Genomic DNA, 487,587 nt, shown 5'->3' with positions numbered 1-487,587 from the left:
TTGCTTTTTTACGTATGACTGCACTTCATTCGATATATATATATATATATATATATATATATATAATATGTCATTATGACATATGTTATATATGTCAATGACATTATATATATAATGAGCGCGAAGAAAGCGTGTACTTGCTAATTTAAATAAAGAAACGATAAATTAATGGCAATGAAAGTGGATGAAAAAGCAACTTGCCACAGGTGGTGAACGATCCCACGTCTTCGCATTACGCGGCCGATGCTCTAAACAATTGAGGTAACGCGGTGCCGTTCCACATCCACTTTCTTGGGCATTTGTTTTACTACTAAAACTAACTTTGGGAGTGCTAGCCAGCGCCACCATTCATGAACCTTGGCCGCGGATGTGGAGCATCGCGTGCGTAATGCGAAGACGTGGGATCGTTCCCCACCTGCGGTAAGTTGTCTTTTCATTCACTTTCATTGCCATTATTTTATCGTTTCTTTATTTAAATTAGTAAGTACAAGTGATTTCCCCTATGTTGTCCTTGGTGTCTGTTTGTTGGCTTCTGACGATTCATAAAAATCGGGCCGATCAATTAATTTCCTCTCTTCTCATTCATTACGTAACGAGTGTCTCGAATCCGGCGCCTTCAGGTAGCATGTGTGGGTTTATTGACCAGTTGCATTCACCCAAAAAAAAGATCATGTACACGTGACGCCTGCGGCATAAAGGATGTTCCGCAACTAGGGGTCGTGAGTGGTGGCGCTGGCTAACACTCCCAAGGTTTGTTCTAGTAGTAAAACATGAGGGTGCGCGCGCGTGTGTGCGTGCGTGCGTGGGCGTGTGTGTGTGTGTGTGTGTGTGTGTGTGTGTGTGTGTTACACAGGCCTGGATCAGGCCCTCGCTCAAGTGCCTATCACTGGTCCGCAAACAGTTCAGCAGTGAACTGCCGCATTGACTCAATGGCTCTGGCACTCTATAGCTGAGCACGTCATGGCTTTGATATTCAGCCCAAATAACTATGTACTTGGAATAGCTGTGTGGTAAAGAAATTCCAGCCGGTTTTACATAATGCAGAGTTCACCGCTATGCTGTCACTCATAGCCCACTGTGCAGTTATGGGATGCAATACCTGCAAAACAACATAAATTGCCTGTCCAGCAAGAACTCGGCCACTGTCACTTGTGACATGCGAGAGCGAAATACATTAGTGCACTTGCGAGCATTCCAAAACTAGAAATGAAAGTCTAGCCATGCCAAGCAGAGCCACTGAATACAGTAAGTCAAACGAGTTCATAACTGCTGGTTACATTTTGCATCACATGGCCCTCACAAGATCTCCATAAATGCTTGCTTGAAAAAAAGCACTACAGTGAATGCAGTGGTATGTTGAAGCTAGCCGTTCATGTCAAGAAGCTTTTATTCCTTTTAGCCACAGCACCGGGATGACATTACTGACGAAGTGGGAGGTAACTGTGTTTAAGCCACCTTACGTTGGCAAGAGAGGAACTGCGAGGCAATGCAGGCCACAGTTCATGAGTGAAAGTGGCAGAAATGTGAAAAGCATGACAAAGCAACAATAGTGACCTGTGCATCGAGTTCAACACTGCTCTAAGTCGCTGCTGCACTTGTGAAAGCGGGTAAATGCAGCTTCAGAGTTGTATTTGGTGAGGGTGTGACGGCTCTAAGTGTATTGAAGTCCCAGCTAATCACTTCATACAAAACCAAAGTGGGTGAGAAAGAGAATTACATATGGTCAGTGAAGTTGAATATCACAATGGAGTTTCAGCAGTACCAGCTGACAGTATACCTCTCCCACATTATAGTGCCATGAATTCTTAAGCGGTAAAAAGCAACCATCACATTGCATTCATTTTAAAATAGTAGCAGGATGCTAAATCTACCAACTACAATGCTCAACATCCTTCTTCACAATGACGTCCTCAGTGCAGCATTGGCTGAAAGATTCCATTTGCTCAGCCAGCTCTTTCTGCCATACTGTGGCCTTTCAAGCATCATGAAACAATATCACCAAGGCAAGCATGTGGGCGAATAATGTCAGACCAAGTCAGAAGCATTGCAGTGCGGACAGATGTCACGAGACTCATGTTATATAAACATTTTATTGTATAAATATGGATATCTACACTAGAAATATGACAAACAGAAGAACATGAAATGGTATGGACAAGAACTCTATCAATGAACGCTGCTGCTGTCACCCTAAGGTCACTCGAGCAAATGGAAAGAGAACAAAAAATGAGAAGACAAGAGGCCATCCCGTTGCACATGAGACCGAATGATTCGCCAAACAAGATGAGGAGCATGAAAATAGGAAAGGGGAAAAAAAAACGACACCATGTGTGGAAAGAGAACAACTCCCTGTTGTGTTTCCCATCTCTGTGCTGGTATGAAACAATAAGAAAAGGAGGATGTTTCGTTGCAATGTTCCCCACCATCACCAGATTCAAAAGCTGTGCTTTATGCATATAGGAACTGTTTGATATGACGTACATTGCGCAACTCTGCCTTCATGAAACTCCTGCATTTTTTTCAACCCTTCTAGGAAACAGTAGAAACCTCTAGCTCCCCAGACAAATGAAGAGGAGAACCAGCACGTCATTCTGTTCACACTTTCTCAAAGTGAAACAAGGAAAAAATGCAAGGGAAAACACTGCATAACAATTGCAAAGCAACACGAGTCAATTGCAAAACTAAGCTATTTGATCACCTAGCAGCTGATGTGGGCATAAATGCCAAAATGTGCCACACCACATGGTCTGCGGCCAAACTCGGCGACCACTTGTTGACGTCAAAACCACACAATGGCTGAATGCAACGGCACATCTGCAATTATTATCCACTTTTGATGGTAATAGAGCTGTCAGCCTCAAGTGTCCACTAAGACACGTAAACAAAGCAGAGTAAAAAAAAACAATCATGCAGCTTTTTTTAAGAAGCTTACTTTCATAAGGCTTTCCAGGTGGCAAAGAGGAGCACGTAGAACTGCTTAAACATGCTCTCTTAAGCACTTGTATGACTCAAGTGCTCACGTGTTCGTGGTGCTGCCAAGATTGGCACAAGCTATCATTGGAGTACTTTTATTGCAGTTTCGAGTGCTCCTATTGGCCCATCAGAAAGCATAATAAGAGGGCAGAAATTTTAGCTAACACTGAAACAGCCTGCCAAACAACAGGCTTAGACAGGACATCTAACACCTCAGCTTGCGACACACATTTATTGTGTGCCATCACTCCCCACTTTCAATGCACACTGCGCCACCTAGCCCGCCATTTGAATATCCTTGTGCTCAGCATGTCAACACCATAGCTTTTGCGTTTTCACTATGTTCACATACTAAGCAACATTGCTGGTGAAAACAGCTGTCCATACAAAGAAAATAAGCAGTGAAGCTGAAAATGAGATTTTTTTGTTTATATTATCCATGAAATGAGACCTGTACAAGAGACATGAAGCAGACGACAAGTAAGCAAGCATCTAAGGATGTAACAGGGGCATGTTTAAATACAGGTTATTTTCACAGTGCAAGGAGGCGATAGGGCTGATAGGAGCACTTTAGCACGTGAATGTCTAGCAGTGTTGCTGACGTGGACTTCAAGCTGGATTTTGCATTGCAAGCACTTTACAATATGTACAAGTTGCAAAAACAAATATGTGAAGAAAGTGTCTGTATGCACATGTGCTTTGTGAGGGAAGACAAAAAGAATGCTGTGAAAGCCGGCTGCCATGTTGCAAAGTCATGCTAGTCTCCACACGGCATGCTACGATTAATTCCAGGTATGTACAAGCTCAGACTGCTTGTATAAGCTATTCAACAGACAAGTACCATCTTTTTGATGCTTCCATAACAGCAAGATGCTGTGTGTGCTCATGTTGTTTGCAATATTACACCCATCAGCCAAGTCCACTGTTTTGTTTTGCTGTCTTGTTTGCTTCTTTGACTGAAAACAGAAGTTCATCTTTTTTTTAAAATTTAGATAGCATGGAGAAAGTGAAGAATGAAAGACAAAAGCATGAGCACCACGTTTTGTTGTCCTTGTTTTCAAGACAGAACAATATGTTTCGCTTGTGCCAACCGACCACCTTCCTTTGCCATCTCGTATCTACTACCTTGCTTCTCTCATTCAAGTCTCAAAGTACATCTTCAAAAAGCACTTTCAATCAAGTTTCATTTTTCAAACATTAAAAGGACTTTGATATTCAAGCATAAAACTTGATAGTAAATTTTCTTTGTTGTGGTCTATCAATAAGCTAGGCATGAATAGCTAGCTCTATTACAACAGCCTATGTCATTGCAACAGTGGCAGCCATCACATGCGCATGGCAATTTTTACAGCGCACATTTTCTATGACACATCTATTCGTTTCTCTCTAGGCTACAGAAAAGAGAATTGCATCACTGCAACCTACACTGCTTTGGAGCACAACACAGGACGCTGCACCCTCCAGGCTGAAATACAAGAGTTTTCTGCCCTGTGCTGGACATTATATACATGGACAGCACAACTACTGTGAGACAAGAGAGGAACACTTCGTGTGCTTTGCATGCTGTGCACGTTCTGAGGTATAACGGGTCTGGGGAGGTCTTCCCCTGGCAGCAATGAGAAAGACAAGTTCAACAAGAAGATGCTATGTCTAGGTGGAAGTTACAAATCCTTTCAGATCTCTATTATTAAATTGCAAAGCATGACACTCATATTGACTGACAGTCATAACTCAAGCATGTCCATGACTTAATGGCAGACGCATTTTTATCGGCTTAAAACATTACAGTAAGTGATTGTCAGTACTGCATGGCAGCAAGACATGGGTAACTGAAAGAAATGGGCTTCGCATGTGCTATTTTGCTGGCCTAATAGAAAGCGGCTGCAAGTGGATACTGTTTGCAAGAAGAGCAGCCATCTCATGCCCCCACAATAAACAGATACAATTTGATATGCACAAGAGCCTGCATCTCTTTCTAAGCTGTACATATCTTTCTAATGTGCAAGTTGCAGAAGAATGAAGCTTATAAGATGGCAGACATTTAATTTTGCAGGCAGCCTTTCCCACACTGTTGTTGCCATTTTATTGAAAAAAGAATGACAGCTTGTGGACGTTTTCTAAGACTGCCCTTAAAGAAACCCAAAAACCATAATTCCTTCCCCGTGAGTATGGGTGTCATGCTTAACAACTAATGAGAATAACTATTCAAATTTATTAGCTCCTAAATGTGCCTGTATTTTGAGCGCAAGTGCAGTTAGCGCCTTATGTTCCCACTATTCGAAATGGAAATCAAAAAAAAGTTTTATTGTCTCAATATCGCACTGCTCCCTGCTAAACACAATAATTCTGCAATTCGCAGTATGTGCCTTTCCAGATAGAATAGCCATTACTCATGCTACCCACTTGCACAAAAAGGCAACAATGAGCATCAAAGGCATTTAGTTGCAGTCACAACTGGCTAATGGTGCTTATCTTGTGTCTGCATAATTTCCTATGTCATAAGAAGAAAATAAGGACAACATTTTGCCTTAGAAGAATCAGGTACTTGGACAAATTAAGTACTCAAGAACAAGATTAAAACCTAAAGTTTCAAATATCACAAATTCATGCTTACAGATTAACAAATGATCAAGGAAGCATCCAGCATTTACAAAGTGATGTGTGGCAGCCATGGTGAAAAAAAAGATACAAGTGGATTGTTTTCCAAAGCAATCACTGGCTTGTGTGCACAGGACATGCAATGTGTATGGTAACTACCTTTAGGGCAACTGGCAGGAAAGGATTGATACAAGATTGGAATTGCAACAAACACCAGTCCAGCAACTGGACAGCAGTCAGCTCTTCAAGCAATACTAGCAACCTAGTGCAGATTACTGAAGAAATCTACAAACAGCTGGTAGCCTCACAACCTCTCAGATTCCTGTTATACCTTTCACGTATAAATTTTTGCACACGAGACTGCAAAATAAGAAAAAAGAAGCCCTATACCACATCAGAAATGCTGTGTCAGCACCAAAATTCGATTTCATGCAACTCAATGAACATTTGGACTGTAATAAACAAGACAATGAAATATCCACAACAGCTGAAGAACGAAAAACTTTCTGCACCAGTCTTTAATGCTGCCAGATGCCTAACCCGGGAGACTGCAAGCGAGAGCCTACATGAAGTGCGCATGTGTCAGGGCTGTGAAAACACTGACATGTTAAGATGTGCTGGCGGTAACACGGAGTGGCGACTATGCCCCCACACAAACAAGGAGGCTGCAGGTCACACAAGCTCACACTTAAAATAAATACAAGTATATATATATATATATATATATATATATATATATATATATATATATATATATATATATATATATATATATATATATATATATATATATAATTATTTATAATATATATATATATATATATATATATATATATATAATATGTATATGTATACATATTCAAGGGCTCAAGAAAACATGAAACAGCTAGCAAAGGACACACAAAGAAAAAAAAACCACAGGCTGTACAACATTCAGGGACGCAACTCTCACATGCATACACAACATACCAGGATTTTTCGAGGAATTTCAAGTATGAGACACAAAGAATGTGCCATTAAAATCCTATGTACACAAGGTCACAGCAATGTTTTGACCATTCCTTTTGCCGCCAGATGGAGCACAAGTGAGGAGCTGTGTGTTGCTTTCTTCCCACAGTGGGTTGCATACTGGGCATTGAGATTACAGCTGCGCCTCCAGTTCCTGCACGCCCTTCTCCGGTTAATGCCACCAGTCAAGACGGGCTTCTGTACAAAATGAGGTAATTGGTGGCAAAGGATCGATGTCCTGGCTGTGCTAGAGCACTTCAAAAGCTGAGATTTCTAGCTAGCATCGTGGCATGCACGACGCTTTGCTTGAGATGGCTGGCCTGTTCATTCAGCACCGTGGACAACAGGACGCAAGCGTCCAGACACAGTGGTGCCAGTGTCCCCATTCAGGGCACCCGACCATATCAACAGCATGAGACCACAGGATGATGGCCACTAAGTGTCAACCGCTATCTCTCAAGGTAGCCGTGAGAGTGCAAGAAAATTCAGTGCTCACAAATAATCTCTGTATGTAGTCACTTCTTGCATTGGACAAACCACTTCCTGCCTCGCACATCACCTGCTAAAATCTTATAAGAAAATAAAGCTGCATTGTTAATGTGTAGATACACATAGCAAGACTCCAAAATGACAAATTCTGAGATGTTCCAAGCAAATTTTTGATGATTTTGTTATTGTCGAACAACCAGCCATACACTCACGCAATCACAAGTGCTTCAAAGTTCAGCTTCCCTCCCTGCGAAGCATCCCTATCTTTGGTGTTCTGATGCGCATGCACAGTCTTCAAAAGTGCTTGCTTGTATGACGGTCAGTAGAATCACACAGTGAATGTCACAGCTGCATCAGTCTCAAACTGCATCACAATATGCTGCAAACCACGGAGCCAAACGCCTGCCACTGGGTGCTGCTTCTGTCGTGTCGGCTCTGTTCGGATGCACAAAGTAGTTCTCATCACACGAGTCAAGGCTCAAACAGAGCAAGGAGATCGTCATTGGCTGGTGTGCTCCCACCTGCAGCTGAACTTGAAGTTTGGCCAGTATGGCTACTGCCTGTGCTACCAGCACCACCACCTAGGTCCGGCGGGTCAAGGTATGACAGAAGCTCCATGGCATCAACGCAGCTCTCAGGAAGCAGCTGCACAAATAACACACTTAATTAAGCAATGCTCTCCATGAAACCGAAATCCCAATTTTAACTAGCAGCAGACACTGATAAGCTGAAGAAGAGCAGGTGGTTGTACTGGTTTTGTCATACCAAAGAAGTGTCACACTTATTGTCACTCATTCAGTGACCTCCAAGGCATAGGAAGAGCAGCAGCACAACACCTTCCTGGGAATTTAGTGAAATTGTGCAGGCCACATTTGCCTCCATTTGAAGACACATAAGTTCAGTTGCATATTGTGTTGTATAGTGAACATAATGGCAAGATGGGTAATGACTAATGAATGCAGTCAGTGTGTTTAATGTTCTTTGTTACAAAGCAATAGGCACAGCCAATTACTACTTCAGCCGGCCATGTGCTCTAGCGTAAATCCTTGCCGAAATTGCAGCTACATTTGTCAATACTGAGTGACTCAGTTACCCCAATAACAAAATTCTGAGCAACGTTGTTGCCAAGATAGTATTTCATAAGTGGAGGGTATGTGCTGTGTTCAGAAGCTATTTAGTAATTATGATATGCAACTTTATTTTCTCCAAAGCAACATTTGTAGCTTCTTTTTAGGAAACATGATCAGCAGCAATATTAGTGCTTTTGCTGACCACAAGAGGCCTATATACATGAAACGTAGACAATTTTAAGGTAAATTGTCCGGTGCCGGTATGCAGCAAACACAATACAGAGGAAGTCCTGTTGCCAAATTGAGGTGGAAAGAGCGCATGCATCAGCAGACAGTCAGCTTTGTGGCACCAAGTCATACGAAAGTGCAAGGATACCTCAGCTATTTTGCTTTTATATAATGTAAGCCGTCTAGTTAAGCCTAGCAGGAAAATAAACCTAAGCCGGACAATGTAACAATCTTTTTCTTTGATTATATTCTTTCCTTACCTGTTACAATAATGGTGGCATGCTGATGTGCTAACCAAAGAATGGAATTGGAATCCAATCATTATGTCACACCTTGGTCCTCGGTTTTCATGCACAGCTAATTGATTTTGTGTATTCCCAAACTCCTTTACAAGGCTGTACAGCCACAAACGTGCAGTGATAGACCAATAGAACTGCTACACATGGAGCTAGGTAGCTTCCATGAACATCACCCCTCATCAAACAACCTCTCTTGACAGACCACTATCTGGAGACCTTTTTCGGCTCAAAACTGTATTGTGAAAGCAGCACGAGTTCAGCAATACTGGCAACAGTACAGCAAGAATGAGATGCCTCCTACTCACATTGAGACCCTCCTGGCCTTGGCCCTCCCCATCAATCACGGCTGCAGGGTCAAAGCTCAGCTCGCTGAGGTCAGGAGCTAGGCTGTCTGGCCCTCCACTGCTTTCCAAGCCCTGTGGAGGCACACTGGGTGGCCCTCCTGGCGTGTGAGGAGTGTGCGGGGTATGAGGTGTCTGAGGCCCATTGCTCCCTACTGACAGCGGCCCCAGCTGTTGTTGCTGCTGCTGCTGCTGTTGCGGAGGAGCCTGTGGCTGGCTGGATGCTGGGGTGCTAGCCACACCGGATGTGCTCGGTGTCCCTGGGGCATTGCTCACAGAGTTCTGAGATCCTGGCCCACCACCACCTGGGTGGCGGCCCGAGGAACTGCTTTGCGGTGCTGGAGGATCTTGGTGGTGGTTGGCCATTGGCATCATTTGCTGCAAAAAAGCATTGTGCTGCTATAGCAGAAACAGCCTCTTTCTCATTGCTAAACATGATGTGCACACCTAGCTGCTGAAACTGGAAAAGGTGAAATAAACAATGAAGCCTCCTTGACTATACTTCCTTTGACATAAAATCAAGACAGGTTTGCTGTCAACTTAAAGGGCAACTCTGGCAGTTTTTTTAAGTCTACACATATGTCAGAGAAACTTTTACTGCAGGCTGATCGCTGGTCCTGATCACTTATTCAAAATTATACAGCTACATGGCATTTTGCTTCTACATAAATTTTAATGTCGCACATTGGGCCTGCACCAGATATCCTTCCAAAGCGTTCCAAACGAAACTACAGTTCTCACCCATTTCAGATAATACAATAGGACCTCATTGATATGATGCCATTAAGCACCATTTCCTTGAGTCAACGTTCATTATCCACAACAAGAAGTCACCCAATATAGTTCTGCTTCTCTTTTACCAGTTGATACAATCCTGGAAAACGATCTTTCATTACCAGCATTCAGTATGCTGTTATACTATAATCATATAATACGTTTCATGGCCACTAGATCTTATGCAAACACGAAAAGGCACGAGGCATGCGTGGTTCAGAACAGTAGCTGCCCGTCGCAGCAGCTTTCCTGCAGCACTTGCCTACCCTTGTCACATGAAAAGGCAGGCACGCATTAAGCTTCCTATTCCAGTACCAACAAAACTCCTCGCTGGTCATCGCCCTCCTCATTCACAGCTATTGCCGCCAACCCTATCGCGATAAACATCTGCATTTAACTGTTTGACAGTGCATGTGGAGTAGTGCTGTTGGAAACATGCCTCATGCATTTAATGGGTGATAACCCAAACGCAGTGCTGTTCTCTGCCACCTTTTTCAATGCAACATACATTGCTTGCAGAAATGAAAGCAGCCCAGTGACAGCAAATTGGCTGAACAAGCTAAGTGCTGCCCCTGTGCACCGTTTGCACAGCGAGGAATGCCGTAGGCAAGAAGACAGCTTACTCATGCAACATGTACGCTGGTCTGTTCGACAGTGGCGACAATGGCATTGAGGGAGCATGTCTTTGTCCCTCAAGGAAAAAAAAAGGAAAAGCTGAACATACTCGCAGTCGTCATCCACAACACGAAGAGAAGGTGCACAGACATCTCCAGTAAACTTGGACTACTGTCAATGTGTGTGGCCTGCTCATCCAACAATCTTGGCTTGGCCCACATGACGTGTTGATGGCCATGTAATCTTCTGTGAAGCCAACAGCCAGCCTATGTGCCTTGATGTGCACTGTCTTTCCGCATGGCAAATGTTGGAGATGACATGAACGAGCGCACACGGCCAAGTGCATACACGGCCAAGTGCCATGTATTGGCGATTATGTACGGGTGGGGCATGCCGAGAAAGCTGCCGACATCAATGCATGCCCAACGTTGGATTTCACACGATCTGCTGAGTTTTCTTGAAGATGTGGCCAGAGAGCACCTATAACATGCCGCATAGCTGAAATGCTGAAGTGAGGGACAGTACGGAATGTTTGCTTTAGGGCAAGCACACGTACTACCAGCTAGCTCCCGGTGCTCATCCCATCAGCGTAGCTACAGCCAATGCTCGCGGTCATCAAGTGAACTCTGTTCATGTGTCTGTAGGCATGTTACACCATGCTTTAGTTAGTAAGAGAATGTTTACTGCAATCTACACAGCCCATAAAACGATGAGCATTACTTCATTTAATGGCCGAATACTTTGCTATCTCTATCAATGCAATACCTTTTGGGTGAAACTGTGACATTTGAGTGAATTCGGCTTGTATGTTTTCCCCGGATAGTATGTTCTTTTTTTTCCAAAATGTATGAACGAGGTTCTGCCGTATAAAAAAACTCCATGATATAGCAAACGCCATACATGTGCATAACACTTCAGCCTATAACATTTGCAACGCCCCAACTACATCACCTAGAATAGCCCCACTTATCAGTTTCAATATCAGTATATGTTTATTTTTTTGTTGCCATTTTAAGCATTTTACAAGGTAATCTTAAAAAAACAATTCAGCATACTGAAGAGAAGGAAGTTATGCAAGAAATACAGTACACCTTTTACCTAAAGATGTTCAAAATGTCCTTAGAATTGCCCTTATTAAAACAATAACCATGACATCCCCAACACTTTCACAGCAAAGGCCACTAACAATATAGAATATGTTCAGCCTCATGTTGTTCATCAAGGATCGGCACAGGTGGTCACTGCAAAAATGTGTAAATGATGGCCATGAAATATGTTGAACCTTGCTCTCCATCAAAAATTTTTTTTACAAATGACACAAGTGCAGTAGACATACTGGTGCTATACATTTTGCTATAGATACTCCCACTTCAATTTTTGTTCAATGGCTGACAAAAAATAGAACAACTTACGATATACCGTATTTACTCGAATCTAATGCGCACCTTGTTTCCGATAAAGCGGCTCCAAAAATTCCATGCACGTTAGAATCGAGTACGACCCTAAATCCGCGTTACCATATCGCCATCGGCATTCGAAAAATGGCCGCCTAGTATGCGCTTCTAGCCTAGCTGCCGTAGCTTCCTCCATGTGCATACCTCCATGTTGTACGTATAACCAGGCGCTGGTGTAACCTAGTCTACCACCTGTCTTCCCGTTTTCTGCATTTATTCAATCACCATGGAAGCACCAACTGCGAAGACACGCCGAGTCCACCAGGACAGTTATCATGTGCGTGGAGACGGACGAAAATCGGGCCGCACCACGGGCGTTCGGAGTTCCCGAAACCTGCGTGCCGGACTGGTGCAAAGAGAAGTAGAATATTTTCACCAGCAAAGCAACAAGGAAGGGTTTCAGTGGACCGAAGGAGGGCCGTTTTGCCGAAATAGAAGAGATGCTTACGGAATACATGCAAGAGCTGCGAGCGGCACATCGGCCTGTGACGACCGATCTGCTCAAAGTACAGGCGATGCAGTAAGCCCTACAAAACAGGGCTAAGGCAGAGTGACTTCAAAGCGAGAAGGTGCTGGCTATCAAATTTTATGAAAAGGCTTTTCTCTTTGAAGGCAGACAGAGATATGACAAAAATTGCTCGAAGAATATGAAGAGAAATTGCACAGTTTTCAGCAGTACGTGTTGAAGTTGCGCCATAGAAATGGCTACCATTTTGAACAGATTGGAAATGCCGATCAGACGCCGCTCTACTTTAACATGCCTGCCACCACAACTGTTGAAATGAAGCAGGCGAAGCAAGTGCACATTTTGTCTTCCGGCCATGAAAAAAAGAGTTTTAGTTTAGGGGACGCAAGCGGCTTGCATACGCAAGAACTAGGGGCGACGGTACTGCACATGCGCAGACCGCTACGTCTACTTGCGTCCTTGGGTTGTTTGGCCGGCCGAAAACATCGCTGCCCCTAAGTGGTCACGTTACCCACATGACTCTCGCGGTGTAGGAGAACTTACGAGTAGCTAGCAGGTAGATAATCTAACAAATCTTTCGCCAAGTGTTGACAGACGTCGTTTTTATATATATTATAGAGGTTTAGCGTGTCCGGTATTCGGATAAACGCAGTTGGGGTGTTGGGGCGGAGCCACAAACGGGAGCTGCCTGCATGGTGCAGCTCGAACGGACAAAAGCAGCTAATATTGCTGTAACCAAGTCTGTTCTACTTCGCTGCTGGTGTAAATTTTCGGCACTGGCGTAATTGTGTTGCTGCCAAAAATTTATACCCACAGCAAAGTAATACGCTTGGTTACTGCAATATTAGCTGTTTTTGTCTGTTTGAGCTTTGCGCCACCAGGTGGCTGCACCATGCAGGCCGCACTCGCTCATGGCTCCGCCCCAACACCCCAGCCAGCATTTACCCGTATACCGGACACTCTAAACCTCTCTATTAACTGCTTTTAATAAGAATAGTTTTATGGGCTTTACTTCATATGCTTGATTTCGTGTTTTAAAAAATGATAACGCAGCAAAGATTAGACATTGGTGGCGCTGCGAGCGCATGCGACCTCACTGTGGCTTGCGTTTGGGGCCGCTAACCTATAACGTGTTTCTGCTTGCGTGCAAACGCAAACGCACCCAAGCGCTAGGGGCCCCAACGTCTTGCGTCCCCTATACTAAAACTCTCTAATTAGTTATCACAATGCTTTGTTACACTGCGGATGGGCACAAGCTGCCTCCGTATCTTATCTTCAGATGGAAGACGCTCCTGAAAGGAATTGTGTTTCCGAGTGGCGTGATTGTGCGTGCAAATGAAAAAGGTTGGATAATAATAGACTTGGTCACTGACTGGATTGATAACGTTTGGTGGAAGAGACCCGGCGGCAGTTTGGGTCTGCGTGGGATGCTTGTGCTCGATGCAATCAGGTACCACCTTGACCAGCGCATCAAGGACAAGCTGGCTGCATGCAACACCGACCTTGTCCTGAGACCTGGCGGTATGACATCGCAGCTCCAGCCGCTCGATGTTTGTTTGAACAAGCCAGTGAAAGATAGAATTCGGGCACCCTACACCGAATAGCTTGTCAGCGGCTGCCACGAATTCACGCCTGCCAATAAAATGAAGCGTGCCTCGCTGCAGGACTTTGCTGGATGGGTGAAAGATGCATGATGCACAGTCCTGTCTGCCATGGTCAACAAGGCCTTTAAAAAGTGAAGGATTTTTAATGCCATGGACGGCACCAAGGATCAAACGAGCCCCATGTGACCCGTACAGGAACAGTGAAAATCTTGGCAGAAAGATAAGCCACTTCCATTTGTTTTTATTGATCGCAACTTAAGTGTATTAGGAATAAATCTGTTTTTTTTCCAAATTTGAGAAAGTAGTATTTCCATATGAAAGCATGAGGTGCATGAGGTACTGTACTCTTTTTTTGTAAGGGGGGGGGGGGGGGGTCATGGAAAACAGGTGCGTGTTACAATTGAGGTTTTCATTTTTTTTTAATTTTTTGGCCCCGGTAAACGGGTGCGGGTTACAATCAAGGGCGAGTTAGAAACGAGTAAATACGGTAAGCGCATTACAGCCCACTCCCTTAAAGACAAACCCTGTTAACCTGTTTCGTGCCATCGACGAGCCGAGTTCTTTAATGCGTTTCTTGTAAAAACAGCCAAGGATGACCTCAGGGTACTTCTCATTTTCTTGCAATTATTTTCTCACCAATGATACTTTTCACTTTCAGCTATAGTGATGTTAACCTTCACTTTTGCAATGAATTGTTCAGATTCTGTATAAGTGAACAATTAAAATACTGTCAACATTGCTTTTCGTAAAGAGCTCCTATGTAATTAATTTTGCCTTTTTTGGTCTGGATACAGGATAACAGCACAAAATGTTAAGGGGTTGAGACAAGTCTCAGATAAGCTGAACAGTTTGGGGAGCTTCAGAGGTACCGTATCCTTCTGCTAAGTGCAACTTCTGATATGACCGATTTGCAAGGTTTCTTCAGGTTAGTCTTAAAGTGAGTCAGTGTGTTTTGACTTGGCTTTTTCAAAAACTCACTGGTGGATAAGTTGTTCATGTCCGACTGTAGGCTGCCCACATAAGTCATGGAAACAGTAGGTTAAAGAGCAATCATAGCACCTGCTGCAGAGCCCAAGCAAGAGGCTTAACTGCACAGCTCAACTGGTTTCCAGCTGATTGTTCACCAACGCTGATGATGTTACAAAGAGTGATTACCTCAAAGGTTAGATTTAGCACCCAGGTGTAGCAATGATTAACAGATACACACGCTGTTGTTAGAATCAGTAGGAAAAGTGAGAACGTCTATATTTGTGTGGCATTTATTGTGTAATGCTTGCCAGGAAAGCTTCCTGGCACTGCAAGTTAGTGACAGAACAAATCCTGTGTTAAAATGCAAGAAATGTGTCCAGTCTCACCTGTTCATGATGATTCAATGACTTCTCCATGGCAGCCAGGTGGTCCAGAGAGGCCACACTATCATTCAAATGAGAGAGAGGGCTGCCAAAGTCGGACGCCTGAGACTGGAAGTCAAAGCCGCCATTGCGGCTGCCATAGCCCATTCCATTAGGCATGCCAGAGCCATTGCCCATGACAGGTCCATTGGGCATGCTTGGGCCACTAGCCATGACTGGACCATTAGGCATGCCAGCGCCAGTGGGCATCACAGGGCCACCAGGCATGACTGGCCCATTGGCCATACTGGGTCCATTCACGATGGCTGTGTAGAGGAAAGACAAGGATGCTAAAGGTCACTTTGTGCATAGATTAAATGTGGGTGCAAATAGCAAAAGCACGCCAAGAAACAATCATGCAGGTGCTTTAGCAGTACTCTAACCTACCACAAGCATGTGTGCTCACACACATACAATGCTGAATTCGAATGACAGATTCAGAGCATTTTCAGAACAAATTTTTCTGTTCATTTTTGGAGCCAGTCTTTTCCAATGGCAGACCTACAGCAGACTTCCAGCCATGCCAGCTCCACTACACCACCAAAATCTGTGTTTCCAAACAAAAGTTAGTGTTAAATTTTACGTGCCAAAACGACAATATGATTATGAGGCACGTCGTAGTGGGGGACTCTGGATAAATTTAGACCACCTGGGGTTCTTCAATGTGAACCCAGTGCATGGTACAAAGGCATTCTTGCATTTCGCCCAAATCAAAATGCGGCAGCTGCAGCCGGGGTTCTATCCCAAGCCTTCAGGCTTAGTAGCGCAATGTCATAGCCACTACAGTCGCCGACCGTTTATTCGGACCTCACGGGGACTGCGGATATGTCCGAATAAACAGGTGTCCGAAAAAGCAGATAATGAAAAAAAAAATGAAATCCTTTATTTCCACACACTTATTCGGGCTCGGCAGTAGGCTTGAAGAAGTCGTGAGTGGGCCGTTGCACGCTGTTCCGTTTACGTGCAATCAGATAAGCCTGAATCTCGGAGAGGGTCGTACGGTCACTATAGGCGGCTGAAAGCACAGTCACTGCTTGTACACGCTCCGCGTGCAATGGCAGCGTAGCACATAATGCGTCAACTTCCGACTCGGTAATCGTCCGGCGGTGCAGCAGAAACCTGACGAATGATCTCGCCGTCGTCGAGTTCTGCGCATGTCAGTACAGCAGTGTCAGCACCTGTGAAACTTTCAATGAGACGGTGTCCGGAATCGCAATGCAACCACTGCGCAAGTCTCGGCAGAACATTTTCCGCGTCGGTAGGGAGCACATCGGAAGGCGACAAATCTTAGGCCTCCCGGCACCCGCTTGCCGGCATTCCGCAGCGCAGTCTGCGCGGGCACTGTCGGCGCCATTAGACACTTGACGAGATGTTTCCGTATGCCGCGTTGGATCACCGAAACCTCGACACAGCACACAAAGCAAACACCGCCGTGCCGACACCAGTCACACAAACGAAAAAACGCGGCATGCTCGCAGCGTCGTGCGCGAAGAAACAAATCAGCTGCTGGATTGTCTTGACATGGCTTACTAAGCTGAAACCGGAACTGCTGCAGAGCCACTCTATCGAACATCGAACCAGGCAGAAACGATGATGATGAGCGGGGATTTCTAGTAGCGCCACTTCGTGGGGCAGCAAGGAAGCTCCGTTCAAAACAAAAATGGCGTTCAGCAAGTCGAACCATGCACCGGTCAGAGTCGGTGCATGGCGCTCTCGACCGAGTTGGCTCAAGGAGTGTCCGAAAAATCAGACGAGAGGTTGCAAGGTGTCCGAACTTTCGGCAGTTGTTATACATTATGGTCTATGGGGAGAATGGCGGTGCCGCGAAGCTGACCGAATAATCGGGCATGCCCGAATTTTCGGAGTCCGGAAAATCGGTCGGCGACTGTATACCACCAAGGCAGGTACAGAAGTTAGTGCGCCATACTTTCTTCAGCAGCTTTTCACAGAGGTAGTCTGCACAGCAGACAGCACCAGTCAGCAGAGAGCCTTTTTGTTAGTATTTAGCCGCAGTGATGGATAATGAGTTGTGTCACACTGTTGTGCTGCCCTTCTTTGGGTTAAAAGTACAAACTCGAAGTGCGACAATTCAAGTTCAAGAAATCAGAAATCTGGCTTGAACAATGACAGAGAAATTAACTTGAGTAGATGCACCTGACAAACAGTCTCATTCACCAACAAAGACCAAAATTGCGTGCTTACCCAGAAGAACTGTTCACTAGCACTCAAATAAAGAGGTAAGGTAGAAGTTGCTTGTTGATCAGGTTGCCTATTCCTAACTATCTGCATAAGCATAAAAGTTTTTATTCACTGAAATAACGGAAGCTGCGCACGCAATTCAGCATGTCGTGACAATCTGGCCAGGCACTTTTTGTGGCAGGCCAGTTGATGATGGTCAGGTTTGCCACACGTTCAGAATCATAGTTGCTCAAAACAGCACACAAGTGCAGCTAAGACACAAAGAACACTGGTCATTTTCGTACCCAGTTAGGCAAGAATGGCCTTACTTGCTCTGGCTGGAGCACAAAGTGTTACAAATGCTGATTTTGAAATAATGCTTTCCACAGAAGGATTGCACACTAAGGCAGAGTTTGCACATCAATCTGGATCTGCTATTGAAATTCAGCATAAGATCTGTAGTTATTAAGATACCACACATGAATGTTTCTCACTAGCAAAATGCATGCAGAAATATAATATTTTGAAGTCCTGTAGGAATAAAGCCACAAAAATGTTTTTCACATGTTTGTCACACCTAAATATCCAAACTAAGTGATCCATTCACACAGCTGCAAATCACACACTAAAACATATAAGCAAATTCGTGTATGAATTACAAACATCGACACAGTAATTATGCAACCACTGTAGTTTTGTCACTATGCGATATTGTTTTCATTGCACAATATGATATAGCAAGTGAACACCAAAGTTGCAAGACCAGATTTGTGGTTTTTAATCTCTTATTACTAATTTATTTCCTTCAAATGCCGCTGATTAAGGGGCAACCGTATGTACCATTTAGAGAAAACAATATCTCCTGCACTGAACAGGACCAGACAAAGCAAACAGACTGTACACAGTTAGATTTGCAGGTTTTCAGAAGCTTTAGAGTATTAAGCTTTTCATTTTGCTCTAGCTTGCAGTAAATAAATAGCACGCACAAAGATAATATTCCAGTACAATCTGTAACCTTTAACAAGAACACATCATTCCTGACAACCGAAAAATTTCCACTACCTACTACACTTTTCTTTTCCCGTCTTCTCAAAGGTCACATACATTATATTTAGATGTAAGATGCATTTAACTCAACCTGCAGCCTTAGCAAAATAAACCTACAGTTGTAAGATGGCCAAAGCAAGAAAATTATTTACAGTTTTCCCAATAATTGCAACAGGAAATGTTGCAATTATCTGGACAAGGAAAGCAATAGCTAAGCAGTAATGCCTATACGAATGTACTCACACTGCATGTCAGGTGGGGGCAGGGCTGGGTAAGGTGAGAGACCCTGTCCCATTTCCCAGCTACTTGTCGTTGGCATTGTCATGCTGCTTGGGGACATGGCCTTCAGTCGCTTGCCACCACTGCATGACTCTGAAGCAAACAAAAAAATAACCATACAAGACTCGCTAAATACAAGGGGCACTGGTTCTACGTGGGTCAACTGGCTGAATACATAAATGGCCACACACCTGTCCCATCATGTTCGTCCTTGATTGATTTGAGAGTGACAGGCTTCCAGCTAGCTGTCGCATCGATGGTAACTTCCTCCACATCAGAGTTGCTCAGGTTGGTCAAAATACCCCACATGTATTGGTCCACTTCCAGACCCTCAAGGATGGCAGTTTTGCTGCAGAAAAATGCCCCACAGAACAGCGTTCAACTGTGGGAAATTCTAAAAAGTCAATGAATGCTCAGCAATTTGTACAAGCAATAGAACTTAAATTAATTCTCATTAACTCAGTGAGTTGAATAAGCCAAACTGACTGTCTAATCCTCTCAAACATGTGTATTATTGTACGGCCACATGTTGATTAATTAAACTCAGCCCTACACTATGCTACTGTGAAAATGTAAAAACGACGATGATAGTGGTGATGAAAAAGAAAAGCAAAAGTCGCAAATTACAGATGCCACAGAAATTGATCCCAAAGAGAATAATAAACACTTTGAAGTGGGTCCATCCAATGGATAATTAATTGCCCATCTGACTTATAATAGAAAATTGTTATTTCTGCAAGCCTGCTCAATGCTGGTGTAATAACCAGGAGGCTTGCTCAGTTATAAAGGTGCATTTTAAATGACGCAAGTGATAACCCACTACCATGTCACAATACCCATCGGTTAGGGCTGGGAGGTCTTCGCTGCTTGCTCTTGACAAGCTGCACACAGTAGAACCCCGCTGTTATGTTCCTCATTCAGATGTTTTCCCGGGTATAACGTCAGTGAAGCATGGACCCAGCAAAAAACTCATAGACACGTATGTATTAGAGCAGCCTTTGATCCGTCATCCGTTCTTGTATGATAGGTTGCAACTTTGGCTAAATATTACAAGAAAAATAATAAGTGTACAGTCAATACTAGCATAAAAAAAATCTTTAAAAAAACAAACAGGCTAAACAACCTCTAGCTGCACACTTCTAACCACCATAAATGCGAGCTTTTGACATACCACGGTGTTAGCAGGTGCAGTCGTGGGTAAAATTCCCAAAATTTCGGACACCTTACAATGTGTTGTTTGATATTCAGATGCCGCCTACATGACCGTGTGCCAATTCGGCCACAGAGTAGAGCAGAAATAATATTTTGGTTTCGATACATTGCCGGCATGGTCACTGGCCATGTCACTGGTGCCTCCTTGAAACCAGACCTAGCAAAGCCTAGGCAACCCAGTAGTAACCAACCACACCCCAGTCACAGGACAAGCCAAGCCACTAAGTTGCAAAGGCTGAATCAACTGCATTTGCTATTTGTTGTGAGAGTTCTGCATGTCCAGTGTTTGTTCATGTAAAATTGTGACACAGTCTCATGCAACTTCTTCACAGGCAGCTTCGAGTGGCGCCAACTCCACCCTCGACGTCTGCACTGACAAGGAAGGTGATTAAGAGGCGCAACCGCTGAACAATGACTGCTACAAAGAAACCCACGATCATTCTGTTATCGCAGCTTGGTCAACTTTTATGTCGCCCGAGGATGAAGTTTAGAGGCATGCATTGACTGTGCTTTCACCTATCTGTAGTGACAGTATGACAATGATCGAAATATGGACCGACCAGGTCGCACAAAAGCGTATATGCGTACATGTATATACAGTCCGTATAAGCGTATATGGCCCATATACTTGGGCCATATCCTCGATCGAACACTTTCAAGCTGCTTTCATTTTTTTAGCACCACGCAGGTTAAAAGGCGATAGCGATCCTTGGCACTGTGCCAAGAATGCCATCGCTCGTTGACGCTACTGCTTCTGGCACTCGTCATACGTCGCGAAAGTGAAGTTATCCTCGAAACTAGTAACCCAAGAAAATGATGCACCTTTTTCCGCCACTTGTGGAATTAGTCGCCCATTTTCTGCTGAATCGAATATTTCTGACCTACAGGCAGTCCCCGTTGTGTCCAAATTAAAGGCTGGGTACTGTAACTCCTTTAGAGGCTAAACCTTGTATGGTATATTTTATTATATAACAGCATATGCGCATGATTTTAACGTAATGCTTGCAGTCCCATTGAAAACATATTAGAGAGGTTCTACTGTACGGACTCTTATGAGTGTTTCCACATGTAGTATCAACTGGATGAGCTGAGGGGAACTGTTGCTTCCAGTCACATTTTATTTTTTAAAAAAGAAAATTAAAAAAAAAAGAAAACAAGGATCTAACAGAACGTTCACAAAGTAAAGCTGTAGTGAAAGCCTGTCATTTCTATCATTCAAATATTCTCTCTGCTCTCAAGAGACGTGAGCTGATGTTCTCTTGTATTACAAAAGACACATGCTACACTCACGAATTCAAAGTAAGGAAATTATGTAAAATGTAACATGCCCCTAACTCCCAGTTACAAAAATGAAGCGTGGAGAATTTACCTTCCCACAACAGAGATTCAGTCACACCTAATTTCTATTGTCATTACTGTAAGACAGCTCTTTGCAGTGGATAGCACTGAGGACCATAACAACATTTTTTCTTGAATGACTTTGCAACCATCATGAATATCATGGGATTTAGATGCAGGCGTTGGCCAACACTTGATTCATCATTCGCCGGTTGATGAACTGGCAGTCTCCGAAACACCAAAAACGCATGATGTGGCTCTGATACAACTAGATTTTCTTTTGAATAAGCTTTATGATGAAAATGGCATGTCACTGCTCCCAAACTACCGTATTTACTCGAAAATAGGTCAACCCCTATATGTTGTGCTCTCCAAGTAATAAAAAAAAATTATTTGTACATAGGTTGACCCATTATAATTAGCACGTTAGAATGGAGTACGACCCTAAACCTGCCTTACCATATCGCCAACGGCACTTCAAAATGGCCACCTCGTATGCATTTCAAACCTAACTGCCGTAGCAGCCTCCATGTGCTGTAGTACGAGTGCTTAGGTATTAGACCAACATCTGCCTTCCTTTTTTCTGTGTTTGCTCTATCAGCATGAAGTGCAGAGTTCATCGTGATGCCGCATTTAAAAGGAAAGTGATCATGTTTGCGGAGACAACAGAAATCGGGCCTCATCGCAGGCGTTCGGAGTACCCGAAACTTGCATGCGGGACTGGTGCAAACAGAAGCAGGTGGTTTTTACCAGCAAAGTAACACAGTGGACCAAAGCAGGACGCATTTTTGACGATCCACTTCGGCAATACGATTGCCTTGGCCCTATCTTGAAAGCGATCTGCGACGGGGACAGAGTCTGCCGCATGCTGTGTTTTCGCCACTTATAGCCCGCACTGAAGCGAAAGGCAGCTGCTGCTGTGCGCTTCCTCACTCCAGCATTTTGACAGCGAGTTTCTTCAGTCACTGAGTGAGGTATGTTCATGTTTGCTCATGTGAGTGTGACACTATGCTTGTTAATTTAGTTAGTACTGTACTGTATGGGTGCACAGTAGTGTACGGGTGCGCATTACAATCGGTGCACGTTAGAATAGAGTAAATAAGGTGACTAGTGATTTGTGTGACTGTGGCTTCATATAGTATCGACATGCATGGCAGGGCGTTTTGGTTTGCGGCCTTGGCCCTTGCGGCTCCAGCGGCGGCTCTGTTGCATATTGGAACTCCATTAACTCATTACTTTGGCTAGCTTTGATCACGAATATAGACATGCCAGGTAGGAAGGCGAGGCAGAAACACACCATCTCTTCTTTCGCGTGCGAGCCACAGAGGTGGGAAGCAGAGAGGGGCGAGAGAGAGAGAGGGGGGGTTCTACTCCGATGGTTGCTGCTTACGGCACGGGTGCCGTATCTTGAAAGCTCAGCAATGTGAACAAAGTGCGTGCCCGCACGGGCCTCATCTTCAAAACGATCTGCGATGCGGACAAAGTGCGCCCAGTGCCGGCAGCTTTGTATGCGCTGTGTTTACAACATTTAGTTCACGCTGAAGCGAGAGACAGCACGAAGGTCAATTCGCTCGCTGCTGCTGCGCTTATCTTGCTTAATTTGCTGTTGCAATCGATGCTTCGATCTTTGGGCAAAACTGCTACTTTTCTTGTTCGTTTTTTACTTTGGATGTTTGTCTCTCACTCTTTGCGATAAAGTTGTTAGACATCACGACGAAAGTTTCGGAAGCGAGGCATTTCAGATAATACGGACATCGGATGAAACAGACATTTTCTGTTGAATTATCAGGGTCCGTTGCAACGAGAGTCGACTGTAATTTCTTTTTTCCCCATTCCCTCTAGTCGTGTTTAAGCATGGAGAAAGTAGTTACCTGGCAACACTGATGCACCAAGCAATGGCACAGTAAAGAACCTTTAAGCTTGTGCTGATTAGGAAAAACCTTGTCTAACGGTACTGCAGCCAGAGGGACGTGTTACTGTGACTGCGGGCGGGTTGCAGTGGTGCCTGTGCAACAACCCTTCGGAAAAGTACAATCTTTCTTATTTTTTTAAATGCTGCAATGTTCTTGAAAACTGAAATTGCAATCAGCAGGAAATATTGGTAAACCTTACCTGCACACTGGGCACCGCCATGACCCTCGTTCACAGTTCAGTTGCAGGTAAGATTCCAGGTCAAAGCACTGCAGTGCATAATAAGCAAAATTTTAAACACCATTTCAAAACGAAAAAGCAAATATGATGCCAAAATGCTCTACATGTGCATGCCTAACCAAATATTTCATTGGTTACACATGCTGGCATAACAAGTACCAAACATGCTAGGCTATATCAAGAATTTGATCAAGTAAAAATAATACTAAAATGAGCCATTTTTTTCTATAGAGGCTACTGCCACCCCCAAAAAAACATGCACACACACACACATTATGCAAGCACTCGAAGAAATGTAACGAGAGGCTGATCACAAGTTGAAGTCATTTAATTATTTCCACCACATTACTGAAATGTATGTCATGATGTAGTGACAAGGACACTAAAGAAATACCCATGCAGTATTCAACCTTTTACTTATCCTCTGCTCAACTTTGTTGAACATTTACACAATCATGTTTGTGCACTAACTACTTATTAAAAACAACAAGACACCGCCCCCCTTTCTTTCTTTTTTGTTTTCCATTCCCCCCCCCCTTTTTTCTTGTCTTTTCCAGACGGCGTGTCAGACGCCCTTGACACGCCGGCTAACACGCGTGTGTTGACAGACCGGGGTTGGGGGGACCTTGTACACAGGGTTCCTTTACTCTCGATTGGACACGCTAACACATTTTCCCTCGTTTCCGCGTCCTCCCGCCTCACACCCTCTCCCCTTTAGAAGAACCCCACCTATATATACTGTGGGGAGGAAAGCATATGTCGCCTTGAAGAAGGCAAGTCCACTTGTCGAAACGTTGGCTCCTGCATTCACCTTGTTCACGTTTTGCTCATCGTCCAGACACTTCCAGGTCACTTAAGGGGGGACATGGTGATTAAAAGTTATCATTATTTATTTATAACCCAAACTTGATAAAAATTGGCGTGCTTATTTAGTTTCTTCTCCTGATTCTAAAAATGCAATTATTTTTTCTGTAGGTTCATTATTTCATTACTTAATTAAGAAAACAATGGATTTTACGGTGTCTTTTTTCTTACTAGAATAGACAAATAACCGCTGCACAAAAATAGACAAATGACATATGGTCCAATAGAAGAAAGCACAAGCTTCACAACATAGGAAGAACTTTTATGGTTGGATCAATATTTCCTACTTTATAGTGCACTGAACTCCATTGTTCTGAATATGGCCATGCATTAGTCAGACAAAAGACAAATTTTAAAAACTTTAAACAAAGAAAATTGAAAAACTGTTTCCTATGTTTGGTGCTCCAAACATCTAGCTTCATGCTACAAAAAAAATTAGTACTATATCTATGATAGCTACTGATATATCACAGTAAATGTCTTGCTGGGTGGGTAAAATTAGCATTTCGAGAAAATCAAGAAAACAAATAAATGTCACATTTAATTGTGAAGATTCACAAATGTGTGCACATACACATTCCCAAAACATTAGTAGGCTCCTGGGGCATAGTCAGTTTGGGCATTTGTGCCTCTGTGGCGCTTTTTGAACAAGCACTGCACATTTTCTGCCGATGCACGCTTGTGTTCAGATGCGGCTGATCGGCGCCGGTCTTTTTCCTCCATGCGCTGCATACACTTTTCACCAGCGCCGACACCGATGTGCGAACTGTGCCCGCGAGTCATCCAAGACCCGTCGTACGATACAGCGACGTTGCCCGGGTTGCCGAAGTTTAATTGGCTGTAAAGCTGCCGGACCGACTTCGCGCATTCTGTTGTAAGCGTCTCAGCTGCGCGGGTCGCGGCGGGCGTCAACTTCGTTTTGACGTACCCCTGGCACGTTTTCGTATGGAGCCCGCGGTGCGATATATTCATTGTTGCGAAAATATCATTGAACGCAGTTTGCCGATTGCCGTTGCTTTGCCTTGCGCGCGCAGCCAGAATATTGACGGTAACGGATTCACTTTCTGAGTCCCATTCACACGCGGCGAGCTCCACGCTGACGCTTTGTCGCCGCATTTCGAGCATATGAGCACCAGACTTACTGCAAGGCCATATTCGCGCTCCTTCCGGCTGATTTTCGCGCTACCGCCGCATGTATTACAATTCATATGCTCCAGCAGTGCGTTCACCGATTCCAGGCACACCACGGTGAAAACTGTGTCGTCAAGCGGGCCGGCCGCGACATCGCCAGCGGACAAGATCTCCGACTTACGGCTCACTGCTGCGGTTGATGCGAGCTCTTGTAGTTTCTCGTCGGATCTCATGTCGATTACCTCCAAATCTGAAGGCGTCAGCATAACGGTGTCACGACGGACGCGGCTGGCGTTTTCGTCGCACCTACTCGTTGTCGCACCACCTAGGCCTAGCACTCGGTCGGCTCCATCAGTTCCGTCGCTTGACGCCGTTGGTGGCTCGTCCTCAACCACTTGCGACGCGGTGGGGCGTTTTTTGAAGTTGTTGAGCATGGACTTCTTCCTTTTCTTTCCATACTTGTGCTTAGAGTCAAACTTTCGGAGCGGAGGAGGCATCGTCGCGCGTACTCACACAACGATTGCATCGAACATGGCGTCTCGCGTGCGCCTCTGCTGCGGCTAGCAGACAGCTCGGGAGTGCGCCCAGCCAATCACGTGGCGTTATCTCGTCACGTGCATGCGACAGCGAATGAGAACGCGCGTTTCATCTATTTTTGCCGCCGGTTTTTGTATTGAACCAGCAAGCCTAACGAAGCGGCAGCGCGCGATATTTGAAGCTGAAACCGCGTTCTTTCAAACGAGACCAAGATGGCCGCCCTCAAGGCACTAGTACGCGAGCGCGGCGTCATTGCATGTGTGTCGTTTTCGCGTCGACACACGCGAAAAATCAGGTGCCCCATCTGTTTTTAAATTGTTCGTACGGCTGAAATATGACCTTACGAGATTTGAAACTTGGCAGATAGGGAGAATAGTAGATGTAGATTAGAGAAATGCTATTTTCCAAAATTCGTTTTTTTACGATATTTTGGGTCTAAAGACCCGTGTCCCCCCTTAAAGGTAATGCTTTTTTTTTTGCTTATACAAATGACCGACACAGCTTTCTGTCAACAAACCTAATGAGAAAGTTTTAGCCTCCTATCTAAATACACAGAATGGTTTGTCAGTGGCTGCCACGAATCCATGCCCACCAATAAAATGAAGCGTGCCTCGCTGCAGGACTTTGCTGGATGGGTGAAAGATGCATGGTGCACGATCCTGTCTGCCATGGTCAACAAGGCCTTTAAAAAGTGCGGGGTTTTGAATGCCATGGACGGCACCGAGGATGAAATGCTTTGGTCTGTTGATAGCAATAAGGAGCTGTCTGATAGCGACGACAAGTGATATCTATTGCCCCACGCGACTCGTACCAGCACAGTGAAAATCCTGGCGGCAGGGTGCGCCGCCTCCATTTGTGTTTTTGTATTCATCGCAACTTTAGTGTATTGGGAATAAATCAGTTTTTTCCAAGTGGGAGAAAGTAGTATTTTTATATGAAAGCACGAGGTGCACGGTATTGTACTTTCTTTTTTTTTTTGGTCATGGAAAACAGGTGCGCATTACAATCGAGGTTTTCATTTTTTTTACTTTTTGGTCACGGAAAACGGGTGCATGTTACAATCGAGGGCGCGTTAGAATTGTGTAAATAAAGTATATATATTGTGTGTGTGTGTGAAAAACATTGAGACTGGTAACCACAGTCTTATGATGCACTCCCCATGAACTGTCATTACCGGCATAAGCTGTGCATGACAATGTGCATGACACATTTTCTCATGCAAGATAGGCTCTTTGTAGTCCAGTATTACTATGGCTTGCTTTACCTAAAGTGACAGCCTTGGCAATACAAGATATCATCCCACAACTAAACATAAAAGGTATCACACTAGCAAGGCAACAGCTGTTCTTTTAGTTATTTTAATTATGCCCATCTAGTTTCGGAAGCTACATGGATTGAGCCTGAGCTCAATCTATGTAGCCTCAGGAACAAGACGGGCATAACCATGTAATTTATGGCCAAATTTTTTAAAAGTCTTAGATACATGTAAAATTAGTTGTGCTGGAGGTGAAAGCTTTCATTTAAAATTTTTTGATATCGAAGTTTTTGTTTCTTTTATTTTCATTAAACCTAGGTTCAATTGTATGTCGAGTATATCAAGCTTAATGTAGCTTGTAAACAACACAGTCACCACCCCTCTGCTCACTGCCGATAGAAGTAAAGCATCGGCCACCAACCTGAATGTGCTTGCATTCCTGGCCTCGTGCAGGTAATGTGATGCGCTTGAATGTGATGGGACACTTCAGCTGCACCTTAATGGCAGTCTGCTCAACACCATCCTCAGCAGGTCCTGCACCTCCAGACGGGTTTTGACCGGGGCCGGTGTTTGGCCCCTGAGGGGATGGGCCCACTGAGAAGTTGCGCTTGATCTTGCCGATGCTGTGTTCAGCTGGTAGAAGCCTCTTGCGCAGCAAACCCTGCAGCACTGAACGCACTGTTGGCCGGTGCACCAGTTGCAGCAGGAATAGGTGAGACTGCAAGAGCACCACCATAAGGAGACGTTGGGCTGCCGATCACCCAAAACATTTCAAGCCAAGAAACACGAAAGCACTATGCTCCATTAGAAAGTTGTTGCATTGCTAACACGCTTACCAAAAGATAAAAAATTCTAGGACGGTGACTGCTGCATAGAAGACTGCACACAAATCATGTAAAGCTACTGATTACTTCTAGAGTTCACAGTTACAGTGACAAAATATGCACGATTAAGTGGCCGCATACAAAAGCATCACAAGAAAAACCAATTCATTTTTCAGTTTTTGAGGTGGAAGTAAAAAGAACATTCTTTTTAACCTTACATAGCCACATCAGCTGATACATCTGGATTGCTCCTCCAGCTACAGTTTTCTGGCCAAGGGTTTCCTAGAAACAGCTTTTGTTTTGTATTTCAAGGCCAGCTGTGCCTTAGCCAGCATGTCATCACTGATTTTACAATTCATCATGAAGCCCGATCCAAGGTAGTAATGGCATAGATACAGTAAAACCTCATTCATGCGTTTCCGACAAAAAAAAAATGCAAGAAAACATGTACTAACCGGGAAGACATACGATCCAAAGTCACTCAAAAATGTGACAGGCTCAAGTGTAGTTGACATCTAGAAAATGCTGCACATATTGGTGCAGCAGAAGACTGCCCACATGCGTTGAGCTGGTGGGGTGTGAGCGGCCCGAGAGCTGCGTTGTCATTTTTGTGGCGTGGGCAAACTTTTTTACACTACTCAAATTTGGCTTTTGTCAGGAGCTTTTTTGAGTGGGGAAGTTTTGACGTGGCCACTTGGCAAGAGACACAGACTCACAACTCACGTCCGGCTGGTGGAACCCAAGTAACCCAGCCCGAGACACATGTTGTCTTTTTCTCATTGAGCAGAGTTTTAAGACGCCAGCAGCAAACCGAAGCGAAATCGAGATCGTTGGCAACACTGGAATACTATGCCTACAATGCCGCCAGAGCGAAACATGAAGCTCACTTGGCGCTGCAACAGGCAGGGAATGGCGGTGCGTTTGGGTTGTCACTTATTAAATTCATGTAGTACGCTTCTGGTCGGCGAAATTCTGCCTCTGGTTGGTGATAAGATGATGATTAGCGGAAGTTTGTCACAAGTTTTGCTTTTTTGACGGGCACACAACTGCACAGTTTTCTTGAGTGCGCTCACCTATGCGGTTCGATTATGCTATGGACATAAATATTAGTGTAAGAGCAGGAACATTTGAGACTTGCAAAATATTCTCGTGTGCGCATTTTCTAAGCCTTGAACTATGCGTATAACAATGCATCAAATTTTTTAAATTCTTATTCCTGCGCCAACCGATTCCAACTAGCGCCCGGGAATTTCCTAATTTCATCGCCCCACCTAGACTTCTGCAGAAGTTTATTTCCTTTTCTTTTATTGTTGTTATTCATGAATAAACAGTACATATATACCAATGCCAAATATTTTTTCTCACTTTACGGTCACCCCAGGAAGATTACGATAATTCTTTTTTTCGAAATAGGTCCCTTTGAAGAATTTAAACCTGCAATAAACAATGTCGACCCTGGGCGGTCACGTATGGCGAAAAAAATCAACCCTGAAAGGGTTAATGGCAGAAGGTTCATACTGATCTAAGTTAACGCACACACACATTGTACGGTAGTGCCCATTTCATATGAAAGAAATACTGAATACTACATTTCATACATGTAATACTAAATGTCATTACATGTCATATGAAAGATATACTGAATACTACATGAGGTACAATGCACCAGCACTATATTACGACTATGAATGCATTGGCTCCTCAAAGTTAATCAGAGCTGTGTGTAGCAAGGCTGGCCATCAAACTGCAGTGGATGGCTTTGGTATACCACTAGGAAACAGAACGTATAGAGTGGCTAGAACACCTCATTCCAGCTACCGAGTGGCACAAAAAGGCTTAACAGCAACAACAACAGGATGACATAGAGCAACAATATGGCCACCATAAATCAAGTTTGAACAGTCAAGAAACAGGTGCTACAGCTTAAAAACTGTTGCTGCTGTCCTCCAAGTTGCTTGGCGACGAATAATGGTTCCTTGAAAACATTACAACAATCAAGCATGTAAAAGCATTTGCAGTCTGCAAAATCAGTCAGTGTGTCACACTATGGCCCAAATGGCAATGGCATTCAAAAACCTCATGAGGGCCAGCAATATCAGAAATGGAAAATTTTAGTAATTACACAAGGAAAACAGAAGATAAGCTTCAGTTTCATAGTGTAAATGGACTAGTAGCATAACAACAACATGCATCCTAAAGCAATGTAATGGCATTGAACTGCTGCACTCCTTGCACAGACCAGTGAGGTCAGCCGATATGTACAAGGAAGTACAAAAACCAAGTATTGGAGTGCTTGGATGAAATGAGACTCACACAACAGCAGGCTGTAACAGTGATCTGCACAGTGTTGCGGCCTGCTTGACAGACTTCTTTGAGATACAATGGCCGATGTGAAGTCTTGCTCTCGCCCCGGTCAATGCTCAATGGAGTGGCATTGACAGACACCTGCATTAGATAAGTCATTATTAAACATGAAATACAAGAAATTCAGAAAGATTCAAACCCCGTCTCGACTATTAATGTGAGTGCTCAGCCCACCAAGAAAAAAATGTACTAAAGCATGCTCGCAAAAAAGTCAATGTTGTGCAACAGTTTCATATACGTGGCTCCTCCGCACTGTTGTACTAGCACTGACAAGAGCAAATCAATTTGTTTCACTGGCAGGGGGAACTACCTAGAGATACAGTAAAGTATGAGGTGCATCTTTCGGCAGCATGAATAGGAGCTGAAATTACCGTCATCCATGCAAGCTGAAAGACCACAAGAGACACTCTCTTATCGACAAGTTTTGCACCACTCGACTGAACAAACCCATTGCTTTCCTCCCTTATTCTATGCACCACTAAATGCAAAGCCTTAATTAAAATTTTTTTTCTGATCCCTGCCTCATCTCACTTGTTCAGTCTGTTAAAAACTGCACGCAGCTCACTGAGCTCCATTCTTACTAAAGATGTTTTGATATTTGCACCCTGTTGCTTATTTTAATGCACATTTAGAGCCCAAATAATGGGGTTTTACTTGCCAAAACCACAATCTGATTATAGGTTCTTTAATGTGCACCTAAATCTAGTACACAGGTGTTTTCGCATTTCGCCCCCATCAAAATGTGGCCGCCGTGGCTGGGATTTGATCCTGTGACCTCGTGCTCAGCAGCCCAACACCATGGCCACTAAGCAACCGGCGGGTCGTTCAAAGCCCAGTTTATAGCAATATAATTATTCAAATTACGATGTGCACCTATACCCAGCAAAAGTTAACTAAAAGGAAATTTTCAACTAGACACTTGTACTGCAGGAACAAAAAGCAGTTGATTGGTCTATTCTGAGTCAAGGAGGAGGAATAAACTTTATTTGTGGACAGCAGAATTAAGACTAGGCCTCTCTACCTAGATGATGGCCTTGAGCCCTTGAGCCCTGGCGGCATATTCGGCCTGCTGGATTGCCTTGAGTTGGTCTTCCGGCGCGCAGCTGAGCAACGTGGTCTCCCACTGCTCTCTGGTATTGTTTATTTTATTCTGTGTGGGTGTCCGAGGACAAGCCCAAACCATGTGTTGTAGGTCCACCCTTTCTTGACAGAATCTACATATATCCATGTAAAGGTCCAGGTAGTAACGGTGGTAGGCCAACGGGTTCGTATATGTATCTGTTTGTAAGAGGCGGCGTGTGGACACTTGCCTTTTACTCAGCGAGGAGTGTGCCGGGGGGAAATGGGCCCTTCCCAATTTGTAGTGTTTGGTGATCTCATTAAAGCTAGTCCTCCGGTCTCTCTCCGTTCCCAGTATTTGTTGCATGTCGCCTGCTCGGCCTGTCAGTTCTCGAACCAGGTGATGCGCTATTTCCGAGTCAATGTGGCATTTTTTAACTAGACCTACCTAGCAAATGTTTGACTAGACTCTCATACTACAGCAATAAAAAGCAGTTGGTTGGGTTTATGCTGAGTCACCATGGCATTTTAACAGTACAAAATCTTATAAATGTATTTTTTATCAAATTAAACATGATACTGCACACCACAGGCGTATCATGAAATCTAAAAGTTAGTAACTGTTTAGTTTTACACCCCAAACCTACACCTCAACTACAAGAGGTGCCATATTCACATGAAGGGCACCAGACTAATATTGGCCAAATATTTTCAATAAAGTTTCAGTAAAGAACAGTATAATTTGAACTTTTTCATACCAGTCCCTCTGGTATGTAGCCATAATAGCCAGCCAGAACAATAGTCAATCAGCCACCATAACAGGTACACGTTCCCATGGGCTTTTCCAGTGGGTGAACAGGTGTGCCCAGAAATGCTCTGAATGTGCTCGAGTGACGGCTTTTGTCGGCTTCAGCAAAGCCGTTGTGACCTGCTCATTGGGCTCATGAATGCTCACGAGCATTTCTAGAGCAGTTCTCCCACAGGAAAGCATCACAAATGAAGCTCTAGAAGTCTACACAACCATTTATAAAACTGAGCACAGACAGGGCACAAAAACACATTAAATATTCAGACAACAAAGATGTCTTTTCTGATCACCAATTACACAAACACTATGGCTTAAATTAAAGCTATAGGCACATGACATTTCCTATCACATTTTGTTAGACTAAGTAAGTCTTAATACTCCTTGCTTAACATAACAAGACTTTCAATGTGTTTGGTTTTTTGCAAATATCAAGCCCAATGAATGTGACACCAATTATACACTGAAGACTGGCTACATAGATTATCATGCACTCAAAAAGTGGTGCTGACAAGCTTAGTAGAATAAAAATGTATATACATCTTGGGGACAAAAGACATTGCAATTAATATCATAAGTTGCCAGCCTGCCACTACCTCTAAGTTTAAGTATTCTTTGTTCAACAAACTGTGAAACAGAATGCCTGGCTTTGAAAACTGAAACCATTCAATTTAGCCTTCATTCAAAAGCCTGTAAAGTTTGGTGCATGTCAAGAATTCTATGCTGTGGCGTTATAATAGTCCATCCTCCATTACTACAAATCGGGGCGTATCACGGGCGTTCGGAGTTCCCGAAAGTTGCGTGCAGGACTGGCGCAAACAGGAGAGGCGTTCTACGCCAGCGGCTGCTAGAGTTGCTGTATATGGCTCCGGCAGGGAGCCATATCCCTGCGGGAGGCATATACAGCGACTCTAGTGGCTGCTACGTAGCACGCAGCTGCACGGCTTCAATCTTGAAAGCGATCTGCGATTGGAGACAGAGTCTGCGCACTGCGCTGCGTTCTCGCCGCTTAGTTCACGTTGAAGCAATAGGTCGCACAAATGTCAATCCGCTCGCTCCTGCTGCTGCATTTCCTCACTCCAGAGTTTTGATAGAGTTTCCACAGTCATTGAGTGAGCCATTCCATGATTGCTTGTGCGTGTGACACCATGCTTGTTAACTTAGTTAGTAAGCGAATGTTTAAAAGTTTATACGGCCAATAAAACTACTATCCTTGCTTTTCGTATGGCTGTCTACTAATTTGCTATCGTAATCGATGCTTCGCCTTTCGGGTGAAGCTGCAACTTTTTTTATTTATCGCAACTTTAGTGCATTGGGAGTAAATCTTTGTTTTCACCAAATGAGAGAAAGTTGTATTCCTGTATGAAAGAATGAGGTGTGAAGTACTGTAAAGGACTTTTCTGTTTTTTAGGTCACAGCAAATGGGTGCACGTTACAATCGAGGGCATGTTAGAATTGAGTAAATACAGTATTTTATTTATGCAATGAAGTTCACTTTTAACGGACCACAGTAGAACGGACTATGGGCAACAGCGGGCCAAATTAGCGGCAATTCCACCTTCTTTTGCGCTCGAGGCACGAGGAGGAGGCTAGAGAGAGAGGGGTGCTACTCCGCCGGCTGCTGCTTGCGGCACAACCGCCGTATCTTTAAAGTGATCTGCGATGTGGACAAAGTGCGCCCAGTGCCAGTAGCTTCGTATACATTGTGCTTTCGACATTTAGTTTGCGCTGAAGAGAGAGACAGCACAAAGGTCAATTCGCTCGCTGCTGTTGCTGCTACGTTTATCTTGCTTAATTTGCTATCGCAATTGATGGTTCACTTTTCAAGCGAAACTGCGACCCTTTTTGTTCCTTTCCTTCGGACGTTCGTCACTCACTTTTTGCCATAAAGTTGTTGGACATAATGACAAAAATTTCAGAAGTGAGGCATTTTTAATATTACGGACTTCAGGTAAAATGGATGTTTTTTGTCGGATTATCAGGGTCCGTTGTAACGAGAGTCGAGTGTAGCAGAACCACAAAATAAATAGAAATGCCGCAGGACACCAACCTGTACTGAAGCAGGCCAATTGGTGTGCATCTGGCGATCCTCATGGTGGAAGCACTTGAGCTGCAGCTCCAAGTCAGAGCGCCAGACGAGTGTCTCGTGCACCGAGGGCTTCAGGTGGAACACGTGGTTACTGACTGCAAGGTTATGCTCCAGCCGGAAGGGCGCCAGGATGATGCCATCTTTCACAGGGAATGTGAGGCGCAACTCGTCATCCTCTGCAGGCAAGAAAGGAGTAACGCATTCAACTGACTTTGATCTAGTCACAGCAAGAGCAGGCATCAGCTGCAAAATATGCATGCAGGGTGCAGTGCACTAGACAGATCAAGCAACATGATGGCAAACGAGACAAAAAAATTCACAGGACAGAGCGGAGCCTACAAGTACAGCATGCATGTGTTTTGACACATTCGGCAATTGATGCCCTTTATCAATCAGCAACCAGGTACCATTTTTTAGCTTAGGTCCTCTAATCACAGCACAAAGAAGGCTGCACCACAGCAACGGCAAAGTTCAACAGCAGGACAAATGCTGGCTGGTATACTACCAGGTGAGGGGGGGGGGAGAGAGAAATGTGAAATTTGGTGTTTTTATATTTATGCATTGAATCCAGACCACATCTGTTAATTCAAACCTTAATGGACATGCAAAACTAGTTTGAATTACGTGGCATTTGAATCAAATAGAATGTTTAATATGCATTTGTGACCTCAGGGCTTTTGAGCATGGTCTAATAAATGGTAGGTTCAAATAACTGATGTAAAATTTATGAGACAGACCACATTTATTCATTTCAACAGGTGTTCCATCAATGCAGAATGTTCACTGAACACCTATTGTTCACGTCTGTTAATTTTCTGGTGTTCATATTTTGGGAACTTTATAAGCTTAAACATGACAGCATGAAAAACTTTATATCATACTCAAACACAACTCACTCTGAATGGGCAGAGGAGGCTTGATATCAGGGAACACAGGCTTTGTGTCCTGGCTTGGAGACAGGTATGGGGGCATGCCCGATGCTGGGGTCAGTGGTGGAGTGGGGTTGCCAGGAATGGGCGAGTGCTGGTAGTTCATGCTCCGCTGCTGTCAGTAAAACATAAAGAAAGCATGTCAGGGTGTCATACTTACGTACTAGTGCAAATTATGCATTATTTCATTATATCAAGCTATGCATAACAGAGAGCCACTGTAGTTTTGAGCTGAGTGACTAGCAAGTTGATTAAGCACATGTCTCCTATTACATCTGCATGTAAATTTCAGGGCCCCTAAACAATCTTCTGAATTTTTTTTATACATTTCAAACAAACGTACTTATCGTATAGGGAATGCCGTGACCATTATATGATCTCTTGCGAATGCAGCAGTGCTATGTGTTCAGCAGGAATGCCCAAAAATTCAAAAAATAATCCTATGCTCCTCTCCTGGCCTTTACGGTGCGCCTCCTTCGCACATCATAATGTGAACAGGGTGCTGCAGCTGATGTCACCAGGGGAAAAAGCTGTCAATTGGTCAGTCATTGAGGAATGACAGTGCCAACATGAACGAGCCAACTGTGCCTCAATAATGTCAGGGGTCTTGCCCATTTGTGAGCCACTGAACCTTTTATGAAGCTTCCACTGAAGTCAGCTTCACGTAGAGGGCAATTAGGGGTGGACAAGGGAGCCGCCTTTCCTATGGTGTGCCAACGCAACCCATAGCTCTCACTGTACTACGCAGAGTTAGCTAAGTAAGGAGCAAGGGGGAGAGGGCACTAGGGGGAAGGGTAGCAAGAAATGGCAACAGCCACGTACTCATTCAATCAACACTATTACTGCCCCATTTCAAAAAATTCTTGCAGCTAGATCTTCAAAGTATACTAGTACACATCAGGCACTATGTGGCTAAATTTCAAGCTCAGGGTGGTTCAGGGGCCCCTTAGGGCAAAACTCTAACTGCTGAAACAGAACTTGTGTCTGTGCCCATGGCACTAGTTACATGAGCGGCAATAAAAATGAAGATCCACCTTTCCATAAGCGTTACTGCAGAAGCCATTGATGCAAACAAAATATTGAGGTCAAACATATTAGCAAAGAAGTTCTGTTATGAAGATCACTTTCTAATATGCTGGCACCACTCTACCAGTCGGAAAGAGATGAAATGGAAGGAAGGTCGCACCTGGAAGCCATGCGGTGCATACTGGCCACCCTGCATAAACTGCTGCTCATACTGCGCCTGCGGACCCATGGGCTGCTGGTAGTACTGGCCTCCCTGTGCAGTGCTTGGGTAGGCAGCTGGAGTGGGCATGCCTTGGCCAGGGGGTCGACCTCGCAGGGGAGACCCCTGGTGGTAGGCTGCCAGGGCTCCTTGAGAGGCAGGGGCGCCTCCCCCGTAGCCAGCTCCCTGCTGCTTTGGAAATGGCCCACCGGCTGCCCCTGGGTACTGGGGCCCATACTGCTGCTGTGGAGCGCCCATGTAACCCCCCTGCATGGGACCTGCTGGGTACTGCTGCTGCTGTTGTTGCTGCTGCTGCTGTTGCTGCTGCTGGTGTCGCTTATGTGCCAGGTACTGCTGGGGGCTTGGGTAGGGTCTGCCGCGGGGTGGTGGCTGCTGTTGCTGGTTGTAAAGAGGCCCACCCGCCCCACCAAGTTTGGAGGCTGCCCCCAGGGGCCCCATAGTTGGTCCCATCAGACCTCCCATCTGACCAGCGGCTGCAGCACCATGCGGAGGACCCCGCTGAGGAGGCACCCCATAGCCTGCGCCCGGAAACTGCTGGTGGCCCCCCATCTAGAGGAAAAAGGAGCAATGCATAATTCACACTGTGAGGAGGAAGCATTGGCAATTCTAGACAGTGAAAGCAAAATAGGTTTAGTTATTTAAGACATAAGCAGGACTCGTCTCCTTCTCTTGAGTTCTATATTAGAACAACATCAAGAAGTAAGATCAATAAGTGTTCTGCATACACAGTCCCTAAAGATATTACAGGTTTGACAGTTGGGCACTGTCTCTGTTGCACGTGCATCTTTTTATTTGTGCTTTGGAGACAAGTTACCACAAAGTATAGCTTTTATTTCTATAGCTAAACATCATAGCACTGCAAATATCAATGAGTGTGTACCTGTCCATACTGTCCGCCCATGACTTCCTGCTGCCGCTGCTCCTGGAGAGCAACCACACTTGCTGTAGCTGTAGCTGTAGCAGTGGCCGCAGCCACCAGGGCTGCTGTGCTGAGGGCTGACGGACCTGTCTGGAATTCACCTGCTGTGCCATGTCCAGCAGCTCCCATGGCACCAGGCATGCCACCAGCCATGCCTGCAGGATTCTGGCCATACCTAAGCAAACAAAACATAGCAGGCAATAAGCAACCAAGATGTCCTAAGAGCATCAATCATCATGGAATTCCCTGATGATTGGTGCCCAGATGGCATACTTCACACATTAATCAGCGTCGCTTACAAGACTGCGACTGTGCCTACCATGCACTTCCTAATACCTGCTTGTTGGTTAGAACATTATGCATACATTATGTACTGTTTTTAAAACACCCTTGCACTGAAACAGATCGCATGCCGCTTGCAAGGTGTATACATCCTGTATTCTTGTATATAGTTAAGCCTTTCATTTCTGTTTTTGAGCTCTAGTACCTGAACACCACCAAAGCACACTGTTAACATTATCTCAGAAGATGACAAAACAAGCTACTGGCTAGAGTAACAAGGCATAGATGAAATGATCAGGCACCTTGCTTAGCCTGGAATGTCCTAGCATCTCACTGTAACTTGCCAAGCTAGAATTTCAGATCACGGAAGAGCAACAAGCAATAACTGCAATTCCCTTTACCAATATGGCTTGTGCGTGCACAAAAAGAAGAAAAACAATTCAGGAGTGCACAACCAACCTGCAAATAATGAGACCTTATATGAAGATAATATGCAACCAAAGCTATTGTGTATGGCCACAAACCTACTGGCAGTGATAAACAGTAAGGGCGAAAATAAGCTAACAAAACACCTATCCTGCAAGAAACAACAGTAAACTGAAACAAGATTGTACATATCAAAAGAATGACTAAAGGCAAACCACCTGTATTAAAGAAAAATACTATGGCGCCTGAATTATATAGGTGGAATGCATTTCAATAAACCACATGGCCACAAAATGTGGCAGTGACCTTAAAGTAGTACAAAGCCACTTTCAGGTGGGTGTCATTTTTCTCTTTTGAGAATCTTCATCTCCCAATATCTGCACAACTCAGTTAGTTAACATATAAGTCCTTAACGTTTCTAATGTAACAGGGCTAGTATAACTTAAGGATTCATTTCGCTCGACATTATTCCTTTCTTATCATTAATCACTCAAGATAAGCCGATCCTGGTGATAATGTAACAGCTCAGATGAGTGACTACAGGTGAAAAGCAATAGAACTGGAATAAAATTGTTACAGCAGCCACGTACAATTAAGTGACAGAGAGCATCACCGTAATGCACACAAAACTTGGTGATGGCTAAAGCTTAGCCTTGTTGACAGCCTTGAAAGTTTTAGAGCCTCCTAGCATAAAAAGTGCATGACAAGAGAATCTCACCCAGCATATGCATTGGGAGGCTGTCGGGAAGGTGGCACGGGTGAGTAACCCTTGTTGGGGCCTAGAGGTGATCCTGATGGGTAGCCAGAAGGGGCATACGGGCCCCCCTTAGCCTGGGGGGGCCCAGGCGCGTAGGGCGCTGCGCTCTGCGTGGTGGATGTCACTCCCCACACCGTGGTCACTACTGACAGCTGCTGCTGCTGGCTCACGGGGCCACCCCCGCTTTGCCAGCCCAGGCCCGACATGCCTCCGGCATCACTGCACGAAGCACATACACAGAATGGTCACAAACACAAATCTAGAGTCTAAGTTATGTCTGAAAGTTGCACAACCATAAGAGGGATGCCCCAGTAAAGAGCTCCAGATTGTTTTTGGCCAAGTGATGCTTTTTCAATGCGCACCAAAACCTTCAAACACAAGCATTTTTGCACTTCAGCTCTTTGAGAATGAAGAATTACAAAAAAAAACAACCTGTGCCATCATTCTCAGCATCAAGAGGCCACAGTCACTGTGCCATCACAGTGAATCATCAGCTCGTAGTAATACCACAACAGAAATGATAGTCACTCACAGCTGCACATATTTTTTCCTCCTCTCATGTTTTATGGCCACTCATTGCCACTCACACTGGTCTAGCATTACACGGTCACATAAAAGTCTGTTCTGCTGAATACGTGTGCAGAATACATTTGCGAGAGCTTTATTAAAATACCAATTTTTCTTAAAAGCTCACTATAGTAAATATAAAGTATTTAATGAAATAGCTATACAGAAGCAACTGAAGTGAGTTTTTTACAGATTTCTACCCAGGAGCCTCCATAAAAGAAATGGTAATAAAAGGTGATTTAATTTTATTAAGTAAAATTCCTACAATGTTTTATATGAATCAATGCACCTGCCATGGTTGCTTAGTGGCTATGGTGTTGAGCTGCTAAGCACATGGTCCCAGGATCGAATCCGGACCACTGCAGCTGCATTTCGATGGGAGCGAAATCCAAGACCCCATCAAAATGCGAGAATACCTGTGTGCTTAGACTTAGGCCCACGTCAAAAAACCCCAGGTGGTCCACATTTCAGGAGCCCCCTACTACAGCATGCCTCATAATCAGATCGTGGTTTTACAATGTAAAACCCCATAATTTCAAATCAATCAATGTGAACATAGGAACCTCTAGCACAGCAGCATCCAGCTTTCAAGGATGAAGGAATCATGGCAAAGTGTCATCAGCAGGACAGCATGATTTACAGGATTGAAAGATCATTTTTCTGGGCAGTCATAACAGTTCCCTCAAGGTTACCGACATTGGAATGGGCACAAAAACATCACCAAGCAGCAGCATGGACAATTAACCTGCAGCTTTTGCCTTATGGGCTCCTAGACTAGGCTCAAATTTCCCATTGACATTTACCTACTACTAATTTGACATGGTTATTGCATCACTTCCTGCTGTCATTTCACTGTATAATAATACTAAGCTTTAAAAGAATGGTGACAACCAGATGCAAAATCATTGAAGGACATCTTTTAAGTTCATCAAATGCAGCAGGTGCCTATGCAATCACATTGTAAGAATACATTGGCATTAAACATCCCATGCTCAAGTGATGTTGCTATAGCTTCTAACCTTAAATTTGTGCCTGCTACTTAGCCAATGAAATTCCACAAAACATGTGCAGACATTATAAAGTCACAGGTCGAATTCTGAACCTTTAAAACCTACATCACTGTTTGTGGGTTCAGCTTGGAGCATACGTGAAACAAATTACCATCCTTTTTTTCGGGCAAGAGAATATCTGGGTTTAATGCATGCAATAAAATATACTATTTGGGTACTGACAGACATCTGCACTGCTATCACAAAAATTATGCACTTGGCATGAATTCAGAGAAAAAAACATCTCCCAACAAAAACTTTAAGCTAAGCTTCAGATAGCCCAATTCTGCATAATGAAGGGCTGCTACCATGGCTAATTCAATAGTTAAAAGGTTATGAAAAACAAAAGGATTGCTCTTTTAGCAGTTCCAAAGGCATAACGAAATGACAAAGACAACATGGCAGATCTTCATAGCATATCAGAACAATATTCTAAAAAATTTAGGCTAGTCCAGCATTTAAAGTGGTCATAAATCTCGCAATATATATGCACTATTCGTCACGCATGGAAAGCCATACACATTGGACAGGAAATCTCAAATTTGAGATGTGAACAACTTGTGGGAAAGTAAACATGGTCTATCCCCCACGCTATTGTGCCCTTATATCTCGAGAGATAGTAGCCATATTAAAGAAAAAAGACAATTTAAGCAGAATAATAATCCGTGAGAGTGCAAGGCCTGTCTTCTCCCTTTCACCTAGCCTTCTCCAGCATGTGATGTCAGTACCAATAGAAATGAATAACCGAAACTTCAGAAAACATTCAGTTGGGCAGTGGCTGCGTCCCAAGTAACTAGTGTAATGAAATGTGCAGGTTAATGTTATGCAATGCAAAAAAAAAAAAGATTTTATGTGGCTGCCATTGGCTGTTTACAGCTGAGAAGGTATCCAGATTCCATTTCAAGACCTTTAGGTGTAATCTATACTATACCTTATACTTGCGGAAAACTTACAGATCGCTTACTCATGCACTAATGCTTGCCACTGGAAAACAAATGTGAAGTACAGAAGCGTGCACTAAAGCCTGGCAGGCTGCAAAAAGTGAAGAGTGCACTGAACTGAAATGACACGCCTGGCCAGAAGCACGTGAAGCCAGACTGCGCTTCTACATTAACCGCTCGTGGGTGCTTGCAACACCGCAACGCAGTGCTGTGTGCCAGCACGCTTGCAGCTGTACACTTTACTCACCGTCCTAGTAATGGCTGGGTAACTAACTACCCGTACATAGTCTGTTGCTACGCTAATTCCCGCATTACTCCAGTATGAGCCAAGTTCACATCCTCCGACAACCCCGAGACGTATTGTAGTCATCAAAGCATGCCCTCTTGACTGAACACAGGCAGGAGGCCCCAAAAAGGCAAAAAAATATTCCAGCGCCTGCGGTGGGTGATGGATGAGCTATAAATAGTACATGTTAAGAATTCTTACAAATGAAAAACAAAAAGACTGCAATTTGTACTGCAGCCTTCGACGTACGCTCTACACTCTTCGTCTCCTCCATAGATGTAGCATCGAACGACCTCACTGGAACAAGCGTTACCCCGTTAACGCCGCTAATATGCAGCCGTGTTACTGGCGCATGAAGTGGCAGTCACGAAATATCGTGACTGATAACAACATTGTTAAACATTTAATGCCAGGTGCGATACTGGAACTCTGCGCATGGAGTCACGAGAGCGCTTTCGACAGCAATCTAAAGTGCCCGTGTGACGGCGGTACCTCGTCATTGAAGTCGTGTAATAAGTTTGAACCGTAGAGCTTCGTACTAGCAGTAAACTTTACAGTAAACTATGGTTTGAACGGTGCAGAAAAACCGAGACGTGTAATGTCCCTCACCAGACCGGAGCAACTCCATGAGAGAGCTAGCACAGCTGCTGAACTCACTTTTCAAATGTTTCCCCAAGAAATCAACACGACGCGTCTGGCACGCAGCATCTGCACGCAAGCGTCAAGCCGTTGAAAGCGGCTCTCACCTTGCGAAACGCGCCGCGCGCGAGAGTTATGACGTGACAGAGCGTGTAGTGAGGAATCAAAGGCTCACAACATCAAAATGCATGAAAGAGAGAGAGAGAAAAGAAAGGACTTCACCGCTTCAAATAAAATTTTGTTTCCATCAAGTCAGGAAGATAGAACTACACAGCATGCCACAAGTCGCTTCTATGCACATCAAAAGTACTGCATATCCCCTACAGTCCACATTTACTGGCTGCGAGTTACAGAACACAGCCGGCACAATTACGGTTAGAGGGACACAAAATTTTCATCGCTTGGGCACGCAAGTATTATTGATGTACTACCGCTCCTACACAAAACTGACAGTACCACCGGAACAAGCATATCTGCACTGAAAAAGCAACAATCGCGCACATAGCATCGCTGAGCAACTCCGTGTGAAAACAAGTTCGATCAGCAGCGAACTTCAAAACGTCGCGGGTCGGCGCACACGCCCGGCCGAGCAGCGCAGCTCTAAAACAACGTACAGGAAAGTTTTACCAATCCACCAAAGGACGTACACACGCACTAAAGGAGATAAATAAAAAAAACCACAGTGATGTAAGAATGAGTTGAGAGCGGTAAAAAGAAAGGATATTACGTTTTTGCAAGTTATGTTAATGCAATGACAAATTTACGGCGTCCGCAGGTACTCCGGTGTTGACCGAAACGGTGCCGCGGCAACTGTTGCAGTACGCGACAATAGAAACAAAGACAGGCCGATCGTGCACAACAGTTACAGGATTGGCTTGTCTTCTGCTCTGTGCTAACTGCGCTAAACAGGACAACAGAACCGCATCTGAAAACCGCGGCGCCGATCGCGTTTTGTTCCATATGATCGGCGAGGACCTCATTCGCGGTAACATTGTCGGCTTGCTACACGCTATCGGCACGTTTTACTCTGCAAAAAAGGGAAGCTTACCTTCCGGAAAGCGTTTGTCCATCGCAGTAAACATCAGCCACAATTTCTAGTTGGGTCATGGGCGTGATAGAACACATGATTTCGCGTGGAAACCCATATAAAACGCAATCACACACGCACGCACACACCACACATTCACGCCATTGTTAGAGGATGGCTGCCACTCGCTCGGACGAGCGCGAGTGCGCATGCCCGGAAGCGCCGTGACGTCACGCGCGGAGCAGTCCATGCCAACCGAGCAGCTGGCGGTCGCTCGCGGTGGTTGGCAAAGCCGCTGGGACTGCTAGCGCGACTGCGCTCGAGCGTCGAGGACGACCTTACACGCGCGCAGCGCGCAAAAGGCGGAAAATCAATATCTGCTGCACACATACACGGAAGTCCTTGAAAATCCCTTTGTCTCTGCTGCAGTCGCCGCAGAGTATGCTGGCCGCGAAGTGAAATCGACCACTAGGATGGCCGACGTTACGAGGTCGCCATCTGAACCCACGCGCGGCCGAAATACCAGCCGGCTGTGTTCTTGTGAATTGTGTATTATAATGAATAATAACGCTAACACAACAAGCGTGGGAAGTGCGCCTGCACCGATCAAGCACAGTGCGACATGCCTCCCACCCTCCGCCCCAAATCTCGCAAATACCGCCGGCGGTGACAACGTACTCCTCCGCTGAACGTGAAAATAGGCACGTCCACCGCTGTTTATATTCCCTCATAGATGGCGCTGGCACCGTTGCGCTCGTACGTCGCTCTGCTCACCCCGGAGCACCGTGCCCCGGGGGTCGTCGTCTGCTCTTCACAAGCGTTTTTGTTTTCTACAGTTTGAGTTGCAACTTTCGCACTTTGGATGCTGACTGTTCGGCAGTTATAACTAGCACAAATCTTCTGAAACGTGTGCACAATAACTGAAATGTGTAGTGCAATAGTGGCGCGTGACGAGCCGTAGCGGCGGCGATGAAATAGTAACTTTTGCAAGCAGGAGATAAGCATGATGGGAAAAGTTGCAGATAAAGGAAATTACGCAATTTCCCGAAATGGATGGTAAAAACCTAGAAGCATTGTATGCAGACAAGCTAAGTGCTAGAGTTATCAAACATCATAAAAAGTTATTTACAGGCGTTTGTCGTCGATGAGACGAGTACATTTACTTCACTTGGCAAGACTTGTTTGCGTTTGCAAAGAAACCTTCGTGCGATGCCCAAGGAGCTGTGCGTACCACCATGCTTTCGCTGGCGAGTGGGTGAATGACGAAAGGTGTGAAAAACGAAGGAGTAACAAACAAGCGGCGTCTGCACAAAGTTTGGGACATCATACACAAGGTCAGAAGAAAAGAGGAGAGGGGCAGCGTGAGGAAGAAGCAGCATACGATAGTGCGCGAGCGGCTTCTTATGCGCTCCTTCTCGCACATATATCGCTCAAAACCTTCCAAAACCGCGCTGCCAGAAGTAACGTAAAAATGAAGAGCCATGCCACGAAAGAGGACAGCGCGGCATCGCATGAGAAGGTGGAAAGACTGCGTGAGAGAGAGAGGCGCATGCGCACCCGCAAACGCTGTCGCGTCGTCTGCTACACGAGTGGGACTACTTGTTTACCGCGGACTCATGCTGATGCACTCCGCCCGAGCTCGTCTGCTTCGCAGTTCTTCGCTCCCCTCCGGTCACTCCGCTCCTCTCTCAATTCGCTGGTTCAATGCCGCTCTCACCCACGCGTCGCTCGCCTGTGCAGAGGAGGTCTTTTGTCAGGAAAGAAAGAGCAAAACGGTTAGCATCGCCCCGCAAGCCCTTGCTCCGCGGTTTACTTAGCGGGATCGCGCACTACTGGCGGTCGTACAGCGAGGCAGCGGCTAGCCTTGGCACCGTCGCTGCAACAGCCGGCGTAGCGAAGTTAAACTTGATGGGAGAAGGCCAAGTCGTCGTCGTTGTCGTATCCCCCACCCCCACCTTCCGGGAATGCAAGGGAAGCAACGACGAACAGACATCGGCTTTAGCCACTTGAGACACTCGGACTGTCCGATAATGCTTTGAAACACCCGCCACGCCGATTTTGACTGCCGAGGATATTGGGGGGAAATGCGCGCATGCTTCGATTATGGCCAGTTTTTCTTTCCCTCTTTTTTTCTTTTTTTTTCCTTACAATTTTCTGTCTCTTCTACCAGAGGAAAGGATCATCTATGAGCTGACAGTTCTTGTTGAATGCTGCAAAGCAAATGCAGCATGGTACAAGCAAATGCTTGACATTGACACAAAAATATGCGGAGAAATGGAATCGCAGATAGAAATAATCGCAGAAAGATCATGTGGGTAAATGTTGTTGATGCCGGGCGCACGGCGGAGCGCATATTAACTACCAGAACACAGCCTCCAGGATCACATCTCCGCCTCACGGCTGCCGAATCCCCAACGTTACCATATGCAGTGGCTTTTCTAACAGGCCGTGTCCCATATGCGGGGCTGGTTTTCTTGATGAGCTCGTCTCCCTATTTCCCGTAGTCACTCCTTACTAAGATTTCTGACTTTGAGATCCCCACATCGGCGGTGCCTTTCCAACTTTCAACCTTGTTTCATTGCGTTAGCTATATTATATGGATACTTCAAGCGAATTTTTGCCGCCGTCGCCGTGAGGTTCCGTATATATTTATGTATATGTATGCTATATGCCACGCCATGCTATATTACATGCGGTATATGCTGGTTATATTGCCACACCATTCTGTCACTAAAGTTGCTCATACTAGGTCTTACATTCTTGGCAAAATTATTCCGCAGGATTTTGAGAACGGCAGCCCACGATCAAATGTCATAAAAGAAAGCACCGACAGCGCATACCTTTTCATCTTCTCAGACTTGTGCATTAAAAGTGCGAAAGAATAACACAATTCAAACCTGAATATGGTGTAATATTTTAGGGCGCAGTTATTAGGCGCTTTGTGGTGTCTTTACTCTGTCAGTCCCTGGCGATTAATTGTGCGCTGTGATCAAATAAATTAGGCGCCCATTCCTGCGTTTCGCATCGGCGTCGTCCCTCGGCTTCACCGAGCGAACGCGGAGCGCAGGGAGGGATGAAAGCGACAGCGAAGAGAGCGTAAGGAGGAAAGCGAAGGAAGAGGGTGCAGCGGAACCATGAGGCAGAAAGCGGAGGACAAGGGTATGACGAAAGCGTGGTAAGAAAAGCGTAGTACCACTAGACGGGCTCTGTGGCGACGACCGCTAGTTAGTGGCGCGCCGTCGTCTTTTCACCGATGGCGTGCGGCAACCGCGTCGACCGATACCATAAATGGGAACAAAGCGCTGCATGAGCGGAGGTCTGTATGCGGTGTCTGCTGTGAATCGCGCCCACGCGGTCCCTCTCGCGATCTCCCGATTAGCGGAGCAGTCACGCCACACCTCGTTCCGTTTGCAATGTGCCGCGCGAGACAGATTGTCCGCGCCAGCCCATATATCGCGAAATGAAAACACGTAATGGCTGCGCTCAAATTTCGCCTTAGAGAGCATCGTAATAGTCGATGAATGTTTTTTTTGGTTTGTTTTGTTTATTGGCGCGGATCTGTGCTACCTCCGGAGTGAGCCCAGGATAGAGGGTTCAAACATACCCGATACTGAAAATTTGTGGTAAAATCACTAAGAAAGACGTTGGCTTTAATTAATAAAAATAAGCGAAATTGCTCAGGACGAAATGGTGGGCTAGTTGGTTATACATATACTTGAACACAGCGCACAATAAATGTACATGTCGCTGGTACGCTGGGCGTACTCTATAGGATCAATTTTTCGCGCAGGAAGAATAATTTGTGTAGCGAAATTACACGCTAACAAAGAAGATTTCGTATTCGCGTCGGGTGCGTACTCGCAAAGCTTTCGTGTGAGACATCTGACGCTTCCAGCCATCAGCACTGCTCTTATTTTAAAAATGTTTCTGCTTTTTTATTTATTACTATTAAGAATATTATTATTACTATTATTAATATAATCAATTGCAGGACCTCGAATGTTCAGTGGCCGGGCTATGGCCTGATATCAGCGACACACACACACACCCAAATAATAATAAGAGTAATACTGCAGATGCTAGACGACAACCTGCATATAGTTCGACCACACTTTTTACGTCTGTATTATTTATTCATACGACAGCGCAACATTGTTCGTTTGAACTGCGGAGCTACATGCAGCTGTTACGTTTGACGAGTGACATGCCACCTCGAAATAGCTGGGCATATTCGCTCAGTGTACGCACTCATTTCTTAGGCGTGAGCGCCGACGAGCAGTGACGTAACCAGGTGATGGCCCACCGGGCACGTGACCCCTCGAAAGTTCTGCGTTAGTATGCAGCCTCCCTCCACGCCCCCGCATCCTCCCCGTCTCCTGTCAAAAGCGCCCCCTCCCCGCCGTAAAAAAATTTCTGGCCACTGCCGACGGGTGCACCTTGATAACGCATGGCTGGCAATAATGCCACAAGAAACACCTCCGTGACTATCTTGCTGCTTGCAGATTGGTCGTAACAACATCCGTTAGGCGGTGCAGTGCCGCCAAACGGACGTTGTTACAACTTTATGCGTCAACGACTCAGGACCGCGCCGCCGAAATGGCACAAGCGAAATCGACTACATACGCCCGCTGTGCCAAGCGCGCGGCGTGTACCTGCGCGCAGCAAACGGATAAGGTGCCGCGCTTCCGCCGCCTCGAACTGGGTCCGGCAGCTTTTGTTGTGTCGTGCCGCGATATGCAGGCCACGAGTTGCACAAGGCTCGTCTTGCGAGGCTCTCGCCGGCCGACGTTGGCCCGGCTGACGGATGCGCCGGACAATCGGCGGCGTTGCGCGATGGGGGCCGCGCGACGCCGGACGAGACGTTGCGAAAGCGACGCCGGCAGTCCTTACAAGCGGCGCTTGCGAAGCAGGCCTATGCGCGCGTCACACGGCCAACCTCAGAAATAAATAACAACAAAGCACCGACAGCGGCGATTCCGAAGCGACGTGCTGTTCCCTCGCGGCTTCGGGGCAAAACGGTAGATTTCTGGCAGTCACGCGCGGCTTCGTATTACTGTCGAGGTTAGAAAGTGATCTGACCGCACCTGTAAAGCGCGTTGCCTCTCGGTAAGCCGAGGACTCCAGAGCCCAGAAGCAGCATTTTGCACTCTCTCGTGCACAGGACAGAGAGGTACGTATTGATTCATTAAGGCCAAGACCGGCTTTCCATGCCCGACAGGTGCATGGAAAGTGCGAGGGTGTTCGCCAAAGGTGAAGTTCGCCATCGTTAACTTGTAGCTGACAAGCGCTAAAATATCGCGTGTGCAACAGCAACAGAGTTCGATTCAGTCGATCGGACCTGTCGAATTTCCGACGTGTCAATTAAGGGGATGACAGGATAAGGCGCCGAGCGATCACAGCCGCCGGGCAAGCTCGTGAAGAAGGGTTAGGCCATTCTCGTGAAAGCATCGCAGTCCACAGGAGACGGCCAGTGCTTTCTTATCCCAGAGCAGGAGAGCTGGCTGTCGCAGCCGGGCTGTGCAAGCGCATCATTCACCGGAGGTCTCTGCCTCCCTGGCGCGGCACGAGCGGCGACAAGGCTGCTTGGCTCTTGGGCCAAGATGGCACTTGGATCGATGTCGAACGCCCTCGAAGGGCTCTCCACAGCCGCGGAAGCACGCCCCGCGAGGAAAACAGGCGGGCTCCAGGAGAGAGCGCGGTGCGTATACTGGCGTGACCTCAAGGCGTGACCACGTAAACCGTAAACAGAAGGGGAGGACGAAGCGGCGTCCTTGGCGCGGCCATGCCAAGGCTCCGCGTCGTCCGGCCTCGCGCTTCCGTGACGCCGACGTGCCAGCAACGTTGGGGAGGACCGGCGAGATTCACGGGCGACAACGGATTCGCCGGAGCGCCCACACTTCGTTCCTACCCAAAGACGCCGGACCCAGGCGCAGCTCGGAATGTGCGCCCTGAGCCATTTCCGACCGCCAATGCAGGTCACGCATATCAAAGACAAAGAAAATAGAGTGTACAAACGGACTTTCCCCTCGCGGCCACATCTGAGAGCTTCGCAATTAGGTAAATCGCGACCCGTTATTATGTTTGTGATCAGCAGGCATAGCAGCCAGTTTTGTCATATGAAGTGGAAATTAAGTTCTGTGAATTTACGTGCCAAAGCGCGATCTGATGATGGGCCACGTCGTATAAGGGGACACCGCAACAATTTTGACCACTTCGGCTTCTTTAACGTGCGCACCTGAACGTAAGTACCACGAGCGTTTTGGCATTTCGCCCCCATCAAAATGCGCCCGGCATCGAACCCGCGATCTCGAGCACAGCAGCGCAACACCGTAGGCACTGGGCTACCGCGGTCAGGTGCGAAGTCAAAAGAAAAGCCAACAAGACAGCGCGTCGCGCCGCCGTGGGCCCTATTTTGTAATGACTTCATTTCACGTTCCATTCTTTTCTTATCACCCAGCGATAACAGCTTACAACGGTGTCCAAGCCAATTGGCGAAGGACAAAGAGAATGGAAAAGAAACCCTCATTTACGAAATATGACCCCTGCGGTTCTTCGCGCGGTCTTCAATCCTTCTCACTCTCTCAACTACATCCTTAGCGCACTATTCGGGCTTATCGTAGACCCATTCTCTCTTGGTTGCGTTTCCAGGTTATCCCGTGATATATATGCTCATATTAACGGAAGCGTTAACCTTACTAAATATCTTTCGTGATCAGTTTGTTTGCTTTCATCACGCGTCGTCCGGCCCCAATGGGATTCCATCATACTCTCGATTCCAGCCTTTTCCCATTGATCTCGAAGCCACGTATGCACTGCAAGTGCTCGTAGCATCAGTTAATTTTGAGAGTCTCGCGCGATTCCTCCGCTAAGAGATTTGCTATCCACACACAAAAAGAGATATACAGCAGCTAGAAATGATACAAATAAAGACAGTTATAATCCTATTTCTGAAATACAAAAGATTTGACTACACTTTATAGCCATGTTTATACCTTACAGAGCTGCGTCGAAAAGGAGCCCGCCTTTACTTTTTGCATGAAGTACATTGAACGGCCAATTGGAGATAACTGTTGCATCATATCTTGCCCCTTCAACAACACGAAGGACTCTGCTCACACAAGAGCGAGCATTGAAGGGACGCTAAAGAGAAACACTAAATCAGTACAGACTGATAAGGTATTCTTTCAAAACACTTTAATCACTATTCTGGCGATAAGATGTTGATTACTAGAAGAGAAACTGAAGGTCGAAGTTCCATTATGTAAAATGTCGCGATTAATACCCCAGCGTCGGTGTATCAGCGTGACGTCACAGATTTCAAAGTATTTTTTCACATTTGGGCCACTATCGCTCGATAAATGTTCTCTAAATTACACTAACTTTCAGTCTTTGGCTCTTTTAGAGCACAAGTCAATCGACTTTCATCTATAACAAATCGACTAGGCCCGGTCAGACGCCGTCAGAATCCATGACGTCACGGCGAGCTGGTGCGCGAATCTCAAGGGGGCGTCGCCACCAGTCGCTCGTTCTTGCCTCCTTTCAGAATTATCAGGCAAGCCTTTCCTCACGAATGTACTGATACATCTCAAATATCTTTTCTATACATAGAAATAGTAGAAATATAGTAGTATAACACTATAGTATATGGTATAGTATAATAGTAGTATAATAGTATAGTATAGTAGAAATATAGTATTAGAAATATAAATAGTCTATACATTTGCCAGGACGAATTCATGTAAGCATTTCTTTCTTTCTGAGGACCATTTCTGGTTGGAATGTGCTTCCAAGATCAGTTTTTGAAGCGCGAAATACCTCCCAAGCACTTGAAGGTATATTTCTTGAGTTAAATTGATCGTGTAGCTTAACGGCGACCATATTTTTTTTTAGTGTCAAGCTGAAATTTCCTAAAACCATACGTCATGTCCATGTGTGTGCACTCATACTTGTATGTACATATATATATATATATATATATATATATATATATATATATATATATATTTGTAAAACATCTTTTCTTTGTACCTGACTAGTGTGATAACGCTTCATCAAGGTCTGTCATTTTTGCTTGTTCGAAATAGCGCTTGTACATCTACTATATGTATACTCATTATTGATGGTACTTCTATTTGTTGTTCTTTTTCATGAATCCACTCCTGCTTGGGTCTGAGTATGGTACACTGAAATACAATAAAAGATAATAATTAAAAAAAAACGTTGGTAGCCGAAAAAGAATCGCTGTTGCTGCAGCTATAGTTGGCATTGGAATGTGTCCGCCGTTGTAACGCCATTCGGGCAGACTGCGGCCGAACAGAGGGGGTTATTACACGCAGTCGCAAGTTTCGACACACCAATAGGGTTCAGCGACAACATCGTATACCGTCGGCGGAGCCGGCCGCGCATCCTGTTCCCTAGGCAGCCGGCGTTCGGCCCGCGGGGTCAGAGCGCGGGCGCGCACCTACCTCCTCCTCGCCGGCTCGCGAGCGTGCCCAGTGCACTGCCCTCGAGCACTGCACACTGCTGGCGGCGGCACAAGGGACAAACAACAAGTACGCAAGAAACATTACCGTTTCTCCGGATGCGCAGGACAGCTGCTTGTTCAGTGCAATGCAGTGAACTCGCGGTATCTATATGCGTACGTACGCACGGCGACAATAAACCGGAGAAAGGAAACGAGCAACGACGAGAGCGAGGCCGCGACGAACTGGGGAACAGCGCAAATAAAAATTGCACATATTGAGGGCCGCGTTTATTTGGATATTTTACGGAATGCTGCCAACGTCTGGTGTGCACGTGATCGCGGGAAGTATTCTATTGGACAGCATGCGTGCATGAGCGATGGCCTTCGCCGACGTGTCATTTCCTGAGCTGAGTAGGCAGGAATAAGCTTTCTTTCTCTTTTTTTTTTCGGAAAAACGCCATCAAACAGTATAGGCGTGCAGGCGGACTACCCGACGCGATATAGCTTAGTGACTGTGGCGTTGCACTAATGTGCTGGAGGTCGCGAGTTCGATCCCGGCCGTGGCGGCCACATTCCGACGGCGACGAAATGCAGAGAACGCTCGTGTACTTAGATTTAGGCGCAGGTTAATAGGCGGTCAAAATTAATCCTGAGTCACTCGCCTTCCTTCGCGACGGCCGCATTTCCATAGGGGCGAAGTGAAAAAAAGAAAGAAAAAAAAACGTCTGTGCCCCGCGCATTGGGGGCACGTTAAAGATCCCCAGGTGATCAAAAATTAATACAGAGTCGCGGCATGCCTCACAATCGAATCGCGGTTTTGGCACGTAAAACCCCAGAATTCTATCGTTCCTACCCCCCTCCCCGCCCCCACCACCACCACCACCATTGGCGTGCGCTTTACAATCGGTCGTGGACTGGAAACAACGGAATTTAATTTTCGCAGGACAGACTGTACGCGATGCAAGCGCGACAGGAAGCAAAGAAACCGCTGCCACCGAGATTCGCGCCGGTATTCGTGACTCGCACGCACGCGCACACGTGGCCCCGAAAGACGCGTGGCCACGCGCGGCTCCACGAGGAAAGCGCTGCCCGGTGCTCTCCCCCACGACTCCGCAGTTGGATCAACGCGGCGCAGCGGCGGCGCTCGCGCCTGTGCAAACAGGTCGGTCGGCCAAGGTCGCCGTTGCCGCGCCGCAGCACAAGGCGCATGTGAGCGTTCGGCGAGGAGCAACAGCTGCAGGCATCGCTCCTGCATGTGTTACTGCAGGCTGAGTTGCCTCCTTATAGGCGGCCTGAACCGCGCGACAAAAGGGCGCGCGTGGACGTCTACGGTGTACGCTCATCTGCCCCGCGTGTGCCTCTCTTCCATCAGGCTACATTACAGACAGATGTGCCAGTGCGTCGACGCTGGTGGTGCGCCGCCGCCACGCCGCTGCACATGCGCAAAACTAAAAGCGTGCGTTCGCGCATCTTTTTCCCTTCACACGAGTACTGCATGCCGCAGATGTACACACTGCTCCTCGAGAGTGAGAAATCCGCCTCGTTCGTTTGAAACGCGCGTGCGCATCGGAAACACGCGCTCTCCCCTCGCTTCCTGTTGTTCGTTCTGGCGCGAGATGATTTCGCACTTTACTCTCCCGGGGGCGGATAGGCCTTTATATGGACCTCAGGAGCAGCGGCGATCCTCACACTGGCGCGACATGAGCCACGCCAAACCGAGGGTCTATGCATCACACGGGACGCCCCCTCTGAGACATCTGACATTCAGTTCAGTCAGTAATCATTCTACGCTCACCCTCCGCGGTTGTTTAGTGGCTATGGTGTTGGGCTGCTAAGCACGAGGTCGCGGGATCGAATCCATGCCACGGCGGCCGCATTTCGATGTGGGCGAAAACGCCCGTGTACTTACATTTAGGCGCACGCTTAAGAACCCCAGGAGGTCCAAATTATTCAGGAGTTTCCCGCAACGGCGTGCCTCATAATCAGATCGTGGTTTTGGCACGTAAACCCCATAATTTAATCATTTTACGGACAATCTGGCGACAACGCAGTCATTCGTGAGGTGCAGCTATCACCACGCATTAATTTCGCGTCCACACACGCGATAGGCGCAGCAAATGCGTGAACAAGAAAAGAAAAAAAAAGCCACTCGAGAAAGAACACAAAGGCACCACTCGCTCCCTTGAACCAAAACCGCTTTGACGAGTGTCAGACGAGAGAAGAGACGCACGGCTGCTTGTGGCTGCCGAAGGTCACGCGCTGTTGTGCGCGCGTCTGCCATAGCTTGCCCGCACCTCCCACCGACCAGTCGCGCTTATTCAGAGCGCTGCCAAAATGGCCCCACCGGGAGAGGGGCCCGCAACCACTCGCCGCACGGGTGGGTGCTTTTCTGATTCACAACTTTATGGCATTGAAACGGCGAACCTGCCACCCTTTCCTTCAGGAGCCCAGTGCGAAGCTAACCGCTGTCGAGCGCATCATCAGCCGAGGCCGGCGTGTCTTGCAGCCACGGTGTAAGAATATACCGTGCTTGAAGCGCACTGTCGTCAAGCGCGTCCGCGTTGCTAATACAGCGACGCTCCCGCAGACTCATATCCGCGTGACTAGGCTGTTTATTAACAATTATACGACCAATCAATTTGAGTCTCTCTTTCTCACATTCTGTTTAAAGAGAGAGCGACGAGTTGCCTTCCAGCCGTACCGATATCTTGTGCAGGACGAACAACGGAATATGGATAAAGGAACACGAATAAAGGAATGTGAATAAACGCATCGTAGTGAAAATGCAGCCTTGCTCCCCGTCACAAGTGCTCGAAATCGACGCAGCGTCTTCCGCTGCTCAATGAATCGTGCTGTTATTGCTCTTTGAATGACTTGTTTCTTTTTTGACGAAGAACACACGAATGAGTTTCCAGCATTTAATTTATCAAATGGACCTCAAAGGAAATTCAATGAAGGAACTGGCTTGTATTGAGGTTGTTTGACCTTAGCACAAGTCACGCTGTTTGATGATATACAAGGTGTTTCAGCGAACCCATTCAAAAATTTTTAAGGGTTGCCTGTGGCAGATAGCACAATTCCAGTTCATGACCTGGCCTACTCGAAGGGTCAGACAATACTTGCGCAAAAAAAAATTGAAATCCATAATCGACTAATTGACAAAAATTCACTAATAACGTTTTTACCTAACTACATTATGGCCCATGTTGCAATTTACAAATTATAGCCGTGGAGTTCGCAAGGCGGATCCAGTTGGAGCAAATTCTCAGGATGACACCAGTTTAGAGATATTAATTCCCGAACTTTGCGGAAAAATGCACTGACGTTCCAGTTAATTTCTCAACAAAATGTCATTTTATACACTGAAACCCAAAAATAAATGGAACGCCAGTGCATTTCTCCGCAAAGTTCGGGAATTATTATCTCTAAACTGGCGTCATCCTGAGAATTCTTTCCAACTGGATGCGCCTTGCGAATTCCACGACTAGAATTTGTAAATTGCAACATGGGCCATAATGCATGTAATTAGGTAAAAACGTTACGAGTGAATTTTTGTTAATTAGTCGATTATGCATTTCCTTTTTTGTGTGTGTGCAAGTATTGTCCGCCCCTTCGAGTAGGCCAGCTTACGAACTGGAATTGTGCTATCTGCCACAGGTAACGTTTAAGAATTTTTGAAAGTGTTCGCTGAAGCACCCGCGGTACAGTACAGCTACGACACGGAAGTGACGTTCACTGTTGATTTATTTATTGATTGATTGATTGAATCGGTTGCGGTGCCTCAGTGGTTATGGCGTTCCGTTGCTGGACACAAATTCGCGGTTTTCATTCGCGGCCGCGGCGGCCGCATTTCGATGGGGCGGAATGTAGAAGCGCCCCGTGTACTGCGGCGTTTCTGTCTCTCTCATAGACCGTGAGTAGCTCGGGGTGAGTGAATGGGTGAGAAGGAATGAACGAGTGACGTCGACGACTAGGTAAGCGACGTAGCCTGTGGTGTTCCGGAAGAGTTCGGGAACCGTTATATCCTTTTCCCAGACAGTACAATGAGCAGTCCGTGTCAAAATGGAGTGAGAAATATCTCGGCGATCGGAGGTGCGAGAAGACGAGGGCCGCGAAGCCTCACCTACGGTCCTCGGGACACCGCGGCCCTCTCTCCCAGCGAGCAGTCTGGAGCAGACCGGCCGCGCGGACGACAACCCGAAGCGGCGCCGAGCAGCAGCAACGACGCGGCGGCTCCGAGCTTGCGCGCGAGACGCGCGCACACACGCAGGGGCGTGCCTCGGAACGGGGTCGGCCGCGTCCTTTGTTCCCCCGGCGGCCTTCCTCCCAGTGCCAAGGAGGACGGCGTGCGTGCGTCGCGCGCTCACGCGCTGCCGCCCGCAGACGGCGCCGCCGTGGTCGAAGCACACCGACATGTCCCCGATTTGCGTCCCCGAACCCTTGCGCAGGCCGGGGCGCCGATCTCCGAACGAAGGAGGCCGCCGGCCTCTTCCTCCTTTTGTCTTCGGCCGCTGTGCTTGTTCCCCGCCGCCACCTCCTCGCTGACCGCGCGCGCCCCGCCGGACACACTTCTTGGCGGCGCGGCCTCCGACGGCGCGATGCATAAGCGACCGCGCACGCGAATTCGTCGGAGCGATCGCGAAACGTCGTCGGTGCATGCTCGCAGAGCCAGTCTCGCCATGGAACTGGGGGAGGAGGTGGGGAACAAATGCGCAGCATCAATTTTGCACAAGATCTTCAGCGATATATCTAGCTCCCGCCCGATCCACGTATTCTGTGCAAATTAGAACGTATCTGGCGGATATGCCCCTCCTCCGATGTAAACACGAACACACTGTGCATATATATAATCGACCCACCTTAATGGAAGGTAATACAGAAAGAAAATGCTACCTATCGAGTTTGCGAAACGACAGTGCAAGAAACAAGAAGTCTAAATAATGTTACCCGATTCTGTGTGAGCTTAAAAGATTATGGGGTTTTACGTGCCAAAACCACTTTCTGATAATGAGGCACGCCGTAGTGGAGGTCTCCGGAAGTTTCGACTACCTGGGGTTCTTTAACGTGCACCTAAATGTAAGTACACGGGTGTTTTCGCACTTCGCCCCCATCGAAATGCGGCCGCTGTGGTCGAGATTCGATCCCACGACCACATGCTCAGCAGCCCAACACCATAGCCACTGAGCAACCACGGCGGGTCTGCGTGAGCTTCCTCGTATGTTTTAATTAGGTGTGAAGTTTAACGGAAGACTTGCGGGAGTTCCGTTTCTCCGAGCCGGCGCTAAGTGAGATCGGAGCCACCCAAACCGAACGTTTGCAAGAGAGGACGTAACGCTACGCGAAGCGTCACCGCACAACCGTTATCGTCATGACGTCAGTCTGGCGTCAGAGAGATCTACTCGTGCGCCGGCTCTACAGCGCGAGCGGCGGCGTTGTTTACCGGATGGTCGGTGTAATACTGCAACGCCCACGCGCGCCGGCGAACAACGGTGCCGAGCGGAGCCGCAAAAGGTCGCTCCTTACGCCAACATCCGGCCATTCGGCACCAACGCTCGGGGGAAAAGCCGCACCGTTTCGACATTTTTGCTCCTCTCAGCCTTATAAGGCGTTCGTCGCAGCCGTCACAAAGCTTCGCAGCGAGATGAATAAAAAATAACGAGAGAAAGTGCCACTTCGATTTTCGTTTATACCAACTCAACCCAGGGGAGTCTCCGGAATATCGCGCTCACACATACTTTCGCGACGGAAGTCAAGTACTTTCTTTCGCGTCTTCGGGGCCAGCGGTGGCTACACGGACAGAGGCAAAAAAAGTAAGTGTGCGCACCAGACAGAAATGATCGGAAATGAACGAGAGAGAAGGGGGGTGGGAGGCACGGTAGGCTTGCATCCCGCCTCTTTCGGTTTCTCCTTCGACGGCGGGGTTTCGGCCAGACTTGCAGCGTTCTTCGCGAGTATGAACTGATTTGCACACCAGGAGCATTCGCAACACAACCTTTGCTGGCGTTTTTTTTCTTCTTTTACTTGGAGGTTGCGCGCGCCCTTTCCGAACGCCGTTCACCGACCGCCGCTGCCCTTTCCAGCTGCAGGAGTTCTGTTGCAGACCTCTGCGCGCAGATCTCCAGCGAAAGGCCTTTCGCAAGAGCTACTTCGCAATCAGCCCCCGCCTTCGCTCCGGCAGGCCGCCAACACCAGCGATTCCCTACTAGGGCTTTATTCCCTGCGCTCTAGCAGCGCCCTCTGCAGTGCTAACGCACGCGCCAGGCGACTGGATCCGTGGCTCGTTTTACGGACCGTCCGTACATAGCGGCTCGGTGGCATCACGGCGGAAATTTTCGAAACAGAGTTGCGCGGCCCACGCACCGAACCGTGCTTCCCTTTCGTGCCCGGTCCAACAATATCGAGTGAGAAGAGGTCGGCACACTCCCCTTTTGCTTCGAGTTTCCTCCTCCTGAGCTGTGGGCGATTACGCGGCAAGTGCAGCGTGGAAGGCGTGTCCAGTTCCCCGGGCCGCAGGGGCGAAATTAAAAGCCCCCGCAGCGGTGATTTATAACGGGGTTGTTTCACCGGCATCTTCTTAATTGTTTCCGTAGCCGGAGCCGATATGGAAAGCCTGCGGTTGCTAGGCGACGCGGGAACCACGTATTCCCTGTCGCCTCACCCTCCTACATGGCTCCTTCCTTCCCGGAGTGGCTCTCGTCAACCCGAAAACTCTGGCTGGCCGTGGGAGCTGCGCGACCACGTGCTCGCGCGCATGCGCCGACAGCCCAGAACGCCAGGCTCTCTTCAAGTCTACAGCAGCGCGGCTAAGCGACCATGGCCGCGTGCTGGCCACATTGTACGGCGCTACAACCGCGAAGGTATATAGTTCGCCCTTTCGAACATTGCAGTGCCATTTTTCGTGTCGGGTGACACGGTTAACCCTCTGTAGAGTACTAAAGAGGGTTAACTTTCACAGCTTTACAGACAAGAAATAACAAATATTGAGAGAAAACATTTAGAATTCCAATCATGATTCCCCGATGCCAAGTGCACAATACTCGAAATAGCCCTCGAACTGGCGTCGCACATGCACTACAGTTGTTATTTATTGCACTCGAAATTTAGCAGTAATCTGAGTTAGTTATGAATATTAACACTCGCACGCAGTCATGGTACATTGAGGTGGAAATAGAAGAAAGCATCCGAGAGAAACGGTAAAAATGTTTTCGCAACGAAGCCTACGGTCAATTCGAAGAAAATTCAGATACTACATACATGCGTGATTTCCAAAGGTGATTGGTTGAACGACGCGGCACACGCCACACCAGCCACTAGTAACTTTTCTTAATAAGAAATGTTGTGCGAGCGCGCGGGGTAGCACTCCACGAAAAACAGGTTTTGTGCAAACCTGGATTCCCTTGGTTTGTCGTCAGCCTGACAGAACCATAACTTAAGAGAAGCACGCAGTTTCGAAAGCCCATCTATAGAAGCGATGCATGAGTGTGATTACAGCTGTGAGAATCGAACTAACGACATTTAATGAACGTTACAGTGCGGTCTGCAGAAACTGAAATCCTGCATTCCAGTCTGGTGACATTTAGCTTTGGGCTCTGCGAGCGTGCAGCGATCCATCTTCAGTCAGAATAAATCAGAAACCCGCCTTGTGTTTCCTCTGTACTGTTCTGCTAGACAGCTGCTGACACGCACACATGCCCGCACCCCAAAGTGATCCATGTTCACTGATTACAAGAATACGACCTCCAGGGGCGTAGCCAGGGGGGGGGGGGGGGCTTATGGGGCTTCAGCCCCCCCCGAAATGTTTTCGTGCTGTCCATGCACCGCAGACCAAAGCAACCCCCGGCGCCGGAAATCACTCCGGATTTTGTCTAGAATGTCTTTTTGACGCTCGAAAAGACATTTAACCGCGAAGATTGCGAACTCGGGCTGGATTTCGTGGCAACGCCCATACACCGGCAGTCATATAACGCCAAGCAGTCCCATCCGAGCACAAAGTTTCAAGGGCGCTTTGATGGTGAGCGGGCTCGCCGCGGCATCTCACTGAGGCCACGGAATCTATGGAGCGCATGGATATCAATTGCGAAACATTATGGGTATAAATCTCATAAGCTCTTGATGTGAAACGTGCATTGACATTTCCAAAGTTGTGCTTTAAATTTTCAATTGCGGAACTTTGTGGGTTTAATGTTGTTATAAACATTTGACGCCAAAGGTCCATTGACTTTTCTAAAGTCTCACATCGGAACATACAACGAGACAAGCCAAATCAACACACTAGCAGACGAGTTGACAAAGCACGCAACGAGGTCCAATGAGACGATGCGTTGGGGTGGTTCATTTGTGCCGTCATGGCACATAAAAGAATATCAACATTTTTTTTAACCTACGCCAGAACATCCACGTCAAGACATTAAAGCCAGGCAAAGTAGCTACGTTCTTATTTATTTTTTCTACTTTGACTTTTATTCGCCGAGGACACATTGAGCCTCTTCAATTTTTTTTTGTTCTCACTACCCTACCCGCGGGCTGCCAGAGCGAGCCAGAGCGCATATGTTTTTCTCGTATGGCCCCGACCACCGCGCGGTACACTTCGGTGGGCGTTCGGTTTGCTCTGGCCGAGTGGATTTTCACCTGACAGAGTTTTGGAAGCTTTCTGGCTAGCAGACGAGAAAAAAAAACAATGGCCGCTCGCCGCCATCACTGTGGGGACTCGAAGGATTGCACCGCGTTCCTTGAGCGGAACCTTTCCGGAAAGTCTTGTTTCGCCGGTGTAGGATACTGAGCAGTATGCGAATGGTTCTCAGTGGGCCAATCGTCTCATGTTTTCTTCGGTATTAATTCCGTAGCCCCATTAGGTCCCCGATGTAGGCATTCGATTCTGGCCAACATACTTTCCTATGCGTTCTTTTTTTCATTTCGGTGCCTCCGCCCCACAGAAAAAAAATACATTGTTGCGGCGCAGCGAATTGTCGCATGGTGAAAGTTCGATTTTGATACTTCTTTTGCGGAAAGTAATGGGCGATGGGACGCTTCAGTTTCCGGATACGTTTATTATAATATTGCGAAAGCAATTATATGGACACTCTAGGCGCATTCCTGCCATCGCCGTCGCCTATAAAGTCCAAGGGTGATAAAATCGTGACCACGCGCTGCATACTGTATGTGCGAGTGAAAGCGTAGGAGGGGAGGTGGAATGGGTGAGCCGACGATGGTGGCTCAGTCTTGTATGCGCAAAGGAGAAAAGCGGGGAGCAAGCGCGCCGCCTTCCATCGCGCGCAATACATCGGGGGGAGTGGATGGAATGGGGGCGGAATCTAGGATTCTGTGAATTTATGATTGTGCAACATGTTTATTTGCCTTGTTTGACGCATTACATACAGTTACTTTTTCTTACATACATAGACTCATTGGAGACTTATACGCATACCTAAATATCTTGTTGCGAGGTTTTGTGTATACATGCAGTGAACTTTGTTTCCAGTGACACTTTTTTGTTATTTATCAAGCCGTATTTTCGCATTTGTATACCCATTGTATTTTTGCATTTCTAATGTACGAGGGCGAGTCAAATGAAAGTGCGCCTACCCTAACCGCGCAATAATGGTTCGGTTCATTATCTGCGAGGCATGCGCGTAGGAGAACGGCATGTCTCATTTACAAAAGTGACACGCAGGTGTGAAGATAACTGTTCTTTAATGCTCTCATACACTGGGTTGAATATGGTTGCGTCGCATGATGGACACTTCAAAAGTTGGACAGCTCGGTGTCGCGAAGTTTTTGACAGCTAAAGGTGTTTCCAAAACAGAAATTAATCGCCGTATGGCTGCCGTTTACGTTGAACAGGGCATTTCACTGACCACTGTGAAGTGTTGGAACAAACGGTTTAAAGGACGTTGTAAAGACATTCCTAGACTGGACCAAAACGATCGTGCAATCACCCCCCACACAATTTCAAAGGTTCACGAGCTGATGGAACAAGAAGGGAGCATAAGCATCGATGAACTGGCAGACCGTCTGAACATCAGTCACGGTTTGGTTCACGCCATCATTCATGAGCTTCTCGGTTATCGGCTCTTTGGTGCGCAATGGATCCCCAATATTTTGATCCATCGCGAGCCTGACGGAGAAGTTTCGCGCTGCCTTGACTCATCTGATCGGGTATCACAATGAGGATGACGACTTCTTGTTTGCATTTGTGATTGGGGACGAACCTTGATGCCACTACTACGAGCCTGAAACACGACGGCAAACTTACAGTGGAAACATTCGAATTTACCACGCCCAAAGAACGCAAAGGCGACCATTTCCACTGGAAAGGTGTTGTTGACTTTTTTTTCGGTCGTCAGGGTCCATTACTGATGGAATTTGCTAAATCTTGAGAGGCTATCAATTGTTTCCGATATTGTGAAACGCAAGAACGGCAGTGTGTCGCAATCAAGAACGAACAACGTGGAAAATTGACGAATGGGGTCATCTTGTTCCACGACAATGCCTGTCCCCACGTCGCTTATGTGGTTAATACAAAGCTGGCAAAATTCAAGTGGGAAACGCTGCAGTCCGCCATACAGCTCAGACCTGTCACCTTGCGACTTCTACATTTTGGGGCAGCCGAAAAAACAGCTCGAGGGAACCAGATACAGACTTTTTGAAGCAGCAACCCAAGGAGTTTTATAAGACGGGAATCACGCGACTCGTTAGTCAATGGGACAAATGTCTAAATTCTCATGAAGACTACTTTTAAATAAAGTACCCCGTTGTTGGCTCACATTCATTTGACTTGCCCTCGTATATCTTGCAGAATTCCTGCTTTTTGTACGTGCCCTCTGTTGCGACTATGATTTCGGTGCAATTACTCACGATACACGACCGGTGGCAGCTGCTCCTGCGTAATACATTAAAACAAATTACAGCGTCATTGAGATTTTTGACTGGTCATTGCATATATACAAGAATGTAAGCACGGTTCTTGAATGACAAAGTTTGTTAACATATTTGTCCTCAACTTGTTCAGTTCATTGCCTTTTAATTTTCCATATCAGTGGCATGCACTGCTTTCCTGGTTTCGAACTGATATAGTTCTAAAGTTCGTGTGATATTTTATTTAATTAGATAGACAAAAATATGGAAGCATTGATACCAGTTATTTTGGGCAAAATTTTTGGCACATACGAGTATATTCTTTTATGAAAAAATACATATTTTATTGTTTTGACTGTGCGTAGCGTTCAAGAATTTGTTTTCAGCATCTTTGGCAATGACAATGCAGTTATTATTCATGGATTTGATCCCTTGACAAATGGTTAAGAGGAATCTTTAGCTCGGGCCCCATCCGACGCGGCCTATTCAAATACTTGTAAAACGCAGAAACGCTTTTCTTAGATAATCCTCCTAATCGCTTTTGTTGAAATTCGTTGCATTTGAGAGAGAAAGGTAAATCCTAGTTCTGTTGGAAACACAACTTCGATTTAGGGCCTGAATTTTGTTTAAAATATTTTGAAAAATTCGAAAGTTTGAAAAAATAGAAGCACGACGTTTACAAACTAATAGCTATGCATGAAGAACAGACATTGTGGTTCTGTAAACGGCATCTATTATAACAGTCAAAGCGGACGAGTTTGCTATGTCAATTTGTATCTTACGTGAATTGGTTACGTTCTGTACAAGGGTTCTGCACAAGCCGTATTTCCACAATACTAAAATATTTTTTAGATTCATGTGTAACATATCCATTTTGTCCGCTGTAGATGTACTATTAGATGCAATTCACAGAATTATGATATCATTTTTCATTGTTGAGACACGGAGTTTTAAACTTGATAGTTTCGTTATCTGAAAATGTTTGATTTGGCCAATTTTGAATAAATAATTGACCACCTAAATGAACAATTCGAAACCAGTAGTCACTAGAATTAAACTTTTTCTTTTAAATGCAACAAACCTCCTCAAATTTGGTGAAGTGGTTGCAGGGAAAAACGAATTCCCCTTCTACATGTATTTAAATAGGAGCACCCGAGCTAAAGCTTCCTCGAACAAAATTTCTGGCTACGCCACTGGCCCCATATATATATATATATATATATATACATGGGGCCAGTGGCGTAGCCCCCCCCGAACAAAATTTCTGGCTACGCCACTGACGACCTCCCGCCGGAGGTTACACGCGCGCAACTGTCACGTAGAAAAATAAAAGAAGGAAGGGGAAGAGGGGGGGGGGGGTACCGAATTTTTGCAGTGCATGTCGACATACCTGGCAAAAAAAAAATAGCCATGAAAGAAAGGAGCTTTGGCTCTCGTCCATCACACATGATACGCGCCGTACTTTCTCGATATGACTGCACACGTTCTCGCAGGATTTTTGCTTGATTACATATATAGTCAACGCCTGAGTGTTCAGGTGGCAACTTCACGATCCCTCCAAACAAGGCTCAGTTTAATTTCGTGGAAACGGCCATCATTCGCTGCTTACAAGCAGCCGTAACGCCTTCGATATGTTTGTTTGTACGATATATTACGCCTTCTGTGCTACACGAAGCGTACAACGCTGGACTACCTAAAAGACCGCTATATTTTGCGAATGATAAGCGCAGCAACTTTAGCATGCTAGAACGGAGCGGAGTAATATCTCATTTCTTCTGTCTGTATCTCTGGAGAAAACAGGGAACAGACGCCGACCAAGGTGAATCTTTTTTTTTTTTCTTGCCCGACGTTTCAGTCCGCACACGAGAGCCTTGTTCATAATGAAGCTTCGTTGTGAACAAGGTTGCCTTGTGGGGGCCAGAATGTCAGGTAAAAAAAAAAAAGAAAATTCCCCTTGGTCCGCGTCTGTTTCCTGTTTTCGCCACGATTCTTCCCGACCAGACGAGCTTTCGACAGACCCGCGACTTCATCTATGTAGTTCTCTGTAATTCCCTTGTCTATCAAGCCATTATGCATTGAGAGTATTTCAAATAAATAAATAAATAAATATTAAATGTTCATTCATTCAATAAAATCTTTTTAGAAGTGTGTGTGTGGGGGGGGGGGGGGGGTCTCCTTACTTTCACAGGAAGGTGAGGTAGCTATAAAAGGTAAATGCAACTGACAAGGCGTCTTTTCACTGTACCATATTACGCAAATGTCAGCTTGAAAACAGCATTGCCTGAAGCCACCATCACGGTACCTCAAGCACAGAAATAATTTGGAATAGTCGGTAAACAATCGGAACCAGTGCCTAGATTTCAGTGAGTTTGTGTTTTCAATTCTTACTGGCACCTACAGGTGGCAAGACGCGCTCAGCTAAGAGGCACCCGTGCGCCAGTTTATAGCAGCGAGGGTCAGCATTCACAAAGTTTCTCGTTAGTGGCAGCTCTTCGTTTTTTTCCTCCGCTAATAATATAATGTATCCTATTGACCGGGCGTCTGTTGTTAAGAACTACTCCAACGTACAAACTGTTTTGTGAGCACGGTCAGGAGTACCCGTAATTCCTGCTCCTGCACATCTTGGAATTCACAAAGCGGTCGGTGCGCAGCAGCCGATCGCAAGAACGGGTGCCGGAAGCCATTATAGCGAACGACGCAATAGCGAGGGTGACAGCGAATGCAGCCGGCAACTTCACAAGGTGAATCCAGCCACTGATTCGCAAGAACGCTCCCCACACGCGAGATCGTCTTTCAATTGGCCACTGCCTTGATCTCGTCATCGCATCGTTGGCTATCGCGAGGGACGTCTGTCACTGTACACTGAGGAATCGGGATGCTATATCAGCATGTAGAACTTATTTGAGCAACCCGCCGCGGTAGCTCGGTGACTGAATGGCGTTGCACTGCATGAGGTCGCGGGCCATCCGGTCGCATTTCGATGGGGGCGAAATGCAAAAAGCTTTCACGTACTTCCATTAAGGTGCACGTTAAGGAACCCCAGGTGGCCAAATGTAACGCAGAGCCCCCCACAACGTCGTGCCTCATAATCATATCGTGGTTTTGGCAAGTAAAACCCCAGAATTTAATCTTAATTCAAAGAAGTTCTTCGAACACGATTTTCTAGGGTCTTATACACACCAAGCAGTCTATTATAGTTAAACCTATATTAGCTAACCCGACCGGCCAATTTCAAGCAGCTCTTACCAACAGAAATATTTCAATTATTCGGCCTCTCGATCTAAGTTGCCGCTGTACTGATGCCTTCCTCTCGACACCGTTAAGGCTAATTTTCTCATCACCCATCGTGACGAGCGGCCGATTCAGGCGATAACGGCGGCGTCCGATTCAACGTCGAAGCGCGAGAACTATAGGAAACGAAATAGACCGTCGCAAGATACGGCCCTTCGTATCGTATATGCACGCGAAAACCCGACAAAGCACGCGGAGTTCCTTTTTTGCCTGTATAATAAAGCACTCGCAGATTTTAGTGCGCGCGCATGCTCGCCCCGTCACGAGCCAATGGACGTGCGCACACTGCAGTAATTTCGTGTCACAATTTAAACGGGGATGTATTCGCTGGCCCGCGTTCTTTCGCCAAGTTCCTCGCGTCCATCTGCATCCCGCTACTTGAATATGTGGGGGTTGTGCAACGCACAACCGAAAATAATTCATAGAACGCATACCACGTGTGCAGGTCCACAGCACGCGCGCAGTTCCGGTACATCGACCTCACACCTTGAAATATCGTTCTCGAGATGTGAATTCCTTTCTCCGAGCCATGTTCTGACGGGCGCTGACTAGCCTACTTCCTCTCTTCTTCCTTCTTCGGGATCCAGAATGTTCGCAGCGCTGTCGCCTGACCACAGACTCCGCCCCAAAGGCGTCCCTCCCGAGAAATCCTCGCAAAAGAACAAAAAATCGACCTTTTTCCACTTACCGGCGCCGTACAGTGACTTTGGCAACCTTCAGAGGCTGTCGGACTTGTATGACCTTCACTTTTTCAGCTTTGGAATCCTCCATGCCTTGGCCGCTGACTCTGTTCAGGAGAGAACAGAACGCTAGCACTCGGTTGCGCCGAGTAAGCGTTCTCGTTTTCCTCCTCTTCCGTCGCCTGGTATCGCTCAAGCCGCTGTTCTTGTGCACGCGCATCCCCCCTTCTTCTTCCTCTTCACAATGAGCTAAAATTATAACGTTTCTTTCTCTTCTTTTTTTCGCTCTTAACTGAACACCTTGGAGGAGGAGAAGGACGAAGTAAACAATTTATTACTCTAGAAAGAGTAATTCAGCGGTAGGGCCGGATGTCTTGATCTTCTGTTGGTTGATGACGATCTCCGACCTGCATGGTTGGCGCCCCTATTCCAGGGCACCACTGAGCGTGGCTAAGTGATACTGCGAAATTTGCCCTGCTGATGTCCACTTTTGCGGCGGTCCCATTTTCCTTCTCGTCTCAGACATCGCGTTGTGGTCACGCGTAAGCTTATTGATACCGCGTCCTTTCCAACCCTTCCATCTTCTTCGTTTTGTTCATTCTTCAGGCCCCCCGGCTGCTCTGGGCCTATTCAGTCAAATGAAAATAACGATGATGATGATCCTCAGCCATAGCCCCAGAATCGGTCGGCAGGAAGAAACGTACGTGACATAAAGAAGTACTTTGCGGGTGGGGGGTGGGGGAGGGGGGGACATGCGAAGTACAGATACCGTACAGTAAGAATGTAAGCAACAGGCGACAAGTGTAACTCGCCGCCCGGATTTTTTTTTCATCGCGCGATAGCTTTAAAGAATATTCTACATTGACAGTAAGTATGAGTAGTGCCCAGTTGCATATTTCTGATTTTGTGTGCTATTTGTATAGTGTGCCGCCCACAATGCGCGTGTACATATGTATTAGGTAGATTACATATAGAAACAAGCTAAATATATACATAAAATATATACATAATATACATAAAATACATAATATATACATAATACATATACGTAAAAAAATACAAATAAACCCAAAGCAGTCATTTTTAGAGCTAAAAGCAGACAAATTCCGGCAAAATATAACATCACTATTTGTTCGAAAATTGAAATTGTTAAATCCATATGAAGGTTCTTGGTGTTTACTTTTCTGAGACAATAATATGGGAAGACCATGTGAATTACATATTGCAAAAGTTAGGCCATATTACAGGCATATTAACCAGAAATCGTTGTCACAATCCGTGAAATTATTAAGGTACAAATCTACTTTCTTTCTTATCTATTTAAATTACAGTAATTTAATATGGGGCACAAACACATAAAGAAATGTTATGAGGCTCACAAACGCTTAAAAAAAGAAAATTCTGCGGGTTATTGCGAACCACGCCTAGTGCGAGCCTACGTCCAACTTGTTCAAGAGATACAAAATGTAACAAGTTTACGATCTACACCGGCATAGGTAGCGCAAGCGTATTCTTTAGGTTTTAAGCAGAGAAATTTCTCGTTTACGGAAATTACGAATTTAGAAAGTACTGCCACCTATGACTCTCGGAGGACCGCACTTCGGAAACTTGCGCGACTTGCCGTTCCACGTATGACTTACAATCACTGAACAATTGTTTGCCGCGCTTATTAAATGAATTTTATATGCTGGGCATATACTTTTCGCTAGTTAAACAATTTGATTTGGCTGCACTATTCATTATGTAAATTACTTACTTCTGTTTATACAAGTTGTTTTTTGAGTGCTTCTTGTCAAGGTACTTCTATGTGACATACTGTATTTTACTGTTATTGCCACTGATTGTTTTTTGTTGGCAAATTCCACAGCATACCTTATAGATTTCACGTATTTGTCAGTGTACACAGGAGGAACAGCGCTGTTTTATGTATGTGCTGACATACTGCACCAAATTTATGCCTTTATTGTCTTTTCCGGTTACTATTAGTTTTCTTCATTGCGTGTTTTGCTGACCTGTCTCGCTGCCATGTGTTGTCAGGGGGTTCAGAGTTTTTCAAGCCGTCTCCTTGCGGCTTTTTTTTCCTCGCCCTCCTCCATTTTTAATGGGAAATAAAACTTCATTCATTTCACTAAGTAAACCCGCAGAATGCACGCCTACTCACAATTTAGAGTGGAGATAGTGTGAACAAATAAATTAATGATAGAAAGTTTAGTAGCCAGACTCACTTGAACTAAATTATGAAATACGTTAGATAGTGAGATATAAGGAGGAACCTTTTTTAAAAAAATAAATTCGGAGCGTGAAGAAATTGAAATTGCCTTACCATGAACCGTGATGAAGAATAAAAGAAAACAGACACGGTAATCGTTTTACAGGGTAAACAAAAACATCCATTTTTTTTCACTCGCACCTCCTCCTTCCTCATCCTCTATATTATTATTATTATTATTATTATTATTATTATTATTATTATTATTATTGTTGTTGTTGTTGTTGTTGTTGTTGTTGTTGTTGTTGTTGTTGTTGTTGTTGTTGTTGTTGTTGTTGCACATTTCGAAACGTGGTGCGTATATACCAGGCGCAACTAATGTGCGGTAAATGCGCAAAAAAAAAAAGACCGCTAGGGTTGGACCACTTTAGCCTAAAATGTGAACGACCGAAGAAGATACGAACATACGTCGCGAAGACTACGCTGAGACAAAAAAAATTTTGAAAAACAGGAAAAAGAAAGAAAGAAAATGAAGAAGTGGCCGACAATGCGAGAGTTCGCTGCCTACGCACTTGCGACGCAGGAAAACGGCGCGACACCATTTTCTTTTTTTTTCTTTTTTTCTTTTTCGGCAGGGTTACGCGCTGCGACCGGCAAACTGCGCAGCCTGACATACGCGTCGAGACGAGACTGACGCACGAACAATCGAGAGAAGGGAACAACAGGTGGCGTCATCGGCGCGGCGCGAGAAAAGCCACACACCCACAACTGTGCGCGGGTCCGTGCGCAAACGCATCCCACGCAGATGTCGCTCAACAGCTCAACGCCGGAGCGAACAGAATGACCGCCCGCTTAGCCCTGTAATTGCCAAACCCGAGCTGACCGTGCCAGTTCACGGTAGGAAACACCCAATCAGTTATTCGAATAAGATATTACTGCTGAAGCATGTGATTTGCGATGTGACATTGCAAACGTATGCTGAGTGGACCTTATACGCGCAAGAAATTGGCTACGAGGTACCTTTTCAATTTCAATGCAAGCACGAGAGTGCTTAACGGTCTCGAATGCAAACCAGTAGGTGCTGCATTTCATATGGGTTCACCGTTGTACTCATCCTAAAAGATTGTACCGATCACCAAAGACGACTCCTACTAGTCCAGGTAGTAGTTCGTTTGCTTCCCATGCTGGAAATTTACGAATCAGACTCGATGACTTATTAGACGTCACGCAATCCGGAGAAAGCTATATAATACGCAGCATAAGTGTATTCACAACGGCAGCTACCGCACCGGATAACAGGACGCGATCCCGCCAAGCTGCAAAAGTGTCGTCGTATTCTCGCGCCGTAAAGTATTCGTCCCCTTTCCAGCTGCAATGTGGAAGGGGAAAAAAAAGAGGCTCAGTCGTCTGCACGGCTCAAACGATGACGCCAGGATGACAAGTGCGAGAACGGGAGAATGGGATGGTCTAAACGCGTACGTATTCTCCTTGCTTCGTGCAGACGGTCCAACCTCAGGCCTATAGAGCGCTGGAGCACTACGCTGCTATAAGGTAAAAAAAGGCAATATCCAAAGCAGATAGTTGCAGGATACCGCATTAAAGACTGACTTTTTGGGGCAGGATGACTACCGTTGTTCCACAAGCATTGTCTTCCGAACCAAACAACAACGCAAAAATATCGCTTTCTTTGTCTCGCAGCGCAACACTCGAGCGCTTTTGGCAGAAGTGTGGACGCCTGCACAATTAACTCCCTCCCAGGTAGTGCGCCAGGCATGCGCTCTTTGAGCCATAGCCAAAGCATCACATGCGCAGGTATACAATCAATACAGTTCAATAACGGACGCGGTCGACCGTTCACTGTGACCTTTTTGTTTCTTTCATTTCATACAGGGAAGCTGTTAAAAGTACCGGAGTCAGTCCTCAGTGAGCAAAGTTTTCACGGACGGACGGACGGACGGACGGACGGACGGACGGACGGACAGACAGACAGACAGACAGACAGACAGACAGACAGACAGACAGACAGACAGACAGACAGACAGACAGACAGACGAAGCGATTGCTGTAAGAGAACTAAAAGTCGGATCGAAATGAAAACTGAAGTGATAGAGTGCGTACTTTGAAGAATGCGTATATACACCAAATGACGTTACAAAAATGAGCGTACATCGTGTAGGCGTTGTGATAGAGTAATAACATCTACATATATTTTTATATTGTTGTTTCTGCTGTGCGAAAAGGAGTATCCGTCACCATTATAGGGTGACTATATCTCTTTCCTTTCAATAATAATAATAATAATAATAATAATATATTATTATCAGTCACCTTCACGGAACCACGCCAAACAGCTCACGCAGATAATAAAACTGCAGCCGTATGAAAACTTACAATTGAATAGGAATGTTACTGCGCAGAAATACAGGGAACAATACAGAGCATTTATGGGGGAAAGCTTATGCAAGTGTGTGGTTGAATTAGGGGAGGCGCAAGAAAAAAAAAATTAACGAAATACTGCGTGACGTACTGTAACTGCCTCAAACAAGGGTGAAATGGTTTTGCAACTATCGCGATAGAGACGGCAATAAATATTTCGAACTAAAATTTTGCTCAGGTATTTAGAAACGTCCCTTCACAAGCCAATGTTGGCATTGAGAATGGCTTTGAAAATCAGAAGTGTTTGATTAAGTGCGCTAATCAGAGCGGAATGCACTCACCGGCGTCGGCAGAGATCACGTGAGCAGCACTTGTCGTGGTAATAAAACAGTGTCCAGAGGGCGCTGGTAATGTGTGACAACTTTGCAGGTCTCTGATTTATGATTCTGCGGAGTCACGTATGCAGGCCTGCTAAAGCGATTTTTCTTTCTTTTTCCTTCTTGAGCGATATATGTGATGTCACAATCAGATTGCGCTGGCCTCCACTCCCGTTATCTTTTTTTGTGTTGTGCAGACGAGCTGCTTGTGCCATTTTGCGGATGTGTGTGTGTATCGCCTGTTTAGGCTAAATGGGGGTGGTGATAGTGCTTCAACAGGCAAGTTTGCCAGGCAGTTAAAGCCGAAATTCAGCCCGACTACAGCGTCTCTTTCAGGAATATGAATCCTGTCACTTCACGCTCGGAAGTGCTCAGTCATAGAGAAATATACGCAGAAGGCGCGAGATCCTACCTCGAAGGAACTGCTGCACACGAACATAGAGCGGAAATCCCTTTCTCCACAGGATACACATAGCAACACATCTCGCTCAGTATAGGACGCCAGCAATACCAAATAAAGTGTTTCGCATCGTTCAACTCGTTGCAGTCTGCGTGGAGTGGGAAAAGAGAACACCCCGTCTTAAAAGAAGAAGCTTGCGTGTACAACGATCCTATGTTTGTCCGTAAAATTAGCGTGGCCTACGGGCGGGTTAGCTTAGAGTGCCTCTCTTGGAAATCTATTCCAAACTTTCTTGAATTTCGCGCCCAAATAGTGCAGATATAAAGGTCACAGATTTCGCGGCATTTTCGTGGTTTTGGACGCTTTTCGCAAAGTTCTGCAGAAATTGCCAGGTTGTCGTCTTTCGTTAGTTTTCTTCTAGTAATTTATGCTGTTTGTTTCTTCTTTTCTTCAATAATCAGCGAATGACTAAAGCATTGGCCAGAGTTGGGAAAAACTTTGGTGATTCAAGCATGCACACACGAGTACGAAGGAAGCAACTGTACTGTAAAGGTTCAAATTTAAAAAAAAAATTATGGGGTTTTACGACCCAAAACCACGATCTGATTATGAGGCACGCCGTAGTGGGGAACTCCGCAAGTTTGGACCACCTGGGGTTCTTTAACATGCACCTAAATCTATGTACATGTGTCTTTTCGCGCTTCGCCCCCATCGAAATGCGGCCGCCATGGCCGGGATTCGATCCTGCGACTTCGTGCTTAGCCACCCAACACCATAGCCATTAAGCAACCACGGCGGGTGTACTGTAAATGTAGGAGTGAAGTAAAAGTAACCTAAAAGAGGAAGTAACACCAATCCGTGACCCCGTAGTCACTGCAGTTGCCACACAGTGTGGAGTCTCAAACGTGCCATTGGGACAAAGGGACGACAACACAGTAGTGCAGACTATCACAAGGGTACTTATTGCGCTTACTATACACCAATCTAGCCAGCCGAATTATTACATATAGAGCATGCCGATGGGCGCGCGCGTAAAACGAGGAAGACCGGCTCACCGCGACCGGATAGCGAGCGAATATGTTCGCTCCCATGCTTGACACCGACGCCTAATCGATCTCGTGTACGGTCACGCGAACGATGGCGCGTTCGAACGATGGTGTTCGTCCATTCCGGTGTCCTGCTCTTAAGCCTTTCCCAAGACGGTCCCGCGAACGGCCGGCGAGCGCCCGAAACGTCCACGCAGCTCGCCCAGCCCAAGTGAAAAAAGGGACAGACGACTCTTTTTTGAACCCGAGTAGCCCCGCCGTTAGGTTGCGTTAGTGGCGCAACACTTGCGCCATCTCTCGTACTCATCTGCAGCCACACTACCCGCCGCCGGCGCTTAGCTACGCGTAGAAGCCACATTACAGGAGACGCTATCACCAGGCGGGGAAAACAGTATCAGGGGACGCGTGAAAGTCGAGCGTCCCTACAACGCAGAGAGAGAGACAGAGGGGGCGAGAGAAACGAAGGAACGGCGCGCCACGAAAGCAGCAGTTTTTCAAAATGTCAAGTGCGGTGACATGCTCGGTACTGCAATATCTTTGCCACGAAAAAAAAAATAATAATGAAACATTGCATTTCGCTTCCTTTATATAATGCTCTCAGCTGACTGCGACGCATGACACCTGCAGCAGCTTTTTCAGACATCTCATGACCATCTGGTGACATTAGGAAATGAAGCTGCAATTTGGCACAGAGGTCGTGTTAGTCGGGCAGGACGCTGAAACGGCGACATTTTTTCAGTTATCCTTGAGCGCCCAAGGAGCCTTGCGTCGCCCATCAGGCGGCGGCGGCTGCTGCGGCTGCTGCTACTGCTTCGACGTTCGTAGTGGCGTCACAGAATGTACTCAAAAGTGCAGAGAGCGGACGTTCGCATTTCGCTTGACCCTGATAGCGCTGCGGTCGTGGCGGGCAAACGAGACGAAGGAAGGTGGCACCGAGGAGCGTGCGCGTCGGCGTAAGTTGCGACTGACCCCTCCACCCAACGAAAAAAAAAAGAAAAGACGAATAAGAATGCAGGCTCGCGATCGAAAAATGCGTTTTCTTTGTGTGTGGCTGCCGCCAGACGCATCCAGGTCACGCGTGTCTCCTCCATTCGCTGACAGCGAGCCTGACAGCCAAATTAGACGCGGTGCTTGATATTGCCGAGACGGATTCGATCTGATATGCCCGTGCAATCCAACCATCCAACTGTTGCAACAGCAGCCCTTCCTCACCGAGCGCACACTGACAGCGCACACCTGCGGCGTCGAAAACCCGCGCCGCAGACGACGTCGCATGCGCGCGAGCTCCGTCATCGCCCACCAGCCGGACGACGACGCGCTCGAGTGGTCACCCGCCGTTGGTTGCTCCCCGCAGGAGCGCGGCGGAAGTCTCCACTCTCGTGGCGCCAACAATTAAAGGGGTGGAATGGGGGGGGGGGGGGCAGCCCGTGCGTGCGTTAAAGGCTGATTGATAGTACGACTGTTGCGTTCATTTCCCCTTCGGCTGTCCACAGGGAAAGGGCTTTCGCAAAGCAGCCAAGGGCTCTCTGTCAACATGCGCAAATAATGCCGCATATGCATCTTCCAAAGCGTGCTAGTGAAAGTGTTTCTGCGCATGATACACCATCAGAAGCGCACGGCAGCGTTTCCAAGCGTCGGCGTCCCTCGTAACCGAGCGAATGAGCACAGCGAAGGGTGAAAGCGCGAACGCCGAGCGCAGCGGGGTATGAAAGACGGCGATAACGAAGAGAGCGCGAGCAGGAAAACGGAAGAGGAGGGTGCAGCGGAACCATGAGGCGGAAAGCGGAGAAGGAAGGTATGGCGAAAGCGTAAGAAAAGCGTAGCGCCGCGCAAGACGGGCTCTGCGGCGAAGACCGCTACGAGATGGTGTCAGATTAGCGCGCGTCGACCGTTCACCGATGACGCCACCGATACCATGTATGGAAATAAAGCGTTGCATGAGCGGAGCTCTGTCTGCAGCGGCGGCTGGGAATCGCGCCAACGAGTCACCCACGCGCTGCCTCTCGAGATATCCCGATTAGTAAGGCATGCCGTGCCACACTTGGCCCCGTTTGCAACGTGCCGCACGAGACAGATTGTCCGCGCCAGCCAATATATCGCGAAATGAAAACATGTATAGAACTGCGCTCAAACTTCGCATTAGGGAGTATCGTAATTATCGGTAAATTTCTTTTTTATGGCGATAGCAATTACAGTCGAGCGTCTCCACAACGAACACCTCTACAACGAAATGACCTGCATAACGAAGTAATTATTTTCCCCCGGTCCTAGTGGAAGCTGTGCAGTGCGCGACCTCTATATACAACGAAATGACATCTTCGACAAATAATTGTGGAGGCACCAAGCACTGCGTTATAAAAGCGTTCCGACGTCCGATATAACGTCCGATAAGGTCCTATCGCGCCACGCGGTGCCGCATGCTCTAGGTGAGAGGGAAAGGGTACGAAAGTGAACCGAGAAGGATGGTGGCTTGATCCCGCGCACGCAAAAGAGCAGCTAGAGCATGGGATAAGGTCCCTAGAATATTTCTAGGGACCATAGTGAGGAGAAATGCGCACCGTCTCCCGTCATGCACAACACGGAGGAGCGGGGACATGCGTACGCGCTAGGAGAGAGGAGGGGGAGGGGACAGGTTGCCGTGATCCTCTTCTACTCCGACCGCGCGCGCCGTATACCTTGGAGGTAATCTGAGGTGGGTGCAAAGATGAGGCGACCCGAGATAGCTGACGGCTTCTTGTGCTCTGTACTCTCGCGCGACTAGTTCGCATTGAAGCGAGAGGCAGCGCGAAGGGCGATTTGGCCGCCGATGTTGCCGCTCTTCATCCCACCAGCGTTCTGGCAGCGACTGCCGGCAGTCATCGAGTGAGATGTACGCATGTTTGCCTGTGCGCGTGACACTATGCTTGTCAATTGAGTTAGTAAGCGAATGTTTATAGTGCCTCGTACAACCAAAAAACTATTAGCCTTACTTCGTATAGCTGTCTAATAATTTGCTATGACAATCAATTACTTGCCTTGCGGACGAAACCCCGGCATTTTTTCTTCCTGTGTGTACGTGAGTGGGCGACTGTCCTTTCTTCGTTCCCCTAAATAAGTTAATCGAGGCACAAAGTATGAAGTCTTGCTTGTTTGTAGTAGCACCATCGCTTCTCTCTTCGGGGCAGAGCTGTTAGGAGTGCAACGCACAGTGGTCAACCTAGTGAGCGCGTACACACCTCATATAATATCTAATGCGAAACATCACAGCAATGTTTTCCTGCTGTTCAGTATTCAAGCCGTGGTTACACCGGGCAGCGTGATCTACTAGTCGCATTCATTCGCGAAGGTGATAATTCGTTCGCACTGTGGCCCACCATGGTTGCTTAGAGGGCATGGTGTTGGACTGCTAAGCACGAGGTCGCGGGATCGAATCCCCGCCACGGCGGCCGCATTTCGATGGGGGCGAAAACATCCGCGTACTTCGAATTCAGGTGTACTTTAATATTTTTGTTCCGCACTGTGGCGCATAAATATACGATCTGTTGAACTAGACAGTATGAAGTATTCTAGGCGCCAGCAGGCGACCCCGTCATCACCCACTGCAGGCAACACAGCCATAACGCCGCAGTTGGCGCTTCTGCGCCCGTAAACTGCAAGCAAAAGCGCAGCGTTAAGCTTTAAAAATGAAAAGAAACTGTAGCCAAGCAGGACTGTTTCGTAAGAAAAAAAAAGTTTGCAGCTCGCATAAACATTTACTACATATATCTTAACGCACTGCACCCGAGGGTGAACATTTCTAAATGCCTCACAGGACATGGTGGAGCACTGGCGTGGCTCATACTCTAGCTAAGGGTTTCAAACGTCAGTGTACACGTTGCGAAGTGAATTCCAGCCTGGCAGCTGCAACGCACGACGCTATTCAAGCAATCTTTTTTTTTTTTTTATGGCGAATTCTTTATCGCTATTTCTCTTGCCTTTTATCGCGCGGCACATGTTACAATAAAGAACCGGGATGCCGTGTGCGCTCCTTCCTTTCTTTTTTCTTTTTGCTTTCTGCTTCTCTTCTCGACTGACTGATCGCACATTGGGCATGCATAAACGGTTACCGCCTGTACAGAGTTGAGTTATAGGCGTTTATAGTATATACCGCGAGTGTACCGATTATGCATCGGTAAAGTGCTCACATCTTTCTCTCTGTTGTCATGGTGCGGCGCGGCCTTCAAGTTATTCACATAAGAGCTGTAGAGCGTTATCGACGTCTCCGCGTATCCACGCATACAGCGCGCTCGTGTCGGTGAGCAGGCCGATAATAACACGAATGCCGCCGAGCACCATCACGCACTTTGCCGTTACCTATATATAATTCGGTATACACGCATAACGGCTGATCGTGCGAAGTGAAACTAAAATGACTACCTGCGACGGGAGCGGCTAAGGATTCCCAGACAACGCTCTCGATTGACAAATGAGAGGTGTGCGATGCCCGCGTTCACTGAAATACCGCTTCCATCTGACGGATTTAGCCCCGCGGCATTTCACAGGACACCCGACGGTGAACCGAATCATTATCTGAAAGCCCACTTAAGCAACATGCCCGCGACTGCGGCCGTTATACAGGGCCTCTTTATAATTATTTATTTATTAGCTGCGCTGCCAGGGAGATGTCATGGCGCCTGCAGTTAACGGCGTGACATGACAAATGCGCACGAAACGCTGCAAACTTATGGAACTGGAAAGATGTGGAAAAATAAATAATTAAGGTGGCATCACTTTTAGAGCCATACTGAACTCGATGAAAGCAGGTCGAGTTGGCTCGTCGAACCGAAATACGTTCGCCGTGCTTACGCAAACGCTACAGTCGCCTGAGCTCAGCAAGCGTCGGGTCGTGTTTGAGGGTAACACAACCCGCTTGTCAATGTGCACCTAAACGCGATCGTATCGCGTCGACGATTCGCAGTCAAAAACGAAGCGCCGGACACTCTGTTCTTAAAGTACGAATTCATTCCGCTCGCGTTCTCGAACATGAACTGTTCGACATAATCGTGCTTAAACCATCTACGACGTCATTTTTTTTTTAAATATTTACCACGACGAGTACAATCGCAACCTAAGCTTCCTGCGCTGCCGGGGTATCGACGGCAGCGAAATTTGTCGGCTTCGCAAGCAAATCAGTGGCGCTACTTGGACCGAGTACGCGCATGCCAAGTGATACTGGTTATATAGGTTTTCAGCGGGTCGCTGGCCCGACCCGAGTGGACGCCGCCGCTGGGCGCACTGCCACGACTCTCGTCTCGTTTGTGGGACGCCACGAATTGACCGCGAGCGGATCGCTGGGGCCGCCGCAACGCCATCGCAGCGTTGCGGTCGCGAAGGCAGCACTGCATCAGCGGCGACGCGAAGCTAGGCGCGCGCTGCTTGGCGGCAGCCGCGCCTCGTGCCGGCTTCCGGTGCTCTCCCCCCCCGCTACGATCGCGAGGGAAGTGGCGAGGGGGGCCCGCCGGCGTCCACCCGATGCATCCTTGGCGGCATCCGCTCCAAGGGTGTCGCGGAGACAGAGCGGAGAGGGGCACCGTCGTCCTGGTACAGTTCGCTCGTTTCGTTCTTCCGCGTGCTGAGTGCCACCGCCCGCGCGAGGCCACTGCGTGGCTTGCGGAGGCGGGAATGAACACCCCCCCCCCGCCCTTTCTGGGCCGTCGACATCGGCAGCGAAGTTTTCGGGCCACACCCCGAACAATTGGCCCATAAGTTTTCGTCCTCTTAGCCCCCCCATATGCCTCATAGAGCTTACTTTCTTCTACTATGGAGTTTGCGCACACCTCAAGACCCACATTTCATCTGAACGTCCGATTCCGCCCACCAACGTCCCATCCCGCGTTGTTGTTTTTTCTTACGGCAACGTGAACGCAACATTCGCCGACGTCGGACAGTTCTGATTCCTCTCTTGCTCGAGACGGTTATCGGGTCCGTATTTTGCCCGATCACCTGAGAGAGAATCGATGCCAGAAAAAAAGCTTTAAAGCGATAAAGTGATACGCGAGCTTGCACAGCACTAGAAAGCGGTACTAGGGGAGTCACGCCCTCCCCACGGTAACGGCCAGCTTTCCATAAGCAGTACCTATTCTTACGCGCAATGCCTGTACTGTTTTGCAAGGAAGCAAAAATGCAGCAAGGTTCACGTGACTTTATATAGGGTGTCCCAGCTAACAGTTAGCCAAGCGGTTGAAATGAAAAACAAAATTTTAAGAACATGGTGCAGGCTTAGTTGTTGGCCTGTGTTGGCCGGTGCATATAAATGTGATTTCCCTCAAAACAAAACTTCAGTTGTGAGTCAGCGCCAGCGTCGTGTTCTTATTTTTCTTCGTCCTCGTCTGTTTTGCGCTGTTAATTTCCGAAACATGGATCCCCACCAACACGCCCAAGTTTCTCCTCTAGTGCAGGATACGACTTTAAATCCTACGGTGTTCGGTCGTCAGACGTCTGACATCTTAACATCGCAAGCCTGATAATTGTATTTTGCGCCGTGAGTTTTTAATATATTTTTTTCTTTAAACAGCTTGGATAATCTTAACTGGTACACACGGGCTAGATATTGACGGTCACGGTAGTGGAAGTTGAGTCTGTGGAGTTCGTGTGACTCTTCTCTTTTGTGCCACATCTCTCTCTCTCTCTCTCTCTCTCTTTATTATATAGCCATTTTATGCAAAACTTTCAAATTTTGAACGTGTATTATTATCTAAAAACATATAAATAAGAACAAGTGCTTATATTAACAGTTTTTTCTATGACCGGATCCCTTCTGTAAGGTCTCTTCGACTACTATGTTGTTGCAACGACATAAATAAATAAATGACGTGAAACGAGTAGGCGGCGCCGCGTAAAAGCGCCAACATCTCCTAAGTATTACGTATTAAAAGAGAAAAAAGAAAAAGCGTCATCACGGAGCAACTGACGAGGCTTCGTCGTCCATAGCGTCGTCCAGGGCAAAACGGCATCGAACGTATATTGTCGAACCTACGCAGACCACTATCGTAAAACCCACGCACCTTGTATAGGACCCTCTCTGTGGAAAACCATGCCCGTCTTGTCCGTGTGGTCGGCTGAGGTGGCCCGTACCATATTCGTACGTGTCAGTACAGGACAACCACGACAAGCGAGACGAAACCGGCTCTTATCGGCGATGCCATGCAGACTGAAAGCAACAAGCAGCGTACTTGTTTTCTTGATTGTTTTTTACCATCGCGGCTCGTTAGAATCTCGGCATTTTCTTTAGTCGCAGCCGTCCGTCCGTCACTGTTAATGCCACCCAAACCCCGAACGTCTGAATATAGAAATGTAAACCCAAACCCTTACAGGCGAGGTAAGGTGACGCCATCTATAAACTCAAATGAGCAACGTTTTATCATCGCCATAGTAATTAATAAAATTTCGCTATAAGCTGATTCGACCTTATACAGGGTTTTTTTTTTCTTTAGCTGCACCAATTTTTTTTAGCATTGCTTATGGCAGATAGCACAATTCTAACCCTTCCTTTAAATTACTCTATGAGGCGGCTATTCTACGAGAAATCAAAATGTTCAACTGAATAATTAACGCAATTGCGCTAATTATTTTTCAATTAATCACTTGACGCCACACATTTCAATCTACGAATTATATAGCCGCTGAGTTCTCACGGCGTATCCACTTGGAGCGAATTCTCTGGGCAGCACCAGTTCCGCGATGTTAATTTTCAAAGTGTCCGACGAAATGCACGGCCGTTCTGGTTACTTTCTTAAGAAACCGCTGTTTTATGCACTGAAGCACAAAAGTAACTGGAACACCAATGCATTTCGACGATCACCTTGAAAATATCGCGGAACTGGTGCTGCCCAGAGAATTCGCTCCAAGTGGATATGCCGTGCGAACTCCGCGGCTAGAATTCGTAGACTGAAATATGTGGCGTAAAGTAATTAATTAAAAAGTTAATTGGCGTAATTACTTCATTCATTCAATTGAACATTTTGATTTCGGCTAGAAAGAATCACCGCTTCATCGTGTAATTTAGATCAAGTGTTATAACTGTGCTATCTGCCGGAGGCAATATTTAAAAAAATATGGCGCATCTAAAAAAAGACCCTGTATATGTAGAACGAACTTGTTACGTTCGTAATACGCAGGTCCGCTTTCAAAGTAAAAGCAAGACGCGCAACGTACTTTGCGGGGATAGTGAAACAACGAAACATGTACTTTGCGGGCTCGAGCAGAGCCCCCAGATTTTGATGATTTGAAAGACAGATAGCGCCAGTGTGCACACAGTTATGAGTTAAGACATAATGTGATAAGCGAAATGATTTGTTTTGCACTTCAATTTTAGTTACTGACAGCGATGGAAAAAGAATAATAGTAAAGCTTAATTGAGCGCACAAGGTTTAGAAATCAACGAAATACTTCGCTAAAGGTTTGCTTTAAAGCATAAATATTTATTCCCCGAAGACAAAGACCAGCTCTCTCCAAGCAAGACACTGCTCATTTGTGCAATCGCGTGAGTTGAACAAGTCGTGGTGTAAACTCACGTATACCACGACTTGCACTTAAAGCCACGCACTTACATGCAAGTCGCGATATACGTAAGTTTGCGCCTACAGCTTAAGAAGTTACACCAGTGTCAACGCTGCTTCTTTAAGAAAAAAAAAAGGAAAAGAGAGGGAGAGTAAAATCGCCGCGAGACTGGCCCGCTCGAGGCACTTTGCGTGTATTCGCGGGCTTCTTTCACGCTCGGACAAAGAGATTAATGTAGCACGTATTGAGCAACAGAAAGCTGTACCGGGGATTTTTCATGTTGCTCTACACTTTTCTCATTGACAATTTTCATCTAATCATAATATTTGAGAATTCGCTTAATTAATTAAGGCTAATTATGTAATTAGGCGGAATGCAAAAAATAATCTGAGTAACTCCAAGCGACAGCAAACAATATTACCTTGGTCTTGTCCAGCTACGTGGCATTCGCATATTTCTAAATCTTGGTGCATGATAGTTGGGACACCTTTCTCGCAAATGCGAAAACCGCACTCACTGCGATCGGTGCATGTGAAACGGATCGCAAATTTCGAATTGACGCTAATAGTCCGCTGTCGAAAAACTCGGTACAGCATTATACAAAACACAAGCGCTCGCCCTGTCTCTTTCTCTCTACGCATTTGTCCACTTTTTTTTTTCTTTTCCCTTTCTTCTGTCCGTTCTATTCCATTGCAGCCACGGGAATAAATGCACGTGAAACCGGCGTAAGACGGCTGTCAAGCAAGATGACGTCATGCGCGTCTCAACGTCAGCGCACACCGGTAGCACTTGGCGGCCGCACAGGGTGCGGGAGGAGCCACCGAGTCAGCCCGACTCGTGTGGGACATCAATTTCCGGAGCTCTGGTCGATCAATTAGCGAGTGCGCGACGGCTCGTTTATTACTGGGCATAAGCTGCGCGACGACGACGACGACGTAATGCGCACTGTGATGAACGCAGTGATGTAATCAGCGAGAGCCTTGAAGTTAACCTTGAACGCGTTACGATACCACTTGGGCGCCCGCAAGAAAAGGATGGCGGCGCCCGGAATGTCGCAACCGTACGGTGCGCGCATAATTTGCGCGCGCGCGTGAGGAACAAAGGCCGCCGTGGGCGCTGCTAATGGGGAAAGCGTAGCGCGCGTGCGCCGGCAGGCTGCGAGTTATACCCACTCGGGCAAGGTGAGGTTACGCGATAACTTGCTTCTCGTTAGCAGAGTCGTCGAGCACCGATGGTATTAGATGTCGGTAATTTCCTTAGGCAATTTCCTTGGTCGTGTGGACAAGCCTAGAGGAGCAGAAGAAAGGAAAGAGAGAGAAAAGAAACGCGAGGACGGCGAGGTGGTCGCGGAGACAGCAAGCCAAGTTATTGGCGCGTATATGTCAAAGGCTAGTGGGCCACTTCTGCGCCCAGCGCGTGCCGGGGGGGGGGGGGGGGGGGAACTCGGGCCGGAAGCACGGCGGTGAAAAGTCGTGCGTTCGAGGAACAGCGGTGCATTCGTGGACTCAAGGTGTCGCGCGTGGCAAACAGGACGCATGTAGCGCACTACTACGCACCCCTAGAAAACGCCAAAGACGACACACACACACACACACACACACACACACACACACACACACACACACACACACACACACACATATATATATATATATATATATATATATATATATATATATATATATATATATATATATATATATATATATATATAGTGTGCATAAAGATCGCTGGCGTCTACACAGCTTTCCTCGGCAGAAATTAGGCGACGCCGCAGTTGCCGTCACTCACGTACCAACGTTGTAGTGAAGTAGAGAAATTCGCTACTCGTGTGGACTCGCACCACGGTGTAATTCTTACACCGTGACTCGCACTCACCGGCACTCGTCCACCGTTGACACTATTCAGCCCGATCGTATTCGCTGGCACTCGCTCGCACATAGGGCTCCGCGATGATGAGTGCGAAGAATGGACTAGTATGAGTGATCGTGCCAGTCTACGCGTATATATATATATATATATATATATGACGTGCGGAACACAGTTCAATTAGGAACACATACATTGTCGGAGTAAAGGTGACTCGGTGATGTACGGAAGTGCTTGAACTCTTCTCTACAGTTTTTCATTCAAATGACCATGGTGCCGAGCTGTCCATTTATACGGCGTGTTTTATTTCACCGTAAACAAAATTTTAAAAGATCACCCGTGACATGCACAAAATTCTACTTCTTGAGATAGATTAATCTCAGAGGGAGATATTAAAAATAAAAGAAAGTGAATATATCACTAATTAACAAAGTACTATTAATTAACTTTTGAGATTCAGTGCACAAAAATGCCGTTTTCGGGAAAAAAAGGAAGTGGAACTAAATTTTATATTTACGGCAAGTTTTACAGCGCTTATCTCTAAACTGGTGTTGCTTTCAAGATCCGTTCCAAGTGGATGTGCCTTGTGAAATCACTGGCTTCAATTCGGGAATTGCTATATATGCGCTAGGGTAATTAGTTGAAAAGTTAATTATGACATTCGTTAATTAGTCAATCATGCGCACCGGTTTCCAGCGTAAGTAATGTATAGCTGTTCGTGCATTCGAGCTCAATAAGTAGATTTCTGTTCTAAATGCCACAGGGTATTTAAACAAAAATATATGTTAACGTTAAAATAAAACACCCGGCATATATCCTACATGTTTCTATGAACGGATGGCTAATAAAGTCTCTGTTCGCGTAGATGCTTCTGAATGAGACGGCCAGTGGCTAAGCGGGCAGCCAGCCGTACATCTCAAGAAGCCCATGCTGCACGATTTCTCCAGAAGTATTCCAAAACAAGTAAGAAAAAATTCACCAATAGAGCTCAGTTTAGGAGGAAGGGCGAAAAAGAAGAAAACATACCATTCAGTAGACAACACGCCTCACATTTCAAGTATGCATGTACATTTTGAAATTTATGTAAATGAGCGAGAGTGAAACGGGCGCTATCTATCATTGATTAGTATGTCAGCTTGCGGTTAGCAATGCTGCCTTTCCGATCTCCACATAAAGGGGCTGCTAGGAGAAGACTATCCGAAAGGCGATAACAAGAAAAACACTTAACGTTTTCAGAAACAGAAAGCTACAAAAAAAATTGTACGCCCTCTGCTTGAAATCTACTTTCCAAACGAAAGAAAGACGCAATAAACAGCTGGACATTCTTCTGTGTAAGCGACTCACGAAAGAAAAAAAAAAAATGTGCGGCCAACTTCAGACCGCTTTACAATCAACGTAACTCGTCACTGCAGCTGAAAACGAGCGATGCGCATTTCTTTCAGAACCACAACCGGTCCTAACGTATACTGCGCTTCCAAACGGAACAAATTGATGCACACTAAGATGAACATTTTCACGTTCTAAACCGAGATGGGTGCGCTGTGATACTCGTAAACAATGGTGTTTTGCACACGTAGCCTATTGAGCGACAAAGCCAGGAGTGAAATTCACGCGCATTCCCGAGCGACGGCGTCGCACGCGCTGACGGGCATGGCCGCCGGCGAGGGTCAGACTAGCGTCGTGCGCGCTGCCTGCGCTCGGGATGTTCACTGCGTTCACTCGCCCGGCCTTGCAAAGCGACAGCGAGACCGATCGACCTCTGTCAAATTTCAAGAGTGGCATCGCTACGGCCGCTGGCGCCATAAACATCAATTCTGGTATAAGCGCGCGTCTCCGGGTCCATGCGTCGTGCGAACAGCACCGCGATAGTGATGCGAAGCTATCGATAGTCCAGGTAATACCGAACTATCGATAGTAACAAAAAAAAAAAAGAGAGAACTATCGATAGTACAATAATTCACGGTCGACAGCGCTAGCGACAACGTACTATGGTGCCACGAGCCTCGCAGACACGGCTATAAGAGAAGGCCTAATAGCCACGGCTCAATTTCTGCTTAGACCCAGGCATATGGGGGGTTCTTCTGCAAGGCTCCACCTAGAGGACATTTTCATTTCGTCTGCTGTTGAAGTGCTGAGTGGCAGGGAGCGTCTGTCGCCCTCTGACGCGTACCCCAGCCCAACTAATCAGAACTTCAGCAGCAGACGAAATGGTGAGTAGACCATAAATATGATGCTTGGCCCAAACAAGGAATAACGGAAGGGAACAAGGGGAGCGACCCTTAGGTGGACATGCCTTAGGTGGAGACATGTCCCCTAGGTGGACACGTTAAGAACACCTCCTCCCCCCCCCCCCCCCAGGTCGCGTACGGTTAAGAGAGATATACCGGGTGTTTCTGCGAAGGCTTCAATCGATTAAAGGTCCCCTGCGGCAGATAGAACAATTCTAATTCTTTAGCTGCATTGCTCGAACAGCCTATCGCTTGCGCGAAGGATCAAAATGCATAATTGACTAATTAAAGAAATCACTAATGAAGCTTTAAAATTATTACCTTACGGCACATATTGCTATTGCAAATTGCAGCCGAGGAGTTCGCAAATATTAATTCCAGAAATTTGCAAAGAAATACATTGTCGGTGCAGTTACTTTTGCGTTTCAGTGTGTAAAACAGCATTTTGTTATTAAGCAAGTGAAACGACAGTGCATTTATACAGGAAGTCTGATGGCGCATATCTCGAGAATGGTGTCATTCACAGGTGTTTTTTTTTTCATGTGGGTATGCCTTGCAATCTCAACGGCTACAATCTGCAAATTGCAATGTGTGCCGTGAGGTAATTAGTTCACTCAATTAGTGTATTTGTTAATTAGTCGATTCCGCATTTCTATTTATCGTGCAAGTAATGTCTGGCTCTTCGAATAGCCTAGCTCGAGGATTAGAAGTGTGCTATCTGCCACGGGCGTTTTTTTATATTGCTTAGTCTTCGCAGAAACACCTAGTACATGTTAACAGCTGAGGCGTGTCTAAGCTGCGACGTCCGCACATTTAAATTGTAAGGAAGTTGCACCTCAAGTGCCATGCCGAAACGAACTTTTGAGAAATGTACTGAGTGCCACGAGATATGTTGGCACTCGCTTCAGTTTCCTCGCATTCCCAGCATTCCCAACAGTCACGCCACAATTGGATTGGAGCCAACTTTACTTATGCCTGCAGTTGGGCGCTCGCGCGCCCCGACGAGGGCCTACGTCATCCTCGAAGTCGCCGTTACTCGGCGCGGGTCTCCGCTCGCCGTTGCCGGCTCGCTGGGTCCGTGCCTTTCGAGCGCCTCGCGGACCTGTTGGACGGCCCAAAGCTGATCGTCTCGGTCGTAGCTCTTCGCGGCTGCCTCGAGCCGCGGTGGGAGCGTTCTTGATTTTGCTTCTTCTGGATATTTGAAGCAGTCCCACAAGATGTGCGTGTAGTCTGCGGTCTCCCTCCGGCAGACTCTGCACATATCTGTCGGATATGTATCGGGGTACATGCGATTCATCAGCCACAAGGTATGACTTTACGTAGTAGTTATGCGGAAACCCGCAAGGTGGAGAGAATTAATTAATAAAGGGAGAATCAGACATCCACCACCTGCGGAAACCCGCAAGGTGGAGAGAAGTAATTAATAAAGGGAAAATCAGACATCCACCCGTGGTGGCTGTCTGATTTTCCCTTTATTAATTACTTCTCTTCACCTTGCGGGTTTCCGCAGAACTACTACGTCAAACCTTGCCTTTGCTTCGTGTGTTGTCGACAAATTTGAATTCGCCATGCCATCTGCTAGCCGCCTGGTTAGCTCAGATGGTAGAACGGCTGCCCCGGAAAGGCGGTGGTCCCGGGTTCGAGACCAGGACGAATTTTTCTTCAACTCTGAGGCTTTTCCTTCGAGGAACCCGTATGGGTTTCCTTTGTAGCAATTGCTGCGAACGGGTGGATGTCTGATTTTCCCTTTATTAAGGTATGGCTTGTAGTTAGACCACGAAAAACAATGGCAAACGGAAGAGTTGAGGGCACACGGACAACATTCAACAGCTTGGTCATTTACGTGAACCTTGCACCATTATAGGGTCACCAGCCCATACTCAGCGCATCCACACACCAGACCCTTAAAATTCCCTTCTTTTTTGTTTCTGATAGCGTGACTGATGGCTCATACACACAAATTTAACGTTTTGTGCACTTATACATTGACGTTGGTTATGTGCATTCCAGAACCGATGAGCTCGTCCTTGCATCTGGGCCCCTTATTCGCCGAAACGCTCTTACGCTAGAATTGTTCGTAACAGCAGATGCCAGCTGATCGTTATGTCGCACATATTAGCGAAGATGGCTGGTCAATGGCAAAGAGAAGTTGCGAACGAAAAGCTTTGCCCAACGCCAATTACCACACTGTTGATGAGCTATACAAGGCTTACTCTTCTCTGACTTACCCTCACGAGAGAGTAATCTGACCTGTGTGACAATAGATGACCACGGATTGCCCCCGGCCACCGCTTTGGTTGCACCAGGCGATGGCAAACGACGGCAAGAGCACGTGGAGAGACCGGCGAACGACAGACAACGAAGAGTAGTTAAGTGGGCAAGACTCAATGTATAGCTATAGGCACATGTGCCTGGATGACATAGCGCGTATACTCACGGTAGTGCATTAAATCATCAACACCACTGTGTCAGCACGCAAGTCATATCACATGAGCCCAGCATGGCTGCAAAGTACGAATACGCGCCAGCCAGTACGGATCAACGATTATCGCTTGGCTACACCAGGCACCGGCGTACAAGCTATACAGTCTTGAGCAGCGGGCCAAAACTACTATTCTGGGTGGTCCCCATTGCTGTACAGGCCTTGTCGTCCTCATTGGGAGGGGAGGCGGCTTTTCGGTCCATCTTGTAAACATACGCGATATTTCTTTTTACTGAGCTGAGTCTAAACTACACTAATCTGTTATTGACCTGCGTTTACACGTGTTATTATTATTTCTTCACCTTAAACAGCGGCTCCTTTGGCTGGATGGGAAATTCAGTGAACTGGGGAGGCTCAAGGACAGCGCATAGTTTTCAGCAGCGTAAGTCACGCTTCATTGCAAATGTCTGCAATGTAGAAGATCCACTATAGCTCCTGTCTGAGCAAGCACGCAAACAGAAATTCACGCAATCTACTGTGCAGAGCAACAACGCACCGAAGTGATTACAAGTGAACGCATCAATTTCAGTTTCTGACAACGCCCTAGAAATTGAACGAAGAACACTGAAAGGTACGAACATTGGAAAAAAAAATAAGGAACACGGGGAGCTGGACTTGTATGGAAAGCCGAAGACCGTCTGACGGGCACCAATGAGTCATCCTGCGTGCGGGCGCGTTCTCCATCCTGACGTTCTCGGTGCTGGGCACTGTGAGGACGTAAAAAGACGTTCACACAGCGGGCAGCGCCCGGTCGCGGTTCCGCTCACTCTCTGGATGAGCGCATCGCCTCTGAAAGGCTGGGTCAGCACCACCTAAAATGGCTAGATTCGCAAAAGGAACAGACACCTTGTCTGCGTTGCGGCGACACTGTTTAGCCGCATTCACGCGAATGCGACAGCAGTGCGCTGTATCATTTTATCAGCGCGTCGCTTTCGTGTAAACGGGCATTAATGGTGCGTTGGGGAAGTGCATCGCGCCAGGCGAGGGCAGACCGGAGCATAGAAAGTCGGCGTTAAGCGAATTTATGCGCATCGTATCAAGGCCTGGAGAGACGGAAAGCGAGGCGCCTCTCGCTTCCTCTCCTCCACTCACAGGCGAGGCGCGTATATACGCTATGCACGCAGGCGCGAGCTTGCTTTGGAAGCCCCGTCGCACAAGACTTCATACGCTGCATGTAAACAGCGGCGCATCGCATTAACGTGATGCGCTGGAAAAATACTGTCACATTCACGTAAACGCGACTATGTTGCAGAACGTCGCCGGGAGAAGGACGGAAACGCCTCAGAACGAAGGGCTCTTGGTTGCCGGACTCTCCCAGGTACCAGGCGGCCCGCAGCCACCCCTGTAAGCATGCAGTACAAACACAGACATACAGAATGCGCGGTGGACTCACTTTTGCCGGTGGTGAAGCGACGTTCCGAGGAGTCCTTGCATTCAGGGTACAGGGAAAAGCACGAGCTCCTCCTCCCCGCCGCCTGCGCCACCAAAGGAGATGCAGAACGTAAGAAATGAGAGCACGTATACCACCAACGTTCTGAACACATCGTAACACATACCGCGAGTGTCGCGTAACTCTGGACAATGGAGAGTTTTAGCTGTGCCTTAATTTGCAAATGGCTAAAAATATCTAAACAGAGCAGAATCATGTCATAAGACCGCCGTTTTACCGTACGGTTGAATCGTGGCATCGCACTCCTAGAGCTCTCTAAACGTAAAAATTCAGGTCATTTTGGTTCAGTTCGCGCGGCTGGCCACACAACGGCGATACACACAACCGCCACTCTTTGAGATTCCTGAAATTCGAAATTCCCACGATGTTGCAAGCAGTGCAGAGAACACTGCGCACGACAAAGCGGTGAACTTATTTACCGACGTCCCGGAAAAAGAACTCGCCCTGTACTAGAATCGAACCAGAGAACTCACGTTCGCGCTGTCGCAAAATTACATCAGCGCGCGCAAAACCACGCGGCCACCGGTCGCGCCGGCACTTCTTGGCGTGAACAGTCTGCACGTCCGCTGGATTTCACGACTGACTTAAAAATTGCGAAAACGGGGGAAAGAATGGGCTCCAATCCACGCTGTGAAGGTGGTTGGCTAGCGAAGCTCTGGTGTCACTCGATCCGATAGACCAATGTGACGTAGCCTTGAACTGGGTGCTGCCAAGCCTGAACACGGCGCCATTGTGCATATTGACGTTGCTGTGCCACTCGCCGCTCGTAGCGTTCACGCTGCTCTTCGGGAGTCCTAACTATGCGTGGCCTTTCCATAGCTCTATTAGAACACAAATGAAATCAGTTACTAGGCGGGTTCTCTTACATACGAAAGTGTAGTTACGTCCCTCCCTGCTTCGTATGCTGCGGTTGCCGCTTCCCGGCTACTGTCGCATGTGCAACCGTCATGTTTACCGGGAAACGCTTGTGGCGACCGCTATTGCGCGAAGGCGAGCTTACTGGTTCTTTTGCTGTTCCCCGCACGGCCGGCGCTGCGGAGGCGAGCGCAACCTGGCGGTGCTGCAAGGTACCCAGCGCGCGCCTCCCGCTGTCAGTGGTTGAGTTTTTGCCCACGGACACAAATGCGTTGGGAGATTGATGCATACAGCTTCACTGTAAAAAGTGCCGCGCACTTTGTAGACGCGTTGTATGAAGCAAATGTCTAGACAAACGTTCCACGCTCACACATCACTGCCTTCGAAAATCGTTCGATTTCTCTGAAAGGTTTAACTGTTTCCAGTGTCTTCCCCACTGTTCAATCTTGGCAAGTGTTTGTGCACCAAAGTTGACCTCGAAGTACCCATGCATGCGTTATCCGTGGCAGGGCGAAAAGTTTCGTCGCCGAAATTGTAGGTCGTTGAATGTGATTACTCATTTGGGTGAACTTCGTTTCGGCGGCTATATCTTGCTTGCGGCCACTGGAGGCACCGATGCTCGCGTCCAGAATTTCCGCCCACGACCAGGGGGTCTCGCAACGGACTCAAATGGCGTAAGCAGGACTCTAACGCTCGGAAAAGGGAGCCGAAGCGCCCCGCATTCGAGCGAGTAGTTCCCGCCTGACAGCGATGACGTATTGCTACACATTCGTGTAGAGGACGACGAGGAAACTGTTGAGAAAATGCCTTCGTCTGAGGAGTGTGACCTGCTCTATAAGTACCTTTCTTGCCTTGGAATGCCCGCAAGAAACAAGCAAAAAAAATGCAGCTTTTTATCCTAAGGCAGCCAGCAAGATATAATGTACTACATTTCAAGCCCCAATCGTCGCTATCCTTGACCGTTCCCGCGCTTGCCGCGCGCGCTCATATCTTCTGTAGGCCGATTTCAAACGATTGAAATTATCTATCCGCTCCCGCTGAGTATACGACACGCCCGCAACCCTCCCAGTAAAAGTTACAGCTGCTATTTTTCATCCACTCGCTCTCATTCTGTCGTCCTCGGCAAGAAGAAGAAATAAAAAAAAAGAAGAAAGGATAAAGAGACGGACAAACAAAGTTGGCCGGACGGAGTAACGCCGTGTATACATTTATGCGGCGAGCAAATGACGTATTCATCAGCAGTCGGCCGCCCGTGTCCGCAGTTGTGCCCGCGTGTTGACAGATTCGGCGAACGACGAAAACAAATTGCAGCGCTCGTGACTAATGAGGAAAGCGGCGCGATAGACGCGGCGCGCGACGCACGAGGTGGAAACAAGAGCGCACAGGATGTGCGTTTGTCCCGCGTATACACACAGACACGCGCTTGCTCCGCCGCTCCCAGCGCATCTCCGTGTATAATAACGCCTTCCTACCAACTGTATATCCATCTTCTCTTTTGGTCTTCTGCACATTCGAGCGGACGCATAAAGTATACGGGTGAGCTCAGCCTTTGCAGCGTAACTATATCATATATCGCGCAACACGCCAAGAAGCAAGCCATGACTTCGCCGGTGCAAACAACCAGAAGCCGCGGCTAAAGCGATCGACGTCGGAGAGAGGGAGCGCGACCGCCCCCCCCCCCCCCCCGCCTTCTCGTGATAGGGCCGTTTGTCCGTAATAAAATTACACGGTGCGCCGAAATTGTCGGGGTGGCGTGGCGCCCGCCCTGGTCGGCAGCATTTGGACAGCCTGTAAACGGCGAGGCCCGGCCGTTCTGTGCACCGGCCCACCGCGGCAAAAGCGATCTGCAGCGGACTCGCGTGTGTATACTATAAGGCGCGCCGCATAAGCTCGCCGTCGATATCAATCGACGCGGCGGTCGTTTCAATTGTAAGCGGTATTTAGATACGTGTGTGCCCAGTTAGGAACATAATCTGCCAGCACTTTTTGAAGGAGCGAGAAACGATATAAAGGCGGCACTTGCAAGGCAGTGATTCGGTTTGTATAGACGAAGCTGCAGACACTGAAGGCTTAAACATATTTGTTTCCGGTGGTGTCTTGTCGCGCAGCTGAGCGCCATTTTTGAGTAAAACTCGGGACCGACGAAATGCGGTCATCGCGAGGCACGTCTCTTTTTTGCACGAGGGCGGAAAGAAGAAACCATTCCGAATATTACTCCTCTGCTAAAAGAACGACCAAAGAACGAGCTCCACGGTAAGACAAACGTGGAACTTCACAGATCGTCAAACTTGCGTCGCCTATGCTTACAGACAGATTAACCTTACAACAACTCTCCTTTATTCTTTACTCGTGCCGTTCGCACGCAGAATGTTGCTCTCATAACTGCATGGTCTTCCAGATTTCCTTTGAAATGTAGAGACAGCACGAAACAACAGCTTCAAGTTGGAGCATCAGAGGCACATAGGAGGAAAGTCAACAGGCTGCAAGAAATAGCTATGGAGCGGGTGTGTAGTTTCATTCCAGTGCAGCTCGTGCATCGAAGCGCACAGTATACAAAGTGCCCCGATGGTAGCAACTGGTTGACATGGAGAAGACTGCATGCGGCCTTGCTTCTATGCTTTTAAAGTTGTGTAAGCTGTCCAACTCGACAGCAATTCTTTATTTCTTTATTTCTTAAATATACATATTTCTTGAATCAAACGCTACTTAAGGTGTTCTAATTTGAGAAGTACTCGACAAAATTATCAGCATTTATAAGTGAGCCCGACTACCATTTCTTCATAAGCGATCTTTTCCTTTTTTTTTTCGTTATCGGTTCGCCGAGTTCAAGCTGTCGCTTTCTCCCCTGCTTCGAATCTCGTATTTCTGACAACGTGGTCATCACGATTCTTCTTTCTAGAGTGATTCGGTTTCACTTCGCCAATGGCTCATGCTGACGTATCGCAATCGTCCTCTGTGATCGCATTATTCGCGGTAGGCAGTGTGCTGAGGAGAGAGACTTAGCAAGCGAGTCCGGCATCCACGAACAAAGCGTCAGCCAATGTAGCACCGATGCTCGAGCATTGTATCGGGGAGCACGTTTGTTTGATTGCTGTGGCCCCCTTTTCTAAGGTGTTTTTTTTTTTTTTTTGTCGGACGTCCGCTGCAGCTGCGACGCCGGTGATTTACCGGCTCACGTGAATCTCTTCCACGCAGCAGGTGCGCGTGCGGTGCAACGCGACCCGAGAAGGTGACATGACAACGAGGACAGTCACATGTGTGCTGCAAGGGCCGACAGCTACACGGCGCAACTCGCGCAAAGGGAGCGCCTGCTCGCCACCTCTACACCCCGCGGCAATGCCCTCCCGCGTCTCAACATGAAGAACGAAGGCATTTGCCTGCAGGGGCATCGCGTTCAAGTCGGGGGAAAACGAGTTGAACGCGTGAAATTGCAAATGCGTATTTTACCTTTATGTTTCGACTGCCAGAGAACGACACAAGCCTTAAAAGCAGGTAGCGAATGGCCAGCTCCAAATTACCGATCGATGTGTTTTCGAGACCTTAAAACTACACAGAGCCCATGATCCTGATCATCATGATCATAAAGATGTGTTCTTGTATCGTTATTGCGTGCTTTTGTATTATAATGGCCTCTGCGGGTGTTCTTTTTTTTTTTTTTCACTGACTGCATTGAACTTGTGTTTCGCTGCGGTAGCTGTGTCCTGCTTTGCGAACTGTTCGCTAGTACACTCGTCCTTCAGAGCTTTTTCGTCGCTACGGCGCTGTTCTCAAGGTCTTTCGCTTCTGCACGTCGGAGCGGAGAAATAGCCAAACAGCCGGCGGCTCTACGAGGCATGAACATCTCCTTTCTCTCTCTCTTTCTCTCTCGCTTACTATCACACACAATATATATATATATCTATATATATATATATATATATATATATATATATATATATATATATATATATATATATATAAAATCGGCGATTTCATTCAGACTCGCAATGGCGGCGACCATTAAGAGAGAGATTAATGTCTGTTACAGATACTTCCAGGGCCGTAAACATTTCTTCAACACGAAGATATACAAAATTAAACATCGAACACACAAATCGCCATTGCATGCGCACTGTAGTACATAAAACGTACAATGTGCTGGAAATGGGAGGAGTAGACATTTTGAAGACCAATGCCATTGGTGGGAATAGCGCCTCTTTTAGGGCAAGGCGTTTATGTTATAGCGTGGGCGGTGGACGCCAGCACGTGAGTGAAAATTACTGACTACTTAAGTAAATCACTAAACTTACTCATTAGCCCTTAAATAATTGCATTATGGTGCATGTTGAAGTTGCGGAATCGAAGGCGGTCTGTGTTCGAGGCATATATGCACTTCTGGCACCAGTTTCGTAATATCCCCTCCCCCCCAAACTTGGCCAGCAATTAACGGGTGGCGCAGTTCATATTCCCCCCACTCCCTCCCAAGAAAAGAATCCCAAACTGCACCATGTGCTCTAAATCAACATTAACAGTGAATTGGCAAGTAATACTTCATAAGTTTACGATTGAGTAAGGCACGTTTTGCTGACGTCCGCCGCCGCTAGTAATGCGTTGCCGGAAAAAAAAACGGGGGGGGGGGGAATAAAGAAAATGGTGCATACACCATGCGCGGTAAGACTTTACTTGAAGATAATTAAAATCATTGCACTGTTCTAGAAAATGAAAAAAAAACATAATGAAACCTAGAAAATTACTATGTTCTTTCCTGCAAAAATAACGGATGAACAATAAGACCGAAAAATTTGTTATCAGTGTCAACTTTCGAAAGAAAAGTTCGTTCTTCCACTACGACTTTCTACGCTTCGAGCTTTCCTTCAATTACTCAATCCCTCTTTCTGTTTACCGAACAACGTCTGAGCTCGGTCTGATAAGGGAATCTACCTGTCTGACTTGATTAACTGTTTTCTCCAGGTGCGATTAGGGTTTGCACCTCTTCATTATACCCTTTTCTTCATTTATGCAGTGAATAAAAACGGGATTATAGTTAAACGGCGCTGGCGAGTTCTAATTTCCTGAAGAAATGTGCAACATTTTAATGTTTCTGACGAAAAAGAAATAAGAAGAAGCTTCGCCGGGAAGGACTAAAACAAGAACTTCGGCTAGGCTCCGCCACCGCGAGCAGCCGATATGAAATGGAAAAAAAAGAAAAGAAAGAAAGAAAGTATTATAGGGTAAACCACTCAGGAGAACAACAACTCCGGAAAACGTGCGTGCTACGGCGACCGAATTAGGTGGAACGGTATGAACAGTGCCGAGATTTACGCCGTCCGACTCGGTCCATGAGCGACTGTACCCCGCGCTGGTGACACGCCCAAGCGCAGTACGAAAAGAGCAGACAGCGTGAACCAGCAGCTCGAGCGGGGGATAGCCTCCCCCTCCTCCCAGAAGAAGCAAAAAGCTAGACAGCAGAGACGCCCAGGGAAGCACGGCGCGACGCGCATCTGCGAATGCGCCGAGACCGACCGAGAAGCGCACGCTCGCCCAGACCGCGGCAGCGCCCTCTCCCAGTCGGCGGGCTATGTTTAACGCCGGCGCGCTAACTTTAGCGTCTTACAACAACGGCTCAAACGCGCGTAGGACAAACAAGAAATCTCCAGAAAGTAAGGATCACGGAGCGCCATCGAGCACAAAGAAACAAGAATGCATGATGGGAAGCACAGAAACAGCAACAGCCCTCTAACCGTGTTCAAATATCGAGCGCACGCTTCGACTCTCGACGTCAGGCAGTTTGCGCTCGGCTCCCTCTGCGCTGCACACGGCGCGCCCGCACGCGAGAGAGGCGAGAAGGGCCAAGCGAGTTTCACCAAGTAACAAGATCAATATAAAAGGAAGCGACAGATGTTGTCCACGCGCCAAACGGATGCCCTGCGCTGTTCGACAGCGGCAGACGATGCGTGACGTCATCGACCATCAGCCACCGCCAACCCCTACTTCACCCACTCACCCCCCCCCCCCGCCCGTCGCGTTGGGACCAAAGAAACGGGACAGAGCACGATTCTCCCTCGTGCCGCCCCACCTAGCGACATCCAAGAACAACAAAAAGAAATCACGACGACACTGCCACCGCTACTGTTGCCAGGCTTGCACTGTTCCTTTCCCGCTCCGATTGTCTTCTCCCCGGTGGGGGAGCAGCGGGACCGTTGTTAGGCCGGCCGTTTATTGAAAAAGCCCGTGCTCAACAGTTGGCGCGGGCTAAGCACCCAATTTGCCGCTTGTCACCGATAGGTGATTATGAGGCGCGCAGCAAAGCACTCGAACGGCTATACCGAACTGGTTAGTGTTAAACTCTGGCACGCGCTAACTGTCAAAGTCATAAACGCGAACTCTAGAGAATAAGTTATTTGTAGTCTTCACGTGTCCAGAAGAAGGATGCGTTGATGATGTTTTAGGCAGTATTACTGGCACGCCAATCTCGCGGATGAGAGCTGCCATTTTCTGCCAACTTTATTTCACTCTACTTTTTCGTTCTGTGTGTCAGGATGCTGAATGAGTGCACGGCAGCGGTGCGTTAAACGGTAAGAAAGCGAAAGGGCGCCGAGCAGCGCAATTTGAGCGCCGTGAGGTCCAGTCAGTCAGTCGTTGAGAAAGCCGTGCTAGTTTGTTGTAACGGTAGGTCGCCGATGCGGTCCCCCGACGCAATGAAGTCGACAGTGTGGGCAGACGAAGTGCTGGTCACGCGGCGGGCAAGGAAAGGCCGCTTGGTCAAACCACGGAGAGCGTGTCCCCGACCCCACCTGCGGCTACGTCGCAACTCGGTCGGGATATGTCGTCTGCTCGCCCGTCTGCTTCTTTATTCATGAAAGCGGTCGGAGACGCGTCCGCGTTGCCCAGCAACCGTGGCTGGGGCCACTAGTGACGCTGCCAATGAAACTCTCTCAGAGCGACAGAGCATCAAAAGTTTGCGCCAGATTCAGTGCACGCGTACAGTTATTACGTGCGTGAGAGGCGTAACGCGAATGAGGACGTGCTCTTTGTTGCTTATTGAATAACTAACAGGGTATCATTTGCACAAGAATGACTACAAAAGAAACTGCTTAATAGAGACAGGACGAGCAACAAAAAAGAGTACTACGGAAAGGCGCGAGGTTACCATCTGTGGTGCGCTTTTTCTTTCTGTAACATAGACAGTAGAGATGTAATACCCCACATGGGGCCCTTAAGGGAATAATAAATGATGATGATGATGATCTCAGGTAACAACGCCACTATATACGCATGGGTATTCACAAGCGTAGGGAAGCCTATACTGTAGATTATAGCTTACTTTGTTGTAGTATAGGATAAAAGGCAGAAATGTTAAAGGATAGAAAAAAAGAAAGGCAGGTGATGCGCACACGAACGCGATGAAGTATGGACCATCGTTGGTAGGTTGACGGTTGTTGGAGTATGGACCAGTTGGTAAGGGGACGGGGTTTCGGCGACCTTGAACAGCGCTTGCTTGGAGCTCGAACCAGGTTGACCATCGGAAAGTGTTACGAAGGGAAAACGAGTAGATGTAAAAACAACAGAAGTTACGGGTGAGCAGTGCGCTCGAAGACAAAAAAAAAAATATACAGAAACGTTCGGCGTGCGTGCTCCTGCACGCAAGGGAAGAGAAGATGTGTTCGTCATGTCTCGCTGGCCTTCTTATACCCTACACTATCCAGGCAACCTCATTCTCTCTTGCTCCCTGGTAGAGGGCCCTGTCAGCACACTGGTCAACCCACACAGAGTAATTCAGAGAGAAACCACTTCCTGGCGTAGAGGTGGTGAACGTTGGACAGAGGAGAGTAGGATTTGCTCAGGTGCATAATCCCGTCGCAAACACCCGACGGACAAGTCTTCTCATGTTGACGAGGCAAGTATTACGTACGTCGTGTCTCAGGCGTTTGGATCCGTTCCAATCATGGCCACACAAAGTGAACCGTAATACCTAGGCAATCCTAAGTAATGGCGCAGCCTGTAATAGTTGGGGTCGGGCATGTAAAAAGAGGTAGCTGGCCCATGAAGTCGTCCGACTCATCCACGCTAAGGACGTTGTTGAAGGGAGGAACATGTTCTCATCGAGAACGAGAAATACTGGGTTTATTTACAATATCTACATGAAGAGCGGAGAATGTTACTTATCATCAGTCTAGCATGACTGACTTGAAGCACACTGAGGAGCCGAAAAAGCCTGCTTAAACCCGCCTCTGTCCTCCCTAGAGGCCAGGGAAATCTGCCGCCCCACCTTCGGCGCATCGGAGCGTCCAAAGTCGTGGAAGGACCCGCGGTGGAGGGCGAGGGTTCACACAATCACTCCCGCACCTTTGTTCACTGAACACACAGAGAGGAGGGGAGCTTCGCAGACAGGGATTGTCAAGCTTGACTCAAGCTGGCGCGTCTTGGTTCCTGGGATGACCCAGCAGTTAGCTGGAGCGTCTGGCAAACGACCGTGGTGGTTACGGGAGCCCGTGAGGAAACACCGTAGGACACTATTTTGAAGGAGTTTCTTGCTCCCATTGGTCCGTGACGGCGACAGTGAACCAGCAAACAACACGCGATCCGCCAAACATGTCTGGCCTTGCTGGCGCCGCAGGTCTGTCGCCGATGAGGACGCATTGTTAGCCTCACAAAGCTATTCGTCGCAGTGGGGCAGGAGAGGCTAGAAGGTCACTACCCCTGCTGGCCGATCGTAACAAGCCCCATTGACTCTACAGAAGTGCTATGAAAACTGAGGCTCCGGAGCGCTACTTAGAGACAAAAGTGACACCATATGCTCTTCAGCGCATCGAGCTAGTTAAAAGCAGAGACTTTTCATGCTTACAGTTTTACTTACAGCAATTATAGCGGCCCTGACGTGTGCTGGACGGACAATTAATCGAACTCGTGATAGACAATTTCTGAGAAACCTTTGATCAAAGACCATTATCATAGCAAATCATTTTGGAATGCTGACCTAACAAGCCCTCGCAACTGAGGACGACGAAGGCACTGCTACAGTTATTACGGACTTGCACAAACGGCTGTAGCCTGAATTGGTGTTCGTAGTGCTGCAAGTGATCCTGTGCTGTGCACGGGATAGTGACCGGCTGTGATCGTGTGTCTGTGCTCTCTCTATCTCTCTGTCCTCCCCCGTTCTACAATGGGGGGTATAGCGAACCGGATATTTCCCCCTTCTGATTAACCTCCCTGCATTTACTGTATCTGTCTCGCTCTCCGAAAAAGACTTACACAATCTGGATCAATGGAAGGACGACGCGTAGGGTATACATGGGATGACTTATGCGGCTTAAGAACGGAAAGTATACGCAAAGATTATGTATGGGTTGGGTAAAACAATGTTGCAATGTCGGCAAAAGGAAACTTAGACTGTTACTATAACTGCAAGCACTGCAACTGACTCCCACCTACAATGTCAATCAGTGATGATACTGTAGCGAAGTGACGTAGCCGTTAGATATCAGACGCATCAGCTCACCAGGGAGACGGAATATGAAGGGGGATGAACTCTGGCAGGGGCAAGTCCAAATCCGCAAGTACGACGACGAGAGTGGCATTTGAACAACTAGGTTTATTCACTTGGTATTTTACCTTAAGTTTACACTGTACAAAAATATCTACAAACAGAACGATGTCATACCCGTCGTCGTCGGCCTGCCTGACCGGCCTGGTCTCCCGTGGTGAAGTTGCGCCGTCTGCTGCTGTCTACTTGCTCACACCAAAACTACCGAAACTATTCCTTAAATAAGTTTCCGCAGCATCCAGGGGACAGGCTTCTCCACCAATGGGTTATTTCGTTACTCCGACCAATCAGGCAGGCCGACATCATCCAACAAGCGTCAGAGTTTAAGGGGCCAAGAAATGGTCGCGTCAACACTCCGCACACAAAAGCACTTTGACCATAACTAATCAGCTTTCGACAGCCCAGCGTGGAAAGAGGACGCGTCATGTGCACGCAGTGACGTCGTCTCAGGTGCAGCGGCGGCGGCCGGGCTGGAGCACATGCCCGCGGCGCCGTCGGTATTATTTCGGCACAAAGGCTTCCCCCGCGTCGAGGAGCCCACAAAATTCCCGGAAAGAAAGCAAAGAGGCCCGCGGTATACTCTTTTCGCGACAATACGCTGGGTTTGCCATAATCACGGAAGCAAACATATGCGCTTGCAACAAGATAAATATATAACAATAACAACAAGAAAAACATATAGAACGGAGGAAGCAGCAAACGTCAAACTTTCGAAACTAACACCTGGTAAATGATGAGCCTTTTGCGTGAACGCTTGCGGAAATCCCCGCGCAGGGACAATGCTGGTGCCATGTGCAGAACGAATTCGGCGGAACGCCGAGCATGCGCTCTGCCTAGTGGAAAGTAAGCACACGTGGCTGAAACCACATGTAATACATTTCCGACGCATTTATGGCGCGGCTTCGTGCCGCGCCAGCACGCTTTTATTGCGTTAGCAATCATATGGACGGTCCAGCTGCATTTTTGCCATCGGCGTCGCCGTGATGTTCCGCATAACGCCCAAGGGCAATAGCAACGTCGCCGCGCGCCGTATGCTGTACGTGCGAGTGAAGGCACGCGAGGGAAGCCGACGATCCCGGCTCAATCTGGCGTGCGCGCGAAGGAGAGGGCGGAGAGCAAATGCGCCGTCTTCCGTCGGGGGAGGGGGAGGGCGTCGAGGGGGGGGGGGCGTCGTGCTCTGGCAGAAGCGAAGAGGCAGCGCGGGAGGAAGCGTGGGAGGGGGGCGGCTTCGGCTCCGCCGACAAGTGCGTACTTAGCACGGCCGCGCGCCGTATCTGGGGTAGCACACTCTCGAGTTCAACAAACGACCACAGAGGGTGAAAAAAACTGACTGCACAGCGCTGCAAATAAAACAAGCATAATATAGCATAATACAGCCATTTAAAGTCTGCCTGCGTGAGCCCAATATCTCGCGCTAGAGGGGCCGTAATAAGCGCATACTTAACCTACATACTTTCTCCCACACGTGTAGATATTTTATTCCATGTCAAAGAGCGCAAAATTATTATTCACAATTATACATCGTAGTCCTTGGCAAAAACTCAGTTGTTTTCTTTTTTCGCCATTATAAAGGCAAAATAATGTTCAGCACCATCGACCTCTGGCCAGAATTTAATATTTTTACCAGTAGGTTGCACGGATTCAGTGGTTCGTAGACTTACGCTGGTTGCTTACTTTGTGCTAAATCCAGTTTACTGTTCTTGGATACCTCGCGTTATATAACTTGGGGTGAAGTGACGTGTTGCGAGCGGATATGCAAGCCCGAAAGCTAGGTTTTGGTCGTGAGCCATGTGGAACAAGTATGCATTGAAACACGAGCCGGATTCTGCTACGACTGACGACGGCAATACCGGTGCGTCGTTTAACATCGCTGCTTGAATTGTTATGTAATATTCGGCTCGTTAACTTACGGGCGAAGACAAGTTAACGACCTAGATACTGCATGACATGTCATATATATATATATACACATATATATATATATATATATATATATATATATATATATATATATATATATATATATATATATATATATATATATATATATATATATTACATATAATTATACGCATGATAATTCACCCATATTTCGTACTTGTAGGTTCCAAACGTTCTTGCTGTTCTGTTCGGTTTACCTCAAGGCATTTATTTTTGCAGTAGTGAAACGGTGCACCACGTTCGTGCAGAAAAAAAAATGCATTAGTTCTAACAGCTTCATGTCTTTCATGGATTTGCTTGCGGAACCAGCAGTGAGATCTGTTACAGTAAATAAATGAGCGTAAGAATTTTGCCATTTGTGATCTTAATAATACTTAAGCTGTTAACACGCATTGTAGTTAGGCAGACATCAATTTTATGGCCAGTAGAAATAATGATCTAATTGACGTGCTGCTGAAACACTCTAGAACAGTGTACACTTGCATGCCTTCTGCAGTCACAAACCATCACAATATATATATATATATATATATATATATATATATATATATATATATATATATATATATATATATATATATATATATATATATATATATATATATATATATATACCGCAGCTTTTTACATTTCACATTGCAAACTTGTACTTTTCCAATTTCTGATGATGCAAAAATTTCTGTTCCAGACATGCATGCAGTAAACAGGGCGGCACCAATGTAAAGCAACACACTCAACACACTCCACGCGCTAAAGACAAGCTACTGCCTGCTACAACAAGGTCATTGTGTGGGCTTTAGCTGCTATTACAAGGTAAACAACACTGGGTTCAGAAATAAATGTGCTTGATATATGCTGTGTTAAATAGCTAGTCTTGCGGTACATGTCATTTGTTTGTAGCAGATGATACGAATGTTTGTTCATATTTAGGGTTCAGCATAACTAGGTTCAAACATAAAAGAAAACACTACATGAGTTTGGCTGATCTGTGCTGTTTTTTATGTGTTACTGTTCTGGCCCAACACAGCATGCACCAAGCACATCTTGGTGCTGATCACAGGAGCCCTCATCTACATCAAATGGAAGTAGCTGGAGCCGAATGAGAAGGCTCTTACACCACGAACAAAGAAGCGGATCCAGAAGTATTTGGATGAGATATCAAGTCTACGGAGGACTGTGTCAAGACTGAAAAGAGTCTATTGACCATCATTCCACCAACACGGATACTGACCGAGTCATCCAGGGGCCGTATTCTGCAACGGTTCGCTTTGGAACTGGTTCGCTCTCACGAACGTCATTAGACGGCGCTTCGTTGTCGTCACCCCTGGTGGGCGTGACTACAAATTTTGTTGTCGTCACACAGGTTGTCAATAATCTGGAAGCGTAACCGTGGTCTGCTAAGAAGGGAATCGCGGAGAAGTGGTTCGCTCGAAGGTCGCCCGCGGTCGCGAGCATGATCTGGAGGGTTGCTAGGGCAACCGCGGCCGTCTGCTACTCTCGCGTTGGCCGGCGCGACGAGAGAGACGCCGATAGCGGATTCTTTGGTTGTGTTGCTGGCGAGCGTTAATCAAAGACAACGACGCGACGAGAGGCAACGGCGCGACGCGTTCGACATGAGCGAAGGAGAGTTCCGAAGGCATTTTAGGCTTTCCAAAAACAGAGCGCGATGGATTTGCGATGAGCTAAAACATCGCGGACCGCAAGATTTCACACGAATGTGACTTCGCTCGCTGCTGCTGCCGCACTTGCTCACACCAGCGTCCAGCGTTTTGAAGAGAGCGTCCGCGCTCATAGAGTGTGATGTGTCCATGTTTGCTTGCGCACTGACACCATGCTTGTTAATGCACTTAGTGAGCGAATGTTTCCTAGTTTATACGGCCGATAACACTACTATCCTTACTTCGTACAGCTGCCTACTAATTTGCTATCGCAATCGATGCTTCGTCTTTCGGGTGAAACTGCGACTTTTTTTGTTGACCGCGATTACAACTCTGCAATTCCGACCAAAATACGTTCCACGTGGTTGCTGATAAAAAGCGCACGCGCCATGCATGGTACGTGCTTTCGCCATGATAATAGTGCAGTTATCGGGTTAGCGTGAAACGGGCGCATCTACAGCGGCCGCGCCACGATACTTCAAAAATGCGTTGATGCATGCGGCTGTCGCCTAATATGGTCCACTATTCATCAACTGAAACCGTTACTTAGTTATTCGTAACTGATTAATAGCAATTAATTACCGTTAATAAATTGCTTGAGCGGACCACATTACTCTGAACGCAGAGAGTCAACGCCTCCTATAGATAAAGCCTGGGCCCGATGAGCCGTCACATTACACGGCAGAAGGCGAGAGCTCATACATTTCAATGGGAGACGTGGAAAACGGTCAAGGTGATCGTCTTTATTTCGAGGAATGGTTTTCAACAGGCCTTCGTGAGTGACATCACGGGTAAAAGCGCGAAAGCATTTTGCCTAAGAGGTGCTGAAGAAGCTATTACAAAACAAAATAAAATAAAAATAAAAACCAGGCGCCTTCACGTGTAGCACTGTTGCGAGCGGATAAGGTGAATGAACCCTAACCCTTCACCTTTCAAGAATTTGAACCAGTTAAAAGTGCTGAACATTTTATTTCCTGCCTACTTTTTCGTACCGTCCAAACATCTGAGCCATCCCCGCGTTAAGCAAAGTGCTTTCAACGATTCGTAACTACAGCGATTCGCTCCATGGAACGACACTTGACGTATTGTGGTCGAGAAAGGAAACACAATGGATGACAATTCAAAGAAACTAAGACATTATAGTTAATTATGTATTTGCCATTTTGCACGAAGAATCCGGTGGCGGTAAATGCAGCGTTGTCAACAAAGCGTTCGATGTGCGTACTATGTTTAAAGGATTGGATGCTGGCGTTTTGCGTGCTAAAACCACGATTCGACTATGAGACACGCCGTAGTGAAGGACTCCGGATTAATTTTGACCACCAGGGGATCTTTAACGTGCCCCCAATGCACGGGCACGGGCGTTTTTACATTGCGGAGGACACCCAGACCTCTACCATAGTCCGTGGGAATGCTCCAAACCACCCGGCCTTCCTACAATATACCCAACGCCTCCCGATCCCAGTGGGAAGCCGCTCTTTCCAGACCAACCTTGGACGACCAGTGATACCTGATTGACCGGGCCAGCCGGATAGCAGCAGCAAATGGGGCTCTGGACTGAGGGCTCCACCATCTGGGACTTCATTACCAAATAACAAATAAAGTTTTCTACTACTACTACATTTCGCCCCCTTCGAAATGCGGCCGCCGCGGCCGGGATTTCATGCCGCGACCTCGTGTTTAGCAGCGGAACACCACAGCCACTAAGCCACCACGGCGGGTTTTGTTTAAAGCCACAGGTGCAAATAAACTCACTTGGGTATCAATACATGTATGAGCATGTTGGCATATTATTGTTAGGCTTTCAGGCCAGTCAACAGCCGCTGTGCAAAATTTACTCGACACTCTCCGCAATACGGTCGTGGTGAGTGCTTTAGAGAAAGAAGTTTTAGTGATAGCCGGAGAGGTTAGTCTATGGTCGTGATGAGCCTATAGATGGTGATGAATGAAAGGAAGGTAATTGGAGATAAACGCAAACGAACGTAGATATACAAGCACACACGCAACGCGCTAGCATACAAGTTATTTACTGTGTCACTAAGGGCTATATCAGGCAGGTATGCTACAAGCGCCTTATGCTAGAAGCATTCGGCAGGAAGCTAAAGAAGCTCAAGACGTTTGTTATATAGCGTGCATAAAACCTCCCTTAAGATAGCTCTAGACGTCGTAAAGCCTCTGCAAATGCGAACTACGGGGTGCCCAGTCCTCACCAATACCTCAAGTGGGACACAAAGGCGTACTGGGACACGCGCTTTGTTCGTCCCATCTTCTCCGACGTTGTTAAAAATGGCGAGCTACAAGACAAAATTGCCACCCAATTACGACACAGGGGCAAGACGCGCATTCCGCACTCCCCGTCGCTACAGCTAGGAGGCGTTCGAAGAAGCGGCCTTTGCGCTGTTAAGAATGGCGAGCTGCAAAACAAGATTGCCACACAGTTACGACAGGGCGACACGACGCGCATCTCTCCCTCACCATCGCTGCAGCTAGGAGGCGTTCGAAGAAGCGGCCTTTGTGCTGAAAACTGCCTCCTTCCTCCAGCCCCATCGACATTGTGACGGAACTAGTTCGGTGTGTGAACAATGATTCCGGAGTTCCCCAACGCGGAGCTGATTTGACACGCATGGACAAGCTGCCGCGGGAACGACGCATTTTGGTGCTTCTCACGCTTCGGCGTGGCGCAAAACAACGAGCGACCCTCGATCGGCACCGATAATTCCCGGAACGGCACCCCTCCAACGCCGTCGTTTGGGCATCGGAATGTGTGTGCCTTTGTGTCTGTAAACTGATCTGCAGAGCAGCGGCGAGTTGGTGATGAGTAAACGAACAGTCGCCGCCTCGTATGGCCGGCGGATCGAGTGTATAAAAACTGTGGTTGTGCGAATGCTGAAGACACTTCTCTTGAGCAGTCATGTTAGACTGAGTCACTTCTCTCATGCAGTCATGTTGGACTGATACTCTTTTTCTCAAGCAGTCATGTTAGACTGAGTTAATTTCTGCAAATAAACCCCTTTTCCTCGTTCTCGATGAGAAATAGTTCTTCACTTCATCAACGATCTCAGTGTAAATAAGTTGGACGACGGCATGGGCCAGCTACCTTCGAATTCATGCCGTACTCCAATCTTGGCAAAGGACCACGGACGATGGGATTGAGCCCCCAATCCTGACAATGTGCAAGCAGCAAAGGTGACCGAGGCTGACGAGTGGTCAAGGGCGCTTGTTTTGGCAAAGTGCTCCGAATGTTTATATGCATGTTCGCGCACTTATGAAAAAACTAGCAGTAGGCAACGTTAGCTCACGGGCCTCCCAGATGTGCTAGGTGAACTAACGTTACGTTCCACGTCCCTCAGTAAAAGAAGAAGAAAAAGCAAGTCATCGCCTGCGTATGTTGTAGAAAATTGGAAGCAGCCGCTAATATATGCCAAGTACTGAGCCACAACAACCCAAGCTTTCTTAACCGCCAGGTCTCCACACTATACGCTTAAGCTTGCATGCATCGGCGGGAACATTTTATACCAAGACATTACAGCACTTTTATTGGCTCCCACTCGGTCTTCCGCACACTCTATCGGATCACAAATGTCGGCACAGGTCTATGCGGCGAAAACTTCCTACGGAGGCCAACGTTTCGACCACGTGTAGAGTGCGAAGTGCACGCAGGCACATACATTCACAAGCGTACCGTATTTTCGCGATTCTAAGCACCCCCCGATTCTAAGCACCCCCCTCTATTTTCGCGAAAAAGTTGGGAAAAAAATTTGCATGCGAATCTAAGCACCCTCGTATTTGTTAGGAAGAACCCGTAGCCAAGGCCGCCAAACGCGCTTGCTCACTCTTGAATTACTGCTCGGCGGACCTGCAGGCACGCGTTCGATGTCTCTGTTGGACGCGTATCGAGCCATCTTACCCCGGAGGTAAAGACAAAGCTTCGGAACGTCAATAGCGACTTGGTTGTGATTCCGGGTGGGATGATGCCAGTGCTGCAGCCCCTCGACGTTTCAGTCAACAAGCCCTTCAAAGCCAATCTCCGACAGGAGTACGAGGAATGGGTGCGAAACCCCTACCGGAAGAAGACGACGAGGGGAAAGCAGCAGAAAGCGTGCCCATAAACCATCGCAAAGTGGATTTCGGATGCGTGGAAGAGAATCCAAGTGGGCGTTGTGGTCAAGTAGTTTAAGAAGTGCTCGATTTCAAACGACTTCGACGCAACGGAAGACGACCTGCTGTGGGATACCGAGAGAAGCGGTTCAAGCGGTGCGACGAACTCGAGTGGCAGTGATAGTAACTGAGCATCCTACACAAACGATGGGTTCACTGTCTGCCCCAATTTTTCTTTCGAATGTTTGCAAAATAAAATGTTATTTCTCGCACCCGTCTCGTCGTGATGTCGCAGCGAAAAGAGGGAGGGGGGGGGACGTTCTAGATTTTTCGAATCTAAGCACCCCCCTCCCTTTGGGCATCGCAATCGTGAAAAAAAGGGGGTGCTTAGAATCGAGTAAATACGGTAATTAATAATACACCAGCCACGCAAACAGACGCGTGGCAAGCAGCAACAGGCCGACGTGTTGAGGCCAGGTGTGCGTGTGTCTGCGGCGTCAATTAAAATGACGAGTACTCGGCGGCCATGCATGTTCGGTTCCCATCAACGCAGACTGCGGCCCGCCGACAGAAACGGGCCCGAGAAGCAGAGGCGACCGAGGAGCAGAGAAAACAACAGATGCGTGCACGCCGACTGGGCGTAACTGTGCGGAACGCAACACGTGCTGTTATCAAGCGCGTCGTCCCGCTCAAGCGGCTGTCCGCTTGGATGTCACGCGGCCAGACGCCGTCGATCGCTCACGCGGCACCTCGGCTCCATGCAGCTACGCGAGATGAAAACGAGGTGTAATGGTACGTCCACACTAGCGACAAAAACGCGCGCGACACAACGCGCGCGGCGAGCGGTGCTGTCGCGCGCGGCAAGATTCACGAAAAGCGGCAGCAACGCGCGGCAAACGCGCGAATGGGTGCGAGACCCATTTTTCGCGGCAGACGCGAAACGTCCACCAATCAGAAGCGAGCCGCTTTACGAGCCGCGCTGTTGTGGCGCCACCTGTCGCATAAGCAAAGAATCATAATCTATGGGCTCTGAGACTGAACAGTGACACGCGCGCCGTAAAATCTCAGAGGCCATTTCCAGTCAAGGGGGCTGTTTTTGTTAAGCCTTACCACACCGCCACTGAGGCGTCGACGAAGAATTCGCCTCGCAATGGAGGCGTTTTTGGAAACCGTTCGCGGATATGCGTACCTCTATGATAAATCGAGCGTCGGACAAGGAGCTGCGCGCCAACCGCTGGCACATTATGGACAGCAGTTTGGCATGACAGGTGAGTAATTGGTGAAGGTGGGGAAGCAGAGTGTGCGCCTGGCCCTCAGTGTCCCTGTACCGCACTCAAAACTTTCTCGTCCGCTGTCTGGCACGTCGGCGTCGCACAAGTAAAGAACAAACAAGTATTATAGTGTTCACAGTCACCAGTAGCTCCTCGTCCTGTCCGACATGCCTGAGCGTGGCCGGCAGTGGCGCAAAAAAACACAGACACTTCCGATGAAAGACGCAATGGGCAGAACGGAGAGCGCGTTGTCGCGAGAAGTATCGAATGGAACGAGACAACGCGGGACTCCACGGGCCGCTGCCGCGTGCCGCAAAACGCGACTGTGGACTTGCCCGCACGCGTCTGCCGCGCGGGCGCTTGCCGCGTGCGGCGTGTCGCGCGCGTTTTTGTCGCTAGTGTGGGCGTACCATAATACAGCGGCCGCCATGATATCTGCCAGTGGGATCGGCCCGTCTTAAGACTTGCACTCTAGCACTCATGATGTGAACCTCGGTCTCTCATCGCCCGTACTTAATCGCACTGCAATTCACAGAAAGATGGGACTTAGTCGTTATCAATGCATGTCACAAACTAAGGGGATAGATGGCCACGAAGTTCGAGACACAGCGTACAAACACCCGAAATGTTCAGCGCCTGCATACAGCGCCGCGCCGCAGCTATAAAAGTAAAATCTCAGACTCGACAGGTGCACTTTTCTCTATAAACCTGCCACTTCTCACTGTCACCGTGCAGTTGTCCGTGTAAACATTCTTACACGATGTGTGTGCCTCAATCCTGTTACGCAAAACAGGTTCCCTCGACAGACCCCTTTCTCTCTTGCTGTCGCCCTCACTACATCCAAGCATCTCCAGGGCCGGGATAACGTACTATATTTTATTTCCAATTCTTGTCCTTCTCGCGCTTCGTCAGCTACCCAACGTACGCTCCCACCTATGCTGTCACCACCACCACAATCAGCAAGTCGTGAGAGGTGTCTGAAAAGTAAAGAATAGAATCGAGCAACACGAATCGTTACGTTGCACCGGCCCTGATTTCACCCGGCTTTATGGTCCCGCACTACCGGTTGTGCGATACCGCTCCTTTCCGAACGGCAACACGGTGGGTTCGCAGATTGTGCTTGCGACATGTATACCGTCTACGCAAAGGGAAACTCAACGAAAACGATTTCTTTGGAACGTCGCAAGGAACTTCGTGTAACTTTTTGTCTGCTGCGGAGGCGGTGATGGGCTCCGTTGCTCTTAGGTGCCATGTAACTGGTAGGACATCAGGGCTCTTGTGGCAACCCGAGCAGATGCAATGAGAGCTTTGCTCTCAGCGCATAATATAGAACATAGTGAACTAGGTAAGCGACTAACGATCTCCAATAGTGTGGCACGATGCCAGCCGCCGAGCGGAGGTGGATATGACAGCTGCTGCCTTCTTGCCGACGGGCAGAAATGTTCAGTTTATGCGCGCAAAAATACCGAGTTACGCCGAAATATAACGCATAGCTAGGTGCCCTGACGTGCATGCGCACACCAGGCTGAATCTTTCTCGCGTTATGATTTTTTTCTCCCTCGCCTTACCACTTGCGTCAAACGTACGCGTTCAGGTTCTTGGCCTTCGCGGCACGCAGGTTAGGATTCTATTTGCAATTTTCGGAGCCTTCGTTGCCGGTGTCGCCAAGAAAAACACTGGTCCGCGATGATGTCACAAGAATAACCTCGCCACGCATGAGGCGCGCGCCGTGTTGTTAGGCGGCGGGCGGGAGAGGCAACAGATTTGCTCGGCAGGCCGAATATTTTGAGCGCTTGCTCAGGAGTGATCGGCCGACGCCGACAGGCAGCGAAAGAGCCGGCGGGCCGGGAGGAAGGCTATTTTAAAACCAGCTACTTCTTGGAGTGTGAAACCCTTGCCTTTTGTTTCCAAGTGGCTCGCAGACCGCATGCACTGGCGGCGCGAAATCGTCTTCGCCGAACGAGATGTATTTTGAGCCAGCCGTGCCCGAGACGATTTTACAAAAAAAGCTGAGGAAGAAGAGGTCAAAGCTTGACCGTCTCAACAGACGACGGACTTCGCGGAACACTGCATAACTCGCGTCGCGGAACGGCCAAGCCACCACTGGTTGTATATACGGCCTCTGCAACATGGCTGCAATCACCAAAGGATAATGACCCCTAAATTGGGAGTGACAGTAAAGCAGCTACGGAGCAACTCGGAGCATAAATGCGAAATTTTGTGGCATATTCGACCAGTCGTTTCGGAGCGATCAGGTAGTCGTGCAAGGAAGGCAGCTTTAAAACTGTATTACGACAACGCGCGCGTAAAACAGCGTTAATCTGAGTTCATTATCGGTCATTGAACCCGCTTATACTCGCACATGACAATGTCCTGGTCAGTAATGATGGAGACGACTTGCGACAAATAGTTCGGGACCTTATCCACAAGTGGGTTTGAAGATTAATATGCAGTTGAATAAGATAATGTTCGATAGCCTGGCAAGAAAACGACTATTCGTGATTCGCAGTCAGCCTCTAGAGTCTGTGCAAGAGTACGTTTTTATAGGCCAATGACACACAAGGGAACCGGATCATGAGAAGGAAATCTACAGAATAATAAAAATGGGTAGGGAGCGCACACTGCAGGCATTACCAAATTATCACCGGCAGCTTACCACTGTCCCTAAAACGAAAAGTACACAGTCGTAGCATTCCACCGGCATTAAAATGTGGGGCACAAACTTGGAGGGTTAACAAAGACGTTTCAGAAGAAGCCGAGGACCACGCGACGAGCGACGGAGCTGGAAATGATAGGCGTAGCGTTAGCAGACAAGACAGCGCTGTGGATTAGAGAGGAAACTAGAGTAGCCGATATTTCCAATGGAGATTAAGAGGAAGAAGTATAGTCGTCCAGGCCATGTAATACATAGGGTCGATGACCGGTGGTCTATTAGAGATACAGAATGGATGCCAAGAGAAGGGAAGCGCAGTGGAGGACAGCATGGGAACTATAGCTGAACATATTTTGCAGGCGGTGAGATTTGGTGAAATGGTGAAATTTGCAGGCATAGGATGGCGTCTGCTGGAGCAAAACAGGAGTAACTGGAAATCGCTGGGAGAGGCATTCGCCCTGCAGTGGACATAAAAATAGGCTAATGATGATGATTATGACCATGATCATGATACTCGCAGTAAACCTTAATTGCCGTCTTACACAACATTTGAAGCGCTGCCGGTGGCGCGCAGAAAAGAGCAGTCGCATATGGTATTAATTTGCTCCAGCATGCACTATTATAGCACCTGCGGCAGCTGCTAAGGGGCATCACAGCGACAAGTGGCACTAAGCTACGACTAGAAGCAGGCGCAAATTGTGTGTCCAGGAAGAGCAGATGGTATATCGGGAGTGAAACTATGCAAAACTTATCTACAATACCCAGCTGGTACATTAGTAGTGGCATAGCCAGGGGTGGCACACCACCCCTGGCTAGAAGAAACAGTCCAACCTAGAGGCAGTAAAGGTAAAAGAAGACGAATTCAGGCGGGCGCTCGCAAACAAATAAGCAGCTTTAGAACATAAAGATGAGTATAACATAGAGATAATGAATGAAACCATAACTTGCCGGACATGTCCCGGGGAAAAACGACCGGAGAAAACGGAATAATAGTCGATTTAATGAAAGATGGAAGAGATATGGTTGAAAAGCTTGCCACCCTTTATGCGCAATGCCTCACGACTTCAAGTGTACCAGAGAGCTGGAAGAGTATCAACATTATACTAATTCATAAGAACGGAGACGTTAAAGAACTGAAAAATTATAGACGCATCGCATTAGCTTGCTTTCAGCAATGCATAAAATATTCACCAAGATAATTTCTAATAGAATCAGGGCAACACACGACTTCAAACAACCAAGAGAACAGGCTAGTTTTAGGAAGGGATACTCTACAATGGAGAGAGAGAGAGAGACAAAAGGGAAGGAAAGACAGGGAGGTTAGCCAGTGTAAATACCGGCTGGCTACCCTGTGCTGGGGAAAGGGATAAAGGGAATAAAAGGAGAAGGAAGAGAGAGAAAAAAAAACAAGAAAAATCCACACAGTAACGCGATGTTTCGGCACTCAAGGCCTTAAGGCCTTTGCTCAAGTTCTTAAGGACATGTGAATTGTGCGACCGCCTCTACAATGGATCACATCCATGTCATCAATCAGGTAATCGAGAAATCTGTAGAGTACAATCAACCTCGCTATATAGCTTTCATAGATAATGAAAAGGCATTTGATTCAGTTGAGATACCAGCACTCATAAAGGTATTGCGTAATGAAGGCGTACAGGAGGCATACGTGAATATCTTGGGAAATATCTGCAAAGGTTCGACAGCTACCTTGGTTCTCCACAAGCAGAAAGTTACCTATCAAGATAGGGGTCAGGCAAAAAGATCTCTCTCCAATCTCTCCAATGTTATTCACTGCATGCCTAGAAGAAGTATTCAAGAGATTAGACTGGGAAGGCTTAGGATTGAGGATCAACGGCGAATATCTCAGCTTCGGTTTGCAAATGACATTGTTCTGTTCAGCAACACTGGGGACGAATTACAACAAGTGATTGAGGACCTTAGCCGAGAAAGTGTAAGAGTGGGGTTGAAGAATAATATGCAGAAGACACAGATAATGTTCAACAACCTGACAAGGGAACAAGAGTTCAGGATCGCCAGTCAGCTTCTAGAGTCTGTACTGGAGTAGGTTTATCTAGGTCAGTTACTCACAGAGGATCTTGATCATGAGATGGAAACTTACTGCACACTAGTTTCAGTCTTACGTCAGCGCGTCTGGTCTAGTTCTCGAAGCTGGATGAAAATAGTGAAGATGTAAAAAAATCATAGCGCTAGAAAGCGAGAACAAAGACAGTGCCCAGGTCAGTGCTTGTTCTGCGCACTCTGTATGCCCTCGTGTTTTTGCGCTATGGTATGCTGTTGTTCTTCGTTATAAACTAACTCGCCCAAGTAAACACTTGGAAAACAATGAGTAACGCACAGAAAAGCCACTGTTCCGAGACGCATAGCAATGAGTGCGCGACGTTGAGTTTAAGTGCTATTCTTTGCCCATGAAGCCTTGTTATTAACGCAAATTCACATGCAGGCACTCTGGATGCATAAATGTCTTGGAGCAGCCGGACCCCTACGGTTATGCGAGGTTTTAAAAAGTTCTTACACATTGCTGAACTGGTGGAGATTCTGTTAATATCCAAGCTATATATACAATCAGCCGGGCAACCCATAAAACGGCGGCCGATGCCACGCTATTCGGGCACCACCCAATGGAACAAAGCCAGTAACAGCCAGCACTTATCGGTGACGGTCCGCGCGCGGCGCAGATAAAACCCGACGCGGGCAATTAGGCGCGTATCGCCATTAGACCGTGAGCTGCTGCTTTCCTGCCTCTGCCCAGCACACGCGTGCGGAGGCGCACGTCCTCCGGCGGGGCAAAGGCCATCATCACCTTCGCCACGTTGTGCAATAGTAAAGCGCGGTAAACCACTGAGTTTCATGCCAACTTTTTTTTAGAGCGCCGTTCCTGAGGGGTGCGTCGGCGTCGGCGTCTTCCCGCGGCGTAACCGAGCGAACGGCGAATGATGAAAGAGTGAACGCGGGGCGTCGCGGGAGATGAAAGACGCTAGGAGGAAAGCGCTAGGAGGAAAGCGGAGAGGAAAGTGCACCGGAACCAGGAGGCGGAAACCGGAGAAGGGTATACATGGCGATAGCGTGAGAAAAAAAGCGTAGTGCGGCGACAATGACCAGAGTAGCGTGAGTCGTCTGGGGAGTCTGTCGGCGGCGACGGCGGCTGCGAATCGCGCCCACGCGTCACCTCTCGCCATCTCCAGATTATCGGGGCAGCCGCGCCGCACTTCGCTCCATTTGCAACGTGCCGCACGAGACAGATTGTCCGCGCCAGCAAACATATCGTGAAATAAAAACACGCATGGAGCTGCGCTCAAATTGCGCATTAGGGAGTGTCGTAATAGTCGGTGATTTTTTGTTTGTTCATATTGAACTATACGCCGTAAATGACGTTGCGGCCAAGTTTGCCATCACGGCAACGCTTTCCTTTTCATATCCCTCACAAGGTGATGTCATGAGGCGCCGCGCCTGCACGGGAAAGCCCATAGAGACGGCAGGCCGAAGAACTCCTTTCAGAGAGCAACATGTCATGCCCACCTGCGGTGTTGAGGAGCATTGAGATCATTCACTACGTCTTCGTGAAGATTCTTTACAACCTCGAGGGATGTTTTGAGGGACGCTCAAACTTGCGACGCGACCCGCGACTTCAGTCGACGGGACGTTCTTGCACCGTAGCACTGTCTCAGATGTTAACTACTTCCCACTAAAGCGCTTATAGTATTCCTGCGGGATACAGGGATAACTTTTGCGTTAGCGCACTTGTGATGGTGTATGTGTTATTGTGTCTTTGCTCTGTTTTTGTTTTTATCTCACTCCATTTATTTAGGCGAAAGCCTTATATGTCTAATCGTTCAGTCGACCTTGAGTCCTTGAGCGAAAACGCGGGGACGACACGAAAGGTGCAAACACTATCATTATCATCAATGGCTCATTCCCCCATAAGCAGTCAAGATGGATGATAATGATGGTTGATAAAGCGAATTAACATGTATGATAAAGTGAATTAAGTGGATAGCTAAGCGAATTAAGAGGATGAGTAAGCGAATTAAGGGGGATGTGTACGTCATGCGTCCGTCTTTAATGCATCAACACTTCGGCTTTCGCCTTCATTTAAAATTAAATTTTGGGGTTTAACGTGCCAAAACCACTTTCTGATTATGAGGCACGCCGTAGTGGAGGACTCCGGAAATTTCGACCACCTGGGGTTCTTTAACGTGCACCTAAGTCTAAGTACACGGGTGTTTTCGCATTTCGCCCCCATCGAAATCCGGCCGCCGTGGCCGGGATACGATCCCGCGACCTCGTGCTCAGCAGCCCAACACCATAGCCACTGAGCAACCACGGCGGGTGCTTTCGCCTTCATGTCTTCTTAGGGATAACATAAAAGACCCTGTGATTTTTTTTTATCCCTCACCATGCATCTCACCTGCAGTAGCAAGCCAGGCGTGCCGCTAGGTTATTACCTTTCCACATATGATTAATCTCTCTCTCTCTCTCCAATGTCCTACGTATCCTCTGCACATCATCCCGAAAAATCACCGGCATGCATCCTTCCAGCAAAGTGATTCTGAAAAAAAATAAATATGCGCACGCTGTGCGTTTCGAGTGATTGCGAGACGGCAGGTAGGTCACTTGTGCGACCGTCCAGAATGATAGTGTCTTCGGCATTTAACCTGAAAGGGAGAGTAATCTGTGGATAGTTTCTTCTTTTTTTCTCCAGTTCCTGTCGTTCATAAGCTTCCGTGGACAGCTTCGACCCCCCCCCCCAATTCACTGTACGCTCTGATAAGGACTCCCCTTCCCCCTTTATCGCTCTACTGGAGGCTACCCTACATACAGGACCATCCCATGCTCTATGTGATACTAATCCTGCCATGTGGGACTCAATGAACAACCGGCCTCAGAAATTCGACACATATATCATCAAAGCCATGACAAGGGACACAACATAATCTTTCAATGGCTTCTATTCAAGGACATTGTAACATCAGCGGGAATGACCACGCCGACGAAGCCGCCCGATCTGCACATGAAAGTGGTCGACGAGCCTTCATTACGCTTTCGCGAACAGACGCTGCGGCTGGGCTGCGTTTGATGTCCCGTGATTGTAGTTTGCCTCTGTGGTACTCGAATGTTTTCACCATGTGTCGTTTGCGTTCGCCGTCTCGGGACATACGGATGCACCTCCCGCCTGGGTTACCACGACGTGAACAGACCATGCTGTACCGTCTGTGGCTAGGCGTTGCCTTTACGAACTCATATGCTTTCCTTATTGGAATGGCCAACAGCGCCACGTGCGATACATGCAACAGCGATGAGACGCTCGCACATATTATCTGTGTCTGTCCGCGATATGATGCCCAGAGACAAGTGATGTGCCCAGTACTGGACCAGTTGGACAATCGTCCACTATCAGAACTCAAAGCTTTAGGCCAGTGCTCCGAAAGAACATCCATGGTGAAGGCATTACTCCCGTTATTAAGGTTCCTGCGGTCTACGGGGCTTCACGATATGCTTTAACAATGCCGCCCCCTACCTCTCTATAGTGTACGCGCTTTGTTCGTGCTCGTCTCTCTTTCTACCTCCCCCTTCCACTCTGCTTCTCTTTTTATCCCCCTTAACCCTTCCCCCCGTGCAGGGTAGCCAACCGGAACTACCTCTGGTTGACCTGCCTGCCTTTCTTTGCATTCTTCTCTCTCTCTCCTGCTATGTGGACACTGTTATGACAGTCAGAGAGTAACAGTCAAAAGCTAATGATGCTAAAATTATTATTTGCTGACGACAGGGCCCAGAAACTATACCCTAGCTCTCTCTCTCACACTCACACACACACACAGAAACACACACACACACACACACACACACACACACACACACACACACACACACACACACACACACTAGAGTGAGAGTGTGTATGTGCGTGTGCCTGCGTGCATGCACGAAAACGAGAAGCTTTCTGTTGCGCAGCAACGGCGGAACAGCCTGGCCATGTGGAGACGTCGCCGACCACCGCCAGAGAAACCGCGACGGAGGCGAGATATCCGATTCCCGGAAAGCTGCGCATTCCGCGCCAGCCTCCGAGCTGCACAGGAGAGCTTCGAAAGGAAGATGTCCAGACCGAAATAATAGACGAGACTGGCGCGTCGATGCCTCGCCGAGAATAAAAGCGCGACAGTGGGTTTCCGTTCACCGCGGTTGTCGGAAACGGCGACAAAAGGGACGCCACACGCGAAAACTGACACGAAGGCGTCGCGGACAACGAGCGAGTGGAAAGAACTGGTCCCAACTAGATCCGCACAGCATGGAACATTGAGCCCGGGTGCAGTCACATGGTAATCCTTTTCATAGACCCCTCACATATAGTATAACCGTATCTGGAAACAGCGGACCAGTACAGGAAAACAGACCCACGTATATATGCACATGTAAGTTCGATCTTCTGTGTAGTTACAGCAGATGTAGTTACGCGAGAGTTCTTTCACTGCGACAGCAGTTAAGAGCTCGAAAATCGGTTTGCTGTGTCCGTCCGCCCTTTCCGTCGCCGTCGTCGTCCCATAGCTCCCGACCCAGTTTGCAACAGAGAGAAACACGTCCCAACTTCGAAAGACACTGAAGAGCAAGGTTTAGTCAGTTTATAGAAGTAAACTGTCCCTTCACAACTCTATTTTCATTCATCTGGCGCGAAAGGGTTGACCACTTTTGGAAAATATGACGGCACGACTTCCCTTTTTTTTTTTTAATTTCGCACCGAGACCTCCTGCGCCGGTACTCTCCTGTGAAATTAAGGATTGCAGAACATCTTCTCGCATTCAGCCTCTTTTGACACAGGATAGGAAGTTCGGCCTTCGTTTAGATTGCGATGTAGTCCTTATTTACATATAAACAATTAAATATATGCTGGCGTAGACGCTGCCAAAGTGCACGCATGACGCCACGGCGAGGTGTTCTACAGAAATTCAGGGCGGCGCAATTGCCACCCGTAGTCTTTCGTTTTTCGTCTGTTATGGATTAGCAAGCCCCCTCTCACGGCAAGAGTTGCCGCTTACCTATTGAATAAGCGTAAGAATTAGGAACACACGCCCACAAAATTATGGGGTTTTGCGTGCCAAAACCACTTTCTGATTATGAGGCACGCCGTAGTGGAGGACTCCGGAAATTTTGACCACCTGGGGTTCTTTAACGTGCACCTAAATCTAAGTACAGGGGTGCTTCCGCGTTTCGCCCCCACTGAAATGCGGCCGCCGTGGCCGGGATTCGATCCCGCGACCACGTGCTCAGCAGCCCAACACCGTAGCCACTGAGCAACCACGGCGGGTAGGAACACAACCTAACACTTAATGCAAAAAAGAAGTGAGGGGTGCAGACAGGACACAAGAGTAGAGAAGTCTTACAAGAGTAGAGAAGTCTCTACTCTTGTGTCCTGTCTGCACGCCTCACTTCTTTTTTGCATAATGAATCCTTACCAACCAGCTCAGCTTTTTGTTGTTCTAAGCTAACACTTAATATTACTATTTAGTGTTACGCACGCTCGTGAATCATAGTAGCGTCGATGTTAAGAAAGGAGTGCTGAGAACTTTTCTTCTCTACATCTTATACTTTTGCCCCCTTTTTTCCTTCCCCAGTGCGGGATAGCCAAACGGGCTCAGCAAAGAATCACCCACCCTCTCCTCTTAATGACTTTTTCTCTCTTTTTTTTTATTGCGTCTTTATTAACGAAATTAAAATGAGGCTAAACCCCACCTGGTTCACACCCTTGTGTGAATTGTTATCGTATCTCCGCACATCCTTTCTTCAAAGCTGCATGTCAACAACCACATCTATAATTAACACCGCTCTGTCGCGGATCCGCTACGGAAGTTCCTTGCAGGTGATGCATGCCGTTGTTGCTACAAGGTGTCGCACTCACAACATGGTATGGCAACTGCGTAATAATAATAATAATAATAATAATAATAATAATAATAATAATAATAATAATAATAATAATAATAATAATAATGCGCAAACAATGAGCGATTTCGTTTGCGGGCATCAGCTGTATATTGAGGTTAAGCCCCTTGCACACACTGGTATCGTCTCGTCTGCGTGATGCTTACTTGAACTTACCCGAGCTCCACGAAGGACGTTGTATAGGGCGCTGGCGACGACAGCGTTTTATCCTAAAAGACCGAACCGCCGCCTGTGCACAGCTTCTCAGCGGGAGCGACAGGCGACCCCTTACGGGAGATATTCCTTGCAATCCTTTACTCGCTACTGGCGCTAATATGCTTTTACAGCGAGCCTACCAATTGACTTCACGAAAATTTTAAGAGACAGAATTGGGATCAACCGCTCTGCGCGCTCGTTCTGTAGCTTGGACAGACAGCTTCCCACTGCAGTTGCCGAGAAGAGCATGGCGTTACGTGCGACGCCTCGGCCAAGTTGGGCTTGCAATCAAAGGCATCCCGTAACGGAACCAGACACGGTGTCGAGTGCAAACCGAGCGTCACGTCCCGCCTTTCTCGTTCCTCGACGCGCTGCCAACGTTTCCGCTTAGCCTCGCAAGCGCTGCGCGCCTCGCGACGAGGCAACGCGACACCGTGCAGCAGGAGTCTTGCGAAACATTCCCCGGAACGTCGCGGCGCAAGCAGCTACACCTGCGCGTAACACTGTACGAAGGCATCAGGTTCGTGTCCAGGGGCCTATACTGCGAAAAAATGATCGCCACCACCGCTTCTCTGTCATCGCTTCGTCCGTCAGTCCGCCAGCGGCGAGCGTGAGAGGCGTACAAACATAGGCCACGAGTACAATTTAACCGTAAGTGAACCTCGTGTCACGGCCGCTTTATCGCGACGCGCAGGTGTGCGTGTGTGCTCTCCTTTTTAATTTTTTACCGAGCGGCCGTGCTTGTGCGAACCACTGTGCGACCCACTCGCGCCGTGGTAGCGTAGCGCAGATGGCGTTGCACTGCTAAGCACGAAGTCGCGGGATCAAATCCCGGCCGCATTTCGATGTGGGCGAACTGCAACAACGCCCATGTCCCGTGCATTGCACGGGCGTACGCTAAACATCCTCGTGTGGTCAAAATTAAATCCGTAGTCCCCCACTACGGCGTGCCTCATAATCGGATCATGGTTTTGGCCCGTGAAACCCCGGAATTGAACTGTGCACTGTCAAGCTGTGCCCATGGACTGTGTACAAAATTCGACGCTGTGCCAGCCGGGCACTGCGGGCAGCTTCCACTTGGCGTATTCAAGGTCGTGTACCTCGTGCCTATTTTAAGTGGCGAAAATCAGGGAAGCACAGCGTACGTTTTGTGGTGGAAGCCATGTTGAACGTGCATTGCAACTGTAGAAGTAAGTCAGAGCCAAGATAAGTTTCCCGCTTTGCATACAAGTAGGAAAAAACGGCGCACAAGCAAATTACAGTCGTATGGAACCATAGAGGCGTTGTGCTGCTCCCCATATTGGTATTGGCGCACTTCTTCCCCCAGTTCTATCGAAGTGTTTGAGAAATGTAGCGGCATAGTGTAAAAAGACCATAAAGCTAGTAAATAGAGTGCGGGGAAGGGGCGAAAATTACGGCGCTTGAACGTGAAGAAAGGGGGTGTTGGATCTTGAGGACAATCCCAATTGCTGTCCCCCAGATATTGGACCTTGCCGTTGGGTGCGGGAGTTGGCCGAGGTTGAGGAGGACTTTGAGATGAAAAACTGGAGGTTTATTTACATTATGTACAGTGAGAGTAGAAAGAAATTAACAGTCATAAAGTCATTACGCGCCGGCAGCAACTCGGACGCTGCAGCCCGTGACGAGAAGCTCGAAAGAGATCAATGAAGGAATGCTCTCTTGCTGCTCCCTGTCTGTGGCTTTTAAGCCCTTCGGTGTCTCGAAGTCACGTCACGTTCGGCCAATCGGCGAGCCCGCTCAGGTGACGCCATTTTTGGCCAATCGGCGAGCCCGCTCAGGTGTCGTCATTTTCGGCCAATGGTAGGCGCCCGTGCGATTGTGTCACACCCGGCGCAGAGGGTCGCTCCTTGGGCTCCAATTGTCCGAGGGCTTACTTCTCTCTGCGGTATTGCCTTGCTGGCTTGCAAGCGCCGTCACAACAGGCGGAAGGGGGCGACGTTTCAGTGCTGCAAAGCAGCTTTCCTCGGGACCTGCGTTACATGGAACCGTGCCAGGCTCCCGCTACACTTTCGGGAAGAGTCAAACAGTGAATAGCTCCACCTGCGGCGCACGAGGTGGGGGACGCCAACTCGTTTGTACGTTCCGCGCCTCGGGAACGGGGTAGATGTGCTTCTGCGCTCCTTAATTAGCTGTGGCGCGATTCGATGTGGCCTGGTGAACTCGAAGGAGGCTCAGGAAAAGGTCCCGTATCTAACAGGGGTTAACCGAGGGGCCCGGTTAACCACATTTCTTCTCGTTCTTACATAAAGACGGTCTCGAATCCGGCAACGCTAATGCCTTCAGGTAGCATGTGCGGGTTTATTGACCAGTTGCCTTGAACTAGAAAGATCACGTACTCATGACGCCTGCGGCAGTAAGGATGTTCCACATCCGCCGCAGAGGTTTGTGAGTGGTGGCACTGGCTAACGCTCCCAAGGTTAGTTCTATTTAGTAACACATAAATACTCAAGAAAGTGAGAAGGTCTCGAATCCGGCAACATTAATGCCTTCATGTAGCATGTGCGGGTTTATTGACCAGTTGCCTTGACCCGGAAAGATCACGTACTCATGACGCCTGCGGCAGTAAGGATGTTCCACATCAGCCGCCAAGGTTTGTGAGTGGTGGCGCTGGCTAACACTCCCAAGGTTAGCTCTATTTAGTAATACATAAATACTCAAGAAAGTAGATGGGGAAACCGCGCCGCGGTAGCTCAATTGGTTGAGCATCGCACGCGTAATGCGAAGACGTGGGATCGTTCCCCAGCTGTGGCAAGTTGTTTTTTCATCCACTTTCATTGCCATTAATGTATAATTTCTTTAATTCAATTAGTAAGTACAAGTAATTTCCGTTATGTTTTCCTTGGTGTTTTTGTTGGCTTCTCATGAGGCGCTTGAACGTGAAACACGAAGGCGAGACTATACGCCAAGCTTAGAACAAGGCCTATACTGTCACGCATGTGGGCTCTGTAAGCAGACATGTACAATCATCCTTGGAATACATACAAACGGAAATATACGACATGATCATTACCACAGACATATGGGTTAGTGCCAGGTTTTCTGCATACTAACCGTCATTGACAGCCTCAAATTGGCCAGCTGGCAAGGAAGCACTTATATTTTAAAATATATTATTATTATTATTATTATTATTATTATTATTATTATTATTATTATTATTATTATTATTATTATTATTAATCCAGATTTGAATTTTTCAGCGATCGCTGTTACGGTGCCTTCCTACTGGTTTTGAACAGCATGTCGGTATCGCTACAAATCTCGCAAAAGAAAATTACAGATAACCAAGAAGCTTATTTCTTAGGGTTCCGTCTGATGTCCGTCGGTGGTCACGTCGAATACGATGCGATAAAAGCTTGAGCTGATTCAGCTCTCGGCTACAGTAGCGACGGCTGCTACGTCCCAAAAATTGCCATAAACACTGGAGTGCAGGAAGCAACAGGCCTTTTACCTCTAAAGACAACACAGAAACGGCGAAAGCGTTGACAATCGTACAGCAATTAGCAAACATGCGCGTAATTTCGGCTAGGGCTGCGACGTCCGACGCATGCAGAGTTCGCGCTGGTATTCATCGACGGGGGGTAGCATTAGCCAATTATTCCTTTTTACAATGTAATATTGTGTGTGTGGGAGACAAAAACTGCACCGTTTGCTTGATCAGTAACTGGTCAGGAATGAAACGCGTTAAATTAGAAGTTGGACAACTACCGTGTTCTGTACGCCCCCACTCCCCTTCTCCAATGTCTCACACTTCCTGGACAAACTTCAAGCCTGGTCAGCGGCGGTGGCCCCAGTGACTAAAGCCGGATCATTCTGGCGACACAATCTGCTCGATACGCGCACATCACTGCCGAGCCCAGGGTGCGGCAGAAGGTCGGGCCGAGCGATCCAATTAGCTGGAGTGTAACGCTGCGCGCGCGGGACCTCCCATGAGCTGCCTGCAAAGTATCTACGCGTGCGGCGAGCGGCGCGCAAAACAAGAAAGGCGAGGCGGGAAGTGAGCGCGAGGGGACACGCGGTGAGGAGGAAAACGCCAATCGTCATAGAGGCAGCGAGACCTGACCGAGGCAGACGAACGGAAACAGAATCGGTAGCAGACGACGGACCTAGCAGAGCACAGCCAGCGGGAAATGGAACAGAAAAATGGCCGCCGGGTTAACGACCCAGGCGGGTTTGAAAAAGTGGCAAAAAGGCATCGCCAGCCACCGAGAAGAGGCGAAGAGAGGCCACTCCTCTCGCCCTCCACGAAGAAGAAAAAAAAAGAAAAGAAAAGAAAGCGCGTGGCCGCTTCCGTTTCCTGCTCTTGCCCAGCCTTCTTTGCTTGTTCGTCTTCCTCGTGGTGAGGGCCATCAAAGCTGCGCCACAACCTCTGCGCCAGTTTAGCATATTTTTGTTGACGCGGCCATGACGCTTTGAGTAAGCGACTCTGCTATACACGCCAGCCACAGCAGCCGCAGCTGCGTTCTTGTCGTCTGCTTCCGCGAATTCGTCTGCTACGAAGAGCTTTTAGGTCGCCCACAGCGGTGGCTTTCGCTCGCCGCTCCCGCGGCGCGGCGCTCCGCTGCTTCCGAAGGAAGCGCACTACATTGTTTAACTTGCATATTTTGGCCTACTTTGAAGCCCAATTCCTCATAAAAGTGGAACGATAAAGCGACAGCAATATGAAGCGAGATCGCAGGCAGGAAGGACAGTGATCGACCTCAATAAGGGCAGCGCGCCACTATCGGACAAGTTTCGAACAATGGCTGAATAGCGTTGAAAATGTCGTGCACAGTTTCATCTGCTCGGTCTGTAAATGTTAAAGCGATGAAGGAGCATGTGTACGTACAACATACGTAAAACATTCGATGCCCATTTGAGAAAAATTTGATCGAAATCACTTGACATAATTAATACAGACGTTGGGTTAGGTGGACCCACGACATGATTAAAAAGAAAATTCCAGCGCTTAGTGGAAAAGAGGAAGGAAGACAAAAGGATAGAAGGCAACAAGACCGATGAAGCACTTCATATAAAACTGGGAATATTAAATTTGTAGGCAAATCGAACAAGATAAAAAAAATGCAACCATTCTTCTTTATACTTTCAGAGATAATAAAGCACGTATGTGTGTGCGTGGGAGGGAGGGAGGGGAGGGTGCGGGATATACGTCTTGATATCTTTCTACTCTACTTTCCAGAGAAAAGCTATACATACACGAACCAATAAAGCGATGTTTCAGGGACAAAAATATATATAGAATATCGTTGATACCGTTGAAGTTTTAGCTCACGTATGATAATAGCTGGCACGGACAACGATAACATAGTAAAAAAAGTTTAGTCTTCAATATACTAACGAAAATACGAGAGGAAATTAGATTATAAAAAAATAACAATTTATATGGCAAGGAGCAGGGTGGGCAGCTTAAAGTAACAATTCAGACTTTTTTGTGCCTTTTATAACACGTCATGTGTTATAAGCTACAGAAAAAAAAAGAAAAAAGAAAAGAAAACAAGAGCAATATTCAAGATATCCATAGCTATAAAAGAAGATATCCGTACGCTTGAACAATTCTTAAGAGCACGCGCATTAGTGCTAGCTATCAGTAGCGAAGGCATTTAAGTCAATGATAGACAGTTCTTACGAACAACAACAACCACAAAAAGGTGTGAATTCGGGCCCACAGCGTCCGGAGGTTTTGTTAGAAAGGATAATCGGAGAGTTACACTAAAAGCGCCAATTGCAACAGCCCTCTGGTAAGATCTACACCGTTTAAGTGTCTTGAGCATAGTAAAGTTTTGGTAATCAGCCTTAAAGAAATATATATATAATTTCCAGGTAGCCACGGTCATCGTACGTTTGTTTCGAGTACACGCTTTCGAGTACACGCGGAGGGTAGAAAACACATCTTTAGTCGACAGTTTTAGCTAACTATACCACAACAGGTGCCGCAGCAGCAGCAGCTTCCCCGCTGTCTATATTGCACGGACGTCCACATGCAGGGGGAATTTTTATCATCTCTTGACCCAACGGGTTCATGCGTTTCCCAGATCAGCGGTGCACATATAGTGCGCAAAAAAAACTCGCTGATACTCTGACTGAAGCGCCACGCGGGTAGTTTAAAAGCCGCTTGCTCGACTAGTGATCACAAAGACCCCAGTTCACATCAAACAAACAAACAAGCAAATAAATAAATGCCCACGAAACAGCGTGTCTATGTATGAACGACCGTGATTCACTGAAACCGAATTCGGGCACTTGCTCGAGCATGTGGTTTCGTTGACGAAGAGGACTGGGACGCAGATTGTTGGACAGAAAGCGCGGTACAGGGGCTGCAGCAGTGCGTCAGTCAGCAGATGGATCGATCTCAACAACAGGAAACGAAGACCGGGCGGACGCCTCGCCCTCTGCCTTATCGCTGGCCACAAGCTCGAAAACAAGCCGGCATGAGTGAATGAACGCGCCAGGCGTGCGTCAACTAGCCGCAAAACAGGCGAGCGCGACCGTGTGAGCGAACCTGCGCGTTGTACCACCGCAGAAAGGGGCACCGCTGGGGCGGAGATATGTCACGCGCGCTCCTCTGCTGGCCCGTATTAGAGACAAGCAACACAAGTCGCACAGCGATTGCCTGTTGGATGAGCATGCTCACAAGGCACAGAGCGCAAACTTCTTACGAACACGGATGGACTTCTCGTCATTACGTGAACTATACATTATCTCGCTATACTACGTCGCGGCCATGACATCCAGTAACAGTTTTCTCTCCTCGAGCGCGACGACGAGCCGGCGCTTGTGCTAAAGGTGGGGGTCTACACCATCGCTCGTGGCACTGCTCCAGACGGCTACGCGTCACCGCCAAACGGCTACGCTCGGATGTCGTCACTCGCGGATGCCAGGACGCAGCTCGGCGCCGCTGCAGGACCCCGGCCGCGTGCATTCGTCGGGCCTCCAGCCGCGCCGGCCTCTCTGGCGTCGCCCGCAGCACAGGGGGCGCCGCGCGGCCACTGCTGACGACGGCGGTTCGGCGGCGGCCTTGCTGGTTTCCGATTGAGGTCGCGCCGGGCGGCTGGGGCGAAGAGAGCGCGCCGCAGACACCTCGCGAGGCACGTGCGCGGGCGCCGCCGGTGCATGCCGTGCAGGGACCTCTGCCGTCCATTACGCACCTGTCGACGACAAGATGCGCACCGGGCAAAAAAGGATCCCCCCCGTCCCCCACCCCCGAAAATGATCTCACGCGCGCCGACTACGCATGGCCGCTCGCGCCCGCCACTGCTATCTCACTTTTACGACGGCCTGAGTGGCGATGTTGCCGCGGACGCGACACCGCGGGCGCGATACGGCACGATTCACCGCCGAGGCACGTCGTCGGCCGAGGAAAGCGAATCGGCGCGACAACGCTTGTCGAACGTATGCAAGACGACGACCGTAGTGCGACGTGCACGCGTAACCTGTGCGTAAACACGTGTTCCGATTCAATCGCGCCTCATCCTTTCGCCAGCGACAAACCGATACCCGCGCGAGGACGCTTTGCAAACAGTATTCCCGCCTGTACATCGAGCACCGCAGTGTTCGAAACGTCTGGCTTTCACCGCGCTTCGGTGCCTGTCAATATGCCCCTTTTTCAGACAGACAAGCATAAATGCTTGTCGATGCTTTATTAATTTTTTTGGACGCTCTACAGACAAGAGTCGGGTGCAAGTACATTCCGTTAACTACGTGACGCAGCTCCCCTCATTTTTCTTTTTGTCAACATTCCTTGGTGTACCAAGTTTTCGCTTATTGCGAGGCCGTTACTCTAATGGCCCCAAGAAACCTGAGCATGCAGGTTCGTCGTTTATTATAGTAAAAAAAAAGACTAGTGATTCCACCCTTTCGCCACAACATACGCATGAAAATGAGGGAAAATAAAATAAACTAACAAGCATTTTGAGCAACAAAGTTTGAATTCTCTATTGCCACGTTGTTATGACGTTTCGCAAAATGTGGTGAAAAGCGAGCACAGAGGTATTAACCATTCAGTGAGCGAAAGAAGATCACAAAATAATAGGTGAACCACAAGAGAGAGGGGGGAGGGGTAATGCAGAAGGTACGCGTGTCCGCAAAGCTTCTCAAAGGTGTCCCCCTGTATTCCTGCCGTGAGAATGTCGCCGAACAACCGTTCGCTTTGTGAACAAAAAGTAGCGATGCAGCCGACACGCCCTTCGTCTTTAGAAGACTTTTCTGCTGACGCTAAGATTAACGTTTCTTTATTTTTTTTTCTAAATGAACAAAAGGTAATTCGCTATTTTTTCTATTTCCAACTTGTGTTATCGAAGTGGCTTTCTTTACACCCAGAGGTGCTCTAAGGTAACTTTCAAAGCCCAAGAACGCGTTCGTCGGGCCCGGACGCGGGCTGTACTTAAAGACTAGCGGCAACAATCAACACCGGCTGTGCAGCTAACCACTTAACACCTTTCTACGCAGCTCACAGTGCCGAGGACATGTGGTCGGCGCTTGCGTTTTACATACATAGCCGACAGAGTGGCGAGCAAGAACCCCTCGGGTGCGTGCATGGTTCGCTGCGGTACATATTTAGAGTGAACGCGACACATGTGATCGACGCTCATCGTCCCGCATTCCTCCTGCCTCCGCTCCAGAAACGTATATATATATATATATATATAGCTGTCGCAACCTGTTCGATATGCACGCGCTCCTGATTACGAATGGCCGGAAGCACATCCCTCCGTCCACTAACTCGGCGACAAAGAAACACACCAAGCCTGCGGAGTAGAACACCGAGCAGGCAAAAGTGGGAGGAGTGGAGGTGTCTGGACGGGGTGGCGCGCAGGAGAGCGAGGGAGAACGCAGCCAATGTGTCGTCGTCCCCACTTCGCAAGTGATGCTATGCCATAACTGGTGGCGCCCAATCGTTCACTCGACGCCACCCGAAAGCCGCGGGGGCTTTCGCGACAGCGAGCGAAAGCCGCTCGTGGCGACACTCACCGGACCCTCGAATAACTTTTGCTCAACTTCGTCGAGCGGCACTCGCGGCGCAGGGCGTCAAAAGATGGGACAAAAGTAAGAGAGACCCGAGACAAAGGAGCGCCATGAATAAGAATATATTAACGAGAGAGAGAGAGAGAGAGAAGACAAAAAAAAAAACCGGGCGCGTCTTGGCTCGCATTCAAGAAGATGCGTCGCCGGTGCCGTAGCACGCCTTGGGATCCGGCGACCGCGCCCAGGAGGTGCCCGTTGCCAGTTGGCCTCGGCTTACCTGCCCGCCACGGCGCGCACACAGCGCGCGAGGCGCGCCGAGAACTCGGCGTCGCCATGTCGTTCACGGCGACTGCACAGCCTCGTCGCCGGAATGCCGGCCTGACGCGACAAGCGCGTGCCAACGCCGTGATGAGGCGCACCGAGACGTCGGACCGGCCGTTTAGCGCTTGCGACAAATGTGACTCACGCCGCGACAGACAGCGTCGCGGGGAACGCTGACGACACCGATTCCTTGTACACACACGCCGGTGCATGCGCGTGCAAGTGCCACTCGGCCAATGGCCCGGATGTAACGAGCCGGTGCGGGTTCGCTTTGGAGCTATAGGAGGGTCTCTATCTCGTGGGATGAGCGCGTGGAACAAAGATACGCAGAGACATCAACATTTCCACCCTTATCGATCAAGTATTGGCAAACGGAGTTTGGCAGTTGCTCCTGCCATAAGTAGTTTTTGATGTCGGAGTCACAAGTGCTGGATAAAGCCACATACGTAGTACCGAGAGATTCGCATCGACCAAAACCTCCCCACTCAAGCAGATCGCGCATATCTAGAAAACTTTAAAAATATAGCGAAGCGTCTGGCCATGTTTTATTATTGCCTAAACATTGCGGGAATCTTCCAAGAGAGAGAGAGAGAGAGAGAGAGAGAGAAGGCAGAGAGGTTAACCAGACGGAAGTATCTGGTTTGCTACCTTGCACGGAACTATATGGAAAACGGGATAGAAAGGCGGAAAAGTTGCCCACCTGCAACGCAAGCGCGCACGAATATCGTCGCGCGATAATGACTATCGCCGGCCTATATTTCACGGAAGTATACAAGGGTGAAGCGCAGCAGCACGTTATTGTAACAATTAAGGCTAACAGTATACAACTACTGCGTAAGCGATGTACCAGAAAATGGAGTGCCTCGAACCCTCCTCTTCTTCCTATAAGTGTTTTCTTACATTCCTACACGTTAGTAATATATATATATATTTCTACACTTATACGGATGATGACATCCTCGCCAAATGGAGGGTGAACATCAAAGACACAGACCGACCCGACCACAACTGCAGCGGACACGAAGATGAGAGGCCTTGACGCCGACACGACCTGCAATACTAGCGTCAGTGAGACGGTTCACCATGTACATATACTATGGGAGTTCATCGGTCTGCATCAACTCTGCGGCCAATTGCTCATGTCCATATCACGCTCGAAATCACAAGCTTCCAGTGTTCCAGGCGGATTAATATAGAACTCAAAGGTGGGCGCGAAAATTCAACCGCCAATGCGTGCGCAGTTAATTGAGATCGTCGTTTAGTTTACTTTCTATCTCTGTTTTTTTTTTTTTCATGGCCGTATCCTCGAAAATAGAACTGCAGCGGAGTAAGCCCAATGTCGCGAATAAATGTCGACAGGTGCACAGCGTACGCGGCAAGCGAAATACAGCCTCCTCCCAGTACTGCGCACGGCAGCCCACGCGTGTACATGCGTCTCGCCATTCTTTGTTTCCCGAGAGAAAACAGAGACAGCAATGAAAAGAAGAGAGACGGGAAAGAAGAACATCGGGCCAGGTAATGAGCGTTTCATACTTTCCGAAGGCAGTCTCCGAAGTAAACAAGCCCTCGACAAGGCCGCGCACACCGCCGCCGACAACGACGGCTCATTCACAGCTGCTATAGACATGGGATAATCGCTCTAGCGGTGAGGGTATACGGCCACCGTGCGAGACCATAGCCGACCCGCGTGATTGATAGCTTCTTACGGCGGTGCCAAACAAACTGTCGTTTAGTCACAAGGCGACCCCGCTCATCGGCGCTTGGGCTCGCAGCGCCGCCGGGACCACGAGAGGCGAGAAGCACGCCTGCGTCGCGTCATCCACGCGCGGCGGGGAGCGTCGTCGCCACGCGCAACAGATGCGGCGGGGGAGAGGGAGCCGCACGCGTGCGTACCTGCCAGCCCCGTGCTTCATTCAACCGAGCGGCCCTACTCGAAAGCGCGTGCACTCTGGGCTGACAGCGAATACTTTGGGATTTTATTGGTACTGGTGCATCGGACTGAAAGTCCTGTCCCTATACTGGGCGCACGCCGCCAGTGCGCGTATACGCGAAACCACACCCGACTTTCCTGCATAGACCCGTGTCCTTTCCACGCGTTCCATACCGGGCTGCCAGTCTTCCGAAACTCTGCAGATACTTCCAAACAGGACAGAGGTTCGCGGAAAGACGGCGACTTGGTGTTATCAGCAGTGGTCGAACAAGGGACATGTGTCAGGCTGGAATTTGAGACATCGCTTGTTCGAACAATGTTCACCTGTCGAAACTTGTACCAGACAGGTAATCTGGTCCCGGTACCGGGAAAGCACGCGCAACTGGCTACCGACCCGTCTACGCTTCAGACGTTGGCACCACGCCCGTTCTGCGAGTCGTATTGAGGCCAGTCTCCAGGCCCGCTACAACTTTCTTAAAATACGTATATGGACGAATCCGGAGGTATTCTGGTTCCCCCAACTAAGTGTGTCGCGAAAAAAAAAAATGAAGCGGGGTACGGGGCTGAACTAGAGTTCTCGTATACAGGAGCTGACCAACTTTCCACCAGCAGGAAACACCAAAGTTCTCTGCAGACTGGCGGAATTCCCATAACAATAACCATAACCAACCAACGTGTGAACGGAACCTTCTTGTTTCCTTTCTTATTGGCGTTTTCTGCTCCTTGATAGTTAGATTTAACAGGAACCATTTATAAAGTTAATCGTAGTGAGTGCATACTGACACCGAAAAGTTTGAAAATAAATTGAATGTACTCTATTTTCGCGGTAACTAAATTCGCGGCAATGCGATTCGGACGCTTTGGAAAGCGCTCTACCACTTTCTAATTGGAATTTTTTGCCTAACTTACTTGCTTCAGAAGTAGGTTAATTAATCTTGATTAATTATTCACTTACGCAGAATACAAAATAAAGTGTGGCTTACTACCTACAATAGTCAGCAACATGCATTTGGCCACGTCGTCTTAGAGTGCATCGGCATATTTTTAAAACTCTCGCTCAAGTTAGCTGGGGCACCCTGTACATCACTTCTATTAAAGAGATCTAACTCGTCTGCACTGTTGTTCAACACATAACGCATAAGGTAATCAACTCTGTTCAGCCATTGAATTGAGCAATGCTCGTATACCATCATGCCGTAACGAAGAACGCCATAGGCTAATGAGTGTGCAAAGGTTTTTTTGAGGAATAACAGCAAAATGTACCTTATCGTTTACCTGACGCACGACATACTGAGCAGTTTTTGGGGTTTTGGTATATGTAAGCAAGAAGGTAATTCAACAAAAGGTTGAAAAATAGGCCAACATATTTCAATGTAGGCGTGCGATTCAGAGGTTCGAATGTAATATGACAAGCAATGACACGTGTGTAGAAATAACTGGATCACTGAATGAGTATTAATGCTCATTAAGCCCAACCCCGTGAGAGTTGAACGACTATTATCTTTGTCTGACTCACACCTTCCTCCATTCATCTTCACGCTACCTCGGGCCAAGCCGCGACGAACCCGTCCCGGCGCGCTCAGTCATCCTTAACTTCCTCAAATCCACTTTCCCACCGAGTACCGGCGCGTGCGGGAAAGCCAGCGCAAGAAACTAATCATAAAGGAAGAATCAAACGCGACTTATATGAATCATTACAATATAAAAATACATATAGGACAGTTTAAATCGTACTTTTTTTTTCGATGAACTGAGCAGTAAGCTAGAAGTTAGTGTGATAGCGTATATGATTAATAATTTATTCGATATTAGATATTCCTATTGCTTACAGAAGTGCAGGCGATACCACAATGAATGCAGACGATCAGCTATAGTACTTGGGTGTGTATTCGGTCCTCAACACTGGATTAAACGCGCGGGCAGTGTAGAAAAAGAAAAGAGAGAGAGAGAGAGAAGAATCTTATTGCAGCCATACGTTTTCCGACTTTTACTGCTGCGTGCACAATCCGATCAACACGAAACGCGACCGAAACGGCGCGAAACCGGCCATTTGCTCACTGTCCTGGGTCAACGTCGGAGCGAACTTGCAGCACCATTCAAGAGCACGTGGCAAGGCCCGTGATCACAGCGGGCGTCGAGTGAGCAGCTGATTTCACGGTCGCATCTCGTCGCGGAATCGCGTATAGATACGGACGCATGAGTTCCAGCTCGCAGTGCTCAGTGATCGCGTTCCGGCAGTGCAAAGTGCAACCGGAAAGGGGGGGACGAGGCGTGTCGGTGCGGGCCGCCGCACGCGACGCGAGCCAATCGGTGCATGAAAGGCCAATTGCGGGACCCTCAACGAGGGGCGCCGATATTGGCGCGCCGGTTTGTTGATCTTGGAGCGCGTCTATGTTTAGCGGGAGACGAGTGGCCGGCGCGCCAGAAGAAAGTGGCCCCCGGGCGTCGCGAGCACACGCGCGCGGCCATCGAGGCCCACGGCCCGGCCACCGGGGCCAGCCAAGGGGTCCTCGGCCTATTTATAACCCCGCGGGTCGCCGCACGCCCTCCTCGCCACGACGCGGCGAGACGCCGCGCCGCGAGTCGGTCCCGCGCCTGGCAGCTATTGCGCTCTGTGCAGAATGTTGCGAAACAATGGCACGTGCTCGGTACATTTGCACTTGGCAAAGTGCAGTGAAAGTTCACTCGAGCGACGGAAACGATTGATTACTGCAACTATATGGTGAGGAGCGTACAGCACTATACTGCTCGCACGGAGAACTGCCGGTGGGCACCGTTCGATGCCTCCTTTGCGCCGGGTATGTTGGGCACGCGGTGTGCCATGTGTGGGCATTGTTATAAGCGTGCGGGATAATTAGACGCGCAGTGTAAAATTACCAATTTTTTTGTTTATTGTGCTTCGGAGCTTACTACAGTGAATCATTTGAGAACTATCGGACAATATCGATATGATAGTTGGTAGTACTGGTGATTAATTTGTGTCTTCGCTAGAACATGCCGGAGAAAATACGTTACCCGTGTTACCCAGAGAAAATACGATGTTACCCGTGCTTTAGCATGCCGAACAATACTATGAAATTTGCGCTAACCACAGAGATTCTTTCCGGTGTCTGCCGAGTCGCTAAAACATTTGTTGTTCGCGAGATAATCGGTGTATCCAGACGAAACATGGGGAAAAGAAAGAGTGCCCTATTAGAAACATGGAAGAAAATTTTCGAGGTTGCATATGCAGTGGCGGCACCGCAGGAAATTTTCAAATCGCCGCGATAGCCTTAAACGCTCCTTCGAGGTATAAATGAAGATTCATAGTTGCTGCTGTAAGCTAATGGAGCCCAACATTTCTCCTTGAAATTTTCCACATGTATAAGGTACACCATCTACGCTTATAACCAACCCTTGAGAGTGCTTTTCTAGTTCACCAGCGTTAATAGCAAGCGCTCGCGCGTTCGACGCCGACGCCGCTGTCGGAACGGCTGTGCCTCGGCACAGAGGCGGCAAGGAGGTTGCAAAAGAGAGCGAGAAGAAACGTGCCTCGAACTCTGCGTATAGCTGGGATCAGGATTCTGACTTACCAAAAAAAAAAGGGGGGGTGGGGGTGGAATGACCTTGTATTTCTTTAAGCTGGCGGTAGCCTGTTATATGGACGTTCGTGCAGATAAGGTCGTTCAGAAACGTCGTACGACCGTTGAAGCATAAGCTCCAGGGTAGAGCTGCCATGCAGCTCATCGGTCATGCAGCTGCATGCATGCTAGCGTTCGGAGTCAAACATTCATCATCTCTTTCTGTCCTATCATTCCATAATCCATCCCCCTTTGATGGCCGCCGTTTAGTTGTCAGCCGCTCGAGCTAGACGGTTGCAGTGCGGCCAACAACAATTTCCTTTTCTTTCCTATTCCTTCCCGCCTATCCCTGTATAAGCAACTACCTATCACTACTGGCGCATTCGACGTAGTCCTGAGCATGGTTGCGAGCCTGCGGCGGCACGGACGATTCACACGCGGTGTGGAAACACCCCCCACTCTGGAATCCACATGCGGTGACATAATAAGTTAATGGTATACGGGTGGTAGTGCAGACGCAGCTGCATGCATATAGGACAGCTGGGAGTGTGCCGATGAGATTAACAAACCGGCTGCTGTTACAAGGAAATTTACTAGACCATCGCGCGTTAGCTGCAGTGCTTGATTAAAACTCATTGGCATCGCTACTATATAACATCTGTTCACTATGTCCTCGCAGGCCTTCAAAAGTGTTCTCAACATTTAAAAATCAGGTGCAGCGCCTCAGATGACTGCGAAAATCCTTTGCAAAAATCAGACCATATGTATGACTCCACGAATGTCTCCAGTAGAATTTGTTCACATACAGTGTAAAGAATCGCGCGGATAATAATAATAATAATAATAATAATAATAATAATAATAATAATAATAATAATAATAATAATAATAATAATAATAATAATAATAATAATAATAATAACAAAATAATAATAATAATAATTTCGTGGCCATTCTAATACTTTTTCCACCGATACTTAAATGCAATGTAAATAGGCGTAACGGGAGCACATGCCAACAAGTCAGCATTTGGGCCGAGTATGCATCTTCAATTAGAACGAGACCGGCAAAGAGACCAGACAGGACGCAGTGTTGACAACTCTCATTTTCCAGGAAATGGATCGGGTTTCAAAGGAGTTTCAATTTCTCTGAATGAGCATGCATGCTGCGTGAATCGCATACCTGTACAGCTTACAAATACAGTAGAATATACGCGCGTGCAAAAAAACATGTCGTGACGTAGTGGCTATAAGCCGGGAGCCCGTCGCGCACAGAGTCGCCACGGAGGCGCGGTCTATAGCCCGCCGAGGTGGACTTTATTTCGCGCCATTTTCTTTCATTTCTCTTTTTTCTCCCCCTCCGAGGCGAGTGCGAAGTCGCAGGCGTCGTTAGCGTGGCGGCCGTGTCACGGCGCAACAGACGAAGCGCGCGTGGCTTGTTGTTTCCGCCGGCAATACCGGCGCGTCCTTCGCTCGTGATTTCGGATTGCACGGTTTGCGCGCTTCGCCAAGGACGTTCACTCGAGCGCGCACCAAGACGGCGGCGCGCAAGCAGCTACCATGTCGTTTCTTCTTCTTCCCCTTTAATTTGCGTGCGTCTTTTGATTGTACAAAAGCCGGAAAGCGCGCGGTGGGGAGAAGGAATCGAGCGGACACCCTTGCCAAAATTTTCTCGCCACTGACGCGCAACCGTCAAAGGCGGCCGGCGCAGCCCTGACCGCGCGGCGAAGGCGCACGGGCGCGGCGCGATATGCTTGGATTCGGTTGCGGGCCGCGAACAGGGGGCTCGCGATTCCGGCCGCGCGGGCGATTTGATTTGCACGCTTGGTCGAGGCCGCGCGCGTGTAATCGTTAGCCGCCTGTGCGGTGCGTCTCCGTCGGCCTTTGTTGCGTGTTTGCCCAAAAACATCGTCCTTTTCTCGATTCCTCCGGGCTGAAACAAAATATACGGGGAAAAAAGAAAGGACGAGAGGGGTAACTAGGGGGAAGGACAAGGACGCAGAGACAGCGCTGGAGCGCCGTACAGAGCGTCATGAGTGAGCGAGTTCACTCATGCGGCAGCGTTAGAAGGTCGTGTTTGCCGCTCAGCTTCCGTACGTTTCACAAGCCTGCCGCTAAACTTTCTTTCGTTCTTTTTTTTTTTTGCGGTATATCTTAACTCTCATTGCCAGCTCTCTCCTTCCCAACTCCGCCAACTCTATATCTCTCGTTTTTTTGTTTTTTTTTATTCCCGTGTTCTTTTTCTCTCTCTCTTTTTGGCAAGATACTATAGAAAAATGCCCTTTCGCGAGAGATGCACCTGCACAAAGGTTTAATAAGAACACCTAGAATCACAGAAACTAACCAGCCCATGGAACTTGCCAGGACTCCCAGTTTTGCATACGTGTTGTCACTCGCGTAACAGAAACACATGCCGTTGCCGTGCCGCAGACCGTCCCGCCAGGCCGCCACCACTTACTGCTCGCGCACCGAGCTAAGGGCGGAGCCGAGCATTCGCAGCCACACTCGAACGTGCGTTACAATTTCCTCTTATTGCGATAGAAATTATATGGACACTCCAGGCACATTTCTGCCGTCGGCGTAGCCGTGAGGTTCCGTATGAGTGAAAGCGTGTGAGGCTGAGCGGGCGAACGCGGTTCAATCTCGCGTGCGCCAGCGAGGAACGCGGCCCGGATTCCTGCCTTCTCATGTGGCGCCTACTACGGATGTCTCCACTCCATACAGAGTGGAGACAACCGCGGCGTCTACTACGGCATTGGCCACGCGAATCGCGGACGCCGTAGTAGACGCCTTTGGTGGACGCCGTAGGGGTGCGTTGCCGGCGCTCGTGTCTTGAAAGCGCTCTGCGTCGTGGCTATAGAGTGCGCTCCCGCGCGGGCCTCATTTTCAAGGCGATCTGCGATGTTTGCAGGGTGCGCGTAGTGCCGGTAGCTTCGTATGCGCTGTGCTTTCGACGTTTCGTACGCGTTGAAGCGACAGATGCACGGAGGTCAATAGGCTCGCTGCTCCCGCGATTCCTAATTCCAGCGGTTTCACAGACAGTTTCCGCTGTCAGCGAGCGAGATGTGTTCATGTTTACCTGTGCGCGCTTGACACAGTGCTGGTTAATTAAATTAAAACACGTTGACGGGCTAGTTGGTTTGAATCCATGACAGTATGTGCAAGGGTGACTCAACGAGGACGTAGAAAGAAGCAGACACACAAAGACAGCGCTGCCTCCGTGTGTCTGTTTCTTTCTACGTCCTCGTTGAGTCACGCTTACATATTCTATCATTGTTAATTTAGTTAGTAAGCGAATGTTTACAAGTTTATGCGGCCCTTAAAGCTACTATCCTTACTTCGCACGGATATGTACTAATTTGCTGTCGCAATCAGTGCTTCGCCTGCACGGCGGAATTGCAATTTTTTTTTATCCCCAACCTTTCGATACGCGCTCGCATTTCCGCTTCATCAAAGCTGAAGGAACAGGCGAGAACGGAAACATTCTTGCCACCGGCGCTGAGTGTCTGCCGCACCTCACAGCCAAGTTGCCCAGGTCGCCTATATACCGACGTGCCAGGGCGCAAGAGGGTTTAAAGATACAGTGCTGCCGACTGCTGTCGGCGTGATACGGTGCCGCCAGCGTCGTCGACGTCCGAAAGCCAACGCGTCGCGCACATATCCTCGCGCCAGGCAAGCACTGACAAACGATGGCACCTGTCCGCGCACCACAGTGCGGTGTGCTTGGTTCGTCGGACGAGAGCTCGTGCGTCGCCCCATGGGGGCAAGAAACACCTCCAAGCGGGACGAGTGCGCTAAAGAGTTGCAAGACACGCACGCCAAAGCTTGAAATAACGAGAAAGCTCCGGTCTTGTGCTTTATTCTTTTACTTGTCGTGATTTTAAAGCGAAGCTTTCTTTGCCTCTCCTCCCGACTTTCCGGGCGCTGCTGCTATAGTGGTATTGCTCGCGCGCGCCGCTGGGTTCCTTGCAGCACCACCAGATGGCGCTCGCCTCCGCGCCATCTGGAAGCTGTGCAGGTTGATATGGGCTGGACGAGTTTTTAAGTGAGGAAAGCTCAGAGTAAAATTGATTACGAAGAACGGCTGAGGAAAATGGAAGAAAGTTAATGGTCTGGGAGAGCGTTCAGATATTTGTACAGGAAAAACATTGATTCACAGTGGAAACAAGAAAGAACCAGGAAGCTTACCAGCAGGTATGCGACCGGTATGGTTAGCAACATGACAACAAAGAACGTCAAGAGGAAGGTCAGAGAGGCTGAGATAATCTCATGTGTGGCGGCAATGGAAAGGAAACCTGCTATGAATAACTACTTAAGAGGAAAAAAAAACGAAATCAGGAAATAAACTATTTATGATAACTCAAAGGGAAGCTCATTACTTTTTGAAGCGAGATCAGGATGCCTTAGAACATGAACTTATATAGGGAGATACAGCAAGGAAGAAGAAGCATGTGCTTGCTGCGGTAAGCTATGTCAACGATGGAACATGTTTTATTAGAATGTGAAGATGTCTGCCCAGCGGTCGATTTAGGCACCTCTGACCTCCTTGAAGCCCTTGGGTTTAGCGAGAGCAGATAGAAAGTAAATATGTCCGCAATAGAAATTAGTAAGAGGCGATTGGAAAGTTGGTGGAAGAACAATAGCGAAACGACAAACAACGGAGGCGTACAAAAACAAAGTGCCCAACAGGGGCTCACAAAGTTTGGTTATGGGAATTCTTCCTGTTTTGTTTTTCCCCTTTTCCTTTTTTCTTTCTTTCTTGGTTTTAGCATAGGTAGAGCACTAGGCAATATAATAACAAGAGCTTCGTGGCGCAACCCACTGCCCCGTTCCAGAGGGGACGCTCATAGTATCCATCCATGCATGCCGGCCGGCCGGCAGGCGCCGCCGCGGCAGCGTTTCACAGTTTGTGCTTATGGCACGTGCTGTGCTTGCTTTCCTATGGGACAAAAACTCGCGTGCTGGGCTGTGCAGGTCGCGTGTTGGGCTGTGATAGTGTAAACATTACAATCGTCCATCGCATGAAGGGAGCGCTTGGAGCTGGCGTCTCTACAGCGTGCTGGCCATGTATGCAGAATGAGCACGTAAACACGTGTCAGGAAAATGGCGCCAAAGCGTGCTCTCAGCGTCGAGGACGCCCAGCCAACGCAGACAAACAGCAGTGGTGCACACGAGGTAACGCTTACATCAACTCACCGCTCTCGTATTGGGCTATAAACGCTCAAGAAATTACACATTCGCCGCCAACATCACCGCTAATTATCGTCAGTCAAAGCAAGCAGCACAGAAAGCTTCGCTTACATGGATTCCCACAGTGCGCGGGGTCCGCATAATTTTTATTATACTATTCTGACTCCCCCTTATGTGTAGAATTATGTCTCCTTATGGAATAATTATTTTAAAAAAAGGAGTCGACCGTACTATGCCGCTAAGATGTTCCCAGAAGAAATGACGCCGCCTTATTTAACGCCGCTGCGAACTCTATTGGGGCAATTAAACAAGAGAAAATAAACTGCAGCGTATACCACGTTCTACATGACGCGGAGCAGTTAAAAAATATAATTCGCGGTCTTTCATCGCGGTACCTCTACATGAGTCCACGTTGTGGCTCCGACATAAGATTACCATCATTCAATCGCACAGGAAATCTTGGACCACACGTCTTGACACCCAGTATCGGGATGATGTATAACATAGAGAACGCATCTCCCAAGTGCGCATTAGAAAATGTTAAAACCGCGATTGTTTGGGCTACACCGATTCACATATCTATAAATCTCGTCCGACGTGGAAGAATAATTAGGAAAAAAAAAAGCAATACAAACGCACGACATGCAGTTCTGGTTTGATTGCCATCCTGAAACAACGCGTACTCTGAGAGCCGAAATGCGCTTTACTCTTTTTCGATACGGATACTTTAACTGCGCACTGTAAAGGTCGGTTCAGTTTAAATTTCAAGACTAACCGGAATGGTAACATGCGGCATCAATTACGAGACAAGAAATCCTGCCATGCGCGAAACCTGAGGTCGCGGGGAGAAAAAAAATCCAAATTCTCCGCCTGACAGCAACGCACCTTGTACACGAAAAATCGCGCATCCGATTTCTGGAGGGCAATTTATACAGTACTAGTCCACGACTGTTTATAGTTGTTGACAAAAATGCCGGGGGAACCGGGATACAGGCGAATACGTAACATTTAGGGGTACCCATCTTCAGGTCTTCAATTTTTTTCGTCGGACGGAGACCAGGGAAAGCGAAAGAGAAAAAGCGCGGAGTCTGCGTTGAATGTGGAGAGGGACACGTAGATGCCCGACGTATAGTACATACGCTGCCCATGTATGTATAAAGCTGCGCATGCATAGACACTGTTTTCGAGGTCCCGTCTCCTTCGCGATGCTCATAACTATGGCTCAAATGTGATCCACGTGGCTGCCGCTGTAAACACCAATCACGCTTCAGTATGGTCCACTGCCACGAGGCCTTATGCATTGTCGATAGCGAACCAGCTCAGAAACGCAAAGGGCCAGTGACAGTGTTACTTGCGCTTGTTCACCATCGATAATGCATGCCCAAATCGCAACCTTGTTAAGCATTATACATTGTATACATTAGATGCGTGTTTGTGAGCTGCCAAAGGCGTGTGCCTTGTGAGAATCTGAAAGTGACTTTTCGTTGAGTGGCGTTTGACGGAGTACAAATGTGCGTTGGGCAGTGCTATCAGGCGATGAAATTTACAACTGAAGAACCAATACACACGTACACACATATATATATATATATATATATATATATATATATATATATATATATATATATATATATATATATATATATATATATATATATATATAGTAAACAATAAGAAAGAGGGCTAACCGAGGGGCCCGATGTCATAATAATCATATGAGAAGCCAACAAAGAAAGACGTTAAGGATAACATAGGGTAAATTACTGGCACTTACTAACTGTATTAAATAAATAATCAATTAATGGCAATGAAAGTGGATGAAAAAAATTGGCTGAAGGCTTAGCTTGGTTAAGCCTAGGAGATTGCGAAAGCAGTACCCTTGGCTGCGCCTTAGTTCGGCTGATGGTGTGGACATGGTTGCCCTTTGTTAAACTTATGGCTATACATCATCCAACATAGCGCAAGGCAGCGCGCCGACCACTGCGAGGAGCCGAGTTGTAGCCCCATTTATCCTCCTAGCGTGACGTCACACTAGCGAGCGCCCTCTCTCGGTAGCGCCGCAGCAGCGGCGCGTAAGGGTTCGCCTCCACCATCGATGCCGCGAGCTGGGGCCCCGTCCCTCGGTCTGGCGTGACGTCACACCAGCGAGCGCCCTCTCTCGGTAGCACCGCAGCAGCGGCGCGCAAGGCTTCGCCTCCACCACCGATGCCGCGAGCTGGGGCCCCGCCTCTCGGTCTGGCGTGACGTCACAGGGTCACGTGACGCGCAACTGTGTAAGGAGGCGCCACGACCACCGATGGGCCGAAAGTGCGAGCAGTATTGCTTTCGCAATAAAAGCAACTTGCTGCAGGTGGGAAACGAGCCCACGTGTTCGCATTACGCGTGCGATGCTCTGGTGGTGGCACTGGCTAACACTCCCAGGGTTAGTTCTAGTAGTAAAACACAAATACCCAAGAAAGTAAATAGGAAAACGGCTACGCGGTAGCTCAATTGGTAGAGCATCGCACGCGTAATGCAAAGACGTGGGATCGTTCCCCACCTGTGGCAAATTGTTTTTTATCCACTTTCACTGCCATTGATTTATGATTTCTTTAATTCAATTAGTACGTGCAAGTAATATCCCCTATGCATGCTGTCCTTGGCGTCTGTTTGTTGGCTTCTTGTGATATATAAAGCAGGCGCGCGTCTACGTTTATCGAAACTTGACCTTCGAAACAGGGAAATGAAGTCCTCGCATTTGAATCAGTGCCGCCGAAAGCATTTTCTTTAACGTTGTGCGGCAATAATTACACGAGCCAACTTCTACGCGTATGTGCATAGAGAGACTTTTCCTTTCACCGCTAATTGTCGCTATATAGCAGAGTTGCGCGATAGAACAGATTGGGATACCGCGAGCAGAAAGTAAGAAACAAAGGCAGAAGGGCAAGAGATCGCCTATTTCCGGGAACAATTTGGACCCGGTTCGCGCAAGAGAACGTCTGCGGAGAACCAGCGGTGCATGTTCTCTCAAATAAAGGACGTCACACACGCTGGCATACAAGGCGACAACACGTGTCAGGCGAGCGTCAACGGTGAAGAAATGCTGTGACGACTTCCTCCTCCACGTGCTAAGCAGGAGGAAAAAGCCGTCGCGATAGCTATAAAGAAGAAGACACGCGACAAACATCCGTGTTGACAGCTCTGACGTTCTCTCCGTATGCGCAGTTAAGGCCGCCTCTTATATTCGTCCCGTCTCCCTTTCTTCGACAAACAAGTGGCGTCAATGTGCGGCGGTAATATCCCTGCCTCCTTACCTGTTCATTCTCTTCGCGTCGTTAAGACCCGGCGCCGAACTTCAGCGGACACACATGCACGCGCGCGCTCCGCCCTTTTAAATTCTGGGCTATGCAAGGGACACTCTTGCTAGAATCATCCTTGTTTGCGCCAAAGGACGAACCTCGGCGGTCGGATGACGCCGGCGACGCGACCTTGAGCCATCTGCAATGGGCACCTAGGACATCACGCTAATAAAGGAGTAACCCTGTCCCGGCCCGGCGGTAATTTCCTGGAGGTTCTCCGTCCTTCTGTTGTGCGGCCGACGCCAGCGATCAGTTGCCATTCAGGAACAAAGAAACAAGTGGCGGGCAGGTTTGCATCGGCAAACGAGCGATCTACAAGCGCATGACGAGCAACCGAAAATGTCGCAAATTAAATTCACAATAAACTTTTTTCAAACCGTTTCACCTATATATGATCGCTTCGCGTCGAGAACAAATGTCGCGCATTTTGGCGTGTGTGTGTGTGTGTGTGTGTGTGTGTGTGTGTGTGTGTGTGTGTGTGTGTGTGTGTGTTACAAAACATGTAAACATGGGACTCACAGCCGGGTGACTTCCATCTTGTTTTCTTACGCATCGCTGAAGAGGCATGCCTTCTGACGAGTTCTGGCAATTAGTGGGCATGTACACGCTTGAGCCAAGCGTGACACATTGTGTGTGAATCTCGACGACGATAAAGACAATTCAGCAGGTATTTGGACACGGGCAGGCTGTACACAATGACTAGGCGAATGGCTGAGGCCCCATGCTTTTTAGAATTGTGTTCGTTGTGAAACGGCAAACCCAACTCCAAAAGACAGAACAAGAAGTGAGAAAGAAAGCCGTAAGGCTGACGCGGCCTTTCTTGCCAGTACTCGTTGCCAAATATAAGTTTCTTGCCATATGGTTCTATAATACCGGGCGTGCTTGGTGTAGAAAGTGCGTTGGGGAAGTGAACAGCTTAATACAGAGGGCCGGCGCAGGTTATCGCCAGCGCGCGATGCATGTAGTAGGCGCTAAGTGAAGGAGGGCGGAGGTGAAGGAGCTCTGGCGGTGTTCCGTCCAGCCCGGCATATCCCTCAGCGGTTTCGAATACGAGGCCAACGCAGCCAAGCGAACGCGGTCAAGCGGGGTCAAGAAGCCCGGGTGAAAAGCGACCATAGGCGGAAGCGCTCCATGGACGCCGCTCCACTTTCCTCCCTCGGAGGATACAGCCTTTCCCGACAAGCAGGCCCAGTGACAGCTCGGAAGAGAGAGAGAGAGAAAATTTTTAAGACACCCACAGAACGCGCTAAGGAGCCACCTTCCACGAAGAGTGGACAAACGAACAAACCTCGAAAACGATTACGTCGTCGAACGAGCACAAGGGACGGAGAGGCTCGCTTCCGTGTCTATCAAATGTGGTGCGCCCCCAGAAGGCGTCGGAGGCATTGTTTCCTCGTCGTCCGGCTGGGCGCTGTTCGCGGTGGAAGCGGCGTTGGGCAGGCGGCGGTCCAGGAAGTCGGCGGAAAGAACAAAACCGACGAACGCCACCGGCCCAGCGAGCACTCGACCGCGCTTGGCCCGCCCCTCACCCTTTCTTCCGGCGCGACTCCCCTCAACGACGCGTTTTTCGCGCAGTCCGGCATCGGATAGTGCCGCCACCCGATCTCTGCGGCCGGCAGCGCCAGTGGCCGACCCCCACGCGGCGGATCCGGCGGCCTCTCCTCCTCGATTACGGCGTCAAACGCCTATTCGGATTCGTGCGAGGCACGCCCACGAACGCGGCAGTGCTTCGCCTTTGGTGATCGTTGTGATATTTCAGCTGCGAAAAGCGTACCGCTGCTGAGCGGTCAGCGCTGGGAACGCGCACCGCAGTTTCCGCTATTCGTCATGACTCGGCAGAAGAACCCAGTACGCCTCCAGAAGCATCAAGGCGGTGCCTACAGGAATCTATTCCTCAAGGTACACAGGTTCAAGTATAAGAAGGCTCCTCCTGGTGTGCCCCTTGTCAGCACCGCTACAAATCAGCATTGTTCACAAGAGCTAGCGCCCTCGTCATAATGTAAAACAATGCCGCATCAATAATTAGGGGTGGTGCTGCGCAAACATTTATTTTGCGCTCACCCAATCCAGTGCGGTGCGATCATATTTGCCATGTTAGATGCAGTAAAGAGTAGTGCGGGCGAATGCCAAAGAAATAAGAGGCAATTCGTCACGCCGATTCAATCACGTGCGTTGTCTCCCACTCGTTCGAGCACATACATCGTCTTTTGCCGGTTTCATCCTCTCCGTGGAGCCACTGGTGCCTCGCTCAAGCACTACTATCCAGGAAAAAGGACGATAATCGCAAGGTTCAGCTAAAAGACGTCAGTATGGGCTAAGCATGAAAGACATGCAGTAACTCCCGCCTGCCGTGAGATGGAGGGTTCCATTCCCAGTCGGGCACTCCGATGAAGCCAGAACGCAAATAAGACAGGCGTAGTGGACTAAATTAATCTGGAGCCGTCCATTCCACGGCATTCATATCGTCGCCCAGCTGAAGGATCTGTATACATTAAACCTCATCGGTCATTACCGTGGTGCGGGAAAGACAGACGAAAGGCCTTAGGGGGAGGGGGGGGGGGCGATGCATTTATATTAGGGGTGTGCGAATATTGAAATTTTCGAATACGAATCGAATACGAATAAGGCGAAAAACTGTCTTCGAATATCGAATCGAATATCGAATATATGTGTAATATTAAAAAATTGCAAAACGAGGTAACAATAGCTTTATTACCCTTTTGAAAATACTATTGCATTTTACGAGGCTGCTTCAGGTTAAAGAGGCACTCATTATAGGTATTGCACTCAGGTAATGTCAGGTAATGCTCTGTCCGGTAAACGCTTGTTACAGATTATCGCGAAGGAAAATTGACTGCTCAACATGTTCAGAAAGTAAGGGCTCTCTATGCACTGTGACAACATTTGTCCAGCTAACATTTTCTAGGTGCATATTTTATTGCGCATACTTACAAAGCCCGAAAGTACATCATATATTGTTATGAAAGACCCCTGGAATAAAGCTTGGATAAAAAATCTCAACTGATCATGTCTCACGGGCCTGATGCAGATAGACTGGAACAGAGCGTACACATTCATAGTAAGGTTCGTTACAGCACTTAAGATCACAGTGCTGTAACGCTGTGTCGTCGTTCTGTACCTTTTATTTGTCCGTGTTTTGTGTTGCGCTGTAACGAACCTTACTATGAATCCCAAAAAACTGGCCCAACTTGCCATTTTGATGCAGAGCATACAGATAATGAGCGGATCATGTGAAGCTCTCAGTTAATAAACATGTTTTTAGGAGAATGTGGAGCAAGCACATAATTCGTTAATTGCTAAATTAGACACAGTCTGTCCGAATATATTCGCCGTTTCGACCATTATTCGGCCGTCCTCGAATATTCGGGAATTTACGAATATGCATTTCTCGAATCGAATACGCTTCGAATAAGGAAAATATTCGATTCGTATTCGAAATTTCGAATATTCGCACACCCCTAATTTATATGCAATGCCCGGTATTCTTCGACGCGGTGCTTAACCAACCAGCTGGACTCAGTCATTCAGGCTGCGCGCGGCAACACTCCTGGCATCGATCCAGCAACACCACGGTCGACGCTCACTGGAACAAGACGTAACCGGCGTATCTGTACGACTGGCTGACGACTTCTTTGCCGGAGGCGCTTGATAGCGTCTCCCTCGGTAACAGTAGCCGGGGAGGATGCAGAAGCGCGCTCATGACTGACAGCGCACAAAAGCGCCACCAGAGCAACGAGGGACGGCGTCGCGTTGCAAGGTGGAGGAAAGCCGCACGCCGAGCCCTGCGGCGGCGGCCACCGATTCTCGAGGAAGAACAAGAGGCCGGTCCTCGTTTTGGCAGCCAAGCGAGAAACGCGTCCACACAGGCGGCCCCGGTCAGGCGGGAAGCGCAAGGTGAACGAACCGCCGGCACACACACACACAGGTTGGCGCTGTTGTTGTATCTGCTCTCCCAGCAGCAGCACAAGACGGCGGCGAGGAGGGGCGGTGAGAAGAGCGCTTCCTCGTGTCCGCAACCCCCGTTTCAGTGGCCGCATTGTGCGCTGCTTTCCGACCTCCCCTCGGCGGCGGGCGCTGAAAGGTCGATCCCTCGGCGGCCGAGCGGCCATTTCTTTGTCGAGATGGACTGTCCTCTTCGGAATGCCGTCTCCTCCTCCCCTCCGGACAAACACGTTTGGCTCCTTGACGGACGTCGTGCCACTACGTCGTCGACTCACCCGGCCGGATGGTTCACCGGGCGCGATTTTGAGAAACGCGCCGAGAACATCCCGGTCGACGCCCATCTGGCCCCGCGCTGAGCGGCCGCGCCGCGATACAGTAGCAAGGAGGTTACAATGACATGGGACGCGCAAATGAAGTATAAAGCCATTCTCTATTCGTCACAAGAAGCGATCGGTTCTTTCTGTCACGCGGAAACCACGCATCCATTTGTTTCTGGACGCAGTCACTCATTAAATATTGCAACGACATTGTGGTATGCAAGTCGCAAAGGATGAACATTCCCACACAAAGGCAGCAATTATAGCAGTTTTATTTTTGCAATTGACTTAAGGTATACTGTTGAGAAAGAAAACCGAAAAATGCGACTTTTTTTGTTGTCGGTGCGAGGTGACTGATGCCTACTTTCACGTGAAGTTCGGGAAGCGCAAGTTTCCAGAAAGGCGCTTAGCCTTCACGCAACGATTTAGTGAAGAGTGGGGCTCTGGATTGACGCGCGGCTTCTTTCCTGCTGAATTCATTATACATCAAGCTGCTTGAATGTTCAGTTACGCGTACGGATTCGAGACGCTCGCTACCACTGCGCCAGTTTCAACATCACCGCAGCACAACTAACCGGGACGCAAACTTTTTTTTCTGTGGTCCTTCATCAAAATAATTATTAAAATTGCAGCTGAATGACATCTTTTTTCGAAACGCAACACACTTAAAGCTAGTTAAGGTTCGTGCACGGAAAGACGCAGTTAGGACTGTTATATAGTTGCGAAAACTGCACAATAATGCAAGTATCAAATTAATAACAACATGGAAAAAAAATCACGAAGGAAAAAAAGAAGGAAGGATAGTCGATCGCGGAAGCGCGGCAGACAATGCGCTCATGCCCGCCCCACCGCGACGACGACAGTGTCCTTGAAATGTGCTGCACGTTCTGAATGGGCTTTCTAGGGGGGTGTTGTCGAGTGCGCGCGGAGGTAGGCTTGCCTGCGCAATCGCCTTCAGCACAACCGCACTGCACAGTGCCTCCACGGCCGTGACTATCGCACGCGAGCATCGATCCGGAGGAAAGGCTGTCCGCATGTATGGCTGCAGATCGCGCAACGATATCGTCACACCGCCGAATCAGTATTGCGCGCGCGGGATTGTTTATGTTATCGCTCGCCACGCCGTCCACCGCCTGGTAAAAGCCGGCGGCAGAGATATGCACAAGACTGAGCGGTGCAGTTTCTTTCCAACGCGGCGCACACTGCGAGCGCATATGCGCATGGCCCGAGGATGCTCAAGACGGAAGGTGTAATGAGCGCGGGCGGTCAGCTGGTGTCTCATGCCGACTTCCCTCGTTGGTGTTAAACGAACCAGTGGAATACGGGGGCGCGCGGTGTGTGTACACTGTGCACCGTGAGAACAGCCAGACGGCACTGTTCGTTTCTTCTTCCCGAACGCTCTTACAACGACCCGGAAGAAGGTCCGCCACAGTAGACCGCATTCCTTTCTGCGTCTGATACCGCTTGCGAAGTCTTGTTTTTCGTTTCAAAAGGCTTCTCATTCGCATTGTACGCGCTACAAGCCTACGTTGCCAGCGAAGCACGTCGCCTCAATGGCTATGCTTGCTTAGTAACTTACAATCCAACTAAACACGGTTATTGCAAAGTTAGGAATCCCTGTGCATCGCGTTGATGTTGCCGCATAATTTGTGTATAATGTGAAGTGTTTGACCTTTTGCAGGAAATACGATTAATGAAATACGAAAAATAAACTAGTATAGTAGCTGAGCCAGCATTGTACGCGTGTAGTGTATATAGTTGAGTCAGCGTTTAACCAACGTATACATGTAACAAGCTGGACAGGTGGGGGAAAGGGAAGTGGAGGGACCATTGCTAATATCTTGCAAAAGCCCCCCACCCCCCACCCCCCTCTCGATATGACAGTGTCACAAAGGCCCCAGCTTTAACAGAAATTGACACGTGCGCTCACAAGCTCAATACGACAATTTTAAGAATATCGCAGCTTAAAAAAAAAAAAAGCGGCGTCAGCTTTGAGCCAGCCCTGCACTACTCGTCGCTATTTTTCTCACGGTATATATTAAAACCATGTTCCAACTAGTGCAACAGCGCTACTACTGCAGAGTTCATTGACATCGATGGCTATACACTGTCGCGACTGAAGATGTTCCTTTATTGGCGCGTTCACCAGCGCGACAGGGGGCACCGCGCTCTGCGCTTTATAGTTTGGTCGATCTTTCGCTAATATCGACGGCTTGAACGGGCCTTCTGTTTTTCGTTACACAAAACGCCAAGTTGCGAGTAAAGTGTTGCGAAAATATTGGCATTACGCGACGCGTTTGTGAGGACTCGTCGGAAACGAATCCTCACAAAGCGCGATTAAAGAAAGAGAGGGCGACAGATACACGAGTTGACAATTTCCGTTCTTCCGCGGCATCTGGAGTCGCACAGGAAACGCGCTTGGGAGCTCTCTCGCTGCAACTTCAGTGCGGCGACGAGCGTGGGGGCCTCCCGAAGGTGACGCGACCGACCGGCGCGATGCCTTGCACCGCCCTCCCGCCGCAGCAGCTCCGTGCGGCATCGCAGTGGCAGCGCGTTCCGCCGCGGCGAGGGAAATCCGCGAGACCTCGAAGGAGGCGAGCCGACACAATGGGCCCGCGGACGGGGCTCTGCAATGAAGAACCGGGCGGCCCGTTCGGATTCAAGGCTCTCACCATCGGAAGGACGGCCACCCACGAAAGACGGTTTCACGTGAGCGCGCAGAAACGTCGCCGACGAACGGACGAGGCGACGGCGGCCGAGACAGAAAAGACGGCGCGCTCAGCCCGCGCCTCCGCTGCCGCGGGCAGGCGAGACGAAGTGGCACGATGAGGTTGAGGGGTAGTACGGGCCACGCTGGAGCGACGGGCGCCAGCACTCCGGCGACCCCTGCACGCTCGCCTAACAAGAGCGGCGGGCCAAACGGTTAAACGCGCCAATATTGATTGATGGGTTTACTTGCTTGGCTGGATTTGTGCACTGCTTCCTTGTAACTGTGTGTAATAAAGGATTGATTGATTGATTGATTGATTGATTGATTGATTGATTGATTGATTGATTGATTGATTGATTGATTGATTGATTGATCGATCGATCGATCGATCTTGTAGTTGCAAGCAACATGCGTCGCTAAAACCTCCACGAGACTAAACGTGCTCTTTCGCGCACGCCAGTGCGACAGCAACATGGTCGAGGTCTGCAAGGCCGTCCAGAGTAATAAAAGGTGCTCCCAGTTTGATTGTGACTAGTGTCAACACGAGCTACTAAATGCTTGAACCATGAGAGGAAGTGGTAAAAGAGAAATAGGAGAAATGAAGTGACTTCGCAATAGTCAAAACAATAGGCTGTCAAAACGATGAGCTTTTACTTGTGTTGTGTATGAACGCGGACATGTTACACCGTTATAGGTACTTCATGCGCCTTGCATTTACTGGGCGCTCAAGCCTTGTGCGCCAGCAACACAAATGCAAAATGCTACATTAGAAAAATATCCCAGCTCAAGTAAATTGAGATAGCTCTCAATTTATTTGCAACCGCTACCGATCACAAAAATGCACACTTTCGTCACCTCCTATACCTGGACCTCACCACAACTTTAAATTTTGTGACTGTCAGGTATTTATCAACTCAAATAAATTGAGAGAGATAAAGAGAGCTCTCAATTTATTTGAGTTGCTTCGCGTTCGCCATTTCCGCACTCAGGTCATGCGCTCAATCAGGCTACGTGGTTTCATACCTGTCAGACCGTGCCTATGGCGCTCTGCTGCTGAGCACGAGGCCGCGGGTTCGAATCCCGGCTGCGGCGGCCACATTTCGATGGAAAAGAAATGCAAGAACGTTCGAGCACTTAGACTGCATTAAAGCTGATTGGAGTGCGATGTAAAATATTAGAAGTCAGAGGTAGCGCAAGAGATTCATTAAGACGTCAGCTAAACGGAACCACGGAGCGTGCCCTCGTGACCACCGCAGTTGGTACGCTGAATCCCATGAGCACACGAAGAAAGTTCGCTCTGTCAAAATTCAGTACACAAGCGCGCGCACCCGCGCGAAGAAGGTCAATTTGTTGGCACAAAGCGCACACACATATATTGTTCAAGATGTCAAAGTGTAATATAATACTCTGGCTTCGCGCTAGAGTATGACTATATACGCACAGCCAAGACAGGCCACCGAACAGTGCTCTCATTCTATTCGAAGCTTGCGTGCTGCCTATGTCCGCAAAGGCTGCGCAGGTGTTTCAGCCGCGCTTCGCGTCCGCACGTGCCTCACTGCACGCGCACCCAACCGGCCCAGCGATTTCCGACTCAGGACTGCCAACCGGTGCGTTCAGCTTTCAAGGCCGTACGTTGCTGTCGACGTCCCGTGAACTTGCATCGCGTAAATCATTCTTCTACTGCCCTGACGTTTAGGACAGCATCAGCTTCAAGCCAAACTATCCCTCTCGGGAAAAATATAGGCAGCGTTGGAGTAGACGGTCTACTTGACGACTATTATTAATAATAATAATAATAATAATAATAATAATAAATCTGCGCGCTAGGATTTTGCTTTCAATTTATTGATGCTGCATCAAAAGAAGAAGGAGGAGGAGAAAGGGGGAGGGAGAGAAAGGCAACGACGAATCCCTACTCCGTCAAAAGCCAACTGTCGGCGGCAGTCCTCGTCGGCTGTCCTTGAAACGACCTTTGTTCTAACGCGTCGACAGAGCACGAGAACGATGAACAAAATAGCAATGTAAAGAACAGAACGGCGCGCGAGCGGAAAGTGAAACTGGGCAAAGTGTCCGTAGCAGCCGTTAGGAGAGGAGGTGGCTCCGCGGTCGCGCTTCAGGGCTGCCGCCACGGCGCTCGTCGGCGCACAATTCTGTTTTAAAGCCCAGACCACAACTACGCTCGCAGACGCGCGCGAGCTCGTGTCCGCACGTCCACGCATGCGCAGACGGTACGACACGGCTCGCCGAAACGCGGCGCGATCTCGGTGAACACCTCCTCTCTGTTATCGCGCGCTTCGGCTGCTCCGCGTAGGGGCGCCTGGCTGCGCTGCTGCGGCGCGCTACATTTAACTCTCAGTGCAGCAGATTTATATCATGCAAGAAAGTGTTTCTTCTTTCCTTTTTCGTGCTGATCTAAAAGCTACAAAAATCTTACAATTACGTTTATAGATATCGAAGCATTTTGAAACACTGTCAATAACAAATTACGAAGTGTAGTCTTCCAAGGCGCCTACGAGTGAGCCCAGTGAACACGTGCTGTCACGCGCATGGAAGTGCGTCCTTGTGGATGCAAACCACCGGGCCTCGCGAGGCGCGGCAGGCGCAATGCGCGTAGACGCGAGCTGGCGCGCGTGCGCAAGCGCACGTGTGGTCTGGCTTTATAAAGGCAAATATTAGGTCTAGCTAAGGTGGTAGATTAGTGCTCGAGAATATTTAAGGCGTCAATATTATCGCGACCAAAGCCTTAATTATAATCAAGAAATTGAGGTAAATGCAGGACATGATTAGGTACTCTCCCGGGACATTCAAGTACTTGCCCGATGACGAAAGCACTCCTCAGTTAAATTCTGTGACTATAGTCGGATACAACTTAAGTCTGCAGTGAAGCCACGCCCACGCCCTCATAACCGCCAGCCACTGTTCCTCAGCGAGGCTGTAAATAGTTCGTACTTCAAACTTTTCCTGTTACCTAAATAAGGCGGTAACCACAAAAATAAAGGTATAGGCGCGTAATTATACACGTTTTCACTCGTCTATTATATTGAAACAGCGAAAGTCTAATTCTTTATTGAACTGAAATAAAACGCTTGCTTCGTTCGCTGCAACTATTTAGTGTCAGGTTTCACTTCAATTGGCAGTGAAGTTTCACGAGTAAAACAGGCTCAGTAATGAAATGAACTATACCGAGGACTTTTGAAGAGTGAAAACTCCATACACTTTGTCCATGTCTGTTGCACACCTCATCGCTTCCGTCGATGAAAAGACTCTTCAAGAATAGCAGACAGTCCGGAGGTATCAAGTACGACGCCATTTTGAAATGATCGCATGACGACGATTTTGTCTGCTTCTGTGATTCGCTGGCGGAGTAACAACCTGGCGCGGTCCGTGTGCCTTGGTTGTCAACTGCTGCTTTTTTTTTTTAAGTTGTATCCTACCATAATACTCAACCACTCGTTGCAAAAGACATGCTTGTGTTGTACTATAAGGCGAAATAAAATGCTACTTGTCCAATATTTACTTCTCAGAAAAAAAAAAACTCATCGAAATTACCCTTGACAACGACGCGGGCGGTCGAGAGGTTTTGTTTTCACTCGACTGGGTGTGTGTGAGTGATTTTAATGGAGAAAGGGGGGTAAGAGAAAAGTACAGCGCGCCGCCCACGCTTTCGCGTTTCAGTGGTTTCGTTACCATGTAGTGCTGCGCTGGTTTTGCTGGGCTCGCGAAACTCGCGCACACTGCAAGTCGCAGACAATTCAACTTCCATGTCATGTCGCGGGATGCCCGAACGGTCTACGCCACTTGACCAAAAAGCAGCTGCAGCGGCGAATCCCCCGCCCTGTCTTGGCTCGGTACCGCCGTCTGTCGGGCGCCGTTTTACTTACCGACGGCAGCAAAGGGTGGAGATGGCGTATGGCGTACGCAACGTCACCGCGCCCTTGGTTGGGTGGCGGGAGATTTGAATTGCGATAAAGGTGTTCGGACCCTTCAGATGCAATTTTCTCGTAAACTAAGTCTTTTCTTGGCACGAAACAAGCGTTGCGAGGTTTCTGGAATGGTATTTAAACAGTCAACGTCAACTTAGCATCAGCCTTGAGTGTCCCTTTAGACGCGCACGCCGTGTTGTGCCATTACCACAAGCCCGGATTCCGAAACTGCAAGATGCAGAATTTATCCTGCGAGCGCCCAAATTCTCCCTTGAAAAGGCAAGATGCTGAGCCGTCAGGCAGCGGTGTCCTGCGGGAGAAGCCTCGGCGAGCAGCGTGTTCGGACGTGTCAGCGTGTGCCAGACAGCCCGGCGCCGCACCTCCCTTTGCCTGGAGGTCACCGCGCGCGCGAACTTTGAACCGGGTGGCCAGCGCGGTCGCTGGTTGGACCCCTCGGACGACCGTCGTGTGCTGACTTTGTATTGGGCCGCTTGAGTGACAATGGTTCCTCGGGGATTATAAAAGACGCGACACGCCGCCTGAAAAACAGGATCCGCCGACCCACCGGGAGAGAGTGTCGCTCCCGACTGGGGTGAGATGTGTCACGCGTTTTCGCCGGACGTCGCCGTGCGAGAACAGTCGCGTTTGTTGTGAGCACTCGGCCCCAGTGCCGACCCGTTCATGTCCTGTATGATAACCTGTATATAATGTATAAAGTCCCTTTTGTTATTCTCATCGACGCCAGGCTCGGAGTCTTCGCTACCAACGCTCTGTCACGAAACGGGTGACGAGCGCTACGGGACCACAAAGCCGTAATCGTGGTGCAGCGGTGCAAAGTCCGTAACAGCCGTCAGCGCTGCACGCGCATTCACGACAACCACCGTCCACCCAACTGGTTAGCCAGCCAGCCGCCGCGTCGTCGGCCGACAGTGACGCTTGTGCAACTCTGAATGCAAAACCAATGCTGGGCGGGTTATGTCGCGTAAATGTGTGTAAGCGTGCGCCGAATAACGATCGAACATCGCATCCGCGCGGTCGATCACACGCGCCGAAAGTTTCGCTCGCGGTCGCAGTGTCTCCTGATGAACAAGAAAGTTTGAATGAAACAACGATTCGCTAGCAAAGTATACGCGTCTAGTCTACAGTTGTCGATACTGCGCAACAATGATACATTGAAGGAAACAAGCAACAGCGCTAATCTCTCGAAGACACCACAGCAAACAAGAAAAACTAGCAAAAATAACGAGAGAAATTAATTTTATAGCAAACTAGTTATACGAGGATTTGACACGGCATCGTCGTAGTGGCGTTTGGTCGGTATCTGTGAGAAACGCGTTTAGCGCAAGCTTTTCTTTCTTGCCATCATGTGTTAATTTTGTTGCTTATTGTGTGAAAGCGCAGTAATGATTTTGTTGGAAATCGCACCGTCTCTTCTTTCCGTCTGCCTGTTCTTGCCACCTGCAAAAGGGCGCGCAGTAACTCCGAGGTATGACGGGGCATCACCATCGTAAGCACCTTTTGAACTGAATCCACCAAAGGGCACTATCATGGCACACTCAAATATTTCTTACCTGAGAAAGCGCCGCCAATCCCTGCAGACCACAGAATCAATGACTGTTCAATTAAAAAATTACACGCAGAATCACCTGTGGAAGTTATCTAAATGATGCGTAAGCATTTGCTACGAATCACCTGCTGTTTCGTCGTCGTACGCTGCTGTGCAGGGTATAATTGCGAGAAACACCGCGAAAGAATCGTGAAACGGAGAAGCGCGGTTGTAACACCAAAATGTTAACCGAGACCAGCATGGGATGACGAAGAGGCGAATAGTAGCAATGTTCACTCACGCTATTTGATGGTGCGTTTGGATGATGCCGCTACTTCATGGGGAAAAAAAAAAGCACTGGTCGATGCGTGCTGCAGCACGTGACGTGATTGAACAGTGTCACGTTTGGTAGACCTTGTACGTAGACGTGGTCGATGACGCTGCCTCCTCTCAATGCGAACCATTATCAACCGTGATCAACCGTACTGCGGCGGCGGCGGCTACGTATGGCGCAGCCGCGCGGGCCCTATCTTGAAAGCGATCTGCGATAGGGACACAGCGCACCGAGTGCTGATAGCTTCGTGTGCGCTGTGTTCTTGTCGCTTAGTAAGCGTTGAAGCAAGAGGCAGCACGAAGGTCAATTCGCTCGCTGCTGCGGGCCCTATATTAAAAGCGATCTCGCCTCACGTGACGGACGGACGGGTTTCCCCATGGGTAGGCATAGATATACTTGCGCATTTAAAAATAAAAATAAAATAACAATAATAATTCGGTTCGAACATCTATAGAAAGAGAAAAATGAGAGAGTTGCAGGAAATTTGGACACTGCAGAGGTCGGCCTGACGTAAGGCGAGAGAAAGACTGTTATGGGGGCTGACGATGAGGCCAATTAAAGGGCGCGAATAAACAGAGTCACTTTACAGACGAGCCTCCGAAAGACAGGGCCCGCGCTGTGCAGGAACGTTAAGTTGCGCGGATGGCTCCGCAACCCAATTTAGAGTCTGGCGTCTCCAGCCGGAGGCCAATTGCCAAGTTTTGATACACAGACTGACAATGTCTAGCCGCTCGCGCGTGTATTGGGAGCAGATACAAAGAATGCGGTGCACTGCTTCGGGTACATCACAACTATCACACTTGGGAGAGTCCGCACAAAGGTGTACATATCGTGTGGTAAAGGCACGCCTCGCTGTAGTCTGTGAACGAGGCATAGCATGGATATCATGCGGCATTCGAAAACACATATAGTGCTAAGCCTGCGACCCGGATACGGTGACTACGCGGTTGTGATAAGCGTTTTCCTGTTTATCGCATTTTGCACATTTGCAGTGACGACACAGTTGGCGTCAGATCTGCAGAACGAGAAGAGAACAGCTAGGTGGTGCCATGATTTTAGTCCTTTCTCGCAGATTCATCTGCAAGGTCGTTTCCATGCACCCCGCAGTGCCCTATAGGCAAGCACTGGTACGGAAATGCAGGGAACTCTTTTACATTCGCAAGACAGTGTAGCTCCCTTCCTCATGCCAATAACCATGTCCATAACTTATTCTTTATCAAGCATTACAATATTTACAAGGATCACTTTAACAAATTGTGGTCCATGCTTGACAGGGGTGTTGAGATATCTACCGACTGGTCTATCGGATCGCGACAAGGAGCACCTGTCGATGTCATTTTGTGACGTAGGCTATAATCTTTGACTGATGCCGACAGTTAGGCCATCGGAGCAGTTGAGATGGACGAAGTTACGGAGCCGTTCGTGCTGACGTGCATACATAGCGTTGCCTTTATCCTCTCGATATGCACCCGAGGTTAAGTGGTTCGAGGCATGCAACTAGGCCCGATCATCCGGAAGCTGCACCCAGCTGTTTATCAACTGCAACAATATGGGAAGTTTGGCTATTAGAAACGCCGCAGAGCGGAGTTAGGGAACGACGGGGACCATCAGGGTTCGCATTATGCCCCCACAAAAACAAACGCCATCCAATAGGCGGGGGACAGGAACAAGGGATAACTCCTGGCAACGTAACTGCCGCGGAGCACTGTGGGCATTTGCTCTGTTTTAGTTTCGGTCGATGAGATCCGCCATTAGTTGTGCGATGCGATAATTTTCTCAGTTTTGTGCGGAACGACGTTACGTTAACGTGGCTGTGAAATTCCCAACGCATCCGTTCAAGAGAGCAAGAGAAAGTAGTGGTGACTAAGCGTGAGACAGGAAGTTCCCCCGCTGCGGACACTGTAGATGTCTCACTCAAGGAGGACTAATGAACGGTCTTGGTGCTTACAGATAAGCAGTAACAAAGTATGCGAGTTAAGGAAGCTACACATTATCCGCGGTAACAGCTCATAATGGATGCGTTACAGAGCTTGCTCGAAATCGTCTATACACTATACTCAATGCTGGAACGCGTTGCAGCTAATTCAATCATCGGCCTTTATAAATTAGAGCAAAAATAAGAAGGGATTCCAGCCTTTATGAATCACTTGTTATACCATGCCACAAGTCGGTCATATCAATCATAGTGTTTTGAATCGTTTCTTTTCACCAATGCATCAGCTCAGTCGCAACGCTTCAACTTTGCTACACAGTTAATACCAGTATTCTCCTTTGTGTATTTATATTTCATCTGTCAATGTCAGAAGTAAGTGACAGCAGCTTTTCAACAACATAACTGACTGCCCTGCCCCCCCCCCCCTCCCCCCCCGAGCCCTGGTCTCATCACGTCACGTACTTTCTTTGCGCAGGAGCGCGATTCTTGTCGTGGTTGAAAATTGTGGTTCGGTTCGCTTTGATCGATGGTCGGAACAAACATCATATTTCGTACTTACGCACGCGTAACATTCGCCGCAAGAATTAAGAAATTGTGCAAGTGCAGTTATATGCGAGAGAGAGAGAGGGTATGACGATATCTCGAGAGCTTAGCCTAGCGTTGCAATGCGCGCTTGTTGGTAAGTCATCTTGGAATAGTAATGTAGCGCATACAGATGAGGACTAAATTACTATTCCAAGTTAGCTATAGCGGCAGGCCTGACATGCTAACTCCAGGTGAGATGGTGAGAGATGAAAAAAGTGAGATAAAAACAAAAACAAAGCACACACACACTAACATTTATATTATATACGCAAATGCACAAACACAAATTCTCGCAGGAATGCTATAAGCGCTTTAATGTGCCGTGATACTAACCGCGGCCGAAGACCATATTTTTCATTGGTGTTACGATATGCTATAAGAGCGCAAATTGCTATTCAGAAGAAGTGGTGCGAATTACTAATACAAGTTTGGCAAAGTTATGAAACGAGCGCTGTCATTTCGGGTGTATAATATGCGTTGGTTATATGCGCGTGAAGATATTCCATACCGCCCTAGGGCGGTATGGAGATATGGAAATGGTAAGAGGGGCTCACCGAACGAAGCATGTTGAGTGGCATCATGCATGAGGCGTATACTGCAGCCGGATTCCTTTCCCGTGCTTCCCTCTGGACACGCTTCATCAATCTAGCGGCAACGCCGCGATGGATAGTCATTGCAATCTCGTTGCAATGGCTAACCACCAAGCGGCCGCACTCGACGCTGGTGGTGCGCTACCGCTTTAATATATTTAAGGCTACATAACACTCGCGTCACCTTGGCACATCCATTATGGGCGGCTGGTCAAGAATGGGGCACATACCAATATCGCATACGTAGTGCCTCAGTTGTCTGTTTGGGCACGTATACCCAGTGGCCCATACCCAGTGGCCCACGTTGTCAGCTTGGCAAGACAGCACCCAGCAGATACCATTGGCCACAAGCTATAGTAGACAACTTGGGTCACTGGTTACGTGAAAGAGATTAGATGCGGGCAAACATGGCGCAAACTAGGCGAAGTCCCCCAAGAATGCTAACCGCATTAATAATAATAATTTTACTCACACATGCGCATAATACAGGATACTGGAAGCCAGCAATAATGCCAGCTTGACTAGCCGCAGGACCCCCTACATTGGGAGCTCGACCCAATATTGGCCAGCAGTCGATTGCTCAAAGCTCAGGTGCAAGGTGCTTGTAGCAGCCTGAACACTTTTTCGCCAGGGCTGAAGAGGCGTTGCAGGATTGCAAAGGTGCGTACTCACAGCGTGGCCCGTGTACCCAACAACAGTGGTGCCTCGATCGTCCTACAGGCTCATCCCGCTCCAGAGTCCTCGGTAGGAGGGCTGCGGCTGCGCAGACAGGATCTGCACATAAAGGAAGCGCGACGCAGCGTTGTTTAAGAAGTGGCCGCCACGCAGGAGGCAAAAAGGCGCACGTTCCTTCCCAACCTTTGTCACTAGGAGAGCAAAGGACACTAAAAGTGTTGTGCCTCTATGTCTCCACAGCTGCATCCTCGCCATTAAGTTTGCGAAAACCATTTGAGAGTTTAACTCGGCATACGCGTGATGTACCATTATTATATTACCAAGTTACCGTGAAGTAGGCGGGAACGACATGGCAGCATGTCGAAATATACTAATCCGCGATGATGGGTATGAAGGCGCCGGTGGCGCCACCTTGTCAAGTTGTGTCCAACCAACATGCATGTGTTAAATGTAACGTTTATTTATGCATTGCCATTGCTGTGCTGAAGGGTTCTTGTCGGTTGGAGAGAAAAAAAAAAGTAGCAGTTTCACCCCAAAGGCGAAACATCGATTACCATAGCAAACTAGTAGATAGCTATAAAAAGTAAGGATAGTAGTTTTATCGTCCGTATAACGTTGCAAACATTCGCTTAAGTGAATTAACACGCGTGGTGTCAGCGTGCACAGGCAAACACGAACACGTCACACTCGACGACCGCGGACACTCGCTGTCAAAACGCTGGCGTTAGGAAGCGCGGCAGCAGCATCGAGCGAAGTGACCTTCTTGCTCTCAATAGCTTCTGCGCAAACTGAGCGGCGAGAACAGAGTGCGCACAAAGGTATGAGCCGTCGGCGCACCTAGACCCTGCCCCACCGCAGATTGCGTTCAGGATTAGGCCCGCGCGACCCCCACGCGTGGCCGCGCTTACCCCGTTGTCAGAGTGCAACGCCGGCCCCTACCTTCCTACCCTTCCCCAGTGCCTCGCGCGCGACGGATGACGCCGCGCTTCCTTCCCACTTCCTTCCGCGCGCGATATTGAGCCGCCGAACGTCGGCTCCCCTTGCACGCTTTCACTTGCACATACAGCATACGGCGCGCGGCGACGGTCTTGTGCACGTTAACGGAACCTCACAGCGACGCCGACGCCTACGGCAAAATGCGCCTGGAGTATCTATGTGATTGCGATCGGAATTTAAAATATACAGGACCAGAGCTTCAGGAAGCTATAGGGTCGTCCCGGAAACATATATCATGTTAGCAAGTAAACCGAATACGTTCGCGCATTGCAATACTTACCAGTTCTGCATATAGCTTGCTTGATAACATTCTTACTAGATGCTCCATAGCACTGTGGTTCTTGGTTAGGTTTAGGCCTCACAGCAATGCAGTAAATCTAATGAGCGCACGTGATCAAGGTTGTGACTTAACACTGGGATGTTATGCAGTAGATCACGGCCGCGAATCGCCCTATGCTACATAGCAACTCAATATAAACGATGGAGCGCGGTCACGTGGACGAATTCCTGCCAGGGACTTGCAGCTGAACTAACAGTGGAGATCGGTTGCTATAACCGACTATACAGAGAAGATGGCCATTGCAGAAAGTGCCCTCACAATGAGAAGACAGTATCAACGAATAAGAACCGGCAAACTAAACGCGGCGTAAAACCTGGACTTCTCTAGTTCGTGGCAAGTAATCAATTATATCATTGTCTACTGCAAACATCTTCGGCCCGCCATGGTTGCTCAGTGGCTAGGGTGTTGGGCTGCTGAGCACGAGGTCGCGGGATCGAATCCCGGCCACGGCAGTCACATTTCGATGTGCGCGAAACACCAAAACACCCGTGTACTTAGATTTAGGTGCACAGTCAAGAACCCCAGGTGGTCCAAATTTACGGAGTTCACCACTACGGCGTGATCATAATCATATCGTGGTTTCGGCACGTAAAACCCCATAATTGATTTATTTAAAACATCTTCGGCTTATCGCCACGAATGCTCAGTCTGTCGTGACAGCAAGGAGTTCGCGGCGACAATGTCAGCATTGTGTGTTATTACAAAGCACAGCCGTGCAAAGGATTCGCATATACTCCACCTAAGCAGCCATAATTGTGACAGCACGGTCTTAGATCATCATCTTGGGGGCTGACTTTATTTCAGGGCGTGGCTCACACCGCGCGCGAAGATGCCTCAGCCTTTGATCAGTCGCTCGTGCGGTCTATTTTATTGCATGAAAACATGGCTCCAAGCTGCGCTCTCTATATATCGATACTTCGCCGAACGTATGCGTATGTATACACGCTACGCCGGCTCTTGGAGTTTAAACTTTGATGCCACTTAATCACTTATGCCAGTGGTGAATCGTTCGCCTCACAGAACTTCGGACGGCGTTCCGACTGCTATGCAAATAAATGTAATCACTGGCTGCCAACTATAAACACATTCACAGTCGTCAACACACTCTTCGGGCACGGACTGGTGCCATTTCGTAGCGGCTTGCAGGAATTAACCAGCACGCGAGTATGCGCGTGACGCTAAGTGAAAATATTTTTCCAAATTTTCGCACTCCAAAGTTGGTGTGCGGGCTTATACAACTAAACACAGTAGTAGTAGTAGTAGTAGTAGTAGTAGTAGTAGTAGTAGTAGTAGTAGTAGTAGTAATCTGACAGTGAGTTTATTGATATGTCATTGACACATCGACTAAAACGAAAACATGATCATTCTTGTCGTACGACATTTCTCGTGAGGAAGCTTTTAGAGTATTATTCTGCCTATCCCGGACACCCCCATAACAAAGCAGGGACTAATGCGCTGCGCCTCGTTGATCACGGACCTTTAATCGCATCGAAGGGTTGACGCTGGGTGTTTAGGTTCCATGCCGGTGAACAGGGAGAAAGACACGGACAAGCAAGAAGACGACACAGAGCTCGCGTGACCTTCTGGACTTTTGAGCCTGGTCGCGGTGTTTTACTCTCATCGTAACAGGACGAGGAGCCAGGCTCCAACCGAGGACACCGAGGTCTGAGCGAGCCCGTTTTTCGGGTGCCGGTGAATGGGCGCCTACCGCAAGGACCGGTCAGTCGCTCTGTTGTCAGCCGCCGACGGCGCGACGGGAGGCACCCGAGTGCGCGCAGCGCAGAGCCACTCCAGGCGCTGAAAGGGGCGCCGAAGAGCAGCCAGCCAGAAAGGAAGGCGCGCGCGGAGAGAGCGCGACGGTCAACGTGGGCCGCTTCGACCGGAACAAATAAATAGGATGGGGCCCGAAAGGCACCCCGCGCCGCCACTACCCGTGAAGCAACAAGGGAGCAGTCCCGGATTCTTTCTTTCCTTCCCCCAGCGAGAGGGAAATGAAATGAAGCAGTGCGATCGGTGGCAAGTAGCGCGCCGCGCGGCCAGCGTCGAGAAGTCGCTCCGTTCTGGCCCCCGGGAAACGGACGGCACAGACGAAGCACGCACGCACGCGCACAAGGCAGGCCACGAGGGGAAGAAGGGAATCGGCACCGTTATAAGAGGGCGAGGAGGTAATGGCAGCCGGCCCCGAGTACAGCGCAAGAGGCGAAAAGGGGGCGAAACCAAGGCGCCAGATCTTCCCGCCGCAAGGGAGCCAGAAACAAACTCACGCACACAACCGTAGTCACCCGTCTCGAGGCAAGCCCAGGATGAAGCCCTAAGACAAAGACAAGCTAAACCGACGCCGACCGAGCCAATCCAGAAAGGTTTCCCTATCCGGGAACAAGAAGAATGAGCTTAGCAGCGCCGAGATGAAAGTAACGCTAAGGGCAAGAGCCGGGAAAGAAATAAGGAAGACCGGGCGTCGGCTCCTTTCCCCAATCGATACGCTGTCTGTGAACATTGCGTTGTTTCTTCGCCGTCGAGCCTTTTTTATGCCCGTGTCGACTACCCACGTTCTCGGCCTCTTGCCCGCCCACTCCTCGACCAGCCTCCTTTCGCTTTTTTTCTCCCTTTCCCTCGTCCTTCCCTTTTTTTTTCTTTCTTTGTCGAAGTGCAGAAGCAGACCAAGTAAGCGCCATCCAGCCACTTCGGTCATGCAATCGAGAGGCGCGGGAGAGCAACCCTGTGGCACGGGGTTGCCAGACCGAGCTCCGTCCTGTTATCGACCAAAGCTGTTTCCAGCCAGGCTGGAAAGCGCGCGAGAAGGCCGCCTTTCTCATCCACCCACCTTTCTTCTTGCTGCGTTTGGGGCCTCGTCTTTCTCGCGATGCCCTTCGCTTTCTCTTTCCTTCTCATTTTTCTTGCCAGCGCTTGGAAATCGGCGGGCAGAGAATTCCGGTGCTTACTTCAGTTACCACACTATTCGCTTTGGGATTTGCGTCCCCTTTCCTCCTCTTTTTGCCCGCCGCACCGCTCTCGCCGGCCTCATCTTTCTGTATCTGCTTGTTTTGCGGCTCTTCGCTTTCCATTCTCCCTGAGCGCGCTTCCTCCACTCCTTCAGTCTTTGCGCGCTGCTCCCCAGTCAAATGGGAAAGCCAAGGTACTTTCTTGAGACTGCAATCTGCAAGCGAATGCAATGGGACTCCCAAGCATTTCTCCCCTTCCACTCATTCCTTTTCCCTCTCTCTCTCACTTATTCACTTCTTATTTTTTGGCTCCGACGCACGAGAACGAAAAACTGCAAGGAGCCTGTTTCTGTTTCGCCCAGTGTAGGAGCGGCAATGCCTGAAGTGAATGCTCTTTTGCGCAAACAGTCTGCGCTCGCTTCTTCACTCGTTTCTTGCAAAAGTCAGACTCGAGAGAGTTGGGTTGTTCTCAGGAAGCGAGACGGCCCGGCCGTCGAGACGCAGCGACACTGCGACGGAGTACGCCTAGGCCGCCGCACCCCACTCGCCTTGCTCACGCTGATTTTTATTTGCCCAAGCACAAGGCTACCGTCGCCACCAACGACAACGCAAAGAGTCACGCAGCGGCATCGACGTGAATTCAATCTCATCTTTTGTTCCTCTCACATGTCACCGTCACTTGACTCGATTGACTAGTGTGGCAACAAAAAAGGGAGCCATAACCACACTGCTTTATCTCGACGAAAAGATAATCGCGCACCATCAACCCTCAGCACCAGCAGTTAGCAGTAGTAGTAGTAGTTAGAAGTAATAATATATGACCAAAAAAAGAAAAAGAAAGAAGGTGTGGCCGAGGCGTATGGCTCGTATCTGCTTCAACTTATGACGGGCAGCTGCAATGACGCGCGACCACGGAGGAGAATGAGTGAGAGGTCAAGTTAGGTTAAATAAAGTGTAGGTTCGGCAGAATAGGCACATTGACAGTGAATGCACAAACAACAACAATAACATAAATACGTAATAGCACAAATGTAACACCACGCGAGGAACCCGGCCCGCTTTCCGTGTATATTGTGGAAATCACCCCTATAGAACTCAATCGATTCCGTCAAGCCGGCGCAACAGTTGACCGGAGACATTTTATACGCAGGTGGTAGAAAACACGACTGTCGTTACGAGGTTAATTTTCCGCCGCGGCCGCCGTCGAGTACGGCGAGGAGGGGTTCGGCTGTTTTGTTCCCTCGCCGAGGCGGATCAAGCCGGAGGGGAAAGGCGCCGTCCGGCGGTTTACCCGGAGAGATCAAAAGCCCCGGCCGCCGGCCGTTTTGGCTATCGCACCCGCTCCCGCATGCAGCGACCCTGTGCCACGCTCTCGAGGATGAGGCACAGCCCGGGCACACACAGCGCGGAGCGATAAAAAACAAAACGGAGAAGAAACCACACAGCCACGAAGCCCCGCGGCAAAAGATAAGAAACGACGTGCAGCCATTTCAGGAACAGAAACAGAGGGGGATTGCAGACGAAAAGGAAGAACAAGAGAGGGACGCCCGGTGTATACTCGCTGCTTTGAAAGCGCTGCTCTCTCGCGCTGTCCGCTTCGCCCGCGCCATTTCGTCGAGAAGAAACGGTAGCCCGCCTCGGCGGGGGCGATGGGATTTCGCGGACGTGCATGCCCGGCGAAACACGCGCGCACATTTATACGTATATACCACGATCCCAATGCGCGAACCGGCCCCGATCACGGACGCCGCATCGCTCGAATCCGACCGCACACGAAAACTCGCGCATGCACCGATCTCCCCCAACCCCTTTCTTCTTTCATTCATTCGCCCCTTTCTTTCTTTCTCGTCGGTTTCTTCTTGCTTTCTTGTTTGACTCAAGCTTCCCCCCTTCCCCCCACCGTTCAAATATTTCTCTCGCGGCGTCGATCATGCGCGGGGCTGGAAAAATGGCGCACGAATGGGTTGCGGTTGCAACCGGAGGTGCATGCCCGGCGCGCCGGCAATATGTCTGAAAGGGAGGAAAACGAATCGGGAAGGAGAAGGCATCGCAAGAAACTAATGAAGAGAAGACGGCTGGAATGGAAAAGAAAAAGGAGAGCAACGGCGAGAGAAGCAACTTCCGATATGTATATACACGGCAAACAGCCACCCTCGCCGCAATATATACGTAGGTACAACGTGCTCGGGAGAGAACGAAAATGTATCGGCAAGACAGCACGCGGCGCAAGCAAGACGCAGCAGCTCAATAGGGAGACAGAGAGAAAGAAAAGAAGAAAGATTGGCTCGGAGTGCGCACCGTCAATACGTACATACACTCGCGACTTCGACAAATATAACACAAAGATATGGGACGAGAAGCGAGCGATAGGGAGAAATGCGGAGAAATATAAAAGCAGGCCAGAACACACAAGGATCGATATCTTCCCGTCTTTCTTACTCATAACATCCCCGGGGCGTTCCATTCCTCACGTGTGGTGTTTCTTTGACTTTGCTGGAAATCTCGAAGCGCTTCTGCGGGGCGGTTAAAAATACACGCAATGATTCCACATTTTGTCCACTCATTTCCCGTAACGAAGCAAGATTCCTTGTTGCAACCTCACTATAGTTCCTGTGCGATCTCTCTTTCTTGTTTTTTTTTTATCTGAGCGGTTTCGGTGAATTCATTTGCTTTTGATATTTCTCCTTCGCTTTTCCACTCACCGCCGGTTTTTATAAGCAGGAGACATAAGAACGGGCCTGCGAGGAGGCGAAGGAATGCCGTGATAGCGACGCAATTAGCGCATAGACGCGGAGAATGCACTCTAATAATACGAATCTGACGGGAAAAGGAAAAGTGTTATTTTTTTGTTGATGGCCAATCTTGACTTGATCGTCTTCCTTTTTCGTACATAAAATTACTCGGAAATATTTTTAGAAGGGGCAGCATTTAAACTATACTGATCAAAAAAGTTATCACTTACGGGGTAATGACTCTAAAAGCAAAGCCGCGAACAGGCGTCGGAAATAGCCAAGTTTACAAGGGCGTTATGATCTTTAATAAGTGCCTCTCATGTCAAAGAGCGCGAGAGAAAGAGTTACTTAGTCATTCGCGCAATATAAAAACAAACGTTATCGCAATAAGTTGCATACTATACACGCTTTGCGAGCGCCAAGATGACGATCGAGGCCGTAACCCCTTGCCTTGTCTTATTTGTTTTTTTCTTCTCTGTTACATTCTTTAGGGGGGCTTCTGCAATGTGTGCTAAAAAAAATAATCTACTTGAAGCATTTTTTAACCCCACAAAACCTCAAAGCATTTAGGTTCCTAACAACACAGGCGCATTGTTGCTCGACTTGTTGCTCGTCAGGTCTAATCGTTTACATACAGGTGTCCCAGCTAACTTTAGCCAGAGTTTAAAAATACGCGAATGCCACGCAGCTGGGTAGAACCAAGGGGATGTGGTTTGCCGTCGCTTGGAGATACTCATACTATATTTTCATTCCACCTAATTAGATAATTAGTCATAATTAATCAACTCAAATGTTATAATTTGATTAACATTGTCAATGAGAAAATTGTAAAGCAACATGAAAAACTCCCCGATACAGCTTTCTGTTGGCCAATACGTGCTACGTAGATGTGTTTTTTCCGAGCGTGAAATAAGCCCGCGAATACACGCAAAGTGCCTCGAGCGGCCAGTCGCACGGCAATTTTGAGTGTATTGGCGGGCTTCTTTCACGCTCGGAAAAACACTTTTATGTCACGAGTATTGCGCAACTGAAAGCTGTATCGTGGAGTTTCTCATGTTGATCTACAATTTTCTCATTGACGCTTTTCACCTAATTAGAATACTTGAGTTGATTAATTAACTAAGATTAATAATCTAATTAGGCGGAATGAAAAAAAGAATAATTTGAGTATCTCCAAGCGACGGCAAACAACATTACCTTGGTTCTATCCAGCTGCGTGGCATTCGCATATTTTTAAACTCTCGCTAAATTTAGGTGGGACATCTTGTATATGTATACTGCTGAATATTTACGATAGAATCAGGCGCCGAACCAGAAAAAAAAAAAACGTTTATCTTCCTTACTCGGCAAAACAGGGGCCATTACAGTGCAGCCATGCCCCAACTTATGAAGATTACGAATTTTGCTTGCCCCAGTACTGCCTAATTTGTCGTCACAATGTACCACACGCACGTGAGACGCTTTATCATGCTCCACTGACTACGGGCTGTACACAATGGATAGGTTGATTTGTTTTAGCCGAACAATCAAGGACGCTCTTTTAAGTGAGGGAGTCTGACGGTGACAAGAACTTAAACCGGCGTGTAAGCCGCAGAAATAAACTCTAATAATGGATTGATTGAAGAGCTAAATCCTGCGACTCGCCTGTGCCTTGCGTATTTATAAGTTCGTGAATGTATAGGACCGTGTACTGTGGATTTATGGCCTTACGACGCAGTTTCTTTTCATTTCCATACTACACATCATTTTTTAAACATATTCGGTTGTTGCTGCTACGCGCAATGGAGTAGCCGTCACCATTACAGAGTGACTACGTCTATTTGCTTGATTTTCATTCCAATAATATATATATATATATATCACCCGCCGTGGTTGCTCAGTGGCTATGGTGTTAGGCTGCTGAGCACGAGGTCGCGGGATCGAATCCCGGCCACGGCGGCCGCATTTCGATGGGGGCGAAATGCGAAAACACCCGTGTACTTAGATTTAGGTGCACGTTAAAGAACCCCAGGTGGTCGAAATTTCCGGAGTCCTCCACTACGGCGTGCCTCGTAATCAGAAAGTGGTTTTGGCACGTAAAACCCCATAATTTAATATATATATATATATATATATATATATATATATATATATATATATATATATATATATATATATATATATATATAGTCTACACACATGGTGATAGCTGTGCTGTTGCTGTCCTGGTAGCGGTCACTGCCAGCAATTTCTCCGTCCTAAGCATTGCTCTCCAGAACACATAAGCGCCCTAGCACTCCTTTATTAGCCTATAGTCGCGTAAAAGAAGGCGAGAATACGCGGCACCTACTTTCACACCATACCTGGGGGCTCTAAAGGTACACTGGTCATTCACATCCAAGTGTTAGCTAATACTCCAGCCATTCGAGTAGCCTCTGCATCTCCGCATTTGAAGCGTCGGAAGGACCACATGTGTGGCGCTCCTCCGCGCCGCCAATGCACTTTAATGCAGTTTTCTGCGGAACGGATAATTAGCGCGCCGCATCATAAAAGCCCACGCTGGAGTGAAAGCTCATGTTGTCCGATATCTATATGCAGTAGTTCAGCTTGGTTGCAGTTGAGACCTTTAATGGCACCTGGTTCGTGTGGCAGAAAAGACACGGAGTGGAGTGGCGGCGAATTCACTCCTTTAGGGCGCTGGCATTTGGGGGCCTTTTACAGTGCTTCGCTCGCGAGAGAAAGACCTTCCATGTGCGAGATGTGCGTGTGTGTGTGTTTCAGTCTAGCATTCGATTTTCTGCGTTCATATAAGCTTTCCGAAGCTCTTGCAAATTCTTAGACAACCCCGCAATCGTGTTACGAGAACAGAGCGAGAAAAAGAAAACGCTGCCCGGCAGTCGGAATTCGTTCGACGAGAGAAAAAAGAAACAGAAAAAGTAAAAGAAAACAGTGCTCAGAAAACAACAACAATGAAAGAAAACAAACGAAGAGCAATGGGCGAGGCGCAAAATCGAAGCGAAAACAGAACTCTATCGATTGCAAAACGCCCTGCAAAGAACGCGGGCATACACCGAAGGCAAAAAAAAAATAATAACAATAATAAAAGCAACTTCCCGGCTCGCCGAGGATCCGTGTACACTTTTGCTGGCATCGCGCGAGCGAGCGCGCATTGCGAAGCTGATGTCGAAAGCAGAGAGTTTCGTCTGCAAACGGTTCCGTCGTCTGCTTTCCCTGAACTGAACCAAAAGATGCAAAACAAGGCGCATGCGCCATGGCATATCTGAGACATCTAGCTTTTAACAAGATATATCCACAGCCCGGGCCTCTTTCTTTTTTTTCTATATGTTCCCTCCCCTCGCTTCTCGTCGGGACTCGAGTCCTAGCTCTCCAGACTTTAATTCCACCGCCGCCGTTTCGCACGCGGCTCCGACTCAAGACGGCTATTTATTCTTCCCCCTTCGCCTTTCAGGCGCGAGAGCAAGGAATGGTGCCAGAATATAACGCGCACACATGTCCAAACACTTTCCGCTCTTCGCAGTACATGTTTTTTACTTCTGCATATTCGTTGCGACTTTCGGCGCTTTCTTATGTTTCCATTTTGCATAAATGCACTCAACTATGCCAAGGTACTGAAGCCTGAATTGTTCATCTGAGACCGCTTACTCGGTAACGATATAACAGCGGAGCAAGTGAGTCACCGCGACAATAATAATAACAATAATAATAATAATAATAATAATAATAATAATAATAATAATAATAATAATAATAATAATAATAATAATAATAATAATCAATATATGTCCACTGCAGTAGGAACACATGCAGCTCCCAGCGATCCCCAGTTAGCCTGTCTTGTGCCAGTTTTGTATCCGTGTTAGGAGGGCGTACGTTGCGCCTAATGAACCCGAGCGCGCGAAATGCTTTGCTAACCACCTCATCAAATGGCGATTCCACGAAATATCCGATGCTAAATTAATTCATAAATATTTTACATTAGGCACCGTTTCGATGAGCATGTTATTTAATGTGCAACGGCACTCGACTGCGGTGTTTGATGTAGTAAATACAATGGCTCTTGTTATCAAAACATTTATTTCCATCTGCCATATTTCCACCATTTATTAAATTTGTTTAGATAATCCTGAAACGTGTCAACATCCGAGGTATTAGTGTGTGGTCTGTATATCGCGCAGTCAACTGCAAACAATCGTACTGTAGAGCATATGTTAGCGTTTAGGTCGTTCACGTACATTAGGAATAAAATCGGTCCAAGTACGGATCGCTGGGGCACACCAGATTTGACTTGGGCTAAGGGAGATAGGTGTTGATTTACAGAAATTGTTTGTGAGCGGCCCGTTATAAAGCTCTCTATCCACTTGAGAAATTTCGTGTTTATGTTCAGGTGTGAAAGTTTCTTTTATAAGCGGATATGTGGAGCCTTATCAAAAGCTTTCTTGAAATCTGTAAACACGGGATGTACTTCCGATAAAGAATGTATGGCGTCATGGAGATCAGTAATTAATTCGAAGAACTGTGTTTCGCAGGAACGTGCTTTTAGAAAGCCACGCATGCTGATTATGGAAGAAAAAATCGCGCTTCGCTGGGTGTTTCATAACTGCTGATGATATGACATGCTCTAGAAGTTTGCAAGCGATGTTAGTTAGCGAAGTAAGTCTGTAATTCGAAGCTATATAAGTGCCCATGTCCCTACATACTTGCGGATGAGGCCGATAAACAATCCCTCCTCGTCGAATGCAGTACGAAGAATCGACTGGACTAAATTTAAGCTACACCAGGAAAATGCATGCAGAGAAGCCTGGAGGAAACCGTCACAGAGACAATGAGAGAAGCTTCATGCCTCCTGAAGTTGACAGCTAACCGTTCCCAATTCAACGTAGAACTGGAGAGGCTAACTGCACTTCGACGACGAGCTGAAAGGAGATACAGGCGCACGAAGGCAGTTTGTGACCTGAGAATGGCACGGAGAACACGCAAGAAAATCCAGCGCTGTTTGGACATATTGCAGGAACAAAGTTGGAAGTTCTTTTGTGAATCGCTGGACCCTCGTAAACCACTTTCGTACATTTGGAGGACTGTTCGTGGCCTGCGCTCGTCTCCGCAACAGCGGCGTCCTTTCATGGCCTTAACCCTACATCACTGCCAGACGCAACTTGAGTTGGCGAATGATTTTTGTGCACGGACTGATGGCATGTGCATCACCCGCAACGCCGAAGACGTGAGTGTCGTGCCTGCGTCTCGTGACCAAGAAATGGAAATTCCATTTACTATGGACGAACTGGACGCCTCTTTGGCTGCTTTTCGACGTTAATTCTTCGCCAAGGTGCGACGGCACCACCTATGCAGCTCTTCCCCATCTTGGACAAGAGGCCAGGCAAAAAATGTTGAATTACTACAACAGCTCATGGCATGACGACATTGTTCCTCAGCCATGGAAGGTTAGTAGGGTCGTACCGCTATTCAAACAAGGAAAGCGGCCTTTCTACCTGACGTCATATCGCCCTATTGCCCTGGCAAGCTGCACAGGGAAAGAAACGGAAAAGATGGTACTTACACGCCCAGCTAAAATCGTATCTTGAACGCCACAATGTGTACCCTGACTCAGTGACAGCCTTTCGGCGAGACAGGTCATCAGTAGGCAATGTTATTGACCTCATAACTTTCATACAACAACAAAAATGCCTCAAGCGCATATCAGTGGCACTGTTTCTTGATGTGAAATGGGATAATGTCCCACATGAAGCGATCTCCGAGTCATTGGAGGCTGTTGGAATCAGTGGCCGAATGTTTCAGTTGCTCTGCGACTTTTTCACTAGAAGACCCTTCTTTGTGCAGACCGAAGATGTTTGACTGCCAACTATTATACATATGGTGGCGTCCCACAGAGCGGGGTATTGAGCCCTATTCTCTTTAACCTAACTGTGGATAGCCTTGCTGAAATATTACCCAAGACAATTCACCTATCAGTGTACGCTGATGACATTTCTCTTTTGTCTTCTCCGGTGACTCCTCTTCAAGTGCGCGCAAGAATTCAGCCGGCAACCACCCTAACTTGTTTGTATCTCCGCAAACAAGGCCTTAGTGTGTCCATCGGAAAATGCACGTTTATCGCGTTTAACGCGCAAACACATGGCACCGTACCCATGTTTCTCTCAATGGACAGGATATCACATACCAAACGTCTCACCGCTTCCTAGGTGCGATTATTGACAGGGACCTTTCATGGAGCCCCCATGCACTGCGCCTACCTGAAGCGGAGACCAATTTCGATTGTACATATAACGATGCTCCTGTGCGGAAAAACCTGGAGCACATCGGTGCGGTCCATGCTACAGTTGTACAGAGCAATGTTTCTGGGCTTTTTGCGATACTGCTTGCCGGTTTTGGCGAACACATGTAAAACAATCATTCGCACCCTGGAAAGTTTGCAAGGCCAGCATCTACGGACATGTCTTGGACTACCACGATGCGCCTCCACTCAAGCAACAATCATGATTGCCAGAGACTACTTGGTTCCAACATATATAACGATTGACAACCTTAGAGCACACATTCGACATCTGTGTCGCGTACCCAATCACTACATTGCTGCTTTGCCAGCGCAATGACCTCAAGCCGCATTTTCCGTGGCGTCTCTACAGCTTCGCCGTAGAGACGCCACGCTTTTATATCGACTTTGGTTGGGCGTCGCCTTTACTCAAGCCTATGCATTCCGCATAGGGATGACCGACAGCCCAACCTGTGACCACTGCGGCCATGAAGAATCAATTGGCCATATTCTGTGTGCCTGCCCGCAGTACAGTACACAGAGGGCATGCCTTCGCCACGAACTTGACAAACTGGACGACCAAGCGCTATCCGAAAACAGAATTCTACAACATCGAAAGGACCTACCGTCACAGAAGAAGGCCGTGCAAGCGCTATTGCGCTTTTTGCGATCTACCGGCCTGAGTGAACGACTTTAACTGGAACGCCTTTTTGTGTGTGTGCCTCCATGTGTGCGTGTTTTTTTTTCCTTTTTTTTAGCGTTTTCCTCTCTGTCATCTTTCTAACCCCTATCCCCCATCCCCAGTGTAGGGTAGCAAACCGGAGACTCATATCTGGTTAACCTCCCTGCCTTTCCTCTTCATTCTCTCTCTCTCTCTCTTCCAAACTTGTTGCGACACATCAAGGCTACCTTCCGTCGGGCCTTACACCAGCAGCAAGAGCACTGTTATCCCTGTGGTGCCTACGACAGCCACAAGTACGCCTCACGATTCCGGGAATTACGAAGAAGGCCCGTCATTCAACAGGTTCTACGTCAGTTGACACCATCATTACTGAACGAGGCTTACGAACAAAGAACGCACATTTACACCGATGGATCTGTCTCAGCCACCAGCTCCATAGACGCTGTTATCACCCCGGCCTTACTAGTCACAATTAAGTACGAAGTGTCCCACATAACGACCTCTACGGCAACAGAACGCGCCGCCCTACGTGCCGCTGTTAATTACATCGCACAAGCAAAACCTCGAAAGTGGATCGTTTTTTGTGACTCCTAAGCAACCCTTCAGAGTATGCAGTCAAGCCTTACGACGCAAGATTACTGAGCAACTGGTGTTTGAGACCAGAGAGGTTTTCCATTAAGTCCTCATAAACGGACATGACATCATCTTCCTATAGCTTCCGGGGCACTGGCGGCATCGTGGGAAATGACCCTGCTGATGATGCCGCCCGGTCAGCCCATAAACAAACCCTGACAGTTCTCATACCCTTATCTAAGACAGACGCTGCGAGGGGTCTTCGTTTACTTGCTCAAAACAAGACTGAAACTTTGTGGAACACCTCGACATTTTTTTTTCCAACTCCGGCCTCCACCGACTGGATCCTATACACTGAAGCTGCAGATTCCATCGAACTTCTCACGCCGTTACGCGTAATTTAATTTGCGCCGCTTCTGGTTAGGCGTGGCTTTTACGAAAGCCTGCTCATTCCTTATTGGAATGTCCGACACAACGATCTGTGACTCGTGCAACTGTGAAGAGACGATCGAGCACGTGTTGTGTTTTTGTAATCTCTGTGACACCGAGCGCGACGTTCTTCGGAGGGTGTTAAACCGTTTAGACAGCAGACTATTTTCAGAGACTAAGATTCTCGGACCATGGTCCCACGCGTCGCAAGTAGGCTGGTCTCAGTGACCGATTGTAGGCGTGAAGTGATAGACAACCGCTCGTCTTCACGCTGAGAGTACCTTCTTCCCTCCCTCTCCTTTCTTTTCATCCCTTTAACTCCTTCCCCCGTGTAGGATAGCAAACCGGTGCACGCCTGGTTGACATCCATACCTTCCCTTCGTTCTTCTCCCCCTCCTCCTCTTAACCTCATAATGTACCAACGCGGTTATCTGCCCTACGCCATTAAATGACCTGCCAAAATCCATTTCTTTTTTGTAATCATAACTACAGAATGTCAGCTCCAGCCGTCTGCTTTCTAATCCACAGTACTGTCTCACGTGTCTGTAAGTGTTACGCGCCTATGTCACCTTCTGTTCCATCGCTCGTTGCGCTGTTCTTAGCTCCTTTTCAAGCTTCTTTGTCAGCCTCCGAGTCTCAGTCCCGTCGCGGGAGATGATCTGAACGAAACGCGGTGCATCGTTGTTCAAGGCCAGCGCAACGCCTCGAACTGTATATATAAGGCGTGCTATTATCGCTAGGTTTTCCCGTTAGGTTTCACACACACACACACACACACACACACACACACACACACACACACACACACACACACACACACACACACACACACACACACACACACACACACACACACACGCACACGCGCACACACACACACACACACACACACACACACAGAGAGAGAGAGAGAGAGAGAGAGAGAGAGAGAGAGAGAGAGAGAGACTCTTTAAAAGCTTAACGCTACCCAGGACAAAGCCACGTTCTGTGTTCCTTTCAGATGTCCACAGTTCCCTGTAACAGTCACGACCAAATAATAATAATAATAATAATAATAATAATAATAAGAAGAAGAAGAAGAAGAAGAAGAAGAAGAAGAAGAAGAAGAAGAAGAAGAAGCCGCACACCAGTGTTCTTTTTTTTCTCTTTAATTCTTTCATATTAATTTTTGCTGACGCATGACACATCCGTAGGGCAGACTTTTCGCGTGTTCCATCCTGCGTGGAAACATTCCCGAGAAGCTGAATTCCCCACTTTTTCGTTCAGTTTACAGACGGCAGCTTGGACTAAGACGGGGCGCGTTAAACGAAACATTGACGCAACAAAGAGAATGCAGAAACCTTATACATACGCAGGCGTCGTTTTCATAGCGCGAGCTAATATGCGTCTATAGCCCACTGTTCCAGCTAGCGGGTCTTTACCGCCTGTAAGAGAGCCGCCAACTTCCATATGCTGCCATATGTATACCATCTACCGCACAGCCACCTTTACATGCCGGCCGACCTTGCGTCTCTGCAGCGCCTGCACTGCAACACTCTACGCATTTTACAGGCAAGTAAGCGCGGGCGTATGTGCACTCACCCGTGCAAAGCATGCAAACTTTATTACAAATTCTCAATTCCGCAACGTCGACATTCGTCAAAGCACGCTGTCATGGTCTTGAGAATTTGCTAGTGGGAAGAAGCTTCTCCCGCATTCGACTATGTACCTCCTCATGCAGCTTGCGCAACAAGCTTAGTTGTGAGTTCACAGTGTGTGCGCGTTTATTTTTCACTTCTCTCCCTATCTCTTTCTTCCTCGAGCCACGTGGATCCACGACGAGAAGCTAGTATGTTTTAATGAAGCGGAGGCCAGTTCCTTCTTAATTCATTACCCTGAAGGTGATTTCGTGCCCCAGAACACGTTGCATTTGTATTTTGCTTTCGGATAATTGCTTTCACATGCTGACGCTACCCCATAAGGAAGCCTGCGAAAGCGACAACGGCCAAAGGGGGTTGAAAAGGTAGCTATTCTGGAGGTTTCTTCATGCAACGGAACCTGATGGAATCCTGACGTCGCGTCTAGTCGAGAGAAAAATTTCGCTCCTGCGAGCTCTTCCTCCAAGTCTCGTACAAACGGTACGAAGAGCTCACCTTCTACTTGCACCCGTTGCTGAAATATGTACCGCTCGCGCACTTCATTCACCTTCACTGGGCAGCACTCATCTAATTTCTTGATTACGGTGGCATAGCCCTCTTTCTGGCCGTCGCCTGCCAAGCTGAGCAGCAGTGCAGTCTTCGTAGCTTTGTCACGGGGCTTGTCTTTTGGTGCGGAGGCGGCCAAGAGGAGCTTCAACTTTTTTTTGAAAAGTTTCCTTTGTTTAGCGACGTCGCCACTCAGACGTGGCGGCACAAATTACACATTGGCTCCTCGGGTTGCGATTCACTGGCGACGAACGGTTGTCGCATCTCACTTCTGACACCATGTTTCGTGTCTTTCATGCAAGCAATGTGACCGAGCCAAGTGTGAGCTGGCCAAATAGTCGCCGCGGTTTATTTGCTGCTGAATTTATTCAGTGTAGGTAGGACATGCTTGATGAGGGTTCCGAAGGCACGTGCAATGAAGCTGCTGTGAGCGGGCATGCGCGCTGACAGCAATCATTTAAACATGTGCACCGGATGCGCTTAGCTTTATCAAGCACGACACAGCGTTTTCTCTTCTCGCATTGCATTTCAACTTGACTGTGTTTACGTTGCCATGTTGGTGCAGTGATTTTATTCACCACGTGCACTTTTGACAATGCGAAACCCTTCTACCACGCAGCAGCAAAACATCACTGTGTTGTGTGTGTTAAAATTTCGAACATATGTCGATATTGTTTTCAAAAATATGTCTGAGTATAAGCGTGCGAGTTTTAGTGGTTGCCCTTGGTGCGGAAAACAAGCAACTATTATTATTATTATTATTATTATTATTATTATTATTATTATTATTATTATTATTATTATTATTATTATTATTATTACATTCATGAAAAGTGGACGAAGTTTACCCGAAACGAACGACACGGGGAGCTGTCATCGGGGCTGGCGCTTCTTGTTGACCTAACTCCCGCGCTTCTTCGCAACTGCGCAGGTTCTTTGAGGTGAAAAAGAAAGAAGAAAAGGAGGCGCCCGAACGAAGAAGCGCCCCCACGATGTGTCGCCGCCGAGGTGTCGACCTCGCGCTCCGACACGCCATCGCCGCGCCATGTGACGGACGGCGGGGGAGGGGGGGGGGGATCGTCCCCGTTCGGGGCGCCGCGTCGATGCCCCCGCGGCGACACGGACAGCCGGGCGTCCGTCCAGCGAAAACGGAGCGAAGCGGCCCGACGAGCAGCCAAGAAGCAGGGCGGAGGCCGCCGAAAATAGCAGCCGCGACAGCAGCCAATGTTGCAAGGCGAGCCAAGTGGTGAGATAGCACCTGCGCCGATGCAGAGCAGCGGGCGTGAAACGCGCGCAAGGTGTCGCCGTTTCACAAGCTGTCAGCCCCGCCGGCGTGCGCGCGTGGCCCCAAGTTGGGAGATGTTTGGGAGCGCGCGCGTCCCATTCAGCGGCCGCTCGTCGGGGCGTGCGGGGCACGAGTGACAGCCACAGAGTGACAGCCGACTGTCAGCGCGAGCACGATCTGTCTGCGAGCGCTCGAGCGCCGCTTTCCTGCGGCGGCGGCGACGGGAAAGCCACTGGCGAGAACTGGCCGTCGCACCTTGTTTCTCGATCAGACACCCCCTCCTCCCTCTTTGGCCGTGCTTCCCTCCGGCGGCGCATTTACAAGCGACTAAAGCGTGTTGCGCCTTCCCTATCTTAATCGCGCGTTCCGACACGTCACGCTCGCGAGGGGTTCGACGCGAGAGGGCGGCGGAGGGGCACGGGGATGCTTCGCCGCATATAGAACGAGGAAGAGGAAATGAAACCTTTTGGCGACGACGCAAGACTCCCCAAATAAGTTATTCGCGCGCCACCAGACTTTGCTTGCCTATATACGCACCATAGCCTCGAACTGCGGTCAGCAGAGTATATAGCTGCCTCTACACACTGTCTACGGCGCTGTCAAGTTAGTCAAGTTGCACGAGCAGTTTGCGCGGTCGTCCAGTGCTGCCGTACACCAGACCTATATCGCGTACTCAATAAATTGTCACACTAATGTAGCTCTCGGCGTCAGAGAGCATTAGAGCTGCAGATGGTGCCCTGTTTGGAACGCCCAGTGCCGCTAAATATTTCGCCATTCGCGAAAAGCGAGCGACAATGCCAACGACCACAGGGAGTACTCCTTACCCATGGCTTCCGAGATTTGCGCGCGCCGGCGGGTCTTTCCCGAGCAAAGCCAGCCAGCGCGCGCACATTTCGGAGGCCATGCATGTGCGACGCCTCTGGCCTCCGCTTTCACTCACAGCGACGAACGAGGACGTCGGTGCGGCGCCGCACATCGGAGGAATGACGGAAACGTGTGGCAGAAGCGCGCGCGGACAACGTATACAGCAAATAAGCTTCAAGGAGCGAAGAATAAAGAAATCGATCGGTGTGCAAGAATTCATCAAAGATAGGATAGGGAGCGGAAGGGCCGCGCGAGAGACGCGGAAGAAGGGAGAGGAACTCAAACAGCACCCTTCTCGTAAGGTATTTGCATGAGCGCTCGCGAGAGGCACCAGCCAGGACTTTCGGATTCTATTTATTTTATTTACCCTCACATTTCACATGAAGTGTGTACACACGGCGAATGCGTGCCAACCCCCCTCACCCACCCAAACTTACCCATTTCCCTGGTTTTCGTTGGACAAAAATAAATAAATAAATAAATAAAACAAACTAAAACAGTCTCTCCGCTGAGTTCCGTTTGAAAAAAATTCAGAGCGGCGTTTCGCGCGCACCCTCGGCGTGCATTCCGGGACACGTCTCCTTTCATCTCGCTCTTTGCGAGCCTTCTGGCGTAAACTTATTGCATTTGGTTCTTCAAATTTTTTTTCGCTCGCCCGTGTGGGGGCGCTCGGTGCGTGGCGGACGGCGGCCCGAGAGGCCCGGATGCGTCGGTGTGCCGGCACCGCGCCGCCGCGGATGGTGGCAACAACCGCTCGCGACTACAAAGACAAAAAGCCTTGCGACACGGCGTGTCGTTTGCGCTGGCGTAAGATGGATGTGCCAACGACAGGATTTCGGCTGCAGTGCCGCGTCGATCGAGTTACGCAAGGCAGCTCGGGTTTGCCTTCATCTCCGAGCCGTCTATCCTAGAGATTCTCGGCGCGCAAGCCAGCACTTGCCCAATGCCACAGCGAATGGAAGCACGCATTAAAAGCGGAAAATAAACGCAAAGCGCGCAGACGATCCCAGTGATGACAGTTTTCTCGGCGCAAAAATAATAATAAAAATAAATAATAGTAATGATAAGTATAAGATAAAAGAAAGAAAAGAAACGTAGGGGGTCGTGTACGGTTAACCTTTCGTCCTCGATTTCGGCTTTCACCGGTGGTATACATAAAGCCCGATGATGATGATGATGATGATGATTTGTGGCTGCCAATTCTGCTTTGCCTAGGATCCGTTTTAGCAGCATTCTTAACCTTCCGTTGCATGCCGCCGCGATTTTCGACCAGCCACTGCAAGCTAAGTAAGCTAAAGCGGACCAATCGCAGACGCCAACACCACCCTCTTCATCCGTTTATCAATTTTCAGTGCACTGGCTGGGCCCCGTCGAATCCCTCTTCACTTGAGCGTGCTCCTCGCCTCTTGTCAGCCAATTAGATAATACAAGCCGCTCAGATAATACAGCCGCAAATTAGACGTCAGGAGATTGTAATAAAATCACATTGGAATAATTTTACGTTATAAGGCCCCAGAATGCTCCCCACACTGCATCTACAAGGTGTCTGAAGAAAGAATAAAAAGTGAGAGAGACAGATAGACAGGCGAATAAAGCGCACAGAGCAAGACGACCAGCCATCGTCTAGTCTGGGAATACCCCCTTCTCCGAGAAGTCCCGCTTATTGCGCCAGGACTGCGCTTTTATCCGTCACTTTCCAATGACGGTATATGGGATTCAGAGGCGGTCGTGTCTTCAAGTTTACGCGGTGATATGCATGAGAAGTTTCTACACCGCACGTGCTACCTCACCGGCCAAACGCACGAATGGACTCTGTCACCATCGGCAAAACAACACACCAAAGGGAGAAGCCAACACACACCGCACCCGAAATCGGGAAACGGTCATGCACCACAATGTTGGTTGGTAAAAGAACATCGACACTGGTGCCGGAGTCACACTGCAGTACGCGTCGGTACGGCGATCGACGGTGGGTTAAAGTGACAGTTAAGCGAAGCAACAATTCAGTTTAGACTGACAGTCTTTGAAAACTTTGTTGTCGTTAATTTTGCGAAGATAGGTAGATTACTGGAAGAGAAAAGAAAGGTAAAAGTTTCATTTTTTCCTTTTTTTTTTGCTACGAAACTCGGACGCTGGCACGTCAGTGTGACATCACGGATACCAAAGTAATTTTTAGCATTTTGACGACGTTGCCTCGGCAAAGATTCCCGAAACTTGCCATATTCAGTCTTGGGCTCCTTCAGAAAACAATGCAGTCGAGCTTTACCGCTAAATAGTTACCTAAGACCTAGCAGATGCCGCCAAATCCATGACGTCACGGCAGGCTGTACGTTACCACCCGTCTTCCATTGTTACCCATTTTTTTGGCCTACCAAGTGTTTTCTTGCTGTAAACGGGGTTTTTAGCATTGTAGAAGGGTTATGTACTAATGCAGAAAAAATTATTTTTCTTTTTAGTGTTCCTTTAAGGAGCACTTTGGTCACTGTTTTCTCCGTGCAACCCTACGTTGGCTAAGCGAAACGAATTGCAAGTCAGATTACTAGTCAGATTAACACCTCTCACGATGGTTGGGGCAATCAATTCCGGTTCGGCTGGGTACCTACGGGACAGTAAATCTTTCACTAATCTTTCGCCCCTTGTCTTAGTAGACGCTAAGACGGAAACAAGTCTGCGACCAGTATTCAGCTTTTTTTTCTTTTTTTTTCTTCTTTTTTTAGCGTTTGAGGTTCGTGCAGGAGACAAGTTTAAGTAATTGAAAAACTATGTCTAGACGCTGCCTTTCTACCACAAGAACCAGGTGAGACATGGCTTTGAGGAGCAGCGTTCCGCGGGTGGCAACTACTACAGCGTATCCTGGCCACCACCAGCGTAAAGTAAACCGGCGGGAAACAAACTGCACAAAGCCAGAGGGCGTATTTTACAGCAGCGCCCCGAACACTGCAATGGAACAAGAAGCGCCTGAAAAAATTGCGGTTCTGCGTAAAAGCCCAGCACCGGAGGTGTATCGTATCAGTTCAACGAGCACAAGCTATCTCGGCACGCTGGAACGACACGTGCCTTTCCTTGCCCTCTATTTCCCCTACCCCCTTTCCCCCGCTGTGGTATAAAATGCCCAGCGCAATAAACATAAGGGTTGACTGTTGTCTTGAAACGCCTGCTGTTGGTTTCTTCGACCGGGACCCGGTCGATACATGGTGTCAGAAGTGGGGTGCTGAAGCCCTGCATGCCCGCAACAGAAGACCAAGGACATGGAGTACGTAAAGCCACCGGAACCTCTGGGCCTGGCGACCAACGGAGGACGGACGTGGAAGCTGTTCAGGCAAAAGTTTGATTTCTTTTTGGCAGCCACGGAATGCTCTGAAAAACTGAGGTCAGAGGCAGCGAAGACAGCACTTTTCTTCAGCGTGGCTGGTGAGGAGGCCCTCGAAGTTTACAATAACTTCACGTTCAGCGAAGGCGAGGACAAGCAAGACTATGCGACTGTCATAGCTAAACTTGAGGAATACTACGTCGAGCAACAAAACACAATTCACGAGCGTTACGTCTTCCGCTCTCGACTCCAGAACGAAGCTGAACCTTTTGAACAGTTCCTTCGCGCGCTGAAGAGACAAGCACAGCTCTGCAACTTCGGAACGATGATGGACGAGATGGTGCGGGACCAAATTGTATTTGGTACTAACTCCCAGAAGCTTCGAGAGAAGATGCTAATGGACAAGTTGCTTACCCTGGATACAGCTGTTGTTCTATGCAAGGCGGCGGAAACGTCAGCACGCGAGAACGCGCTGTGGAAGAAGGCAGACGGGGAACTTCACGTGCTTGCAGCATCGTCGAGCCGAAGCGCTGCGCAAGGACCACGGCAAGTCTTTAAATGTTTCCGCTGCAGTCGAACACATGCAGCACGACGCTGTCCAGCCTACGGCAAAACATGCTACTTGTGCAAGGGGCGTAACCATTTCGCATCATGCTGCGAAACTAGAGACACCGTCCGTGAGGTACAGCACGATTTGAAGACTCTGGACCAAAACGACGATTTCAATGTGCTGGACGTCGCCATCGGTAATATTATCAGTGACCGGGACTGGATCATGACGGCAAATGTTGAAGGCAAGGACATCAACTTCAAGATCGACACAGGGTCTCAAGCAAACCTTATACCACTGTCGCTTTTTCGAAAATTGAAAGCCGGTTCGCTGAAGACAAGTCACGCAGTTCTACGGTCGTATAGTGGCAGCGTCATCAAACAGCTCGGCAAATTTTCGACGCACGTTACCATTGGTGACCGCAAGATATACACTGACTTTTTCGTTGTTAAGAAAGACCACAGCGCCCTCCTTGGTCTAAAAGCCTCAGAGGACTTGGGGCTTATAAAGCGGAATATTGATGCTGTAACAACGAGCAGCAGCTCAGCGGTCGTCGAGGGATTTCCGCAGCTCTTTAAGGGAACAGGCCGTGTACAGCGCGAGTACAGGATCACCCTTCGCGAGGATGCTGTGCCCGTCATCCAGCCAGCCAGACGAGTGCCTTTGGCGCTCCGAGAACCTCTCCGTGCGGAACTACAGCGAATGGAAGCGGAGGGCATCATCGAAAAAGTCAGCAGTCCGACAGATTGGGTAAGCCCACTGGTAATCGTGCTTAAAAAAGACAACAAGTTGCGGGTATGCATGGACCCAAGAAAAATTAATGAATCCCTGAAGAGGGAGCATTATCAGATGCCCCGCCGAGAAGACATAGAAGCGGAGCTTGCAGGCGCAAAGATGTTTTCTCGCCTTGACGCTAACGCTGGGTTTCATCAGATCCCTCTGGATGAGCAGTCTTCCAAAATATGCACGTTTGCAACTCCATTTGGCCGTTACCGGTTTCTCCGACTGCCTTTTGGCATTTCATCGGCAAGCGAAGTATTTCAGAAGGCGCTTAATGAGATATTCGATGGCCTGCCAGGGGTGCGTGTATATGTGGATGATGTGCTCATTTGGGGTGCTACCAGAGAAGAACACGATGACAGGCTGAGAAACGCGTTACGAGCAGCAGCAAAAGCGGGGCTGACATTTAATGCGTCAAAATGCCGGTTCGGTGTTGAGGAAGTCTTATTTCTTGGTGACATTATCAGCAACAGGGGCATACGTCCTGACCCTGCTTTGGTCGAAGCTCTGCTGAAGATGCCGGCACCACAGAACAAGCTAGCGGTACAAAGGCTCTTGGGCGTTGTCAACTACTTTGGCAAATACGTGCCGTCGCTCTCTCAGCGCACTTCCGTTTTGCGTTCGTTGCTAAAAAACGATGTTGTGTTTGAATGGACGCCTAATCACGAGAGCGAGTGGGAGGCTATATGCAAAGAGCTCAGTAAATCGCCACTTCTAGCAATTTTCGAGCCCGGCAGAGAAACAAAGATAACATCAGACGCTTCTCAGTACGGTGTCGGCTCGGCACTCATGCAACGTCACGGAAGTAGCTGGAGGCCTGTGGCTTACGCTTCAAGAGCCCTGAGCGAATCGGAGCAACGCTATTCGCAAATCGAAAAGGAATCTCTGGCGCTGGTTTTCGGATGTGAAAAGTTTTATCACTTTGTATACGGTCAACCGTTCATCCTTGAGAGCGACCATCGCCCATTAATTGACATACAAAAAAAAGCCATTGCTGATATGCCGCCAAGAGTACAACGTTTCTTTCTGCGGTTGTTGAAATATAATTACACCTTATCTTTTGTTCCTGGAAAGCAGATGGTGGTGGCAGACATGCTTTCCCGGGCACCTGCTCCTCAAGATGACACAGCCTCGCCCACAAGTGACGTCGAAGTTCACGGAGTCACCGTAGTATCGGCACTCGTAAGTGAAAGAACAGCTTCAAGGCTTGCAAGTGAGACCGAGCGTGACGTATATCTCAACCAGGTACTACAAAAGCTTGGGCAGGGGTGTGCTGTGGAAGGTCCGCTAAAGCCTGTTGCTTCTGAGCTCTCTGTAGTAAAAGGAATTCTTTTGAAAGGAACGAAGGTGGTAGTGCCAAGTAGCATGCGCTTGGAAATATTAAAACGCATTCATGCAGGGCATCTCGGCATTGGAAAATGCAAAGCCCGAGCAAGACAGTTAGTATACTGGCCAAATCTGAATGCTGACATTGAAATGCTGATCCACAAATGTCCAGTGTGCAAGACTTATGCGTATAAGCAGCACTCAGAACCACTCATCTTGCGCCCAACACCCACACAAGCCTGGTACCGTGTTGGTGTTGATTTGTTTCAGTACGGCGGCCAACATTACCTGTGCGCCTATGACTCAATGTCCAACTTCCCTGACGTGGAACTATTGCCTAATACCACAGCCAGTTCTGTGATACAAAAGTTGGGGGCCATATTTTCTCGTTACGGTATACCGACCGAAGTTTGCACAGATAATGGCCCTCAGTTTGCCAGCCATGAATTTGCGCTATTTGCTCAGCAGTACGATTTCAAACATGTCACATCCAGCCCAGAGTACCCTCAGTCAAACGGTCTTGCCGAGAAAGGTGTACAGATAATAAAGCGCATTCTAAAAAAGACAAAGGATGCGAATGAAAATTTTTGGCTTGGCGTCCTGAATTACAGAGCAAGTCCACTGGAGGATGGCCGCTCACCAGGGGAGCTGCTGCAAGGAAGACGTCTGCGCACACCCATACCGGACTTCGGACCCCTTGCAGCCACGCGAGTCAGAAAGCACAAGCAGGGCAAGCACAACAGGCGCGCACTTCCTGGCCTCAAGAGCAACGACGTCGTTCGCATAAAAGGGACGGCATGGGCACGAAAAGCCAAAGTGCTCGGATCAGTCGGACCACGTTCCTTCGATGTGGAAACGCAGGACCGCAACACCCTACGCCGTAATCGGCAGCACCTCCTGGCAACGAGCGAACCTTTTGAGGACACTACAGACGAAGAGTATTCCCATGAAGGCCAGCTTCCGGCCTCTCTAGAATCTCGCACATCCGACTCAAGTTGCACGCAGCCACCTTCGCAACAAGTTAGTTGCACGCAGCCACCTTCGCAACAAGTTAGTTGCACGCAGCCACCTTCGCAACAAGTTAGTTGCACGCAGCCACCTTCGCAACAAGTTAGTTGCACGCAGCCACCTTCGCAACAAGTTAGTTGCACGCAGCCACCTTCGCAACAAGTTCTGCCACAACGAAGGTCGCTGCGTCACACCCGTCCTCCTGAACGTCTGGGATACGATCAAAACTTCCAGCAGACAAACCAACGGCGTTGAAGGGGAAGATGTATCGTATCAGTTCAACGAGCACAAGCTATCTCGGCACGCTGGAACGACACGTGCCTTTCCTTGCCCTCTATTTCCCCTACCCCCTTTCCCCCGCTGTGGTATAAAATGCCCAGCGCAATAAACATAAGGGTTGACTGTTGTCTTGAAACGCCTGCTGTTGGTTTCTTCGACCGGGACCCGGTCGATACAGGAGGGAGGTTAAAGGCGCGCCGCCAAACGCGGCGAGCAGGTCGGCACGAAAAGAGAGCCGCCCATTGGCCGCACACGGGGCCGCCTCAGCGAAACAGGCCGCCGCGGCGGAGTCGCGTGACGTGACACGGCGTGATCGGACGAGCGAACGCCTCGCGAACCGGCAACGCGATCAGCGGCAGCCAACAGCTCCGCCGCGTCCACGCGCGGGTCCCCCCCGAGCGGCGTGAAAACAAAAGAAAATGCCGCCAAACCAGACGGCCACTCTAAACTGGAATGACGGGTCTCGGCTGTCTCCTCTTCCTCTTTTGTCTCTCGCGCAGCTCAGCTCCCCTCCGCCCCCTTCTCGGTATCCCGCCACTTGGCCAAAGTTGGGCTGCTGGCGCCCTCCGCGGCTTGTGAACCGGAACTCTTGACGAAAATTTATAATCCTCGGGGAGTCGCCTCGTCATCCCACGACTCCGCGTAGCGCACCTCGAGACGGCCGCCGCCGCGGCGCACTGCCACCGCTTGCTCCCCCCCCCCCCCTCCAAATTGGCCGCTGCTGGACTCGTCCGCTGCTGCACCTACGTTTGCGTCACCTCCAACGCACAGTGTGCAGCCTGCTGCGAAGTTGACAAATGCTGGTCCGCACCTGTGAGTCGCGGAATTTGACCCGTTGAATCATGACTCCGACAGGGCACTCGTCTGACTCGGGCTAGTCGCTCGGTTATCGACAACCGTAGTGCCCACGAAAGAACCGAGTCCTCGTTGGCAAGACCATAGTCAAGATGCTCAAAAACCCAGACATCATAATTCGAGCTACCCTTTACTGACAAAAAGAAGAAGCAAGAAAAGAACCAGCTTATTCTCGGCACCAAGAACGCGAGGTCTCTCGCGTGTCTTTCAGCAGACGTGCGTCGCGGCACCGTGTATAGGAGGGTCAGCCAACGTGTAGGTAGTTGCCGCGGCGACCAAAGAATGCCGTGTTGCCGGCGGGAGAGCTGCAGGGGAAAAGAGGAGGGACGACGATCGGTTGCGCGTCGGCATGCGGAGAAAGATGCTTTTCTTTTTGTTGCTCCCCCTATCAGTTGGACTAGGCAGCGCGATTGAATTAACGAGGCGTTCGGGGCGGAGGTTAACCGAAGAGAGCGGGGTAGGGAGTGGGGGAGGGGGTGGACCGAGACGGCGAGAGGGAGAAACGGATCTCTAATAAGAGTTATGGGACGCTAAGCCCGGCTCTGGGCTCGAAGACGGCCGCGGATAGGGAAAAGTATGACGCGAAGCAGCAGCAACAAAGGAGGCCTTCCCAACACGAAAGACAAGCGGGCCGAGTGGTGTCTCCCCGGGAGCGGGCAGTGCGGCCACGGAGAGTCACTGGTGGCGCCCGGGTCAGCACGCACGCTCCAACAGGCGAGCTCCCCTCCACCTCTTTGCAGAAGCCGCGGGCATGGCCGCCGCCGCCTCCGAGCACGCGTCCCCTGTCACGTTGACCGCGCCGCCGGTCGAGCTCCCGAGGAGCCGCGCAGCTTGCCCGTGTATCCGTCTCCGCCGCCAGTCAGGCAGCGACATTCGCGCCTGTGTGTGCGCGTCCTTCCCGCAGACGACCTCTCGTCCTTCTTAGCGGGGCCGCCCATGGAGGCCCATAGACCGCTAAGCGCGGGCCTTGAACCTTGCGTCTCTCTCTCTCTCTACTTTCCCCTTCCCGCCAGTTTTCGCGGAAAGCGCAGGCGAGCGGGCAAGACGGTTCCGCGGCGCAGAACAGTGCGCACCGTGTGCGCCGCGGCTCGACCTCGGAGACACAAACAGAAGACAAGGGTGACGCACGTGGGCGAATCGACCTTCAGACCCGCAGGCCGGCGGTGCCGATGCGGTGTCTATATCGATGCCCGCTATTCCACTCACTCGTGACTAATTTCGTCCAATGTCGAACAACTAACTGTACGTCAGTCGGGAGAGCTTTCTTCCGTGCCACGAATAGCTAAGTTCCTCCGTATTCGAAGACGTTCCGAGTTTTCGTAGTTCCCAAGTTCAACAAGGCTGAAAAAAGAGAAGGTATAAGTGACAAAAATTGGCGAAACTTCGACTTCAATGCGCAGTCTGTATACAGATAGAGCGACCGAAAAAAAAAGTGTCAGGATCCTTTCTTTCTTAGGGGTGACCGCGGTCGAATAATTCAGGAGGGAAAAATGGTATTGAAAAGTTTGTAATAGCTAACGAAACAAACCCCAGTAATCGGGAAGGGTGAACGAAGCCAGGCATGTAAACGTCGAATTAGATTCAAGAGATTGAAACATGTTTTCGACATACGAGATTATTAATCCTGAATCTTACGAAATTTACAAAGAGACGCGCCATGCGGCAGTCACACAAAGCTAAAGCGCCAGCAACGTCTCGGCAGCTATAATTATCACGCACAATTTACTAACGCGACAGCATTAAGGGTCCTGTGTCGCAGAAAATCCGGTGCCGGCGGCATTGTCTTTGAGCGAAAATTACCGTAGATATTTAGCTATGTGTATATGCCACGCTTTGCTATATGGTATGAGGTATATGCGGTATATGCGGTATATGCGGTATATGCGGTGTATATTTCCACACCATTCTATCACTAAAGTTGCCTGTCTTACCTTATCATACCTTGCCTTACATTCTTGACGAAGTTATTCCTCTGAATTTTGAGAATGACAGCCCACAAACAAATGTCAAGAAACAAAAACCGCACATGCCTTTTATGTTAAACATTCTCAAACTTAAATATTAAAAGTGCGAAACAATAACAGAAACCTGAAAATTATGTAATTTTTTTGGCAGGGCGTTTTACTACCTCAGTGATCGGCACGCGAGAGACTGTGTTTCTACCAGAAAGCTCGTCTTCGTGCATAGCGTTCGCCGACAGCGTTTCCCGGTAAACGTTACGGTTACATAAGCTGTAGTTACCGGGAAGCGTGAGAAGCAGCCAGGGATCATTGAATGCAATCGCGTTACACCCTTAAAGGCGAAGCTTAAGCGTCCCTCCAATTCTTAAAAACACAGCATCACCAAAGGCAACGCAATGTGCTGAAAACCTAGCAAGATATTGCTGTTATTGTGTGTGAGGTCCCTTTCCGGCCCTCAGCTTCGCTATACACTCGCTTATACTTTTTAAGCAAAACAAATACTAACGAACCTGCTTTCTCTGAGCCAAAGGCGGCCTCTCGTCGCATGCGACAGCATGATACCGACTTGAAGGACGCTCCGAAAGCAAAATGGAAAGTGATAAAATAAGCCTGCGGAAACAGCCCGCAAGAGAAGGATTAACCACCCATTTGCATCACAAGAGCGCTGAAAAAAGTTCACGGCGGGGATGATGCGATCCCAAGAGATACGGGTCACAATAGCGGCATTAACTTGCATTTTTTTTATTGTATTGTGTAGTACACAGCTCGCGAAAAATTTAAAGAAAGAAAAAAAAAGAAAGAAAGGGGAAGGAGGGGGGGGGGCGTCGGATAAACTGTACAGAACTAAATTGCGAAACGAATCTGGGCCACAAAGCCTGGATGAAAACGTGACTTTTGCTTGGGATTTTTCTGGAGGTGTTCCCGAGCGGAAAGATATAAAGTGAGAAAATAGAGATATGGAAGGTCAAAAGCGCTCATAGAAGTTCGGAGTGATGCATCGCTTCTTACACAAATAATCGGAAGCGAAATAAAAAGAAAACGATAGCGAAGACCAGCCGCAACTGGTCAAAAGAGCATTGACAGCCCACAGAACGCCAGACTCATTCGAGTCTGCGTTTCACCTGACGGACGTCTGTTTCCGAATGCGAACACATTTTTACAATACCTCAATCAAACGCAAGACACAAATGCAGTGTCTTCCATTTGATTGAGGTTTTGTGTAAGAGTATAAGCGCGACATGAACCAGAAGGTAGAGCGCGTAGTACTGGTTTTCACTTTTGGCTGAGCTTTAGCTTAGGCGCTTTTGCTTCAATAAATAAATAAATAAATAAATAAATAAATAAATAAATAAATAAATAAATAAATAAATAAATAAATAAATCAAACTGCGAAAATACAAGTTATAATGCATATACGAGCTGATGTAAGGTTAGCGAACGAGAATATACCTGGTCACCCTTACCCATGGTCGACAGGCCGTATATACGTGACTCGATCATTTAGGACGCAATGCCGTAGGTGTAATTCTTTAGAGCTTCATCGAGTGATCTGACACTCTTGAGAGCACATGGAGACTTGCCCAGAGGAGCAAACGTCCACGACATCACGTCCGCCGAGGACAACTGTCGAAAATGAAACTGCCGCAAATTCCATTGGGTGCGCAGTGTGTGTATAAGTATATAGAACGAAAGAGTGTTGGCTTTGCGCACTTCATATGGGTCTCCGGACGGATTCGTACGTCGGATTCCCACACCAGAATTCGCCGACTTGAGAAATACATGGCATACAGCAGAAAGAGTATATATATACGTGCGTGCATGCGCTGGGACGCTGACGCACACTTTCCAATTCGTCTTTATATATATGCATGCAAGTCGGCAGAGCGGCTTGTTTTGTTCGTCACCTCCACAAGCCCCCCCTTTCTGAGTGCGCGGGCCGCTCCGTGTAACGGCAGAGCGGCTTCCCACACGGGGTTTGGACGAGGGAGGCAGACGCGCGTGCGGTTCGACGCGCACCACCAGTCGATGATCGGCCGGCAGCTGAACGCGACGACGCCCTGACGGTTGCCCGGCTCTTCTTCTTTTATCTTTTGCGCGCCTTCTCTTTGTGGGGTCGCTGCGATGACTCGAGCTTTTAGAAAGTGGCTGTTGCCGGCTGCGGAGGTCCGGTCCAGAACCGCTATGTGGAGACAGGGAACAGCTAGGGAAGAGCGCGCCATCGCTAGTGAACCCGAGGGGAAGAGGGTATACGCGGGGCGGTGCGCGTGCGGGGCTGCGGCGTATACTCGGCCACGGACCGGATTACGGCCCCGGTGAGCGAAAAAGAATATAGAGAAGGATAAACGAGAGAGAACCGGAGGCTAGCAAGCCGCGCAATATTGATTAGGCGTGCGAACGCGCGCATCGATCGTTCATTGGCTCATTTTCTCCTGCCACATCGGTGGCATCGAGAGCGCTATAACACACCAATCGGCTGTGAACGGCGGCGATTTGACCGATAAGGAAGACAAAGGGACACCTGAACCTGACGCGAGCAGATTTGGGGCGACTTTCGAAAAATAATGACACAGCCCCTCAACATTTAATCTTTCAGCGTATTGTGGTGCCTAGCAGATCGCCGAGAGGGGGAAATTTCGACTGTTCGAATATTGCGTAATCTGTAAAAGTGTGCGAATATTCGAAGCTTTCGAATAACGAATGGGATACTTTATAGTTCTGCGGAAACCCGTAAGGTGGGGGGAAGTAATTAATAAACGGAAAAGTAGACATCCACCCAATCGTAGCGATTGCTACAAAGGAAACCCATACCAGTTCCTCAGAAAGAAAACCTTCGCAGTTGAAGAAAAGGACAAATTTTTCTTCAGCTGCGAAGCTTTTCTTTCGAGGAACCCGTATGGGTTTCCTTAGTAGCAAATGCTACGATTGGGTGGATGTCTACTTTTCCCTTTAATAACGAATGGAATAATCCCTATTAGAAAATGAAATATTTTTTTATAGTTTTCGAATACTTCACGCCGTTGACTATGCACGATCAAAGAGGAAATTGAAGCAGGTATGCGATAAATTTAATCTCATCCACAGTGCACATAACGTACTTAGAGCACACTGCGTTGCTCAGCTGTAGCCAGACTTTTCCGGCAAAACCACGATTAATCGTAATAATTTTTTTTAGAGCGCAGCTCTGAGGCACCCGTTCCTGTGGCGAGCGTCGGCGGCGTAACCGAGCGAACGAGCACAGCGAAAGATGAAGGCGAACGCGGAGCGCAGTGTGGGGGGAGGGGTTAAAGACGCGAGGGAGAAAGCGGAGGAGGCTATGGCGAAAGCGCGAGAAGAAAAGCGCAGTGCGGCGACGATGGCTACGAGATGGCGCCAGACTAGCGCGCATCGTCTAGGAGGTCCATCAGCGGCGGCTGCTGAGAATCGCGCCTACGCGTCACCCACGCGCTGCCTCTCGCGATCTCCAAATTAGCGAGCCAGTCGAGCCACACTACGCTCCGTCTGCAATGTGCCACACGAGACAGATTGCCCGCGCCAGCCAATATATCGAGAAATTAAAACGCCTATACAGCTGCCATCAAACTTCGCATTAGGAGGTATCGTAATCGTCGGTGAATTTTTTCTTAGACATGTCATTCGGCAGAGGGTACTGTTTGGCACAACGTATTCCTGTGTCCTCTAGCTTGTGGGGATGCGCGACCCTCGCGCCTCCCCTGATGTTTTTCTCGCATAGCGCGTCTCCTGTAGTGCGGCTTCGCCGCACACGCGGCGGTCGGAATGGTACAGGCGCAGTGCGAGAGATGGCGCGAGCGTCGCGCCGCTGCGCGGTTACTTGGGTTCGGGAAAGACAAGGCGCGCTCTCTTGGGTTCCACACAGCCAGCGGGACGGCCGTGCCGCACGTGCAGCGCGGCTCTTTCCCGGCGGGTCGGCGCACGGCGGGGGACGACTCCCGCGTGCGCGGCGACCCATGCTCCTGCGAGACCGCCTCGCGTGGCCGCCTTCGAACGCGCCACGATTCGCGTGACCATACACGCGAACGACTAGGCGTTGGGATCCAGCATGGGGCGAACATATTCGCTCGCTTCCGGTCGCGGTGAGTCGGACTTCTAGATTTGTCGCGCGCCCATCGGCATGTTTTGTGGATAGCAACTCGGCTAGCAGGCATTGATGTATGAAAGGTGCAATAAATGCCCTTGTGATTGTTTGCACTACTGTGTTGTCGTTCCTTTGTCCCAAGAGTACGGTGTGAGATATCCCACACACCAGACCCCACAAGCTCATCGATCTGAAAGCGTTTTATTGCAATATACTTGACACAATAATCACAGCATCTGCAGCGACCATTCAAATTAAAGAAAAATTGCTGTTTCTTCTTCTTTCTTTTTTTTTTTGCTGTGCCATTGCCGCACATGACACGCACTTCTGGTTTGGTCGCGGAGAGAGAGAGAGAGTGAAAGGCAAAGGAAAGACAGGGAGGTTAACCAGAGATTATCTCCGGTTGGCTACCCTGTTCTGGGGGAAGGGAAAGGGGATGCAATAGGTGAGAAAGAAAGAAGGATAAAAAAAGGAAAAAGAAAAAAAAACCCTAAGTACACACACGCACGTACACATGAACTATTTCTGTGGGCACTGTCACGCAACCCGCAAAGGCATTCCTAGTCTTACGCAGTGTCACCGTACAGTCCTGCGCCACACAGTGTACTGTCACAATTTGTCAGAAAGTCCTGTGTCTTTCAAGTATCGCAGCAGCGCCTTCATAGCGGATCGCGCTGATGTTCGCGTAGGCCAGGTTCCAAGGATCTTGTTTTCTGTCATTGGGCGCTTGTCCAGTTTGTCTAAGGTGGCTGAGAGGACAGTTCTTTGTGGGTTAAAACGAGAGCACTGACAAAGAAGATGCTCGATCGTTTCGTTGCACCCGCAGAAGTCACACAGTGGGCTGTTGGCCATTCCGATAAGGAAAGAGTAGGCATTTGAAAATGCTACTCCAAGCCATAGACGGATAAGAAGGGTGCAGTCACGTCGTGGAAGCTCGGACGGAATATGGAGCTGTAAATTAGGGTCCAGAGTATGGAGGCGTGCACTTGTGAAATTGGTCGCGGAAGTACACACATATGTCAATTGCCTCATCAAATGCATGACCCCGTATGCACCAATGGACCCTGAGTGCTAAAAAACTGTCCAGTTGTTCCTAATGCTCTGTTTGTGCTTTCAGAAAGGCATGCTAACTGTACATCCAGTTTAATCACAGAAGTTTTCTAATAATGTTGTGAATACCAGCATGTGGAAAGTGTTTGATGTTTACCGTGAGAAGGCTGTACATTATTCCCAAACTATGCGAAGAATATTCGTATTCCATTCGATTAGCTTCTGTCACTATTAGATTCCTACACGATTTGGTTCGTACTTGAGATATGTGGACTTACAAAATGGTTTCAAAGTATCGACTGCACCCCATCCGCTGATTAATATATTATATATACGTATATGCGTTGATGAATAGCGTATAGCGCCGTCGAGAGCGCGGTTAGCAAGAGTACGCCGTTAAAATCTCGATTCCAATGAAGCTACGAAATGTAGAAGGCGCAGTGCGGAGTGCATGACTGCCTGTGTTAACTGTTTTCTATTCGCCCAGATACAGCATCAGAAAGTATGCGATGCGACTTCAACTGACAACCGTCAAGACAGCGTTAAGACATATATTAGATAACAAGCACATCGGCCCCGCATGGTTTTCTTTCAATCTGTATATTAAAAGAAATCAATCAAATTAAATATTCTCCCTTACGGGGCTAAATGGTGAGCATTGCACAGATATTGAGGAGAGGAACCACTTGTTCCAAGACGTGCATGGAATGTGAGTTGCCATAAATTGGTAACACTCCTAATGCACAAAAATGTCGGCAGCAGCCAGCCTATATATATGTATATGGAAACCTGCGCTGAAGATGTCGACGCTCATAGTCAAAATAAATGGTGTGGTTTAACGTCACGAAGCGGCCCAGTGGGCTATGGAGACGTGCTGTATGGGAGTGTAGGCTAAGCACGGAGCTAGAATGCAGCGTTTTTCTTAAAGCCCTGGCAGCCTCAGAAGCCGAGCTTTCCCTCCTACTCATATACCGCGCCTCCCACCACATGCGTCGTGCTGCGGTAACCAAGAGCGGTTTCAGCCTTCAAATTTACGCCGGACAAGTGTACACGAGCAGGGCGGGGCTCCTACACCCGCGCTCTCGTCTCTTTGGCTTCACAGCGCAACCTTATACACCTTAATGGGCGACTGAAGAGGGAGTATTCTGTCTCCTAAGCCTTCTCTCCTTGAGAACAAGGCACTCAATGTCGACATAACGGTCGCCTCGCACACACCCGAGAGCAGAGTCAACAAACCGGCAGATGCTATGCCTTCCTCCACGCTGCGCTCGCGCCTCCACCTCCTCTCCCCTTCTTGTTCCTTTATTTCTCTCCTCGCTGGCACAATTCCGGAACGAGACAATGACAAAGCGCGTCCCCATGGCGGCGGTGAAAGCCCCGTGGCTGCAGCTCTCTCCCCGGAGCCGACCGCGCGTGCGCTTCGTCATCGCGCCGGGGCGAGCAGCCAGTCCCGCACTTTTCCCCGCCACTCGCGCCGGGAGCCACGTGTCAAATCAAACATCGCTGTGATAAAGGAGCCGGGCTGCCTCCGGCCCAATCGCCGCCACGCCCGCGCGCTCCCCTCGCGTCTTCCTTTCCCGGTCGGCGAGTCCCCTGCTCCTTGGCCCAGTGTTGACGAAAGCGTCCCCGTGCGCGTTCGAGATGACACTGATAAAGTGGAGCCCGCCGCTACCGCTGCTGTTTGCAATGAAATCTGACGTGCCCGGGCCGATCACGCCGCGGCTCCGCCCGTGCCATGTACTCCCACGAAGGCCGCGCGACTGCGGTCGCGGCTTCGCGGAAGGGGGAGAGGTGGTGCGTATGTGTGCGCCCCGGTGTTCACGCACTCGGCCGACCATTGCGCTGTGGATTAGGCCGAGTGCCCCGGAGTAATGGGCGCACACGCAACGGCCCGAACAGCGCGCTGTAAAAGTGAACCTGCAACACCCGAAGGCGCACCTCGCGATCGGGACGTAGCCATTCGTACCAGCAGCGTAGTATACTACCGCTTCGTTGTTCTTACAGATGTTTGCTTTTCCCGCAACAACTCGGGCGTGGCAGTTCACGCACAAATACAACTTTACTATTTTAACCCCGGGAACACCGTTATAGATCACAAGATAAAGCCAAAATACATTTATACGTAGCGACAAGACCGGACATCTTTTTGTACCGTAGGGATGGGCGCTGATAGCAAACTATCCAGGACAAAGAAATCTTCAAGCCGAATTAAAAAAGAAAAGCAAGACAGAAGTCTGCACGTGCACTTGTCACTGAAATACGTCTGTCGCGACTGTTGCCACACTCCCCTACGCTTTCGTCAGTGGCCTTCGATTTATTTCGCTTCATGTGAACCACCTGTACGTGATCAACGTGGTAGTGGTTCCCACACGAGCGACATATATGCGCGTATCTAAAACAAAATCCATAACGTAGACTGGCATCACTTATCCGAATAGCTAAATCGCATATGCCATCTGAATCATACGATGTCAGGACTGCCACCGCGTGCAGCCATATGTTCTTAAGACGCGGAGAGACTAAAAAATCTTGCGGAGCATTAAGCCAGAGCTTAGTGATATAGTACCATTCAGTCTACAAATATAACATCCGTTCAAAAAGCCACGCCACGCGGGACTTGGCACGCAACAATCCATAATCACCCCATTTGGCCATTCAGTCGGTTTTCGCTGAGCCGTGTTCTTTAACTCCCCACCCTCAAGCGACGCGCTGATAGACGCTCGCCGCTCGTGTCAGCACCGCGCTCGATAAGATCAGGAAAACGCCGCGCCACACACCTAAATACTCGGTCACAAGTGGGCTAGACATACGAGCCTCAATTTACGCCGGGCTTACTTAAGAGAGCGTCGCTCAACGAGGGCTGCGCAACTTAATCTCAAAGTGAAGCGGACCGGGGATGATAGGAGGACACTCGCTGCATGCTATAAAAGCGGCAAGTCAGAGGGTGAGGGGAAAGCCGCGCTCCCGCCGCCATCTGTCCCTCGCTCGGCGGCTGCCCTCGCCTCGCAACGCCCCTCTTAAAAAGCCAGCCCGCTCCTCCTCGCAGCCCGGAATCACCCCGTTCCCTAACCTCTTTGTTTTCCCGGAAGGGGGACGCCCGCCTGCATGACTCAATACGGTTTTCGCAGCGGGCTCCCGACCAGACGGGAGTGCGAGGTGACGTCACTACGGCGTCACGCTTGTTTCCGCTGCAGAGCCCCGGCGAGCCGGCCGCCGCCTCAGCGGCGTGTCCTCTCCGACCACCGCGCACGCCGAACCAACGGCGGCCACTTCATGAAACCGACTCGATCATGGCGCGAGATAAACGGAGAATGACAATCACGACTTCCAGTAAACCACTCCCGAAAAGCTACACAATAAAATGCGCGTACATGAACAGACTCAACGAAAATTGCGCGAATTGGTTTGCGGCCTCACAAATGGGATCTTTTTATGGAGAGCGGCTCTTCAACCTGTTATCACGTCTAGGGCTTCTGTAATTGCCAGCGGCTGCGGTCGGATCGCAGCCAAGTGCAGCCTAGGAGTTATTGACCAAGACAGATGAAGTGGGTGTGACAAAAGGAACGGCATGCTCCCGTCAGCGTTACTTTCACATGGTATGTAAACGCTATAGGATAGCCGTCGCTTGTGTCACGACCGAGATTACGTCACGGAAAAATGAAAGTATCTCGAACAGTGATTGATAGAGAGAGAACATGGCCCCTTACCGCGCATCGAAGTGGCGGGTGGCGAAGTGGTCAGGAGGGCTTAGAGTAGAATCTCAAGCAAAAATTTCAGAGAAACTTGCCATCGTGGCAGAAAGCTGGAAGATACACATTAGCGCACGAAGAAGTAACAGAACTCTTTAGTTTGTGTTCATAACCTGTAAGTATTGCTAAAACAGAACAAATGAGCACAGGGGCACTTCAGCCCCTGAGCTCATTTTCCGGTCCCGTTTCGTCCAACCTAAAGCCCCTCTATACACGTTTCCGCCGACAAGGTTGCGCGTGGATGGGGGGGCTTTAGTCCAACCACAATCAATGATATTCAATATAAAGAGAAAGCAGCAAAAAACGTTAGCTTAAAGATAAAAGTACCTTAAAACAGTTACTCTCCGCTTCGAACGGAGATTAAGAAGACGAATTGGAGTTGGACAATATTTTTAATGCGTAAAACATGTAACCAGCGGTTCATTAGAGGAACAACACGGCGACAACTACAACTGATGAGATTTGGAAATCCGCGGGTTAGAGGCACTTCTGTTCACACAGAACAAGTGCTTAGGTAAGTATCTCTAAGAGAGCCACTTGGCCGGCAGTGGACTTAACTGGGCTAGTGTGGATAACAGTGAGCACCCCACGAACGATCACTGCATAGAATCGTGCCTGCATCTGTTTCCAGCACTCGCAATATCTCTCACTTTCTCTATCTTCAGTTTTTGCCTCAGAAATCCGAGGAATATTCTGCAACAATAGACGTAGGTTGCCGATCATTCTGCGACTAAATGCGGATAGAAAGAAAAGATTTTTCGTAAGGTCGTACTAATAGCAACGATGAATTTTCCGAAGGTAACTGTTATTTAATTGCGCCCACATTAAATACGCGCCCACGCTCCGTCAGCTCACTTTGATATAACGAGACGCACATGCACGACCTTTCCGCGATGCCACAACACGACTTCGGCTCCAGCAACGGCGAAGCCATCCAGGAGCCGTGCTTTGACACAACCTGTGGGCGAGGCTTCGTCCAAGCCAATGAAGAAGGGCAAAATGAATATGAAAGAAAAAAAAAAGAATCCTTACAGAAATACATTCTTAGGTTTTGTTTCATCCCCTCTCAATACTCGTGAATTAAATTATTGCAACATACGCCGACATCCACTTGAAGATATCCCCTCATAGGCTTTCCCATTTCACGTCAAATCCATGCATGTGGGGGCGCCGCCGCAATGCCCACAAGGACACCGGGTGAATAACTGTTGTGCCACACTGTGTACGTACCATCGAGGCGACGCCCCTCTCGCCCACTCCCTCCCTCGTTCTTATGAAGTGGTTGCCCTTGTGAGTGACAACCTTCAAAGTTCTACGAAACTGCCGACCTCTTTCCGTGGGTCGAACTGAGGAGTCCGATGGCGCGCCGCACCAACACTTCTAACCGCGACGAAAGAGGAATGCGACGCGGGTGACGGTGGCACCGGCCCCGCTTCGTCCAACCTAAAGCCCCTCCATACACGTTTCCGCCGACAAGGTTGCGCGTGGATGGAGGGGCTTTAGTCCAACCAACGATGGGTCGCCAAAGAGATTTAAGGCAGAACCGGCCCACATTAAGAGAGAGTCCCCCACCACCAGCCGCCCCGTCGGTCTGGTGCGCTCTGGCCGATACTTGTACGCTATCTTCTGCTATATATGTACATATTGTATAAATGTTTTCGTTTCATCTTCGTCTGCTCCAAGAGTGCGTGTCTGTCGTCCTCCACCCTGAAGTCGCAACAACGACCCACCTTGCCACACAGGAGGTTCAAACTGGGCCTCTGCCGCTCAGAAATGACGGCCGACTACCATTCGAGTAAATACGACGTCTTAATAGGTGCTAGCAAGATTTCAAAGTCCACGTGCAGGCTTTTCGGGCGCTTGTGTCTGTCAACCCTTCGTCCTCACCGCGCTGTGTCACACAATGGAACGAAAACACGCTTGCTCCGGGAAAATCACAGCGTGAGTTCACCTGCGTGCTCTCCAGGAGTAATTACGACCTGAGATATGGTCCCTCAAACTGGGTCTCACAGCTAACCGAGCAGTCAGCCCACGGCTACAGACGCAACATGAGCGCGCCTGGTGCTCTTTCAAGGGTTCAGCGAAAATAAATAATAAGGAACTAACGATCGAATGAAGCTTTGGCGCAGTGGATCGCCAAAACAGGCGCTGCGCTTAAAGCGTGCGCCGAACACCGAGTGCGTTTATTTTTCTTTTTTGTTTCGACAACAAAAACATTTTGAAAATCCCTGTGGCAGATAGCCTAATTCTATAGTCATCGAGCTGCGTTACCCAAAAAGGCGGACATCATTTGGACGAGAAATTAAATTGCATAATCGAATAATTAAAAGAAGTCACCATTTAAGTTTTTCATTAATTACTTTAACGTACATATTGCAATTTAAGAACTGTAGCCGGCGAGTTTGAAAAGCGTATCATTCACTTGGAACGAATTTCCAGGATAACAACAGTTTCAAGACATTCATTCCCAAACTGCGCGACGACACACATGAGCGCTCCAGTTACTTTTGGGCTTCAATGCATAAAACGGCGGTTTGATAAAAAAATAAGTGGAACAAAAGTGCATTTTTACCTCAAGTTTCACGCCGCATATTTCGAAACCCGTGCGATCCTAATAATTCGTTCCAAGTGGATATACTTTGCCAAGTCATTGACCACAATTCGTAAATTGCAATATGTACCGTAAGGTAATTAATTAACTAATTAATTAGTGCGTGTTTGTTATTTAATCTATCATGTATTTCGATTCCTCGTGCGAGTAAAGTTTCCTGCTTCGTGTAATCCATCTAAAGGATCAGAATTACGCTATCTGCTACAGGAGATTTCTCTTTAATTTTATGGTCTTTGAATATTACTATTCCGTATAACGAACAGTCTTGTGCGGCTGCTCTCCAGGTATCCCAGAGGATTCTTAATTTATATATTTGAATTATTTATTTTCAGAGATAACAGTTAGGCGTTCAGCCAGACGTTTTCGCGCCGCAAATCCCTACCGTGGTCCGGATCGCTTGCGACCTCGAAAGAGGGAATTTTTGAACGCGAAAGCACCAGCGCGATCTAGGGCAACCGTTCACTCAATTGTGCACCGCTGTGAATTATACAAATCACGGTGTAATAGAATTGACTGAGCTACAGAAAAAAGAAATTAAGACATGTCAAAAATAAAAAGGAAGAAGCCGCCGCCACATGGCCAATGTTTCACATCTTGTCAAACACGCTACTCCCAGAGTGACATCGTTCTCCGCAGTTATAGAAGCTTCGTTACTAAGCATGTGGCGAAAGCGACCTGGAAAAACACACAAGGAAACACCAAGCAACAGTTAAAGAACACGTATACAGAGGTACAGTAGGCTTGCCTTATCACTGGGCCCAGTGATAAGGCAAGCCTACTGTACACACAAACACACATACACACACACACACACACACACACACACACACACACACACACACACACACACGCACACACACACACACACACACACACACACACACACACACACACACGCGCGCGCGCGCACGCACGCACGCACACACACACACACACAAATATATATACATACAGGGTAATGTCTACCGTCGCTTGGAGATACACAAATTATTTTTTTTTTCATTCCGCCGAATTAGATAGTCTTAATTAGTCAACTTCTCAAATATTATAATCAAATGAAAAGTGACAACGACAAAATTGTAGAGTAAGAAAAAAATAAAAAAACTCCGGCTCAATACGTGCTAGATACAAGTGTTTTTCCGAGCGTGAAAGAAGCCCGCAAATACATGCAAGGTGCCTCGAGCGGCCAGTCGCGCGGCAATTTTGCAATTATGTAATTAGGCGGAATGAAAAAAAGAATAATTTGAGTATCTCCAAGCGACGGCAAACAACATTACCTCGGTTCTGTCCAGCTACGTGGCATTCGCATATTTTTAAACCCTGCCTAAAGTTAGCTGAGACACCATATACATATTTATCGCATGGCGGGGACATGGTTTGATACTGCATGCCGACAAACGCCGCGCAACACCGTGTTCCTCAAGCATCACTCCAAGCGTACGGCCCACGTTCTCCAGTTCTGAGAGTTCGTCTTCACCGCAACACTAGTTCCACGTTGCGCTGACTCTTCCTTGTGCTCAAAACCCTGAATCCATTCACTTCCACCCCCTTTCATTTCCCTATACTACACTTTCCAGAGAAAGAACGTTTCTCTCCTCATGTCGGCTGTATAGACCACGTTCTTTCTCCTTCTCCTGCCCTATTCTAAAAAAAATCTATTCATGTTAAACCCCTAGCTCTTCACCACCTTTGTCTCTAAGCACGACGTAACATGGGTGATAAACGAAGACGCGGCGCATGCAGAAAAGCGTCAGATGAACACAGTGGACGCTGTGCACTTAATTCAACACCAATATAATTAACGCATCCATCACGAGAGACCCACGCGTGCACGCAAGGAGTGAACGAGGACTAAAAGGTGGTGAATAAAGCAAAGATACAAACTTTCTCTCTCACTCACTGAATCAATGAAAAGACAAACAGGGGGGAAGCAACAACGCTCCGAAAAAATGCGGGAGGCGCCAAAAAAAGTCGGCAAGAGCGCATGAAGAAAGAAAGAAAGAAAGAAGGAACGAAAGGTTTGAAGGAAAATAGAAGCACTTAAGCATAAGGCGCTGCACAAGAAGCGGGGAAAAAAAGCGCAAAAACTGTTTTTCCCTGTCTCCTCGGTAACTGCAAGAGGGAAAAAAAAGGAAACTGAAAACAGTGATGATTGCACGCACGCGCACATGTATATTATATTCTGTGAAATAAGAATAAAGGACCATAAATAGAGAGAGAGAAGGAGAGACGTATGCGGGAGCGCGTTGTTGGGATGGAGCGGGTGTACGGGGAGGAGAGCACGGAGCAGTAGATTTATAAACCGAAAGCGCAACGGGCAGCGCGATTTGCGAAACTCTCAACAAACGAACGAGCGAAAGATCGGACCAGAGAAATAAGAATCCTGTCAAATGTAGCGGGCAACAAAAGAAAGAGGTCAAAGCAAGAAAGGACGAAGGAAATCGGGAGTAGAGAAATCAAGTTTATGCGAGGGGTGGTGGGGAGACAAGTGCAGAAAGAGCTTAAAGAAGCGTTGCAGCCAAGGGAGAAGAGGGAGGAGGGAGAGAGAGAAATGTAACGATATAAAGCCTAGGCGATACAACGAAAAAATTAAAAATACACGAGCGAGAAAGGAGGCTTGCGCTTGCCCTTTCCATCGTGCTCGCTTCAGAGAGCTAGGGAAGAAACAAAAACGAAAAGGAACAACACCATCACGAGAAGGATAGGGAGTCATGACAGAAAAGAAAGTAAAGGAACAAAAGTTTTCCACGGCGAGGAAAAGGTAGCATGATGAAATCAGGCGTGCGGCTTGCAAATACAGACGCTGGTCGAGACAACCATGGCCGATAAAGGAGAAAGAAAAAAAAAGATGGATATGAAATAAAAGAGACGACCGACCGAGGAACGGAGCGCAGACACAAGTGGGGAAGGGAAGGATAGAAAGAGGGAGAAATAGAAAAAGGCGCGAGACAGAAACGGGAGTTGCCGGGCGTAAGACAGGGGAAAAAATAAGGGTGTAGGGGGGAGGGGCGAGGGGGGCAGCCTCCAATAATGAGGAAAAGAGGACAAGAAACCGACACATAGACGTAACGCTAAAACGAGAGCCATGAAGCGCAAAGGGGCGCATCAACGGTGAAGTTGGGAGGAGCGCGACCAGGCATAGGGAGAACGTGGGAGGGAGAGTACAGTCAACGAGAAATCGAAATAAGGAAGAAAAAACAAAGGAGAAGCACCCTCTCACTCTCTCTCAAGGCATTCATAAGGGCAGTTCTGGGACCAGAAAAAGAACAAGAGGGAAAGTGTAATGCAATAAGGAGGGTGGAACTAAATAACGAAGAAGGAGGAGAATAAAACGAGCGGGGGAGTAGTGGGGGGGGGAGGGGGAGGGGGAGATTCCTCAGTGGCGAGCTCAGCGCGAGCTCCGTCAAATAAAGCGCACAAGCAGAAAACCGTTCAAGAAAGTGAAATCGGGGAGACGCAGGGAAGAAGCGGAACTCAAAACGATAAGCTTCTCCACCATTTACTGCGCGCCAGTGTTTCTTCCCCCTCCCGGCCATGCCTTCGATGGAAGCTTCGCCTTCCCTCGACGTGTGTGCCGGTATCCACACACACGCCGGATTCTCTTATTTCGTTCCCTCTCTCGCCTGCTCCATTCTCTACCGCCTTCGTGGATTTTCTTCCCATGCTCATTTCTTCGGAGTTCGTATATCGACCTAGATTTGTTATTACTATCTCATTTTTTTTTTGGTCGGCGGACAAATGGTGCCCTTCTACACGACACGATGGCGAAAGTTAGAAGAACGTGTCATAACAAGCAGATACTATCTGCGCAGAGAGTGAGATATATTGAACGAAACAGGGACAGAATTGCATGCGAGTGGAGGAGCGCAAGCGAGGATGTAGGGAACGAAGGCGTCGAGTGACACGCAGTAAGCGCTTTTTACGCCACTTCGCGGAGCAACGCTGGTTCTGTTCATTCGTCATCTTCTCCTCTCCTCGGCACGCGGACATGCAAATTTCGAGCGCCTTCATTTGTGCACGACTGCGAGCGAGCGAACTTCGGGGATTTCTGATTCGCGCATATTATACTGAAGGCAGAGCGCAAATGGAATAAAGGAATAGAGGAAACAACAGCGCCGCCCGGATGAAGCTGCGTCTCGACGAAAAACCGCGTGTGTTTGCGCGTCACATTTTGGCGGAATAGAACTGAATGAATTGTTCTCGTTTTTTTCCTTTCTTCACACACACACACACACACACACACACACACACACACACACACACACACACACACACACACACACACACACACACACACACACACACACACACACACACACACACACACACACACACACACACACACACACACACACACACACACACACACACACACACACACACACACACACACACACACACACACACACACACACACACACATCACTTTTTAGAAACTGCCTCGGGAGGGCCTTACCGGAACCTTTCACGAGACAGCGATGTTCGCGTCAGAAGAGTAAACTGGAGACAAACACGACTCTTGCACTCTTGCTAAAGCTAATACATAGTGCGCTAAACAGAGCTGCCGGAAAGAAATACCAAGACTGACTTTTGTGCAGAAGTGCCCATGGATAACATCGTCAAAATACGTAATCTAACATCACTATTATTACACACTCACACATAAAAATGAAGAAAGAAACCTAGGAAATGACACGGGCGAGGACAGACAAACCGCCGGAAACATCGCACACGAACACATGTTACACGTTGGTATACTTCGTAGGGATAGACAGGAGTCGGTTTCATTTACGAAGCAACTCCGTGCCGAGGTTATATCGCACGACAGCCTGAAAATCAATATGCTGAACACAATGAGCAAGTTTCCAGCCAATTAGTTCGCTAGTTCATTCGGTGGGAGCTCCCCCACCTTGACGACTGCTAACGGGATCAGTGCCTCTGAAAACAGCGCTTTTTGTCTTTAGTCACAATACACCTCGCTCTTTAGTCTTTATTAGTGCTCAGTAATGTGTTTCACAGAAGCCAGCGATTTATAAGTTTCAATGTCATGAGGATAGGGGAGGCACGAGGATATACTTACAAGCTACAAAACAAGGTAGACGAAGTGGAGGACAGTTCGCGATAAATCCATCTGACATATGCGAGCAGTTTCCACTGCCTTCGTGCACGCGTGTAAATGTGACACTATCATACAAAACGCGGCGTGACGAAGTTTAAGTCCCCACGCCAACTGTGTTCGTCCACTATGACTCCGGAGCCCATTTTACCTCGCACCTCGTACTCAATTTCGCAGTAGCTGAATGCGCCGCAATGAATGCGTAAATAAAGCAAGTTGCGTGACGTCAGAGTGACGGTGCGCATTTGCCAGTGCGCGTCATCGCCGTGACTCTCTGCGCGGAACAGGCCGCGAAGCAAGGGGGCGGATAGAACGAGCAGTAAGGCAGGAAAGGTGGGAGAGGGCGGAAAAAAAATAAAGGGCGGGCTGCGTCCATCGCCGTTGCGGGGCTTCCCGGGAAAAGCGGTCTCGCCCCCGCCCGGCCTCTGTTCCCGAATTCGGAACGTGGGCGCGCAGCGAAAGCGTGGGTGCTTCCATGGCGCCATCCACTCCCGACCTGTGGCTCTCATCCTCCTAGGGAGCGGCGTCGACACAGAAACATAGGAGGAGGAGGAGCGCACCGTTATGCGCGCGTCTGCCGCTCTATATCGGCGGAGAGACGTCATTGGTCGCTGAGTCGCCGTCACTTTATACAGCTTGAACTAACTGCTAAGCCTATGCATAGGCGACCACAATGATCAGATCACATCGCCCAGAGAGTACTATAGAAGATATACTCCGCGTACAGTGTAGACACATTTATCTGGTAAGACCGAACCCCTGAATTCGATTTTAAATGTTCTTTCAAATCGAATGCAGAAGTTCAAGCGCAGTTGTTTGTGTACCTCCTGGTACAATATATATATATATATATATATATATATATATATATATATATATATATATATATATATATATATATATATATATATATATATATAAGAACCTGGAAGTCGTATAAGCACTGGAAGTCGTAAGGGAATACATCTACTTAGGGCAGGTAGTGACGGCGGATCCGGATCATGAGACGGAAATAATCAGAAGAATAAGAATGGGCTGGGGTGCGTTTGGCAGGCATTCCCAAATCATGAACAGCAGGCTGCCATTATCCCTCAAGAGAAAAGTATAGAAAAGTATATAATAGCTCTGTCTTACCAGTACTCACCTACGGGGCAGAAACCTGGAGGCTTACGAAAAGGGTTCTACTCAAATTGAGGACGACACAACGAGCTATGGAAAGAAGAATGATAGGTGTAACGTTAAGGGATAAGAAAAGAGCAGACTGGGTGAGGGAACAAACGCGAGTTAATGACATCTTAGTTGAAATCAAGAAAAAGAAATGGGCATGGGCAGGACATGTAATGAGGAGGGAAGATAACCGATGGTCATTAAGGGTTACGGACTGGATCCCAAGGGAAGGGAAGCGTAGCAGGGGGCGGCAGAAAGTTAGGTGGGCGGATGAGATTAAGAAGTTTGCAGGCACAGCATGGCCACAATTAGTACATGACCGGGGTTGTTGGAGAAGCATGGGAGAGGCCTTTGCCCTGCAGTGGGCGCAACCAGGCTGATGATGATGATGATATAAGAACCTTTCTCTCACCTTTCACCAAACCCCTAAATTCAATTTTAAAATTACTTGCAAATCGAATGGAGGGTTTTTGCGTCATTTTATTCCTCCTGGCCCAACCAACAGTGAAAATGTTCTTGCATGTCAGCTGTTTGGCATCTTTTTAGGATTGCTTTTTAAAAATTAAGAACGCATCTTTTATTCGATGCCGAGCCCTACACAGTAAATTTGAACTCTGCGATTGACATCGAAGATGATTTGTGCTTTTTGTACAGCGATAGCAGCATGCAGGACACTGCGGGGTGTATGGAGATGTGATTTTGGCTCGGCGTAGCACAATCGAGCGACTCACTTTAAGAGAGCAGAAAACAAACGGATAGATAACGGTATACGCAGCTGGGACTGGGAGATTCGAGACCGAGCCACCAGGGTACGAATGGCAGTGTCCTGACCACTAGACCACGCCATCACGACAAGTCCCGCGACAAACGCTATGCTGTTTTACAATTTGTCGGCAGCGAAGCCGAAGCTGCTATAGAAGGTGACGATATTTAAGTTTTATGGAATTTTCAAAACTAGCCTGCTGCAAATAACGTATATCTAGTCGTTGAGCTGGATTTTTCAGAGCAGCGGACATTACTTGCACGAGAAATCGCAACACATATTCAACTAATTAACAAAAACACAAGTACGTCGCTGAAAATGCCACAGTTAGAAGTCCCTTGGCTCTGCCTTCAAATGCCCCATTGACACTTCGAGAATTAGGATAGTGCGTCTCGAGTTAGATAGTTAATTACAATTAAATAATTAAATCTCAGTAACAAAAAAATTACAGGCAGCTACTCCACTGTACTCTAAACAGTATGCACTAGGTTTTCTTCCTGCAACGCATTGCTCTTTTTTTTTTAAATCTTGGTGCATGTATGTTAATTGGGACGCCCTGTATATATTTATGACCTTTGCTGCAGCTGACGATCTTTCCATCCCTAATAAATGTTGTAAATTATAAGAAATGTCTTTTTCTTTCATTAGTCGTTAGCGTTGCTTACTGGAAAGCGAAGTAATACTGAGACACGCAACATTCACGTGCATTTCACACGCCATTGATAAAAGACTTTGCTGAAGGGGTCACTGAAGTCTATAGGTTTTTTTCATGGTCAAAAAAGCACGAAACCCAATTTGAATCGTGGTGAACATACAGCAACATATTCATTCTCTAGGCATAGGCTATCCATACCTTTAAAAATAATTTCTCATTGGCTACCTCCATCTGCTTCAAAAATATAATAAACTTTGCCCCGTGTGTATACTTAATATATAGTGTATGTGCATGGCGTTTACAGCGGAAATTTAAAACAATGTTGAAGTGAGAAAATACGGATGAGGCAGCCGTCGCTAGTGCTTCTAATGCGCCTGGCCTCCTACTGTCAGTACTTGCAGAAATAAAGCGAAAGTATGAATTAAAAGCCGTGCACGTCCGCGCCAGCAATGATGCCGTAAACCCCAGTGCGCGGTGCCGTATCGACACCGCACACGAAATACGTGCACTCACCTGCGTCCTTTCTGCTCCTGTCGGTCAGCTGGGCGTACAGTAGAGCCGGTGGTCTCAGCCTCTGCGGAAAGGACGGAAATGCACATTTGCATAACGGAGAACACAGAAACGCAACCAACACTTCACACAAACAGACAACGCACAAGAACGAGCACGTTCATTAAGTGCTTACTAGTGCATCTTGCATCTTACACGTGAATCATGCAACCTAGCAGATAGTTCCTTTAGCGTAAGTGGCATTACTCGCGCAGACTCCAAAGGGTCAAACATGAAGAAGGGGAGGGGGGAAAGCGCGTGGAGGGGCGGTCGTTCCACCACCTCTCAACGCATAGGAATTTTATTGTGATAGCAAATGCATGGACGCTTATATCAAGCGCGCTCGCGCCCGTCCACCCCGTTACCGCGCTATCAAGGATACCGACGGCGCACGTGAAGGGCCAGAAGGTCTCCATAGTGTACTGTATATGCTCCCGCAGGGAGCAGAGTTGCGCATAACTTTTCCGGCGCCGCTCGCACCGCTATTCGCCGAGCGCTATCATGTGGTGCAAAATGACGTCAAATGATCCAACTACGCGCTGCGAAGCCAACTTTACGGAAACGGCGCCGACTCGTTTCTGTCAGTGCCACCGAAATTGCAATCTGCGGACCGTCGAACGTGCGTAGCAACGATCGGCTCCGGGTTGCAGGTACGCTATTCGAGGACATTAGGTTAATAGAGACCTTTAGGGTGTCCGCTATTCCGGCAAACCGGGTTTGGGCGGATTACCGAATGGTCGGGGGCGTACAAAAGGTACAAAGAAAGGACGACAGACACGTCTGTGTCGCGCTGCAATATACGCCAAGAATGTTAACTTACCAACTCGCCCAATTCGCTGTGTTTCTTGTATGATTGTTCTGACTATGCGGCTCCAGAAAAGTGTGTTCAAAGCAGAGTAAATACTATCAGGTACAATTTGCCCGCTGCACCCTGGCTTTCTCCACTTTTTTTTATTTTTTTGTCGGCGTTTTTATTTTTCATGTAAGGTCGATTGATGTGCTGGTATTCCTTATGTTATAGTAAGAGAAAACACCGTGCGCTCCCGCTTATGAGACAGCTGTGATAGCTTCAGGATTTACCGCCCCGCAATATGTTGCTTGTTCGATCAGCCTTAGTCGACGTGAGGAATGTGAAATTATTTTTGTACGTTTAATAAGCGCTGCGTTATAGTAAATTAACCTGAGTAGTATGAAGAGATAAGAAAAATGTGCTGTCATATTACAGTCTGCAATGTGTGAAAAATTACTTTGCAAGTTTGTCATATTATGTGATTAGTAAAAAAAAAATAACCTGTTGTTGCTCTTAATAACTTGTTGCCTTTCCAGTGGCTTTGAATTCTGCCGCCCCAAGGCTCCAAGAACCAGCACTCATCCCCTGTTGTCACCAGCCATTGCTCATTCATTCCCTTGTAAGAAATAAATGTGACCTAGAAGCTCGTGCATCTTCAATCTTTTTCCACTTGCATATTTGCTGCTACGAAGCAGCTGTTAAGTTTGTGGTATGAATCGTAAAAATAAGCTTTGCATAAAATGTGCGTACGTGAGCATTTCAAATGCGTTAAAATTTACGTGCCTGCACCGCATATATTGAAAACGTGCAGCTGCTGTGAACGACGTTTAGTGATGAATGACGGCCACGGTTAACGGTCACTGACATAACTGCAGGCACGATAGTTCTCTTGGGGACATTCGTTATTCGTCTCGTTCCGGCAGCCAAAATGTGCTCACATAATTGTCTACCACACGTGTGTGAAGTATTCTTTAAACACCCTTTAAAACATTTCTTTCCTTCCGCCTCCGCGAGAAAACTTCATATGCATGCTGGAAAACATTGCACCGTTTTTTGTTGCGAAGTAATGTGCGTTTGCACGCGAACTTTTGAGCTGTCGAGCCACGGGCCTAGTCAGGATTTTATTTCGAGGGAACGAGGGTGGTCCTATAGCTTATACGTACATTCGCGCGTGTGTTTGTATATGTGCGTGTATATACGTACACACAAATTAAAAATTTCGGGGGGCTCGCACCTCTCCGGCTACGCCAATCCTTCGAGCTTAGCCTGCATTAAAAAGCATCTTGCTCAGCGCTTGCGAACAGTTGCCGCATGTAGCTCGGGACCAGCAGACAAAAAAGCAAAAGGAACACCGCGCGGCATTTGCCTCCTGCGCGCGCGAGGCGTGGCTCCACTGCAGAGCTGGAACATAAAGCGCACCTATGCGCAACTCTGCTCCCTGCGGGAGCATATGCAGTGACACTAGGCCACTAGGCCTCCAGGGGCGCCAGAGACGCGCAGCGAGTTCGGATGCAAAAACGACGAAGCCACGCGTACGCACCATCACGCTCTGCTCAATCGGATCGGCAGCCTTCCGCTGCTGGCGTGAGCGTTGTGGGCACTAAACACTAGTGTAATCTCTGAGCTGTGTGCGTACCACACCATGGCGCACACAGTGGTGTGAGGGCGACGGAAAAGCACACTTCAAGCTACAGGCGGCGAGCTCGACCACTGGAAACGCTAGCGCCACCGTCGGCGTGACATGGCATGAGGGACCTAGTGGACACAGCGGCCGCGTCGGCTGCTTCGGAAGAGCCGAAGCGAGCTGAAAACGAAAGTTTAAAGTCCCGCCTGCGCCGCGGTTCTCATTAAGTGGTGAGGCTTCACCGCCTTGTGTGTCTGCTTGACAATATTTGGAAGTACTATAATAGGTAGTGGCTGCCTTTGGAGGCGTGCAGCATGGTAGCCTACTGCTCGGTGCCGCAGTGCCGGACGTATACGCAACGGAGCCTGCTGCAGCCTTATTCACACGTAGCCACAGGGCAAGGAGCTGCGTGAAGCTAGGCTGGCGAAACTAAGAACCGGCAGATAGCCATCGGCTGCAACTCGGGTATGCAGCAAGCACAGACGCGAGGAACATTTCTGCTACGGCGCCGGGGCTGCGCGATGTTCGGTGAGTAGCAGAAAACGTGCACTGAGACGCTCGCCCGCGCCCGATGCCCGGCTAATGTCATGACGGTTTGGTCTATGAACTTGTTGGTGCTAGATACTGACAAGGTCTCTGGAACGGAAAGGGAGCGGTAAGACGCACATTAAAAAAAGACACGGCATATGGTAACGTTTGCGTTATGAATTAATGCACTGGATTACGAAAATCAAGCAGATGGAAATCGCACGCTGAGAAGACCGATAAACACAGTGCGACGCAACTTGAGAAATACTATTGAAATGTCCCAGAATTTAGAAGACAAAAAAAGGTTGAATCGTCGAGACGGCACATCACAGTCGCCGTAGCTAGGCGTCGAAGTCTCTATAACGGAATTATTTTTGAATAGGTCTGATAGCGTCCACGCAACAATGGTTGCTAGTGTACTGTCAAATGCTCATATGCTGTGGTACAACGTTCACGGCATGGTGCGAAAACGCGCTCACAGCGAAAGCAAAACATTGTGCAGGAACATGCATGCAGACGCGCAGTCGGTCGCTGTGAACTCGTGCGATCCCTGGATTGAGGCTCCATTCTGTTATGCCCAATTTGGTTATACAGACAGCCCACTATAAGAACATATTTCACATAGTTTACTCTCAGCGTTTGCCTACCTTTCACGCAAGAAGCCGGTTCTGGAGACTCCATCGCGGCGACCGCACGCAGTGGCGTTCACGTACTGTACACTACGTATTCGGTAAAGAGATAGCGTCTGTAAACGATTCTGTGCTTTCAGTTTGCCCAAGATTATTATATCGACAGTCAAGAACTTCCCTCGTTTTGATAGTACCTGCATAAATGTCCAGGAGGGCTGCGTGTGGTGTTTTTATTGAGCGCTGTAAGCGAAACCTATGAGGAGCGCGCCGCGTGATCCTTCATACTACGGAAGTGAGGCGCTTCCGACAGATGGCGACTCCGTAACTCCTCGCCGCCAATACAAACGCCGACAGCTTTCCTTCCTTCTAATTACGTGCACCACCGAGATGCGACGCCGGTGGCAGCGCTACTCATCACGTCAGCGCTGTGCGACGCCTAACAGCTGCCAGGGACGAGACGTTCATTTGAGGGATCGCCAGCCGTTTGTGCGCAGGCGCAAGTAAGAGCGGGCGTGAGAGAGAAAATCTGGGGGCTTTAGCCCCTTGAATATAGGACTCTGCCTAGGCACTACGGAGCAACGTTACTAGATCATTAGTATCTAGTAGTATCTAGTAGCTATGCTACGGAGGTGGTTTCGTAGCGCTTTGTATGAGTTTGTCCTCTAGACATGCCGACATTGCGGTGTGCGGTCCAGTTTGTTTACGCTCCGCTGCTGGCTGTCCGCGCGGTGAGTCAGTGGGCACGGACGCCCCATTTGGTGATCCCTGTGTCTGAAGGGGCAAGGCTCTGACTGGTGTTGTATAAGTCGTTGGTCGCTTTTTTCGTCGCGACGATAGATTGGATTTTTTTACAAGCACTGCTCCAGGAAAGCACATGTAAACGGCAAACGGAGGCCTCAGGAGAGCACCTGAGGTTATATTAAAGCAGGCGGCGCAGGATCTCCGGGCACCCAAGGGGTAGCGGGGGGATCAAAACTGGAAGCAGTGCTGCCCGTGACTTGGGGCCGCGGAGGCCGAAGCGTGCCAGGGGGTGTGCGCACAAAACAACTGGCTATCCGCGATAGTGGACAACCGACCTTATACACCCCTGGCACGCGCAGGTCTCGGTGAGCCCCAGCCTACGGACCAGTCCGGGTTCTAGCTTTGGTGTCCCCGTTGCCGCTTTGGTGTCCTGGAGGCGCCACCAATAATGATAAATAATGACACGTTGTTACAATTAGTAAAAAAAAAATAACGATTGAATACATATATTCACGTCCAGCCGCCAAGTTGTCACGCTAAGTTCAGCACTACCGCGCCCCGCGACTTCTGCAACGCCATGTATTATTTAGGGGGAAGAAGAAAAACATAACTGAAAAGTGCAACACCATATACTAGTTAGGGAGGGGGGAAAGAAAAACCTGAATGAAAAGTGCCCAGGCAGCCAGAACTTTGCCTCTGAAGTTGAAACATCTCTGATGTTATTTGCAAGGTACATCGCCGTAAGGCGCGAGAAAGCTATGATCCGCCACGACTGACTTAGCGCGAGCGCCGCAGGTGCGACACAGTCTGTCCGACACAGCGGTCGTCAAATCGGGCGTCAGTGGCCGCGGCTTCACCTATTTTACCGTGCCGGCCGCCAGCGTACGAGCGTAAACAAACTCGACCCCACTCCGCAATGACGGCACGGCTAGGAACGAACGCCTGCCACACGCGCTAACAAAGCCCCCAGATTTCGTCTCCCGCGCACGCTCTTACTCGCGCCTGCGCACAAACGGCTGGGCGATCCCTCAAATGAACGTCTTGTCTACCAGGGCGCAGCGTTCTGCGGCGCTGCTTCTGTCTCGCGTGCTGCGTCGCGCACACATGTCGTTCCCGCGTATGCTTAGAATACTGTCTGGGGAGCTTCAGCGTAACGCTATAGTCCACCTAGCTACCGCTTTAAATGGTCCTGGCGAAACGGTCCGATTATTATTTATTTTTCTGATAGAAGAGAGAGAGAGAGAAATCGGTAATGAGCGAGGAGTAACGTAATTATTATCTCAGCTATTTCTAGTACCATTTAACAAAAATATAGCTTGAATCATTCTTTTCGATCAATAATTTTTACACATTTTGAATTAATCAGACCCTAACATCACTCATCCGTTTCTTTTTAATGTTCTTTAGTTGTGTAGTTCTACGTGCCAAACCCACCACATGGTTATGAGGCACCATCCGTTTTCGTCGTAATAGCTGTTTGCGGTCTTCACAATCTCAGTTTTAAATATTTTGTTGTTGCATACTTTCGCTACAGACAAATTTATTGTAAAAACGTGCACTGATACTGCTAGTATCAAAGCAAAATATACAGCAATGTATTGAGAATCATTCATGGCTTCAAGGTTTCCTAAAGGGTGTAAAAAAAGTTTTCATAAGGTGCATATTTATTAGGGGAACTTCGAAAATACGTTCCCAATATGCTGCGTAAGACCATATATTTAGCATTTGTTAGGGTATACCAACTGCGGCATAATATGGGGTCAGCTAGCACAAGACCAATGTATAGAACTGATCACTGGGAAATTCCTTCGTCCTGCAGTATACACATAAATAGGCTACTGCTGATGACCGCCTGCTTTTGTTTAGGTTGAACAGCACTGCTCGGTAACGCTTGTGGCGTCAGAGAGTTCGTTCGGTGATCACAAACATAGAAACAAAGAAATAAACCAAAAAGGAAAACTTTTGCCGACGAGTTCTCCCGTAACAGTGAGTCACCGTGCTTTTTAACTGGGCGCTAGATAGCGCCAAAGCAAAGTGTCTGTGAATGAATCGAGCCACACACACTCAGGGATGTGTAAAGGGCAATATAGAGCTGGTCCAATTCTCCTACTCGACCGTCATTCCGATCTGATGGTGTCGTCATGATAGGGAAGCGCTCGTCGAAAGTGTCTGAATAAAGTTATTCCACCTATCATTTACAAACTAAAAAATACTGAAAATGGAAGTATTTAAACAGTCCTACACACTTGCGGGGCTACAAGCGTGAGATTGCGACCTTTCGATTTAATTTTTTTACATTCACATTTCGGATCCACCAGCAACACTCGGAAGTGATAATCGATTCTATGCGCCGAGCTCCATTTGGGCCACGTGAGTGTGACCTCAGGCGCCAAGTGCAACTAACAAACTCGCCTTTCACCGAGTCAAAGATACTCGGACCGTGGCCACACCCGTCACTGGCTCGAAAAGCGATTCGTGCACTAGTGCGGTACACGGGCTTAACAGACCGTTTGTAGTGTCCTTGTGTATGGTGCCCCTCCCACACGTACTCAGTCCTTACTCTCTCCCTTTCTTCCGCTTTCTATTCCCCTTTCCCCCACCCCCAGTGTAGGGTAGCAAACCGGATGCTGTTCTGGTTGACCTCCCTGCCTTTCCTACCCTTGTTTTCTCTCTCTCTCTTTCTCGCCGGTCAATTTGGCTCCCCTGCCGATCAAGACTTTGTGCTGCTGCATCGCCGTCGTGTTGTTTAGGTCCTTCCTATTCCCGTTGCCGCGCGTACTGTCGACGCGCCAGACGCCAGGAAGCATCAAGTTGGCACAATTATTCCCTCATGCAGAAACACCCCATAGCTTCCACTTGTCACAACACAGTCTCACAATCCGGAAAGGCAAACTGTCAGGGATGTAAAAAAGTTCAGGTTTCATTTGTTCTTGCGTGTAAAATTACACATACGTTGCTAAACACAGTGCAGGCTGTTTATTTCGCGAACACCCTGCAGACAGACCTCTTCGTCTAAATTCTATTGCAGGAATCCGTTCCCACGGGCGCAACACATTCTGAAACAGCACCTCGTGGACAATAGGAGGTCTGTACTCTCTTAGCCGTCACTTCGCGTGGAAACGTCGAAAGCCTAAACGCACAAGCAGGGGAAACGGACAATGCCTGGTACGATATTTCTTTTTTGACTCACAAGTCGAAGTGCACTTCAGTTATCTAGATGTCTCAAAGCGCGGAAACATTTAACTGCGCCCTTTCCACGGTACTGAAAGCTACAGTGGGACCATTTTCTTGTCCCGCGCGCTTCACGTGTGCTAAATTTGCGCGTCTCTCTGTATTTCTGCCCTCGACTTGCGACACCACTTTGTTGTCGTATGCAAGATTTGGGTATAAACCAGTTTCAGGAACTGAAGCCACGTTGCTAACAGTGTCAGGAATTGATCACTATGCGCTCGTAAATGCGCAATTGCCCGCTATTATTGACGGAGAATCTGAAAGACTTCAAGAAAACAAACGCACCAACACGTTGCAACCCACAGTCACCGCGATCGCAGGAGACGATGGGGGATGATACGTGGCGGAATAGAAACCGTGGTGGTTTCCCGAGCTGAGATAGGAATTGCGTCTTGTCGCGTTTCGGAGTCGAACAACCGCCTCATGCTTCGCCTCCAAGCGGAACCGCAAGGCGCGCGAACGACGCTCCTCGACCCGACAGCGCGCGCTCGGGCGAGAGTGCGCGCGCGAAGAGCGGCCTCCAGCCGCGGACGCGCGAATCAATATCGCGGCGGAATAACTCCGGTGGTGCGACCTGCCGGTGAGCGGGCGCGCGCATTCGGCCGGGGCCGGTTTCTCGACCCATCAAGACCGCCGCGATCCGGACAGATCGCGCGGGATCAACGCCACGAGGCCGCGCAGAGGAGAGCCAAGCAGCTAGCCCACTAATCGATCACCCGCGGAGGTCACGCGGAGCAAGAGAAAAAGAAGCAACCCGCTCCGACGACGGCATCTAGCTTGGGATTACCACTTTTTAGGGGGCCACTCCTCTCCTGCCCCTCTCCCTGGCATCTTCGCGGGCGACACTTGATCTTCAAGTTTCGTGCTGGCTCCTTTTGCGCCCCTCGCCCGCGTCTCTCATCCGCATCCCGCGCGCAGGGAACAAAGCGCAGCTGCTGGCCTCTCCGACCAGTTGCGCGGACAGGGAGTAGCGAGGGCGTTGTACGCAGCCTCCTTCGTCACGCCGAGCCACCTTAAGAGGCCAAGGTGCGCTGACAAATCGCCGAGAACTTCCACGGAAAAAAGAGCCACGTGGTTAGTCGCCCGGCTCCCGCTAACCCTCACCTGTCCCTCCGCATCTTAGACGAAGACGCTTTTCAACTAAGAGACAAACTACAGGGCTGAAACATTTTACAACAAAAACCGCGCTGTCTCCAGCTGCTGGTTTCGATGAGGTCTTCCTCAGGGGCCCGGATACATTTCCTAACATGCAGGGATGAGTAAGGCCGACGCTGGTTCCCTTGTGGAACCAGTTCCGTGCGTCATCGTCATGATACGCTTATTAATTTGACGAAAACATGAGCTTCGTACTCGCGGCGAGCGTAGCCCTTGTACGGCACCAGGTGAGGGTTTTAAAGAAAGACCTCACATATTCTGCGTTGAGCTTTGATAAATTAGGGCAATTTCAGGGGGCTGATGGTGGGGAGATAAAGAGAAGCTTGCAAGTGCACTTGAGCATCTGAACATTTTGAGCCAATTAACGAGCCTACGCACCCTCTAAATGGTCTAGTATTCTTAGTATTTTTATTACTTACTATTCTTACTAATGTGTAAGATATGGGGACAAATTATGCAATATATTCCGCACTATGAGAGTACTTGAGTTGCCGTAGCCGCTTAAGAAACAAATATCAGGCTGCATAAATTTGGAAACGTGATCAGGACGTCCCCTATGAATCGCACCTACATAACTCAATTACACTACCACGGTCCCTTCTCATACATAGCCGTCGCCGCACCATACGCATCTCCACACTTCGAAGTTAATAGTGTTTTAGTTGGGCGTCTGCAACAGCTTTGCGCATGCAGGAAATCCGCGAACGCGACAGTGCGCATGCGCAGTACGCAGGAACACGGACGGTCCCTTGCGTGCGCCCGCAGCTTTTCTAAAGCTGCGTAGCGTTCGCTGCGGGCTTTGCGTGACGTTCTCGCGCGTTCTCGCGTGTCCACGACAGCGCATTTTTCGATTTCCCTCTTGCCGAAGATATGACTCCGGGTTGTGGTTTGACTTCGTGGCGGCCGATATTGGCTGCACAGTTTCAGAAGCTGGCACGTGGCGGCGCTGAGTAGCACACTATACCGGCTCCTACGCGTGCAAGTCAGCCATCCCCTTCTCAACTCGTGCGTCCGGCCAAGTATAGCCACTTCATGCGCGCGTGCTTCGCTAAATACGCACGACCTCGCGCGCTGCGTACGCGGGTGGTTGCGAACGCCCAACTAAAGCTGTCTATTCTTTTCTTACGCGCGCGTGTGTAAACAGTGGGAGCGATTCCGAGAGGAGGTGCTTCATTCAGAATTACGTTGTAATTAATGTCCCAGAAGAGCTGCAGCGCGTGTACTGATTCGTGGGAAGTGATAGTTCGTAAATGATAACGCAGCAGTGCATAAAATAAAAACTAACTTCGCCCGTCAATTAGGCTGCGGCACACTTTATTGTTGCCCCTGTATAACTTTTTCTCCCCTTTTGTTCGGCGAAATTTCGCACCGAAGAATGGGCACCGCTCAGTGGGACAGAAATCATGCTCACTGGGCTACGTTAGTTGCTAGTTGCTTCGTAGATTTAGAAGCGCGAAGAAATAAAGTGACACGCTGCTTCGGAATATATGACACTATGCAAGCATTACGAGGCCACGTATGCTCAGGTCAGAAACAATAATATTTAAATAAAGCAAATTGTAGCTTCAAGCATCTTTCTACTGATATCACACGTATATATATATATATATATATATATATATATATATATATATATATATATATATATATATATATATATATATCGAGTCAACAAGCAAAGGCACCAAGGACAGCATAGGAGAAGTTACTTGTACTTATTGAGTTAAAGAAATTATAAATTAATTGAAATGAAAGTGGATGAAAAAATCAACTGACCGCAGGTGGGATACGAACCCACGTCCTCGCATTACGCATGCGATGCTCTCACCAACTGAGCTACCGCGGCGCCATTTTCCCATCCACTTTTCTGGGGTATCAATGTTTATTTAGTAGAACTAACCCTGGAACTACGAGAACTAAACAGTTGCCTTCACCCATAAAGTTCACGTACACGTGACGCTGCAGTGACGCCTGCAGCAGAAAGGATGTTCCACATCCGCCGCCAAGGCTTGTGAGTGGGCGCTGGCTAACACTCCCAGGGTTAACGACACATTTTAATTGAGTTTATTATAATAAAGAAAGCCAACGTATACCGAGTCACTTCCATTGTAATAATAAATACGGCTTACATAGCGTTTGCCCTCGCTGTCGCCTTAGCAGTATCAGGAACTGCATGTCGCGCAGCACCATGTCGACTTACGAATGCGCTTCCAACAGCAGCACCACCGTGAAGGAAACGAGTATGCATTAAAGACGTACGAATGTTCGCGATTTGGAATACAGATTAAATACTTATGCTTTGAGAACTGGATATCCTATTTCTTCGAACAGTCGATTACGGACACTATATGGGGTTACTACAATTATTTAGCCATCCATGCAGTCATGGAAAAATGCCCCGGAATATAGTCCTACGACCGTGGAAGACCAAGAAGAAAATGTGACGATTTCGTTTTTATGTTCATTCAACTAAGACGAAAACTAGCGAAAGAAACACATACACTAAATTGAAGGAGTACACGGCACGAATGCTGGACTAACAATTCTAGCATTCGTGTACTCCCCGTTTCTCGTGCATGTGTTTCTATCAGTGGGTTTCGTCTTAGTCGATCATGTACAAACTCGGTCCAACACCTTGCCTTGTTGCATGCTCATAAAATCTTCCCAGTTAAGCAATCTTTCTGATAGTATTTCATACACTGCATGAAGTGCAAAATCTTAACTTTATTAACTTCTTTTACCGACCTTCCTCTTCTTTTACTAATTTACTTCCCGTTTCGATTGTTGTGTTCTAGTTGTGCAACCAGAAGAATAGTCGATTCGATTCGAAATTTCCACCTATTGGAACCCACATCAAGCTACAGCGCTTCCAGCGCACACATAAAACAAAATGATGACCAGGCTGGCTAGAAGCACCATTCCAGTATATCATTCTGCTGTCTCATGAAAATTCTGCCTATGTGCGATGTATACCGCGGTTGCCAGGGCGGACGTGAGAGCACCAGGCCGCTCAGGGCCAATCGCGTTCGGGCGACGCTACACAGAGGCGCGAGAGACCCGTGTTCGTCTGGCGGCGTCGTTCCCCAGGCGGCGCCACTTGACGCGGCTCCGGGCGCTGGTCTCCTGGCAGAGACGAACGAGCGCACCGAAATAGAAAGAGGATACGACAAATTGCGACATTCCGGCCAACGACGAGCAGCAAGCACGCAGCCGATTTAGAGCCGCGGAAGGCAGGCTGCCGAGAGCAAAACACCGCTCCTCCGGCGGTCGAGGGCAAAGAGAGCGCGAGGCGGCGCGCTCGCGCCACTCACCGTTTCGACCGGTCGTCTGGAACCGAAAACGACGAGCTGGACGCATTAACTATACACTCGCGCGCACATGCGGGGCCATCGAAGGGCCGCGGCGCCAGTGATGGCATTGTTGGAGCGAGACAGATGGCGTGGTCTCGACGCGACAGCGAACCATTGTTCTTTCGAGCTACGGCGCAGCCTCGCTCTTTTACACCGATGACCTATCGGAGAGTCTTCAAAAAGTGTCTGGTACGCAAAAACGGACCGATCGCGCGCTCCGCGTAAACGTAAACCGCACTCGCCGAACGCGCGGCGGCGCGTTCGGCGAGTGCGGTTTACGTTTACGCGGAGCGGTCAAGTGCGGTCAAGTAATGACAACTACGCCGAGCTAGCGGTTGATCTCTCCCTGCCTCCTTCATAAGTGCGCAAAAAAAGGAAAAAAAGAAACCCTGCTCCGCAAATGTTTACCGCAGCGGTCACCAAGGCTTTCTTGCTTCAATTCCTTGGGACTTCCGTTGCATGGATTACCAAAGGTGTTGTGTCGTAGGAATCCGGAGACGAACGTAGAACTGTAGCAAAGCAGTTTATTGTTACATCGCGCAGCAAGAAAGGAAGTACAAATGAAAGTGGCCAGAAGAGAAACAAGCCTTATAAGCAATCGCGATCGGGTCATGCGCCTACATGGAAGCTTGACTTGCTGACGTTATCGACAGCACTCGGCCCTATCACATACATGACAAAAGTCACGGATAAAAAGCTCAGACCTACGCACCGTCTTGAATTGCCGATCTGAACGCCTTTTCCCAAGACTTGTGCGGAAACAAAGACGTCTTTGTACGTGGACGCAGCATATAAATATTCTAGCAGGGGGTCGTTTCAATAACTGAGCTTCCTGGCGGCATGCACTTACACTTAGACTGCGCACAAATAACGCGGCACAAGGATGTAAGAACAAGCAGGCAATGTTTTATATGACACTCCCATTACAATGCGCAATACAGTGAGCATTTTGCGCAGCGTATACGTGTACGCCCTCAAGCTGCACATCGTTTGCAGCAGACTTATACGTGTTATTGCAAAACACTAACCGATTACAATACAGATACTTCGTCCACAAGTGTCATTGATTACAGTAACCAATTACTGCCCCACAAAAGTAATTGAGCAGTTACTAAAGAGTAAACGATTACGTTTAGCCTACTTTACTCCTAAATTTTATGAACATTTCACAAATATATATACAGGCTGTTTCACGTAACTTGAACTAAGGATTTTAAAAAAGTGGCTAACCGCAACTGAATGATACCAACGACATGTGGTTTGCAGTCATGTGGCACTCTTTAAGATATTTTTTACATTGCGTTAATCAATTAGGCAAATTTGTTAATATTATCTTTAGGGTCAAGTGCGTTTCGTTACGTTGTAGAGGGCATTTCAAAACGACCGGTCCAATTTTTTTTTTTGTGGCAACGTACATGCTGCGTGGCGATTTTTTCCGTCGTTAAGAGAAAGCCGCGAAATTTGAAATAACAATTGGAGTACGCTTAAGCTTCGCCTTCAAGAGTGGAAAGCGATAGCGTTATCGCACCCCGTTCTCACCGCCCACTCATTCATTCGGCATGCTCTTGACGAGACGAAGGGGAGAAGCGGGCGAGTGGCGCGCCACGTGTGGGGGGTGCGCCGTACATTGCGAAGAGGGGGTCTTCTGTGTTTGCCACAAGATGGCTCTGCGTGTACGCCAAGCGCAGAAGAAATGTACTTCGCTACTCGTTTAACTGCGACTTCTGTAATTTACATGCTCATAATTACCTATATACACCGCAGTATAATTCTACGGAACATTTCTAAAGCAACATCGCATTCACTAGAGGCGCTTTTGTCCCTTTTTGAGCAATCGAACTCATGGTTGAGTGTTAGCGCCTCCGTCTCACACTCCGGAGGCCCTGGTTCTATTCCCACCCAGCCCATCTTCCAAGTTGTTTTTGTTTATGGATTGCCTTCCGGGATTTTTCGCTCACGACCAACTCCGCCGACGCCGACAACACAGGCTTTTCTGCGACACGAGCTCCTTAACGCTGTCGCGTTAAAACCACGTGACTGCGCTCATGCGCTCCCCCTATTGCAGCGCTCTCAACCGCGTTTCCTACGAAAGAACTGTGCGCGCAGACCGTGAAGTGAGCGGCCGCGGCTCCAGGCATCGGTCTCACAGTGCGTCAGCATCTTTGGCGGTAGAACACGGAAAGTAAGCACCGTCGTCCCTGATAAGCGATAGGCTCGACACACGGTTAAGAGCGCTCCAATGCGATAACGCGCGATTGCAGTCACGTGGTTTTATTTCACATTTCGCGGGCTTTCTTTAAACGCAGGAAAAAAATAACCACGCAGCATGTAGTACGTTGCCAGAAAAAATTGGATGGGTCGTTTTGGAATGCCCTCTACAACAAATAACGAAACGCACTTGGCCCTAAAAAATTAAATTATGGGGTTTTACGTGCCAGAACCACGATCTGATTATGAGGCACCTCGTAGTGGGGGGCTTCGGAAATTTGGACCATCTAGGGTTCTTCAACGAGCAGCCAAATCTAAGTATATGGGTTTTTTCGCAGTTCGCCCCCATTGAAATGCGGCCGCCGTGGCCGGGACTCGATCCCGCGACCTCGTGAGCCCAACACCATAGCCACTAAACAACCACGGCGGGTACACTTGGCCGTAATGTGAAATTAAAATTTTGCATAATTGATCTTAGTTGATTAACTCATTAAGTGAAGTATAAAAAGAACATCCTAAGGAGCGCCACATGGCGGCAATTGTCGTTGGTTTCATTCAGTTGCGGTTAACCACTTTTTTTGTTTTTTAAATCCTTGGTTCAAGTTACGTGAAACACCCAGTAGAATGATGACCTTGCCTGGCTCTTTCAGCACGGGCTCGGCAGCCCCTTCGTACGTTTCTCTTCTCTAACGATTGTCTTCTTAAAATAGTCATTGTTCTTCTACCCTCGTTTTCTCGTGGAGATATATCAGTAGCGACCATAAAAACTCGCTCGAAGTGCGCGCTGTATAGGAAAGGGCAGTGTCGCAATGTGCGAACGCCTTGCGCACAAGATTGTGGTTGCTCAATGTCCCGATACGTGTGTGAGCATGCTCTACGAAGCGCTACACTTAATTATGGATGAGCCTCAGAGAAAGCACTCCCACTAAAGCAAATGAAAAGTTGAAAGAAGTCGTGCGTAGGTGATTTCCTACAGCATCAACGTCCGAAGTGGCCATCGCTATATCGAGCCATAGCAGCTCCGGTTTAATTCGTTGGCCAAAATATGTTTGAGCGTTAAGATGCGGACACAGTTACTGGGCGCCCGGGTTCGTCTGCCTGAATATGCGTATCCACGAGGTTGCTGCGCGGCACTATACCTCGGCCATTCTACTGTAGTTCCTGCCAAAATTCAAGTGCCCAGAGTTGTATCGTCGTTCACAGCTTGTCTCATCAATAACTTAACTGGTTACGTGTAATTGGTTACTGAATAATGTAACTGGATTGCAGTGAACGTTACTTAGTAAAAAAGCAATCGATGAATTAAAAAGACTATCAAAATATGTAATTGATTACAAGCAATTAATTGCGTGTAATTCGTTGCGTACAAGTCTGGTATACAGCCAGCCGGTTGATGTCAAGCGCATACCTGAACCTGCACCGTTAACAAAGGCTAAACCTTTGTCATCGATAAGAAGTGGTACTCTAAACGCGAGAGCAATGCGATACTTGCGATAAGTGGAAACGAAGTCTTAGCAGTACTCAAGGCCTAGCGTTCCCAATTCTCCGATGCCGACAGGTGCGACGAGAAATCGTTGTGTTTGGCGTGCACACACAGCAAGTTAACAAAAACGGAACCGAAGACTGAATTCTGGGGGTTTACGTGGCAAAACCACGATTTGATTACGAGACACGCCGTAGTGGGGGACTTCGGATTAAATTTGACCACCGGGAGGGCGGGGGGGTGGGGGGCTTTAACGTGCCCCCAATGCACGGGACACGGGCGTTATTGCATTTCGCCCCTATCGAAATGCTGCAGCCGCGGCCGCGATTTGATTCCGCGACCTCGTGCTTAGCAGCGCAACACCATAGCCGCTAAGCCACCGCGGCGGGTGAAACGCAATATTAACTGCCAGGTGACTTTACAGAGAGCTTAAAGAGCGAAGAAAAAGAAATGCAGGTTTTGAAGGCTCCCTTCCAAAACGTCTTTATAATAAGTAATCATGTGGCTCTCGAGAACAGGCTTTCTTTCTTTCTTTCTTTCTTTCTTTCTTTCTTTCTTTCTTTCTTTCTTTCTTTCTTATCCAAAGTCCAGTAGCACAGGCTGACTTAGTAACATAAGTGACAGAAAGTTACTAATCTTTAGTAACTACTTTGGAGTTATTTCTAATAGTGTTCGTTCAGGGACAGATTTATGGCCCACTGTATAAAGGTGGAGGGGGACAGGAACATTTTTGTTTGCTGTTGTTTACCGTCGCACCACTATTCGCGTTTTTTTTTTTTTCCTCTCATGTAGAGCGAATAACTTTTAATGACATTCTTGGCATACACAGACAGTTTTCTTTCCAACTATCTAGAGCTATCCCCCCATCCCACTAAATATACGGGCCGATCCCGGAGATATGTCAGTCTAAAAAATGTGGGCCGTTCGTGTGGGTACGTGTCACTGGGGATGCGGCACTGATCTTCAGTGAACCTCTTTGACGCCAAGTTAGCGCTCTGAGTATGTGCCACTCGCTCTTCAATTAATCTTTTTGATACCAACTTGGGTCACTAACTATGTGCGAATAGGTGTGCGCCACTCTTCAATGAACCTCGTAGACGTTAACTTGGGTAACTACGTGTGTGTCTCTGGGTATGTGCCATTCTACAATGACAAAAATCTTCCTTTCAATTTCTCCGACGCTCGGCGTAATCGAACCCGCGCCACGCGCGGACTGTATGGCGGGCCCACTAGATGGCGCTGCGTGTGCGGTAAGAAGCGCCAAAGGCGTGCCCGGCTGCGTACACGTTTCGGCGTTGGCAATACGCTGTGTCGCTACGTTGCTTCAATGCTAATCGCATTAACGCCGACATTCATCGTGATATGGATTCTGCCGGATTTCCTCCTGTAATATATATTTATACACAAAGTACCTAAATCGAATCAAGTCTTGCATACGTTCTCACTGTATTTCTGGAACCTATTTTTGAAGCGATGTAGCTACAAACCATATGAAAAGTGGTTTTTTTTTTGTTCAGCCATCATAGAAAAAGCTTCGCAGCAAAAGCAAAGAGCGTTCTCAAACACATAGCAACTTGAAAATATATATATTATTCGCATCGCGCGTTGCTTGCAATTAATTTGCACGGAGCGGAACATGCAACTACAATATAGTTCGTGTCGATTGTTCATGCAAGAAAGAACGATTCTGAAGAAGATCGGCGAATGATCCTCAAAGTTCGAGAAAGTCCAAACATATACAGATGCTTGAAGAGAACGTAGTACGATTAAAAAGGCGTATATTAAATAGCTAAGAGAAATATGAGCTTTCTCGTTGAACAGTACAAAGTACAATTCATTTTTTTTTCTCCCAGAGAAAGCGTTTAGTAGGTGAGGAAAAGGAGGAGGAGGCGGCCATAACCCCCTCCCCCACCTTTAGGTCCGCCTGTGTGTACGGTAAGCTATCGCGCTTATGCCATTGGGATACAGTGGCGATGCAGAGAGCAGTTCTCAGTCATGATTCCGATAGATAGATAGATAGATAGATAGATAGATAGATAGATAGATAGATAGATAGATAGATAGATAGATAGATAGATAGATAGATAGATAGATAGATAGATAGATAGATAGATAGATAGATAGATAGATAGATAGATAGATAGATAGATAGATCCAGAAGTGGTTTTGCAGAGAGACATCCTCAGGCACGGAGGATACGCAGTATACACACCACAACGGTGGCTGCAATTGCCATACAGTCAGTGCGTGATTCACAAGAACAAGCGCGCCGAACAAACGCCACTGGACCACAGGTTCAACAGACCACTTCTACGAAACGGTATACCACGATGGCGGAAATGCAGAAAACTGACGCAACTTTCGGGACTCTTCGTCAGACAAAGCCGCGGCCGTCATATGTTCCATGTGCTGGGGAGCCAAACAAAGCGGTTGTCGCTTAACGCACGACTCATGAGCGTGGGAAGTCGTATACTACCTGACATGCAAAAAACAAGCGCATAACCACCCTCACCCAATCCCCCTCCCCCCGCCGAAAGTATTTCTTTCGCCTTCTTTTTTCTCTTTACGTACACGCATTAGCAGCAGCTTCATGGGAGCAAAAACAAGCCCTTCAGCAACTAAGCCTCTCCCTTCCCCAAATGCAAGTTGCGCGTCCACGCAGGGTACTCGGGCGCCCATGTTGAAAACCACGAGCCTCAGGCTGGCGCCAACCACGCAGGAGCCCATACGGCTACGTCATCGGTGCGCTTGCAGCGTGCCATTGTGCGTACAGGCTAAGAGCAGGGAGCACGCGATCGTCACACGGGAAAGACGGGGGTCCGCTCCCGCACCGCCAGGGCCTGCGGCTCCCGCTTCGGTGTGCGCAGCGAGCGCGCGTTCTCCTCTCGCCGTTTGCCGGCGCGCAACAGCGCCACCAGGCTTGAACTGTGTTTCGCGCTGTTGGAAGCTAAAGAAAAAAAAAGTGAAAAGTCGGGCGGGATTGCCGACAAAGGGCGACGGATCGAGGGCTCGCTCGCACGTAGCGCCACAAATCACACATCACTAGGCGCTGTGCCACATAATGATTAGAGAATTGGCGGAAACAGGTGGCGGGATTCAGACTGACACGCTTGTTTGCACTGCGGTGCAATAAAAGAAATGCAAAAGCAAAAAATAATCACGTTATTACCAATACTATTTGCGCCATTCAATATTTAGGGGCAGGGGGAGGTGTGCAGCCGCAAATACTACAGATATCAACCCTGTGCACATTGCGCCATTTGCCAAATGCAGAGCAACTATGCTCGAATCAACGATCAGTTCCATCCGCCATCGTGGCTGTGACGCTCTAATTCCGAGTACGTGTTTGTTGCTTTGAGATACCAACTCACGGGGACGCATTCCGGCCGCACCGGAATGTAAAAAGGATTCCTTATACCGTGCACCCAAAAGCACGGTAAGGAATCCCGAGTAGTCGTAATTAATCCGGAGCTGACATTACGGCGCCTATCATAGCCCATTTCTTATTTTGGGACGTTACACCCAATACATTTGGTTTGAGAATTAGTAAAAGAATATCTTATTCTCGAAGTAATTGTTTTATTTCTTAATGTCATTTAATTATTTTGTTCACTGCATAACTAGAAAACGGTTGGACAGCGTTCATTCGTTCGTCGCGTCACGACGTAATGGGCAAAATATGTCCGAGCAAATATATATGCGGCAGACCAATCGATCGCGCATTTGACGCCGAGCGCGTTCTAACCACTAAGCCGCGGCCAAGCCATAAGCCGCGAGCAAACAGACTGGCTATTTACAAACGCCGACTGCCTTCAGCTGGGCTCACCTCGCACAGAATACCACAACATTGATAGAGACGCGGTGCCTGCAACGTTAGTGCATGTGAATCAAGGCGCTTTAGAAAATCTGCCACGATTTTCCTTCGCTCCACCGGCGTTCGCGGGCTCGCGAAACAAATGCTTAAAGAGTAAAGACGAACTCAACAAAGGGCATTTCGCGAAGGGCTGGCTCACTCACCGGACGTGTTTGCATGCCCTGCTTGCAAACGAATGGCGATGCGGACAGCGTGCGTCTGCTGAGGCTAGGGGCGTCACGGCGTTGCGTAAGAGTTCTTCAGCTGGCACTGCCGTCCTCTCAAAGTCTTGCGGTAGCATCGTCGTGTTTTCTCAACATCACGCGAGGTCCTATAAACGTATCGAGGATTCGCAGGCTCGTAACTTCTGTTCGTAGTAATTCAGTTAAAAGGATGGAAAAGTCACTGCAGTCAGCAGCTCTCTCTTTTTTTTTTCTCCTTCGCGACTGTCATTGTTAGCAGATGGCGCTGATTTGACTGCAGTAACATCACACACGCAATGCTCATTACGCAGTTGCATTTTTCTTCGTCGCCCGCGAAAAAAAAAAAAAAAAGAGCTGGTGGTCAGAAGAGAAGCGAGTCCGAAGCCGAGAAGTGTGTTCCGCTTCGGGGAGGGGGGAGGAGGGGGGCACCCCCCCCCCCTTCGTATTCCTTGGGTCGCGGCGCCGTGACCCGGGCGAACAACGACCTCGCGACGGCGCCGCGTGCGCGCGAGGCGTGCCCACAAAGGGCCCCGCGACCAGCTTCTATGTTAAATCACTGTCCCATAGCAGGCACCCAAACGGCGCGCAGTTGTTTATGGTCGTTGCGGGGCCGCCTGTCAAGCCAGCCAGGTTGCGCTAATTCTCGCCGCGCCCTCCTCCTGTGTCGATGGCCTGGCGGGCCCATTGTCTCAACACCATCGCGCGTGAGACGGGCACATGCCGGAAGACCCCAGACGCCCGTCAAGAAAGCGACGCCCGTGTGGCTACTCGGAACCTGTTCGCCGGGGAAGACCGACGCGTTTCCCCCTCGCGCCGCTGCTCGCTGGCGCGGCGGCGCGTGTTTATATAGTGGTAGCACCGTAAGCGAGACCATCGCCGCATCCCCTCACCTCCTTGTAGGGAGGCTCCGGGGGTTCCGCTTCGTTGCGCCGTCCGCCAGCAGAGCAATAACACTGGGTCACGGCGAGCCGCGGCGCTAGCTCCAGCAGTGCGCCGGCGCTTGAGGGTCGCCAGGGTTCTTTTTCGAACGCGGGGCGCATAACCAACACACACTCACGCACATATAAAAGAAAGAGTGAAGCGAGAGTCATGCGTTTTTGCTGTCACGCCACAACATTTGCGGCACAATAGAAAAATGAACATGCGAGCAGTGCTCCACTTCGGTGCAAAGTGCTGTTGAACGAGTTTAAGAGCAATTAATGTGCAGCACAATGCCTACAATAAAGGAACAAGGGCAAGGTGGCGTTTTATTAGCAGCACCGACACGCTCACTAAACAACCTTACGTCTAGAGACAGTCCACGGCATTTTGATTCATGCTCTAGCATAGAGATTATTGCTTCGGACCTAGTGCGTGCGGGATATGAGCGATGTTATTTCTGCTATACTATAGCAGGCTGACAAAGCCAGATTAAAGTAGAAGTACCAAAGGGATCACATTGAAATTAAAGATTACCCTAGTGATTGTTGCTTTATTGTAACTATCCCGCATTTACGTGTGAAGTTTACATATACGACATACATGAATTAATTTACTAAAGAAATGCGGCAAATGCATGCTGACCTGATCTCAAAGCACGAGAACTTGTGAAAACTTGCCAATATCTTTTGCTGTTATTTACTAGTGACTTTCTTTTTTTTAAAGCACACACGCACATAAAGCACCTCCACGATGGTTTCCGCACATTATTATGCCTGCGACCCAAGCGTGCACCTGTTGAATAGGGATTTTAAAGTTGATGATACACAGAGTACGCAATAGTAGGCAGGCTTTAAGTGATGGTTTGTGAAGAATCTGGTTCCTTTCACAGCGCTGGGGCCCACGGGTGCCAAACAAGCAACAAACGATCACATCTGAAAGAAACCCGAACCGCGCAGGTCGCCGAGGCGGTAAGAGTAACAAATATACAAAGAGAGGTTACCGCTTATAAAGAGAAGCAACTAAGGGAGCGACTCCACGTGAGAAAGAAACACGAGCATGAAATACGCGCTTTTGGAAGAGGGAGAGGCCGCGGCGAAGGGAGATCATAAAAGAGCCCCGCGGGCAAGCCAGCCGAAAAGATGACAACAACGACGAAAAAAGGGGGGCTGCCGGGAAAGAAGGATGAGAGAAACACACCCCGCGCAAAGAAGAGGGAGGGAGCCGAAATGTGGTCAGTTTCGCAGCCCGCCCCGCGAGTCCGCCTGCTCCCGCCCGTGATTTACGTTCAACGACCGGCATGCGACACCCGAAGCGAACGGAGGTACACGCCACGTATACGAGAGGAGGAGGGGGGTCCAGTGCGCATCGCACGCACGCAGAAAAGGAAGCTGAGGGAGGAGGACTTCGCGAGAGTGTGACGGACGGAGTCAAAAAAAGAGAGCGCTGGAGAGGGCCGTCGGAGCGGGTCTGCCACCCCCCTCTCACACTGATATAAACACACATAGCCACGAACAAAGACGCGTCGAGGGGAGCGCAGCCGTCCGCCTCCCCTCGTCGTCCCGACGAAGGAGCCGCCGCTACTTCGTCAGAGTAGCGTACAAACTGTGAGGAATGCGCGTCGGGCCGTGTGCGTGCGTGCGTGAGCGGCGGCGGCAAGTCCGCGAAAAGTCGCCGCCGTACCTCGCTCTCCCTCTCCGCGCCGTTCACGCCGGCCCGGCCTCCTCGCGCGCGTGTCGATTCACTCTCCTTTCACTCTCGCTCACCTTCACGGCGCGGGGAGACGAGGAGGCGGGCGTTGCCTGCCGCCGGCAACTGCTACCTACAATTCGGCAGCTCCTCCTCGCGCGCGCGCGCGCTCGCTTTACAAATAGTCAAGTGTCCCTTCTTTGCGCACCCCTCTCGCTCTCTGTCGGCGCTGCGCACTGGCAACAGTGAGCGTCGACTCGTTACTTGATTGGAAGCGATAATTTAATCGTGTTTTGCGACGGCGCGTCTGTTTGCGCCCTCACGGGCGCGCCTGCCATTCGCAAACCTGCAGCTCCCCCCATTGGAACCGCGTTTTCGTGGCGCTTCACCTCACCGCTCACTTCTTCCCCCGCGCACCGCACCCCGGGGAACGAACTGGCGCCCGAGCTATGCTAATTAGCCGGCTTTCCGCACTTGTCGCAGCTCGTCTGGCGCTCGCCTTTCGTCGCGAATCCATGGCGCGCAGCCCCGGACGCTGCCCCTTCCCCACTTTCGCATTTTTTTATTTGATGGCTCATTGGCCATTCTCTGTGCGAATGACACGCGTTCGACGCAACCCCTCAGCGCAATCACTGTAGTCTTTACAGAAAAAAGAAAGACAAAAAGGAAACTGAGTCCAGGGCTCTAAATTTCACCAGACACAAATTTTCCGCTTAGTTTGCATTAACCCCCAACCGTCGAATCGCACTACGTGCACAAGGCAACGCGCACTGAGCGGACGTGGTGGCTTAGCGGTGAAACCAACTCAGAAAACGGCACAACAAAAGGTGCATGCAGTCAAGTAGACAGGTCGAAGGCTAATTATTTTACGTCGTTTTCTGCTCTGGTTTATACTTTACAGTAGCTTACGTAAACGCTCAGAAAATAGCAACATTAGTGGTATGCACATATACATAAACCAATTCTCATCATCTGCTCTCGAAAATTCAAATAGCGTTCCCCGAGGCAGTACTGTGGGGGTGCGCTTCTTTTCAATATAGTATACATTAACGATATTCCCAATAAATACTGGTGAGATGTATTATTTGCGCTGACGATACGACCATTTTACCTTCCTGTTCCGATACGTCTACGCTGACAAACAAAGCGATGTATGAGGCTATAGCTACCAGGCGAACAAGTTTTCCTGAATGCCTTAACGAAACCCAATAGCAAAACCAAAGACGTCATTTTCGTTCCTATAGAAAAACGCGTGCAATCGTCCGCATCCTTGAATTCCGCTATTCGTTAACTACGTTGGCAAGTATAAATCGCCCGCAGCGTAATTTTCTTGCCCGCACTCTAGTGGGATGCAAAAATCACACATGTTTGTCATACCCCCCATCCTTGGGCACGTTGTCGCTATATCGAATATTAAAAATACCTTTGGAGGGTATTCTCTCTATAAAAATTGACTGAATTTGTAGCATGGTTTCAAATATTCATCCCTCTGCTACTGTTAGCTTGCATGGGACTACATCACTGTATCAAGCTAAAAAAAAAAGGACGAAAAAAAAACATGCAAAAGGAACTGCTGCGTGCAATAACAACGCATACTGCGACGTTTACATGACGAGCATTTGTTTAACGCGTTTCACACGTTTCCATAGAAGGGCTGTTGCCAAAAAATATAATGGATTTACCGTCCCAATACTGCACAGTGCGTTATGATGACGGACGCCGTATAGTGGAGGGCTCCCGGTTAATTTCGACCACGTGGGGATTCTTCGAGATAGCCGTACACGAGCCCTCTTCGAAACGTGACCGCCGCTGCCGAGCATGGGACGCGTTACCTCGTGCTAAGCAACAGAATGCCACAGACACTGAGCCACCGCGACGGTTGATCGCCAAAAAATAAATTCGCTTTCCAATATAGTAACACTGGCGCCTCGCTAAACCTGTACGTAACTAGAAACCGTGACCTGCTTGCGCTGCTCACGTGCAGGATTACTTATGGCACCGCAGTGATAACATACTATATTGCCCAAATCCTTGAACGCTGTCAGGCCTTACGCGCTGTCCGCGTATTATCTTGATGTAAATGACGCTTATATGTTGTTTTATATTCTGTTACGAAACGTGTGCTCCAGTATAAATCCACGGATACGTAGGCCATATGATGAAAATGTACACCTTTTATTTTTTTGTGCAACGTTCTGTGGAGCTTGAACAACAATATAATTGATTGATCGATTCACTCATGCATGGAATTTCATGTCACATAGCAACATTGCAGTTATGAGAGACGCCGTATAGCTAAAAAAAGTGAAAGGCTCTGCGATAACTTTCACCACTTGGGGGTTCTTTAACGTGCACATATATAAATGGAAGTACATGAGCGTTATTCCATTTCTTTCCCATCGAAATGCGGACGCCGTGGGCGGGAATCGAACCCACGACCTCAGTCGTGCTGTGTAAAACAATGTGAGTGGTCTAAGCAAGAATTTCTCATGTTGACACAATCTGCTGACATAAACTTTTGCCCTACAGCGAATTCCAATGCCAGGTTCGGTGCACTTCTATTGCAACATTTTCGGCTCATTTTGGAGAAACGCTGGTGCAACGACAGATCGGGAGCACCAGCTGCGTGTTCTAACCTCAGCTTAGCCGAGCCCAAACCTATCTGTGGAGCAGCCGAGACTGCTTCTCCAGGATCGGCGGCGCGGACCAGAACTGCAGGATCCTGAACAACTACAGAACCGGTTGAACACATTCGCTCTCTCGTCTCCTTGCTCTGGCGTCAGATGTTGTTCCAATCGTGGACTTCAAGTCATTTCTCTACGCCAGAAAGAGGTCCTCGTCGTCATAGCCAATTGCCCGCTCTGAAAGTTTCATTAGAGTTTGACGATAGTCACTGTTAGATCATTGATGAAGCAAACCGCTAAACATGTTTAATCTTGGCACCGTTCCAATCAAATGCTTGCTATCCCTATCGCCCAGTGTCAACACTGTCTCCAGAGAGACATAAAATGTATGGCCTGGTTGTTTTCCGCAAATACAATCAATCTGCCGCTGCGTTTCGAAATACCGTTGACAGCACGTTGATGACGTCGCTGAACGAACAATACCATGGTCGATATACTCAGGAAACCGCAAGCGTGAGCACATGGGGTTGCTCGAACACATTCTTCCTTACAGTGAGAGCGGAAAAAAGAGAGAGGGAGTGAGCACGCCTTGTGGGCACGGTCAAGCTGTTCGTGTAGTGAACCCGGCTGAGCATGGACGAAAAGAAATAAAAGGGGACGCCCAATGCAGCACTTGACAAAACAGGGCGAGGGAAGAGGAGACTGCAGATGATAGGAGGCCGTGGAAGAGGAGGGACTGGCCGGAGGAAAACTTCATAGATTTGTGGCTGCGACCTTGGGGGTTTCCGGTTCGCGCGTTCTTCAGTCGTCCCGGGGCCTCCTCTCCCGGGGGCGGACGACGGTGAACTCAGGCCGCTCGCCAAAGCAGCTTCTCCCGGGCTTGCGCAAGCGCGGCGCCCACCGGCTCCCGCGCACGGCCACGACACGCCGGCGGCAGTCGCCTCTCGCGGCCGCGGCATGGGCCCACGGCGACCAGGTGGGCGGCCATTGGAAATACGCCTCACCTCGGTCTGACGCGTGCTGTTGACTCGGAGTACCCCCTCGGAAAGAGTTGACTGTTGACTCGGAAAATGAACCGCCAGCACAAGGTGGAAGGGAAGAAAGGAACAGCAATCATGCACCCTTTCGCGATTCTCTGTGTGCTTGTCGGACAATTAGGGATGTGTAGTTGGGCGACATTGCTTGCCAACCCCTACGCTGCTTTGCGCTCCGAGCTAAACGCCCAACCTCACGTAACCGGTTACCAACACGGAATGCTCGAGGCGATATGAAACAAACATCGCGTCACTACTAGGGAACAGAGCTGCGCGAACTGGACTACAATTCTAAAGCTGGCGTTCGCTGTGTTCGCCTAGGCTCTTGCGAATAACGATGCATTCTCCGTAACGAAAGGCCCTGCGCTAGATTAATTACATTAACCACAATTGGCTCCAAATGCAAGAAAAATAGCTCCTTTAATATTTAGGACGGTTATGGAACGACCGCAGAGAACAAGGTACACCTGCTGGAGGCATAGAGGTAATCATATAAGGAAGAGACTGTTATGAAATGACAGACATGACAATTTTATTTCTCAGAGTGGACAACTCAACTTCATATTAAGAGCACGTAACATGGAATGAATGCGAAAAAAAAAAAGACTTTTTTTTTTCAGTAACATCGGAAGCCTCTCCTATGCTTCCTGAATTCATTTGCAGGCATGAGAATCATGTTGAGCAAATACAACGGCTCATATAGTACCATCTTTCTCTCTGCAACAGTCTTATTCTTCCTGAGCTACGAACCGACGCTCAGGGGTGGCAGGCAAGTGTCCTTCACGCTACACTATTCCAACCGTCACGCACCAAGACTGGCATGTCAAAGCAAAGAAGAAAAAATAACTGAGGCTGGTTGTAAAGCACATCTACGACATGGGTGATCGGCAAGACGCAGCGCTGTTGTTTGAAGAAAGCGTGATACGCGATCATCAGTCAACCATAACGGGAAACTGGGAAGGGTGCGGGAGACGCGGAGGGTAACAAAGAACTGGCAAAAAATGGATCGTGCAGGCGCAACTGCCTCGCAGCACGACGCGGCATTGGACGCGGCACAGGAAAGGGAGGGAGTGGGGGAGGGATTGTGTACACACACGCACACAAAGCAATTGCAGCTAAAGACTGGCGGGAAGAAGAAAAAGCGCAATACGCCACAAAACTCAAGGCGGATTTGTATAGTGACGTCACGCAATTCCAGCTGCAACTGATTCTTTTCGCAGCTGGCGCGCCCACGCCAAGCGAGTTGTATACGACTCGGAATACGCGTAGTCAAGTTATGACGCAAGATATCCGAGTTCCGGTAACTTGACGCTGTTTCCAGACAGATTATCGACACAACACAAAGAAATTTGGTAAGGAAATGCGATAGAGTGGAGTCGACCAGCAGCAGCGAAAGTCAAACAGTAATTCTAGAGTACGCTACCGCGGAAACCCACGTACAGATTGTAGGCATATACGTTTGCACAGAGAATACGAAGTAAAATTGTAGACGGCAGTGAAACCGAAACTATAGAAAGAAGCGCATCCCTTAATACCACAAAATGCGCCCGCAGCCTACTACAAAACGAAACCGCATTTATCAGCCTTGCGCGCTCCCGCGCTGACAACCGCCGCAATCCACTTTCAGTCTTCGCACTCCGCTTGCGCTTAACCTGCCGCCATCTGGCGGCTCCTAGGCGCACTGCACGCAACAAGCCGGTCGTGCCACCGCCGTGCCACCGCGACCCCGCGACACACATTGCATGCACTGACCGTTGCGGCGCGAACAAGCTTTGCGCTAATGATCTGCTTATTGAATTTTTGGTTCAGGGGGCGAGAAAAGCGAGAGAAAGAAAGAACAGAAAGCAGCGAGATGACAAAGGAAACAGCGGTAGAGTTATAGAAATCATGGAGTCTCTACATATCTCGGGAGCTGTAAATATTGGGGTCAATTTCTTTTTTCTTTTTTTTTTCGTGTGCTCTAGTGCCGTTCATTGCAAGGAATTCGCGACTGTTGCAGGAAAAGCATTGCACAAATGCAGTTTTCGACTTTCTGCACGCTTTCGCATTGGAAGCGAGCGGCGATAAACGAAGCTTTGTCGGTACGGCAATGTAAGACTACGCGAAGAGAAAAGACGCACAGTGCTGGGCACGTCGCTTGCGAGCCTTGTGAGAAGCATTTCCTTTCTCTTATGACACATAAAAAAAAAAAAGAACGACGACCACGGTAATGTCCACGTTTAGCCCGCGGAAAGTAAAACCGTCGCAACTCCTTACAAAGAACACATCAGTACACTCGTTTCTCGCTCGTGCAACTCCAACCAGAAAGCTCTTATCGATAAATTTCTTTTTTTTAATGAATCAACTTTCCTTTTATAGATCAGTTTATTCGCTATATATAGTCAAGAAATATATGAATGGTCTAAAGGAATGTCATTAGGAGCGGCGTTTCTCTTTACAATAAGCGTCAGTTCACTATGTGCGGGTTCACTATAACGAGGTTCTACTGTATTTCGGAGGCTCTGAATAGTAATTAGTGTCGCTGATGTCACGGGAAGAACTATTGCAGAGGGCACTAAAGCTAACAGGAGATCATTCCACACTTGGAAAGCACATTAAATACTGAGCTATCGCTTTCCATGCTGAAGTTTTATGGTTCTACATGACGAAGCTGCAAATTGCGCTAATCAAGTTCAGCATTGTGAAACATAGTTCCAGCGCACATTTGAACAAGGACGAGGCGAGAAAGACAACACTTTTGTCTTTCTCGCCTCGTCCTTGTTCAAATGTGCGCTGGAACTATGTTTCACAATGCTAATCATAACCAACTAGCCCAGCTGTCCATACTTAGCTAATCAAGTTCGCTTATTTCCCTCTGTACATTTAAATTTACTTTTGTTTTGAATGGGTTGAGCATGATTTATTTATTTATTTATTTATTTATTTATTTATACTGTACTACGGACCATGTAGAGGTCCAAGCAGTGTGGATAGATGATACAAACAACATTAAAACACACATGAAGGACACAGCAGTATACATGTAGTTAGGCAAGTAGTAAGTAGTACGCAGTCAGGCAAGAAAAAACCAATAATGAAAAGGCAGGTGACATCTCGATTTCCTGGGTGGAGGACAGAGTAGCAAGGCTATGTTTCGATTAAGGGAATTGCTCGAAACGTACACCCCTGTGCTTTCACGAGACTTCAGCAAAATTAACAGCCAGGATGCACGTATCGCATAATACGAAGTGGATGCGCGCTAAGGTCTGGTGGCGACGGCGCTGCAATTTTGAACGAGCAAGCGCCGAATAACGGGGAATCTCGCAGGACCATCCGCTCACTTCAGGCAAACAGCAAGTGATAAATAAATCTCACGATACAAATCTCTAAGGAGGATTTTCAGCGTGAAAGCGCTTTAGGGAGTGGTATTGAGGTTCAGCTGGTGTTAAAGCAAGCGTTCCTTATAAATTGACACGGAAGAGAATCAGGCGAATGTGCTTTGCGTCTACGAGAGTATGCAATGGCCCCACATTGCCAGAATGCACAAGACAAACGATCATGTTAGGCAGTTCGCTGCATAAATGATTGTCACGATGCGGTATTATTCAATTCGGCGAAGCACCGATCAACGGGCGCCAGAAGGTCGTAGGAATAGGAACCGGCGAGCAAGACGGTTATTGCCGGCCACTCGGGCAAGCGGCCCAAAGAAGTCGAACGCAGGTTTAGAGATTACTGTCTTTTTGTCGTCGGCGCGACCGTGACGCCGCGTCGGCTTTTTGTAGGAACCCCTGTGTATTCCCTGCCCCGCGCGTGTATTGACAAGCTTGCTAAGAAGGTAGGGGTGCGAATACTCCGAAATATGTGGTGTGTCTGCGCAATCCTGTGTCCACGAATTGCTGATAGTGTATGTGTGCCGACAGCGCCGTATGGCCGGCTGCCGTCGTTTCGCCTGTGTTTGTCAACGAACGATAGAGGCCCGCCGCGGACTGAAGGGTGTGCGTGTGTGGTGCAGTAAAAGTGTGCGACCCATAAATGCAAGGAGGAATCACCTGTTCTCTCGCCCCTAATTAAAAGGGGCGCGTCCACTACAGAAAACACACTTCACGGTGGTCAACTAAACAGTGTTCAAAAGTAAACAAGTGATGGCATAACGCATGACCGGGCAGCAGCAGCAAGTCCATAAAGCGTGGAGTCGACGGCAGAGCTTTCCCGAAGAGCGCTGGCAAGCCGATCTCGTTACGGTGGATGCGATTACTGGGCTGGGTTTCCCGAGAGTCTAGATCTGACGTCTTCCCTCTAGCAGGTTCAGCTAACTTTAAGGGAAGTACCGTGAGCTTCCTTGCAGACGCTGGTTTGTCGTCTCTTACGTCAACTAGTAACTCGCAGTTCAGACGCGGCTAGGCGGCCCAGGCGATACTGGACGGCACTAGCTCCTTGACGCTTCTCAGCAGATTGTAGGCTCAGCTTCTAGACTGCTTAGCTCGGTCTAAAAACTGCGTTTGAATAACTTCTCCTTTCCCTAGTTCCCTGTGTTGGGGAACGGCAGATATTGGTGACGATCCAATCAAGTTCACCCTCTGTAGTTTTAATTTCTATATTTGCTGTTAAATGTTCGTTGTATTTCCTTTGTCTTAATCATTGATCTAGATTAAGTGCAAGTGTGTTAGTGTTCATGTGTTTCTTTTAAACTGCGTGTCGTTGTCAGTCTGTAAATATTTTTTGTCTCTCTTTCTCCCGACTCTGACTCCTTCGCTGTGTTCGCTTGAGTACGGAATGACCCACCGGCTTGTATACCCCGTCGATGACTTCGCGCCGACGGCGAACGGGTGACAAGCCGTGACAATAATAAACATCGGGACCTCTGCTATTACGCAACATTGCACGTAACGCAACTTCCTGATATCTGTTGCCTTCTTCTCAGTTGTCTTCGAGTTTCAAGCAATCGCAACTGAATAGAAATAATAATATTTTGTACACCTTTATTACAGCTGAACAAGTTGCCAAAGGTGAAAGACAACGAACGTGTTACAGGACATGAAACTATCGAAGGAAGTCTTGAAGTGACATAACCATTTGCATGCGAAAACGATGAACAGCCTTCCTCATACACTTTACAATATCATTTGCTACAGTGTTAATTTGTTATGTCGTGGCAGCTGTGTTGTGAACCAGTCTACAGTGAACACAAAGCCGTAATACTTTTTGGAAGTGATTCAGTAATAGCAAAGTTACAGGCGTTTGATGAACGACTACGCACCCGCCCAGATTTCTCGCTCGCCTTCGCTGCCTTCCCCAGCTGCTCTCTCCTCACCGCCGCGAACTGTGACCAACTCGATGCAGTGCAGCGAAAGGTAAGGATCACGTCTACACACACACAGAAGAAAGGCTCCTCCATTGTCCGCCTCTGATCGCCCTCCGCGCATCGCGGGCTGAATGAACGCTTTATGGAAGGATCAGCGGCACACAATGGGCGATCTCTTCTCAGAACACACAGACCGCTTCTCGGCATGTTGGCGCTCTCGTTCCTCACCGACAGAGAAATCGACAGATTTTACCTGCATGGTGACATCACGACGTGCGAACAAGAGACATTAAAGTCCCGGAGAGGAGCACGGGATTGTTTTTTGAATTCGTGGATTCCCTGCGGCGCGTAGCGCTGCCATGTCCGGCAAAAATTGCGCACATTGTCGGGACAACTTACAAACCCCACGAGCTTGCCCACGAGCTTGCCCCCGTTCAGCTGGATTCAAAAGCATATCTCACAAAACACATCTAGACCGAACCGCTGGGAAGAACGAGTCGCAACTCTTCCCCCGACAACGTTCTATGACCCTCCAAGGTAATGCCACTCCTATACAAATCGGCCACCAGAACGTGGAACTTGCACACTGGCTACGGCCTTCTGCTGCTCAGTCCGAGGTCGCGGTGTTTCGTCTCAACACGGCCAAGGGCATTAATTAGACGTTTGCCACGAGACAACCCCACCCATCCATCACCGCCTATCCAGAAGTCAACGCAGCATTGACATCGACTGCTGACGGGTCCACAAAACGGCCCTCTACCTGAAAGTGACAAGCTGAATTATTGGATAAAAGGGGCCCAAGTAGACGGCTACCGAAGGACGGCGCCGACCTTGGATTCCCAGACTGCTGCGCGCTTGCTAAATATGCGGGGGCATATTTAGCACCATCGGAGATGAAGTGTGGCGGAATGATGCGATATGATTGGCAGGGATAGAGTCATCAGATTCCTTAGTCTAGTCGCCTCGGGAAGACGACGCTATTAAAGGTGGATACCATGCGTGCAGTGAGAGTGGTGCTGACGTGTCCTGATGCGAACTCATACGTTCAATATGCTCCTACATGGAGTATCTGGAGCCAGTGCAAATAATGTAAAATAAACCCTTTTTTTCCTGCATTCCTACTACCGGACGTATTCGTCGGTGGGCTTGGTGTATTCCTGGCAAAAGCAATTTCGAGCCGCAAGAGCGGGTTTCCGATGGGCGCGGAACGCAAGAGAGGCTCCCGCATGTAGGACGCTTTGGGTGCACGTGAAGGAACCGCAGGTGGTCGGAATTAAGTCGCCCCTTACGGCGTCTCTCGTAGCCCGTGAGTTGATTTGGGACGTTAACCGCCGTAATTTAATTTCTCATATATAGCGCCGGGCATGGAGCAAATAGGGGCGTTTCTCATCTTCGTTTTTTTCTCCCAAAGCACGACGCGCTATCTCGATCCCCAAGCGCGCGTCGCGGTGTCACCGAAGGCCGCGGACGTTCTCGCCCCGAGATAAGTGGCCACCGCAGAGCATCGTCAGGCGTCCACGAACGCTCGCAGTGCTTCCGCGATTCCACTGAGCGGCGGCGAGGCGCACGGAACGAACCAGGTGGCCGGGTCGCAGCAGCCGCAATCATGGACGCGCTGGGAAGCGCAAGCGCCCACCAAATGGAATTCCAAAGCGCCCGCATTATACATACCGGTTGCCGAGGGAAAGCGCCCCAAAGCTCTCCCGGCTTTGAAATTCGCAGCCCGCGCACCGGGAGAAGAGCACACTGCTGTGTTGGGGGGTGGGGTGAAATTCAAATAGTCATAATAATAATGATAGCGGCGACGGCAAGTAATATGGTAAATAAGTAAAGAGGGAAGTCAAGCGTTCAGAAATCGGCCGAAGGGTATTTCCGGAAAAGGAAGGAACCGGGGGCCCGCGCACAATGAAGTGCCGGATGGGCCTCAGAATAAACAACGATAATCAAAACGGCAGCAGATTGCGACGACCCTGCGCGGAGCGGCTGAAAATCAACGACGGCATACAGAAACGACTGTTATTTGGAAAGGAGAACGAAGAACAAAAAAAGAGTGGGGAGAGGAGGCAGACGATATATATATATATATGAGGGGGGGGTAAATACACAACAGGCGAAGAATATGTTACGCACTGAACACAGAGGAAGATTGGAATAAGCTGCCCCTTCAGCGGAGAGATGCTCTACTCCGCTGAAACCGCGGCGAGGGGCAACTATGTATTTGGGTGCAGTCTCCCAAAGATTTATTATTCTTCACGCGTTCTTTTTGCGGCTCGCGCGCAAAGTTCTCGCTGGATAGCGGCAGTGCGATATGGGAACTCATAAAGGGAGGTGAGTTTTTCTCATTGCCACCACAAGCGTCATTCCCGGAACACGAAACAGTCCACGGCGTCGCATGTATGCTAACTTTACACATATCGCTGCGGAGCTTATCCGTGAGATACGGCGTATAGGATAGAATGATAAAGACCGAGCCACCGAGTTCTAACGGGTGGCTATCGCGTTTCCGTGAAGTTATGAAACAAGCTAAAGGGCAAATGACGAAAGCATAGTGTATGCGTAAGTTGACGTGTGTGGTGCTATTCTAGGAGTAAATTTTTCTGAAAGCGGGACGGACGGACGGGTCTGTCCTTGTTGATCACGGTACATAGCGACGGTGACATATAGCGATCAAATCAATCATTTTTTATGCTGGGAGTATGAAGGCTGCAGTTCCCCCGTGACTGCGAGCCTGAGTTTCCTTTAAAACAGTTGCGCCCTTTGGGGTGTATATTTGTCCGAAAACGATAATCGTCATCTGCCTTGCTTGCGTTACCTTTCTTGAAAACGCTGCGCTCGCTACTTTCCTGTCGAGAATGCTGTGTCACGCTGATAACGCGCAAGCCGTTCGTGACTTCGAAGTACCGGGCTCGCGGCGTTAAGGAAAGGAAATACGGGCCAGAGGGATTACGAATATTGTGGGACAAGATACGACCCAAAGGATGTATATATAAACTTCCTTAAGAGCGTATAGGAAAAAGAAAAATAAAGTGCTAAGTATAAGAAACGTTATTGCAGTGTTCTTTCAACAGTCCGGAAAAAATAATGAATATAAATGCTAAAATTTGAGTTATTTCACGCCCCTTGTACGACAATATGCGAGTGAATACACTAGCGGTCACTTCACGGACTCTTGGACGCAACAGTGGTCCACTAAATTGCGGAGCAGCGTCACCTCAATGCAATGTTAAACATGGTAGTGATTTATTATGATTATGATTATTATTATTATTATTATTATTATTATTATTATTATTATTATTATTATTATTATTACGACTGGCGCCTTCCATAGTTTTATACTGCAGCTGGCAGAATAGACCCGACCTCGTGCGATGCTGGGGACTTCTTTCAACATACTGCAAGCTGTGAAAAGCAGACACCGCGGTTTTGGAAATACAGGCCATGATCGTTCTTGGGCGCTGTCGACGAAGAATCCAGGCGAGGGAAAGAGAGACGCTGAAGCGTTGTCGTGCGACGGAGGCTACATGCATTTGCTTCTACTTCGGATAGAAAGCAGCACATCAGGACAGCAACAAAAGAATAACATTGATCATTAACATGAAAGCGTCGCGTGAAAGGGTCACTCAGCCACATCTGAGTCATCTCTCGTTTACATGTGGGGAGGGGGATGTGCGCATATCAATCTACTGGAAGTTTTAACAAGGCTTGTTGCTGGGCTATTGTTGGTTCACGGTATGTATAGTAAAATTGAATGAGTGCAAAAAAGGACACCGACACCAGAGTGCTTGTGGTATTCAGTCTTGTCCGCGTCCTCTTTTTGCACTCTTTTCATTTTACTACTGGAATTCGACGGCACAAAAACATGCGCTTCATTGCTCTCTCTTCACCTGTTACGCTACAATTCTTTGTACGCTACATCACACAAAGTGTTACGATATATTTTATGCTAGCATGCAAATTTTAAGCCGTGCTCTTCCTACTGAGCATAGCAGTTTTATCGACTACAAACTAAGCTCCTCGCAATACGCATAAGAAATTACGGAAACGTCGAGGTTGGCCAGGCGGTCTGCGAATGCGTACCTCACAGCAAAGGTTGACGCAAATCACGACGCACTTTCGCGCCTATGTAGCTGCGTCCTGACAGTAAAGAGAAGAGAGAGGGTAGCAGAAGAGAGAATGGCATCTATGTCGCGACGGAAGAACCAAACCAAAAGAGAAGGCATAAAAGGAGATGAGGGTGTCACACGCAGTGGGTACACAGCTCAACGCCATGGTTACCGAGCCGCTACAACTGATGACGAAAATGGACAGCAAGGTAGGTGTTTCGATCTGGGGCTGCGCGCAAAGGAGGAGAAAGCGGGGCCGCGACCAGCCGTCCGGTAACAATTGGACACTGCCAGTAAGGAACACCTTTTCTCTGCGGGAGCAGTCAATACCCACCTATACGAAGATGTAAAGGGCAGAAAGAAAACGCGAGGGAAAGCGCGACCGGAGAATCAGGCCGTGGCGCAGTTTACAAACGGTCTTGAAAAGCGGCACGCCATTTCGATTTGAACGAGTCGCTCTTGAGAAAGCAAAACAAAGGGGGCCGCGCCAGGGGGAGGCGCATGTTATCGGGCGCGTTCAGCGGCACGCACGTACGTGAGCCAAGAGTGAATGTTACGTGCAAGAAGACGCTTTGTTTAACAGTCGCCATGGTTATAGGCTGCGGTCAATAGCAGCAAGTGGCTATGGCGACCCAGCCAGCTGACGCATCGAGTTCACCAATCTTGCATGGAGGCTCGCTAGCTCCGCTGCGCATCGCCCCTCGTTCGAGCGAGTAACACTGGGCTCGGTAATCACGAGCCTAAAAGGGGAAATGTGGCGCGTACTCTTCTTCGACTCTTGACAGGCGCAGACAGCCGTTGATGGCACCTCGTCGTGCCTACCCTTGCCATTTGAAATCAGCGGCGGAAAGGTTACCTTTCCAGCGTGCACTCACGCGACAGCATGATCAACCACCCAGCGCAGTCAAAGAGGGAGCAAACGACAGCAGTGTAGATCTGCAATGCAATGACGCCTGGTAGGTCAGCACCACTGCTATACGAACTTTAAAACCGTCAAAGCATCTAATTTAGCTACCGCGCAGTGCAAATGTAGATAGTTGAGGTTATTAACAATGATCATAGACAAATGACGTGAGCGAGCGGCCAACCATGCTGCATCGAAGCGAATCATGTTAAGTAGATGAGACTTGAATTTTATGGCAACATCTAAGCCACTTACATTTCAAGGTTAGAGAAGTGGCAGACACACAATGTTCACACACATGGAAACCTAAAGCTACAATTAACTACGCAAAACGGCCATACGTAGCTCGTTTAGTGCTTGAGTGCTACAAGCGCGTTTCAGGCATCAAAACTGAAATCCGCCATAATACGACGCTGTACCCGGGAGGATTGCGCACTTGCGAAAAGCACTACAGCCGTCTCACGCCACGAGATGGGCGAGCGACCATCGTCATCCACGTCGAGAGGGAACACATACTCGGGGAGGAGAACGGCGAGCGGCGACAGGTAAGCTGCCATCCCTCCTCCCCGTTGCTGGCGCGACGCCCGCCGGCGTGTGCGTTGCGGGCGAGTGTGCTCACAGGAGCAGCCGGAACATGATGCCGGCGCGGCGACGTCCATTGTTATGTTGGGAACCAGGAACAACAAAGGGTGGCCAGCCGGGGGCTATTCTGGCCGCAAACCGGTACCGCGAGGCGGCCACCACGTTCGGGTCAGCGTCTTGGCGGCTTTCCGCTGTAAAGAACGGCGGGTTGCACAACAAGACTGCCACCTTGCCACCTGATTACGACAAGGGGTGCAAGACGCGCACCTCCACCTCTCCGTGCTGCAGCTGCGAGGCGTTCAAAGAAGCGACCTTTGCGCTGGAACCCGCCGCCTTCCTCCAGCCCCTTCGACATGGTGACGGGACGAATTCGGTGTGTGGACAATGATTCCAGAGTTCCTCAACGCGGGGCTGATTTGACACGCCTGGAGAAGCTACCGCGGGAAGACTTATTTTTGTGCTTCTCAAGGTTTGGAGTGGCTCGGAACAATGAGCGACGCGCGATCGACAACGTCGATTTTCCGGAACGGCACCACCTTCAACACCGTCGCTTGGGCTTCGGAATGTGTGTGCCTTTGTGTCTGTAAACTGGTCTTCAGAGCAGCTGCGAGTTGGTGATGTGTAAACGAACAGCCGCCGCGTCGTGGACGGGCGGATCGAGTGTATAAAAACTGTGGTTGTGCGATTGTTGGACACACTTCTCTTGAGCAGTCATGTTAGACTGGTTCACTTCTCTCATGCAGTCCTGTTGGACTAATACTATTTTTCTCAAACAGTCATGTTAGACTGAGTTAATTTTCTGTAAATAAACCCCCTTTTTCCTCGTTCTCGATGAGAAGCAGTTCTTCACTTCATCAACGATCTCAGCGTAAATAAGTTGGACGACGGCATGGGCCAGCTACCTTCGAATTCATGCCGTACTCCAATCTTGGCAAAGGACCACGGACGAAGGGATTGAGCCCCCAATCCTGACAACTGGCTGACAGCGGTGAGATGGACTTTGCGACATGGTGCTGTATCTGCGGTGAGTGCTTGGTTTTTGCTTTGACTCTCTAGGCTTCATTTTGTGGTTGTTCTGTTTAGAACAGTAGGGAAGCTAGATTGTTGTGTGTTAGCTAGGTTGTGTTTTCCTAGCTAGATTTAGAGAGCAGAATCAAGGCAGTAAAGCAGCAGTCATGGAGTTAAGGACACTGCTGAGAGACGAGTTGTTGATTGTTGGTGAGGAACTGGGCCTAGATGTACGCAAGGAAATGCTCAAATCGGAATTATTGGAGCTAATTTCCAATCAGGCCAGTGAGCAAGATATTGAAATGGGATTGGAACTTCTCAAAAAGAGAGAGAAACGGGAAAAAGAAAGAGAAGAACGGGACAGAGAAAAACGAGAGAGAGAGGAACGGGATAGAGAGAGAGAGGAACGCGATAAAGATCGCGAGATAACAAAAATGCAACTTGAACTTGAAAACAGACGTTTGGAGTTGTCTCAAGGAAGTGAAGGAGCTCTGGGTCGATCAAGTGAGGCAGAATCGTACCGCATGGACAGGCTATTAAAGCCATATGAGGTCGGGACCGACATAGGCTTGTTCCTAAGCAATTTTGAAAGGACTTGCGAAAAGATGAACTTCGGTCCGAGTACATGGCCACAGCGGTTGCTGTCTATGTTGCCGTGTGAGGCGGCGGAAGTAATCGCCAGATTGAGTGTGCAGGATGCATATGATTATGCAAAAGTTAAGGCTAGTCTCCTGAAGAAATACCGCCTTTCAGCCGAAGCTTTTCGGCAAAGGTTTAGGAGCACAGGCAAGAAAGATAGCGAGGGCTATCCGGAGTTTGCATATAGCTTAAAGGCCAACCTAGTCGAGTGGCTTAAAAGCGCGGAAGCGTACGACAGCAGAGACATGATCATTGAATGCATGTGTCTAGAGCAGTTTTACAAAACCATTCCCCAAGCTGTGAAACTGTGGGTGCAAGATAGAGGTAATGTAAACACTGTGGAAAGGGCGGCTGAATTAGCCGAAGAGTACGCAACCCGTAGAAAGTTGAACGCCGAGGAGGGAAACTGGGACGGTCGAAATGGACCGCGGAAGCCATTTCCGTTCAAAAAGGGTGCGCAAGCTAGACGATCCGAGCCTGTAGACATGGCGGAAAAGCCCGCAGAAAAGAGCGAGGAGAAAGTTAACGGAGAAACCGCACAAAAAGAACAGAAAAGAAAATTCGAATCTGTCAGACCAATTCGCTGTTACAAATGCCACAAACTGGGACATATAGCTGTAAACTGCGAGAAGCCTAGCGTAGTTTTTTCCTACGTGGAGGAAAAGGATGAGAATATGGAACTTTTAAGTCCATATCTCCACGACCTGCAAGTTAATGGAAAACCATGCCGAGTGCTAAGAGACAGTGCCGCCACGCTGGACATTGTCCATCCGTCTTACGTGATGGTAGAGGACTTCACCGGAGAAGTAGCATGGATAAAACAGGTTGTAGAAGAACACAGCGTGTGTCTGCCCATGGCCAAAGTCAAAATCAGTGGACCATTCGGGGAGCTAGAGACTGAGGCTGCAGTTTCCAAATTTTTGTCACTGCAGTATCCCTACATCTTTTCGAATCGTTCGAATCAGTTACTGCGTGACAGAGGGCTCAAACTGGGAGAGGGCATAGTACAGGCATTGACCAGAGGCCAAGCTCGTAAGATCGCGGCGCTTTCGGCTGAAAATGCTCAAGCTCCTCCAGCTGAAGCAGAAAAGGGGATAGCTTCAATACCCGAATCCGAGCTAGGCCCGACGGACAAAAGAACAGTTGAGGAGAGCCTGCCAGTTGACCAGCTCAATGAGAGCGTAGCACTAGAGTGTCAGAGTTCTAGCCTGCAGGAAGAGCATGCAGACGCGCTCCCAAGCGAGACGGGGTCGTTATTATCACCGGCCTCAAAGAACTTTGATCAACTCTTACGCGTGGATAGAGAGTCACTGGCAGCTGAGCAAAAGAATGATGAGAGCTTAGCTAAATTACGTGACACAGCTAAAGAAGGCATTGCTAGGCGCAACGTAACGATACATGAGAGAGGAGGATTGTTGTATCGGCATTACAGAGATCGAAAGGGTAAGATTTTAGATCAGTTAGTCATACCTACTAAGTATAGGGAGGACCTTTTGAGTCTTTGTCATGGAAATGGGTGGTCCGGCCACCTAGGCATAAACAAATCAAAGGAAAGATTGCTTATGGAATACTACTGGCCTGGCTGTTTCAAAGATGTAGAAAACTTTGTAAGAACATGCGACGCCTGCCAGCGTTCTGGTAAACCAGGAGAGACTTGGAAAGCTCCACTAAAGGTAGTGCCCTTAATAACAGAGCCTTTCAGACGGCTTGTAATAGACACGGTAGGGCCTCTTCCAAAAACAAAATCAGGCTACAGGTACTTGTTTACCATGCTGTGTCCGGCTACCAAGTTTCCAGAAGCAATCCCTTTGAAAGAGCTCAGCTCCACTGAAGTAGTAGACGCGCTTTTGACAGTGTTTGCACGAGTTGGGTTTCCAGCCGAAATTCAGGCAGATCAAGGGTCAGTATTCACGAGCGCACTGACTTCCACATTCTTGCAAAAGTGCGGGGTAAAGTTAATTCACAGTTCTGTCTATCACCCTCAGTCGAACAGTGTAGAGAGGTGGCATTCGGTGCTTAAGCGAGTTTTGCGTGCGCTCTGTTACGAGCACAAGGAGGACTGGGAGAACTGTCTGCCGGCAACTTTGTTTGCTTTGCGAACGGTTCCACATGAAGCGACAGGGTTCTCACCAGCAGAACTAGTGTATGGGAGGACACTCCGGTCTCCACTGAGAATGTTAAGAGAGATGTGGGAGGAAAGAGGGGAGAGTCCAACCGTGGTTGAATACGTGCTAAATTTACTGGAGCGGCTAAGCGCAACCCAAGAACTAGTCGGAAAGAACATGGCACTAGCTCAAAAGAACGCCAAATTCTATTATGACAAGAATGCGAGGCTTCGTACGTTTAACGCCGGAGACCAGGTAATGATCCTCAAACCTTCAAGAAAGAACAAGCTTGAAGTTCACTGGGACGGGCCCGTTAAAGTGTTGCACAAACTTTCAGAAACTAACTATGCTTTGAGAATGCCCGGTCGCAGGAAGGAAGTGAGGATATATCACTGTAATTTGATGAAGCCGTATGTAGAGCGGAGCGGAGTCGTTAACTATACTGTCAAAGAGCCGGATGACATCGGTACCAAGTTTAAGGAGTATAGGGCAACCTCCAACTCTGAAATCGGCCTAGAAGAAGTAGTAGAACACTCGGTAAGCTCGCATGCTCTAAGACCCGAGCAGCTAGATGAGCTAAAAGGGGTGTTAGGGGAATATCTCGACAGATTCAGCGATCGGCCGGGTAGAACCGAACTGATAACGCATGAAATTGAGCTGACCTCTACCGAACCAGTAAGATCAAAACCTTACAGGGTGTCTCCAAGACAGAGAGAGATTATGGAGGCAGAGATACAGCGCATGCTAGAGTTGGGAGTTATTGAGCCCGCTGAGAGTGACTACACGTCACCGCTAATACTCGTAGAAACCCCTAACAAGGACCCTCGTCCGTGTGTTGACTACAGGAAGTTAAATGCGATCACTAGGGATCAGCTGTACCCGATACCCAACATTGAGGAACGAATTGAAAGAGTTAGCGCTGCTAAATACATTTCAACTATAGATCTCGTGCGGGGGTACTGGCAAGTTCCCCTTTCAGAAAGTGCCAGCCGCTATGCTGCATTCATCTCGCCTGTGGGCACTTTTCGCCCTCTCGCACTCAGCTTCGGGCTGAAGAACGCGCCGTTTAGCTTCTCTAAGTTAATGGATATTGTCCTAAAAGACTTGCAGGAGTTCGCCTTACCTTATCTTGATGATGTAGCCATTTTTTCGGACAGCTGGGAACAACACGTATCGCACCTCAAACAGGTGTTCTCACGGTTGAGGGAAGCCGGCTTAACGATGAAAGCGGAAAAGTGTAGGTTTGGTTGTTCGCAGGTTACTTATCTGGGCCATGTTGTTGGTCAGGGCATGAGACGGCCGGCTGAGCTGAAAATAGCTACGATTAGAGATTTTTCTCAGCCGCGCACGAAAACGGACGTTCGTTCATTTTTGGGACTTGTGGGGTACTATCAACGGTACATTCCGAATTACTCGCAATTGGCAAGTCCATTAACAGACGCCCTCCGAAAGGGAGCACCGAGTACCGTACTCTGGGATAAGGACAAAGAGAACGCTTTCCAAAGTTTGAAAACGCTATTGGTTTCTCGCCCTGTGCTTCGCGCGCCAGACTACACTAAGGAATTCATAGTTCAATGCGACGCAAGCGACAGAGGTATGGGCGTGGTACTTAGTCAAGTCGGCGACGATAACGAGGAGCATCCTATCCTCTACGCCAGCCGTAAACTAAATGTAAGAGAGGAAGCCTACAGCGCTTCAGAGAAGGAATGCGCTTGTTTGGTTTGGGCCGCCCAGAAGTTGTCGTGTTATTTGTACGGAGCGAAGTTCATCTTCGAGACCGACCACTGTCCTCTGACGTGGCTCAATCAAATGTCACACAAAAACGGCCGCTTGCTCCGATGGAGCCTCACTCTCCAAGAGTACAACTTCTCCGTTAGATATAAGAAGGGAAAGTTGCATAGCAATGCGGATGGTTTGAGCAGGCTAATTTGAATTCTGCGTTTGGGGGTCCCGCCTAAATTTTAGGGTTACTAGTGTTAATTTTATTAAGCGAAGAAGATCCCCTCTCGTTTAGCAGGATTCCCTCCATGATTGCTGAATTTGTCAGCAGGAATTTGCTTCAGAAATTGGCATAGTGAAATGCAGCATTTTTTTTGTTTCTGCACTTATGTTGTTGTTGTTTTTTTTGAAGCCTAGCGAGTCTAAAGTGAGAGCCAATGCACGTCATCTCGGCGCAGAGCCGTGTTGTGGGGTTCATTTTGCAGTTGCCTGTCCTTGTTGGATGTTTTGGGGCGGTGACATCAATGCACAGGTGGTCGCTGCGAGCCAAGACATCAATCCCCCCCCTGACCAGCAGCCATTCTCTTCCTGCCTAGCGGTTGTCAGCGCTAGACAGTCGAGACTTTTGGGGCCATGGAGGCGCTGTAAAGAACGGCGGGTTGCACAACAAGACTGCCACCTTGCCACCTGATTACGACAAGGGGTGCAAGACGCGCACCTCCACCTCTCCGTGCTGCAGCTGCGAGGCGTTCAAAGAAGCGACCTTTGCGCTGGAACCCGCCGCCTTCCTCCAGCCCCTTCGACATGGTGACGGGACGAATTCGGTGTGTGGACAATGATTCCAGAGTTCCTCAACGCGGGGCTGATTTGACACGCCTGGAGAAGCTACCGCGGGAAGACTTATTTTTGTGCTTCTCAAGGTTTGGAGTGGCTCGGAACAATGAGCGACGCGCGATCGACAACGTCGATTTTCCGGAACGGCACCACCTTCAACACCGTCGCTTGGGCTTCGGAATGTGTGTGCCTTTGTGTCTGTAAACTGGTCTTCAGAGCAGCTGCGAGTTGGTGATGTGTAAACGAACAGCCGCCGCGTCGTGGACGGGCGGATCGAGTGTATAAAAACTGTGGTTGTGCGATTGTTGGACACACTTCTCTTGAGCAGTCATGTTAGACTGGTTCACTTCTCTCATGCAGTCCTGTTGGACTAATACTATTTTTCTCAAACAGTCATGTTAGACTGAGTTAATTTTCTGTAAATAAACCCCCTTTTTCCTCGTTCTCGATGAGAAGCAGTTCTTCACTTCATCAACGATCTCAGCGTAAATAAGTTGGACGACGGCATGGGCCAGCTACCTTCGAATTCATGCCGTACTCCAATCTTGGCAAAGGACCACGGACGAAGGGATTGAGCCCCCAATCCTGACACCGCTTCGCAGCCACACGAGGCGGCGCGGTGGGAATACACACATCGGGCCGGTTCGCTTCTCCCTCGCTGACCCCGGGGCGACGGGCTTGAGCTCACCTCCCCGCCCAGCAACTCTGTGGCAGCCTAGCAATAGGTGCGCACGACTCGGCAGTGTTAACACGTCCTTAAGTTGCTGTTAGCAGTCCTGAGCACTGTAAGCTGCCTCCTCCTATCCAAGGACGTTCACTGTTGCTTTAAAGGCAAATTGTCAGTTGACACAGTGTTCGAAAAAAAAGTAAGAAAAAGAGTACAGATGTAACAACCAGTAACGGTCTCATGTCGTTGTTGACAGTCCTGGAACCTCTTGTCTGCATGAAGAACACGCACAAAATTTGTGATATCCGTGAATGCCGCCTCCGATGGCAGGAGCGCATGCGTAGCGGCAGTTACTGAGGGCTTCAGCAGAAGGAACACGCACTGCTCATCATCACCTAATAAATGTCCAGTCTCTCTCTATATCTCTCTTTCTGTTAACAGACAAGAGTGTCGTACGTGTACGCGAGTAGCATGTTTACAATTGCTAGTAAGTACAACGGGGCGTGGCGTTTCTCGCGGTACTCGACGTTTCTGCGCAGGCGCGAGTAAGAGCGGGTGCGAGCGAGAAAATTTGGGGGCTTTTGCTCCTTGAATATGTGACTCTGCTCAGGCACTACGGAGGAGGTTTCTTAGCGCGTTGTGTATGCGTTTGTCCCCGGACAAGCCGGCATTGCGGAGTGCGGTCGAGTTTGTTTACGCTCCGCCGCTGCTGGCTGCCCGCGCGCCCGCGCGGTGAGGCAATGGGCGCGGGCGGCCCATTTCGTGATCGCTGTGTCCGAAGGGGCAAGGCTCTCGCTGTTGTTGTATAAGTCGCGGGTCGCTTTATTCGTCGCGACGATAGATGGAATTTTTTACAAGCACTGCTCCAGGAGTGCACATGTAAGCGGTAAACGGAGGCCCCAGGAGAGCACCTGAGGTTATAACAAAGCAGGCGGCGCAGGATCTCCAGGGCACCCAAGGGGTAGCGGGGAGATCAAAGCTGGAAGCAGGGCGGTTCGTGTTCTAGCTTTGGTGTCCCCGTTGCCGCCATGATGTCCTGGAGGCACCGCCACAAATGCGAAATAATGACACGTTGTTTCAATTAGTAAAAAGCACGACTGAATAAATATAATTACGTCCAGCCACCAACTTGCGACGCCAAGTTCAGCCTACCGCGCCCCGCGACTTCTGCCGGCGCGCCTAGAGACAAACCCATACAACACGCGCTAAGAAACTCCTCCGTAGCGCCTAAGGCTGAGTCATGTATTCAAGGAGCAAAAGTCCCCGCACTTCTACTCTCGCACCCGCTCTTACTCGCGCATGCGCGCAAACGTCCGGCGTCTCCGCAAGTGACACGCCCCGCTGTACCTATACTAGCAATTATAGATACGCACACGGGCACCTAGCGCTTCGGAAATGCTCCGTTTGAAAGCGAACCCTTTTGTAAATGTCAAGTGGCGGAAGGTGGGAAGAGTGTTCTGTGTTAATGACAATGCCAACGAGTGAGCTTCGCAGATACAGAGAATTCGCACTCTGAACTTATCACTTGTGTGCAAGCTTGTCGGCTGATGCAAGCGTGCGATGCGCTGACACAATGCAGTCGCAAATTGCGCGCACTGTGCTGCAGATGGCCTTAGTCTCGATGTTTGTGCCACTGCGCTTTCTATACGCGATGGTAAGTTGACCTACGTCCAGGACACTGCACGCAAACGTACAAGCCCCTGCAATATTGAGTACTCCCATAGATGCAAAACAAATTATTGGTTTCAAGGGTACAAAATATATAAAAACCGGCATGCGTTCAACAGTATTTAGCTCACAGATTACGGGCTTCATTACAAGAAAAGCTGACGAACGGACGTTTCGCTGAGTAAGTTCACTTGCCCTATACCTACTGCGATGATACGCCGACTGTTACAGTTTGTACTGGTCATCTATCAACGCCGCGAATTTCGTTGTAGTACGCATAGATCGTCGTAGTTACCGGCTATATAAGCAGTGACAGCAAGCGAGGTGTCGACGCTCGTGATGTCCTCTCAGAGCCGAGGAGGACATCAAGGCACCGTGCTACGTACACCTAGAGTAAGATGTACTGACGTACGGTATTCGCCGCTAACCACACCATATTATCTCGATCGAAAAGTAAGCTGATGAATAATAGGTAAATGACTTAGAGAATGCTAAGTTTCGCATGTTACGTGTGTTTAAAAATCATTTAGCTACTCATACGCTTCTAATTTCTAATTTAAAATTAACAATATTCATCATATTCGTCTTTTTTTAATTATTACGCTTATTTGTGATTGTAGTAGCGGTTGCAGCAGCAGCAGCAGCAGCAGCAGCAGCAGCAGCAGCAGCAGCAGCAGTAGTAGTAGTAGTAGTAGTAGTAGTAGTAGCTTCTTGCTACATCGAATCAGATGAGCACAGGAAAATAACGGAACTTTCGTTTTCCGCGTATCATTATTTAGACCTACATCGGAGTTATACCAAAAACATCAAAACAAGCTATAAACACCGAAGGCTGTTCTGAATAGAATGGTTTTTAATCGCCACTTAAACCTGATACTTAAACCGGAAAATTTCATTCCACGCATTTACGGACACGAATTCGGTGATAACAGTTACCTTGTGCATATTCACGGACTCAAATTCGGTGATAAACCCTGCCGGAATCAGCTACTATCAGCTATCACTCAGCTCAGCCCATTTACTCAGGTACTATCAGTAGCCATGGAATCGGGCACCGGCCAGGGGGCGCTTATATCGTGGTGTGTGACCGTGCGAAAGGTCTCCAAGTTGTGTCCAGAAGTAGCACTGGTGCCCCTGGAACCAGAGGAGGCCGCCACCCGTTGCGCCAATATCGCGCGGGCTCTCTCCTTCGTTAGAACTGCGGTCTGGGCGCGGCTGTGGAGAGGGGTGACGAGGGTGGGGTGTTCTCTCCAGCCACATGCACTGGCCGCGACGCCAGCGTGACGGTCGCTCCCTCCGACGGCGTTGGCGCCAAGTAGCAGCGGATGACGCCGCCCTACCGGGCACGGTCGCCTAGCAACAGCATCCCGCCAGGAACGAGCGCGCATCGATCCCCACGCGGCCGAATTACACCGCGCCTAGGAATACACAATCACACACACAGGCGCGCGACAGCGCGCGCGCGAGCCAGCAGAGCGCTTGCGCGGGCCAGTCCGAGTTCCCCAGGGCTGCTTCGCCTTTTTGGCGACTTCATCGTCGTAAGCGCTGCCTTTCCCTCTCGCTCCTCGGCATCCTCCCTGAACCCGAGGCGTTTCTCCCTAATCGGGATAAACAAAGCCACGCTTTCTCCCTAGAGGCGCGGATTCTCATCGCGCCGCCGCGTCCACTCTCGCCTCGGCACTTCCCCCCCCCTCGCGAGCAGTGCGCCAACAGGAGCCCGTTAACCAAGGAGAGAAAGTTGTAACGCGCGGCGCCCGCGCTCTCGGACGCTGCCGCAATGAGCGCCTTTCCGGCTTCGCGCGCGCTCTTCGCGCTGCTCTCTTCTCGGGGACGGCTCGCGCCGAGGAATCCCGTGCGCGCGCCTTTTGAGGGAGCACTTTATTTGACACCCAATCCTTAAGCCTGATGCCGCGGAGTACGCACTATCTCAAAAACAGACAAGTACGGGACCACTTTCTGACCACAGTGTGTTGCGTCAGGATAACGTCAGCACGCTGTCGCCGTATATGACTTTTCACCTGCTCGACGTGAATAAGGCTGGCAAGGTGGAGACGCAACATTTAATGTCCGTCGATAAAGCCATTTCACATGCAAGATAGAACGAGAAATTAGTAAATGAATGAATTAACGAATGAAATGCGCCCTCCTCCCCCTTTCTCCTAATTCTTCTTGATTTTCTTGTTTACTTCACTGATTCTGAGTTGCGCCAATTGAAAGAAAGCGTCATGCAATACCACCTCGCCTAAACCGCCATCCTGGAGACCTTGGTTGCATTGTTTAGCAGAACTGCTACGTGGTGAATGTAGAAAAAATCGTGCCGCTGGTGGCTCAGTGGCAATGGGCGTTCTCCTGCTGATAACGAGGTCGCAGGTTCTATTGCTGGCCGTGGGGAACGCATTACGCTGGGGGCGAAATAATAATAATAATAATAATAATAATAATAATAATAATAATAATAATAATAGAGAGTTTTAGAATAGGGCTTTGCGTTTGCGGATATAGCGTGACGTCAAAGAAAAGCTATTAGAAATAATTAAATAATATATACCATTTTATGATAGGAATAGTAATTTTGACTTGCGTGTATTCGCGTTTAATTACAATTTAGAGGTCATTTTGTAAGCAGCAAACAATTAGTTGCGCTTAGTTTTGAGCAAACCAACTTTACGTGCTTCCACCAGCCAAGCTTAGCCGTGTTAGGCCTACGAGCCATAATATCCACAATCAAATTCGGAATCGTCTAATGAATCAATCTCCATAATACAAGCTAGTTGAGAGAAAGCGATAACCGCAGTCACTTCTCCTAGCTTGCGAACTTCACGCGTTACCGCGAATCGAACCCAGTTTAGTGCTAGGTTAGAGCCGTCGCTTCGATGGGGGCCGACATGTTTGCAGACGCAAAGCTTTTAGGGCCGCTATTTGGGCTCCCGCTAAATCGGTGAAATAGCGTTCCCAACGCAAAACCCAAACGCCGTTTGCGTCTCGCGCATGCGCAGTGGCTTCGACGTTATTTCTTTGGGGCCCCTATTCTAAAACTCAATAATAATAATAATAATAATAATAATAATAATAATAATAATAATAATAATAATAATAATAATAATAATAATAATAATAAAAGAACACCCGTGCACTCAGTTTTGGGGGCACGTTAACCAACGGAAGTTCGTTAACATGCTTGTGCTAATGTGCCTGTTAACGTGTTGTCAAGACCCATCCAGAGCACTCTACACCGTCTCTCACAGCCCACGTGCTGCTTTGCCACGTTAAAATCAAATGTAAAAAAAAGTGTAGCAAGCAGCTAAACACTTCGTGGAGAGCGCTGAGGAAGAATGTCGCTTCCACTTCACACTGATTTTACTTCCACAACCAGCATCACGGAAAAGACAGAACACCAGCCCGGTTTCGCATTATGTACAGAATTGAAGCGCAAGAATAAAGAATGAAAACGTACTTAAGTATCTTGATTTTTTGTTTATTCAGTGCCGTTTTTAAGAATCAATTTCTTTATCTTAAAAAGAAATGGAGGATCAGAATTCACTCACGCCTGTATGCGGTGCAGATGCTCCGTTGCAGCGGTAGTGGAGGCGACTTCGCCATATAACACAAACGAATATTAATATATTCTACTTCATTACAATAGCTGCCCCAGCAGCGCTTTGCTGAAGCTCAAGGCAAACGTTAGCACAGGTGTTAGCCCTCCTTCACTATACCGCGCGCGCTACACGTATACATACAGCTCAACGCGGGGGGAAAGTGAGAAACCCATTATGAGCGAAAGTGGGTCACTAAGGCCACACAGCACAAGTTCCAGAGGCTCGGCAGATTCGTCTCCGGTACAGCTCTGGTACAGTGGAGAGACAATGTTGGGGAGAGAATACAGAATTTAGCCTGCTTCGTGAGAGTGCTCAACGTGTCAGGCCGGCATGTTAACTGCTACCATTTATGGCCAAGTACTTATAGGTTTTTGCCAGTACATTAGCTTCACCAGTTCACTTTGGCACCAAGGAGCTACAGTTGGCCCCAAAATTATCATTTCTGTACGCAGTTTATCCTTTTTTTTCTCTTTTTTTTCTGTCAAGTTCAGTCACATAAACACCTGTTTGGATTCAATTTTGATGAAACGCGAATCAGGCCACACGCGTGTCTAAGTCGATCACGTATGCTGATAGCGTCCAACTTCGGTTTAATAGATGTTCCGCGTCCGTCAATACGGTCATGAGTGGCGCTAGTGAATAATGGTAGGGATAGGTTTTCGACTACGACATAAATGTGCATAAATATCATAAAGGTCAAGGAAGTGGATCGGAAAGAAAGCCGCTGCCATAGCTCATTTGGTAGAGCACCGCAGGCAAATTACAGTGGTTGGTGGTAGAGCCCCACTGGCAGCAAGTTGTCGCTTAGCTCACTTTCCTTTTTTTTTTCATTGCTCAATTCCCCCCTCCCCCCTATTTTTTTCTTGCTTCAATAGGAATCTGACGTTTATTGTAACATCAATAATCATCAATGATTAACTTTACGAATAAACCCCTCATTTATGGGGTCCATTAGGCACTGTGTTGCTTCCGGACGTTAAACACCAGCAGTCAATCAACAACTTCATTACCACAATAGGCGCACATAGAAGCCAAGTGCACGATGAACATTTCTATGCTAGATCGAAAAAATTCGAGTGCACCAAGCTACTCGACTGCTTAAATGCGTTCCAGCAGCGGGCGCATGTGCTATCACAAAAGTTGGTAAGCCGTTACTAGGACGCCAAGGTATAAAAATGCTTCAGCAATGAAAAAAAAAAGAGAGAAGAAGAAGAAGAAGAAGTAGACGAAGAGAGAGAGAGAGAGAGAGAGAGATCAAAACCTTGAAAACGCGGCGGGACACAAAGGCAACGAAGTCAACGACCGCACCGTGCCGAGGTGAAGGAAAGGAATAGATATGCAAGACGCAAGTGCACTGTTTACAAAATCTTCTTTTGCATAGTTGCACCAAAGCAATGGCATATATGCAAATAACGATTAAAAAAAACAACGTATGGTAGAGTGCTCTCATTCAAGTCTTCTGGGGCGCGATCGGAGATCTTTATTCGACACGCATTCTGTTCGGTTGCTGCAACGTCACAAAGTGGCAGTATGCAAAATTTGTGAGAATGGGGCGGAGAGAGCAGCCAATCGGCAAGCGGCGAACTCCCCGGAAGTTTACTGCCCTCGTTTGTCGTCTGCTTGCAGACAGTATACTACAAAACAAAATGTTTCTCGTCTTCCAATGAATGAAATCTTTATCTAAAAAATGTTTTTTTTTTCTTCTCAAGCTTAAACACGTCTTCAACTTGTAATAAGTGTGACTACTACAATTTATAACTATTAGTTTCTCAGCGTCCTCCCTAGGTGGTGTCGTACACAGCGAGAAAAAAAAAAGAAAAAAAAGAAAGAAGAAACGACGGGAACAGTGGCACACTTTTCAAGAGGCAACAACGACATTCTAGTGGCTCGCTGGCACCCGATGATGGGGTCGAGTTCGCCGCACAACCAAAGCACTATTTGTTTCGAGAAACGAAAGCGACGCCGGAATTCGCTTTCTGCCATTTCTTCCAACGCGTTTCGCGCCTCCACTGCTCTCGTTCCTCCTCAAGCAACGCCAATGCAACAACCGAAGTTCCCATCGCAAGCGCCATTTTCTCCAATTAAACTATGTATTGGATCCGAACGTGCCATTCCGTGACCGAAGCCACCGTTTCGGATCCAATCCAATCAACCAGACGCGCCACGCGAAGCCGCGGTCTCGTACGAGCGTGTGATCGCTCCAAACTTCCCAACTCCCGTCGCGTTCGGCACCTAGGAGACTACGTGCTCGGTTGCAAGATGATTGAAAGGAGCGTGTCGTCATTTTGACGTCATCAAAAACGTGGCCGCGTTCCGCGGCTGGCGACGTCGGGGGCGGAGTAGGCCAATCGCGCGCGCCGGTAACCGAATGAACGCGCCCCTCCGATCGCACCCCTGAACTGAGTCAACCACGCGCATGTGATCAAACTCACCGTAAAAATGCAATGTCGGTCCATTTACTTTTTTTAACAAAACGCTATTTTATGCGTTGAAGCACAAAGGTAACTGGAACGCCAATGTATTTCGTTCCACGCTTTGGGAACTAATATCTCCAAGTTGGTGTCACCCTGGAAATTCATTTCAAGTGGATGCGCGCGTCTTGCAAACTCACCGGCTGCAGTTCGTAAAGTGTGATGTGTGCCCTAAAGAAACTTAATTAGAAAGTTAATTGGTCAATTTTTGGCAACTAGTTCAATATTTGTTTCATTTTCTCGTGCTATTAACGTCCGCCTCTTCGAATAATTCAGCTCAACGACAATAATTGTCCTATCTGCCACAATCATTTCTTTTTTTAATTCGTAAAGCATAAAAAAATAATCATCCAGCATATTACAACGAAATATGGGATTGTGTAGCAGATAAGACATTCGGCGGAACCTTTGGACGTGACAGCTGTGACAAAGGCTCAAGGATCGAGCACAAGTGTTGAGCTAAGCTCGGGGAGACCTCGCCATCAATCCTACACGACGGCGTTACAGCTGGTCACGGGGACGCCTTAAACATCAGGCGATCGAGGACAAGCTCGACACTGATGATCGCCTGTGAGCAAGGAAAGGGGAAGGCGGAGGACAGACTGGACGACGACGACGACCTGCTGCAGCCGCGGCGGGTAGGAGTACCACAAGGGCATAACGAGACCACGTGCACGCTTCCCAACGTGCGCCTGCAGCTTCAGATGGAGGCGGTGTCGTAAGAGCCGCACATGTCGTCGATATACGTAGTTATAAAAGGCAGATGCACGAAGCCACCTGGTTTGTAGGTGCCATCGCACAGGGCAGTTACGGTGCGCAGCGAGAGCATTGTATGAGGCGGAAAGTTGATCAAAACGTGATCCGCGGTCACAATATTGGGAAACGAAGGCAGACACCGCGCGGTTGGCGCCTATACAGCGATATATGGCCCATATAGTTAGTTGAGGGCAATCGAAAAAAGTACGGTAACAGTGGTTGAATCGTATGGGTCCTCTAAGTTTACGGTTCAAGTTCCACGCGCACGAATGACACGCTTGCCTGCAGCACCAAGTTTCCTTGAATACGCTGTATACTGTGCGCGCATGTAAAAGGTATATCTGTTGGAGTTTCGCGAGTCCCGTCATATAGGCGCAAAGTCAAACTAGACACAAAGAGAAGACGCAAACACCGCATACACTGGTGCTCATTTGTGTCCCGTTTCATTTAGTGCTGGTAACATGAATCACGAATCCAGCAAATAGTTTTAAGTACTATACGCGTCTAATTGTATCATACGTACCCGTTGAGCTGCTTTGCCTCTTCGGTCTTCCAGTCTAGCGAGAGTTTCTACACAAATGGCTCAAACGTTATCATCAGAAGGCTGCAGGGAATAGTGTTTATATTTTTGCATCCTGAGCTTATCGATGGAGTTGTAAACCCAGCACATATGCAGTGCAGTCTGACTGCTACCGCTGCGATCGCTGGGCGCGTATGCCTTTGGAAAGCCTCATCGTTGGCGACTTCACACGTGCTCACTTCCTACTTATAGTCGGCCGTAATCGCAATGGTAGGCGTGATGTTATATATACGTCATGTCACCGGTGTCGCTTCGTGAGACGTCTGCAAGACGTGCGCTTAGCGACAGAGTTTACCGCGCGGTTTCACAAGCTAATTCATGCTATTGCGACATAAAGAGGCAAGGAGGTTCCCTTCTTTCTCTTCGGTCTCTCAGCTGTCGTCTCATTACTTATTCGCCAGACTAGACCCCGTTGAGAATCTCCAACGTTGCTGATTTAATCGCTTAGGGAATAGAGAGCCAGACGTAAGGTCCTGCCGTATATATTATATATATATATATTATGGGGTTTTACGTGCCAAAACCACTTTCTGATTATGAGGCACGCCGTAGTGGAGGGCTCCGGAAATTTCGACCACCTGGGGTTCTTTAACGTGCACCTAAATCTAAATACACGGGTGTTTTCGCATTTTCGCCCCCATCGAAATGCGGCCGCCGTGGCCGGTCCTGCCGTAGGACTTTCACGGTGGGAATGGTGCGTGCAAATGCGTCACGGCAATAGTAGTAAATGGAGACTTCCTCACCGCATATGTGAGCTACAATACGTTCCTATCCTAGATTCTTGTCAAACGTTCCGTCAAATGCATACGCAACTCCTTCATTTCAATTATGAGTGATGAAATGGGCCGTTTCTGTTGGTTCAAACATCATCTTTTGGTTCAGGCACGGGACTACGTACGTAATATCCAAACTGGCAGATCTGACATCGAACCAACAACCACGAGGTTTCAAGCGTACGGTTTTAACAATTCTATCACGTCGCAAATACATAATGCCTTAGACGGGCATTGACAAACGAGGGCGGTTTTCAGCTGGACTCATCTCTTGCGCGGTGGGCGTGCAGCGTTGATCGAGACGCGGATGCCAGTTCGGTTTGGTTTGGGTTTGTTGCCTGTGAGTATGGCTCGACCAACGATATACGGGGGATCGGTCATGAATCGGGCGGCAGTAGGTAAAAGAAAGGGAAGAAAACGTAAGTGGAATTTTATGAATTACGAATGAGATATTAAATGAATACTAATCGTTTACATCAATTTTCAGGCTATATTAGTTTAAAATTTGAAGTTAATATTTTTTTTGTTTTCATGCTGAAAATTGATGACTGAAATTGATGACGCTGAATATGATGACTAAGCGGAGTTATATTAGCAATCTAATCTACGCTTCTGCAAATAGTAACGCGACCACTCTCGCCGTGAGAGAAGGCATGAAATAAATGCAAGGAAAGAACAAAACAAAAGGTAGGTCGCGATGCCACCTCGCACTTCACGCAGCTGCTTCGCCGTTACATGAATTCTAACAGCGTCTGCTCGCGTCAATAATTATAACCGTTTACCGTTAAAAAAAAGGGGCCTACAATGCATTCCAAAGGAACCAAGCAGTCGAGCTAGCCAAGTGAGAAAACTCATCCCGTGCCTCGCCCCGTACGTCATACCGACGCACTGGGGCGAGGTTTCGGCGTGAAATTCAGGACGGGCAAGTGGGGCTTACTAATTTAAGTCAAAATTTTCCCGTAACGCAAAAGAAAATAGTTTTCAAAGAAAACATGCCATTTATCTAAACTAGCCTGCTGTCGCTCTTTAGTGCCCGTTTAAGCGTCGAATTAAATAAAGCTACACTACACCAATTCTTTTACTTAATCTTGGTTAAGTAAAATAGATGAGCTCCAAATTAAAAGCAAAAAAAAGCTCCGGCATTGCTGGGCGATGATTGCTCTAAGAAAAAGAGAGAGAAGAAAAAGTAGAAAACAAGGGTTTCAAAATATAGGGCGCTATAACGTAAAACTATTCCAAACTCTTCTATTCCAATTCGGCAATCAGCAACTCCGTGACTGGTGAAAAACATTTTTGGACCACCCCACTTCGCCTGTCTGTCACGCGACGTCAGGAAAACCGCGATAGCTCCACATCTGATGTGAAATGTACACGCTGATTATGTACGATTCGGCCGAACCAAAGAAAAATAGTTATTTTTGATTCGACGCCTTTTCGCCATTAGCCCTGGGCTATATTGGTCAAAAGTTTTCGGGCTGCACCCACTTCACCTGCCTGTCACACGACGTCACAAAACCACAAAAACTCGCCGCGTCAAAGTGACGTGTACACGTCAAAGATGCGTTATTATGCTAAACAAAACTGAATTTTCTTCTGAATAGCCGCAACTGCCCCGTTCCGAAAGGAATAAAAGATGGCTGCCGCCGATCGCTCAGGCACTGGCTACTCGCACCTGCTGGAGGGCAGGGGTTTATTTGCGCGTAATAAAACTTTTTGCGTGGCCGTGTAACGTTTTCGAGAAATTTCGGCACGTTTAAGACCTCGTTCTGCCAACTCTTCTTTGCTGAGGATCCGTTTTAGCGTCATTATTAAGCTTCCGTTGCACGCCGCCGCGATTGTTGAAGTGCCACCGCAAGCTAAGAAAAAGCGGACCAATCGCAAACGCCGGCACCACCCTCTTTATCCGGTTATCGATTTTCAGTGCCAATGGCTTGCCCCATCAAATTCCTCTCCACTTGAGCGTGCTCCTCGCCTCTTGTGAGCCAATTAGATAAGACAAGCCGCTCAGTGTAAACAATGCTATTCGTTTTTCAAGCAAAAAAAAAGCGACCTCCTATGAACGAGGAGAGCGTTTGATTGGTCTGTTCAGACAACCCTGCGGGTGACCGGCCGATGCTTGCGTCGGCGGTTACGCATATTTGACGTCAGGAGATTGGAATAAGAACATACTGGAATAGTTTTATGTTATAGGGCCTATAGTCGACTCGTCTGCGTTTTACACTTATATACGACACATTTATAATTTTTAACTGTTGATGAGGGCTTACCTTTGTGCTTTGAAATCCAATAACGGTGGTATATATTGAGCAGTTCCCGGTTGCTTGTTCTTTGTGTCTCACAAATGGCAAACTCTTCCTTATGTGCAAAAATAAAGAAGTGCAAGCACAGAGAAAATTATACATAAAAAAAAGAAATAGCTCTTGTCCAGTTTGGGGAAATGGGTAGGCGGAAGGGGGTGACTGGGCTAAGTGTGGGTCGCTGTGAATGCGTCACACGCGAAGCCCCATGGGGAGTTAACAGTGCCTTGCACGTCATGGCGTGGTCGGAACCCAGTACTCGAGGAACGTCACCTCCTTGGGCCGGATTTGGTACCTGAATGTCTTTAGTGCAGCGCGAAACGCAGTTGACAATTGCCGATTTTCCCGTTGTGCAGTGCCGACTACACATGCTCAAGTATAGGCGAAATATATCTTGTTAGCTCACCAGGACTCTGCGCTGCTCCAATTGCACCGAAGGAGTTCGCAGTGACAAGCGAACCGTTTCTAAGTTTTCGTAGAACCAGCCCCCTATAGCAGTTGCGAGCACGAACCGCGCGCTGAAAAATAATTAAAAAACAAAAGCGTTTTCCGAGAACTGAAACTAAGGCGAAGAAATATATTATACTCACCCAGCCTCGAGTCACGCTTTCAGCAGTTTCTGCAGGCTGAATTTTGTGTAAATCTCTTGAAAGTTGTGACAATGAGAGCATGCGAAAAAAAAAAAAATGCACGGAAAACAACGACTCGCACGAAAAGTTCCATATACCGGGTGTTTCAGCGATACACTTTCTAAAACTTTGAAAAATTTCCTGTGGCAGATATCGCACAATTCTAGCCCGTGAGCTGGTCTATACTTCAACACGCAAACTTCACTTGCACAAAAAAAAGAAGAAAATGAAAAGCGTAATTGACAAATTAACAAAAATCAGTCATTAAGTTTTTATCTATTTACCTTATGGCACGTATTGCAATTTACAAATTCTAGCCGAGAAGTTCGCAAGGTGGATCTACTTGGAACGAATTCTCAGGATGACACCAGTTTCAAGATATTGATTCCCGAACTTTGCGGAGAAATGCATCGGTATTCCAGTTAGTTTTGTGCTTCAATGCATAAAACGGCGTTTTGTTAAGAAAGTAAGTGGAACGACAGTGCATTCTTACCGCAAGTTTGACGGCGAACACCTCATAAATGGTGTCGTCCACACAATGAAAGTGGATATGCCTTTCAGTCTCATCCGCTAGAATTCGTAAAATGCAATATGTGCCATAAGGTAATTAGTTAAAAACGTAATTTGGGATATTTTGTTAATAAGTCGATTATGCATTTCCGTTTTTGTGCAAGTAATGTCCGCCTCTTCGAGTAGATCAGCTCATGGACTAGAACTGGGCTCGAAAAAAAGAAAAGTCACAAATAGAGCCGTCAAGATAAAAATTCAGGTTTTACAATCTGGATTACCGCGAATGGCGGACATCCCGGAAACAGGCTAAGTGTTCCAAATTTCTAGCTGATTAATTAAAATAATCTCGCAATTCACGCAGTTACGCGGGTACTGACAATGCCTATACGCTGCACTTATAAGCTGCACTCTCATATTCGTCCCATTCGTCTTGAGCTAGAGCATATAAAATCGTCCATTGGGGGCCTTCACGAACGCATTAATATAGCTGTACAGTTTCCCGCAGGCGACGACAGTGGCGCATAAGCCGAGAAGAACGACAGGAAAATCTCCGGTTGTTCCGGCCGCTTGCTCGTCTCTGTCAAAACTACTGCCGCTCGAAATCTAAACGAGCGAGAAAGGTCAAGCACGAGGGAGCTTGGCACGAAACAGCTGTCGTTGCTGCCCGCCACCAATCGAGCCTATGAAGCGGGTCGGTCGATTCCATCACGGCCGTCACCGTTTCATCGACTCACGCACAGTCAGAGCAACGCACGCATGTTGCCACGTCAAGGACGCGTTTCTCCAATTCCACAGCGCGTCGCCAGGAGAAACAAGCATTGAACACGATCCTCCCTCCTGATCGATCAATGTGTCAGCTTGGCGCTGGGGTCCAAACATTATGAGCCGGCACACTCTGCAACACTTGCCTCTCACTTGTGCTGACAACGGCGTTGCCATCTTAGAGTGAAGCTCGCACGCGGAGTCTGGATGGCACTCGCATAGAGCAAGGTTCGTTTGAATACCTGCATCTGGCTCGCTATTCAGGGCAGGGCACGACTCTGAACAGTTCTCCTGGTGTGGTGAGGCACGCGACAACGCAGAGAAAGATGCGAGGACATGCGCTTGCTTGCGATTGCTTGCCACATACAGGCGATTTGTCTTAGACAATATCATTTCTATAACGTCAAGGTTGGCTGGCAACTGCTCTTACGAACAGTTCCAGCGTAAGAACTTTTTTATGTGAATACTGGCCTGAAAGAAAAGCAAAGGTATCGACAAAACAGCTGTACGAGGCGATCTTGTGCGCGCGGGAGAAAACTTCTATAGGCTGCAAGAAACAGGGCAATGAATCCGCTTCCACTTGACTTCATCTCTTGGGCCACTAATTCAGCCTGTGGCACGTTTATCAAGCCGCTGCACTTCTGATGAGCTTAGGAACAACGTGAAGTAAAGGGGAAAGAAATATTAAGAGTCCGGGTGACTATAATTTGCAAGAACTAAAGTATAGTTGCTTGGTCTCTCGTAAAGCGTTCGGTATAATGCATAAAACACTGTAACGCGGCAATAAAATTCGAGCCAACAATTACTAGCGAAAGCCCACAATAGCGTTAAACCTTTAGACGCTGAAGAGCTGAAGAGGAACAGTCAGAAGGAAAGAACACCCTTAGAGGTATACTAAAAAAGCATAGGCCTATAGGTTAAGCTAGACTGATTATATATGCAGAATATCAAATACATGTGTCCGTCTTACCGTTACAGTGAAACCTTGAAAACGGAAACGGAAAAAGGGTGGCGACGCCATCTTGGCATCCCCGCGCCATATCTCCGTTTCGTCGTGAAGTTTTACAGCCTCTGGGGTCATTTGCACGTTTATCAACAGTCAAGACTTATATTTAGGGGAGTGCGAAGTTCTTGAGACCGAGTCCAAGACGAATCGAATAGCGCCAGAAGAAAATCGAATTGAATAGTGAATATTTTTCTAATAGTTTGCGAACAATGTCGAACATTCTCACCTCAAATATGAAGCAATTCTCATATCCCCGGTGATTACAATATTAGAAAGCGTCTGTCATTACACTGCAAATTATAAAGCACGCTTTATTAAAAACACAAAGGGAGCATAAGTAACAACTAAGCAGCTAATTCGCAAACTCGGGGCTCTTCGGTGATAAGGGGGCATGCATTAATATATAATGTTTACAAAGGCAGCCTTGGTGGCTGTTACTTGTGTACACCTTCGCGACCAAATCAGAAATGTGTGCTGTCTGCGGTCACGACAAAACGACACAAAAACAGGCACTTTTTCTCATAGTACCCATGGTCGTGGCAGATGGTGTCGCTATTGTATGAAGTAGGTTGCAGTGAAACGTATTCATACTTAATCCGATTAAAGGAAACATGCGCTGTATCTATAAAGAGTACCAAACAATACGTTCTGCCGAATGGCGCGTTTAAAAAACATTTTGTTTCGAGTGAGCATGTTTGAGAAGGAAAAGTCTTTCTGTTTGAGCGACGTGCGGCGCTCTCCTGTGGATGGGATGAGCATTTTCGCGTCAATTTCATGTTTGATCGTGTGCAGTCGAAGACGTATTGTATTCGAAAACTATTCGGAAAATATTCAGATTTTCGAATGGTGACTATTCGGTTCGAGGACCTCATGGAATAGGACAACATTCGGTTCGTTATTCGAAAGTTTCGGATATTCGCACACCCCTACTTACATTGTATTCGAAATGAAAAAAAAAAGCTACTCAATCTGATAACTTCTAGCCATTTTCCTTAAATAAAGAACCACCCAAATACGCAAAACCCTATAAAATTTGCGACTGCATATTGACGTGGCGGGTTCATCAGCTTGGGTACGAAATTTAGCTATGGAAACTTGGTCATCATTTCTCCGCTATAATCAACCCCTTTCTACCAACAACACGGAGACGCCATTAGGAAAGGAACACTCTATCAGCTTAATCTACTTAATATATCTCTTTAGTGTCCTCAGTACACGACCCCCCCCCCCCCAAACACACACACATTTTTTTTTCTTTTTTCGCAATTCACAAAAAAATTATAGATGTATAGATCTCGCTGAAGATGAATTTGCTTACATAAAACAGCACGCTTCACGCACCATTGACAAACACCAAAGAGAACGCGTCAAACATCTATAATTGACGTGTTTTACAGTGCCCAAATCACTGCGGCCGATATAATTACTCAGACCCCTGCATTCCTGTCACCGAACGGACAGCACTAGAACGACGAGTTTCTACGCGCACTGCTGGCGGCGCTATGCACCACCAGTGACGCCAGTGGCCCGACCGTAGAGTTAGGCCAGAAGTGCGCTGGCCTCAGCTCTACGACAAAGGTAGACATTCTGTCCGAATCGACGGACGTGCTGTCCTCCACGGCGCTCGCGGTCGCGTTGGCCGCGCTGCTGGCGGCCGACGACCCGACACGGGCCGCGGAGTCGCTCACAAAGATGTCTCGTCGACGGACGGCGCTGGGCTTCAACAGGGGCGTGAACAGCAGCACCGAGACGAACGCCACAACGAACACGGCCATGAGGACAGGCAGGAGCAGCCACAGCTTGGCGAGCCGGAACTCCCTCCAACGAGCCTCGTAAGGGTCCCACTGCAACGCCCACTGCTCTTGTCGCCGTCTGTATATACAGGCTAGACGCGAAGCCTCTTCAACGCTCGCTTTTCGCGACGTGTCTGGACACACGACGAGCGGTGGAACACGACAAGTACTTATGGCGCAAGGTGAAGTTACGCATAGACATGGGTTCCGCAGAAACGCTGACGTAGTTTCACAACGTACGTGTGAGGGACCAGAAATTCCACTAACAAAGAGTCGTTAGAAAAAGAAAACAGGAAGAAAGAAATAAAAAGAAAGGAAAAGAAGAAAGAAGATAAAGAAGCAATCAATAGGCTCTACGCTTTAGCCGAAATACGCACACGAAATACGCAAGCGCCATATTACACCCGCTCGACAGTATTGCGACTTCCCTTTATGGGGGCTCCCATGCGCACATGTCCAGAAAATTATCTGTGAAGCCGTTTCTGCGCAATGTCAAGACCGAAGCGCAGTGAGTGAGCCTGTTTCTCTCAGAAAGGACGATGTGTCTGCGCGCGGAACTCGTGGTCGAGACATCGTAACCCTGGACCTTACTGGTACATGAGAGAAGCGAGTATCGATTCCGCTTCGATAATTCTGTAACACGGTGATTGCATTTAGACGCGCCGCTATTTGCCAGTCCAGAAGAATGCGCTGCATTTACACTCGTGTAGCAGGCCATCCGCAATCAGACGGCCTGCTGAGAGAGCAATATATACAGTGTGTACAGGGCAGGTGACACCAAATGGTCGGCGATTATATTCTACTGAGCATCAAATTCGGAAAATTCAAAGTTTAGCTCTGCAGGTCGAGGGGATCGATGCAGTTCGGTGTGGTTGCTCTTTTGGAGCTGGATCGGCCAAGTATGCCGAGCTCAAACCGGGTGCGACAGAAGGCCACAACCACATCAAGGAAAGACGGCAGCCCATGCGGAACAAATCAAAATAATGACCGATGCGTTAAGATTACCAAAAACTGATATTTAGTGCGCGGAAACGATACAGGATTGTAGGACCAAACGATTTCAGCAAACGAGGTGGTGCTAGTGGCACACCTAGATGAATTTTTTTTTTTTTGATAAACGTATATGCCCATCCCTTACACGTGCACTTTTCATTCGGACGTGGTACTGGGCGCGAGGGCCACCACTGGAAGCGCCGGCGCTGCTATCGTTCTTACGTCGAAAGTTGGTTCACGTGACATCGCTACGCCCCGGCGAAAGCGCACGAGGCGACGAAAGGGCCATTTTATGCGGCGATTCAGGAGGTTCATTCTATATAGGTTGGCCACAAACGTTGTCCGTTGTCATTGAGTAGCAATGACTGCCGTATTAGCTGCGAAAAAGAATGCCCAGGGATTTCTGGACACCTTTTAATACGCTCATCTCTCCCAATGACCGGGACTTGCTCTGCTCTGGTCGCATTGTTCGTTTAGGATGCAGCGACAAGCCGTGGTCCGCGCAAAATAAACTGGACAGAGCTCTGCTCGGTCTCCTGATTAGGTTAAGGATCCGTCCTCAAGATTTTGCTATCAGTAAGTTAACTTCCTGTCAAAGAAGGACAGCGTTCCAGAGGCAGCCGTCTTGCAGTTGGTGATGACGTTTTCCGAGATAAAGAATGTATACATTAAAAATATTTGATTTTTTTTTTCACCAGCAGCGAAAATAGTCAAGGTCTTGACTAGTACATGGTATAAATAGTAGATAAAGTTAGTAATTTCTACAGTAGGAAAATAAAATATGACCCTGAACATATAGGGCAAGATTTCTTTCATGCTCAAGCCAAGAAAATAACGAAGGTCCACGCGACACTATGCGGCGGTGCCCCGCGCATGAATGGCTGCATTTTGTTGCGCATTTCCCTTCATGTATTCTATTGCTTCCCAGTAGTGCATGGAGTGTGTGGTTTTGTACATATACCGTATACAGGCTATAAAATTTGCCACAGACCGTTCAGCTTCTGTAGAAAGTACTGTGCTTTGTAAGTCTGCCCCATAGTACGCTGAAGAAAATCTGGCCGAACTTGGCACGGAAAAAGACACCGCATATTCTGATGCAGCCATAGAGAAAATTAGAATCGTAACAATGAATAAGGGCTCTTGCGTAAAACTCCTACAAACGATCGAAATTCCGCGTTAGAACGGCGGAAACTGACGCCCGCGCGACGGCGCCGCGACTAGACGCTGCGACACGTGACCGAACTTTTCACGTCATGCGCTGGCGGCAGGCGGCGCCACGGTATGTCCTCGCGCCCAATACCTTCCCGCTAGACGCATTCTTATTCCACACAGGTTCGTGATGCCTTCTTACCTTACGCACGAAAGCCGACGGAGTTGAACCCTCTCGTGCCAACCTCACAAAATCAGTTATCACTCCGTCATGGGGGATGTTAATACGGCCGACCACGTCGACATCTTCCACCTGACGAAACACACAGGTTGCGCAGCCCCCCAATTAAAAAGTGCCCGTGCCGCTATTAGGTCAGCCTGTTGCCTTGTGGGAAAGTTTACTTAACACTTTGGATAAGGATCGATCGCTACTTAGCTGCTCGAGTTACACTATCCGAGCTTCGGCGAAGGAATATATACTTCTCGAGCGCTATGCATGAACGACCTTATGCACCGCACCCTCCCAACATGATGCCCAAATGCAGTGTCCTGAATGCCAGTACACGCGCCTGTATGACCAGCGCGCTGTAAGCGGCGTGAAGTCCCTTTCGGGAGGGCGAGAGACTGAGCGCTGACCTGATTCCGATGAGGGTATATGTGGACGACTACATCGTCGGTGCTAGGGCTTTCCCAGAAGTCCGACCACGCTGTGGACGAGCGGGTGGTCGGATCAGCAGTCATGGTGGTGACGATGCTGATGAAGATTCATTATTTAATGGCACAAACCCACTGTGGGGGATAGACCACAAACAGGGTGGTAATAAAATAAATAAATAAATAAATAAATAAATAAATAAATAAATAAATAAATAAATAAATGAAGAGATAGAAGGAAAAAAATGTAATCGAACGCTGTAGAACCAAGGGACACTTCCTTTTATTCCACTGAGATTGCACATACCCAGAAAACACGGGTTACTTTCCATCGTCAGTGGCAGAAGGGAAACCAAATACTGAACGTATATTCTCTTTTTAAACGGTCCATCGCCGTATGCGAAAGTAAGTGCAACCATGACGTGCTTCTTTGTTTGATGTCATCAGTGCTATAGGGCTGGGTGACAGATGTGGTGTTAAATGGTGTTAAATGATTATTGATTTAATCGCGCTTAATCGGTAGAGGTCAAACGATCAAAATCAAGCAAGCTTCGGAACCAACGTGCCCATTTCACATGCTCAACACCAGGGTCAGGCACAAAAGATCGAGCTACAAAGTTCCAAGACGGCGCCTGTGTGCGTCTCTCGGGATGAAAACTACCGATACGCGCTGCACTTGGAGCCGGCGTCGGGAAAATCGAGTCTCTGGCAGCGCTTCCTAGCGCGTGGGCGTTGCACAAAGGCCCGGTGACACGCTAAGAACCTCGCGTGTACCATATTGTGGGGCGCCAGATCAAGCTTATAATTAAGCTTCACTTCGTTTTGTAGCTCACGCACGTAAACCCACAAATCTGATTAATATACTAAGTAATCTATCGAACGATCCCAATTAATCGGTTTAAGCCTTACAATCGATGTCCAGCCCTAATCATCGCACCATTTTACTGCCCCTCTGCCAGGTCTCGTGCGCGGCAAAATGTCCTCTCAACGTTGCTGTTACGTGGGAAACAGGTCTGCAGCTGTAAACGCCCTAAATGGTGAGGCACGCGGCGGGTTGACGTCTTACGCAAACACAGGAAGCATGCAGCCTGAGCCTAGTGCAGGCAGTTTACTGTGGTGACGCGATAAGGTCACCGATGCAAACTCCCCCAACTCGTAAGATGATAACGAAGTGTAGAGAGCATTACGCCTTCAAGATTTCGAACCTTCTGAAACTCGCTTCGTCGTACTTGTCTCTCCTCTTGAAATGCTCAATGAACTATACGGTCCACCCGCCGTGGTTGCTTAGTGGTGTTAGATATGGAGCTGTTTCCTGCGATTACTTCGAGTTCCCCAAACCACTTCGAAACGCAGCACAGCTAATTGAGGAATGCAGAAGCAGGAAAGCGCATTCCAGAGGAGCGGCCGAGCAAACAAGTTGAACGCAACAAGTTCACGTGCCAACAAGTTCGTGCGCCGCCGGGATTAGAAGGGGGGCTCGGACAATGGAGCATGAGCAGCCCTCCCCTTCTCCTCGTTAGAAGTGCATTGCCAGTCTGCGAGACAAGACCGCAGAGAGCCGCCAGGTGTGACACCGCGACACGGGCGCCTACCATTGGCTGAAAGTGGCGTCATCGGAGCGGACTCTCCCATTGGTCAAACATGACGTGACTTACAGTGCTCGAAGGGTTTATAAGAAGCCTTCCAGAGAGACCTGAGCATTCTGGAGCATTCCCTGATTCCCTGATTCACCTCTCTCGAACTTCTTGCCGCGGGCCGCAGCGTCCGAGTTGCTGCCGGCCCGTAATGACTGTACAAATGTTACTGGACGCTCACCTCCCTGTAAATAATGTAGAATAAATCCTCCCAAGTTTTGGCTATCATCCCGGAGTCCGTCCTCCAACCCCTACAGTGGCTATGGTGTTTGGCTGCTAAGCAGGAGGTCGCGGGATCGAATCCCGCTCACGGCGGCCGCATTTCTATGGGGGCTAAATGCGAAAACATCCGCCTAATTAGATTTAGGCGCACGTTAAAGAGCCCCAGGTGGTCCAAATTATTCCGCAGTCACTAAATACGGCATGCCTCATGATCAGATCGTGGTTTTGACACGCATAGACCCCGTACTTTAGTTTAATTTAACTATACGGGCCCATCTCCAACAGTTGAAGACTGCCTAGTTCCTCGTGGGCGAAGTTGGTAAGCATTGGCCACAAACGCAATATTAAAGTGAACTCATTGCAAAATGCTACCTCTGTGCAAAGTTTGAGTGTAAACAAGCAAGCGATTAAGCAGGAATAGTCCTGTATCTGGCGCTCTTTTTCATGCAACAGTCAGTACAGCGTCATCTGCTTACCCTCCTTTGTACACAATCACTCTTCATTGGTGGTGCTGTGGAGGGACAACAGCGACAAACAAATACGGAGATCATGCTGTGCTGTCATCAAAAAATGTCGGTAAACATAATTCTGTGACATGTGTATTATTTTTCATTCAATTCTTTCTTCAGATAAACATAATTTTCGACCCTGAAAAGGAGACATTTTGCGAAAAATACGGTAATTGGAACTATTTCCTGGAAGGACAGCTAAGAATGATTGGCCAGAAGTAATACTTAAATAAAGTTTGTGCAGAGGGCTTGTAGTGCATGTGATATTTTTTATCCGCAGAGTTAAAGCTATCTCGAGAAAAAAAATTCAAGACAGTCAATCTTTTGCACTTTTTTCTGCACTAGAAAATGTTGAAATACGTAACTATTCGAAACACAATTGACTTTTGTGGTCAGATCGACTCCTTGAGATACTAGTTTATTATAACACCATGACTATATCATTTAATTCTGTATATAAAAGAAAATGACTTCACCTGGAAACAGGGATAAGTCATATCTTTAGAGCTTCACCAAAACAAGAACATTTTTTTTTTAAACCGAAACGAGCAGTTATACGCTGTTTGGCAATGCCATTATTATGCGAGAATTTTTTTTCAGCTAAACATGACCAAGTCGAAAAAACGTCGCATCACTATAGGGCACGGAAAGGACCCATACGCGTGAGCATACACACGTCAATTTTCTTTCGTTTCTTTCTTTTCGTAACCCACGCGTTCATACTTGGGACTCCGGCCGAGCAGCGCCTGGGAGGCGGCGCCGCGCGAAGGCAGACACAGCATGAAAGCTTAAAGAGATCCACGGGAGAGGCGTTCCGCTGGGCAACCTAATAAGCGATCACGCCTCCGTCGCAGCCACCGGCTCGCACGACCCTGTTTCCCGGGCCGCACGTGCGGTTCGCCGCCGCCGCCGGTGAAGAAGGCCTTTATAGACTGGCACGCAATTGCAGCGACGCCCTTTCATCAATAACCGATTCCCGCCGTCTCGAGCGGGCGCCGGGTCGGCCGCGCGGCCCGGCCTCGCCGCACGTCCACGGCAGCAGCCTCGCTCCGGTTTCCCCCGCGAACGAGTCGCCCACTTCTACGCCGCGGCAGAGCGCGGAACCCCGAACGCGCCACACAGTCCAGACTCCGACAGCCACCGAGGGGCAGGCGTAATGGGCAGCCTTGGCCACCTTATATATATGGCAGGCGCCGCGCGACGCGCATCGACGCCATCAGCCACATTGTCTGCCGCTGCCTTGTGAAGCCGAAGGAACGCTGCACCTGCTCGAGGACGCCGCGCGCGTACGTACTTCTCCGCTCTTCATAACGCGGGGCGCGAAACAATGCGCGCGCCATATTGTGCGTCCACTCCTGGGAGAACAGGTCAGACGGTGAGGGGAAGAATTCCCTCCACGAAATTTGCGATGAATAAGAAAAATTTGGAGGGCGCGCAAGAAGCTTCGCCTTGAAGCGCGGAACCCAATAGCGTTCGAAGATCCCCGACTGCTTCTCACGCTTCTCGGCAACTGCCGCTTATGCAACCGCATTGTTTACCGGGAAACGCTGTCGGCTAACGCCACGCACGAAGGCCAGCTTTCTGGTAGGAACGCGGTCTCTTGCGTGGGCCGAACCCTGCGGTAGTACGCAGCCGCGCTAAGAAAATTACGCAATGCTCATGTTTATGTTATCGTTTCGAACTTTTAATATTTAAGTCTGAGAAGATTTAACACAAAAAGGCATGCGCTGTCGATGTTTTGTTTCGTGACATTTGTTCGTCCATGGGCCGTCATTCTCAAAATTCTGAGGAATAATTAACTTTATCAAGAATATAATACAGGGTATGAACAACATTAGCGACAGAACGGTGCGGCAATATAACCCGTATATTCCGCATAGAAAAAACAGAAAAGAAATCAAAGAGCGATTTCGGCATTTCGTAGTCACATCGTACATTTTTGGAACTCTGGCACTCGCAGACCTTTTAGAGTGATTTAGTCAAACTCATTTCAGCCAAACAACATACATTGAATACTGCGGTGACGAAACATGACAGTAAATGCGAACTAGAAGCGCCACCTTTCTGTATTTATAGATATATATATATAGTACCCGGAGCACCACTCTCTATCGCGCCCGAACTTCTGCCCTCGTTGTCGTATGCAGCGCCATATAGTTGGTACGAAATGATAGTCAAAATCGTTAGAAACCCCCTTCAATAAATAAAAAAATAAAAAAAGACAGCCCCGACAAAAAAACACAAAAAAGCAAAGACGCGAAGAAGCGAGTACAGATACGTCAAGGTGGTGTTAAGTATAGCTTGCATTGGTGTCCACAGTCAAAAGTGGCGCACAATGTTGGCATGCAATGCATCACTGGGCGAAAAGCCGGGTGAAGGCTACACCACGGGCTGAAGTGCCCAGCCAATGACGGCAAGCGCAGGGGCCTCGTCGGCGAGGATGGTTCCGGAGCGGTTCAGTGTAGCGTGTCATGCGGACACCCATGGCGCGTTCTCATGCAAGTTAAAAGGCGCCCGTGGGGGCTCGTCAGGGCCGCAGGCGCCGCTCTCATTAGCACCGTTGAACAGCACGTCTTACCTGCGCACCAAAGCGTTGGCAGCGCCATTCTCGCGAGTGCCAACAAACTGCGATAAACGGAAGGAAATGCGTCGATATCGCCGCAATATCTTCGTCGGCGTCCACTTACGCCTTTAGTGGTCTGGCAATGTTCGCGCCTCCGTTCGAAGTAATTTTCTCGCGGCGCACCACGTGGCGGCGCTCTGCGTAGCGCTTAACTGACAATAATAGGGCGTTTAGAGTGTTGATGATTTTTGTTCGCGATCCGCTATTTCTCATCCTTGGCCCCAGAGGAAGCCAATCTCAGATGGGCACCAAACGGTCGCGCTCACCAGCGCGCAAACTCTCACGTGAAAGGCTGATTGATTTTGGCTTGTAGGCCTAAATTCGGTTGCGTCGAATCTGTTCAAATGCCAAGTTGCCGTACTCGAGTCGATTTGCGTGCGCTGATTTAATTGCGAGGCTCAGGTGACTCAGCCTTCATCCTGCGTTAGTGAAGTGCTCGACAATCGACCGGTTCAATAACAAGGGCAGTGAACTCTTCCGTACCATAGGCCCGCGTTCACAAATAGGTTCGTACACTACAACGGTGCGTAAAAGCAGGCACGCCAGGGAGTCCTGATAACGAACATATTATTAGCAAACACGACCAGCTTAAATAAAAATAAAAAAAGTGGCCGGTCTAACGTACTTATTGGAATCTACGTTAAGCGAAGCTTTCTTGAATTGCTACACTTAAGCGTTATGCAAAGAGGCACATGATACGTACAAGTGCATTCTATTTCAATCTTACGTATAATTGTTTACACCTTCTGCTTAAATGCAAGCGCAAGTTCTCATGGTCTCATGTTATGCGACGTGGACGCACGATGAGTTGCAACATTGTGAGAGTGGTGAAGGAAGCATTGTGAGGAGAAGCGTATATGTACCGAGAAATATGAAACATAATGCTTCAACGCCTCTGACGAACACGTGATCAATTAGTCACCTCCACCACACGACGCACACGTTCCGGACCTCCCAGTGAGACGAATAGCCGGCGAGGTGTCCTTTGTAATATGCTCTTTATCCTGTACATGTTCTCTCTGCTTTCATTCTCCGTACCACGGCTGTGTAAGATACCCCGGACACGTCTGCTCAGGGCGACGCCGACGCCAAACCCCGAGAGCGAGATAAAGAAGCTAAGTGCACATGCTACAACACCAGAGCGACTGTAATGTCACATCATTATCGGAATTATCAAGACTATACTGCCTGCAGCATCGGCTCGCTCAACAAACCACATTAATGACCTAGAGAGGACACGCGTCACTTGTACATGGTGCAGTAGTAGGAAGATATTGGCTGCAGGAGGACATAGCCTTGCGGGAAGGCAAATAAAGCTTCACTTGAAGCAAACCCAACCGTTCGCACTGTATGCCGCTCGGTCTTGAACCGTCGGTCTTTTCGACGGCCGACTCAGCAGACGATGACGAATGCATTTCGATTCGTGGCCATACCATGCCGCCACACTACGGGGCCCATATATAAATGCCGTCTTATATACTGAAAGCAAAACGTATTTCCGGCTGCGTTCAGTTTCAACTCTGCGCTCGGTGACTCGAGCTTCTCTCTGTCTCATTTATTATTTGTGGCGTGAATAATTGAGGAAGTTTGTTTATAATCTATAGTTGGGGGGCAGCAATACTATACACACAACAAAGGCTGCCGCTTTGAAACGCCTCTCACGGATAGACGCGGCAGATTGGAGTAGCGAACACGCTTTTTTCTTCTAATTTTCCTTCCGCAGTTGGCGGCCTATATTTCGTGTCCACGCTTTTCGCCTGCAGATCAGAGTGGAATAATAGTTTTACATGATGGCTCGAGGCCTATTTGGGAAAGTGGGCAAGGGAGATAGTGCTAAGCATGGCTCATTATGGAAGCTCCCATATGCGAAGCTCCAGAGCGAGTTAAGCGCCTCTTTAACGTTAGTTCCTGGCCAGCCCCATGGAGTCCTCGAAATAAGTCCCCGTCTTGAGCCGGTACTTGTGCGCACAAAAACCATCAAAGCAAGCATGACTCATTAAAGAGAAGTGTCGTCGCGCGTTGTCGAAGGAGATGCTGTACGGCAGGCCCTCGTGCAAGGCGTGTTATTTCTCCAAAGCGATACAGCTGCGTTCCGTGGGTGCGATGCTTTTGCCAAGGGCCTTCGCGAAACGCAGATGTGCCTGGCCGGACACGAGGACGCGCGCCGGCTCTCTTGCTCGCATCCGAGAGAGAGGTTCGCGGCTCCCTTTCTCTATGGCCACCAGGTGCCACCGGACATCTGGTGTGTGCGTGTGTGAGTGCGAACTGGTTGCGTCCGTGCCCAGAACTCTGAATTCGCCCTTTCGAAAGTTTCCTGTCGACGAGAAAAGTGTTTTGTCGACAAAAAAATTTTCCAGTCAGGAGCGTATGTCCACAGTAAAAGAAACAACGAAAAGCGAGGCGACACGCATAATGGCGATCACGCTTAGAATAAGCACACAGTAGGCACTCAAGCGCTCGGCTCGTCGCATGCAGATGAGGTTAGTCAGATGGAAAACTTGTCGACACGCGTTGCGGAAATACGGACATAAGCATGCACCTAGTTAACACGTTCATGCTCACTAAATGCGCCGTGAGCCATGTTTCCTAGTTCCAATGACAAACTATAACCTGTCTTTATGGGCTAATAAAACGAAAGCGAAGTCCATTTCATCTTGATTCGTCTTGCGCCCTCGCATGGCTACGATAGACAAACGCATGATCAACGCAGACCAATGTATAGAACGCCAGACTACTGCACTAAGAAATGCGCGTAAACTAATTGAGATCATTTATTGCAATAATGTTATGTCTATAAGGGGAGAAAAGCAAATCACGCAAACAGAAGGTCAACTCGAGGTAGGTGTAGCTTGAGCACACTTGGCGAAAGAACGCATTCCGCTAACGAGTAAATCCAGAAGTCAGCGCCTTCAGCGCGCATTCTCTTTGTTTGAACACACTCTGGCCTTCCTTCCTGTCGCAAATGTAACAAGGTGCTCACGATGGGTGGCGCGCCAGTCGGCGCGCGACGAGGCGCTTCCCCGCGAAGGAGCCCCGCGTGTCCGGCCGCCGAGGAGGAGCGCGCAGGTAACGCCGGGCGACAAGGACGAAGACAGACGAACACGATCGCCCCGGGGGACAGGTGTGCGGGCCACGAGACGGACGGTCGGACGAGGTCGGGTCGCCCCGCCGAGTACAGGATTCTCGCGGCCACCCTCCTCGGACAAGAAACAAAATCAATAACGCGCCGAGGATAACGCGAGAAAAAGAAATATTACAAAAGAGGACAGGGCAACGCGCACTCTGGGCCAGACGAAACGCCCCGAAATGCCCGAGAAGCCGGGACGCCCGAAAACAAGGGAGCCTGGCAGGACCATTTCCGAGAAGCCCGGAAGCCGCCGCGGCGCAAGAGGACGAGCCGCACGGCGAAGAGGAGAGGAGGCAGAAGCGCCGACAGCGACCACGAGCGCTGTGCCGAATTAGTGCGCGCGTGTGTGCGTGTGAGCACGCGCGCCGGCTGCACAGGTCGGGCTGTCCTATCAGTTGTGTCGGTCTGCTGTTCGGCCTCGCAGTGGCCTCTCCTCCTTGCGCACTTTTTTAGGGGGAGCTCGTAGACCCGCCGTCGCCACCTTCGGTAACTCGCTCGCGGGACGCACGCAAGACTCCCCGTGACCGCCTCCACAGTGCAGGCTGCCGCAGGCTCCAGTGGCCGTGGAGCAGGCAGATGGCTGCGCTGCTGCAAGGCACGGGCAGCAAGCACCTGGTGCAAGCCTGTCCGTGACCTCCCCCCTCCGGTGATCTGTGCGAGGGCGGATGCAGGCGGCAGCGAGAGGTGAAGCGACGACGACCACACCACGCAAACCTCTTGGCTGTTGTGAAGCCGAGAAACTGAAAGCGTCGGACGGCAGATTTGCAGTCGTTTGGCCTGTTATAGCTGCAGCCATGAAGACGAGTGAATGAAATTACGAAGCAGTCCTGGCGGTGTACTGACAACCGAAATGTACTTGGAAGTTATGCCCACGGTGCCACTCATAGGCAACAGCTAGCGATCGTGTGAGAACGTTAACAGAGTTGTAGCGCTTGCAGTACCGTTACCTCTGCTGCCACACAACTTGCGAGAAAATAAAGCAATGCCAGCGCGGGGCTTATGCCGCCTCCTACGTATAGCCGGGAGGCCGCTTGCATGCCCCCGGGCAAGCACGGCCATCCAGAGCGGGAGGACAGAAGAGGCCGGTCGTATAAATGCGCGCCCGACGAGTTTCGCGCACGGGAGAAGCGTCCTCAATTAGGGGCGAAGTGGCCCGCCTCTGACCTGTCTCGTCGCGACCTTGTGTCGCGATCGAGCCAAGAAAAAGCCACCGGGACCGGAGGCGTAGCACCTCTTCCTCGCGAGGGAGTCGGCGGCCCCCCAAAGTGGGTCGTGGCTGCTGCGTTACCGCAGCAGAGGGCCCCGTCGGCGCGCCCAGCGCGGCTGTAGTCTTTATTCGCGGCGGCGAGCCCGCCTTCTTCCATCAGCCACGGCCTGACCAGTCCGGTCCTTTGTGTAGATTACCCGCGGTGTCCTTCCTCGTGGTCTCGATGTTCGGCGCACAAAACAAGAACGCACGCGCCGAAACAGGAGCACGCAAAAAAGAAACAATGAACAATCTCGGCGCGTGGTCTACTTTTCGAAAACAGGCCTGACCTCCCAGTTGTTGCCGCTCTCCGAACCCGGCCCGATCGCGCGCACATGCAACAACGCGCCGCGCTTGTGTAATTGGACCGCCCTGTCCCGCTGATGCGTGCAGGTGCCGCGCGGCTCGTCGTGCGCACCGCGTGGCGAGCGCCGCGCGACACCCCTCGCGTTGTCGCCGCCCGTGACGCGCACCGGATTCCACGTCGCGATCCGAAGAGTCCCTCGAATATCTGCCGCACATAGGGGGCCGGCTGCGAATTCACAAAGCGTACAGTAAAAGGACGTGGACGTAATCTTCCCTGGCAAGTTTCCTGAACGCTTTCCGTCAGTCACTCGCATTCCTGTCAAACTTGGAGGGTACGCAAGTCAGTGAAGGCAACGTTGATACAGTTTAAGCGCACAATCTGTGTACAAAATGGGACAGCATTCGAAAAGTTGCAACTGGCGCGCCAGCAGATACTCGTTGGTTTGTGTACAGTTCTCTAAAGATTACGCACAGTTCTCGGCACGACCATGTGTTCACAACCCCATCAGACTGATAACAGCCTACACTTTCCGTGCATTTAATATTGTAACAGTTGCATTAATTTGAAACACAGCCTTGGCAATCTCACGGTGACACTTTCGCGCCTAACCGCCCTCGCTTCAGCAGCAGCGCATAATTCCGCTAATTAGCGGGATTACGAGCCGTATAGTTGTCTCGCGGAACACTATTAATGTTGCATAACAGCTACAAAACTCCACCGATTCACACTGCTGTCCGGCATGTTCCTACCGTGAAGAAACTAAAACATATATATATTGTAGCGGGTAATATGCATGTGGCACTGTAGTTGTAGTGGGTAATATGCATGTGTCACTGTGCGGACTGCCACCGCTGCGGCGCGAGACACGAGCGCGGGTTGTTGATGCGAAGCGCTAGGACTCGTGATCTAGAGCTACCTGCGATCCCTCGAACGAGCTACATAAACCCCATTTCATTATATATATATATATATATATATATTATCAAATGTGACACTTGTTGCAAACAACACCTTTGTTTTGCTTGTTACCGGCGCATGCTACTGCGAATATGTCTGGAATTGCGAATTATCAATGTGATAAACTTTCGTTCCTTAATGTATACCAAGCGAATCAAGAAAAAGATAGCCAATTTTCGTGACAAATGTGCAGTGAAAAACATTACGCTATCGTGAAACAAAAACACAAAAAAAATATCTGGGGTTTAGCATGCCTAAACCACGATCTGATTATGAGGCACACCGTATAGTGGGGGACTCTCGACTAATGATGACTACCTCAGGTTCTTTATAGCTTCCGCTAAATTAAGTAGACCCAAGAGTTTTCACATTTGACCTCCAGCGGTCGGGATCGAGCTCAGCGGCACAACGACATAACTACTAAGCTATACTGCGGCAGGTTACGCTATGGTGCATCAGTATGTTCCTTAGCGTAACTAGCCGTGGTAGCTTATTAATGAAATTGCGAAATTGCAGTAGGTCAGTGCCAAGGTACGCACACTTAGAAGAAATACAGCGACACCAGATTTGATATATTCGTCCTAAGATCTGTCTGAAGATACACTGGCATTCCGCGTAGTTTTGTCCATATATCAAGCGCAATGGAAGCTTAACGCGGAAGTAATCAATGTCAAGAAAAAAGATTGCCGCAGATTTGCGGAGGAATACATCGAAACAGGTGCCAAGTCTGAAAATACGTGCTTTAAGAGTCATGGGCTTCAATTCACGAAAATCAACATATGATCTAATATAGCAATCAGCAAGTGGATCAGTGGTTATCTTAAAATGATAATCAATGATTATCACATATGATAACGTCTTCCATTAAAAGCATGTGCTACAATGTAAACAATTTTTTTCGCTGCGCTGTATTCAAGAAAACTGGTTCTTCGTTGAAGCAGCTGCTATCGCGGTTCCATTTGCCAGTATATATAGAAATAAACCAATCAGTCAAATTGAATAGGAGAGAAGGATGTCATCAACACGGGCGTGTAATTGTGGCGTGGAAAAGCAGCTTTTGTGAGACGCGAAGTACGGTCAAAACGGTTGGTGAACCGAGTTATTCTTTGACAGGCACAACCCGAGATATCCACTTAGATGAACGTGCTAATCTTCAAGCTGCAATTGCTGATGAGCGGTGAAAGGTTATCCAACAGTATGCACCAGTGCACACGTGACTGAGATGGCATTGCAGAATTTTACGAAAAGTGATATCATATATACGTCGAGCAGAATCTAGCTATCACAGAAGGCGGTGGCAGTGGCGTTCGTTTTCCAGAGTATACATACGCACGGTAGCATATCACACGGAAAAAAGCGCACACGCACTTAAGATTTCGAGCGATGTTGCCCGCCATGCCATTACGCGATCTCAAATGGCCAATCACAGCGCGGTTACGACAATATTAGTCGGCTCCGATCCCACATAGCGCGAGCTACTTGACAGAGTTATTGATTCCTCGGCCCGGTCCGCCCGTGGGAAACATCAATGAAGCTCACAGCGTGACAGACGCTAAATCGAAAGTTAATTAACAGGAAGCGGCTTTGATCAGCCGCCGTCTTTGCACGGGAACGGTAAAGAAAGACGGGCTATCCCGTTACAAAGAAGGATGGAAGAAATAAACGAACGCTTATCATATTATTCCCAGGGGTAGAAAAAAAAAAGAAGATACGCTCGCCACTTCAACGGAATAAAAATCGATGCCGGCTCAATTAATCATGCGTGCCGGGACTTTGCCACGCGATCAAAAAGTATATTCTTTTCCACCTCTTGCGAAGAAGTCTGCCAATTAGGACAGAGCGTTTCAGTGATCGGGGCGCGGGAACACAATGAGGTGCGCCTGCCTTTGTCCTCGCCACTGACTCGAGGTGCTGCCAGGCGCCACTGCGCTGTACGCATATTGAGCAGCTACACCCACCGCCGCCGCCGCCGCCGAGGTCAAGCGAAGCTGGCTAGCTACCACGCAAGCACGTGAATGGACGCCCGGCTGTACTCGTGACGGGAGCACGCGCGGGGAAGGGTTCCCGCTACATAACTGACAGTACGTGACCGCTCGTGAGCCTGCAAAATGTCGGAGTTGCGTCTTGCTCCGTAACGTGCGCGCAAATCCGAGCTCGCACACTTCGAATGCTCTTGCAAGAACACTCCGGCGGGAGGCGTGACAAGTGGCGGCGTTAACGGTGAAAGAAAAGCTTCGAATACGACAGCCGTGTCTCTAGCTGATCATCTGAGCCCGCCGACAAATTGATAGCTGCTTCTAATTGTACACTGGCCGCACGCAAGCCGCTCGACGGAGCGTTATTTAAAGGTATACCTTATAACACTCATCTGGAATACCCGGAAGTGTTCGAGATTCAAGTGGGGCCGCTCTCGCGCGGTGCTCATTGATACCACCACTGTTTCGTGATCACTTTCACAGAATGATGACGATGATATATATAATATAGTAGAGTTGAATGTGATACGGACAGAGACCTCTGCCATATATATATATATATATATATATATACAGAGAGAGAGAGAGAGCTAGCTTGTGGGGGGGGGGGAGTGGGAGGGTGCGTCGGTCTTCAAAAGAAATAAAAATAACAAGTTTGCAAGCAAGGACTCCACGCAAGCGCTATTTCTGTCGTTTTGCGGTTTAGCCATGTGGGAATGTCATACCAGCAACGCTGAACCTCTACCCTTATCAAGTTCGTAATTATGTGTCACTTGTTGGCGCGCTGCGCGACAACTTGCAACAAATCTCTGTAACACGTGGGGGAGAGCAATTGCAGTGGCTGGGGTTCATCCGCTCAGATTGCTATTAGTAGACTGAAAGAACAGCGCTGTGTTAAATTACTCCTTGGAGCCCAAAGGCGACAATGCGGCGCGAGTGGTAAAGCGACATTATAGTTAAGAGGAAGCTTTAGCTCAAGCGCGGCTCCTGTCTAAATATATGGATACGAGGAAATAGCTTTTCTCGGTAACCACTGCACCAAATCTGATGATATATGCTACATAAAAAAAAAAATCCCGTGATTTCAAGAAACATTTTATTTAGACCGTGAGTTATTTTTTAGTTGCGGAAAATTTCGAAATTTCACAAACGAAACTACGAAGTCTACAACTCTGCAATTCAACAATGATGAAAGATATCACAAGTCTGTAAACTGCTGCTAATACTACATCTAAAGCGGACAAAATTGATCTATTATGCACCCCTCGGAAGTGTATCACTAATTTGTGGGTAGGACTTCTGGAAAATCATGGTAAACAATGTGACAAATTTATGTTAGCTTTAGATTCATAAATCAAATTTGTGTGATTTAGATACTCTAACGGATGCAGCTGACAGAACTACGATATTTGTTTTAGGTGTATAGTTACCGACTTGTAAACTTATGCTATTTTTTTTTCTAACTTACGGATTTCTGTCACTGGGAAAAAATTTCAGGACCTAAATCAACATTACGCTTCATGCAATCACTAGAATATATCTCTCTTTCTAAAATAACAAAAAAAAACCCGTTCAAATCGGTTCAGCGGTTTTCTCATAAAATCATTTCCGCGTTTCACATGTATTTGCCTGAATAGGTGGCATCGGAGCTTGAGCTAAAGCTCATAGCGACACCTGCTAATTGGCACAGCCGTTTTTAACGCCTACCAGACGTACATCGCTTGCCCGCACGCGTTTAGCTAAAGCCAACTGTGAATGCGATACCATGCATGATGCTGTGACGCTATGTGTGCGAAGGTAAGGTAATGCTTACAGTGAAGTATAAGTTTAAAAAGAAGCACCTCCGCTTTTACTGTCTCACCTAAATATATTAAAGAGGCAAAATACGGTCATATGGTTAGGTTGCAAGCTGCACATATGCAAAGTTCTTTTGAAGGTTATATGATTGAGACTTGTGACAGAGTTGACTTACAATTAGGGAAGCTGGAACTACAGGGGAAAGTCGGCTGCCTTGTCGTTCATTTGGCACCGGCGCCCGAAACAAGCAAAAATCGCGCACCGAATGGCTTCCAAACTTGTCCCTCGTGCGCGTGGATAGCAGTCACGATGGAGAGAGAAGGCCCGCCACTCGCGACGAAGGATTCGGTTAGCTCTATTCAGCCTCCTGCCATCGCTTCGCGGAAAACCTATTTGCATCTGAACGGGTCGCACGGCGATTAATGGGAAATCAGGGGAAAGCGGCCACGAGCACAAAGCAAACGAACCGCGTGGAGAGAAAGATAAAAAATAAAAGCGGAATGGCTCCAAGGGGAATGCCCAAAGCAAAAGGCCGAGTATAAACTATACGCGCTGCCTGGGCGAGGAAGGAAAGGAAGCAGCTCAGGGATCACTTTCGGGCCCCATCACCATGCAAGGCGCCGGGCAGCGCTGGAGCCATCAAACCATCACCAGTCGGGAAAACGAGGTTTCCACTTCGCTCCGCCCTTCTGCATGGGGATCGCGCTGATGGGGAAGCGGGGAGTCGAAGCCCGAATGAATTAAAGCTTTCCGCCTTCTTTGCCCGCACTTGACGACTGCCTTCTTATTCTTATCCGTTCGCTCGTTCCGTACTTGCGTTCGGTTTCTTCAGCATATATATCGCTGGGCCTGTTCTGGAGACTTGGAATCGAAACTTGGTCCGCAGAATCGAATCAAAAGGCGCATTAATTTGCTAATGAAGGGTTCTGTTTTGCCTTCTCTCTGCTCCTTCCAGATGTGCACCAGCAAATCCGTTCGTGAGGCGGTCCCCGCTTACCCCGTTTCTCCCTTCCTACCTCCGGCGTTCACTCCGCCGGTATACGGTGGCCGCGGAGATGGACGATGGGGAAATGCGACCGGAGGGGCCAGAAAGCGCAGTAAAAGAACAGCGAGGGTGCCTGCCTTCTTTCCTGCGCTGTTTCTGCGCGTTTCGGCAGCATCTTTTATAGCTGCACTGCTCTACCGACGCGATTTGTTCCTTTCCTCGGCCTCAACACTCTCCGCGAATAATGTCTCGAGAGTGCGGCGGTGGTGCTTTCGCACCCACAACGTTAGCTGGCCGTTTTATTCTCCTTTCGAGCGAAGACCTGAAGCACGCTGCTGTGCATGCCAGGCTCGTCGCTTCGTACTCTCACGTAGGCACGGGTTGTTTTGCTATTTTTCGCTGCACACCCGCCCTCCCGTCCTTCCCCCACTTTTTTTTTTCTCATGCGTGTTCACCTGCATGTTGATTTTCTAAGCAGAAGTGATTTTGGGCTATCAGGCTGGACTGTAACAGAAGTCCACTCGGCACTACCCCCCCCCCCCCCCCCCCAACGTACGGTAGCAAAATAGGTGCAACGTGGTTAACCTCCCTGCTTTTTCTTTTCGTTCTGTCTTTCCGGTCAGCGCCGGATGTACGGGTTGATTACATGGTAGTGACATAGTATTGGGACCCTATACAGCCTACAGAGCTCAGCAAGAGCTACAAAAGAAAGTGAAATTTGGTTGACAACTGAAGCAAGCATGATCTGCCAAGGCATCAATGATAATCAACAGGCTAAAAGTAAGATGTTTCAGAGCCCCGTCTTTCACCCCACAGTTTTTTTTTTTTGCATTGTGATGTGCAAAGCCTAATAAGTGTTTTACTGGTAGGCAAATGTGCTGATTCCCGCACATATCGCGCAAGCTTACATGCACTCGCGCCTGAAGGTTAGCTCAGGTGAACTTGTCGGTGTCATCTAATGGCGTCGACAGTGACGTGATTTCTTGAGAACGAGAAGAAAGGGGGTGAACCGAGGGCCCGATTTTTAATAATCATATCCTGAGAAGCCAACAAGCAAGGGCACCAAGGACAACATAGGGGAAATTACTTGTACTTATTAAGTACATTAAAGAAATTATAAATTAATGGCAATGAAAGTGGATGAAAAAACAACTTTCCGCAGGTGGGGAACAATCCCACGTCTTCGCAGAGCATCGCACACGTAATGCGGAGATGTGGGATCGTCCCCCACCTGAGGCAAGTTCTTTTTTCATCCCCTTTCATTGCCATTAATATACAATTTCTTTAATGCAATTAGTAAGTACAAGTAATTTCCCCTACGTTGTCCTTGGTGTCCTTGTTTGTTGGCTTCTCATGATGTGATTTCTTCATTATAACATATATTCAGCTACATGATTTACCGACAGTTATAGGCATTTGTTCTTGCCTTCATCAAGACAATTATGTTAAGGAGAAATTCAATGCACGAGTGCATTGAAGATGAATCAGAAAGTCGCGAAAAGCGGTGCAGAACGGTATTCAAGAAAATGCAACGTTTTAGAGGTAACGTAGAAAGCATTGCACGAAGCATCGCGATCCACACAACGCTATCAAAGTCCTTTTTTGTTCGTTTGGCAACCATCATTGTTGATCAGCTTTCTCGCTTGCCCTACTGACGGTATACATGGTGTTTCAGCGAACACTTTGAATAATAGAAAAATGCCTGCGGCAGATAGCACAATTCTAGTCCATGAACTGGTCTACTCGAAGGGGCGGACATTACTTGCACAAAAAAAAGAATTATACACTCGACTAATTAACAGCAATGCACTAATTAAGATCTAACGAATTACCTTATATACATATTGCAACTTACAAATTCTGGCGGGTGAGACTGCATATCCACTTGAACAAGAATTGTGTGGATTGACACCATTTACGAGATATGCACCGTCAAACTTGCGGTAAAAATGCGCTGTCGTTCCACTTACTTTCTTAACAAAACATCGTTTTATGCACTGAAGCACGAAAGTAACTGGAACGCCTATGCACTTCGCCGCAAAGTTCTGGAATTGTGCTATATGCCGCAGAAAAAAAAAAAAAATCAAGGTGTTCGCTGAAAAACCAGGTATATGCAAATAGCGGACAGTCGCGATGCAGCATAATTATGCATTCCCCACAGAGACAAGCTCCTCGCCTTGATAAACGTATGGTCGTTAAGTGCCCCAACAAGAATTACTGACGATGTTAAAGACACCCTTCCTAAAACCCAGCCCCACCAGTCTAGCAATGGAAGACCATGTATGCGGTCGAGCTCGGGTCGCGAGACCAGCAGGAGCTGGTGTGGCGGACCCGGGAGGCAGAGAAACCCGCAGGAGCCCTGGGCTGAGGGTTCAGAACTCCTGCGGGTGGACTCCTGCTGGTCCAGGGCTCCTGCAGTAAGACCAGCCAGTTTGCGCTTCTTTAGTTTATTTTCAGTAAGGTATTTCCTTCTCCTCCTCACCAGGCCCCATCGAAAATTTTGGTCATGCACACGAAGTTGTGGGACGCCTTCTAGGAGTCCCACAACTTCAAGCAAGAATTTTTCAAATTAGATCATTTTTATAGTAGATAGCAGAAATTGAAAGTCGCGTTGCCGCGCTACCAGGAGGAGCGCTTCACGGGCAAGGTAGACTCCCACTTTGCCTACTATACCTTGTCCCATACCGGAGTCGATGGATCACGTTACGTTTATGTCCCGAGCCTCGCCTCATTCTAATGCGGTATCAGTATAGGCTAACCTCATGCACTTAGGATGTATCTGACAGAAAATACGGGCCGATCCCGAAGGCAGTGCAGTCTAAACGTAGTCTCAAAGCGCTAGCTGCCACGGGGGAAGAATGCGAAAAACTAAGTTCCGGCCTCGTTTCTTTTTTCTTTCTTTCTTTCTTTTTTGCTTTTTTTGCCATCGTTTTCGCGCCGTACAGCCGTTTGATACTTTGGCGAAACCATTGCCACCGTGTGATCTACGCGCCGCAGTTGTCTGTTTGTAATGCCCAAACCTGGTGAGGGGCCCTTGAATAACTTGTTTTTCGTCAATTGCGGTGCATCGTTTAAATACGCAGTAAATGCATACATTCAAGTAAGCGTGCGGTAACAGACCCCGACGGCACAACTAGGATTGCATGGGCCCATGTGGGCACAGAGATAACTTTCAAATGGAAGAGGGTGAGTGCATCGAGAAAATTATGGCATTCTTGCCTTCTTGCGCCGTTTTTTCTCGGATGACGTGCCATTTCTTTCTTTCCTTTTTTGCTCTCTCTTCCTTTCTTTTCCCTTTCTTTCCTTCTTTCTTTCTTTGTTTTTCTGCCTGTCTTATTTTAAGAAGCGCACCGTCCTGTACTGTTAGTCAGCGGTATGAACACTGTGCGCCGTCGCCGCTTGCCATGCATTTTGGCTTCACACAAGGCCACCTTTGGCCGAAGGCGGTAGACTATCTGGTGCTATCTGGCTTCAGTTGCATCAACTGCTCTCTGCAAAGCACCCACAGAGAAGAACGTTTAGAAGAAATAGACTTAACGTGCCTCGGTCAGAAGCTACATATACTTAATGAAGGCAACCACGAAACAAAGACCGCTTTTGGTGTATCAGATGCACAAATAGTGAGTATGTTTTCCACTCACTGACACGAAATAAATTGTGTAAGACAGGTATCGACAACACGCACGTTTCCCGCTCTGGCAATAGTAAAACGCCTCAGACATGGTCACTCGACTAATGCACGGATGTCCCAAAGAAAGCGTATACCGACAAAGAAGCGTCGAAATGCGGTGGTCAACTTGGCATTGACGCACACCACACGTCAGAGTATTCGTCACCTTCGTCCTCGGCTCGGGCATAACAAACGAGAGGGACTTGACGCTCTGGGAGCGGAAACCGAACTCAGTGAGGAATATTTCTAAGATTCAGACCTCCAGCACGCTCCGAGCACACTCGAGTGTGCGCCTAGCGACGACGGCGTCGATCGGCCAGGCGCGAAGGGCGGCGAAAAGCTCGGCCCGGTCCAGCGCCCAGCACGCGCACTTCTTGCGCAAGTTTCAGGTGGGCCCCCGTGGCCGGGCGTTGGCGTATCGCTTGTACTGCTGGCTTCTGACCGGATTTCGACGCGGAAACAAAACAAATAAGTGTATGCCATCGGGAGGAAAGTGGAAGGGCTGGCGCGTTTGGGGCACCTCGCTGCAAGCGCGCCGGCTCGCCTGGCAACCACAGGCCATCGATTTGCGAGACCTCTGGTGCCTGGCCTCATTAGTAAGAGTAATGCACGCCCTTGTCGCCCCGCAGCGCTTAACCTTTAGCCGGGGCTTGGCCCGCATTACAACCGCGGCGGTGTTCATTGTTTCCAGGCGCCCGCCCTCGCCGGCCCTTTCGCGCCGCCGCGCGACACAGCGCGCGCGCCGCGCTCGGACAATGCCGGCCGCGTCTACAGCGCTGTTCCGCCGCGCGCACCAAGAGAGAAAACCACCGAGTTGGCGCCCCCCTCACCTCGCCCCCCTTTTCGCCATGCGCTCGCCACGCACGGGGGCGAAAATCAGGTGGGCGCTGCCAGCGTGGCTGGCGCTGCCGCCGGCAGCTCACACGAGAAGCGACAATTTTCGCGCCAGCAATGCGCGAAATTCTGCAGCTACTTCACGTCGATCGTTTGTACAGGTGAAACACACACGATCTAGGCGCCGCAGCGACCGTGTTTGTTGATGTTGAGAGGAGCCCGATGCGCATCAGCGCTTCCTTCCATGAGTGCAATGGCGCGGACGGACATCAGGTGAAGGCACGAAATTGCCGCTCCATATTTGGTTACACGGTCTCGTGACGGCTCGGTAGCGAAACGTTTGACAACGGCGCTGCCCTCAAGTGCCGAGAACACAAACACTACAAAACGAAAGGTAAAAAAAAAAAGGATGTAGTAAAGGTTTCCTTGGAACAAAGCAGCATGGCGTAGGAGGCGCCAGCGCAAGTTCTGCAAGACTTGTACACGACGAGAACAGTTTTCCAAATCGCCGTGGCTGCTTTCTATTTCACCGGCGTCAGGTATCCTCCCCTCGACCAGCAGGAGTTTGGGCTCCCTGGCTATGCTTGGACACGAACCACCACAAAGGCTCAACACCGCAGGAACGCATTCCAGATTCACAAAATCGCGCGACGTGTCACGCACTTGTCCTTTATTATGTCCGCCGCGGACATCAACAGGTTTATTTTCCTTAAACGGAAAAAAATAACTAGACGAAAGAAAAGCTTTCCCGGGGAGTGGGAAAGGCAGCGCAGGAATTGCAGCTAAAGGGGGCGCGTACCGACCGCGACTGGAATCGAGAGACCACTGCAGAAGCCATGCTCCATTGCCACGAGAGTTAGCTGACCCCGAACGTGGACACACGGGTATTGCTGGCCGTGTGTCCCCTTCCTTTTATTCTTCCCTTCCGCGTCCTCTTTTTCTCGTCATGCGTCCCGCCTTTCCGCAGCGGGATGTCTCGCGGTCTGCCAGTAAGGCACATATTCGGCCTTTTAAAAAGCGGAGGAAAAAACCCGGCACCCCGGGAGCGCCTGAAAGGAAGGGCGGCAAGGAACGACAGCGGCAAGCAAGCAGACAGCATCCTGCTCACATCCCTTCTTTCCCTCTCGCATGTTTGCGTGGGGACGAGGAGCGACGCTTTTGGAAGCGACGCACCTTCGTCGCCCGTTCGCTGCGAAGGACCGGGGCCGTTCGCTCGGCTCCCTTTTGTGCGCGCCCTTTCCTCCTCCGAACGCAGCCCGAAGTTCCAACAGTTCTCTTTATTTAACACACATTCCCGGCGGAGGGCGCCGAAGCGCTTGTGCTTCTCGCTCGGCAAAACAAGAACACCAAGCTGAACGCAAACACGCAGGCAGGGAGCGCGCTGACCCCCCGGAGTTTTCGACTGAGGATCCGTTTTAAGTCGCCGCCGGTGGCTGACCGGCCGCCGGAATGTTTTGAAAGCTACCTGGGGGCAGTTGTCTTGCAGCCCGATCACCAGCCCCCGAGTAAGTGTTTTTCTCGCCAGAACTCGCTGTCATCGCCGGTCGCTCTCTCTCTCTTCGCCAAACTTCGTCTTCCCACATCATCCCCAACGATTCCTCTCCTCTTTCTTTCCCTTTTTTTTCTGGGCTCCCATGCTTTCTTTTAAATTTAGCGTTTCACGAGCATTTCGCGGGGGACGGAGAACCTCGCAGAACAATGTAACACCACCGACAGCAGCGTTGACGCTTAAAGGGGAAGAGAGACGGAAAAGAAGAACAGACAAACGGGAAACGCTCGGTGAAGAAACGAGTGAGCGGTAAGACGGAACACAACTACGCAACAAAAAAAAAAAACAGGAAAGAAAAGAGAGGGAGAGAAAAAAAGGTGGAGAACGGAAGGCACAGCAATGGACCAACGAGGCGCCGACTACACCTGTAAGGCACAAAAGATCGGTGTTGCTTGACACTACCTCGCTCACTATTTCGCGAGCTTTTTCCAACATACAGATGAGAGAAAACGAAAAGGGCAACTCTTGCACAAATCCATTTCGAGGCCTTCCTGTACAGAAATTAATTGATTAATTCATGAACTTATTTCAGCGCCAAGTTCTTCTCTTGTGAAGTTCGTTCTTCCCCTTTCTTTTTCGTTCAGCTTTTCTTCGGCTGTATGCGTTAACTAGCCAGTTGGCTGCGTTGGATTGTCCATTCATCCATAGAGACCACATTTCCCAACAACAACGCAGACTGTTCATTTGCTTAATGTCATGTAACACCCGATGCTTTGCCCTTCACGCCATATGTGCGGTGCGTCAAGAGTGAATGACGAGGATGACACTAACATTCTGTCAGGTGCGCGCTAGCTACACAATCACAGCGCATGCGCTTGCTCCACGAAGTCATTTCCTTTCACTACTTATCGCAACTGGCATTGCATCAGACTGTGAGCATCCGAAAGCCTTTAGAAGGAAGTCACACAGGATTAACGAATTTAGTAAGAACAAGCGCTTTGGAAAACGGGCAGAAATAGATAATTAGCGCCGAGCGAGTTCTGCGGATGCATCTCAGCAAACAAAAACTTATGGCGTTTACCGAAAAGGGTAGAGCTGGAAAAACCATCAATGACGGAGGAGATTGGGAAATCCATCGTGATGTTTCCCCATATTCGTAAGGACCGAAGAGTGCCTATCAAAGCTGACAATGAACCAATCGTTTTAATGAAGTAATGGAAACGTGTTAACGTGTAAACACGCGATAAAATAAAAGACTGATCCAGCAAACATTCTTCTCCAGGGCTTCTGGCAAAGTTTCGGTTTACGCCACGCGTTTCTGCCAAAGCAGCATGCGGAACCGTTATACGCATAGTGTGCTACGGAAGCGCGCCGGGCAAAGATGACGCTTAATTTAAATACAACATTTGCCAGCAGAAGTAAAAATAAAGACCAGATTTTGACGTTTACTACGCACTTGAAGTATTGAAGAACAATACGCGCCTGAGCGGCGATCACCTTATATTGTAGTTTTACTAGACTATACTAGGGTCTACTCGCGAAACTTGGACAAAATATCGCATGCGATAGTGTGTTTAGCGATGTAGGCGCATCTCATGCGGACAAATTTTCTTGCGCTCCGTTATCACATATAGGTTCTCCGAATGCACACTCTATACCATAGTATCTAGTCTTGTACGCGTACGTTACTAATCTTTAACTGATTTCTGTTATGAATTACAACCTCCGAAAAAAAAAAGATCTTGAGAGAATCCACATCACAATGAACGTCGACGGTACTGCGATTAACATTGAAGCAACGTAGCCACACACCGTATTGCCACCGCCGAAACGCGTCATGGATGAGGCGTGTATGCAGCCGGGCTCCTCCGTCGCGATTCCCACTACACACACTGTGCCATCTAGCAGCGCCGCCCCGAAGTCCGCGCATGGCGTGTGTGTGAATGTATATTCAGACAAGATTGTCTGCATATATATGACGCAGGTTCGATTCCGCCCAGCACCGGAGAAACCTTAAATATATATATTTTTTGTCATTAAAGAGCAGCACATACCCGTAGCACATACCCAGTGACCCAAGTTAGCGTCAAAGAGGTCCATTGAAGAGCAGCGCATACCCAGTGTCATGTACTCAACGACCCAAGTTGGTCCAACGGTTGGTTTCGAACACGGTCCCATCAGCACAGCAGCTCGATGTTCTACCTATTAGACCATGGACCACCCAGTGACCCAAGTGGGCGGAAAAATGATTGGAGACATAGAAACATACGGGAAAGGACGTGAAGTATTATAGCAATGCCAATCGCATAAAGTAACTCAGCAATTCCCGAAAAGCAATGGATTTCTTCTTTTCTTGCTGTTATTGTTAACACATTGTTACGATTGCATAACGGTGTTGTCGTAGCAGGAGATAAGCCAGAAAAGGGGCCTTGATCGCTGGCAAGACACAACCGTCGAAAGAAAAACAAATTGACAGCGTCGCACCACGGTGTTCCGAAGATCCCGCGGCAGTTGGCACATGCAACCGCCGCCCCTACTTTCCCCCCGCTCACTGACATGTCTCCAGCCAGCTTAGCGCCGCGTAGCACCGTCACCTCCGACTGCGGCCGGGGCTGAAGACAGGCGCCAAGTCCCGCCAAGTGTCAGGAACGCCGGCAACGTGGCGCCGAGTGCGGCAACATTGAAACTGCTTCGCGCTGCTCTTATTGCGAGCGTTGTGGCCGTTCTCCCTCCTCCTCGCATGTCTCTTCAATGCTTGTTCCGCTTGCTGCGCGCGTGCGCTCTCAACCGCCTGCTTTTGAGGCTGCGTATGTGGGTAGGGGCGTGCTAGTATTCGAAACTTTCGAATAACGAATCGAATAGATGCGTGTCCTATTGGATTCGGTCTTCGAATCAAATAGTCACTATTCGTAAATGCGAATATTTTTCGAATAGTTCGAATATTTCAAAACATCGACTCCGCCCATATAAACACAGAATTGTAGCAAAGGTACGGTAAATTTTCACCCCCGCGGGCATAGATAGCATGGGCATAAAACGTGAGAACTTGCATAGTGGGACAGGCTACGTCAGTAGGTAGCCATAATCTACAGGCTGCACAGAGATCATTCGCACACTCTGAAGAGCCCTGCGCATGCGAGGAAACTCCTTGTTTTCTTCTCAGGCTCCATTTGTGCTTTTAATAAACGACGCTTGATAACATACTATGTAATGACAGAAACGTGCCAACTTTACAAATACTGGGATGTGAACACGGTTTTATACTAATTATTCGAAAACTATTCGAAATGTATTCGATATTCGATTCGATTATGGCACGTACTGTTCGACTCGCATTCGATTCGGCCTCAAAAATCGCTATGCGCACACCCCTATTTGTGAGTTCCCTCCTAACAAAGCACGTAGTCTATCACCACTGGACACCATCACACCGCGTGTTTGCTAAGCTCCATTCATTTCATCATCATGTGATTTCACTACACGTAGTGTTACTGGAATTCGCTGAACCCAGCGTGGCATTTAGGTGAGTAAAGGTTAAAGGCCGTTTACTGCAACAGTTAAGGAAGTACGGTAGTTATCGTGCATCGTTCGCCATTCCCACACAGTCAGCCATACACGCAGACAAAACTGTTGCACTTGCAGCGGGCCGATCCAACTCCCTGATTGCGACGCCGTTATATGCAGATTTGGCTCTTAACCTCACCGTGATCTGGTACATGTCTACATGGGTGTTTCAGCTAACTTTAGCCGGAGTTTAATAATATGCCGAAGCACTGCAAGACCATATGCATGTTGCTCACTTTCATATGTAGTGTGTCCCGCTATTTTTTTGTATTTTGCTTAATTAAATAATTAGTCAAGATTAATTAACCAACTTCTGAAGGAACGAAGCTAGGAAAAAAATCCAATCAGAAAGTTGTAGAGCGCTTTGCAGAACGTCCGATTAGACAGTTTCTAACTTTCTATCTAATAAGTATTCATCATCATCATCATATCATCATCATGAGCCTATTTTATGTCTATTGCAGGACGAAGGCCTCTCCCTGCGATCTCCAATTACCATGTCCTACGTATTAGTGTTTTACAGCTTACTGCGGATGCCAGCGAAAAAAAAAAAGTGACATACCCGTTTCCGTGCTATTATTGCAGCACTCCCAAACTGTCCGCGTACAGCCCATGATTTTGTGGGTGAGTCGGTGATTCAGTGGATCTGAGTGCGCCCGAGTGAGTGAGTCCATGAACCCTTGACTCCTAGCGAGCCTGACTGAGTTTAGTTTGGTAAGTCTGAATCCAAGTGAGTTCGCCAGGGTCTAATTTAGGGGTGTCGTGAGTCTGCGTTTACATACTTGGAAATCCAGACACGGCGAACAACGGCTTTTCCTATAGCGAGAGACAGAAAAAAAAAAGAAGTGCTTCACATTAAGAATTCATTAAATTATGGGACTCGACGTCCCGGAGTTGCACCGTGGTTTACGAGCGACGCTGTAGTGCAGGGCTCCGGATTAATTTTGACCACCTGGGGTTTTTGCATTCCCGTTCCATAGGAGTGCGTCCGCCGCGGCCGGAAATCGAACGCGCGACCTTGTGTGCTCAGCAGCACAACGCCACAGCCACTGCGCCACCGCGGCGGGTTCGCGTTAAAAAGCGCGGACCGCGAGACGAGTTGCACTCGCACGGTACAGAGCCCCAGTTTCTCGAGTGAATTCAGCCGCGTAGTTACCACAACTTGGGTGGGAGGAGCAAGCGAAGAAGGGGGAGACTCGAGAACCAAAACAAGAAAGGCACGTTTGCGCTGTTACGCCAAGAGCTCAATAATGTGGGAGACGCCGCGACTCCGGAAGTTGCTTCCGGTGCCTCCTCCTTGCCAAGCTTCCGGTGGTCGTCTGCGGCGTTCCACGAACGTACCGCGAGGTGTCCCCGCGGCGCCTTCCCCGCTTCGGGTGTCGTTGCCGGCACCTCGGGCCTCTCCGCGGCCGCCCCCAAACGATCGCGCGTTGCGTGCCTCCGTTGCACAGCCGCCGGGGCCCACCCGTGCCGCAAAATGAACAAAGACAGGAAACCGGCCGGAAATGCAAACCCGCAACCGAAGGGAAACAAAGCTGGCGCGCTCACGAAAGCAGATAAACAGGTTCACTTACTGCACAGTTGACCCTTATGACAGGGTAATTCACGCAGAAATCACGCGGGGATGTGCGCATGACTCAAATGCGATGTCATGGTACAAGACTGACGAGACAAGCCGAAATATGATCGTTTTGCTACAAAGCCACCAAAAGCTCGTTCTTACTATGACAAAATCATGTACAGTACTTTATCGTAGGTAGAAGTAATGAAGCTGCAGACTGGTATAGCGCTAAGGTATCAACAAGCAGAGGGAACTGCTATAGAACTGCTAGCTGTAGAACAACCAGGTGAATCACCATGAAATTTCCCCTACTAGTCGAAATTCACGCTAGTGCATGGTTCCCAGAACAAAGTATATACTCTTGGCCACCACTGACATTATTTTATCCTTGAGAATTTTAATCACTACTACAGCAGTCGCTATCACATCACCACTAATGTCTTTGTCACACCCACATCATTTGCCACTGGTGTGTGGATTACGTTACTGTGTGCTACTATCTCTGGCAACACTTAGCCACCCCATTTCAGTTACTGCCACTGTCCTATAGCTGCACTGCGGGCAGCTTTCGTTTATATTCTGCACATATGTGGTCATCTTCATCGACTCGCAAGTGCCCCTGCAGTCGCTGAATTCACTATACACACAGGAATAACTTTCCAGCTGAAATCAGGCGTCTGCGAGCTGCATCTCAGCGTTGCGTCGCAACCACTGCCTGCTCACTGTGGCACGGAAAATTGAGGCTGACCGCGGTGCCGCAGCCGAACATAGCAGTACCACGGAATCGATCCAGATATCGCTGCCGAGAAAAGATGTAGTAACTCTGGCATCCACTACTACTTGAAGTTCGCAGTGATCTCTGTTATGCGACGTCAGCTTTCACGACTGACCCATATAAAAAATCTGATCCATGTTGTTTTGAGTTTCATGAGCAGCGAGGCCTCAATCGGCAAGAACAATAACCGCAGTCAGACTCAACGTGACCCACACGAACTATATTAGGTGCAGAATTCAATGCACAGACTCGCCTATGTATTCTGTATGCAATGCTTTTGAAGACTTGCGACGTGCCGTGTAAGGCTGAAGTCTTTACTTCTCAGACTACCTCTGGAGTCTGCGCTACATTCGCAATGTGGATCGACGCTGTAGCTGCGGGCCATTCTGGTCCCGCGGAGATACACTGCCTGCGCGTTGTTGCAACAAAGGCGTCCCTCCCCCTCTTTTTTTTTCTTCCTTTCTTTCGTTTTTTGAGATGCACAAATTTTAATGGGATACCGTGAATAGCTTTAGTGTACATATGCGTGTCTGTGGTTATATGAGCCCTATTGGATCACCACGTATATTACAAATGCATTTCTCAAAACTTATAGAGTAGCATTCCAGTCTCTCTCTCTCTCTCTCTCTCTCTCTCTATCTATCTATCTATCTATCTATCTATCTATCTATCTATCTATCTATCTATCTATCTATCTATCTATCTATCTATCTATCTATCTATCTATCTATCTATCTATCTATCTATCTATCTATCTATCTATCTATCTATCTATCTTACAGTTGTTCTGGATAACAATCAGCGGGATTTTCCCGTTCTACCGTTTTGCCTTTCGTACAGGCCACATTCTGCACCTTCTATTGACACACGCTGAGAAGTTTTCCGCAATAGGTGTCCTACTGCAATAAAGAGTGACAATTACTCGCCGCGGTAGCCCAGTGGCTACAGGGCGTTGCGCTGCTGAGAGCGAGGCCGCGCTCATTCGATCCCGTGCCGAAGTTCGATGAGGGTGAAATACAGAAGACGTCCATGTCTCGTGCATTGGGGGCATGTCAAACAACCACAGGGGTCAGAATTAATCCGGAGAACCCCCTCCACGGCGTGCTTCATAATCAGATCGTGGTTTTGGCACGTATATACCATATGAAAGCCAAGAATTTCATTTTTTAAGAGTGACAATCAGATATTTCAAGTAGATATTAGAAACACGTTGCGAGTGTAGTTGATTAGACGTACATAAAACTTCGACATGTACGTTTAGTGGTTATGCGCTACGCCTACGCGGTTTCCCTTTAGCTCTTAATCATTGCTTCTGGTGCACGACGGCAACACTTAGCTCGAATCGCTAGCAGGTCCAACGCGAGCTCCTCCACACGCGAACCGTGTAAAGCTGTCGTCCATGGATGCTGGAGTGGAGCTATAAAAGAACTAAAGCAGAATCAAACTTCGCTAGCCTATGAGACTAGATTACACTTACTGACTTATAACATGTACGTGGTATCGCACATGCACGAGAGTGCAGCCCTTTAAACAAAGAGACCGCGAATCTTTCTTCAGGAGGGGCACCCCTTTCGCAGAACTGATTATTGGCGGCGTGGATCGGCGGCGTGTATCGGCGGCGATTTAACGGTAGCGAGGATAGAAGCTAAGCGTCACGAAGAAATCGGAACCTTTACTAGAACTACTCGGGTAGATGTGAATTGGAACAGGAACGAAGGAGTTTAACCATGGAAAGCGAATTTTCGTATTGTAACGGGATGCGAAACAAACGGAAGACTACACGGTTACTTGCACGCCGAAGGATGCTTCGAGGAGTCCATAAGCCACTTTATGCACAATAAGATATCTCAATGGGGCTTCTTGAATACCTATACCTTTTGTAAGGGTTTTACAAGTAGCTGGATATCTTTTCTGTGAGGTGAGTGTCACTCGGTATATACAGCACTCTAAACCGAAGTTATTCGTTTACACCCCGTTTATACACGGGAGAAAAGCTTCTACACATCAAGCAGCGTAATACTCGTGGAACACACAGGACCTGCATAGTCCGAAGCGCGGCCGACATGTTTCACGTGGCCTTGACTGTGGTCACCAAGGTTGGATAAGTATTTTTGATATCGCTGTTTCGCCGAAAGCATGCCGTACTGCAAAATAATTCACATAAATCCGGTAGAACTATAGCGCATTACACGTTCAGCCTTAAGTGTAAGGTCTGAGCGCGTGCTTGAGCACATCTTTAACACGGCAAAACACTTGGTCCCTCTCCTATCGCATGCAAGTTCTTTCAAGTTGCTCATAGTTGGCGCTTGCCTTCGTCTTGGTTTCTGCTTGTGTCCTTGTTTTGCTGCGTTATCCAGATACCTTTCAATGAAACTTGCGCTCAAGTTATCGCTGCAGCTCACTATATGCTCACTATAGCGCAAAAAGGTATCAATAAGAGAACACGGAAACTACATAAGTACACCATACGGAATATGCATGCCCAAAAGGACACAATGCCACTGAACAGAAGGCGACACAGTTCACTCCACAACTTATACGAAGTAACGACCTTATACGTGTACGATCCCCGTGCTCCGGGAGGCACCGATCGCTCCGGCGAACCTCTTGTGTGTTATGTAAATACAGCTACCCGCATTTATCAACTATATTTGTCGTGAGCTATGATGGCGGGAAGCTACAACTATTTATTTAGTAGAGAGAGAACAAAAATAGAAAGTAACCACCCCTTGAAAAATTGTAGAAGGTAGGGAAACGGCGTGAATTAAGGGGGCGGGGGTAATTGGTCGATTTGGTATCAGTAGAGACCGTTTACGCTTGTCACAGCGAACGGATAATTCAACGTGGTCACGCGAAACGAATGAGAACAACCTAACAATGTGCACAGCTGAATGTGTATTCTCCATTTTTATTTTAATCTCATATACGTGGTGTTTAAGGGGAAAACTAAGTATTCTTTTAATTAAAAGGGACAGTACTGCTGAACAGATAAAAAAGGCCTTTCATTATCCAATTATTAGCTGCAGAGGCATGATAAATCTCGGTATGATTGCGAATAAGCTCTTTGAGGGAAGTAAAATTCACCGTTTAGTTTTCTAATTAATAACTTTAGCACACATGTTGTGAATGTGACATTCAAGCCAGTGATTGCTCAAGGTCTGTCCGTTTGATGGGAATCCTCGTAACAGCACCAGTTTCGTGATGCGTGTCCCCAAAATGTGGTGCGAACGCACTGGTGTGCCACGTATCCATTTCTGCGAAAGAAACCCACCTTACGTACAATACGACAGAACAAAGGAGGTGTGAGCAGAGGGTGAGCACCCTCATCTACACATTATATGCCTCCCCTCCCCCCTCCTTCCTACCATCCTATCTAGCTTGCCTCTAGACTTGCACGTTAGTAGAAAGGTCATCACTGCAGGACGATTACCTGCAGTGAAGACCTTTCTACTAACGTGCAAGTCCAGATGGAAGCTATAATAGATAGATTATTATAGAGAGAATGGTAGGGAGGTAGAGAATGGGTAAAACCGAAGCAGTCGCGAAACGATTTTATCTAGCTTCCATGTGGACTTGCACGTTAGTGGAAAGGTAAGCGCTGCAATTTTTGCAGTGCTTTTGCGGGAGGTCACGGATAATTGTAGCTGTCAAGAGGTTAAAGCGACTACGCCCAGGTAGCTGCAGAGGTATTGTGCACATTCGATGCGGTGCAAAGATCCAAACGAGTTTCTCGCGTCGCCTTTCCTCTCTTCCGCGCTCCTGCCATGTACACACACACTCTGAACCACCCCCAAAGAGGTGTGCCAAGACAGCAGCAGTGGTAAAGTCGAAGGACAAGGCAAAGAAAGCGCGACTTTAATAGAGGGTCCACCAAGACCCGCTCTACCATACAAACCTTCCTTTCCTAACCTGCCTCAACACCATAGGCGACCCCCTTCAACCCTTCCCTGAACAAGTCACAGTGCAACTCGCAGAAAGCGACGTGGCCCGACAGAGAACGTGAGTTTTCAGCCTCGGGCGTAGCAAAACCGGGGGCATAAGTTCGATTCAGTCAGCAGAGGGCGAAGCAACCTCATGGATTATGCGTTCTATTGACCAGCTTGCACCGTCTTGGGTGTCATGGACGGTTACTGCAGGGCGAGTGGTGCAAGGCTGAATAGGCCGAAAAGTGCAGCCATGTACTTGAATTCCACTCCATCCAGTCCGCAGCCCGTTCATGGTCCACCCGTGTAAACGCGGTTGCGAGTTGTAGGTTACCAATTCGATCAAGACGGTCTGTCTCCTGAAAACTGGCAGCAAGCTAAGGAGAAGCTTGAAACCAGGATTCATGAATTCAGCCCATCGTCGTGTCCAGTGACAGCTCGAGCGACAATTTTTCGCTCACTCCTGTTTTGTTTTCTCACGTACGTTGCATGTGTGTCTCCTGTTCCAACCCGAACCAAGCTTATCTTGGAGAGGGCTCTCTTTCATTTTCTCTCGGAAGGGACAACTGGTTGTATAGCTCGGCAGGTGCTTAAGTTGCCCAAGGATAAGGGAGGATTCCGAATTGCCGACCTGGGCATCGTGGCTGCGGCACTACACGTCAGGTGAATCCAGGTCGCTCTTGGATATGCTCTAAACTCGAAGCTTTACTTCTTTTTTCTTAGCACTCGGCTCCGCTTCTTTTCGCAAAGCACATTTTCTCACTGTGTGCCTCGCTCATTCCCCGTCCACCATTTATGCGACGGCTGCCAACACTATGGTATGCCTCCTCAAGGTGCACCCCGGCATCGATGTAGTTTCAACTCCAATCCAAGAACAAAGTCGATATCCTCACCCCAGGTCTCTCCCCGGATTGCCAAAGGTACGATCTGTCCTTGGACAGGTGAAGCCCGAAGCTTATTACGGCCAGCTTCCTCGACGCCAGGCGAGCTACGTTCAGTTACCGCCTGGCGCGGGGGTGAGGCCGATGAATTACAGGGGCTTCACAGCCATACCGGCTCGTGGAATGTGCCCTTTTTGTGGCGGTCGTGAAGATTCGGTTCATATCTTTTCGCAGTGTCTGCTTCCCGCAGCTCTTTAACGGATTGCTAGTTTTTTTTTAGTCCCCCAGGTGTCCCAGGCGATCAACCAGCTCGTGCTTCTTCTTGCCGAGTGCTCATACCAAGTTTGGTTAGCACGCTGTGATGCGGTTTTCTGGGGGCGGTCGCCGGGCTTTCACGAAGTGCTTGCAAAAGCGCGGAAGGTCTAGTTCCGTCTCACCCGGGAACGGCATCACTTAGGCGATAAGAAGTTCCTCGAAGTGTGGGCTCGCCCTGCCGTGATTTTTGACGAGTCAGGTGGAGAGCTCTCCATTAAGTTATGATGCATGTCTCTAAGCTCCTTCGACTTGGCCGTGTGGGCCAGTCGATCGATACACGGATTTTGTTTGGCTCAGTGGAACCCAGAGCTGGAACCGGTGGTGGCGCAACCTCGTGCGGTCGCGCGGCCCCGCGGACGGCTTTGGTGGTCTCCATGGTAGTACGCCTTGACCTCTTCTCTGAAACGCAATCTAAGGGTCTGTCGGTAAGACCGACTTGGCTATTTGTGTGGTGAGCGCATTAGCTCAGTTTGTGCTGCTCTCAGCAGCCCCTTTGTCCGGGAAGGACCGTTGGTCCAAACCAAAGCCCCCCGCCCAGTCAACCAGGGTAGAGGGGGGGGGGGGGATGCCGGGGTCAATGTACTAAATTATGCTGGGTTGATGAGTACATCTAAGTTCTGGGACGCGGCACGCCTCCGGGTGTCAAGACCTCTTCCTATCTGACAACGGCACGTCCCATGGATAATTAAGCGCGCCACGCTTACGGGAGCCCGTAACTTTAGCTGATGATGCGATGCACATCATGCGTCGTGCTCGAGTGTATTGGATTTACCAGCACAATCATCGTTCAAGGTGCTAAGCGACCACACGAAACGAAGCGAGAAGAAGAAAAGTGATCGGCAGCGTATAGAGGCGGCCAGTTCCAGTTCTGCCGAAAACGTTTCCCCTATAGACGCTTCGGTGTTGCGCTCGCGTGTTGACAAACCTTTCGCTATGCACCGTCAGTTCCCGCAGTATGGCGCCCTTGTAAGGTGTTGCACCCATCTTGCAGTCCTCGTGCGACCCCCCCCCCCCCCCCCCTTGTTACTGGAGGATCAGTTTCTCGAAACTATGGACATGCTATGGGGCGTGTAATGCATTTTCAAGCATTTATTTAATGTTATAACGTCGACCGTGTAAGTCATTCACTCCGTGTGGTACCGTAATATACCTTTGTCAACTAAGTCTTCATCTCTGAAATTACTAAATTAGGACGCCTTTCAGCGAAGCTGTCAACACTTCCCTAAATATAAGAGAGTGGGAGAGAGTGAGTGACATGAACAAAAGGAAAACGCCAGGATAAGGTGCGCTCGTCCTGTCGCCCCCCCCCTTTTTTTTTTCTCGCAGTAACGGGAAGACAAACCATGCAGGCAGTCTATACTCCTCTGTTAAATGCGGATATGCATTGAAACTAGGGCGTAGTTTGCCACTGCCGTGGCTGGAGCAAAATCGGCGCCGGTCGTCATGTTCGTGATTGTTCCGCAGCAGACAGCGGGCTCTGATCCTTGTCGTAAAGCGAATACCTCTGCTTCATAGTGTGTCACGTGTGGTGCGGCTGCTTCAAGACAATCGGTGTTACATTTCTCGCTGGACGGCGCTGTGCGAATGTCGAAGAGTAACCTTACCTTAAATAAATCCACCAATCTCGAGAATACCATTGCGTCTTAGGTAAATGGTGTGGGCTCAAGGTTGTGCTAACAGGTCAACAAGAAAAAAAGGCAGTTTCACCCGCAGATGAAACATCGAAAGCGACAGTAAGGTTTAACGTTGCGCTCGAGCTGCTCGCACACGGAGGCGACATGGCGCGACCCAGCACGCGAGACAACTACTTTTGAGCATCAGAAACAGCGCCCTCACAGTTATCAGGCGTATCACAATGCTGGCGAAACAAGGATTGCTGGAAGCGGCGTTACAGGCGTCGCTTTTCGCGTTGCGCCAAATGAGACCGACAGAAAAGCGTCGGCGTTTGTAAGCGCACAAAGACAGAATTAGACGGAGTTAGCTTGACGTTTAACTATCACTTCTGCTCAGATCAGTGCATCCAACACGGCATGGTATGTATGCACACATCACTTCAGCAGGAACGCTCATGTGTGTGCGCACAAGGATCATGCCGGACGCCAGAAGGCGGCGCCGACAGAGCCGGTTGAGCAAAGCACGACGGTGCGTCCACTTGGTTGCGCCGTTTTTGCATCCAGACGCACTGCACACCCCTGCAGGACTTCTACTCTCCTCGCGTGGGCCGGGCGCGAGCCAGCGGATTTCGAGTGTCCGTAAAATTGCGATAGCAGTTACGTCATGTCTATACGCAGAGAAACTTGTGAACAAGCCTCGTGCTTCTGGTTGTGCAGACAGCGCTTACAAAACTTTATCGGGCTTCAGCAAGAGCCATGGCAGCAGCGGCTTCTTTGAGATATCCGAGTGTCTTTACAATGGAGGGAGGAATCATCTATATAACTATACCCATGTACAGTGTAGGAACCACAGGCAACATTCCAAGCTGGTGTAAAAGAAGTTTGCTTGACATGACAGGGATATTGCCTGCGATGGGACCATGCAAAAGGGAACAGGCGACGATGAATCTGGGCTTTACTGATGACTATTTGCTGCATTGGTCGATCTCTCAGTTTTTAGACTGCTTGAAAATGCCACCGGCAACATCGGGTGCTTGTCAGATTACCAATTTGTTCACATTTTCTAATGACTCAGACGTTGCCATCGCCGACAGGTTTCACTTCTGTGACTTGGGATGTTGCTGTTGAGGTGTATCAATGTTTGAGCCCACCAAGAATTTGTAAATATTCATCTGCGGTTGTATCGGTAACATTCTATTACATTCTTCATTCTTTTTAGCATCCGTCGCGGCAAGCTGACCGTGACGAAAGATGAAAAGAATGACAAATGAAACGAATCGCTAAAAAATACCGACCCCTGGTCGTCTCACGTGCACGCGCTTCGCGTGAAGTACGTGCGCGCGGTCTGCACTTGGATGCTTGTGGCCATCTCTCGCGAATTGTGCTCGTGGGTCAATGCCAAGGGGTCCTCGCCACCGCAGTTTCCGATGTTGGTGCTGCACATGTTACGCTCGGCGTCATTGACAGGGACTTTACGTAATCGCCAATTCCCATACTTTGCCGCTGGGATGCTGAACGAGTCGTACGCGGGGCATGCAGCGGGAAAGACGCGTGCTCGAGAGTAACACGAACTGCCAAGAGAGTGAATGTGCAACCACAAACATGGCGAACCAGCGTCGATGTGATCAAGGCACCACATCGCCGCAGTTTCAGTGCACGCACCCTAGCAAAAGCGCATTGCAGGTAACAGCTTCGGAATGCAGTGACTGCTCATCTTTGCAGCGATATACGCATAACGTAATGCCGGTGTCTCTGTAGTTATCATAAAAGGTATAAGGAACGTGAATATACGCTACAGATAATGCAACACGTGACCTACGTGACGATTATGGGTTTTTAAGCGTACACATTTACCTATGTTTACGCGTGGAGGAGAAACAGGCGCATGCTCACTTGCACTTTCTCCGAGGCAAACAGAATTAATCACTTCCCAAGGTACAGAGCAATGATGATATATCCTCGAGGATGATACAATCGCAAGACGGGCCACAGACCCAACAACGGCAGCGAGGTGCAGAAACGAGGGCAAAAAGGCGCGACAAAACTTGTCAAACTAAGGGGCCGCAGCCCTGAAGAGGGAGCGCCAACCTTTTTTTTAAAAGGATGGTTTCGACAAATTTCCCGGGCAGGGCGCCGCCGTTATTCCTCGTGAGTACGGCTCCCTCCCATCGATGTCTTGTCGGCGTCTGAAACCTGAACGCACCGCGGGGCGATAAATGCGACGGCCCATGCATCTTTCAAAGGAGTCGCCTCGCGCACCCTTCTCGCCCTCGGCCACCGTGGACCGGCACTACATACAAACGTGAGCAGCGGCGGCTCCGCCACGAGAGAGGAGGGAAGATCGGAGGCGCCCTCGCCTGCGCGGCGACCTTCCAAGGCCGTAGACGAGAGGCCTGCACCCAAGTTGGCGAGCTGCTCCCAAGGAACGCCAGTCCGGTCGAACTGGCCGAAGACAAATGTACGCAAACACAGAAGCGGACAAGCACAAAAAAAAAGCAAGAAAGACCGCCGCTGAAGAACGTCGACAACTCAGAAGGGGAGGAAAGAGCGAAACGCGTGTTCAACAGGGGAAACAAAAACAAAAGGCACGTGACACACGAACCGGGCAACACCTGGGTAGGTGGAGGCCGTGGACTCTGCCCGCGGAGATGAGTGGCCTTTGAGCGTGCATCGAAGTTACCAGCTGTAGTGTTATGCCAAATGTTGTCAGACAGGCCAAGTACAACACGTCCATGAATGTTGTTTTGAAACATCCGTAGACGCGTTGTCTATCACCCTTTGTTTGTTATGTCTAGCGAAATTAATGTAAAGCTAACAGAACTAGCTCTGTTATTATGTTAAGTCTCTTGACGGATTGGCCGCGAAACCTCATAAAACTTTCCAGAAAAGAGATAAATAAAATAACGCGCGCGCAACATTCCACAAACAGCGCGCGGAGGCAGCTGAGGAAGCCGCACTTGCGCTGCACCTGTCAATCACTTCGAGCACCTTGCGCGCCCGAACCAGTCACAGTAAAGCGCACAATGCGGCATTGTGATTCGACTAACATATTAACACGGTGATTCGCTGCGCTTTCTTTGAAGAGAACGAAGCTGATCATGCATGCTGTGTTTTCACAGACTGCACAGTGCACATCTACTCACCAGTTGCAAGAAACCTGGACGACGCAAGACAGCTACAGGACAGTCTCAGAGTCTCATGTACCGGTAGTATCCCACAGCCTGGATAATGTTCTCGGTGCACAGTTCTGTTCTGGACACACTCAACACACACACACGCACACACACACAAGCACGATGACGACTACCACACGGCGGCGCCAAAAGTTGTAACGGAAGATGCGCGTGTATCTCAAGTTCAAAAGATGGGTCGCGTGCAGTCAGGCACAACAGAAGAAAACCCCCGTCAGTGACTTATGAACGTTTTACGGTCGGAATCGTTGCGCACGATCACAGTCTGGTCGCCGTTCACAGCAGTGGAGGTCCAAAACCGGCGTCCACGAGAATGCCGCTTCACTGCAAGACAGCGGCCAATTTCACGCCGCGCGCGATCGCACGTGGCACATCGCGACAGCTGCACCGTCACGCACGTTCGCCACTGCTACAACAAACGACCGGCAAGGCGACAGGCGTGCACACGGTAGCGGCACTTGCAACGAAGGACTCGGTGACGGATCAGCCGCGGCGCGTCGAGGAGTCAAGTCGCGGCCAGTAGAGCGCGCCCAGCAGCCGACAGCGGCGGCGTTGACAAGGGGTGTGCAAAGCAGCGACCGCAGATAGGCGCCGTGAAGCGAGCACTAGGACGCGCACCGCTTCTGCCATTGCCGACGCGATGGCCCCGCGCCCTCTCCCGATCTGCCAGGCAGCGGGCGAGGAGAAACGACAGCGGTTGTGAGAGAGAGGCAATGACGTCGACGCTTGGCGGACAGAGGGGAAGAAGTCACCGGCAGGGAAGGGCGAGCGAGGGAATGCTGGCGAAAGGAGGAGTCACAACCAGCCGCGGGGGGAGCCGTAAACCGAGAGAGGAGCCGGCGGAGAAGAGATCGCACCGGCGAGGAAACAAGAGCAGCAAAAAGAGAGATGTACTTTACCACTCCCCACGTTATCAAGGAGTAAAGGTGGAGGAGGTGCTGCGCGGCATGGTTGGTGTGGCGAGGCGTGGAGTTCACCGAGAGGGAGAAAGGTGCGTGCAAGCTTAAGAGCGAGGAAAAAAAAAGACTCAACAGAGAGGAAGAGAAGACGTGGCTCCATCTGTTGGCGAACAAGGGAAGTTTCGCCGGCAAGACGCGACAGCGGTGGTGGTTAATTGACTCGGAGGGCGCTACGGTTCGGTTTGTGTTTGATCGCGCTGCCTCTTTTCTGTGTATATTCGTTATGGGGCGGCCCTGTGGACGAGAAGGGGAGGCTCGCGTGTCCGTGTGTTGCCGGGGGAGTGGCTTTCTATTGATCGGGCGCTCTCATCTCGCTTTCGTGCCAAAAAGTCGCTGTTGAGTGGCCGCTAAAACACGAGTTCCGTACGCCGTGCGAGGACCAGCTTTTATTACGCTCTGATCCCCGTCGCGCACCGTGCGGCGTAGGAGCGCGTGCCAGTTGAGTCCGCGCAGTAGTTAATTCTGCTAGCCGTGGCTTACCGTGATCTCTGTTGTTAACTGCGCAATGATAAGTGATTGTATGCTCTTTGTTTTTCGGTAAACGTTTATCTTAGTTGCTGGCAATGTAGATGACTTGCTAATCGGTATAAGCAATAGAGAAGACAGTTGTTGCCACTGCCTCTCACTTGCTCAGTGACTAGATGTATCATACGTGTATATATATTATACGTGTAGAGAGATAGCGAAAATTATAAATGAATGCTTAACCAGGACTGAGCCCGGTTGGCTACCCTACACTGGGGGTAGGGGAAAGGGGAGGGAAATATTAAGAGAACAAGAGAAAGTTCACTGTGGATATCGCCGACGTGGTAACAGTTCGCTGCTCTATATCCACTGACGGTCACTCAATCCGTATCACAGATGGTCGCTCAATCCGGTAGGTTTCAAATATTGCAGCAGCGCTTTTGTGGCACTTTGTAGGTGCGATATGCGAGGCCATGGTCGCGAGGTCTTGTTCAAGGTGAACGGTTTTCTATATAACTGACTTAGAGTTGTGCAGACGTCATATCTTTTATTTTCAAAAGATGGGCAGAAGCACAGTAGATGTTCTATATTCTCCTCGACACTGCAGTGAAAGTTACAATGGCTTGCACAGCTTGAGCTACCGCAGTACATGAGTTCACGAGAACAAAGATTCTACAGAAAGGGCGAGAGAGGAGGCTGAGCAAGGGTTAGTACAGGGCACATTTAAATAATTCAGTCGGATTTAAGCCCTTGCAAAAGGGACTTGTTTACTTGCTATGCAAGTGGTGTAGCAAGAATTATATCTGGAGGACAACGGAGAAGTGTGGAATCCCAAACCTCTCACGCCTGTGGCTGTGTCGCTGTGTGTCTAAATGCTTGACGATGCACATCCGTTAATTGTAATACTTGAATCGGTGCATATCTGTTAATTGCGCTCACGAGCTGTGCTTTCTGTATTCATGCCAGGTTATAGGCGTAGGCGTAGGGAAGCGCAACGAAAAGAAAAGAGAGACAGAGAGAGTAAAAAAGAAAAATAGTTTTGAGGGGCAGCCATGACGCAGAGGCAGTGTACCAACTGCCGCGTGACGGCCATTGATCGGAAAGCGTGCGAGGAATACACATTCGTAACGATCGAAGACATACTTAACCTAGCTTAATTAATTAATCGGTCGCTCCTTATTGGCTACTCGACAGAGACGAGCGAAGGCAAGTGGCAGCGCGAAGCGGATACGAAGACCCACTTAGCGGTCAGCACACGCAGCCAATAGAAGCGCCACAGGCAAAGTGGGCCATGCGCCGGAAAGGGCCGAGGCGAAAGTACACCGCATGCTGATAAAGAAATCGATGCCGCCGCGTCCCCCTGCGCACCGATACTGCGCCCACGATGGCTCGCCGCGGCAACTTTGCCGGCGACGGTGAGTTTTGACTTGGACGGAAGGAGCACGAGAAAAAGGATGAGGCGCCCTCGCGAAAGCCCCAATGGCGCCGTCTGTTTCTCCTCCTCACCACGGCCGCTCGGCCATTGGCTTTGTACCTAATGAACGAAAGCTTCTCCCTACGCGCAGCACACTATACAAGCAGCCTCTTACGAAAATTATTATCACAATGGTGATCATCATCAGCCTATTTTATGTCGAGCGCAGGACGAAAGCCTCTCGAATCGATCTTCAATTATCCTCGTCTTGCGTCAGCTGACACCATGCTATGCCTGCAAATTTCCTAACTTCATCGCACCACTCTGCCGTCCTCGATTGCGTTTCCCTTCCCTTGGTACCCATTGTGTAACTCTAACACACCAGCAGTTATCTGCTCGCATACGCGTTAGATGGCCTGCCAAACTCGATTTCTTCCTCTTAATATACACTATAGAATATCGGCTACCCCCGTTTGCTCTCCAATCCACGCCGCTGCATTTCTGTCTTAACGTTACGCCTCTCATTTTTCGTTCCGTCTATTGTTGCGCGGCTCTTCTCAAATTTATTTGTTAAACTCCCAATTCACGGCCCTATATTTAAGTATACCGGTACAATGCAATTATTGCACATTTAAGGATAGCACTAAGCTGCTGGTTATGATTTGGTTATGCCTACCGTACGCGCTCCAACCCATTTTTATTATTCTGTAGCTTTCCTTGTCCTGATCCGGTTCCCTTGTGTGTAACTGGCCAATAAAACCGCACTTTGGCACATATTCTAGAGGTTGACTGCCAATTCAGAATTCTAGCTCTCTCGCTAGGCCATTGAGCATTACGCTAGTTTTCTGCATTCCAATCTCCAGACCTAATTATACACTTTGTCGGCTAGGGTCCTCAATCCTTTGTTGCAAGACGTCTCCAGCGTTGCTGGTATGGACAATGTCATCTACAAACCGCACCGTTGGTGAAATGTTCCCCGTTGACCCTCACACCTATTCCTTCCCAGCTCGAATACTTCTATAGGCATAAGGACTGGTTAGATTAGAACAAATAATATGGGGATCTTTCACCGAAGGTTATTTCAAAGGTGTCGATGGGGTGTTGACTGAGGATGCGCGACCAATGCGCTTTGGGCCCCACCTGGGGGTATTTTGTAAGCAGGCTACTGTGGGCTGAACAAGCCAAATAGGTGAATGAAGACATCCTGGAATTGGCTGACAACATTAGAACAAATAGAAAATCGGTTTGCTTCTGAAGCCGCGCGCTTATGCATTCAGTAATATAAACTCCATTTCCCTTATTTTAAATATTTCTATTCTCTCCCTATTTTAAATATTTCTATTCGCTCTCTGTCTTCCTCTTTCTTTTTGTGAAAGCAAACTAGCCCAGTTTCGAGCTATTAATTGTGTCATTCTTATGGTCAATGCTCCGTGCACCTAGAAGCAGAGCTGTCCGCGTACATTTTGGACTTTCGATCATCAGAAGAAGAATGAAAAAACGGAGTAAAGTCGGGGGTTTATATATAAAATAGGCTGCGTGGTTTCCACATTACTTCGTGAACTCAGGAACGGAGATAGCAGCAGAAAATAAAAAGGTGAGAAAGGTGAAACGCAACAAAACCATACGTGTGTTCGAAGAGAGAGAGAGAGAGAGAGAGCAACGAACGTAAAGGGCATTCGTGGTCGTCATCATCATGATCATTAGTCTAAGCTTCACTCCTAAAACAGTTGCAACCTTTGGGGTGTATATTTGTCCCGCAACAATAATCGTCATCTGCTTGCGTTTACTTTTCTCACTATTAAACAATACTCCGTTCGGAGATACACCCTTTGGGTCGTATCTTCCCACACAACGATAATCGTCATCTGTCTTCCTTGAGTTTCCTTTCTTGAAAACGCTGCGCTCGCGACTTCCCTGTCGAGAATGCTCTGTCATGCTGATAACGCGCATGCCGTTCGTGACTGGAAAGTACCCTGCTCGCAGGGTTAAAGAAAGGAATGCGGGAAAGACAGAAGACGATTATCGTTGTGGGACAAGCCCCAAAGGATGCAAACTTTTTTAAGAGTGTATACGTACACTTAAAACAGTTGCTCCCTTTGAAGTGTATATTTGTCCCACAACAATAATCGTCATCTGTGTTTCTTGCATTTCCTTTCTTGAAAACTCAGCGCTCGCTATACACTTTCCTGTCGAGAATGCTGTGTCACGCTGATAACGCGCAACCCGTTCGTGTCTTCAAAGTACCGGGCTCGCAGCGTTTAAGAAGGGAAATACGGGCAAGACAGGCGACGATTATTGCTGCGGGACAAGATAAACTCGAGAGGAGGAGGAAGAATAAACCTTATTTTGGTAAAGCAGATTTATTAGACTTATAGGCCTCTTAACCAGATGATGGCCTCGAGCCCTTGGACCCTGGCGGCATCCTCGGCCTGCTGGATTGCCTTAAGTTGGTCTTCCGGTTCAGAGCTGAGCAACACGGTCTGCCACTGCTCTACGGCCTTATGTGTTTTATTCTGTGTGGGTGTCCGAGGAGAACCTCAAACGATATACTGTAGGTCCGTCCTTTTTTGAAAGAATCTACATCTGTCCGTGTAAAGGTCCGGGTAGTGGCGGTGGTAGGCCACCACCGGGTTCGGATATATATATGTTTGCAAGAGGCGCCATGTGGACACTTGCCGTCTACTTAGCGAGGAGTACATGTGCCGGGGAGGGGGGGGGGGAAACGAGCCCTTCCCAATTTATAGTGGTGGGTGATCTCGTGTAAAGCTGGGTCATATGAGCTCTCTCAGTTCCCAGCATTTGCGTGCCACTTGCTCGGTGCGTCAGTTCTTGAGCCAGGTTGTGCGCTATTTATCCCCACCCCCGGGTGTAAATTTTTTAAAGAGTGGACACTCTTCAAAAAAATATACACCCTTCGGGGCTCATTTTGTCCCACAGCAACAATCGTCATCTGTCTTGCCCGTATTTCCTTTCTTTAACGCTGCGAGCCCGGTACTTTCAAGTCACGAACGGCTTGCCTGACACAGCATTCTCGACAGGAAAATAGCGAGAGCCGAATATTCAAAAAAGGAAACGCAAGCAACGCAGATGACGATTATCGTTGTTGGATAAATATGCCCTCCAGAGGGTGCAACTGGTTTAAGAGTGTACGCGCAAAGTGCCTTTAGCGGTCAGTCGCGCGGCAATTTGCGTGTATTCGCGGGCTTCTTTGACGTGCGGAAAAACACTTTTATGTCGCACGTATTGAGCAACAAAAACCTGTATGGGGAGTTTTTCATGTTGTTCTACAATTCTCTCATTAGCACTTTTCATCTAGTTATAATATTTGAGAAGTTGAATAATTAAGAATGATTATATAATTGGGCGGAATGCAGAAAAAAAAAAGTGATTCTCTCCAAGAGACGGAAAACATTACCTTGGTTCGATGCAGCTACGCGGCATTTGCATATTGTTAAATCTTTGTGCACGATAGTTCGGACACCCTGTGTATGAACTCAAGCAAATCTATACTTGCGAATTTCATCGTGCCATCACTGCATGTTATATTTTATCAAGTATTGTCACGGTGCGGCATTATTCGATTCGGCGAAGCACCGATCAACAGGCGCCAAAAGGTCGTAGGAAAAGGAACCGGCGAGCAAGACGGTTATTGCCGGCCACTCGGGCAAGCGGCCGAACGAAGTCGAACGCAGGTTTAGAGATTATTGTCTTTTTGTCGTCGGCGCGACCGTGACACCCCGATGGCTTTTTGTAGGAACCCCTGTGTATCCCCTGCCCCGCGCGTACATGGAGAAGCTTACCAAGGAAGCAGGGGGGCGAATACTCCGAAATGTGTGGTGTCTCTGTGCAATCCTGTGTCCACGAATCGCTGACAGTGTATGCGTGCCGACAGCGCTGTGTGGACAGCTGCCGTAGTTTCTCCTGTGTTTGTGAACGGACAATGGAGGCGCGCCACGGACTCAAGGGTGTGCGTGTGTGGTGCAATACAAGTGCACGACCTCAACAGACAGGGGAATCACCCGTTCACTTGTCCCTAATTAAAGGGGGCGCGGCCAAGACCTTGGGAAGAGCTGGGATATAATTGGGTGAACTTGATTGGATCGTCACCAATATCTGCCGTTCCCCAACACAGGGAACTAGGGAAAGGATAAGTTATTTAAACGCAGGTTTTAGACCGAGCTAAGCAGTCTAGAAGCTGAGCCTACAATCTGCTGAGAAGCGACAAGGAGCTAGTGGCATCCAGTATCGCCTGGGCCGCCTAGCCGCGTCTGAACTGCGAGTTATTATAGTGGACATAAGAAACGACAAACCAACGTCTGCAAAGAAGCTCACGGTAGTTCCCTGAAAGTTAGCTGAACCTGCTCTAGGGAAGACGTCAGATCTAGACTCTCGGGAAACCCAGCCCAGCAATCGCATCCACCGCAACGAGATCGGCTTGCCAGCGTTCTTCGGGAAAGCTCTGCCGTCGACTTCACGCTTTATGGACTTGCTGCTGCTGCCCGGCCATGCGTTATGCCATCACTTGTTTTCTTTTGAACTCTGTATAGTTGACCACCGTTAAGTGTGTTTTGTGTAGTGTTAAGTTCTATATTTACTATTAATTGTTGGTTGTATTTCTTTTGTCTTCATCATTCATCTAAATTAAGTGCATGTGTGTTAGTGTTCTTGTGTTTTTTGTGTTTCGTTTAAATTGTGTGTCGTTGTCAGTCTATAAATCTTTTTTTTTCTCTCTATCTCTCAACACTACTTATGTTGGTTCCCTGCTCACCTTGGGATGATCCAGGGAGCCCCTCCGAATCTCAATGAGTCCGCTCATGAGGCAGCGCAAGATCTTACCCTTGTCAGGATTGGGGGCTCAATCCCTTCGTCCGTGGTCCTTTGCCAAGATTGGAGTACGGCATGAATTCGAAGGTAGCTGGCCCATGCCGTCGTCCAACTTATTTACGCTGAGATCGTTGATGAAGTGAAGAACTGCTTCTCATCGAGAACGAGGAAAAGGGTTTATTTACAGAAATTAAATCAGTCTAACATGACTGCTTGAGAAAAAGAGTAGTAGTCCAACAGGACTGCATGAGAGAAGTGACTCAGTCTAACATGACTGCTCAAGAGAAGTGTGTTCAACATTCGCACAACCACAGTTTTTATACACTCGATCCGCCGGTCCTACGACGCGGTGACTGTTCGTTTACACATCACCAACTCGCAGCTGCTCTGAAGATCAGTTTACGTACACAAAGGCAACCGCACTCTGTACACAGAGGCAACCGCGCGGGGTGCCGTTCCGGGAACTATCGGAGCCGATCCAGGGTCGCTCGTTGTTCTGCGCCACTCCGAAGCGTGAGACGCACGAAAAAACGTCGTCCCCACGGCAGCTTGTCCAGGCGTGTCAAATCAGCTCCGCGTTGGGGAACTCCGCAATCATTGTTCACACACGCCGAACTAGTCCCATCACAATGTCGATGGGGCGGGTGGAAGGCGGCGGATTCCAGCGCAAAGGCCGCTTCTTTGAACGCCTCCCAGCTGCAGCGACGGAGAGGGAGAGGTGCGCGTCTTGCACCCCTTGTCGTAATCGGGTGGCAAGGTGGCAATCTTGTTGCGCAACTCCCCATTCTTGACAGCGCCTCCATGGCCCGAAAAGTCTTGACTGTCTAGCGCTGACAACCGCTAGGCAGGAAGAGAACGGCTGCTGGTCAGGGGGGGGGGGGGATTGATGTCTTGGCTCGCAGCGACCACTTGTGCATTGATGTCACCGCCCCAACACATCCAACAAGGACAGGCAACTGCAAAATGAACCCCACAACACGGCTCTGCGCCGAGATGACGTGCATTGGCTCTCACTTTAGACTCGCTAGGCTTCAAAAAAACAGCAACAACATAAGTGCAGAAACAAAAAAAAAATGCTACATTTCACTATGCCAATTGCTGAAGCAAATTCCTGCTGACAAATTCAGCAATTAATGGAGGGAATTCTGCTGAATGAGAGGGGATTTTCTTCGCCTAAAGAAAAGCTAACACTAGTAACCCCAAAATTTAGGCGGGACCCTCAAACGCAGAATTCAAATTAGCCTGCTCAAACCATCCGCATTGCTATGCAACTTTCCCTTCTTATATCTAACGGAGAAGTTGTACTCTTGGAGAGTGAGGCTCCATCGGAGCAAGCGGCCGTTTTTGTGTGACATTTGATTGAGCCACGTCAGAGGACAGTGGTCGGTCTCGAAGATGAACTTCGCTCCGTACAAGTAACACGACAACTTCTGGGCGGCCCAAACCAAACAAGCGCATTCCTTCTCTGAAGCGCTGTAGGCTTCCTCTCTTACATTTAGTTTACGGCTGGCGTAGAGGATAGGATGCTCCTCGTTATCGTCGCCGACTTGACTAAGTACCACGCCCATACCTCTGTCGCTTGCGTCGCATTGAACTATGAATTCCTTTGTGTAGTCTGGCGCGCGAAGCACAGGGCGAGAAACCAATAGCGTTTTCAAACTTTGGAAAGCGTTCTCTTTGTCCTTATCCCAGTGTACGTTACTCGGTGCTCCCTTTCGGAGGGCGTCTGTTAATGGACTTGCCAATTGCGAGTAATTCGGAATGTACCGTTGATAGTACCCCACAAGCCCCAAAAATGAACGAACGTCCGTTTTCGTGCGCGGCTGAGAAAAATCTCCAATCGTCGCTATTTTCAGCTCAGCCGGCCGTCTCATGCCCTGACCAACAACATGGCCCAGATAAGTAACCTGCGAACAACCAAACCTACACTTTTCCGCTTTCATCGTTAAGCCGGCTTCTCTCAACCGTGAGAACACCTGTTTGAGGTGCGATACGTGTTGTTCCCAGCTGTCCGAAAAAATGGCTACATCATCAAGATAAGGCAAGGCGAACTCCTGCAAGTCTTTTAAGACAATATCCATTAATTTAGAGAAGCTAAACGGCGCGTTCTTCAGCCCGAAGCTGAGTGCGAGAGGGCGAAAAGTGCCTACAGGCGAGATGAATGCGGCATAGCGGCTGGCACTTTCTGAAAGGGGAACTTGCCAGTACCCCCGCACGAGATCTATAGTTGAAATGTATTTAGCAGCGCTAACTCTTTCAATCCGTTCCTCAATGTTGGGTATCGGGTACAGCTGATCCCTAGTGATCGCATTTAACTTCCTGTAGTCAACACACGGACGAGGGTCCTTGTTAGGGGTTTCTACGAGTATTAGCGGTGACGTGTAGTCACTCTCAGCGGGCTCAATAACTCCCAACTCTAGCATGCGCTGTATCTCTGCCTCCATAATCTCTCTCTGTCTTGGAGACACCCTGTAAGGTTTTGATCTTACTGGTTCGGCAGAGGTCAGCTCAATTTCATGCGTTATCAGTTCGGTTCTACCCGGCCGATCGCTAAATCTGTCGATATATTCCCCTAACACCCCTTTTAGCTCATCTAGCTGCTCGGGTCTTAGAGCATGCGAGCTTACCGAGTGTTCTACTACTTCTTCTAGGCCGATTTCAGAGTTGGAGGTGGCCCTATACTCCTTAAACTTGGTACCAATGCCATCCGGCTCTTTGACGGTATAGTTAACGACTCCGCTCCGCTCTACATACGGCTTCATCAAATTACAGTGATATATCCTCACTTCCTTCCTGCGACCGGGCATTCTCAAAGCATAGTTAGTTTCTGAAAGTTTGTGCAACACTTTAACGGGCCCGTCCCAGTGAACTTCAAGCTTGTTCTTTCTTGAAGGTTTGAGGATCATTACCTGGTCTCCGGCGTTAAACGTACGAAGCCTCGCATTCCTGTCGTAATAGAATTTGGCGTTCTTTTGAGCTAGTGCCATGTTCTTTCCGACTAGTTCTTGGGTTGCGCTTAGCCGCTCCAGTAAATTTAGCACGTATTCAACCACGGTTGGACTCTCCCCTCTTTCCTCCCACATCTCTCTTAACATTCTCAGTGGAGACCGGAGTGTCCTCCCATACACTAGTTCTGCTGGTGAGAACCCTGTCGCCTCATGTGGAACTGTTCGCAAAGCAAACAAAGTTGCCGGCAGACAGTTCTCCCAGTCCTCCTTGTGCTCGTAACAGAGCGCACGCAAAACTCGCTTAAGCACCGAATGCCACCTCTCTACACTGTTTGACTGAGGGTGATAGACAGAACTGTGTATTAACTTTACCCCGCACTTTTGCAAGAATGTGGAAGTCAGTGCGCTCGTGAATATTGACCCTTGGTCTGCCTGAATTTCGGCTGGAAACCCAACGCGTGCAAACACTGTCAAAAGCGCGTCTACTACTTCGGTGGAGCTGAGCTCTTTCAAAGGGATTGCTTCTGGAAACTTGGTAGCCGGACACAGCATGGTAAACAAGTACCTGTAGCCTGATTTTGTTTTTGGAAGAGGCCCTACCGTGTCTATTACAAGTCGTCTGAAAGCCTCTGTTATTAAGGGCACTACCTTCAGTGGAGCTTTCCAAGTCTCTCCTGGTTTACCAGAACGCTGGCAGGCGTCGCATGATCTTACAAAGTTTTCTACATCTTTGAAACAGCCAGGCCAGTAGTATTCCATAAGCAATCTTTCCTTTGATTTGTTTATGCCTAGGTGGCCGGACCACCCATTTCCATGACAAAGACTCAAAAGGTCCTCCCTATACTTAGTAGGTATGACTAACTGATCTAAAATCCTACCCTTTCGATCTCTGTAATGCCGATACAACAATCCTCCTCTCTCATGTATCGTTACGTTGCGCCTAGCAATGCCTTCTTTAGCTGTGTCACGTAATTTGGCTAAGCTCTTATCATTCTTTTGCTCAGCTGCCAGTGACTCTCTATCCACGCGTGAGAGTTGATCAAAGTTCTTTGAGGCCGGTGATAATAACGACCCTGTCTCGCTTGTGAGCGCGTCTGCTTGCTCTTCCTGCAGGCTAGAACTCTGACACTCTAGTGCTACGCTCTCATTGAGCTGGTCAACTGGCAGGCTCTCCTCAACTGTTCTTTTGTCCCTCGGGCCTAGCTCGGATTCGGGTACTGAAGTTATTCCCTTTTCTGCTTCCGCTGGAGGAGCTTGAGCATTTTCAGCCGAAAGCGCCGCGATCTTACGAGCTTGGCCTCTGGTCAATGCCTGTACTATGCCCTCTCCCAGTTTGAGCCCTCTGTCACGCAGTAACTGATTCGAACGATTCGAAAAGATGTAGGGATACTGCAGTGACAAAAATTTGGAAACTGCAGCCTCAGTCTCTAGCTCCCCGAATGGTCCACTGATTTTGACTTTGGCCATGGGCAGACACACGCTGTGTTCTTCTACAACCTGTTTTATCCATGCTACTTCTCCGGTGAAGTCATCTACCATCACGTAAGACGGATGGACAATGTCCAGCGTGGCGGCACTGTCTCTTAGCACTCGGCATGGTTTTCCATTAACTTGCAGGTCGTGGAGATATGGACTTAAAAGTTCCATATTCTCATCTTTTTCCTCCACGTAGGAAAAAAACTACGCTAGACTTCTCGCAGTTTACAGCTATATGTCCCAGTTTGTGGCATTTGTAACAGCGAATTGGTCTAACAGATTCGAATTTTCTTTTCTGTTCTTTTTGTGCGGTTTCTCCGTTAAGTTTCTCCTCGCTCTTTTCTGCGGGCTTTTCCGCCAGGTCTACAGGCTCGGATCGTCTAGTTTGCGCACCCTTTTTGAACGGAAATGGTTTCCGCGGTCCATTTCGACCGTCCCAGTTTCCCTCCTCGGCGTTCAATTTTCTACGGGTTGCGTACTCTTCAGCTAATTCAGCCGCCCTTTCCACAGTGTTTACATTACCTCTGTCTTGCACCCACAGTTTCACAGCTTGGGGGATGGTTTTGTAAAACTGCTCTAGACACATGCATTCAATGATCATGTCTCTGCTGTCGTACGCTTCCGCGCTTTTAAGCCACTCGACTAGGTTGGCCTTTAAGCTATATGCAAACTCCGGATAGCCCTCGCTATCTTTCTTGCCTGTGCTCCTAAACCTTTGCCGAAAAGCTTCGGCTGAAAGGCGGTATTTCTTCAGGAGACTAGCCTTAACTTTTGCATAATCATATGCATCCTGCACACTCAGTCTGGCGATTACTTCCGCCGCTTCACACGGCAACATAGACAGCAACCGCTGTGGCCATGTACTCGGGCCGAAGTTCATCTTCTCGCAAGTCCTTTCAAAATTGCTTAGGAACAAGCCTATGTCGGTCCCGACCTCATATGGCTTTAATAGCCTGTCCATGCGGTACGATTCTGCCTCACTTGATCGACCCAGAGCTCCTTCACTTCCTTGAGACAACTCCAAACGTCTGTTTTCAAGTTCAAGTTGCATTTTTCTTATCTCGCGATCTTTATCGCGTTCCTCTCTCTCTCTTTTTTCTCTGTCTCGTTCTTCTCTTTCTTTTTCCCGTTTCTCTCTCTTTTTGAGAAGTTCCAATCCCATTTCAATATCTTGCTCACTGGCCTGATTGGAAATTAGCTCCAATAATTCCGATTTGAGCATTTCCTTGCGTACATCTAGGCCCAGTTCTTCACCAACAATCAACAACTCGTCTCTCAGCAGTGTCCTTAACTCCATGACTGCTGCTTTACTGCCTTGATTCTGCTCTCTAAATCTAGCTAGGAAGACACAACCTAGCTAACACACAACAATCTAGCTTCCCTACTGTTCTAAACAGAACAACCACAAAATGAAGCCTAGAGAGTCAAAGCAAAAACCAAGCACTCACCGCAGATACAGCACCATGTCGCAAAGTCCATCTCACCGCTGTCAGCCAGTTGTCAGGATTGGGGGCTTAATCCCATCGTCCGTGGTCCTTTGCCAAGATTGGAGTACGGCATGAATTCGAAGGTAGCTGGCCCATGCCGTCGTCCAACTTATTTACGCTGAGATCGTTGATGAAGTGAAGAACTGCTTCTCATCGAGAACGAGGAAAAGGGTTTATTTACAGAAATTAAATCAGTCTAACATGACTGCTTGAGAAAAAGAGTAGTAGTCCAACAGGACTGCATGAGAGAAGTGACTCAGTCTAACATGACTGCTCAAGAGAAGTGTGTTCAACATTCGCACAACCACAGTTTTTATACACTCGATCCGCCGGTCCTACGACGCGGCGACTGTTCGTTTACACATCACCAACTCGCAGCTGCTCTGAAGATCAGTTTACGTACACAAAGGCAACCGCACTCTGTACACAGAGGCAACCGCGCGGGGTGCCGTTCCGGGAACTATCGGAGCCGATGCAGGGTCGCTCGTTGTTCTGCGCCACTCCGAAGCGTGAGACGCACGAAAAAACGTCGTCCCCACGGCAGCTTGTCCAGGCGTGTCAAATCAGCTCCGCGTTGGGGAACTCCGCCATCATTGTTCACACACGCCGAACTAGTCCCGTCACAATGTCGATGGGGCGGGTGGAAGGCGGCGGATTCCAGCGTAAAGGCCGCTTCTTTGAACGCCTCCCAGCTGCAGCGACGGAGAGGGAGAGGTGCGCGTCTTGCACCCCTTGTCGTAATCGGGTGGCAAGGTGGCAATCTTGTTGCGCAACTCGCCATTCTTGACACCCTCCGCTCTGCCCCGTGCAACGGCGTGGCGGTACTCCCCGAGAATAGAGACTCCCCTTCCACATACAATGGAATCACGAAGTATTACCTTCTTAATCGCAGGGTTTACAGTTTGCCGCATCCTAAACTAAACAGGGCTCAGGCACTTACATTACGCTTACTACAGACTGGTACTTATCCTTGCCCACGGAGACTGAACATGTTTTATCCAGAGACGTATACAGAGCCTTATTGCCAAGATTGTGGTGCTTTAGCCACGCTCGAACACATGCTCTGGTCTTAAGAAAGAATTGAAGACTCGGCGATCAAGGATGCGTCCAGGTGGGAGGCTGCATTTCGCAGCCCGGACCTGGATGAACAATGCTGGGCTGTCCAGCAGGCTCACGATGTGGCCGTGAGGCTTGGCCTTCCGGTCCCGACGTGGGAGCGGCCCGCTTAGTGATGAATGATCACTACTTGCAGGACCAAATAAAGTTTTCCTTCCTTCCTTCCTTCCCGACTCTGACTCCTTCGCTGTGTTCGCTTGAGTACGGAACCACCAACCAGCTTGTATACCCCGTCGACGACTTCGCGCCTACGGCGAACAGGTGACAAGCCGCGACAAGTATACAGGGCGTGTCATGCAACTTGAACCAAGGATTTAAGGAAATGTGGTTAACCGCGACTGGCCGAAACTAACCACATATGGGGCGCTATAACGTAAAACTATTCCAACTTTTCTATTCCAATTCTGCTATCAGCCCTCCGCGATTGGTCAAAAACTTTTTTCGACCACCCCCCATTTCACCTGTCTGTCACGCGACGTTACAAAAACCGCAATACCTCCCCATCTGATATGATGTGTGCACACTGATTATGCATGATTTGACAGAAAAAAGAAAAACAGTTATTTCTGATTCGACCCCTTTTCGCCATTAGCCCTCGGCTATTGGTACAAAGTTTTCGGGCTGCAGCCACTTCACCTGCCTGCCACGCGACGTCACAAAACCGCACGAACTCACCGCGTCAAAGTGACGTGTACGCGATAAAGATGCATTAATATGCCGAACAAAACTGAATTTTTTTCGGAATAGCCGCAGGCTGCCCCGATCCGAAAGGAATAAAAGATAGCTGCTGCCGATCGCTGAGACGCTGGCTACTCGCACATGCCGGAGAGCATGGGTGTATTTGCGTATGATAAAACTTCTTGCGTGACCGTGTAACGTTTTTAAGCACTTTCGACACGTTTACTACCTCATTCTGCCAACTCTTCTTTGCTGAGGGTCAATTTTAGCGTCATTCTTAAGCTTCCGTTGCATGCCGCCGCGATTTTCGACCAGCCACCACAAGCTAAGTAAGGGAAAGCCGACCAATCGCAGACGCCGGCACCACCCTCTTCATCCGGTTATCGGTTTTCAGTGCACTGGCTCTGCCCTAGTGAATCCCTTTCCACTTGAGCGTTCTCCTCGCCTCTTGTCAGCCAATTAGATACAACAAGCCGCTCAGTGTAGGCAATGTTATTCGTTTTTCAAGCAAACAAAAGGGACCTCCTATGAACGAGGACAGCGTTTGATTGGTCTGTTCAGACAACCCTATGGGTGACCACCCGGTGCTTGCGTCGGTGGTTACGCAAATTTGACGTCAGGAAATTGGAATAGAAACATATTGGAATAGTTTTACGTTATAGGGCCCATGGTTTGCCGCCATGTGGGGCTCCTCTAAATATTTTTGCTATATTACGCTTAATTAGTTATTTAAAGAGATCAATTATGCAAAAATCTTTAGTACTCACTTTAAGGCCAAGTACCCTTCGTTACGTTGTAGAAGGGATTCAAAAACGACCGATCCAATTTTTTTGTGGCAACGTACATGCTGCGTGGGGATCTTTTTTGGCGTTTAAGGAAAGCCCGCGAAGTATGAAATGAAACCACGTGACTGCGTTCATGCGCTATCGTATTGCAGCGCTTTCAACCATGGTTCGAGGGAAACAACCGTATGTTCCGTCTGCCGCCATAGAGTTTCATACATTTATTGTAGGAAACCCTATGCGTGCCGCCGTAGAAGGTGCTGACGCACGGTGAAGCCGATGAGCCACGGCCGCTGGCTTCGCCACGGTCGGCGCGGTTCTTTCGCTCGAAGAGCGGTTGAGAGCGCTGCAACACGATAGCGCATAAGCGATTTCACGTATTTTCATTTCATATTTTGCGGGCTTTCTTTAAACAACAACAACAAAAAAAAACACCACGCAGCATGTACCCCTCTACAACGTAACGAAACGCACTTGGCCCTAAAGTGATTACTAAAAGTATTGCATAATTGATTTCAGTTAATCAACTAATTAAGCGGAATATAAAATACTCTAAGGAGCGCCACATGACGGCAAACCACATGTCGTGGTTTAATTCAGCTGCGGTTAAACACTTTTTTAAAATCCTTGGTTCAAGTTACGTGAAACACCCTGTATATGTGCGCATTCGATTCCAGAGGCCACTCATTATCTGTTCCATGCATAAGGCAAACCAGGCTGCCGCTCCCCTTGCTTCTCTTCTTAACATTTATCTCCCCTTTCCTCAAGTGAAAGGTTTCACATTATAGCACGGAGAGGCAAGTGCTATGTACCACATTAGAGACACTGGACAGCTGGGCATTGTCACAGCAAAATATGCTATAGGACTTGTGGTCACAACGGACATGCGCGCTAAAGGCATGCAGCCAGAGCGCTAGTTCGCGTTCCTGCGGTCTACGCGCTTGCAAGATAGGCGATAGGCTGTGATAGTTACGTGTGTCACTTTGATTTATCTCTTCAAATCTTATTTCCCTTTTCTGCAGCACAGGGTAGCAATCCAGACTTTTCTGGTTAACCTTTCTGCATTTCCTTTGTTTGTTCTTCTCTCTCTCTCTCTCTCTCGGACACAGAGGGAGTTCTTTAACGTATGCTCAAGTCTCACAGGAAGGCCTTTTTTTCTTGCGCTAAGTCCTTGTAGGTGTAAGCAACTATGCAATACGGCCGAAAATCCAAGCCGGGAATCGAACTTCCGGCCGTAGCTCGATGAGCATTATGCCATATGAACATAAGCCGTCATCTGGTAACGAAGTGAAGGCTCCTATTCTCCTACAATTAGAACTGTCAAACCAACTCCCATCCTTGTCGCATTGCAATAAGCGCAAGCAGCTGCCGCTTACCCGTCCGGCTAACATAGGCTGAGCCGCAACAGGTCTCCAACCGAAGAATCCATCCAGCACATGGCGCGAACGCTTCGCAGGAGGTCATCGTTTCCACGCTCTAAAGCGTGCTGCTTGCTGCTAAACTCTGCGGTGTTTCGTGAGCCCGCAGTATACAACGCGCAAGTAAACAAAGTATGTTTACTTCGCATCGTTTCACATCGTGATGAAACGATGGGCGCTTTTGCTCCTGACTGTCTAATCGTCTGCATGAAACGCTATGGTCTAAACCCCGTATTCTCAAACGATGCTCCACTCGAAGCTCTTTCTCCACTTTAGCGACTTGATCACAGCGCCGCCCCCAGACTGAAAAAGGCGCTACGCTTCTCGAGGATTGCCGTGGATGATCATGAAGCACAGCGACGAGTTCTGTCGAGGGGCGGCGCTACGATCTCATTTTTCGAGTCCAGGTGCAGCGTTGAAACGTTCTAGATAGAGTTACTGTATCACATACAGTAACTCTAGTTCTAGAATACGGGAGTAAGACTCTCGCGTTAAATAAAAAAAGAAAAAGAAGAAGAAAGAGAAAAAGAAAAAGCAAGAGAAAAAGTTTTTGCATGAACTGCATGTATTTCATATGAAGAGCCGTTCCAGGAAAGTTATCGAGACGGGAACTGAAGCAACAACACCGAGCAAGATCGCAAGCCTACGCAAGCCGAGCACAGCGTGCGGTTGACATGAAAACCAACGGCATGGGCCGTATTCTGAAGCGATCCACTACGGCGATAGTTTCGCCGTCAGGCACGTGCTGATTGGTTGGTTGAGCAAAATCAGATCACGTAGCTCATCCGATTTTAATAAAACAGCCAATCAGTGCGCACAGATGACCAAGGCGTGGCCGAGGTGATAGTATCGCCGAAGTGGATCGTTTCAGAATACCGCCCCATGTCACATTCTGACACAGAAGGTGTTTACTTACGTTTTTTTGTGTGGGATGCCAGTTAGCAAGTGCCCAGATGTTTTTTGTAGAGACTGCTAACGAATCCGAGACATACAACTTGCAACTACAGGTGAGTTCTGGCCCATGCCGGGAAGATGTACTAGATCGTTGACTACAAAGTTACCTCAAATACCTGAAAGGCGACATGTTTGACCGACCCGCCGTGGTGGCGTGGTGGCTTTGGCATTGCGCTGCTAATCCCGAGGGCGCGGGATGGGATCCCGGCCACGGCGACCCCATTTCGGTGAGGGTGAAATGCAGAAATGCCGTTGTACCATGCATTGGGCGGCCGTTAGAGAATATCGGGTGATCAATATTAACTCAGAATCCCCAACGATGGTGTGGCTCGTAATCAAATCGTGGTTTTGGCAAGTAAAACCCAAGAATTTTTTTACAGCGAGCTCTTTCCAGCGAGGCCCGTTCCTGCGTTTCGCATCGGCGTCCTCCCTCGGCGTAACCGAGAGAACCAGCACAGCGAAGGATGAAAGAGTGAATGCGGAGCGCAGCGAGGGATGAATTACGGCGATAACGAAGCGAGCGCGAGGCGGAAAGCGAAGGAGGAGGGTATGGCGAAAGCATGAGAAGAAAAGCGTAGTGCCACGCAAGGCAGGCTCTGCGTTGACGATCGTTACGAGATGGCGCCAGAGTAGCGCGCGCCTTCTGTTAACCGATGATGCCACCGATAGCATAGATGGAAACAAAGCGCAGCATGAACGGAGGTCTGTCTGCGGCGGCTGCTGTGAATCACGCCCACGCGTCATCCCCGCGCTTTCTCTCGCGATTTCGCGATTCAGTCGCGCTACACTTCGCTCCGCTACGAGACATATTGTCCGCGCCAGCCAATATATCGCGAAAGGAAAACATGTATAGAGATGCGCTCAAATTTCGCATTAGTAAGTATGGTAATCGTCGGTGATGTTTCTTTAACGGGTCTGGCTAGTAGATTCTTCAACTGAGCTAATCTGGAGATTGGCAATCTGGAGCTACATGAAGATCTTTTCGTACTCCTTTTTTGTTTAGGTGCGTCAAAGGAAGTCGCGTGTCTGCCTCGGACAGGTGACGGTTCTGGCTTCAGTCTCCGGTCAAGGAGGGATCTTAAAGCGAACCTTTTCTTTTGTCCGCCCTGCCGGGTTTGGCATGGTGGCGGCTGCTGCTGAAGCTGTTGCTGCTGCTGGGTTGGGGGGATATCTCGGTGGATGCATTTGTGGATATACAAGCGAAAGTGCTGTCTTGCATGATTGTCTGGTGCCGGACATAGTGCAAACCGAGGCGGCCCGGGGCGACAGGTGATGTACGTAAGCGCAAACGAAAGCTCCAACACAAACATGCCAGCATCGTCCACCGTCATCATCGTGCCGTCGCCATTGCCACTGTCGCCATTTCATCGCCTTCATTGCGCTGTGATCATTCTTCAGTTGCCATGCCGTCGGCATCGTTTCGCTACCGTCACTCCGTCATTGTCACTGCGTTTAATTTTGTCATTACGTCGCCGTCGTCATATACCGTCATCATCATTCTGTCGTCGTCACGCCGCCGTAATCATGCAGTTGCCATGCGCTCGTGGTCATAGTGTCGGCGTGATGCCGTCGTGGTCGTTCCATAGTCGTCATTCCAGCTTTGTGATCATATTGCTACGGAACAGCCGCCACAGTGTGGCTGCACTGAGGACGGTATCGATGCTGGTGACGTTCGTAAACACCAGTAAATTGAAGGCGTCGTCAGCAATGCCTTTGAGGACGTGATTAACCTTATCGTCCTCAGTCATGTTCGGGTCAGCCTTGGCACGAAGCGCCAACGCGTCGAGAATGTACGACACGCAGGACTCGGTCGACGTCTGTACACGTGTGGCAAGGGCTTTCTTGGCGTTGACTTGTCGACCAAACGGATTGCCAAAAAGGTCGCGTAGCTTGTCTTTGAAGAGATCCCAGCTCGAGATGTCCTCTTCGTGAGTCTGGAACCACGCCAATGGAGCTCCGTCGAGGTAGAAAAGTACGTTGGCAAGCATAATAGTCGGATCCCACCGGTGACCGGTGCTGACACGTTCGTATAAGCGGAGCCAGTCGTCAACATCAGGACTGCCGACTCCGTTGAAAACACCAAGATCCCGAGGTGGAGAAACGGCGACGTAGGTCGGGGCTGCAGGCGGAGACGCTTGCGTAGGTGAAGTGCCGCCAGCAGGAGCCGAAGTTGCATTGTCGCCGTTGCGACCGCTCCGAAGCTCCATGACAGGTACGGGGATCGATACCCCGCACCTCCACCAAATTAATGTTACGTGAAGCTGAAGCCAAAGAAGCCAAATACTATTTACATTTACTTACAGGGAAGCTCACGGAGGCCAAAATGGCGGCGCTATATCAAAACCGGCACACACGTCGTCTTCGTCGTCCTCAGTGCAGCCACACTGTGGCGGCTGTTCCGTAGTAATATTGTCGTCTAGCCGCTGTCGTCATGCAGTCGTTCTCAGTCCGTTATGGTTTTTACGTCGTCACCATTCTGTCGTATTCATTCCATGTAGCGTCATCCCTTTGTTGTTGTGCCGTTGCCATCACGCCGTGACCGTCATTCCATCGTAATTCCGTCGTAGTCGTTCCGTCGTCGTCATTCCACTGAGGTCATCCCGTTGTCATCATGACGTCGTAGTCATTCCATTGTCGTCATCCTTTCCTCGTCATTCTATCGTCATCACACAAACGGCGTCATGGTCGTTTCGTTGTCGTCATTCCGTCGTAGTAATTTTATTTTTATCTCATTGTTCTCATACCATCGTCGTCACACCGTCATCGTCGTGCAACATGTGGCCACATGTTGACACAGTCCGAATACTTCGCCGGATCACTACCCTCACGCTACGAGTGAAGACGCACGAGTTGAACGCTTACGTGGTGGACCCCGAAGACACGCTACTTGGAGTCATCCATGGGATAGACCCCGGGACCACTCCGGAGGAACTCACTGCCAACCTCCGCGTGCGCACGCAAGGGTTGACAGTGCACAGTGCGCGGATGCTTGGTCCTCGTCCCCCACTATGTACTGTATAACGGGGCGGGGGGAGGTAGCCTGCCCTTCATACAAGCCGACGCGGCAAGCCTGCCAAGTCCGCTTACCACCGGAGCACCGATCGGACGTGTGTCCTACGCCGAACGCTCGAGTGTATCGGCAGTGCGGTAACTCCGACCCCGTGGATGGTCACCCCTGTGCTTCCAGGGATGGCCATCTGACGGGTGCAAAGTGTGCTCACAGAGACTGAAAGCCCTGTGGCCATGGCCACCTTCCCGCCTCGCAGCACCTACCCAGCCCCGGGGGCGCAACCCACCCAACCATAAATGAAATGAAATGAAATGAAACTCCAAACGCAGTTGGCTCAGCAAGGAGGGGGAGACTTCACGCAGTCACTCTCGCTCACAGTCACAATATTTCCCTCCCCTACCCCCTGCAGGACCTGGCCAGCAGCAACAGCCACAGAACCAGGACTGGAAGATCAAGGTGCGGCAGCAACAACCCACCCGCCAACAGTTCCAGTATGCCTCCAGCAAGTGTGCCGAGATCCACAATTCCACCCCTTCAGCCGGCACAGGTACCAAGGTGAGCTGGCCAGCAGTAGGGGTGACACCCATCGCTCCGCCCAACACTCAGTCCCCTGTCTACGAACACCTTCTCGCGAAAAATTTAAAGCTCAAACAGGAGTTGGCGGCCGTCAGGGCGCGACAGGCTAAGGAGAGCGCTCAACTCCATGCCCTAACGGCGTGTCTCAGATCGCCACCCGACTCCACCAAACACCACTCGCAAACCACCACCAACAGACAAGCAAACCATAAGATGCCGCCCTCGATTCACACCCCGGCGGACTCCACGGTCACACGCGAAGAGATATGCGAGATGCCCTCAGCGCTCTCCCAACAACTCTCCCAACACTTCAGTACCATATTCACACAACACCTCACACAGTTCGGAGTCCGCCTCGGCTTCCTCTAGACACGCCTCGAGGCCCAAATTGCCCAAACAGGCGGCTGTATACGAAGGAAGAGGGTCACCCTCAGTTCCCGCACTACGGCAGATCAAGTCCCTCTCAGACTAAGCCTGGAATCGCTTGTCCCCGAACTCTATTCCACACCGGCGTCGACACCCGCTGCTGTGATTGTGGAGCTAATTCTCAGGAACAAAAAGAACATCTAGAAGCAAAGCATCATCATCGTCAACGTATATGGCTCCCCGAAGCAAAACGCCACCGAATTCTACGCTCTCGTCCAGGGTGCCCGTAAATTGGCCAAGGGAATGGAACTCATACACTTCGGGGCTCTCGACGAACGCTGGGGATGCAATCGCTCGGATGTCAAAGGCGAGCAACTTGCGATTATCACCTAAAAATTCGAACTCGAACTGCTTACGGACCCTGCAACCCATATAGGGATCGGCAACAGGGTATTCGAGGACATTTGCCCCGATCTCACCTTCGCCCGTGGAAGTGCAAACTATAATTGGGACAGCTTGTAGAACACCTTGGGTAGCGACCACATGCATTCTTCGTTCACAAATTACGGAGAGTGCGCTGTGTCACTGGACAATCCTGCATCACAAACAGGGACGCCTTCCGCCGCTAGAGCGATCATTCAATTGGCACCTTCACTGACTGGTGCGACCAACTTTAAGAGATTCGTGACCATTGCACCACCATTGTTAAGAGAACATCTCGATTCCCGGTAGTGGACAGCCACCTCCTGCACCTGTGGGAAGCCAGAAGGAGCCTCATCTGCAGATGGAAGACCCAAAAACATAACCAACGTCTCAAACTCAAGATCGCAGCTCCCACCGCCCAGGCTGAGCAGTATGCCGCGCAACTGGCACGGATAAATTGAGGCCAGTTGAGCGACTTTCTTCGAGATTCACTGGGTACGGCCCGCATGTGGCACGCTCTACGAGCTTTGATTGACCCTACTTGAACAAAAAATGAGACAAACAAATCAATCACGCCCTTCATACACGCCTTTGAGGAGACGGATGACGACCTGCTCACTCAAGTCCAGAGCAAGTGCTTTGTTGATTATCACCCGCCTCACTTTAGGACGATGTATCAAGGTGGCCCAAGCGACACTCTCGACCGACGGATAACGGTGGACGAAGTCTATGCTGCCATTCGCCGCACCACCCGCAACGCAGCAGCCGGGGCGGAAGAATCACGTACTCTCTTATCAGCAATCTGAACGACACCGCCGTACGAGAACTCACGGAGTTCCTTGACGCCCATTGGCAATGCGGCACGCTTCCCCCCAAATGGAATCATGCAGAGGTGATACCGAAGCCAGGAAAAAAGCTCCAGATCGAGAACCTCCGACCGATATCCTACTTCCTGCCTCGGTAAAATCTAAGAATGCATCATCACTAGCCACCTGCAAACCTATCTCGAGGACAATGACCTTCTCCCGCATTCTATGTACGGGTTGCGGCCACATTTTTCAACACAGGATGTGCTGCTTCAACTAAAAGAAGTCATTGGCACTGCCCCAAAGCAAGGAGAAAACATCATTCTTTGCCTTGGACATCAAGACCGCCTTGGATAATGTGAGCTATCAGGCCATTCTCGAGGGCCTCGCTTCCTTCACAGCAGACAACGCACCTACAGTTATGTCCATGCATTCCTGTCGGATCGCACCAACCACAGGTCTCGGCTCGATCCGACCAAACATCATCAAGGTTCCGAACAAGGGCACCCCACAGTGCTCCGCGATTTCCCCGCTACTGTTCAACATAGCCATGGTTGGTCTTGCGCATGAACTCCAGCGCATCGATGGCATCCATCACGCAACGTACGCGGATGACATTACCATCTGGGCCACACGGAGGTCCCTTGGAGAAAAAGAACATAACCTGCAGCAAGCAGCCAGCTGCGTCAAACAATGCGTACGTGCACGTGGCCTGGCCTGTACAACCGAGATGTCTGAGCTCCTACGAACCTGGCCACACAAGACCCCCCTCCCCCCCCCCCCCATTCGGCGCAGAAGGACCCAGGCTACCCCCTCCGTGTCGTTATCGCCGGCCAACAAAACCCAGAGAAAACCATCATTCATATATTGGGAATGTGGATCCAGTCAAATCGCCATGTAAATCACATCCTTACCCTTCTCCACGCTACCACGCTGCAGGTGGTCCGAATGATATCCAGGGTCGCCACTCGTCCACGGTATGCTCGAGGAGGACACCTTGAAACTCAAACGCAGCCTCGTGGTTAGTAGGGTGACATACAGTTTGCCCTATCAACCACTTACCAAAGGTGAACAGGGCCAAGTTGATGCCATGCTCCACAAGGCGGCGACACTCAAGCTACCTCCGGGCACTCCCACGAGCAAGCTTGTCGCATTGGGTCTGCATAACACCTATGCAGAACTTTGCGAGGCGCAAGTCGCCACGCAGCTGCAGCGACTTATGCAAACACCAATGGGCCGCGACCTGCTTCGACGCCTCGGTTATACCGGACAGCTTCATGAAGCCCATTCCAGACCTCCTTCGCACCACCTACAAGGTCTCCCCTATACCCCGCACTACAGACCCCCGACTACATCAGAGCGGGCAAGAAGCCAGAGTGGAAGCCATCGAACGAAAGTACTGGCACAAGAACACCACATGCTATGTTGACGCCGCCAACTACTACCTCGCGAACTCCAAGTCAGTAACCACAGTTCTGGATGACACACTCCAAGAACTTACCAGCGCCTCCATACGCTGAAACAACATCACCGAGGCCGAAGAAACAGCCATTACGCTCGCTCTTGCCCACGGCTACGATCGCTCACAGTTCTGATGGACTCCCGGGCGGCTTTCCGCAACTACCTACAAGGGCACATCAGCCAACCTGCCTACAGTGTCATCCTGAGCACGACAGATACTGGCGAGCACCCCAATACAACCCCCTCCCCCCATTCAGCATTCGACCATATGGACCCCGGGACACATGGGGCTGGAGAGATACAGGAAGCGGGTTGGGTAGCTCGAGGGTGTATACGAGCCGAACACCCTCCAACTCCTCCCCTGAGAAGCCTGTTCCCGTCCCGTGCGACTACTCGGCCATTTTCAACCACTATAGAGGACTCAGGTGAACCTATTCCTCACCCCGCCGAACACTAAATAAAAAGGAATCGGGCAGTTGGAGGCAAGTCTAAACTGGCACCTATCTCAATTTACACATACTCAATATAATACATCCTACGGCATACCGTCCTCGCTGCCCATGGTGCTCAGCTAAAGCCATCCTATACTATGTCACGTGGGCATGCCAGGCCATCACTGCCGTTCCCCCTCCCCCTATAAGACCCTACAGCGGAGCGATGGGAGGAGCTGCTGGCCAGCGAGAATCTGGAAGATCAGCTGAGTCTTATTGACCGTGCCCGCAGATCGGCAGCCGCAAGTGGAGCTGTGCACTGAGAGCCCCCCATCGCAAGCCAAGAACTTCCGACCACTCGGAGTCTCTCCGCAGCAATTTTACTGCAAATAAATAAGTGTTCACGACCACCACCGAGGGGCTATGATTAAACTATTTTCGTTGCACGCTCCACGTGACATGAACTACAATATCAAAAACGTATCACGCTAACGGCAGCAAATCAAGGCGCGCGGGCGGGGCCAGCGGGAATGGGCATGGCGTGACCCAAAATATCCTTGATTTGGTGTCATATAAACGCTATAGTGGCCACAGGGAAGATTATTGGCTTCCTTTTTTTAGCGTGATTGACCAACTTTTGCCCGATGACCACAAAGTCGCTATGTGCCAGCTTGTATACTTGACTTCCTGCCCAAATCGCGCATATAAAACACATGAATGGCTTTGCCTGAAAGCAACCACACTGTGCCTTCTCGTTACTTTCGTTGGTCAAGTATTGCTTTGTTTTCACAGCGCGACTGAGTACGTGCGCGTGCATTTTTTGTGTTTCCTAAACTTTTGAGCGGTGAACCATGCTTTGTTTCAGCTATAACCTTGGAGTTCGCGCTTCTACTGATGCAAAGATCTTCCGGCGAGGCATGCACCCTAGTGGTTAAAAAAATAAAATAAAAATAAATAAAAAACGAATGCGAATGTCATGTATTCATGAGTGTAATCAGTGCGCCTTCAGCGAGCTTGTATACCTACTTATGATAAAAATTGTGCGTGGCTGTGCTTTTGCAAACACCAGAGACCAGCGTAGCTGGGGGAAGGCCATAATGTAGTTCCAAACCGTACTTAGTCTAACTTTTGCTGCACTTCCCCCAGCTACACCGGTCTCTGGTGTTTGCGAAAGCACAGCCACGCATAATTTTTTTTCCCGCATTCCTTGTCCGCGCAAGCTCTCGCCTAAATTCTGAATGCGCCTCGGTAGCTAAATGAAAACTCGCCCGACGTCTCAACGCACTCGTTTGCCCGCAAGGAGTCCATAACTCGAAGAACCGCTCTGCGGCGTTCAATTAGACAATAATGTTTTGTACCCCACTGCGAAAAAGAGGACGGCCGAAGCGAGCGCACGAGTTTTTATCGGAGAGCAATGACGTCACACCATATGTGTTCCCGCCGCGCCGCTCCATGTCCCTCGCTAGGCTCCACCCACCGTCGCCGCATCGCTATGCTGCGCGATGCTATTTTTGTACTCTGCTTTCACTCTCCCCTAGCTCGGCGAAGCTGCGGACGTCAAGAGAAACCCAGCGAGGTTTTAACATCATCATCATCATCATCATCATCATCATCAGCCTGGTTACGCCCACTGCAGGGCAAAGGCCTCTCCCACACTTCTCCAACAACCCCGGTCATGTACTAATTGTGGCCATGCCGTCCCTGCAAACTTCTTAATCTCATCCGCCCACCTAACTATCTGCCGCCCCCTGCTACGCTTCCCTTCCCTTGGGATCCAGTCCGTAACCCTTAATGACCATCGGTTATCTTCCCTCCTCATTACATGTCCTGCCCGTGCCCATTTCTTTTTCTTGATTTCAACTAAGATGTCATTAACTCGCGTTTGTTCCCTCACCCAATCTGCTCTTTTCTTATCCCTTAACGTTACACCCATCATTCTTCTTTCCATAGCTCGTTGCGTCGTCCTCAATTTGAGTAGAACCCTTTTCGTAAGCCTCCAGGTTTCTGCCCCGTAGGTGAGTACTGGTAAGACACAGCTATTATGTACTTTTCTCTTGAGGGATAATGGCAACCTGCTGTTCATAATCTGAGAATGCCTGCCAAACGCACCCCAGCCCATTCTCATTCTTCTGATTATTTCCGTCTCATGATCTGGATCCGCCGTCACTACCTGCCCTAAGTAGATGTATTCCCTTACGACTTCCAGTGCCTCACTGCCTATTGTAAATTGCTGTTCTCTTCCGAGACTGTTAAACTTTACTTTAGTTTTCTGCAGATTAATTTTCAGACCCACTTTTCTGCTTTGCCTCTCCAGGTCAGTGAGCATGCATTGCAATTGGTCCCCCGAGTTACTAAGCAAGGCAATATCATCAGCGAATCGCGAGTTACTAAGGTATTCTCCATTAACTTTTATCCCCAATTCTTTCCAATCCAGGTCTCTGAATATCTCCTGTAAACACGCTGTGAATAGCATTGGAGAGATCGTATCTCCCTGCCTGACGCCTTTCTTTATTGGGATTTTGTTGCTTGCTTTATGGAGGACTACGGTGGCTGTGGATCCGCTATAGATATCTTTCAGTATTTTTACATACGGCTCGTTTACACCGTGATTCCGTAATGCCTCCATGACTGCTGAGGTTTCGACAGAATCAAACGCTGTCTCGTAATCAATGAAAGCTATATATAAGGGCTGCTTATATTCCGCACATTTCTCTATCACCTGATTGATAGTGTGAATATGATCTATTATTGAGTAGCCTTTACGGAATCCTGCCTGGTCCTTAGCTTGACAGAAGTCTAAGGTGTTCCTGATTCTATTTGCGATTACCTTAGTAAATAGTTTGTAGGCCACGGACAGTAAGCTGATCGGTCTATAATTTTTCAAGTCTTTGGCGTCGCCTTTCTTATGGATTAGGATTATGTTAGCGTTCTTCCAAGATTCCGGTACGCTCGAGGTCATGAGGCATTGCGTATACAGGGTGGCCAGTTTCTCTAGAACAATCTGTCCACCATCCTTCAACAAATCTGCTGTTACCTGATCTTCCCCAGCTGCCTTGCCCCTTTGCATATCTCCCAAGGCTTTCTTTACTTCTTCCGGCGTTACCTTTGAGATTTCGAATTCCTCTAGACTATTTTCTCTTCCATTATCGTCGTGGGTGCCACTGGTACTGTATAAATCTCTATAGAACTCCTCAGCCACTTGAACGATCTCATCCATATTAGTAATGATATTGCCGGCTTTGTCTCTTAACGTATACATCTGATTCTTGCCAATTCCTAGTTTCTTCTTCAGTGTTTTTAGGCTTCCTCCGTTCCTGAGAGCATGTTCAATTCTATCCATATTAAACTTCCTTATGTCAGCTGTCTTACGCTTGTTGATTAACTTCGAAAGTTCTGCCAGTTCTATTCTAGCTGTAGGGTTAGAAGCTTTCATACATTGGCGTTTCTTGATCAGATCTTTCGTCTCCTGCGATAGTTTGCTGGTATCCTGCCTAACCGAGTTCCCACTGACTTCCGTTGCACACTCCTTAATGATGCCCACACGACTGTATTCCACACTAAGGTCCTCTTCCTGAGTTAAAGACGAATACCTGTTCTGTAGCTTGATCTGAAATTCCTCTATTTTCCCTCTTACCGCTAACTCATTAATCGGCTTCTTATATACCAGTTTCTTCCGGAACGGAAGAAACTGGTACAAAGGGTTCTGTTGTCGGAGCTTTACGCCTTCTTATTGCCTTAAAAATTAAATTAAATTCTGAGGTTTTACGTGTCAAAACTACGATCTGAGTATGAGTCATGCCGTAGTGGGAGGCTCCGGATTAATTTTCGCCACCTGGGATTCTTTAACGTGTATACTATATGCACACCGTACGCAAGCGTTCTCTTTCTTTTCTTTTTTTTTGCGCATTGGAATGTGGCCGTCGCGGACCAGGTTTAGGCTAATTCGAGTTCTTACCATCCTGTGGTCACTGCAGCGCACCTTTCCGAGTACGTCCACATCTTGTATGATGCCAGGGTTAGCGCAGAGTATGAGGTCTATTTCATTTCTAGTCTCGCCGTTCGGGCTCCTCCACGTCCACTTTCGGCTATCCCGCTTGTGGAAGAAGGTATTCATTATCCTCATATTATTCTGTTCCGTTTTTTGTTCATATAGGAGGTTGTGGCCAAGTACTGCATCAGGGTGGCCAATCCTGCGCTGGCGAGGGAGTGCGTTACCGGTTCTGGTCACCGGGATCAGGCCACATTCCAGGCCTTGTCTGTGCAATTTTTCAACACGCGGAAAATCCAGTGGAAAATTGTCGGCACCGGGATTCGAACCACGGACCTCTTTGCACGCGAGGCGGGTGTTCTACCTCTACGCCACCGCTGCATTATCTCCACTGTAAAATGTGGATATCGTGTGAACCGAGGCGCAGGCTAACCAATCTCCACAACTTTTGGATTTAGCGCACGCCATTCAGTACCAATTAAAAGAGACCACAATTATTGTGCGCGCGTGTGTGCTTGCAGATGTCTGTGTGTGTGATTTCTCATCATTCGTTCAATGCTAACCAGTATGCTGAAAATTTCGCCCGAGAAACTTCTTGTCGTGAGCCTGAAGCGGCTGCTGTATGTCCACGCTTGCACAAAGTTTCTAAACCCGCCTGGGCGCCTTAGCGCGGCGTCGCGGCTCATTACTCGCTCGGCGGAGTCTATATGCAGGCGCTTTACCTGACATGGCTACCGCGCTGTCGGCGCTCCGCACATGCTACGATCGGTGTGCGTCTACGTGCTCCTTGACTCATGCACGCCCCTTCTGTTGTCGGAGCTTTCCGCCTTCTTATTGCCTTAAAAATTAAATTAAATTCTGAGGTTTTACGTGTCAAAACTACGATCTGAGTATGAGTCATGCCGTAGTGGGAGGCTCCGGATTAATTTTCGCCACCTGGGATTCTTTAACGTGTATACTATATGCACACGGTACGCAAGCGTTCTCTTTCTTTTCTTTTTTTTTGCGCATTCCGCCTCCATCGGAATGTGGCCGTCGCGGACCAGATCGAACCCCCGACCTGGAGCACAGCCGCGCGACGTCACAGCTACCGGGCTACCACGGCAGGTCCATGTTATTGCGTTCCTATAGGAAACACGGCACGGGCTTGCTGGGCATGTAGTGAAATACCTTGTGAGGTGGAGCAATTGCCAGCGCCCCGACTACCACGCTATAAACGCGCCTATACTGCAACAACCCGCCACCACCACGCCATATCGCAATCTTGTTGATATCGCATAGCGAGGTTGATACGCGTGTCCATTTGAAATTTGAAATTTGAAGCTAATTGAATACTTAGTGCAGATACAAAAATATTGATATTTAGTACAGAAAAAGGTCCCATAGTGTAAACACTGTAGGGGGACCTTTTATAAAGTTGAAAAAGAACACTAATATACTGTGTATACAAAAAGAAAGAAGCGGCCGCATTCCAATGGGGGCGAAATGCAAAAAAAAAAAAGAATCGTGCACTTATATGTAGGTGCACATTAAAGAACCCACGGTGGCCAAAATTAATCCGGAGTTCCACACTACGGCGTGCCTCATAATAATATGTCGTGATTATGGCACGTTAAATACCAGAATTATTTTTCCCCCATTAACTCAATCTGTGAAGAACAAGCCTTAGTTTTATTTATTTTCGTCCGAGCTATAGTCTACGTATAAAAAACATTTTCCTTCCTAGCCTAAGTTTCGTTGTCACTTAATTGGCTACGAAACACGCGGCATTCTCGGCTTAGCCCCATATTATCACACTTCTGTTTATAATTTTTCCATGCTAGATCTTTTCTTTTCCCGATTTGTATCGTCTATTTTGAGTGTTCATAATTGTTTTCAAATGTATTTATTATTAATTAATCATATAATTTCGGCTGATAAGATGTAATTACATCAAAGCAATCATATTCTTGCACCATTTCATCGATCTTTAGTCACATGTACCTAACTTCATATTATATGTCTATACTCACTCTGACAGGAACCCATTCTTATTCACACTCACGTCAACTCATGCTCACCGGGGACCCATGTTCACGCGTCCGCTGATATACACAGGGTGTTTCACGTAAGAGAGAGAGAGAGAGAGAGAAAAAGGCAAAGGAAAGACAGGGAGGTTAACCAGAGATTATCTCCGGTTGGCTACCCTGTACTGGGGGAGGGCAAAGGGGATGCAGTAGGTCAGAAAGAAAGAAGGATAAAAATAAAAAAACCTAAGCACACACACGCACGTACACACGAACTATTTCTGTGGGCACTGTCACGCTTAACCAAGGATTTAAGAAAGGTGGTTAACCGCAACTGAATGAATCCAACGACGCATGGTTTGCTGTCATGTGGCGCTCCTTAGGGTATAGATTATATTGGGCTTAATTAGGTAATTAACTAAGATCAATTATGCAAAATTTTAAATGTTTACCATAGGGCTAAGCGTACCCGCCATGGTTGTAAAGTGCCTATGGTGTTGGGCTCCCGAGGTAGCGGGATCGAATCCCAGCCACGGCGGCCGCATTTCGATGTGCGCGAACTGCAAAAACACCCGTGTACTTAGCATTGGGTGCACGTTAAAAAACCCCAGGTGGTCAGAATTTCCGGAGCCCCCCACTACGGCGTGCCTCATAATCAGATCGTGGTTTTGGTACGTAAAACCCCATAATTAAATTTTTTAGGGCCAAGTGCGTTTCGTTATATGTTGTAGAGGGCATTCCAAAACGACCGATCCAATGTTTGGTGGCAACGTACATGCTGCGTAGTGATTTTTTTCCGGCGTTTAAAGAAAGCCCGCGAAATGTGAAATAAAACAACGTGACTGCAATCGTGCACTTTCGCATTGGCGCGTGTGTCGAGCCTATCGTTTATCAAGGAAGACGCTGCTTCCTTTCCGTGTGCCACCGCCAAAGATGCTGACGCACTGTGAAGCCGATCGATGCCGCGGCGGCTCACTTTGCCACGGTCTGCGCGCACGGTTCTTTCGCACGAAGAGCGGTTGAGAACCGCTCCAAGTATATATATATATATATATATATATATATATATATATATATATATATATTCTCGTTCATTCGTTACGAGGGTCTCGTATCTAGCAGCCTCGGTGTCATTAAGTAGCATGCGAGAGTTTATTAGCCCGTTGCTCTCTCTCCTTATATCACGTGTTAGGTGACGCCATCGGGCAAAAAAGGATGTTCCACATCCGCCCACCATGACTCTGAATGGCGTTAGCTAACACTCCTAGGGCTAGATCTTGTAAACATAGATACCAAAGATAACGATTTGATAGAAGTCTCCGTAGCACAATTGGTAATGCAACGCACGCGTAATGCGGAGGTTGTAGGTTCGGCGACAAGTTACCTTTACGTCCACTTTCATTTCCCTTTTCTCCATTATTTTCTACAGTTAAACTACAGTATTTTCTACAGCTTTCCTTGGCTTCATTGTCTGTTGGCTTTATGTGGTCGTGATTAACAAAAATCGAGCCCCTCGGTTCCCCTTTTTTTCGTCTATATATGTTAGGGCTAAGTACTTATGTATATACTTATGCCTACTAGGAGCTGTCTTAGGTTCGTACTCACGTGCGCTAACACTCGCAGACCTGTGCTGCCATGGCGCAAATACTAGGTACATTGGCGATGCCTGTGTGTGTGCTGCAGCGCTGTATAAGGTGGCACCACTCAGGATGTACTGTGCGAGTGACGGCTGCCGACTGCGATATTTCAACGTTTTCGTCTTTTCTCCGCCGTTTTAGCACTGTTTCGCTCGATTAGGCATCTGGCACACAAGAGGCTTCAGGCAAGATGACAGGAACCAGTGCGCACACAAAATAAATCCTGCCGTTGAAAGTAAAAATTTTCGTTGTTACACAGCTTGGAGTCGTATATGACACACAAGCGGCTTCAGACAAGACGGCTTAATGAATCGTGCAAGCAAGAGGTAAAACTTGCTATACCGAGTTAAAGGAAAGGAAGGATCGAAGGAAGTAGGGGAGCCTAAATCCTGCGCACAAATCAGGGTCGGCATGCTTCACTGCGATGGCCTATATATCTTGCAGGTAGGCCGATCGCAGGAGGTAAACTCGTTCACTAGAAGCCGTTAGCGCCGTCGTTGTTTGGGATAATGGTACTATCTTTTGTACTGAGAGAGAAATCGCAGTAGGCTCCGCAGGTTCTTGCATTACCTGGACAACTGAAATAATTGTAGGATATTTTTACGTGGTGAGAATACCTGCTTAAAAACTTAGGAGCTCACTCGTGCTGAGGAACCGGCCATCTCAAGTGTGCGTAACTCGTCACAGGCGCGTTACCTGTATGCAGGTGATGCACCTGTGCTTGTTGACAGGAAGCAATGAACGTTAGAACGCTTCCTGTAGGGAAAAAAAAAAAGAGTTTTTCTAGCGGTACAGCTTTCATGCACATGCAGTTGCTTTCCGAGCTGAACGTTTTAAGCGTACTTTTTTCCCCTCTGAAACTTGGCATGTCGAGTCAGTCACGCAATAAAAATGAAAGCCACGTGCAGACCTTGGATGCTATACACCGTCATGCGCACAAGAGGTCGACCACAAGATCGGTGCCCGCCAACCAAGCATGGAAGGAGCAATTTCCATTCATACTTAGATGGGAAATAGGATGCAGTGTCCATATCAAGTGCAAAATTCACGCACACTATGAAAACCCGAAACATGCTGCCAGCGAACAGACATGGCCTCAAATCTCGATTATGCGTATTCTGTTTCGACTAAATTCGGAGCACACCCGGTGTACTGCTTTACAAAGTCGTATGCAGCCGTCGAAAACGGGAGTGCAGATTCACGCACGCCGGTTCAGGACCTCCCGTGGGCTTGAAATGCCTGCTTGCGTCGTCGCCTGCTGAGCGAATACAACGCCGGAGCGCGAGGGGACGTGGATTTATCCGCTTAAGAACGTGTTAACCGACTTCGCAAAGGTGGCGACAACGTTATTGCCGCGCGCCGTCCTTGTATCGTCTAGTTGTTGCTGAAACGCCGCCAAGGTGGATACATTTGGATTCAACAAACGCGTTCCGTAAAAAGATACGCGATCCTCGACGCGAACCGGCGCGGCCCGACCGACGCGCCGCGTTCGCCGATTTTCCAAGCTTTCTGGATTATTATACGCGTCGCTGGGCAGCGTCATGGAATGGACACGCGTGCATGCCTACTATCGCGGCAAATAAGCGCGCTTCATTCGAGAAAATGGCAAGAAGGGTTCGCAGAGAGAGATTTGAGAGGAGAAAAAGAAGAACGAGCACAGCGAAATCATTGCCTGGGCGAGGAAACAAACGGCCTTGAGGATTCCGGAGAGCAGCGGTGAAAATTAAAGTTGCCGGCGAGTCAGTGCTATACGTCGGTGCTTATAGGAAAGGTCGCGTCATTGAGATGAGGCCTCCAAGGCGGGCCGCTTCGATGGACGCGACCCAGGCGGAGCAGGGACAGGTGCTAGAAAAAAATGCAGCGATTCAGCCAAGAGTGTAGGAAGTCGAGCCGCATTTTGAACGAATTTTCTGCATAGCGGTGCCGTCGCAAAGCGTAACAGCGGCCGTGCCATTTTTTAATGTCCCCATCCTTCTTGCATATCTTGCAGATTGTAGGGCATCAAAAGGCGAAACCTATTTGTCAGATTTCGCTATGTCGACTGTTGGCATGTGCTGATAGGTGCCCGTTTACTGGTACCTATCAATGTTCTATCTACGACCTCTAATTTTCCAGAACATATCAAATGCGTTCCAGGTGCTTCAAACGCAGTCAATTATCACACAATAGAATACTCTAGACTTACAGGTCTGCTTGACCCGCCTTGGTCGCTTGGTGGCTTTGGTGTTGCGCTGGTAAGCACGAAGTCGCGAGATCAAATCCCGGCCACGGTGGTCGCATTTCGATGGGGGCGAGATGCTCAAACACCCGTGTACCGCTTGTACCGCTTGTACTGGTGCACGTTAAAGAACCCCAGGTGGTCCTAATTAATCCGGAGTCCCCCACTACGTCGTGCCTCATAATCAGAAAGTGGTTTTGGCACATAAAACTCTATAATTTAATGTTAATGGGTCTGCTCGTCGAAACGTCGGCCCGCCTGTTCGAAAAAGTAGTTTGGTTTAACACTATTTTCAGAGTGTGGGTTTCATCGCTATGTCCTTGTAGCCGTACGCGTTCGGATAGATAGGAAGAAATTTCTTTCCAGGGCCAGGGAGAACGTAAAACTATTGCAATCTACGTTTATTGCAAATAGGCCATTAGCCCTCAGAGATAGATCAAAATGGCTCGGGCTTTGCCCACGTGGGCGGAGACCTATCACGGAGGTAAAATGACCGATTTGGAATAAAAACAGATTGGGATGCCCTTACGTTATACCGGCCCTGGATTCCGTGATCATGCATGGCAAGAAAGAAGCTTATTGATACTCTTGTGAAATTTGAAACTTCGAAGAAAAATGCGAGGTATATCCTCCGCGGTGGCTATAAACGCCTATATAGCGTTGCGCTGCTATGCACGAGGCCGCGGGCTCGATTCCCGGCAGCGGCGGCAGCATTTCAGTGGGAGCGAACTGCAAAAACGCTCGTGTACATATGGCGAATTCGCCATTAGATTTATACGGTAAAGAACCCCAGGTGGTCAAAATTAATTTTGAGTCTCCCCGCTCTAAGGCGTGCCTCATAGTCATATCGTAGTTTTGGCACGTAAAACACCGGAATTTAATTTAATTTAATGAGAATGCGAGGTGAGCTTAGTGTCTCTCGCCCTCGAATGATAGCCAGGCTGAACGCAGCGAGTATTCGAGGACAACGTTCAGACGGTTACGATTCGTAACCATCGAACCGTAACGATTCGATGTATGGGGGACAGGGCCTCAGTCAGGCAGACAATGTACTGCCTTTAGCTTTGCCATCCAAGACCTTCACTGTGTCTAAATCAATGCTGAATAAAAAAAAAATACACCGCCAACCCGAACATGGTTTCAACTCTGGAGCCATTACGTATAAAGTCCACGCTGTTCTCAGATCACATGCATTCACATCAGGTGCGTTGACATGAATTAAAGCACGTGATGTGCGAAGCGAGGTGCAAACAGTCGTCGCTGGGTCTGAGCGTGCACAGGGCCCACGTTCATGACAGTTCATAAGCGTAAAAAGAGTGCTCGTCAGTAAATACTACCATTCACGTATAAGGCAATGACGCAAAAAAGAAAAGGAGTGGGATACTCAAATGCAAGCGTTATTCGCGAGAACACTCGAAGCCGGATCTGTGAAAAAGGCGTAGGCTGAAGACAGCTGTCGTTCATCCTGTTTTTGTCGACACCGGAAACTCCTCAATGGTAATAATGGATGACATACGCCCAGGACATGCACATGCAGTGCCGAGTTTCCACGCGTACGCATACCACTAGCGACAACACTTCAAATATATTTATCGACATGTCACGTCTTTTCATTCGGCGCCATTACTTAATGTAAAACAAAGAGACCCAAGGCAATGGGTAATTCTAAGCGATTAGCTAGCACACTGCTCATCCTGAAAAAAAGAAAAAAAAGGAAAAGAACATCAGCTTTCGCCCAAAACAGTTACACCATAGCAAAAGAACAACATCGTGATATAGTACTCGAGTGCTCCTCAAGTCACCATAGAATTGCAGGAAATCACGCTCCGGATACCTTAGCACACGGGGCACAAGAAAAGGATAGGCTTCGCTTCTTCCTTCGTCAAAAAAAAAAAAGCGAGTTGTAATGTTAACAAAAACTGCACCTGAATCACGAGAACGACTTGGTTTATTGAAGAACCAAAATCGAGAAAGGGGCTGACAGATGGAATAGCACACTGTGGTACAAAGTTTGTAAACAAGGATAAGGTGCTTCGGAAAGGCTGGCCAACGTTTCGATAGGAGGCCAGCCTTTCTGAGGCATCTTATCCCTGTTTACAAACTTTATACCACCGTGGTTTATTGAAGGGGCTCACCCGCCGAGGTTGCTTAGCGGCTATGGTGTTAAGCTGTTAAGCACGAGGTCGCGCGATCAAATGCCGGCCACGGCGGCCGCATTTCTATAGGGGCGAAATGCAAAAACACCCGTGGGAGTACGTAGATTTAGGTGCACGCAAAAAAAAAAAAACCGGTATTGTCATGTCGTGCCTTAAGTCTTCTCTCACCAGATCCTGCATGCACAAGATGAAAGCCAGTTTTAATGCGCAGGTCCGGCGCCTATTAGAAGCAGGTTATCCTAGTGTAGCAGTGGCCACTGTGGCTGAGCGCCTAAAGAAGTCGGTTTCGAGGGGGACGGACGTGATTACAGAAAGCAGTAATAGCAAAAAAAGAGTAGTGGCTATTCCGTACATTCATTCAGTGTCGCACAGGCTTAAAAGAGTTGCCAGTAGATAGGATGTTAATGTTGCCTTCACTGCTCCCAATAAGCTATAGGTAAGATATGCGCTGCCGTACAGAGGAAAAAGGAGCAGTCAAAAGGCAAAAAAAAAGCAGATATTTGTCCAGTGAAGCACAATAAGAACAACAGTTTTACTGACTGTCGTATGGGTGTGGTTTATAAAATTCCCCTTAGCTGTGGCCAGTTCTACGTAGGGCAAACGGGACGGTGTATCAATCAGAGGCTAATGGAACATAAAGGGTCGTTAACCGGTGGATCGTCTTCTAATCTTTCCCTACATTGCCAAGATTGTAACTGCATGCCAGAGTTAGATGAATGCGCGATATTGACACGTGTTCTTATCTTTATCGGGCGACTACGTTTCGCCGCCTAACAAATGTTACCGCGCAGCGTGGGATGCGCCTGCATGTATCCGAAGTTTCTGGAAAGTTATCGATGCTTCTATCCGCTGTCTGTTGTCGCCGAACCTTGTGTTACCTGATTTCATCACCTGACACAAATGGTGTAGAGCTTTGTGGAAGGCACGCGGGTCCCAAGAATTAGTCTGGAACATTCATAAAAGCCGACGTGCTTGACCCGCTGATCAGATTCTCGACGATCGTCGACTGTGTTCGCCGCTGTCGCCGTTCTTTGAGTGTAGCCTGTTTCTGAGGGCACTAGTTCGCCCAATAAAACGATAGTTTCTTCTTTCTCAGTTTGGCTGCTTTCTTCACAGTCACTCCCACGTGACAATATTGTACAGGCATAAGAATGAAGATACGCGTTTTATGGTAGAGGCTTGGCATATCTATAATGGTGGAAGTGCATGCGTGGGTCAGCCTTTGATTACATTGCACAAGGAAGAAATTAAGTGCCTTAACAGTTATCTTTCACGTAGACCGGCACATGTACCCTACTGACACATGGTGATACCATTCCTGAGCTTGCGCAGATGAGTTTTGTGTCTTCTTTGTTTTTTTTCGCCTCAGTGCTCCCTTCAGTTGATAGTCGGCGTTCGTGTCGTCCACTTCTCTACTCTTGTGTCCTGTCTGCACGCCTCACCTCTTTTTTGCATTAGGAAAGATCCCCAGGTGGTCGAAATTATTCCGGAGTCCCTCACTACGGCTTGCCTCATAATCAGATGTTGGTTTTGGCACGTAAAATTCCATAATATATTTAAGGAGGGTATTATAGGATAGATCCAATTATTATGTTCGACGTACAGATCAGGGTCTCCCGCCCTAGAGAAACAGTTGTACATAGAATACGACTTGGCACTGCCTGCACAAAGTGCTTCTTATACAGGATAGGAAAAGTTGATGGTCCAATTGTTCCGGTGAAGAATCCGATATAGATGTAGAACACCTCCACCTACAGCGTGACCAATATTCAGACTGCTGCCAGAAAGCTGTCAAGAACACTGCAGACGCCTGACAGAAGACAGCTGTTGTGGTAGAAGCTCTCAGGTGTGTGGCCAACGGTAACATCACAAATACGGGCAGGGCGTGCATTGGTGGCATTTATTGAAAGAACGAGAATCAAAGAAACCTATTAAAGATTTTATTATAATTTGGAAGTTGTCTTCGTTCTTTCTACTTTCTTTGACACTTATTCATACATGTGCATCGATGCTTGCTACACTTGTGGCAACGCCAAGCCCATAACTTGTAGAGGTATGTCCTCATATGTAAATTGTATATTCTTGTATTGTTTGAATCTCTACGGTTTCGAACGAAGCTTTCTTCCACTGCCATAATGAGAACTGCATGTATGTTCCGCGTCCCGTACGTTACAACCCTCAATTCGCACATCAGCTTCGCAGAGCGGTGTTAAACTTTGCTGCACCACCAACTTGGCCAGTTGGTTCTGGACGCCTCAACTTTTTTTAAACAATGTCTTTCTTAATGAGCCCCCCCCCCCCCCCCCCTTTGCCCTTCAGCTTTTCTGTATCGGATATCTGGGTTTCTAGCCTTCATTACGGGCCGATCCCGAAGATAGTGCAGTAAAAAAAAAATGTAGGCCGATTTGTGCTTCTGGCTGGTGCTGGTCACCGTGATGGTCACCGGAGCACTTCGGTGCCAGTTCTGCAGCACAGAGAAAGAAGTTGACGTTAGTGTGTGTCTCGCTCTGTCGGTTTTTCGGGCTTTGGCTGCCTTGTGTTAGTGGTCCTTTTCCAGACGCTGTGCCCACGTTGCTGAGGCAAACACGCCTGTTACATTTGGTGGACGTGCTGGGTAGTCATGGGTAGTCCTGGGTAGTCCTCGTCCTGGAGCTCCGCAGTAGTACTTTACCATCTCCCGCTGCAATGGCTGAGGACGCCACTACTTCTCAAGCCGTACCCACCCCCGCGCCTGCCATATGTGCTGGTGTGGTTCTTCAGCGTGACCCTCCGACATTCAGCGGTACTGACGATCGCGACGTCGGAGACTGGTTGCCCGAGTATGAACGCTGTAGCGCTCATAACAAGTGGGATGACGCTGCCAAGTTGATTCACGTCATCTTTTACCTGACTGGTGTGACCAGCGTATGGTTTAACAATCATGAAGACGATTTTACGACCTGGTCGGTTTCCAAGGAAACCCTCACTTCGTTTTTCGGTCGGCCAGCCGTGCGCAATCTCCGCGCTGAACACCGCCTGCGTGCCCGAGCTCAACAAAATGGTGACACCTTCACGAACTACACTGAAGACGTTATCGACCTCTGTAGACGGGTGAAGGCTTCAATGGCGGAAACCAGGAAAATAAGGCACATCCTGAAAGGCACAGCCGACGATGCCTTCGATATGCTGGTAGCCAAGAACCCTCGGACAATCACCCAAGTAATCGAACTGTGACAAAGTTTTGATGAGCTTCGTAAGGAGCGCCTTTCCACGCGTCGTGCCACTATGCAATCTGCAGAAATTTCAGCCTTGGAAACTACACGTACTGGAGCTGAATATTCCGCCCTGCTGCCGCAAATTCAGCAGTACATCCACGAGGAAGTGGTCCGCCAGCTCTCCCTTGTGGCATATGTTCCCGAGACCCCCCCATACAAAAATGCTTCCTTACTTTCTTTAGAACTTTTATCAACATCCTATCAACTTTAGTAACATCCTATTGACTTTTACTTTTTAGTAACGTTTGTCAAAAGAAAGTTAGTTACTTCTTTTCTAACCTCAGTATGTAAAAAGAAAGTTACTAGAAAGTTAGGACACACTATCTTAACTTTTTAGAAACACGATTCAATAGGAAGGTAATAAAAATAATTATGTTCTTAAAGTACATAACCCAAGTTACAAAACATGCATGAATATTATTCAATAAGGTTATAATTATTCAGTGAACGTTGCTGGTGCAAGACAGTGTTGTTTCATGGACAGGTGTAACTTTCCACAATTTGCAATCAACTTTCTAGTAAAACTGGTTACTACAAAGTTGTTAAAAATGATTTAGTGAAAAATGAACATATAACAGAATCTGAACTATAAATGAATATGCAAAGACTGGCTGCATTAAAAAAATGTTTTTTTGCACAGTAACTGTTTTCCTAATTTTTAATCAACTTCCTAGTAACAGATGATAGTAGAATGTTAATAGAAAAAAATTGCTTCTAATATCGGACGCTAGGAGGAAATGGTCTCACCAATTCAAGATGTGGGCACGTATTCTCGAAAACACGACAGCTAGTGCCATGGGAAGCGTGTATATGAGCGGTGATCATGAATTTGTGCTCAGTAGGTGTCAAGGAAGCCCGTAGGCCATGCACCATCGCACAAGACGGCGCGCTGATCGGCTCGTGTTCGCCAACTAAAGCGGGAGACACACGGTCCGATTTGGTGTCCGATCCGGCGTCTGACGCGCCGAAACTGCAGCCCGAATCGAGGTGTTTTGCCGTGCCGAAGCGCCGGATCGGACGTCCGGCGAGCGACAAACCGGGCAGATTTTCATCGTTCGACGTGTCCGACAACTGCACCGTCGTCTGGCCGCAGCCATTGGCAGCGCGGCTGGCATGTGACGTTCTCTGACGTTCCCTCCACGGAGGCGGTGCTGGCTTTCCGGTTTCTCGCAGTTATTCTTTTTCCTTGCCTGCTGCAGCTTGTTTCTGACATGAAATAGTTACCAGTTCAGTAAAATTATCTCGAACGTGTGCCTGTTACGCAAACCAGCGCCTTGTATGTACACTAGCACTAAGCTACTGGTGAGATCGGGAGCCGCGACGCGAGGGCATTTCGCGAGCAGACATCACACACCGACCGTCTGAGCGAGGCCGCTCGCTTCGCTTGCACGTTTGCCCTTCGCAACGACTGCGTCGAGTAAACCAATTGTATTTAATTACGGCCGACCTAAGTGTTCATTGTTTTGGCAAAAATAAGCACTCTTCGACGAGCTCGGACTGGATCGCAAGCGCCGTCGGCTGCAGCGTCCGCCTAGCTATGCCTACCGGCCCTATCGCTGGCTTTAGCGGAGCCGTCAGTGGACAACGCGCCGTCGTGAAGTGTTCTGTCACTCACAGGGGCATAATTTTATCGACAGCCTTCGCGTAAAGCGAAGCAGTGTTGTGCAGAGTTGTTTATATTGCGTTTCTCGACGTGGATATGAACTCAAGCTGGGGAGTTGGATGTGGGCGGAGCTTACGCGCCGCTCATGCCGTAGCATGCAGCGCCGCACGTCGGATCGGACACCGAATCGTACCGCGTGCGTCTGTATAGCTCGCTCATGGTTCGGCTGAAGTCCCCGTATACACTTTATAAATAAGGAAGCCTACCTAGGCACTGTAAACCCAATGATTGGGGCCTAAATGCCTCTCCGCCTCCTACTACGGCTTCCTTTGAGTGGCAGTCTGATCTCGAAGGCCGTGCTTTTGCAACCTGCATGCACCTGAAGCAATTGCGAATCTTGAAGGCAACAACCGCTTAGTTTTTATTATATATACATTTCCTTAAACTTCGTATCACAAAGTACAAAGTACACACTTCTGGACCAAATAAATTTATTAAAAGACTCTATCAAATGTTATTAGGGAAAAACACGCAATTTTTTCATTTAAGATACATTTTTCTAAAAAACCACAGAGTGGCGCTACTGTAGTATTTGTTTGGTCGACACACCACGTTGGTTGTCGTGAGTGCTTCCTGCAGTAAGGTGGTATTAGAGGTAAATTTTAGAAGTGCCTAGACAAAACGTGCTCCTTGTTGTGTGCAGTGACCATCCCAAACCCTCCGGACTCGTGTAACGCCATTAGTTCGCCGTATGTTTCGAGCGATCCACCAGTGTCGTCAGTGAGTGCCCTAGTACAGCTCCCGTCCGAGCTGCCTTTGTTCTGCCGAGCTGCTGCCCGCGCTCTCGTGAAAAGTCTGGTACTGGGGCTTCGAATTGTAGTGTTTGGAAGACTGTTGAAGGTTGTGCTTTTGTGGAGCTGGAGTTCATCGGCAGTTCTACAGTGCTTGCGCCAGAGAAACGTCGGTGCTTCTGTACCTGTTAGACGAAGGAGCGTTTGCCAAGTCTTGAAAGGTAAGCAAGTTTGGCGCTTGCGCGCATTCTTGAAGCTTATGATTTACGTAATGAGCGTTGTGTAACTAGCTACAGCAGAGCGCTTTCCTATCGTATGTTAGCCATGTTGCTGTGCACATTTAGCAAGCAATTTCACGAAAGCTTCCTCTGATGTTACAGCGTACTTGCATTCTGCTACCCGCCTTGATTGCTATGCCTGAATGGGCACATAATTATGAAAACACATTGAAAGTTTGTGTTCGTTCGGCAGTGCGTAATAATTTGAAGACTGCGATTTTGTAGCAATACTTACCCCTCGATTCTATATCACTCTTCTCGCCCGCCGCTAACGGCCGGCAGCTGCAGTACGTAGCACGGGCCGGGGCGTCGGTCAGCCTACTAACGAATAGCGCAAAGGAATACCATCGCTACAAAATCGCGGTCTTTAAATTATTACGCAAATTTTGTGCACAATGAGATGTTATAAACACACCTTGCATGTACATGAAAAAAAGGTTTACAACAGAGATGACATATATGCATGGGCACATATATGTGTCAATAAAATACTCGAGCCTCTTTCTGCCTACAGAAAAAGAAGTTATGTCTTCTCGAGGGCATGGCTGCTTGTAATAATGAACCTCTAAGGGAAGGTTTTCTCTAATCCCTATTTTTGATATCTAAATGCTTATGTGGCATGTACAAACTGCTTGCATCCATTTCTCATTGGGATGAGCTGTCTGAAATTTAATTTTCAGTAATAATTGCAATAATTAACTACTTTCACGTGTCTTCTAATGACTAAAGTTCTATGCTTCTACCTTGACAAACCTTTTGTGAAATTAGTTTGATGAGGCCCAATATACAGGGCTTTCTAAATTGAAGGTATCAGTACCTATTAAAGACTATGCTAACTATGAAAATGCTGCTTGTGTATATTGTTTATTCACTCTGTCAGACAAAATCTTTACACCCAAGTGCAGTCAGTAAATTTAAAAGTGCGTGTCTGCAAGGGGAAGTCAGAATTGTATTTGAAGACAATTGCATCTTGTTTGATAGTTCTCGAGCACTTGTGCGCCACTAATCGAGCACAGCTTGGCCCTATACTCGATGAGGCTTGAAGCTTTCAATGTCTGCTAATCACTAAAACAGCACCAGATCTCACTCTGTGTCAAGGGGTGGCACACATTTGCTTAGTTCTAGGCAGATGCATGTCTTTCTTTCGCATTGAAGTTCCCAATACTTTCTAGTCTTACGTAAAAGTACAGAGCTCAGTACAATGCATGTATGGTATACGTAAGGCTGCTCTGTTCTTTAAACCGAATCAACAAGAAGCAGCGACTTCCGTTTTTGCAAACCTTACCCTACTTCCTAACCATTCCTTGATCAAATGCGTATAAAATGAATCTTTGGTTGTTGTATTCTTTCACAGGTAGACATCGGTGACGGTGTGTACGTTGAAAAGGGCCTGCTGAAGAGGGTGTGCCTGGATGCTAACAACTCAGGCTTTCACTTCGCGGAGGGCCTCCTTAAAGCTCCTTTTTCAATAGAAGACGTTGAAGGGAGGTCCTTCTTTGGGCGGCTGTCAAATGCCTTCCACAGAAGGATCCGTTGGATTCCAAGAAGGTCAACACCATAGTAGGTATGTGTGTCACAAAGAAGCATCTTAATATCCTTTGTGCAGTTTTCAACAAAACTCCTTTCATGGCAATTTCAGTGCTATCTTAGGGTATACTCCTTTCTTTCCTGCTAAAATAGCTATTAACCTGATTATAATAGCATATTATAATGCAAGCTTTGCCACCATAACTAGAAAATTGTCATTACTGTTGGCATATGTATTTTTGTGATAGAGGCCCTGGTCATATGAATGCACTGATAATATAATATCCTGTCTTGTGGAAAGCTAACATGTTTAGTAACAAGCTCACTTTGACAATGTCTGCCTGCACAACAAAGGCATTTTGTAATCTTGCTGTAGAACGTCCGTAATGCCTGTTCAACAGGTTACATGTTGCTTGTATCATTTCGTGGTTCTTAAGTGCAACATAAAAATCAACTCTTCTATCTACCTGTGCCCAAGCAAAGCTGCAGCATAGTTATGACTGACACCTTGCCTTTCCTAAGATAATTCACACATGAAACTTCCATGTACTAGTCACAATACGAATATCGAAGTTCATTAAACTGAAGTTGATTTACAGCTTTTGTTTGTAGATGACAATTGGTACGATAGAGTTTATGTGTCGTGCATCTGTTGGTGTTACGCACATCTATCACGCTCCCAGCTTTAATGCACAAATTCAGTCAATTCATGCATTTTTAGGACTTTGCACAAAACAGGTGGAGATGTTTATAGCTCACAGGATTGAAAGCTTGTCTCTTGTGCACTTCCTTTTTAAGAAACAGATGCATGGTGTGTTGCAATGTCACTGTAGCAAAACTAATATATTGCCTTTTTTCTTCTCGTTTCTAGACTATACAACGCAACATTTCAGCCTACTTCCAGGGCAGCTGGAGAACTCGTCCTCCTTACTAGCCCGGGGATATTAAATGGATGTGTTCAAGCACAAATGGAAACCCGTCTTCTTCTGTTGCATGCCACACCTAGCCACTTGGCAATCACTATTCGCCAAAGACAGATAGTTGACAGGATGTTACTAGCAAGTCGTTAGGATATATAAAAGTGGTTAATAAATAGTCATTGCACAGTTTTTAGGAAGCAAATAAAAATTTTATTCAGAGATAATCAAAGCTTACTTTTGCAATATATAATTGCAAAAGTAATTACCTCTGAATAAAATTTTTATGTACTTTCTAAAAACTGTGAAGCGACTATTTATTAACCACCTTTATACATCCTAACGACTTCCTAGTAACATCCTATCAACTATCTGTGGCGAATAGTCGACAGGATGTTACTAGCAAGTAGTTAGGATGTATAAAGGTGGTCAATAAATAGTCGCTTCACAGTTGACACTTTCTAACGACATAAGATAATAAGCAGTCGGTAAGAATTCTATCGACATTTTATATCTATACTTTCAATTCAATATCGGTGGCCAATAGTCGGTAGGAGGTTACTAGGATGTTGTTACGGTGTCTAAAGACGTTTTATAGAATGTCGATAGGTTCTAGTAACATTTGTCTAAAGACGGTTTATAAAATGTTACAAAAATTTTTTGTAAGGGCCTACCACATTGTCATTCAGGCGCAAGTCGCTGAGGCACTGCTATCCCCTGCGGCACCAACGCACGTTACAGCGCCTCTCACTTACGCTGAAGCCGTGACTCGCTCATATGTGCGACCGCCGCCAGCGCTAAGCAGCCCAGTCACCAGCTTCTACTCGCCACCACTTCCCGTACGCCCGGTTCACGCACCAGCGTACCCACCTATCGGACCCTCTCACAACCCATGGCGTACTCCGGATAACCGCCCAGTCTGGTACGCCTGCGGTATCGCTGGACATGTTGCGCGCCACTGTCGCCGCTATGTATACGGTATTTTCGTCACGTCGCACCCCGCTTTGAATACACACTTCAACGGCCAGAACGGCATGTTGACGCTGACGCTTCGGACTCTTATTCACGTCGTGCCACCTTCAGCTTACGTCGGTCGTCTTCACCTCGCCACCGCTCCATTTCCCCCACGCTTCGGCGGTTCAATTCTCCGCCGAGGGAAAACTAACAGCCGCATTTCCTGAGGCAAAAACTGCGCTGTCGAAATTTTCAAGGCCTCATACTTTGCCCCCTAATAAATACTGCAGTGTTTATATATGGTGTCGCGACCAAAGGTGTTGTCGACACTGGAGCTGCCGTTTCTGTGATAAGTGAACTACTGTGCCGCAAACTGAAAAAAAAAGTGACGATACCGGTTCCTGACCTGCCATTACGGACGGCGAGCTCGCAGCACGTTAAGCCTTTGGCCGCGTGCACCGCCCGTGCTTTGATTGAAGACGTGCCGTATGTCGTCGAATTTATTGTCCTCTCGCATGCGTCGCATGATGTTATCTTAGGCTGGGACTTCCTTTCCGAACATCATGCTGTAGTCGACTGTGTTCGCGCACAACTGGCCCTCTATCCGTTCAGTACGATAATCGCAGACCCTACGTACCCCTCTCCTAAAGTGGTTGTCGCTGCCGACGTCATTTCTCCGTTCTCGGCCGCCTTAGTGTCCATCGCTGTGGCTCTATCACTGATTCAAGTGCTTTTTTTGCACCATCTGGAGATTCTGCCCGTAGCCAGAACCTCGTACTTCCGTTTGCTGTCGTAAAACATGCTGATTGTTGCGGCGCAGTTTACGCGTGCAATCCCTTTCCCTGCGCTTCAACTTTACTACACGGCGAATGCCTCGGCCATCTGTACACTTTTCATGCCATTTTCCCATCCCAGGCATCTTCTGATGTGGCACTACTGCCTCTTGATGCATTCATTCTGTCACCGCACCCGCCGAACGTGACCAAGACATCTTGTCGCGCAGCATAGATAACGGCCTCACTCAAGCCCAGCGCAGCCAAGTCGTTCAACTACTTCATTGTTTTCGTGCGTCGTTTGACCTCGACCAATCTTCCTCGGGGCGCACGTCTACGCTTGTTCACCGTATTGACACTGGTGACCATGCTCCACTGCGCCAGCGTCCCTACCAGGTATCACCGACCGAACGCCACGTTATCAGTGACCACGTCGACGGTATGCTGAAACGTGGCCTGATTCAAGAATCCCACAGCTCCTGGGCTTCTGCGGTCGTGTTGGTGGTAAAAAGGATGGTTCGATCAGGTTTTGCGTCGATTACCGCCGACTAAACAACGTTACACGCAAGGATGTCTATCCGCTACCGCTGTCAGGATTGGGGGCTCAATCCCATCGCTCGTGATCCGTTGTCAAGATTGGAGTCGGGCATGAATTAGAAGGTAGCTGGCCCATGCCGTCGTCCAACTTATCCACGCTGAGGACGTTGATGAAGGGAAGGACTGCTTCTCATCGAGAACGAGGAATATGGGTTTATTTACAGTATTTATATCAGTCTAACATGACTGTTTGAGAAAGTACATCAGTCTAACATGACTGCTTGAGAGAGAGTGCCCTGAGCAGCCGCACAACAGCGGTTTTTAAACATTCGGTCCTCTCCCGGTACAAGGTGATACGAACGTTCGTTTCGTCATCGCAAACTAGCCTCCTCCCCGCAGGATGGTCTACACACACAAATGCACACACGTTCGAATGTCCGGAGCCGCCGTCAGAGGGGCCCCGTAGAACTCGGAGCCGTTCCGGGTAGCGCGTTGGGGAGTTTGGGAACAATAGTTGGCCCGCCGAACTCATTCCGTCACAACGGCGATGAGGCTAGAGGTTGGTGGTGGTTTCAGCACAAAGCCTGCTTCATCGAACGCATCCTAACTGAAGCGACGGAGAGTGGGGAATGCCCATATTGTTCCCCGATACAAAGTCGATTTAGTCACGCTGTGGCTAGAAGTTGGCGGCGACGCTCCCGGAATGTTGCCGCTATAGTTGTAACGGGGTGGCAAACTTGCACTGCAGCTGGCCGTTTTCAACAGCGATGTTGCCGCCATAGTTGTAACTGGGTGGCAAACTTGCACTGCAGCTGGCCGTTCTTAACACCGCGTATTGAAGACGCCGTGGATTGCCTTCAAGGAGCCGAATATTACTCGTCGCTGGATTCGCGCTTCGGCTACTGGCAAGTGCTCATGGCTGAATCCGACCGCCCCAAAACGGCTTTTGTCACCTCTGACGGTTTATATTAACTTAATGTGATGCCTTTCGGCCTCTGCAACGCGCCTGCAACTTTCGAGAGGATGATGGACTCTATTCTCAGAGGATTCAAATGGCAGACCTGCCTGTGCTGCTTTGACGGTATAGTAGTATTTTTTGCAGATTTTGCTCTCAGATAACTCGCATTGAACAAGTTCTCGAGTAGCTCACTGCCGCAGGATTACGGCTAAACTTGAGCAAATGTCATTTTGGCGCCCGTAAACTTACGATCTTAGGCCACGTAGTCTCGAAAGAAGGCATCTTCCCAGATCCTGCGAAGGTTCGTGCGGTTGCCGATTACTCCTAGCCCCGCACTCTAAAGGAGCTCCGTAACTTCATCGGCTTTGGCTCGTATTTCCGGCGTTTCATCCGCAATTTCGCCTCCATTATCGCCCCCTTCACGCAGCTTCTTGCCGGCAGCACTGACCTCACGACTTGGAATCCCGAGTGTGATGAGTTACAACGCTTCCCCGACTCCTCACATCCCCTCCAATACCGCGTCACTTTGACCCTACCGCACCTACTCAATTCCACGCGTACGCTAGTGATATCGGACTTGGTGCCGTACTCGCCCAACGAAAACGTAGCTTTGACGAGTATTTTGTGGCATATGACAGCCGTACGCTAACAAAGGCATAGTCAAATTGCTCCGTAACGGAAAAGGAATGCTTGGCCACTGTTCGAGCAATCGATAAATTTCGTACTTACTTTTACGGTCGTCAGCTCGACGTTGTCACCGACCATGCTACTGATGCTACGCACCCTCACATGCTACTTAATGACATCAAGGCTGCCAGATTCGAAACCCTCGCAATGAATAAACGAGATAAAAAAAGGGTAACGTGGCTCTGAGTGGCGCTGGCTGACACTCATAGGGCTAGATCTCGTAAACTCTCTAGATCTCGATCTCGTAAAGTGGACTATTTATAGCCGTCGCCGTAGCACAACTGGTACTGCAACGCATGTGTAATGCGGAGGTTGTGGGTTCAGCTCCCACCGGTGACACGTTATCTTTTCGTCCGCTTTCATATGCCTTTCTTTATTATTTTCTACATTTAAATTTCAACTACAGCTAATTTCCCCGATGCTTTTCTGGGCTTCATCGTTTGTGGACTTTTATATGGTCATGATTAACACAATTAAGCCCTTCAGTTCCCCTTCTTCTCTAGTTAATACAAATACAGGAAGAATACGGCACGGAATATATGCTAAACAGACTACTAATTTCACGCCCGGTTTAAGAGTTAGGGTCGGGCATGTCAATAGGGGTAGCTGGCCCATGCCGTCGTCCGACTCATCAGCGCTAAGAACGTTGTTGACGGGAGGAACATGTTCTCATCGAGAACGAGGAGTACTGGGTTTATTTACAATATCTACATGAAGAGTGGATAACTTTACGTCTCATCAGTCTAGCATGACTGAATTGAAGATCACTGAAGAGCCGAAAAAGTCCGCTTAGGTCCCCTCTGTCGTCCCTAGAACCCTAGGCAAGGAAAATCTGCCGTCCTCACCCTTTTCTAGGAGTTTCTTGCTCCCATTGGTCCGTGAAGGCGACAGTGAACCAACAAACAATACTTGGTCCGCCAAACGTGCCTCTCCTCGCGGGCGCCGCAGGTCTGTCCGAAGGTGACGCACTGCTAGCTTCACGAAGCGATTCGTCGCAGTGTTGCAGGAGAGGCTAGAAGGTCACTACCCCCGCTGGCTGATCGTAACAGCCCCTCCATGGCCCGGAAAATCTCGACTGGCCATTGCTGATAACCGTTGGGCAGGAAGAGAATGCCTGGTGGCAAGGGGGAGGACTTGACTTGCAGCAACCAGCTACGAAATGCTGACATACCCCCCAGAAACATCTCACAACGGCAGGCAACAGCAAAGAGAACTCCACAACACGGCGCTGCGCAGCGATAAAGTAACTTGGGCATCGCTTTAGACCTGCCAGGCTTCAGAGAAAAGATGAGTGCAGAAACAACAAATACTACATTTCGCTAAGCAGATTTCGAAGGAATTTCGTGCCTACAAAGTTAGCAATCATGGATGGAGTCCTGCTAAACGAAAGGGGATCGTCTTGGCTTAACAAAACAATAATAATAAAGAAACAAAAATTAGTCGGGATCCCTAAACGCAGAACGAGTTTCAAATCAGCCTGCTCAAGCCATCCCCATTGCTATGCAACTTTGCCTTCTTATATCCAAAGGAGAAGTTGTACTGTTGGAGGGTGAGGATCCATCGGAGCAAGCGGCCATTTTTGGCGACTTTTGATTAAGCCATGTCAGAGGGCAGTGGTCGGTCTCGGAGATGTCTCTCGCTCCGTACCAGTAACACGACAACTTCTGGGCTGCCCAAACCAAACAGGCGCATTTCTTCTCTGAAGCGCTACAGGCTTCCTCTGACAGTTAGTTTGCGGCTGGCATAGAGAATAGGATGTTCCTCATTATCATCGCCGACCTCATGGACCTTATTATCATCGCCGACCTCCCCTGTCGCTTGCGTCGTATTCAACTATGAATTCCTTTGCATAGTCTGGCGCGCGAAGCGCAGGACGAGAAAAGAAAAAAAAATGACGACTATTCCACTCTGTGAAGGTGGAATGGCAGCGAAAGCTGACGACAGTCAAAGCTCTGAAAGGAAAAGGAAAGTGCTTTCACTGCAAATCCATCTTCATAGAGTGGAATGGTTGTCATTTCGTGCAACATCGCGGGAACCTCCTTCGTCGGTGGTCGTTTCACGTCGGCGCCGTTTACACCCTCGTTGCTGTTCCCTCCGGCACTCCTCGTACGCATGTTGTTCTTCGGGTGTACGAACTATACCTGTCCGCCCTATCGATAACGCAGCTGTTTCTAGCGCCGATACATATGCTGCTTATATACTGCGATAACCTTGACGTCACGCTATTGTTTACGCCGAGCGTTCTAATCTGTTCCGCATTTTGACATCTGCTCCGCCACACTGCACCCGTATGGGTTTGTTAGAAATCGCTAAGTTCGTTTCTGTTGCCGGACGCCGAAAAAACAACGGAAGCTTAGTCATATACAGCTTTCGCTGTAATAACGTTTTGAAACTTTGGAAAGCGTTCTCTTTGTTCTTATGCCAGTGCACCTTAATCAGTGCTCCCTTGCGGAGTGCGTCCGTTAAAGGACTTGCTATTTGCGAATAATTGGGGATGTACTATTGATAGTACCCAACAAGTCCCAAAAATGAACGAATGTCTGTTTTCGTGCGCGGCTGTGAAAAATCTCCAGTCGTAGCTGTTTCCAGCTCGGCCGGCCGTCTCGTACCCTGGCCGACAGCATTGCTCAGATAAGTAACCTGCGAGCAGCCAAACATACATTTTACCGCCTTCATGGTTAAGCCTGCTTCCCTCAACAGCGAGAACACCTGCTTGAGGGGCAATACGTGCTGTTTCCAGCTGTCAGAAAAAATTGCGACAGCATCAAGATAGGGCAAGGCGAACTCCCGCAAGTCTTCTAGGACAATATCCATCAACTTAGAGAACCTAAACGGCGCGTTCTTCAGCCCGAAGCTGAGGCCGAGAGGGCGAAAAGTGCTTACAGGTGAAAACATTCGACATAGCGGCTGACACTTTCTGAAAGGGGAACTTGCCAGTATCTCCGCATGAGATCTAGAGTCGAAAAGTATTTAGCAACGCTGACTCTTTCGATTCGTTCCTCAATGTTGGGTATCGGGTACAATTGATCCCTGGTGATGGCATTTAACTTCCTGTAGTCAACACATGGGCGACGGTCCATATTAGGGGTTTCCACAAGTATTAGCGCTGACATGTAATCGCTCTCAACGTGCTCAATAACTCCCAACTGTAGCATGAGCTGTATCTGTGCCTCCATAATTTCTCTCTGTCGTGGAGACACCCTGTAAGGCTTTGGTCTTACGGGTTTGGTTAATGTCAGCTCTATTTCATACGCTATTAGTTCCGTTCTACCTGGTGGATCGCTGAATCTGTCGACATATTCCCCTGACATCCCTTTTAGCTCCTCTAGGTGCTCGGGTCTAAGAGCGTGCGAGCTTACCGAATGTTTTACTACTTCTTCTACGCCGATTCCAGAGTTGGAGGTGGCCTTACACTCATCAAACTCGGTATTAAGGTCATCCCGCTCTTCGATGGTAAAGTTGACTCCACTCCGCTCTACGTACGGCTTCATGAAATTGCAGTGGTATATCCTCACCTCCTTCCTGCGACCGGGCATTTTCAGAGCATAGTTAGTATTTGAAAGTTTGTGCAACACTTTAACAGGTCCGTCCCAGTGAACTTCAAGCTTGTTCTTTCTTAAAGGTTTGAGGATCATTACCTGGTCTCCGGCGTCAAACGTACGAAACCTCGCATTCTTGTCGTAATAGAACTTGGCGTTCTTTTTAGCTACTCCCATGTTCTTTTCGACCAGTTCTTGGGTTGCACTTAGCCGTTCCAGCAGATTTAGCACGTATTCTACCACTGTTGGACTCTCTCCTCTTTCTTCCCACATCTCTCTTAACATTCTCAGTGGGGAACGGAGTGTCCTCCCATACACTAGTTCTGCTGGCGAGAACCCTGTAGCCTCATGTGGAACCGTTCGCAAAGCAAACAAAGTAGCCGGAAGACAATTGATTCTCCCAGTCCCCCTTGCGCTCGTAACAGAGTGCCTGAAAAACTCGCTTAAGCACTGAATGCCACCTCTCTTCACTATTTGACTGAGGGTGATAGACGGAACTGTGTATTAACTTTACCTCGCACTTTTGTAAGAATGTGGAAGTCAGTGAGCTGGTGAATACTGACCTTTGATCCGCTTGAATTTCGGTTGGAAACCCGACTCGGGCGAATACTATCAAAAGCGCGTCTACTACTTCGGTGGAGCTGATTTTTTTTTCAGCGGGATTGCCCCAGGAAACTTTGTAGACGCACATAATATGGTAAACAGGTACCTGTAACCCAACTTTGTTTTTGGTAGAGGCCCTGCCGTGTCTATCACAAGTCGACTGAAAGGTTCTGTTATTAGGGGCACTACTCTTTAGCGGAGCTTTTCATGTGTCTACTGGTTTACCCGAGCGATGGCAGGCGTCGCGTGATCTCACAAAGTTTTCCACGTGTTTCAGACAGCCAAGCCAGTGGTATTACATAAGGAATCTTTCCTTCGATTTCTTTATGCCTAGGTGGCCAGACCATCCATTTCTATGAGAGAGACCCAAAAGGTATTCCTTGTACTTTGTAGGTACGACTAACTGATCCAGAATCCTGCCCTTTCGGCCTCTGCAGTTGTGATATAACAAGTCTCCTTTCTATTGCATCGTCACGTTGTGCCTACCAGTGCCTTCTTTAGCTGTTACATGTAATTTAGCTAGGCTGACGTCGATCTTTTGCTCAGCTGCCAGTGACTCCCTGTCCACACGTAAGAGCCGATCAAAGTTCCTTGAGGCTGGTGACAGTAAAGTCTCTGTATCGCTTGCGACTGCGTCAGCTGGCTGTCCCTGCAGGCGTGAACTTTGACACATGCCTTGTGATACGCTCTCATTGAGCAGGTCAGCTGGCAGGATTTCCTCAATCGATTTTTCATCCCTCGGTTTCCGTTGCCGAGGCTACCTCTTTTGCTACTTACGTTGGAGCGGCTTCTGCATTTTCAAATGAAAGCGATGTGATTTGACGAGCTTGGGATCACGTCAACGACTGTACTACGGCCTCTCCAAGTTTCAGCCCCTTCTCACGCAGTAGCTGATCCGACCGATTCGAGAAAATGTAAGAGTACTGCAGCGACAAGAATTCGGAAACTGCAGCGTCTGTTACAAGCTCCCCGATCGGCCAACTGATTTTGACTTTGGCCATCTTAAGGAAACCCAGGTGGTCGAAATTTCCGGAGTCCTCCACTACGGCGTGCCTCATAATCAGAAAGTGGTTTTGGAACGTAAAACCCCATAATTTAATTTAACTTTCGCCATCGGCACACACATGCTGTGTTCTTCCACAACCTGTTTATCCATGCTACTTCGGTGAAGTCAACTACTGCCACGTACGACGGATGGACAATGTCCACGGTGGCGGCACTGTCTCGTAGCATTCGCCTAGTTTTCCATCAATATGCAGGTCGTGAAGATATGGGCGTGAAAGTTCCATGTTCTGGTCTCTTTCGTCCGCGTATGAAAAAACTACGCTAGGCTTTCGGCAGTTCGCAGCGATATGTCCGAGTTTGTGGCACTCATAGCAGCGGATTGGTCTAAAAGATTTGAATTCCACTTTCTGCTCTTTTTGGACGGTTTCGCCATTTGACTGCTTTTCGCTCTTTCCTTACGTGCTTTTCTCCGCGTCTACATGATCCGGTCGTTTCGTCTGCGATCCCTTTTTGAATGATAAGCGCTTCCACGGTCTATTTCGACCGTACGAACTTGCGTCCTCGGCGCTAAGCTTTCTACGCGTTGCGTACTCTTGACTAAATCGGGCACCCTTTCCGCAGTGTTTACGTTTTCTCTGTCTTGTACCAACCGCTTCACAGAGTGTAGGATGCTTTTCTAAAACTGTTCTAGACACATGTATTCAATAATAATGTCTCTACCTTCGCACGCTTCCGCGCTTTTCAACGACTCGACTAGGTTTGCCTCTTTACGCCATTTGTAAACTCCTGATATCCCTCGCTATCCTTCTTGCCCGTGCTTCGAAACCTTTGCCGAAAAGACTCGGCTGAAAGGTGGCACTTCTTCAAAAGGCTAGCCTTAACCTTCACATAATCATATGCATCTTCCGCACTGAGTCTGGCGATTACTCCAGCAGCTTGAGACGGCAAACGGCAACATTAACAGTAACCGCTGTGGCCATGTACTCGGAGCGAAGTACATCTTCTCGCAAGCCCTTTCAAAGTTTATTTGGAGGAACCCTATGTCGTTCCCTACTTTAAATGGCTTTAACAGCCTGTGCAAGCGGTATGATTCTGCCTCACTTGATCGTCCCAGAGCCCCTTCGCTCGCTCGAGACAACTCCAAACGTTTACTTTCAAGGTCAAGTTGCATGTTTCTTAACTCGGGCTCTTTCTCGCCTTCCTTTCTGCCCTGTTCTTTCTTTCTCTGTCTGTCCCGTTCTTCTCTCTGTTTGCCCCGCTTCTCTCTTTTCCCCAAAAGTTCTAACCCAATACCAATGTCTTACTCACTGTCCTGTTCGGAAATAAGCTTTAATATTTCCCATTGCATCATTTCCTTGTGTACCTCTAGGCCCTGCAGTTACTCACCGACAGCCAACAATTGGTCTCTCAGCAGTGTCCTCAAATTAATGATTGCTGTTTTACTGCCTTGATCCTGTTCGTTAAACACAAATAGGTAAACGCAACCGAGCTAACAATCAACAATCTAGCATCCGTACTGTTCTAAACTGAACATCCCCAAAATGAAGCCTAGCGCCACGTCGCAAAGCACCACGTCGCAAAATCCGTCTCACCGCTGCCAGCCAGTTGTAAGAGCTGGGATAGGGCATGTCAATAGGGGTAGCTGGCTCATGCCGTCACCTGACTCATCCACGCTAAGGACGTTGTTGAAAGGAGGAACATGTTCTAATCGAGAATGAGGAGTGCTAAGTTTATTTGCAATATATACACGAAGAATGTAGAACGTTACGTCTCATCAGTCTAGCAGGAGTGAATTGAAGCACACCGAGGAGCCGAAAAAGTCCGCTTAAGTGCCCTCTGTCTTTCCTAGATCCCTAGGCCAGGGAAATCTGCGATCCCCCTTTTCGTCCAATCGAAGCGTCCAAAGTCGTCGAATGACCCGCGGTGAGGGCGAGGGTTCACACAGTCACTTCAGCACCTTTGCTCAACGAACACACAGAAAGGAGGGGGGCTTCGTAAACAGGGACTTGACTCAAGCTGGCGCGTCTCGGTTCCTGGGATGACCCAGCAGTTAGCTGGAGCGCCTGTCAAAGGACCGTGGTGGTTACCGGAGTCTGTGAGGAAACGCCGTAGAACACTCTTTTCCAGGAGCTTTTTTGCTCCCATTGGACCGTCACGGCCAAATGGGAGCAAAAAAGCTGACAAAAAAAAGGTGACAGGGAACAAACAGCAATCGGTCCTCCAAAGGTTTCTCGCCTTGCTGTCGCCGAAGTGTCTCCGAGGATGACGCATTGTTAGCTTCACGAAGCGATTCGTCACAGCGGTCACTACGCCCGCTGGCCGATCGTACACTCTAAGCCGAAAACGGGGAAAAGGGGACTAACGGCAGCCGTTGGACCTTTGGATCAACGGTTAATCCACCGTGCGTGCCGTGTGCAGAGGCGAAGTGTCGTGCGCAAATTTGTGGGACTAAATGTTCGTCCTTGCAAGGTAACGGTCGACGGTGGGGATCAACGGCACAATTTAGTCCTCTGACTTTAGTCCCTTTAGAGAGGGGGGCTCCGTGTCCTCCCTCTCCTCCCTGCCTGGACGGGGTGGCAGCGGGTCATAAAACACTGTCGCTCTGCTGTCATCCCGCCCACACGAAGGTCAACAGGCTTTCGCCATTGGCTAACATTTTGGCGGGAATCGGGCCCTGCTTGCGTGCACTCCGGGTAAGCGCGCGCAAGTCGGGTCCCGGGGAGACCACATCGGGGCGTCTGAAGGTGCGTACGTGTTCCTCTCTGCTGGCGGCGGCCCCCTTTGTCCGACGCCGGCCCCCTTTGTTCCGGCGGGCGCGCGCGCACTCTTCCGTCGTCTCGATGTCCTGAGGCAGCGTCTGCCGATTATGCCCCCGTCTGTTCGTCTGTCATTTCTTTCTCGGCTTTTGTTCTCGATTGCCGCAAGGCGTTCATGCGCCGTCTGGGCCGACAACCGGATACAAGAGGCCGAGACGAGGCATACGGTCGGTTTCTGAGGGAGCTCGCGCGTCCCTTTTCGCCTATAGGCGACGGCCCGTGTTCTGCTCGGGCTACGTGACCCTTTGAAGAAAAAGCCAACCTATTCGAACGCACTAGGCCGGAGTCACAAACAAGAAAAAAAAAACTGCAACATGTGCTGCGAACGAAGAGTACCGAGCGCCGTTGAGTCCCCTGCCCGGACCCATATGGGTGACAACACCCGATAGAAAACAAAATAAATAAATAAAATGACACGTGCAAACGATTTGTCTGCTTCGCATGGAGGGTTTGTCGAGAACAACGAGAGGGAGAGTGCGGCACCGTCGTAGACATCGCAAATTGGCAGTGCGTGTCGTCTGCTAGGAAAGTGTCGTCGGTTAGGAAAACAAGTTGTGGGGCTCGCGCGACGGCCGCGCGCCGCATTTGGTACGAAATTGCTGTTCTGTCAACAGGCTTTGACGCTGGAATGTCGCACTCACGTACGGTCTCCTCCCAAGAGAATGCACCGCAACGCAACACGGCATCCCGTTTTAAAGAAGACGAAAAGAGCCTGCCGACGACACTCCTGAAAGGCTACAAGCATATTGTGGAATGCAAGAAAACTGATGTCGCGTCGTTGACCAAGAAGAATCAGACATGGAAAGAAATAGCAAAACATTAGAATGCCAACCACGGGATTACGCGGCGCGATCACCTGCAACTGAAAAAATGCTGGACCAACCTGAAGCAAAAGCGGAAAGAGGAAGCTGCGGAAGAAAAGGGAAAGCGCCACAAAACTGGTAAGCGCACATGTTCTGCATGACTGACTTATTTGGGCTACTTTTTATTATGTGTAGTCACAGGAGATGAGAAAATACGCTCGCAATCAATATTTCCGCGACTGCGGGAAGCGCACCAGCATCGGGCGCGGGTGCTTCGCGATGAGCAGAGTCACCTTTCCAACTGCGCGGCACACTGTTGACTGAGGAATGCGGACCGGACCTCCGGTGACTGTTTGAAACGTGCCAGCGCCGTAAAACACACGTAGGCACACAGTCGGTCCTCTGTTGTCCCCGCTTACCCGGATAGGTAACATAGCGAGAAGTCGCACGGCGTTCTTCGTGAATCTGTAGCGACCGAGGAATTGTTCGTCGTCGTACAGCTCCATCGAATTCCCTCGGTCACGTAGGGTGGGTCGCGGAATTTTCGGCAAGGGCTGCGCCTCTGAAAATGCTGTATCCATGGCGTAGCAAGCAAACTCGAAAGCAGCTAACCTCCGCGCGACGTCCGTTCGGGAGGCTGCCATGTTGGAATAACACACGAAGTCAGTTTCAAGCTAGCCCGGGAGCAGACTTCAAACTTGAGCGGACTTCGACGCAGCCAAGTCGTTCCCAAGTCGTCCGCAAGATCAAGCACGATTTACGACGCGCGGCGAAGCTGTCTTGAGACTGCCTGAAGTCAAGTTCGAGCCAAGTTAGATCTCTGCATTCGGGGGTTAAGATTATATTTGACTGTGACTGCTCCTGACTTAATTTTATTTTCATGATTTTACTCTGGCTATGACACCTTTCATCTGCTGTATACTTTGGAGTTGTTTTATTTTGTTTGAACTGCTGCATATTTTCAGTCAATTTTTTTTATCTTCTGTATTTATATGTCATTACTGTATACTGTCAGGATTGGGGGCTTAATCCCATCGTCCGTGGTCCTTTGCCAAGATTGGAGTACGGCATGAATTCGGAGGTAGCTGGCCCATGCCGTCGTCCAACTTATTTACGCTGAGATCGTTGATGAAGTGAAGAACTGCTTCTCATCGAGAACGAGGAAAAGGGGTTTATTTACAGAAATTAAATCAGTCTAACATGACTGCTTGAGAAAAAGAGTAACAGTCTAACATGACTGCATGAGAGAAGTGACTCAGTCTAACATGACTGCTCAAGAGAAGTGTGTCCTCAGCATTCGCACAACCACAGTTTTTATACACTCGATCCGCCGGTCCTACGACGCGGCGACTGTTCGTTTACACATCACCAACTCGCAGCTGCTCTGAAGATCAGTTTACGTACACAAAGGCAACCGCGCTCTGTTCACAGAGGCAACCGCGCGGGGTGCCGTTCCGGGAAACTATCGGCGCTGATCGAGGGTCGCTCGTTGTTCCGTGCTAGGCCGAAGCGTGAGACGCTCAAAATACGTCGTCCCCACGGCAGCTTGTCCAGCGTTTCAAATCAGCTCCGCGTTGGGGAACTCCGGAATCATTGTTCACGCACCGAACTAGTCCCGTCACAATGTCGAAGGGGCTGGAGGAAGGCGGCGGATTCCAACGCAAAGGCCGCTTCTTTGGAACGCCTCCCAGCTGCAGCGACGGAGAGGGAGAGGTGCGCGTCTTGCACCCCTTGTCGTAATCGGGTGGCAAGGTGGCAATCTTGTTGCGCAACTCGCCATTCTTGACAGCGCCTCCATGGGCCGGAAAGTCTCGACTGTCTAGCGCTGACAACCGCTAGGCAGGAAGAGAACGGCTGCTGGTCAGGGGGGGATTGATGTCTTGGCTCGCAGCGACCACTTGTGCATTGATGTCACCGCCCCAAAACATCCAACAAGGACAGGCAACTGCAAAATGAACCCCACAACACGGCTCTGCGCCGAGATGACGTGCATTGGCTCTCACTTTAGACACGCTAGGCTTCAAAAAAAAAAAACAACAACAACATAAGTGCAGAAACAAAAAAAATGCTACATTTCACTATGCCAATTTCTGAAGCAAATTCCTGCTGACCAATTCAGCAATTAATGGAGGGAATTCTGCTGAATGAGAGGGGATTTTCTTCGCTTAATAAAATTAACACTAGTAACCCTAAAATTTAGGCGGGACCCTCAAACGCAGAATTCAAATTAGCCTGCTCAAACCATCCGCATTGCTATGCAACTTTCCCTTCTTATATCTAACGGAGAAGTTGTACTCTTGGAGAGTGAGGCTCCATCGGAGCAAGCGGCCGTTTTTGTGTGACATTTGATTGAGCCACGTCAGAGGACAGTGGTCGGTCTCGAAGATGAACTTCGCTCCGTACAAGTAACACGACAACTTCTGGGCGGCCCAAACCAAACAAGCGCATTCCTTCTCTGAAGCGCTGTAGGCTTCCTCTCTTACATTTAGTTTACGGCTGGCGTAGAGGATAGGATGCTCCTCGTTATCGTCGCCGACCTGACTAAGTACCACGCCCATACCTCTGTCGCTTGCGTCGCATTGAACTATGAATTCCTTTGTGTAGTCTGGCGCGCGAAGCACAGGGCGAGAAACCAATAGAGTTTTCAAACTTTGGAAAGCGTTCTCTTTGTCCTTATCCCAGTGTACGTTACTCGGTGCTCCCTTTCGGAGGGCGTCTGTTAATGGACTTGCCAATTGCGAGTAATTCGGAATGTACCGTTGATAGTACCCCACAAGTCCCAAAAATGAACGAACGTCCGTTTTCGTGCGCGGCTGAGAAAAATCTCCAATCGTCGCTATTTTCAGCTCAGCCGGCCGTCTCATGCCCTGACCAACAACATGGCCCAGATAAGTAACCTGCGAACAACCAAACCTACACTTTTCCGCTTTCATCGTTAAGCCGGCTTCCCTCAACCGTGAGAACACCTGTTTGAGGTGCGATACGTGTTGTTCCCAGCTGTCGGAAAAAATGGCCACATCATCAAGATAAGGTAAGGCGAACTCCTGCAAGTCCTTTAGGACAATATCCATTAACTTAGAGAAGCTAAACGGCGCGTTCTTCAGCCCGAAGCTGAGTGCGAGAGGGCGAAAAGTGCCTACAGGCGAGATGAATGCGGCATAGCGGCTGGCACTTTCTGAAAGGGGAACTTGCCAGTACCCCCGCACGAGATCTATAGTTGAAATGTATTTAGCAGCGCTAACTCTTTCAATCCGTTCCTCAATGTTGGGTATCGGGTACAGCTGATCCCTAGTGATCGCATTTAACTTCCTGTAGTCAACACACGGACGAGGGTCCTTGTTAGGGGTTTCTACGAGTATTAGCGGTGACGTGTAGTCACTCTCAGCGGGCTCAATAACTCCCAACTCTAGCATGCGCTGTATCTCTGCCTCCATAATCTCTCTCTGTCTTGGAGACACCCTGTAAGGTTTTGATCTTACTGGTTCGGCAGAGGTCAGCTCAATTTCATGCGTTATCAGTTCGGTTCTACCCGGCCGATCGCTAAATCTGTCGATATATTCCCCTAACACCCCTTTTAGCTCATCTAGCTGCTCGGGTCTTAGAGCATGCGAGCTTACCGAGTGTTCTACTACTTCTTCTAGGCCGATTTCAGAGTTGGAGGTGGCCCTATACTCCTTAAACTTGGTACCAATGCCATCCGGCTCTTTGACGGTATAGTTAACGACTCCGCTCCGCTCTACATACGGCTTCATCAAATTACAGTGATATATCCTCACTTCCTTCCTGCGACCGGGCATTCTCAAAGCATAGTTGGTATCTGAAAGTTTGTGCAACACTTTAACGGGCCCGTCCCAGTGAACTTCAAGCTTGTTCTTTCTTGAAGGTTTGAGGATCATTACCTGGTCTCCGGCGTTAAACGTACGCAGCCTCGCATTCTTGTCGTAATAGAATTTGGCGTTCTTTTGAGCTAGTGCCATGTTCTTTCCGACTAGTTCTTGGGTTGCGCTTAGCCGCTCCAGTAAATTTAGCACGTATTCAACCACGGTTGGACTCTCCCCTCTTTCCTCCCACATCTCTCTTAACATTCTCAGTGGAGACCGGAGTGTCCTCCCATACACTAGTTCTGCTGGTGAGAACCCTGTCGCCTCATGTGGAACCGTTCGCAAAGCAAACAAAGTTGCCGGCAGACAGTTCTCCCAGTCCTCCTTGTGCTCGTAACAGAGCGCACGCAAAACTCGCTTAAGCACCGAATGCCACCTCTCTACACTGTTTGACTGAGGGTGATAGACAGAACTGTGTATTAACTTTACCCCGCACTTTTGCAAGAATGTGGAAGTCAGTGCGCTCGTGAATACTGACCCTTGATCTGCCTGAATTTCGGCTGGAAACCCAACTCGTGCAAACACTGTCAAAAGCGCGTCTACTACTTCGGTGGAGCTGAGCTCTTTCAAAGGGATTGCTTCTGGAAACTTGGTGGCCGGACACAGCATGGTAAACAAGTACCTGTAGCCTGATTTTGTTTTTGGAAGAGGCCCTACCGTGTCTATTACAAGTCGTCTGAAAGGCTCTGTTATTAAGGGCACTACCTTCAGTGGAGCTTTCCAAGTCTCTCCTGGTTTACCAGAACGCTGGCAGGCGTCGCATGATCTTACAAAGTTTTCTACATCTTTGAAACAGCCAGGCCAGTAGTATTCCATAAGCAATCTTTCGTTTGATTTGTTTATGCCTAGGTGGCCGGACCACCCATTTCCATGACAAAGACTCAAAAGGTCCTCCCTATACTTAGTAGGTATGACTAACTGATCTAAAATCTTACCCTTTCGATCTCTGTAATGCCGATACAACAATCCTCCTTTCTCATGTATCGTTACGTTGCGCCTAGCAATGCCTTCTTTAGCTGTGTCACGTAATTTAGCTAAGCTCTCATCATTCTTTTGCTCAGCTGCCAGTGACTCTCTATCCACGCGTAAGAGTTGATCGAAGTTCTTTGAGGCCGGTGATAATAACGACCCTGTCTCGCTTGTGAGCGCGTCTGCTTGCTCTTCCTGCAGGCTAGAACTCTGACACTCTAGTGCTACGCTCTCATTGAGCTGGTCAGCTGGCAGGCTCTCCTCAACTGTTCTTTGGTCCCTCGGGCCTAGCTCGGATTCGGGTATTAAAGTTATCCCCTTTTCTGTTTCCGCTGGAGGAGCTTGAGCATTTTCAGCCGAAAGCGCCGCGATCTTACGAGCTTGGCCTCGGGTCAATGCCTGTACTATGCCCTCTCCCAGTTTGAGCCCTCTGTCACGCAGTAACTGATTCGAACGATTCGAAAAGATGTAGGGATACTGCAGTGACAAAAATTTGGAAACTGCAGCCTCAGTCTCTAGTTCCCCGAATGGTCCACTGATTTTGACTTTGGCCATGGGCAGACACACGCTGTGTTCTTCTACAACCTGTTTTATCCACGCTACTTCTCCGGTGAAGTCATCTACCATCACGTAAGACGGATGGACAATGTCCAGCGTGGCGGCACTGTCTCTTAGCACTCGGCATGGTTTTCCATTAACTTGCAGGTCGTGGAGATATGGACTTAAAAGTTCCATATTCTCATCCTTTTCCTCCACGTAGGAAAAAACTACGCTAGACTTCTCGCAGTTTACAGCTATATGTCCCAGTTTGTGGCATTTGTAACAGCGAATTGGTCTAACAGATTCGAATTTTCTTTTCTGTTCTTTTTGTGCGGTTTCTCCGTTAAGTTTCTCCTCGCTCTTTTCTGCGGGCTTTTCCGCCATGTCTACAGGCTCGGATCGTCTAGTTTGCGCACCCTTTTTGAACGGAAATGGTTTCCGCGGTCCATTTCCACCGTCCCAGTTTCCCTCCTCGGCGTTCAATTTTCTACGGGTTGCGTACTCTTCGGCTAATTCAGCCGCCCTTTCCACAGTGTTTACATTACCTCTGTCTTGCACCCACAGTTTCACAGCTTGAGGGATGGTTTTGTAAAACTGCTCTAGACACATGCATTCAATGATCATGTCTCTGCTGTCGTACGCTTCCGCGCTTTTAAGCCACTCAACTAGGTTGGCCTTTAAGCTATATGCAAACTCCGGATAGCCCTCGCTATCTTTCTTACCTGTGCTCCTAAACCTTTGCCGAAAAGCTTCGGCTGAAAGGCGGTATTTCTTCAGGAGACTAGCCTTAACTTTCGCATAATCATATGCATCCTGCACACTCAATCTGGCGATTACTTCCGCCGCCTCACACGGCAACATAGACAGCAACCGCTGTGGCCATGTACTCGGACCGAAGTTCATCTTTTCGCAAGTCCTTTCAAAATTGCTTAGGAACAAGCCTATGTCGGTCCCGACCTCAAATGGCTTTAATAGCCTGTCCATGCGGTACGATTCTGCCTCACTTGATCGACCCAGAGCTCCTTCACTTCCTTGAGACAACTCCAAACGTCTGTTTTCAAGTTCAAGTTGCATTTTTCTTATCTCGCGATCTTTATCGCGTTCCTCTCTCTCTCGTTTTTCTCTGTCTCGTTCTTCTCTTTCTTTTTCCCGTTTCTCTCTCTTTTTGAGAAGTTCCAATCCCATTTCAATATCTTGCTCACTGGCCTGATTGGAAATTAGCTCCAATAATTCCGATTTGAGCATTTCCTTGCGTACATCTAGGCCCAGTTCCTCACCAACAATCAACAACTCGTCTCTCAGCAGTGTCCTTAACTCCATGACTGCTGCTTTACTGCCTTGATTCTGCTCTCTAAATCTAGCTAGGAAAACACAACCTAGCTAACACACAACAATCTAGCTTCCCTACTGTTCTAAACAGAACAACCACAAAATGAAGCCTAGAGAGTCAAAGCAAAAACCAAGCACTCACCGCAGATACAGCACCATGTCGCAAAGTCCATCTCACCGCTGTCAGCCAGTTGTCAGGATTGGGGGCTTAATCCCATCGTCCGTGGTCCTTTGCCAAGATTGGAGTACGGCATGAATTCGGAGGTAGCTGGCCCATGCCGTCGTCCAACTTATTTACGCTGAGATCGTTGATGAAGTGAAGAACTGCTTCTCATCGAGAACGAGGAAAAGGGGTTTATTTACAGAAATTAAATCAGTCTAACATGACTGCTTGAGAAAAAGAGTAACAGTCTAACATGACTGCATGAGAGAAGTGACTCAGTCTAACATGACTGCTCAAGAGAAGTGTGTCCTCAGCATTCGCACAACCACAGTTTTTATACACTCGATCCGCCGGTCCTACGACGCGGCGACTGTTCGTTTACACATCACCAACTCGCAGCTGCTCTGAAGATCAGTTTACGTACACAAAGGCAACCGCGCTCTGTTCACAGAGGCAACCGCGCGGGGTGCCGTTCCGGGAAACTATCGGCGCTGATCGAGGGTCGCTCGTTGTTCCGTGCTAGGCCGAAGCGTGAGACGCTCAAAATACGTCGTCCCCACGGCAGCTTGTCCAGCGTTTCAAATCAGCTCCGCGTTGGGGAACTCCGGAATCATTGTTCACGCACCGAACTAGTCCCGTCACAATGTCGAAGGGGCTGGAGGAAGGCGGCGGATTCCAACGCAAAGGCCGCTTCTTTGGAACGCCTCCCAGCTGCAGCGACGGAGAGGGAGAGGTGCGCGTCTTGCACCCCTTGTCGTAATCGGGTGGCAAGGTGGCAATCTTGTTGCGCAACTCGCCATTCTTGACAATACCAAGGACTTGGCATTTGTATGCTAGTATTCCTTTTTTTGTTTTGTTAATTGTGGCTCAAGATGATGGTGGCAATATGTAATCAAAAATAAACATGGGTTACTTGAGTTCGATCATTGTTTTTGCTTGAAAAGCTATGGCAACCTGGAATCATTGGAAAAGTGATTTCGGACTAACTGGAAAGGACTAAAAGTTGCTCCTGCAGTTACTCCCTGTGGACTAACCTGAACAGACTAACCGTTGGTCCTCTAGCGACTAACTGGGAAGGACTAAAAGTTGCTCCTACAGTTACTCCCTGTGGACTAACCTTAACAGACTAACTGTTGGTGCCCTAGGGTCTAACTGGGAGGGACTAAAAGTTGCTCCTGCAGTTACTCCTGTAGACTAACTTTAACAGACTAACCGTTGATCCTCTAGGGACTAACTGGGAGGGACTAAAAGTTGCCCTCACTTTTAGTCTGCAGTAGTTGCTCCCCCGGTTAGGCCGCTGCATTTGCTCCCGCAGTTAGTCCAAAATTGGTTCAAAATCTGTGGCAGGTCATTTAGTCCCCCAAGAGACTAACAGCCATACCCGTTTTAGTCCTTTTTGGCTTAGAGTGTAACAGCGGTTGCAAATGGTAAGCAGTGGCTGCTTATAGAAATAGCAGATTATACTGAAAAAAAAAAACCCTCGTAATTCGACGAGAACATGAGAGGTAGTCTTGCAGGTTAATATACATACTGGCATTCAGAACATCTACAACGGCGTATTTGAGCACGCCAGTTTCTCCCGGTGCTGTGTAGGTATTGCGCGCATCGACACCGACGATTACATCCTGTCTTGGCAGTCTTCTCACGCTCGCAAAAAAAAAAAAACGCCCAAAGTGCTTGCTAACCGTGTAGTTAAGAACTAGATTCCACACATGTTACCACTCCCTCAGTAAACTGCAACTCTACAGAAACGGTTGAGATAGAAGAGAGAAAGGAAATGCAGGGAGGTCAACCAGGCACGGGCCCAGTTTGCTATTCTACGCTGGAAGAAGGTGATAAAGGGATGAAGAGAGAGAAATAAAGGAGGAGGGAGGCAATAGCATTATGAAAACGTGGGGCTGCCTATCAAACATATACAACCGGTCATTGAAGTCAGCCGATTTCACAAACTGCAGTAATTCCCGCGTTGCTTTGTGGGTCTGCGAGGCATGGTCCAATAATCGGCTCAGAAATGGTCTGGGATTTAAATGGTTTAACAGAGCCGGATGAACGTCGCGCTCGACGTAAAAACGATGACAAAAAGAAAGAGTAAGAAACAGGCTACTTTTTGTCTGTAATATTTAATACAAGAAATCATTACGACATTGTAAGCATCACAACTTCATTTCGTTTCATTTACAGAGATCAAACCGCGAGTACGCAAGGAAGCACGTGTCACAAACGCCATTCTTTGGTTGTAAAAGATAGAACTGCATTGCTGGGCGCTATATGAGGGACGACCATAGATTGCGACAACCGATTCTGTCAGTGTCAGGAGCCGCCAGTTTTTAGGTGTAGCAAAGCTCTATATTTTCTTGCGATAGCAATATATGGGCACTTCAGGCGCATTTCTGCGGTCGCCGTCGCCGTGAGGTTCCGTATAAAGTCGAAGGGCGATAAGATCGTCGCCGCGCCCTGCATGCCGTATGTGCGAGAGAAGCGCGCGAGGGTGAGCCGGCGAACGCGGCTCAATCTAGCGTGTGCGAGCGAGGAAGGCAGGCAGAAAGAGCGCCCTCTCCCGTCGCGCGCGAGGCACGGGTGTGAGGCGAGGGACGGGACATGGGGGACGGGTGTTCTTCGGTGGCGGCTGCTGCTTACAGCGCGGCCGTGCAGGCGCCGTATCTTGAAAGCGATCTGCGGCGTGACCAAAGTGCGCGCCTGCGCAGGCCTCATCTTCAAAGCCATCTGCGATGGTTGCAGAATGCGCGTAGTGCCGGTAACTTCGTATGAACTGTGCGTTCGACGTTTCGTTCGCGTTGACGCGAGAGATGCACGAAGGTCAATTCAATCGCTGCTGCTGCCGCGATTCCTCACTCTAGTATTTTGACAGTTTCTGCGCTCTGTTACGGCTGGCGTCTAGCACTTCGTGCAGAAAGGACTTTCAACCATCATGCCTCGTCGAAATGAAGCGTGACTTCCTAATTCGCCATGATCATCTCGAGTGTCTGCCGGTCTGGCGGAAGCCCCGCAGTGTTTACATGCATCTGTTGTGTGTGTGTGTGTGTGTGTGTGTGTGCGACTTTAGAGGGACCCTTTCCTCTAACTGTCAAGCTCTACAGGGGAACTTCCGCGAACCAGCAACGCCCAAAAAAGAGAACAAGCGTCTGCAATTCCCGGACCTGAGGCCTGGTGTAAACGGAGGCGGGACGCCCTCCTCCTTGCAGCAGACTCTGTATACCGGAAGAGGAGGGGCCCTCTTTCCGCGAAACACACTCTGTGCCGGCCACGTGACGGCGACGGAAGCAAGATCCCTCCCACGATTGTAGAGAGCCTACTTAAGGGGCTCCGAAATGTACTTCTTTAGATCACTTCGTTCTCTTCACATCATCTTTCATCAACATTTGAATAAACCCTGCAAGTTTGGTATTAGAAATCGTCTCGTCCTTGCCCGGTCGCCATGGTCTACCGGATGCCAGCAACCCGCCGACAACGCCACGCTACCCAATAGTAACGAGGGTCCAGCTTCGATAGGCAGGCGTCGCTACAACTCGGCAGCAGTACGATACGCTACCCTGGAGTACGCGACAAACTGGCTGGCAGCGATTGGGATACGCAACCCTGGAGACCCGAACTTGGACGACAACTACGAGATCGTAGCCTCTTCTTCCTGGTGACAACATTCGGAAGGAAGGTGTCTGGATTCATGACTTCGTATGGTGAGTGCACGGCTTTTCTTCACTAAGATATCACTTGGCTTTACGTATTTTTCGGAAAGTACAGTGCAGTGATTTTAGAGCGCAGCTCTTTGGCGTCCGTTCCTGGGTTTCGCGTCGTCGTCGGCGTTGTCGTCGGCGTTGTCGGCGTTGTCGTCGGCCTCGTAACCAGCTCGCCGACGAATCTGCTGCTCCGCCGCCGCGCATGCGCGCTGTCGGCTCTCCGGGCGAGGGAGGATGATGGAAGGGAGGAGGAGAGACTGTGGAGGAGGGCTGGCTACACAAATGGCTCTTTGGCGTCCGTTCCTGGGTTTCGCGTCGTCGTCGGCCTCGTAACCAGCTCGCCGACGAATCTGCTCCGCCGCCGCGCATGCGCGCTGTCGGCTCTCTGGGCGAGGGAGGATGATGGAAGGGAGGAGGAGAGACTGTGGAGGAGGGCTGGCTACACAAATGGCTCTTTGGCGTCCGTTCCTGGGTTTCGCGTCGGCGTTGTCGTCGGCCTCGTAACCAGCTCCGCCCCCCTTTCATCCCCCCAGCGCTAGCAGCGACCGACTGATACCGCTTTCGTGAGTCCGCTACCGCACTCACGAAAGACGTCGTGCACTTCCTGCAACTCGCATTAACCGTCCATCGATCCACACCGATGTTAGTAGTGGGGGACTTTAATGTTGACATAAAGACAAACAGCAATTTCCTAACACTTATGCGGGAGAACATCCCGTTCCTCTCGCTCGTAACGCGTCCCACGGCTGTGACAACCTCGCGAGGCACTTGTATAGATCTCGTCTTTGAGAATCAAGCATTGGTGTACCAAGTCGAACATATATCAGTCTATTTCTCCGACCACAAAGCTTCCTTCATGACTGTCAAGAACTGTTAGTGCAGTCTTTGTTAAAGGAATACGTGTGAAAAATAAAAAAAAATTCTGTGATAGCGCATACATGTGTTGCTCGATTTCTTTGCCTCAATCTATCGAAAAGGTGAAACAGCTTATTTGCTGCGCTCAAATTTCGCATTAGGAAGTAACGTAATCGTCGGTAATTTTTTTTTCTTTAACCGTTGACGGAAGTGTTGAGTACGTCAAGGTTGTTATGGAGTGAAGAGTTAGCAGCACTAAGGGCAGCCATGAACTTGAAGGCACTAAAGAAGCCGGCATTGTTGAGCTTGGCCAGAGAGTTGGGCCTTCAAACTGCCGAATCAATGAGAAAGCCGGAGATCATAGAGGCGATCGAAGCGATCGGGGCAGACGACGATGAACTGAAGGAATGCCTAGAGAGCATTGCAGAGAAAGACGAAGAGCGTAAGCGCCTAGAGGAGGAAGCAGAGCACGAGTGGGCAGCACGTGAGGCCAAAGAAGAGCGGGCAATATGTTAGGCCAAAGAGCGCGACCTCGAAATGAAGCGCCTAGAGATCGAGCTTCTGAAAGCTCAAAATACTGAAAGACCGAGCACAGAGGCACGTGAAAGCGAGCGCAGAATGACAAACTTGATGGCACCCTACGCATTAAGAGGGGACATAGGTCTTCTTCCGGTACAGTTTGAGCGCACGTGTGAGAAGGAAAAATTCGCGCGAAACACGTGGCCGCAACGCTTGCTTACGTTACTGCAACGTAAGGTAGCTGATATCATCGCCCACATGGGGAAAGAAGAAGCAGAGGACTTCGATGAAGTTAAAGCGAATCTGCTTAAAAAGTATGGATTATCAGCGGAAGCATTCAGGCGAAAATTCAGGGAAGTCGAGAAGATTAAAAGTGAGTCATACTCAGATTTTGCATACACCTTGGAGCTAAACCTGAAGGAATGGCTCAGAGAAGAGGGTGCACTCGGCGACGCCGAAAAGACAATGCAGTGCGTTGTTTTAGAACAGTTCTACCGCCGGCTGCCAGTAAACATCAAGTATTGGATTCAGGATAGACCATGCGTAGACACTATCACGAGAGTGGCCGATCTCGGTGAGGAGTACGTAACTCGCCGTACGGACGAAAGCAACGAAGCTCCTAAGAAGATGAATAAATACAGACCCGACAAGTCAAAGCGACGGTCAAAGTCGAGTCGGTATAAAACAATGGAAAGGCCAGAATCGGTGAAAACTAGTGACAAGGACAGCGAAGGAAAGGAGGAGTCGCCCGAACGGAGGGCAGAAAGGCAAGAAAAAAAGGCTTTCGAGGCAAAGAAACGAGTAGTTTGCTACAACTGCCAGCAAAGGGACATATCTCCGTGAGGTGCAGAAATCCCAAACTAGTATTAATGTCACTAAGTAGTAATGCAGAAAATTTGAACTTGCTAGAACCATACATTCGAGTCCTCGCGGTAATCGGCAAACCGTGTAGAGTGCTTCGCGACTCGGCAGCCACAATGGACGTACTGCATCCGTCGTACGTAGAGGAAGGCAAATTCACAGGAGAATGTGCTTCGATAAGGCAAGCCGTAGAGGCCTCCAGTGTTTGTCTCCCTGTTACCAAGATTCGTATCGAAGGCCCTTTTGGAGTACTGGACACTCAAGCCGCCGTCTCGGCACATCTCCCGCCGCAGTATCCATATATTTGTTTTCTAACAAATCAAAGGATTTACTACGACGCAAGGGAACCGGGTTTAGTCAGGGAACAGTGCAAAACCTAACTCGTTCCAAGGCAAGGGAGCTATCGGCCAAGGCAGTGTACGAATGTCCAGTGGTGGAGGAAACAGGTTTGACGGAGGATTCGTCAACCAGTACCGAATAGGACAGCCCTATAGGGGATAATGAGGAATTAAAGTACACCTGCTAATGAAAAGGTCAGGAAAGCAGCGCGGCCGGAAATGTCTCGCGAGACAGAATGCAGGCAAAAGTTATTGAATGTAAGCCCTGCCACATTGATTGCTAAGCAGGAAAAAGATTCCACCCTGCGTAACATAAGGCCAGACAGACGCTAAAGAAGGTGTGGCCAAACAGAACGCAAAGTTCCTCAAGAAGGCAGGCGTCCTCTATAGGAAGTACACCAGTCGAAAGGGAGTGCAATTCGACCAACTCGTGGTGCCGCATCCCTATCGTGAGCAGCTCCTGCACCTGGTTCACGGGGCTTTTGGACAGGGCATCTGGGCATTCGCAAAACAAAGGACCGCTTACTGCAGGAATTTTACTGGCCCGGATGCTTTCGAGAAGTAGAAGCATTGGTAAGAAGTTGCGACACATGTCAACGCATAGGCCAGCCCGGAGATAAGGCTAAAGCGCCAATGAGACTTGTTACAATTATCACGGAGCCATTTCGCAGGCTCATAACAGACACAGTGGGACCAGTTCCTGCAGCGCAGTCTGGCTATCGACATATTCTTACTGCACTATGGGCCGCAACGACATTTCCCGAGGCAGTGCCTCTCAAAGAACTAAGCTCGGTAGAGATCGTCAACGCGCTTTTGTCTAACTTCGCGCGAGTAGGGTTTCTGGCAGAAATCCAGTCAGATCAAGGATCCGTCTTTACGAGTCCACTGACCTCAAAGTTTCTGGAAAGATGCGGTATTAAAATTATTCATAGGTCAGTGTACCACCCGCAGTCAAACGCGCCAGAGAAAGTCCACTCAGTCATGAAACGGCTTTTGCGAGCCCTTTGTTACGAGCACAGAGCCGATTGGGAGGTTTGCTTGCCTGCAGCAATGTTCGCACTTTAAAGTGCACTGCACGAATCAACAGGTTTTTCATCTTCAGAGCTTGTTTACGGACGCTGCCTTCGCTCCCCTCTCCGCATTGTCTGAGAAGGCTGGGAAGGCCGGGCAGACGATCCTTCGGTTGTGGCATACGTGCTAGAGCTGTTGGACCGTCTGCACGCTTCTCCAGAATTAGCAGGGCAAGAAATGCGTAAGGCACAAAGCAATGCTAAGCATTACTATGACAGGACGGCTCGCACACGACGCTTTGAAGTTGGGGACAAGGTAATGATCCAGAAACCCTAATTGAAAAACTAGCTAGAGATTCAATGGGAAGGACCAGTTGACATAATTGAGAAATTATCTGAAAAAAAAAACTACGTAATCACGGTACCGGGAAAACGGACGACACCACCAAGTGTACCATAGCAATCTACTTAAACCCTATCGGCAGAGGGAGGCCATTCTGGACATGTCCCTTAAACAACCTCAGGAGATGCCTGTCGACTTTCCGGAATTAACATCAATAACGGGGGCAAAATACATTCACGAGACCATTTACAATCTAGTAGAGCAGGCGGAGTTGAATCCCGGTCAGAGGGCCGAACCGAGGCAACTCGTGTTTGAATTTAAAGACGTATTTTCAGACACCCCGGGCAGGACCACTGCGATCGTTCACGATATTGAGTTAACCTCATCGGACCCAGTTCGTTCAAAAGCTTATCACATTTCACCTCGTCAGTGTCAAGTCATGGCCGCTGAAATAAACAAGATGTTAGAGCTAGGTGTACTCGAGCCAGGAGAGAGTGATTATACCTCGCCTCTTATCTTGGTTGAGGTCCCAGGAAAGGTGCCGCGACCACGAATCGACTACCGCAGGCTCAATTTAATTACGAAAGACCAGACTTATCGAATACCGCATATCGAGGAAAGGCTTGAGAAAGTGAGCAGTGCTAATTTCATCTCTACGCTCGATTTAGTCAGAGGATATTGACAGGTTCTGTTGACCGAGAGGGCAAGTAGGCTTGCGGCGTTTATTTCGGCTCAGGCCGAAAGTCCTGAGCTTTGGATAGAAGAATGCGCCATATTGCTTCTCTAGCCTTATGGACCAGGTGCTACGAGGAATGGAGGACTTTGCACTTCCGTATCTCGATGACACAGCAATCTTTTCTTCATCATGAGTGGACGATATGCAACACCTACGAACCATGCGTTGTCATCTACGAGAGGCCAACTTAACTGTTAAGGCTCCGAAATGCGAATTAGGGAGTGCGGAGGTAGCTTATCTAGGTCATGTAATAGGGCAAGGTGATCGTCGGCCTTCCGAGGTTAAACTGACCGCAATAGACAACTTCCCGGAACCACGCACCAAGCGGGACATTAGGTCATTCCTTGGCTTGGCGTGTTATTACCAAAGGTATATCCCGCGGTTTTCCGAGATTGCGAGTTCTTTAACGGATGCTTTTAGAAAAACAGAGCCACAAACAGTAAAGTGGGATGACGCAAAAGAAAAGGCTTTTAGTATGCTGAAGGAAGCACTTAGGAGTCAGCCGGTGTTCAACGGGCCCGACTACTCTAAGCCATTCATTCTTCAGTGTGATGCCAGCGACAGGGGTATGGGGGTGGTGCTTTGTCAAAAGAGAAATGACGAGCACGAACGCCCTGTACTGTACGCCAGTAGAAATCTTTCAGTTCGTGAGGAAGCATACAGTGCATCAGAAAAAAATGCGCCTGCGTAGTATGGGCGGTGGAGAAGCTAGCTTGCTATATCGGGGGTTCAAGGTTCACCATAGAGACTGACCACTGTCCCCTCACCTGGCGGCAGTCCATGTCTACGAAAAACGGCCGTCTTTTGCGCTGGAGCTTGGGTCTTCAACAGTACGCCTTCGATATTCGCTACAAGAAGGGTAAGCTTAACGGCAATGCCGACGGTTTGAGTTGTTGCCCCTAGAGTAATGAAAGCCTCATGCTCATCCTGGTTTCCATGGCATTTGTACATTCGTTCGTACGTTTCTTTTTTTTCCGTAGTGTAGTCGATTGTTAGCTGATTTTAATTAACACGTAATAACGCTTTCAAGAGATGGCTGTTTTTAGTGCTCGGAGGGGGGGGGGGGAGGACGCGCGTAAGGAATGGGAAAGTGTAGCCGGATTTCTTTTTTTTTTTAAAGCCTGGTGTGTCTTGGGGGAGGGTGGCCTTGTGCTCGCTGCTTTGTGGTTGTGGGCCCGGCACTGTTCTGGGATGATTGCTTGCCGAAAGAGGAGACGAAAAGTTGCGAGACCTGCTTGCAAGACCAATTTCACCGGACCGGACCAAGGAGAAAAGTCACAAGAGCGCCACGAGGAATGATGACAACTTCCAGGAATCTGCCAGCTACGAACTAAGGGTTGGTCACCTCTGAGGGGAATTCTGCTACTGAAACGCCGATCCTTCGCCCAGTGGCTGCTGGCCCCTACGCGTCGGGATCTTCCTCCCCCGCCGGAGATGTTTTTACGACTGACGTCTAGCACCTCGTGCAGAAAGGACTTTCACCCCTCATGCCTCGTAAAAGTGAAGCTTGACTTCTGTTACGGTTGGCATCTAGCACCTCTAGCAGAAAGGACTTTCACCCACCATGCTTCGTCGAAATGAAGCGTGACTTCTCCTGGTACGGTTGGCATCTAGCACCTCTAGCAGAAAGGACTTTCACCCACCATGCCTCGTCGAAATGAAGCGTGACTTCTCCTGGTACGGTTGGCGTCTAGCACTTCGTGCAGAAAGGACTTTCACCCATCATGCCTCGTCGAAATGAAGCGTTACTTCTTAATTCGCCATGGTCATCTCGAGTGTCTGCCGGTCTGGCTGAAGCCTCGCAGTGTTTACAGGCCTCTTTTGTGTGTGTGTGTATGTGTGTGTGTGTGTGTCTGTGCGACTTCTGAGGGACCCTTTCCTCGAACAACTGTCGAGCTCTACAGGAGAACTTTCGCGAACCAGCAACGCCCAAAAGAGAAGGACAAGCGTCTGCAATTCCCGGACCTGAGGCTTGGTATAACCGTAGGCGGGACGCCCTCCTCCTTGTAGCAGGCTCGGTATAATCAGAGGCTCAGTATAACCGGAGGAGGAGGGGCCGTCTTTCCGCGAATCAGACTCTGTGCCGGTCACGTGACGTCGACGGAAGCAAGATCCCTCCCACGATTGTAAAGAGCCTATTTAAGGGGCTCAGAAATGTACTTCTTTAGATCACTTCGTTCTCTTCTCATCCTCTTTCATGAACCTTTGAATAAACCCTGCAAGTTTCGTACTAGAAATCGTCTCGTCCTTGCCCGGTCGCCTAGGTCTACCGGATGCCTGCAGCCCGCTGACAAGGCTACGCTACCCAATAGTAACGTCGGTCGAGCTTCGGTAGCGGTAACAACTCGGCAGCAGTACGATACGCTACCCTGGAGTACGCAACAGCTCATCGAGCAAGATGTGTTCGTGTTTACCTGTGCGCACGTGACACCGTGCTTCTTAATTTAGTTATAACACGTTCCGAGCTGGTTGATTTGAATCCACGCTAGAATGCGTAAGTGCGACTGAAGAGGACGTAGAAAGAAACAGACACACATAGCCAGCGCTGTCTCTCTGTGTGTTTCGTTCTACAGCCTCGTTCAGTCACGCTTACACATTATTGTTAATTTAGTTTGTACGCGAATGTTTACAATTTCATACGGCCGATGATGATGATGACAAGATGTATTTATTAAGGGACGGCTCGAAGGCCTTTAATGGGCAGTAGGAAGAGGAGGGGGAAGGCGTATTCAGAGCCGTCCTAGAAGCTGCGCGTCCTTGGAGAAAGCCAAGAGCGAGTCCAGCATGACCCTGTCGGAATCCATCGAGCGAGTTGCCAGTCTAATCCACTCATGTGGTGGTCCCGCTGCTGAGCGTGTCGCTGGCACTCCCAATACAGATGGGCTGCGGATTGCTGCGTGGCCATGTCACAGTCAGGACACCTGTGTGGCGCCTGGGGTACTTCTTCGACCGCGGAGGCTGTGGCAGGGCAGGGTTCCTGCGATGGAAAGGAGTTGGGAGACGGAGACTGAGGGTGTCTTTCGCGGCGTGGCCGGTAATGCCGCCACAGCTCCAGCACATCCGGTGTGAGGACGAAGCCGGAACGGAGCCTACGCAGCCGCACCTGCCCCAACCTGAGAAGACCCGCGGGAAATTGGTCTGGGTCTGAGGGCACACTCGCACGGAGTTCCCTCTTGCGTCGGTTGGCTGCTGCTCTCAGAGCTCTGTCTAGGTCATTCGGGGCTCCATTTGTCGTGCTGCTTGTGCTGGTTGTGAGGATTTCTGAAGGATCCCAGAAGACGACGCCGTTGAAAAGAAGGGCGCGCCGCCTCGTGGGCTCTCACATTTCCCTCGATGCCCTGCTGACCAGGGATCCAATGAAGCGTGAAGCACGCCTGAAGGCCTGCTTGACTAGGAGTACTTCCGATGATGCTGTGTGGCGCAAATTGTAGGCATGCAGCGCATACTGAGAGTCGGTGTATATATCGATGTGTTTTGCTTGCGTTGTGCTTGAAACTCCAATGCCCAGACTATTGCGCGGAGTTCAAGTTCCGTTGGGTCATCGGCATCAGCAGTTGTAAAGGTAGAATGTGTCGCACAAGAACCCGCTACGTGGTGGGCGACTGCTCCCTCGCTGGTGCGTGGGTCGATAGCTGCGCCACTGTACACTTGTTCATGGCTTGGCGGTGCGTCTGCCAATGTCTGCACATGACGCGTAGCGAATGCTGCCCGGCGGTTCGCATGTTGGGCGCCCATGTTTCTTGGCGTTGGTGTAGTGTGGACGACAGCAATGTCATTCCACGGTGAAATGTCGGATGGCAGTAGTGGAAACGTTGATATATCCTTTCCCATGTAGGCCAGTAGAGTCCTGCCTTGTCTGGTGTGCTTCAGGCGTTCCTCGTGTCCTGCCTTCGATGCTTCGATGGTTGCACGGAGGGTAGGCAACTTCGCATAGCGATGTAGCTCCTCGACACGTGTGTGTTTCGGGAGCCCTGTGATAATATGGAGAGCTGATCTGTGGAGTACCTCTAACTGTGTCCAGTGCCAAGCAAGCAGCTCATAACAGCGTGCTACGTATACCGCTCGGGATGTCAGCAAAGCACTAACAAGCTTTCGGCATACGTTGGTACCAGCACCGCCCATGCGGAAACCATGTCCATGTGCCATGTCCAACGAAGGTCTGCGAGCCACGCATCTGCTGTGCCTGTGCGGTCAACAGGCATCCCGAGAACGTGCACTGATTTTTCCGCTCGCTGCAGCGTTTCGCCTGCGAGAGTGAGCGTGAAAGCTGCTTCGTCTTGCGTTGAACCTCGGATCACCACATAGGTTGTCTTTTCTGGAGATGGCCGCATGCCAGTTTGTGGCAGGTAGTGGTTGTAGGAGTTGAGGACGGACTTCGGGATGAAAATAAACTAGGGAGGTTTATTTTACATTATATACAGAGAGGTGAGAGTCAAGTAACAGTCGTACAGTCATTACGGGCCGGCAGCAACTCGGACGCTGCGGCCCGCGGCAAGAAGTTCAAGAGAGGTCAATCAGGGAATGCTCTGGAATCTCTGGAATGCTCCTTTTAAACCCTTCGAGGACTGGAAGTCGCGTCATGTTCGGCCAATGGGAAAGTCCGCTCAGATGACGCCATTTTCGGCCAATGTTAGGCGCCCGTGCGGCGGTGTCACACCCGGCGGCTCCCTGCGGTCTTGCCTTGCTGACTTGCAATGCACTCTTCAAAGGCGGACAAGGGGGGACGCTTGGGCCCCATGGTCCGAGGGCCCACCTACTCCCGGCGCTACGGCTCCGCTGGCTTGCAAATGCCTTCTTCTAAGGCGACCGGTGCGACGCTGCCAGGCCTTCCCGGTACATCACAGCCGTCTGGCTTCGGGACTCACGTTACCGGGAACAGTGCCGGGCTATCCCCTCGCTTTCTGGAAGAACCAAGCATTGAATAGCTCCACCGGCGGCGTACGAAGTGGGGGCCTTCAACTTATTTGCTCGAGCGCTCCTCTGGAATGTGCTTTCCACGTTTCTGCGCTTCTCAATTAGTTGTGCTGCGATTCGATGTGGTCTGGGGAACTCGAAGGGGGCTCAGAAAAAGGTCCCGTATCTAACATGGTCAATAACGTCAAGTGCCGCCTGCAGGGTCTCCTGCTGCTCGCCAATTGGTCGTGATGCAGGACATAACGTGATGTCATCCGCGTAAATTGTGAAGCCCAGTTCGAAAATAGCCTCCAGTCGCTCAGCCAGGCCTATGATAGTCAAATTAAAGAGGAGGGGTGATAGTATGGAGCCTTGTGGGACTCCCACTATGCTTGGGTAAACCTTCCCGACGTCTCCGTCTACCCGTATGGAAAAAGTGCGATCTTGAAGGAAGGAACGCGCAAAGTAGAGGGGGCGGCCTGTGATTCCGTGCCTCTCAGCTGCCTCGATGATTGCCTCATGCGTCACAGTGTCAAAAGCTTTACGGAGGTCCACGGTCACGAGGAAGCTCGGGTGTCGCTTTGCGCGACTGACTGTGTTTCGACGCAGTACACCTTAACTCACAAGGAGGCTGTCATGAGTGCCAAGGTTTGGTCTAAACCCTGTTTTTGCTGGATGAGAGCGACCCTCTGTTTCTAGAAAGTGAGATATGCGTGTCAGGGCTTACACCTAGTGAATGTGAGAGATACAGGGCGCATGTTCGACAGTACATCTGGCTGTTTGTTTGGTTTCGGTATGATACGGCCGATAAAACTACTATCTTTACTTCGTATAGCCACCTACTAATTTGCTATCGCAATCGGTGCTTTGCCTTTCGGGCAAGACTGCGACTTCTTTCTTTTTTTACACCTACCAGAACAAGGAAGGTTCATAGTTGCCTGGCTAACACGCCATTACCAATACAGATAAAAGTAATGTCAATGGTAGAGGCCAAAACAGAACTAAAACTAGGGCAATAACGAAACGACCTTTATGTTTCTGACAACGCAATAAAAGACAAAAAAGAATGTACGACAGAGCTGTTAGGCATTATGAAAAAGTAAATCGGGTTTATCGAGTGTTAATCAGCAGCAGAAGAAAAACAATAAGCGAAAGTCGGGACATTTGACCGTCCCGACGGCGTCAAGTCGGACTCGGGACATTTCCTTAAAGTCGTGTCTGTCCCGATAAATTCGTGACTGTTGGCAAGCCTCGGTCGGTTGTCTGCGGAGCATTTTTTCCTTTCTCCATGGGAACAAAGTTTACAGCGAGTGCGGTCTGGCTGCGTCATCGTCCTCTGGATGTCGCAGCGGGGCGGTGGCCAAGGCTACTGCGCAGGCGTGTGTGCGTGCGCGCGTGCACGGGTCCCGTGCGGTGCCCGCGCCCGCCTGCGCGCCGGTCGCCGCAGCCGCTCTCTTTCCGGCGCTTGCAGGGAGGAGGAAGCGACGATGAGGAACGTGACCACGTTGTTACCCAGATCGCGACTTTATTTTTAAACAGACGCCTCTAGCTCCCTCCCCCTTCCCGACAAAACCTCGCCGCGGCACGCCGACGCTGCAGCAGCCTCTCCGCGAGAGATTTTTTATCTACCAACGAGCTCGTGTAAACAAATTCTGGATTTTTTTTCTTTTTCTGTTCCTCTCTGCCACCCGCCTCGAGGCACTCCGCGCCGATCCGTCCCTCCTCTCCTCCGCCGACGAGGCGAGCCGCGTCTCGCCGAGGCAATATTTTGTTTCGCTCATCCTCTTCTTGCCCCGTCTTTTGTTTTGCACGTGACGCAGACTCGCGCTTTTCCTTCTTTTTCCGTATGCGACTGCGAATCGCCCTCCGTTCGCGAAGGAGTCGCTCGCCCCCGCGTTGTCGCCCCCTTTCCCATTGCGACAAGCACGCAAGTGGCCGGGGCCCCCTGCCACCGGGCTTCGCGTTCGCTACTGCGCCGCTCTTATAAATGGCGACGTTTCCGCCATCGTGCGTTCGAATGCATGGCCGACGACACGGCGCGAATCCTTCAACTGGTTCGCTTACACGAGTGAGTCGCGCTACACGAGCTGTCGCTGAGTAACAGCGGAATCCTTTCTTGCTCCCCAATTTTTAATTCCTCTTGAGTTTCGCCCGGTATACATTCTTCGTAAGCTTCGACTCTTCGAGTGTTTGTTCGTTTCAACGCTGATTGTCTATAACTCGCTCGGCGGAGGCACCAGGAGTCATGCTGTATGTTCGTTCTCAGCGAGCCAAAGTGGGTGTTAGCCCTAATACAGCCAGATGTTGGTCCTGCCTGTTAGAGGCCACAGTTCTTGAGAATCCGACTGCCACGCGCGTTCCGGCCCCTGTACTGTGTTAAGTGTAGTAGCACGTATTGTGAAGCTGGGTCGTTTGACTCTGACGAGGAAAAACTGATCACTGTCTCGGGACAAGCCAATCTAGTCGTCTACGCAGACTTGAACCCGTAAGCACCGAATCCACGAGTAAATCACAACGAAACAAAACATACTATAAGACAACGGGGAGAAGACGAATGCAAAGGATACGTATTCCAGACTTTAGGTTGGATGGTAGTAGGTTTATGACCGGTCAAAAGCTGCAGATGATTACAATTACAAGGGACCAGCATGTCGGGTATATATGCATGTGTCCTTGTTCGTTTTTGCTAAGGGTATGGAAAGGTCGTGCGTTTACGTTACTTGATTTCGGTGGTTATTTGTGGCCGAACACAGCGTCACCTGGCATGGCTGCGATAACCCTGTGTTTTTTCTTTTCTTTTTTTACCTGTTCTCAAGTGTAGCAACGTGGAGGTGGAATAAATAGCACCTTGAATTGATCCAGTTGGTCACTTGTTGCGAAAGCGTTCAGTCATGCTAAAAGAAGGGGCACCTATCCTGGTATACTTGTTTCGTCACTGTCTTCTTGCGCCGTTCAGTGCTTTCGCACGGTACAATAACACCGTAGTTACGATGCGCGTCTGGCCAGTGATCTTCAGTGTCTCCAGGCGCTAACCTCAACAAAGTAAAACAAGTGAGTTAGCATCCCTTCACACTCCCTCTCTCGCTAAAGTCCCCCCTCCTCACCGTAGCGTTGTTCATTCCTCTCTCCCTTTTTTGATGCGGAAGCGTCAGATGGCTCATTGAGAGAAAAAGCCGGCGTCTGTCGTCTGGAGCAGCGAAATGGCACCTAAATTCCCACTGGCTGCGACGCCACGTCGACAGCGCGCCTCGACGGCGCAGAGCGGGCGAAAGAAAACACCTGCTGGGCGTAAACGCGGCAGGTTATGCGTGAGGGGAGAGGGCATCGCCGCGACGCCACGTCACCCTCGCGCTCGCTCTTGGAAGCCGGAGCGCGGTCCGTATCTCTCTCTCTCTCACCCCCCACTGGGCTTAGCTGATGCGTCGCGCCTGCCGGCCTTGGTGGCCGCTGGTGCTTCCTTGGGCTCTCGTCACGCAGGACGTCGGTCGCATACGGTGTTGGCACCACAGGCTGCTGATGCTTGCTGGCTTGGGCAGCCCGTACCGCTGTGGTACATTACTCGCAGCGTGAAACTCGAAGGACGGCTCAGCAGTGTTCAAATGGACATTAATGCTTTGTCATTCACCACTCATAGGCGCTTAGGTGTCCTCAGATTTCTTTCTTTCTTTCTTTCTTTCTTTCTTTCTTTCTTTCTTTCTTTCTTTCTTTCTTTCTTTCTTTCTTTCTTTCTTTCTTTCTTTCTTTCTTTCTTTCTTTGTATTGAGCCTTCTGGATTTCCCCTTGACAGGTGATCGCACTGAGCGTGCCTTTGTGGAAGCTTGCCTTCGTTAAGAGCCACTTCCAAGAAAAGTTCTCGCTGTTCGGCAATTAATCCCAGAACGTGCGCGTCTGACCTGAACGTCTGTTATATATCTCTGGATGTGTGCCGTGAGCACGAAGTGTATAGCTGTGCCTTGCGTGACATTTGCCATTCTTTAAAGTGTTGGATGTTACCACGATTACAAAATTCGCCGACGCTTACGATACTCGCTAATGCGAAATTTGAGAAAAGCTCTATACGTGCTTTCATTTCGCGATATATACGGATAATCTGTCCAGTGCAGCACGTTGCAAACGGAGCTATGTGTGGCGCGATTACCTCCCTATTCTGGAGATCGCGATAAGCAGCGGGTGGGTGACGCGTGGGCGCGATTCACTGCAGCCGCCGCAGGCAGACCTCCCAGACGATGCGCGTTACTCTGGCACCATTTCGTAGCCATCGTCGCCGTACGACGCTTTTTTGATAGTTCTCATGGTTCTGCTACACCCTCCTCCTCCGCTTTCATCCTCCGCTGCGCTCCGCATTCGCTCTTCCATTCTTAGCTGTGCTTGTTCGCTCGGTTACGCCTACGCTCGCGCGCGCGCGAGCACACACACACACACGCACACACACACACACACAAACACACACACACACACACACACACACACACACACACACACACACACACACACACACACGCACGCACACGCACACGCACGCACGCACGCACGCAGTTAGCTATCATGCACCAAGATTAAAAAGAAGAGCAATGCGTTACTCAAAGAAAACCTAGCGCATATTGTCTACAGTACAGTGAAGTAGCTACCAGTAATTTCTTCGGTACTGAGATTTAATCAGGTATTTCTAATCAGTTATCTAACTCGAGACGTACTATCCTAATTATCAAAGTTTCAATGAGGCATTGGAAGGCACAGCCAAGGGACATCTAACTGCGGTATTTTCAGCGAGGTACCAATTGCGTATTAATTTTATTCCGAGTGATAAATAAACCCCGCGAAATATGGAGAATACCACGCGACTGCCCTCCCGCCCGCATCATAAAGCAACGCCCTCGAACAGGCTCCCTCTGAGTTATTCAGAACGAAACAAAGGAAATAAAAAAAACAAACGTTGTGATCGAGCTAGTGCCATATCTGCCGTGCCCAACCTGAAGCAACACGTCGCGTATGGTGTTAGTTTAAAACAAGCTGTGATAATTGTCTGAGCGTAGATATAGTGCACGGATGGTTCCTCTTTTTTTCTTTGCTGCCAAACCTATCACCATAAAAGCGACTTGCCAACGTCAACGAAAAGGCTTAAAGGTGCGTTTTGTTTTGTCCCAGTCGCCATGTCTTTCTCTAATGAGCAGAAGGTAAACATGATGCTTGCCTTGGGATCTCCAAACAGCAACAAGAGTAAGGCCGCAAATATATATCAGTCACGGAAGTGTGGTGGTAGACCAAACGCATGGACTGTCATAAGAAACTATGAAAACCTGAAACAAACCAGCAGCTTCAACAAACAGCGGCGGAGGACTCCATCTCTGAGTCCTACCCTACGCACGGATGTTCTATCATTTACGGCCTCAAATCTTCATGCTAGCGTGCGGGGGATGTGGCCACCCAGGTGTACCAATTTCCAAGTTATCCGTTTGGAGGATTCTAAATGACGGCCTTTCACCCGTGCCACCTTAACCATGCACCAGTGCCTGGAAAATAGACCTGTAGAATCGCCTAGATTTCTCGAATTGGGTGTTCACAAAAGCCGATGAGTCATCGGCCTTTTTGAGCAACATCATGTGCGCAGATGAAGCCAATTTTCGGAGAAACGCCTAGGTAAATTAGCATAATGCACACTATTGGAGGGACTCCAATCTACACTGGGTAAACGCAATCGGCACAGTACCAGTGGTCGCTCAATGTGTGGTTCGGAATTTACGCCGGTGCTATAATCGGCCCCATGGTCTTCGATCAGACACTGACTGGACAGCGTTACGTGAACGAATTCATTGAGGAGTGGTGGATGAGTTTCTCAGCGGAGTCCCGCTGTCATGTCTTCCATTTCTGAGGTATCAGCAACATGGAACAGCATGACACAGCAGCAGCCGGGCATTAAACTTGCTGGATGCGACTTTTCGTGGGCAATAAATTGGAAGGCACGGGCCTGTAAATTGGCCGGCTAGGTCACCTGACCTCTCCCTACTGGATTTCTTTCTTTGGGGTTATGTGAAAGATCGTGCTTACATGATCGAGACGGACGTAAGATTAGTTCAATGCAAGGATAACAGATGTCTGCCACAGAATCCCGGCATCGGTCATCCAGACAGCCAGTGAAGATGTGATAAAACGGACACAGCACTGCGTAGCTGCAAAAGGAGACCTATTCGAACACGTGCTCTAGGCTTGTGTGCAACGGAGCTTACAAATTCATAGATAATAAGGCCACACAGAAATCTGGTGTTTTTTTTTTCTCTTCCTTGTGCTTTTTTCTTTTTTTGTACAGACATCCTGATTGCAAATTCGGCTCATTTAAAAGTGGTGTATTTGCTTTCTTGCACGCATCGGTTTTGCCTTTTCTGTACGCGTTGGCCGCTTCCCGATCTGTTTATTTCGCTTTTATTTTTTGACACAAAGCTGTTTTTGCAGCACGTATTCACGTTCATGAAAAATAAAACGGTCACTTTAATTTGGCTTTGGTCCGAAGCAAGTTTTTGGCGCGAAACATAGCTTCGCGCGCACTCTTTCGATGCGCGCGCGCGGTGCGAGCAAAGTCGCGATTTTGAAACATTCTATGCCCATTCCATTGCTTTTCGCATTTCGCGCGTGGTCAGAGCGGCCCTTCGGTCGCGTTATCAAGGAGTTTTTGTTATCGATGTGATCAGTCGGCCTTTAGAGACGGGTAGTAAGTGTGACGTAGAAATGAGGTGAACGAATAGCTGCGAAGCCGCAAAACCTGCTGTTGGTGCTCATTCCGTACCATTATAAAGGTGGACTCACAGGACTAACAGAGAGAGAGAGAGAGAGAGAGAGAGGCTGGAGTTTAGCCCGAAAGGCGAAGCAGTATTAGGGACAATCAAGTATGCGACAATTACACGAAGGAAGATTGCACCACCGAGAGGACTGAGGCTGTGAAATCGAATTCCCTCCCACTATGAGGTCTTGGCTACATTCGTATAACGCCGTTACTTCAGCGCTCAATTCTTTGAGGTCACACGAAGTTTCTTCATATATATACGTAGATGCCCCCCCCCCCCCCCCCCCCCCCCCCCCCCCACGAAAGATGAAAACTCTCCGCATATGGTGCTAGCACAGGAGCATGCTGAGATATTACATTATACCGTTGCGGGGAACTAAGCTTGCGTTTGCAGGGACATAATATGCGGTGAAAACGTGGGTATGCTAGACTGCCACAGGAAACTCAATGATATCTGTAGCAGAGAGCGCGCCGGCACACAATCTTTCTACATCCGTCCTGCGCTCGCCCGCACGTCTATTGTTCAAGGTGGTGGCGGGACCCAATGTGCACACAGCGTCGCCGGCATTATGCGAAATGCATATTGACTTTTATTATTCGCGTTTTGACTTGCGTGAAGCTGGACGCTTTAACTGTGGTGCATCGTAAATGTATCTTTAGGTCTACGTTCATCCAACGTTAATCGCTACTATATAGGGTGTCCCAGCTAAGGTTAGCCAAGCTGTTGAATGAAACAATGCATTTCAATTACACAGTGCAATACACGACTTTAGGACCTACGGTATTCGGTTGTCTGAACGCTGACCACCGAACACCGTAAGGTTTTATAATTTAATCTTGCATCTTGTTTTCTAAATATTCTTTTTCGTCGAACGACTTGGCTAACGCGAGCTGGGACACCCGGTGTACTGCGCTGCATTCTTTCTGATGTTTTTTTTTCTGAAGCGGTCCTGGGCCAAACCCTATATAACATATCACAGCGGGCACCGACTGAGGGTGCCGAAATGCTCTCCATCCTCTTTTTTTGCCAAAATATCAAGCTCTAATATTTCACCGAAGAGAAGCAGCTCGTCATTCGAAACGCTGTAGACACGGTTGAAATAGCAAGCTCTTGGCGACACATCTTCTCCTGTTTCGACCTGCAGGACCGTCGTCAAGTGACGATGCGGAGCGGAGATGTCTGAGGCGGCCCACGCTGCTCGAGCGCCGTCGGCTCGCGTAGCGCGTGTCATAGAGCGGTTCGGAGCCTGAATACGGCGTCGTGGCCGACGAACCGCCTGCAGGGAAGGTCACCGAAATAGCAACAACTCCTTTGCTCGGTGGCGTCCGGCTTCCCATCAGTTTCTCAGCCCGGCTGCATTTTTTTTGTTCGCTCCTTCCCGCCGAGAGAGCGGCGCGGCAAAAGCCATGCGCTGCCGAGTGAAGATGAGAGTTAGGCGCTCAGGGGCGGCTGAATAAATATACCGGCTGGGCGCGATGAAGAAGGACCAGTTAGGAGCTACAGCGCACGACGGCAGTAAAAGAGTCGGAGGAACGCGCCCGCGCGAGTACTATTATAAACACGCGCAATGACGACGACGCCTCGAGTGGGCGAGAAAAATAAAACGCGGGCTGAACAGAGACGAAGCAAACTTTAAGGGGGAAAGTGGCCTCCCTAACCAAAGCCTGCTCCTGCATGCAGTCCGAGCGGCACCAAGGTTAGCTATTTTTGCGCCGGGCTTCGTGGCCGTATGTGAAGCGTTGGTGTGCGGCGCCGCACGCCTGTCGCACTGCGCTAATCTTTGCTCGTTTTGAGCCACGCGAGAGCAAACAAGGCCGTTCGTTACGCGTCTGCCGTACGTAACAGAAAAAATGAAGCAGAGGCCGAACTATCACTCTTTACCTTTCACTATCACTCGGCGTGCTAGAACTACCTGATGTCTGTCTTCGTTCCATTAAAGAGATCGTACGGACGAAAGAAAAAAAAAAAGAAAGGAAGAAAGAAAAAATACCGCGGCTAAATTAGGAGCGCGTAATTAAAGACTGTTAGCTAGGACTTAGCACTTCATCGCGACGCTGTTCCTTGCCTCGAACGCCCTGACGAGGTCAAACGCAACCATAAGATTCGAGATCGTTTACCTGCTATGTTATTTATTGCTTGACGCCGCTTGTTGCCTGTTATAGTCATGCCGTTGCAAGCAGGCGTGGCCAGTTTTGTCGGGACGGACGTTGCATACGAAACGTCCATTCGCGGGCGCGTTCAAAAGACGGCCGTGCGCACCCAGCCTGCGCGCCGTGACCGCGGGAGGCAGCCGATAGCAGCGGCAATAGCGCCTGTGCGGCACGTAGGGCCTTCAAAATGCCATCGAGGGGACGGCGTTAGCGCTCAGAAACAAACAGGCAAGCGCAAGACCTTCGCACGCCTGTGCAACGGGAAACAAAAACTAAAAGCAACGCGAATCTGAAACGACCGCGCGCCATGACGCTTCTTGACTATGCGGGACGCGACGCCCGCCCAGCGATACAGCTTGAAACAAACGATGTCTTGTGACGAATCTTCACTTCTCGTGCCACTTTCTCGCTTCAGTCATTTCTCTTGTTGAATAAGTTTTCTTTCTGTTTTTCCTTTCCGAGATATAGCGTGAAGAACGGTGCCTGAAAGGGGCCAGCCGTAGGCAAAGACAGCGACCGGTGGCAAACCGCAGAAGAAAGCGAGCTAACGCAACGCGGGCCGCAATCTCGACCCGCCAATGCGACACGCGGACTGACCATCAATCTAAGCTTCCGGTGACAGTTGAGGAAACGGCCGAGAGCATACGATGAAGGGCGATGCCCAGCATACGATGCCCAGTACTGCGCTACAGGGAGCGAATACACTAAAATCACAGTACGTACGCTGAAAGTCATCTGCGTGGTTTTAATTGTGTGTGTAGCCGGATGGAAACGCTTCAATAATCCCAATAGCTTCCTAAAAAGTGCTAAGTATCGTGATTGCAAGGTGCGAAGAAGAGATTGAGACACACACACAAAAAGCTGCATTTCGCGATCAGCTACTACATCCCGGTACGTTGGTATATCGACCACTTGTTTTGCTGCTGACAGGATTCCCACAGACAGTGCGCGCGCAATTTTGTTCCAGGCTTAGTTGTGTTTCTAACACCCCTACCCCTGCATCGTACCACCCATGCTGTATTTGTACCACCCATGTTGCCTTGCGCATGCGGAGTTCAGGCTGGTTGGCGGCTCGTCACTGGGTCTCTTTGATGATGCAGTCCCCGACTGTCCGCAAACCGTCTGCGGCTTCAGGTCTGACTAGTCCTGACAGAACAGCGCGTCACAGTCACTTGATCCAGCTGCCGGGGACTGCCCAAGGTTTCGTTCGAAAGCACCTTGACCGGAAGTCATACCTGGCTGCCGTCGTTTGCTTAGCTACTCGTAGATAGCCCCCTGCCCAGAGAATTCATTAGCGTGGCCTCCGAAGCGGTGCAGTCTCAGAGGCCACGTCGCCCACACAACCATAAAGCTCGCATAGTGGAATCGCAGCCTGAGCGCATAGAACGTGTTCGCAAAGCGCAGTTTACGTCGCACTCTCGCTCTTCCTTCCCCTTAACCGCTGCATTTAGGCTAAGACATTGCCGGCAAAATTTAAGCGGAATTCCGACACGGATACAAGCCAAATCGCGGTCGTGCATCGCTGTTCATGCTGAAAGCACTCGCCGATATTCTGAAAGCCCGTGATATCGTCTACTAATTAAAGGCCCGACGCGTGTCTGGCCCGACGCGTGTACACCGTCAACTAATCCTGCACGTCAAGAAGTAAACGCTCGAGCTTGGCAACAGAAGAGATCAACATATATGTCAACAATAATCGGCGAATCTTCATTGTGTACCACCCTACCTACCGGCGTGAAATAGCCACATACAATATGGTATGCCTCTTCGCAGACCAGTTTCACTCTCACGAAAAGCAAAATTTACCTGTTTACTAAGCATATAACAATGAACATGACAGATTTCGCAAAACACATCAAGAAAAGCAATCATGTGCGCCTGATCACAGTGCTTCTCTCTTAAAAACCATAAAGACTAATCTTGCAGCATTAGACCGCTCGTGAAAAACTCGCATGATGGCACACAAAGCACCAATGTAACAGAAGCGATAGCTAAGTGTAGTATTTGCCGTCTGGAAAGCGCAAAGTAAGCGTAAGCACACGGCATCTTTCACAACATGGCGTCAAACGCCGCGTACACCTTATTACGAGAGCCGTCATCTGCGAGCTGCTTGCACTTGTGCGAGCAAAAATCTGCTGACAGCTCCGAGAGTCCGAGGTGTTACGCTTGGCGTTTAACATTGTTGCACCCGGCATTTCTTCTCGACGATTAGTGCTTCACCGGCAATTGCGCAGCTATGAAAGGCCCTTCACGCTGCGTCGTCGCTTTGTCAGCACCAGGGAGCTGGCGACTAAATCACCATCACCAAAGCTGACGCGCAAGACCAGCGCCCACATGGACTAGACGGGACCCGACATAGACCGTAACACGCAAACAAAGGCGTTCACCTCGAGGCGACAACAGCCGTCGCCCATTGTGGAAGCAATGACTACCGTTAATACCACTCTGCCTAAACCTGACAAGCGGACCATCACGAATGGCCCACTAATTGATCAAAGGAGCCAGCGTCGAGGACTTCCGTGGGAACGAGTTCGACATCAAGTTCCCAGTTTGCCACGTCGTTGCCTCGTATGCGGGGGCTATAACGTGCAACATTGGAGGCGGGGCCCGGCGGAGCGATGCGACATCATGGGTCGGATTTAGCGAGTGGTTGAACGATTGTGGTTGGTCGAGAAGAACAGCGAATTTCCCCGACGAGAGAGAGGGGAACAAAAGAAGTGCTTAAAAAGTGGATCTTGAGTGTTGTTGGACGGTGCTCCGACTCATACTGGTGTTCCTAGTCGTACGGGTGCTCCTGCTCATGCTCGTACTAGTACTCGTGCTCGTGCTAGTACGTATGAACTCTCATTAAGTAAATTTGTAAATAAACCCTTTTTTTCATCTCTTGGAAGTCGCCCCGGCCCTCTCGATCGCCCGGCACCTGGCACATCATCAGCCACGGAACCGTAATGGCCGGTCGGACACCGAATTGCGACAGCGGCACTCCGCAACTTCCGGTCCATTAAAAACGAACGCGATTCTGGCAGCTCTCGGGCTGTTGGGCAGAGCTTCCGAAGCTGTTCGAGAAAATCGAATGCAGGTCAGCAGACCCAAGCAGTCCGGGGCTGTAATTGAAGAGTCCCACTATATCCACAGCCCCTGGTGGTCGAAGACAACTGTGTCCTCGTGGTGATTATCTCAGGCGACTTTTGTCTGTCGTTGGCAAGCTAGCATTCCTGCAGCCAGACACAGTTACTCACTAGTAACTACTTGTCTAGTGGTTAGCAGGTGAGTCTTGCGATTCAAGAATTTTTGTTTTATCTTGCTTTGCCAGTGACTGCACAGTAATGTTATCCATATACACTGCGCTCCAATTCGTTGTCTGGAGGTGGAATGTTCTCGAGTTGCTCTGAATACTAAAAGCTACCATCTAGGTAAGACATGGTAGCCTTTCAACGACAAAGCATTCACAACGGTGGCTATTGCTAAACGCGAATAGTCATTAAGCATTATGCGAATCGTCATTATGCGAAACAGTATCGTCATTCATGCGAACCCGGTGAAGGAAGTTTAAATAATGACAGCTCGCTTGGCTCACTAAGGGGCCGAAAACTTAGTGAATGCTGTCTGCCATTGGCCAGTCGCCTTCGCTTATAATATTTGCAACATCCCGATTTACTGACAGCTACTCAGACAGTTCTGCTGCGCGCCACCTGCCGAGGTAAAAGGGCTTCGTTCCACCATTTCTGGTTCAGGCGAACTGCGTTGGCGCGAAGCAGAACTGATTAAACACCCATAAAACCCTGTATGGTTTGGTTGATCAGGACGTGTTTCAGTGCTTATTCTTCAATGAGAATATCACACGTTACAATAAGAAACTGCCTAAAGAAAGATACCTATAAAGAAAGGGGTCAGGACAAGGAGACACATCTCCAAAGTTATTAACTGCGTGCTTGTAAGAAGTATTCAAGCTATTAAACTGGGAAGGTTTAGGAATAAGGATCGACGGCGAACACCTAAGCTACCTTCGGTTTGCCGATGACATTGTTCTATTCAGCAACACTGCGGACGAGTTACAACAAATATTTGAGGACCTTAACAGGGAGAGTGCAATAGTGAGGTTGAAGATTAATATGCAGAAGAACAAGGATAATGATAAATAACCGGGTAAAGGAACAAGAGTTCAGGATCGCAAGTCAGCCTCTAGAGTCTGTGAAGGAGTAGGTATGTTTACTTAGGTCAACTAATCACAGGGAACCCTGACCATAAGAAGGAAATTCACAGAAGAATAAAAATGGGTTGGATCGCATACGGCAGACAATGTCAGCTCCTTACTGGAAGCTTACCATTATTATTGAAAAGAGATGTGTACAATCAATGCATTTTACCGGGGCTGACATATGGGGCAGAAACTTAGAGACTGACAAAGAAGCTTGAGAACAAGTTAAGGACCGCGCAAGGAGCGATTGAATGAAGAATGCTAGGCATAACGTTTAGAGAGAGAAAGAGAGTGGTTTGGATCAGAGAACAAGAGGGCATAGCCGATGTTCTAATTGATATTAAGAGAAAAATATGGAGCTCGGCAGGTCATCTAATGCGCAGGTTACATAACCATTGGACCATTAGGGTGACAGAATTGATACCAAGAGAAGGCAAGCGCAGTCGAGGACGGCAGAAGACTAGGTGGCGCGACGAAATGAGGAAATTTGCGGGTGCTAGTTGGAACTGGTTGGCGCAGGACAGGGGTAATTGGAGATCGCAGGGAAAGGCCTTCGTCCTGCAGTGGACATAAAAGATGGTGATGATGATGATGATGATGATGATGATGATGATGATGATGATGATGAAAGTGGTGTTGCATGCAAACTATCCGATGAACTTGTGTGTGTGTAGGTTTACATATAGCTATACAAACAAGATGCGCTACCCGTTTTTACGTTGCAGAACAAGCTGTAGAACGACAAAAAGGATTCAGGAGTTGACTGGCTGGACTGAGGTGACAAGACAAGGACTTCAAGAATACCTGGGCGAGGAACGGCAAGGTACTCCCAATGAAGTCAGATAGTGCCGCACTCGCACTAGAACTGCAAGCTAGCGAACTTTGAAAAAGAACGTATAATTATTGGAATCTATCATTTTCGCAGCTGAGTTACGGCGCCAAATTAGTTGCAAGTTACCGCACTTGAGTTACAACGCCATAGTCACTGGGCTACCGCGGCGAGTGCAAGTCAGCAAGCTCATAGCAAAGATGTGAAATTGAGTGCTTGTTCTGCACGGTTTCTCAACTGAGCGAAATGATTACTTCGTTTGCTATTGTTACACATATGGCAAATGCAAGGAAAACGATTATCACGGCCCAAGCACTTTGCCCACTGATAGAAAGCATCCGTCAAGAAGGTTCAAGTGGTCACGCAGGAGAACTCGCACTTGGTCATGGTCTCATTCCACAAGAATACGCTCAACTGAAGTGTCGGGGTTGTCACAGAAGCTTATGATGTGAGTTGCGATTATCTATGTGCGATGATGTGGCGGCTATGCCAAATAACTATAGACCATGCCTTCGGGGCTGGTGCCAGCGGTTACACTACTGCAGATCTAACGCTCTGTGCGATCTGGTGTAAGCGAAGCTAGTGAGCAGGCAATACGGAACGGCGCCTCTCGATCACGCAGCGAGCTTCGGCGGTGAATGTGCCCCGCAAACCGTCAGCCAAGGTGGCGAATAAACGCGACGCAGCGACACCACCTAGAGCAGCACCGAAACCTTCGAATGCCACAAAGCTCTTGCACGATGGCACGTGCGTTTCAAAACTAGTTGGCACTGACACGACAGAGAAAAAGATAAACATTATTTAAAGTCAGTGATGGAGTCGGTGGAGGCCCGCAGATCCAAGTCCTCTCTGGTACAATTCTTCAATGCAGCGTTGAGGAACTCCCCCAGGTGCTCCTGGTGCTGGTAAGGAGGTGGACGTATGCGTGCGATTGGAGCATAATGTTTGTGGCGTAAGGTTGTTTACCGTCGCTTGCAGATAATCAGGTTATTGTTTTCATTCAGCCTAATTAGATAATTAGTCTTAATTAATTAATCACCTTCTCGAATATTAAGATAAGATAAAAAAGTGCCAACGAGCAAATTGTAGATCGACATGAAAAACTCCGGATACAGCTTTCTGTTGCTCAATACGTGCTACACAAAAATGTTTTTCCGAGCGCGAAAGAAGCCCGCGAATACACGCAAAGTGCCTCGAGCGGCCAGTCGCGCGGCAATATTGCGCGCATTTGTGGACTTCTTTCACGCTCGGAAAAACTTTTATGTAGCATGTATATTGAGCAACGGAAAGCTGTACCGGGAGTTTTTTCATGTCGATCTACAATTTTCTCGTTAACAGTTTTTTATGTAACTATAAGATTCGGGAAGTTTATTGCTTAATTAAGACTAATTATCTAGTTAGGCGTAATGAAAAAAAAATTCTGTGCATCTCCAAGCGACGGCACATAACATTACTTTTGTTCGGTCCAGCTACGTGGTATTTGCATATCTTTAAACTGTGGCTAACGTTAGCTGGGACACCCTGTATATGGCTGAAGCTCTAATAATTCGATGATATAACTTCATATTTCATATCTCGACAGCGTTTTGTAACGCGGACCTGCTATCGCCCACGCTGCGCAGTTACGGGCGTTGGGGCCGAGCGACTCGCGTCATCGCAGCCCCGGCAAGTGTTTCGCACGCCACTGCGCCGGCGGATAATAGCGTAGCGAGGGCCACCCAAATAGAGACCACGCGGCCGCCGGCGTGCGCTAGTATGAGGCCCCGAACCGGCCTCTTCAGGCGAAGAAAGCGCGCACGCAAGGAGTACGCTACTCAAACAGAGAAGCAAGAAATTCGGGCGCCAGAAATCGCGTTTTAAAAAGCAGCGTAGAAAGCCCAGCACGGCGTCGGCGGCGCAGCCACTGGCCGGAAATAGCCGGTCGGGGGATCCCCCTAAAATACGCGGTTGCGCGGAGGAGAGCGTGCGGCTTGATTTGTTTACACTGGCGTTTACTCTCGCCCCCTTGGCTGCTCGCGAGGCGCCGGTCGTGTCAATATTTTGCCGACACACTTGGCCCCTTTTCCACAGCCCCCGACGCGAGCGACGCGCGTCCGAGTGCGCGTCCGATGCAGTGCGCGGCCGCTCGCCTGCCTTCGGCTGCACTGGACGCGCGACCGGGCTTGCGATTGCGACCTTGAAGCGCGCGGCGCTTGCTCCCGTGCGAGCGCGCGATACTTCGTGGTCTCCGTTCGTGCGCTCGTGTTTGCTGATGCGCTCGAATTCTGTAAGGATGCGCTTATCTCCCTCCGGCCGAGTCACGCTCCTCCGACCGGCGTCCCTCGTCTTCCCTCAACTTTTCGCTCTCTCCATTTCGCTCTCAACCGTGTTTCGAACGCGGCGAAAACCAGCGCTTGTACATTGCCCACGTGCGCTAAACGCACGTTCAACGGTGCTGTGCCACAATAGCATCATGTGACACCAATCTTCTTTAACGCTGGAGCCGCAACACCGATACTAAAGGCGCAATCGGATGCTCTCTGCTTAGGCCAGAATGAGACGGATATGCCACGTTAATTTATTCACTTACGTCACCTTTAAGTAGTCATACGATTCATCAGGCGTTCTCGCAGATCCCGCCTTGATGAACAAGGTTTGTAACGACGCGGCTTACGCTTCATTTTTCCGGCTGGCAATGTCGTTTGCTCGCCAATGACTGTCACATATCTCGAGCTAGCACAGAGCAAGAGCTTTTACACGTTCTTACTATCAACCCAGGAGGAGCAACACAAGCACATCATCCTGTTTTGACACGCTTACATTTGTGGCGTCTAACCAAGCCGCCAAACTAAATGGCCAGCGCTAAAGCTTCTTGGCTGCACGCGGTTTCTCAGCCTGAAGCGGAACAAACGACGAGCAAGTCACAACGACGCTGTTGCCTCGTTTTATGTTCTCGCTTTGTAATTAAAGCAGCCCGTTAATTGATTGTCGCAGACGTCTCTCTTATCAGACCCCGCTCATCTCTCTGGTCGTCGCTCAGCACTTATCATTATTGTTAAATTTCCGTTATCAGTGTTCGCCTTGTTGCTGCCTAAAGTTTTGTCATTATTTTTATTTATTATATAGCAGTTTCCGGCAATTTCGAGAGTGGCGGTCACAACTCTGCAGTCTGCGTCTTTTAATGCTATGCAGTGTTGCGTTCTCCAGGGTAGTGTATATCCCTCCACTGCCGACAGTTGTCGCGACGCCTGTTTCTCGCATATGGGGTAGCGAGGCGTTGTCGGCGGGCTGGAGGCGTCCGGTAGACCTTGGCGATCAAGCAGGGACGAGACGACTTCTAGTGCGAAACTTGCATGCTTTATTCGATGGTTGGTGAAAGATAAGAAGAAGAGAATGAAGTGAAAAAGTACATTGCGGGGCCCTTTAAATAGGCCCACTAAAATCGTAGGCGGGATCTTGTTCACGTCAACGTCACGTGACATGTAGTGAGTTCCATGGTGCTTGGCGGCAGCACCCACTTTCCAAGGACGATGTTTTCCCGAGCTTACCTCCGCTGGTGGCAATTCGCGGGCCCTGGGGATCGTAGGCAGCTGATCCCTACGTTTTAGCGCGTTTCTGGTTCGCGGAAAGGGCGTCTGGTTGTGGATGGGGAATTGATCCTTTTTTCTCAGTTGACGTCTTCACGAGCGTGCCTCCACTGGCGGTAGCCCGCGGGTCCTGGGAATCGTAGGCAGCTGATCACTTCTCTTTCGCGCACCGCTGGTTCGCGGAAAGGGCGTCTGGTTGTGGATGGGCGATTGACCAGTTCTCCCAGTTGACGTCTTCATAAGCGCGCCTCCGCCGGCGGCAGCCCGCGGGTCCTGGGAATCGTAGGCAGCTGATCACTTCTCTTTCGCGCACCGCTGGTTCGCGGAAAGGGCGTCTGGTTGTGGATGGGCGATTGACCAGTTCTCCCAGTTGACGTCTTCATAAGCGCGCCTCCGCCGGCGGCAGCCCGCGGGTCCTGGGAATCGTAGGCAGCTGATCTCTTCTCTTTCGCGCACCGCTGGTTCGCGGAAAGGGCGTCTGGTTGTGAATGGGCGGAAAGGGCCCTCCCTTTAGAGTTGGACAGTTCGTGGAAAGGGTTCTCCTAAAGTCGCACACACACAAAGGGGCCTGTAAGCACTGCGGGGCGCAAGCCAGACCGGCAACCCCTCGAGACAACCATAGCATATGAGGAATCCATTCTTCGTTTCGCTTAAGCATGCACACACACGAAGGGGCCTGTAAGTACTGAGGTGCACCTGCCAGACCGGTAACTACTCGAAACAACCACAACAAATTGGGAATCCACCCTTCGTTTCGATGAGGCGTGGTCGTCGAGCATCCTTTTGCCCGGGGTGCTACACGCGAACCGTGACAGCATCTCCGGCGGGGGAGGAAGATCCCGACGCGTAAGGGCCAGCAGCCACTGGGCGAGGGATCGGCGTTCCAGCAGCAGAATTTCCCTTAGGGGTGGCGAATCCTTGGTTCGTAGCTGGTAGATTCCTGGGAGTCGTTCATCAGTCCTTGTGCCGCTCTTGTGCCATTTCTGCCTGGTCCGAACCAGTGAAACTGGACTTGCAAACCCGTCTCGCAAGTTTTCGTCTCCTCTTTCGGCAAGCAATCACCCCAGAACAGTGCCGGACCCGCAACCACAAAGCAAGCGAGCACAAGGCCACCCTTCCCCAAGATACACCAGGCTTAAAAAAAACCCCCCAAAACTGTTTTCCCATTCCTTTCGCTCGTCCTCCCCCCCCCTAAACACTAAAAACATCCATTCCTTGAAAGCGTTAAGGCGTAGTTACTAAAATCAGCTAACAATCAACTACAACTTCGCGATAATAATAAAAAAAACGTATGAAACAAAATACCAACGTAACAATGCCACGGAAACCCGAGTGAGCATGAGGCTTTCGTTACTCTAGGGGCAACGACTCAGACCGTTGGCATTGCCGTTAAGCTTACCCTTCCTGTAGCGAATATCGAAGGTGTACTGTTGAAGAGCCAAGCTCCAGCTCAAGAGACGAGCGTTTTTCGTAGACATGGAGTGCAGCCATGTGAGGAGACAGTGATCAATCTCTATGGTGAACCTTGAACCAGCGATATAGCATCCTAGCTAATGCACCGCCCCTAATACGCAGGCACATTTTTTTTTCTGATACACTGTATGCTTCCTCACGAACTGAAATCTTTCTACTGGCGTACAGTACAGGGTATTTGTTTTCGTCATCTCTCTTTTGACAAAGCGCCGCCCCCATACCCCGGTCGCTGACATCACACTGAAGAATGAATGGCTTAGAGCAGTCGGGCGCGTTCAACAATGGCTGTCTCGTTAGTGCTTTCTTCAGCATACTAAAAGCCTTTTCTTTAGCGTCATCCCACTTTACCGTTTGTGGTTCTGTTTTTCTGAGAGCATCTGTTAAAGAACTTCTCGGAATAACTCGGGCTATATCTTTGGTAATAACCTGCAGAGCCAAGGAATGGCCTGATGTGCCACTTGGTGCGTGGTTGCGGGAAGTTGTCTATTGCGGTCAGTTTAACCTCGGAAGGCCGACGATGGCCTTGCCCTATTACATGACCTAGATAAGCTACCTCCGGGCGCCCTAATTGGCATTTGGGAGCCTTGACAGTTAAGTTAGCCTCTCGTAGACGACACAACACGGTTCGCAAGTGTTGCATATAGTCCGCCCATGATGAAGAAAAGATTGCTATGTCGTGATACGGAAGTGCAAAGTCCTCCATTCCTCGTAGCACCTGGTCTATAAGGCTGGAGAAACAATAGGGAGCATTCTTCAATCCAAAGCTGAGGACTTTTGGCCGAAAGGTTCCCATCGAGAAAATAAACGCCGCAAGCCTGCTTGCCCTCTCGGTCAACGGAACCTGCCAGTACCCTCTGAATAAATCGAGCATAGAGATGAAATTAGCACTGCTCACTTTCTCAAGCTTTCCCTCGATATGCGGTATTGGCTAGATATGGTCCGTCGTAATTAAGTTGAGCCTGCGGTAGTCGATACATGGTCGCGGCTCCTTTTTTGGGACCTCAACCAAGATAAGAGGCGAGGTATAATCACTCTCTCCTGATTCGATTACACCTAGCTCTAACATCTTGTTTATTTCAGCGGTCATGACTTGACGCTGACGAGGTGAAACGCGATAAGCTTTCGAAAGTACTGGGTCCGATGAGGTTAACTCTACATCGTGAACGATCGCAGTAGTCTTGCCAGGTGTGTCTGAAAACATGTCTTTAAATTCAAACACGAGCTCCCTCCGTTCGGCCTTTCGATTGGGATTCAACTCCGCCTGCTCTACCAGCTTGTCAATGGTCTCGTGAATGTCTTTTGCCCCCGTTATTGATGTTAATTCCGGAAAGTCGGCAGGCATTTCCTCAGGTTGCTTAAGGAACATGTTCACAATAGCCTCCCGCTGCCTGTAGGGTTTAAATAGATTGCTGTGGTACACTTCTGGTGTCCTTCGTTTTCTCGGTACCGCGATTACGTAGTTTGTTTCAGATAATTTCTTAATTATGTCAACAGGTCCTTCATATTCAGCCTGCGGTTTGTTTTTCAATTAGGGTTTGATGATCATTACCTTTTCCCCAACTCCAGAGCATCGCGTTCGACCCGTTTTGTCATAGTAATGCTTAGCATTGCTTTGGGCCTTGCGCATTTCCTGCTCAGCAATAATTGTGGCAGGGCTTACATTCAACAACTTTTTTCTGAGCTCTGCCTCTCGAGACATTTCAGGCTCCGGTGCTTTCCTGACCTCTTCATTAGCTAGTGTACTTTCTGCAATATCCCCTATAGGGCTGTCCTGTTTGGTGCTGGTTAACGAATACTCCGTCAAACCTGTGTCCTCCATCGCTTGACCTTCGTACACTGCCTTGGCCGTGAGCTCACTTGCCTTGGAACGAGTTAGGGCTTGCACTATTCCTTCACTATATTCGATTCCCCTGCGTCGCGGCAAATCCTCAGATTTGTTAGAAAACAAATATGGATACTGTGGCGGGAGATGTGCCAAGACGGCGGCTTCAGTGTCCAGTGCTCCAAAAGGACCTTCGATACGAATCTTGGCCACAGGGACACAAACACTGGAGGCTTGCCTTATCCAAGCACATTCTTCCGTGAACTGGCCTTCCTCTACGTACGACGGATGCACCACGTCCATTTTGACTGCCGAGTCGCTACGCACCTTACACGGTTTGCCGTTTACCGCGAGGTCTCGAATGTACGGTTCTAGTAATTTCAGATTTTCCTCGTTACTAGTAAGTGACATAAACACTAGTTTGGGATTTTTGCATCCCACTGAGATATGTCCCACTGGCTGGTAGTTGCAGCAAACTATTGGTTTCTTTGCCTCGAAAGCTTTTTTCTTTTGCCTTTTTGCCCTCTGTTCGGGTGACTCCTCAATTCCCTTGCTGTTCTCGTCACTAATTTTCACCGAATCCGACCTTTCCTTGGATTCATACTGTATCGACCTTGACCATCGCTTTGGCATGTCGGGTCTGTATTTATTCATCTCCTTCTTAGGAGCTTCATTCTTCGACCGCACGGCGAGTTACGTACTCCTCACCGAGACCGGCCACTCTCGTGATAGTGTCTACGCCTGGTCTATCCTGAACCCAATACTTGATGTTTACTGGCAGCCGGCGGTAGAACTGTTCTAAAACAACGCACTGCATTGTCTTTTCGGCGTCGCCGAGTGCACCCTCTTCTCTGAGCCATTCCTTCAGGTTTAGTTCCAAGGTGTATGCAAAATCTGAGTATGACTCGCTTTTGGTCATCTCGACTTCCCTGAATTTTCACCTGAATGCTTCCGCTGATAATACATACTTTTTAAGCAGATTCGCTTTGACTTCATCGAAGTCCTCTGCTTCTTCTTTGCCCATGCGGGCGATGATATCAGCTACCTCACGTGGCAGTACCGTTAGCAAGCGTTGCGGCCACGTGTTTCTCGCGAATTTTTCCTTCTCACGCGTGCGCTCAAACTGTACTGGAAAGAGAACTATGTCCCCTCCTACTGCGTAGGGTGCCATCAAGTTTGTCATTCTGCGCTCGCTTTCACGTGCCTCTGTGCTCGGTCTTTCAGTATTTTGAGCTTTCAGAAGCTCGATCTCTAGGCGCTTCATTTCGAGGTCGCGCTCTTCTTTGGCCTAACACACTGCCCGCTCTTCTTTGGCCTCACGTGCTGCCCACTTGTGCCCTGCTTTTTCTTCCAGTCGCTTACGCTCTTCCTCTTTCTCTGCAATGCTCTCTAGGCATTCCTTCTGTTCATCGTCGTCTGCCCCGATCGCTTCGATCGCCTCTATGATCTCCGGCTTTCTCATTGATTCGGCAGTTTGGAGGCCCAACTCTCTGGCCAAGCTCAACAATGCCGGCTTCTTTCGTGCCTTCAAGTTCATGGCTGCCCTAAGTGTTGCTAACTCTTCACTCTATAACAACCTTGACGTACTTAACACTTCCGTCAACGGTTGAAGAAGAATCACTGCACTGTACTTTCCAAAAAATACGTAAAGCCAAGTGATATCTTGGTGAAGAAAAGCCGTGCACTCACCATATGAAGTCATGAATCCAGACACCTTTCTTCCAAAGGTTGTCACCAGGACGAAGCGGCGACGATCTCTTAGATGTCGTCCAAAGTTGGGGTCTCCAGGGTAGCGTATCCCATTCGCTGCCAACCAGTTGTTGCGTTCTCCAGGTTAGCGTGTCCCACCGCTGGCACCAGTTATTGCGTTCTCCAGGGTAGCGTATCCTTCCACTGCCGACAGTTGTTGGGACACCTGTTACTCGTAACTCGACCGGCGTTACTATTGGGTAGCGTCCGGTGGACATTGCGGTCAGGCAGGGATGAGACGACTTCTCGTGCGGAACTTGCAGGGTTTATTCGATGGTTGGAGAAAAATAAGAAGAGAAAGAAGTGAAAGGGTACATTGCAGAGGCCTTTAAGTAGGCCCACTAATATCGTAGGCGGGATCTTGTTCACGTCAACGTCACGTGACATGCACTGAGTCCCACGGTGCTTGGCGGCGGCACCCACTTTCCCAGGACGATATTTTTCCGAGCTTGCCTCTGCTGCTGGCAACCCGCGGGTCCTGGGGTCCTGATCAGGCAGCTGATCACTTCTCCTTCGCGCGTCGCTGGTTCGCGTAAAGGGCGTCTGGTTGTGGATGGGCGACTGATCCACCTTCGCCTCGTCTAGGCGTCATTGGTTCGCGGAAAGGGCCCTCCCTTTAGAGTTGGACAGTTCGTGGAAAGTGTTCTTCTAAAGTTGCAAACACACGAAGGGGCCTGTAAGTACTGCGGTGCACCTGCCAGACCGGTAACCACTCGAGAGAACCACAACACATTTTGAATGCACCCTTCGTTTCGATGAGGCGTGGTGGTCAAGTATTCTTTTTGCTCGGGGTGCTACACGCCAACCGTCATAGCAGCTAGGCAGTTTTAATCCGAGGAACGATGGGAGCTGGGACGGGGTCTATATGGACGGGTCTTCCGGCTAATTGGTTGCACTTCTCAGGTGGAGCGTGAACCGGCATATAAATAATAAATAAATAAATGGGTCATTCCCAGTGCACATGAAGGGCTTGTGCTATGACCATTCCGATGATTTTACACACGCACACACACACACGCATATATATATATATATATATATATATATATATATATATATATATATATATATATATATATATATATATATATATATATATATATATATATATATATATTGCCTTTCGTCATTGCCTCGCTCGAAACCACGCCTTTGATCGCTGGTATCGGCATCGGCCACCAAGCATGGGAGGATGATGGGAGACGGGTATACAATCGAATGAAAATTATACTTGTAGCACACGGCCTATGCATATCCTACTTTAGCAAAAAAACATATTACTACAATCTTTAATTAACATATTCCGATGAAATTAATGTAATGTAATGCTTTAAGAGCAATTGAAGTCCCGAAGGAGGCCATATCCCATTGGACTAGCCGCAACCATCCAGTGCGCCGAGATTTTTCATCTCGTCCAACTACCAAGATGGACAACTTGTTCTGTGTATCCTAAATAAAATTAAAAAAATAAACAAAAAAGAAATTCGGCAGAAGTCATCTCACGATGACTGTCCACGGTAATGCGTTTAGCATTGAAACAATATAGCGAGACAACGTATTGCCATTGCAAAACAAGTTATGCATAAGGCGTGTACAGCAGCGGCACTCTTCTTTCGCGCTTACTGTATGTATGTATGTATGTATGTATGTATGTATGTATGTATGTATGTATGTATGTATGTATGTATGTATGTATGTATGTATGTATGTATGTATGTATGTATGTATGTATGTATGTATGTATGTATGTATGTATGTATGTATGTATGTATGTATGTATGTATGTATGTATGTATGTATGTATGTATGTATGTATGTATGTATGTATGTATGTATGTATGTATGTATGTATGTATGTATGTATGTATGTATGTTATGAGCGTCCCCTTTGGAACAGGGCGGTGGGTTGCGCCACCCAGCTCTTGCTATTATACTTCTTAATGTACTACCTAGGCTAAACAATAAAAAAGAAAACGAAAAAAAAACAATGAACTACCAGCCACAAATTTTCTGATCCCCTATTGCGAACTGTGCTTTTGTGCGTCTCCGTTTTTTGTTTTTTTTTCCTACTTTTCTTCCACCAATCCTCCTATCGCCTCTGGCTAATGCCTATTGCGGATATGTTTACTTTTCTACTGCTCCCGCTGAACCCAAGGGCTTCAAGGAGGCCAGTGGTGCCTAAATCGACCGCTGGGTAGACGTCTTCACATTCTAATAAAACATGCTCCATAGTTTCCCTAGCTTTACCGCAGCAAGGACATGCTTCTTTTTCCTCCTTATATCTCGCTTTATAGGTGCGTGTTCTAAGGCATCCCGACATGGATGCATGGATGCTATGAGCGTCCCCTTTGGAACAGGGCGGTGGGTTGCGCCACCAAGCTCTTGCTATTATACTGCCTAATTTCCTACCTAGGTTAAACAATAAAAAAAAAACACTATGAACTCCCATAACCAAATTTTCTGATCCCCTATTGCGAACTGTGCTTTTGTACATACGTCTCTGTTTTTGTCGTTTTCCTACTTTTATTCCACCAGTCCTCTAATCACCTCTTACTAATCCTTATTGCGGACATGTTTACTTTTCCGCTGCTCTCGCTGAACCCAAGGGCTTCAAGGAGGCCAGTGGTGCCTCCTTGAGGGTAGAGAGAGAGATAAAGAGGAAATGCAGAGTGGTTAACCAGACTGCTGGGTAGACGTCTTCACATTCTAATAGAACATGCTTCATAGTTTCCCTAGCTTTACTGCAGCAAGCACATGCTTCTTCTTCCTTCTTATATCTCGCTTTATAGGTGCGTGTTCTAAGGCATACCGATCTCGCTTCGGGAAGTAATGAGCTTCACTTTGAGTTATCATAAATTGTTTCTTTCCTGATTTCGTTTTTTCCTCTTAAGAAGTTACTCATGGCAGGTTTCTTTTCCATTGCCGCCACCCATGATATTATTTCAGCCTCTCTGATTTTCCGCTTGACGTTCTTTGTTTCTGTGTTGCGCACCCTACAGGCCGCATCGTTGCTGGTAAGCTTCCTAGTTCTTCTCCTCCCCTGTGAATCAACGTTTATCCTGTACAGATACCTCAACACTCTCCCAGCCCATTTACTTTCTTCCATATTCCTCAGCCGTTCTTCATACTCAGTTTTACTGCGAGCTTCCCTCACTTCAAAACTAGTCCAGCCCATATCACCCTGCACAGCTTCATTTGTAGTCTTCCCGTGAGCGCCCAATGCGAGGCGACCCACTGACCTTTGGTTCACATCGAGTCCTGATTGCACCTCTGATTTAAAGCAAACAACCGCATTTCCAAAAGTAAGTCCTGGAACCATTACACCTTTATACAACTTTATAACCATTATACCTCGGAGCATCTCGTACCTATTGTATCCCCATAGAACTCTGTGCTTCATTATGGCTGCATTTCTCTTCCCCTTCACTGTTATTGTTTTTTCCTGTGTTTTCCATATATCTATTGCCTTCGTTTATCTATATACTAAGGTATTTATATTCTGTTACCCGAGGTATTTCCTGGCCCTGTAGCGCCACTGTCTGTTTACTGTTTTCATTGAATACCATAACACCTGATTTTCTAACACTAAATTTCAAACCTAAATTGTTGCCTTCCTGTCCACAGATATTTGTCAGACGTTGCAAATCACTTTGCTTGTTAGCTAGCAACACAATATCGTGCGCATAAAATAAACCTGGAAGCTGCTGCTTCACTACTATACCCGCCTGTCTGTATGGGAGATTAAAAGCGATATTACTTCCTTCTAGTGCCTTCTTCATCCTCACCGTGTACATCATAAACAGCAGTGGGGGACATTATAAGAACATTCGGCGCCATCTAGCGGAGAAACCGCAAATCCTGCGCGTGGCCTCCGAAATGCATGGCGCACCGGCGCATGCGAACTCTGTGAAACGCGTCATGCGGCAGCCGGGCTCCTCTCTAGCGCTTTTTCAGGACACTCTGCGCCATCTAGTAGCGCTGTCGAGAAGTCCACGCGTGGCCTCCGAGACCAGAAGCGTGGCTCGCCGGTGCCCCGCGAACACTGGAAATTGTTCTCTTGCTTGCCGCACACCCAGTGCCACATACTGAGTGACTCAAACTGGAGAGAGGTTTATTCAAGAGCGGCACATATCCAGTGCATTCATGGCCAAGCTCGTTAAAGCGTTGGCGTGAAAGACGCCAATTGAAAAGCGGTACATACCCAGTGCAACTGTGGCGAAGCCTGCTAAAGCATCGGGCTCCTGTCTTTGAGGAACCCGTGTGATGTGGGCTCGATTCCGCCCAGCATCGGGGAAGTTTAAAGGATCTTCTTCGTCATTGTAGAGCGGCACACACCTACTGGCACATACCCAGTGAACCAAGTTGGCATCGAAGAGGTTCACTCTGCACAGATAGAGTAGCACATACCCAGAACCAAGTCGGTGTCAAAGAGCTTCATTGAAGAGCTGTGCATACCCAGTCCCGCACCTACAGTGACCCATGTCAGCGGGAAAGGGGTTCGTTGAAGAACGGCGCATATGTACACAGTGCCACACACTCATTGACCCAAGTTGGTCCAACGGTTGGCTTCAAATCATGTTGCTTCAGCACACCAGCCCGATGCGCTACTCCAGTGACCTAGGTAGGCGGAAATACGGCTAGATACAAAGATAGCTCACCCACGAAAACTGCGTGAAATGCTGTCGCTATAAAAGAAAACGTTTACGTGTGGGAAGTGCTGTGCAAAAAAAGCCCGTGCATTTAGCTAAGTGATCAAAATGAATCCGAAGCGCTCCGCTCCACTGTATCTCATAAATAAACTATGTACTGCTTCGATTGATTAATTAATCAATCAGGGTCAAATTATTATAGGATGGATGTCCTCGCCTCGGCTTCAGCCGCATATCGCCTTTCCGCAGAAAGCCTCTGTATAGGATGTTCCCATCGTGAGTGAAAAGTGTAATGATATTCTATTTGGCATGATCGCGGGCGCGTTATTATTATTATTATTATTATTATTATTTGCAAGAACGCGCTCGCAATTCCTATGATTTTTCATAATTTATGGGCTGCATTTAGGCCGTTTCCTTAATTGTGCTTCTCAGGATCATCGGGAAGAAACCTTTCGTATGATGTTTCGGCGACACCGTAAATCTGCATGTCTCAAGAAGTATGCAGTGATTTTTGAGAAGAAACGATCCTACGATGCGTGGGTAAATTTTTCTGCAAACATTTTGAACAAGATGCAAGAATCGACATATTTTCTTCAGCTGTGTTGCATGCGACAGCAGTATTGTCCGCCGACAGATGGAGTATACACGCACGAAATAAGTGCACAGCTCCAATGATGTCCGGGAACTGAGGACGCCAGCACTGCCTGCCGCCGTTCCGCGGCTTCACTTCGATGCACCTCCAGCTACACTGTCGCAAAGTCGAAGTGCCATTTTAGCGCCTCGTGTCACAAATGGGAACCGCCAGAACGCAGGCGATTGCGCACTTCGCATACGTCACAGAACAAATCGTTGATAAATCTTAGACATTCAAATCTCTGCAAGATGATTTCTCCGCATATCACTGCGACTTTCTGCACTGTTACCAAATCAAAAATGTTTGTTACGGTAAGTGTTAGATAAATGTCCTTCTTTATTGGTTACATTATTGATTACAAGCAAATTTAACAGTTTAAGCGGCATATCTAGTGTTATTCATTAGTCTTTTGTCACGGTTTCCGCTGCAAGGGTTATTGCGCCGGAAAAGAGATGTGTCATGCAATCAGCGAATACAAAAAGAAAGAAAAATAAGAAAAGAAAACCAAAAAAAGCAATTGTGTAGGTGGGCTAGCTTTACAGCATCGAAGGGTGCTGTGATGTCTGCGGCAGTGTGCTGTGCCGAAGGCTTTTCGCGGAATTTCGAACATTCCGAGCTGCCCCATTAATTCCCGTTACGCTGACACGGTGTCAGCGGGAGCGCTATTCGACTGTGGTTCCCTCATTTGTCGCAAGCAACGCGTCCGGCAGCCTGACCGCATACCTTCCTCTTTCGTATCTCAGCGCTCTGTTCAGAGGAAAAAAATGTCAAGTCGTTCAATTATAAGTGTCATTTGGCCTACTCTTTGTCGGAAGGCAACGAGAAAACCCTGATTAGTTGCACCCAATCACCGGCACAGGGTATTGTTTAGGTAGCTTCTCACTCAGTCACACTCTCTCTCACACGCGCGCGCGCGTTCTTAAGCCCGGACCACACGTACGCTTGCGGACGCGCGCAAGCTCGCGTTCACGCGCCCACGCATGCGCAGATGGTGCGACATGGCTCGTACGCGTCGAAACGCGGCGTGAGCGCGGGGAACAGCTCCGCTCTGTTTTCACGCGCTCGGCCTGCGTCGCGTCGGCGCGCTTGGCCAGGCATGGCTACGCGGCTATGGCTTGGTACATGCTACTCTCAGTGAGGCCGATTTATGTCATGCAAGAAAGTGCTTCTTTTTTCGATTTTGCAATGATACAACAGCTCTCAAAACAAAACAATTACGTTTACAAATATTGAGGCTTCAGCGTGGTACAGAAAGGCTTTCTTCTGCTAGATTTTGTTTGCTAGACCGGAAGTACATTTTCCCGCAGGGACCAATCACAAGGTGCTGCTTCCTAAACATCCGATGGCTTGTAACTTTTGGCGCCAGTTTTGATAGCACCGCAATCGATTCGCGTACAAGTTGGTTCTTCATTCTGTGCGCGTACTACACAATAATGGCAGCAGCGGAAGATATATACATCGATAACGAGCGCCTAATCTCCGCTGTAGAGGCCCGGCCGTCTTTGTGGCTCTCTCGCCACAGGGACCACAAAAATCGACAGAAGAAAGCTGCCCTGTGGAGGGAAGTGGCAGCGATAGTTGTGCCCGGTGTGCAAGGTAAGCTTGCTTGAATGCTGCGCTGTTGCTTGAGAAATTTTCGTAAAATGGAACTACTCTTTTGCACAGACGGTGTCACCGCCGTACAGAAGCGGTGGAAGTCGCTTCGCGACAAATTCCGTCGCTGTTACAATAGAGTGTTTTAGCAGAACGTTTTTGACGGTCCGGTCCGCTCTCACGTACCCGCTCACAGTTAGCGGAGCGGCGGACGAAGAATCAGTTTTAGCGGAGCGCCCGGCTGCGTCCGAAAGGCATGTGCTTGCCTGACGCGCCACCTTGCCGCAGAAGGTAAAACCGCTATGAACATAATATTCAAGTTGTAAGAATTGCCGCAATAAAATAATATATTTGGAATTGCTCAAGTGTCTGAAGGAATTTCACGCAATACATTACATTTTCATTTCTTATATATGTATATAATCCTTACATTAACAAAGCCGTTACGCTGTGTTGTAGCCAAGACAAGGTTTTTTGCTCTTTCAGTACACCTAAAACGTGGTCCGCATAAACAAACGTGCACACATGGCATGGTTCTGAAACGGGTTCATGGCCACAACCTCCCGAATAGAAGATCTTCGTGTCTCCTAAAGTGTACTCTAGGTTTGCGCTTTACAAATCCCGATTCAAACGACCTCGTGGACGGGCCACCAGCACTGGGGGCAGCCATTTTGCTTCGCTAGACCCGCTTGACGCGCTCGCCGCGCTCCGCTGAGAAGGCTTTCTAGCGGAGAGGGGGCTCCCGTCCGCTCGCTCGCTCACTGCTGAACGGGTCGCGCATGCGCACTTGCGCTTCCGCTAGCCCGCTGAGCGGAGCGGACCGTGAAAAACGCTCTGCTAAAACAGCCTAATGACGCGACGTCCCAGAAGAGCGGAGCGGGAGCCGAGGAAGAGAGCGAATGTTCGTGGCCCTTCTTCGAGCTCCTGATGTTTCTCCGCGACACAATGGAAACGAGAGCGTAAGTTTAATGGCGTGTTATTTTGTCGCTTAGAGGAGTAGAACTCGTGCATCGCCTCACTATGTTAAACTGTCCTATTGGACTGCCGTTGTTGCGAGATTCACAATTTCATAAAAACTACGTGGATGATGATCAACGCAGTGTTGTTCGGTCCGCAAAAATCGGACGAATTTCTAGCTCGCGTGTAGTTTATAAGCATGGCGAACCGTGCATTTCACTGATCGCCAAGAAATTCAAAACACCATCCACGGCATTCTAACATGAATTCTTCCATATGGTGCTTCTCACTCAGCCCAGTAGCTCTAGCGAGTGCCCACATTCAGTCCACTTGTACTAAAGCTGCAACATTGTAAGCAGTCGCGCAGACTCTTGGAAATCTCCCGAATTCCACACCTAGTGTGGAGAATCTCATTTGACTCGCTTCCCTAGCCAAATGTTTTTCTACGACCAGCCAATCTTTTAAAGTGTGATGAATTCCATGTATTTTGTAACATCGGCTGTTAATGGATCAATTAACCTCAATGGATGGGACCTGTGGCTGTAGCTAGGTTGTAAAGCATATAATTTCATCAAATTGCACTGTAATATTTGTTTAGCATGCATAAAATAATTCAGTGTACCATTTTTAGATACAAATGTTACTGCACACAGCACATTTCTAAAAATTCAAGGACTCAGGTCACTCTTAACATTGCATTTTCCAGCAGTGCAATATGGCTTATTTATGGGATAACAAACATTACTTCTAAAGCATTAACTTTTTTCAGTAAGGGAAGAGTCTTGTGTTCACTGAAATGTAGAATGTGCTACTATATGGAATGGCAATGTAAACTAGAATAAAAGTAAATGATGACGCTAAAGTGTTATGTGTATCCATGTGTTATTGATATCTTTGGGTGACCCCTTCAGATAAAGAGCACTTGTACAATTTAATTAATGAACTTTATTTTCACATTGCTTTTTGAATTATTTGAAATATTTACAGCCAAAAGTATCTACAATGAACATTTCTTTCTTCAAATGTATCAGCACATCAGGGAACTTCCAAATGCTGAGCCAGCAGGAGGAACCTGTCGAAGTCATAACAACCTGGAGGAAGGGCCCACTGCTGCAGAGCTCTTTGACGACATGTGCCACTTTGCCAATGAGGCGTACGTGCACGTGTACGAGTTGGAGGAGCAGGAGAAGGAGGCGGAGGATGTGGTGGTAACAGAGGTGTCGGTGCCGCCAGCGGCAACGCCTGCACCTCGTGCACAGGCGTCTTCAGTAACGTCGTCCGGCACGCCTACGAGCAGGAAAAGAAAGGTAAATGCAGACGATTTGTTGGCGCAGCAGCTTCAGCGTGTCACCGGTGCTCTCGAAACAACAAAGCCGACAGATCACATCGAGCTGTTTGCAATGTCACTTGTTCCACTCATGAAACGAGTGAGAACGGAAAAACAAACGGACATGTATATAAAGATTTTGAATGTCATTAAGGAATTAACTGATTAATTTCTTTCTTTTTGTCATACTCGGCACCTTCTCACTGCAGCTTCAGAGTGCCGATCGCACATCGCCAAAGAAACAAAGGAGCAATGTTTATGCTATCTGTTCATTTTGCTCGTCCATGTGCTGTCTGCACCATGAAGGCACAGTGATACTATAAACCAGCACATCAAGGCAGCATGTTTTTCGAGTATATTTGTTTTCTTACTTTTGTATACATACTTTTACTTTTAAATTTAATGTGTTGTCGACCCGTGCAATAACCTTCTCAATAGCCAAGTTATGGAAACCAAGAAAATGTCAGAAGTTGCTCATAGTGCATTCCACCAGGTACTCATACTATTATTCTTTATTTTCTTTTTCAATGTGTTCAATTCTATATTACAGTATGTTGATATCTCACTTCTCATATATTCACTCTTTATGTTCCGTCTTTTATTGTGATGCTGCATACTTTAACACATTATATGCTTGTCACTGATACTTCATAAATTTTTTTTAGTTTTCATGTGTTCACTTTGCACTTATTTATGTGCTTTTGATGTTTATTGCTTACTTTTATTTTCTTGTTTCTAGTCGTCCTTACATAATGTCATACATTTTAACTGGTCAATGATTGCATGTGCCTTTTACCTGTGCAATACTCTTTTTGATAGCCCAGTTGTGGAAACCAAGAAAAGTGTACCTCCAGATACTCGTACAACCATAGTTATCATATTGAATTGTGTATTACTGTACTTTGATGCCTAATCTCTTATATGCTTGATTTTATGTCCTGTTTGTTACTGCTTTATTGTGATGCTGCATTATGCATTTTTAACACGCTAGCTGCTTGTCACTGATACTTTTATTTCAAAAAATTAAATTATGGGGTTTTACGTGCCAAAACCACTTTCCGATTATGAGGCACGCCGTAGTGGAGGACTCCAGAACTTTTGACCACCTGGGGTTCTTTAACGTGCACCTAAAGGTACGTTCACAGGTGTTTTCGCATTTTGCCCCCATAGAAATGTGCACGCTGTAGCCGGGATTCGATCCCGCGGCCTCGTGCTCAGCAGCCCAACACCATAGCCACTGAGCTACCACGGCAGGTACTTTTATTTCGGCTTTTTTATGTTCTGGATAAGTTTTCATGTGTTCAATGTGCACTGGTCAGTGTTCAGTTTTTATTTTCCCATTCCTATAGTCATCCGTACATGACGTGATACATTTTAGCTTTTCAATGCATGCACGTGCCTTTCACCTGTGCAATACTCTTCTTGACAGCCAAGTTGTGGAAACCAAGAAAAATGCGTACCTCCAGATACTCGTATGGCTGTTTTTACCATAGTCCTTTGTGTATTACTGTACTTTGATGCCTCACCTCATTTGTTTCCTTTTTATGTCCTGTTTTTTACTGCTTTACGCTGCATTCTCCATTCTTTAACATGCACGTTGCTTCCCAATTATATTTTTATGTCGTTGTTTTGTGTTCAATTTGCACTTATTTATAGGTGCTTTTTTTCCTATTTGAAGCCCTCCTTACATAATGTGATATGTTCTACCTCATCAATGCTTGCACATGCAATACTCTTTGCAACAGCATAGTTGTGGCCTGCCACTTCAGGCAAACTGCAATGGAGCGAATGGGGAGTGACAGTTGCATTCGCGGCAGCTTGGCTGGCCAGTACGGCCCTACCTGTCAAGCCAGCAGTAGCTGGGTATGCTTAAATAAATGTATTTTTTTGTGGTTGGAAATAAAATGTTTACGGTTTCGATAGTCATGAATACCACAGTTCAAGTCTATTTCTACTCCACATCAAACATCCAGTTACCATCAAGTAAGTGGACTACACACTTCACAACATGGATGAACAAAGTAATAACACAAACATTTTTTTCTTGCACAGGTGCCACAAAATTGACACGTAAACAGCATGATTGATAAGCCACAGTGAACAGCAATTATGAATGACTGTTATGAAGTCACAATGTGGCTTTTGCTCTTTCGAGGAAATGCTCACCATCATTGCAGCTGGTAGAACTGCTGCTCACGTAGACGCTTCAAAGCGCCTTCTTTGGAAACACCTGGTTGGTGCCACTGCCATGGAACCTCACCTACTTTGCTGCAAAAATAGGCTGCAAAGAGGTTCCTGGCATGTGCAGCTTCACTGTCGTAGTTTCTTGATCGTGTTGACTGAAGGGGGGTAAACTGCTGCATTCTGTCGTCTCCCAACGCAGCTTGGATGCTTTCGCGCCAGCGTCCTGCTACAAAGTTTCCAAACTTGTCCTCTTGATCACTATAATTGTCCGACTGTGGGTTGAGGACAGTTAGGAAGTTGTGCAAGACACAGGCAGCCTTGACAACAAAGTCCACGTTTGTGGGGAGCAAGTTAATGGTCCGCAGTAGGATACGCCACTTTGCTGCTGTGATCCCGAACGCGTTTTCAGCACACCGTCTGTCGGAATATAGCAAACAAACATTGAAATTCAAACTTCATAAACATTTATTTTTAAAAAATGGTTAGAAGAACCTGTTCCCTTAGTCTGCCTTTTTGAGAAGACATGTTTACAGTAATGATACAAGGACTGCAAGAAATCCAGTGTCAGAAGTACTATGCGTGTATTTTTCTTGCGGTATATTAATTCCTTGCGCAGTACTTGTGCACTTTAAAGGGACACCAGAGAGAAGCTCTGAAGCAGTTCAGATTGTTCAAGTATTCTTCAAGACCTCTACTTGCATTGATTTTGCAATAAAAGGTTGATTATTAAAAGAGAGAATGACTGTCAGTGTCTCATTTTTGAATTTCACTATCTTAGTGCACCATACCTTGCTCGGCTCAACCTGTAGTTGAAGACTCTTCTTTCATCCTCAAGTTGCTTGGAAGGAAATGGGCGCATAAAGTCTTTTCTTAACTGAAAAGCTTCATCCCCAACGAAGACGTGGGGTAAAGCTGTTGTAGGTCCTGGGAGCAGGCCATGTGAGGGTATATTGAGGTCTCCATTGACAAGGGCCTTGCCAAATGCAGAGTGTTTAAATACGCCTCCGTCGCTCACGCGACCTTCAGCCCCCACATCAACAAGCACGTACTTGCAACTGCTGTCAACGACAGCCATCAGGACAATTGAATATGTTCCCTGAAATAAAGCATGCATGAGGACAATTGAATATGTTCACTGAAATAAAGCATCAGAGCAAGTGTCGACATTCACATGCAAACAGCAAATTTACGGCCACTGTCAGGCAATTTGAGTGGCCTGTCTAGCAAGCAAGGCTTGGTACTATTGTCACCTGCGTACTATCGTATAAGAAAGTTTACTGAAATGGCTGCAGAATGCAGGCAACTGCAAAAGCATCAAAGGATGCTCTGGATGTTAGTGAGTTGTCAATCGTTAAACTCAATAGTCTCCTTTCATACTCATACCCCTCATATGCTTGAAGGTTAAGGAACCACAATACCTCATTTTATAACCATATGCCCATTTGCATTTGAGTTTTTTTTTGTACAGCACTACAATGCACTGTACATGGCATCTGACTTGCACTGCATGTAAATTGTAACATCTACAAAGCACCTTCCTGGCAGAATTGCAATTACCAAAAGAAACAGCATCCTTAGTACACAAAGCAAATAAAATGAAAGCATAGCAGTTTACCTTGTAGTTGAAGTAATTACTCCCAGAATTTGGTGGGCATGTGATTGCTACATGTTTTCCATCGACAGCCCCCAAGCAATTGGGGAATTGCCATCGAGCTGAAAATCCTTCAGCAATCTTCTCCCACTCCTCTTGGGTTGGTGTCTAGAATAGTACGGCACTTGCCATTACTACTGACTGGAAGAATCAGTGGCACACAATGCCCATATTGCTAGAAAGTGTGCAGTGTCATTTCAAGTGATAAACGTAATTGCTATGTCCACAGGACCAAGCTCGGTGTAACACACATTTATGCAGTAGAAGAAATGCTTTGCCTCTAATGTACCAAGGCAAAGTTGATTACCTAGTGTTTTGGTACTGCTTGAAGGCTGATCATTCTTTAATTAATTGGCAAACATTTTGCCCGCACTACCAGCAATCATCACAGTGCAGCAGTTATAAGTGAAGTGTAATGGCATACTTACTTGCATGAAATGATCTTTGAGGCGTGCCCATATTGCTCGACATGTGTCGTGTATGCATTGCCTGGCAGTTTCAAGACCTACACGATATAACAGCGCTACTTGGCATATCTCCTGCCCTGATGCCAGGTAACTGTAACATGACAAAGAGAACGAAAATTGCCCTCACACACCAATCTAACTGAGGGGTTTTACGTGCCAGAACCATGATTTAATTATGGGCACGTGCCCCCAATGCACTGGAAATCTGCATATTTACATTTTACCCCTCATGAACCAATACAAATAAAAATCATCCCATTTCTGCAAGCAACCCCATAATACATAAGAGATGTAAAATAGCAGGAAATTGATGTTCCATACACAAACTGTGGGCCAGCATTCCCTAGCCTGAGAGACTGGGCCCTAGCCTGATAACTACCATGCTATGATTAACCTCTGTAACAGAGACACTTCATAGCAGCAGCCTATGCAGTTTCTTTAAAATATACAGCAAAGTATAATGTTAAAAATGTAATAGCATTACGACTGTAGCAGCATATACATGGTACTCCACTGGTAAATAATTTTACTCACAATGTGGAATGTACTTCTACGAACCTCAATGTCATCGCCAGTCGCTCTGCAGGCTCCAAGGGCTCCCTGATGAACTGCTGTCGGGTCAGGTCCGCAGCGACAAAGTTTAACAGCTTATCGAAAAGCTGCGGCGTCATTCTGTAGTACTTGCAGAAAAATCTGTGATCTCCTTGTCGCATGCGGCACATCTGCAATTGCCATGAAGAATGTAAACAATCATCCAGACATAATAGATGGCTGCGAATGGTCGTCTCATGTGTTAATGCATCGTATGTACCTGATCGCCAAGAGGGTGACCAGAGGTCATTTGCATCACTAAAACAACAATGAACTTGCTAAGCGATATAAAGGCGAGCAGAAAGCCTTACAGATTAACGACAATGGGGGCGAAATGACACAAAAAGAGCGCGTGCATATCGTCTTTTCAGCGCTGCACGTGTTTCTTAGCAATTACAAATTCAACCAAGGTCAGATACTGAATAGCGACACGACAAAACACTTCTGCGTAAAATGAGCAGAGTACTTACAGCTGTGTGGTAAAGGCCTTCTTGCTTTCGGGCCAAAAACACAGGTCGCACCCACCAGCGTCGCCGCTGCCTGCACCGTCGTTGGTCTCGTCTCCTCTTCGTTATCATGAGCAAGAGTATCTGTTCCAGCAACAGTAAAAGCCTCGTACGAGTAGAGACTGCGGGCATAATGTCGACGGGATGGAGCCAGGGAGGCGGGACGACGCGGGAAACGCAGACGACGCGGAAAGGCGGGAACGCGGCGCCGTTGATAGCGTGCCAGTGCTGCTGCCACTTCATGCGAAGCTGATTATGTCGTGTAAGACAGCGCATTTTCATTTTTTTACGTTGGTTTTTTAACTCTAAAATGATAAAAATGACGTTTATCACTATTTGAGCATTTTGCAGCACCGTAAATATTTCTGTACGAAACGATGTCTTCTCAACCGATTATGCGCGCGCTTCCGCGCGTCTTTGTGGATGCAAACCGCCATTACTCGCGAGGCGCGGCAGGCGCAAGGCGCGCGAACGCGAGCTAGCGCGCGTCCGCAAGCGTACGTGTGGTCTCGGCTTTACGCTACATTTGTTCAGAAGAGCAAGTCTCAGCCAGTCGTGTTGTTGGCTGACACATCCGACATGTGATTAAGGCGGTCGGCCAGCCGGCAAATGGCGAACAGTTAATAAGAATGAGAGAGAGAGAGAGAGAGCGAATGATAAATGAAGGGCAGGGAAGGTAACCAGGACTGAGCCTGATTGGCTACCCTGATATGGAGGAAGGAGAGGAAAAAATTTAACGGAAGGGAAGGAAGTCCGCTGTTGATGTCGCCGACGTAGTGAAAATTCTAAGCGCTGTATCACGCGCGGTCGCTCATCCCGGTAGCCTTCAGACATTGCAGCTGGGCTTTATGAAAAAGGCGCCATCCTGGCGGCTTAAGGCGAAGAGACTATTATTGGGTCGCAGTACGGCTTAATGCGAGAGAAGAGGACAAGCTCGCGGCCGTGATGGCATAGATCCGTTGATGGTGTGAGGGGCTCCACGAGCTAATTGACGGAGGACGTTTGCTCCATGATGCGGTATGGGTCCGAGTTATTGTGCGACAAGTTTTGCGGAAAGGTCGTGTGTGGTAGCGGGTACCTGAAGCCAGACCAGAGAGCCAGGGGAAAAAAATCACCGCCCAAGCACTCCGTACAAATGATTAACCAGGAAAGCTGAAGAGTAGGGCTCCGGCGTTTATCACTGGGTTAATCCCGACGGTTCGTAAAACGACGGCTTGGTAGGCTGCCGGATCCTCGGTACGCAGTTGCTGCTTGCGCTCGGCTGCACGAGCCTGGTACTTGCCCGGGCAGCAGCATCGGCACGGCGTAGACGAACTCGTTCCCGGTTGCGCATTTCCAATTGCTAGTAGATACAGCGGGGCGTGGCACTTGCGGATACGACGGGTGTTTGCGCGCATGCGCGAGTAAGAGCGGGTGCGAGTGCGGGGGCCCTCCTGGTGCGAGCGGGTGCCCTCCTGGAGCAGTGCTTGTAAAAAATGCAGTCTATCGTCGCGACCAAAAAATCGACCCGCGACTTATACAACACCAGTCAGAACTTTGCCCCTTCAGACACAGCGATCACCAAATGGCACGTCCGTGCCCACTACCTCACTGCGCGGGCAGCCAGCGGTGGAGCGTAAATAAACAGGACCGCACTCCGCTATGGCGGCATGCCTAGGGGACGAACGCATACAACATGCGTTAAGAAACCTCCTCCGTTGTGCCTAGGCAGACTCACATATTCTAGGAGCAAAGGCCCCCAGATTTTCTCTCTCGCACCCGCTTTTACTCGCGCCTGCGCAGAAACGTCAAGCGCCGTCAAAAGCGCCACGCCCCGCTGTACCTACTAGCAATTGTAAAAACACTTCCCGGTTCTGCTCGCGGCGTTGCTGATCGAAAGCTGCCTGCTCCTAAGGAGTATGCATGACGCGTGGCCTACCCATTTCGGAGCCGGCGGGAAACTGCTGCGCCCACGTTCGTCTACGACGGAGAGCAACGACGTCACTACTGGCGCAGCTAATCCAAAACCACCTAGACAGCACAAGGCATTTTCACTTCGATCCATGACGCGACGTTACCTGGCCCGACTGCCATATAATCTAATGGGCATGCTTCCGAGTAGGCAACGGGGATATTAAAGTCACCGATTTCATCACGCTATTCTTGTAAATGGAAATTTAAGGCCAGGTAGGATGACGTCATGGAGTAGGAATAAACAGGCTTTGTGCTGTTCGGTGGTGTTGGCTAATCGCGCGCTTCTCTCTCTCTCTCTTTCTCTTTATTTTCGCGCATGCGCATGGGGTTGCGCCGGTGGCGTTTTCGGCGTACAGGCGACCTACTGATGGATGGACGAATCGGCTAGCCATATAAAGCTTCGCTGTGAAAATTCATCGACGATTACGATACTCCCTTATGCGAAATTTGAGTGCAGCTCTATACTTGAAAGAAGTATGCCTGTCAATATTTTGTATTATTATTATATATGTACACGGTTTATATAAGGAAGAGAACGCCGTGAGTAGCGTGGCTGGCTGGGGCAATATGCCTTGTGCGGCACATTGCAAACGGAGCGATGTGTGACGCGACTGCCTCGCTAATCGGGAGATCGCGATAAGCAGCGCGTGGGTAACGCGTGAGCGCGATTCACAGCAGCAGCCACATACAGATCTCCGCTCATGCAGCGCTTTGTTTCCATATAGGGTATCGGTGGACGTGCTCGCCGCGTGCCTTACCGATGTCGTCATCGGTGAACAGACGACGGCGCTCCATTCTGGCACCGTCTTGCAGCGGTCGTCACCGCAGAGCCCGTCTTGCGCGGCACTACGCTTTTCTTCTCACACTTTTGCCCTACGTTCCTCCTTCTTTCTTGCGCCTCATGGTTCCGCCGCACCCTCGTCTTCAGCTTTCCTACTCGCGCTTTCTTCGCCATTCCATTCTTTCATCCCCCGCTGTGCACCGCGTTCGCTCTTTCATCCTCCGGTGTGCTCGTTCGCTCGGTTACGCAGAGGACGCGAACGCTTAACGCAGGAACGGGCGCCGAAAAGCTGCGCTTTAAAACTGAATTCGGCTGCAGGCCCGTGGGACGCGCTCCATGGAAAGGGCCAGTCAGCTCCCCTGGACTAGGGGCCCCGACCATTAGCGATTATTCTGATTATTCTTTCAATAATGTTTATCTATTCTATTGGACAGCGATAAGCGCGCTGGAGCACGCGTTTTCACCGTGCTCTGCTGCTCGCGCAGCGCGTGCTCACTATATATAATTCACTCCTCACGAGGGGGACGGGCAGCTGAACCTGTCGCCTTGGAAAAGGAGCACCGCGTACTCCAACCCTCGAGGTGAAGTGTCCTGCATGTCTGGATGCATCCTACTCAATTTGAAAGTGCGCCATCCCAGGAGGCGGCCGCTGAGGATGTAGCGGCGACAGTTTAGGTGGCCGCACCGGCGACGACAGAGAGTGTCCGCAGCCATCAGCGAGTGACTCTCTCCTTGCGGGCGCTCCGGCAGCACCACCGGCAGCAGCAGCGACGCGCTTCGCGCAGCGGCAGAAGGGGCCACGGAGAAGCGTCTGGCGCTCTCGGCCGGGAGGAACCTGCAAATTGGCGGCCATTTGCCGACTGGCCCTCATTACGGCACGCCGCGGAACCCGGCTCCTCTAACGACCGTGATTCGTAATTGTTCACTTTCTTCTCTATATATATTTTTTCGCCGGCGCATCTTCCAGCAGAGCGGGGCTCCATCTACTGGTAAACAGGACTAATCGCACACCATTAAAACGGCCGCAAAGCGACAAAGCATGTGATTACACCGGGCAGCCGCAGCGAATCAGCCTCAGCGGTGCGGCACGAGAGCTTTTGCTTCTCCAAATCAAATTAACGCCAGCGTGTCACACGCAGCTCTCCTTCCCTTTCCGCTTTCATTGCCGAGTGTGCCTTACAAATTTTTCTGCTGTAATCGCGTGCGCTTTGTGAGCGCTCGCATCGCGCGGACACCGGGTTGTAGCTGACAGCCAGGAAAAAGGAGCTCGGGCGAAACGCAAAGCAGGCGGCGAGCGCCGTTACGGCGTAGGTTAATTACAGCGCGCGTGTGGCCCTTGTCGAGTTAGCATGCGAGGTACTTGGAGTGCCTCGCCATTTCTGTCCCCCACCCTTGCTCTTTCGCCGGAGTGTCGTGCGTGCAGCCGCGCGCGGTGCTGCGTGGCACACTTCGCGGTGGTCGACGGAGGGCGGTGTATACGTCACAAGTTGCTACTGCGTGCGCGAAGTACCGATACTGCGGCGCGGCGGCGCTCTTTCTATGGCACTGTCTTGCGGGCGGCGTGTATACCGCTCTCAGTCAGCCTGATCCGTCGTCATGGCAGCAGCCTCGAGATAATCGCATATTGGTACCGCGGGATAGCGACGCAGCGGCATGTCCTTTTACTTCGTCGTTTCACTTTTGCGCCGCATTTCTAGCTTCCTCGGGTCGGTACGCCACTTGTAAATAGTTTTAGCCACGAATAACGCACGATAAATATTTCCGTCCGGCAAAACGCGTCCTCCTCTATCTTTAAGTTTGCTTGAGCCCATAAGAGTGGGGTAGGCAGTTTGCTCGGTTTTATTTTCCTTCAGAGATGAAAAAAAAAAAAACTCACCATTACAGTAAACCTGCACCAAGGAAAGCTTTGGATGAATTTTGGACGAAGTTACTTGAATCTATATAGTGTAAGAACTTGCTATTAGTAATGTTACAGGATGTTGTGCTTTGAAATTCTTTGAAGAAGGGTAAAAACAACGACGAAGAACTGCCCATAAGAAACTATACATTGAGAATGGAATAGAAAGCACATGCACGTATTGTATATGAGACATAAATTCTCCCTAATTTTCCCTCCCTCGGGATTCACGGTATCTACTCACAAATAAACAAAATATCGCTACGTAAGTTGTCCCCGCACCCCTTTCTCGTTTCCGGTTTGCTTCTGCTTTCGGGATCGTTCCGCGAGTCCTTTTTCTGCCAAAAATAACGCTGGCATACTTAAATAGCGTTATTTTTAACAGGAGATGGGCTCACGGTACTACTGAATTCACCGCGCAGTAATCACTGCACGATGAATCCAGTAGGAGCAATTCAGCTGGACTGGAAAGAGCCACATGAAGAAAAATGCACATCAGTTACGCATGACTACTGGACCACAGCGTGTACGTGGGCTTGTGTAATACAGCAGCTTGTCAAAAAAAAAAAAATGGTGGGATTTGGACGTCTAAGTCTCGATTACGGCTCGATGTTACGACCAAATCTTTGTTTGCTGTTTTCTTTCATTCTTTCTTTCTTTATTTTTGTAGGCGCTACGCACACCCTCTTTCGCTTTATTCGATCATACAAGCCGCCGCGTGATTCCGAAGTTGGTCAGACACAATGCTTAATCCTGCGAGTCGCGAACGGGAGATTGTGAAACACTGGGTTATAAGTGCGAGGAGTTCCATGAAACGGACACACTGGGATCACTAGCGACGGCCAGAAGGAAGGCGCTTCTATTCATTCGTCAGGCAACGGGACATAAAGTATCTGAGTGAATGGTATTAATTACGTATGCATGATTGTGTTGGCTGTGTTAGGGCGTTCGCGGTGACTGATTTCTTTTTTCACCGTACACATGGAGTGCGTGGCTCGTCATACTCCACCTGCTAAATTCCAATGAACATTTTCATGAAGTGGTAAAATGGCTGCCCTGAATCTAGTTCAATAGACAATAAACTTCACTTATTTACCTTCCTAGATTAATAGAGGCAATACCGTATCCGCCGCTTCATCAGTTGGACGACGCGGGGGAAGACAGCGGCGTGCATGGAGAATAATCCTCGTGTTGCTCTCTTTCCGACTGCGGACTAAACACTTACCCTCCGAAATTTGCGCACAGCACGCATACTCAGGCAGTTAGTCCTCTGTTGGACGAATGCGCCTTTTCGTGAATAACTGTGCAGTTACTCTCGTTTTCCCCGGCACATTTCCTAGAGTGTATATACATCTGTAGCAACAGGCATGGCAGGCTGACCGTCAAGCAAACATCTCCAGTTTTTCATTCAAGCAGCATTTGATTTTTCTGCACAGGAAGCGCCGTATAGGCATAAGAAGCCGTGTAAGAAGCAAATTAGAACACCTCACAGCATTAGGCCAGCATTACAAAAGCAGTATTGTCCTCGAACTCATCGTATGTGTCACACCAGTGTCGCGTATACGGGCTGATCTGGAGAGAGAAATATATACAGTTCAGATTTTCTTTCGTTCGTGGATTTTTCGGGCTGGCCTAGCACCTGCGACAACAGCAGCAAATTGAGAAACGGGTCTGCAGTGTATACGACGTGTGGAACGCGCGCCATGCGCTTCCACAGTGGATCTATACCAACCACACAGGTTAGGCGCATACGTGCCGCCTATAGCCGAGGCTCTTGCCGTTATAAGGTGCTATAAGCTCGATTAGTGTCCCTGTACAGCGAAACTAAATGCTCCGTGATCTGCCCAGCTTTGAGACGCTGCGTTAAGACAAAGCACGAGACTCGACGCGATTCCTTGCAAGCGTCCGCTAAGTCCGCGCCGCCGTGATCCATGAAGCGTGCGGCACGCGTTGGTCAAAATTAATCCGGAGTCTCCCACGAGGGCGTGTCTCGTGATAATATCGTGGTTTTGGCATGTAACAGCCCAGAATTTGATCAAATGCTGCTGTCGCAACATTTGATGCTGCCCACCAGAAGTTCCTTACATCGCAGAAGCGAAAATGAGCCCCGTTACTCACAATATCATGCATACCTTGACTTTATGATTGCATCTAGGCGTTACGGCGGAGAGCGTTTCATAGAGCAGCGTTACCTTTACCACGCTTTCGTGTTATTCGAGCGCGTCGAGGAAGGAGAGCGCAAAGCGTCCGGATAAAGTCGCTTCGCTTCAACGCGTTAATATACGCAACCTTTGGGCGACGCGGCACGGCGTAGGACGCCTGAACAGCCAGGCAGTGCGACCGCCGCATGCGCACATATATATGCTGGCTGCCACCATCGCCACCTGTTCGGCACTTCTCAACGGCGCTTGTGCGCTGATGAGAGATTCACTTTCTAGCTTTTAAAATAGCGACCTTTGACGAAAAGAACGTGCGCGATGCCGGTCAGGTAGATTTTAATTTCTCCCTCCATGGTGTTGCCTTCGCTCGGTGGCCACAAAAGGTGCTAATGCGAGCACGCCGCTGGTGTGATGTTTCGAGGTGTTTCACCACAATCCAGCAACAGGTGCGTGGGGGCGCCCAGCGTTTCAGAATTTTCCCTCCGCGAAACGCGTTTGCGCGCGGTCATTGCCAGGTCTCCTTTGCAGACTGCAGGCGACACGCATGCCCACCGCGGCTAGTTTTATGCCGCTGTTTTCCCACCTTCGAGGACGGCTGGAGATGGCACGACTGTCAACCTCATAATTCTCATGTGGGACGAAAATTCCCGCTGGTCGTCGGCCCAGCATGCGCGGGCATCCAAGGACGAATCTAGCGTCTGGGTGGCCACTCCCACACACCATTCAGGGCTGGGGAACCCAACTAAGACTCCGTCGTGCACCGCCCAGCTGTTGGACTAGCCAGTTAAGCATAGCACAACGTTGTTGGCTGCGGCCTATTGGAGACTACTGTGGCGGCGAACATTTTTTATGATTCGTGAAAAGTGTTTAATAAACTTAAAAATGATTTTTATTTCGTTCTTTATTTTTGGGGGGAGACACGCCATGTTTACTACAGCCAGAAGATGAGGAATTATGAAACAGTCACTAGCATGACACTTAATTAACCAAAAGGTACATATGGCTTCGTAAAATATGGTTTCAATAGTGGAATTGAAGGCACCTGCTGCAACGCACTCCTATACATCACCATTTTTGTTGTGCGCATCTAATAAATAAAGCTTGCAGCTGCTGACGTCGAATTTTAAGTATATTATGTTTAAGGTGCTTGCTTTACGGGCCTCTAAAACATTAAGCACACTGCGAATAGATATGCGAATTGTGAAAAAAAAATAACGCCGCTGTCTCCTTTGCCGAATAGCGCGGCAATATGCACCGCGGTGGAGGAGCCAATAAAGAAAAATTCGGCAGAGCCCATCTCAAGACAACTATCCACGGTAATACGTTTAGCGTTGAAGCAAAATAGCGACAGAAAGCACTGCCACCGTCGACACACCTTATGAGGCGTGTACTGCAGCGGGGAATCGTCTCTCGCGCTTCCTTATGCACACTCTGCGTCATCTAGCGGCGCCACCGCGCAGCCTGTGCGTGTCCTCCGAAATGCATTACATGCATTGAAGAGCGGGCCATACGCAGTGCTCCAAGGCAACGCCACAGAGATTCATTGAAGAGAGCGGTACATACCCAGTGCCACATACCCAGTCCCGCATCCACAGTCACCGATGTCGGCGTCAAAGAGATTCGAGAGATTCTCCCCAAGTGTGAAGCGAGAAGGTCTGACCGGCGCCGGCTCGGCGGATGCGTCACTACACTCGTCTCAACATGTCTCTCAGCGTGTCCGTGCCCCGCTGTCACGTGGTCTCGTCCCGTGACGTTCCCTCTTGCCCTCAACTCCGAGAGTATAAAAGCAGCTGCCCCCGGACGCCAGGAGAGAGGCTTCGATTTCTTCTGTTGAGTAACGTGCTCTCCCGTCTCTCCACTTCGGTCGACCTGACCGGCAGCTCTTTCGCGATGCTAGAATAAACAAGTTGTTCTGTTAGCAGTCGACTCATGCTTTGCCAGGACCTTCGGATGCTTCCAGTAGTGCCTCAGGCCGCCAGGCCAACGCTACCCTTGGGGCTTGCGACCCATTTGCAACAACGGGTGTCAGCGCCGAGATTCCAATAGCATGAATCGAACCTGGTGCCGTCCTGAGAATTCGTTCCAAGTGGATACGCATTGTGAACTCATCGGATAAAATTCGCAAATTGCAACATGCAGTAATTAGGTAACAGTGGTAGTTATGCAATTAGGCACTTAATACACTTAATAGGGGAAGTTTTGTTTATTAGTCGATTATGCATCCCAATTTCTCGTGCAAAGATTGTCCGTCTCTTCCAGCAGTCCAACCCAAGGACTGGAACAGTACTGTGTGCCACAGACAATATTAGAAAATCAATATATTTTAAAAAGACACAAGAACACATCAGTTATATCTAATTGCTTGAGCTTTGTAAGCAATAGTAATAAGTAATAAGTAATAAGTAAGTAATAGTGTGTATTTATGCCACTTTGAACTTTTTAAAGCATTACCTCAGAAGATATTCGGATTCTAGTTTCTTTGCTGGTGGAAGCAAAACTTCAATCATTTCCTGAAAGGCGCGAATTCTAGCCTTAAAATGCGGCTTGATAAGCGTACAGTGACGCAAGTTGCAGGAAACATATTAAACTAGAAAACGCTGCTGAGTTCAATTATTTTAAGGTATCGGTCATTTGGTTAAAACACGTTGGCGGGCTAGTTAGTTTGAATCCATGATGGAGTGTGTAAGCGCGACTGAACGAGGGCGTAGAAAGAAACAGACACACAGAGACAGCGCTACTTTCAACTATAGATCTTATTTTCGTAAGCATCGATAAATCTATACCGTACGAGCGGAAACAAACGTGACAGCAAAAAAGAATTTTCAGTGGTGTATGTCGATGAACCGTACACGTGTGCAAGGCATGATGAAAACATATACTGCAATGGTTACAACGATAAACCGAGGAATCGTATCTCCTTTTCGGATAGCGACACTGATGGCTTGCTCACACAGCTTTCCTCTAATTTTGCAATTTCATAGGCCTCCACCATCTCCCTTGCTATCCTGCTATGAGCCCAATACAAAATGGAAGTACTTTCCAACATCACTTTGCAGGAACAATCTCGGCAATGAATACTCAAATGACCCGAGATTACCCTAGTGACGTTATATCGATGCCCTTTTAGTCTCTCATTGATGCATCTGCCGGTCTAACCAACATACGTTCTTGCGCACGAAAGCGGAATGGCATAGACAACGTTATCAGTGCAGGTTACAAATTGTTTGCGATGTTAAGTAGAACATGCGTGCCTTTTGTTATTCTCTGAAGTAACCTGTTTGCATAGCTTCTGTAGACGCTCAGGGGCAGCAAAAACCACTTCCACCCCCGACTTTGCCGCTATTCTTCTGAGATTATGTGAAATGCAGAGAATGTATGGTACCACTGCAGCTTTCTTTGCTCTAGCAATGGCACTGCTTCCATTCGATGCGTTTTTTACACTTCCTGCTTAAGCCCTCCGCGATAGAGGTCGGCATACGCATCGGGTAAACAGAAAATGCCAGGCACTTGGCCTGATCCCTGAAACTGGTTTCCACTTTGTGGTCCAATGACTTCATCAAATAATTATTGAAACACGATGTTACTACTGCGTGTTTTACGAGATTTGAATGAGCGGAATGAAATGGTAGGACTGGCTTATTCCCTCTCGGCTGATAACTCCGGCAGGCCTTTTGTAGGGAAAACAGGCTTTTTGTGGGGAGTCTGGGGATTGTAAAGTCGGAAAGGACGTGGCTTTCTCTGCCCCTGAGCGTCTACAGATATTGTACAGGGCTCAAAGCAGGATGACAAGGGAGATTGTAGAAGCCTATGAAATTGCAAAATTAGAGGAAGGGTGCGTGAGCAAGCCATCAGTGTCGCTATCGGGAAAGGAGATACGATTCCTCGGCTTATCGTTTTAACCATTGCAGTATATGGTTTCACCATGCCTTGCATATGTGTACGGTTCGTCGACATACACCACTGAGTGTTCTTTTTTGCTGTCAGCTTTGTTCCCGCTCGTACGGTATAGATTTATCGATGCGTGCGAAAATAAAATCTATAGTTGAAAGCAGCGCTGTCTCTGTGTACCTGTTTCATTCTACGTCCTCGTTCAGTCGCGCTTGCACACTCCATCATGGATCGGTTATTTATTTTTACAGTCACTTCTTACGTCATCTTCATCCACAGCTGGTTCGTTGGCGCCTCTCCGCGATACCGCGCGAACATGCACGTGCCACTGCTCTCTCGTTCTACGTCGTCGTCGTCGTCGTCGTCGTCGTCATCGTCTTCCAGAGCTGGCTCCGTTGCTGCTCATCATTCCAGCGTAGAATCTCACTTCTGTTGTCGTAATGGGGAGCCCGCGTGTACGGGGGTGTGAGCCATTGCTTAAGCGGGTATGAGTCATTCGCTGCCTTACGTGACGGACAGATTTAATTTTGAAGAATCGTAAGCAGCAATGCCGGGCAGATGCTGCTAACCACGCCACCGAGCAAACACGAGGCATGGAATGCAAGCGACAACGGCGGAATGCGGCCATACCGTCACTGAAGTCGTTCTCTCCGTCGCAGCCGAACGTGTATGTAAGCTCATTAATAAAAGCAAAGACGTCAATCGTCAAACCAATCCAGCCAATCATCAAAACGATTGCAGCGTCCGGACCTCTAGTGGTGGGCCTTGCGCCTAATATAAGAAAGACCTCACGCGCAAAAAAAAAGAAGAAAAAAGAAACCACCACTGGGAGAACCGAAAAAAAAATTCCTAAAGCAGCACATTCCTGCCACCACACGATAAATTAATGAGGAACGAGGCCGTAACCTTACGCTTACTGCAAACACACACCTACCTTATCCCGGCCGTCATACACCGCTGTTACTCAGGATTGTACCCAACTGATGCGTGTAAAGCGAGTGGACACTGATGAACGTTGCGACACATAGTCGGGGAATGTGCCGGCAACAACAGTACTGAAACCGCCGCCATTCGCGACGTGTTCGTAACCGCGGCCGTTACCAGCGTACAAGAAGCCTCGAGCTCGATTCTTCCCGACGCCGCCCCGGCTGCGGGGGGCCACCGGGGACCTTCTCCGTCGGCGTCGCCACCGCTTGGAGGCGGCTCTCAAAAGTTCGGAGCTGGAAGATCAGCTCTGTTCCATCCGGGAAGCCGAAGATGCCGCCCGATCGAGTCCAAGGACTTCGAGCTGCCACCTGAGGCCCCCCCAGCCAAAACTTCCGGACCATTCTTTTTAATAAACTTTATGTTCTTTTTATTCTCCTAAAGCAAGCTTACCACACGAAGCACGCAAAAGCGAAATGAGGTGAAAGAATGTTGAAACAAAAGATTTACAACATAGACTGCTTGCGGGTTTGATTTGCATGGTGTAACACTCGGTGTAACTAACAAAGCTTCGTTGTTCGAGCATCTTCACGGACTGGAAGGGGCGGCGATTTTTTTCCTTTGTGTGGTGGGGGCACCGAAATGAAAAAAAAAATAAAGAAAATAAAGAACGCAAAGGAAAGCATGTTGGCCACAATCGAGTGCCTACTTTGGGTATCTAATGTGACTACCGAAGGAATATCGAAGAAAACGTGAGAAGCTTGGTCCACGGAGAACCATACGCACACCGCTCGGTATCCTACACCGGTGAGACCAAAGACTTTCCGGACAGGTTGCTATAACATCGAAGTGAAGGTGATGCCTTTAAACGAACGAGTTGAATCCGTCGAGTCCCTACAGTGATGGCGGCGAGCGACCATTGTTTCTTCTTCTCGTCTGCTGGCCAGAAAGCGTTCAAAACTCTGCCAGGCCAAAATCAAATACGCCAGAGAAGAACGCACACCAAAGTGAGCCGCGCGGTGGTCGGGGCAACACCAGAAAAACGCATGCGCTCTGGCTGTCTCTGGCAGCCCGCGGGTAGCGGGAACAAGAAAAGTAAAGAGGCTCAATGTGTCCTCGCGAATAAAAGTCAAAGTAGAAAAAATAAGTAAGAATGTAGTTACCTTTGCTGCAGTGGCGTAGCCAGAAATTTTGTTCGGGGGGGGCTACGCCACTGGCCCTCTCTCTCTCTCTCTCTCTCTCTCTCTCTCTCTCTCTCTCTCTCTCTCTCTCTCTCTATATATATATATATATATATATATATATATATATATATATATATATATATATATATATATATATATATATATATATATAACCACTTCACCAAATTTGAGGAGGTTTGTTGCATTTAAAAGAAAAAGTTTAATTCTCGTGACTACTGGCTTCGAATTTTTCATTTAGGTGGTCAATTATTTATGAAAAATTGGCCAAAATTGAAAATTTCCAGAAAACGAAACTATCAAGTTTAAAACTCCGTGACTCAACAATGAAAAATGATATCACAATTTGCTGCTTCATGATTGCACAAGTTGCTGCTTCAAAAAGTCTATCTGGTTCCGTTGAGCTGTTTTTTCGTTTGCCCCAAAATGTAGAAGTCGCAAGGTGACAGGTCTGAGCTGTATGGCGGATGTTGCAACGTTTCCCACTTGAACTTTGCCACTTTTGCATTAACCACATAAGCGACGTGGGGACAGGCATTGTCGTGGAACAAGATGACCCGATTCGTCAATTTTCTACGTTGTTCGTTCTTGATTGCGGCACGCTGCCGTTCTGGAGTTTCGGAAACAATTGATAGCCTCTCAAGATTTAGCAAAGTCTATCAGTAATGGACCCTGTCGATCGAAAAAAAAAAGTCAACAACACCTTTCCAGCGGAAATGATGGCCTTTACGTTCTTTGGGCGTGGTAAATTCGAATGTTTCCACTGTAAGCTTTGCCGTCGTGTTTTAGGCTCGTAGTAGTGGCACCAAGGTTCGTCCCCGATCACAGTTGCAAACAAGAAGTCGTCATGCTCACTGTGATACCCGATCAGATGAGTCAAGGCAGCGCGAAACTTCTCCGTCTTCTCGCGATGGATAAAAATCTTGGGGATCCATTGCGCACCAAAGGGCTGATAACCGAGAAGCTCATGAATTATGGCGTGAACCGAACCGTGACTGATGTTCAGACGGTCTGCCAGTTCATCGATGCTTATCCTCCGTTCTTGTTTCAGCAGCTCATGAACCTTTGAAATTGTGTGGGGGGTGATTGCACGATGGTTTTGGCCCGGTCTTGGAATGTCTTTGCAATGTCCTTTGAACCGTTTGCTCCAACGCTTCACAGTGGTCAATGAAATGCAGTGTTAAACGTACACGGCAGTCATATGGTGATTAATTTCTGTTTTGGAAACACCTTCAGCTGTCAAAAACTTCGCGACACCGAGCTGTTCAGCTTTTGAAGTGTCCATTATGTGACGCAACCATATTCAACCCAGTGTATGAGAGCATCAACGAACATTTATCTTCACACCTGCGTGTCACTTTTGTAAATGAGACATGCCGTTCTCCTACGCCCATGCCTCGCAGATAATGAACCGAACCATTATTGCGTGGTTAGGGTAGGCTCACTTTCATTTGACTCGCCCTCGTACATTAGAAATGCAAAGATACAATGGGATATGCAAATGCCAAAATACGGCTTGATAAAGGACAAAAAAGTGTCACTGGAAACAAAGTTCACTGCATGTATACACAAAACCTCGCAACAAGATATTTAAGTATACGTATAAGTCTCCAATGAGTCTATGTATGTAAGAAGTAACTGTACATAATGCGTCAAACAAGGCAAATAAACATGTTGCACAATCATAGATTCATTCAATCCCGGCCGCGGCGGCCGCATTTCGATGGGGGCGAAATGCGAAAACACCCGTGTGCTTAGATTTAGGTGCACGTTAAAGAACCCCAGGTGGTCAAAATTTCCGGAGTCCTCCACTACGGCGTGCCTCATAATCAGAACGTGGTTTTGGCACGTAAAACCCCAATTATTAAAAAAAAAAATCATAGATTCACAGAATCCTAGATTCCGCCCCCTTTCCATCCACTCCCCCCGATGTATTGCGCGCGACGGAAGGCGGCGCGCTTGCTCCCCGCTTTTCTTCTTTGCGCACACAAGACTGAGCCACCACCGTCGGCTCACCCATTCCACCTCCCCTCCTACGCTTTCACTCGCACATACAGCATGCAGCGCGTGGTCACGATGTTATCACCCTTGGACTTAATACGAAACATCAGGGCGATGGCAGGAATGCGCCTGGAGTGTCCATATAGTTACTTTCGCAATAATATAATAAACGTATCCGGCAACTGAAGCGTCCCGTCGCCCATTACTTTCCGCAAAAGAAATATCAAAATCGAACTTTCACCATGCGACAATTCGCTGCGCCGCAACAATGTATTTTTTTTTTCTGTGAGGCGGAGGCACCGAAATGAAAAAAAAAACGCATAGGAAAGTATGTTGGCCAGAATCTAATGCCTTCTTCGGGCACTTAATGGGGCTACGGAAGGAATACCGAAGAAAACATGAGACGCTTGGTCCACTGAGAACCATACGCACACTGCTCAGTATCCTACAGCGGCGAAACAAGACTTTCCGGAAAGGTTCCGCTCAAGGAATGCGGTGCAATCCTTCGAGTCCCCACAATGATGGCGGCGAGCGACCATTGTTTTTTTTTCTCGTCTGCCAGGCAGAAAGCGTCCAAAACTCTGTCCGGTGAAAATCCACTCGGCCAGAGCAAACCGAACGCGCACCGAAGTGCACCGCACGGTGGTCGGGGCCATACGAGAAAAACGTATGCGCTCTGGCTGGCTCTGGCAGCCCGCGGGTAGGGTAGCGAGAACAAAAAAAAAAATTGAAGAGGCTCAATGTGTCCTAGCGAATAAAAGTCAAAGTAGAAAAAATAAATAAGAACGTAGTTACTTTGGCTGGCTTTAGTGTCTTGACATGGATGTTCTGGCGTAGGTTAAAAAAAATGTTGATATTTTTTTATGTGACATGAAGGCACAAATGAACCACCCCAACGCTTCGTCTCATTGGACCTCGCTGCCTGCTTTGTCAACTCGTCTGCTAGTGCGTTGATTTGGCTTCTCTCGTTGCATGTTCCGATGTAAGACTTTAGAAAAGTCAATATAGACCTTTGGCGTCAAATGTTTATAACAACATTAAACCCACAAAGTTCCGCAATTGAAAATCTAAAGCACAGCTTTGGAAATGTCAATGCACCTTTCACATCAAGAGCTTATGAGATTTATACCCATAAAGTTTCGCAATTGACATCCATGCGCTCCATAGATTCCGTGGCCTCAGTGAGATGCCGCGGCGAGCCCGCTCACCATCAAAGCGCCCTTGAAACTTTGTGCTCGGATGGGACTGCTTGGCGTTATGTGACTCCCGGTGTATGGGCGTTGCCACGAAATCCAGCCCGAGTTTGCAATCTTCGCGGTTAAATGTCTTTTCGAGCGTCAAAAAGACATTCTAGACAAAATCTAGAGTGATTTCCGTCGCTGGGGGTCGCTTTGGTCGGCGGTGCATGGACAGCACGAAAAAATTTCGGGGGGGGCTGAAGCCCCATAAGCCCCCCCCCCTGGCTACGCCCCTGCTTTGCTGCCTTTAGTTTCTTGACATGGATGCTTTGGCGCAGGTGAAAAAAATCTTGATATTCTTTTCTGTGACATGACGGTACAAATGAACCACCACAACGCTTCGCCTCATCGGACCTCGCTGCGTGCTTTATCAACTTGTCTGATAGTGTGCTCATTTGGCTTGTCTCATTGTATCGCCCGGTGTACGACTTTAGAAAAATCAATGCACCTTTGGCGTGAAATGTTTATAAGAACATTAAACCCACAAAGCTTCGGAATTGAAAACCGAAAGCACGACTTTGGAAATGTAAATGCACCTTTCGCATCAAAAGTTTATGAGAACTTTATAACCATAAAGTTTCGGAATTGAAATCCATGCGCTCCGTAGATTCCGCGAGATGCGGAGCCCGTTCGCCATCAAAACACCCTTGAAACTTTGTGCTCGGATGTAGCTACTTGCTTTATGTGACTCCAGGTTTATGGGCGTTGCCACTAAATCCAGAGCGACTTCTCAATGTTCGTGGCGGAATGACTTTTCGAGCGTGAAAACGACATTATAGACAAAATCCAAAATGATTTCCGGCGCCGGGGATCGTTTAGGTCGGCGGTGCATGACAGCACGAAAAAATTTCCGGGGGAGGGAGGGGGGGCTGAAGCCCCTTAACCCTCATTGGCATGAGGCGAGGTGGCGACGTCTATATTGTAGTACCCCTGCCTTTGAGAGATTTTCGCAGTACCAACGTTGCCGTGTCGTTAAGCTCATCCATAGGGCGGCTTTTCAGCGTTCGCGGCGATATATTAAAAAAAAAAAAACAGGGGCAAAGTTGCCGGAGGTAAACTTGTCGAACGCAAAGTTTGAAAAGCAGCTTCTTCCGAGTGCTGAAATAAATTTTAAGAAATTCGGCCATTTCCATTGTTTGACAAAATAAAGCGCTTCAATAATGTAATAATAATATAATAATGTATTGAGTAGTGATCTACTCAATGAGTATGTTGTGTACTCTGTTTGGATACTTTTGGAACGTGGATACTTGGTACTCCACTGAGAAAATATTCTGTTCAGGATTTTATATATTATCTTAGATATTTTATTTGAATATCTTGTACATGTCTGGTTTCATCCTTGTCAGAAGTCGCGGCGCACAGCGGTGCTTCGGCATTGAGTGTTGCCGCACGGGTGCGCTGACGAAACGCGCACGCCATCGACCGGCCGACTCGTCAGTGTCGCCGAGAGTCTAGCTTGTACTACCAGGTCGACGGCAGCGAGCTGTCGCAGCCTGATGGGCTTGCGAGCTAACGACGCCAACGAAACCAGTCTGTCGACTGTCGTTCGAACGGTCTCGAGGCGAGAGGCTGTTAAGGGAGAACATCTCAGAGACAGCGGCAACTCCTGCGCGTGTACTTGTATTTAGTTGTGCTCAAAGCTAGCCAAAGCACGTCCGAAACATATATCAACTTTCAATCTCACAAACTTCAACACACGTCGGCCACCCAAATCCAGTTTCATCTGCTTTTGTACCCAGTTCTGCTGAGATTATATGCGCACCCTCTGAGAGCGTGTTGCCGCTACCGGCGGGTCGGTTAAACGGTTAAAAAATGAAAAGGAAAGTGCCTTTAGAGTTCAGCTTCGCTATATTTACGTAAAATTGAGCACTCCTGTAGGGTGTGTGGGCTAAGAGCGGCAAGCGCTGATACGCGTGCTGTCTCAAATGTACGTCACCGTATATGCTATACTATGTGCTATGATTGAGAAGGGGGATAACCGAGGGGCCCGAGATTTATTAATCGTATCACAAGAAGCCAACAACCAAAGACACAAAGGACAACATAGGGGAAATTACTTCTACTTAATAATTGAATTAAATAAATGATAAATTAATGGAAATGAAGCAGCAGAAGGTTGATGTGGGCGAGTTGGTTTAACATACTTGAAGAAAAGAAAAGAAGAAAAGTTACTTGAAGAAATGTTCTTTTCTTCAAGTGATGGACATGACAGTGGATGAAAAAAGTGGCCCCAAGTGGGATACGAATCTACGTCTTCACATTACGCGTGCGATGCTCTTGCCTATTGAGATTCCGCGGAGCTGTTTACCGATCCACTTTCCGGGGTATTTATGTTTTACTACAAGAACTAAACCTGCGAGTGTTAGCCAGCGCCACCACTCACAAACCATGGCCGCGGATGTGGAACATCCTTTCAGCCGCAGGCGTCATGAATACGTGACCTTTTTGGGTGAAGGCAACTGGCCAGCAAACCCACAAATGCTACCTGAAGGCATCAATGTTGCCGGATTCGAGAGTGGCGAGTGGTGACACTGGCTAACGCTCCCACGGTTAGTAGTAGTAGTAAAGCATAAACACCCAAGGAAGTGGATGGGAAAACGGGGTCGCGGTGGCTTAACTGGTAAGAGGATCGCACGCGTAATGCGAAGACGTGGGATGGTTTCCCAACTGCCGCAAGTTATCTGTTCATCCACTTTCATTTCCATTTTTTGGTATAAAGTTTGTAAACAGGGATGAAGTGCCTCAGACAGGCTGGCTATTCCATCTGTCAGCCCCTTTCTTGTTTTTGGATTTCCATTTTTTATCATTTCTTCATTTCAATTAGTAAGTACAAGTAATTTCCCCTATGTTGTCCTTAGTGGCTTTGTTTGTTTGCTTCCTATGAAATTATGCTATGTCCTATGTAGTATATGCTATGTGCCTTGACAACTCCCGTTGGTGTTATCGCCACTATTTGTTCAATCCTCTGTGTTCGTGGTGTGCTCCGATTTGATTGAAATAACCGATTGACGTTAAAAAAGCTGAAAATGCTGGCATATTCGACGAACGATATTTCAGGAAGTAATAGGGCTAGATAAAGTGGAATGGTATGACAATCAATACCATTTCACTTCCCCCCCCCCCCCCGCCACGTTCTACGTGCTTACACGATATTAAAATAGAATGGTAAGCGAACCAAAAGAATATACATAAATATGGGCGAGTCTTCCTTTTGTAATAGATATCCGTGCGTTAATGGCGAGTGAGAATAACATATATCTTCAGGTCTGCAAGAAGGGTGTCCTTAATTATAAATTATGTGGGCCTGCAAGTTCGTGTCAGTTGATCTACCTTTTCACAACCTTCTATGCCTACACGGCTGGATGCACAGCAGACAGCTATACCTCAATGCTTTACTTGATGTATCCAGTAAGTTTAGTAGTCTGGCGGCCGATTAATTGTGTTATGTGCTTTTATATATGATGCCCTTTTAACGCCCCCAGGGAATCCGTGAAAATAATTGCTTTTGCAGGTCCATTTGCAACTATTTTCTGCAAAGACAGGATAATGTCCTTCACCTTGACTCCATGCTGCTTTATCCACTCAAACACTTTACATCACTCCAGCAAGTCAGATGCAACTGGTGTCCAAATAGCCCCCATTAAACATGTTCTCCACCTAATATGCCTAGCTGTTGCTCACATATACAATCTCATATTATTAATAAGGGGAAATGAGACGCACACCTAAACGTGACTAAGTGCTACAAAGGAAACCCATACGGGTTCCTCGAATGAAAAGCTTCGCAGTTGAAGAAAAATTCGTCCTGGTCCGGGACCTGGTAGGCGTCCTGGCCCGGACCAGGACGAATTTTTCTTCAACTGCGAAGCTTTTCATTCGAGGAACCCGTGTGGGTTTCCTTTGTGGCACTTAGTCACGTTTAGGTGTGCGTCTCATTTCCCTTTATTAATTACTTCTCTCCACCTTGCGGGTTTCCGAATAACTATTACGTCAATGTCATATTATCTACCGCTGTATTTCCAAAGGCACTGCAAATGGCTTGAGTGATACCGGTTTTTAAAAGTGGCGACAAGAATTTGATTAGTAACTATCGTTCAATTTCTGTACTGGCGGTGTTCTCGAAGGGTATAGAAAAATTATTGCACGGTAGGGTACTATCTTTCTTTGAAAAACATAACTTGCTCCTTGACTTTCATTGTGGTTTCGAAAGAATCGATCCGCTGAAGCAGCATTTCTGACTCAAAAAGAAATCATAACAGATATGTTTCAAAAGAAGGAGATAGGTGCAGGCACACACACACACACACACACGCACACGCACACGCACACGCACACGCACACGCGCACACGCGCGCGCGCGCGCGCGCGCGCACGCACGCACACACACACACACACACACACACACACACACACACACACACACACACACACACACACGCACACACGCACACACGCACGCACGCACGCACGCACGCACGCACGCACGCACGCACGCACACACACACACACGCACGCACGCACGCACGCACGCACACACACACACACACACACACACGCACACACACACACGAATATATATATATATATATATATATATATATATATATATATATATATATATATATATATATATATATATATATATATATATATATATATATATATATTACTACTGAGGTTTTTACTTGATAAACCGGAGAATTTTACTGCATAAACTGGCAAACTGCGGTTTCCGAGGAAAGGCTCACTGCCCTATGAAATCTTATTTGTCGAACAGAACACAATATGTAGACTTTAAAAATTATTTGTCTTCAATGCAAAATATTAGTGCAGGGGTCCCCCAACGAAGCATTTTGGGACCGCTCTTATTTCTAATCTATTTAATCTATATAAATGATATTGTGCAATGTGTAACTGATGGTAAGATTGTATCCTACGCTGATGACACTTTGGTGTTCATATTCGGGAGATGCGAAAGTGACGTTCAATAGAAAGCAATCAGAACACGGAATGCACTAAATACATGGGCAAAACCAAATTGTTGGAAGATTAATTCCAAAAAGACAAAAATAATATTGTACTTTCCAAAAAAGAAGATAATTTTTAGGCCATAGAACGTGTTCTTAAGCTCTGATACTGTTGAAGTAGTAGATTCTGTTAAAATACTTGGAGTTATATTTTCAAAGAATTTGACTTGGAATGATCATATTGACTATATTAGATCAAAAATGTCTTCAGCTGTCGGTGTTATGTTGCGCCAGCGCGGTATTCTTCTTGTCAAGGTTAGGCTGTTGCTATGCAACTCCTTAGTTCTCTTTCTCTTGGAACATTGTTGTACCATTTGGGGCACTACGGGTGTTAAAAATTTATCCAAGCTTCATCTTCTAGAAAAATGACCTCTAAGATGCATTGCTGGCCTGCCGTACTGTTCCCCCACGCATGACATATTCTTAACATGCGAAATCCTGCCAGTCTGCAGTTTATATAATTATAGACTTTTAATTATCTATAAACGCTCCTCACGAAGTGATGAACATTATATCTGTTATCTGGCAAAACTTGAGAAAAGCATGCATATCCTGCAGACTAGACATAAAGAAATTTGGTTAGTGCGGACACCTAGGGCATATTGTACCGAGCAGTCTCTTTCGTATACTCTTCCAGTATTATTAAATAAATTATACAAAGAATTGTTTGACCATTTTGAACATTCAAGTGATTCTATTAAGATTTTTTCTTAGTAAAATTACGTGATGATATTGCAGTCAGTTTAAAGCTATAGCGTTTTCTTTCGTTTCCCCATAACCTGTTATTTGTTTCTCTAGTGCCCGTGTTTGTGCTGCAATGCATAGCGCTGCTTTTTACAAAGTGATTTGTTATGTTGTTTCAGTGTTTATTTGGAAAAATGAAAATCTCTGCGTCTTTACTGTACTGGCAAGTTGATAAAGGGGCAGGACCTCTGTCAAGCTTGCGAGCTTTTAGTCCTGTCTCCTTCTCTGTCTAAGAGAAAATAAAGACTGAATTGAAATGAAGTATGTATGCATAGTATTATTACTGCAGTGATAGATATCGTTGCTATACAAGTCGAATTTTGATATTTTCAAGACAACTGTATTATATGCTCTACTAAGGGAAAGTCCCATTGGCTTGATAGTGGGGCTACAGCACTTGATACTTATATCGTAAACGGCAAAGAAGTTCTGAACTCCCATGGAGGACGGGGGGGATGGTTTTATTTGTACAAAGGTGCAGGGATCGGCAATTTTACAACTGTGAAACATAGCTGCTGGTCAAGTAGTAAGCGGATTTTTGACCAGTAGCTGATTGTATGCTACACTGTTATAGTGTTTTTTTTTTCATGTACATTTGATTGGTTTCAACGTATAGACTATCGATTGGAGATGTTATGTGTGCGGATTAAAAAATATATAAATGACATTCTGCCTCTTCATGGGCCAAAAGAACGATCTGATTATGAGGCACGTTCTAGTGGGGTACTCCGGATTAATTTTCACCACCTCAGGTTCTTTAACGTGCACCTAAATCTAGGTACACGAGCCTTTTTCTCATTTCACCTCCATTGAAATGCGACCGCCGCGGCTGGGATTCGATCCCGCGACCTGAGCTCAGCAGCGCAACGCCATATACAATGGGCTACCGTGGTGGGTGCCTGGGTGTAGTTGTGGGCCAAAGTTTATTTATTTATTTATTTATTTATTTATTTATTTATTTATTTTACATACTGCAGCCCTACAAAGGCTATAGCAAGTGTGGGTACGATAGAAGATTCACAAAGAACGAACATGAAGGCTAATGTTACAAAAACGCGAGGTATCAGAACATGACAAAGTAGAGTCAACTGCACAAACAAAATCCTTAAAGGGAAGGGAATGCACATTACCCGGTAACAAATTCCAAAGGTCAATTGTTCCAGGTTAAAAGCTGTACTTAAATGTATTAAAGCGTGTGTAGAAAGCTAGAGACACCAACAGCTCGAATTGCATTGCAAGAGCTGGTTGATATCAATACAGTTCCCGCAGGCCTTCAAAAGTCCAGTGCTTGCGAACCTATACAACAGAAATATGGCTTGTCGACAACAACAGCGATCATACCGGAATAATGTCAGATGCACCTCCATATTCTAGTGGAATGCGAGAGGCCTGAGATCAAATTTTTCGGATATCCGGCAGCTCGTGCTTGAAAACCACTGTCCTTACCGGTCATCTGTGAACCGAACTTATCAGCAACCATAAAACTACGAGGATAATAACATGTAGTTTGAAGTAAAGGTCCTGGTTTACATTCGCAAGGGCCTTACGTATTTCATCGAGCCCGTGCCACCACACGACGACAACCAATACGTGTATGTTACTGTGACAAAGAAGATGCTGTCTTTTACATTTATTGGCGTCTATCTTTTCTCAACAAGTCGATTGTATTGCAAAAGACTAAAAGATATTATGGCTGCAGCTACCGGTCCTTGGACAATAACGGGGGACTTCAACGCTAACCACCAGATATAGGGAAGCTCCAGGATAAATTCGAGGGGCAGTCCACTCTTATCAGGCCACAATCTGTGTCTTCTAAATGACAGAAGCCCGGCATTTCTGCGAGGAATAACGTACAGCAGCTGCCTAGGTTTGACACTGGTGTAACACTGCCTGACTTCAGACGTGCAGTACTTCACGAATATTGAAACCCATGGAAGTGATCATATTCCGACCTATGTGAGAATCGATGAACTAGAAGCCTCATTACCGGTTGCCTCTCGCCCAATTGACTGGCCAGTCTTTAAAGATGTTGTAGAAGACACATGCAAGAAACGTATCGCACGCAAGTTAGAAGACATAATTGCAGACGCAATGCAAGATTGTGCACGTTGCTTCACACATTCATCGGAGTGGACAGGGTATGACATCGAATTGGAAAGACTTCGTGCACTACGTCGGCGTGCCGAAAGGAGGTACAGGCGCACGAAGTCAATTCTCTACCTCAGAGTAAATCGGCGCATGCAAAAGAAGATGGAGCGCGGAACGGGGAAGCTAGAGAATCGAAGATGGAAATGCTTTTGCGAGTTACTGCACCCCCGCAAGCCACTGTCCCGTGCGTGGCGAACCCTACAGGGTCTTCGCTCATGTCCGCAGCGATGACGCCCGTTGAACGCTCTTGCTTTATATAAAAACCGCCCTGAAGGACCTCAAAACCGCAAAGGAATTCTGGGCGAAAATCGCTGGCGTGACAGTTTTACTCCCTGACATGGTTTTATGCGACATCCCTGTCAAAAAAAAAAAGCATAGATATTTTATTCTTTATGGAAGATCTAGAAGCTGCTATAGCACCCTGTAGGTGTTCGTTTTCACCAGTGCTTGATGGAATAAGGTTCACTGCTTCGAGCCGTCTAGGTAAAGAAGCACGACGAGAACCACTCAACCTTTTTAATAAGCAATGGAAAGATGGTTTCGTTCCACAGGAATGGAAATGCAGCCGCCTGATACCGCTGCTAAATGCAAGAAAGTCACCTCTGGAATTGGCTTCATACCGGCCTATAGCTCTCGCAAGCTGCATCGGGAGGCTCATAGAACGTACGATACTCATACGTCCCGAATGATACCTTGAACACCACAAAATTTATCCTGACTCCATGCCTTTCATTGATTGACAATGTCATTAATCTAGTGCCATCACTAGAGCAACAAAAATCTGGCAAGCGATTACCAGTAGCATTCTTTCTTGACGTGAAAGGTGCTTACGACAACGCTTCCCATCAAGCCATCCCAGACGCACTTTTTGACAATTGAACTACGAGGGCGAGTATTTCGATGGATCCGAAGCTACTTGACACGAAGGTCCTTGTTTGTACATACTGAAGATCGCCCGACTACCGACCAGTACACGTGCGGTGGCGCTCCCCAAGGCTGTGTTCTAAGACGTATTCTTTTCAACCTCACGCTTCTTGGACTGGCCGAATCCCTACTGGAAACAGCGAGTGTCTCAATCTACGCCGACGACTCCATCATCGGTGTATCAGCAGCGACTCACCTGCAGGCTCGTGCAAGGCTACAGAAAACAGCAACAACCCACCGTGGTTGCTTAGTCGCTATGGTAATGGGCTGCTAAGCACGAGGTCGCGGGTTCGAATCCCGGCCACGGCGGCCCCATTTCGATGGGGGCCAAATGCTAAAACACCCATGTGCACGTTAAAGAACCTCAGGTAGTCCAAATTTCCGGAGTCTCTTATACTACGGCGTGTCTCATAATCAGAAAGTGGTTTTAGCGCGTAAAACCACATAATTAGATTTTTTTTATTTAGAAAGCAGCAACATGGGCACTGGCTATCTTCGCACACAAGTCCCAACCATCTCAACAGAATTGTGTGCGTAAGCCGCTTTTACGCGAAAAGAGATGACTGGTTGTCCAGTATGCATCAATGACTAGGCTATCTCCTACAGGAGAAATCATCAGCTTTTAGGTGTCATTGTTGACTGGGATCTCCCCCGGAGCTTTCAGGTTGCCCACTTCAAGAAGAAGCTCAGATCTGTTGTCCACGCCTTAAGATTCATCGCCAGCAAAACGTGGGGAACATCAGTGAGCTCCATGCTACAGTTGTACCAAGCACTTTTTATCGGATTCCTACGCTTGAGCTCTCCCATCTAACATCTTCAATCACTTAGAAGCATGCAAGCACAGGCACTATGCTCTTACCTCGGCCTTCCGCGGAGCGCCTCAACAGCAGGCACAGTTATAATGGCTCGAGACAAACTGATTACAACTTACATTACCTCCGACACGCTGAGTGCACATATTCGCCACATATCATGGATGCAATCAAGCTATCTTGCTTGCCTTCCAGAACGATGACCACAGGCGTCATTCTCGAACGTGGTCAACATTCATCGCGCCTCCCTACCATCGGGCTTTCCATTCCAGAGATAAGAAGACTGACCTGCCTACCATGGCCTTGAAGCAAGCAGCTCTGCATTGTTTGAGCACTGTCTACTTTGACCAACCCCACGTATATACGGATGGCTCTTCCCATCAGACCAGCTCCACCGGCGCAGTGGTTATGCAATCACGATCAATAGGCAAAAGATACGAGTGTTCTCACGCTCGGATATCGACCGGTTCGGAGCTTGTTGCCCTCCGATGTGCCGTTGATTATATTAACAATCAACCAGCTGATCGGTGGGCAATATTCTGCACCTCGAAGGCGGCCCTACAATGCATTTTGTCAGCTCTTCATCGCGGGTTCTGTGAACAACTCGTGTCGGAGATACGAGAAACGCACCATCATGTGATCACGAAAGGGCACGACGTCGTGTTTCAGTGGCTGCCGGGTCATTGCGGTATCTCCTGCAACTAACTCGCCGACGAAGCTGCCAGGAAAGTACACCAAGGAAGAAACCTTGTTTCTGCATCTGTATTGAGGACTGACGCAGTCCAGCGCTTAAGCAAGTTAAGGCACCGCATGGCATTGAAGTAGTGGCACACAGCTGAATTCACTCAGCACCGATTGCACTCTTTCGACCCATCTATGCAACTGGGGCTGTTACATGGACTTCAGAGAAGTGAGGAAACAATGCTATGCCGCTTACGCCTGGGCGTTGCATTCGCCAATGCATATGCATGTTTGATTGGAATGGCCGATAGCGCCGAGTGCAATGAGTGCGGTGTCGAGGAGATTGTAGAACACCTCCTGTGCTACTGCATATCTTCTGAAAATGAAAGACATGACATCTGCAACGCTGTAAATCTCTTGGACAGAAAACCATTCGTGCACCTTGGACAAGATCTTGGGACCAAGGCATCGCATATCGCTGCTACAAAAGGCAACAAAAGCGCTATACTGCGCTTTTTGAAGGTTACCGGATTGAGTGACCGTCTATGATCCGGACTGAGAACCGTCTGTGATAATGAGGATAAAACTGTTACCAGGTCGGTGATATCCACAGCGGCCTTTCTCTTCTCTTAATCTTTCCCTCCCCCTTTCCCTTTTCCCAATGCAGCGTAGCCAACCGGGCTCAGTCCTGATTAATCTCCCCGCTACCCATTCATCCTTTTTTTTTCTCTCTATCTCTTCTGAAGACAGCGTACTCCACGTGCCCAGAATCCAAGTCGCAAACAGACAAGCTGCAGATACATTACTTTATTTCTTTCTAACTATATTGTCTTTATAATTTCGGGTTGCCAAGTTAGGGGTGCAGCTTTTACACGAGTGCAGCCCTTACTAAAGTGCGTACGGTAGTTTGCGTTTGTATGAGGCAAGTGATTGTGACCTAATGGTTAAAGCGTCGGGCTATTGTGCTTGGGGGCCGAGGTTTGATCGCACCAGGTGGTACTTCAAGAGGCCCGAAACGATGCGAGTTAGGAATTTATCGCAAAGCGCCAGGAATGAGTCCGAAAAAAACGCTTCGCATTAATGAAGTAGAAGGAAAGCCTGGAATGAAGAGCGACAGTAGGCTTAAGGTCAACTGGAGCCAAATTTTGCATCACGAGAAAAATATCTGCAGTGATAACGTAGCTTCAGAGAAGGCTAACTGCGAATGTACGAATACAAACGGGTGCGTGAGAGAAAACTCGCAATATCCATGTTTTTCATGCGGAAACTTGAATAAAGCTAGGCCATTAAGCTCGTCAGAAGTGTCGAAAAACCCAGACTCAGCCTGACCCGAACCGACATTGACGCTTTATTGTGCTTCTGTGCTGCTTTACATGCCTAATGCATGCTGTGTTGGTGGCGTATCAGTCACTGTTGTGCCGCCCTGCGTGCCTATCACGGAGAAAACGGGCGCTCCTCCCTCCACCCCCCTTCCTTCTTCTGAAGTGGTTGCCCTTGTGATGTGCTTCAAACATCCACTGACAACCTTGACATCGTCATATCAGGCCAACTCGACCAATTAGGTGTACGAACCTTCAAGGTTCCAGGAAACTGCCGACCCCTTCGCGCGGGTCGAACTGACGAATACGGCGGCGCGCCGCACCGCGAGTGCTGCCGCAACGAAAGCGGAATGCGACGCGGGTGACGTCAGCACCCGCCCCGCCTCGTTCCTGCCTATGATGGGTCGTCCAACGGATTTAAGGCACAACCTGCCCATTGTTGCGACAGAGTCGCCACCAGACGCCCCGTCGGTCTGGTGCACTCTTACCGCTACTTGTATATGCTATTATTGTATATTATTGCTTGTATATGCTATTTATTACCTGCAATATCTGTACATATTATAAAAAGATTTTATTTCCCTCTTCGTCTGCTCCAAGAGCCCATCTCTCGTCCTCTACCCCGAGTCGCAATATGACAGATACTATCCGTTTTTAACAAATGAAGATAAAGTGAAATTTTGTTGCAGTAGGCCTTTAAACTCAGTTAAAGATGAGAAAATAAGTGCTTCTAAAGAGATGAAAGCGCATACTTCTGGGAAAAAAGAAGGACATGACATGGCTCTCACCTTAATGTTCATTCAGTGCGAACAAAACATCGTCGCGCCATGGTTAATCTTTATTATTTATTTATTTACAGATACTGCTGTCTCAATACATGAGACATAGCAGGAGTGGATACACCGGAGATTAGATCAACACAACATACAATGAATTTGAAACGTAATTACAAAATATGGTTAGACAATTCTTTCAAAAACTCTTCATTAGGTTTTTCCCGCAAGGAACCAGCTAGGTTGTTCCAAATTTCAACAGTGCTTGAAAAAAAAAAACCGAATACTTAAAACAATTTATAAAAGACTGGAAAGGAACAATATTAAGTGGGTGTGAACGGCGCGTGGCACGCCCAGTGGGATGACTGAAGGAAATTGGGGCATCAATGCAACTTTGGCCGTGTACAATCTTGTCTAGCAAAGTGATACGTTCAAGTGTGCGTCGATGAGCCAAGGGTTCTATTGATAATGCGCATGCGTGAGATGAGGGAGAAAAGTTGCGGTCATATCAGCTAAAAATGAACCGTATTGCTTTCGTTTGTATAGCTTCAAGCTTACTAATGTCAAGTGCAGTGTATGGTGCCCAAATCACTGAGGCGTACTCTAGTAATGGTCTCACGAGGCATGTATAAGCTGTTAATTTGCAGTCCTTAGTTGAGCATTTGAGGGTTCGCTTTAAATATCCCAGTTTCCCGAGTGCCCTAGCGCAAATTGTTTCAATATGAAGATGCCATTTTAACTTTTGAGTGAAGGTAACTCCAAGATATTTGAAGGTATTCACAGAATTTAGGTAGTGCCCATTACAGCTATAACTGAAATTGAACGGCTGCTTTTTATTTATGAAAGTCATGTGTACAGTTTTTTGGTAATTAATACTCATTTGCCACGCATTGCTCCAACCACAAAAGGACGAAAATACATTGTTGAGAACCTCTTGATCTCGTCTGTTAGTTACTGTGGTATAGAGCACGCAGTTGCCGGCGTACAATCGCAGTTTCACTGGTGTGTCCTTAATGACCTGTGTGACATCGTTAATATAAATAATGAACAGCAGGGGCCCAAGGACTGAGCCCTGTGGTACCCCGGAAGTGACTGTGGCCGACCATGACTGCGCGTGATTAAAAGTAACATACTGAGATCTTAAATGTAGCCAATCAGCTATCCAGCCAAGTATTTTATCATCGTTAATAATTTTACTGAGCCTAAGAAGAAGTTGTCTGTGGCACACCATATCAAACGCTTTGCTATAATCTATGAATATGGCATCAACCTGACCTCGATTATTTAGAGCCGAAGCGATGTCATGAGTGAATTCAATGAGTTAAGTAGTTGTAGAGAAACCAGAGCGGAAACCGTGTTGATTCTGCGACAATATATTATTAGTAGTGAAATACTGAAGGACATGTTTGTGAATTATGTGCTCTAAGAGTTTGCAACAAGTGCTTGTTAACGAGATAGGCCTGTAGTTGGAAATGAGTTGCTTATTACCCGATTTGAACACAGGAATTACGTTGGCGATTTTCCAAATGGCCGGTACAGTACATGTCTCTAATGAATTACAAAAAAATTATGGTGAGGTAATGAGCATTCCATTCTGCATAGCGCTTCAAAAACATGTTTGGTATACCATCCGGTCCGGCACCCTTAGTAATGTCGATGTTCAAGAGAAGGTTATAAATACCGGTATAGCTCATTTCAATTATTGGAAACGGAGGCATTTCCTGGATAATACCAATGTCGGGGGTGGTACCATTGTCATCTCCAAACACAGATTTGAAATAGCCATTAAACGCCTCCGAGATTGTCGAAGGGTCCGAACAGGACACATCATTTATTACGAAGGATGACGGGCAGGAGGTAGCAGGGTTCATGGTTTTCCAAAACTTAAGTGGATTATTTTTCATAAAAGAGGATAATGTGGTATTGAAATAGAACTTTCTAGCCTCACTCATTTTGGATTTTAGTTCAGATTTAAGTAATTTATTTAGGGACTCCCCGTCATTATTTTGTGCATTACGTCGTTTTCGCAGTCGCTTAATGCGACGTTTGAGTTGTATAATTAGTCTGGTATACCATGGGTGTGTAGCATGCCGTTTTATACTCTTTTGAGGAACAAATTGCGCTATACACTCATTAGCTATACTATAAAATTGGTTAGTCAACATATCAACACTGTAGTGTTCACTACAAGACACAAGATCATCAAAACATGATGCAAGTTTAGCAATAATAGAAGCGTCGTCAGCACGCTCAAAATTCAGGACAGTTCTAAACGTTGGTCGTACTGGTACACAAGCAACATTTAGACGAACAATAACAGCCTTATGGTCGGAAATTCCGTCAACAACACGGCACTGAAATCCATTCTTTACCAGGTCATCATTGACAAAAACAAGATCTAAGACAGCATCTTCGCGCGTTGTATTGACAACCAGCTGCGATAGATCGAAAGCTACTGACATGTCAATTAACGAATCACAAATTATCCTATCACGGCCAGTTGATGATAACGAATGCCAATCTATAGCGGGTGCGTTAAAGTCACCGGTTAGTACCAGTTTAGAACAGTTAAGCTTATGTCCGACAATATAATCACTGATAGCCGAAAAAATGTCAGGGGCGGAATTTGGCGGACGGTAGATAGCACCGATAACAATAGCGAGACCATCAAGTTTTAATTTACACCATATTGATTCAACATTTGGAAGTTGAGGTAGTAAAGAGAATTCAATACCACTCTTAATAAAATGTGCTACTCCGCCACCACGGCCAGAAGGCCTATCTTTTCTCAGAACCGTGTAACTAGGAGGCAAGAACTCATGGTCAAGAATGGATTCGTTTAGCCAAGTCTCAGTCACACATATAATTGATGGAATATGACATTCTATTAGCCAGTTAAAGTTTTCAATTTTGTTAATGAGGCTACGTGCATTTAAATTCAAAAGCGTGAAGCATTGCTCTCGAAACTGTCAATCGTTGTCTATATAGCGGTCAAGCGACGGCTTTCTCTAACGATAGCTTTTTTTGCTATCATTCCAAGAGTACCGAACGTTGTCCACCAACAGATGATCATAGTGCAACCGGGCTTTTTGCGCATTTTTCCTTATCTCAGCGGAATTCTGCCACAGCTCCCTGCGCACCTGCCTCACGCGAACAGAGAAGTCTTCATTTATAAATATGTTTGTGCCCTTCAACTTCCTCGCGTTTCTTAATATAGCAACCTTAGTTCTAAAATCCAGCAACTTAATAATTACAGGTCTTGGATTATTGCTCTTTCGCATTCCCACCCTATGACAGCGTTCGATATCGCTGCAGTTAATTTCTAGTTTCGATGTAATAAGTTCAGTCACCGCTTCCAGCAACTCCTCTGAAGATTTGCGGGAGCTTTCAGCAAGACCGAATATAAGCAAGTTATTTCTGCGGGACCTGTTTTCTAAATCGTCGTTTTTGCGATTTAATTTATTAACGATCACTCGTAGGTCAGTTACAGCATTTTCAAGCTCAGATACCCGCAATGCAACTTCAGCAATTGGTGCAATAGACTGCTCTATACCAGTTAACCGCTCTTCGAAGGAGGCAACCCTAGAGGAAAGAGCCGCTAGCTCTTGGCTAATTTTTGTTTGTCCCGACAGTAATTCGAGCAACTTTACCGGTATAGAATATATGCTAGGTATTTACTAGTATACCGGTATTTACCGGCATATCGGTATTGCGATAGAAATTATATGGACACTCCAGGCGCATGTCTGCTGTCGCCGTCGCCGTCACCGTGAGGTTCAATATAAAGCCCAAGGACGATAAAATCATCGCCGCGCGCCGTATGCTGTTTGTACGAGTGAAAGCGCGTGACGGTGAGCCGGCGATCGCCGCTCAGTCTCGCGCACGCAACGGAGGTAAGTGGGGAGGAAGCGCGTCGTCTTCCGTCGCGCGCAAGGCTTCGGGGTGAGGCTTGGAGGGGGGCACATTCCACTCCGAGAGGCCCGGGCGGCCGCATGCGCTCGCCCGCACGGGAGGTTGTATCATGAAAGCCATCTGCGACGGGGACAGAGTCCGCCATGCGCTGTGTTTTGGACGCTTAGTTCGCGTTGTTGCCCGAAGCAGCACAAAGGTCAATGCGCTCGCTGCTGCTGCGCTTCTTCACTACAGCGTTCTGGCAGCGAGTTTCCGCGGTCATCGAGTGAGATGTATTCATGTTTGATCGTGGGCCTGTGAAACCGTGCTTGTTAATTTAGTTGGTATGCCTATGTTTACAAGTTTAGTCGGGCGATAAAACTTACAACCTTACTTCGTACAGCTCTCCATTAATTTGCTATCGCAATCGATGCTTCGCCTTTAGGACGATATTGCGACATTCAAAAATAATAATAAAACACGAAATCGTTCTCTCTCTCTCTCTCTCTCTCACTCACTCACTCACTCACACACACACACACACACACACGCACACACACACAAACACGCGCGCGAAAGCAGACCCAAGGAAAAAATTAGCGAGAAGAAAAGCAGGAGTGTATATATCAATATATATACAAGGCGAAAAAATGTAATTATATAAAAGGACGTTATGAGACAGAGACAGGGAAATAGGAGGAGCAGGAAGGGTTTTGCTTCCTGCAGGTGGACGTAGCCTTGCAAAAGTTGCCTGCAATCGCTCCGCCTGAATGCCCCAATCAAATGTGATTCGGTCTGAAACACTTCGCAGTCCAGCTAACAACACCAGGTATCAGCAACCGGTTGACCCGCAACACAACACGCTACGCTCGCCGTTCACTTTCCAACCCTGTATCACGGAGGAACTTCGAAGCACCTCTTTCCTAAATATCCAGTGTCCTCGCGGGAGCAAAATACCATTTGCACTTGAGTGTGCTGCCGTCTTTCACTTCAGTCCATCTGCTAATATATCACGTTCTGCTTCAAATTCCATTCAGAGAAAAGCTCGTAATACGATATTTTAGTCTATTGATTTCAGCACCAATTACGATGTACCAAACAACATGAATGAAAAGCTAAAATACGTGGAAATGAAAATAGACGACGACGACAACAACGCACCAGTTGAATTGTGCGCTTGTGTTTGTGTGGGTATGGAGCTTGTTATTTTATTATTGACTTTACTTTATTATTGTTACTTGAGTAGTAACGAATTTTGGTAAATACGGCTGTAATGTAGCTTACGTTCCCATATTTCTACATCTAAAATTGAGAAACAGTAATTCAGAATGGCGTGTTCTACTACGCTTAGTCATTTCGTGTCATAGTTGGGCCATTTCCATCATACGTCAAGCGAATGACGAGCGGTGGCCGTTGTTGCGTACTCCATGGTTGCGTATCGTACTACTGCCGAGTTGTAGCGACGCCTGCCTATAGAAGCTCGACCGACGTTACTATTGGGTAGCGTGGCGTTGTCGGCGGGCTGCAGGCATCCGGTAGACCATGGCGACCGGGCAAGGACGAGACGATTTCTAGTACGAAACTTGCAGGGTTTATTCAAAGGTTGATGAAAGATGATGAGAAGAGAACGAAGTGATCTAAAGAAGTACATTTCGGAGCCCCTTAAGTAGGCTCTCTACAATCGTGGGAGGGATCTTGCTTCCGTCGCCGTCACGTGGCCGGCACAGAGTGTGTTTCGCGGAAAGAGGGCCCCTCCTCTTCCGGTATACAGAGTCTGCTGCAAGGAGGAGGGCGTCCCGCCTCCGTTTACACCAGGCCTCAGGTCCGGGAATTGCAGACGCTTGTCCGTCTCTTTTGGGCGTTGCTTGTTTGCGAAAGCTCTCCTGTAGAGCTCCTGGAGTTCCTCACACAAACACACACACACACACACACACACACACACACACACACACACACACACACACACAAACACACACACACACACACACACACACACACACACACACACACACACACACACACACACACACACACACACACACACACACACACAAAGTCCTAGACGCCAGCCGTAACACCGTATACGTGCCGATGTAAACAAGTGCGCCCCACTGTTACTGGCGCAGGTGGTCTTTTAAGGAAATTGAGCGTTTTCTAATTGGCATTCAAGTCCTGAGAAGTGTGGTTTAAAATTTATTGCAGCGTCATGCAAAGTGTCCTTCTGAAGAGTGGAATAACAGATACGCGTGCAGCAGGTATCGAAATAAGCGAAAGCAAGATTTTCGCTTCGCAGCCTTGACGGCGCGGCCGAGGGCGAAGAGAAAGAAAGAGTGAAATACGTAAATAGAACCACCGTGTCGTCGCGCCGCAGTGCGACAACAAAATCGCTTGACTTATATGCCCCCACACAACTCCGCTATCACATGACGCGCTGCCGATTTCAGCCGTCGACAGACCATCCGCTGAATGTTGACGGTGGCGCAGCGCGACAACCACCGAATCCTCGGGATTTGGCAGAGTGAAATCGGCATGCTATCGTCCTAACGTGACCGCACTTTTATCCTGGCGATCCTTTCGATGCTTTCGATATAGAGGAGCGCAACACAGGGTCTATCGAGGCACCGCACCGACTTTGCAGAACAACGGATGACAGCGGCAGACGAAGAGCGGGAAGTAACTGGAAGTATACGGTGGTGAATTTTTCAGCACGCATAAAATATGCGACCCTTCACGCATTCTGGTGCGAAAGAAATGTAATGGCAGTGATGGTGGATGCTTACAAGATGCATTCATATGCGATACCGTTCATATATACCGAAAGCGCGCCTGTTGCACACACGCATTCTGTACACTCTCGCGTATAACGAAATAGTGAAGTCCGGTTGCACAACGCGCTTGTAGGTTAAGAGATCAGCTTGCATAATGAGACTTAGCACTGCATGGACGAGAAAGCTTGAGCTTCAGCCAGACTGTTCAAGCAAGCCTGGCACTGTACGAGGGCCTCCACCGCTCGGCGTTTATGTTGAGCTTCGGCATTCCGACGCCGTCGTTCAGCACTTCCCATTTTTCCATGTTACGACACAACCTGGAAGGAACTGCACGATCAGTAATTTCAACGAAAACGCCGTGGTGCAGTGCGTACAGCACCTGGTTTAAAAAGGAAAATGCATTTTCTAACGCAGTTGTATTCGGTAGAGTACTAAGGGGAACAAAGGAGTATCTACGTAGGTAAATTCGTTAAACAAGAGGATGAGCTACGCAGATGAAGTCACGGAAACTTGTGAATAAAAAAATTGGAGCAATTCCTTCAAGTTATTTTATGGTGTGGGAAACGTCCTGATATGCTTTAATGGTGCTAAAACAGTAAATGTCGCTTTCACATATGTTGTGATGCGTTTATGCAACACTCTCGCAGCATAAAAGTGCCGAAACGACGCCCCTTTTGCAAGGCGTTTCCGTGTTGCAGGTAAACGTGAGCGCGAGCACCCGCGTAACGTCCGGTATAATGGTTCCGCTATTGAAAACAAGAACGCGCCGACGTGACGTACAGGTCCCGACGTTCACAAGACCCCGTGAGGAGAGAGGGGAACGTGGCCCGCAGGAGGAAACGTTGGTCGATATAAGGCCAGCGAAGGCCAACGAGAAACCGCGGCGGTCGTGTACAAGTTAATTGAACGTCTTTGACTTCTCTATTACGGGACACCTTCGAAAAACTCTTTGCGGAAGCACGTTTATATTGTAGCTTACTATATATGGTACAGCCACCCTATAACAAACTTACTAGGTCAGAGTGATTCAGGGTCCCTCAAAAACGACTAAGCGCAGCAAACATACCGTTACTTCAGCACCGCGCGATGTGGGCGTTGTTATGAACGGCCCAGCTGAGGTGCCAGTTTTGCCAGCCAGTTGCGACAACGTCGTCAACTTTCTTGGAACGCCACTGTTACGCTCTACCCTCGTCGCTGTTGTGACTGAATGCGTTCGGCGGACCAACTATTGTTACTGAGCCCGCCACCGCCGCCCTGGTCTGCCACGAGTGGGGGAGTGCTCGCGGGAACGTAGTTCGAGGCTCCTTCCCACGCGCCGTCCAAGACGTGAGACAATGGGCACCCGGCCGCGCTTGGGGGGTCAGCTCGGGGAATAAAAGGCACCTTTCCTGACACAAGCCCCGAGTACTACGAAGTCCGTCTGACGTCGGCTCCGGACCGTGAACCTGTGCGGAAGTGTGTGTGTGTAAGCCGTCCCGCAGAGAGACGGCTTGTTTACGATGATTGGACGAACGTTTCCGTCACCTTGGGATCGAGGGGGAACCGAGTGTTTATAAACCGCTGTTGCGCGGCTGCTCAGTGTACTTTGTCAAGCAGTCATGTTAGACTGATGTACTTTCTCAAGCAGTCCTATTAGACTGAGGTATTTTTCTCAAGTAGTCATGTTAGATTGGTGTACTTTCTCTCGCAGTCATGCTAGATTGATGTAGATACTGTAAATAAACCCATACTCCTCGTTCTCGATGAGAAGCAGTCCATCCCTCATCAACGTCCTCAGCGTGGATAAGTTGGATGACGGCATGGGCCAGCTACCTTCCTTCTAATTCATGCCGGACTCCAATCTTGACAACGGGTTACGAGCGATGGGATTGAGCCCCATATCCTAACAGCGTGCTATCGCGAGCAAAAGTTTGCGGAGGATGGCCGCTGACGAATAATAATTCTTTCTTTTTTTTCTTTTATCTCTCTGCTTTATTTTTGTCGGAGGGACCATGCTGCCAGACATAGGGGGCACGCACACGCGCGCACTACGTTGCTGTTTCTGGCTGCATTACTACAGACTGGGAAAATATACCTCTCTTGGTCAAGGTACCCGCGTGGTCTCTATAATATTGCACGCGACTATGCGTAGCTATAGGATAGTTACATGAAGACATAATTACTATAACAGAGGGTGAGAGAATGGTCGTTTGCTATTCGTGAGCAGAATAATTACGAAAAACCATTTTCGGTCATTAATCTGCGAGCTGAAATGCGTACCATAGCAACTGTAATCGGGGAAGCCAGAAGGTACAGTGCTATTTTGTACCTAAGATACAAATGCGCATCTTGAAATTTTCCTTATGCAAGAGCATGTTGTTCTGAAACCTAGTTTAGTGATTTTAGTGATTTTAGTGAAACAATGTTTAGTGATTTCACAGCTCTCCATGGTTTCCATGAAGAGAACGCATGGAGAATTAATTCCCCGTAGAATAAATGTTCCAAAAAAATCCGCTGATGAAAAAGAGTAACCCGTACACTCAATATTTGCGTCATATTACAGCACGTGTGTACCACAGGTTTAAATTTTTGACCTTTGAAATACAGCAGTAAGTAAACGTCTGACTTTTCTTTCTTTTTTATTCACAGATGGAATGAACTATAACACAATGACGAATGTTGCACTAGAATGACTATAGTTACCAACGGTGAACACAAATCCGACCTTTCAGAATGCCTTGAGCTGACGAGGTGATTGACAATATATACACAAACTGTTCATTCTGACAACTCCTTCGTTGGAACAATTATTAATTAACTATATTGTATTTCCAGAGATCATTTATATTGGGTCGCAAAATCTTTGAAACTTGTTGCACGAAGAGGATCAACAAAAGTCACTTTCTTCTGAAACACTTGTATTTAGTGATAATTATACTGTATAGACCTCGCATAAAATACATGCTCTGCTAAGGTAAATGAAAGATCGGATACAAGCTGACCAGTCATCACCACTCATACTTCTTCAAGGTTACCTAGAGGAAAACATGGAAGTGAGGCACGTGAGGTGCTGTATGTACAAACGATACATGCTTTTTTTTTTTTGCGGTGGCGGTGGCCACGAAGATCTTGATAGTCCCGTAAACATCCTGAGGTGACATGAATGCAACAGAACGCATGAGGCAACATCGAAGAATTGTCATGAACTAAAAACTGAACGGACAATACCGAAGAAAAGGATTAGAAACAGCTTTACCCGTAAGAAGGCAGCTGCAGCCGCAGTACGATGTCGCAGGAAGCATAAGGAAGCGCAATCAGAGAACAGCATCAAATTGCCATCGTATGGAATACGGGGCAAAGCTTGGTCTTTGATAAAAAGCTACTTAACTTCGAGAGCTCAATTCACATGCATAAATGGCGTAAATTCGGACTTAAAATTTGTAAAATTTGGCGTACCACAGGGATCATTACTAGGACCAACGTTATTTTTTATTATACATTAACGATATTGTAAACATTAACAAAAATACAAAGTTAATTTTATACGCATACGATACGAATGTATTCTTCACAGGTGCTCATGAAAGAGAGGTATTTCATCGAGCTAACGAATGGCTAACAGGTCTGGATTTGTGGCTTCAATCTAACAGGCTTCAATTAAACATCAGCAAAACGAAATACTTACTCTTCCGGCCGCGAGGACACCACTCGACTATAAACTTGGATTTAAAATTTCAAAACGTTACCATCGAACAATCTGTATCAGTTAGATTTTTGGGGGTGACATTTCAAGAAAACCTCTCATGGACGCCTCACGTTGACAAGCTCCGAAGTGAGCTAGGGCGAGCTGTTGGAATCTTAAATAAAGTGAGATATTATATCCCGTCTGCGGTGAAAAGGGAGATATACTGCGCGCTATTTCATTCCCGGTAATGTTACTGTTTCTTAGTATGGTCAACAACGACTAAGACCAACCTAGACAGTCTTTTTTGTTTGCAAAAGCGAGCGGTGCGTGCAATCGGAAATTTAGAACTTTCTGAAGACACTACACCCTTTTTTAAATCTAATAAAATACTGCCCATTCATAAATTGTATAAATACAACTTGGCCCTGGAAATATTGCATCAGCACCAAACAACACCTATTCAAACCAAATATCAAGTGAAACCTGGTCCGTACTGCCTACGAAAGAATTTAATACCCAGGCCACGTTCTCGTCCAAATATGGCGATCAAAAACTAAGCTTTATGATACCAGACCTTCTCAACGAATATCCGGAAATTGCTGAAGCGCTCGTTACAGCTACCTCAGTGCACATTTTCAGAAAAATGCTCAAAAATTTTTTCCTTAACACAGACTAAATATCGTGCCGGATTGATCCCAGTTGGTTTCCTCTTACTCTGTGTCTTGGCTTTTCATTGTTAAAGTCCGATATATTTTCTGTACTAGGACGATAGTTGCGACATACCTGTACAATGTATCTAATTATATGTGTATTTATGTTATTGATGTGTATGTGTATTTATGTTATTATGTTATTGATAAGGAACACTTATTGATGTTTAGGTTCTACCGTGTTCCAAATTGCGCCTATTGTAGTCAATACTTTTGTTATTATTGTTCTTGTGTGACTGCTGCTGCCAAGGGTGGCGAGGCCCAGTCAGGCATGTTCAGTGCCTTTTGTCGCGTCCCCCAAGGCATTTCTGTAAGGAATGTCTTGAATAAATGAATAAAGAAAGAAAGAAAGAAAGATTAAATACGCCCGATACGACCCGAAGAACCTGCACACACCTGTGAATCGTCCAGCATCCGGTACATCTCCAGCCGCGTCATATACGACGAAGAACGAAGATGCCGTTGCGTGACCTTCTTTGTCACCATGGAAGCCATCCCCTGCTAATCCACGCTTGGCGGACAATGATTCTACAGAGTGGGCTTGCGTGCAGTAACAATATATTAGTGCAGAAGCACAGCCACAAGAGCACAGACTTGTTGTTAGACGAGCATATAAAGGCGATGGTAAGGAAGTTTATTAGTGCCTTGTGAATCCAGCTCGCCGGCGTCAGAACACCCGTTCAAATATTTTAATACAGCGCTTCAAATAATTGAGGCTCTCGAAGCGGAGATTGCAGCTATCAAATAAAGCAAATGCGCTTTTTGATGCGAAAGCATCAAATGACCCATTGAGCGAAAAAAGCCGGCGTCTGTAGCAGCGAAACGGCACCTATATTCCCATTGGCTGCGACGCCACGTCACATACGCGCCTCGACGGAGCAGAGGGGGTGAGATGGAACACCTGCTGCGCGCTGGCGCTCTATAGGTGTAGCGTGAGGTCGTCGAAGCGACGCCGCGTCACCCTCGCTGTCGGATGCCTTTGTTACCCCACGCGTTTCTTGTCCGCGCAAGCTCTCGCCTGCGTTCTAACTTCGGCTCGGTAATCGCTATAAAGAAATTAATGTATTTAAAAAAAAGAATAAATTGGAAAGAAGAAGCGTTGGGGGTAACGAGTTCCAAACCTACGGCCCCACGCGCTCAGAAGCCGAGTGTCTTATCCGCTGGGCTAAACCAGCGCCCCTGCCCCCCCCCCCCCCCCCCCCCGGGTAGCAGTCCTGTGCGCTCTGCTTTACGGCATCATTCTACTGGGACCAATATTTCCATTGCCAAGCCCGTTGTGACGAAAACGGTGGCGTCAAAATCACAGCGGTTTGCTCGGGAGCGTCCCTATTAGAATCTACGGCCGTCGGGCAAGGTAGCACGGCGTCACAGATCGAAGTACACCGGCCTTGTACTATTTAGGAGACATCGGCCAAGTGTCTCAATGCGCTCGCTTGCCTGCGAGGAGTTCATAACTCGAAGAACCGCTCAGCGGCGTTCCATTGGAAATTAATGCTTTTGCATCCACAACTCATAAGAAGTGCTTAGGTGTCCTCGGTTTTTTCTTTCGTTTCTTTTTTCTTGCGATAGTTCATGTCACACATACCAAAATGTAAATCGCTAGTGCACGTCATCGCGGTACCGAGTATATACTAGGTGTCCCACGGAGCGTGTGCCATACTTTAAAAAATATGCAGGCTAGATAAAACTAAGGTAGCGTTGTTTGTCGTCGCTTGCAGTAAGTCAGACTACGTGTTGTATTTCGCTTAATTACGTAATTGGTTAATATTAGTAAACCAACGGCTCAAATATGATGTTCCGAACAAAGTGTCAATGAGACAATTGTAGACCATCCTGAAAAAAATTGTCCATCCAGCTTCCTATTGCTCAATACGTGCTACATGGGAGTTTTTTCCAAGCCTGAAAGAAAGCCCGCGAAATACTAGTCGCGCGGCACTTTCTGGTATTTCGCGTTTGTTTAGGCGCAACAAGTCCGAATCTTGGTCTGTCTAGGTATATATGCGGGGAGGTCAACTGGAAGAATAAAATAATATCCAGTTTGCTACCCTGCCCTGAGGAAGGGGTAAGCGGAGCCAGAAAGATACAGAAGCAATAGATAGATAGATAGATAGATAGATAGATAGATAGATAGATAGATAGATAGATAGATAGATAGATAGATAGATAGATAGATAGATAGATAGATAGATAGATAGAGAAAAAAATTAAGAAGGTAGATTTGTCTAGGTAGTTTTGTAGCAGGCTGTATTATGCCACCGTGTTTGTCTCTGTAAAGCTGGCGCTACTTCTATTGCAGATAAAACAATCAGTTTGAGTGTTCGTGATCCCGTACATGCTCGGCACTCTCGTAGAATCTCGCCGATATCGCTAAGTATCGTCGATCTTGCCTTAAGCGATCCATCACCGGTTGACAGGTGTAATGGTGCAAAACGGGTAAAATTGTGCAATGTTGGCCAAGCCTAGAGTCGAACCTTCAACTCGCAGGCGTGGCAACAATGCCAGAAATCTGCGTCCGTCGTAATGCGCAAGGCGCAAGGCCGCTGTCAACGTTAAGGTGAAATTACCGATACCCTTGAGTCAGTTATAGAACTATACCTGTAGGTGTTATAAATTATTCCACAATTTAGCGCGCCAAGTGCATGCATCCCGTTTTTACTGCAACAGCTCCTAACAGGTAAAGACTGGGTTTGCTCTGTGCGTCTGTCCGTCACGTTACGCCAGTGTCCCCAAAAAATACCGTCGTCGTCGTGCAGCCTCCTCACGTCACCACCTCGTCACCAAATGTCGACTGCCACAAATGGGTATGGAACTCATGCAACTGGCGGCAACTATAAGTCTATAGTGCTGGACATGCAAACCACAGAGCTATTAGGCGTTTTTTTTTTTTCGGCCATCGCAGTTTCTGCGGGGCTTGTAGAGTGCAGAAGAATATGAGTAAGTGCGTTCGTGAGTGAGTATGCCGAGCTATGTGCCTGGCATGCAGCACAAGAAAACACAGAGCAGCAGACAGCACCACATGATGATAAATATGATATGACATGATATGATGAATGTTAAAGCAATCTTGTGGTGCAACTGCTTTTTCTTTGTTCATTCATCCGGTAAAAGCCAGTGAGCATAAGCAAAGCGGTCTTCACTAGCAAAAAAGAGAGAAAAAAAAGGAGCACTCTCCTTTTTTTTTTTCTGGTTTAACACCTGTAAGTGTTGTGGCATTCGTATGTAACGAAGGGGAGCCGGCGCACCTTGCATGTGTGTTTCTCTTTTCCTTTCCAGTGAGATTCCACCGAGACCCGCGGCTTTCAGCGCCGGCCTCGTTAAACTGCAAGACCTCGTAGACGCGGCCCATGCGTTGAACGCGCAGCTGACGCTTTCGGGGGGGATAGCGCGACGGTGGCTCTGGCGCGCGGAGGCGGCCGGCGGCGATCGCGGCCGCTGCCCGAGCGCGGAGTCTCAATCCTCGGTAATGAAGCGAACAACGGAGAGGCAGGCGGCCGTATCACTGCATAATAGATCAGCAACAGCAAACGAAGCTCGCTCCGCACATCATGGCTGAGTCCCGCTCAATCGATCCAAAGGTAGGCGAGTTTCCGCCGGCGTCTCTTGGTTCGGCTTCCCCTCCCGCCCCTTCCAACGCGCGCGGGCCGGCCAGCGCGGCTCCCTTGCCCGTGGAAGCCAGCAGCACACAGGACGCTTGTTTCTCTTCGCGTCTGCGCGATGCGTGTACGGCGGCGAAGCCCTAATTTCGCTAAGTGCAACCGTGGCCCGGAACAAAGAGTCGTTCTTGGCCGACTCGATCCCAGGCCCACTTAAGGTCGCGCTCTCCTTCTCGCCCTTTTGGATGCATGCCATTTGCGATGGCCATGAACTGGCCACTGATCCACACCAGCGCTATTCTCATCCACGCCGAGGCCGACCACGGGCTGTCCGCTTTTCGGTAAAACATCGATATCGCGCCCGACCCGGTTTCCTTTCGACGCAAGGCGCCGAGGGCGAAGCGAGAATAAACTGCGGTAAGGACATCGACGGCCTGCTCGGCATATGATACGCGGCCCATATTCGACATGTGTCGGGCCCAGTGACATTGTGAGAAGACAAGGGGGTGTCGGCTGCACTGGGGCTCGATCTGAGGACAAGTGAACCGTATTAATTACGCGAGTAAAGCACTGAAGCAGGGCGCACTTACGCTCACCGTGGGAACAAATAAAAAAAATACAGAAGAACACAGCAAACAAGGAGTAAATGAGCACAACGGCAAAGTGATTTCCAATTGTTTGTCCATCACTTAGGTTATCTTTATCCTATGACTTCTGCAAAGCTGACGCTATAGCACTATATCACTATAGCTATATTGTTCACTTTCAATGATACCCCAAGTCTTGACATGTTTCCCATGTGCTGTTCAGATTGTACTGCGTGACATACACGAAAAGAGGTTGCTGGCAGTGCCGCCCACCGCCTTGGCCGTGAGCGACGCTGGCTAACACTCCCAGGGCTAATCTTGTCTACAAACACCGAAGAAAGTGGACGGGAGGATGGCCGCCGCGGTATAGCTTAATTGGTGAAGCACCGCAGGCGCATTATGCGGAAGATTGTGGGTTCGGCTCGCACCGGCGGCAAGTTGTCCTTTCGTTCCTTCTCATTTCCCTCTTGGTTATTATTTCTACATGTCAATTAAACATAGCAGTAAATTTCATCTACACTTTATCTGCCTTCATCGTCTGTTTTCTTCCTACGGTTGTGACTATAACAATAACATCGAGCCCCTCAGATCCCCTTATTCTTCTCGCTCAGCACTAGTCGGGCAGACATAACGCCCAATTATGAATCCAAGGTGGAAATCTCCCTCCCCCATCTCCCCCTCCTCTAAACAAAAATTGAGTGAGAGCGAGTAATTCAAGGAACATCTACTGTGTCGTAACTATATATGAATTACATGGTGTAAACATTCAGTGAAGCTCAACGGCTGACCGTTGAACACAGTGGTCTGCCTATGGTGCCGCTCTCGAACATAATTTTATGACCCCCAAATTAGGATAATATTAATGCAACGATGATAATTGAGACAAACACGCTACAAACGGTAAAGCGTCGCTTATAAATTATAAAACGCGTAATAGTTGATACACTTACCAAAACACCGCTAAAACAGACAAGGACGAAAAAAGGAGGATAGGCACACGGAAGTAGACACATTTCCTTTCTTAGGATTTGTCTGTACTAGCGCTGTTTTGTCAGGTGTGAACATTCACCAACTAGCCCAAGTTTCACTGGTACTGCGTAACAGTTGTCTGCGCTCACTGCCAAAAGGAAAAAAGAAAGTAAGAAGACCGACGAGAAAATTTCGACGGAATAATCGTCGTTGCTATCCCAAGCAAGGAGATACATTTTTAAAGGCGTTTGCTTCGTGCACGTTGACGTGATCGTAGGTATATGTCTGTCCAGGATAAACCAAATTCTGTCACTGGAAAAGCGAACACCGGCCAGCTCTGATCCAGCACTGTGTTCTGCTGGGCCCGTATATTACCATAATAGTCGAAGAACTTGCAGTTTTGTTAGCTTTACGGCAGTGTGATATATTCGCTGTGACACGTAGCCCAAACAGCGGACAACGCCGCGCACCCGCTTTTTGCTACCATATCGCGCAGTGAGCACAAACTTTTCGCCGCCACTCGCCGTAGATGGCACATAATACTAGTCATACGAACTTGAGGCAACTGTGTCGGTAACATGTTCTGGTTACGTGTGTGTCACTGTTCGAACACGACTACCTGTGTACGTATACATTCTTTGCCCACATTCTGTTCCCCTTTGGATAGTTTACTTCGCATGAGAATAAAGAAGAAAAAAAAAATGAGGCATGACCCCAAGGAGTGTGAAACTCAAAATTCAAAGCCGTCACGTCACAAGCATTTTCCGTTCCCGGCCGCACTAGTAGTACGGCCTCAAGAATGCTAATAAGAGACTATAGTCACCATTGCCGAGAGAATCTTCAATTGTTCGCGGCAGATCATCTTTGGCGAATTTCTGTTCAGCCCGCTTGTTCAGCGGTGGTAACATATATATATATATATATATATATATAGTAATATCATAAGAAGCCAACAAACATTGACACCAAGGACAACATAGGGGAAATTACTTGTGTTTATTAAATGAAATGAAGAAACGAGGAATTAACGGAAATTAAAGTGGATGAAAACACAACTTGCCGCAGGTGGGAACCGAACCCACAGCCTTCGCATTTCGCTCACGTTCTCGTGACGCCTGCGGCAAAAAGGACGTCCCACGTCCGCGGCCATGGTCTGTGTGTGGTGGCGCTGGCTAACACTCCCAGGGTTCTACTAGGACACATAAATAACCAAGAAAGTGGATGGCAAAACAGCGCCGCGGTAGCTCAATTGGTAGAGCATCGCACGCGAAATTGAAGGCTGTGGGTTCGGTTCCCACCTGCGGCAAGTTGTTTTTTCATCCACTTTAATTTCCATTAATTCCTCGTTTCTTCATTTCATTTAATAAACACAAGTAATTTCCCCTATGTTGTCCTTGGTGTCAATGTTTGTTGGCTTCTTATGATATTACGAATAAAATCGGGACCCTCGGTTAACCCCCTTTCTTCTCGTTTATATATATATATATATATATATATATATATATATATATATATATATATATATATATATATATATATATATATATATATATATATATATATATATATATATATATATATATATATATATATAGCGAGCTTTTCGTTCTTTATTCGTTTTGCTGTACGAAAAAAAAAAAGGATATGCAAAAGTCAACCAGCTGTACGAAAAATAAAATAAAAGTAAAAGGTTTTCATCGACACTCTAAAGCTTTCGTGTCTGCAAATAAGCCCTATATTATTGATCAAACATGTCTAATTAATTATTTCTAATTAATTCATCAGGTCGTACAGAAAAAAAAACACTTTGGTTTTGGTGGCTTGACTAGAAGGCTGGTCACGACATAATGCCACTTGAATAGAAGGCATAGTAAAGAGCCGGGGCTTTTAAAGAAGTTGGCGCACGCTATAGCTGGACGCCCAGCGGAGTCAACTCTCCCCAGAGTCTTTGAAGAAGAGGAGGTCGGTCGAGGCTGTCGGAAGCAGCTCGTCATATCCCTGCTTCCAAAATCTGTCTACGCTGAGCATATAAATTGGCTTGTGCTATGGCTTTGGCAGGAAGCTGCGAGCGCGCGGCGAGCAACGCGATCAATCTTAAGACGAGCCATTAATGGCAGACAGACGTCCGCGTTCAATAACACGAATTTTCTCGCAGTACAATGCGGTTACGAGATATTTTAGGGCTGTCAGTGAAGAAAAAGGGGGTTGTTACTAGGTGGTGCGGTGAACTGGTGCCAAGAGACATTTAAAAAGAAGAGCTTTTAATTTGCTGCACAACCTGTCAAGGAAAGGTAATTTGCAAAGCTCTGCAGACGGTCATAACTGAATATCCTCCGTTTACTTTCCCGTCACGTCTTCTAATATAGTGCGAAGCAGAAGTGAAAGCCATGCATATTAAATGTTTGGTAACAGCTGGTGGAACTGTGCTTTGTAAACAAGAATGTTGTATTTTTACATAAACTTGACACTAACTAAATATTCGTTGCGGACTTTGCATAGGACGGCATGCCGGAAACGATTCATATTTATTTCTTTATAGCACACGAGTATGATAGGGGTTCTCGATCTTTACTGTAGCCACGGCTTTTTCTTTTCCCGTAATAGCACTGGCAGGGCCATTATCCTTTTAAATTATTTTTCAAGCCTTAACATAATATATGTCCCGTACTAACACTTTGGTAAGCTGCTCACAAACGTACACACTGGCACGGATGCATAGCGCACTCTAATGATTCAAATAGTAGAAATAAGAAAAACTAAAGGTAAATAAATCTATTTGTAAAGTACGAGGTCATAGTAAATGCAGACGTTTACGATTAGAAAGTCAGACGAACGGGCATATAGTAGCAGTCGCGCTAAAGAAATTTAGCGAGATAAAGTATAAGTTTAAATTGCCGACGTTACTATAGATTCTAAAGAAAATCTCAGTGCCCTTCCGCTCTGTGAAGAAGGATGACCAGCGAAGCCGTGTATGTGGGTCCCTTAGTGGCGAACTTCACCATCTTCGGGATCGGCCCACATTTGAAGAGTACTTAACGCCTGCATCACCTCCACCGCCGGTCGGGCCGGTATTGAACCATCTTCGAGATCGGCCCACGTTTGAGGAGTGCTTAACGCCTGCTTCACCTCCGCCTATGATCGGGGCGGTATTACACTATCTTCGGGATCGGCCCACGTATGGGAAGTGCTTAACGTCTGCTTCACCTCAGCCGCGGGTCGGCCCGGCATTACACTATCTCTGGGATCGGCCCATGTTTGAGGAGTGCTTAACGCCTGCTTCACTTCCGCCGCGGGTCGGTACGGTATTGTACCCTGTTCGGGATCGACCCACGTATGGGGAGTGCTTAACGCCGGCTTCACCTCCGCCGGGCGTCGGCCCGGTATTGCACCATCTTCGAGGTCGGCCCCCGTTTGAGGAGTGCTTAACGCCTGCTGCGGCTCCGCCGCGGGTCAGTGCGGTATTGCACCATCTTTACGATCGGCCCACGGTTGAGGAGTGCCCATCACCGCGAGTCGGTCGGATATGGCACTATCTTCGGCATCGGCCCACGTTTGAGGAGTGCTCAACGCCTGCTTCACCTCCGCCGCGGGTCGGTATGGTATTGCACCATCTTCAGGATCGGCCCACGTATGGGTAGTGCTTAACGCCTGCTTCACCTCCGCCAGGGGTCGGCCTGGTATTGCACCATCTTCGGGATCGGCCCATGTTTGAGGAGTGCTTAACGCCTGCTGCGCCTCCGCCGTGGGTCGGTCCGGCATTGCACCATCTTCGGTATCGGCCCACGTATGGGGAGTGCCTAACGCCTGCTTCACCTCCGCCAGGGGTCGGCCTGGTATTGCACCATCTTCGGGATCGGCCCATGTTTGAGGAGTGCTTAACGCCTGCTGCGCCTCCGCCGCGGGTCGGTCCGGCATTGCACCATCTTCGGTATCGGTCCACGTATTGGGGAGTGCTTAACGCCTGCTTCACTTCCGCCGGGGGTCGGCCCGGTAATGCACCATCTTCGGGATCGGCCCACATTTGAGGAGTGCCCACCACCGTGGGTTGGTCGGGTATTGCACTATCTTCCGGATCGGCCCACGTTTGAAAAGTGCTTAACGCCTGCTGCGCCTCTGCCGCGGTTCAGGCCGGTATTGCACCATCTTTACGATCGGCCCACGGTTGAGGAGTGCCCACCTCCATGGGTTGGTCGGGTATTGCACTATCTTCCGGATCGGCCCACGTTTGAGGAGTGCTTAACGCCTGCTGCGCCTCCGCAGCGGTTCAGGCCGGTATTGCACCATCTTTACGATCGGCCCACGGTTGAGGAGTGCCCACCGCCGTGGGTTGGTCGGGTATTGCACTATCTTCCGGATCGGCCCACGTTTGAGGAGTGCTTAACGCCTGCTGCGCCTCCACCGCGGTTCAGGCCGGTATTGCACCATCTTTACGATCGGCCCACGGTTGAGGAGTGCCCACCACCGTGGGTTGGTCGGGTATTGCACTATCTTCCGGATCGGCCCACGTTTGAGGAGTGCTTAACGCCTGCTTCCCCTCCGCCGCGGGTCGGGCCGGTATTGCACCATCTTCGGGATCAGCCCACGGTTGAGGAGTGCCCTCTGCCGCGGGTAGATCGGGTATTGCACTATCTTCGGGATCAGTCCACGTTTGCGGAGTGCTTAACGCCGGCGGCATCTCCGCCGCGGGTCGGTCCCGTATTGCACCATCTGCGGGATCGGTCCACGTATGGGGAGTGGTTAACGCTTGCTTCACCTTCGCCGCAGGTCGGCCCAGTATTGCGCTATATTCGGGATCGGCCCACGTATAGGGAGTGCTTAACGCCTGCTCCACCTCTGCCGCGGGTCGGCCCGGCATTACACTATCTCCGGGATCGGCCCACGTATGGGGAGTTTTTTGCTTACCACCACGACACGAAAATTTCCTCGGACGGTAGAGGTATACAGCTTCGCTGTAAAATTGTTTAGAATCACAAGCTGTCTCTTTTGCAATGCATCTGGAGCTAAACTAAGAAAGCTTTTGGTTCGTAAGTGATCTTCGCCATTGGCTGACCGCCTTAGCGAATAATATGTTAATCATAATCTATTAAGAACAATTCTAGCTTAAGTGCTGTTTGTGAATACGGGCGCTGTTGACCATGATTTTTGTGTTTTTTTCGAAGTCTCAGTGGCCGGTGACCTGACATCATTAAAATTTCCATAAACTTCCCCTTTGGAGAATCGATCATACCATGCACCTTTTAAAATGATGTTTTCGATGTTTTCGTTGCGTTGTCACAAGAGCAGCGTGCACCCGCATGCGATCGATTCGGCTTTGGCGAAACTCGGTTACTTGACAGCGCAAAATAATGTGGAACTGTAATCAATAAAAAAACATAAAAAATAAAGGTGTATATTTATTACCTGGGCAACAACAGGGGAACTCCAGCAAAAACCAGCAAAGGCAACGCATAAACATGAACAAGGAATAATGAAAACGACTGCTTAGCTACCGCAACGGTTGTCAGCCCGCCAGCTACATCTATGGTGCTATTCCTTGTGTTCGCGTATGCCCGTCAATATTGCCTCGCATGCACCCAGCTGGCCCAACGTTTATTCATCTGTTTGGGGGGGGGGGGACCTGTACGAGAGGATGTGCGTTGGATCGATGCTGCCCCTCGTCATGTAACAACGGTAGCTGCTCTAGGTACTTTTCAGCTGCTTCTGCGGTGTCGCCGTAGTAGCTCCTCGACAATGATCGCCATCATACCAACGAGAAATTATGTACGAAATGATAGAAGAACGCCTCTCAGCCGCGGTTTTGAACCTGCCACTTTATTTCCGAAAATTGACGCTTCGACAAACCGTGCAACCACACAAACGCCTCTGCTGAGGTGGACTCAATCGTAAAACACTGGGAATACTGCGCGAACCCATACTGCGCAGACCAATGTAGATATCACCGCGAGCAATATGGCTGCTTTTGCCTCGCATCTCGGGCGAACCTGCAACTTCATTTTTGTACAAGAACTGAAATTTGGGCGAGCTTGCAACTTTTCATACTTGATTTCAAGCGCAAAAAACACGTGCACAAGAAGGAAAAGCAGACAGGACAAACGCTTTCGTTCTTGTGTCTTCGTTTTTAGCGCTTTAAGTGCCAATCATTTTTTTTTTGCTGTCTCATTTTTTTTCGAACATTCCCGGAAACATTTTTAAGCTGGTAATTAAACTCCATGAACTGTTAAATATATACTGGGTATCGTATTTTAACGTTAACAGAATAAAAAAAATTGCCTGTGGCATTTAGCACAAATGTACTTATTGAGTTGGAATACTCGAAGACGTATACGTTACTTACACTGGAAGTCAGTACGCATAACTGACTAATTAACAAAAATCGCTAATCAGCTTTCAAACTACTTACTTAAGCGCACATATTGCAATACGCGAACTGAAGTCAGTGATTTCGCAAGGCACAGCCACTTGGAACGAATCTTGAAACTCGCACTAGCTTTAAGAGAAGCGCAGTCAAACTTGGCGTGCGAAATTCCCCGACAGTTAGGATACTCCGTAATGCGAAATTTGAGCTCAGCTCTAAACGTGTTTCCATTTCGCGATATATTGGCTGGCGCAGACAATCTGTCTCGTGCGGCACGCTGCAAACGGAGCGAAGTGTATTTCATTAAAACTTCTTTCTGGGCGAGTTGGTGCATATTTGACATAAAAACTGTTACAGCGCAAACGCATGCAACCACAAAGTATGAAGGACAGGACACAAGCGCTTGTGTCCTGTCCTTCATACTTTGTGGTTGCATGTGTTTGCGCTGTAACAGTTTTTATGTCAAGGAGCGAAGTGTGGCGCGACTGCCTCGCTAACCGGGAGATCGCGACGCGTGGGCGCGATTCACAACAGCCGCCGCAGACAGGCCTCCCTGAAGACGACGCGTGCTACCCTGGCGCTATCTCGTAGCCATCTTGTGCGGCACTACGCTTTTCATCTCATGCTTTCGCCACACCCTCCTCCTCCACTTTTCGCATCATGCTTCCGTTGCACCTTCCTTCTCGCGTTCTCTTCCCAATCGCCGTCTTTCATCCGGCGCAGCGCCCTGCGTTCATCCTTTGCTGTGCTCATTCGCTCGCTTACGCCGATGTTCGCCGCAGGAATGGGCACCCAAGAGCTGCGCTCTAAAATGCACTGTTGGTTCACTAACGTTTTGCAACAAAACGCATTTTATTTTATGCATTGAAACTCGAAAGTTAATGGAACGCTAATGCATTTCATTGCAAACTTTGGGAACGCATATCTGGAAATATCTGCGGCATAATGCGGCTCCGTGCTCCCCGCTGTTGCAGAGCACTGGCTGTCCGCTGCTGGGCGACGTAAGCAGAACGTCGCCTGGAGGGACGCGGCTCTGCGCTCGTTGCAGCCTCCCAGTTTCGGTTTCTACCGCTTTTATAGCCGAATTTTGCCGTGCCACAGTTCCGCCGGTAACAACATTTTCCAGATCCAAAAGTTGGTATGGCTTGTACGGAGCGCTCTCTTCAATTTCCCAATTACGATGAGCCCGCAGAAACTAAGAGTATAAAAGTTAATAATAATTTTTTGTTCATTAGCGACTAATTACCGCATATCACCCGTCGCTCCATGGTCGCTAACAGTGATGGCATGTCTCCGAAGAAACATTCCGCTGATTTCAAAACGGCTATCTTGAAAAATACCTAAAATCTTCGTAGAAACACCCGGTACATAATTACGCGAAGTAAGGTACGCAGTCCTTTCGGCCGTATGAGTGGCAGCAAGCATTCGTTTAAAAAGTAACAAGCACGATGTCACACGCTGATCAACTGATCTCTCTCGATGACGTCGAGCGCTCGCTGTCACAACGCTGGCGGGATGTGGAGTGCCGGCAGCTGGGAGCGCGCGTTTTGCTCACTTCACCATTTCAAATGCGCCGTGTCTCCAAAACTCAGATTACGTGTCCTCCAATGCTAAAAGCGCGGGAAGACAACGTGCACGAAGCCATCAGAGACCTCGGCTTGCCTTGCACGTTCGCTCTGCGCAACTGGCACCCGCTATGCGCTGCTGCGCGGCCTTGTATGCGCTCGGCCGCGCGGGCAGCAGGGCCAGAAGACGCGCTCTCCTCCTCTAACCCTGTCTCACGGGGCAGCGCGGGCTCGATCAAGTGTCCTCCAACATTAGGTGCGAGGGGACATGGCGCGTCTCAAGCCAACGGCCTTTTTGCGTGCTTGCCCTCGCACCCTTAGCCGGCGCGCGGACTGCTAATTCTCCTCGCATGTGGGCTTTATTCGGGACAGCATGGCAATGGCGACGGCAACGATGAAAATACTCCTGGGGTGTTTGTATATGTTGGAGAATGTTGATGTATATGTAGTGTTGGATGATATGTTGATGTATATGTAGTGTTGGACCGGAAGTGTACGGTGTAAACAAGAGTGGGTAGATATTTGCTAACGCATACAAAACATGGACTGAACCTGACTAAAAACCATATTAGAAAGATGACTGAAACACTAAGCGTCCCCACAGCAGCCGACTCGTCATTACAACGTACAAACACGGGAAGAATGACAACCTAACCAGATTAACATAGGTCTACATTTTGGATTCCAGTCCTCGGGAAGTGTTTACACAGCCATTTCTTGCTTTGTCCTATTGCCGTGACTCAAGGCGCCGGCTTCCGCCAGGAAGAGACCGTCCACATCTCGTTCTCCTTCAATTACATGGGAAAGAAGAATTAGTTTTACTCAGCAACCACGGCACCGGTTTTGTCGAGGTATGTGACATTTAAAGGAAGAATGTAATACATAAAAATTGACGGTCACTTCAGGCGTACGCTAAAGAGGACGAAGGCGAAAGCCTGCGCGCTCACGAGACATTCATTGAATTACTTGACATTCTCATTCGAATGCGTTACTTCCTATTATTTGTTTTCTCCCACAAAAGGTGGTGGGTTTGAGTGCCTTGATTAACTCTTTCTTAATTAGCTGTTCCTTGACACCAAAGGTCGTGGGTTCGACTTCCACCAATGGCTGTTGCTTCGACCATCAATGGTGGCAACATCCATTTTGGTGCCATTGAATTTTGGTCCCACCGAAGGTAGAAGGTTCGACTCCCACTGAAGGTCGTGGATTTGAGTGTCTTAATTTTGCCTTAATTAGAACCAAAGGTTGTAGGCTCGACTCCCACCAATGGTCGTTAGTTCGACCGTCAATGGTGCAAAAGGACGGATAAGTGGGCTAGTTGGTAATGATTTCATTAGAAAAACAGAGCGTTATAAACACACAGGACGTAGAAAAGGAACAAACCAGCATTACCAACCAGCCCACCAATCCATCCTTTTGCAATGTAATGCGATAGCGTTAAGGAGCCCGTATCGCAGAATATCTGGCGTTTCGTGTCGGAGTCCGGCGTCAGCCGTCGCATCGACAAAAATTGTTTCCCACCACACATATCTTGGCCGTTCAAGTGACGCAGTGAATTCACTGAACTAATTGAATTTCTCAAGCTAAAATACGTAGAAAAATCGTAAACTACGACTTACACACAACATACATACATGATAGCTCTCTTATTGTAATTTGAGTATACGAGAAAACGTAATTTTGTTACGCGAAAACTCAAACAAACCTCGTTTCCAGCGTTTCTGCAATTCACAGACCGGACACGGCGTCCGCCATTTGCGCCCGCCGGCGCGTAAATATCTGAGTCTACGGAGCAGCACACCCTCTTCATTAAAAGACTTCCAGATGGCGCTCGCCTCCGTGCCGCATCGCGGCCCCTGCAAGAGGCCGCGTTTGGACTAGAAAGCCCGCCTTAGTGCATAGCATTCGCCGCGAGCGTTTCTCGGCAAACATTACGGTTACATACGCTGCATTTGCCCGGAAGAGTGAGAAGCAGTCAGATATCTTTGAGTGCTATCGCGTTCCACTCTTAAAGGCGAAGCTTAAGCGTGCTCCAGATTTTTTCTCACATCAATGGCGGCAGCATCAATTTTGGTGCCATCGAGTTTTGGTCCCGCCAAAGCTCGCGAGTCTCACCAAAGGTCCAAGGTTCGACTCTCACCAAAGGTCGTGGGTATGAGTGCGTAAATTAACTCTATCTTAATTAACTTCGCCTTAACACCAAAGGACGTGGGTTCGATTCCCACCAAAGGTTGTGGGTTGGAGTGTCTTAACGAACTCTATCCTAATTAACTGCGCCTTAACTTCGGCTTAATTAACACCAAAGGCTGTGGGTTTGCCTCCCACCAATGGCCTTGGGTTCGGTCATCAATGGTGGCTCCATCAATTTTAGTGCCATGTCCCACAAAGGTTCGAGGGTTTGACTCCCACCGAAGGTCGTAGGTTCGAGTGTCTTAATTAACTCTATCTCAATTAACACCGAAGGTCATGGGCTTAATTAATAACGTCTTAATTATACACCACAGTTAGTGGGTTCGAAGCCTACCAAAGGTCGATGGTCCGGCCCCCTACGAATTTTGGTGCCCTAACGCCGGAATCAAAAAAAAATTCTTGAAAATTTTGATATTTGAAATACAGCAACTAAAGTTTCAAGCTTACAACTCTATTATAACTCAGTGATAAGTAAAGATTTCACAATTACATTGTTTGAACCTAATAACGCATCTAAATCAGACAACAGTTATATATTGTACACCGCCGTCAATTATACCACTAATATGTGAGTGATTTTTGCAAAACTCTCGTAAAACATTGTAACAATTTCACATTACTTGTGTATTCATATATCGCATGTGTCCGCTTGAGATGTTTTAACAAATGCAGTTTATAGAGCTGCGATATCTGTATTTGATTAATAGTTACGAATTTGTAAACTTTGTGTTTCTAGTTTCTCCGTAGGCGTCGCCGCCGCAGGGAGGCGGCTATCAAAAGTTCCGAGCTGGCAGACCAGCTCTGGGCCGTCCGGCAAGTCGCAGACGCTGCTCGAGTCCAAGGACTTCGAGCCGTCACCTGAGGCCACCACAGCAAGAACTGCCGGACTATTCTTTAATAAAGTTTCTTCTTCTTCTTCTAGTATTATAACGCAGCTTTTAGGCGCCCGTTCCTGCGTTGAGCGTCGGCGTTCCTCGGCCTACCTCGGCGTAAGCGAGCCAATGAGCTCAACGAAGGACGAAAGAGCGAACGCGATGAAAAACGGAGATAGCGAAGAGAGCGCGAGGAGGAATGTGGAGGAGGAGGGTATGGCGAAAACGTTAGAAGAAAAGTGTAGTGCCGTGCAAAACAGGCTCTGCGGTGACGATGGCTACGAGATCGCGCCAGAGTAGCGCGCGTCTTCTATTAACCGATGACGCGACCGATACCACAGATGACAATAAAGCACTGCATGAACAGATGTCTGTGGGCCGCGGCTGCTGTGAATCGCACCCACGCGTCAACCACGCACTACCTCTCGCGATCTCCTGATTAGCGAGGCAGTCGCGCCACACTTGGCTCCGTATCTAACGTGCCGCACGAGACAGATTGTCCGCGCCAGCCAATATACGCGTAATGAAAACACGTATAGGTCATGCGCAGCGCCTATGGGGGCGCCACTGAAAGCCGCGTAGCGGCGGCCGTGGGAACCGCAGGTGGACCTCGTGACGGAGACGCCTGCATTCGCTACAAGCATGGCTGGAGTGAGTGCGTGCGATTTACCGCTTGTGCGCGTCCCGGATAGTTACCTCTGCGGTGACAGTGTGCGCAAGGGAATCGCACTGTATATTAGTGGACATGTGTCCGGCGCGAGGGCTGTCTGGGACAACATTGTCTCTATACGCGCCAATTGTTCGCCGCAGACGAGCATCAAAAAGCTTGCCTACAAAGAGCTGATCGTAAGTACGACGCTTTCATTATAACGCCCCCGCCACTAACGGCTTCATTTGTTGACCCGTGAACAAACGGTCTTTATAAACACACTTGCTTCGTTTACATGCCGTGCATACTTATAAGGTTGAATGAGCGCCGTCGCGCTGATGAATGGTTCGAATCGTACGGGTGCGACCACGTGGAAAGCCAGCGATAGTAAAGCTTGCAAACCAGCACTATGAGCATGACAAAAATAGCACATATATGACTCCGGCAATAAATATGGGTTGATCGCTTTTGTGCTTGCGTCTTACCACTGTCTGCACAGCATGGATTTCACGTGTTCCGTCGCTAAAGAAGAACGTTTCGATGATTTCGCGGGAGCACGCGAGTGAGATATCAGATGAGGCTATAGCTGCAAATTTACCTCTATGGTTAGGCAAGAGCATATTGGTTTTATATTTCATGTTACTTCTAGTATCACCGCAACTTTTGCTAGTATCACCCTCGCATACAAATGCAGAACAAAAGCGCATATTCTATCGTCTGTTGTAGTGTCCCGAATCTGAATAGCAAATGCAGCGCTGTGTTGTCATCATATTTGTATTCCCTGGCAGCTTACAAAAACACTGGCTCTAGTCTTCAAATAATTCGCATGGCAAGTTTTCAATATGTAAAATTTACAAAAAGGTTTCCTCATTGTGACGGGGGCTAGTGAACCAAAGCTGACGCCCGAGCTTGCTAAAGTGGAGCTTAACAAATCACATTTTGTGGACTTTCTCTTCAGGTCTTCGATTTCGTGCTGAAAGATGGAAAATGCGCATGCAAAGCAGGACAGGGTGGACGCTGCAAACATATTGCTGCTGTGGTGCCTGGATAGCTTCTATGGTAAGCAAGTAGAAGAGGTGGTTGCACTGTCACCTGAAGCTCCCCTTGTTCAAGATGCGAGAGCAGTAGCCGCTCTGCTTGATGGCCTTTGAGGAGAAGACTGACACTTCTCACTGCACTTGGCCACGAGCTTTCCCCCTAAGTTTTAGCAGAAGCAGAAGTAGAAGATGAAGCGGCCCTGTACTCAGCACCAGTTGTGCAGGGAAACATGAGCACCTCAGCACTTCACCGATCAATTGATCCCTGGATGAACACAGACCTTGAAATGTAGTTTTACATGTCAAAGATTATGGCCACTCCTGACCAGATCATATTGAAGCAAAGACAAGGGAGCCAGGAAGGGATTTCGCTTATTGGAGAAGCATGCGGGCCATTCGCATATCTGCCAGCAGCCGGCCGCCAACTGTACTAAAATCCAGATGGGATCCCGCCATGGTAGCCGAAGGTTTTTTGAAGGACAATAGGTTCTGGTCCCCTGCCACAACCTACGGAACTGCCTTGGAAGCTGAAGCAGTTAAGTCATTCGAGAAAGGGATGTGCACTGAAGTCCGCACTTGTGGGCTGGTAGTGATGCTCGAGCAGCCATGGTTGTGCTGCACACCTGATGGCATTATAGGTCAGGATTCGGGGTTGGCACAACTTGAAGTCAAATACCCTTACATGTGCAAGGACAGAAACATTGTTGGGTTGAATGAACGCACCAGTAACGTCCCTTACTTAATATTTAAATATTCCAGTCTCGAAGTAAAGAAGACTCACATGTACTATACACAAATCCAGATATCCGTGTATGTTCTTGACATGAATAAGTGTTTCTTTTATGCTTACTCTAAGAAACAACAAATTCTCGTTGAGGTTCCTGTGGATGACAACTTTGTCGCCACGTCTGTGCCACAACTTCAAGCATTCTACTTTAAGCATTTCCTCCCAGGAATAACAAAAGCCTCACACCAAACTAAGCAATAAGGAGTGAAAGCCTTGTTTTATTTCTCGGGGTCAGATAAACAATGCAGAAACAAACACGTTTAAAAAAACATGTTCATGCAAGCATTGTGTCTCACTTGCAACAGAACTGTTGTACAACTAAAGGTGATATTGTTTAACGCTGCATAATTGTCAAATAGCTACAGAGGTGATGAAATCAAAGTGCATTTAGCCTCAGAGATAGTCTTAGCTGGCATAGAGGATATATTCCTCGTTATAGTCGCCGACCTGACTAAGTACCACACCCATACCTCTGTCGCTTGCTTCGCATTGAACTACGAATTCCTTCGTGTAGTCTGGCGCGCGAAGCACAAGCCGAGAAAGCAATAGCGTTTTCAAACCTTGGAAAGCGTTCTCTTTGTCCTTATCCCAGTGTACGCTACTCGGTGCTCCCTTTCGGAGGTCGTCCGTTAATGGACTTGCCATTCGCGAGTAATTCGGAATGCGCCGTTGATAGTACCCCACAAGTCCCAAAAATGAACGAAGGTCTGCTTTCGTGCGCGGCTGAGAAAATTCTCCAATCGTAGCTATTTTCAGCTCGGCCGGCCGTCTCGTGCCCTGGCGAACTCCTGCAAGTCTTTTAGTACAATATCCATTAACTTAGAGAAGCTAAACGGCGCGTTCTTCAGCCCGAAGCTGAGTGCGAGAGGGCAAAAAGTGCCTACAGGCGAGATGAATGCGGCATAGCGGCTGGCACTTTCTGAAAGGGGAACTTGCCAGTGCCCCCGCACGAGATCTATAGTTGAAATGTATTTAGCAGCGCTAACTCTTTCAATTCGTTCCTCAATGTTGGGAATCGGGTACGGCTGATCACTAGTGATGGCATTTAACTTCCTGTAGTCAACACACGGACGAGGTTCCTTGTTAGGGGTTTCTACCAGTATTAGCGGTGACGTGTAGTCACTCTCAGCGGGCTCAATAACTCCCAACTCTAGCATGCGCTGTATCTCTGCCTCCATAATCTCTCCCTGTCTTGGAGACATCCTGTAAGGCTTTGATCTTACGGATTCGGTTGATGTCAGCTCTATTTCATGCGTTATTAGTTCGGTTCTACCTGGCCGATCGCTGAATCGGTCGAGATATTCCCCTAACACCCCTTTTAGCTCATCTAGCTGCTCTGGTCTTAGAGCGTGCGAGTTTACCGAATGTTTTACTACTTCTATGCCGATTTCAGAGTTGGAGGTAGCCGTATACTCCTTAAACTTGGTACTAGTGCCATCCTGCTCTTTGATGGTATAGTTAACGACTCCGCTCCGCTCTACATACGGCTTCATCAAATTGCAGTGATATATCCTCACCTCCTTGCTGCGACCGGGTATTTTCAGAGCATAGTTTGTATCTGAAAGTTTGTGCAACACTTTAACGGGCCCGTCCCAGTGAATTTCAAGCTTGTTCTTTGTTGAAGGTTTGAGGATCATTACCTGGTCTCCGGCGTTAAACGTACGAAGCCTCGCATTCTTGTCGTAATAGCATTTGGCGTTCTTTTGAGCTACTCCCATGTTCTTTCCGATTAGTTCTTGGGTTGCGCTTAGCCGTTCCAGCAGATTTAGCACGTATTCAACCACTGTTGGACTCTCTCCTCTTTCCTGTCTCTTAGCACTGTCTCTTAGCACCCGGCATGGTTGGCCATTAACTTGCAGGTCGTGGAGATATGGGCTTAAAAGTTCCATATCCTCGTCTTTTTTATCTACGTAGGAAAAACTATGCTAGGTTTTCCACAGTTTACAGCTATATGTCCAAGTTTGTGGCATTTATAACAGCGGATTGGTCTGAATAATTCGAATTTTCTTTTCTGCTCTTTTGGTAGTGTTTCTCCGTTTGATTTCTCCTCGCTCTTTTCTGAGGGCTTTTCCACCACGTCTACAGGCTCCGATCGTCTAGTGTGCGAACCCTTTTTGAACGGGAATGGTTTCCGCGGTCCATTGCGACCGTCCCAATTTCCGTCTTCAGCGTTCAACTTTCTACGCGTTGCGTACTCTTTGGCTAATTCAGCCGCCTTTTCCACAGTGTTTACATTCCCTCCGTCTTGCACCCACACTTTCACAGATTGGAGGATGCTTTTGTAAAACTGCTCTAGACACATGCATTCAATGATCATGTCTCTGCTGTCGTACGCTTCCGCGCTTTTCAGCCATTCGACTAGGTTGGCCTTTAAGCCGTATGCAAAGTCCGGATACCCCTCGCTATCTTTCTTGCCTGTGCTCCTATACCTTTGCCGAAAAGCTTCGGCTGAAAGGTGGTATTTCTTCAGGAGACTAGCCTTAACTTTTGCATAATCATATGCATCCTGTGCACTCAGTCTGGCGATTACTTCCGCCGCCTCACACGGCAACAGGGACCGCAACCGCTGTGGCCATGTATTCGGACCGAAGTTCCTTTTCTCGCAATCCTTTCAAAATTGCTTAGGAACAAGCCTATGTCGGTCCCGACCTCAAATGGCTTTATTAGCCTCTCCATGCGGTATGATTCTGACTCACTTGATCGTCCCCGAGCCCCTTCACTTCCTTGAGACAACTCCAAACGTTTGCTTTCAAGTTCAAGTTGCATTTTTCTTAACTCGCGATCTTTATCGCGTTCCTCTCTCTCTCTTCTCTCTTTTGCAGAAGTTCCAATCCCATTTCAATTTCTTTCTCACTGGCCTGTTCGGAAATTAGCCCCAATAATTCCGATTTTAGCATTTCCTTGCGTACATCTAGGCCCAGTTTCTCACCAACAATCAACAACTCGTCTCTCAGCAGTGTCCTTAGCCCCATGATTGCTGCTTTACTGCCTTGGTCCTGCTCGCTAAATCTATCTAGGAAAACATAACCTAGCTAACAATCAACAATCTAGCTTCCCTACAGTTCTAAACAGAACAACTACAAAATGAAGCCTAGAGTCAAAGCAAGATCCAAGCACTCACCGCAGACACAGCACCACGTCGCAAAGTCCATCCCACCGCTGCCACCAGTTGTTAGGTTTGGGGGCTCAATTCCATCGCTCGTTACCCGTTGTCAAGATTGGAGTCGGGCATGAATTTGAAGGAAGCTGGCCCATGCCGTCGTCCAACTTATCCACGCTGAGGACGTTGATGAAGGGAAGGACTGCTTCTCATCGAGAACGAGGAATATGGGCTTATTTACAGTATCTACATGCAGTTCATCAGTTTAGCATGACTGCGAGAGAAAGTACATCAGTCTAACATGACTGCTTGAGAAAGTGCGTTGAGCAACCGCACAACAGCGGTTTATAAACACTCGGTCACCCCTCGATCCCAAGGTGACGGAAACGTTCGTGCAGTCATCGTAAAGAAGTCGCCTCTCTGCGGGACGGTTTACACACACACACACTCACACACACACTTCTTTGCGCGAGGTTCACGGTCCGGCGCCGACGTTAGACGGACTTCGTAGAACTCGAGGCTTGTGTCAGGAAAAGTGTCTTTTATTCCCCGAGCTGACCCCCGCAGCACGGCCGCGCGCCCATTGTCTTGCGTCTTGGACGGCGCGTGGGAAGGGGCCTTCGTAGATGTTCCCTCGGCAACTCCCCCGCTCATAGCAGAACAGATCGGCGTTGGTGGGTTCGGTAACAATAGTTGGTGCGCCGATCGCATTCAGTCACAACGGCGACGAGGCTAGAGCGTAACGGTGGCGTTCCAAGAAAGTTGACGTCGCCTTCGCGACTGGCTGGAAAAACTTTCACCTCAGTTGGGCCGTTCTTAAC

General features: G+C 48.4%; 3 protein-coding genes, 1 long non-coding RNA gene and 1 other non-coding gene across 11 annotated transcripts; all 5 read right to left on the bottom strand.

The window, feature by feature from the left end:
* Nucleotides 1-7,071: 7,071 nt before the first annotated feature.
* tna (tonalli) lies at nucleotides 7,072-309,942 on the bottom strand. 7 transcript variants are annotated; one of them, XM_070529713.1, is made up of 17 exons: nucleotides 309,607-309,942; nucleotides 208,878-208,938; nucleotides 159,795-159,896; nucleotides 89,698-89,779; nucleotides 38,964-39,221; nucleotides 37,499-37,712; nucleotides 36,559-37,167; nucleotides 35,340-35,487; nucleotides 34,405-34,619; nucleotides 30,440-30,571; nucleotides 27,724-28,020; nucleotides 23,477-23,544; nucleotides 19,006-19,163; nucleotides 18,779-18,907; nucleotides 15,275-15,576; nucleotides 8,971-9,384; nucleotides 7,072-7,713 (listed from the first exon to the last, which is right to left on the bottom strand). In XM_070529713.1, exons 4-17 carry the CDS (start codon nucleotides 89,736-89,738, stop codon nucleotides 7,540-7,542), a joined length of 3,159 nt encoding a protein of 1,052 aa, XP_070385814.1. In that variant the 5' UTR covers nucleotides 89,739-89,779; nucleotides 159,795-159,896; nucleotides 208,878-208,938; nucleotides 309,607-309,942; the 3' UTR covers nucleotides 7,072-7,539. The 7 variants fall into 7 exon arrangements, with proteins under 7 accessions (XP_070385814.1, XP_070385811.1, XP_070385815.1 ...); XM_070529710.1 differs by lacking the exons at nucleotides 89,698-89,779; nucleotides 159,795-159,896; nucleotides 208,878-208,938; nucleotides 309,607-309,942 and adding an exon at nucleotides 66,809-67,019; XM_070529714.1 differs by lacking the exons at nucleotides 89,698-89,779; nucleotides 159,795-159,896; nucleotides 208,878-208,938; nucleotides 309,607-309,942 and adding an exon at nucleotides 45,119-45,144.
* TRNAT-CGU (transfer RNA threonine (anticodon CGU)) lies at nucleotides 219,384-219,457 on the bottom strand. The gene has a single exon. It is a non-coding gene; the product is annotated as a tRNA-Thr (tRNA).
* Nucleotides 269,233-272,559, bottom strand: LOC139056105 (uncharacterized). The gene is made up of 2 exons (XM_070533988.1): nucleotides 272,438-272,559; nucleotides 269,233-269,710 (listed from the first exon to the last, which is right to left on the bottom strand). Exons 1-2 carry the CDS (start codon nucleotides 272,540-272,542, stop codon nucleotides 269,330-269,332), a joined length of 486 nt encoding a protein of 161 aa, XP_070390089.1. The 5' UTR covers nucleotides 272,543-272,559; the 3' UTR covers nucleotides 269,233-269,329.
* Nucleotides 309,943-420,023: 110,081 nt separating the features above from the next.
* Nucleotides 420,024-423,967, bottom strand: LOC135916428 (uncharacterized). Its single transcript, XM_065449782.2, has 4 exons — nucleotides 423,956-423,967; nucleotides 423,129-423,436; nucleotides 422,323-422,757; nucleotides 420,024-420,116 (listed from the first exon to the last, which is right to left on the bottom strand). Exons 2-3 carry the CDS (start codon nucleotides 423,413-423,415, stop codon nucleotides 422,325-422,327), a joined length of 720 nt encoding a protein of 239 aa, XP_065305854.2. The 5' UTR covers nucleotides 423,416-423,436; nucleotides 423,956-423,967; the 3' UTR covers nucleotides 420,024-420,116; nucleotides 422,323-422,324.
* A 469-nt stretch (nucleotides 423,968-424,436) lies between these two features.
* Nucleotides 424,437-425,534, bottom strand: LOC139056104 (uncharacterized). Its single transcript, XR_011512160.1, has 3 exons — nucleotides 425,520-425,534; nucleotides 425,017-425,180; nucleotides 424,437-424,549 (listed from the first exon to the last, which is right to left on the bottom strand). It is a non-coding gene; the product is annotated as an uncharacterized lncRNA (long non-coding RNA).
* Nucleotides 425,535-487,587: the final 62,053 nt, after the last annotated feature.

The sequence above is a fragment of the Dermacentor albipictus genome, chromosome 1 (assembly GCF_038994185.2).
Source record: "Dermacentor albipictus isolate Rhodes 1998 colony chromosome 1, USDA_Dalb.pri_finalv2, whole genome shotgun sequence".
In the NCBI taxonomy this organism is placed as follows: domain Eukaryota; kingdom Metazoa; phylum Arthropoda; class Arachnida; order Ixodida; family Ixodidae; genus Dermacentor; species Dermacentor albipictus.
This window is presented reverse-complemented; position numbering and strand designations above follow the sequence as displayed.

What these genes read in the sequence shown, in the direction of transcription:
- tna (XM_070529710.1), bottom strand. Translation starts at nt 66,891, where the DNA reads ATGGAGGATTCCAAAGCTGAAAAAGTGAAGGTCATACAAGTCCGACAG. An exon ending in GCCTCCTCTGCCCATTCAGA is followed by an intron (nt 34,620 to 35,339) that starts GTGAGTTGTGTT and finishes TCTTGCCTGCAG; the next exon opens with AGGATGACGAGTTGCGCCTC. An exon ending in ATTGGCCTGCTTCAGTACAG is followed by an intron (nt 30,572 to 34,404) that starts GTTGGTGTCCTG and finishes TATCTAATGCAG; the next exon opens with GTGTCTGTCAATGCCACTCC.
- LOC139056105 (XM_070533988.1), bottom strand. Translation starts at nt 272,542, where the DNA reads ATGACTGCTGATCCGACCACCCGCTCGTCCACAGCGTGGTCGGACTTC. An exon ending in TATACCCTCATCGGAATCAG is followed by an intron (nt 269,711 to 272,437) that starts GTCAGCGCTCAG and finishes TGGGCGTTGCAG; the next exon opens with TGGGACCCTTACGAGGCTCG.
- LOC135916428 (XM_065449782.2), bottom strand. Translation starts at nt 423,415, where the DNA reads ATGGCTGTCGTTGACAGCAGTTGCAAGTACGTGCTTGTTGATGTGGGG. An exon ending in TACAGGTTGAGCCGAGCAAG is followed by an intron (nt 422,758 to 423,128) that starts GTATGGTGCACT and finishes ATATTCCGACAG; the next exon opens with ACGGTGTGCTGAAAACGCGT.